A 576,716-nucleotide genomic window follows, 5' to 3' on the forward strand; every position below is an offset into this window, starting at 1 on the left:
CAAATTTTATTAGCACCATTCCTCAAAAGTTACCACCACTAAAACGCGTGCTGGTGAAAAATATGGCAAATCAAATAACGTGCCTCAGACTTTGTGGGGCTTTAATCACATACTGCAGTCGAGAAACAACAGCAACAACAACAACAACAGCCAGAGTGCAGGCGATATAATACCCATAACTGTTATTGCTGGTCTTTAGTGTTGTTGCCCATGATGATGATGATGATGTTGATGATGATGGTGTTCATAATAATACCATGTTTGTATTCGTACTGGCTTAACAGTGTAAATGAGTCATAGTCTCGTGAAAAATGTACCAAATATGTTCGTAGCATTGTGTACATGAGTGTGTGTTTGTATGGATTTCAATGAACGATCTATCGATCAGTTTCAATCGATTGTATATTTGATTGCATTTTATGTCGAACAATCTATCCAAAAGAGGGCGGCATAATCGATTAATCAAAACTAATGGGACAACGTTATTCTGTTTACAGAAGGTAACGACTATTAGGACATTTCTTATAAAAAACAATAATGTACAATCGAAAGTTCGGCCAGACCGAATCACCATGCACTGGAAAAAAATGCATGCCCGCTTCCAATGATATTGTATTTTCACTAATGATTATCACAATGGACTGAATAGACTAGGGGAGCCAGAAATATCGGGCTGCCACTATACCTATACACTAATGATTTTGGTATTGATTCCGAGCCAATGAAGCGGAGAATTGTATTAAGGATACTTTTAATACAGAAATGCCTTTTCACTTCAAGTTTTGCGTAGTTAATTCTATGTAGATAATTTCAATTCATTAGTATTTTCTATATTTTTCTTAATGTACAATTATAGTCATTTAACCCTTAAACGCGCACTGTATCCTTTAAGATACAACAAAAAAAAATTCGTACGTCTTAAAATTTTGACCGAATTCTATGAAATTAAGTTTGTTGCATTTAAAACATCATAACGCTATTTTAAAAAATTATGTTTTTCTGGAAAATTTTATAGAACTTCTGAGTAATCTGCAGTCAAAATTGGAAATAAAATTTTCGACAAAAGTTCAAAAATGCAAAAAGACAACAAATTTAAAGACAATTTCATTAATTTTGAAGAATTTTTACATTTATTAAAGACAAGTTGGTTTTAGTCAAACAAAGTTTTCTTTCATTTTAAACGCATTAAAATTTTAAGGACAAGAAATCTTTGGCCTCACGACAATATTTATTCAGTGTGGATTGTGTTGTGGACAGTTCTAATAAAGACTGTCATCCATATCAAGATACTTATCTTATAAATGTTACACTCAAAAAAAGTTTGCTTGTATCCAAAGATTTTTGCCTATCCTTAAGGATTTTGGTAGTAATTCCTAGCCAAAGATGCAAATACTTCAAATAAATCTTAGCCTATATTTGAAACGTTTTTATCTTAAATCTACACTGTTAGAAAAATATGTTTTTCATATGTTCCGATGTAAACAAAATGTGTTTCGGGCACAATTTTAAAACACAATATATTTAAGTGCAAACATGTAATGTTCCTAAACTAACACTAAATGTTTGGGACATCTATGTTAATATGTTAAAATATATTATGTTTGGTGCATGAATATTTAATAAAAATCATATGTGTGAATGCAAACATATATAAATTTACAAATTTCGACTAAACATACATATGTTGCGACAGAGAGAGTAACATATAGAGAAAGAAATAGAGATGGAAACCGGGAGAGTTGACAAAAGATATCAACATAACACAGCGAAAGAATCAAAAGAGAACAATTTCTGTGAAACCGCTTGTATGTTGTTTCGGAAAACTGTTTTATGATAAGGCCAAAAATTTGATATACTTAAGTCTAAATATTATTTAATTTGAATAAAGAGAATAGACATTCGGAACCAAGAGAATAGACATTTGAAAAACAAACAGCATATGTTTTCGCCTTGAGAGCAGCATTTTATGTATGTGTGGACATGTGTTTTGTTTATCATTTTGGCATTATGGGCACAATTTTTTTTCTTGGTTCGTTAAAAGAAATCAGGAGTCTTCATAACAATAACGAAAGGGCACTATACTCTTTTTAGGTTTGGGACAGTAAAATGAAATAAGGAGGAAATAGTGAAAAATTACACAGTAAAATGTATAAAAACAAAGTTTAGTTCCTCTTTATTAATAAGTAGTCCACGAGGAGTTGACGGACACCTTCAAATATAAAAGCAGGCATTAAGTTCGAGTTTTGCAATTAAAACAATTTAAAAAGTTTATTTTCTTTAAAATGAATTATTAAAGAAAAATAAAAGGCATTTTAGAGCGATGGTGTTAAATGCTAGTAAAAAATTGTTCACGCCTAAATAAATTTATGTTTATATTATAAAATTATTTATGTATGTTTATACTCGACTCCACGTTCTTCTTTTGTTACAGTTTTTGCATTCCTTCCAAATTTTAAAATTTTGTACCAAAAACAGTTTTTTGTTACAAAATTGTTATTTCTGCAATAAAAAAAAATAATATTTTATCAAAAAATCAGTCAATTTCGTTTATATCAAGCACTGATACTGACTATAAATCTTTAATAACCAACATTTCGATGTTTCATTATAAAAATTTACACATTTATATTTAATAAATATAAATGTGTAAATTAAAAAAAAAAAAGTGTTTGGTCCGAGCAGGAATTGAACCCACCTCCCTTCGCATGCAAGGCAGACATGCTAACCACTGCCCCACGTGGCAAACAAATGTATGTTTCTGTTCAATAATGTTATGTTTGCATGGGCTCGTGGGCGCTGCAAACTATGCTATATAAATGTAACTTGTAACGATAATTATCTACTGGTGACTATAACAGCTACGTAGCCCAGTGGATAGTGTGTTGGCTTACAAACTGTATGGTCCTCGGTTCCATTCTCCGTGAAGGCGAAAGGTAAAATTTAAAAAATTTATAAAAGTGAATAATTTCTTCAACATTATTTGTATTACAGAACAAACTTATTATACCCCCGTCACCATTCTATGGTGGTGGGTATAAAAAGGTGCCGAGAACTAAAAACATTCGTGGAAGTGCAAATTACGAGTATGTTAGGGAATGAGCACAATCGTCTTTGGGAAAAATTCTTCAAAGCATATAATATTTTTGGGCTCAAAATGCTTCCAAACATATAATATGTTCACATAAAACAAACATATTAATGTTTCGGCAGTATCCAATTTTTTTGAGGGTGTAAGAATTCAATGTATCAGTTAATTTAAATACGGATTTTTATACCCTCCACCATAGGATGGGGGTATATTAACTTTGTCATTCCGTTTGTAACACATCGAAATATTGCTCTAAGACCCCATAAAGTATATATACTGAAATTCTGAGTCGATCTGAGAATGTCCGTCCGTCCGTCCGTCCGTCCGTCCGTCCGTCTGTTGAAATCACGCTAAATTCCGAACGAAACAAACTATCGACTTGAAACTTGGCACAAGTAGTTGTTATTGATGTAGGTCAGATGGTATTGCAAATGGGCCATATCGGTCCACTTTTACGTATAGCCCCCATATAAACGGACACCCAAATTTGGCTTGCGATTGCTCTAAGAGAAGCACATTTCATCCGATCCGGCTGAAATTTGGTACATGGTGTTAGTATATGGTCTCAAACAAACGTGCCAAAATTGGTCCATATCGGTCCACTTTTAGGGTATAGCCCCCATATAAACGGACCCCAAATATGGCTTGCGATTGCTTTAAGAGAAGCAAATTTCATCCGATCCGGCTGAAATTTGGTACATGGTGTTAGTATATTGTCTCTAACAACCATGCAAAAATTGGTCCACATCGGTCCATAATTATATATAGCCCCCATATAAACCGATGCCCAGATTTGGTTTGCGGAGCCTCAAAGAAACGCAAATTTCATCTGATACGGCTGAAATTTAGTACATGGTATTAGTATATGGTCTCTAACAACCACGCAAAAATTGGTCCATATCGGTCCATAATTATATATAGCCCCCATATAAACCGATCCCCAGATTTGGTTTGCGGAGCCTCTTAGAGGAGCAAAATTCATCCGATCCGGTTGAAATTTGGTACGTGGTGTTAGTATATGGTCTCTAACAACCATGCAAAAATTGGTCCATATCGGTTCATAATTATATATAGCCCCCATATAAACCGATTCCCAGATTTGGTTTGCGGATCCTCTAAGAGAAGCAAATTTCATCCGATCCGGCTGAAATTTGGTACATGGTATTAGTATGTAGTCTCTAAGAACCATTCAAAAATTTGTCAATATTAGTCCATAATTATATATAGCCCCTATATAAACCGATCCACCGATTTGAAGTCCGGAGCCATTTGGACGAGCAAAATTCATCGGATCCGGTTGAAATTTGCAACGTGGTGTTAATATATGGCCGCTAATAATCATGCCAAAATTGGTCAATATCGGTCTATAGTTATATATAGCCGATCCCCAGTCACACAAAAATTGGTCTATATCGGTTCATAATCATGCTTGCCACTCGAGCAAAAATAATCTAGCAAAATTTTATTTCTATAGAAAATTTTGTCAAAATTTTATTTCTATAGAAAATTTTGTCGAAATTTTATTTCTATAGAAAATTTTGTCGAAATTTTATTCCTATAGAAAATTTTTGTCAAATTTTATTTCTATAGAAAATGTGTCAATGTTGTCAAAATTTTAATTCTATAGAGAATGTTGTCAAAATTTTAAATCTTTTGAAAATTTTGTAAAAATTTTATTTATATAGAAAATTTTGTCAAAATGTTATTTCTATAGAAAATTTTGTCAAACTTAATTATATACGTATTTAATCGGTCATTTTAAGTTTAATATATACCGCGTATGGACTACGTGGTATATATTATGGTATTAGGAAGTTTTAAGATACCTTGTCATCGGCAAAAGTTACCGCAACCCAAGTAATTCGATTGTGGATGACAGTCTTCAGTAGAAGTTTCTATACAATCCATGGTGGAGGGTACATAAGCTTCGGCCTGGCCGAACTTACGGACGTATATACTTGTTTTTAATTAAAAACATTTTCCTTACTTTAAGGAAAATGTGCCTTACTTCAGAGACCTGTAACTTTAACAGAGGGTCGCAAATTTGCACAATTAATGTCCTACAATTAATAAAAATTGTTTTTTTTTTATAAGCAAAGATTATAAAATTTCTTTTGATTAAAATGACATTATTTTAAAGATATTTGTCCTTAGCATTGTGTATATTGTGTGTACTACCATCTGTGAACTACTTTCTGCAAACGCATTCTTGTGATCAAAGTCTAGCTTGCGGGTTTAGTCCAATCAACTCCAAATTTGCCACAAGAATCTATTTTACGTCTGAATAGAACCCTATTGATTTTGAAAGAAATCGATTCAAACTTAGATATAGCTTCCATATATATCTTTCACCCGATATGCACTAACAGTAGCGTGCAAAACCGAGAAAATATTTTATACTTTTGAGTTACATGCCGGTGTCAACTTGATCGCATGAAGTGCACTTCTCCAAGAGGCTCCCGAAATCACATCCGGGGATCTGTTTATATGGAAGCTATATATAATTATAGACCGATATGGAAAACTTATGGCATATACTAACATCTCGTATCGAATTTCAACCGGATCGGATGAAATTTACTCCTCCAAAAGATTCCGCAGGAAAAATCTGGGGATCGATTTATATGGGACCTATATATAATTATGTACCGTTATGGACCACAGTTGGTAGACTTCTACCAAAAATTGTAAATTTTTTACTGTTCGGCCAGGCCGAATCTTATGTACCCTCCACCATGGATTGCATAGAAACTTCTATGAAATACTGTCATCAACAATCGAATTACTTAAGTTGTGGTATCTTTAAACTTCTTAACATCGTTTTCTAAATTGTGAGTTAGTCCATACGTGGTATATATCAAAGTTATGAAATTTGCTTCTCTTAGAGGAGCCGCAACCCAAATTTGGGGGTCCGTTTATATGGGGGCTATACGTAAAAGTGGACCGATATGGCCCATTTGCAATACCATCCGAAGTCGATAGCTTGTTTCGTTCGGAAGTTAGCGTGATTTCAACAGACGGACGGACGGACATGCTCAGATCGACTCAGAATTTCACCACGACCCAGAATATATATACTTTATGGGGCCTTAGAGCAATATTTCGATGTGTTACAAACGGAATGACAATGTTAATATACCCCCCATCCTATGGTGGAGTGTATAAAAAGAGGAAGCACACTCCAAATAAACCTGCCAACTGCACTCAAATCGATGATTTGACAGTGGCATAGGAAAAGAGATATGTTTGTACGAATTTATTTCGGCAGAAGCCGGCTATCATGCAAAACCTTTTTTCGGAAGGTTCAAGAGTTGTTCATTGTTGGATTTAATGGACTGCCTGAATTTATTCTGATAATTGGTTGATAGTTTTGCTGCAAGTAGAGGATGCTGATGAGGAATGTGGTAATTCCGAAACGGGCGTCCATCCAACCAAATAAATTTGCCCAAATAAATTTGACAAAAAATTCTTTTCCTCTGTTGGTTAAGCTACACTTCTAGCTTAACCACCGTGGTGCAATGGTTAGCTTGCCCGCCTCGCACACACAAGGTCGTGGGTTCGATTCCTGCTACGACCGACATTTCTGAGGGTTTCAAAGCTTCTCTAAGTGGTTTCACTGGAATGGGGGACGCCGTTCGGACTCGGCTATAAAAAGGAGGTCCCTTGTCATTGAGCTTAACATGGAATCGGGCAGCACTCAGTGATAAGAGAGAAGCTCACCACTGTGGTATCACAATGGACTGAATAGTCTAAGTGAGCCTGATACATCGGGCTGCCACATAACCTAACCTAACCTACACTTGTAGTTTAGTCAATGCATGGTTTTAAGCTGAAATAAAAAAACAACAGAAATAAAATTTTGACAAAATTTTCTACAGAAATAAAATTTTAACAAAATTTTGTATAGAAATAAAATTTTGAAAAAATTTTCTACAGGAATTCAATTTTAAGAAACAAAATTTTGAAAAAATTTTCTACAGTTATAAAATTTTGATAATATTTTCCGTAGAAATAAAAGTTTGGCTAAATAATCTATAGAAATAAAAATTTGAGAAAAGTTTCTATAGAAAGAAAATTTTCCATTCGTTTTGTTTTGTTATTGTTGGTTTTGTTCTTTAATCATTATTGTTGTTTTTATTGCAGCTTAAAACCATACATTGACTAAACTACAAGTGTAGCTTAACCAACAGAGGAAAAGAATGTTTGTCAAATTTATTTGGGCAATGCCCTATAGACTGCAAGATGGTTGGATGGACGAACGTTTCGAAATTACCACATTCCTCATCAGCATCCTCTAATTTTGACAAAATTTTCTATAGAAATAAAATTTTGATAAAACTTTATATAAAAATAAAATTTTGACAAAATTTTCTACAGGAATAAAATTTTAAGATAATTTTCTGCTGAAATCAATTTTTAGTATTTTTTTCCGTAGAAATAAAATTTTGACAACAATTTTTATAGAAATAAAATTTTGACAAGATTTTCTAATTTTTTTTTTTTTTTTTTTGTAAAAAGAAAATTTTGTATAGAAATAAAAGTTTGACAAAATATTCTGTAAAAATAAAATTTTGACCAAATTTTCTATAGAAATAAAATTTTGACAAAAATTTCTATAGAAATAAAATTTTGACAAAATTTTCTATAGAAATAAAATTTTGACAAAATTTTCTACAGAAATAAAATTTTGAAAAAAAATATAGAAATAAAAATTTGATAACATTTTCTATAAAAATAATGTTGTGACAAAATCTTCTATAGAAATAAAATATTGACAACATTTTCTGGAAAACTAAAATGTTGACTAGATTTTCTATAGAAATAAAATTTGCAAAATGTATTTATCATAGTGATGTGCATATCATGGCTTATTTATTAGACTATCATTACCAGTTTTTTATGGTGTTTGGAACGTTGAAAAATTGACCTGAGTTATTTACCTCAATAGAGTTATTTGAATTTAAATTATTCTATTTTATTTTATCATTTAATTTAAAATAATTTATTTATCTCAATAAAGAATAAAAACAAGACTTTTCACCCCTTTAAGAAGTGGTTAAACATGTCGGTGCAATTGCCTCAAAGGTCGTTCCCATTCCTCGGTGAGCAACAGTCTACCTTTCCTATGTCTCAAGGAATGCTGTTTCGAATGTTAAGCCAAAGTTGATTGTTTCAAATTTCTATAGGTAAAAGAGAAACATTTTTTTATGTTTCTTGACTTGTTCAAATACAAAACTTAAGATTAAAACGATTTTGTCGCATTTGGTTGGCGATCTATCGGTCCGTCCATCTATTTGTCCGTCTATCGATACGTTCCATTGGCTATTGTGATCATTGAATTGTATGCAATTTTTGTTTTCTTGCAATTCTATGGCGTTTTGCAGCAGCAATGAATGTTTCTGAAAACCGAAAACGCTTAGCATTGAATTGTAAGCCATAGATAATTGCGAGTTGAAAAACTAGAGATTTTTGTTCTTGACTCAGCTCCAAAGCCTTTTGAAGTGTGTTTGGCACGAGTTACCCGTCTCAAAGAATTAACTGCAAACACTGTCATTTGTGGGTATAAAATCACACCAAGACTATGATTAATAATGGGGTGCACCAAATAGAGATTGGATAACAGCGTAGTTGATATTGAAACGTTCTGAAGCGATAACTTAAACTTTATTTTATTCACCATGAAGGTGGTTGGTGCACGGATGAAAAAGACTGTTTTTCATATGTTTGGCTATAAACATTATATGTTTGGAACACAAATTTTTAAACACAATATTTTTGAGTGCAAGCATATAATGTTCATAAACTAGCATAACATGTTTGGGACATATATGTTAATATGTTAGAACATATTATGTTTGGGACATAAAATGCTTGTAAATATAATATGCTTGGATGCAAACATATATTAATTTAGAAATAGCCTATAAACATATATGTGTTTAGTAGCTTGGAGCGCTATTTAACAGGGAGCGATATTGGATTAAGTTGGTGGTTGTTGCTAGTTATTACAAAATTAACATTTTATTTTTCCTTGGGCAATTGATCAGCTACTTCTTTGATCCTTACAAACTGTGTGGTCCGCTGTTCGAATCCCCGTCCGGCAAAAGGTAAAATTAAAATAAAAAAAATCATACAATTGAATAATTTCTTCTACAATGTTTGTATTACAGAAAAAGGTGCTAAGAACTAAAATATCTCGTGGAAGTGAGAAAGATGTGGGGGAATATACTATTGGGCAGAAACAAAATTTTGAGCATTCAGGTCGAAAACCTATGTTGTTAGCACCTATATTACCTGTTCATTTTCATAATTCATTATGATTGTAAATATATAAATAAATAAATAAAATTTTGAGCACAATATTGTTTGGGAGAATTTTTTTTAAGCATATAATATTTTTGGGTGCAAAATGCTTCCAAACATATTATATGTTCACATAATAACATATTGTTTTTTGGAAGACAACATTATTGAATTTGGATGCAAAAATACAAAATGTTTGGAACTTAGACTACCCAAACATATATTGTTTAGACCAATATGCTTTCAAACATATTATATATTGGTAGAGATCAAACATATAAATGTTTGGGCAATACCCAAAAATGTATATGCTTGAAGCAAAATATGTTTGGGAGTATATGTTACAGAAGCGATTTTTTGTGAGCGTGTGGTTAAATCAGTATGGAAATTGACTTTACTTTTCTATAGAAATAAAATTTTTGACAAAATTTTCTATAAAAATTAAATTCTGACAAAATTTTCTATGGAAATGAAATTTTGACAAAATTTTCTAGAGAATGAAATTTTTGATAAAATTTTTGAATAATATGAATTTGATAAATTTTCTTATAGAAATTAAATCTTGATAAATTTGCTTATAGAAATTAAATTTTAATAAAATTTCCTATAGAAATAAAATGTTGACCAAATTTTCTATAGAAATAAAATTTTGACAAAATTTTCTATAGAAATACAATTTTGACCCAATTTTTGATAGAATTAAAACTTTGACAAAATATTCTATAGAAATGAAAATTTGACAAAATTTCCTATAGAAATGAAATTTTTGTTAAAATTTCATTTCTAAATATAGGAAATTTTGTCAAAGTTTTAATTCTATCAAAAATTTGGTCAAAATTTTATTTCTATAGAAAATTTGGTCAACATTTTATTTCTATAGAAACAAAATTTCCTATAGAAACAAAATTTTCAATAGAATGAAATTTTGACAAATCGTTTTATAGAAATGAAATTTTGATAAATTAAATAGAAATTAAATTTTCACAAAATTTCCTATAGAAATGAAATTGTGACAAAATTTCCTATAGAAATACAATTTTGACAAAATTTTCTATAAAAATAAATTTTCGACAAAATTTCCTATAAAAATAAATTTTTGAAAAAATTTCCTATAAAAATAAAATTTTGACAAAATTTCCTATAGAAATTAAACTTTGACAAATCTTTTTATAGAAATGAAATTTTGATAAATTTTCTTATAGAAATGAAATTTCAATAAACTCTCCCATAGAAATGAAATGTGAATGAAATTTTGAAAAAATTTGCTATAGAAATGAAATTTTGATACAATTTTCAACAGAAATGAAATGTTGACAAAATTTCCTATAGAAATGAAACTTTGACAAAATTTCCTATAGAAATGAAATTTTGACAAAATTTTCAATAGAATGAAATTTTGACAAATTTTTTTATAGAAATGAAATTTTGATAAATTTACTTATAGAAATGAAATTTCAATAAAATTTCCCATAGAAATTAAATTTTGAAAAAATTTGACGAAATTTTCCATATAAATAAAGTTTTGACAAAATTTTCTATAAAAATAAATTTTTGACAAAATTTCCTATAGAAATAAAGTTTTGACAAAATTTCCTATAAAAATAAAATGTTGACAAAATTTCCTATAGAAATGAAATTTTGACAAAATGTCCCCTAGAAATGAAATTTTGACAAAATTTCCTATAAAGGGTGAATGGACAGAATGGTTTCAAGAAATTTTTGAAAAAATTTTTAAATTTTTGAAAAAATTTCCTATAAAAATAAAATTTTGACAAAATTTCCTATAGAAATTAAACTTTGACAAATCTTTTTATAGAAATGAAATTTTGATAAATTTTCTTATAGAAATGAAATTTCAATAAACTCTTCTATAGAAATGAAATGTGAATGAAATTTTGAAAAAATTTGCTGTAGAAATGAAATTTTGATACAATTTTCAACAGAAATGAATGGTCAAGTTTTTTTCCGAATTTTATTTGACATTTCTCTATTTCAGACTTACTCAATTTGAACCATGGACGTCGTGAATGGACAGAATGGTTTCAAGAAATGGCAACAGTGGATGATCAATCTTCGAAGAAAATCATCTTCAGTGATGAGACACATTTTCATCCCAGTGGATTCGTCAATAAACAGAATTGCCGCATTTCGGAGAATGAGAATCCAAGAGTGATTGTCGAAAAACCAATGCACCCACAAAGAGTGACTGTTTGGTGTGGTTTATTGGCTGGCGGCATCATCGGGTCGTATTTTTTCCAAAATGAGGCCGGTCAAGCAGTTACTGTGAATGGTGTTCGCTATCGTGAGATGATAAAGAAGTTTTTATGGCCCGAATTGGAAGATATGGATGTGGACGATATGTGGTTTCAGCAGGACGGTGCCACTTGCCACACAGCTAACGAAACAATGGCTCTTTTGCGCAACAAATTCAATGGCCGTGTTATCTCACGTAATGGCGATGTCAATTGGCCGCCAAGATCATGTGATTTGACACCGTTGGACTTTTTTCTTTGGGGTTATTTGAAAGAAAAGGTGTACGTCGATAAGCCAGCAACAATTCAGAAGCTAAAGGATGAGATAAGTCGGCACATTAACGGCATAGAACCTCCATTATTCCTCAGCGTCATCGAAAATTTGGACCATTGGATGAAGGTGTGCCACCGGGGTCGCGACGCCCATTTGGCCGATATTTTGTTCCATACATAATTGAGTAATGCCAATATATCATAATAAAATAAAATTACAATAATTTCTTAAATAGTTTGTGTTTTATTCAAAATCAACATCGGCCCATTAAATTTTAACCACCCGTTAGAAATGAAATTTTGACAAAATTTCTTATAAAAATGAAATTTTTACAAAATTGTATATAGAAATAAAATTTTGACAAAATTTCCTACTGAAATTAAATTTTGACAAATCTTTTTATAGAAATGAACTTTTGATAAATTTTCTTATTGAAATGAAATTTCAATAAATTTTCCCATAGAAATGAAATGTTGATACAATTTTGACAAAATTTGCTATAGAAATGAAATTTTGATAAAATTTTCAGTTGACAAAATTTCCTATAGAAATGAAATTTTGACAAAATTTCCTATAGAAATGAAATTTTGACAAAATTTTCTATGGAAATGAAATGTTGACAAAATTTTCAATAGAATGAAATTTTGACAAATCTTTTTATAGAAATGAAATTTTGATAAATTTACTTATAGAAATGAAATTTTAATAAAATTTCCCATAGAAATTAAATGTTGAAAAAATTTACAAAATTTTCCATATAAATAAAGTTTTGACAAAATTTTTTATAAAAATAAATTTTTGACAAAATTTCCTACAGAAATTAAATTTTGACAAATCTTTTTATAGAAATGAAATTTTGATAAATTTTCTTATAGAAATGAAATTTTAATAAAATTTCCCATAGAAATTAAATGTTGAAAAAAATTGACAAAATTTTCCATATAAATAAAGTTTTGACAAAATTTTCTATAAAAATAAATTTTTGACAAAATTTCTCATAGAAATAAAGTTTTGACAAAATTTCCCATAGAAATGAAATTTTAACCAAATTTCCTGTAGAAATAAAATTTTGACAAAATTTTCTATAGAAATAAAATTTTGACAAAATTTTCTATAGAAATAAAAGTTTGACAAAATTTTCGATAGAAATAAAATTTTGACAAATTTTCTATTGAAATAAAATTTTGACAAATTTTCTATTGAAATAAAATTTTGACAAAATTTTCTATAGAAATAAAATGTTGAAAAATATTTCTATAGAAATAAAATTTTGACAAAATTTTCTATAGAAATAAGGGAGCCACCGTGGTGCAATGGTTAGCATGGCCGCCTTGCATACACAAGGTCGTGGGTTCGATTCCTGCTACGACCGAACACCAAAAAGTTTTTCAGCGGTGGATTATCTCACCTCAGTAATGCTGGTGACATTTCTGAGGGTTTCAAAGCTTCTCTAAGTGGTTTCACTGGAATGTGGAACGCCGTTCGGACTCGGTTATAAAAAGGAGGTCCTTTGTCATTGAGCTTAACATAGAATCGGGCAGCACTTAGTGATAAGAGAGAAGTTCACCACTGTGGTATCACAATGGACTGAATAGTCTAAGTGAGCCTGATACATCGGGCTGCCACAAAACCTAACCTAACCTATAGAAATAAAATTTTTAAAAATTTTTCTATAAAAATAAAATTTTGACAAAATTTTTTCTAGAAACAAAATTTTCTATAGAAATAAAATTTTGACAAAATTTCTATAGAAATAAAATTTTGACAAAATTTCTATAGAAATGAAATTTTGACAAAATTTTCTATAGAAATAAAATGTTGACAAATTTTTCTATAGAAATAAAATGTTGACAAATTTTTCTATAGAAATAAAAAAATTTCTATAGAAATAAGATTTTGACAAAATTTTCCATAGAAATCAAGTTTTCTGTAAATTTATTTTGGATCGAGTGACAATCCGGCCTTATTTGGCAACGTTATGAAAAACGGCATTCTCGGTTATGATCAACTCCAATCCGGGAGTGATTCTTGGAAGAGACTGCTGGTATTGATACAACTAATTGGGTTTTCTTTAAACTCCCCTCAATTAAATATCTACCCATAATGTTTACTGGGTTGCCGCATCGTATATGCCATAGAAATAGTTGCTAGGCCTTTATACGAAAGTATGGGAATGTCACATTGGAATGCCCAGTGCCTTAATCTGACACAACATAAAACACTAGCTAGCATCCAAACGAATGTCTCTGACTCTCTCGACCAACTAAATACAAATATGGCCATCTTAAATACAAATATGACCATCTCAATCACAACACCATTGGAATGACCACCAGTGACCAGTATTGATGTTGTTCTTCCACCCCATAATCTTTGTGGTAATCCCATTTAATAGGCTATTATCATTTGTTATTGGATTTTATCACGTTTAAATCATAATCGCGGCCGGCATTCATGGTGACGACCACACAAACGCAATAATACTTTTTTCATAGGAAAACACAGAAAAAACATCATTGCCTTCAGAAATTTCGTTTGATACTATGCAGGGATGCCATCAAAAGAATTTTTAGGAGTTGGGAAAAGCTGAAGATATTGAAATCCGATGCAACCGACTTCGCGATATATTCAGCTTACAAGCAAACTTTATACCACTCCGGTGTATATCTCACATTCAAATGCTGGAAAGTTCTAATGATAGTCACTTGTGCTTTTCCAGCCATAACGAATAACTCTATTTCTAAATGCAAAAGATCAAAATGATTGTGTAAGCTTGAAAAACATAAAATGAACTGTTACTGGAATAAATACGGCAGCTACCAGACGAGCGACTTAGAAACACTTGTGCCAAAAATAATCTACCAAAAATTTAAGAAAATTTTACCAAAAATCTACCAAATTACAAAAAATCTTAGCTTTAAGTTTTTTTTTTTCAACATTTTTGTCACATGAAAAAATGTTTTTTTGTTTCTTCTAAAGAAGTATTGCAATATTATATATTATGACCTCTCCTATTAGTGACAATTTTGAGAATATTGTATTGTTCTATTAAAAATTTTGTTAAAATTTTATTTCTATAGAAAATATTGTCAAAATTTTATTTCTATAGAAAATTTTGTCACAAGTTTATATCTATAGAACATTTTGTCAAAATTTTATTTCTGTGCGTATTTTTTTCAAAATTTTATTTCTGTGCGAACTTTTTCAAAATTTTATTTCTGTAGGAAATTCTGTCAAGATCTTATTTTTATAGAAAAAATTTTGTCAAAATTTTATTTCTGTAGGAAATTCTGTCAAGATTTTATATTTATAGAAAATGTTGTCAATATTTTGTCAAATTTTTATTTCTTTAGAAAATTTTGTCAAAATTTTATTTCTGTGTCAAAAATTTATATCTATAGAAAATTTTGTCAAAAGTTTATATCTACAGAAAATTTGTCAAAATTTTATGTCTGTGCGAACTTTTTCAAAATTTTATTTCTGTAGTAAATTCGATCAAGATTTTATATTTATAGAAAACTTTGTCAATATTTTATTTCTACACAAAATTTTGTCAATTTTGTCATAATTTTATTTTTATAGAAAATTTTGTCAAAAGTTTACATCTATAGAAAATTTTGTCAAAATTTTATTTCTGTGCGAACTTTTTTCAAAATTTTATTTCTGTAGGAAATTCTGTCAAGATTTTATTTTTATAGAAAACTTTGTCAATATTTTACTTCTATGCAAAATTTTGCCAAAATTTTTATTTCTTTAGAAAATTTTGCCAAAATTTTATTTCTATCGAAAATTTTGTCAAAACGTTATTTCTATAGAAAATTTTGTCAAAATTTTATTTTGATAGAAAATTTTGTCAAAATTTAATTTCTGCGCGAACTTTTTTTAAAATTTTATTTCTGTAGGAAATTCTGTCAAGATTTTATTTTTATAGAAAACTTTGTCAATATTTTATTTCGATACAAAATTCTGCCAAATTTTTATTTCTTTAGAAAATTTTGTCAAAATTTATTCTATAGAAAATTTTATTTCTATAGAAAATTTTGCCAAAATTGCATTTCTATAGAAATTTTTTTCAAAATTTTGTTTCTAGAAAAAATTTTATTTTTATAGAAGATTTTTTAAAAATTTGATTTCTATAGAAAATTTTGTCAAAATTTTGCTTCTATAGAAAATTTTCTCAAAATTTTATTTCTATAGAAAATTTTGTCAAAAAAGTTTATTTCTGTAACAAATTTAGTCAAAATTTAATTTCTATAGTATATTGTGTCAAAATTTTATTTCTATAGAAAATTTTGTCACAATTTTATTTCTGTGGGAACTTTTTTCAAAATTTAATTTCTGTAGGAAATTCTGTCAAGATTTTATTTTTATAGAAAATTTGTCAATATTTTACTTCTACACAAAATTCTGCCAAATTTTTATTTCTTTAGAAAATTTTGTCAAAATTTTATTTCTATAGAAAATGTTGTCAAAATGTTATTTCTATAGAAAATTTTCTCAAAAATTTACTTTTATAGAAAATTTTGTCGAAAAGTTTTGTCAAAATTTTATTTCTGTCAAGATTTTATTTTCATAGAAAACTTTGTCAATATTTTATTTCTATACAAAATTCTGCCAAATTTCTATTTCTTTAGAAAATTTTGTAAAAATGTATACTATAGAAAATTTTTCTTTATAGAAAATTTTGTCAAAATTGCATTTCTATAGAAAATTTTGTCAAAATTTTGTTGTTTGTTGTTTTTGTCAAAATTTGATTTTTATAGAAGATTTTTTAAAAATTTGATTTCTATAGAAAATTTTGTCAAAATTTTGCTTCTATAGAAAATTGTGTCAAAATTTTATTTCTATAGAAAATTTTGTCAAAATTTTATTTCTGTGCGAACTTTTTCAAATTTTTATTTCTGTAGGAAAATTTGGCAAGATTTTATTTTTATAAAAAACTTTGTCAATATTTTATTTCTTTACGAAATTCTGCCAAATTTTTATATCTTCAGAAAATTTTGTCAAAATTTTATTTCTATAGAAAATTTTTTAAAAATTTTATGTCTATAAAAAATTTAAGTCAAAATTGCATTTCTATAGAAAATTTTGTCAAAATTGCATTTCTATAGAAAATTTTGTCAAAATTTTGTTTCTAGAAACATTTTGTCAAAATTTTATTTAAAAAAAAAACTCTTCTATTTTTTAAGATTTTTAAATCTATTTAAGATTTTTTAAAAATTTGATTTCTATAGAAAATTTTGTCAAAATTTTATTTTTATAGAAAATTTTGTCAAAATTTGATTTCGATTTAAAATTTTGTCAAAATAGTTTATTTTTGTAAAAAATTTTGTCAAAATTTAATTTCATTAGTAGATTATGTCAAAATTTTATTTCTATAGAAAATTTTGTCAAAACTTTATTTCTGTTCAAATTTTATTTCTATAGAAAGTTTTTTCAAAAGATTATTTCTATAGATTTTTTTTTAAATTTTATTTCTATAGAAAATTTTGTAGAAATTTTATTTCTATCGAAAATTTTGTCTAAATTTTGTTTCAATAGAAAATTTTGTCAAAACTTTACTTCTATAGTAGATTGTGTCAAAATTTTATTTCTATAGAAAATTTTGCCAAAAGTTTATTTCTATAGATTTTTTTTAATTTTATTTCTATAGAAAATTTTGTCAAAATTTTATTTCTATAGAAAATTTTGTCAAAATTTTATTTCTATAGAAAATTTTATTTCTATAGAAAATGTCAAAATTTTATTTCTATAGAAAATTTTGTCAAAATTTTATTTCTATCGAGAATGTTGTCAAAATTTTATTTCTATAGAAAATTTTGTCAAAATTTTATTTCTATAGAAAATTTTGTAAAAATTTTATTTCTATCGAAAATTTTGTCTAAATTTTATTTCAATAGAAAATTTTGTCAAAACTTTACTTCTATAGTAGATTGTGTCAGAATTTTATTTCTATAGAAAATTTTGTCAAAAGTTTATTTCTATAGATTTTTTTTTAATTTTATTTGTATAGAAAATTTTGTCAAAATTTTATTTCTATAGAAAATTTTGTCAAAATTTTATTTCTGTAGAAAATTTTGCCAGTATTTTATTTCTTTAGAAAATGTTTTTAACAGTTTATTTCTATAGAAAATTTTGTCAAAATTTTATTTCTATAGAAAATTTTGTCAATATTTTATTTCTTTAGAAAATGTTGTCAACATTTTATTTCTATAGACAATTTTGTAAAAATTTTATTTCTGTAGGAAATTTTGTCAAAATTTTATTTCTATAGAAAATTTTGTCAAAATTTTATTTCTATAGAAAATTTTGTCAAAATTTTATTTCTGTAGGAAATTCTGTCAAAAAATTATTTCTGTAGAAAATTTTGTCAAAATTGTATTTCTACAGAAAATTTTGTCAAAAGTTTATTTCTATAGAAAATTTTATTTCTTTAGAAAATTTTGTAAAAATGCTATTTCTATAGCAAGTTTTGTGAAAATTTTATTTTTGATTTATATTTTAGTTAATATAAAATAACTTAACGACATGGGTTTGAAATTTTCGAATTCCAATTTCGAAAATATTGTCAAAATTTTATTTCTATAGAAAATTTTGTCACAAGTTTATATCTATAGAACATTTTGTCAAAATTTTATTTCTGTGCGTATTTTTTTCAAAATTTTATTTCTGTGCGAACTTTTTCAAAATTGTATTTCTGTAGGAAATTCTGTCAAGATCTTATTTTTATAGAAAAAATTTTGTCAAAATTTTATTTTTGTAGGAAATTCTGTCAAGATTTTATATTTATAGAAAATGTTGTCAATATTTTGTCAAATTTTGTCAAATTTTTATTTCTTTAGAAAATTTTGTCAAAATTTTATTTCTGTGTCAAAAATTTATATCTATAGAAAATTTTGTCAAAAGTTTATATCTACAGAAAATTTGTCAAAATTTTATGTCTGTGCGAACTTTTTCAAAATTTTATTTCTGTAGTAAATTCGATCAAGATTTTATATTTATAGAAAACTTTGTCAATATTTTATTTCTACACAAAATTTTGTCAATTTTGTCATAATTTTATTTTTATAGAAAATTTTGTCAAAAGTTTACATCTATAGAAAATTTTGTCAAAATTTTATTTCTGTGCGAACTTTTTTCAAAATTTTATTTCTGTAGGAAATTCTGTCAAGATTTTATTTTTATAGAAAACTTTGTCAATATTTTACTTCTATGCAAAATTTTGCCAAAATTTTTATTTCTTTAGAAAATTTTGCCAAAATTTTATTTCTATCGAAAATTTTGTCAAAACGTTATTTCTATAGAAAATTTTGTCAAAATTTTATTTTGATAGAAAATTTTGTCAAAATTTAATTTCTGCGCGAACTTTTTTTAAAATTTTATTTCTGTAGGAAATTCTGTCAAGATTTTATTTTTATAGAAAACTTTGTCAATATTTTATTTCGATACAAAATTCTGCCAAATTTTTATTTCTTTAGAAAATTTTGTCAAAATTTATTCTATAGAAAATTTTATTTCTATAGAAAATTTTGCCAAAATTGCATTTCTATAGAAATTTTTTTCAAAATTTTGTTTCTAGAAAAAATTTTGTCAAAATTTTATTTTTATAGAAGATTTTTTAAAAATTTGATTTCTATAGAAAATTTTGTCAAAATTTTGCTTCTATAGAAAATTTTGTCAAAATTTTATTTCTATAGGAAATTTTGTCAAAAAAGTTTATTTCTGTAACAAATTTAGTCAAAATTTAATTTCTATAGTATATTGTGTCAAAATTTTATTTCTATAGAAAATTTTGTCACAATTTTATTTCTGTGGGAACTTTTTTCAAAATTTAATTTCTGTAGGAAATTCTGTCAAGATTTTATTTTTATAGAAAATTTGTCAATATTTTACTTCTACACAAAATTCTGCCAAATTTTTATTTCTTTAGAAAATTTTGTCAAAATTTTATTTCTATAGAAAATGATGTCAAAATGTTATTTCTATAGAAAATTTTCTCAAAAATTTACTTTTATAGAAAATTTTGTCGAAAAGTTTTGTCAAAATTTTATTTCTGTCAAGATTTTATTTTCATAGAAAACTTTGTCAATATTTTATTTCTATACAAAATTCTGCCAAATTTTTATTTCTTTAGAAAATTTTGTAAAAATGTATACTATAGAAAATTTTTCTTTATAGAAAATTTTGTCAAAATTGCATTTCTATAGAAAATTTTGTCAAAATTTTGTTGTTTGTTGTTTTTGTCAAAATTTGATTTTTATAGAAGATTTTTTAAAAATTTGATTTCTATAGAAAATTTTGTCAAAATTTTGCTTCTATAGAAAATTGTGTCAAAATTTTATTTCTATAGAAAATTTTGTCAAAATTTTATTTCTATAGAAAATTTTTTAAAAATTTTATGTCTATAAAAAATTTAAGTCAAAATTGCATTTCTATAGAAAATTTTGTCAAAATTGCATTTCTATAGAAAATTTTGTCAAAATTTTGTTTCTAGAAACATTTTGTCAAAATTTTATTTAAAAAAAAAACTCTTCTATTTTTTAAGATTTTTAAATCTATTTAAGATTTTTTAAAAATTTGATTTCTATAGAAAATTTTGTCAAAATTTTATTTTTATAGAAAATTTTGTCAAAATTTGATTTCTATTTAAAATTTTGTCAAAATAGTTTATTTTTGTAAAAAATTTTGTCAAAATTTAATTTCATTAGTAGATTATGTCAAAATTTTATTTCTATAGAAAATTTTGTCAAAACTTTATTTCTGTTCAAATTTTATTTCTATAGAAAGTTTTTTCAAAAGATTATTTCTATAGATTTTTTTTTAAATTTTATTTTTATAGAAAATTTTGTAGAAATTTTATTTCTATCGAAAGTTTTGTCTAAATTTTGTTTCAATAGAAAATTTTGTCAAAACTTTACTTCTATAGTAGATTGTGTCAAAATTTTATTTCTATAGAAAATTTTGCCAAAAGTTTATTTCTATAGATTTTTTTTAATTTTATTTCTATAGAAAATTTTGTCAAAATTTTATTTCTATAGAAAATTTTGTCAAAATTTTATTTCTATAGAAAATTTTATTTCTATAGAAAATGTCAAAATTTTATTTCTATAGAAAATTTTGTCAAAATTTTATTTCTATCGAGAATGTTGTCAAAATTTTATTTCTATAGAAAATTTTGTAAAAATTTTATTTCTATCGAAAATTTTGTCTAAATTTTATTTCAATAGAAAATTTTGTCAAAACTTTACTTCTATAGTAGATTGTGTCAAAATTTTATTTCTATAGAAAATTTTGTCAAAAGTTTATTTCTATAGATTTTTTTTTAATTTTATTTGTATAGAAAATTCTGTCAAAATTTTATTTCTATAGAAAATTTTGTCAAAATTTTATTTCTGTAGAAAATTTTGCCAGTATTTTATTTCTTTAGAAAATGTTTTTAACAGTTTATTTCTATAGAAAATTTTGTCAAAATTTTATTTCTATAGAAAATTTTGTCAATATTTTATTTCTTTAGAAAATGTTGTCAACATTTTATTTCTATAGACAATTTTGTAAAAATTTTATTTCTGTAGGAAATTTTGTCAAAATTTTATTTCTATAGAAAATTTTGTCAAAATTTTATTTCTATAGAAAATTTTGTCAAAATTTTATTTCTGTAGGAAATTCTGTCAAAAAATTATTTCTGTAGAAAATTTTGTCAAAATTTTATTTTTATAGAAAATTTTGTCAAAATTTGATTTCTATTTAAAATTTTGTCAAAATAGTTTATTTTTGTAAAAAATTTTGTCAAAATTTAATTTCATTAGTAGATTATGTCAAAATTTTATTTCTATAGAAAATTTTGTCAAAACTTTATTTCTGTTCAAATTTTATTTCTATAGAAAGTTTTTTCAAAAGATTATTTCTATAGATTTTTTTTTAAATTTTATTTTTATAGAAAATTTTGTAGAAATTTTATTTCTATCGAAAGTTTTGTCTAAATTTTGTTTTAATAGAAAATTTTGTCAAAACTTTACTTCTATAGTAGATTGTGTCAAAATTTTATTTCTATAGAAAATTTTGCCAAAAGTTTATTTCTATAGATTTTTTTTAATTTTATTTCTATAGAAAATTTTGTCAAAATTTTATTTCTATAGAAAATTTTGTCAAAATTTTATTTCTATAGAAAATTTTATTTCTATAGAAAATGTCAAAATTTTATTTCTATAGAAAATTTTGTCAAAATTTTATTTCTATCGAGAATGTTGTCAAAATTTTATTTCTATAGAAAATTTTGTCAAAATTTTATTTCTATAGAAAATTTTGTAAAAATTTTATTTCTATCGAAAATTTTGTCTATATTTTATTTCAATAGAAAATTTTGTCAAAACTTTACTTTTATAGTAGATTGTGTCAAAATTTTATTTCTATAGAAAATTTTGTCAAAAGTTTATTTCTATAGATTTTTTTTTAATTTTATTTGTATAGAAAATTTTGTCAAAATTTTATTTCTATAGAAAATTTTGTCAAAATTTTATTTCTGTAGAAAATTTTGCCAGTATTTTATTTCTTTAGAAAATGTTTTTAACAGTTTATTTCTATAGAAAATTTTGTCAAAATTTTATTTCTATAGAAAATTTTGTCAATATTTTATTTCTTTAGAAAATGTTGTCAACATTTTATTTCTATAGACAATTTTGTAAAAATTTTATTTCTGTAGGAAATTTTGTCAAAATTTTATTTCTATAGAAAATTTTGTCAAAATTTTATTTCTATAGAAAATTTTGTCAAAATTTTATTTCTGTAGGAAATTCTGTCAAAAAATTATTTCTGTAGAAAATTTTGTCAAAATTGTATTTCTACAGAAAATTTTGTCAAAAGTTTATTTCTATAGAAAATTTTATTTCTTTAGAAAATTTTGTAAAAATGCTATTTCTATAGCAAGTTTTGTGAAAATTTTATTTTTGATTTATATTTTAGTTAATATAAAATAACTTAACGACATGGGTTTGAAATTTTCGAATTCCTCGTATATGCCATCTCTATGTGATGGGCAGCTTTTTCAATCGATTTAAATTGAAACCTGCCATTGTTATTATGAGTAAACACTGCTAAAGCACCCCCGTGGAGTCTTTTGTTTTGTTTATTTATGCTGACTATGGGGAAAATGCGAAATATTGAGTTTTTGTCTCTTAGTACGAATAAAGACGAACTAACGAAAAGCCAACAAAATCACAAAGAGGAAAGAAAGCAAATACAATTTGAATTTTTCAGCCATCCGATTATTCCGCGTATTTTGTTTGAATTGTTTTTGTTGGTTTTACGTTGCTGGGTTACCAGTTATTAACAACTAAAGAGAGAGACTGAGAGTGAGAGAGTTTAATTTTATACACAACTTGTATGCTATGGATATTCGTATCCAAGTTTGAAACGATCATATTTGCACTGATACAGTGAGTTGGAAAAGAATGACAACCAATGAGACTATTTAGAATAGATTCCTTTGCCAGTACATGAAAAAGACACCCATTAGTAAAATAGCAATTCTTATATTTGTCGATATTCCAGGAAGATTGCTGGTTCATTTCCTACTTCATCCAGAAAAGCATGCAATTTTCATGCTTAAATAAACTACATAGGAATAAATTTTCATCGGAGGATTGATCCGGACATGTTCGATGCTGCAAATCCACGCAATCTGTGAGGAGAATTAGCATGTTGATGGTTGACTGACAACCTGCTGCAAACCTAAACCATTGCTAAAAATTAATCTTGAACTTGGATGTTGGAAATTTGACGTTGGAAAAGGATGGTTAGCCATGTAATGATCTAAACAGCATGCAATATTTTGCCTTTCAAAGAGGAAAAACTAGTGTACCAACCAGGGATGCAAAATAAGGTGTTTTTCAATTGTAAGAACAGGAACAAAAAATTGCTCATTTTGGTTTCACATTGTGCCTATTTTTAAAAATAATGAATGAAATAGCAAATCCAAACTGAATTTAAAATAATAAAAACAAGTATATACAGTAGTAAATTCGACCGGGCCGAATCTTAAATACCCACCATCATGAATCAAATATAATAGTTCGCTTTCAAAACTCTTCGTCGGTGCGGGTATCTTGATAATATATGTAGGATTTAAGGAGGTTTGATGACAGATACTATCCCAAGCAGATCAATTCAACCAATACACTTCCCGAAGATACATTTAAAGATTCTACCTATGAAGACTAGGTCAGATTCTGGATTTGTAAGAACCAATTTTGTTTGAATTTTAGAGAAATCATAAACATATTGTGTAAATTATGAAAAAACCTTGATTTGAAATCTTAAATCCGTAGATTTTTACCGCCGTTATTTAAATGATAACGAGGAGTAAAATCTGGAAATTTTACTTTTAGTTTCATGGACCAATACTAAAAATTTTCGACACACCTCTTAATGTTCCTCAAATACCTCTAAAATTCAAATTTCAGACAAATTGGGTAAAAACTACGAAATCTAAAATCGGGCGATCACTCAGTAAGGGGGCTAACCAAAACTTGGACCGATACGGTCTAGATTTCTTATTTCTGGCAAATTGGATAAAAACTACGAATTCTATAATTCCATGAAGTAAAATAGGGAGATCGGTCTATATGGGTGGCTACAACGAAACATGGACCGATACACGCCATTTTCTGCACATCTATTTGTAGTCCTAAAATACATCTCGATTTTCAATTTTAGGCAAATCGAATAAAAACTACGGTTTCTAGAAGCTCAAGACCCCAAATGGGGGTATCGGTTTATATGGGAGATATATCAAAACTTGGACCGATACTCCCCATTTTCGACACACCTATTTGTGGTCTTTAAATAGCTCTAGATTTTCAATTTCAAGCAAATCGGATAGAAAATACAGTATCTAGACGCCCAAGAAGTAAAATCGGGAGATCGGTCTATATGGGGGCTATACCAAAACATCAACCGATACTCCGAAACATCATTTTCGACACACCTATTTCCGGTTATAAAATACCTCTAGATTTCAAATTTCAGGCAAATCGGATAGTAAATACAGTTTCTAGAAGCCCAAGAAATAAAATCTGAAGATCGGTCTATATGGGGGCTGTACGAAAACATGGACCCATACGAGCCATTTTCGACACACCTCTTTATGGTCCCAATACACCTCCAGATTTCCAATTTCAAATCGGGCAAATCGGGTTGTAAATGCAGGTTTTAGACGCCCAAGAAGTAAAATCGGGAGATCGGTCTATATGGGGTCTATACCAAAATATGGACCGGTACACCCTATTTTCGGCACACCAATCTTTGGTCCTAAAATACCTCTAGATTTTCAATTTCAGGCAAATTGGATAAAAAATACAGTTTCTGGACGCCCAAGAAGCATAATCCGGAAATCGGTCTATATGGGGGCTATACCAAAACATGGACCGATAGGCACAATTTTCGGCAAACTCTTTGATGGTCCTAAAATACCTCTAGATTTCCAATTTCAGGCAAATTCGATAAAAACTACGGGTTTTAAAGGGGACTATATCAAAACTTGGACCGATATAGCCCATCTTCGAACTTGACCTGCCTGCAAACAATACACGAATCTGTGCCAAATTTCAGGACGTTAGCGCCATTGTTGAAGGCTGTAGCGTGATTACAACAGACAGACAGACGGACATCGTTATATCGTCTTAGAATTTCTCCCTGATCAAGAATATATATACTTTATATAGTCGGTAATCGATATTTCGATGTGTTACAAACGGAATGATAAACTTATTATACCCCCATCACAATTCTATGGTGGCGGATATAAAAATAATGGGGTGCATATGATGTGTATTTTACTCACGTGAGCCACGACAATTTCGTGTCACGTGTACACCTCTACTCCATAGTAACGAGAAGACGAGTATTAAGATTACCAAGGCCGTTTTGTGCGTAGATCGATCATGGATTCAATCACAGACGATGGCTATTCAAAATCGATGCTGCTGGTAACTTAAATGAAGCTTAGCCATCTTGTTGAGATATTTGCGACAGTCGACCCTTTCTTGAGTTGAGGGTTTAATGTCGGTATATGATAATATACATGGTAGCTGTTACGTAATACAACAAAGAAAGGGCTAAATGTTTTAATTTTTGTCTTAATTTTATTGTTCCACAGGAAAAATGTCGTAAATAACAAAACAATTCAGAAACAGTCTAGATTTGTAGGAATTATGCCCTTTATAGGTCGAAAAAGGCATCACACGCTACACGAAAGTGCATCTGCAGTATATTGGCCTATACCCGGCGAAGCGGCGTCTTGAGATAGGTTAGATTAGATGGCAGCCCGATGTATCAAGCTCACTTAGACCACTCAGTCCATTGTAATACCACATTGGTGAACTTCTCTATTATCACTGAGTACTGCCCGATTCCATGTAAAGCTCAATGACAAGGGACCTTCTTTTTGTAGCCGAGTCCGTTCCACATTGCAGTGAAACCACTTAGAGACATTTTGAAACCCTCAGAAATGTCACCAGCATTACTGAGATTTGGATAATCCACCGCTGAAAAACTTTTTTTGGTGTTCGGTCGAAGCAGGAATCGAACCCACGACCTTGTGTATTCAAGGCGGGCATGCTAACTATTGCACCATGCTAACCATTGCACCAGGGTGTCTCTCTCAGACACACTTGTTTTCTTATTATAATCGCAACCAATTTACCACTTCATTTGGAAGTCACAATGGACCAGCCAAATATTGAACAATTATATACGGCCCTAAGTTCGGCCAGGCCGAAGCCTATGTACCCCCCCCCCATGGATTGCGTTGAAACTTCTACTGAAGACTGTCATCCACAATCGAATTACTTGGGTTGCGTTAACACTTGCCGATGGCAAGGTATAACTTCCTAACACCGTAATATATACCACATAGTACATGCGTGGTATATATTAAACTAACAAAGGCCGATTAAATACGTATATAATTAAGTATACAGTTTCTATAGAAATAAAATTTTGACAAAATAAAATTTTGACAAAATAAAATTTTGACAAAATAAAATTTTGACAACATTTTCTATAGAAGTACAATTTGGAAAAAAATTTCTATAGAAATAAAATTTTGTCAGAATACGTTGTATATACTAAACTAAAAAAGTCCAATTAAATACGTATATAATTAAGTTTAAATTTTCTATAGAAATAAAATTTTGACAAAATGTTCTATAGAAATAAAATTTTGACCAATTTTTCTATAGAAATAAAATGTTTACAAAAATTTCTATAGAAATAACATTTTGACAATGTTTTCTATAAAAATAAAATTTTGGTAGATTATTTTTGGCTCGAGTGGCAACCATGGTTATGAACCGATAAGGACCAATTTTTGTGTGATTGGGGATCGCCTATATATAACTATAGACTGGTATGGACCAATTTTGGCATGGTTATTAGCGGCTATATATAATTATGGACCGATATGGACCAATTCTTGCGTGTTTTTTGGAGACCACATTCTAACACCACGTTCCAAATTTCAACCGGATCGGATGAATTTCGCTCCTCCAAGAGGCTCCGGAGGACAAATCTGGGGATCGATTTATATGGGGGCTATATATAATTATGGACCGATATGGACCTATTCTTGCATGGTTGTTAGAGACCATATACTAACACCACGTACCCAATTTCAACCGGATCGGATGAATTTTGCTCATCTAAGAGGCTCCGGAGGTCAAATCTGGGGATCGGCTTATATGGGGGCTATATACAATTATGGACCGATATGGACCAATTTTGGCATGGATGTTAGAGACAATATATTAACACCACGGACCTAATTTCACTCGGATCGGATGACTTTTGCTCCTCTAAGAGGCTCCGGAGGTCAAATCTGGGGATCGGTTTATATGGGGGCTATATATAATTATGGGCCGATGTGGACCAATTTTTGCATGGTCATTAGAGAACATAAACCAACACCATGTACCAAATTTTAGCCGGATCGGATGAAATGTGCTTCTCTTAGAGGCTCCGCAAGCCAAATCGGGGGATCGGTTTATATGGGGGCTATATATAATTATGAACCAATATGGACCAATTATTGCATGGTTGTTAGAGACCATATACTAACACCATGTACCAAATTTCAGCCGGATAGGTTGAAATTTGCTTCTCTTAGAGCAATCGCAAGCCAAATTGGATGGTCCGTTTATATGGGGGCTATACGTAAAAGTGGACCGATATGGACCAATTTCTGCATGGTTGTTAGAGACCGTATACTAATACCATGTACCAAATTTCAGCCGGATCAGATGAAATTTGCTTCTCTTAGAGCAATCGCAAGCCAAATTAGGGGGTACGTTTATATGGGGGCTATACGTAAAATTGGACCGATATGGATCAATTTTTGCATGGTTATTAGAGACCATATACTAATACCATGTACCAAATTTCAGCCGGATCGGATGAAATTTGCTTCTCTTAGAGCAATCGCAAACCAAATTTGGGGGTCCGTTTATATGGGGGCTATACGTAAAAGTGGATCGATATGGCCCATGTGCGATACCATCCGACCTACATCAATAACAACTACTTGTGCCAAGTTTCTTGTTTCATTCGGAAGTTAGCGTGATTTCAACAGACGGACGGATGGACGGACGTGCTCAGATCGACTCAGAATTTCACCACGACCCAGAATATATATACTTTATGGAGTCTTAGATCAATATTTCGATGTGTTACAAACGGAATGACAAAGTTAATATACCCCCATTCTATGGTGGAGGGGTATAAAAATAAAGTACTAATGGATCTTTGTCTAGGGGCCAACTTAACTTCCTTCCAATTGGAGAACTTTTTTCAATTTCAAAAAGTCGGTCAACCGGGGTATCACCCTCCAAGACCGAATGTAAAAAATGAGTCACCCTATTCAATCATCCTCTAAGCCCCTGGAAGAATTCATAATATATAAGTTCTGTCGTGTACGGAGGTTAGAGTTTATTCCAGACTCAGACTATTCAGTCCATTGCGATACCACATTAAATACCTATTACATAGAAGCATTTCTATTTTTACAGTTGAACCCACCTGATTATTTTCTTCTGTCCAACCAACTTGATTGTTCCAAAAAAATTAGTAAATTTCCTAAGTTAACATTTTCCAGGTCCGCCAGTAATCTAAAGCTGTATGTCCTTAAAATTCGCTTACTCCCTATAAAAATTGCAGGACAATCACACAAGAGGTGTTTAATTGATTTCTTTTCCTTCTCCACGTCAATAGTTTTTGTAAACTCGTCTATCAGGCATGATCCCGTTAAAGCAGATATCAGGAGCGAGATCTGACGTCTTGAGAACACTAGCATATCTAGCGTGCGGTTTAAGTTTAGATGGGGCCATATTTCCTTAGTGTCGTTGCAACTCTTACAAGTCTCCTATCATAAAAGCCTTCTCACGCAGGTAGCCAGAGACATACCAACTGATTCTAATTCCTCTGAAATATGTAAGGTAGTTCCTAAACGCTTTGCAGTTCCCTGGTATATTCCAAGCACCCATATTAGGTGTGTATTGCACTGCTCAGCCATTTCGTTGGGAGATTTGCGGCAGTCTATGGCCCGGAACAGATAGATATGGATTTAATTATTTTAAATACCAAATTAAATTAAATAATAATAAATTGCACTAAGTTGTGAATCTAGTTTAAAATTTAAACTTTCAGTCTATGGGCCGGAACAGACAAAAAAATCGGTTTTTATATTGTATAGATAGATATGGATTTAATTATTTTAAATACCAAATTAAATTAAATAATAATAAATTGCACTAAGTTATGAATCTAGTTTAAAATTTAAACTGTCTGTCGCAATTGTTACCCTACCCAAGTCTATCGATCGTAACTCATATTTTCCTTTGATAAAAGCAAACTCAAACAAAACAAACAAAATCGTCTGTTTTCTCATCGCAATATTTGAAACCGGAACAGGTCTTAACCGGGTGTCCGTGGGCAACGAAAAGAAGAGCAAGAACCTGTTCTCGAGATAGAAGTGAAAATTCCATTTGAGAAATAATTGTTAAGGTAGGCTTAAACCCTAGAAAAACTGTATGATCAAACCCTGTTGCAGGTTGTCAACGAACTTTGGTAGGTTGTGTCTAAATTTTGCATTTCTTTTAATTTGCTTTTGCAAATTTTACTTTAACGCTATCATACAAAAATTCTCTTTTGTATTTGCTTTCGGTTGCATGGGGCCTTTTTATGGCTATGGTAACATGCTAACACATACTCTTGACTCTTTATTGGTGAGGAGGTGGGGGTTTCGATTAACTATCTTTTCCATTCACCGGTCTTTCATTTGTCTCTCTGTAATTTGTTGTTGTTGTTGTTGGTTTTGTTGTCTTAACTACATGGTATGAGGTATTTTTGCTCTAGCATGTTGTCTCCTTAACTCTAAGCTAGGTAGGTAGGTAGGAAGGTTGGCTATGTGTTTGTGTTTGGCTTAGCGATTTTGTATTTGCGCTCACCTTAAGTGAGCGATTTTAGTGCAGTGCTTACTTAAATTAGTTTAGTTAGTGACGAGATTTCAAGCGTTCAACTTGTGTTTTTTTCCGGGGTTTCTTCTCTCATTTTCACGAAAAACAAAACGCCCCTCGTAGCTGCGGTGTTTAACTCAAGAAATTTTAAATAAACGGTTGGTGAAAGATTTGTTGCGCTTGAATGAACCAAACATAGTTGTGTTTTTTTTTGTTGCGCAAAATATTTGTTTCTGATTGTTTTCACCTGTGGTAATAATGCAAATGATTGTAGAAAAAAAATTCTTGTACATATAGTTTTTTAAATTGCTACTAAAATTAGTGATTTTCTACTGTAAACTGCAATAATATACCTTACTAGTTATAATACTAAAATCCATACCGATTTTTGCGAAAAAATTATAATAATACAATATAATAAAAATAAAAATATAAATATTAAAAATTAATATATATTTAAACAAATTCTTTATGTGGAAAAATTTGAACTAAAATTGTATTGAAAACATTACAAAAATTAATTTAAAATTTTCATATATATTACAAATATATTGAAGTGGAAAAGTATTAAATTCTCCGCGGCGAATAAATTGTCAATCAAATTAAAATGAAACTAAAGTAAATTAAACTAAAATAAATTAAATTAAGTTTGAATTTATATTACATTTAATTAATTTAAATAAAAAAGTATATTATATAAAATAAAATAAATAATATTCCTATGTGAAAAGATACTAAAATTTTATAGAAAAAAAAAAAATTTTAATAAAAAACATAATCTAACAATCTATCAAAAAAAAAAAATAATTTAATTAATTTAAATAAAAAAGTATATTATATAAAATAAAATAAATAATATCCCTATGTGAAAATATACTAAAATTGTATAGAACTAAAAAATAGTCCACAAATCTATAAAAAAAAACAGAGTTTCCATATTTAAAAAATTATTGATGACAATAAAACTAATAATAATAATAACCATAATTAAAAAATTTATTTCCTGCTTGGAAATAAAATACCGGGATTTTCTACCGGTAAAAATAAAATTACAACTAAAGTAAATTAAATTAAACTTAAATAAATTATATTATGTTTTAATAAACTAAGAAACAAAAAACAGGTTGCATTAAATTAAATAAAATTTAATTAATCTAAATAAAAAAATTAAATTAAATTAGATAATATGAAATAAATGTAATTCCTCATATGTGAAGAGAAACTAAAATTGTATAGCAAAAAAATTGTTTTAATTAAAAAATTGTTAATTAAAAAAAAAAATAATCTTACATCTATCAAAAAAAAAATCAATTTAATTAACTTAAATGAAAAATTATATTATATAAAATAAAATAATTATTATCCCTCATATATGAAATGAAAACAAAATTGTATTGAAACCAAAAAAAAAAAAAAATAGTCTAGCAATCTATCAAGGTATCTTAAAATCTCCCAACACCATCTTCTAAATTGTATGTAAGTCCATACGTGGTATATATTAAATCAAAAAAGATCGACACAATACGTATATAATTCAGTTTGACAAAGTAGATATAAAATTTTGACAAAATTTTCTATAGAAAGAAAATTTTGACAAAAATTTCTACAGAAATAAAATTTTAACAAAATTTTCTATAGAAATAAAAATTTTGACAAAATTTTCTATGGAAAGAAAATTTTGACAAAAATTTCTACAGAAATAAAATTTTAACAAAATTTTCTATAGAAATAAACTTTTGACAAAATATTCTATAGAAATAAAATCTTGGTAGATTATTTTTGGCTAGAGTGGCAACCATGATTATGAACCGAATAAAATTTGAACAAAATTTTCTATAGAAATAAAATTTTGACAAAATTTTCTATAGAAATAAAATTTTGACAAAATTTTATATATAAATAAAATTTTGACAAAATTTTATATATAAATAAAATTTTGGTAGATTATTTTTGGCTCTAGTGGCAACCATGATTATGAACCGATATGGACCAATTTTTGTGTGATTGGACAAATTTTGGTATGGTTGTTAGCGACCATATACTAACACCACGTTCCTAATTTGAACCGGATAGGAAGAATTTTGCTCCTCCAAGAGGCTCCGGAGGTCAAATCTGGAGAACGTTTTATATGGACCAATACTGGCACGGTTGTTAAAGATCAAAATTACAACCGGATTGGATGAAATTTGCTTCTCTTGGAGACTTCGCAAGTCAAATCTGGGGATCGGCTTATATGGGGGCTATATATAATTATGGACCGATGTGGACCAATTTTTGCATGGTTGTTAGAGACCATATACTAACACCATGTACCAAATTTCCGCCGGATCGGATGAAATTTGCTTCTCTTAGAGGCTCCGCAAGCCAAATCTGGGGATCGGCTTATATGGGGGCTATATATAATTATGGACCGATGTGGACCAATTTTTGCATGGTTGTTAGAGACCATATACTAACACCATATACTAACACCATGTACCAAATTTCCGCCGGATCGGATGAAATTTGCTTCTCTTAGAGGCTCCGCAAGCCAAATCTGGGGATCGGTTTATATGGGGCTATATATAATTATGCACCGATGTGGACCAATTTTTGCATGGTCATTAGAGACCATATACTAACACCATGTACCAAATTTCAGCCGGATAGGATGAAATTTGCTTCTCTTAGAGGATCCGCAAGCCAAATCTGGGGATCGGTTTATATGGGGGCTATATATAATTATGGACCGATGTGGACCAATTTTTGCATGGTTGTTAGAGACCTAATACTAACACCATGTACCAAATTTCAGCCGGATCGGATGAAATTTGCTTCTCTTAGAGGGTCTGCAAGCCAAATTCGGGGGTCCGTTTATATGGGGGCTATACGTAAAAGTGGACCGATATGGCCCATTTGCAATACCATCCGACCTACATCAATAACAACTACTTGTGCCAAGTTTCAAGTCGATAGCTTGTTTCGTTGGGAAGTTAGCGTGATTTCAACAGACGGACGGACATGCTCAGATCGACTCAGAATTTCACCACGACACAGAATATTTTATTTATGGTGTCTTAGAGCAATATTTCGATGTGTTACAAACGGAATGACAAAGTTAATATACCCCCCATCCAATGGTGGAGGGTATAAAAATATCTTAAATTAAATTAGATAATATGAAATAAATCTAATATGTGAAAAGAAACTAAAATTGTGAAGCAAAAAAATTCTTTTTCATTAAAAAAATGTGTTTTTTAATTTAAAAAAAATAAAAAAATTCAATTTAATTTAAATGAAAAATTATATTATATAAAATAAAATAATTATTATCCCTCATATATGAAATGAAAACAAAATTGTATTGAAACAAAAAAATAGTCTAGCAATCTATTAAAAAAAACCGAGTTTTCAAAAAAAAAAATATATTGAAAACAATAACACTAATAATAATAATAACTATAATTAATAAATTTATTTCCTGCCTGGACATAAAGTACCGGGATTTTCTACCGGTAAAAATAAAATAATACTAAATTAAATTAAATTAAACTTAAATAAATTATATAATGTTTTAATAAACTAACGAAAACTAGTTTGCATTAAATAGTATTTAATTAATTTAAATAAAAACAATATGTATTAAATTAAATTAGATAATATGATATAAATGTTATTCCTCATATGTGAAAAGAAACTAAAATTTTATCGCAAAAAAAAAGAAACTAAAATTATATCACAAAAAAACTTTTTTGAATTAAAAAAAAATAATCTATCAAAAAATAATAATAATAATAAATAAAATACAAATTGATTGAAGGAAATAAAATTAAAATTATTAATAATTAATAATTAATAAATTTTTCTCCTTCATGGAAATAAAACACCGCTATAAGTGATAAGAGAGTAGATCACCACTGTCGTATCACAATGGACTGAATAGTCCATTGAAGTGAGCCTGAAATATGGGGCTGCCAATATGACTAACCTAACCTACTATAAGGTTAAGTATTGCAAATAAAATACTTGATACCAATCTACACATGCCTGACTATACATGTTTCATCGCTGACTAATTCAAATTTCCATAGCCTTTAGTGTAGATCTGACGGGGTTAAGAGATTCCTTTTTTAGTTTTATATAATAATTTTCTTATGGAAACGGTGGAGCCACCGTGGTGCAATGATTAGCATGCCCTCCTTGCATACACAAGGTTGTGGGTTCGATTCCTGCTTCGACCGAACACCAAAAAGTTTTTCAGCGGTGGGTTATCCCACCTCAGTAATGCTGGTGACATTTCTGAGGGTTTCATAGCTTCTCTAAGTGGTTTCACTGGAATGTGGAACGCCTTTCGGACTCGGTTATAAAAAGGAGGTCCCTTGTCATTGAGATTAACATGGAATCGGGCAGCACTCAGTGACAAGAGAAAAGTTCACCACTATCGTATCACAATAGACTGAATAGTCTAAGTGAACCTGATACATCGGGCTGCCACCTAACCTATCCTAACCTAAGGAAACGATAAATATGCTTCCCAAAGGCTATAGAAATTCGAATTAGCCAGCGATGTAACATGCACAAAAACAATTTCAAGAAAATTTTTCCAATTAAAATTTTAATTGAGTTTTAAAAATTATCCAATTAAAAATTTAATTGATTCAACAAAGTTTTTAATTGGATCAATTAATTTTTTAATTGGATAAATTAATTTTTTTATTGATACTATCATTTCTGTGATTGAAGACAATTAAAAAAGTAATTGAATCAATTAATTTCGTGATTGAATCAGAAATTTGTGTGTGTGTCACATTTTTGTTTTCTAATATCTCCAATTAACTTCCAAGGTATAACTTTTACCCCCATTTTCATGAAGCTCCGTTAGTGCTACGTTAGCTAACGAACTTTTAAACCGTACTATGTACATATCTGTTATTTTGCCTATATATTCCATATGCCAGTTAGGAACTTAACTGCTAAAAATTTTTCAATTAAAGTTAACCGGAGACAAGATATTTCGATTTTACTTTCTGTTAACTGGGAGTTAAAGTCTAACGGAGATACATGAAAATGGCCGTTAAACTACCCAGAAAAAATTTCACGAAAATTTTTCCAGTTAAAGTCTTAATTGAGTTTTAAAAAATATTCATTTAAAATTTTAATTGAGCCTGATTTTTTTAATTGAAACAAAAATTAATAGTATCAATTAATTTTTATACCCTCCACCATAGGATGGGAGTATATTAACTTTGTCATTACGTTTGTAACACGAAATAACATCGAAATATAGCTCTAAGACCCCATAAAGTATATATATTCTGGGTCGTGGTGAAATTCTGAGTAGATCTGAGCATGTCCGTCCGTCCGTCTGTTGAAATCACGCTAACTTTCGAACGAAACAAGTCGATAGGACTTGAAACTTGGCACAAGTAGTTGTTATTGATGTAGGTCGGATGGTATTGCATATAAACGGACCCCCAAATTTGGCTTGCGGGGACTCTAAGAGAAGCAAATTTCATCCGATCCGGCCGAAATTTGGTACATGGTGTTAGTATATGGTCTCTAACAACCATGCAAAAATTGGTCCATATCGGTCCATAATTATATATAGCCTCCATATAAACCGATCCCCAGATTTGACCTTCGGAGCCCCTTGGAAGAGCAAAATTCATCCGATTCGGTTGAAATTTGGTACATGGTGTCAGCATGTGGTCTCTAATGACCATGCAAAAATTGGTCCACATCGGTCGATAATTATACATAGCCCCCATATAAACCGATCCACCGATGTGGCTTGCGTAGCCTCTAAGAGAAGCAAATTTCATCCGATCCGGCTGAAATTTTGTACATGGTGTTAGTATATGGTCTCTAACGACCATCTTAAATCGTTTTTTGGTCCATTCGGTCCATAATTATATATAGCCCCCATATAAACCGATCCCCAGATTTGACCTTCGGAGCCCCTTGGAAGAGCAAAATTCATCCGATTCGGTTGAAAATTGGTACGTGATGTTAGTATATGGTATCCAACAACCATGCAGGAATTTGTTCATATCAATCCATAATTATATATAGCCCCCATATAAACCGATCCCCAGATTTGACCTCCGGTGCCTTTTGGAGAAGCAAAATTCATCCGATCTGCTTGAAATTTGTTACGTGGTGGTAGTATATGATATTTAACAACCATGCCAAAAGTGGTCCATATCAGTCCATAATCATATATAGCCCCCATAGAAACCGATCCCGAGATTTGGTTTTGGAGCCTCTTGGAGGAGCAAATTTCATCCGAGTCAGTTGAAATTTGGTACATTGTGCTAATATATGGCCGTTAACAACTATGCCTAACTAGGTCCATATCGGTCTATAGTTATATATAGCCCTCAAATAAATCGATCCCCAATCACACAAAAATTGATCCATATCAAGTTCATAATTGTATATAGCCCACATATAAGCGACCCCCATATTTCAATTCTGGCTCGCTACGACAAAAGTCCATATCGATTCGTAATTATTTGTAGACTTACCTATACATACCTTTTTTTGTCTAATACATACCACGTATGGACTAACTAACAATTTAGAAAACGATTTAAGATACCACAACCCAAGTAATTCGATTGTGGATGACAGTCTTTCGTAGAAGTTTCTGGCCGAACTTACGGCCGTATATACTTGTTTTAATTGGATCAATTAAGTTCGTGATTGAATCATATTTATACCCTTCACCTCTACTGTGGTACAGGGTATAATAAGTTTGTACATTTGCATGTAACGCCAAGAAATAGTGGTCATAGACCCATCTTTTAGTATACCGATCGACTTAGAATTAAATTCTGAGTCGATTTAGCGATGTCCGTCTGTCTGTCCGTCTGTCTGTATATTTTTTGTGCACAAAGTACAGCTCGCAATTTAAGTCCGATCGTTCTCAGAGACAGATCGCTATTGATTTTGGAAAAAATTGTTTCAGATTTAGATATAGCTGCCATATATATCTATCTCCGATTTGGTCATAGTTAGCGTGTTTATCAACCGATTTTCTTGAAATACCGTACATCCAAACATTTTATGAATCTCGAAAATCTTGCAAAATATCAGCCAAATCGGTTCAGATTTATATATAGCTCCCATATATATCTTTTGTCCGACTTAGACTCATATGACCACAGAGGCCAAAGTTAATTACCGATCTTCGTGAAATTTTGCACAGAGGGTAGAATTGACATTCTACCAATGCTTGGTAAATTTGATTGAAATCGGTTCAAATTTAGATATAGCTCCCATATATATCTTTCGTCCGATTTGAACTTATATGGCCACAAAAGCCAGAGTTTTGCCGTAATTTGCATCAAATGTTGCACAAGGGGTACGTTTAATAGTATCGTTAAGTGTGTCAAATTTTGTTAAAATCGGTTCAGATTTAGATATAGCTCACATATATATCTTTCGCCCTATTTGGACTTATATGGTCTCAAAAGCCAGAGTTTTGCCATAGCTTACTTCAAATTTTGCACAAGCGGTACTTTTAACGATACTATTGTATGTGCAAAATAAGGTCAAAATCGATTCAGATTTAGATATAGCTCCCATATATATCTTTCGTCCAATTTGCACTCATATGACTAGGGGGGCCAAAGTTATATTCCCATTTACGTGATAATTTCGCATAGATAGCAGAATTATTATTCTAACTATACATGTCAAATTTAGTCAGAATCGGTTCAGATTATATATAGCTCCCATATATACGTACACCAGAGTTGGGGAAATATGGTAGACTGTTATACATTTTAGACCCATTTTCAATGGAAGTTTCCTCCAATTAACTGAATAGCGTTAGCCGATTTAAATTTTAATTCTAGAGATTGTGTAGAAGTAAAAAAATTGTCTCCTTTATATAGCTTCCAGCAAATGTGAAGTAGTTGAGATGGTAACACAAATTTTGGCCTACGTAGGGATGAAGGGTATAATATAGTCGGCCCCGCCCGACTTTAGACTTTACTTACTTGTTTTTTTTATATGAAACGTGTTCGTACTTTTATTTCGGTGTAATAATTTTGAGTTCGCAGAAAAAAAGATCACAAAAATTTTTTCAATTAAAGTCATAATTGAGTTTTAAGAAATATTTATTTAAAAATTTGATTGATTCAACAAATATTTTAATTGAAACTAAAATCTGTCACAAAAATTGGAAATTGGAAGAATTAAAAAATTATTTGACTTTCAATAAATTTTGTAATTGATATTATCATTTCTGTGAAGACATTAGAATTAAACAATTAATTGGATCAATTAATTTCGTGATTGAATCAGAAAAAAAAACTTTTTGTGTGGTGTTATTTATGTCCATTGCCGGTGAAAGCAAATCAGAAACAAAAAACATATAATTTGAAATATTTAATTTTAATAAATTTTAGATAACAAAAAAATCAAAACCATCAAAAAGCTGTAAACTCATAAAAAATATAAACAAAAATTAAATAAAATCAATAAATCCTTAATTTCCAACTTGGAGAGAAATGTTTGATTAAAAACGAAGATATACAAAAAAACGTAAGAAATTGAAAGTGAAAAAGTAAGATAAAAATCTTAAATAAATAAAATTTTGTTAAACTACCAGACAACGGCTGATCTGTCTTTAAAAATTTTATGAAAAATACAAAAAAAGAAAAAATAAATATCAAAAAAGTTGAAGAGTACCTAGTAATAGTGTTCGGAGATCGTGTTCGACAGAATTGAAATCGAAAACAAAAATCCCAAACCAACAAAATAATAAAATTGCTTTATTAAACAAAAAAAAGAAACACAAAAAAGTTGTGTGTCTCCACCAAAAATTGTCTTCAGTTTAGGCACATTTGAATGGAAAAAGTAAATTGAAATTAACATAAAAAAATTGTTTTAAGCCCAAATGACGACAATACGACGTTTAATAGTCAACTAAACGTCACATCAACCGCCGCCAAGTGTGTAAATGTGTTTCGTTTTTTTTTTTTTTTGAAAATCGTTCACTCGTTCGAATATCTTCTTCTTGTTGGCTTAAATGGTCTTTGTCCGCTTGCTGATTAATATTTTCTGTCTATATTAGCTGCTAAAAACGACTGAATATTGTATCGTGTCATATTGCGCCGTCGCAGCCGCTATCGCCTTCATTTTAGTGTTGACAGATAGTGTTTTGTTTTAGTCTTATTTTGAGTTTTTTTTGTTTTTGTATATGAAAAAGTGAAACAAAAAAAATTAAACAAACAACGTCTTATTGAGAAAGTGTTAAATTACAGCCGGCTTTTGTGGTATTTAGAGGAAAACAGTTTTTATTCGTCATACCTCTATCTGTGTAAAAGCGACAAACATCATTGACGTTGATCGTTATTTATTGCCAACGTCACCGCATTGTGGCTATAATACCTACATCGGAATTGTTGCAAATCTCAGCAAAAATTGATATTATTGGCTACTGACAACAACAAAAGGTAACTATCATAATTTTTTTTCTCTATCTTTGATAATCTCTCAGTAGATTTTAATGAAAAGGAAAAACGAACCATCTAAGGTTGATAATAGGCCCCATTACAAAAATGTATGCCCTATTCCTGTATTACGAACAAAAGCTTTCTTTCGTATTCCAAACGAAAGAAACTTGATTTTAGTTCCTCTATGTCAAAAGGCAAGTCAATTCATATTTGGTTGTCGAGCAGCAAACGAACGTATATAATAAGTGTCAAGAAAAAAGTAAAAACTTTGTTAAAATTTAAATGAATTCTCAAGCCAAAAATTTGAAAATAAATACTCATTCTTAATAATCAATGTATGCTCATACAAACGAAACAAACTTTCAAAAACAGAAAAACCCATTTTCATTCGCATTCGAGTGACTGCCTTTCTTTCGAGGCGTTTTTCGTTCGATATAAAGGGTGGTTAAAATTTCAAGGGCCGATGTTGATTTTGAATAAAACACAAACTATTTAGGAAATTATTGTAATTTAATTTTATTATGATATATTGGTATTACTCAATTATGTATGGAACAAAATATCGGCCAAATGGGCCGAGGTGTGCGACCTCGGTGGCACACCTTCATCCGATGGTCCAAATTTTCGATGACGCTGAGGTATAATGGAGGTTCTATGCCGTTAATGTGCCGCATTATATCATCCTTTAGCTCTTGAATTGTTGCTGGCTTATCGACGTACACCTTTTCTTTCAAATAACCCCAAAGAAAATAGTCCAAAGGTGTCAAATCACATGATCTTGGCGGGCAATTGACATCGTTATAACGTGAGATAACACGGCCCTTGAATTTGTTGCGCAAAAGAGCCATTGTTTCGTTAACTGTGTGGCAAGTGGCACCGTCCTGCTGAAACCACATATCGTCCACATCCATATCTTCCAATTCGGGCCATAAAAAGTTCGTTATCATCTCACGATAGCGAACACCATTCATAGTACCTGCCTGACCGGCCTCATTTTGGAAAAAATACGGCCCGATGATGCCGCCAGCCCATAAACCGCACCAAACTCTTTGTGGAATAATTGATCCAATAATTTATACCCACCACCAGGGCTGTCAATTATGCCGATTCATCGACATTTTGACGATTTTTTACTCAACAAAAGCAAATGCCGATTTTTGCCCCAAAAGTGACGATATTAGCTCCGTTCAAAAATTTTGACTAGAAGCAATTCGTTTACACGTTTAGAGCCAGAACAACAGATAATGTATTTGACAGTTGTCAGATAGAGAAATTGCAAGATTTTGTTAGAGATTTCATACATGTCGGAGCTATACCACATTTTGCACCTAAATTTGCACCACTAGTGCCAAAAAATAATCCACCAAAATTTAAACAAAAAAAAAAATTACAAAAAGTCTACCAAATTACAACAAAAAATTATTTTGAAGATTTTAATCACATTCTTGTGATTAGTATGTACAAAAATTATGTTTTATTTGAAAGAAATGTTTTATATTGAATTTAGAGAAAATTTTGTTAAAATTTTATTTCTACAGAAAAAGTTGTCAAAATTTTATTTCTATAGAAAATTTCATCAAAATTTTATTTCTAAAAACGTTGGCAATATTTTATTTCTATGGAAAAAATTCGTCAAAATTTCACTCTATAGAAAATTTTGTCATCGTTTTATTTCTACAGAAAAATTTGTCAGAATTTTATTTCTACAAAAATTTTGTTAAAATTTTATTTCTATAGAAAATTTTGTCAAAATTTTATTTGTATAGAAAAGTTCGTTAAAATTTTATTTGTATAGAAAATAGTGTCAAAATTTTATTTCTATAGAAATTTTTGTCAAAATTTTATTTCTATGGAAATTTTGCCAAAATTTTATTTCTATAGAAATTTTTGTCAAAATGTTATTTCTATAGAAAATTTTGTCAAAATTTCATTTGTATAGAAAATTTTGTCAAAATTTTATTTGTATAGAAAATTTGGTCAAAATTTTATTTCTATAAAAAATTTTGTCAACATTTTATTTCTATAGAAAATTTTGTCAAAATTTTATTTCTATAGAAAATTTTGTCCAAATTTTTTTTCTATAGATAATTTTGTCAAAATTTAATTTCTATAGAAAATTTTGTCAAAATTTTAATTCTATAGAAAATTTTGTTAAAATTTTATTTCTAAAGAAAATTTTGTCAAAATTTTATTTCTGTAAAAAATTTTGTCAAAATTTAATTTCTATTGAAAATTTAGTCAACATTTTATTTCTATAGAAAATTTAGTCAAAATTTTATTTGTATAGAAAATTTTGTCAAAATTTTATTTGTATAGAAAATTTGGTAAAAATTTTATTTGTATAGAGAAGTTCGTCAAAATTTTATTTGTATAGAAAATAGTGTCAAAATTTTATTTCTATTAAAATTTTTGTCAAAATGTTATTTCTATAGAAAATTTTGTCAAAATTTCATTTGTATAGAAAATTTTGTCAAAATTTTATTTCTGTAGAAAATTTGGTCAAAATTTTATTTCTATAAAAAAATTTTGTCAACATTTAATTTCTATAGAAAATTTTGTCAAAATTTTATTTCTATAAAAAATTTTGTCCAAATTTTTTTTCTATAGATAATTTTGTCAAAATTTAATTTCTATAGAAAATTTTGTCAAAATTTTATTTCTATAGAAAACTTAGTCAAAATTTTATTTGTGTGGAAAATTTTGTCAAAATTTTATTTGTATAGAAAATTGTGTCAAAATTTTATTTCTATAGAAATTTTTGTCAAAATTTTATTTCTATAGAAAATTTTGTCAAAATTTTATTTCTATAGAAAATTTTGTCAAAATTTTATTTCTATAGAAAATTTTGTCAAAATTTAATTTCTATAGAAAATTTAGTCAAAATTTTATTTCTATAGAAAATTTATGCAAAATTTTATTTGAATAGAAAATTTGGTCAAAATTTTATTTGTATAGAAATTTTTGTCAAAATTTTATTTCTATAGAAAATTTTGTCAAAATTTCATTTGTATAGAAAATTTTGTCAAAATTTCATTTGTATAAAAAATTTGGTCAAAATTTTATTTCTATAAAAAATTTTGTCAACATTTTATTTCTATAGAAAATTTTGTCAAAATTTTATTTTTATAGAAAATGTTGTTAAAATTTTATTTCTATAGAAAATTTTGTCCAAATTTTATTTCTATAGACAATTTAGTCAAAATTTTATTTGTATAGAAAATTTTGTCAAAATTTTATTTGTATAGAAAATTTGGTCAAAATTTTATTTGTATAGAGAAGTTCGTCAAAATTTTATTTGTATAGAAAATAGTGTCAAAATTTTATTTCTATAAAAAATTTTGTCAACATTTTATTTCTATAGAAAAGTTTGTCAAAATTTTATTTCTATAGAATATTTTGTTAAAATATTATTTGTATAGAAAATTTTGTCAAAATTGTATTTGAATAGAAAATTTTGTTAAAATTTTATTTCTATAGAAAATTTAATCAAAATTTTATTCGTATAGAAAATTTTGTCAAAATTTTATTTGTATAAAAAATTTTGTCAAAATTTTATTTGAATAGAAAATTTTATCAAAAATTTATTTCTATAGAAAATTCTGTCAAAATTTTATTTCTATACAAATTTTTGTCAAAGTTTCATTTGTATAGAAAACTAGCGTAACCCGGCCCGCTTTGCTGCGCCTTCCGAAGCGTATTTGTAGGAACATTTGGCGTTAACGTAGTCAACCTATCCTTCGTGCTGAAAACAAATTCGAAATGGTTTGAATTCTTTCAAACAAATCGGACTACTTGCTTTTTCGTTTATAGGTACAAATACGGCGGATATACATATGTAAAATGGTTCGTTTTAAAAAATGTCGGGGAGAGGGTGTACCCTTTCCTCCAAATTTTTTAAATAATCTTCTGTATTCAAGTAGTTGGACAATCTTTTATATTTCTTGTGAATTTTAAGTGTGGTTTGTCAAGGAAAGGTATCCTTCTCCTCAACATAACTGAATATTAAGCACTATATTATAATAACGTACAAAGTATTACTGTTTCCCATCCAATAAATCGGAAAAAGCAAAAGTAGTAAAAAATTTTACCACATTAACATTTGCTAAAATGATGCACCCTCTACGTTGGCTGCCAATTTCATGTAAATTTTAGTTCTTTACTAAAAAGAAGTCTGGCAGAAGCCTGTGCAAAAATCGTAAAATTTTTGCAGTTTTAGAGGAGGACCTCCTCCCCGACCAAATATCGAAAAGTGATGTAGCGTGTCTTTTGTACACTGTTAGAAAAATATGTTTTTCATATGTTCCGATATAAACAAAATGTGTTTCGGACACAATTTTAAAACACAATAGATTTAAGTGCAAACATGTAATGTTCCTAAACTAACACTAAATGTTTGGGACATCTATGTTAATATGTTAGAATATATTATGTTTGGGGCATGAATGTTTCATAAAAATCATATGTGTGAATGCAAACATATATAAATTTACAAATTTCGACTAAACATACATATGTTGTGATATTTTATTCAAAGCAACAGAGAGAGTATAGAGAAAAAAATAGAGATGGAAACAGGGAGAGTTGACGTAAGATATCAACATAACACAACGAAAGAATCAAAAGAGAACAATTTCTGTCAAACCGCTTGTATGTTGTTTCGGAAAACTGTTTATGATAAGGCCAAAAATTTGATATGCTTAAGTCTAAATATTATTTAATTTGAATAAAGAGAATAGACATTCGGAACCAAGAGAATAGACATTAAAAAAAAAACAGCATGTGTTTTCGCCGTGAGAGCAGCATTTTATGTATGTGTGGACATGTGTTTTGTTTATCATTTTGGCATTATGGGCACAATTTTTTTCTTGGTTCGTTAAAAGAAATCAGGGGTCTTCATAAAAATAACGAAAGGGCGCTATACTCTTTTTAGAGTTGGGATAGTAAAATGAAATAGTGGGATAGTAAAATGAAATAGTGAGTGAGGAAATAGTGAAAAATTACACAGTAAAATGTATAAAAACAAAGTTTAGTTCCTCTTTATTAATAAGTAGTCCACGAGGAGTTGACGGACACCTTCAAATATAAAAGCGGGCATTAAGTTCGAGTTTTGCAGCTAAAACAATTTAAAAAGTTTATTTTCTTTAAAATGAATTATTAAAGAAAAATAAAAGGCATTTTAGAGCGATGGTGTTAAATGCTGGTAAAAAACTGTTCACGCCTAAATAAATTTATGTTTATATTATAAAATTATTTATGTATGTTAATACTCAACTCCACGTTCTTCTTTTGTTAGAGTTTTTGAATTCCTTCCAAATTTTAAAGTTTTGTACCAAAAACAGTTTTTTGTTACAAAATTGTTATGTTTGCAATAAAAAAATAATATTTTATCCAAAAATCCGTCAATTTCGTTTATATCAAGAACTGTTACTGACTATAAATCTTTAATAACCCACATTTCGAAGTTTCATTATAAAAATTTAATCTATATATATAAAATTCAATTTATGTTTGTTTATTTGTTTGTTTGTTTGTTTGTTTGTTTGTTTGTATGTTCCGAATTGGCTCCGAAATGGCTGAACCGATTTAATTGAAACTTTCAGAGATCGTAGGGGGCGTTCATGTGGTGAAAATAGGGTACCTCATTTTTTGACACCTGGTCGCGGAGGGGGACCTCCCCTTCGTTGGACTTTTTGAAAATTGGACCAAAGTTGACCGATTTGCTTGAAATTTTCAGTGAAGATTGGGGTTGGCATCTAGACAAAGATCCGCTACTTTTTATTTCGATATTTGGTGGCGGAGGGGGCCTCCCCTTTGTTCGACTTTTTTTTTTAAGAACAGTGAAAAAACTAAAATTCTCTGAATTATCTGAGATTTACAGAGAACATGTGGTGAGGTTATGGAATTAATATGGGGTACCCGATGATTTCATATGTGGAGGGGGAGGGGGACCTCCCCCTTGCCCTACTTTTTGAAACTTGGAACAAAATTATGCAATTTGCTTGAAATTTTCATTGAATGTTAGGGTTGGCATCTAGACAAAAATCCGCTACATTATTTTTCGATATTTGGTCGGGGAGGGGGACCACCCCTTTGCCCGAATTTTTTTGTTTGAAAGTACAAACAAAACTAAACTCCCCCGACTAAAATTTTACGGAAAAAAATGGGTTATGAAATTTATATCAGGTTCTCGATTTTTTAATAAAAATAAAAGGGCATAGGGAGACATCCGCTTCTCTTAAGTACATACAGAGAAACAATTTAACTTTTATCGAGTTACTTGAAATTTACAGAGGAATGGGGAGAAGTTACGATATTAATAGTTGATACCTGATTTTATGATATTTGGACGGAAGAGAGGCCGCCCTTTTAGGCTTATAATTAGCTTGACATTTTCTGGGACGTTTATAAAAGATACGCTACATCACTTTTCGATATTTAGTCGGGGAGGAGGTCCTCCTCTAAAACTGAAAAAAAACAACAATTCTTAAGTTTTCTTGAAATTTGCATAGGCAGTGGGGGAAGGTTATGAACGAAGAGGCAACCTTCCTTGCCCCACACTTGAAGGAAAGTTTCAAGAATTTTCAGGGAAGGTTAGGGGTGCTATTCACTACGGTGTTTGTCGATATTGTATCGGGGAAAGTGACGTCCCTTTAAAACAATAGAGCAAAATTTAAACATCGCCGATCTACTTGAAATTTACAGGGAACGTGGGAGGAGGTGATTAAATTTATACATGATTTTTAAATTAGTATATGATATCGATATCTGGTTGGGGAAGGGGAAAATTGAAATAAACTTTGACGATTTACTTCGATAGAATTTATGGACCCTGATTAGTTGTAAAATTAATATAGGGTACGTGATAGTCCGATATCAGGTCGGAGTGGAGCGAAAGTGGGGAGAGGGTTCCCTTTTGTCCGTTTTTTTTTCTTAAATTGAAAGTAGAGGGTTGTCCGTATATGGGAACTGAGTACATAATTTTATGATTTTTGCACAGGCTTCTGCCAGACTTCTTTTTAGTAAAGAACTTAAATTTACATGAAAGTGGCAGCCAACGTAGAGGGTGCATAATTTTCCAACATTTTAGCAAATGTTAATGTGGTAAAATTGTTTACTATTTTTGCTTTTTCCGATTTATTGGATGGGACACAGTAATTCTTTGTATGTTATTATTTTCAGATATGTTGCTTAATTTTCAGATATGTTGAGGAGAAGGATACCTTTCGTTGACAAACCACACTTAAAATTCACAAGAAATATAGAAGAAGGTACACCCTCTCCCGCCGTATTTGTACCTATAAACGAAAAATAAAGTAGTCCGATTTGTTTAAAAGAATTCAAATCTTTTCGAATTTGTTTTCAGCACGAAGGATGTAGTTGACTAAGTTAACGCAAAATATTCCTCCAAATATGCTTCGGAAGGCGCAGCGAAGCGGGCCGGGTTACGCTAGTATAGTATAAATATAAATGTGTAAATCAAACAAAAAAGTGTTCGGTCGGAGCAGGGATTGAACCCACGACCCTTTGCATGCAAGGCACACATGCTAACCACTGCTCCACGTGGCAAACAAATTTATGTTTCTGTTAAATAATGTTATGTTTGCATGGGCTCGTGGGCGCTGCAAACTATGCTATATAAAACTTATAACGATAATTATCTACTGGTGACTCTAACATCTACGTAGCCCAGTGGATAGTGTGTTGGCTTACAAACTGTATGGTCCTCGGTTCGATTCTCCGTGCAGGCGAAAGGTAAAATTTAAAAAATTTAGAAAAGTGAATAATTTCTTCATCATTATTTGTATTACAGAAAAAGGTGCCAAGACCTAAAATATTTCGTTGAAGTGAAAATTACGAGTATGTTAGGGAATGAGCACAATCGTCTTTGCGAAAAATTCTTCCAAGCATATAATATTTTTGGGCTCAAAATGCTTCCAAACATATAATATGTTCACATAAAACAAACATATTAATGTTTCGGCAGTATCCAATGCCGATCCTGCAAAATATGAATATCCTGCAAAATATGTTTGGAACATATGTTAAAGAAACGATTTTTTTGAGGGTGTAAACGTCCCAGAAAATGTCAAGCAAATTATAAGCCTAAAGGAGCGACCAAATATCACAAAATCAGGTATCAACTAAAGGGTGATTCTTTTGAGGTTAGGATTTTCATGCATTAGTATTTGACAGATCACGTGGGATTTCAGACATGGTGTCAAAGAGAAAGATGCTCAGTATGCTTTGACATTTCATCATGAATAGACGAACGATCTGCCACAACGTCGAATTTTCAGTGAATGGGCCCTAGAAAAGTTGGCAGAAAATCCGCTTTTTTATCGACAAATTTTGTTCAGCGATGAGGCTCATTTCTGGTTGAATGGCTACGTAAATAAGCAAAATTGCCGCATTTGGAGTGAAGAGCAACCAGAAGCCGTTCAAGAACTGCCCATGCATCCCGAAAAATGCACTGTTTGGTGTGGTTTGTACGCTGGTGGAATCATTGGACCGTATTTTTTCAAAGATGCTGTTGGACGCAACGTTACGGTGAATGGCGATCGCTATCGTTCGATGCTAACAAACTTTTGTTGCCAAAAATGGAAGAACTGAACTTGGTTGACATGTGGTTTCAACAAGATGGCGCTACATGCCACACAGCTCGCGATTCTATGGCCATTTTGAGGGAAAACTTCGGAGAACAATTCATCTCAAGAAATGGACCGGTAAGTTGGCCACCAAGATCATGCGATTTGACGCCTTTAGACTATTTTTTGTTGGGCTACGTCAAGTCTAAAGTCTACAGAAATAAGCCAGCAACTATTCCAGCTTTGGAAGACAACATTTCCGAAGAAATTCGGCTATTCCGGCCGAAATGCTCGAAAAAGTTGCCCAAAATTGGACTTTCCGAATGGACCACCTAAGACGCAGCCGCGGTCAACATTTAAATGAAATTATCTTCAAAAAGTAAATGTCATGGACCAATCTAACGTTTCAAATAAAGAACCGATGAGATTTTGCAAATTTTATGCGTTTTTTTTTTAAAAAAAGTTATCAAGCTCTTAACAAATCACCCTTTATTAATATCGTAACCTCTCCCCAGTCCTCTGTAAATTTCAAGTAACTCGGCAAAGTTAAAGTGTTTCTCTGTATGTACTTAAGAGAAGCGGATGTCTCCATATGCCCTTTTATTTTTATTAAAAAATCAGAAACCTGATATAAATTTCATAACCTCACCTATTTTTTCCGTAAAATATCAGTCGGGGAGTTTAGTTTTGTTTTCACTGTACTTTAAAAATAAAGTCGGTCAAAGGGGTGGTCCCCCTCCCCGACCAAATATCGAAAAACAATGTAGCGGATTTTTGTCTAGATGCCAACTCCAACATTCAATGAAAATTTCAAGCAAATCGCATAATTTTGTTCCAAGTTTCAAAAAGTAGGGCAAGGGGGAGGTCCCCCTCTCCGTCCACATAGGAAATCATCAGGTACCCCGTATTAATTCCATAACCGCACCGCATGTTCTCTGTAAATCTCAGATAATTTAGAGAATTTTAGTTTTTTCACTGTACTTTAAAAAAAGTCGAACAAAGGGGATGTCCCCCTCCGCCACCAAATATCGAAATATAAAGTAGCGGATCTTTGTCTAGATGCCAACCCCAACCTTCAATGAAAATTTCAAGCAAATCGGTCAACTTTGGTCCAATTTTCAAAAAGTCCGACGAAGGGGAGGTCCCCCTCCGTGACCAGGTGTCAAAAAATGAGGTACCCTATTTTCACCACATGAACGCCCCCTACGATCTCTGAAAGTTTCAAGTAAATCGGTTCAACCGTTTCGGAGCCAACTCGGAACATACAAACAAACAATCAAACAAACAAACAAATAAACAAACATAAATTGAATTTTATATATATATATATATATATATATATATATATATATATATATATATATATATATATATATATATATATATATATATATATATATATATAGATAGAATATCTATAGATTTAATTAAAGCTATTTTCGTTTATATATTTTAAAGAGTTTATTCTTTCTTATATAATTATAGTTAAATTTTTGACATTTAAATCAAATAATATTTTGATATGTGAAATTTGTTAACCTGTGAAAGGTGAATTAGAAATAAACAATGAATAAACGAATCGAATTAATATTAACTCAATGTTAGCATAAGTTGTTTCAATTGAAAAGTGATTCCCTCCACTTTAATATGTAACCTATTGACTTACTATATACCAGATTCTTTATAGTAAGATAGTGAAATTCTTGAAAAAGTTTATTGAATGTTAACGAACCCAAAACCTTGAGCAAACCAATAAAGAAACGAAAATAAGTGAATGAACTCTTCGTATATTACTACAAATATTTTTAAATTCTAATTAAAAAAAAATTGTGTTTTTTTCTTGCTATTATTAATAGCCATATTTTTCATTTCATCATAAAATCAATGACCTGCTCATTCAATATTTTTTGCTCATACCATAAAGATGGTTTCCATACACCTATTTTAGTCAATGAATTATTAAGAATAAAAATAGCATAGAAAAAAAATCAAAGTCACAATGAATGCCGACAACGACTTATCTAACACAAAAAAGTAAGTGAGAAGGAAGCCTGTGAATGTTTACGGTTGCCAAACCCAGTTTTAGATGAAGTAACCGCGACGTATTTATTTATGTCTGATACCTACTTGGCTTGGCTGTAGTTGATGTGATATTACGCATTTCCTTGCCTTTCCTTTCCATATTCACTATTTGTCATTCTAACATGCGTATTTTATTTGCAAAGAATATTAATTTAATGGCGAAGGTGAATCCAAATCAAATAAATGACATAAAAGCAACAAAAAAAATGCTTTTAACACTTACTGAAATTCACTGGGGAAGTGATTGAAAAATCGTAGAAATAACAAGAACAGTCGTACGTACCCTCCGCCAAGGATTGAATAAAAGGAGAAAAAAAGTGTCGCTACGTTTGGTTTATATTGGGGCCTAGTGCAGTTGAGATGTGCAAGTGACATGAACTCGTGAGTTATGAAATACTGCAATGTTAAACCCAGAGAAGGAATATGATCACCTCAAACGTATTTCAAGAGCACCTGGTTACTTTTTCACGGCGATCATGCAGCATTTTTGTAGCAAAAATATTCTTTTTTCGTCAAACATAACATGCTTTCCCAAATCAGATATATAATTTGAGAGAAAATAACATGGTGTCGGCATACATGTAAATGTTTTCTGTGAAAAAGTAACATTTTGCTCTTGAAACATGGTTGAGGTGAGCATATTCCTTCTCTGCGTGTATAGGAGTATAATATCTCTGATTGTAGATTTGGAAAAAAATTAATTAAAATTTTTAAAAATTGTCCATCACTTTTTTAACTGACTTACCCTCATTTTCATGAAGCTCCGTTAGTGTTCCGTTAACTAACGAACTTTTAAATCGTATTATGGACATAGCTGTCATCTTGTCTATATATTCCATATGCCAGTTAGGAACTTAACTGCTAAAAATTTTTCAGTTAACGTTACCCGTAGAGAAGATATTTGCAATTTACTTTCCGTTAACTGGAAGTTAAAGCTAAACGGAGCTACATGAAAATGGCCGTTAGTCTTCTTAGTTTGAGTTAGAGGTGTGCACGTGACACGAAATTGTCGTGACTCACGAAAATTTTCGTGATTCGTTCGTGAGTCACGCTCATGACAACAGCGTGAGTGTGCGTGAGCGTGATTAACAAACCAAAATGTCGTGCGTGAGCGTGAGTCACGAAAATAATATCTTCGTGAGTGTGCGTGAGTAACGAATTACACTCACGAAAATATTCCTGCTCACCAACATAAAACGCTTAAGAGTTAAATTCAATTACAATTTTAGTGACACCTGGGATGTTAAGAGTTTAATAACACTCTCGATTTTAATAATGCTCATGTTTTCAGACCCTCCGGTAAGGTAAATTAATCATAAAATTATTCGTGAGTCACGATATTTTTCGTGAGTCACGACGTTTTCGTGTGTGAGTGTGCGTGAGTACAAATTTTCTTTTCGTGAGTATGCGTGAGTCCTACCAAAAATATCGTGCGTGAGTAAAGGGTGATACTGTCAAAATTTGGTCAAGGGAAAACGCGTGTAAATCGGTGAAATCGTTTATTTAAAAAATCAAATTAAATTTCTTTTTCAAGTTCAATTAGTATAAAATTCAGGAAAAATATTCAGTTAGGCTTTCGCTTTTCCAAATCCGAATTGCTGGGTCTCACGCTTGACACATGCCATCAGATTTTGTACAGCCACCTTGTCCACCTTCTTCGCCGCAGAAAGCCAGTTTGCCTTGAACTGCTGCTCGTCCTTAGCAGTTTTTTTGGTCTTCTTTAGGTTCCGCTTGACAATAGCCCAGTATTTCTCAATTGGGCGGAGCTCTGGCGTCTTGGGAGGGTTCTTGTCCTTGGGAACCACCTGCACGTTGTTGGCGTCGTACCACTCCATGGCCTTTTTACCGTAATGGCAAGATGCCAAATCCGGCCAAAACAGTACGGAACAACCGTGTTTTTCAGGAAAGGCAGCAGACGTTTATTCAAACACTCTTTCACGTAAATTTCTTGGTTGACAGTCCCGGAAGCTATGAAAATGCTACTTTTCAAGCCACAGGTACAGATGGCTTGCCAAACCAGATATTTCTTTGCGAACTTTGACAGTTTTATGTGCTTGAAAATATCTGCTACCTTTCCCCTTCCTTTTGCCGTATAAAACTCCTGTCCCGGAAGCTGCTTGTAGTCGGTAGACGTAAGTTTCGTCGTCCATTACCACGCAGTCAAACTTCGTCAGCATCGTTGTGTACAGCCTCCGGGATCGCGCTTTGGCCGTCGTATTTTGTTTATCATCGCGATTTGGAGTCACTACCTTCTTGTAAGTCGATAGTCCGGCTCGTTTTTTGGCTCGGTGCACGGTTGTAGACGATACACCCAGCTTATTTGCGGCATCTCGGAGAGAGAGGTTAGGGTTTCGCTTGAAACTACCGGCAACTCTCTTTGTCGTCTCAGCGGCTTCCGGTTTTCGATTTCCCCCCGATCCATACTTCCTGGATGTCGACAAACGTTCCCCAAACATTTTAATTACATTTGTAACGGTTGATTTGGCAACTTTTAGCGATTTTGCCAGCTTTGCGTGCGAGTAGCTCGGATTTTCGCGATGCGCGAGCAAAATTTTGATACGCTGGTCTTCTTGCTTGGACGGCATTTTGACAACTGAAGAGTGAATACCAAAATCAAAATAGGAGCAACATTCTACACACAAACACCTTCAAAATGAGGGGTGTTCAGGTTTTTTAAATGCAAAATTGAAAGAAAAACGCAAGGTTATATTGAATTTTGACCCTATCACCCTTTATGATTTTTCAGTCGTGAGTGTGCGTGAGCAAACTATTACTCACGTGCACACTTCTAGTTTGAGTAAAAAGTTAATTGTAACAATTAATTATACCCTGCGCCACACTGTGGAACAGTGTATTATAGGTTAGTGCATATGTTTGGAATACCCAGAAGGAGATGAGATAGACATATGGTGTCTTTGCCAATATTGCTCAGGGTCTGCCTCTGACTCGATCCTCCAGAGGCTCTTGGATGACCAAAATTCATTTGATTCAGTTGAAATTTGGTACGTGGTGTTAATATATGGCCTCAATCGCCCAGGCAAAAATTGGTCGAAATCGGTCCATAATTATATATAGCCCCTATATAAACCGATCCCCAGATTTGACCTAAGGAGCCCCTTGGAAGAGCAAAATTGATCCGATTCGGTTGAAATTTGGTACGTGATGTTAGTATATGGTCTCTAACGAATTGGTTCATATCAGTCCATAATTATATATAGCCCCCTATAAACCGATCCCCAGATTTTACCTCCGGTGCCTTTTGGAGAAGCAAAATTCATCCGATCTGGTTGAAATTTGGTACGTGGTGGTAGTATATGATATTTAACAGCCATGCCTAACTAGGTCCTAACTAGGTATCGGTCTATAGTTATATATAGCCCTCAGATAAATCGATCACCAATCACACAAAAATTGGTCCATATCAAGTTCATAATTGTATATAGCCCCCATATAAGCGACCCCCCATATTTCAATTCTGGCTCTCTTCCACGTATGGACTAACTCACAATTTAGAAAACGATGTTAAGAAGTTTTAAGATACCACAATCCAAGTAATTCGATTGTGGATGACAGTCTTTCGTAGAAGTTTCTACGCAATCCATGGTGGAGGATACATAAGATTCGGCCTGGCCGAACTGACGGCCTATATACTTGTTTTTACTGCCATTGTCTTCCACCGCAGGGCATTAACCGACTGAATTTCAGCTTCAATTACCTTTCTAATTGGAAATATTTTGGTGATATATTTTTCTGTGCAGGACTGGTACCATCAGATTCCCTAACTTAATTCTTGATATTAAAGCCTACTTTATTCTAGATTCCGATATAAATTCTCCGGAGGTAAATGACTGTTGAGCATCTATAGTAGGTACTGTCAGTCGATGGTTTAGTCGCCTTATTTACCAGGAAAATATATGTCCAATAGTATTTCCAATTTCTCCTCACTGAATGTTTCCTAGATAATGATATCCGGAGCGAAGTTAGTGGACATTAATTCCGTCAGTTCTACAATAATCAGTCCAAGAGTTCTGTTGAGCCCTTCTCTACCCAGCAAAAAAATTTGGAAGGTCTTCTCAAGGCACTTTACTTTAAAAGAACTTCCAAAAACGCCCTCCCAAAGATGTTCTTTATTTTAACTGCACATGAGGTTCATTTGAGTCAATTTTTTATAACTGGCTTTTTCATATTTTTAATGAAAAATTTATTTTTTTTTTGTTTCAAATAGGTTAAAAATAGATTGAGAAATAATAAAATGGTACAAATTATTAAAATTTTGCCGAAAAAAATGTTAAATCCTTTCTAGAAAAATTGCAAATTTTTTGGAAATATTTGATGACAAACGCTCCAGACAAGCGTTATAATGCATTAAAAATCGCTTCTTCGTCAATTTGGCACCACTTCCGGATCCAAAAAGCACATTTTCACTACTTTTTTGCCGACGCTGTTTTTGCTGGATATTTTCGCTTATATCCTCTCTGATTCATCCTGTAAGCGTTCAAGTTCTCTGGATGCTTGATGGAGCTGATAGTTAAAATTCCCGTCCAACATAACTCCATTGTATTTTACCCATAATTAAGAATATTTTCACTTTTAATTCTAAGTTTTTTTTTTTTTGTATAGAAAAACTGTAATGATTGATTGGAATAATCCAATTATTGGATTCTGTGATCTTCGTCCATCAAAAGCATTGGCTGAGGCGAGCTGGACCTGGCTGCCTTCCAATACATCTGTCTGTCCAATTATTTTGTCAATTGATATAACAATAAAATAGTTGTAGCCTGACTATATAACATTAATCTCACCCACGCTTGATGTACGACATCAGTCAACATTAATAATTATATAGAAAATATTGTTTCTCACTCTGTGTGTCGTTTTTTTTTTTTTAATTTTGCATTAATAATATGACAATAATAAATGATTATTTAATTAATCAACTAAACATAAATGTGACAAATCGAATACGAATCAAAAACACATTCACACAACTATATTGAAAAAACAAAAATTGTTTAGACCACTCAGTCAATGAATTTACCAAAGATGATTGACTATCCTCTAACCGGTTAAAATGCACATAATAGCCTCCAGCTATATTGTTGTTCTTGAAGACTGTTTGCAAGAATTGATTAATTGTTTAAATAATAAATATGGAAATTGGCAGAAACATGGCAATCAATTTCGATATATGGTATAATTGGAGAGCACATTCTACTGACTGGAGCAAAGAGAAGCGAAGTGAAAAATATGAATAGTTTTGCATACAAATAATGTTCATTTTAATTTCCATGTGAAAAAAAAAAAAAACAAAAAAGAACGCTTCAACAACTAAGTACGCCCGGGTCCAGTAGTTGGCCACTTTTATAGGGGCGTGTTATGGTAGAGCGCTAAACCTATACTTTAGCCACCATATTGCATTTACTTTGAACCATCTGTCGAGAAAATAACATAGGATGTCCGTCCATCCTTCTGTCCATCTATATGTTATTCAAGAGAAATCAATTGGATTTTTTTATAAATTGGATTTTATTCTACGACCAGCAGATACGCTCGTCTGTGAGCCCTGCCGATTTTTCTGGGAAGCTGGACCCGAAAAGCCCTCTAGGCAATATGAACATGGGAACGGCACGCAAGCTCACTGATCGGTGTACTCTCTGATTGGTGCCATTCCAGTTGTCTTTCTGTTGGTTGATGAACGTCCAGAGATTATGATTTACAAATCTTTCGACTATCACACTAATCTCTATATTAGGTTTTGTGATTCTAGAATCAGCAGACAAGCTCGTCTCGTCTCGTCCATATGGTGGGAAGTTGAGCCTCATCTGGGCAATTTGACCTGCGGATATGAAGCGAGTGGATGCTACGTTGATGATGTCCCGGAAAGCCCTCTGGGCAATATAAACATGGGAAGGGCACGAAGCGACGATCGAAGTCGTTCCAGTTGTCTTTTTTTTTTTGGTTGACTAACGTTGGCTTAGTCAATGACGAGAGAATTTTTACAAAATAATCTAAGTTGACTGTTTGTAATCTTTTTTTTTTAAGGATTAAACTTGTGGCTCCTCACCGCTTCAGTTACAGTATCCTCGTGTAGCCATTTCAGTTCTTCATGGTAAGCTGCAAGATCTAGAAGCTTTCTCTTGTCACTTCGCGAATCTCTTCGGATCAGCCACCATAACGTTGCAAAAGGTGACTGAGATCCCATTATACCTTCAAGAGGGCTCTTACTATTGACTAGAACTTATGTTACATGTGCTTGTACCTAGCTCTCATTGATTCAGATGCTCTAACACTGTGTTGTTCTTGTCAACTATCTTACTAACCTATAGTTTCGGTTTCCTGCTTCTAGGATGAGCTCTGTTAGAACGACGGCTCTTATCACAGTCGTCTTCGAGTTCCGCCGCTTCTGCTGGGAATTTAGGCCTCATCTGGGCGATTTTGAAGGGGCGGAAGGTCATTGAAACGACTATTGTTGTGGTTCAGATCAGTGTTGTACCAGTTGTCTTTCTTTTGGTCGATAAATTTTCGCAATCAGATGTTATGGAATCGCAGGATCGTGAAATGGAGAGAGATTTTTGTCGAAATATCTGAGTAGACTTTTTGTATTTTTATACCCTCCACCATAGGATGGGGGGTATATTTAACTTTGTCATTCCGTTTGTAACACATCGAAATATTGCTATAAGATAAGTATAAATATTCTGGGTCGTGGTGAAATTCTGAGTCGATCTGAGCATGTTCGTCCGTCCGTCTGTCCGTCCGTCTGTTGAAATCACGCCAACTTCCGAACGAAACTAGCTATCGACTTGAAACTTGGCACAAGTAGTTGTTATTGATGTAGGTCGGATGGTATTGCAAATGGGCCATATCGGTCCACTTTTACGTATAGCCCCCATATAAACGGACCCCCAAATTTGGCTTGCAGAGCCTATAAGAGAAGCATATTTCATCCGATCCGGTTGAAATTTGGTACATGGTGTTGTTATATAGTCTCTAACACTCATGCACAAATTGGTCCACATCAGTCTCTAATTATATATAGCCCCCATATAAACCTATCCCCAGATTTGGCTTGCGAAGCCTCTAAGAGAAGAAAATTTCATCCAATCCGCCTGAAATTTGGAACATGGTGATAGTATATGGTCTCTAACAACCGTGCCAGAATTGGTCCATATCGGTCCACAATTATATATAGCCCCCATATAAACCTTTCTCCAGATTTAACCTCCGGAGCCTCTTGGAGGAGCAAAATTCATCCGATCCGGTTAAAATTTGGAACGTGGTGTTAGTATATGGCCGCTAACAACCATACTAAAATTGGTCCATATCGGTCTATAGTTATATATAGCCGATCTCCAATCACACAAAAATTGGTCCATATCGGTTCATAATCATGGTTGCCACTCGAGCCAAAAATAATCTACCAAAATTTTATTTCTATAGAAAATTTTGTTAAAATTTTATTTCTATAGAAAATTTTGTTAAAATTTTATTTCTGTAGAAAATTTTGTTAAAATTTTATTTCTGTAGAAAATTCTGTCAAAACTTTATTTCTATAGAAAATTTTGTGAAAATTTTATTTCTATAGAAAATTTTGTTAAAATTTTATTTCTATAGAAAATTTTGTCAAAATTTTATTTCTATAGAAAATTTTGTCAAAATTTTATTTCTATAGAAAATTTTGTTAAAATTTTATTTCTGTAGAAAATTTTGTCAAAATTTTATTTCTACAGAAAATGTCGTCAAAATTTTACTTCTATAGAAAAATTTGCCAAAATTTTATTTATATAGAAAATTTTGTTCAAATTTTATTTCTATAGAAAATTTTGTCAAAATTTTATTTCTATAGAAAATGTCGTCAAAATTTTTTTTTCTATAGAAAATTTTGTCAAAATTTTATTTATATAGAAAATTTTGTTCAAATTTTATTTCTATAGAAAATTTATTAAAATTTTATTTCTATAGAAAATTTTGTCAAAATTTTTTTTCTATAGAAAATTTTGTCAAAATTTTATTTCTATAGAAAATTTCAATCCATCGTTTTTGATTTAATATATACCACGTACGGACTTACATACAATATAGAGGTTTTTGGAGGTTTTAAGATACCTTGCCATCGGCAAGCGTTACCGCAACTTTAGTAATTCGATTGTGGATAACCGTCTTTAGAAGAAGTTTCTACGCAATCCATGGTGGAGGGTACATAAGCTTCAGCCTGGCCGAACTTACGGCCGTATATTTGTTTCAAATTCATTTATTTTAAAAAAATTGTCTTTAATATTGTATTGTTCAATTGCGTGTCCTAAAATTTAGTTTAAATAATCTTTCATTTTAGGTTTATATGTTTTCAGAACATATTCATATTTCAATTAAATCGATTTTTGCTTTCTTCGATATATACTGACATTGCACACAAAAAAATATTTTTCTCCTTCAATCAATTGAAATGTCTTCAATCAAAGAAATGATAGTATCAAAAAATTAATTGATACTATTAATTTTTGTTTCAATTAAAAAATTTGTTGAATCAAATAAAATTTAATATGTTTAAAACTCAATTAGGTTAGGTTAGGTGGCAGCCCGATGTATCAGGCTCACTTAGACTATTCAGTCCATTGTGATACTACATTGGTTAACTTCTCTCTTATCACTGAGTGCTGCCCGATTTTTTGTTAAGCTCAATGACAAGGGACCTCCTTTTTATAGCCGAGTCCGAACGGCGTTCCACATTGCAGTGAAACCACTTAGAGAAGCTTTGTAACCCTCAGAAATGTCACCAGCATTACTGAGGTAGGATAATCCACCGCTGAAAAACTTTTGGTATTCGGTCGAAGCAGGAATGGAACCCACGACCTTGTGTATGCAAGGCGGGCATGCTAACCATTGCACCACGGTGGCTCTCAATTAAGAGTTTAATTTGAAAAAATTTTTACTTGTATATCCCTCTTAGTATATTCCAATTCTAAAAAGGAGTTTATAAAAAATTGTTTCCGCCATAGTCAACATCTACCATAAGCAAACACGTGTTGGACCTCTTACATACATTCAAGTTTAGAAGAAAAAATTTTTTTCTTACATTCTAATATCAAGATTGAATAGCAAAGGCGAAATTCTCAAGTGCCTTCCTAAAGTAAATTCACATTTCCTCAAGTTTGTTATGTTTTTGCTACAAAGTTCATATTTGCATGCCTAGGCTATCAGAGGGTATGAATGAATTCATGCATTACGATGACATTCATTCAGACAATGAATTGAGAATTCTCCCCTCTCTTTACCATAGCATATCAATGCACGCAGACCACGAATGTCTGGAATGAAAAAAAAAACAGAAACAGCAACAGCAACGAAAAACCACCAACCTTTATATTTGCCTTGCAAATTGTCTACCTATAGCGTTGCTAACTTTAATAGAAGCTTACAAAAAAAAATATTAAACAAACGGCAAATTGTAATAAAAATAATAACAATAATAATAATAAACAAAAAAAGTTACCTGCAACTAAAATGCACAAAAAAAAGCAACGAATGTAGAGAAAATAACCGTCAAGACAAAATGCTCGTAACATATGCGCGCACCCAGAGAATCATAGGGAAACGAAAACTAAAACGCTCATTATAAAGTAGGAGTTGTATGTGGTAGCAAAAGTAGCAATTCATTCATAATAAACATGATTACCGCAATTATTAATTAAAATTAAAATAACAACACTAATGAAGGGTGGTACCCGGGTATAAAACAAATATAAATAAATACCTGGGTACGAGTTTCTACATTAATTGGTGGTCTAGCTATGTTGTGGCACATGTGTGTGGTGGTGTTGGAGAACTATGATGATGATAGGTCCAAAGGCAATAAATGCAATATGACATAAAGGGAATCTGCTCCTGTTACACTGAATGCGACATTTCCTATCATCTTTTTGCATTTTTCTCGCCCTTCTTAACCTTAAATTTAGGATTTACTCCTATTCCATTTTCCTGCTATACGAAGGTCTCTCTGCAAAATATCTCTAATTTTTAACTGGTGGTCTCCCTGTATAATATATCTATTTGTAGCTGGAATTTTTTCCCTGACTGCTAAAGCCACTTTACCTAGGAAAACCTAAAGGTTTTGGATAAATCCAATGGTATGAGAACAGAGCATTTGTGTGGTGAGAGGAGGCAGTAGTACTGATTCCATAGAAAAAGATGTTAATATTTTATTGCTATAGAAAACATTGTCAAAATTTGTTTCTATTGAAAATTTTGTCAAAATTTTATTTCTATAGAAAATTTTGTCAAAATTTTATTTCAATAGAAAATTTTGTCAAAATTTTATTTCAATAGAAAATTTTGTCAAATTTTTTTTTCTATAGAAAATTTTGTCAAAATTTTATTTCTATAGAAAATTTTGTCAAAATTTTATTTCTATAGAAAATTTTGTCAAAATTTTATTTCTATAGAAAATTTTGTCAAAATTTTATTTCTATAGAAAATTTTGTCAAAATTTTATTTCTATAAAAACATTTGTCAATATTTTATTTCTATAGAAAATTTTGTCAAAATTTTATTGCTATAGAAAAATTTGTCAAAATTGTATTTCTATAGAAAATTTTGTCAAAATTTTATTTCTATAGAAAAATTTGTCAAAATTTTATTTCTAAATAATTTATTATCAAAATTTTATTTCTATAGAAATTTTTTTCAAAATTGTATTTCTAATTTATTTCTATCGAAAATTTTGTCAAAATTTTATTCCTATAGAAAATTTTGTCAAAATTTTATTTCTATAGAAAATTTTGTCACAATTTTATTTCTATAGAAAATTTTGTCAAAATTTTATTTCTACAGAAAATTTTGTCAAAATTTTATTTCTATAGAAAATTTTGTTAAAAATTTATTTCTATAGAAAATTTTGTCAAAATTTTATTTCTATAGAAAATTTTGTTAAAAATTTATTTCTATAGAAAATTTTGTCAAAATTTTTTCTATAGAAAATGTTGTAAAAATTTTATTTCTATAGAAAATTTTGTCAAAATTTTATTTCTCAATAAAACTTTGTCAAAATATTATTTCTATAGAAAACAATTTGTCAAAATTTTTTTCTATAGAAACATTTGTCAAAATTTTATTTTTATAGAAAATTTTGTCAAAATTTTATTTCCATAGAAAATTTTGTCAAAATTTTATTTCTAAAGAAAATTTTGTCAAAATTTTAGTTCTATAGAAAATTTTGTCAAAATCTTATTTCTATGGAAAATTTTGTGAAAATTTTATTTCCATAGAAAATTTTGTTAAAATTTTATTTCTGTAGAAAATTTTGTCAAAATTTTATTTCTATGGAAAATTTTGTCAAAATTTTATTTCTATAGAGATATTCACCAAATTTTATTTATATAGAAAATTTTGTCAACATTTTATTCCTATGGAAAATTTTGTCAAAATTTTATTTCTATAGAAAATTTTTCAAAATTTTATTTTTATAGAAAATTTTCTCAAAATCTTATTTCCATGGAGAATTTTGTGAAATTTTTATTTCCATAGAAAATTTGTCAAAATTTTATTTCTATAGAAAATTTTGTCAAAATTTTATTTCTATAGAAAAGTTTGTCAAAATTTTATTTCTATAGAAAATTATGTCAAAATGTTATTTCTATAGAAAATTTTGTCCAAATTTTATTTCTGTCAAAAATTTTGTCAAAATTTTATTTCTACACGCAAAGAAAAAAAACGTTTGGAAAACGTGTACCGAAAACGTTTTTCTTTTGTTAGAGTTTTTTGAGTTGCTTCGAAAATTTTAAACTTTTATCACCAACAAAATTCGTTTGTTACAAAATTTTTATTTTTTCAATAAAAAAAATTATTTTTGAAACAACAACACAGTCCATTTCGTTTATATCAAACACTGTTCTTTTCTGACTTTAGGTCTTTAATAAGACACATTTTACAGTTCAAAATTTAATATACTACAATGTAATGTTGAAAAATTTTTCGGAATCTTCCGAACATGTCTGGAATATATGTAAAAACAAAAAACAAAAAAAACTTTGGTCGAAGCAGGGATCGAACCCACGACCCTTGGCATGCAAGTCGGACTGCTCCACGGTGCCAAACTAAATGTTTGTTTCTGTTAAATAAACTTTGTTTATTCGGCTCGTGGGCGCCGCAAGCTATGCTATATAAATATAACTTATATGGATATTTATCTATTGATGACCATAACAGGTACATAGCTCAGTGGTTAGTGTGTTGGCTTACAAAGTGCATGGTCCGCGGTTCGATTCTCCGTCCAGGCGAAAGGTAAAAAAAATTTAAAAATTTATAAAATCGTATAATTTCTTCTACATTGTTGGTATTACAGGAAAAGGTGTTAAGAACTAAAAAACCTCGTGGATGTGAGAAAGATGTGAGGGAAAATGCAATTAGCAAGAAAACAATTTTTTTGAGTTAGTCTTTATGAAATTGTTTTTACATCCTGGAAAAGAATAAACGTTTATCACAAAAAGTATATACTTTTCTTCCAAATACACTTCCTTTCAACGAAATGCAAATGAGAAACGAACTTTGTTTGTCTAAAATTTCGTTTGGGAGGAAAGAATTATTTTTTTGCGTGTATAGAAAATTTCGTCAAAATTTTATTTCTAAATTATCAAAATTATATTTCTATAGAAAATTTGTCAAAATTTTATTTCTATAGAACATTTTGTCAAAATTTTATTTCTATCGAAAATTTTGTCAAAATTTTATTTCTATCGAAAATTTTGTCAAAATTTTATTTCTATAGAAAATTTTCTGAAAATGTTATTTCTATAGAAAAATTTTGTCAAAATTTTATTTCTATAGAAAATTTTGTCAACATTTTATTTCTATAGAAAATTTTGTCAAAATTTTATTTCTATAGAAAATTTTTTCAAAATTTTATTTCTATAGAAAATTTTGTCAAAATGTTATTTTTATAGAAAATTTGTTTCAAAATTTTATTTCTATAGAAAATATGTCAAAATTTTATTTCTATAGAAAAATTTTGTCAAAATTTTATTTCGGTAGAAAATTTTGACAAAATTTTATATCTATATGAAATTTTGTCACAATTTTATTTCTGTAGAAATTTTGTCAAAATTTTATTTCTATAGAAAATTTTTACAAAATTTTATTTTGATAGAATATTTTGTCAAAATTTTATTTCTGTATAAAATTTCGTCAAAAATCTTGTTACTCAATTGTACTGATAGCTCACCTATCGTAGTCGTGATATTCCTACCTGTATGGAAGCCGTGCTGGTGTCCGGCTAGGGGAAGCTGCAACGTGAAGTTGGTCAACAAGGTCGCTTGCAGTATCTTTATAACATAGGGCGAGGGTAAATGTCGATATGACACAAAGACATGTGCCTGCTTTCCAGGTTCAAGAAAGGAGATTCAATATCCTTTCTCATTTTCCAGATCTATGGAATCTGGAGGGTGCAATGGCTAACCGTATGGAAAGTTTTGGACAAATTTAATGCCAGAGCGCTTGTGCGACATCTTGCTACTCAGTCACTCTTATAGCTCACCCAGAACAGTCCGATTTGGAGAAAGCTGATACTTGAAGTTGGGCAGCAAAACCGCTTCCAATATCTTTATAGTACAGAAAAGTAATACGTTGGTATGAGGCAGCAACATATGTCTCCTTCCCCGGTTTCAGTATCAGGACAAAGTTCCCAATTTTAAAGATGTCTAAAATTTAGAGGAATGAAGCAATTACATTGTTTAACACTTACCAATGTGAGATAGCATTATAAGAAATATGAGCGAAAGAGGACTTTCCTAGGAAATTTTTATATTTAAAATTTGTTAGGGATTTTCAATGACTTTTTGAGTTTTTTATGGGAGGTGAAGAATTAAGACCCCCTTGCAGAACATTTTTGGAGATATGCAATACTTTTTAACTCTCTGGTCTGTAAGTACTTTTAAAAATACCTATTAATTTTACCTTTTAAAAAGAGCCTTAAGACAAAAGAAGCTTAAAGAAACCTTCCATTAAAAGCTGAACATTTAAAGAAAAACTATTTTCCTTCGTGTTTTTATATCCCTTAAATATAATGCATTTTCTGTACAATTCATCAATACAAATGCATGCAACATTACTGTTAACATCTTCATTATTTTGTGAAAAATGATCTATACGTCAGATTTTTTATGTATGTGTGCCCGTCCATCCATACATTTTTGTGCTGGCAATATGTAAAGGGCAACCTAATGAGCATAGCAACCAGTATATGCATTTGACCGTGCAGCATACATTAGTACAGATATGTATCCCAGCATACATTTCAATTGAATTTCAGATATTCTTTCGTAGAGGTCCAATGTATACGATATACAAAAAAGGTAAATCGACTTATCGAGAAAGACAAAATGTGGTTTCATAAAACGATTTATGTTACGCTCAACTAAACTTTATCAATATTTTATTTCTATAGAAATTTTTGTCAACATTTTATTTCTAGCGAAAATGTTGTTACATTTTTATATAAGATTTAATCAAAATGTTATTTCTATAGAACATTTTGTCAAAATTTTATTTCTTTAGAAAATTTTGTCAAAATTTTATTTCTTTAGAAAATTATGTCAAAATTTTATTTCTTTAAAAAATTTTGTCAATTTGTTTTTTTTTGTATAGAAAATTATATTTGTATAAAAAATTTTATGAAAATTTAATTTGTATAGCAAATATTTATATAGAATTTTTTTTTTAACTTTATTTCTATAGAAAATTTTGTCAAAATTTTATTTCTATAGAAAATTTTTTCCAAAATTTTATTTCTATAGAAAATTTTGTCAAATTTTTTTTCTATAGAAAATTTTGTCAAAATTTGATTTCTATAGAAAATTTTGTCAAAATTTTATTTCTGTAGAAAATTTTGTTAATTTTTTTTTTCTATGGAAAACTTAATGAACATTTTATTTCTATAGAAATTTTTGTCAACATTTTATATCTAGAGAAAATTTTGTAAAATTTTTATTGAATATTTAATCAAAAATTTATTTCTATATAAAATTTTGTCAAATTTTTTTTTTATATAGAAAATGTTATTTGTATAGAAAATTTTATTTCTATAGAAAATTTTGTCAACATTTAATGTCTGAAGAAAATTTTGTCAAAATTTTATTTCTATAGAAAATTTTGTTAAAATTTTATTTCCTTAGAAAATTTTGTCAAAATTTTATTCCTATAGAATATTGTTTGAAAATTTTATTTGTATAGAAAATTTTCTGAAAATTTTATTTTTATAGAAAAATTTTTGAAAATTTTATTTTTATACAAAATTTTGTCAATATTTTATTTCTGTAGAAATTTTTCTTCAAAATCTTTTTTTTTATTGAAAATTGTGTCAACATTTTATTTTTATAGAAAATTTTGTCAACATTTTATTTTTATAAAAAATTTTGTCACAAAAATTTTTTTTCTATAGAAAATTTTGCCAAGATTTGATTTCTATAGAAAATTTTCTCAACATTTTATTTCAATCGAACAATTTATGAACAGTTTATTTTTACCAGTATTCTTATGACGATTCTTGTAAATTAAAGTTCAGATCTAAGTAATACTTAAAACAAATGGGAATGAATTTTGCACTGCAGCATATCTAAGTTGCTTGGACAAATGATTTAAATTCATAACACATGGTTTGCTGGATCACTTAAAGTTCATATCATCTGAATTTATATACCATTTCGAATATGAAAAATTTAAATTGTATACGGAACAGTGAATAGAAACTAATAAAGTTAGTTTTGAGAAAAAATTAGACATCGCGGAAGAATTATGGACCGATATGGATCAAGTTTTGCATGGTGGTTAGAGACATCACGTACCAAATTTCAACCAAACGAATGAATTTTGCTCTTTCAGGAGATCAAATCTGTTGATCGTTTTATATGGGGACAACATATAACTATAAACCGATATGGACCAATTTTTCAATAGTTGTTAGAGACCATATACTAACACCATGTCGGATGAATTTTGCTTCTCTTAGAGGCTCCACAAGCCAAATCTGGGGATCGGTTTATATGGGGGCTACATATAATTATGAACCGATGTGGACCAATTTTTGCATGGTTGTTAGAAACCATATACTCACACCATGTACCAAATTTCACGGACGGTTCGGATGAAATTTGCTTCTCTTAGAGAATGCGCAAGCCAAATCTGGGGGTCCTTTGATATGGGGGCTATACGTAAAAGTGGGCTGATATGGACCATTTGCAATACCATCCGACCTACATCACCACTTCTCTAAGTGGTTTCACTCCAATGTGGAACGCCGTTCGGACTCGGCTATAAAAAGGAGGTCCCTTGTCATTGAGCTTAACATGGAATCGGGCAGCACTCAGTGATAAGAGAGAAGTTCACCAATGTAGTATCACAATGGACTGAATAGCCTAAGTGAGCCTAATACATCGGGCTGCCACCTAACCTAACCTAACCTACATCAATAACAACTACTTGTGCCAAGTTTCAAGTCGATAGCTCGTTTCGTTCGGAAGTTAGCATGATTTCAACAGACGGACGGACGGACATGCTTAGATCGACTTAGAATTTCACCACGACCCAAAATATATATACTTTATGGGGTCTTAGAGCAACCGCATTCCCCATTAATTTCGATTTATTTCTCGATATTATTTCAAAGTATAGATTGTAGCCTCTATAGAAGCTATAATCTAACAGATTGGCTGATAAGTCCCCGGTCTAACAAAGAAAAACACATTTTTTGTCAAAATTCGTTTTTATTATTCACCATAGTTGCCTTCAAGAGCCATACAACGATTATAACGACTTTCCTTCGGTTTTGCCTCAGTTTCGGCGATCACCTCTTCATTGCAGCCAAATTTTTCCCTGCGAGCATCCTTTTGAGGTCTGAGAACAAGAAAAAGTCGCTGGGGGCCAGATCTGGAGAATACGGTGGCTGGGGAAGCAATTCGAAGCCCAATTCATGAATTTTTGCCATCGTTCTCAATGACTTGCGGCACGGTGCGTTGTCTTGGTGGAACAACAATATTTTCTTCTTCATATGGGGCCGTTTTGTCGCGATTTCGACCTTCAAACGCTCCAATAACGCCATATAATAGTCACTGTTGATGTTTTTTTTATACCCTCCACCATAGGATGGGGGGTATATTAACTTTGTCATTCCGTTTGTAACACATCGAAATATTGCTCTAAGACCCCATAAAGTATATATATTCTGGGTCGTGGTGAAATTCTGAGTCGATCTGAGCATGTCCGTCCGTCCGTCCGTCTGTTGAAATCACGCTAACTTCCGAACGAAACAAGCTATCGACTTGAAACTTGGCACAAGTAGTTGTTATTGATGTAGGTCGGATGGTATTGAAAATGGGCCATATCGGTCCACTTTTACGTATAGCCCCCATATAAACGGACCCCCAAATTTAGCTTGCGAGGCCTCTAAGAGAGGCAAATTTCATCCGATCCGGCTGAAATTTGGTACATGGTGTTAGTATATGGTCTCTAACAACCATGCAAAAATTGGTCCACATAGGTCCATAATTATATATAGCCCCCATATAAACCGATCCCCCGATTTGGCTTGCGAGGCCTCTAAGAGAAGCAAATTTCATCCGATCCGGCTAAAATTTGGTACATGGTGTTAGTATATGGTCTATAACAACCATACAAAAATTGGTCCACATCGGTCTATAATTATATATAGCCCCCATATAAACCGATCCCCCGATTTGGCTTGCGAGGCCTCTAAGAGAAGCAAATTTCATCCGATTAGGCTGAAATTTGGTACATGGTGTTAGTATGTGGTCTCTAACAACCATGCAAAAATTGGTCCCCATCGGTCCATAATTATATATAGCCCCCATATAAACCGATCACCAGGTTTGACCTGATTCAGTTGAAATTTGGTACGTGGTGTTAATATATGACCCCAAACTCCCATGTAAAAATTGGTCGTTATCGGCCCATAATTATATATAGGCCCCATATAAACCGATCACCAGATTTGACCTCCAGAACCCCTTGGAAGAGCAAAATTCTTCCCATTCGGTTGAAATTTGGTACGTGATGTTAGTATATGGTATCCAACACCCATGCAGGAATTGGTTCCTATCAGCCCATAATTATATATAGCTCCCATATAAACCGATCCCCAGATTTGACCTCCGGTGCCTTTTGGAGAAGCAAAATTCATCCGATCTGCTTGAAATTTGGTACGTGGTGATCGTATATGATATTTAACAACCATGCCAAAAGTGGTCCATATCAGTCCATAATCATATATAGCCCCATATAAACCGATCCCGAGATTTGGTTTTAGAGCCTCTTGGAGGAGCAAATTTCATCCGAGTGAGTTGAAATTTGGTACATTGTGCTAGTTTATGGTCGTTAAAAACCATGCGTAACTAGGTCCATATCGGTCTATATTTATATATATCCCTCAGATAAATCGATTTCCAATCACACAAATATTGGTCCATATCAAGTTCATAGCACCCATATAAGCGGCCCCCATATTTCAATTCTGGCTCTCTACGTACGGTGCAAAAGTCCATGTCGATTCGTAATTATTTGTAGATTTACCTATACATAAGTTTTTTTGTCTAATATATACCACGTATGGACTAACTCACAATTTAGAAAACGATGTTAAGAAGTTTTAAGATACCACAACCCAAGTACTTCGATTGTGGATGACAGTCTTTCGTAGAAGTTTCTACGCAATCCATGGTGGAGGGTACATAAGATTCGGCCTGGCCGAACTTACGGCCATATACACTTGTTCCTTCTCAAGATAACCGATAAAAATTATTCCATGCGCATCACAAAAAACAGAGGCCATTACTTTGCCAGCGTACTTTTGAGTCTTTCCACGCTTCGAAGACGGTTCACCGGTCGCTGTCCACACAGCCGACTATCGATTGGACTCAGGAGTGTAGTGATGGAGCCATGTTTCATTCATTGTCACATATCGACGGAAAAACTCGGGTGTATTACGAGTTAACAGCTGCAAACACCGCTCAGAATTATCAACACGTTGTTGTTTTTGGTCAAATGTAAGCTCGCGCGGCACCCATTTTGCACAGAGCTTCCGCATATCCAAATATTGATGAATGATATGACCAACACGTTCCTTTGATATCTTTAAGTTCTCTGCCATCTCGATCAACTTCATTTTACGGTCATTCAAAATCATTTTGTGGATTTTTTTGATGTTTTCGTCGGTAACCACCTCTTTCGGGGCGTCCACTGCGTTCACCGTCCTCCGTGCTCATTTTACCACGCTTGAATTTTGCATACCAATCAATTATTGTTGATTTCCCTGGGGCAGAGTCCGGAAACTCATTCTCAAGCCAAGTTTTTGCTTCCACCGTATTTTTTCCCTTCAGAAAACAGTATTTTATCAAAACACGAAATTCCTTTTTTTCCATTTTTTTTCACAATAACAAAAGTTGCTTCACAAAAGACGCTCTATCTCACAAACTAATTGATTTACAGACGTCAAATTTTGACACGAATCATTTGAAGGTTGGTACTATATAAAAATAATTTAATACTAGCGATGTCATCTATGTGTCAGACCGGGGACTGTCAAATACGCCATAAATATTTTCCATACTGATGGACACTAAAATGCTTTTCTAAAAACTTTCTTTAACAATCAATGAAAAATACGTAATTTTGAGACAATTTCAAATGTTATGGGCCAAATAGTGTTTATTTTATTAGGGCCAGTTGGTCACAATTTAAGAATAAAATTTTCAGAATAAACACATACAGCATTTTAGGTAATTGGGGTAGGCCCTGAAAATTAAAATTTTTTCTACATTTGTACAAGTAAAATTGGATGACAAATTTACAGTTTTTTTTTTAACATTTGGTTGGGAGCCACCGTGATGCAATGGTTAGCATGCCCGCCTTCCATACACAAGGTCGTGGGTTCGATTTCTGCTTCGACCGAACACCAAAAAGTTTTGCAGCGGTGTATTATCCCACAACAGTAATGTTGGTGACATTTCTGAGGGTTTCAAAGCTTCTCTAAGTGGTTTCACTGCAATGTGGAACGCCGATCGGACTCGCCTATAAAAAGGAGGTCCCTTTTCATTGAGCTTAACATGGAATCGGGCAGCACTCAGTGATAAGAGAGAAGTTCACCAATGTGGTATCACAATGGACTGAATAGTCTAAGTGAGCCTGATACATCGGGCTGCCACCTAACCTAACCTAACATTTGATTTTATTCGGTAGTGAAAGGGTTAATATGAAAAAAGAAAATAATAAAACAAGAAATTGTTGAAGAATAAGCCCTTATCATTTTCAAAAAAATCCATTTTCGTTCCACTGTGCTACTTAATATCAACAACATTTTCCACTCTGAAATATTCGAATAAATTTTCTTCGAAAAACAAAAAAAGAAGAAAAGAAGAAACATTATAATGATGTTGTTCATTGAGTTGAATTCAAAAATTGGTTACTTTTGAGCCTATGCAATTTCCAGAAAATTTCCAGATGTCCGTCCATTATATTTCGTGTTTTCATGAAAATATAATTAATTTCATGAATAATTACAGTAAAAAAAAAATAAATAAGAAAATCGTGTAGCAAGTAAATGATTTTTTTTTCGCCTGTACAAGGCTCCACTGCAATCAAAAATTCTCTTCAATAATATGGCGCTATGGAAAATTATAACGAATTGAAAATTTAATTTTCTACTAATTGATTTAATTGCTATTAGATTTGTTTTTTTTTTTGTTGTAATTATTCAAACAAATTGATAAACGATTGGCAATAGTGGGAATTCAATTAAAGTTTTTGTATTGCGATATAGAGGAACATTTGTGGAGATTTTACACTTAAAAAAAATATTGACCTAATATAAAATAAAATAATTTAAATAAAAGAAAATTTATGATTTTGGCTTTAAAAATTTTGGTTTCTTTAAATTTTGGGCACGAATCTTTGAAATGTACCTGCCTTTGTTAAAATCGTATGTCTGTAAAGTAAGAGAAATTTCCTTTAAAGAAAAGAAAACCATTTTTGATATAAGGAAACAATCTTTAAAATTTAAATTTTGAAGATTTGGATGGAAGATAAAACCAATCTTCAAATATATTACAAGACATTTTTTGCATATTTGATTTATTTTTTTTTAATTAAGAAAAAATTTTCTCCCAAATTTAATTGTTTTTGTAATAAGCTAAGAATGAATTATTTTGTTTTTTTTTGTTTTAAAACGATATTTTCTTAATATTGTGAATTAAAGTATTTTTTTGCATGTATGACATATACATTTTTCCATGGAAAGCCTCACTTTAAAATCGAATATGTGTCGATCACAACAAATATATAAGCGCTGGTTTCATACAAAACCTGAACGATTATACAAAAAAAAACCAAAGCCATAATCATTTCCATAGAATTGAATAAAGGTATCAGCTCTAAAATACCATGAATCATCCAAAGATTTGTCTCTTCTTCACAGAGCATTGTGCGTCAATCGATTACGACTAAATTCCCCGTTTTAAATTGAATTCTTTAATATTCCAAAAATTTTAAAGCAAATAAATAAATACTAATAATTTGATTTATTAAATTAAAGCAAATATATACTAACCATATTATTAACCCAGCAAAAAAAGCGTCGCCAAAAAAGTAATGAAAATGTTCTTTTTGGATCCGGAAGTGGTGCAAAATTGACGCAGAAGCGATGAATTTAACATGGCCTTGTCATAGGACGGAAGTCCTCCATTTCAACAGCCGTTGCACTGAATTTGCATCACTTTTTTAGGTGTGAGCCGAATTCAATGCTTTGGGTGTAAATTACAAAATTCTGTGATATTTTGTCAAATAAATAATTTTTATAATTTTTTATCATTTTTAATGGAATCTAACGATTGTTGGAAACGTTTCACCTCAAATATTTTCAAAAATTCACAATTTTTTCAGATTGGATTTAGCATTTTTGTCGACAAAATTTAAATGATTTGTACCATTTTATGAATTCTTACTCTGTTTTTAACCTACTTGAAAGAAAAAAAAAAGCTAAAATTATCCAATAAAAGTATTAAAAAACCAAGTCATAAAAAATTGATTGAAAAGAACTTCCTGGGTAGTTAAAGTAAAGAGCATCATTTGGAGTGCATCTGAAATATAATGTAAAATATTTCTACTTAAAATTTCATTTTAATATTTTATTTAATTTGATTTAACTGATATTAAATTTTAATTTCAATTGTCACAGTTGGTAAAATTCTACCAAAAATAAAAGTTTTTTTACTGTTTGGTGGAATTCTTGATGTTTTGGTAAATTTCTCTCCAACTAAGAAAAATAAAATTTTGACAAAATTTTCTATAGAAATACAATTTTGACAAAATTTTTTATAGAAATAAAATTTTGACAAAATTTTCTATAATAATAAAATTTTGTCAAAATTTTCTAAAGAAATTAAATTTTGGCAAAATTTTCAATAGAACTAAAATTTTGAGGAAAAATAGAAATGAAATTTTTACAAATTTTTCTATAAAAATAAAATTTTGACAAATATTTCTATAATAATAAATTTTCTACAGAAATAAAATTTGGCAAAATTTTCTATAGAAATAATATTTTGACAATTTTTTCTATAAAAATAAAATTTTGACAAAATTTTCTATAGAAATAAAATTTTTTATAGAAGAAAATTTTGACAAAATTTTCAATAGAACTAAAATTTTGAGGAAATTTTCAATAGAAATAAGTTTTTCAGGAAATTTTCTTATATAAATAAAATTTTTCCAAATAATTCTATAGAAATAAAATTTTGACAAAATTTTCTATAGAAATAAAATTTTGACAAAATTTTCTATAGAAATAAAATTTTTTATAGAAGAAAATTTTGACAAAATTTTCAATAGAACTAAAATTTTGAGGAAATTTTCAATTGACAAAATTTTCTATGTAAATAAAATTTTAACAAAATTTTCTATAGAAATAAAATTTTAACAAAATTTTCTATAGAAATAAAATTTTAACAAAATTTTCTATAGAAATAAAATGTTGACTAATTTTTCTATAGAAATAAAATTTCGACAAAGTTTTTTAAAGAACTAAAATTTTGACAAAATTGTCTATAAAAATAATATTTTCTTTAAAAATAAAATTTTGAACATTTTTTCACAGAAAAATGTTGGCATAATTTTCTATAGAAATAAAAAGTTGAGAAGATTTTTTATAGAAATCAAATTTTGACAAAATATTCTATAGAAATAAAATGGTGGGCAACATTTTCTATAGAGATACAATTTTGTGAAAAATTTTCTATGGAAATAAAATTTTGACAATATTTTCTACAACAATAAAATTTTTAAAAAAATCTTCTATAAAAATAAAATTTTGACAAAAAATTTTCTAGAAACAAAAATTTGACAAAATTTTCTATAGAAATAACATTTTTACAAAATTTTCTATAGAATTATAATTTTTAAAAAATTTTCTATGGAAATAAAATTTTGACAACATATGCTATAGAAATAAAATTTTTACAAAATTTTCTATAGAATTAAAATTTTTACAAAATTTTCTATAGAAATAAAATGTTGGCAAAATTAGCTATAGAAATAAAGTTTTGACAAAATTTTCTATAGAAATAAAATTTTGACAAAATTTTCTATAGAAACAAAATTTTGACAAAATTTTCTGTAGAAATAAAGTTTTGACAAAACTTTCTATAGAAATAAAATTTTGGCAACATTTTCTAAAGAAATAAAAATTTTACAAAATTTGCTATAGAGATAAAGTTTTGACAGAAGTTTCTATAGAAATAAAATTTTGAAAAAATTTTATTCTATACAAAGAAATAAAATTTTGACACAATTTTGCCAAAATGTTTTAGAGAAATAAAATGGTGGACTAAATTTTCTATAGAGATAAAATTTTGTGAAAAATGTTCTATAGAAATATAATTTTGACAAAATTTTCTATAGAAAAAAAATTTAAAAAAAATCTTATATAAAAATAAAGTTTTGACAAAAATTTTTCTAGAAACAAATTTTTGAAAAAAAAATTCTATAGAAATAAAATTTTGACAACATTATCTATAGAAATAAAATTTTGACAAAATTTTCTATAGAAATAAAATTTTGACAAAATTTTCTATAAAAATAAAATTTTGACAAAATTTTCTATAGAAATACGATGTTGAGAAAATTTTTTATAGAAATCAAATTGTAACAAAATGTTTTATAGAAATAAAATGGTGGACAAAATTTTCTATAGATATACAATTTTGACAAAAGTTTCTATATGAAAAAATTTTTAAAAAAATTTGTAAAGCAAAACTTTTGAGAAAATTTTCTAAAAAAAAAAATTACAACATTTTTTATAGAAGACAAATTTTGACAAAATTTTCTTTAGAAATAAAATTTTTAAAAAATCTTACGTAGAAATAAAATTTTGACAAAAATTTTTCTAGAAACAAAATTTTGACAAAATTTTCTATAGAAAATTTGGACAAATTTCTCTATAGAAATAAGATTTTGATAAAATTTTCTATAGGAATAACAGGTTGAAAAAAATTTCTATATAAATTATATTTTAACAAAATTTCCTACATCAATAAAATTTTGACAACATTTTCTATAGAATAAAATTTTAACAAAATTTTTTATCGAAATAAAATTTTGACAAAATTTTCTATATAAATAAAATTTTGACAAAATTTTCTATATAAATAAAATTTTGACAAAATTTTCTATATAAATAAAAGTTTGACAAAATTTTCCATATAAATAAAATTTTGACAAAATTTTCTATTACAAGAAAAATTTTGACAAAATTTTCTATAGAAATAAAATTTTGACAAAATATTCTATAGAAATAAAATTTTGACAAAATTCTCTATAGAAATAAAATTTTTACAAAATTTTCTATAGAATAAAATTTTGACAAAATTTTCTATAGAATAAAATTTTGACAAAATTTTCTATATAAATAAAATTTTGACAAAACTTTCCATAGAAATAAAATTTTGTCAAAATGTTTCTTCTATAAAAATTTTTTCAATTTTTTTTCTTTAGAAATTTTTCTCAAAAGGTTTTCTTTAGAAATTTTTTGTCAATTTTTTTATATAGAAAATTTTGTCAGAAAATATTTTTAAAAAACAAGCGGAAGGCACGCCGCAAATATTCACCAAAAATGACTATCTACACAAGAATTAAAAGAAATTATAATGCTCACTCTTACAAAATCACCAAACAGTATTCCAGACATAACAAACAGAAAGCTTAAAATCGTCTGTGACTTTTCTGATAAAATGCAGAGAAAGCGTCAATACTACCAAACACATATATGATATATTTACAGACAGCAACAACAAAATCGCGCCAAATGTAGAAAAAACATTAGCAAATCATAACTACAATTTTCACTTAAAAATTTTGAAGCTTCTAATACAAGAAAAACACAAACAAATCAAGCTCAATAGTGAGAAATTACATCAATACATACTCAATTGAGAGACCTCTTGATCAATGAGGATCTAAAACTATTTATCGACAGCGAACTTTCTCTTTTCAACAGTCAAATCAACAAAAACAAAACAACACACAGAAAGAAATTTGAGAATCTACTACAACAGCACAACAAAGAGATCAACATAAAGTTCAACGAGCAATGGTTTGTAAATACAACGAACAAACACATACCAACAAATGTGCAGTGGCTTCTCTCACTAGGCCCGAAGTATTCGCTCCCTTTGACGAGAGCTCAATTTCCTCTACTGAAAATCATCGCAGAAGGAGAAGACTTGGTGAGAACTACAGATGACAAAGAAGAGCAAGAAATAGCAAGAACAAAGTTCACAACACTGATAGATGACCATTTACACAAGACAAACGTAAACAAAAGAGATAAATTTATACTAGGTACAGTGGCTCAAACGAAGAAATATTTGAAAGACAACAAGGATGTTTTAATATTAAGTGCGGATAAAGGTGGAAAAACTGTTGCTATGGACAGCAAAGAATACAAATCCAAAATGCATGCGATAATACACGACATGTGTAGTTACAAACGGCTAAAAATTGATCCAACATCGAAATTTCAAACCAAGAATAATAAATTAGTGGAAAAATTATATAAAGAAAACTTAATCAGCATCGAGGAAAAGAATAAATTGACGAGTAAAACTGCTATAGCCCCAAGGATTTACGGCCTTCCGAAGGTACACAAGGAAGGAACACCATTGAGACCAGTTTGCTCATCGATCAATGCACCATCGTATAAGATGTGCAGATATATATCTAGTATCTTAAAGAACGTCACCAAAGATTCAAAATACAATGTAAAAGACGCGATTGACTTTAAAACGAAGATTAAGAATGTAAGGCTAACAGATGATGAAATCCTGATATCGTTTGATGTTGTATCACTGTTTCCCAGTATACCGGTAAACCTAGCCATTGCAATGATTGAGAAGAAATGGGACTTAATCAAAAATTATACAAAAATACCTCGTGATATTTTCAAGGAACTAGCACTATTTTGTATCAAAGACAGTAGGTACTTCAAATATGAAGATAAGACATATGAACAATTGAAAGGAATGCCAATGGGATCTCCAGCATCTCCAATAATTGCTGACATCATCATGGAAGAGCTACTAGACGTGTCCTTAAGCAAGATACCGAAACCTCGAATTATAACAAAATATGTGGACGACATATTTGCGATAGTAAAGAAAACCGACGTGGAAAGTACTTTTGACGCATTAAACTCATTCCACAGTCAAATACAATTTACAATGGAGTTAGAGAAGGATAACAAGCTACCATATTTAGACTGTAACATACTGAGAGATGATAATTGTTTGAGGCTGAATTGGTATCAAAAACCAACAGCAACTGGACGACTAATAAATTATAATTCAAAACACAATAAAAGTATAATCCATATGACAGCAATCAATTTTATAGATCGAATCTTAAGGATAAGTGATGCAGAATTCCACAAGGAGAATGAAATAAAGATAAGACAAATATTGACCACAAACGATTTTCCAAATAGAATAATAAGCAGACTAATAAATCGCGTTAAAAATAAAACACTTGACGAAAACATTAAAACTAAGACTATTGAAGAGCCGGACCATAATAAGGATAAGTCATACAAACCCATGACTTACGTTGAAGGATTCTCAGAGCGTTTTTTCAAATCGGACGTATATAACAAGGACAAGATTCAAATTGCTTCACGCACATCGAGAACAGTAAAGGAATTATTCAGCAACACAAAGTCAAAAATAAAGAATGAGGACAGGAGTAACATAGTGTATAAAATTAAATGTAATGGAGACAAGTCCAACATATGCCCAATGGCATATGTTGGCACTACAATGACCAAACTTAAGACAAGACTTTCGTCGCATAAATCAGACCTTAAAGCTGTAGACAAATCAGTAGAGCAAAAAACAGCACTTGCAGCTCACTGTGCAACAACAGGACACAAGCCCAACTTCCCAGACGTCGAGATACTTGCTCAAGAGAATAATCATAGGCGTAGATACACTCTTGAGATGCTTAATATAATAGATCTCTCTCCTGACAAGAGAATGAATTTCAAAAAAGACACGGAAGAATGCGCGAGAATGTATCGACACATCATAAACAAGCATCGACACAAACGAAGCTTAGTGTACGGTGGCTTGCAGAACGAACAGCATCACACGAACTCACGTTAGTTATTTTCAATATATTATATCTAAAATAATATTGTGATTTGTGAACATTAAAAGTAATTTAATTTTTGTAATTTATGTAGATACAAAATCCCAGAAGATGGTTAGTGGCACTAACCGAAATATTGGAAATAAATATTAAAACAAATCAATAATCGATTGTTTCTATGACCTCAAGCCGAACAAAACTAATAATCAGAATAAACATAAAATAGGTCAACAACACTCAAAAATATTTTTAAGAAATTTATTTCTATAGAAAATTTTCTCAAAATTTTTTGCTATAGAAAAATTTCTCAAAATTTTTTTCTAAATAAAATTTTGTCAAAATTTTATTTCATATTTGTTATTTTGATCTCAGCTTAAAAACCATTGCGTTGACTAAACTTCAAGAGTAGCTTAACCAACAGAGGAAAAGAATATTTGTCAAATTTATTTGGGCAAAGCCCTATAGACTGCAAGATGGTTGGATGGACGCACGTGTTGGAATTACCACATTCTTCATCAGCACCCTCTACCTGCAGCTATCAACCAATTATCAGAATAAATTGCTGATAATTTTCTATAGAAATAAGAATAGAGTATTTTTGGTTGGAGTGGCATGTATGTTAATTTAATTTTGTTTCTTTAATTCAGTTAATTATACTCTTTGTGCAATGGTATGTAACGCTCATAAGGAGTCGTCATAGACCCATCTTTTAGTATACCGATCGTCTTAGAATTAAATTCTGAATTAGCGATGTCCGTCTGTCTGTATGTTCATGTATTTTTGTGTGTCTTTTTTTGGCTCGATGACGATACCTATTGATTTTGGTTCAAATCGGTGCAGATTTAAACATAGCTGCCATATATATTTATAGCCGATCTTAACTCCAATGCACTCACTTATATGGCCTCAAATATTTGTATATGGGAATATAAACCTTTATATAGCTCCCAACAAATTTGAAGTTGTCAACAATTTTGATAAACATAGTGGTGAAGGGTAGGGTATTATTTAGTCGGCCCGGCCCGACTTAAGACATTGCTTATTTGTTTGGATTTCAATTTTTGTTTAATTTTTTTACGCCGTATTTTTTTTTTTTAGAGCGAGCTTCTGATTTAGAGTTTTTTTATATGTGTTACCTAAAAGATAAACAAATAAATGCACACAAACTAGAACCGGTCACATAAATTAAATCAAAAGTCTTTATCGCCAAAACCTTTTAGCCAAAGTCTATAGATTTGTTTTACTGATTTATAATTCACACCTTACAAATTATTCCAGTCTTAGAAGAGACCATGTGAATTTATATTGATTATGATATTTTTATTGAGGTGCTTCCTAATAAGTTTTTTTGTTTGAAATAATATAATTTTTGAAAATGAGTAACTATGAATTTTAAAATGCATCATTTATTTACTAAGTCAGTTTATGGTTTCAGTGGAATACGTCCTTATGTTTTGTGAACAAAATAAACGTTTGAATAAATTAAAAAAAGTCGAATGTTTTTTGAAATCATGTCATTTAAAAATATGAGGAGAACCATTGTATGCTATTTAGAGGGGGTTATAAATTAGCATATATATCAATACACATTTGAAATTGAGAAATGAGGGCAGTGGTGGTGAGATTGATGGAGGGGGTATACAAATTTTGTTCGATCAAAAATATTGGATATGTTTTTAACTTACTATTGGCTTCTGTATATCTATAAATAACCTAGCAAAGAAATCATCCATAATTTTTTTATACTTCCGATGAAGTATTGGAAAATACGCCATTTGCCAGTTTAAATTTTGGATAATTAATTAGTTTTCTAAAGAAAATTTTGTCAAAATTTCGTTTCTATAGAAATTTTTGTGAAATTTTTATTACTATAGAAAATTTTGTTACAATTTTATTTATTTAGAAAATTTTGTCCAAAATTTTATTTCTATAGAAAATTAAGTCAAAATTTTATTTCTATAGAAAATTTTGCCAAAATTTAATTTCTATAGAAAATTTTGTCAAAATTTTATTTCTATGGAAAATCTTGTCAAAATTGTATTTCTATAGAAAATTGTGTCAAAATTTTATTTCTATAGAAAATTTCATTTCTATAGATAATTTTGTAAAAATTTTATTTCCATAGAAACCGTTGTCAAAATTTTATTTCCATAGAAAATTTTGTCAAAATTGTATTTCCATAGAAAATTTTGTCAAAATTTTATTACTATAGAAAATGTTGTCACAATTTTAATTATATAGAAAATTTTGTTAAAATTTTATTTCTATAGAAAATTTAGTCAACATTTTATTTCTATATGAAATTCTGTCAAAATTTTATTTCTATCGAAAATTCTGTCAGAATTTTAATTCTGTTGAAAATTTTGTCACAATTTTATTTCAATAGAAAATTTTGTCAAAATTTTATTTCTATCGAAAATTGTATCAAAATTTCATTTCTATAGAAAATTTTGTCAAAATATTTTTTCTATAGAAAATTTTGGTAAAAGTTTATATCTATAAAAAATTTTGTCAAAATTTTATTTATATAGAAAATTTTGTTAAAATGTTATTTCTAGATATAATTTTGTGAAAATTTTAATTCTACAGAAAATTTTGTCAACATTTTATTTCTATAGAAAATTTTGTCAACATTTTATTTCTATAGAAAATTTTGTCAAAATTTTATTTCTATAGAAAATTTTGTCAAAATTTTATTTCTGTAGAAAATTTTGTCAAAATTTTATTTCTATAGAAAATTTTGTCAACATTTTATTTCAATAGAAAATTTTGTCAAAATTTTATTTCTATAGAAAATGTTGTCAACCTTTTATTCGTATATGAAATTCTGTCAAAATTTTATTTCTGTAGAAAATTTTGTCCAAAATTTATTTCTATAGAAAATTTTGTCCAAATTTTATTTCTATAAAAAAATTTTATTTCTATGAAAATTTTGTCTTAATTTTATGTCTATAGAACATTTTGTCAAAATTTTGTTTCCATAGAACATTTTGTCAAAATTTTATTTTTATAGAAAATTTTGTCAAAATTTTATGTCTATAGAAAATTTTGTCAAAATTTTATTTCTATAGAAAATTTTGTCCAAATTTTATTTATATGCAAAATTTTTTAAAAATTTTATTTCTCTAGAAAATTTTGTCAAAATTTTATTTCTATAGAAAATGTTGTCTTAATTTTACTTCCATTGGAAATTCTGTCAAAATTATATTTCTATAGAAAATTTTGTCAAAATTTTATTTCTATAGAAAATTTTGTCAAAATTTTATTTCTATAGAAAATTTTGTCAAAATTTTATTTCTTAGAACATTTTGTCAAAATTTTATTTTTATAGAAAATGTTGTCAACATTTTATTTCTAAAGAAAATTTTGTCAAAATTTTATTTCTATAGAAAATTTTGTCTAAATTTTATTTCTTAGAACATTTTGTCAAAATTTTATTTTTATAGAAAATGTTGTCAACATTTTATTTCTATAGAAAATTTTGACTTAATTTTATTTCTATAGAACATTTGGTCAAAATTTTATTTCTATAGAAAATTTTGTCAAAATTTTATTTCTATAGAAAATTTTGTCAAAATTTTATTTCTATAGAAAATTTTGACTTAATTTTATTTCTATAGAACATTTTTGTCTGTCCAAATTTTATTTCTGTATAAAACTTTGTCAAAATTTTATTTTTATAGAAAATTTTCTATAGAAACAAAATTTTGACAAAATTTTCTATATAAAAAAATTTTGACTAATTTTTCTATAGAAATAAAATTTTGGCAAAGTTTTCTAAAGAAATAAAATCTTGGCACAATTTTCTATAAAAATTATATTTTGACAACATTTTCTTTAAAAATAAAATTTTGAAAAATTTTCTGTAAAATAAAATGGTGGCACAATTTTCTATAGAAATAAAATATTGAGAACATTTTTTATAGAAATCAAATTTTGACAAAATTTTCTATATTTCTATAGAACATTTTTGTCTGTCCAAATTTTATTTCTGTATAAAACTTTGTCAAAACTTTATTTTTATAGAAAATTTTGTCAAAATTTTATTTCTATAGAAAACGTTGTCTTAATTTTATTTCCATAGGAAATGTTGTCAAAATTTTATTTCTATGGAAAATTTTGTCAAATTTTTATTTCTGTAGAAAATTTTGTCACAATTTTATTTCTATATAAAATTTTGTCAAAATTTTATTTCTATAGAAAATTTGGTCAAAATTTTATTTTTATAGAAAATTTTGTCAAAATTTTACTTCTATAGAAAATGTTGTCTTAATTTTATTTCCATAGAAATTCTGTCAATATTTTATTTCTATAAAAATTTTTTGTCAAAATTTTATTTCTATAGAAAATTTTGTCTTAATTTTATTTCTATAGAACATTTTGTCAAAATTTTATTTTTATAGAAAATATCAACATTTTATTTCTATATGAAATTCTGTCAAAATTTTATTTCTGTAGAAAATTTTGTCACAATTTTATTTCTATAGAAGATTTTGTCAAAATTTTATTTCTATAGAATATTTTGTCAAATTTTTATTTCTATAGAAAATTTTGTCAAATTTTATTTCTATAGAAAATTTTGTCAAAATTTTATTATTATATAAAATTTTGCCAAAATTTTATTTCTATAGGAAATTTTGTCAAAATTTTATTTCTATAGAAAATTTTGTGAAATTTTTATTTCTATAGAAAATTTTGTCAACATTTTATTTCTATACAAAAAGAATGAATATAAAAAGAGATCTTTTAAAAATTGAACTTGTTTTGAAATCCATATGAGATGCATTTTATGCCGATGATGACATTCATAACTAGCTGATTATGTAAAATAAATAATTCTAAGAAAACGTCACGCCAATAAGGCACGATTCTTCATTATGTGATGATAAATGTTATAAACAAATTCGTTAACAATTACGAATTGTTTTTTTTTTTGTAATTTTTCGTTTTCACCTGATCAATCCACAAGCACGTTCCATATATTTTTTTCTGGCTCTGTCTCCCTCTCTTTCACATTAGATAATTTTTTAAAGTATTTTTTGTTGTTCATTTTTTAATTAACTTAAAGTTAACATATTACAAAAAACCAAAACACACAAAAAGAAAACCGACCATCTAACCTACGTCATTTGTTGCTTTAGGCCTTGTTAAAAAAAAAAAAAAAACTGAATTTAGTGAGGGTGTGCGCGATGGCATTCATGCTAGCCATGATGGCCAAAAGCGGTATGATTAGGACGGGTTTTTATGGTGTTTGTTATTATTTTTGGCCTTTGGCGTTTTTCTAAATTTTTTGTTGTTGTTTTAAACGAAAAAAAACTACATCAATAATCAGGCGGTGTTACTAAAATTCCCGCAAAACAGAAGCTCATTCAATCAGCTGGTCGTTTTACTGTAAATTATGTAAATTTATCATAAATCAATTTATGTGCTGTGCTGTGCTTTTCTTTCTTTCCGTCTGACTTCGAAAGGCATTTCATCTGTTATCTTTTTAATTTCCCACTCAAAAGTCGCGAAGTATATTTGAATAATTTATTAGCACGATTTGTTGACTATATTAACTAACTGAAAATGATGGCGACAAGAGCATTTAATTATTTAATCACACCTATAAAATCAAATCAAATGAAATTAATTAACAGCGTTTATGAGAAAACGTTATTTTCAAATAATTTGTCATTAATAAAAAATTTTTAAATTTCGTGTTTGATTTTTTGTTTGTATTTTACACTAGGTAACAGAAATTAAAAACCAAACAGATGCATCAAATTATGTCCAGTGTTACCATTGCAAATTTCCACAAGAATGTTATTCGCAATGAATGATGACACACCCATTTTAAAAAAGTGGCACATTTTTTCAATGAAATAAGTAAGTTAAATACAAAGTCGGACGGAGCCGACTATATCATACCCTTTCCTTAACCTTCACTACTGAATTAGTAAATATAAGCTCCTTTATGGGTGCTTCATCTCGATCTGAACAGAAATGCCTCATATTAGGAGCTATACTTAATTCTACATCTACACTGAAAAAAATATTCACGTGTAAAATATTAAGGATACATTTCTTTAAAATAATGAAATTTCAATTAAAATAAAGTTTATAATCTTTGCTTACATTTTTTTTATTAAATTAATGACACAAATTTTGGATATTTGCGTACCTCCGTTAAAGTCGTATGTCTTTGAAAATAAAGAAACACGTTTTTGATGTAAAGAAGTTGTCCTTATTTTAGCTGACATATTCAATCTTTGAAATAAAGATAAACAAGTATATACGGCCGTAAATTCGGCCGGGCCGAATCTTATATACCCTCCACCATGGATTGCGTAGAAACTTCTACGAAAAACTCTCGGTCTATATATTACTATACACCGATATGGACCAAAGTTTTAATGATTGTTATAGACCATATACTAACACCACGTACCAAAATGTTAACCGGATCGGATGAATTTTGCTCCTCCAAGAGGTTCCAAAACCAAATCTGGGGATCAGTTTATATAGGGATTATGTACCGATATGGACCAATTTTTGCATTGTTATTAGAGACTATATACGTATACCACGTACAAATTTTAACCGGATGGGATGAATTTTGCTCCTTCAAGAGGCACTGGAGTTCAAATTTGGGGATCGATTTATATGGGGGCTATATATAATTATGGAAAGATATGAACAAATTTTTGCATGGTTATTAGAGACTATATACGTACCCCACGTACCAAATTTCAACCGGATCGGCTGAATTTTGCTCCTCCAAGAGGACAAATCAGGGGATCTGTTTATATGGGGGCTATATATAATTATGGACCGCTACAGACCAATTTTTGCATCGTTGTTAAAGAACATATACTAACACCATGTACCAAATTTCACCCGGATCGGATAAAATTTGCGTCTCTAAGAGCCTCCTCAAGCCAAATCTGGGGGTCGGTTTATATGGGGGCTATACGTAAAAGGATAGGATGGGGGTACATTAACTTTGTCATTCCGTTTGTAACACATCGAAATATTGCTCTAAGACCACATAAAGTATATATGCTGGGTCGAGGTGAAATTTAGAGTAGATCTAGGCATGTTCGTCCGTCCGTCTGTTGAAATCACGCTAACTTCCGAACGAATCAAGCTATCGACTTGAAACTTGGAACAAGTAGTTGTTATTGATGTAGGTCGGATGGTTTTGCAAATGGACCATATCGGACCACTTTTACGTCCCCATATAAACGGACTGCAAATTTGGCTTGCGGACACTCTAAGAGAAGCAAATTTCATCCGATCGGGCTGAAATTTGGTAGATGGTGTTAGTAAATGGTCTCTAACAACCATGCAAAAATTGGTCCACATCGGTTCATAATTATATATAGCCCCCATATAAACCGATCCCCAGGGTTGACCTCCAGAGCCTCTTGGAAGAGCAAAATTCACACGATCCGATTGAAATTTGGTACGTGGTGTTAGTGTATGGTCTCTAACAACCATGTAAAAATTGGTCCACATCGGTCCATAATTATATATAGCCCCCATATAAACCGATCCCCAGATTTGACCTCCGGAGCCTCTTGGAAGAGCAAAATTCACACGATCCGATTGAAATTTGGTACGTGGTGTTAGTGTATGGTCTCTAGCAACCATGCAAAAAAAAATCCATATCGGTCCACAATTATATGTAGCCCCCATTTAAACCGATCCCCAGATGTGACCTCCGGAGCTCTTGGAGGAGCAAAATTCATCCGATCCGGTTGAAATTTGGTACGTGTTGAAATTTGGTATATTGCGCTAGTATATGGTCGCTAACAAGCATGCCAAAATTGGTCCATATTGGTCTATAGTTTTATATATAGCCGATCCACAAAAATAATCTACCAAAATTTTATTACTTCTCGTATAGGAAATTTTGTCAAAATTTTATTACTATAGAAAATTTTGTCAAAATTTTATTACTTTACAAAATTTTGTCAACATTTTATTTCTATAGAAAATTTTGTCAAAATTTTATTGCTAAGGAAATTTTTGTTAAAATTTTATTTCTATAGAAAATTTTGTCAAAATTGTATTTTTAAAGAAAATTTTGTCAAACTGAATTATATACGAATTTAATCGGCCTTTCTTTACCCTGCGCCACACTGTGGAACAGGGTATTATAAGTTAGTGCATATGTTTGCAACACTCAGAAGGAGACGAGATAGACACATGGTGTCTTTGGCACAAATGCTCAGGGTGGGCTCCTGAGTCGATATAGCCATGCTCGTCTGTCCGTGAACACATTTTTGTAATCAAAGTCTAGGTCGCAGTTTTCGTCCAATCGTCAGAATAGAACCCTATTGATTTTGGAAGAAATCGGTTCAGATTTAGATATAGCTCCCATATATATCTTTCGCCCGATATGGACTAATACGGTCCCAGAATCCAGAGTTTTACACTAAATCGGTTGAAATTTTGCACTAGGAGTACAATTATTGATATAGTCAAGTGTGCCCAATTTTATTAAAATCGGTTCAGATTTAGATATAGCTCCCATATATAGCTTTCGCCCGATTTACACTCATATGACCACAGAGGCCAATTTTTTGCTCCGATTTAGTTGAAATTTTGCACAGGGAGTAGAATTAGCATTGTAGCTATGCGTGCCAAATTTGGTTGAAATCGGTTCAGATTTAGATATAGCTTCCATATATATGTTTTTCTGATTTCGACAAAAATGGTCAAAATACCAACATTTTCCTTGTAAAATCGCCACTGCTTAGTCGAAAGGTTGTAAAAATGACTCTTATTTTCCTAAACTTCTAATACATATATATCGAGCGATAAATCATAAATAAACTTTTGCGAAGTTTCCTTCAAATTGCTTCAGATTTAAATATTTCCCATATTATTTTACTAATATTGTGTTCCACCCTTGTGCATTAGCCGACTTAAATTTTGAGTCTATAGATTTTATAGAAGTCTATCAAATTCTGTCCAGATCGAGTGATATTTAAATGTATGTATTTGGGACAAACCGTTATATATAGCATCCAACATATTTGACGGATGTGATATGGTATCGAAAATTTAGATCTACAAAGTGGTGCAGGGTATAATATAGACGGCCCCGCCCGACTTGAGACTTTCCTTACTTGTTTATTTTTGTTTAATATATACCCCGTATGGACTAACTTACAATTGTTTGCTGTGCCTATATTTATGTGGGTCACTGTATTTAGTATATAGATTTAAAGTTGGAAATAACACCTTAATCCTTAAGTGAAGATCAAAATCTGTGGAGCAAAGTAACCTTTTTTCTAAACTTCAACGCTTTCGATTTATTATATTCTCGCTTACAATATTAAAATGAAATATTGCTAAACATTTAAAACATTCTCATTGCTTAAGACATTAATTTTGAATTATTTCATATGAACGTGTTAGAAATGAAAATATTTTCCATTTGAATTCCAGGAAATTTAGTTGGATTTTAAAAAATCCAGAAAATTTAGTTTCCCTTCAAATTTGCAAAAATATCTTTATTTTTGCTAAACCATTATCGCAAATCTATCAGCATTTATATGTGTTTTATTTTTTATGGACTTCTCTTTACTATTTCAACTAATCGTTCGTACACGTACAACCATCCGTCCATCCATCACTTTAAACTATAAACATAGGAAGTTTTGTTTTTTTAATATATTGCAATATCGATTATAACTCTTATAAATCATAGAGGTTTTGGACTTCATTTTAACACCCTGTGTAGCTAATACCCTCATTTATTTTTATTAATATTTATAGATATTCCATCCATCCATCCATTCGTTCATCCATTCGTTCATTCATTCATCCAGCCATTCAACTATGCATGACATGAACAATTTATCCACAAGCCCTCATAAATTCATATTTTATTAGAAAAAATCAAATGCTCAAAAGTTATGAGTTTTTTTGGGGTGGGGGTCTAAGAGTGAATTGCTAGTTTTGAAATTTGAACCAAATTGATGTACCATAAACATAATTGTTAACTTACACACGTGATCCTATTTAAATGGAAAATGTCATAAAAAAATATTCTAACGACCGAAACAAAAATTTTAATACACTTTGACAAAATCCTTCGAAAATTTAAAAAGAGTACAAAATTAATTTTAACAAGAACCCCTATTAATCTGCCAAAATTTGGAGAAAAACTACAAAAAAATATTTTGCAAAATTTTATTTTTATAGAAAATTTTGTCAAAATTTTATTACAATTTTAATCCTGCAATTCTATTTCGATAGACAATTTTTCAAAATTTTATTTCTATAGAAAATTTTGTTTCCATAGAAAATTTTGTCAAAATTTTATTTCTATAGAAAATTTGATTACAATTTTATTCCCATTGGAAATTTTGTCAAAATTATATTTCTAAAGTAATTTTTCAGGAACTTTATTTCTATAGAAAATTTTGTCAAAATTTCAATTCCATAGGTAATTATGTCAAAATGGTAGTTCTCTAGAAAAATTTGGTAACATTCCTATAGAAAATTTTGTCAAAATTTTATTTTTAAAGAAAGTTTTGTCAAAATTTTATTTTTATAGAAAATTTTGTCACAATTTTATTCCTATAGAAAATTTTGCCAAAATTTTATTTCTGAAGAAAATTTTGTCACAATTTTTTTTATAGAAAAAATTTTAATTCCATAGAATATTATGTCAAAATTTTAGTTCTATAGAAGAACTTGGCAACATTTTATTCCTATAGAAAATTTTGTTAAAATTTCAGTTTTAAAGAAAGCTTTGTCAAAATTTTATTCCTATAGAAAATTTTTTCAAAATTTTATTTTTAACACAAATTTTGTCAAAATTTTATGTTTATAGAAAATTTTGTCACAATTTTATTCCTATAGAAAATTTTGTCAAAATTTCATTTCTATAGAAAATTTTGCCAAAATTTTATTTCTAAAGAAAATTTTGTCACAAATTTATTCCTATAGAAAATTTTGTCAAAATTTTTTTCCTATAGAAAATTTTGTCAAAATTTTATTTTTAACACAAATTTTGTCAAAATTTTATTTTTATAGAAAATTTTGTCACAATTTTATTCCTAAAGAAAATTTTATTCCTATAGAAAATTTTGTCAAAATTTCATTTCTATAGAAAATTTTGTCATAATTTAATTTCTAAAGAAAATTTTGCCAAAATTTTATTTCTAAAGAAAATTTTGTCACAATTTTATTTTTATAGAAAATTTTGACAAAATTTTATTTCTATAGATAATTTTGTCAAAATTTTATTTCTATAGAAAAATTTCTCAAAATTGTTTTTCTATACAAAATTTTATTTCTAAAGAAAATTTTTTCACAATTTTATTCCTATAGACAATTTTATTCCTATAGAAAATTTTGTCAAAATTTTATTCCTATAGAAAATTTTGTCAAAATTTTATTCCTATAGAAAATTTTGTCAAAATTTTATTCCTATAGAAAATTTTGTCAAAATTTTATTTCTAAAGAAGATTTTGCCAACATTTTTTTCTACAAAAAATTTTGTCACAATTTTATTTTTATAGAAAATTTGGACAAAATTTTATTTCTATAGATAATTTTGTCAAAATTTTATTTCTATAGAAAAACTGTTTTTCTATACAAAATTGTGTTAAAATTTTATTTCTATAAATAATTTTGTAAAAATTTTATTTCTATAGAAAATTTTGTCAAAATTTCACTTCGATTTTGTTTATCAAAATTTTATTTCAATAGAAAATTTTGTCAAAATTTTCTTTCTGTAGAAAATTATTTCACAATTTTATTTCTATAGAACATTTTGTCAAAATTTCATTTCTATAGACACTTTTGTCAAAATGTTATTTTTATAGAAAATTTTGTCACAATTTTAGTTATAAAAATTTCGTTTCGAAGATTTTTTTTCAAAATTTTATTTCTATCGAAAATTTTGTCAAAATTTTATTTCTATAGAAAATTTTCCAAAATTTTATTTCTATAGAAAATTATGCCAAATTTTATTTTTATAGAAAATTTTGCCAAAATTTTATTTCTGTAGAAAATTTTGTCAAAATTTCATTTCTATCGAAAATTTTGTCACAATTTTATTCCTATAGAAACTTTTGTAAAAATTTTATTTCTATAGAAAATTTTGTCAAAATTTCATTTCTATAGAAAGTTTTTTCAAAAGTTTATTTCTATAGAAAATTTTGTCATAATTTTATTTCCATAGAAAATTTTGATAAAATTTTATTTCTATGGAAAATTTTATCACAATTTTATTCCTATAGAAAATTTTGTCAATATTTTATTTCTATCGAAAATTTTGTCAAAATTTTATTTCTATAGAATATTTTGCCAAAATTTTATTTCTATAGAAAATTTTGCCAAAATTTTATTTCTATAGAAAATTTTGCCAAAATTTTATTTCTGTAGAAAGTTTTGTCAAAATTTCATTTCTATAGAAAATTTTGTCACAATTTTATTCCTATAGAATCTTTTGTAAAAATTTTATTTCTATAGAAAATTTTGTCAAAATTTCATTTCTATAGAAAGTTTTTTCAAAAGTTTATTTCTATAGAGAATTTTGTCATAATTTTATTTCCATAGAAAATTTTGACAAAATTGTATTTCTATGGAAAATTTTATTACAATTTTATTCCTATAGAAAATTTTGTCAATATTTTATTTCTATCGAAAATTTTGTCAAAATTTTATTTCTATAGAAAATTTTGCCAAAATTTTATTTCTATCGAAAATTTTGTCAAAATTTTATTTCTATAGAAAATTTTGCCAAAATTTTATTTCTATAGAAAATTTTGCCAAAATTTTATTTCTATAGAAAATTTTGCCAAATTTTTTTTTCTATAGAAAATATTGTAAAAATTTTATTTCTATAGAAAATTTTGTCAAAATTTTATTTCTATATTAAATTTTATCAAAATTTTATTTCTATAGAAACTTTTGTCAAAATTTTATTTCTATATAATTTTTTTTTTAAATGTTATTTTAATAGAAACTTTTGTCAAAATGTTATTTCTATAGAAAATTTTGTCAAAATTTTATTTCCATAGAAAATTATGTCAAAATTTTTTTTCTATAGAAAATTTTGTCACAACTTTATTTCCGTAGAAAATTTTATTTCTAAAAAAATTGTCAAAAATTCATTTCTATACAAAATTTTGTCAACAATTTATTTTTATAGAAAATTTTGTCAAAATTTTATTTCCATAGAAAATTTGGTCAAAATTTTATTTTTATAGAAAATTTTGTCAAAATTTTATTTCCATTGCTCAAAATTTTAGTTCACAAATACAAAAAATACAAAACTTTAATCAATTTTTTATTTCTACATATTTTGCGAAATCTACCAAACCGTCAAAAATTCTACCAACGGTAACGACACGTTTCCCTTGGTTGCTAGGAGATAATTTCCGGCCGAAGGAAAAAAAAATTATATCGGTTTATTTATTAAAAAACCAAATGAAAAATTTCCATAGTCTAATGACCTTCGAAGTTCCTTTACTTGGGACGACATTTCTTAGGGGGTAACCCTGCTTAGATGGGAAAGCCCGATTCTCGAAAAATTCAGCGCTTGTGATGTGTTGACGATGTCTGAAACGACACTACAACGGCAGTGGATTTTCGAGCCCTCAGCTTATAGTACTCTCGCTTCCTTCCCCAACGGTACTTTTTCCGGTACGACACTTCGTCCGTATTTGGAGCGGGCTTCGTCGTGTAATAGGTCAATGGAGACCAGTGATCGAGTTAGGAAGAGCTTTAGTCGCTCTGTCTGAGCAGCACAACGTGTGATCTAAGTGACGGTGAGACCTTAAAAACGTGATGGGCTGACGTAGCGTGGGCGGGATCGGTTCTCTAATGTAGGGACACAAGGGCGATTTGCGCAAACGGCATTTGATTCCTCGACTTAGTGGAGTGCTATGAGTTGTATTGTGGATCCGTTTGCCACTGGTTGTGGCGGACCTGTTACCCGAGTTCCTACCACCGTGATGCATGTCCGCCTGGCATACAAAGGGTCCTGAATCCAACCCCAGTCTCGAACTAACTATCAAACTGAGGTCCCCTGTCAGTTAGCTAAACATGGAATCGCGCAGCACTCACTGATAAAAGAGAAATTCACAACTATGGTATCACAATGGACTGAATAGTCCAAGTCCAAAATAACAGAGTACCACTATACCAAACCTACGGCAACAACGGACATATCATTCAACGCTGGTCCTGTCACTGTCTTAGTATCACAACGTGTGATCTAGGAGACGGTGAGGCCCCGAAAATGTGATGGATTAACGTAGCGTGGACGGGTGCGGGACACAAGCAAGGCTTCGTTTGATTCCTCGACTTGGTGGCGGGGCGCAGAGTTGTCTTACGGGCCATTCGCCATTAGTTGTGGCGGGCCTGTTGCCCAAGTTCCTACGGCAACAGCCGATCAGTTCGTCGATGCTGCTCTCTTGACTATGAAGTTAAAGGTGACTGACTTTCCAAATCTTCGGCCATAGTTAGATCTGTCAGAGTTTTGAAATCCTTTCTGCGAATGAACAGTAAGTACTCCGACAAAGTTTTTCGGAAAACTAATTCAACTTTCTGTTACTCGTTGTAAGTCTAGTGCCTCATTAGTCCTTACATGCTGAGTGTGTAGTTTCTGAAAGACTCTCTAGGTTTTTGACGTTGTCCACGGATTTTATCTTCCAACTGCTCGAAGAATCCTGCTGGTGAAAAAACTGCAAGAAGTCTTCTGGGAAACTCGACTGTTTAGTTGTGACCTATTATATAGTTAGGGCGAGCTTTGCGTCGTCGGTCTGTGTGAGTAGCACATTGTGTGATCTAGGAAATGGTAAGCCCTCAAAAACGTGATGGACTAACTTAACGTGGAATGGCGCGGGAAACAAGGAAGGTTGGCCAAGGCGGCGCTTGATTCCTTGATTTAGTGGCGAAGCGCTGGGTTGTCTTGCGGACCCATTTGCCACTGGTTGTTTCCCGAGTTTCGAAGGCAACAGTGGATCTATCCGTCGATGCTTCTTTCGTGACTGTGAATTTCGTTGGCAGAATTTCCAAATCATCCACCATAGTCAGATCAGTCAGAGTTTGGAAATTCCTTCTGCGGATGTACTGTAAGTACTCCGAAAAAGTTTTTCTGTAATTCATTAAACTTTTTGTTACTCCTCGGTGTAGGTCGCTTCCCTCAATAGTTCTGGCATGTTGGGGATGTAGTTTCGAACAGACTCTGTAGGTTTTCAACGTTGTCCACGGATTTCATCTTCCAACTGCTTGTAAATTTGTGCTGACAAGAACAACTTCAAGAAATCTTCTCGGAAGCTCGTTCTTTTGCTCCACGAGGGCCTAATGTTGCGGTACCATACTAGCGATCTAACACATAGTAATTCAGCATCATCTTTTCATCTTAGTCAGATCAGTCAGAGTTTGGAAATTCCTTCTGCGGATGTATCGTAAGTACTCCGAAAAAGTTTTTCTGTAATTCGTTAAACTTTTTGTTGCTCCTCGGTGTAGGTCGCTTCCCTCAATAGTTCTGGCATGTTGGGGATGTAGTTTCTAACAGACTCTGTAGGTTTCTTTTCCTTTAGTCGTTCGGCAAATTCTACTGGCTCCATTTCCCCTTCAGAGATAAGGTTCCATTTGCAAACCTAATCTGCAACGGTGTGTAAGCCTGCGATTGCAGGGGCTCTGTTCCTACGATCACCAGTTGGGTATGACTTCGTTAGAGGAACTGTAACGCTTCCATGCGGTACTGCGGTTTTACGGACAGTAACCGACAGTATCCTGCTCTTCAGTAGAAACGGCTAGGACTAATATTTTCTTCACAGTCACATTACTTTTGGTATCCCGCCGTGACTCTGATGGGTTACGCAACTTCAAGAGTTCCAATAATCTCTTAAGGGTCTCTCGGTCGTATTCTCCACCTAAGACGTGCCAAAACGTGTTCTTAGTGCTTCAATTGTTGCAGCTATTTTTAGTCCAAACTCCTTACCAAAATCTTCTTTCCGAAGGCTATGATTTCCAAATCATCAACCATAGTCAGATCAGTCAGGTGAGGCCCCGCAAATATGATGGATTAACGTAGCGTGGAAGGGCGCGGGAACAAGGAAGGTTGGCCAAGGCGGCGCTTGATTCCTTGACTTAGTGGCGAAGCACTGGGTTGTCTTGCGAACCCGTTTGCCACTGGTTGTTTCCCGAGTTTCGAAGGCAACAGTGGATCTATCTGTCGATGCTTCTTTCGTGACTGTGAATTTCGTTGGCAGAATTTCCAAATCATCCGCCATAGTCAGATCAGTCAGGTGAGGCCCCAAAAAAGTGATGGATTAACGTGGCCTGGAAGGGCGCGGGAACAAGGAAGGTTGGCCAAGGCGGCGCTTGATTCCTTGACTTAGTGGCGAAGCACTGGGTTGTCTTGCGAACCCGTTTGCCACTGGTTGTTTCCCGAGTTTCGAAGGCAACAGTGGATCTATGTGTCGATGCTTCTTTCGTGACTGTGAATTTCGTTGGCAGAATTTCCAAATCATCAGATCAGTCAGAGTTTGGAAATTCCTTCTGCGGATGTACCGTAAGTACTTCGAAAAAGTTTTTCTGTAAATCGTTAAACTTTTTGTTTCTCCTCGGTGTAGGTCGCTTCCCTCAATAGTTCTGGCATGTTGGGGATGTAGTTTCTAACAGACTCTGTAGGTTTTCAACGTTGTCCACGGATTTCATCTTCCAACTGCCTGTAAATTCGTGCTGACAAGAACAACTTCAAGAAATCTTCTCGGAAACTAGTCCTCTACGTCACGAGGGGCTGTACCATACTAGCGATCTACCACATAACATTTCAACCATCATTTTTGGTAAAACAAAATAAGGGACAACTCCATACATGGCACAGAGTTCTTCTAGGCGTTCGGCAAATTCTAGTGGCTCCATTTCCCCTTCAGAGATAAGGTCCCATTTGCAAACCTAATCTGCAACGGTGTGTAAGCCTGCGATTGCAAGGGTTCTGTTCCTACGATCACCAGTTGGGTATGACTTCGTTAGAGGAACTGTAACGCTTCCATGCGGTACTGCGGTTTTACCCACACTACCGGTATCCTGCTTTTCAGTAGAAATGGCTAGGGATAAAATTTTCTTCAGAGTCACATTACTTTTGGTATCCCGCCGTAACTCTTGTGGGTCATGTAACTTCAGGAGTTCCAATAATCTCTTAAGGGTCTCTCGATCGTATTCTCCACCAAAAATCTTCTCTTACCAAAATCTTCTTTCCGAAGGCTATGAACCAACGGGGCTCGGTATGCTGTATTTTTTTATGATGGAATTTATTACAAAGTGTCATTAGATGGAAAATGGTGGCATAAAAGTGTAAAACTTATGGCATTTAGCGGTACGACAAAAAATGGACACAATAGTGTAAAGGCCTGAAAAAGTGAAATGTTGTTACTAAATACACACCGCGTTCACTGTGGTACAAAAAATAGTAAGACCACATTGATAGTTAGCGACATTGAGAAAATATGTTATGTACCTGCCTTAATACATTCGCGCGCCTCATAGACGAAAAGAAAAATCAACTCAAAACGACCCCATGATCCCTGGCAATTCGTTCGTCCGACTATAACTATGGGAGTTCCAAAATTGTGCGATTATTTTCTAATACTCTCAATAGTATAAAAAATCAATGTATGCCGACATTTTAACATAGCTCTGTTATTCCACACATATGTACGAGTGTTGCGAACTATAGCTACCGGAAATTTATGGAACATTGTAGCATAAAGTATTCAAATTACTTTACCATACAACCAAATTAGCCCTCATGGTCATGTGTACGATTAATGATAAATTTCCTAATTGGGAAATCGCATTAAGTGAACAGATATGTGTCAGGGCTTTAGTGATATTTTTGGATAAATTGAAATATATCATTTAATTTATTTTTGGTTTTGTATGTGCTTTTGTGCATGCATGTATTGCTAGTAAATTAACAAAAAAAATGCAAAACTATGTAACACTTATTTGGAACATAAATCGCAAGAAAACCAAGTTAAAACTGTGGTGAATTCGTACCAACGAATTTAGCTTTGAAACTCGAAAAATTCTGAAATATATCAATTTAAGGAATCAATTTCCAGAGTTGTATTTATCCACTTTTTTTCTCGCCAATCAATAGATAGACCTGGAACATCCCTAATACAAAAGGTCTTCATTAATATGACGATTCGATATAAACCATTGTCAAAATATTAAACTATTGTAATTGAAGGTATTGGAGAAAAGTTCACCACCTGTGCTAGCATAATGCACAGAACCTAAGTTATTAGACTAAAATGTCATATTCCAAACAACTCAAATTAAATCTAAGGCTCTTAAGAACCACAGAATAATCTGGATATACGTTGAAGTTACAATCTACACGTAGAGAAGGAATATGCTCACCTCCTAGAGCAACATGTTATTTTTGAATGGGGATGCATAACTACTATACTTAGCTTGAAGTGTGGAAAAATCGTAGAGGAAAAATATGTCGAATCTTATGCACCCTACCTCATCAATTTCATACAAAGTTCTGCCATCTATAATCAAATTGTTTGGTTTGTGGTAACAGTTTCCGACAATAACTTATCTTAAAACATCTTAAAATTATCTTCTAAACTGCAAGTTAGTTCACATGGAACGATTTTGTAAAATTTTATTTCCATAGAAAATATTGTTAAAATTTTATTTCTATAGAAAATTTTGTCAAAATTTTATTTCTATAGACATTTTTTGCAAAATTTTATTTCTATCGAAATTTTTGCTACAATTTTATTTCTATAGAAAATTTTTGTATAATTTTATTACTATAGAAAATTTTGTCAAAATTTTATTTCTATAGAAAATTTTGTCAAAATTTTATTTTTATAGAAAATTTGGTCAAAATTTTATTTTTATAGAAAATTTGGTCAAAATTTTATTTCTATGGAAAATTTTGTCAAATTTTTATTTCTATAGAAAATTTTGTCAAAATTTTATTTCTATAGAAAATTTTGGAAAAATTTTATTTCTGTACAAAATTATTGCGAAATTTAATTTTTTTCAAAATTTTATTTCTATAGAAAATTTTGTCAAAATTTTATTGCAATAGGGAATTTTGTAAAAATTTTATTTCTTTAGAAAATTTTGTCAAAATTTTATTGCAATAGGAAATTTTGTAAAAAGTTTGTATCTGTAGAAAATCTAAATTATAACGGATACTTCAAAGTAAAAAATGTTTTCTTAATTAAAAAAAAGAAAAAAAAAACTTTAAATCAAAGACGATAAATCCTGAAAATAAACCTTAGCCTATATTTGAAGTGTTTTTATCTTAAATCTAAAGTTTCAATATTTCAGTTAATTTAAGGACAATTTCTTTAAATCAAAAATGGGTTTAACCCACGACCTTGTGTATGCAAGGCGCGCATGCTAACCATGGCACCACGGTGGCTAAAGAAATAAAATTTTGACACAATTTTGACAAAATACAATTTTGTTAAAAATACCTACAGTAATAAAATTTTGACAAAATTTTCTTTAGAAATAAAATTTTGACAAAATTTTCTATAGAAATAAAATTTTGACAAAATTTTCTACAGAAATAACATATTTATAAAAATACCTACATAAATAAACATTTTGATAATATTTCCTACAGAAAAGAAAATTTGAAAAATTTTCTATAGTAATAAAATTTTAAGAAATTTTTCTAAAGAAATAAAATTTTTATAAACATACCTGTGCAAATAAAACTTTGAGAAAAAATCTTATAGAAATGAAAATTTTGATAAAAGTGCCTTCAGTGTATAGAAAATGTTTGCAAACCCTTTTTTATATAAAAAATTTTGGCAAAATTTTATTTCTATAGTAATTTTTTGCAAAATTTTATTTGCCTAGAAAATTTTTTCAAAATTTTATTCTATAGAAATTTTTAACAAAAATTTATTTCTATAGAAATTTTTGTTCAGAAATGTTATTTCTATACAAAATTTTGTTAAAATTTTATTTCTCTAGAAAATTTTGTCAAAATTTTATTTCTATATAAAATTTTGTCAAGATTTTATTTCTATAGAAAATATTGTTAAAAATTTATTTTTATAGAAAATTTTTTGAAAATTTAATTTCTATAGAAAACTTTTGCAAAATTTTATTTCCATAGAAAATTTTTAAACAATTTTATTTTTATATAAAATTTGATCAAAATTTAATTTATATGGAAAATTTTGTCAAAATTTTATTTCTATTGAAAGTTTTGCTAAAATGTAATTTCTATAGAAAATGTTGTCAAATTTTTATTTCTATAGAAAATGTTGTCAACTTTTTATTTCTATAGAAAATGTTGTCAAAATTTTATTTGTATAGAAAATTTTGTCAAAATTTTATTTCTATAGAAAATTTTTTAAAAATTTTATTTCTATAGAAAATTTTATCAAAATTTTATTTATAAAGAAAATTTTGTCAATTTTTGTTTTGCTATAGAAAACTTTCTTCAAATTTTATTTCTATAGAAATTTTTGTCAAAACTTTGGGTTGGTTGATAGTTTTGCTGCAAGTAGAGGGTGCTGATGAGGAATGTGGTAATTCCGAAACGTGCGTCAATCCAACCATCTTGCAGTCTATAGGGCTTTACCCAAATAAATTTGACAAACATTCTTTTCCTCTGTTAGTTAAGCTACACTTGTAGTTTAGTCGATGCATGGTTTTAAGCTGAAATCAAAAAACAACAACAAAACTTTATTTCTATAAAAAATTTTGTTAAAATTTTATTTCTACAGAAAATTTTGTCAAAATATCATTTCTATAGAAAATTTTGGAAAAAATTTATTTCTGTAGAAAATTTTGTCAAAATTTTATTTTAATAGGACATTTTGTCAAAATTTTATTTCAATTGGAAATTTTGTCAAAATTTTATTTCAATAGGAAATTTTGTAAAAAATTTTGTATCTGTAGAAAATCTTGTCAAAATTTTATTTCTATAGAAAATTTTGGAAAAATTTTATTTCTGTAGAAAGTTTTTGCTAAGTTTCATTTTTTCAAAATTTTATTTCTATAGAAAATTTTATCAAAATTTAATTTTTATAGAAAACTTTGTCAAGATTTTATTTCTATAGAAAATTTTGGAAACATTTTATTTCTGTAGAAAATTTTGTCAAAATTTAATTTCAATAGGAATTTTTGTAAAAATTTTGTATCAGTAGAATATTTTGTCAAAATTTTATTTCTATAGAAAATTGTTAGAAAAATTTTATTTCTGTACAAAATTTTGTTTGTATAGAAAAAATTTCACGATTTTATTTCTATAGAAAATTTTGTCAAAATTTTATTTCATACGTTTTGTCAAAATTTTTTATCTGTATAAAATTTTGTCAAAATTTTATTTCTATAGAAAAATTTTATTTTTGTAGAAAATTTTTGCTAAGTTTTATTTTTTCACAATTTTTTTTTTCTATAGAAAAAATTTTCAAGATTTTATTTCTATAGAAAATTTTGTCAAAATTTTATTTCAATAGGACATTTTGTCAAAATTTTATTTCAATAGGAAATTTTGTCAAAATTTTGTATATGTAGAAAATCTTGTAAAAATTTTATTTCTATAGAAAATATTGGAAAAATTTTATTTCTGTAAAAAATTTTTGCTAAGTTTTATTTTTACAAAATTTTATTTCTATAGAAAAAATTTTTAAGATTTTATTTCTATAGAAAATTTTGTCAAGATTTTATTTCTATAGAAAATTTTGGAAAAATTTTATCTCTGTAGAAAATATTTGTTAAGTTTTATTTTTTCAAAATTTTATTTCTATAGAAAAAATGTTCAAGATTTTATTTCTAAGAAAATTTTGTCAAATTCTTATTGCAATAGGAATTTTTTTAAAAACTTTGTATCTGTAGAAAATTTTGTAAAAATTTTATTTCTAAATAAAATGTTGTCAAAATTTTATTTCTATAGAAAATTTTGGAAAAATGCAAATTTTTTTTGCTAATTTTTATTTTTTCAAAAGTTTATTTCTATAGAAAAAATTTTCAAGATTTTATTTCTATAGAAAATTTTTTCAAAATTTTATTTCATTCGTGTTTTGTTTTTATATTGTTGGTTTTTACTGTAATCATATTTGTTATTTTGATCTTAGCTTTAAAACCATTGTGTTGACTAAACTACAAGAGTAGCTTAACCAACAGAGGAAAAGAATGTTTGTCAAATTTATTTGGGCAAAGCCCTATAGACTACAAGATAGTTGGATGGACGCACGTTTCGGAATTGCCACATTACTCATAAGCATCCTCTACTTGTAACAAAACTATGAAAATAAAATTCGGACATAATTTTCTATCGAAATGAAAGTTTGAAAACATATCTAGGGAATAAAATTTTGACAACATTTTCTATAGAAATAATATTTTGACAAAATTTTCTATAGAAATAAAATTTTGGCAAAATTTTCTATAGAAATAAAATTTTGGCAAAATTTTCTATAGAAATAAAATTTTGACAAAATTTTTCAAAAAGAAATTTTTGACAAAATTTTTTGTAGAAATAAAATTTTGGGAAAATTTTGTATGGCAATAATATTTTGACAAAATTTTCTATATAAATAAAATTTTAACAAAATTTGCCATAGAAATGAAATTTTGATAAAATGTTCTAAAGAAAATAAATTTTAACAATTTTCTTAATGAAAATAAAATTTCGACAAATTTTTCTATAGAAATAAAATTTTTATTGTTGTTTTTGATCTCAGCTTTAAAACCATTGTGTTGACTAAACTACAAGAGTAGCTTAACCAACAAAGGAAAAGAATGTTTATCAAATTTATTTGGGCAACGCTCTATAGACTGCAAGATGGTTGGATGGACGCACGTTTCGGAATTACCACATTCCTCATCAGCATCCTCTACTTGCAGGAAAACTATCAACCAATTATCAGAATAAATTCAGGCAGCTAAACCCAAAGTGAACTATACCTTCCGACAAAAAGTTTATGATAGCCGGCTTATGCCGAAATAAATTCATACAAACATCTCTCTTTTCCTTTTATTTTAATAGGAAATTTTGTCAAAATGTTGTCAAAATTTTGTGAAAATTTTATCAAAATAAAATTTATTTTATCAAAATAAAAAATAAAATTTTGTCAAAATTTTATTACTATAGAAACTTTGTCAAAATTTTATTTCTATTATATTATACTTTTCCTCTTTGGTTAAGATACTCTTGTAGTTTAATCAACATAATTGTTTTAAGCTGAAATTAAAACAACAAATATAAAATTTTATTTCTATAGAAAATTTTGCCAAAATTTTATTTCCATAGAAATATTTTGCTAAATTTTAATTTTATATAAAATTTTGTGAAAATTTTATTTGTGTAAGAAATTTTGTCAAACTTTTATTTCTATAGAATTTTTTTTTTTTTAATTTTATTTCTATGGGAAATTTTGTCAAAATGTCATTTTTCAAATTTTTATTTCTATCGAAAATTTTGGACAATTTTTTATTTCTGTAGAACATGTTTGCTAAGTTTTATTTTTATAGAAAATTGGTGCAAAGTTTGAGTTCTATAAAAAATTTTTACAAAATTGTATTTCTTTAATTTTGCATTTAATTTTATTAAAAGGAGTTAATGTGTAAGATTAGAACCCATTAAATTTTGTTGATTGTCATTTCCAAGGGCAGAGGGTATTTTTATTATTAACCCTTACGCATGACACACTCACACACGTACTCAATCGATTGACTTCAATCCTGTGACATATCAAATTGGTCGTACAAATTACTTTCTTATATAATATAAAGCATATTGTTGTTTGATACAGTAAATTTCCTAGGAAATTTGGAAAGACCAGCCCATTTTTAAATCAATCTAAAATTTCTTTGTAATTATCTAATATGGGAAATTTTGTTTATTTTGTAATATTAGCTTTTATTGATGTAAAATCAAAAGTAAAGCTAACATTTCTTTCAATAAAAATAGAAACAACAAAAACCCACAAAACAAACAACCAATCAGACAAATTAAAATAATTTAAAGATAAATCAGGCCATTTGGGTATAAAATTTCATCAATAATTTCAGTGTACGAGAGTATGCAACAATCACTTACCCGTAATCGGTGTCGAGAAATTTCCTGATGTTATGAGGTGCTCTTTTCTTTCCTGGAATTAAACAAAAATGTCAATATTTAAGATATCGTATTTACACTATGGTGTTTTGTTATTTTCGAGTTTTTTTTGTATGATTATTTTTGTTTATATATGTTTCTGTGTGTAATACTTGTAATTATTATTACTATTTTTTGTTTGTTTTTCATTTGTATTTTGATCTTTAATTTCAGGTAAATAAATGCAGTTTTTGTGAAGATATTCGGTTATGAAGAATAACACACAAAAAAAAACACATAGGTTTGTTATTTTAATAAATAAACATTGAGGGGGAAAACCATGACAACTTTTACTCTTAGGTTGCTTTTTGTTTTGGTGGTGGGGCACCAAGACCAAAAGCAAAAAATGAAAACAATTATTGGTGAAATTTAGGTCGTAGAGGTGGAGGAGGTTGGTATGCAAGAAACGTGGATGCATTATATGCACAAAATCAGCAAAATAACTCGTAGGCTTTATTGAAGTCTAAATACAGTGAAACCTCTCCAACTTGGTTGTTCTGAAAAGCAAACATCTCTACGAAGAGGACAATTTTCGTGAGACATATACATGAGGACTTTGCCTAAATCTGACCTGATTTTGACCCAATTTGGTACACCTTACTCAACTGTTAACTGGACTCTCTATGCAAAATTTCAAGTCAATCGCAGTGAAATTGTGACCTCCGGTTATCATATGAGTCTAACTCGGGTTAAAAATTTATATGGGAGCTATATCTAACTCTAAATCGATTTCAAACAAGTATAGGAAAAAAATTGCTGAACTTTCCATAGAAATAAAATTTTGACAAAATTTTCTATAGAAATTAAATGTTGACAAAATATTCTTTAGAAATAAAATTTTGAGAAAATTTTCTTTAGAAATAAAATTTTAACAAATTATTATTTAGAAATAAAATTTTGACAAAATTTTCGATAGAAATAAAATTTTGACAAAATCTTCTATAGAACTAAAATTTTGACAAAATTTTCCATAGAAATAAAATTATGACAAAATTTTCTAGACAAATAAAATTTTGACAAAAATTTTCTAGAGAAATGACATTTCGACAAAAATTTCGATAGAAATAAAATTTTGACAAAACCTTTTGTAGAACTAAAATTTTGGCCAAATTTTCTATACAAATAAAATTTTGGCCAAAATTTCTATAGAAATAAAATTTTGGCCAAATATTCTATGGAAATAAATTTTTGACAAAATTTCTATAGAAATAAATTTTTGACAAAATTTTCTATAGAAATAAAATTTTGACAAAATTTTCTATAGAAATAAAATTTTGACAAAATTTTCTAGAGAAATCAAATGTTGACGAAAAGTTTCTAGAGAAATGAAATTTTGACAAAATTTCTATTGAATTAAAATTTTGACAAAATTTTCTATAGAAATTAAATTTGACAAATTATTCTTTAGAACTAAAATTTTGACAAAATTTTCGATAGAAATAAAATTTTGACAAAATCTTCTATAGAACTAAAATTTTTTCCAAATTTTCTATAGAAACAAAATTTTGGCCAAAATTTCTATAGAAATAAAATTTTGACAAAATTTTCAAAAGAAATAAAATTTTGACAAAATTTTCAAAAGAAATAAAATTTTCACAAAATTTTCAAAAGGAATAAAATATTGACGCAATTTTATATAGAAATAAAATTTTGAGAAAATTTTCTAGAGGAATAAAATTTTGATAAAATTTTCTATAGAAATAAAATTTTTGGCCAAATTTTCTATAGAAATAAATTTTTGACAAAATTTTCTATAGAAATAAAATGTTGAGAAAACTTTCTAGAGAAATAAAATTTTGACAAAATTTCCTAGAGAAATAAAATTTTGACAAAAATTTTCTAGAGAAATAAAATTTTGATAAAAATTTTCTAGAGAAATAAAATTTTGACGCAAATTTATATAGAAATAAAATTTTGAGAAAATTTTCTATAGAAATAAATTTTGAGAAAATTTTCTATAGAAATAAATTTTTGCAAAAATGTTCTATAGAAATTAAATTTTGACAAAATTTTCTAACTTCATTTCGTTTTGACAAAATTTTCTATTGAAATAAAATTTTGAGAAAATTTTCTATAGAAATGAAATTTTCAAAAAATTTTCTATAGAAAGAAAATTTTGACAAAATTTTTTATAGAAATTAAATTTTGAAAAAAATATTCGTTAGAAATAAAATTTTGAGAAAATTTTCTATAGAAATAAAATTTTGTTAAATTATTCTTTAGAAATAAAATTCTGACAAAATTTTCTACAGAAATAAAATTTTGACAAAATATTCTTTCGAAATAAATTTTTGACAAAATTTCTATAGAAATAAAATTTTGATAAAATTTTCTATAGAAATGAAATTTTGACAAAATTTTCGATAGAAATAATATTTTGAAAAAATCTTCTATAGAAATAAAATATGGGCAAAATTTTCTATAGAAATAGAATTTTGGCTAAAATTTCTATAGAAATAAATTTTTGACAAAATTTTCTATTGAAATGAAATTTGGCAAAATTTTCTATAGAAATGAAGTTTTGACAAATTTTCAGAAAACTTTCTAGAGAAATAAAATTTTGACAAAATTTTCTAGAGAAATAAAATTTTGACGAAAATTTTCTAGAGAAATAAAATTTTGACGAAAATTTTCTAGAGAAATAAAATTTTGATAAAAATTTCTAGAGAAATAAAATTTTGACGCAAATTTATATAGAAATAAAATTTTGAGAAAATTTTCTATAGAAATAAATTTTTGCAAAAATGTTCTATAGAAATTAAATTTTGACAAAATTTTCTATAGAAATGAAGTTTTGACAAAATTTTCTATTGAAATAAAATTTTGAAAAAATTTTCTATAGAAATGAAATTTTCAAAAAATTTTCTATAGAAAGAAAATTTTGACAAAATTTTTTATAGAAATTAAATTTTGACAAAATATTCGTTAGAAATAAAATTTTGATAAAATTTTCTATAGAAATGAAATTTTGACAAAATTTTCTATAGAAATGAAGTTTTGACAAAATTTTCTATTGAAATAAAATTTTGAGAAAATTTTCTATACAAATGAAATTTTCAAAAAATTTTCTATAGAAAGAAAATTTTGAGAAAGTTTTCTATAGGAATTAAATTTTGACAAAATATTCGTTAGAAATAAAATTTTGAGAAAATTTTCTATAGAAATAAAATTTTGAGAAAATTTTCTATAGAAATGAAATTTTCAAAAAAAAATCTAGAGAAATAAAATTTTTAGAAAATTTTCTATAGAAATTAAATTTTCAAAAAATTTACTATAGAAAAAAAATTAAATTTTGACAAAATATTCTTTAAAAATAAAATGTTGAGAAAATTTTCTATAGAAATAAAATTTTGACTAAATTTTCTACAGAAATAAAATTTTGACTAAATTTTCTACAGAAATAAAATTTTGATAAAATTTTCGATAGAAATAATATTTTGACAAAATATTCTATAGAAATAAAATTTGGGCCAAATTTTCTATGGAAATAGAATTTTGGCTAAAATTTCTATAGAAATAAATTTTTGTTTTTGTTATTGTTGGTTTTGTTCTTTAAGCATTGTTGTTGTTTTTTGATTTCATCTTAAAACCATGCATTGACTAAACTACAAGTGTAGCTTAACCAGCAGAGGAAAAGAATGTTTGTCAAATTTATTTGGGCAAAGTCCTATAGACTGCAAGCTGTTGGATGGACGCACGTTTCGGAATTACCACATTCCTCATCAGCATACTCTGCTTGAAGCAAAAGTATCAACCAATTATCAGAATAATTTCAGGCAGTTCATTAAACCCAACAATGAACCACACTTGAACCTTCCGAAAAAAGGTTTTGCATGATAGCCGGCTTATGCCGAAATAAATTCGAAACAAACATATCTCTTTTCCTATGCCACTATCATTTTTGACCAAATTTTCTATAGAAAGAAAATTTTGACAAGATTTTCTAGAAAAATAAAATTTTGAGAAAAATTTCTAGAGAAATAAAATTTTGACTAAATTTGCTAGAGAAATAAAATTTTTACTAAATTTTCTAGAGAAATAAATTTAAAAAAAAATTTTTGAGAAAATTTTCTAGAGAAATAAAATGTTGCCAAATTTTCTAGAGAAATAAAAATTTGACGCAATTTTATATAGAAATAAAATTTTGAGAAAATTTTATATAGAAATAACATTTTGACAAAACTTTGTACACATTGCTCGAATGTTAACTGGACTCTTTGTGCAAACATTCAGTTAATTGGCAGGAAATTTTGACCTCCGGTCATATAGGCCTAAAGCGGGCGAAAAATTTATATGGGAGCTATATTTTAATCTAAACCGATTTCAAGCAACTATAGAAATAAAATGTTACCAACATTTTCTATAGAAATAAAATTTTTACAAAATTTTCTATAGAAATAAGAACTTGACAAAAATTTCTTAAATTTGGTAAATTTTTGGTAACATTTTGGTAGATTATTTTTGGCTCAAGTGGCAACCGTGTTTAAAACACCAATTCGACTTAAACTCCCACATTCTCTCACTCTACATCTCTTTCTCTCTCACACACACGCGTCCAATAACATATCGAATCATTTGATCTAAAGAATGTAATTATGCATTAATCCAGCCCATGGCGAAAATAATAAATCTTAGCCATTATACGCAAAGGCTATAGCATGTTTATCTTTATTCTATAATAATTTTATTTCTTTCTTGCTCTTGGTGACTTCATTATTATGCGTTGTAGTGCCACTCTATACAAAACACGAGCTCATAATTCGTTCCCATTTTAATTGAAATAATAACATGCATAAGTCAATATCTGCATGATAATAAATGTTTTATTTTGGACAGACGAAAAAACTTTGCCAAAAGTATATAGCCACTTTAATTTCATTCATAAAAATTCCATAATTAAGAGTTTAACACACCCACCACTTTGGTGAGACTAACGACATAAAATACAAAAAAAAAATATGCACGCAAAAATTTGTTAATTGTGGTGACCTAACCCAACAGTCGAATAGAGTACCATCGACCATTGTATAAAGAGACAATACTCAAAAACCCAAAAAAAATTAAGTGTTTTTACTTAGCCTTTTTAAGACTAGTCGAAGACCAAAAATATTCATCGTATTCACAGACATATAAAAAAAATTGAGAGGCACACGCGTCGTTTAGTTTTTTTGTTAGTTATAGTGTTATGTATTTCAAGTAGTTGTGGTGTAGCTACTTTTGTAATGTTAAGATTTGTTTTTTTTTTTTTTTATTTTTAAAGGCATTTTTTAAATTATTATTTATACTCAGGTTAAGCTAAGTTAAAAAGAGGATCCATGTTTCCCTGTCTCATGACGGCTGGCATAACATTGTCCTTTTTGGAAGATCAAACAGTTTTTCCATCATACCCTTTCTTTATTCCTGGAACTTGGTCTATAAGGAGCTCCTAATGTGGAACTGAATCTAAGTCCTACATCGCCTCTTCACTTCAACTCTCTTCTCTTGGCTCGATATCTTGTGAAAGCAGGGCAGGGACATAGGTATTTGGATACACACTGAAAACATGTCTGTTAAGAGCATGGTGCCTTATAACATTCCATTTTTGTTGTCACATTATATATCAGAAGCTCGGCATCTAAACAATGTTGGAAGACATTGTTTAGATTCCGCTAAAATTTTCTCTAGGAATTTTCCTATGGAAATTTATTTTCTATAGAAATAAAATATTGACACAATTTTCTATAGAAATAAAATTTTGACCAATTTTTCTAAAACAAAAATTTGACACAATTTTCTAAAACAAAAATTTGACACAATTTTCTATAGAAATAAAATTTTGACAAAATTTTCTATAGAAATAAAATTTTGTTGTTGTTTTTTATTTCAGCTTAAAACCATACATTGGCTAAACTACAAGAGTAGCTTAACCAACAGAGGAAAAGAATGTTTGTCAAATTTATTTGGGCAAAGCCCTATAGACTGCAAGATGGTTGGATGGACGCACGTTTCGGAATTACCACATTCCTCATCAGCATCCTCTACTTGCAGCAAAACTATCAACCAATTATCAGAATAAATTCAGGCAGTTTATTAAACCCAACAAAAACCACACTTGAACCCTCCGAAAAAAGGTTTTACATTGATAGCCGGCTTATGCCGAAATAAATTCGAAACAAACATATCTCTTTTCCTTTTGACAAAATTTTCTATAGAAATAAAATTTTGACAAAATTTTCTATAGAAATAAAATTTTGACAAAATTTTCTATAGAAATAAAATTTTAACAAAATTATCTCTATGAATTTTCAATGAAAATTTTGACAAAATTTTCTCCAGGAATAAAATTTTGAAAAAAATGTCTAGAGTATTACAATGTTGACAAAATTTTTTCTATAAAATTTTGACAAAAATTTTCTATACAAAAAATTTTGACAAAATTGTCTATAGCAAAACATTTTCGCAAAATTTTCTATTGAAATAAAAGTTTGAAAACAATTTTCTATAAAAATAAAATCTTGACAAAATTTTCTATGGCAATAAAATTTTTACATAATTTTTCATAATTCAAATCTTAGCATAATTTTCTTTTGCAATAAAATTTTGACAAACTATTCTATAGAAATAAAATTTGACAAAATTTTCTATATAAATAAAATTTTGACAAAATTTTATATAGAAATAAAATTTGGACAAAGTTTTATACATATAAAATTTTGACAAAATTTCCTATAGTAATAAAATTTTGACAAAATTTCCTATAGTAATAAAATTTTTATAAAATTTTCTATACAAATAAAATGTTGAAATTTTTTCCAGGAATAAAATTTTGACAAAATTTTCTACATATAAAGTTTTGATAAAATTTCCTAAAGAAATAAAATGTTGACAAAATTTTCTATACAAAAAAATTTTTGGCAAAATTTCCTATAGGAATAAAATTTTGTCAAAATTTTCTATAGAAATCAAACCTTGACAAAATTTTCTATACAGATAAAATTTTGACAAAATTTTCTATAGAAATAAAATTTTTGGCAAAATTTCCTAAAGAAATGAAATTTTGACAAAATTTTTTGTAGGAATAAAATTTAAAAAAAAAAAATTGCTATAAAAATCAAATTTTGACAAAATTTTCTATACACTGAAAAAATATTGGCCTAATATGGAAGATTATCCAACTTAAATTTAGGACTCAAAATTTACCAAATGTCAAGCACACAATTATTTAATTAAGGACATACATTTTAATTAAAAGAGAGTTTATAAACCTTGCTTGAAAATTTTTTTCATTAGATTTAGGACACAAATCTTGAAATTTTGCGTCTCTCTATATTTTCTGTAGAAATATAATTTTGACACAATTTTCTATAGAAATAAAATTTAAAAAAAATGTTCTAAAGAAATAAAATTTTGACGATATTTTCTATACAAATAAAATTTTTAACAAATTGTCTTTAGAAATAATATTTTACAAAATTTTCTATAGAAATAAAATTTTGACGAAATTTTCTATATAACTAAAATTTTCACAAAATGATCTTTATAAATTTTCCATGAAAATTTTGACAAAATTTTCTATAGAACTATAATTTTGACAAAATTTTCTCTGGGAATAAAGTTGACAAAATTTTCTATAGGAATAAAATTTTGAAAAAAATTTCTAGAGTACTACAATGTTGACAAAATTTTTTCTATAAAATTTTGACAAAACTTTCTATACATATAAAACAAATTTTCATACAGAAATAAAATTTTTACAAAATTTTCAATACAACTAAAAATTTGAGAAAATTTTCTATTGCAATAAAATTTTGAGAAACATTTCTATTGCAAAAAAATTTTCAAAAAATTTTCTATGCTAATAAAATGTTGACAAAATATCCTATGGGAATAAAATTTTGACAAAATATTCCAAAATACAAATAAAATTTTGAAAACATTTTTTCCAGGAAAAAAAATTTTGACAAAATTTTCTGTAGAAATAAAATTTGCCAAAAATTTCTAAAGAAAATAAAATAAAAAAAATAAAATGTTGACCAAATTGTCTATAGCAATAAAATTTTGACCAAATTGTCTATAGCAATAAAATTGTGACCAAATTGTCTATAGCAATAAAATTTTGAGAAAATTTTCTATAGCAATAAAATTTGGCAAATTTTGCCATTGAAATAAAAGTTTGAAAAAAATTTCTATAGAAATAAAATTTTGACAAACTTTTCTATAGAAATACAATGTTGACAAAATTTCCTATGGGAATAAAATTTTCCGTAAACTTTCTATAGAAATAAAATTTTGCCAAAAATTTCTAAAGAAACTAAATTTTTACAAAATGTTCTATAAAACTAAAATTTAGACAAAATTTTCTATAGTACTACAATGTTAACAAAATTTTTTCTGTAGCAATGAAATTTTAACAAAATTTTCTATACATATAATATTTGAACAACATTTTCTATACAAACAAAATTTTGACAAAATTTCCTATAGAAATAAAATTTTGACAAAATTTTCTCCAGGAGTATCATTTTGACAAAATTTTCTATAGAAATAAATATTTGACAAAATTTTCTATAGAAATAAATATTTGACAAAATTTTCTATAGAAATAGAATTTTGACAAAATTTTCGATAGACCTAAAATTTTGGCAAAATTCTCTTCACCAAGAAAATGTTGAAAAAAATTTGCTATAAAAATAAAATCTTGACAAAATTTTCTATAGCAATAAAATTTTGACCAATTTATCTATTGCAATAAAGTTTGGACAAAATTGTCTATAGCAATAAAATTTGGCAAATTTTTCTATTGAAATAAAAGTTTGAAAAAAATTTCTATAGAAATAAAATTTTGACAAACTATTCTATAGAAATAAAATGTTGACAAATTTTCCTATGGGAATAAAATTTTGCCTAAATTTTCTATACAAATGAAATTTTGACAACATTTTTCCAGGAATAAAATTTTGACAAAATTTTCTATAGAAATAAAATTTTGCCAAAAATTTCTGAAGAAAATAAAATTTTGACAAAATGTTCTATAAAAATAAAATTTTGACAAAAATTGAAAAAAAATTTTCTATAGCAATGGAATTTTAACAAAAAAAAAAATACAATTTTGACAAAATTTTCTATGGATATAAAATTTTGGCAAAATTCTCTACACCAAGAAAATGTCGACAAAATTTTCTATAGGAATAAAATTTTGAAAAAAATTTGCTACAAAAATAAAATGATGACAAAATTTTCTATAAAATAAAAATTTTGATAGATTTTTATAAAAATAAAATTTTGACAAAATTTTCTCTAGAAATAAAATTTTGACAACATTTTCTATACAAATAAAATTTTAACGAAATTTTCTATAGAAATAAAATTTTGACAAAATTTTCTATAGAAATAAAATTTTGACAAAATTTTCTATAGAAATAAAATTTTGACAAAATTTTTTATAGACGTAAAATTTTGACGAAATTCTATATACAAATAAAATTTTGACAAAATTTTCTATAGAAATAAAATTTTGACAAAATTTTCTATAGAAATAAAATTTTGACAAAATTTTCTGTACAAATAAAATTTTGACGAAATTCTCTATACAAATAAAATTTTGACAAAATTTCTGTAGAAATAAAATTTTGTCAAAATTTTATTCTTAAAGAAAATTCTATACAAATAAAATTTTGACAAAATTTCCTATAGAAATAAAATTTTGGCAAAATTTTCTACAGAAATAAAATTTTGACAAAATTTTCTATACAAATCAAACTTTGGCAAAATTTTCTATAGAAATAAAATTTTGACGAAATTGTCTATAGAAATAAAAATTTTGATAGATTTTTATAGACATAACATTTAGATTAACTTTTCTTAAGGAATAAAATTTTGACAAAATTTCCTACAGAAATAAAATTTTGACAAAATTGTCTATACAAATAAAATTTTGACAAAATTTTCTATAGAAATCAAACCTTGGCAAAATTTTCTATACAAGTAAAATGTTGACAAAATTTCCTATAGAAATAAAGTTTTGACAAAATTTTCTATAGAAATTAAATTTTTACAAAATTTTCTTCTAATAAGATTTTTGCAAAATTTTCTAGAGAAATAAAATTTTGACAACATTTTCTATAGAAATACAATTTTGACATAATTTTCTATAGAAATACAATTTTGACATAATTTTCTATAGAAATAAAATGTTGGCAAAATTCTCTACACCAAGAAAATTTTGACAAAATTTTCTATAGAAATAAAAATGTTGATAGATTTTTATAGAAATAAAATTTTGACAAAATTTTCTGTAGAAATAAAATTTTGACAAAATTTTCGATACAAATAAAATTTTTACGAAATTTTTTATAGAAATAAAATTTTGGCAAAATTTTGTATACGAATATAATTTTGACAACATTTTCTATACAACTAAAATATTGACGAAATTCTCTATACAAATAAAATTTTGACAAAATTTCCTATAGAAGTAAAATTTTGACAAAATTTTCTATAGAAATAAAATTTTGACAAAATTTTTTATAGAAATAAATTTTTGGCAAACTTCTCTATAGGAATAAAATTTTGAAAAATAATTTGCTATAGAAATATAACTTTTGATAGATTTTTATAGAAATAAAATGTTGACAAAATTTTCTAAATCCATCATAAGATCATCAGTCTTATGTGTAAATTTCTTCTTGCACAAAATTATAATAGTCGCTGACACAGTAACGGTAAAAGTTGTAAACATTGACATTTTTGGCTTAGGGCTTAAAGTAGAGTTCCCTTCTGAAATTCATTGAAATTTCTACAACGTTTTACCAATTAACAACATGCGCGCCACTCCGATTTCATTCATACCAAGAAAACCAAAAAAAATATTTCTAACATATAACCCTTGAAGTGGATGGGAGCTACTGAATTTTGCAAATTTTTTTGTAAAGGGTGATTCTTTTGAGGTTAGGATTTTCATGCATTAGTATTTGACAGATCACGTGGGATTTCAGACATGGTGTCAAAGAGAAAGATGCTCAGTATGCTTTGACATTTCATCATGAATAGACGAACGATCTGCCACAACGTCGAATTTTCAGTGAATGGGCCCTAGAAAAGTTGGCAGAAAATCCGCTTTTTTATCGACAAATTTTGTTCAGCGATGAGGCTCATTTCTGGTTGAATGGCTACGTAAATAAGCAAAATTGCCGCATTTGGAGTGAAGAGCAACCAGAAGCCGTTCAAGAACTGCCCATGCATCCCGAAAAATGCACTGTTTGGTGTGGTTTGTACGCTGGTGGAATCATTGGACCGTATTTTTTCAAAGATGCTGTTGGACGCAACGTTACGGTGAATGGCGATCGCTATCGTTCGATGCTAACAAACTTTTTGTTGCCAAAAATGGAAGAACTGAACTTGGTTGACATGTGGTTTCAACAAGATGGCGCTACATGCCACACAGCTCGCGATTCTATGGCCATTTTGAGGGAAAACTTCGGAGAACAATTCATCTCAAGAAATGGACCGGTAAGTTGGCCACCAAGATCATGCGATTTGACGCCTTTAGACTATTTTTTGTGGGGCTACGTCAAGTCTAAAGTCTACAGAAATAAGCCAGCAACTATTCCAGCTTTGGAAGACAACATTTCCGAAGAAATTCGGGCTATTCCGGCCGAAATGCTCGAAAAAGTTGCCCAAAATTGGACTTTCCGAATGGACCACCTAAGACGCAGCCGCGGTCAACATTTAAATGAAATTATCTTCAAAAAGTAAATGTCATGGACCAATCTAACGTTTCAAATAAAGAACCGATGAGGTTTTGCAAATTTTATGCGTTTTTTTTTTTTAAAAAGTTATCAAGCTCTTAACAAATCACCCTTTAGTAGCAAACAAACAAAAAAAAAAAAGCAAACATTTTATGAAATTGTAACATAAATTCCATTAAACGGTAACTAAAACTTTTGTCTGGCAAACAAACATTTATGTGGTCAAAATATTAATGCTTCTGCCTCTACCAAGCATATGCCCAAAAACGAGAGGTATATATTGGCGCGAATTGTGTTGTGTGTTACCATGGTTTGATTTTGTTTTCCATGCAAATTTGGGGCATTGCAACCATCAGCAACGCTATACCGACCCCGCCCCGCCCTCCAGCGATAGTAAGAAAGAAATTCAGTCTGATTTAATTGGAGTGTTTTGTTTTTCTTGTACTCCCACTGTTGATTTGCTGTTACGCATTTCAATATTTACTGCTGCTTTTGTTCGATGACTGCATTTTTGCAAGTCACCAAGACCAATTCACTTTTTTCATTAAAAATATTTTTATAGTTGATGAGTGTTTTCCAGCCATTTATGAATTAAATTAAGCATAAACATTTATATATGACTATGGTAAAAATTAATTAATCAACTTGTGGTTTTATTTGAAATAAAGAATTTTGTGATAATTTGCAAAATAAATAAATTAAATAATTTTTTATAATTTAATTAATGCACTTTAACGCTTGTCTGCAATGTTTGACCTCAAATATTTTCAAAAATTCACATTTTTTCTAGTTTATACCATTTTTTTAATTCTTACTCTGTTTTTAACATATTATGTTAGAAACAAAAAAGAGTTAAAATTACCAATTAAAACTATGCAAAAAACGAGTTATAGAAAATTAAATTAAAACAATTTCTTGTGTAATTAAAATTAAGAACATTATTGGGGGGGATATTTTTGGAAGTGCTTTTAAAGTTGTGCCTTTGGAAGAACTTCCACATTTTTTTGGTGGAAAGTTAGTGCATATGTTTGCAATACCCAGAAGGAGATGAGATAGACCCTTTGTGTCTTTGGCAATAATGCTCAGGGTCGGCTCCTGACTTGATCTAGTCATGTCCGCTTGTCTTTAAACACATTTTCGGTAGCAAGCTCTAGGTGGCAGTTTTAGTTCGATTGAATTAAAATGTTTTGGGTCAGAAAAGAACCCTATTGATTTTAGACCAAAATCGGTTCAGATTTAGATAGAGCTCCCATATAAATTTTTCGCCCGATATGTATTTATATGATCCCACACTGAAAAAAATATTGTCGTGAGGTCAAAGATTTCATGTCTTTAAAATACGAATACAAATTTTGCTTAGCATAGAAGACGCATTTCTCTAAAATAAAGTTATTTTCCTTGTCCAAAAGTCGATAAACTTTTCAATGAAGTCGTATTGTCCTTATAATTAAGTGATTTGACTTAAAAATGGGTATCTTAACATGAAAGAAAAAATTTATAGGCTAAGGTCAACTTGACTTTAATAATTCAGAAAAATTCTTTAAATTTAATGAAATTGTCTTTAAATTTGTTGTCTTTTTGCATCTTGACTACAAAGCAAAAAATCGTTCAAATATAGGACATGTTTTTCAAAACTTTATTTTAAAGAAGTTTTTTACTTCAAACATAGCATAATTTCTACTGGAAGTCGAGTCTTAATTTGGAAAATAAAGTTGCCGTTAACTCGTTTTTAAAGGTATTTGATAGCATATGAAGAAAAGCTGAGAAAGCGAAAAATTAAAATTTGCTTCCTAGAAGCAAGTACACAAAACCTAAATTTAAAAGAGAATTGTGTCTTAAAAGTATCCTTACTTGTATTCTCCGCTTCTTTGGCTCGGAATCAATACCAAATTTTTTAAAGTAAAGACAAAATCTTTGGAACCGAGTATGCTTTTTTTTCAGTGCAGAAGCAAGAGTTTTTCACAGATGTACGTGAAATTGTGCACAGAGAGTAGAATTAACATTCATCCTATGGATGCAAAATTTCGTAAAAATCATTTCAGATTTAAATTTAGATCCCATATATTTCTTTCGCCCGATTTACACTCGTATGGTCATAGAGATCAAAATTTTATTCCGATTTATGTGAAATTGTTCACACACTGAAAAAACTATTTATTGGATATTAAAGATAACGCGCCCCCAATTTTAGGAAGCGCAATTTACACACTATTAAGGATAAATTTCTTTAAAATAATTAAATTTAAATTAAAATAAGTAAGGAAAGTCTAAAGTCGGGCGGGGCCGACTATATTATACCCTGCACCACTTTGTAGATCCAAATTTTCGATACCATATCACATCCGTCAAATGTGTTGGGGCTATATATAAAGGTTTGTCCCAAATACATACATTTAAATATCACTCGATCTGGACAGAATTTGATAGACTTCTACAAAATCTGCAGACTCAAAATTTAAGTCGGCTAATGCACTAGGGTGGAACACAATGTTAGTAAAAAAAAATATGGGAAACATTTAAATATGAAGCAATTTTAAGGAAACTTCGCAAAAGTTTATTTATGATTTATCGCTCGATATACATGTATTAGAAGTTTAGGAAAATTAGAGTCATTTTTACAACTTTTCGACTAAACAGTGGCGATTTTACAAGGAAAATGTTGGTATTTTGACCATTTTTGTCGAAATCAGAAAAACATATATATGGGAGCTATATTTAAATCTGAACCGATTTCAACCAAATTTGTAACGCATAGCTACAATGCTAATTCTACTCTCTGTGCAAAATTTAAACTAAATCAGAGTTAAAAATTTGCCTCTGTGGTCATATGAGTGTAAATCGAGCGAAAGCTATATATGGGAGATATATCTAAATCTGAACCGATTTCAACCAAATTTGGTACGCATAGCTACAATGCTAACTCTACTCTCAGTGCAAAATTTCAACTATATCGGAGCTAAAGATTGGCCTCTGTGGTCATATGAGTGTAAATCGGGCGAACGATATATATGGGAGCTATATCTAACTCTGAACCGATTTCAATAAAATTTTGCACACTTGACTACACTGCTAGTTCTACTCCCTGTGCAAAATTTCAACCTAATTGGGGTAAAACTCTGGCTTCTGGGACCGTATTACTGCATATCGGGCGAAAGATATATACGGGAAGTCGATTGGACTAAAACTGCGACCTAGACTTTGATTACAAAATGTGTTCACGGACAGACGGACAGACGGACATGGCTATATCGACTCAGGAGCCCACCCTGACCATTTTTGCCAAAGACACCATGTGTCTATCTCGTCTCCTTCTGGGTGTTGCAAACATATGCACTAACTTATAATACCCTGTTCCACAGTGTGGAGCAGGGTATAATAAAGTTTATAATCTTTGCTTCAAAAATTTTTTTCATTAAATTTAGGACTCATATTTTGAAAATTTACGTCCCTTCGTTAAAGTTGCAGGTCTTTAAACTAAATTAAATTTTCCTTAAAGTAAAGAAACACATTTTTTTGATTTTAAGAAATCGTCTTTAAATTAACTGAAATATTGATATCTTTAGATTTAAAATAAAAACACTTCAAATATAGACTGGGACTTATTATGAGGATTTAGCATCTTTGATTTAAAATTTTTATACCCTCCACCATAGGATGGAATTATATTAACTTTGTTATTCCGTTTGTAACACATCGAAACATTGTTCTAAGACCACATAAAGTTTCTGGGTCGTGGTGAAATTCTGAGTCGATCTAAGCATGTCCGTCCGTCCGATCGTTCGTCTGTTGAAATCACACTAACTTCCGAACGAATCAAGCTATCGACTTGAAACTTGGCACAAGTAGTTGTTATTGATGTGGGTCGAATGGTATTGCAAATGGGCCATATCGGTTCACTTTGACGTATAGCCCTCACATAAACGGACCCCCATATTTGGCTTGCGGAGCTTCTAGAGGAGAATATTTCATCCGATCTGGTTGAAATTTAGTGCGTGGTGTTGGTATATGCTCTCTAACAACCATGGAAAAATTGGTCGACATCGGTCCATAATTATATATAGCCCCATATAAACCGACCCCTAGATTTGGCTTGCTGAGCCCAAAAGAGAAGCAAATTTCATCCGATCTGGTTGAAATTTGGTACGTGATGTTGGTATATGGTCTCTAAAAACCATGCAAAAATTGGTCCACATCGGACCATAATTATATATAGCCCCCATATAAACCGATCACCAAATTTGGCTTGCGGAGCCTCAAAGAGAAGCAAATTTCATCGGATTCGGTTGATATTTGGTATATGCTGTTGGTATATGGTCTCTACCAACCATGCAAAAATTGGTTCACATCGGTTCATAATTATATATAGTCCCCATATAAACCGATCCCCCGATTTGGCTTGTGGAGCCTCAAAGAGAAGCAAATTTCATCCGATCCGGCTGAAATTTGGTATATGCTGTTGGTATATGGTCTCTATCAACCATGCAAAAATTGGTCCACATCGGTCTATAATTATATATAGCCCCCATATAAACCGATGCCCAGATTTGAACTCCGGAGCCTCTAAGAGAAGCAAATTTTATACAATCTGGGTGAAATTTAGTACGTGATGTTGGTATATGGTCTCTAACAACCATACAAAATTGGTCCATAATCTGGCTGAAATTTGGTGCGTGGTGTTGGTATATGGTCTCTAACAACCATGCAAAAATTGGTCCACATCGGTCCATAATTATATATAGCACCATATAAACCGATCCCCCGATTTGGCTTGCGGAGCCTCAAAGAGAAGCAAATTTCATCGGATTCGGTTGAAATTTGGTATATGCTGTTGGTATATGGTCTCTAACAACCATGTCAGAATTGGTCCATATCGGTCCATAATTATATATAGCCCCATATAAACCGATCCCCAGATTTGACCTACGGAAACTCTTGGAGGAGCAAAATTCATCCGATCTGATTGAAATTTAGTACATGGTGTTAGTATATGGTTTCTAACAACCGTTCAAAAAATAGTTCATATCGGTTCATAATTATATATAGCCCCCATATATACCGATCCCCAGATTTCAATTCCGGAGCCTCTTAGAGGAGCAAAATTCATCCGATCCGTTTGAAATTTGGAACGTGGTGTTAGTATGTGGTCTCTAACAAACACGCAAGAATTGGTCCATATCGGTCCATCATTATATGTAGCCCCCATATAAACCGATCCCCAGATTTGGCTTGCGGAGCTTCTTGGAGGAGCAAAATTCATCCGATCCGGCTGAAATTTGGAACATGATGTTAGTATATGGTTTCTAACACCCATGCAAAAATTAGTCCATATCGGTTCATAATTATATATAGCTCCCATATAAACCGATCGCCAGATTTGCATTCCGGAGCCTCTTGGAGAAGCAAAATTCATCCGATCCGGTGGAAATTTGGTACGTGGTGTTAGTATATGGTATATAACAGCCATGCAAAAAATGGTCCATATCGGCCTATAGTTATTTATAGCCAATGGCCAATCACACAAAAATTGGTTCATATCGCCAAAAATAATCTACCAAAATTTTATTTCGATACAAAATTTTGTCAAAATTTTACTTCTGTAGAAAATTTTGTCAAAATATTATTTCTATAGAAAATTTTGTCAAAATTGTATTTCTATAGAAAATTTTGTCAAAATTTTATCAAAAAAAATTTTTTTCTATAGAAAATTTTATCAAAATTTTATTTCTATAGAAAATTTTGTCAAAATTTTTTTTCTATAAAAAATTTTATCAAAATTTTATTTCTATAGATAATTTTGTCTAAATTTTATTTCTATAGAAAATTTTGTCTAAATTTTATTTCTATAGAAAATGTTGTCCAAATTTTTTTTTCTGTAGAAAATTTTGTCAAAATTTTATTTCTATCGAAAATTTTATCAACATTTTTTTTCTATAGAAAATTTTATCAAAATTTTATTTCTGTAGATAATTTTATCAAAATTTTATTTCTATAGAAAATTTTGTCAATTTTTTTCTATAGAAAATTTTATTTCTATAGAAAATTTTGTCAAAATTTTATTTCTAAAGAAAATTTTGTCAAAATTTTATTTCTGTAGAAAATTTTGTCCAATTTTTTTTTTCCTGTAGATAATTTGGGAAAATTTTTATTTTTATAGAGAATTTTGGAAACATTTTATTTCTATAGAAAATTTTGTCAAATTTTATTTCTATGAAAATTTTGTCAAAATTTGATTGCTATAGAAAATTTTGTCCAAGTTTGATTTCTATAGAAAATTTTGAAAATTTTATTTCTATAGAAAATTTTGTCCAAATTTTTTTTCTGTAGATAATTTGGGAAAAATTTTATTTTTATAGAAAATTTTGGAAACATTTTATTTTTATAGAAAATTTTGACAGAATTTTGGCAAGATTTTACATCTATAGGAAATTTTGTCAAAATTTGATTGCTATAGAAAATGTTGTCCAAGTTTGATTTCTATAGAAAATTTTGCCACAATTTTATTTTTAAAGAAAATTTTGTCAAAATTTTATTTCTATAGAAAATTTTATTTTTTTTTTATTTTTTTTTTGTTAAAATTTTATTTCTATGGAAAATGTTGGCAAAATTTTATTTCTGTAGAATATTCTGTCAAAATTTTATTTCTGTAGAAAATTTTATAAATTTTATTTCTGTAGAAAATTTTTGCAAAATTTTATTTCTCTATAAAAAATTTTGTCGAAGTTGTACTTCTATAGGAAATTTTGTCATAATTTGATTGCTATAGAAAATTTTGTGCAAATTTGATTTCTATAGAAAATTTTCTCAAAATTGTATTTCTAAAGAAAAGTTTGTCAACAAATTTTATTACTGTAGATAATTTTGGCAAAATTTTATTTCTATGGAATATATTGACAAAATTTTATTTCTATAGAAAATTTTTATTTTTATACCCACCACCATAAAGGTGAGGGGGGTATAATAAGTTTGTCATTCCGTTTGTAACACATCGAAATATCGATTTCCGACTATATAAAGTATATATATTCTTGATCAGGGAGAAATTCTAAGACGATTTAACCATGTCCATTTGTCTGTTGTTGTCGAACTGAATTATATACGTCTTAAATCGTCGTATACGTCTTAAATTTAGAAGACGGTGTTAAGAATTTTTTAAGATACCTTGCCATCGGCAAGAGTTACCGCAACCCAAGTAATTCGATTGTGGTAGAAGTTTCTACGCAATCCATGGTGGAGGGTACACAAGATTCGGCCTGGCCAAACTTACTGCCGTATATATTTCTTTTTTTTTTTTTTGAATTAAGAAAACATTGTTTTACTTTGAAGTACGCGTTATAATTTGGATTTTTATTTCAATATATTTGTATACTAATATTCTGCTGCGTCGCAGGGGATTCTTATCCAGTAATTTTTTTTTATTTTTTCTTTCCTTTACTTTTCTGATTGAAAGCGTTATCAATTTCAAAACTTCTCTTCAATGTTCATCTTCGTTATCATATCATTAGGAATCCAGCATTGGATTTATTCAGCCAAATTAAAAGAAAATCCGTTCAATATAAGGGGCTAACAAATTAAATTGGTTAGAAAATGCTAAAGAATTCAATACGAAATGAAAATCAATAGAAGTATTCCACAGGTGACTTTTACACGCGATTTCTCTCTTTACATCTGTCACCACTCTTTTCTGAAGTAAATGATGAAAAAAGTAAAATATTTTTAAGGAAATAAAATCGAAAAATTATTAAGAAAACACTGTTTTCCTTTCATTTGGAAAAAAGGAGGAATAACAAAATAAGTCAAAGAGAAACCCCGAACGTGCTTTCTTTCACCTTTATCTCAGTGATGCGTTTCTAAGGATGATTGTTTATGATTTTCATAATGTTTTATTGGTTTTTATTGTGGTGGCTTCTTTTTCTTTGACCTACCACCCACTTTGCAATTCTCTTGGGTTAATTTAAATCATGTAATTTAGCTTGAATCATTCACAATTCCCTGGTTTCCCTCCTCGCCCCTTGGAAGAATTTAAACGATGATGATACAAATCTTTGCCACCCACGCCAAAACATTTTAATTTAGTGAATCGCTAATGAATTGAAGAATAAATTCAAAGAATGTTATGGGTATATAAAGGGGCAAAAAGTGGGCCAGAATCATTGATGTCTTCAAGCAATGTGCGAATTGCTGAATTAATGTGAAACGGTGACAACACAATTTTATGTTCATATTTCAATTGCCTTTAAGCGCCTTTTGGTGTTGTGAATTATTTATAAATTATGTTTAAAATCTTAATAGCCTATGATTTATTTCTTCAGGGAAAAATTATGATGATGACATGAAAGATGATGACAATTGACATTAAATATTTCGCAGGAATTATTTGGCATCATTTAAATTTTAATAAATCTCATTAAAGGCCATGAAGGTAAATGCGAATTTAAATTTCTAGAAACCTATCAATAAAAATAAAAATTGTATGTAATCTGCTATATAAAAATAAGTCGGGGTTTCCTTCCTGACGCAATAACTCCAGAACGCACCGATTCCGAACGAACCGATTTCCACGGTTTTGCCTTCGTTGGAAAGGTCTTGGGCTCCGTAAAGTTTATAGCAAAGGAAATTCAAGAAAAGTTTCAACGAAAAAGCGGGATAATCTTTTTTTATACACAGCGCCATCTCTGGTGCAACTCCAGAACGCACGAATCGATTTCCACGGGTTTGCATTCGTTTGAAAAGTCTCGGTTTTTTTAAATTTTATAGCAAAGAAAATTGAAGAAAAGTTTCAACAGAAAAACGGTAAAAAAATTCACTGCAGTTGCTTTTGTTATAAAATAATTTCATTTTTTCCCATGAAAAATGTCCGGAGAACGTAAAGGGTAATCTTGTGGTGAAAATAGGGTACCTCAGGTTTTGAAATCTGGTGGGGGAGGGGGACATACCCTTGCCCGACTTTTTCAAAATTGGGCCAAAGTAATTCGATTCGGGTGAAGGTTATGGGTGATGGCTAGACCCGCTTCATTATTTCTCGATATTTGCTCGCGGAGATGGACCACCCCTTTATACGATTTTTGTTTAAAGTACAGTAAAAAATAAAAATTCTCTGATTTACTTGAGATTTACAGAGATCAAGCCGTGAGGTTATGCATTTTTTATGGGGTACCTGATTTTTTTAAATTAGAACGGAAAGGGGGACCTCTCCCTTGTCCCACTTTTTGAAAATTGTAACAAAATTATCCGATTTGCTTGAAGGGAAGGTTGAAGGGGGCGTCTAGACAAAGAACAGCTACTTTATTTTTCGATATTTCGTCGAGGAGGGGGCCTCCCCTTTGTCCGACATTTTTTAAAATACATTGAAAAAAATAAATTTTTTTTTGATATTTTACGGAGAAGTTGAGGGAAATTATGAAATTTATATGATTTTTTAATATTTGGTCGGGGAAAAATAAAAGGACAGAAAGTCTTCACTTCGCCTCAAACATATACCGCGAAACAATTAAACTTTTCCAATTTACTTGAAATTTATAGAGGATGTGGGGTAGATTATACTATTATAATTGAAATCTGATTTTGTGATATTCGGAAGGGGGCGCCTCTGGCTTCTGGCAGATTTTTTTAAGTAAAAAACTTAAATTTACATGAAGTTGACAGGCAGCTTAGAGAATGCTTCACTTTCCGGTATATATTTGGGAGAGGCATGTTCTCCGTGTCCAACACTTTAACAATTGTTAATAGGGTCAATTTTGAGATACTTTTACTTTTTCCGATTTATTGGACGGCATGTGTAGGAGAAGTATACCTCCTCTTCACAAACCACGCTTGAAATTACAGGAACTGTAGAAGATTGTCCAACGATTTGAATACAGAGCAATTAAAAAATAAAAAAATTGGTTGAAAGGGAAACACCCCCTACCCGACGTTTGTTAAGCAGGTCCGTTTTACATATACATAACCGCCCTATTTCTGTATATAAACGAAAAAGCAAGTAGTCCGATTTTTTTTTAAATGTAGAGGACACGTGTATGGAAACCATAGAGTGATTAATCAGTACTTCAGTTTTTGTGCCAGACTTCCCCTGACCCTACTCTTTAAAAGAGTTCAATTTGTTTTCAGATCGAAGGATATGGTTGACTATTTTAACGAAAATAGGCTTCGGGAGGCTCAGCGGGCCGGGTTACGCTAGTCTTTTATTAAAATTACATTTTAATCAAATTCGCTATGAAACTAACATTTGGAGAAAAATTATAAAAATTTATCTCCGTTCGAGAGCCCTTTAATTTTTGATAATTATAACAAATTGTTACTGGAAGTCGTTCGTTTACACTAAAAAGCCAGCAAAAGAGAGCCGGTAAGAGACTATACTTGACATAGTGTTGCCATTTGGTTCCGATCGGACCAAATTGGTCCAAAAAATTATTAATTTTTAAATTTGGTCCGATCGTCAAACCAAATGGAATTTGTTTGATTTTGGTCCATTTTCGTCAAATCGGTATTTTTTTTCAAATTTTCTATAGAAATAAAATTTGGACAAAATTTGCTGTAGAAATAAAATTTTGACTAAATTTTCTAAAGAAATAAAATTTTGACAAAATTCTCTATAGAAATAAAATTTTAACAAAATTGTCTATAGAAATAAAATTTTAACAATATTTTCTAAAGAAATAAAAATTTTCAAACATTTGGTACAGAATTAAAAATTTTATATAGATACCAAATTATGCAAACATTTTGTATACGAAGAAAATTTTGTAAAAATGTTGTAAAAAAAATAAAAGTTTGAAAATTTTCTATAGACATAAAATTTTGGCTAAATTTTCTATTGAAATACTAGTTTTGGCTAAATTTTCTATGGAAATAAAATTTTGGCTAAATTTTCTATAGAACTGAAATTTTGACAAAATTTCCTAAAGAAATGAAAATTTGACAAAAGTTTCTATAGAAATGAAATTTTGACAGAATTTTCTACAGAAATGAAATTTTGACAAAATTTTCAAATGAACTAAAATTCTAATAAAGTTTTCTACAGAAATAAAATTTTGACAAAATTTTCTACAGAAATAACATTTTGTCACAATTTTCCATAGAAATAAAAATTTGACGACATTTTCTAAGCAGTAAAATTGTGACAAAATTTTCTTGAAAAATAAAATGAAATTTCGACAGAATTTTCTACAAAAATGAAATTTTGACAAAATTTTCAATTGAACTAAAATTTTAATAAAGTTTTCTACAGAAATAAAATTTGACAACATTTTCTGTAGAAGTAAATTTTTGACAAAAAATTTCTCTTAAAATAACATTTTGGCATTAATTTTTTAATTGATTCAGTTAAAATTTAATTGATGTTCACAAAAAAAATTGTGACAAAATTTTCTTGAAAAATGAAATTTTGAAAAAATTTTCTATAAAAATGAAATTTTGACAGAATATTCTACAGAAATGAAATATTGACAGAATTTTCAAATGAGCTAAAATTATTAAAAAATATTCAATTAAAAGTATTAAAAAATTTTCAATTAAAAATTGAATTGATTCAACAATTTTTCTAATTGAAATAAAAATCAATCACACAAATTAATAGTATCAATTAAGTTTTTAATTGACTGTCAAACCAAATGGAATTTGTTTGACTTTGGTCCATTTTCGTTGTTTTTTTCAAAATTTTAATAGAAATAAAATTTGAACAAAATTTTCTGTAGAAATAATATTTTGACAAAATTTTCTACAGAAATGAAATTTTGACAAAATTGTCTATAGAAATAAAATTTTAACAATATTTTCTACAGAAATAATATTTTGCCAACATTTTGTACAGAATTAAATTTTAAAAAAATACATATAGATAAAAAATTATGCAAAAATTTTGTATAGGAAGATAATTTTATATAGAAATAAAATTTTGCGATTACTATCTATAGAAATAAAGTTTTGGCTAAATTTTCTATAGAAATAAAATTTTGACAAAAAAAAAGCTAAAGAAATGAAAATTTGACAAAAGTTTCTATAGAAACGAAATTTTGACAGCATTTGCTACAGAAATTAAATTTTGACAAAATTTTCAAATGAACTAAAATTCTAATAAAGTTTTTTACAGAAATAAAATTTGACAAAATTTTCTACAGAAATAACATTTTGTCAAAATTTTCCATAGAAATAAAAATTTGACGATATTTTTTTTTAAGAAGTAAAATTGTGATAAAAATTTTCTTGAAAAATACAATTTTGACATAGCTTAGCAGACAATGGTTCTTGTTTCATTATACATTTACTGTATGATTAAAATAAACAATAAATAAATAAAATAATAGAATTTAAACAAAACTTTCTACAGAAATGAAATTTTAACAAAATTTTCTATAGAAATAAAATTTTAACAATATTTGCTACAGAAATAAAATTTTGCCAACATTTTGTACAGAATTAAATTTAAAAAAAATATATATAGATAAAAAATTATGCAAAAATTTTGTATAGGAAGATAATTTTATATAGAAATAAAATTTTGCGATTACTATCTATAGAAATAAAATTTTGGCTAAATTTTCTATAGAAATAAAATTTTGACTAAATTTTCTATTGAACTTAAATTTTGACAAAAAAAGCCTAAAAAATAAAATTTTGACAAAAGTTTCTATAGAAATGAAATTTTGACAGAATTTTCTACAGAAATTAAATTTTGACAAAATTTTCAAATGAACTAAAATTCTGATAAAGTAGTCTTCAGAAATAAAATTTTGACAAAATTTTATTTTTTTAGAAATTTTTCTCAAATTTTTTCTATAGAAAATTTTGTCAAAATTTTATTTCTATAAGAAATTTTGTCAAAATTTTATTTCTATAGAAAATTTTGTCAAAATTTTATTTCTATAGAAAATTTTGTCAAAATTTTATTTCTATAGAAAATTTTGTCAAAAAAATTTTATATTGAAAATTTGGTAAAAAAAAAATTGTATTAAAAATTTGGTCAAAATTTGTAGAAAATGTTTGTCAAAATTTTATTTCTATAATTTTTTTTCAAAATTTTATTTTTTTTAGAAAATTTTCTCAAATTTTTTTCTATGGAAAATTTTCTCAAAATTTTTTTAAAAAATTTTTATATTGAAAATTTGGTCAAAATTTTATTTATATAGAAAATAAAAGTACCTCTTAATTGAAGATGTGCAAAATTTTACATAAATCGGATGGAAACTAGGCGTCTGTGGTCATATGAGTGCATATCGAGCGAAAGATATGTATCGGATCTATATCTAAATTTAAATCGACTTCTTCCAATAGGGTTCTATTCTGACCCAAAACACATACTTGTTCAAAATTTGAAGTCGATTGGACTAAAACTGTGACCTAGACTATGTTCACAAAAATGTGTTCACTGATGGACAGACAGACATGGCCAGATCGACTCAGGGATCGGCCCTGAGCATAATTGCCAAAGACACTATGTGTCTCCTTCTGGGTGTTGCAAACATATGCACTAACCAGACAATGAAGTCATAACATTTTTGTCACAGGCAGCTGACACTAAATTCTTGGCTTATCGGCTAAGCCGATATAAATTTGTCGATTCGCCGGCGGACACTTATCCATTATAAAATCAATTTGAAGTTATTCGTATCGATTTTGAAATTTGAAATTTGGTAAAAAAAATTATATTGAAATTATATTGTTAAAAATTTTTAGAAAATCTTGTCAAAATTTTATTTCTATAGAATTTTTTTTTTTCAAAATTTTATTTTTTTTTTTAGAAAATGTTCTCAAATTTTTTTCTATAGAAAATTTACTCAAAATTTTTTTGCTATAGAACATTTTTTTAAAAAATTTTTATATTGAAAATTTGGTCAAAATTTTATTTATATATAAAATAAAAGTACCTCTTAATTGAAGATGTGCAAAATTTAACATAAATCGGATGGAAACTAGGCGTCTGTGGTCATATGAGTGCATATCGGGCGAAAAATATATATCGGATGTATATCTAAATTTAAACCGACTTCTTACAATAGTATTATATTCTGACCCAAAACACATACTTGTTCAAAATTTGAAGTCGATTGGACTAAAACTGTGACCTAGACTATGATCACAAAAATGTGTTCACTGACGGCCAGACAGACATGGCCAGATCGACTCAGGGATCGGCCCTGAGCATAATTGCCAAAGACACTATGTGTCTCCTTCTGGGTGTTGCAAACATATGCACTAACCAGACAATGACGTCATAACATTTTTGTCACAGGCAGCTGACACTAAATTCTTGGCTTATCGGCTAAGCCGATATAAATTTGTCGATTCGCCGGCGGACACTTATCCATTATAAAATTTGAAGTTATTCGTATCGATCTAAGACAAAATTCTATACGAAAAGACTTTTTCGACTACCCAATAATTTTCCTCAGTGGGTTAGTACTCTTGTAGCCAGCAAAAAAACTGGGAAGTTCCTCTCAAGGCACAACTTTAAAAGCACTTCCAAAATGCCCTCCCATAGATTTTTTATACCCTCCACCATAGGATGGGGGTATATTAACTTTGTCATTCCGTTTGTAACACATCGAAATATTGCTCTAAGACCCCATAAAGTATATATATACTGGGTCGTGGTGAAATTCTGAGTCGATCTAAGCATGTCCGTCCGTCTGTTAAAATCACGCTAACTTCCGAACGAAACAAGCTATCGACTTGAAACTTGGCACAAGTAGATGTTATTGATGTAGGTCGGATGGTATTGCAAATGGGCCATATCGGTCCACTTTTACGTATAGCCCCCATATAAACGGACCCCCAAATTTGGCTTGCGAGGCCTCTAAGAGAAGCAAATTTCATCCGATCCGGCTGAAATTTTGTACATGGTGTTAGTATATGGTCTCTAACAACCATGCAAAAATTGGTCCACATCGGTCCATAATTATATATAGCCCCCATATAAACGGACCCCCAAATTTGGCTTGCGATTGCTCTAAGAGAAGCAAATTTCATCCGATCCGTCCTATGACAAACCTATGTTAGGTTAAATTGGTAGCCCGATTAAGTTTCAGGCTCACTTAGACTATTCAGTCCATTGTGACAAACCCATATTAAATTCATCGCTTCTGCGCCAATTTTTTCAAAAATTTTTTGACGACGCTTTTTTTGCTGGGTAGTTTAGTCGACATATGATTTTGAGGTGTAATTAAAACAGTAAATTGAAAAAATTAAAATTTTCCAGAAAATTTCTACAGAAATAAAATTTTCGCAAATTAAAATAATAAATACCAAACATTTTTTATAGAACTAAAATATTGATGAGCTTTGAGTAGATTTATCCCTTTTACCCCCATCCCCATAAATGTAAAACAAATTGCTATAATTTTCTTGTATAACAGCTCATTAATCAGCCATTAGTTTTCATATGAATATAATCGTTTTGTGTTCGAAAATAAGCAAAAGAGAATGGTTTCTTTTTGCATTTTGTAAAATGCAACCCATAATCATAAAACAAGTTTGTTAATTCATACAAAGCGAATATGCAACGATAATGTTTGCCAAGTGTTTTTTTTTTTAAGACAATTTGATATAAAATCTTGACCACATGATGGAGTCCCCTTCACAAAGAATTCACATTCTTCGGGAATGAAAAATATGTTTACAAGGAGAAGGATGGTAACAAATTGCAAAACAACAAAAAAATAGCTGGTTAAAACAAGAACTATTAAAAACTGCAGATGGCCAAAACGAATTGCCAAATGAATGTTCTTACTCCTTGGGATCAAAATAAAGAAGGCCACAAAAACCCCACCATGAATTCCACGCATTTAAGCACTTCACATTTGCCATCAACTTTAACAATATTATCATCATCAGCACCACCATCCATCCATCCATTATTAGTCTTTGGCAAAGCTGGGCCACAAAAATCATTCAGACCATCGGTCTTTGGGCTTAACTCGTAACATTCTATGATGGTCTTTCTTGGTCTTCGACTGCATTTGCAATGACCAATAAAAAGATTTATTTTCCTTTCTCCTTCTTTGGCTTTGGCCCTTTGGTCAAGAAGCATTTTTAACTTTCGCATTCTTGAGTGTTTTATGTGAGGAGATTCTCAGTTCTTTAGTTTATTGACCGCATTACATCTTGGCAGACACAGAAAAATTGAAATTTTTTCCCACTGACTTTGAAACTTCATCGTCCTATGGCCTGGCTGGATGAATGTTATGCCCTTTGGGGGGAGCGATTGTAATGGCCAATCGGAAATGTTTCGTTCTGAAAAAAAAACTTTTATGTAAAACAATGACCAATGTATATTTGCGCAAATTACATTTTTTTTTTTGGAGAACAAGGAGAGTAAGCATGTAAACATGCATGCCAACAACATTAGCAACATGCTAACGATGACGATGATGATGATGATAATGACAATGCTGATAGTCATCATATAAGCAACATAAAATTTAAGAAAAACTTAAAATTGGTATCAACACTATAACTTGAACATCTTTCATTACCATAATCGATGGCATTATATAAGACAACCATGTTCAGTCATTTTAATTGCTAGGACAAGCCACATTCAGAAAGTAAACTCAATGAAACGAGGGTCGCAATGGAAGGCTAAAAGCGGAATAAAATAAGGTTTGGCGGTTTCATTACTATAGGAATTTTTGTCTAAATTTCATTTCTATAAGAATTTTTTCCACATTTCATTTCTGTAGGAAACTTTGTCAAAATTTCATTTCTATAGGAAAATTTGTTAAAATTTCACTTCTATAGGAATTTTTGTTAAAAATTCATTTCTATAAGAATTTTTGTCAAAATTTCATTTCAATAGGAATTTTTGTCAAAATTTCATTTCTATAGGAAATTTTGTTAAAATTTCATTTCTATAAGAAATTTTGTCAAAATTTTATATCTATAAGAAATTTTGTCAAAATTTAATTTTTATAGGAAATTCTGTCAAAATTTAATTTTTATAGGAAATTCTGTCAAAATTTCATTTCTATAGGAAATTTTATCAAAATTTCATTTCTATAAGAAATTTTGTCAAAATTTAATTTTTAAAGACAATTTTGTCAAAATTTCATTTCTATAGTAAATTTTGCCAAATTTAGTTTTTATAGGAAATTTTAATAAATGTAATTTCAATAGGAATTTTTGTCAAAATTTCATTTCTATAGGAAATTTTGTTAAAATTTCATTTCTATAGGAAATTTTGTTAAAATTTGGTCAAAATTTCATTTCTATAAGATATTTTGTCAAAATTTCATTTCTATAGTAAATTTTGCCAAATTTAGTTTTTATAGGAAATTTTAATAAATGTAATTTCAATAGGAATTTTTGTCAAAATTTCATTTCTATAGGAAATTTTGTTAAAATTTCATTTCTATAGGAAATTTTGTTAAAATTTGGTCAAAATTTCATTTCTATAAGATATTTTGTCAAAATTTCATTTCTATAAGAAATTTTGTCAAAATTTCATGTCTATAATAAATTTTGTCAAAATTTCATGTCTATAAGAAATTTTGTCAAAATTTCATTTTTATAGGAAATTTTGTCAAAATTTCATTTATATAGTAAATTTTGTCAAAATTTAGTTTTTATAGGAAATTTTGTTAAAATTTCATTTCTATAGGAAATTTTGTCAAAATTTCAGTTCTAAAGAAAATTTAGTCAAAATTTAATTTTTATAGGAAATTTTATTCAAATTGCATTTATATAAGACATTTTTGTCAAAATTAAATTTCTATAGGAAATTTTGTCAAAACCTCCTTTTTGTAATTAATTTCTATAGTAAATTTTGTCCAAACTTCATTTCTATAGTAAATTTTGTCAAAATTTCACTTCTATAGGAAATTTCAAAATCTCCTTTTTGTAATTAATTTCTATAAGAAATCTTGTCAAAATTTCAAAATAGGAAATTTTGTCAAAATTTCATTTCTATAATAATTGTTGTCACAATTTCATTTTTAAAGGCAGCTTTGTCAAAATTTGTGCATTTGTATGCAACGCCAAGAAATAGTGGTCATAGACCCATCTTTTAGTATACCGATCGGCTTAGAATTAAATTCTGAGTCGATTTAGCGATGTCCGTCTGTCTGTCTGTCTGTCCGTCCGTCTGTCTGTATATGTAATTTTGTGCACAAAGTACAGCTCGCAATTTAAGTCCAATCGTCCTCAAATTTGGCAGAGGGCCGTTTCCTGGGACAGAGACAATCGCTATTGGTTTTGGAAAAAATCGGTTCAGATTTAGATATAGCTGCCATATATATTTATCCCCGATGTGGTCATAGTTAGCGTGTTTATCAACCGATTTTCTTGAAATACCGTACATCCAAATATTTTATGAATCTCGAAAATCTTGCAAAATATCAGCCAAATCGGTTCAGATTTAGATATAGCTCCCATATAGCTAGGAGTACAATTAGTAGTATAGTCAAGTGTGCAAAATTTGATTGAAATCGGTTCAGATTTAGATATAGCTCCCATATATATCTTTCGCCCGATATGGACTAATATGGTCCTAAAAACCAGAGCTTTGGCCCAATGTGGTTGAAATTTTGCACAGAGAGTAGATTTAGCATTGTAGCTATGCGTTCCAAATTTGATTGAAATCGGTTCAGATTTAGATATCGCTTCCATATATATTTTTCGCCCGATATGGACTTATATGGCCCCAGAAGCCAGAGTTTTGGTCCAATTTGGTTGAAATTTTGCACTAGGAGTACAATTAGTAATATAGTCATGTGTGCCAAATTTGATTGAAATCGGTTCAGATTTAGATATAGCTCCCACATATATGTTTTTCTGATTTCGACAAAAATGGTCAAAATACCAACATTTTCCTTGTCAAATCGCCACTGCTTAGTCGAAAAGTTGTAAAAATGACTCTAATTTTCCTAAACTTCTAATACATATATATCGAGCGATAAATCATAAATAAACTTTTGCGAAGTTTCCTTAAAATTGCTTCAGATTTAAATGTTTCCCATATTTTTTTACTAAAATTGTGTTCCGCCCTAGTGCATTAGCCAACTTAAATTTTGGGTCTATAGGTTTTGTAAAAGTCTATCAAATTCTGCCCAAATCGAGTGATATTTAAATGTATGTATTTGGGACAAACCTTTATATATAGGATGTTAAATGGTATCGAAAATTTAGATCTACAAAGTGGTGCAGGGAATAATATAGTCGGCCCGCCCCACTTTAGACTTTCCTTACTTGTTAAAGATAATTTTGTCAAAATTTCATTCCTATAGGAAATTTTGTCAAAATTTCATTTCTATAGGAAAGTTTGTCACAATTTAATTTCAATAGAAATTTTTGTCAAAATTTTATTTCTGTAGGAAATTTTGTCAAAACTTAATTTCTATAAGAAATTTTGTCAAAATTTCATTTTTATAGGAAATTCTGTCAAAATTACGTTTTTATAGGAAATTCTGTCAAAATTTCATTTCTATAGGAAATTTTGTCAACATTTCATTTCTACAAGAAATTTTGTCAAAATTTCAATTTTAAAGGCAGCTTTGTCAAAATGTCATTTTTAAAGATAATTTTGTCAAAATTTCATTTTTAAAAATAATTTTGTCAAAATTTCATTTCTATAGGAAATTTTGTCAAAATTTCATTTCTATAGGAAATTTTGTCAAAATTTCATTTCTGTTGGAAATTTTGTCAAATTTCATTTCTATAGTAAATTTTGTCAACATTTCATTTCAATAGGAATTTTTGTCAAAATTTCATTTCTATAGGAAGCTTTGGTTATTACTATAGGAAATTTTTCATTTCAAAGGAAATTTTGTCAAAATTTTACTTCTATAGGAAATTTTGTCAAAATTTCATTTCTATAGGAAATTTTGTCAATATTTCATTTCTATAGAAAATTTTGCGAAAATTTAATTTCCATATGAAATTTTATCAAGATTTGATTTCTTTAAGAAATTTTGTCAAAATTGCATTTCTATAGGACATTTTTATCAAAATTTAATTTCTATAGGAGATTTTGTCAAAATCTCCTTTTTATAAAAAATTTATGAAAGTTTATGGAAAATTTTGTCAAAATTTCATTTCTATAGGAAATTTTGTCAATATTTCATTTCTATAGAAAAATTTGAGGAAATTTAATTTCCATATGAAATTTTATCAAGATTTCATTTCTTTAAGAAATTTTGTCAAAATTGCATTTCTATAGGACATTTTTATCAAAATTTATTTTCTATAGGAGATTTTGTCAAAATCTCCTTTTTATAAACAATTTTATGAAAGTTTATGGAAAATTTAGGAAATTTTTTTTCCAAATTTAATTTCTATTAATTTTTTTTTTTTTCAAAATTCCATTTCTATAGGAAATTTTGTCAAGATTTCAGTTCTATGGGATTTTTTTTTAAATTTCAATTCTATAGGAAATTTTGTTAAAATTTCATTTCTATGGGAAATTTTGTCAAAATTTGAATTCTATAGGAATTTTTTTTAAAATTTAATTTCTATAGGAAATTTTGCAAAAATTCATTTCTAAAGGATTTTTTTTCAAAATTTCATTTCCATATAAGTTATATTCCAAATTTTATTTCTAAAAAAAAAATTATTTCTATAGGAAATTTCATATCTATATATCTATATATTTCTATCTATATATTTCTGTAGAAAATTTTGTCAAAATTTCATTGAATTAGGAAATTTTGTCAAAATTTCATTTCTATAGGAAATTTTGTCAAAATTTAATTTCTATAGGAAATTTTCTCAAAATTTCGTTTCTATAAGAAATTTTGACAAAATTTCATTTCTGTGGGAAATTTTGTCAACATTTCATATCTATAGGAAATGTTGTCAAAATTTTGATTTTAGCCCATTCGCGAAGCGTCTTGGTGGATGATGAAAACTTTAGTATATTTGTTTTTTGTTTTTGTGACAATTTTACTCTTCAAAATGCTCTGTCGCAAAAGTCCAACGGATTGAGATCTTTCTGCTGGTAATAGATCAAAATGCTTTTGTAGCCATGTAAATAATAAAATGAACTGTGGCTGGTATGAATCTGTTAGCTTTGAGAAGAACGATTTAGAAATTATAGCAACTTGAAGTTGGTTGCAAGATATATCAGCCACCATATGGTGCGTAATTGTCCATCAATTTTACTAAAATTCACCAGCCAACATCATACGTTTGTGGTAAATATTCCTTAAGCTATTTTTAGGATTTGAAACATTTTCACTGAATAAAATCCAGTGTGAACCAAATAAGAATTTATGATTCCCTCAACTCCTTCAGTCGTAATACCATACAAGTCTCTAAGCTTCAATCGTTTTCCATTCTAGTGAGGGCCAATAGTAATTTTGTGTGAATCTTGGAATGTACGTTTGTTGCGTTTGTTTGTGCTATTTTTATAATACCTTGGAGTCATTAAAGCCATTGCAACAAAGTCAATGCAATTCCCCCATTCTGGAAAGATTCTCTCTCACCATAAGCCACCATGAGATGAGAAGCAAATCGATGCCATGGTATAATGTCTGTCTACATGGTCTTGGACAATGGCAATAGCATCAGCACTAACATAAGACATGATTATTATCAGCAACATTGACAGCAGCAGCAACAGCAACATGGAATTCGTTTTCCAATTCCAGTAGCATTTTCAAAGATGACCATTTACGAGATGTCTTGAGAATTTTAAATGTAAACTTTTATTTTCTTTAGAATGGATTGAGGACACAGGCAATTCGTATAAGGAGCACACAAAACGGAGATATCTTTGTATATTTTTGTGGTGTGGCGGTAGGGATGCGCTCTTGATATTGCTCTTGAAACATGATTGAAATGATCATATTCCCTCGCTGGATGTAATTGCGGATTTAACAGCTAAAAGAAAATGTCCTACATACGAGGTGACCAATTTTCAACGCCTAGAGGTCAGAGAGTGGATCCACAAGGAACCCCACAAATTTGCCACTTTAGAGGAGGACGCCTCAGCTTTCATACAATTTTCACAGCTTGACCAATTTTAAACGCCCACAAGTCAGACCGTGGATCCACAAGGGACCCACAAATTTGCCAACTTAGAGGAGAACGCCTCAGCTTTCATACAAAGACAATTAAGTTGATATTTTTAACCGTTCAAAAGTTGCAGAATTACTTCGAAAAAAGCGATTTGGAACCACTGGCGGGATTTCACATTGCGGTGTAACCACTTAGAAAAAACTTTGAAACACTCAAAAATTTTACCAGCATTACTGAGAGGGGGGAAAGATCCACCGCTGAAAAACTTTTTGGTGTCCGGTCGAAACTGGGATTGAACTCACGACCCTTTGTATGCAAGGCGGAATGCTGGCGGCTCACAGTCAATAGGTTAAGCATTCTATTTATATATAAGTTCAATGATGATTTCTCCTTATCTACAAATACGAAATATCTATATTTCTATAGCAAATTTTGTCAAAATTTTATTTCTATAGAAAATATTGTCAAAATTTTATTTCTATAGAAAATTTTGTCAAAATTTTATTTCTATAGAAAATTTGGTCAAAATTGTATTTCTATAAAAAATTTTGTCAAAATTTTATTTCTATAAAAAATTTTGTCAACATTTTATTTCTACAGAAAATGTTATCAAAATTTTTTTTCTATAGAAAATTTTGTCAAAATTTTATTTCCATATGAAATTTTTCAAAATATTATTTCAACAGATTTCTTTTTTTCAAAATTTTATTGCTATTGAAATTTTTGTCAAAATTTTCATTCTATAGAAAATTTTGTCAATTTTTTTCTATAGAAAATTTGGTCAACATTTGTTTTTTCTATAGAAAATTTTGCTAACAGAACCAAATTTCATCCGATCCAGCTGAAATTTGGTACATGGTGTTGGTATATGGTCTCTAACAACCATGAAAAAATTGGTTCACATCGGCCCATAATTATATATAGTCCCCATATAAACCGATCCCTAGATTTGGCTTGCGGAGCCTCAAAGAGAAGCAAATTTCATCCGATCCGGCTGAAATTTGGTACATGGTGTCGGTATATGGTCTTTAACAACCATGCAAAAATTGATCCACATCGGTCCATAATTATATATAGCCCCCATATAAGAGCCTCAAAGAGAAGCAAATTTCATCCGATCCTGCTGAAATTTGGTACATGATGTTGGTATATGCTCTTTAATAACCATGCAAAAATTGGTTCACATCGGTCCATAATTATATATAGCCCCCATATAAACCGTTCTCCAGATTTGGCCTCAGGAGCCTCTTGGAGGAGCAAAATTCATCCGATCAGGTTCACATTTGGAACGTCGTGTTAGTATATGGCCGCTAACAACCATACCAAAATAGGTCTATATTGGTCTATAGTTATATATAGCCGATCTCCAATCACACAAAAATTGGTCCATATCGGTTCATAGTCATGGTTGCCAAAAATAATCTACCAAAATTTTATTTCTATAGAAAATTTTTGCAAAATTTTATTTCTATAGAAAATTTTGTCAAAATTTTATTTCTATAGAAATCTTTGCTAAAATTTTATTCGGTTCATAATCATGACACTCGAGCCAAAAATAATGAAAAAATTTTATTTCTATAGAAAATTTTGTCAAAATTTTATTTCTATAGAAAATTTTGTCAAAATTTTATTTCTATAGAAAATTTTGTCATAATTTTATTTCTATAGAAAATTTTGTCAAAATTTTCTTTCTATAGAAAATTTTGTCAAAATTTTATTTCTATAGAAAATTTGGTTAAAATTTTATTTCTATAGAAAATTTTGTCAAAATTGTATTTCTATAGAAAATTTTGTCAAAATTTTGAAAAATATTGTCATAATTTTATTTCTATAGAAAATTTTGTAACATTTTATTTCTATAGAAAATTTTGTCAAAATTTTATTTCTATAGAAAATTTTGTTAAAATTTTATTTCTATAAAAAATTTTGTTAAAATTCTATTTCTGTAGAAAATTTTGTCAACATTTTATTTCTATAGAAAATTTTGTCAAAATTTTATTTCTATAGAAAATTTTTACAAAATTTTATTTCTATAGAAAATTTTGCCAACATCGTTTCTCTATAGAAAATTTTGACAAAATTTTATTTCTATAGAAAATTTTGTCAATTTTTTTTTTCTATAACAAATTTTGTAAATTTTTTTCTATATAAATATTGTCATTTTTTTTCTATTGAAAATTTGGTCAAAATTTTATTTTATCAGGAAATTTTCCAAACATTATTTCAACCGATTTTTTTTCTTCAAAATTTTATTGCTATTGAAATTTTTGTCAACATTATGTTTCTGTAGAAAACTATGTCAAATTTTATTTTCTATAGAAAATTTTCCAAAACTTTTATTTTCTATAGAAAATGACTTTTTTTTTATTCCCGTACCTAAAAAATAAAATTTGAGGTGTATATTTTTCGACAACTGAAGAAGCGGTTGATGCAGTCAGAATGCATGTTTTGGCAAAGTTTCAATCAGAGTGGCAAAAATGCTTCGGCAATAGGTTCACACGAATACAAAAGAGAATGGATGTAACGTTTAAAACAATATTGTCGTGAGACCAAAGATTTCATGTCCTTAAAATACGAATCCGAATTTTTGCTTGGCATAGAAGACGCGTTTCTCTGATATAACATTTTTTTCTTCGTCCTAAAATCGACAAACTTTTAATTATTTTTTCAGGGTATAAAATTCGCATAAATTTGAAGGATTTCAGCTAGTTTCAGTAGTTGGTCCCGCACTACGTTAGACTTTCCTTATTTAACTTTGCCAAAAGTTGATAAAAAATTACACTGAAGGCGTTTTGTCCTTTGAGTTAAGCGATTTGAAATATTTTAATATCATTATGACAAAAACAAAAACTCCGATGGAGGCCTTATGTAGAGAAACATTGTATTGGAATGGTTCAAAATACCAGCAGATTACAAAACATTCGTGCTGACTACAACTGGCCAACAAATGATGGGTTGAGTTGGTTACATTTAATATCAGGCACCATTTTCATTTTTTTATTAGTCCATTTAATTTATCAAATCCCTGATACATAAAACAATCCCAGTAATATTAATAACTCTCTGTATGGCATCCCTAGTCTCATCATAAAGATGCCCAAACCAATAGCCATCGATTATTATGCATAACACCTATCTATGTGGAGTGTGGTGGTGGTGGCTGGAAATAGCAATGGTCGAGCTTTTGGATACTTGGCCATTGGAATTCAAGCAACAGTAGCACAAATACTCCAACTTACCAATAGAGTCTTGCCGGGAATACACAAGAACATTCTTAACAACTTGCTGAGTTCAATATTTGCTCATGCCGAGTTGATTTTTGCTTTTTTCCTACGGATCTCTGTTATTTTTAGATTCCCGACTGGTGTTGCATCGCTTGCATTTTTTTTTGAGCATCTGCAATTGTTTATATCCCTGGATTCTTTGGATTCCTGACTTTCCTTTGGCTTCTACATGTTTTTATTTTGTAGCTCTTCCCTTGTCATAGCTGTATCGCGTTCGTCTAGCTTTCCGTCATGGTCGATTTATTGGGAAAATTATAGTGATTATGTGGCACGCATTTAAGAGTCTTGGAATTTCCCTTTTTTATGATGGTTCGTTTTATTTTTATGATGACAGCAGTTTAAAAAGGAATTTTTAGCATCGTGTATTTTGTGCAGAGCTTATGGAAAATAATTCCTTTTTGCCAGGCATTTTTTTTTTTTTTTGTTATTCATTTTTGAAAATGTGTACTGAAGTGAAACAATTTTTTTTATTTCTTGTTAAGATCATTCAATAATCACTTCATAAATATCGATACATCCTTAGAAGACTATAAAATATGGTTATAAAATATTTTATTTTTATATTCTATATTATAAAATATTTTTTGTATGACTCTAAAATAAATATTTTTTTTTTTCGTTAAAATGGATATAATAAAATTAATTCTATTCCCAATACTGGGGACGTGGTTACGGTTACAAAAAAAGATCAAAACAGTTTCGTTACGAACATTTTCCAACATTTAATTAACATAAAATATTCCAGACTAACGAAGGGCAGGTGCTCACGAAACCTCCTACAGATATTCATATGGAAAATAATATTAAAATATAATATAAATAATATTAAAAATATCAGAATAAAATTTTTTGTTAAATGTGACTAAATTTAAATATTAAATTTAAAATAAATATTAAATTAAGTCGAAAGTCGAGCTGGGCCGACTATATCATACCCTAAACTATCCCTACTGAGTTAGTAAACATTTTGGCACAATTTTCTATAGAAATAAAAAGGGTAACGTTAGGTATAGTGGCAGCCCGATATTTCAGGCTCACTTAGACTATTCCACGGTGGTGAATTTCTATCTTATCTCTGAGTGCTGCCCGATTAAGCTCAATGACAGGGGACCTCCTTTTTATAGCCGAGTCCGAACGGCTTTCCACATTGCAGTGAAACCACTTAGAGAAGCTTTGAAACCCTCAGAAATGTCACCAGCATTACTGAGGTGGGATAATCCACCGCTGAAAAACTTTTTTGTGTTTGGTCGAAACTGGGTTTGAACACACGACCCAGTGTATGCAAGGCGGGCGTGCTAACCATTACACCACGGTGGCTCCCAATAGAAATAAAATTTTGAACAAATTTTTCCATAGAAATAAAATTTTGACAAAAAATTTTCCATAGAAATAAAATGTTGACAAAAATTTTTCTATAGAAATAAAATTTTGACAAAAAATTTCCTATAGAAATAAAATTATTTTCTATAGAAATAAAATGTTGTCAAAAATTTTTCTATAGAAATAAAATTTAAACAAAATTTTCTATGGAAATAAAATTTTGCAAAATTATCTATAGAAATAAAATTGACAACATTTTCTAACGAAATACAATTTTAACAAAAATTTTTCTATAGAAATAAAATTTTGACAAAGTTTTCTGTAGCAATTAAATTTTGACAAAATCTTCTATGAAAAAAAAATTGTGACAAAATTTTGGGAAAATTTTCTAACGAAATAAAATTTTGGGAAAATTTTTTATAGAAATAAAATTATACAAAATTTCAAAGAAATAAAACGCTGAGAAAATTTTCTACAGAAATAAAATTTTGTCAAAATTTTTTAAGGAATTAAAATTCTATAAAAATAAAAAATTGACAAAATTTTCTATATAGAAAAAAAAAAATTTGACAAAATTTTCTGTAGAAATACAATTTTGACAAATTGTGCAAAGAATTAAAATTTTGACAAAATTTTCTAACGACCTAAATTTTTGACAAAATTTTCTAACGAAATAAAATTTTGACAAAATTTTCTATAGAAATAAAATTTTGACAAAGTTTTCTGTAGGAATTAAATTTTGACAACATTTTCTATAGAAATAAAATTTTGACAAAATTTTCTAACGACAAATGTTGACAAAATTTTCTATGGAAATAAAATTTTGACAAAATTTTCTATGAGAATAAAATTTTAACAAAATTTTCTATGGGAAACAAATTTTGACAAAAATTTCTATAGAAATAAAATTTTGACAAAATTTTCTATAGAAATAAAATTTTGACAAAATTTCTATAGAAATAAAATTTTGACAAAACTGTTTCTACAGAAAATTTTCTATAGAAATCAAGTGTTGACAAAACTTTTTCTATAGAAATTAAATTTTGACAAAAATGTTTCTACAGAAAATTTTCTATAGAAATCATGTGTTGACAAAACTTTTTCTATAGAAATGAAATTTTGACAATATTTTCTATAGAAATAAAATTTTGACAAAATTTTCTAGAAATAATTAATTCGACAAAATTTTCTATAGATATACAATATTGACAAAATTTTCTACAGAAATAAAATTTTTACAAAATTTTCTATAGATATACAATATTGACAAAATTTTCTATAGAAATAAAATTTTGACAAAATTTTCTATGATATTTGTTGTTCTGATCTCAGCTTTAAAACCATTGCGTTGACTAAACTACAAGAAGCTACCAACAGAGTAAAAGAATGTTTGTCAAATTAATTTGGGAAAAGCCCTAGTGACTGCAAGATGGTTGGGTGGACGCCCGTTTCGGAATAACCACATTCCTCATCAGCATTATCTACTTGCAGCAAAACTATGGAAATTAAATTCTCATATAATTTTCTATGGAAATGAAGTTTTGAAAAAATTTTCTATGGAAATGAAATTTTGAAAAAAATTTCTATAGAAATTTGTTAAAAAATTTTCTAAAGAAATACAAAGTTAACAAAATTTTCTATAGAAATAAAATTTTGACAAAATTTTCTAACGACATAAAATTTTGACTAAATTATCTATGGAAATAAAATTTTGACAAAATTATCTATAGAAATAAAACTTTGACAAAAAATTTTCTATAGAAATAAAATTTTGACAAAATTTTTTATAGAAATAAAATTTTGACAAAATTTTCTATAGAAATAAAATTTTGACAAAATTTTCTATAGAAATAAAATTTTTACAACATTTTCTATAGAAATAAAATTTTGACAAAATTTTCTATAGAAATAAAATTTTGACAACATTTTCTATAGAAATAAAATTTTGACAAAATTTTCTATAGAAATAAAATTTTGACAAAATTTTCTATAGAAATAAAATTTTGACAAAATTTTCTATAGAAATAAAATTTTGACAAAATTTTCTATAGAAATAAAATTTTGACAAAAATTTTTATACATATAAAATTTTGACAAAATTTTCTATAGAAATAAAATTTTGACAAAATTTTCTACAGAAATACAATTTTGACAAAATTTTCTATGATATTTGTTGTTCTGATCTCAGCTTTAAAACCAACAGAGGAAAATAATGTTTATTTATTTGGGTAAAGCCATATAGACTGCAATATGGTTGGATGGACGCACGTTTCGGAATTACGACATTCCTCATCAGCATTCTCTACTTGCAGCAAAACTATGGAAATAAAATTGTGATATAATTTTCTATGGAAATGAAATTTTGAAAAAATTTGCTATGGAAATAAAATTTTGAAAAAATTTTCTATAGAAATACATTTTTTAACAAAAATTCTAAAGAAATACAATTTTAACAAAATTTTCTGTAGTACCAAAATTTGACAAAATTTTCTATAGAAATAAAATTTTGACAAATTTTTCTAACGACATAAAATTTTGACATAATTTTCTATGGAAATAAAATTTTGACAACATTTTCTATGGGAATAAAATTTTAACAAAATTTTCTAACGAAATACAATTTTGACAAAAATTTTTCTATAGAAATAAAATTTTGAGAAAAATTTCTATAGAAATAAAATTTTGACAAAATTTTCTATAGAAATAAAATTTTGACAAAAATGTTTCTACAGAAATAAAATTTTGAGAAAATATTCTATAGAAATAAAATGTTGACAAAATTTTCTATGGAAATAAAATTTTACAAAATTTTCTATAGAAATAAAATTTTGACAAAGTTTTCTGTAGAAATGAAATTTTGACAGAATGTTCCCATGATATTTATTGTTCTGATCTCAGCTTTAAAATCATTGCAGTGACTAAATTACAAGAGTAGCTTAACCAATAGAGGAAAAGAATGTTTTTCAAATTTGTTTGGGCAAAGCCCTGTAGACTGCAAGATGGTTGGATGGACGCACGTTTCGGAATTACCACATTCCTCATCAGCATTCTCTACTTGCAGCAAAACTATGGAAATAAAATTCTGACATAATTTTCTATGGAAATGAAAGTTTGAAAAAATTTTCAATAGAAATAAATTTTTTAAAAAATTTTCTAAAGAAATACAATTTTAGCAAAATTTTCTATACAACCAAGATTTGACAAAATTTTCTATAGAAATAAAATTTTAACAAAATTTTCTCTAGAAATAACATTTTAAGGCACCGTGGGTGCAATGGTTAGCATGCCCGCCTTGCATACACAAGGTCGTGGGTTCGATTCCTTCTTCGACCGAACACTAAAAAGTTTTTCAGCGGTGGATTATCCCACCTCAGTAATGCTGGTGACATTTCTGAGGGTTTTAAAAGCTTCTCTTAGTGGTTTCACTGCAATGTGGAACGCCGTTCGGGCTCGGCTATAAAAAGGAGGTCCCTTGTCATTGAGCATAACATGGAATCGGGCAGCACTCAGTGATAAGAGAGAAGTTCACCAATGTGGTATCACAATGGACTGAATAGTCTAAGTGAGCCTGATACATCGGGCTGCCACCTAACCTAACCTAACATTTTAACAAAATTTTCCATAGAAATAAAATTTAAAAAATATCCCATAGAAATAAATTTTTGAGAAATTTTTGTATAGAAATAAGATGTTGACAAAATTATTTATATATTACATATAAATGGGAAGTGTATCTAAATCTGAACCGATTTGTATGATTCTTTGCATATACAGTTAGTACAGAAGATTACAATAATCCAACATTGGGAGCTATATCAAAGTGTGAACCGATTTCGTTGAAATTTTGCACATTCAAATGGTGGTTAAGTCCCTTCAGTTCTTGGGACTGGTCCCAAACCGGTCGTTTCACCTGTCCTTTATAGCCGGTACAGGTCCTTTAACTGGTTAGGTGACCGGTGAAATTAACATTGGGTTGTCATAGGAAGGGTCAATTGACCCCCACATAGATACCTACAAACCAATCCTTTAACCGGTTGTTTTCAACCCATCAATTAACCAGTTCAAATAGACATGTTAGAGAGACAGTTCTAAAAAACAAATTTTTCCACCAATTTTACTTCTTATTTCTATCAATGTTTTTTTTTACTTTTATTTGTCTTATTATCTAATTTTTACAATTTGAAAAACTTTTTCGCTCCGACCAGGTTTTGAACCTGGGTTTACTGGCAGCATAACAGAACGCCTTAACGCATTCAACCACAAACGCCATTGAACACACAGCGTTGAAACGTTAATTTAAATGTTTGTGAAATTGGTAGAAAATGAACAAATGTAGGGAAAATATAACTGAAGAAACGTATCTAAAACTAGAACTGTCCCTGTTATAGATGCAAAAGGGCCAGAAGAGTGTGAATTAACCCCATGATAGAGACATTTGAACCGGTTAGGGGATGGGTTCATTGTGTTCTAACGACAATTGCATGAAGTGGCTACCAATTGGCTAAATATAACCAGTCCCATGACCAGTATAAAATTCCAACTGCTTGGAAAAAGGGGTCAATTGGCACCAAAAAAACTGAAGGGGTAGAATAGATCGGGCGACACATATATATGGAAGCTATATCTTAATTTCGTTTTGGATTTATTTTTTGCAAATTCAATAGCGTTCATTCGTGTGCCTAAACAACACCCTGTATCAAATGTTATCAATATCGGCTAATAAATCTCTCGAACAGCAAATACATGGACCGACGGGTGGACATCGAGGGCTAGATCGACTTAGGAGGTATTTCTGCGTCGGTCGGAAAATGTTTGATGAAGTCTCAAATCAATATTTCTTGTACGCACATTTTTTGACCATAATGTGGTTTAGGGTATAATTATATAAATAATATGATATGTATACCACATTTATAGGGTTTTTTTCGAAATCGAATACTATGTTATATACATATACCATTTAAAAAGAATATTTCACAGAAATTGCATGCTCAATTATTTCAGGAAATTTATACATCATTGACGTTTAACTAATGTTTCCAAACTTTTATTCTTCTATTGCAGGTAACAAAAATGTAGTTTTTGGAAAATAAATAATAAGTAAGTCATAAATAAAAATTTTGTAATAAATTTCGCATACACATTTTGATCGAGGTGTGTACTTAGTGAAAACAAAGGGATGAACATTTGTTGGAGTTCACTTTTTAAATTATTATTCTCATTTTATATTCTTAAACGGATATCACTTTATTGAAAATGCGATGTTATATCGTATGGATACATGCCATCTTATCTTGTTCGGTATCTATTATATTTAGTTGCATTTTAAATTTGAGCTGAGAAATTTATTCAATCTAAACATTACTTTTTCTTTACAATAAGTGTACTCTAGCTTTCTTTAATGATAAATAGTCAAAACCAAAGCTGACAGAAAAATATTCAATATAAAAGAATTTTCATGCTAAAAACTAATTGTTTTTACATTTTGGAGGGAATTGAAAGCAAATTCAGTAGCCATTGATTGTAAAAAAGAATCCCACCATGTTAAACACAAATGCATCGCACTGGCAAAAATCTAACTACAAAAAATATCTTCAGTCTCTTTTTTATTTTTAAAGTTTAAACTTGATTGCCATGGGACCCTCTGAGTGATTTTGATTTTTGTTTTTTTTTTACCTCTTCACTATGATAGTGGCAACCAAAGCTGATTTAGCCACCACCACTTAAAAGGCTATTTGTGAAGTATGTCCATCACACGGGTAATTCCCTTAAAGCCACTTCGGTAATAGGCAGGAAAAAACATCATAGTTTTTATACCATACACTACACTAAACCGGATGGTATACCATGTTGTTAACTATGTTTGGCATTATATAAGCAAGTTAGGGTGATATGAGGAAAATGGGCAAGGGTATATCTCAAACCCTAACACAATTTGAAAACTTACAGTCGATCATTTAATTTAATTTTGTACGAATATAGATAGCGAAGAGTATAATGAAAAAAAATATTGTCGTGGGGCCAAAAATTTCATGTCCTTCAAATACAAAATTTTGTCAAAATTTTATTTCTTTAGAAAATTTTGTAAAAAAAAATTTCTACAGAAAATTTTATCAAAATTTTATTTCACTAGGAAATTTTGTCTAAATTTTATTTCTATAGAAGGTTAGGTTAGGTGGTAGCCCGATGTATAAGGCTCACATAGACTATTCAGTCCATTGTGATACCACATTGGTGAACTTCTCTCTTATCACTGAGTGCTGCCCGATTCCATGTTAAGATCAATGACAAGGGACCTCCTTTTTATAGCCGAGTCCGAACGGCGTTCCATATTACAGTGAAACCACTTAGAGAAGCTTCGAAACCCTCAGAAATGTCACCAGAATTACTAAAGTGGGATAATCCACCGCTGAAAAACTTTTTGGTGTTTCGTCGAAGCAGGAATCGAACCCACGACCTTGTGTATGCAAGGCGGGCATGCTAATCATTGCACCACGGTGGCTAGAAAATTTTCTCAAAATTTTGTTTTTATAGAACGTTTTATAAAAATTTTATTTCTATAGAAAATTTTCTCAAAATTTTATTTCTATAAAAAATTTTATCAATTTTTTTTTAATAGAAAATTTTGTCAACACTTTATTTCTATAGAAAATTTTGTCAAAATTTTATTTCTATAGAAAATTTTACTTCTATCGAAAATGTTGTCAAAATTGTATTTCTATAGAAAAATTTGCCAAAATTTTATTTTTATAGAAAATTAAAAAAAAAATTAACTTCTATAGACAATTTTGTAAATTTTTTTTCAATAAAAAATTTTGTCAAAATTTTACTTCTATAGAAAATTTCTCAAAATTTTATTTCAATAGAAAATTTTTTCAAAATTTTATTTCTATAGAAAATTTTCTCAAAATTTTATTTCTATAAAAAAATTATCAAAAATTTATTTCTGTAGAAAATTTTCTCAAAATTTTATTTCTATAGAAAATTTTGTCAAAATTTTATTTCTATAGAAAATTTTGTCAAAATTTTATTTCTATAGAAAAGTTTCTCAAAATTTTATTTCTATAGAAAAGTTTCTCACAATTTTATTTTTAATGTAGATGTTTGTAAAAATTTTAGTTTTATTTCTATAAAACCTTTTGTCAAAATTTTATTTCTATAACAAATTTTGTCAGAATTTTATTTCTATAGAAAATTTTCTCAAAATTTTATTTCTATAGAAAATGTTGTAAAATTTTTTTCTATAGAAAATTTTGTCAAAAGTTTATTTCTATTGAAAATTTTATTACCATTTCATTTCTATTAAAAATCTTGTAAAAATTGTATTTCTAAAGTAAATTGTATTTCGCTAGAAAATATTCTCAAAATTTTATTTCTTTAGAAAATTTTGTCAAAATTTTATTTCTATAAAAAAAAATTATCAAAATTTTATTTCTTTGGAAAATTTTGTCAACATTTTATTTTTATGGAAAATTTTGTCAACATTTTATTTTAATAGAAAATTTTGCTAAAATTTTATTTCTATAGAAAATTTTATAAAAATTTTATTTCTTTAGAAAATGTTCTCAAAATTTTATTTCCATAGAAAATTTTGTCAAAATCATATTTCTATAGAAAGTTTTATCAAAATTGCATTTCTTTTATAAATTTTATAAAAATTTTATTTCTAAAGAAATTTTGTTTTCCGTAGAAAATTTTCTTAAAAATTTATTTCCATAGAAAATTTTGTCAAAATCTTATTTCCGTAGAAAATTTTGTCAATTTTTTTCTATAGAAATTTTTGTCAAAATTTTAGTTCTATAAAAAATTTTTATCAAAATTTTGTTTCTTTGGAAAATTTTGTCAATATTTTATTTTAATAGAAAATTTTGCTAAAATTTTATTTCTATAGAAAATTTTCTCAAAATTTTATTTTTATAGAAAATTTTCTCAAAATTTTATTTCTATAGAAAATTTTCTCAAAATTTTATTTTTATACAAAATGTTTGTAATTTTTTAAGAAGATGTTTGTAAAAATTTTAGTTTTATTTCTATAAAAACTTTTGTCAAAATTTTATTTCTATAAAAAATTTTGTCAGAATTTTATTTCTATAGAATGTTGTCAAAGTTTTATTTTATAGAAAATTGTCAAAAGTTTATTTCTATAGAAAATTTTGTCAAAATTTTATTTCTACAGAAAATTTTGTCAAAATTTTATTTCTATAGAAATTTTTTTCAACATTTTATTTCTATAGAAAATTTTATCAAAATTTTATTTCTAAAGAAAATGTTGTCAAAAAATTTTTTTTTCGATAGAAAATTTTGTCAAAGTTTATTTCTATAGAAAATTTTATAAAAATTTTATTTCTAAAGAAATTTATATTTCGATAGAAAATATTCTCAAAATTTTATTTGTATAGAAAATTTTGTAAAAAATTCATTTCTAAAGAAAATTTTTTTTCTATAGAAAATTTTTTCAAAAATGTTTTTCCATAGAAAATTTTGTCAAAATCTTATTTCCGTAGAAAATTTTGTCGATTCTTTTTCTATAGAAATTTCTGTCAAAATTTTATTTCTTTGGAAAATGTTGTCAAAATTTTATTTCTGTAGAAAATTTTGTCAAAATTGTATTTTGATAGAAAATTTTGTCAAAATTTTATTTCTATAGAAAATTTTGTCAAAATTTAATTTTTGTATGAAATTTTGTCAAGATTTTATTTCTAAAGAAAATTATGGCAAAATTTTATATCTATGGAAAATGTTGTCAAAATTTTATTTATGTGGAAAATTTTGTCAAAATTTTATATTATATTCATTTAACTTATTTAAAGTCTAAGTGAAGTGTACCATATATGAGATACAAATCGACCAAGTATAGCTCTATCCTTACTAGGTATTCCTAGCATTGTTGTATTGGGATTCCATTGTTGTTTCCCACGATTTTAGAAATGGAAACAAACAGAAAACAGCACACATACATAGCACCCTGCAAGTATCCGCATGGATATACAAGAACTCACGACCTGTGTTTTTTTCTCGTTTTTTTTTTTGCTATCCATTGAATTTTTTGTTCATCTGCTTGCCCAGATGTATAATACTCAGAATCAATGGTCCGAATGGAAAGGGTAATATGGCTACATGTGTCGCTCTCTATTAAAATCTCTTAAGACACACACATTTGTTTTTATGGTACAAAGGTGTCAGCGGGCTGGTCATTCCAGGCCACATTTGAAATATTTCTACATTGGTGCGATTTTGGGATACCAACGAAGAAGAAGAAAATGAAGGGGAACTGAAAAGACAAAGCGAACATGGGGTCTACCACATGATGCTGAAGAGGATGATGGTGTCTGAGATGTGGATAATAATGATATGAATGATGGAGGGGAGTGACGTCCATAAAAACCCATACCTAGGCCCCTAAAAGATTCCTTTCTCTTTTGAAGTTGCCTGGCTGACAGGGTGAAGTGACTCTTCTTCGAATGGCTTCCTTTCATGCATTGCAAATAATCGATAGTTTATTCCATCTATGGCATTAAGGAGGAAATTCCATATTTTTACGTCAAGACAACCCAGTAAACAAATTTGGTAGTTGTTCCAAAGGCAAAACTTTAAAAGCATTTCCAAAAATGTTTTTATACCTTCCACCATAGGATGGGGGTATATTAACTTTGTCATTCTGTTTGTAACACATCGAAATATTGCTCTAAGACCACGACCCCATATATTCTGGGTCGTGGTGAAATTCTGAGTCGATCTGAGCATGTCCGTCCGTCCGTCCGTCTGTTGAAATCACGCTAACTTCTGAACGAAACAAGCTATTGACTTGAAACTTGGCACAAGTAGTTGTTATTGATGTAAGTCGGATGGTATTGAAAATGGGCCATATCGGTCCCCTTTTACGTATAGCCCCCATATAAACGGACCCCCAAATTTGGCTTGCGATTGCTCTAAGAGAAGCAAATTTCATCCGATCCGGCTGAAATTTGATACATGGTGTTACTATATGGTCTCTAATAACCATACAAAAACTGGTCCATATCGGTCCACTTTTACGTATAGCCCCCATATAAACGGACCCCCAAATTTGGCTTGCGATTGCTCTAAGAGAAGCAAATTTCATCCGATCCGGCTGAATTTTGGTACATAGTGTTGGTATATGTTCTCTAATGACCATGCAAAAATTGGTCCATATCGGCCCATAATTATATATAGCCCCCACATAAACCGATCCCCAGATTTGACCTCCGGAGCCTCTTAGAGGAGCAAAAGTCACCCGATCCGATTGAAATTTGGTACGTGGTGTTAGTATATTGTCTCTAATAACCATGCCAAAATTGGTCCATATCGGTCCATAATTATATATAGCCCCCATATAAGCCGATCCCCAGATTTGACCTCCGGAATCTCTTAGAGGAGCAAAATTTATCCGATCCGGTTGAAATTTGGTACGTGATGTTAGTATATGGTATCTAACAACCATGCATGAATTGGTCCATATCGGTCCATAATTATATATAGCCCCCATATAAATCGATCCCCAGATTTGTCCTCCGGAGCCTCTTAGAGCAAAATTCATCCGATCCGGTTGAAATTTGCAACGTGGTGTTAGTATAAGGCCGCTAATAACCATGCCAAAATTGGTCTGTATCGGTCTATAGTTATATATAGCCGATCCCCAATCACACAAAAATTGGTCCATATCGGTTCAAAAATAATCTACCAAAATTTTATTTTTTTAGAAAACATTGTCAAAATGTTATTTCTATAGAAAATTTTTTCAAAATTTCTTTTCTACAGAAAATGTTATCAACATTTTATTTCTATAGAAATTTTTTTCCAAATTTTATATCTATCGAAAATTTTGTCAAAATTTTATTTCTATAGAAAATTTTATCAAAATTTTATTTCTATAGAAATTTTTTTCCAAATTTTATTTCTGTAGAAAATTTTTTCTATAGATTTGATCTCCGGTGCCTCTTGGAGGAGCAAAATTCATCCGATCCGGTTGAAATTTGCAACGTGGTGTTAGTATAAGGCCGCTAATAACCATGCCAAAATTGGTCCGTATCGGTCTATAGTTATATATAGCCGATCCCCAATCACACAAAAATTGGTCCATATCGGTTCATAATCATGGTTGCCACTCGAGCCAAAAATAATCTACCAAAATTTAGTTTTTTAGAAAACATTGTCAAAATGTTATTTCTATAGGAAATTTTGTCAGAATTTTATTTCTACAGAAAATTTTATCCAAATTTTATTTCTATAGAAATTTTTTTCCAAATTTTACTTCTATAGAAAATTTTGTCAAAATTGTATTTTGTTAAAATTTTATTTCTATAGAAACTTTAAACTTAATTATATACGTATTTAATCTGCCTTTTTTAGTTTAATATATGGGAGCCACCGTGGTGCAATGGTTAGCCTGCCAGCCTTGCATACACAAGGTCGTGGGTTCGATTCCTGCTACGACCGAACACCAAAAAGTTTTTCAGCGGTGGATTATCCCACCTCAGTAATGCTGGTGACATTTCTGAGGTTTAAAAGCTTCTCTAAGTGGTTTCACTGGAATGTGAAACGCCGTTCGGACTCGGCTATAAAAAGGAGGTACCTTGTCATTGAGCTTAACATGGAATCGGGCAGCACTCAGTGATAAGAGAGAAGTTCACCACTGTGGTATCACAATGGACTGAATAGTCTAAGTGAGCCTGATACATCGGGCTGCCACATAACCTAACCTAACCTAGTTTAATATATACCACGTATGGACTATGTGGTATATATTACGGTGTTAGGAAGTTTTAAGATACCTTGCCATCGGCAAGTGTTACCGCATCCCAAGTAATTCGATTGTGGATGACAGTCTTCAGTAGAAATTTCTACGCAATCCATGGTGGAGGGTACATAAGCTTCGGCCTGGCCGAACTTACGGCCGTATATACTTGTTTTAGCTCGTTTCTTTTATATTTTTAATCGGTAATTTTTACTTTTTTATTTCAAGTAGACTAAAAATAGAGTAAGATTTAATAAAATCGTACAAATTGGATGTTTTTTTTATATTATGGATGTTTTTATTATATTCGACCTGTATATAGATTTTCCAATTGATAATTGTTGATAAAAACGAGCTCGAGGTCTGGATGATTAATTTTTATTTATTCAATATTTCGTCTTTTCATTGAAAGACTTCATCGGGAAAATTTTTGAAAAGAACAAAAATAATAACAGTAATGCAACAGACACCGTCGTTAGCTATTTACTCTACAGTTGGTGTATTATTTTTGTTCTTTTCAAAAATTTTCCCGATGAAGTCTTTCAATGAAAAGACGAAATATTGAATAAATAAAAATTAATCATCCAGACCTCGAGCTCGTTTTTATCAACAATTATCAATCGTACAAATTATTTAAATTTTGTCGACAAAAATGCTAAAATTATTCTAGAAAAAAATGCGAATTTTTGAAAATATTTGAGGTCGAACGTTTCAGACAAGTGTACGAATGCATTAAAAATTACAAAAAAAAAAAAAATTATTATATAAATTTTTTATTCAGCAAAATATCACAACATTTTTTAACTCACATCCAAAACACTGAATTCCATTTTAAGAACTGATGCAACTTCAGTGCAACGGCTGTTGAAATGGTGGACATTCGTCCTATGACAAGCCCATGTTAAATTCATCGCTTCTGCGCCAATTCCGGATCCAAAAAGAACATTTTCACTACATTTTTTTGCGACGTTTTTTGTTTGCTGGGGAGGAATAATAAATCTGGTAGGTCTAATTTTGGATAATGATGCGGGAAGTGAATTCGCCTAACAACTATTGTCAATGTCATAACTGCCATACAAAGTGACAGGTGATACCATGGATTTGAGGGACAATAATATTCGGGAAATTCCTTTATATAGAATATGTCCGATATACTAAGAAAATCGTATGATATGCGAAATAGAAAATCCGAAGCCTAAGTTCACTCACAAAAATATTCGAGATTTTGATCTTCATTGAAGGATTTTGGTATTGATTCCAAGTCAAAAAGCCGCAAAAAATGCTATTGACAAATTTAAACATCAATTTCTAATTTCGCTCTTCCAAACACTCTATATTAAAAGTACATCCAAATATCCAAAAATTTTTTTGATGGTCCCATTGGCTTTGAAGGTTAAATCAATTGATTATCCCCAACAAGCAACATATTATTCGTATTTCTCGTGCTCTTTTTTTATTTTTCATTGCTTCAGGAATGGGGCGTTTTTATGATAATGGTTTTATTATTAAGAGATTTATATAACATTGAATTTATTTTGTCCGTGGTAGTGATGTCTTGCAAAACAAGACATCAGGAATGAATGAAAGGAATTCCTTTTTGATGTTTTTGTTTTTGTTTTTTTTTAGTTTTTATTTTTATTTGTTGTGACGATGAAAAGCCCTGTTGCCACTTGCAAGTCAATAAACTTTATTTATTTTGAGGCTATTTTGTAAGTCATAAATGTTTTTGGCCAAATATATGTTGCTTGTAGCCATGGTTATAGCGTCGTTATTTTATTTTCCCCCCATTAATGTTAGTTAGTCAGGGGTGTTAAATGTCATGTGAGTGTGTGTGTAAATAATAATTTAATTTTTATTATTTTGTACGGAATGTTATTTATTTGGGAAAATATTATGAGTGAAGATTAAGAAATTTCACAAATAATATCTGTTATACTAGTAACAATATTAAAAACTTTAAAATTAAACTTTGAGAATTTTCTAAAAACATATATTTTTATTTTTTTTTTTTAACACTTTCTAAAGAAATAAAGTTTTGCAAACAATTTTATAGATAACATTTTGCACACAATTTCTGCAGATAAAAAATTATCACAATTTTATTTCTATATAAAAATTTGTCACAATTGTATTTCTATAGAAAAATTCGTCAAAATTTTACTTCTATAGAAACTATTGTCAAAATTTTATATGTATAGAAAATTTTGTCCAAATTGTATTTCCCTATCATAAGATGTGGAAGATAATGTATAAAATGTTCTTAAAATTTAGACCTTAGGAAATTTTTTAAAAATTTAATTCTATAGAAAATTTTATGAAATTTTTTTCCACAGAAATTTTTCTCAAAAATTTTTTTCTATAGAAAGTTTTGCCAAAGTTAATTTCTATAGAAAACTTTAACAAAATTTTATTTTTATAGAAAATTTTTCTCAAAATTTTATTCCTATAAAATTTTATTTCTATAAAAAAATTTTCTCAAAATTTTATTTCTACAAAAAATGTTTCAAAATGTTATTTCTATAAAAAATTTTCTCAAAATGTTTTTTCTATAAAAAGTTTTCTCAAAATTTTATTTCTATAAAAATTTTCTCAAAGTTTTACTTTTATAAAAAATTTTCTCAAAATTTTATTTCTATACAAAAATTTTGTCGAAATTTTATTTCTATACAAAATTTTGTCAAAATTTAATTTCTTTAAAAAATGTTGTCAAAATTTTATTTCTTCAAAAAATTTTGTCGAAATTTTATTTCTAGAGAAAATTTTCTCAAAATTTTATTTATATAGAAAAATTTCTCAAAATTATATTTCTATAGAAAATTTTCTCAAAATTGTATTTCTAAACAAAATTTTTTCAACTTTATTTCGTAATCAAATGTTCTTAAAATTTAGACTTCAGGACATTTTCTTATAATTTAATTTTATTCCAAAGAATTTATGAAAAAAAAATCTATGTAAAATATTTGCTATAGAAAAATTTGCCAAGAATTTACTTTTGTAGAAGCTTCTCGAAGTGATTTCACTGCAATGTGGAACGCCGTTCGGACTCGGCTATAAAAAGGAGGTTCCTTGTCATTGAGCTTAACATGGAATCGAGCAGCACTCAGTGATAAGAGAGAAATTCACAAATGTGGTATCACAATGGACTGAATAGTCTAAGTGAGCCTGATACATGGGGCTGCCACCTAACCTAACCTAACCTAACCTAACCTACTTTTGTAGAAAACTTTATTTAAATTTTATTTCTATAGAATTTTTTTCCAATTTTTTTTTCCTTAGACAATTTTGTCAAAACGTTATTTCTATAGAAAATTTTCATTTCACATCATTCATTTTCAAGTTTTTCTTTATTAGCCTAATTTACAATTCATTTAATGAGATTTTATCACCAGAGATATTACAACAAATGAGACACTGATTGACAACATACACTATGAAGACTAGAAAATTTTGCCAAAATTTTATTTCTGGAAAAAATGTCTATAGAAAGTTTTTGTAAAATTTTCTATAGAAATAAAATTTTGACAAAATTTTCTATTGAAATAAAATTTTGCAAAATTTTCTACAGAAATAAAATGGTGAGAAAATTATCTATAGGAATATAATTTTGAGCAATTTTTCTGTAGAAATAAAATTTTGACAAAATTTTCTATATATTTAAATAAAATTTTGACAAAATTTTCTATATAAATAAAATTTAAAAAAAGTTTTTCTATAAAAATAACATATTGTAAAAATTTCCTATAGAAATAAAATATTGGTAAAATTTTCTAAAGAAATAAAATTTTGACAAAATTTTCTATAGCAATAAAATTTTGACAAAATTTTCTATAGAAATAAAATTTTGACAAAATTTGCCATAGAAATAAAATGTTGAGAAAATTTTCAATAGAAAAAATTTGAGCAATTTTTCTGTAGAAATAAAATTTTGACAAAATTTTCTATGTATTTAAATAAAATTTTGACAAAATTTTCTATATAAATAAAATTTAAAAAAAGTTTTTCTATAAAAATAACATTTTGTAAAAATTTCCTATAGAAATAAAATATTGGTAACATTTTCTAAAGAAATAAAATTTTTTACAAAATTCTCTACAGAAATAAAATGTTGACAACATTTTCTATAGAAATAAAATTTTGACAAAATTTTCTTTTGAAATGAAATTTTGACAAAATTGTTATAGAAATAAAATTTTGACAAAATTGTTATAGAAATAAAATTTTGACAACATTTTCGATAGAAATAAAATTTTGACAAAATTGTTATAGAAATAAAATTTTGACAAAATTTTCGATAGAAATAAAATTTTGACAAAATTTGCTATAGAAATAAAATGTTGAGAAAACGTTCAATAGAAAATTTGAGCAATTTTTCTGTAGAAATAAAATTTTGACAAAATTTTCGATATAAATACAATTTAAATAAAGTTTTTCTATAAAAATAAAATTTTGTAAAAATTTCCTATAGAAATAAAATATTGGTAAAATTTTCTATAGAAATAAAATTTTGACAAAATTTTCTATAGAAATAAAATTTTGACAAAATTTTCTATAAAAGTAAACTTTTGACAAAATTTTCTATATAAATGAAATTTTTACAAAATTTCATATAGATATGAAATGTTGACAAAATTTTCTACTGAAATAATTTTTTTTTTGACAAAATTTTCTATAGAAATAATATTTTGCAAAATTTTCTATAGAAATAAAATGGTGAGAAAATTCTCTATAGGAATATAATTTTGAGCAATTTTTCTGTAGAAATAAAATTTTGACAAAATTTCCAATAGGTATGAAATTTTGACAAATTTTCCTATAGGAATGAAAGTTTGACAACATTTTCTATAGAAATAAAATTTTGACAAAATTTTCAATGGAAATATAAAATTTTGACAAATTTATCTATAGAAATAAAATTTTGACAAAATTTTCTATAGAAATAAAATTTTGACCAAATTTTTTATAGAAATATAATTTTTACAAAATTTTGACAAAATTTCCAATAGGTATGAAATTTTGACAAATTTTCCTATAGGAATGAAAATTTGACAACATTTTCTATAGAAATAAAATTTTGACAAAATTTTCAATGGAAATATAAAATTTTGACAAAATTTTCTATAGAAATAAAATTTTGATAAATTTTGCTATAGAAATAAAATTATGACAAATTATTTCATAGAAATAAAATTTTGACAAAATTTTCTATAGAAATAACATTTTGACAAAAATTTCTGTGGAAATGAAATTTTGACAAAATTTTCTACAGAAATTTGTACAAAAAAAGTTTCTACAGAAATGAAATTTTGAGCAATTTTTCTCTAGAAATAAAATTTTGAGAAAATTTCTATAAAAATAAAGTATTCACAAAATTTTTGTAGAATCAAAATTTTGAGAAATTTTTGTGTAGAAATGAAATTTTGACAGAATTTTCTACCGAAATAAAATTTTGAGAAATTTTTCTATAGAAATAAATTTTTGAAAAAATTTTCTATAGAAATAAGGATGTGACAAAAATTTCTATAGAAATGAAATTTTGACAAAATCTCGTATATAAATAGAATTTTGAGAACATTTCCTATAGAAATATAATTTTGACAAAATTTTCTAGAGAATAATACGAGAGAATTGAAATCAATAAATTGTATGAAAATTGAAAAATTGGGGCACCGGTACGAGTACTTTAATAAGTCCATCACTAGCACCAATTTAATGTAGGGTTTTCTATAGACATGACATTTTGACAAAATTTTCTAGAGAAATAAAATTTTGAGAAAATTTTTTAACGAAATAAAATTTTGCAAACATATTCTTTAGAAATGAAATTTTAAGAACATCTTCAAAAAAATTTTTCTGCAGAAAGAAAATTTTCTATGGATATAAAATATTGATATTGATTGATATTATTTTAACAACATTTTCTATAGAAATAAAATTTGTCATATTTTCTACAGAAATAAAATTTTGATAATATTGTCTATAGAAAATGAACATATTATTTTTAAGTAAATCCCATCATATCTAGATTATTCTAAAATTTAAATTTCACTCTGTCATATCAAACTAAAACAATTAAACAATTAAATAATCTACAAAAATTCCATAATATAGCCTCATACTGACAGAGTGGCCTTAATACTGTTTCCCAATAATAAAAATAATTTTTGAAATTCATTTCATTGAAATGTGAAATTGTACTAATTGTAGTGGAATCATTTTGGTAATGGAACTGATTCAAGTTGGCAAATGTTAAGTGCTGAATTGATGTGTTTTGTTTTGTTTTGTTTTCTCCTTTGTTATTGTTATAATTTACTTTGATGTTATTATTGTTGTATTTCGAAATTCCATTGAATGACTAATTAAAACATCCATACGCAATTAGCAAATATTGTTAATACTACGTGCGTATCCATTACAATGCGATAATTGTTTGTCTATATGTAATGGGTGTGGTAAACAAGGTCAATATTGTCGTTGCCGCAATAGTGCTGGTGTAATTTACTCAATAGGATATGAATAAATTAACGTCCATATACTGAAGCTTTTGGGCAACAGTGGAAAAAATTCATAAAGGACACATGAATATCGAAATAGTATACAAGTATACAAAATTAAATAAATTAAGAAAAATAAAATAATGCTACAAAGTTTTTTAGTTCTTCCCCGTAAGAAATTCTAATTCTATAGAAAAGTTTGTGAACATTTTCTGAAAATTTTATTTCCATAGAAAATTTTCTCAAAATTCTATTTCTATAGAAACTTTGCAAATTTTATTTCTATAGCAAATTTTTAATTAAAAAAAAATTTGATAACTTGATTTATAATTAATTATTACTCGAGCTTTATCTCGATCATCTTTGCCCAGATGATTCAATTTGTAAGAGGAAAATTCCCAAATGTTTTCTCCATAAGGAGTTAGCGTAAAGGGCCAAAAATTTAGTTATCTATCCCAACCAGATCTATACTAAAGGCTGTGAAAAACTTCATTGGACCGAACTGAAGCATGTACTGTCTAGGCCTGTATAGATTTGTATCTGGCGTTTTGTTTTCAATGGTTATATTGATCAAGTTCCTAAATCTACTTTGTCCATAAAGCTCGAGTAATAATTAATTATAAATTAATGGCGATTTCGATTGGGAAAAAAGGTGCAACATTCTCGAAATTGAGTGCCACATATGAAGGATATTGTCATAGATTTTGGATCCTGAATTCTTCAAAATGTTATGAATTAATAATAACTTTGGAATGACATCATTTGGGCGAAAATACAATGGGGGAAAAAGTAGTGTAACACCAAGGCAACATATTTTTTGCGAAACGAAAATGCCCTAAGTTATCATGCATGTGGACGTTAATCGCCTGTTTCAGTACCAGGCTAACCTGAATTAAAAATTTTTATCAAAATTTCATTTCCATAGGGAATTTTGTCAAAATTTAATTTCTATACAAAATTTAATTTCTATAAAAAAAATTTCAACATTTTATTTCCATAGAAAATTTTCACCAAATTTTATTTCTATAGCAATTATTATCAAGATTTTATTTCTATAGAAAATTTGCTGCAATCAGTTCTATAGGAAATTTGATCAAAATTGTATTTCTATAGACAATTTCTTCAAAATTTAATTTCTATAGAAAATTTTATCAAAATTGTATTTCTATAGAAAATTTTGTCAAAATTGTATTTCTATAGAAAACATTTTATTTCCGTACGAAATTTTGTCAAAATTTCATTTCTATAGGAAATTTTGTTAATTTTTTTTATACCCTCCATCATAGGATGGGGGTATATTAACTTTGTCATTCCTTTTGTAACACATCGAAATATTGCTCTAAGACCCCATAAAGTATATATATTCTGGGTCGTAGTGAAATTCTGAGTCGATCTAAGCATGTCAGTCCGCCCGTCTGTTGAAATCACGCTAACTTCCGAACGAAACAAGCTATCGACTTGAAACTTGGCACAAGTAGTTGATATCGACGTAGGTAAGATGGTATTGAAAATGGGCCATATCGGTCCACTTTTACGTATAGCCCCCATATAAAGGGACCCTCAGATTTGGCTTGTGGAGCCTCTAACAGAAGCATATTTCATCCGATCCGGCTGAAATTTGCTACATGGGGTTGGTATATGGTCTCTAACAACCATGCAAAAATTGGTCCTCATCGGTTCATATTTATATATAGCCCCCATATAAACCGATCCCCAGATTTGGCTTGCGGAGACTAAAAGAGAAGCAAATTTCATCCGATCCGGCTGAAATTTGGTACATGGTGTTGGTATATGGTCTCTAACAACCATGCAAAAATTGGTCCACATCGGTCCATAATTATATATAGCCCCCATAAAAACCGATCCCCAGATTTGGCTTGCGGAGCCAAAAAGAGAAGCAAATTTCATCCGATCCGACTGAAATTTGGTACATGGTGGTGGTATATGGTCTCTAACAACCATGCAAAAATTGGTCCACATCGGTCCATAATTATATATAGCCCCCATAAAAACCGATCCCCAGATTTGGCTTGCGGAGCCTCAAAGAGAAGAAAATTTCATCCGATCCGGCTGAAATTTGGTACATGATGTTTGTATATGGTCTCTAACAACCATGCAAAAATTGGTCCATATCGGTCCTTAATTATATATAGCCCCCATATAAACCGATCCCCAGATTTGGCTTGCGGAGCCTCAAAGAGAAGCAAATTTCATCCGATCCGGCTGAAATTTGGTACATGGTATTGGTATATGGTCTCTAACAACCATGCCAGAATTGGTCCATATCGGTCCATAATTATATATAGCCCCCATATAAAACGTTCTCCAGATTTGACCTCCGGAGCCTCTTGGAGGAGCAAAATTCATCCGATCCGGTTCAAATTAGGAACGTGGTGTTAGTATATGGTCGCTAACAACCATACCAAACTTGGTCCAATCACACAAAAATTGGTCCATATCGGTTCATAATCATGGTTGCCACTAGAGCCAAAAATAATCTACCAAAATTTTATTTCTATAGAAAATTTTGTCAAAATTTTATTTCTGGAGAAAATTTTGTTAAAATTTTATTCGGTTCATAATAAAATTTTCATCATTTTCAAAATTTTATGTCTATAGAAAATTTTGTCAAAATTTTATTTCTATAGAAAATTTGGTTCAAATTTTATTCGGTTCATAATCATGGTTGCCAGTCGAGCCACAAATAATCTACCAAGATTTTATTTCTATAGAAAATTTTGTCAAAAGTTTATTTCTATAGAAAATTTTGTTAAAATTTTATTTCTGTAGAAATTTTTGTCAAAATTTTCTTTCTATAGAATATTTTGTCAAAATTTTTATTTCTATAGAAAATTTTGTCACAATTTTATTTCTATAGAAAATTTTGTTAAAATTTTATTTCTGTAGAAAATTTTGTCAAAATTTTTTGTCTACTTTGTCAAACTGAATTACATACGTATTGGATCGATCTTTTTTGATTTAATATATACCACGTATGGACTTACATACAATTTAGAAGATGGTGTTAGGAGGTTTTAAGATACCTTGCCATCGGCAAGCGTTACCGCACCTTAATTAATTCGATTGTGGATGACAGTGTTAAGAAGAAGTTTCTACGCAATCCATGATGGAGGGTACATAAGCTTCGGCCTGGCCGAACTTACGGCCGTATATACTTGTTTTACACAAAATTTTATTTCTGAAGGAAATTTTCCTAACATTTTATTTCTATAGAAAATCTTGTCATTCGTTTTGTTTTGTTATAGTCGTTTTTTTTTTGTCTAAATTTAATTTTCATAGGAAATTTTGTCAAAAATTCATTTCTATGGGAAATTTTTTTAAAGTTTCATTTCTATGAGAAATTTTTACCAACTTTTATTTCTATAGAATATTTTGTCAAAATTATATTTCCATAGAAAATTTTATTTCGAGAGAAAATTTTCGCAACATTTTATTTCTGTAGAAATTTTGTCAACATTTTATTTCTATAGAAAATTTTGTCTTAATTTTATTTCTATAAGAAATTTTGTCGAAATTTCATTTTTATAGGAAATTTTGTCAAACTTTCATTTCTATGGGATTTTTTTTTTAAATTTCATTTCAAAAGAAAATTTTGTTAAAATTTCATTTCTATAGGAAATTTTGTCAAAATTCTATTTCTATAGGAAATTTTGTTAAAATTTCATTTTTGTAGGAAATTTTGTCAAAATTCTATTTCTATAGAAAATTTTGTTAAAATTTTATTTCTGTAGGAAATTTTGTCGAAATTTCATTTCTATAGATTATATCAAAATTTCATTTCTATAGAAAATTGTCAAAATTTCATTTTTATAGAAAATTTTGTCAAAATTTCATTTCTATAGGAAATTTTGTTAAAATTTCATTTCTATAGAAAATTTTGTTAAAATTTCATTTCTATAGGAAATTTTGTCAAAATTCTATTTCTATAGAAAATTTTGTTGAAATTTTATTTCTGTTGGAAATTTTGTCAAAATTTCATTTCTATAGAAAATTTTATCAAAATTTCATTTCTATAAAAAATTGTCAAAATTTAATTTTTTAGGAAATTTTGTCAAAATTCTATTTCTATAGGAAATTTTGTTAAAATTTTATTCCTGTAGGAAATTTTGTTAAAATTTTATTTCTGTAAGAAATTTCGTAAAATTTTATTTCTACAGAAAATTTTGTCTAAATTGTATTGCTATAGGAACTGAAATGTTGTCAAAAATTTTGTAAAATTTTATTTCTATAGGAAATTTTGTCTAAATTTTATTTCTATAGGAAATTTTGTAAAACTTTTATTTTTATAGGAAATTTTGTCAAAATTTCATTTCAATAAGAAACTTTGTCGAAATTTCATTTCCTTAGGAAATTTTGACAAAATTTCATTTTTTATGGTACATTTTCAAAATTTCTTCTCTATAGGATTTTTTTTTGTAAATTTCAATTCTATAGGAAATTTTCACAAAATTTCAATTCTATTGGAAATGTTGTCAATATTTCATTTTTATATAAAATTTTCTCAAAATTTTATTTCTGTAGAGCGTTTGCTCCAAGCGATGAGACGATGTATTTCAATGGCTTGCCACTACTTTATCCAAATTGAATATCAATTTATATGTTTACCCTTATTCAGGCTGTATTTAGTATTAAGTAGATATTCTAAATATCCATTGTTTGATTGACTCATATTGTTAAGGTCTATGATATCTACCCATCTGTTCAATGGTTGACTGGCAAACTTGTCAGCCAGCCTATCAACGGATTGGCATCTCCTTGCCTAGTTAAGGTTGCAAACAACAAAAAAACACACGCACTCATAATTGTAAATGACCCTGTTTAATAACGCAAACACTTGGAGGTACGTGACTTGCTTCTCTGACAAGGATGTACAAATATTATCATAATAATCAGCAGATTGTTACATACTGAATCACGCTGTTTATCCTTGAATTTCAATATTTCAACATTTCTGGAAATGAAACAATTTATTGGCAAACTCAAAATCGTTTTGTTAAATGTTATCATGCTTACAAAATAAGATGATTTTTATATTTTTTTTATAAGTGGAAATCTAAATTTCTATTATTGAAAAGCCTATTGTTTAAAGCTATTTCCAAATCGAATTTAATATTAGATTAGATTTGGAATAATAGACCCCTTGTATACCTGACTTCACCTAAAAAATATTGGTATAATCAACAAAAAAAAATATGCAACCTAATTTTTAGGAAACTAAATTAACAAGATATCAATGACCAATTTCTCTACCTGTCACTATGACATAGATGTGTCTCAAAGCACTGCGATTGCACTTTTCAAGCATTTCTTTAGATGCCATGCAACAAAGGATTAAATGACAAATCCAAATTAAGTGGATACGTATCTTCTTTTCCAAATCAAAATATCGAACTTTAAATTACATTGTTGGACATTTTCAACTGAGGGGCTATAAAAAAATTTAGTTGCATTTGCCGATATCGCTGAATAGCCATAAAAAAATTTCCCAATCTATATTCGAAGAATTATGTCATATAACTCTATTAAATTTTCATGGCAATGTGTTTTACACGCATTCAAGTTTTTCCCCAATTTTAATGCCCATAAATGTCGATGTCATTTACTGTTGTGGCACACACACAAAAATTGAAAATTTTATATTTAACTTTGTTGCATCGATGGCACTGTATTGCATGTTTATGACAAAAACAGAATTTCGTTGCTACCATCATAACCTTTGGTTATCGTTTTGGACCATAACCATGGTTGCCACGGTTGGGAGAATTCTACCAAAACTGATTAGAAGAATTCTTGATGTTTTGGTAGATTTTCCAAAATGTTTCTCTCCAACTAAGAGATACTTCAATTTTAGACATAAATTTTGACCAAATTTATTATAGAAATAAAATTTTGAAAAAAATTCTATAGAAACAAAATTTTGACATATAAATAAAATTTTGAAAAATTTCATATATAAATAAAATTTTGACAAAATTTTCTATAAAAATAAAATTTTGACAAAATTTTCTATAGAAATTAAATTTTGACAAAATTTTCTATGGAAATAAAATTTTGACAAAATTTTCTATTTCTATAGAAATAAAATTTTGAAAACAAATTCTATCGAAATAAAATTGAACAAAAAACAATTTCTATAAAAATGAAATTTGGACAAAATATTCTATAGAAATAAAATTTTAACAAAATGTTCAATAAAAATAATATTTTGCCAAAAATGTTCATAGAAATAAATTTTTGATAACATTTTCTGAGAACAAATATAAAATGTTAACAACATTTTCTATGAAAATAAAATTTTGCAAAACATTATCTATAGAATTTAAATTTTGAAAAAAATTTTCTATTGAAATAAAATTTTGACAAAAATTGCTATTGAAATTAAATTAAAAAGAAATCTATAAAAATAAAACTTAGAACAAATTTTCTATAGAAATGAAATTTTGCAAAAATTTTCTATAGAAATAAAATGCTGCCAAACTTTTTTAGAAGAAATAACATTTTGACAAATTTTTTTACAGAAATAATATTTTGACAAAAATTTTCTATAGAAATAAAATTTGGACAAAATTTTCTATAGAAATAAAATTTTGACAAAATTTTCTATAGAACTGAAATTTTGACAAAACTTCCTATAGAACTAAAATTTTAACATCATTTTCTATAGAAATAAAATTGTGCTAAAATTTCCGATAGAAATAAAATTTTGATGAAATTTGCTATAGAAACAAAATTTAGACAAAATTTTCTATAAAAATAAAAATTTTAAAAAATTTGCTATGGAAATTACATTTAAAAAAAAAATCTATAAAAACAAAATTAAGACAAAATTTCTATAGGAATAAAATTTTGACAACATTTTCTATAGCAATAAAATTTGGACAAAACTTTCTATCGAAATCAAATGTTGGGAATAAAATCTAAAGAACTACAATTTTGATAATATTTTCTATAGAAATAAAATTTTGCCAATATTTTCTATTAAATGAAATTTTGACAAAATTTTCTGTAGAAAGATTATTTTTTTTAAGAAAGAAAAACATTTTTTCCTACTAACCACAAAAATTTGATCAAAAACTTTATAATAAGATTTTATAAATTTGGTAGATTTTTGGTAACAAAATATGTATTATATTGAAATAAAATTTTGTCAAAATTTCCTATTGACATAAAATTTAGCCTCAATTTTCTATATAAATATAATTTTGAAAAAAAAAATCTAAAGAAATACAATTTTGACAAACAAATTTATAGAAATAAAATGTTGCCAAAATTTTCCATAAAAATATAATTTTGCCAAAATTACCTTTAGAAATGAAGTTTTGCCAAAACTTTCTACAGAAATAAATTTTTGACAATAATTTCAATACAAATAAAATTTTGACAAAATATTCTATGGAAATATAATTTTTAATATAAATAAAATTTTGACAAAATTTTCTATAGAAATAAAATTTTGACAAAATTTTCTATAGAAATAAAATTTTAACAAAATTTTCTATAGAAATAAAATTTGACAAAATTTTCTATAGAAATAAAATTTTGACAAAACTTTCTATGGCAATATAATTTTGGCAACATTTCCTTAAAAATAAAATTTTGACAATATTTTCGGTAGAACTACAATTTTGACGAAATTTTCTATAGACATCAAATTTGGACAAAATTTTCTATAGAAATAAAATTTTGACAAAATGTTCTATAGAAATAAAAGTTTGATAAAATTTACCATAGAAATAAATTTTTACAAACAATTTTTATAAAATAAAATTTGGACAAAATTTTCTATAGAAATAACATTTTGACAAAATATTCTATACAAATAAATTTTTGCAAACAATTTCTATACAAATAAATTTCGACAAAATTTTCTATAGAAATAAAATTTTGACAAAATTTTCTATAGAAATATTTTTTCAGGAACAAAAACATTTTTGTTATACTAACCACAAAAATTTGATCAAAAACATTAAAATATGATTTTACAAATTTGGTAGATTTTTGGTAAAAAAAATCTATTGAAACAAAATTTTGTTAAAATTTTCTATTAAAATTAAATTTTCACAAAATTTTTTATAGAAATAAAATGTTGCCAAAATTTTCTATAGAAATATAAAATTGCCAAAATTATATATGGAAACAAAATTTTGCCAAAATTCTCTATGTAAATAAAATGTTGCCAAAATTTTCTTCAAAAAAAAAAATAATTTTTAATTTTCTATTGAAAAAAAAAACAACGAAAATTTCTATAGAAAGAAAAATTTTACGAAATTTTCTATATGAATAAAATTTTAACAAAATTTTCTATAGAAATAATTTTTTTTCAAGAACAAAAACATTTTTTTGTACTAACCACAACAACTTACTCAAAAACTTTAAAATAAGTTTTTATAAATTTGGTAGATTTTTGGTAAAAAAAAGTCTATTGAAATAAAATTTTGAAAAAATTTTTTAGAGAAATGAAATGTTGCCAAAATTTTTTGCAAAAATATAATTTTGCCAAAATTATCTAAAGAAATAAAATTTTGCCAAAATTATCTATAGAAATAAAATTTTGCCAAAATTATCTATAGAAATAAAATTTTGCCAAAATTCTATAAAGAAATAACATTTTACCAAAATTTTCTTTAGACATAAAATTTTGACAACATTTTCTATAGATATAAAATTTTGACAAAATTTTCTATAGAAATAAAATGTTGACAAAAATTTTAATAGAAATAAAATTTTGACAAAATTATCAATAGAAATAAAATTTTGACAAAATTTTCTATAGAAATAAAATTTTGACAAAATTTTCTATAGAAATAAAATTTTGACAAAATTTTCTATAGAAATAAAATTTTGACAAAATTTTCTATAGAAATAAAATTTTGACAAAATTTTCTATAGAAATAAAATTTTCACAAAATTTTCTATAAAAATAAAATTTTGACAAAATTTTCTATAGAAATAAAATTTTGACAAAATTTTCTATAGGAATAAAATTTTGACAAAATTTTCTATAGAAATAAAATTTTGACAAAATTTTTATAGAAATAAAATTTTGACAAAATGTTCTATAGAATTAAAATATCGACAAAATGTTCTATAGACATAAAATTTTGACAAAATTTTTATAGAAATAAAATTTTGACAAAATCTTCTATAGAAATAAAATTTTGACAAAATGTTCTATAGAAATAACATTTTGGCAAAATTTTCTATAAAATAAAAAATTAAAGAATGTATTGAAATAAAAGTTTTTTAAAATAAAATTCTACAAAAATAAAATTTTGACAAATTTTTCTATAGAAAAAATGTTGACTAAATTTTCTATAAAAATAAAATTTTGACAAATTTTTTTATAGGAATAAAATTTTTTATACAAATAAAAGTTTGAAAATATGTTTTATAGAAATTAAACATATTGAAAAAAAAAAATTAAAAAAAAAAATTTAATATATTTTTTTAACAAAACTTTTTTTCATAGTTTAAAATAAGATTTTTAAAATTTGGCAGATTTTTGGTAGTTTTTTTTTTTAATTTTGCTAGATTTTTTTTTGCACGAGTGGCAACCGTGACCATAGCTCCACTATCATACGATAGTACGAATTAAAAATTGCAACTTATTGTCCTTTTATACAAATTGAAGTTTTCAAGGGGTCGTTGAAGAACAGACAAAGTGAAGTTAAGAATAAAATGGCCATGTTAAATAAAAAATATCTTTTAAGTTTTTTTTTTTTTGTAAATATTCGAACTCCTCGCTTTAGAGTTTGAATACATATTCGCTATGAATAGCATTTAATTTAAATAAAATATAATTTAACTAAATTCTATAATTATTAATGTTTATTATAGGATCTCTAAGAGTAAGTGGTTTATTAAAAAATAAACAAAGGGCATAATTTATATTTCACTATATTGTGATGAAAGGTTTGCGAATTAAATGTGTCTATTGCCACTGATATTATTAACTTATTATTTAATTACAAAATTGACCAGTTACTATGCACAAATAAAAACCAATTAAGCACTTTGCCACAATAAAACTCTCTCATCATCATGGCAATTACGTTCTAATTGACCTTTTTGTTGTATAAAGGCCAAAGAAATTATTTCCAATAGAATTTCCAAAACTCCAACACACACCCACACCTATAGTCAAAAACCAATAACAACTACATACATATATACAATGCTCTGTTATTGTTGTTATTGTAGATTCAACAAACACCTAGTTTGATAATTAAATTTGTAAATATAATATGGTCATAATTATCGGGAGATTATTACACGCAATTATGTGATTTTTTTTTTTTTTTTTGCAAGAGGATATCATCATTCCTTTGTGGTATGATATTCTTCTGGGCCTAGAGCGAAAAATTCACCTCCTACGCATTTTAATTAGTGGCCACAAAAAATATATAAGCAAATAAGTAAACAAATAATAATACCAATAAGTTCTAATTAAAAATATAAAATTATGCAAATAGGTTTGAAAATGTTTTGCGGAATGATGCCAAATAGAGATGGCAAGCATCCTTTTTTGGGATATGTACACACAAAAAAACATGTTTTCCCCTGTAACGATATTTTAGACAAACGTAATTTCCTTTTGTTATAAAGAAATTTCTTACACTGAAAAAAAAGCATGCTTGGTTCCAAAGATTTTGTCTTTACGTTAAAAAATTTGGTATTGATTCCGAGCCAAAGAAGCGGAGAATACAAGTAAGGATACTTTTAAGACACAATTCTCTTTTAAATTTAGGTTTTGTGTACTTGCTTCTAGAAAGCAAATTTTAATTTTTCGCTTTCTCAGCTTTTTTTCTTTATATGCTATCAAAGTCCTTTAAAAACGAGTTAACGGCAACTTTATTTTCCAAATTAGGACTCGACTTCCAGTAGAAATTATGCTATGTTTGAAGTAAAAAACTTCTTTAAAATAAAGTTTTGAAAAACAAGTCCTATATTTTAACGATTTTTTGCTTTGTAGTCAAGATGCAAAAAAGACAACAAATTTAAAGACAATTTCATTAAATTTAAAGAATTTTTCTGAATTATTAAAGTCAAGTTGACCTTAGCCTATACATTTTTTCTTTCACGTTAAGATACCAATTATTAAGTCAAATCACTTAATTATAAGGACAATACGACTTCATTGAAAAGTTTATCGACTTTTGGACAAGGAAAATAACTTTATTTTAGAGAAATGCATCTCCCGTGCTAAGCAAAATTTGTATTCGTATTTTAAAGACATGAAATCTTTGACCTCACGACAATATTTTTTTCAGTGTATAAACCGATCCCTCGATTTGGCTTGCGGATCCTCTAAGAATGCAAATTTCATCCGATCCGGTTGAAATTTGGTACATGGTGTTAGTATATTGTCTCCAACAACCATGCAAAAATTGGTCCACATCGGTCCATAGTTATATATAGCCCCCATATAAACCGATCCCCAGATTTGACCTCCGGAGAGTTATGGATGAACGAAATTCATCCGATTCTGTTGAAATTTGGGACGTGGTGTTAGTATATGGTCTCTAACAACCATGCAGGAATTGGTCCATATCAGTCCATAATTATATATAGCCCCCATATAAACCAATCCCCAGATTTGACCTCCGGTGCCTTTTGGAGAAGCAAAATTAAACCGATCTGGTTGAAATTTGGTACGTGGTGGTGTTTAAAAACTATGCGAAAAGTGGTCCATATCGGTCCATAAATATATATAGCCCCCATATAAACCGAGTGCCAAGAAGGAAAAGTCTGAGACCCATCTTGTAGTATACCGATCGTCTTAGAATTAAATTCTGAGTCTGCCTGTCTGTCCGTCCGTCTGTCCGTATATGTAATTTTGTGTGCAAAGTACAGCTCGCAGTTTATGTCTGATCGTCCTCAAATTTGGCACAGAGGTTTACATTGGCTCAAAGACAATCGCCATTGATATTGAAAAAATATATATCTTTCGCCCGATTTACACCGATATGATCACGGAGGCCAAAAAGTTTATCCCATTTACGTTTTTTGCTGAGATAGCAGGATTATAATTCTAACTATGCATGTCAAATTTGGTCCCATATATATGTACGCCAGAGTAGGGGAAATATGGTAAAATGTTTCATATTTTAGACCTATTTTCAATGGGAGTTTCCTCCAATTGACTCGATAGTTTCCACAGAGAATAAATTTAATATCCCAGCAAAAAAATTGGAAGTTTTTCCACAAACATTTCTTTTAAAGCCCATCCTAGAATCCCCCATCGAGTTTTTTCAACTTCCAATGCAGTCTTTTGGACAAGTCCACAAACATTTCTTCTAAAGCGCATCGTGGAATCCCCCAATGATTTTTTTCCACTTCCGATGCAGTCCTTCTGGACAAGTATTAGAAAGAACGCAATCAGGCTATTTTAAGTACAAATTTTGGACAATTAAATTCTACAAAAAAAAAAGAAATAGAAAACTAATAAAACAAAAATAAACAAGTAAGGAAAGTCTAAAGTCGGGCGGAGCCGACTATATTATACCCTGCACCACGTTTGTCCCAAATACATACATTTAAATACCACTCAATCTGGAAGAAGTTGATAGACTTCTACAAAATCTATAGACTCAAAATTTAAGTCGGCTAATGCACTAGGGTGGAACACAATGTTAGTAAAAAACAAGTATATACGGCCGTAAGTTCGGCCAGGCCGAAGCTTATGTACCCTCCATCATGGATTGCGTAGAAACTTCTTCTAAACACTGTCATCCAGAATCGAATTACTTAAGTTGCGGTAACGCTTGCCGATGGCAAGGTATCGTAAAACCTCCTAACGCCATCTTCTAAATTGTATGTAAGTCCATACGTGGTATATATTAAATAAAAAAAGATCGATCCAATACGTATATAATTCAGTTTGACAAAGTAGACATACAATTTTGACAAAATTTTCTACAGAAATAAAATTTTAACAAAAATTTCTACGGAAATAAAATTTTAACAAAATTTTCTATAGAAATAAACTTTTGACAAAATTTTCTATAGAAATAAAATCTTGGTAGATTATTTTTGGCTCGAGTGGCAACCATGATTATGAACCGAATAAAATTTGGACGAAATTTTCTATAGAAATAAAATTTTGACAAAATTTTCTATAGAAATAAAATTTTGACAATGATGAAAAATTTATTATGATCCGAATAAAAATTTAACAAAATTTTATCTAGAAATAAAATTTTGACAAAATTTTCTATAGAAATAAAATTATGGTAGATTATTTTTGGCTCTAGTGGCAACCATGATTATGAACCGATGTGGACCAATTTTTGTGTGATTGGACCAATTTTGGTATGGTTGCTAGAGACCATATACTAACACCACGTTCCTAATTTGAGCCGGATCGGATGAATTTTGCTCCTCCAAGAGGCTCCGGAGGTCAAATCTGGAGAACGTTTTATATGGGGGCTATATATAATTATGGACCGATATGGACCAATTCTGGCACGGTTGTTAAAGATCATATACTAACACCATGTTCCAAATTACAACCGGATTGGATGAAATTTGCTTCTCTTGGAGACTTCGCAAGCCAAATCTGGGGATCGGTTTATATGGGGGCTATACATAATTATGAACCGATGTGGACCAATTTTTGCATGGTTGTTAGAGACCATATACCAATATCATGTACCAAATTTCAGGCGGATCGGATGAAATTTGCTTATCTTTGAGGCTTCGCAAGCCAAATCTGGAGATCGGTTTATATGGGGTCTATATATAGTTATGGACCGATGTGGACCAATTTTTGCATGGTTGTTAGAGACCACATACCAACATCATGTACCAAATTTCAGCCCGATCGGATGAAATTTGCTTCTCTTTGAGGCTCCTCAAGCCAAATCTGGGGATCGGTTTATATGGGGGCTATATATAATTATGGACCGATGTGGACCAATTTTTGCATGGTTGTTAGAGACCATATACCAACATCATGTACCAAATTTCAGCCGGATCGGATGAAATTTTCTTCTCTTTGAGGCTCCGCAAGCCAAATCTGGGGATCGGTTTATATGGGGGCTATATATAATTATGGACCGATGTGAACCAATTTTTGCATGGTTGTTAGAGGCCATATACCAACACCATGTACTAAATTTCAGTCGGATCGGATGAAATTTGCTTCTCTTTGAGGCTTCGCAAGCCAAATCTGGAGATCGGTTTATATGGGGGCTATATATAATTATGGACCGATGTGGACCAATTTTTGCATGGTTGTTAGAGACCATATACCAACATCATGTACCAAATTTCAGCCGGATCGGATGAAATTTGCTTCTCTTTGAGGCTCCGCAAGCCAAATCTGGGGATCTGTTTATATGGGGGCTATATATAATTATGGACCGATGTGGACCAATTTTTGCATGATTGTTAGAGACCATATACCAACACCATGTACCAAATTTCAGCCGGATCGAATGAAATATGCTTCTCTTAGAGGCTCCACAAGCCAAATCTGGGGATCGGCTTATATGGGGGCTATATATAATTATGGACCGATATGGACCAATTTTTGCACGGTTGTTAGAGACCATATACCAACATCATGTACCAAATTTCAGCCGGATCGGATGAAATTTGCTTCTCTTTTAGGCTCCGCAAGCCAAATCTGGGGATCGGTTTATATGGGGGCTGTATATAATTATGGACCGATGTGGACCAATTTTTGCATGGTTGTTAGAGACCATATACCAACACCATATACCAAATTTCAGCTGGATCGGATGAAATTTGCTTCTCTTTTAGGCTCCGCAAGCCAAATCTGGGGATCGGTTTATATGGGGGCTGTATATAATTATGGACCGATGTGGACCAATTTTTGCATGGTTGTTAGAGACCATATACCAACACCATATACCAAATTTCAGCCGGATCGGATGAAATATGCTTCTGTTAGAAGCTCCACAAGCCAAATCTGAGGGTCCCTTTATATGGGAGCTATACGTAAAAGTGGACCGATATGGCCCATTTTCAATACCATCCGACCTACATCGATAACAACTACTTGTGCCAAGTTTCAAGTCGATAGCTTGTTTCGTTCGGAAGTTAGCGTGATTTCAACAGACGGACGGACGGACGGACGGACGGACATGCTTAGATCGACTCAGAATTTCACCACGACCCAGAATATATATACTTTATGGGGTCTTAGAGCAATATTTCGATGTGTTACAAACGGAATGACAAAGTTAATATACCCCCATCCTATGATGGAGGGTATAATAATAATAAAAAAAAATAAATAAATTTCATCCCCGCTGGGATTTGAACCTGTGCCGTTTGACTTTTTCGCTTCCATGGAAGTTCTTTTAAGAAGATTTTGCAAAGTACGAGAATTTTTATTTATTTATTTATTTTTTTGATTTTTAATGGAAAAAATATATTTATACGAAAATATATGCCGAAAATAAAAAATAAAAACGATGCATAACATAAAAAAATAATTTTTTTGAGAAATATTTGATAAAAAAAATTGCCGCTGGTTAGATTTGAACCTGCGTTTCTTATTTTTTCGTTCATAGAATGTTATTCCTTGGTGTCGTATTACGATCATATCACAGACATTTGAATTGACCTTTCGACGCTTTATGTTCAATGGCGTTTGTGGCTGAGTGTGCTAAGGCGTTCTGTTATGGTCCTGGTCGGAAAGAAAAAGTTGTTCAAATTGTAAAAATTAGATAATAGGAAAATAATAGTGTAATAAAACATATGGTTGAAAAAAAAGTGAAATTGGTTGAAAAAAAATTTTTCGCTTTTTAAATTTCTTCATTCAAATTAACTTCCAGGGCACAACTTCTAAGGCAATGCAAAAGATCCAAAAAGGGAGTACTTCCGTCCTATGACAAGGCCGTGTAAAATTCATTGGAGATGATCCAAGTTTGCACTACTTCCGGATCACAGATTGGGGATCCAAACTCTTTTTTTGCAAGCTCTTTTTTTGCTGGGATGTTATGCTATTTAAGTGTGTCATCTTAATCTAATATGGCCAAAATACCCACATTTTACACAAAATTCTGTGATGATTTCCCCATATCGTAGTCATATTCTACACACTGTAATGCCAAACTTTTCACAGAATGGTCGAATTTTAAATAAAGCTCCGACTTGTGGAAATATCACCCGAATTGGCCAAATAATATATCACAACCCACAATTGACCACATATCTTGGCGAGATTTGACCAATATCTTTGTAAAATCGCCACTGCTGAGTAGCAAAAATTTTACATATTACTCAAATTGTCCTATATCTCGAATACATATGTATATGTATGTGTTTCATCATTCCAGGGTGTTAGCCGATTTAATTTTTAATTCTAGAGATTTTGTAGAAGTACAAAAAATTGTCTCCAAATCGTTTCAGATATAAATATTCGTATATAGGAATATAGATTTTGATAATAACTCCCAACAAATTTGAAGGAGTTTATATGGTAACACATATATTATAGTCGGCCCCGCCCGACTTTAGACTTTACTTACTTGTTTTTCAATTGAAAACGTTTTCAACTTCAATCAACGTTTCGATGAAAATATTTTGGTGATATTATTTTTTTTGTGTACTATGTCTTCCGAATTTGATTAAAAAATTAATTGTAACTTAATTTTGATTTAATTATTTAATGTGAAGTTTTTAGCTTCAAACAACTTTCTCATAGGAAATATTTTTTTTTCGAACTGACAGTTTCTGCAACTATGAAAAACAGGTAGGCAATAACATCGGTTGCCCCAACCCATCTTTTTTTCTGTGTAGACACAATACTTCTATTTCGAGGAGGAACTTCCATTGCACATTACACAGAAAAAAATATCACCAAAATATTTCCAATTAAAAAGTTAATTGAAGTTGAAAATTTTTTCAATTAATAAATTAATTGATACAATTAACTTTTTAATCATGATAGAAACATTGAGTTAATTAAGTCAATGATTGAAATTTTTAAAATGTTTAATTAAAAAATTAATTGATACAATTAACTTTTTAATCAAATTCGGAAGACTAATTCAGTTAAAAAAGTGCTGATTTTTTTTACTTTTTTAATTAAAAATGTATTTCAAACAATCATTTGTTAATCCAAATAAAAACTCTAAGCCAATCTAACTAAGTAATTAAAAATAGTTACCTTTTTTAATTAATAAATTAATTGCGTTTTGCAATCAACATCAATTAAATTTTTAATTGAATCAATTAAAAAATTAATTGAATTTTGCTGAAAAAATCAATTAATTTTTTAATCAAGAATTTTTTCTATGCCCAATTAAAACTGTGATTGATACTATCATTTTCGTGATTGAAGACATTTCAATTAAAAAATTAATTGGATCAATTAATTTGGTGATTGAATCAGAGAAAAAATTTTTTGTGTGTACTAGTAACCATTAATGTAGCAGTAACTTTTAAACAATAGACATTTGTTTAAGTTGTTTGTCCAAATTTGTAAACTAAGCAAATAGGTGTTCGACAAACATTAAAACAAATCGTTATTGTGTTTATAGCCCATTTGTTGTGCCACAATAATGTATTGGAAATACCCTACAAGAAGTGTAGTACGGCCTAATACAATTGCTTTCAGGGATGAACATTTTGATTTCAAAACAAATAACTTTATTTTGGAATGCAATAGATCAAAATGATTTTGTAATTTGTAAACAATATAATGAACTGTCATTGGAATAAATCTGTCAGATGAGCGGCGGTGTAGAAATGATAACAACTTGAAGTTAGTTTCAATAGATACCGGCTACACTGTACTCTATTTGAAGCCTATTTTTATACCCTCCACCATAGGATGGGGGTATATTAACTTTGTCATTCCGTTTGTAACACATCGAAATATTGCTCTAAGACCCCATAAAGTATATATATTCTGGGTCGTGGTGAAATTCCGAGTCGATCTAAGCATGTCCGTCCGTCTGTTGAAATCACGCTAACTTCCGAACGAAACAAGCTATAGACTTGAAACTTGGCACAAGTAGTTGTTATTGATGTAGGTCGGATGGTATTGCAAATGGGCCATATCTGTCCACCTTAACGTATAGCCCCCATATGAACCTATCAACAGATTTGGCTTCCGGAGCCTCTAAGAGAAGCAAATTTCATCCGATCCGCCTGAAAGTTGGTACATGGTATTAGTATATGGCCAAAATTGGTCCACATCGGTCCATAATTATATATAGCCCCCATATAAGCCGATCCCCCGATTTGGCTTGCGGAGCCTCTAAGAGAAGCAAATTTCATCCGATCCGGCTGAAATTTGGTACATGGTGTTAGTATATGGTCTTTAATAACCACGCAAAAATTGGTCCACATCGGTCCATAATTATATAGCCCCCATATAAACCGATCCCCTGATTTGGCTTGCGGAGCCTCTAAGAGAAGCAAATTTCATCCGATCCGGCTGAAATTTGGTACATGGTGTTAGTATACGGTCTTTAATAACCACGCAAAAATTGGTTCACATCGGTCCATAATTATATATAGCCCCCATATAAACCGATCGCCCGATTTGGCTTGCGGAGCCTCTAAGAGAAGCAAATTTCATCCGATCCGGTTGAAATTTGGTACATGGTGTTAGTATATGGTCTCTAATGGCCATGCAAAAATTGGTCGAAATCGGTCCATAATTAAATATAGCCCCCATATAAACCGATCCCCCGATTTGGCTTGCGGAGCCTCTAAGAGAAGCAAATTTCATCCGATCCGGCTGAAATTGCGTACATGGTGTTAGTATATGGTATTTTATAACCACGCAAAAATTGGTCCACATCGGTCCATAATTATATATAGCCCCCATATAAACCGATCCCCAGATTTGACCTCCGGTGCCTTTTGGAGAAGCAAAATTCATCCGATCTGGTTGCAATTTGGTATGTGGTGGTAGTAAAGGGTGATTTGTTAAGAGCTTGATAACTTTTTTTAAAAAAAAACGCATAAAATTTGCAAAATCTCATCGGTTCTTTATTTGAAACGTTAGATTGGTCCATGACATTTACTTTTTGAAGATAATTTCATTTAAATGTTGACCGCGGCTGCGTCTTAGGTGGTCCATTCGGAAAGTCCAATTTTGGGCAACTTTTTCGAGCATTTCGGCCGGAATAGCCCGAATTTCTTCGGAAATGTTGTCTTCCAAAGCTGGAATAGTTGCTGGCTTATTTCTGTAGACTTTAGACTTGACGTAGCCCCACAAAAAATAGTCTAAAGGCGTCAAATCGCATGATCTTGGTGGCCAACTTACCGGTCCATTTCTTGAGATGAATTGTTCTCCAAAGTTTTCCCTCAAAATGGCCATAGAATCGCGAGCTGTGTGGCATGTAGCGCCATCTTGTTGAAACCACATGTCAACCAAGTTCAGTTCTTCCATTTTTGGCAACAAAAAGTTTGTTAGCATCGAACGATAGCGATCGCCATTCACCGTAACGTTGCGTCCAACAGCATCTTTGAAAAAATACGGTCCAATGATTCCACCAGCGTACAAACCACACCAAACAGTGCATTTTTCGGGATGCATGGGCAGTTCTTGAACGGCTTCTGGTTGCTCTTCACTCCAAATGCGGCAATTTTGCTTATTTACGTAGCCATTCAACCAGAAATGAGCCTCATCGCTGAACAAGATTTGTCGATAAAAAAGCGGATTTTCTGCCAACTTTTCTAGGGCCCATTCACTGAAAATTCGACGTTGTGGCTCGTTAGTAAGTCTATTCATGATGAAATGTCAAAGCATACTGAGCATCTTTCTCTTTGACACCATGTCTGAAATCCCACGTGATCTGTCAAATACTAATGCATGAAAATCCTAACCTCAAAAGAATCACCCTTTATATGATATACATAAGATTCGGCCTAGCCGAACTTACGGCCATATATACTTGTTTGATTCTATCGTTGAAATTATGAACCCTCCAATCACTGTTCACTACCTTATCCTTGAGAGCAGAGATTTGTTAAGGGCATATCATTTTTTCCATGGTATAGAACTCAATTTATACGACCAATATCCTATTTTTTTTTGCCACATTCTAAATAGCATCGGTAGCATAGTTCTAAATGAGTTGTTCGGCAAACAAAATTGTCAGCCCATAAACACCAGTGGGAAAAAATACCCGCATAGCAAATGTCCAAGAACCATGAATAAATGTTCTAACACCGACTGCTAATGACAATTTCCGCAATTTTTGCACATTTGGCAGACAAATTCGTGGGTCTAAGAGGGGCGGTCCACTTTAAAATCATTTTTGACCACATCAAATCGGTCTATGCACTACAAAACACTTTATTGTAAAACAATGACAATAATGACGATGATGATGCTGCTGAATGGATGGATGGATGGATGATGATGGCAACCGAAATTAAATTATCATCATAGCATCATAGAGTAGAAGTGAGAAAAATGGATTTCATTTTAAACTTTAAATTAGACTTTAATATGCTAAATGGGAGTGACCAAGAACAAGATTATGAGATATTCATGGTGGTCTACTGCATAAATATTTTCATAATATTTTGACTTTAGATTATTTAATTATGATTGTGAAAGTGTGAACGTGAATGGAATATTGCTCAAGGTTAAACGTACAATGAAGCTATTAATTTGAAATATTCCCAACGGAGAGAATATTTTTTGACAAGGAAGAAAATCATGAGATCATAGAAAAACTTGGTATAGTGATAAATAAATAAAAAATCTTAGAAATCCATCACCACCACCACCATGGATCAAATATTAAAATTTTCTTTGACAAAAATAATACGAGGTTTGGATTTGATACTTTATACTACATTCAAAAAAAAAGAAAAAGAAAAATATTGTGTTTGTTGTGCTAATTTTCTTTAATTTTCTATAAAAAATAACATTTTGAAAAATATATCTACACAATATAAAAATTAGACAAAATTTTTTAGGGTGTGTAAATCCACATTTTATACAAAATACAAATTTTTTTCAACTTTCTATACAAATTATAATTTTAACACAATTTTCACTACAAAATAAAATTTGGACAAAATGTTCTATACAACATAAAATTTTGACAACATGTTTTGCACAAAATAAAATTTTAACTAAATTTTTTGATACAAAAAAAAAAAAAAAAATACAAAATCTTCTATATAAAATAAAATTTCCAAAAATTTTATTAAATTAAATTTTGACAAAAATTTCTATACCAAATAAAATGTTGAAAAATTTTTCTTAATAAAAAGCATTTTGACAAAATATTCTATGCAAACTAAAATTTTAATAAAATTTTCTTACAAAACAAAATTTTCTATACAAATTAAACTTTGGACAAAATTTCTATACAAAATAAAATGTTGACAAAATTTTCTATACAAAAAAAAAATTGACAAAATTTTACAAAATGTCCTATGCAAAATAAATTTTTTTACAAAATTTTCTATATTTCGACAAAATTTTCTATACAAAATAAAATTTTAAAAAAATTGTCAATGCAAAATGAAATTATGACAAAAATTTTCTATACAAAACAATATGTTGACTAAATTTTCAATACAAAATTAAATTTTGACAAAACTTTCTTTATAAAATAAAATTTTGACAAAGTTTTCTATACAAAATACAATTTTAAACAATTTTTCTAACAAAAAAACATATTGACAAATTTTTCTATACAAAAAAAATGTTAACAAAATTGTCTATACAAAATAAAATTTTGACAAAAATTTTCTATAAAAAAAAAAACAAAAAAAAATCAATGGAAAATAAAATTTTGACAAATTTTTCTATACAAAATAAAATGTTAACAAAATTTTCTATACAAAATAAAATTTTGACAAAATTTTCTATAAAAACAAAAAAAAAATCTATGGAAAATAAAATTATGACAAAATTTTCTATACAAAATAGAATTTTAACAAAATTTTCTATACAAAATAAAATTTTGACAAAATTTTCTATAAACAACAAAATTAAAAAAAAAATTCAATGGCAAATAAAATTTTCTATACAAAATAAAATGCTGACAAAATTGTCTATACAAAATAATATTTTAACAAAATTTTCTATCCAAAAAAAATTATGGCAAAACTTTCTATACAAACTAAAATTTTGACAAAATTTTCCATTTAAAATAAAATTTTGACAAAGTTTTATATACAAAATAAAAATTTTCAAAATTTTCTATACACAATAAAATTTTGACAAAATTTCCTATACAAAATAAAATTTTGACAAAATTTTCTATACAAAATAAAATTTTGACAAAATTTTCTATACAAAATAAAATTTTGACAAAATTTTCTGTAAAAAATAAAATTTTGACAAAATTTTCTATACAAAATAAAATTTTAACAAATTTTTTTACAAAATAAAATTTTAACAAAATTTTTTATACAAAATAAAACTTTGACAAAATTTTCTACACAAAATAAAATTTTAACAAAATTTTCTATAGAAAATAAAATGTTGGCAAAATTTTCTATACAAAAAAAATTTAATAAAATTTTCTATAGAAAATAAAATTTTAACAAAATTTTCTATACAAAATAAAATTTTGACAAAATTTTGTATACAAAATAGAATTTTGACAAAATTTTCTATACAAAATAAATTGTTGATAAAATTTTCTTTAGAAATAAAATTTTGCAAAATAAGATTTTTTGGTTTGGTAGGTTTTTGGCACATGTGGCAACCGTGTTTGACAAATTTTGACAAAAGTTTCTACACAAAATAAAATTTTGACAAACTTTTCTATACAAAATTAAATTTTAATAAAATTTTCTATACAAAATGAAATTTTGACAAAATTTTCTATACAAAATAACATTTTTACAAAATTTTCTATACAAAAAAGAATTTTGACAAAACTTTCTATACAAAAAAAATTTAAGAGAATTTTCTATAGAAAATACAATTTTAACAAAATTGTCTATACAAAATAAAATTTTGACAAAACTTTCTATTCAAAACAAATTGTTGACAAAATTTTCTATTGAAATAAAATTTTGTAAAATAAGATTTTTTGGTTTGGTAGGTTTTTTGGCACAAGTGGCAACCGTATTTGACAAATTTTGACAAACTTTTCTATATAAAATAAAATGTTGACAAAGTTTTCTATACAAAATTAGATTTTACAAAATTTTCTATACAAAATAAAATTTTAACAAATTTTTCTATACAAAATAAAATTTTGACAAAATTTTCTATACAAACATTTTGATAAAATTTTCAATACAAAATAAAATTTTGACAAAATTTTCTATATAAAAAAATTTTGACAAAATTTTCTATATAAAAAAATTTTTTTTGACAAATTTTTCTATACAAACATTTTGATAAAATTTTCTATACAAAATAAAATTTTAGCAAAATTTTTTATACAAAATAAAATTTTGACGAAATTTTCTATACAAAATAAATTGTTGTCAAAATTTTCTATAGAAATAAAACTTTGCAAAATAAGATTTTTTGGTTCGGTATGTTTTTTAGCACGATTGGCAACCGTGTTTGACAAATTTTGACACCATTTTCTATACAAAATAAAATTTTGACAAATTTTTCTTTACAAAAAAAAATTTTGACAAATTTTTCTATACAAACATTTTGATAAATTTTTCTACACAAAATAAAATTTTGATAAAATTTTCTATACAAAATAAAATTTTGAAAAAAATTTCTGTACAAACTAAATTTTGACAAAATATTCTATACAAAATAAAATTTTGTCAAAATTGACTGAGATTGTCGATCATCATGTTACATATCGATTGCAATTGAGACAGGAACCAGTATTCACGGTAGATTATTTTTGGCATGTTGGTAGATTATTTTTGGCATGAGGGGCAAGCCAAAAATAATCTACCAACATTTAAAGAAAATTCTATCAAATTTAAAAAAAAAATCTGTATACCATGAGACTTTGATACTATAATAAAACGAAAATTAAAATATTGAATTTAAAGAAAGTTTTGTTCAAATTTTATTTATATAGAAGATTTTGTCAAAATTGTATTTCTATAAAAAAGTTTGCCAAAATTTTATTTTAAAAGGAAATTTTATTACATTTTATTTGTATAGAAAATTTTGTTAAACATTTTTCTGCTTGGTTATAAAATTTATAACAATTTTTTTTGTGTAGTAAAAAAGTGTTTATTTCATAATTTGTCAGTTTAAAAGTCAGTAAATAATAAAGATTAAAATTTATTTCATTATTTTAAAAATTCCCTCTTTCAATTCTACATATTTTTTTTCAGTTGTGTGTGTGTGGTTTAAGATTTGGTCAACATCAACAACCATAACAAAATATTTTCCACAATGGACATAAGACCATTTGACCATAATCATCATTGCAGTTATTCATCATTGGGAAACAAAATGTTCCAGATGTATACCACAAATCGAAGACGTAGCTTTAAGAGAAGGCGTTTAGCCAGCCTTTATGGTTGGCTTGGAGTGGCAGTGATTTGTGTGGTGCTACAAAATATTGACACAATTGATGCAGGTAAGTTCTAAAATAAGACATTCATTAGGAATTCAAAAAAGGGTTTTTACATTAATCTTATGAAAGACCTAACAACAGTTTATATATGGGGAAGTTATTAAAACAAAAAACATTGAGGTTATTAAATTTTTTATTTTAGGGAGAAAATGTAGAGTAAAATCTTTCGATATTTATTTATTTATTTTTCTTTTTTGGTATATAAATTAAATATATATCAAAAAATTATGAAAAAATCATTATCTTTGAATTAGTTTTCGATACAAAATTATTAGTTATTTCTATCCAAAATATTCTCAAAATTTCGTTTCTATAGAAAATTTTCTTAAATTTTATATCTATAGAAAATTTTCTTAAAAATGTATGTCTATAAATTTATAACAAAATGTTATTTCTACTGAAAATTCTCTGAAATTGTATTCTTATAGAATACTTTTTATTAAAACAAAAAATTTAGAATTTTATTTCTGTAAAAATTTTTTCTGAAAATTATATTTTTATAGAAAATTTTCTCAAAATTTCATTTCTGCAGAAAATTTCATCAAAATTTTATTTCTACAGAAAATTCTCTGAAATTTTATTCTTATAGAAAATTTTCTTAAAATTTTATAAAAAAAATTGCGAATTTTAGTTTTATAAAAAATTTTCTGAAAATTTTATTTTTATAGAAAATTTCCTAAAAATTTTATTTTTTTAGAAATTTTTATTTCTATAGAACATTTTCGGAAAACTTTATTTTTATAGAACGTTTTCTAAATATTTATTCCTATAGAACATTTTCTGTAAATTTTATTTCTATAGAAAATTTTCTGAAAATGTTAGTTCTATACAAAATTTTCTGAAAATGTTATTTCTATAGAAAATTTTATTCTTATAACAATTTTATGAACCTTTTATTTCTATAAAAAAATTTTAAAAATTTTATTTCTATAAAAAGTTTTCTTAAAATTTTATTTCTAAAGAAAATTTTCTGAAATTGTATTTCTTTTTCAAAATTTTGTCAAAATTTTATTTCTATAGAAATTTTTCTCACAATTTTATTTCCATAGGAAAATTTGTAAAAATTATATTTCTTTAGAAAATTTTCTGAAAATTTTATTTCTATAGAAAATTATCTCAAAACTTTATGTCTATCAAGTTCTCCCATAATTTTATTTCTATCGAAAATTTTTTCAAAATTTTATTTTTATAGACATTTTTTTCAAAAATTTATTTCTATAGAAAATTTTCTGAAAATTGTATTTCTATAGAAAATTTTCTGAGAATTTTATTTCGATAGAAAAATTTCAGAAAATTTTATTCTTATAATTAACTTTCTGAAAGTATTATTTGCATAGAATTTTTTTTTTAATTTATAAAAAAATTGTAAATTTTATTTCTATAACAAATTTTCTGAAAATTTTATTTCTATAGAAAATTTTCTGAAAATTTTATTTTTATAGAAAATTTTCTAAAAATTTTATTTCTGTAGAAATTTTTATTAAAATTTATATAACAAATTTTCAGAAAATTTTATTTCTATAGAAAATTTTCTGAAAATTTTATTTTTATAGAAGATTTTCTAAAAATTTTATTTCTGTAGAAATTTTTATTTCTATAGAACATTTTCGGAAAACCTTATTTCTATAGAACGTTTTCTAAATATTTATTCCTATAGAAAATTTTCTGCAAATTTTATTTCTATAGAAAATTTTCTGAAAATGTTATTTCTATAGAAAATTTTCTGAAAATGTTATTTCCATAGAAAATTTTCTGAAAATGTTATTTCTATAGAAAATTTTGTAGTTATAACAATTTTATGAATCTTTTTGTTTCTATAAAAAAATTTTTAAAATTTTATTTCTATAAAAAGTTTTCTTAAAATTTTATTTCTAAAGAAAATTTTCTGAAAATTGTATTTCTTTTTCAAAATTTTGTCAAAATTTTATTTCTATAGAATTTTTTCTGACAATTTTATTTCTATAGAAAAATTTGTAAAATTTATATTTCTTTAGAAAATTTTATAAAAATTTTATTTCTATAGAAAATTATCTCAAAACTTTATGTCTATCAAGTTCTCCCACAATTTTATTTCTATGGAAAATTTTTTCAAAATTTTATTTGTATAGACATTTTTTTCAAAATTTTATTTTTATAGCCATTTTTTTCAAAAATTTATTTCTATCGAAAATTTTCTGAAACTTGCATTTCTATAGAAATTTTTTTAAAAATTTTATTTCTATAGAAAATTTTCTGAGAATTTTATTTCTATATGCAATTTTCAGAATATTTTATTCTTATAATAAACTTTCTGAAAGTGTTATTTGTATAGAAAATTTTCTTAAAATTTTATAAAACAATTGCGAATTTTATTTCTATAACAAATTTTCTGAAAATTTTATTTTTATAGAAAATTTTCTAAAAATTTGAAAATTTTATTTTTATAGAAAATTTTCTAAAAATTTTATTTCTGTAGAAATTTTTATTTCTATAGAACATTTTCGGAAAAGTTTATTTCTATAGAACGTTTTCTAAATATTTATTCCTATAGAAAATTTTCTGCATATTTTATTTCTATAGAAACTTTTCTGAAAATGTTAGTTCTATAGAAAATTTTGTGATAATTTTATTTCCATAGAAAATATTCTGAAAATGTTATTGCTATAGAAAATTTTATTCTTATAACAATTTTATAAACCTTTTATTTCTATAAAAAAAATATTATTTCTTTAAAAAGGTTTCTTAAAATTTTATCTCTAAAGAAAATTTTCTGAAAATTGTATTTCTTTTTCAAAATTTTGTCAAAATTTTATTTCTATAGAAATTTTTCTGACAATTTTATTTCTATAGAAAATTTTCTGAGAATTTTATTGCTACAGAAAATGTTATGTTATTTCTATAGAAAATTTTATACTTATAACAATTTTATAAACCTTTTATTTCTATAAAAAAATTTTAAAATTTTATTTCTATAAAAAGTTTTCTTAACATTTTATTTCTAAAGAAAATTTTCTGAAAATTTTATTTCTATAGAAAATTTTATTCTTATAACAATTTTATGAACCTGTTATTTCTATAAAAAAAAATTTTATTTCTATAAAAAGTTTTCTTAAAATTTTATTTCTAAAGAAAAATTTCTGAAAATTGTATTTCTTATTCAAAATTTTGTCAAAATTTTATTTCTATAGCAAAATTTGTAAAAATTATATTTCTTTAGAAAATTTTCTGAAAATTTTATTTCTATAGAAAATTATCTCAAAACTTTATGTCTATCAAGTTCTCCCACAATTTTATTTCTATGGAAATTTTTTTCAAAATTTTACTTTTATAGACATTTTTTTCACAAATTTATTTTTATAGAAAATTTTCTGAAAATTGTATTTCTATAGAATTTTTTTTTTAAATTTTATTTCTATAGAAAATCTTCTGAGAAATTGATTTCTATAGAAAATTTTCAGAAAATTTTATTCTTATAATAAACTTTCTGAAAGTGTTATTTGTATAGAAAATTGTCTTAAAATTTTATAAAACAATTGCGAATTTTATTTATATAACAAATTTTCTGAAAATTTTATTTCGATAGAAAATTTTCTGAAAATTTTATTTTTATAGAAAATTCCCTAAAAATTTTATTTCTGTAGACATTTTTATTTCTATAGAAAATTTTCTGAAAATATTAGTTCTATAGAAAATTTTCTGAGAATTTTATTTCCATAGCAAATTTTCTGAAAATGTTATTTCTATAGAAAATATTATTCTTATAACAATTTTATGAACCTTTTATTTCTATAAAAAATTTTTAAAAATTTTATTTCTATAAAAAGTTTTCTTAAAATTTTATTTCTAAAGAAATTTTTCGGAAAATTGTATTTCTTTTTCAAAATTTTATTTCTATAGAAAATTTTCTAAAAATTTTATTTCTATAAAAAATTATCTCAAACTTTATGTCTATCAAGTTCTCCCACAATTTTATTTCTATGGAATTTTTTTTCAAAATTTTATTTTTATAGAAATTTTTTTCAAGATTTTATTTCTATAGAAAATTTTCTGAGAATTTTATTTCTATAGAAAATTTTCTGAGAATTTCATTTCTACAGACAATTTTATGTTATTTCTATAGAAAATTTTATACTTATAACAATTTTATAAACCTTTTATTTCTATAAAAAAAATTTTAAAATTTTATTTCTATAAAAAGTTTTCTTAACATTTTATTTCTAACGAAAATTTTCTGAAAATTTTATTTCTATAGAAAAATTTGTAAAAATTATATTTCTATAGAAAATTTTCTGAAAATTTTATTTCTATAGAAAATTTTCTGAGAATTTTATTTCTATAGAAAATTTTCAGAAAATTTTATTCTTATAATAAACTTTCTGAAAGTGTTATTTGTATAGAAAATTTTTCAAAATTTTATTTCAATAGAGCCTTTACTGAAAATATTATTTTTTATTTTTATTTATTGTTTTTGGAACTTTATTTCTATAGGAAATCTTCTCAAAAATTTATTTCTATAGAAAAATTTAGTTTTATAGATGTTATAAAAAAAACAAAATTTTTGAAATTTTTCTAAAAATTTTATTTCTATAGAAAATTTTGTCAAAATTTTATTTCTATAGAAAATTTATCAAAATTTTATTTCTATACAAATTTTCTCAAAATTTTATTTCTATACAAATTTTTACAAAATTTTATTTCTATAGAAAATTTATCAAAATTTTATTTCTATAGAAAATTTTAATTTTATAGAAATTATTAATTTTTTTTTTTTGAAAATTATCTAAAAATGATATTATTTCTATAGAAAATCTTGTCAAAATTGTATTTCTATAGAAAATTATATATTTTTTTATATTTTATTATTTAGGCAAACCATTTCAGAGCCTTGTTTGTTAGTCACCGTCACCGTGGAGAATGAAGATGAAAACTTAATGACAAATTAATGGACATTTGATGTTAATAAAAGTTTTGAGACATTTTGTTACAAATTCGGGAACCCTTTTTTCACTTAAAATTTCAAATTTTCCTCAGACTTAATTTTTTTTCTATCAATATAAGTAAACCCATGTCTGCCTAAAACTGGTATTAAATATCAATTTAAGGTCATTAATTTTCGATTGTATTTCAAACTTCTGGTCATTTCACATAAAAAGAACACACAAAACAAAAAGAAAAAAAAAGAATCCTTTTGTTTGAAATGCCAGCTCCCAAGGCCTTGAAACTAAAAACTTTTCAAACACATCAAAACTGACACAAGGATAGGGAAAAACGGAAAACTAAAACAAAAGATCTATACCGACTACATGCAAACATAGAAGAAAACTACAAAAAAAAAATAACCATCTTCTCCTCTGGCCAATTACTCCCGTTGGAAATTCACTTTCGGTCTCCGTAGTAGCATAAACTTTGTCGACTGTGACATGTCAAATATGTCAATATTCAAGACAAATTGAAAATTGTCTTGAACCTCAATTAAAATCGCATCAATTAGCAACACAGTTAACAGCTGTAACAGCTTGTGTTTGTCGATTTAACTGCCAATAGGCGAAATATTGCCTGTCTTTGGAAAAATCCCTGTTTTGCATTGGGAAGCAACTTGTTCGTATGGATATGTGACAATACTGATAAATGACATTGACATTGCAACTTCTGTGAATAATGTCAGTGATGATGATACAGCTAATGGTGCACTCCAATTGTCGAGAAGAATTCAACGCACATGTATTCAATGGAAGCTAGTCATGATATTGGAAGCCTTGTACGAGGTTGATTTGGAAAATATTCATAAAAATTAATTTCATTTACATTTCAGATATGAAATAAATTCCCACAAAAAGATATGGACAAACAAATGCGAGAGCTCACATTGTTGTGATGAAGAGCGATCCGTTCGACGGTTGTTTTTTAAAATCACACGATAATGTTCCCAATTTAATTTCATTTTTTACAGCATCTTCTAAGATGCTGCAAACAACACAAATGCTTCTGGTATGTCAAATCGTTCTGATTACGTATGACCTCAAAAATATTAAACTTTACGGCAGAGCTGCAACCACGGTTGCCACTCGTGCCAAAACTACCCTACCGCAATTTGAAGAAAACGTTACCAAACATCTTTCAAATTTAAAAATTTTTTTCTTGAAGGAAATTTTTAATGATTATAAGATATCTTGTTAAAATTTCATTTCAATAGGAAATTTTGTGAACATTTTTTTCAATAGAAAATTTTCTCAAAATTTTATTTCTATAGACAAGTTTGTCAAATTTTTATTTCTATGGAAAATGTTGCCAAAATTTTATTTCTATGGAAAATTTTGTCAAAATTTTATTTCTGTACAAATTTTTTATCGAAATTACATTTATATCGAAAATTTTCCTTTTATAGACAATTTTATCAATATTTTATTTCCATAGGAAATTTTGTCAAACTTTATTTCTATAGAAAATGTCAACATTTTATTTCTATAGAAAATTTTGTCAAACTTCATTTCTATAGAAAATTTTGTCAAAATTCTATTCTATAGAAAATTTTGTCAAAATTTTATTTCTGTAGAAAAATTTTTTAAAATGTTATTTTTATAGAAAATAAAATTCTGACTAAATATTCTATAGAAACAAAAAAAATTACAAAACTTTCTATAGAAATAAAATTTTAAGAAAATTTTCTATACAAATAAAATTTTGAGAAAAATTTTATATAGAAATAAATTTTATTTCTATAGAAAATTAGCAAAGTTTTATTTCTATAGAAAATTTTTTCCTATAGAATTTTTTTCCAAATTGTATTTCTGTAGAAATTTTATTTCTATAGTAAATGTTATTTCTAAAGAAAATTTTGTCAAATTTTTATTTCTATGGCAAATGTTGTCAAATTTTTATTTCTATACAGAATTTTTTATTTTTTTTATTTTGTCAAAATTTTATTTCTATGGAAAATTTTGTCAAAGTTTTATTTCTATGGAAAATTTCCTCAAAATGTTATTTCTGTAGAAAATTTTGACAAAATTTTATTAACATAGAAAATTTTATCAATTTTTTTCTTTTTGAAAATGTTATCAAAATTTCATTTCTAAAAAAAAATTCAAAATTTTGTTTCTGTAGAAAATTTTCTCAAAATTTAATTTGTATTGAAATTTTGTCAAAATTTTATTTGTATAGAAAATTTTTCTCAAAATTTTATTTGTATAGAAAATTTTGTCAAAACTTTATTTCTATAGAAAATTTTGTCATTTTTTTGTTTCTATAGAAAATTTTGCCAAAATGTTATTTCTATAGAAAACGTTGTCAAAATTTTATTTTTACCGAAAATTTTGTCAAAATTTTATTCCTATATTTTCTCAAAAATTAATTTCTATCGAAAATTTTATTGGCCAATTTTGCCAACATTTTCGATAGAAATTAAATTTTGAAAAAATTTTCAATGGAAATAAAATTTTTACAAAATTTTCTGTAGAAATTAAATTTTGACAAAATTTTCTATAGAAATAAAATTTTGCAAAAATTTTCTATAGAAATAAATTTTGACAAAAAAAAAGGTAGACAAAATTTTCTTTAGAAATAACATTTTCTATACAAATAAAATTTTAAAAAAAATTTTCTATATAAATAAAATTTAGAAAAAAATTTCTATAGAAATAAAATTTTGAAAAAATTTTCTACAGGAATAAAATTTTGTCAAAATTTGTTCTACAGAAAATTTTGTATACAAATAAAATTTTGATAAAATTTTCTATAGAAAAAAAAAATTGACAAAATTTTCTATAGAAAAAAAATTTGACAAAATTTTCTATAGAAATAAAATTTTGATAAAATAAATTTTGCCAAAATTTTATTTCTGTAGAAAATTTTATTAAAATTTTATTTCTGTAGAAAATTTTTCAAAAATATTATTTCTGTATAAAATTTTTTTCAAAATTTTATTTTTATAGAAAATTTTATTTCTAAAGAAAATTTTGTCAAAATTTTATTTCTATAGAAAATTTTGTAAAAATTTTACTTCCATAGAAATTTTATCAAAATTTTATTTCTATAGAAAATTTCGTCAAAATTTTCGTTCCATATCATTTTTTTTTTTCAAATTTTTATTTCTGTAGGCCTTTTTTCCAAAATTTGTATTTTTATAGAATATTTGATCAGAATTTTATTTTTATAGAAAATTTTTTCAAAATGTTATTTCTATGGACAGTTTTATTTCCATGGAAAGTTTTGTCAAAAATTTTTCTATAGAAAATTTTATTTCTATACAAACTTTTCTATAGAATAAATTTTGACAAAATTTTATATCTGTAGAAAATTTTTTCAAAATTTTATTTCTGTAGAAAATTTTTTCAAAATTTTATTTCTGTAAAAATTTTTTCAAAATTTTATTTCTATAGAAAGTTTTGTCAAAAAATTTTTCTATAGAAAATTTTATTTCTATACAAAATTTTCTATAGAATAAATTTTGGCAAAATTTTATTTCTGTAGAAATTTTTTTCAAAATTTTATTTCTGTAGAAAATTTTTTGAAAATTTTATTTCTGTAAAAATTTTTTCAAAATTTTATTTCTATAGAAAATTTTTTCTAAATTTTATTTCTGTAGAAAATTTTTTCAAAATTTTATTTCTATAAAAAATGTTATTTCTACAGAAAATTTTGTCAACATTTTATTTTGACAAAATTTTATTCCTATAGGAAATTTTGTCAAAAATTTTTTTCTATAGAAAATTTTGTAAAATTTTTTTTTATGAAAAATTTTGTCAATTTTTTTTCTGTGAAAAATTTTATGACAATTTACTTTCTATAGAAAATTTTGTCAAAATTTTAGTTCTATAGAAAATTTTGTCAAAATTAGTACCTAGTATTGAAGAGTATTTTACACCAAATATTTTCCTTATTTTAACTTCACAGGAAGTTCTTTTAATTCAATTTTTTTTTATAACACACGTTTTTTATATTTTAAATGGGTAATTTTAACTTTTTTGTTACAAGCAGGTTAAAAATAGACTAAGAATTTTATATATATTTAATTATTTAATTTTTTGTCGAAAAAACATATTGAAACTATAGTAGAAAAAGTGCAACTTTTTGAAAATGTTTGAGGTCAGAGGTTTCAGAAAATCAAGTATAAAACAAATTTTCCCATAACTAAAAAGCAATCCTCGTAATTTTCTCAACACTAATTGAAAAAGTGCAACTCTTGCATTTGCATGTTCTCAAATACAATGGAATGTGTTAGTACTGGCTTCACATCTATGTCCCGAATAAATTGTATATGACCTAAGAAACGGCTTATTCCCTTTATGCGAGAATGAAAGAAAAAAAAAACAATTTGGGAATCAGAAAAAATCGGCCTAACTGCATCCCATACGATAACAAAAAAAAAACTCTCCATATCCAATAAGGTCATCACTCTAAAAAAGAGGAAAAGAAAATCGAATCCTTAGAGCATTACTTTGATATCCTTAGTATAAGGACCGAGTCATTTACAATTCCAGTTGCAGACTCTGATTGAAAAAGAAACCTCAAAAAAAATATTTTAACTGTTACTTTATCTCTTTTTGCTTCACTTTACTTTGTTGCCTTTACTGGTTTTCGGTATCGTGTTGTTTTATATGGTTTGGTTTTGTAATTCTCCGATACTTTGATAAATTTCATTTTCTTTGTTGTGTAGTTTTGTTTATATTGGGTTCATGAAAGAAATGTGTTAACTGTTTGACAACAACGAAGGGCAACATTATTGGAAATAAACAATCTGTTCTTCCTTAAGGCGAATCAAAAATGAAACCAAAACCAAAGAAAAAAATTTAATGAATGCAAACAAGAAAAGGAAACGGGAATGAAAATGAAAATGAAAACGGAATCTTTTGTAATAAAAACCAAACAGTAATTAATCAATTCTTTTGTTGCCTAAATGATTTAATTTGATCTCAAAAACATATTAACTTTCATGGATTAATTTGTAAATAATTGCAAATTATTGAGGGTATATAAAACTATTCTTTCTCTGTTCAGAACTTCATTAAAATTGTGACACAATTTTCTACAGAAATGAAATTTTGACAAAATTTTCTGCAGAAATAAAATTTTGACAAATTTTCTATAGAAATAAAATTTTGCAAAAAATTTCTATAGAAATAAAATTTTAACAAAATTTGCTATAGAAATAAAATTTTGACACACTTTTCAGTAGAAAGAAATAAAATTTTGCAAAAATTTTCTATAGAAATACATTTTTGATAAAATTTTCTATGGAAATAAAATTTTGACAAAATTTTCTGTACAAATAAAATTTTGACAAAATATTGCAAAATTTTTTTATAGAAATAAAATTTTGACAAAATTGTGTTGAGAAATAAAATTTTGACAAAATATTGCAAAATTTTTTTATAGAAATAAAATTTTGCCAAAATTTTCTATAGAAATAAATTTTTGACAAAATTTTTATAGAAATTAAATTTTGACAACATTTCCTATAGAAATAAAATTTTGACAAAATTTTTATAGAAATTAAATTTGACAACATTTTCTATAGAAATAAAATTTTGACAGAATTTTCTATAGAAATAAAATTTTGATAAAATTTTCTATAGAAATATATTTGTGAGAAAATGTTCTATAGCAATAAAATTTTAAGAAAATTTTCTATAAGAATAACATTTTGAGAAAATTTTCTATAGAAACAATTTTTTGACAAAATTTTCTATGAAAATAAAATTTTGATAACGTTTTCTACAGAAATAAAATTTTGACAAAATTTTCTATAGAAATACAATTTTGAGTAAATTTTCTATAGAAAAAACTTTTGACAAAATTTTCTATAGAAATAAAATTTTGAGTAGAAATAAAATTTTGCAAAACTTTTCTATAGAAAAAAATGTTGACAAAATTTTCTATAGAAATATAATTTTGACAAAATTTTCTATAGAAATAAAATTTTGAGAAAATTTTTTATAGAAATAAAATTTTGACAAAATTTTCTATAGAAATAAAATTTCGACAAAATTTTCTATAGAAATAAAATTTTGACAAAATTTTCTATAGAAATAAATTTTTGACAAAATTTTCTATAGAAATAAAATTTTGATAAAATTTTCTATAGAAATAAATTTTTGAGAAAATTTTCTATAGTAATAAAATTTTAAGAAAATTTTCAATAAGAATAAAATTTTGAGAAAATTTTCTATAGAAAAAAATTTTGAGAAAAATTTCTATAGAAATAACATTTTTATAGTCATTGTAAAATTTTGAAAAAATTTGCAATAAAAATAAAAATTTTACAAAATTTTCAGTAGAAATAACATTTTGACAAAATTTTCCATAGAAAAAAAATGTTGACAAAATTTTCTTTAGAAATAAAATTTTGTTGTTGTTTTTTTTATTTCAGCTTAAAACCATACAATGACTAAACTACAAGTGTAGCATAACCAACAGAGGAAAAGAATGTTTGTCAAATTTATTTGGGCAAAGCCCTATAGACTACAAGATGGTTGGATGGACGCACGTTTCGGAATTACCACATTCCTCCTCAGCATCCTCTACTTGCAGCAAAACTATCAACCAATTATCAGAATAAATTCAGGCAGTTCATTAAACCCAACAATGAACCACACTTGAACCTTCCGAAAAAAGGTTTTGTATGATAGCCGGCTTATGCCGAAATAAATTTGAAACAAACATATCTCTTTTCCTATGCCACTGTCAAATAATCGATTTGAATTCAGTTGGCTGTGTTTATTTTGAGCGTGCTTCCTCTTCTTTTCCCATTCGTTTTGTTTCGACAAAATATTGCAAAAATTTTTTATAGAAATAAAATTTTGACAAAATTGTCTATAGAAATCAAATTTTGGCAAAACTTTCTGTATATATAAAATTTTGACAAAATTTCCGATAGAATTAAAATTTTGACAAAATTTTCTATACAAAAAAAAATTTGATAAAAGTTGCCATAGAAACAAAATTTTCAGTAGAAATAAAATTTTGCAAAAATTTTCTATAGAAATAATATTTTTCTATAAAAATTAAATTTTTCAAAAATTTTCTATAAAAAAAATTGAAAAATTTTGCTGTAGAAATAAAATTTTCTTAAAAGAAGAAAATTATAAAATTTTCTATAGAAATTAAATTTTGACAAAATTTTCTGTAGAAATAAAATTTTGACAAAATTTTCTGTAGAAATAAAATTTTGATCAAATTTTCAGTAGAAATAAAATTTTTTACAATTTTTCTATAAATATAAAATTTTTTAAAAATTTTCTATAAAAAAATTTGACAAATTTTTCTGTAGAAATAAAATTTTCTTAAAACAAAAAATTCCAAAATTTTGACAAAATTTTCTATAGAAATAAAATTTGACAAAATTTTCTATAGAAATAAAATTTTGATAAAATTTGCAATAGAAATAAAATTGTGACAAAATTTTCAGTAGAAATAAAATGTTGACAAAATTTTCTATAGAAATGAGATTGTTCAAAATTTTTCTCTAAAAATAAAATTTTCCAAAATTTTCTATAAAAATTTGTTTAGAAATAAAATTTTCTTAAAACAAAAAATTACAAAATTTTCTATAGAAATTAAATTTTGACAAAATTTTTTATAGAAATAAAATTTTAATAAAATTTGCGATAGAAATAAAATTTTGAGAAAATTTTCAGTAGAAATAAAGTTTTTTAGTAAAAATTTTCTACAGAAATAAAATTTTCCATAGAAATAAAATGTTGACAACATTTTCTATAGAAATAAAATTTTGACAAAATTTTCTATAGAAATAAAATTTTGAAAAAATTTTCTGTAGAAATAAAATTTTGACAAAATTGTCTATAAAAATAAAATGTACAATAGAAATAAAATCTTGACAAAATTTTCAGTAGAAATAAAATTTTGCAAAAATTTTCTATAGAAATAAAATTTTGCAAAAATTTTCTACAGAAATAAAATTTTTCAAAATTTTTCTATAAAAATAAAATTTTTCAAAACTTTTCTATAGAAAAAAATTTTACAAATTTTTCTGTAGAAATACAATTTTCTTAAAACAAAAAATTACAAAATTTTCTATAGACGTTGGGTTGAGTGAATTACCCGTTGGGTTGAGTGAATTACCCGAATTTATTCTGATAATTGGTTGATAGTTTTGCTGCAAGTAGAGGATGCTGATGAGGAATGTGGTAATTCCGAAACAGCTGTACATCCAACCATCTTGCAGTCTATAGGGCTTTGCCCAAATAAATTTGACAAGCATACTTTTCCTCTGTTGGTTAAGCTACACTTGTAGTTTAGTCAATGCATGGCTTTAAGCTGAGATCAAAAAAAAAAAACAACAATAACGATTGAAGAGAAGCCAACAATAACAAACAAAAAGAAATAAAATTTTGATAAAATTTTCAATAGATATAAAATTAAAAAAAAAAATTGAGAAAATTTTATATAAAAATAAAATTTTGAGAAAATTTTCTATAAAAATAAAATTTTGAGAAAATTTTCTATAGAAATAAAATTTTGAGAAAATTTTCTATAGAAATAAAATTTTGAGTAAATTTTCTGTAGAGAAAATTTTTGATAAAATATACTCAACCGACAACAACTCAAGTGACAACCTTGATTGAAATCCAGAGATTGGTAGTAGAAATAAAGCGAGAAGCTTCCTTTGAAGCCATTCTTGGTTGATACGTGCTGAGTGCGATGATGCTGAGACCTGTTGAAATGTTCATGGTTTGCAGCCAGAAATGTTTATTCTGTCCAGGGCTTCAAAACAATCTTCAGGACATTTCACCGATAATATTCGTAATTTAAGTTGGCGCCACGATCGATGAATACGAGCGGAGGCTCCCATCGTCCGTTATGGCGGCCTACACCAATACGTTGGCGGCGTTTGCGTTCTGGTAGCCAATCGAAGGGATAAATTTTCTGATGGCCTCGTGGCAAGCAAATCCTATAATTTTGTTTGTTCACAAACTGTTCTATTTGGAATGGCTTCTCATCGGAGAATACCAAATTCGTTAACTGGCCTATTTTGTGTAAACGAAGCAACTTTTTGGCTTCTTTAATTCTAACTTTGTTGTGTGGGTATCGGTGGGCTCATGGACTTTTTGGAACTGTAATGGTTTGGGCTCATTTTTCAATATGTGTTGCATCCGTTCTTGCGATATATTCAGCTCACGAGCGAGCCGCGGATTTTGATCAAATCTGGCCTTCAGTTGTACGGATAATTTCTCGTGTGGTTTGTCCACTTTTTGGCCAGTACCACAGTAACAATGCAATGTACGAGAAACAAAATATTTATTACCATTTAAATGCTGGACGGCTCCAATTATGTCACTTGTGGTTTTCCAGCTAAATATAAGGCAATTACACTTAAAATCTATCACGTATAACTTTATTTCTGAATGGTATAGATCAACATGCTTTCGTAAATTTCTAAGCAATAAAATAAACTGTAAGCTGATGGACGAACCATTTAGAAATGCTAGAAACCTGAAGTTGGTTATAATACAAATCAGCCACCCTATACATGTATTAAAGTACGCTAACTATACTTTGTATAACAAAATCTTGCAAGCGCTATTTGGCCAATTTCTAATATTCTAGTACTCACACATTTCATTGCTTAATTCAGTAAAAAGCTCACACCAAAAAATATATTCACCACAAAATCCCCTTTAAGCATTTAAAATAATTACCAAAATACAAAGTTTAACTTACATTTTGGGTAACAAAAATTCACATCATTAACATTTCAGTAGTCCATGAGAAAACGAAAAAAAAAAACTATTCGAAGTTTATTCACAAACCATAACAAAATTAGATTTTATTTCGGTAAAATTGTTTACTGACCAGAAAAACAACAGCAACAGCATTCATAAAGGATATTTTTACTTTACTTTGGTCGGAAGTGGATATATGGATATGGAAGTGGAACGCTATCAACAGAGTGTGCCAAACCGACACCGGTTAATCGGATTCATTTACAAAAACCGGAACCGGATAATGCAAACGTTGCGAAACATGATTTTTCACCATGGAAATTTTACTTCCACATAAAATTTTGTCAAAATTTTATTTCTATAGAACATTTTATTTCTATACAAATTTTTCTCAAAGTTTTATTTCTATAGAAAATTGTGTCAAAATTTTATTTCTATAGAAAAGTTTTGTAAAATTTTACTTCTATAGAAAATGTTCACAAAATTTTATTTCTTCAGAAAATGTTTGCAATATTTTATTTCTATAAAAAATGTTGCCAAAATTTTTTTCTATAGAAAATGTTGTTAAAATTTTATTTCTATAGAAAAGTTTTGTAAAATTTTACTTCTGTAGAAAATTTTTACAACATTTTATTTCTTCAGAAAATTTTTGCAAAATTTTATTTCTATAAAAAATTTTGTCAAAATTTTTTTCTATAGAAGATGTTGTTAAAATTTTATTTCTATAGAAAAGTTTTGTAAAATTTTACTTCTATAGAAAATTTTTACAAAATTTTATTTCTTCAGAAAATTTTTGCAAAATTTTATTTCTATAAAAAATTTTGTCAAAATTTTTTTCTATAGAAAATGTTGTTAAAATTTTATTTCTATAGAAAAGTTTAGTAAAATTTTACTTCTATAGAAAATTTTTAAAAAATTTTATTTCTTCAGAAAATTTTTGCAAAATTTTATTTCTATCGAAAATTTTGTCAAAATTTTTTTCTATGGAATATGTTGTTAAAATTTTATTTCTATAAAACATTTTTGTAAAATTTTATTTCTATCAAAAAGTAATGAAAATGTTCTTTTTGGATCCGGAAGTGGTGCAAAATTGACGCAGAAGCAATGAATTTAACATGGGCTTGTCATAGGACGGAAGTCCTTCCTTTCAAAAACCGTTGCACTGAATTTGCATCACTTCTTTAGGTGTGATCCGAATTCAATGTTTTGGATGTAAATAAACAAAATTTTTTTATATTTTGTCAAATAAATAATTTTTATAATTTTTTTATAATTTTAATGCTTGTCGGAAACGTTTGACTACAAATATTTTCAAAAATTCACAATTTTTTCAGATTGGAATTAGGATTTTTTTCGACAAAATTTAAATGACTTCTACCATTTTATGAATTCTTACTCTGTTTTTAACCTATTTGAAACAAAAAATGTTAAAATTAACCATTAAAAGTATGAAATTTTCAAAATTTGATTTCTGTAGATTTTTTTCAAATTTTTAATTCTATAGAAAATTTTGTCAAAATTTTATTTCTATAGAAAATTATTTCAAAATTTTATTTCTATAGAACATTTTTTCAAAATTTTATTTCTATAGAAAATTGTGTCCAAATTTTATTTCTATAGAAAATGTTGTCCAAATTTTATTTCTATCGAAAATTTTGTCAACATTTTATTTCTATAGAAAATTTTGTCAATTTTTTATTTCTATAGAAAATTTTGTTTCTATAGAAAATTTTGTAAAAATTTTATTTTTATAGAAAAGTTTGTCAACATTTTATTTCTTAGAGAATTTAGAGAAATTTGCTAATGGAATCAATTATTTTTTTAATCAAGAATTTTTTCTATGCCCAATTAAAACTACGATTGATACTATCAATTTCGTGATTGAAGACATATCAATTAAAAAATTTATTGGATCAATTAATTTCGTGATTGAATCTGAAAAATTGTTTTGTGTGTTTAGAAAATTTTGTCAAAATATTATTTATGTAGAAAATTTTACTTTTGTAGAAAATTTTATTTCCATAGGAAATTTTGTCACACTTTATTTCTACAGAAAATTTTGTCAACATTTTATTTCTATAGAAAATGTTGTCAAACTTTATTTCTATAGAAAATTTTGTCAAAATTCTACTCTATAGAAAGTATTGTCAAAATTTGATTTCCATTGAAAATTTTGTCAATATTTTATTTCTATAGGAAATTTTGTCAAAATTTTATTTCTATAGAAGATATTGTCAAAATTTTATTACTATAGAAAATTTTGTCAAAATTCTACTCTATAGAAAATTTTGTCAAAATTTTATTTCTATAGAAAATTTTGTCAAAATTTTATTTCTATAGAAAATTTTGTCAAAATTTTATTTCTATAGAAAATTTTGTCAAAATTTTATTTCTATAGAAAATTTTGTCAAAATTTTATTACTATAGAAAATTTTGTCAAAATTTTATTTCTATAGACAATTTTGTTTCTATAGCAAAGTTTGTCAAACTTTATTTCTATAGAAAATTTTGTCAAAATTTTATTTCTATAGAAAATTTTTCAAAATTTTATTTCTGTAGAAGGTTTTGTCAAAATATTATTTCTATAGAAATTTTTGTTTCTATAGAAAATTTTGTCAAAATTTTATTTTTATAGAAAAGTTTGTCAACATTTTATTTCTTAAAGAATTTTTTCATAATTTTATTTCTATCGAAAATTTAATCAAAAAAAATTATTTCTATAGAAAATTTTGTCAAAATTTTATTTCTTTAGAAATTTTGTCAAAATTTTATTTCTATAGAATTTTGTCAAAATTGTATTTCTATAGAAATTTTATCAAAATTTTATTTCTTGTCAAAATTTTATATCTACGGAAAATTTGTGTAAAATTTTATAGCTATAGAAATAAATGTTATTTCTAGAGAAAATGTTTGAAAAATTTTATTTCTATAGAAAAGTTTGTCAACATTTTATTTCTATGGAAAATGTCAAAATTATATTTCTTGAGAACATTTTTGCAAAATTTTATTTCTAAAGAAAATTTTTGCGAAATTTTATTTCTAGAGAAAATTTTTACAAAATTTTATTTCTATAGAAAATTTTTGCAAAATTTTATTTCTAGAGAAACTTTTTGCCAAAATTTATTTCTAGAGGAAAGTTTTGCAAAATTTTATTTCTACAGAAAATTTATGAACTACCTCGTAGTTGGAGAAGAATATGTTGCAAGATCTACAAAAACAACAAAAATTATACCAATATACCAAACAGTAAAAAAATCTGCCATTTATGGTAGAATTTTATAAACTGTGGCAACCATGTTCATAATTGTACTGTATAACTTCCCTATATATACCGGTCAAGAACTGAATTATATAGGTTTTTAATCTTACTAAAGTTAGCTCGATAGCGCTATTTTTTCGAATTTATCGAATTTTGGGATGTTCGTCTTTGATTTTTTTTTCTTCACTTAAAGTTAAAAGTCCTTTAAATAAGTCAAATTGTTCGCAATATTAAGAAAAATGGGGCCAACTTTATCATCTTATAATATCTATTTCAATTTATAATAAAAATTTACTACCCAGGTCTATCTCTTTTCCTTCTGAGTGTTGACAAGTTTCCTAGAAACTTAACATAACATGAACTTAGAATTCTCATGAAGAGTAAAGCAAAACAAAATTATATTCTTTGTTTAGCTCAAGTAACTTAAATTCCATACCTATCTGTCTACGAAACCATCCTAAAACAGGCAACACAAACGATTTTCTAAAGAACAACTACGTAATGATATTTTATGCATGAACAACCGGAAAACGGAAACCGATTTGCATATTTTGTGACACCTACACCCACAAGAAAACCTTGATAATGTCGCTGATGGCGAGACAGCGTTAAAATTCACGAATATCTTGTCACTTTCGGGGAAACGTATCCATGTCATTGCAACGTGGAATATTTTTTCACGTACGCATAGCATATTTACCTTTGCTAGAGCTTAAGATTTCCATATGTGATCACAGCCGTGTAGCAATGACACTAAGACTGAGTGAAACTTAAAGTGATAGCATAACCTGGAGGGTATAATTTTCGCACACGTAGCAAGACATGAACTAACGGAGTATACCTTGGAGAATATAACGCGTATATATGCAAAATAGTACTCGTATTCCAAACGATGCCTTTTCACAGCTATGATAAATGAGAGATATTGCGAAATCTTTAGTTTTACATTCACAGATTTGTAGACAAATGCGTGTAACTACTGCCTGTTTTAACACTTGTATTTTCGTAACAAAATCATCAAACCATCTAGAATGTACGAGAGTTGGTGTAAAAATTTTAGGAAAATTGCAATATATAGAAAATTTTGTTAAAATCTTATTGCTATAGAAAATTTTGTCAACATTTTATTTCTATAGAAAATGTTGTCAAATTTTTATTTCTATAGAAAATTTGTCAAAATTTTTTTTCTATAGAAAATTTTGTCAAAATTTTATTTCTATAATTTTATTTTATTTCTATTTGTCAAATTTTTTATATCTACAAAATTTGACAAATTTTTCTATACAAATAAAATTTTGAGAAAATGTTCTATAGAAATAAGATTTTAACAAAATTTTCTTTACAAATAAAATTTTGAAAAATTTTCTTTAAAAATACAAGATTGACATAATTTTCTATAGAAATATAATTTTGACAAAATTTTCTATAAAAATAAAATTTTTTTCATTCGTTTTGTTTTGTTATTATTGGTTTTGTTCTTTAAGCATTATTGTTGTTTTTTGATTTCTGCTTAAAACCATACATTGACTAAACTACAAGTGTAGCTTAAACAACAGAGGGAAAGAATGTTTGTCAAATTTATTTGGGCAAAGCCCTATAGACTGCAAGATGGTTGGATGGACGCACATTTCGGAATTACCACATTCCTCATTTCTATATAAATAAAACTTTTAAAAAATTCTCTATAATTTCGATAAAAATTTTCTGTAGACATAAAATTTTGACAAAATTATCTATAGAAATAAAATGTAAAGAAAATTTTCTATAGAAATAAAATTTGGACAAAGTTTTTTATAGAAATAAAATTTTGACAAAATTTTCTATAGAAAAAAATTTTTTGGCAAAAATTTCTATAGAAAAAAAATTTTGGCAAAATTTTCTATAGAAATAAAATTTTGAGAAAATGTTCTATAGAAATAAAATTTTGAGAAAATTTTCTATAGAAATAAAATTTTGTATAGAAATAAAATTTTGTATAGAAATAAAATTTTGACAAAATCTTCTTTAAAAATAAAATTTTGGCAAAATTTTCTATAGAAATAAATTTTTGACAAAATTTTCTATAGATATAAAAATTTGGCAAAATTTTTCGATAGGAATACAATTTTGACAAAATTTTCCATAGAAATAAAGTTTTGAGAAAATTTTCGATAGAAATAAAATTTTGGGAAAATTTTCGATAGAAATAAAATTTTGATAAACTATCTATAGTATTAAAATGATGACAAAATTTTCTATAGAAATAATTAAAAAAATTTTCTATAGAAAAAAAAATTTACAAAATTTTCTACAGAAATAATATTTTGACAAAATTGTCTATAGAAATAAAATGTTGACAACATTTTCTATAGCAAGATTTTAACAAAATTCTTTAGAAATACAATTTTGACAAAACTTTCCATAGAAATAAAATTTTGACAAAATTTTCTATAGCAATAAGATTTTAACAAAATTTTCTTTAGAAATACAATTCTGAAAAACTTTCTATAGGAATAAAATTTTGACAAAATTTTTTATAGAAATAAAATGTTGACAAAATGTTTTATAGAAATAAAATTTTGATAAAATTTTCTTTAGAAATAAAATTTTAAGAAAATTTTCTTTAGAAATAAAATTTTGAGAAAATTTTTTAGAGAAATAATTTTGAGTAAATTTTCTATAGAAAAAAAAAAATTTGGCAAAATTTTCTATAAAAATAAAAATTTTGATAACATTTTCTATAGAAATAAAATTTTGACAAAATTTTCAATAGAAATAAAATTTTGAGAAAATGTTCTATAGAAATAAAATTTTGAGAAAATTTTCTATAGAAATAAAATTTTGATAAAATTTTCTATAGAAAAAAAATTTTGACAAAATTTTCTATAGAAATAAAATTTTGACAAAATTTTCTATAGAAATAAAATTTTGAGAAAATGTTCTATAGAAATAAAATTTTGAGAAATTTTTCTATAGAAATAAAATTTTGGGAAAATTTTGTATAGAAATAAAATTTTGACAAAATCTTCTATAAAAATAAAATTTTGGCAAAATTTTCTATAGAAATAAATTTTTGACAAAATTTTCTATAGATATAAAAATTTGGCAAAATTTTTCGATAGGAATACAATTTTGACAAAATTTTCCATAGAAATAAAATTTTGAGAAAATTTTCGATAGAAATAAAATTTTGGGAAAATTTTCGATAGAAATAAAATTTTGATAAACTATCTAAAGTATTAAAATGATGACAAAATTTTCTATAGAAATAAAATTTTAACAAAATTTTCTATAGAAAAAAAAATTTTACAAAATTTTCTATAGAAATAATATTTTGACAAAATTTTCTATAGAAATAAAATGTTGACAACATTTTCTATAGCAAGATTTTAACAAAATTCTTTAGAAATACAATTTTGACAAAACTTTCCATAGAAATAAAATTTTGACAAAATTTTCTATAGCAATAAGATTTTAACAAAATTTTCTTTAGAAATACAATTCTGACAAAACTTTCTATAGGAATAAAATTTTGACAAAATTTTTTATAGAAATAAAATGTTGACAAAATGTTTTATAGAAATAAAATTTTGATAAAATTTTCTTTAGAAATAAAATTTTAAGAAAATTTTCTTTAGAAATAAAATTTTGAGAAAATTTTCTAGAGAAATAATTTTGAGAAAATTTTGTATAGAAATAAAATTTTGAGAAAATTTTCTAGAGAAATAAATAAATTTTGATAACATTTTCTATAGAAATAAAATTTTGACAAAATTTTCTATAGCAATAAGATTTAAAAAAATTTTCTTTAGAAATACAATTCTGACAAAACTTTCTATAGGAATAAAATTTTGACAAAATTTTTATAGAAATAAACTGTTGACAAAATGTTTTATAGAAATAAAATTTTGATCAAATTTTCTATAGCAATAAAATTTTGACAAAATATTATATAGAAATACAATTTTAACAAAATTTGCCATAAAAATAAATTTTTGACAAAATTTTCTACAGAAAAAAATTTTGACAAAAGTTTCTATAGAAATAAAATTATGACAAAATTTTTCTATAGAAATAAAATTTTGCAAATTTTTCTATAGAAATAAAATTTTGACAACATTTTCTATAGAAATAAAATTGTGACAACATTTTCTATAACAATAAAATTTTGACAAAATTTTCTTTAAAACTAAAATTTTGAAAAAATTTTCTATAGGAATAAAATTTTGACAAAATTTTCTATAGAAATAAAATTTTGACAAAATTTTCTGTAGAAATAAAATTTTGACATAATATTCTATAGAAATTTTTGACAAAATTTGCTACAGAAAAAAATTTTGACAAAAGTTTCTATAGAAATAAAATTATGACAAAATTTTCTATAGAAATAAAATTTTGACAACATTTTCTATAGAAATAAAATTTTGGCAAAATTTTCTATAGCAATAAAATTTTGACAAAATTTTCTATAGAAATAAAATTTTGACAAAATATTATATAGAAATAAAAATTTTGATAACATTTGCTATAGAAATAAAATTTTGACAAAATGTTTTCAAAAAGAAAATTTTGACAAAATTTTCTGTAGAAATAACATTTTGGGAAAATTTTGTATAGAAATAATATTTTGACAAAATTTTCTATATAAATAAAATTTTAATAAAATTTGCCATAGAAATGAAATTTTGATAAAATTTTTTAAAGAAAAAAAATTTTAACAATTTTCTAAATGAAAATTTGAGAAAATTTTCCATGGAAATAAAATTTCGACAAAATTTTCTATGGAAATAAAATTTTTACGAAATTTTCTATATAAATAAAATTTTTATTGTTGTTTTTGATATCATCTTAAAACCATGTATTGACTAAACTACAATTGTAGCTTAACAAATAGAGGAAAATAATGTTTTCCAAATTTATTTGGGCAAAGCCCTTTAGACTGCAAGATGGTTGGATGGAATGGTCGGAATTACCACATGCCTCATCAGCATCCTTTACTTGCAGCAAAACCATTAGCGTAGCTAGACAATTTTCCCTGGGGGGGGCTATAGCCCCCCCTAGCTAAAAATGTATAGACTGAACTTATAGGTTCAATTATTGTTTTATTTCATAAAAAAGAATAAAAAATAGACATCAAAATAATATATAGTAAAGCAACTAAAAGTAGTTCCACACTTTTCCCAGCAAAAAATATTGGGATTTGTTTTAAAGGCACAACTTTAAAAGCACTTCCAAAAATGTCCTCACAAAGAAGTTAATTATATTAACTACACAGGAAGTTTTTTTACTTCAGCTTTTTCATATTTTAATGCGTAATTTTTGTTTTCTTTTTTCAAATAATTTAAAAAAAGAGTAAGAATAAATAAAATGGTAAAAATTATTCAAATTTTGCCACAAAAATTAAATCCATTATAGAAAAATCGATAATTTTTGAAAATATTCAAACAAGCGTTAGAATGCATTAAAAATCATAAAAAAATATAAAAATTACTATAAATTAATGTTTCTTGAAGCTCGAGTTCTTTATAAATATTTATATAATTCTAAAACAAGTACATACGGCCGTAAGTTCGGCCAGGCCGAAGCTTATGTACCCTCCATCATGGATTGCGTAGAAACTTCTTCTAAACACTGCCATCCACAATCGAATTACTTAACTAACACCATCTTCTAAATTGTATGTAAGTCCATACGTGGTATATATTAAATCAAAAAAGATGGAGCCAATACTTATATAATTCAATTTGACAAAGTAGACATAAAATTTTGACAAAATTTTCTACAGAAATAAAATTTTAACAAAATTTCCTATAGTAATACAATTTTCACAAAATTTTCTATAGAAATAAAAATTTTGACAAAATTTTCAATAGAAAGAAAATATTGACAAACATTTTTACAGACATAAAACTTTAACAAAATATTCTATAGAAATAAACTTTTGACAAAATATTCTATAGAAATAAAATCTTGGTAGATTATTTTTGGCTCGAGTGGCAACCATGATTATGAACCGAATACAATTTGAACAAAATTTTCTATAGAAATAAAATTTTGACAAAATTTTCTATAGAAATAAAATTTTGACAAAATTTTCTATAGAAATAAAATTTTGACAATGATGAAAATTTTATTATGAACCGAATAAAATTTTAACAAAATTTTCTATAGAAATAAAATTTTGGTAGATTATTTTTGGCTCTAGTGGCAACCATGATTATGAACCGATATGGACCAATTTTTGTGTGATTGGACCAATTTTGGTATGGTTGTTAGCGACCATATACTAACACCACGTTCCTAATTTGAACCGGATCGGATGAATTTTGCTCCTCCAAGAGGCTCCGGAGGTCAAATCTGGAGAACGTTTTATATGGGGGCTATATATAATTATCGGCCGATATGGACCAATTTTGGCACGGTTGTTAAAGATCATATACTAACACCATGTTCCAAATTACAACCGGATTGGATGAAATTTGCTTCTCTTGGAAACTTCGCAAGCCAACTCTGGGGATCGGTTTATATGGGGGCTATATATAATTATGAACCGATGTGGACCAATTTTTGCATGGTTGTTAGAGACCATATACCAATATCATGCACCAAATTTCAGGCGGATCGGATGAAATTTGCTTCTCTTTGAGGCTTCGCAAGCCAAATCTGGGGATCGGTTTATATGGGATCTGTATATAATTATGGACCGATGTGGACCAATTTTTGCATGGTTGTTAGAGACCATATACCAACATCATGTACCAAATTTCAGCCGGATCGGATGAAATTTGCTTCTCTCTGAGGCTCCGCAAGCCAAATCTGGGGATCGGTTTATATGGGGGCTATATATAATTATGGACCGATGTGGACCAATTTTTGCATGATTGTTAGAGACCATATACCAACACCATGTACCAAATTTCAGCCGGATCGGATGAAATATGCTTCTCTTAGAGGCTCCACAAACCAAATCTGGGGATCGGTTTATATGGGGGCTATATATAATTATGGACCGATGTGGACCAATTTTTGCATGGTTGTTAGAGACCATATACTAACACCACATACCAAATTTCAGCCGGATCGGATGAAATATGCTTCTGTTAGAGGCTCCACAAGCCAAATCTGGGGGTCCCTTTATATGGGGGCTATACGTAAAAGTGGACCGATATGGCCCATTTTCAATACCATCCGACCTACATCGATAACAACTACTTGTGCCAAGTTTCAAGTCGATAGCTTGTTTCGTTCGGAAGTTATCGTGATTTCAACAGACGGACGGACGGACATGCTTAGATCGACTCAGAATTTCACCACGACCCAGAATATATATACTTTATGGGGTCTTAGAGCAATATTTCGATGTGTTACAAACGGAATGATAAAGTTAATATACCCCCATCCTATGATGGAGGGTATAAAAAGATGGAGCCAATACTTATATAATTCAATTTGACAAAGTAGACACAAAATTTTGACAAAATTTTCTACAGAAATAAAATTTTAACAAAATTTCCTATAGTAATACAATTTTCACAAAATTTTCTATAGAAATAAAAATTTTGACAAAATTTTCAATAGAAAGAAAATGTTGACAAACATTTTTACAGACATAAAACTTTAACAAAATATTCTATAGAAATAAACTTTTGACAAAATATTCTATAGAAATAAAATCTTGGTAGATTATTTTTGGCTCGAGTGGCAACCATGATTATGAACCGAATACAATTTGAACAAAATTTTCTATAGAAATAAAATTTTGACAAAATTTTCTATAGAAATAAAATTTTGACAAAATTTTCTATAGAAATAAAATTTTGACAATGATGAAAATTTTATTATGAACCGAATAAAATTTTAACAAAATTTTCTATAGAAATAAAATTTTGGTAGATTATTTTTGGCTCTAGTGGCAACCATGATTATGAACCGATATGGACCAATTTTTGTGTGATTGGACCAATTTTGGTATGGTTGTTAGCGACCATATACTAACACCACGTTCCTAATTTGAACCGGATCGGATGAATTTTGCTCCTCCAAGAGGCTCCGGAGGTCAAATCTGGAGAACGTTTTATATGGGGGCTATATATAATTATCGGCCGATATGGACCAATTTTGGCACGGTTGTTAAAGATCATATACTAACACCATGTTCCAAATTACAACCGGATTGGATGAAATTTGCTTCTCTTGGAAACTTCGCAAGCCAACTCTGGGGATCGGTTTATATGGGGGCTATATATAATTATGAACCGATGTGGACCAATTTTTGCATGGTTGTTAGAGACCATATACCAATATCATGCACCAAATTTCAGGCGGATCGGATGAAATTTGCTTCTCTTTGAGGCTTCGCAAGCCAAATCTGGGGATCGGTTTATATGGGATCTGTATATAATTATGGACCGATGTGGACCAATTTTTGCATGGTTGTTAGAGACCATATACCAACATCATGTACCAAATTTCAGCCGGATCGGATGAAATTTGCTTCTCTCTGAGGCTCCGCAAGCCAAATCTGGGGATCGGTTTATATGGGGGCTATATATAATTATGGACCGATGTGGACCAATTTTTGCATGATTGTTAGAGACCATATACCAACACCATGTACCAAATTTCAGCCGGATCGGATGAAATATGCTTCTCTTAGAGGCTCCACAAACCAAATCTGGGGATCGGTTTATATGGGGGCTATATATAATTATGGACCGATGTGGACCAATTTTTGCATGGTTGTTAGAGACCATATACTAACACCACATACCAAATTTCAGCCGGATCGGATGAAATATGCTTCTGTTAGAGGCTCCACAAGCCAAATCTGGGGGTCCCTTTATATGGGGGCTATACGTAAAAGTGGACCGATATGGCCCATTTTCAATACCATCCGACCTACATCGATAACAACTACTTGTGCCAAGTTTCAAGTCGATAGCTTGTTTCGTTCGGAAGTTATCGTGATTTCAACAGACGGACGGACGGACGGACGGACGGACGGACGGACGGACGGACGGACGGACATGCTTAGATCGACTCAGAATTTCACCACGACCCAGAATATATATACTTTATGGGGTCTTAGAGCAATATTTCGATGTGTTACAAACGGAATGACAAAGTTAATATACCCCCATCCTATGATGGAGGGTATAAAAAGGTCGACCAAAAATCAAATAAAAAACGAATAAATAAAAATTATTTATTTGGGAAAATATATTAATTCACATTCAAAACTCTGAATTCGGATCACACCTTAAGAAGTGATGCAAATTTATTGCAACGGCTGTTGAAACGGTGGACATTCGTTCTATGACGAGTTCCTATTACATTCATCGCTTCTCCGCCAATTTCGCACCACTTCCGGACCCAAAAGGAACATTTTCACTTCTTTTTTTGGCGACGCTTTTTTGCAGCATTATTAAGATATTAATTTATGAAAGAATAGTTTTAATACCAATTACTATTTTTTAATTAAGATGACTAAACCAGACTAAACAATATAATAAAGGAGCTTTACAGCCTGTTTCTGTATGTCGAATGAGCTCTGTCGATCGACTAAAATGGAAACAAACAGCTGAATTTATAACCAAAAAACAGCTGTTTCTATGCATTTCAGTCGATCGATTGAACTCGTTCGACATACAGAAACAGGCTGTTAGTTATTTAACTAAACCATAAGTTCAATCACAGTTCTATTTCATAAATATCAGACTTCAAACATTGTCATCGGCAACTGTTACCACAACCCAAGTAATTCGATTGTGCATGAAAGTCTTTAGGCGAACTTTGTGCGGTTGTATATACTTGTTTAATTTTTATAAAAATGTAAAATCGTAAATAGGTTTTCAAATTCTGGGGGGGGCTAAATTTTTTCTGGGGGAGTCTAAGCCCCCTCCCCAGAGGCCTTCCTACGCTTATGAGCAAAACTATCAACCAATTATAAATTCGGGTACTTCAAAAGTTTATAGAAATAAACTTTTAACAAAAATTTCTATAGAAATGAAATTTTGACACATTTTTTTTATAACAATAAAAATTTGACAACATTTTCTATAAAAATAAAATTTTGACAAAATTTTCTATAGAAATAAAATTTTGACAAAATTTTCTATAGAAATAAAATTTTGACAAAATTTTCTATAGAAATGAAATTTTCTATAGAAATAAAATTTTGACAAAATTTTCTATAGAAATAAAATTTTGACAAAATTTTCTATAGAAATAGAATTTTGACAATTTTTTGGTATAGAAATAAAACTTTGACAAAATTTTCTATAGAAATAAAATTTTGACTAAATTTTCTATAGAAATAAAATTTTGGCAAAATTTTCTATTCTATTTTCAAAACAATTTCCAGGAGTGGGTTCACTTCCTGAACTGTTCCGATCTAACATCGCTGCGGGAATATATTACCATCACAATGGTTACAATTTACGGCTACATTGGAATTGGAAGCTTGAGTGTTTCAATACATCTCCAAGTGGTTTTACCACAATAAGAAACGCCGTTCGGACTCGATGGAGCTCTCTTGGCATTAAGGTAAACATAGAATCGGTCAGCACTCCTTAATATGAGAGTAGTTTACCACTTGTGTTACCACAATGGACTGCCACTATACCTAATCTAACCTACGAAAAATTTACCCTCTTCTTCGAAGACATAAGACTTGAAGTGAGGGTCGCAAATCAATGTAGTGATTCGATCTTATACAGCCACCCTCGTATGATCCATGTATGCTTGATGGTGACGATAAATCTTCTTTTAGTAGAACTTAACATGGTAGTACTTGTGTGATGTTCATGAAGCTGATGTTAGAAGCTTACGCTGAAAACATATATTTCCAATGGTGGAAAATTTCATATGCTTGGGAAACCCCTCAAGGATATGGATGAATGGAAAAGCAAGGCAAAGCAAAGCAAAGAGTACGAATAGTTTCAAGTTGAGTGGCATAATAAAATGCTAAGTTATGTTTGTCTTATAACACGTACGAAATGTTCAAAAATTTTACCAAAAACTACAAAAGCTTAGCAAGCAAAGGCGTGGTGTGGGAAAATGAAGAGGACAACCTCCAAGAATTGTAGTTATATAGTGAGGGATCACAGAGGTGTCTGTAACTATGCATCGTAAGCATCATCAAACATCTAAATTTTGAGAATACCAGTATGAGGAATCGTCTTCATCTCCACCTCTTCCATCATGACATGACACATATGGATGTTGTCTGTTTTTTCCTTAACTTTTGCCTTAGCTTGTTAAATAGAGGTGTGATTCTAAAGTTGATGTTGGCAATGTGAGGCAAACAAAAAAAACAAAACAAATAAAAATGTTGATGATGAAAAATGATCTGAAGTTGAGGCATGACAAAAAGTTTCTTGTCCTGTGGTAAAGGCTAAAGGTAATGTAATTTTCTGAGTGATCCCCCACACATTATGGGGTATACTACCTACCTAACATATGCATGTGTCGGGTGTGGTATGTTTTTAAAAGAAGATTAAGTGGTATTTTATAAAGCAAATCTGGAATCAAATATAAAAAAAAAAGTTTTTAACAATAAAAACCAGTGAGAACAACGTAAAGCAGCGAAGATTACATGATACCCTACTGCAATTTATTGAATATGTGATCAAATAATTGCACACGCAGAGAAGGGATATGACCACCCCAAAAATTTTTATTTTTGGACGGTGAACATGGATTTTAAACATTTGTCGCAAAAATCTTCGGTTAGATTAGGTCTAGTGGCAGCCCGATACTTCAGGCTCACATAGACTAATCAGTTCATTGTAAAAACACAGCGGTGAACTTGAAAAATGTTGTTTTTTCGGCAATAATACAAAAAAAATCAATCAATATAAACCCAACAAGTAAGGAAAGTCTAAAGTCGGGCGGGGCCGACTATATTATACCCTGCACCACCTTGTAGATCTAAATTTTCGATACCATATCACATCCGTCAAATGTGTTGGGTGCTATGTGTTGGATGCTATACTCAAAATTTATGTTGGCTAATGCACTAGGGTGGAACACAATTTTAGTAAAAAAATATGGGAAACATTTAAATCTGAAGCAATTTTAAGGAAACTTCGCAAAAGTTTATTTATGATTTATCGCTCGATATATATGTATTAGAAGTTTAGGAAAATTAGAGTCATTTTTACAACTTTTCGACTAAGCAGTGGCGATTTTATAAGGAAAATGTTGGTATTTTGACCATTTTTGTCGAAATCAGAAAAACATATATATGGGAGCTATATCTAAATCTGAACCGATTTCAATCAAATTTGACACACATGACTATATTACTAATTGTACTTCCAGTGCAAAATTTCAACCAAATTGGGCCAAAACTCTGGATTCTGGGGCCATATAAGTCCATATCGGGCGAAAAATATATATGGAAGCTATATCTAAATTTGAACCGATTTCAATCAAATTTAGCACACATGACTATACTACTAATTGTATTCCTAGTGCAAAATTTCAACCAAATTCGGCCAAAAATCTGGCTTCTGGGGCCATATAAGTCCATATCGGGCGAAAGATATATATGGGAGCTATATCTGAATCTGAACCGATTTCAATCAAATTTTGCACACTTCACTATACGACTAAGTGTTATGTTTGTACAAAATTTCAAGCAAATCGGTATAAAACTCTGGCTGCTGGGTCCATATTAGTGCATATCGGGCGAAAGATATATATGGGAGCTATATCTAAATCTGAACCGATTTGTTCCAAAATCAATAGGGTTCTGTTCTGACCGAAATTAGGAACATGTGCCAAATTTGGAGGCGATTGGACTTAAATTGCGACCTAGACTTTGATCACAAAAATGTGTTCACAGACAGACGGACGGACGGACGGACGGACAGACGGACATGGTTATATCGACTCAGGGACCCACCCTGAGTATTATTGCCAAAGACACCATGTGTCTATCTCGTCTCCTTCTGGGTGTTGCAAACATATGCACTAACTTATAATACCCTGTTCCACATTGTGGCGCAGGGTATAAAAATTCTCAATGTCACTATTGCGCTTTACAGACTATCAGTTATTCCGGACGGCAGTGCTCGTTTCGAACATATCCCATATATTGTGGACATTATAAGTTAAGTCCGAAGGCATAATCGATACTGCTGCATGTCTATGGGATCGATAACACATTTACCGATTATTTAATCATCGCCGACAAGTCGCATCGATCCGACACACTGTAAGATTCTTTACAAACACCGACATTCCGTCCGGAATAACTGATAGTCTGTAAAGCGCATAAAGAGTGAAATCGGGAAATTAGTATATATGGGGCCTATGTCGAAACATATACCGACATAAACGAAATGTGGCAATGATGGAAATCTAAATTTTTCGAAAGAACTTGAGAGCTCTAATAAAAGTTGCCATTTCTAGAAGACCTAGAAGTCAAAACGGAAGAACGGTCCATATAGGGGCTATACCAAAAACATGAGCCGATAAACATCCTATTCGACACACATATTGATGGATCTATCTCTGGACATCCAAATTCAGGCCATTCGAATATTAAAAATCTGGACCGATATAAGCCATTTTCGAACTTGTCCTGCCTGTAGACGAGTCTGTGTAAAATTTCAACACAATAGGTTCATTATTATACCCTCCACCATAGGATGAGGGTATATTAACTTTGTCGCTCCGTTTGTAACACATCGAAATAAGTATATTCTGGATCGTGGTGAAATTCTGAGTCGATCTGAGCATGTCCGTCCGTCCGTCTGTTGAAATCACGCTAATTTCCGAACGAAACAAGCTATCGACTTGCAACTTAGTACAAGTAGTTGTTATTGATGTAGGTCGGACGGTATTGCAAATGGGCCATATCGGTCTACTTTAACGTATAGCCCCTCTATAAACGGACCCTCAGATTTGGCTTGCGGAGCCTCAAAGAGAAGCAAATTTCATCCGATCCGGCTGAAATTTGGTTCATGGTGTTGGTATATGGTCTGTAACAACCATACAAAAATTGGTCCACATCATTCCATAACTATATAGAGCCCCCAAATAAACCGATCCCCAGATTTGGCTTGCGGAGCCTCAAAGAGAAGCAAATTTCATCCGATCCGGCTGAAATTTGGTACATGGTGTTTGGTTAGGTTAGGTGGCAGCCCGATGTATCAGACTCACTTAGACTATTCAGTCCATTGTGATACCACATTGGTGAACTTCTCTCTTATCACTGAGTGCTTCCCGATTCCATGTTAAGCTCAATGACAAGGGACCTCCTTTTTATAGCTGAGTCCGAACGGCGTTCCATATTGCAGTGAAACCACTTAGAGAAGCTTTGAAATCCTCAGAAATGTCACCAGCATTACTGAGGTGGGATAATCCACCGCTGAAAAACTTTTTGGTGTTCGGTCGAAGCAGGAATCGAACCCACGACCTTGTGTATGCAAGGCGGGCATGCTAACCATTGCACCACGGTGGCTCCGTGTTAGTATATGGTGTTAGTATATGGTCTTTAACAACCATGCAAAAATTGGTCCACACCGGTCCATAAATATATATAGCCCCCATATAAACCGATCCCCAGATTTGGCTTGCGGAGCCTCAAAGAGAAGAAAATTTCATCCGATCCGGCTGAAATTTGGTACATGGTGTTAGTATATGGTCTCTAACAAATATACAAAAATTGGTCCATATCGGTCAATAATTATATATAGCCCCCATATAAACTGATCCCCCGATGTGGCATGCGGAGCCTCTAAGAGAAGCAAATTTCTTCCGACCCGACTGAAATTTGGTACGTGGTGTTAGTATATGGTCTCTAATGACCATGCAAAAATTGGTCCACATCGGTGCATAATTATATATAGTCCCCATATAAACCGATCACCAGATTTGACCTCCGGAGCTCTTGGAAGACCAAAATTCATCTGATTCAGTTGATATTTGGTATGTGGTGTTAATATATGGCCTCAAACACCCATGCAAAAATTGGTCGAAATCGGTCCATAATTATATATAGTTCCCATATAAACCGATCCCCAGATTTGACCTCCGGAGCCCCTTAGAAGAGCAAAATTCACCCGATTCGGTTGAAATTTGGTACGTGATGTTAGTATATGGTATCCAACAACCATGCAGGAATTGGTTCATATCAGTCCATAATCATATATAGCCCCCATATAAACCGATTTGGTTTTGGAGCCTCTTGGTACGTTTAAAAGAAGTTTCTACGCAATCCATGGTGGAGGGGACATAAGCTTCGGCCTGGCCGAACTTACGGCCGTATATACTTGTTTCATTTGAAATGCTCTCGTTCGACATACAGAAACATGGTATAAAATTTTTGGAAAACTTTATATAACATAAATCGAAAATAACAGGTTGGCTGATAAGTCCCCGGTCTGACGACTAGATGGCATCGCTAGTATTAAATGCATATTATTATACCCACCACCATAGAATGGTGATGGGGGTATAATAAGTTTGTCATTCCGTTTGTAACACATCGAAATATCGATTTCCGACTATATAAAGTATATATATTCTTGATCAGGGAGAAATTCTAAGACAATATAACGATGTCCGTCTGTCCGTCTGTCTGTCTGTCTGTTGTAATCACGCTACAGTCTTCAATAATGAAGCAATCGTGCTGAAATTTTGCACAAACTCGTCTTTTGTCTGCAGGCAGGTCAAGTTCGAAGATGGGCTATATCGGTCCAGGTTTTGATATAGTCCCCATATAAACCGACCTCCCGATTTGGGGTCTTGGGCTTATAGAAATCGTAGTTTTTATCCAATTTGCCTGAAATTTGAAATCTAGAAGTATTTTATGACCATAAAGAGGTGTGCCAAAAATTGTGAGTATCGGTCCATATTTTGGTATAGCCCCCATATAGACCGATTTCCCGATTTTACTTCTTGGGCTTCTAGAATCCGAAGTTTTTATCCTATTTGCCTGAAATTGAAAATCTAGAGGTATTTTCGGATCATAAAGAAGTGTGCCGAAAACGGCGAGTATCTGTCCATATTTTAGTATAGCCCCATAAGAACGATCTCCCGATTTAACTCCTTGGGTTTCTAGAAACCGTAAATAGTTTTTATCTGATTTGCCTGAAATTGTAAATATTCTGGTATTTTAGGCTCACAAAAACGTGTATCGGATTAAGTTTTTATCGGTCCATTTGTAAAGCCTCCATATAGACCGACTTCACTTCTTGAGGGTGTAGAAGGCGCACTGATCATGAAAAAAGATTTAAGATTTCAAATCAAGACGTTATTTTATAATTTTCTTGCACACTTACAAGAGATGTTAATGATTCCTCTAAAACTCAAACAAAAATGGTTCTTATAAATCCAGAATCTGATATAGTCCTCATAGGTGAAATCTTTAAATTTATCTTCGGGAAGTGTCCTCAAGCCCTCCTGAAATTTCAAAGGAAACCCTAATATTTGGTTCATGGTGGTGGGTATTTAAGATTCGGCCCGGCCGAACTTAGTGCTGTATATATTTACTTGTTTTTTTTTTTTTTCTTGAGATTCTTTATAATAAATATTCGTTTTTACATTTTTGGTATTAATTATTAAACTTATTTATCCAATATTTCAAATTATTACAATATATATATATATATATATATATATATATATATATATATATATATATATATATATATATATATATATATATATATATATATATATATATATATATATATATATATATATATATATATATATATATATATATATATATATATATATATATATATATATATATATATATAATATATATATATATATATATATGAGATAATTGGACAAGGGGAACTGATAGTATTAAGATATTGAAAAGAAAATCTGATATGTGGAGAAGATTAATTTTCAATCTTATATGACTAACTTTTATGGAAATTACATACGATAATTATTCTGCCCAATTTGAACCATTTTTCACACAGAAAAAATATTCACGAAAATTTTTCCAATAAAAGTCTTAATTGATTTTTAAAATATATTCAATAAAAAAATAACTGATTTTTTTTTAATTAAAACAAAAATCACTCGCATAAATTATTACTATCAATTAATATTTTAATAGGATCAATTAATTTTTAATGGACTTTCAATTATTTTTTTAATTGATACTATCATTTCCGTGATTGAAGACATTTAAATTAAAAATTTTGCACTATAAAATATGAAGTAGAATTTTTCTACATTATGTTTTTATAATTCTCACTCATCAGTCAGATCTTAATTAAGCCGATAGCCTAAGTTGCTAATTGCTTTTTTGTTATATATTTATTATAATTTGTAATTATATTAAATATTTTAATAAATAATTAAATAAATTAAAAATTAATTGGATCAATTAATTTCGTGATTGAAGACAAAAAAAAATTTGTTTTTTTGATTGCACCATCACTGTACATCATCTTCTCACATAACTACAATCCCTTCATCAAGATTTCAATTAAATCGAAAAACTCAAATGATTTTTTCCTCATCGATATCGATACTACTACTTTCTAATGTATCTATTCTATAATTTAAAATTTTTGGAAAACTTTATATAAATCGAAGATAGTACGGCAATATTTTCTGCCAAGAAATTTACGAAAAATGTAGGACCAAGATATGCAATTAAAGCAGCGCACTGTGTTTTGCAATTTTTGGACAAGGTAGGGATTCAATGGGGACGACTTCTAGAAATATCATCTCAACGTCTCGCGAAGAGGTCCAAATATCCTACAATCCCGCATACTTCCTAATCCACACTATCCTTCACTACGACCCTACATAAAGTTTTCCAGGTTATATTATGAGATTGGTCCATATGACGATGTAAAGGTAAAAAAAACTAAGTCATTATGTGTTGGTATTGACTAAATTCCGGTCAATAGGGTTCAAGTTCATTTTAAATGTCATTTACCCGTAATTCTATACGAAAGTATGCTAGGTCTGTCAATCACTGTCATAAGAACGTGGTAACAAAAATAAACTTTTGTTTTGACAAAAATTCTAAACCACTGCATCTACCCCTTTCATTCTGGGACGGAAATAACCTCCACTAACCAAATGGTGTGGAAAATGTTTGTTTTAGAAATTTTGAAAACGTGACCTAGTCGAGAACACGAATGATTTTCAAAGTAAATTAAGGACAGTTGATATTGCTTTGCTTTACAGGAAATTATTGTAGGAAAAAACCTAAGAAAAATTATTTAATCTCAATTAGAAAATTGATAAGTGATGTTACGATGTCACATTTGGAAAACGTGACTAAAGTCTTCTAAATTGAAAAGAAAAGCTTTCTAAATTGAACAAAATGAAATTCACACAAAATGAGAATAGTTTCCTTTTATAAATAAAAAACAAGTAAGGAAAGTAGAAAGTCGGGCGGGGCCGACTATATCATACCCTAAACCACCATTACAGAATTAGTAATCATAAGCACTTGAAATAAAATATATAGAAGACTACATTTAGCCAAATTTGGGTAAGATCGGTTGATAAATAAGGGTTTTATGGCCAAATTTAAAAAAATCGGGCGGTACATATATATGGGAGCTATAGCTAAATCCGAACCGATTTCGATGATTTTTTGCACATATAGTTAGTGCTATCGAAGATTATATTTAGCCACCTTTGAGTAAGATCGGTTGATAAATAAAGGTTTTGTGGCCAAATTTGGGAAAATCGGGCGATATATATATATGAGAGCTATATCTAAATCTGAACCGATTTGGATGAAATTTTGCAGACTTGAAGGGCGATGGAAAAGATTATCTGTTGCCACATTTGGTGACGATCCGTTTGAAAAAACGCGCAACGTGACCTCATTTGTCGAAATCGGGCGATACATATATATGGGAGCTATATCTAAATTTGATCCGATTTCTTCCAAATTCAATAGCTTTCGTCATTGTGCCCTAAAAACTTCCTGTACCAAATTTCATCAAAATCGGTTAATAATTGCGACCGGAATCCTGTGAACAACAAATACATGGACAGACGGACGGACACCAAGCGCTAGATCGACTCAGGAGGTGATTCTGAGTCGATCGGTATATATTTTATGGGGTCTAAAATCAATATTTCTGGTAGGCACATTTTTTGGCCGATCAAACTTATTATACCCTGACCACTATGTGGTTTAGGGTATAAAAACGATTCTTGTAAAACAATCAATGGAATTTTTATACCTTTCCTGTATTAAAGATGTAATCAATACGAAGTCTTGAAAATATTTAAGTCAATTGACACCAATAACCTTAGCTATTTCGTATAATCTTTCCTGTTTTTCCAGCTTTGTCATTCTTTGGATTTTATTTATTTTTCTTTTCGATTTCTTTTGCATTTCTACCACAATTATAGCAATTTCCAATTTATTTTTACTTATCCCTAAGAAACGTTTGGAGATTAACTCACACCTCTTCAAAGGTGTTGTGAAAATATCATAGAATCTATGGGATTTTTTTTTTTTTGTATCCAAAATATAAAGAAGTCACGTAGGGCCAACAGGAATAAGAAAAACAAAATTATGATATTGACCCAAATACTTATGCACTGGACATAGGTGTTAATGCGAACGTGTTTGGTGGTGTATGTTTCTGATAAATCATAGAATAATTCCTGAAATAATATCGAAATAGATAAGAACAATAAGGCAACCTATGGGGAAAACAATAACGTTAATATCAAGTAGCTCACCACACTAACACTCGGTTTTTGGCCAATGGCCAGACAAAGTGAGAATTCGAGTAAACCTTTAATTCCTTATTCCTATATCGTAGTTTAATATATGACCAATATATTTCAATATATGATCATACATTTATAACACAGAAAAAAATATCCCCAAAAATTTTCCAATTAATATTTTAATTGAATTTTAAAAAATATTCAATTAAACATTTAATTGGTGCATCAAACCGATTTTTTTTATGGAAACAAAATCAATCACAAATTATATCAATTAATTTTTTAATTGACTTTGGTGGCTGATATTATCTTTTTTGATTTTTTTTTTTTTTTTTTTGATTGGAGACATTTTCAATTAAAAAGAAATTGCATCAATTAATTTCATGATTAAAGACAACCAAATTTTGTTCTGTGTAAGAGAAAAAATACTATTATTTTAAGAAATATCGATTTCACGATATTTTGTAAATAATTTTGTATGTGGTCAAAAATTCACAAGATTGACATTTAAAAAATTTTTAAATTATTTTCTATTCAAATCTGTCACTGGTTTGAAATAAAACAGCCGTGTTCTTATTAGTTTCCATTAACGAAATGAAATGATGTAAGTGATTATTTTCATTTGCGAACAACCGCAATCAATCGGTTCGACTAGTTTCAAAACTATCCTTAATTTACCATTTGGTATTCAATAATTAATATCACTTATACGACACGTAGTATAGATATCCAGATTATTGGCTATATTGGGAATATTGTACATGTAGAGCCCATACACAAGCTTTTGGTTTTTTTTATACCCTCCACAATAGGATGGGGGGTATATTAACACATCGAAATATTGCTCCAAGACCCCATAAAGTATATACATTCTGGGTCGTGGTGAAATTCTGAGTCGATCTAAGCATGTCCGTCCGTCTGTTGAAATCACGCTAACTTCCGAACGAAACAAGCTATCGACTTCAAACTTGGCACAAGTAGTTGTTATTGATGTAGGCTTGCGGAGCCTTTAAGAATAGCATATTTCACCCGATCTGGTGCATGGTGTAAGTATATGGTCTCTAGCAACCATGCAAAAATTGGTCCATATCGGTCTATAATTATACATAGCCCCCATATAAACAGATCCCCAGATTTGTTCTCCGGAGCCTCTTTGAGGAGCAAAATTCATCTGATCCGGTTGAAATTTGAAACGTAGTGTTAGTATGTGGTCTCTAACAAACACGCAAGAATCGGTCCATAATTATATATTGCCCCCATATAAATCGATCCCCAGATTTGACCTCAGGAGCCTCTTGGAGGAGCAAAATTCATCCGATTCGGTTGAAAATTGGTACGTGGTGTTAGTATATGGTTTCTAACAACCATGCCAAAATTGGTCCATATCGGTCCATAATTATATATAGCCCCCATATAAACCGTTTCCCAGATTTAATCTCCGGAGCCTCTTGGAGAAGCAAAATTCATCCGATACGGTTGAAATTTGAAACGTAGTGTTAGTATGTGGTCTCTAACAAACACGCAAGAATCGGTCCATAATTATATATTGCCCCCATATAAATCGATCCCCAGATTTGACCTCCGGAACCTCTAGGAGGTATAAAATTCATCCGATTCGGTACGTGGTGTTAGTATATGGTTTCTAACAACCATGCAAAAATTGGTCCATATCGGTCCATAATTATATATAGCCCCCATATAAACCGTTCCCCAGATTTGATCTCCAGAGCCTCTTGGAGAAGCAAAATTCATCCGATCCATTTGAAATTTGGAACGTGGTGTTAGTATATGGCCGCTAATAACAATGCCAAAATTGGTCCATATCGGTCTATAGTTATATATAGCCGATTCCCAATCACACAAAAATTGGTCCATATCGGTTCACAAGCATGGTTGCAACTCGAGCCAAAAATAATCTACCAAAATTTTATTTCTATAGAAAATTTTGTCAAAATTTTATTTCTATAGAAAATTTTGTCAAAATTTTATTTCTATAGAAAATTTTATCAAAATTTTATTTCTATAGAAAATTTTGTCAATTTTTTTTTCTACAGAAAATTTTTAAAAAATTTTATTTCTATAGAAAATGTTGTCAAATTTTATTTCTATAGAAAATGTTGTCAAAATTTTATTTCTATTGAAAATTTTGTCAAAATTTTATTTCTATGGAAAAGTTTGTCAAAATTTTATTTCTATGGAAAAGTTTGTCACAATTTTACTTCTATAGAAAATTTTGTCAAAATTTTATTTCTATGGGAAATTTTGTCAAAATTTTACTTCTATAGAAAATTTTGTCAAAATTTTATTTCTATAGAAAATTTTGTCAAAATTTTATTTCTATAGAAAATTTTGTCAAAATTTTATTTCTATAGAAAATTTTGTCAAAATTTTATTTCTATAGAAAATTTTGTCAAAATTTTATTTCTATAGAAAATTTTGTCAAAATTTTATTTCTATAGAAAATTTTGTCAAAATATTATTTCTATAGAAAATGTCGTCAAAATTTTACTTCTATAGAAAATGTTGTCAAAAGTGTAATTCTATAGAGAATGTTGTCAAAATTTTATTTCTTTAGAAAATTTTATCAAATTGTTATGTCTATAGAAAATGTTGTCAAAATTTTATTTCTATTGAAAATTTTGTCAAAATCTTATTTCTATAGAAAATTTTGTCAAAATTTTATTCCTATAGAAAATACGATAAAAGAAACACCCAAATATTAGTACGGAGGTGTGCACGTGAGTACTATTTTACTCACGCACACTCACTTACGATTTTGTTTGATAGATCTCATGCTCACGCACGTACGTGTCACTAAAATGATAAATGAATTTATCTCTTAAGCGTTTTATGTTGGTGAGCGGGATTTTTTTCGTGAGCGTAGTTCGTTACTCACGCACACTCACGAAGATATTATTTTCGTGACTCACGCTCACGGACGACATTTTGCTTTGTTAATCACGCACACTCACCCCGTTGCACGACTCACGCGTGAGTCACAAAAATTTTCGTTTGTCGCGACAATTTCGTGTCACGTGCACACCTCTACAACGTAGCCCAGTTTTTAAGACAACACACTGGCTTAAAAACTGTATGATCCGCAGTTCGATACTCTGTCCAGGCGAAAAGTAAAATTTAAATAATTAAAATATAAAATCGAATATCACAGAAAAAGGTGACAAGAACTAAAAAAGTGAAAACATGTAAGGAAAGTCTAAAGTCGGGCGGGGCCAACTATATTATACCCTGCACCACTTTGTAAAGGGTGATTCTTTTGAGGTTAGGATTTTCATGCATTAGTATTTGACAGATCACGTGGGATTTCAGACATGGTGTCAAAGAGAAAGATGCTCAGTATGCTTTGACATTTCATCATGAATAGACTTACTAACGAGCAACGCTTGCAAATCATTGAATTTTATTACCAAAATCAGTGTTCGGTTCGAAATGTGTTTCGCGCTTTACGCCCGATTTATGGTCTACATAATCGACCAAGTGAGCAAACAATTAATGCGATTGTGACCAAGTTTCGCACTCAGTTTACTTTATTGGACATTAAACCAACCACACGAATGCGTACAGTGCGTACAGAAGAGAATATTGCGTCTGTTTCTGAGAGTGTTGCTGAAGACCGTGAAATGTCGATTCGTCGCCGTTCGCAGCAATTGGGTTTGTGTTATTCGACCACATGGAAGATTTTACGCAAAGATCTTGGTGTAAAACCGTATAAAATACAGCTCGTGCAAGAACTGAAGCCGAACGATCTGCCACAACGTCGAATTTTCAGTGAATGGGCCCTAGAAAAGTTGGCAGAAAATCCGCTTTTTTATCGACAAATTTTGTTCAGCGATGAGGCTCATTTCTGGTTGAATGGCTACGTAAATAAGCAAAATTGCCGCATTTGGAGTGAAGAGCAACCAGAAGCCGTTCAAGAACTGCCCATGCATCCCGAAAAATGCACTGTTTGGTGTGGTTTGTACGCTGGTGGAATCATTTGACCGTATTTTTTCAAAGATGCTGTTGGACGCAACGTTACGGTGAATGGCGATCGCTATCGTTCGATGCTAACAAACTTTTTGTTGCCAAAAATGGAAGAACTGAACTTGGTTGACATGTGGTTTCAACAAGATGGCGCTACATGCCACACAGCTCGCGATTCTATGGCCATTTTGAGGGAAAACTTCGGAGAACAATTCATCTCAAGAAATGGACCGGTAAGTTGGCCACCAAGATCATGCGATTTGACGCCTTTAGACTATTTTTTGTGGGGCTACGTCAAGTCTAAAGTCTACAGAAATAAGCCAGCAACTATTCCAGCTTTGGAAGACAACATTTCCGAAGAAATTCGGGCTATTCCGGCCGAAATGCTCGAAAAAGTTGCCCAAAATTGGACTTTCCGAATGGACCACCTAAGACGCAGCCGCGGTCAACATTTAAATGAAATTATCTTCAAAAAGTAAATGTCATGGACCAATCTAACGTTTCAAATAAAGAACCGATGAGATTTTGCAAATTTTATGCGTTTTTTTTTAAAAAAAAGTTATCAAGCTCTTAACAAATCACCCTTTAGATCTAAATTTTCGATACCATATCACATCCGTCAAATGTGTTGGGGGCTATATATAAAGGTTTATCCCAAATACATACATTTAAATATCACTCGATCTGGACAGAATTTGATAGACTTCTACAAAATCTATAGACTCAAAAGTTAAGTCGGCTTATGCACTAGGGTGGAACACAATGTTAGTAAAATATTATGGGAAAATATTTAAATCTGAAGCAATTTTAAGGAAACTTCGAAAAAGTTTATTTATGATTTATCGCTCAATATATATGTATTAGAAGTTTAGGAGAATTAGAGTCATTTTTACAACTTTTCGACTAAGCAGTGGCGATTTTACAAGGAAAATGTTGATATTTTGACCATTTTTGTCGAAATCAGAAAAACATATATATGGGAGCTATATCTAAATCTGAACCGATTTCAACCAAATTTGGCACGCATAGCTACAATGCTAATTCTACTCCCTGTGCAAAATTTCAACTAAATCGGAGCAAAAAATTGGCCTCTGTGGTCATATGAGTTTAAATCGGGCGAAAGCTATATATGAGAGCTATATCTAAATCTGAACCGAAATTTTGCACGCATAGCTACAATGCTAATTCTACTCCCTGTGCAAAATTTCAACCAAATTGGGGTAAAACTCTGGCATCGGGGACCGTATTAGTCCATATCGGGCGAAAGATATATATGGGAGCTATATCTAAATCTGAACCGATTTCAATAAAATTTGGCACACTTGACTATAGTGCTAATTGTTTTTCTTGTGCAAAATTTAAAGCAACTTAGGTTAAAACTCTGGCTTCTGTGGCCATATAAGTCCATATCGGGCGAAATATATATGTGGGAGCTATATCTAAATCTGAACCGATTTCTTCCAAAATCAATAGGGTTCTATCTATCTCGTCTCCTTCTGGGTGTTGCAAACATATGCACTAACTTATAATACCCTGTTCCACAGTGTGAAGCATTGTATAATAAGTGGAAGTGAGAAAGATGGGATGGATCTATAGAAGTCTATAAAATTATCAATTTTTGTCACAATATTATTTCTATAGAAAATTATGCCAAATTTTTATTTCTATAGAAAATTTTGTCAAAATTTTATTTCTATAGAAAATTTTGTCCAAATTTTATTTCTATAGAAAATTTTGTCAGAATTTTATTTCTATAAAAATTTTGTCAAAGTTTTATTTCTATGGAAAATTTTGTCACAATTTTACTTCTATAGAAAATTTTGTCAAAATTTTATTTCTATCGAAAATTTTGTCAAAATTTTATATGTATAGAAAGTTTAAGCAAGATTTTTTTTCTATAGAAAATTTTGACAAAATTTTATTTCTATGGAAAATTTTGTCAAAATTTTATTTCTATGGAAAATTTTTTCAACATTTTATTTCTATGGAAAATTTGGTCAAAATTTTATTTCTATAGAAAATTGTGTCAAAATTTTATTTCTATGGAAAATTTTGTCAAAATTTTATTTCTATAGACAATTTTGTCAAAATTTTATTTCTATAGACAATTTTGTCAAAATTTTATTTCTGTAGAAAATTTTGTCAAAATTTTATTTCTATAGAAAATTTTGTCAAAATTTTATTTCTACAACAAATTTTGTCAAAATTTTATTTCTATATAAAAGTTGTGAGGACCACTTAGTCGTATGAGAAATTGAAGTTAAATTCTACTGACGTACCTATCACAGGTCCTATGCTTCATTTTTGGTTTTAGTATTATATACATTGAATTATACGACAGACATACATATGTCGTATAACTCACATATCGTATTTGACATTTTGGTTTTTATATTTACTTCGATCCTTTTAAATTTAATCTCGTTAATGCGAGAAAATAGTAATATTAAAGTCTTTGTACTTACCAAATATAACACTGTTTTTCAGAAATTCCTTGAAATTCTTCTGCGAATTTATACAGTATTTAGCATGCCCTAAAAAATGAAAATATTACCTTTTAGATTTATATTTTCTATGTATTTGAATATTAACTAATATGAATGGACAAATTAATTGTCATTTGCCAACAATAATAGCCAAGTAAATATGTCTACAGGTCTCGAAATAAGCCTTAAAATGCCTATATGCTTTCGATAATTAGTATCAATTATGCGATACCTAGTACGGGTTTCTCTTCAAATAAAATCGTAGGAAAAAACACAGAAAAAACACGTCTATAATCCAGATTGTACAAATGAGAAAATTGTAACGTCTGGATATGATATTTTATTAAGTTTTAGGTCGAAAACCTTAGTTTTTAGTGCCTTCATTTTTTTGTATTTATTTTCATAATTTATTATGGTTTTAAATAAACTAATAATAAAAATAATCTTATTAAGTTGTATCTAAGGAGCATTTACTAAAGTATACCATACGAGCCCTAACCACAATTAATTCGTACACTGAAAATTTTTCAACAATGTAATATTAAAATTTGTATATCTTCTGAACTATAATGACTACACACACAAATTTTTACTTTCCTTAAATGTCATTTTATTCTCTTTTAGAATACATTAGAAAAGTTACATATTAAAAAACAGACTTTTCAAAAAGCAATTATAAACGAAAGTTCATTATTTTAAACAAAAATATTGTGACCACTATTAATTCGTTCAGTCTCAAATTTTCATAGTTAGAATTGTGTAACGCCACCTTTATTTTTTAAAACAGCATCGATCCGCTTTGGCATAGTCCTGACTAGTTTCTGACAGTCTTCTGGGGTTATCGAGTCCCAAATTTCCTGAATTTTTGACTTTAACCCTATAATAGTCTTTTGTTGATCATTTCGAAGTTTTCTTTTCATAATAGCCCACACATTTTCTATAAGGTTAAGGTCTGGACTGGAAGAAGGCCAGTACAGGACCTCGATTCCATTTTCTTCCAGCCACTTTTTCGTTTTTTGGCAGTATGGGAAGAAGCTCCATCTTGTTGGAATATGTATTCCCCGCAGTCTGCTAATTTCGATACCGACGGAATCAGATTTTCCTCCAAGATTCTAATGTATTTTTCTGCATTTACGATCCCATCTATGAAATGGAGCTGACCTACACCTTTTGATGACATACATCCCCATACCATAACGCTAGCTGGAAACTTGACGGTACGTTTTAAACAGTCTTTGTGGTATGCCTCGTTTTTTTTACGTATTACCCTTTTTCTTGCATCACCAACACATACATCGAACTTGGATTCGTCGCTGAAGATAATACTGTCCCATTGCCGTTGTACCCAAGGGGGTCTCTCTTTCGACCATAACAGACGTTTTTTCATTTGGGCCGCTGTAAGCAATGGCTTTTGCTTGGCCTAAATAATTAAATATATGAATTATCAAATTGATTTCGATATAACGGGTTAATCTTTAACTTACTTTATAGAAATTATAACCTATGCTTTTCAGTTGCAATCGGGTCCACTCACGTTTTACGGGCTTTCCAATTGCTTCAGACCACTTTAAGGCTATATCGCGAATAGTGCTACGACGATTTTGTTTAATAATGTTTGCCAAAGCTCTTTTATCCCGAAGACTTATTTTGGAAGTCCGACCTCTGTTGGAAACATTATTGCCAAAATTTCCGCATACTTTGTTTTTGCTAACAATACTTTGTATTGTTGATCTTGGAATTCTAAGATCGGTAGAAATTTGTCCATACGTCTTTCCCGATTTGAACTTATCAATGATTAAAATTCGAATTTCCTCGCAAAGAGGTTTACCTCGTGTCATTGTTAGAAATGATGCAAATTACAATAAAATGGAGAGAAAAAATTATTTTTTTTACTTCTTTGCATTCCTATTCTCTTGTTGTAACGGTACATTTGCAATTTTTGTTTACATTTTGATCTATTCATTTAGACTGAGCGCAATTTATACACTGAACGAATTAATAGTGGTCAAATAATTTTTAATAAATAATAAAGGCTTTTTTGTTTATCTATTTTTTTAACATTTTCATACAGTATTTAGGATTTTTATAAAATGAATGTATAAAATAAAACGACCTTTCAGAAAAGTACAAACTTGTTGGAGTAATTAACATAATTAAATATTAATTCAAGCGTTTGTGGCTAAAGAGTGAAAAAATAGCTGGTGTACGAATTAAATGTGGTTAGGGCTCGTATATAAAGTTCCAATGATGGAAATTAGTTTCGTAATTTATATTTTCTAGGTTTAAAAATAAAACGCAAAATTGTTTTCATTACAAATATGCTCATATTACATATTAAAATATTATTTTTTTATTCACTTACATATGCAGAAAACTGCATTAGACTCAGTCTACCAGTTGCAATATTAACCTTAAATAATTCTTTACTACTCGATAATTAATATCACTTATACGACACATAGTACGATGAGTTTTTTTTTTATTCCATAATTATTATTAATTATATGACAACCAGTACGAGTGTCTCAATTGTCTGTTTATAGGGCCAATTCAAATATAGTTTTTGCAATGATTTTAAGGAAAACATTTTAAAGGTCATGAGTCATTGGTATTTTGCGAATTCGTAACAATAATACATCTGGGCATTAGCAAAATCGCAGGAGAAATAAATGAAGTAATTATTTTTATTTTATAAGTATTTTAAAATAGTTCAAAAAGCCTAATAAATATTTGAACAATCAACTCATCGAAATTACTCACAGGCAATAAAAATTGGAAATTCATAGTTTTCTTAACATGCGCTTATCTTTTAAATTATTCGAAAGTAAATATCACTTTACAGATAATTTGTATCCTGAATACAATTGAACAGAAAACAAGAAGTTCACAAAAATGCTTTCTACCTTACGATTTAAAATTCCATTACTTTGCTCTCATTTTATATTAAAATTATTCTTAGAGATTTGGTCTACTAGTTGCGATATTAACATTGCATAATTCTTCACTACTCGATAATTAATATCACTTATGCGGCAAACCAGCGTTGCCAGAATTGTTTCACCAAAAACCTCTAGATTTGCCCAAAAAAATAGCTAAAAATACCTAGAAAAAAAGATGAAAAGTTTTTGTACCAAAAGTAACATTTAATTTCATTTTAATTTCACTTAAAATGAATATTAATTTAATTGTATTCATTTTAATTGTACGTTTGTTAGACTGTAATAATATTTAAGTCATATTAGCTTCGTTTGCGTATTTGATACATTTTGATTACTATCACAATTTTTTACGAAACGAAGGACTTCCACTTTACACCCAAAAAAAGAACATTTTCCCCAGTAAAAACTTGCAGAGGATCAGCTGGTTTTGATCATCAACAAATCCAATGTGCGATATATGGCATTGCACAAAGTCACACAGAAAGAATATTTGCAATTGAAAAGTTGATTGAAGTTTTAAATTAATAAATTAATTGATACAATTAACTTTTTACATAAATTTAGAAACATTAATTTAAGTCAATGATTGAAACTTTTATTTTTTTGTTTTTTTATTAAAAAATTCTTCATGAGCTATCAAAGTCCTTTAAAAAAAGTGCTAACGACAACTTAAATTTCCAAATTCAAACTTCACTTCAAGTAGAAATTATTCTATGTATCAAGTAAAACAGGTCTTCTATCTTTGTGGTCAAGGTACAAAATCCACAAATTTAAAGACCATTTCATTAATTTTGAAGAATTTTTCAGAATTGACCTTAGTCCAACAAAATTATCTTTCATGTAAAGATACTCATTTTTAAGTGGAATCACTTAACTATAAGGACAAAACGACTTCACTGACAAGTTTGTCGACTTTTGGACAAGGAAAAAAACTTTATATAAGAGTAAGCAAAATTCGCATTCGTATTTTACGGACATGAAATTTTTGGCGTCACGACAATATTTTTGCCAGTGTACAAAGTTAATTTTTTGAAATGATCTGTGAAATACGTGGAAAACTTTATTCTGGCAGCAAGGGTTAGATAAACGCTGTTTTGTCCACATTTCTGTAAAAATATGTCAAAGGGTCATGAAAAAAGCCAGAAAATAGCTAAAAGCTAAATGCATTCTTTTCCCGCTAAACGACTTCAAAAAAGCCAAATTTAGCGCGAAAATAGCTAACGCTGCGGCACACAGTACGAATATTTTAATTTTGTAAATGATAATTATTATTACTTATACGATACCCAGTCATATTTCCACTCGAGCTATAAATAATCTACCATAAATCGGAAAAAAAAAACAAAAAAAAGTTGCAAAATTTTATTTCCATAGAAAATCTGGTCAAAGCCTTATTTCTATAGAAAATTGTCTGAAAATTTTATTTCTATAAAAAAATTTTGTGAAAATTTTATTGCTATAAAAAAATTTTGTGAAAATATTATTTCTATAGAAAATTGTCTGAAAATTTTATTGCTATAAAAAAATTTTGTCAACATTTTATTTATATAGAAAATTTTGTCTAAATTTTATTTCAATTTAAAGTTTGACGAAATTTTATTTCAATTCAAAATTTGACGAAATTTTAAGTCTATAGAAAATTTTGTCAAAATTTTATTTCTATAGAAAAGTTGTGAAAGCGTCTTAGTTGCAAAATCTACCAAAGCATCAAGGATTATACCAAACTACCAAACAAAAAAAAAATCTAACACTTTTGGTAGAATTCTGCCAACTGTGACAACCGTGTACCCAGTATGGGTGTCTAAATTGCGGGATGAATTTAAAATATTTTTTTTTTTAATTTGAAATACCAAAATGCCTTAAGCAAATTTTAACAACGAAATTGACCAAACAAGGTAAAGTATTTTTTTATAATGTCCTAATTTAAAAATTTCCTTTAAAATGTCCATGTCCAATTTGCTGATAATTGACATCCAAACTGGAATTCTCCACATTAATGATAAGTGAATAGAACACAAACAAAATTCACAAAAATATTTTCTAGCCTATGACTTAAAATTCCAAGAAAAAAAATAAAGAATAATAATAACCTCCTCACCAACAAAGTTCTCAATTGTGATGAAACCAACAATAAAGAAATGACACTATACTATACTATAGATACAATTTGCTTCTCTTTTTGAAAATTTCTGTGAAACTATGTGACTCATGACACAAACTACCAGGCAATAGGCAACTTCATGCAAATGGAGATTTTTAACAAGCTACCATCATAGGCTATAGCACGTAATTTTCCATTTGTAACTCTTATGGGAACAATTTGCCAATTTAAGTAGAAATACATGCTTTGGAGTTTTCCAGCAATTACCTGCCTACATTAGCCTACTCATCATAAACGAAGGATAATAGCAAATGGAATACCACAGCTAAACTTCTCTTCATGCTTTGGTTAGAGGGAAAATGAGGTGGACGACAAATGGATCAACGATGGTTACATTCGAGTAAGGGGTGTAAAACAGCTTATGTACCATTGGATTTTTTTTACATTTTTGTTCCTTCCCCGAATTTTGGACATGTGACTTGCTTCAGGATGTTTGAATTGAATATGGAAATGGTCCACATGCCATTTTCGTTTCGAGAGAGAGTCCAAACAGCATCCTCGATTGTCATTAAGTGGCATTACTGTAGTTTTTGATATTTTTCACAATGTGCCACAGACATCATGGACAGCTAACATTGTCCATGACGTCTGTGTTCCAATGTGCTAAATGCCTCTTTAACATTTGTGAAGATATTTCATTGTAAACTGCATGGAATAAAAAAGAAACACAAACGTAGTGAAAACCAAAAGAAGGATAATTTTGTGACAAAAATCTTATTTTGCAACATTTTTGCTTGTATAGAAAATTTTGTCAAAATTTTATTTCTATAGAAACTTTTCGCAAAATTTTATTTCTATAGAAAATTTTGTGAAAATTTTATTTCTATAGAAAATTTTGCCAAATTTTAAATCTATAGAAAATTTTATCAAAATTTTATTTCTATAGAAAATTTTCGCAAAATTTTATTTCTATAGAAAATTTTCGCATAATTTTATTTCTATAGAAAATTTTGTCAAAATTTTATTTCTATAGAAAATTTTCGCAAAATTTTATTTCTATAGAAAATTTTGTCAAAATTTTATTTCTAGAGAAAAATTTTGTCAAGATTTTTTTCTCTAGAAAATTTGTCAGTGATTAAGTGGAATATCTGGTTCTCTATGTTGGTTCTCGATTGGATTGACAAGTATTGAAGAATTATCACCTAGTTCACCATAACGGTGGGAAAAAAGGTATTTCAGACTTGAAAAGAACCAGGTGGAATTGAGTGAAAAGCTTACCGAACAGCTACATGAAAGTTCAATCCGAAGTGATCATTTATTTCATTTTTACTTTAAAAGGAAAAATTAAGTGAGAGTAATATTTCGAATTAAGAAAAGAGATACCTGCACCATCTACTGATAGAAAATATAACTTTAGTACAAGTAATCGTTCATATATTCTGGAAGTACTTAAGGGGCTGTTACACATTCGTAATATTAACAGTCAGAATTTTATTTCTATAGAAAATTTTGTGAGTATTTTTTTCCAATGGATAATTTTGTCAAAATTTTATTTCTATAGAAACATTTCGCAAAATTTTATTTCTATAGAAAATTTTTTTTTTAAAATTTTATTTCTATAGAAAATTTTGTCAAACTTTTAATTCTATAGAACATTTTGCCAAAATTTTATATCTACAACAAATTTTCCCAAGATTTCATTTCTGTAGAAAACTTCTTCAAAATTTTATTTCTATTGAAAATTTTTTAAAATTTTATTTCTATAGAAAATATAGTCAAAAATATTCCTAAAGAAAATTTTCTCAAAATTTTATTCCTATAGAAAATGTAATCAAAATTTTATTCCTATACAAAATTTTGCGAAAATTTTATTTCTATAGAAAATTTTGTCAAAATTTTATTTCTATAGAAAATTTTGTCGAAATTTTATTTCTATAGAAAATGTTGTCAAATTTTACGTCTACAGAAAATTTCATTTCTATAGAGATCTTGTAAAAATTTTATTTCTATAGAAAATTTCGTCAAAATTTTATTTCTGTAGAAAATTTTGTCAAAATTTTAATCATATAGAAAATTTTGTCAAAATTTTAATTATATAGAAAATTTTGTCAAAATTTTATTTCTATAGAAAAAATAATTAATTAATTTTTATAGACAAATTTTGTCAAAAAAAAATTTTTTTTGTTGTTTTTGATTTCAGCTTAAAACCATGCATTGACTAAACTACAAGTGTAGCTTAACCAACAGAGGAAAAGAGTGTTTGTCAAATTTATTTGGGCAAAGCCCTAGGTTGGTTAGGTTTCTCAAAATTTTATTTCTATAGAAAATTTTTTTAAGTATTTTTTTTTTCTATAGAAAATTTTATCAAACTTTTAATTCTATAGAACATTTTGCCAAAATTTTATATCTACAAATAATTTAGCCTAGATTTCATTTCTATACAAAACTTCTTCAAAATTTTATTTCTATTGAAAATTTTTTAAAATTTTATTCCTATGGAAAATATTCCTAAAGAACATTTTCTCAAAATTTTATTCCTATACAAAATTTTGTGAAAATTTTATTTCTATATAAAATTTTATCGAAGTTTTATTTCTATAGAAAATGTTGTCAAATTTTACGTCTACAGAAAATTTCATTTCTATAGAGATCTTGTCAAAATTGTATTTCTATAGACAATTTCGTCGAAATTTTATTTCCATTTGTTTTGTTTTGTTATTGTTGGTTTTGTTCTTTAAGCATTGTTGTCGTTTTTTTATTTCAGCTTAAAACCATACATTGACTAAACTACAAGAGTAGCTTAACCAACAGAGGAAAAGAATGTTTGTCAAATTTATTTGGGCAAAGCCCTATAGACTGCAAGATGGTTGGATGGACGCACGTTTCGGAATTACCACATTCCTCATCAGCATCCTCTACTTGCAGCAAAACTATCAACCAATTATCAGAATAAATTCAGGCAGTTTATTAAACCCAACAAAAACCACACTTGAACCCTCCGAAAAAAGGTTTTACATTGATAGCCGGCTTTATTTCTGTAGAAAATTTTGTCAAAATTTTAATTATATAGAAAATTTTGTCAAAAATTTTTTTTTTCTATAGAAAAAATAAAAATAAATTTTATCTTTGTTGTTTTTGATTTCAGCTTAAAACCATGCATTGACAAAACTACAAGTGTAGCTTAGCCAACAGAGGAAAATAATGTTTGTCAAATTCATTTGGGCAAAGCCCTATAGACTACAAGATGGTTGGATGGACGCAAGTTTCGGAATTACCACATTCCTCATCAGCATACTCTACTTGCTATTCTACTTATTTTCCTCTCTTGGTTAAGCTACACTTGTAGTTTAGTCAATGCATGGTTTTAAGCTGAATCAAAAAAACAACAATGATTGAAGGAAAAAAACCAACAACAACAAAGCAAACAAAAAATTATCTTTATCAAAAGTTCATCAAAAATTTTGTCGAAATTTTATTTCAGAAAATTTTCACAATATTTTACTTCTAAAGAAAATTTTGCCAACATTTTATTTCTACAGAGATCTTGTCAAAATTTTATTTCTATAGAAAATTTTGTCTAAATTTTATTTCTATAGAAAATTTTGTCAAGATTTTATTTCTATAGAAAATTTTGTCAAGATTTTATTTCTATAAAAAATTATTTCTTATATATAGGAAATTTTGTCAAATTTTATTTTTACAGAATATTTTTTAAAAATTTTATTCCTATACAAAATTTTGTCAAAATTTTATCTCTGTAGAAAATGTTGTCAAAATTTTATCTCTATATAAAATTGTGTCCAAATTTTTTTCTATAGAAAATTTAGTCAAAATTTTATATTTATAGAAAATTTTGTCAAAATTTTATTTCTATAGAAAATTTTCGAAAAATTTTATTTCTATAGAAAATTTTGTCAAAATTTCTTTTCTATAGAAAAATTTTGTTAAAATTTTATTTCTATAGAAAATTTTTGTCAAAAGTGTATTTCTATAGAAAATTTTATTTTTATAGAAATTTTCTTAAAATTAGTTTGTATGTGATGGAATATCTTCTCTGTCTCAGTAATTATTCTAGTTGCATTACATATCATGTAGACTGCTCAAATCACAAACGAACTGACAGCCAGACATTTGTAAAATTATCTTATCTCTGCAACTAACACTTATATCAAATGCCATATACCAAACTATATACAAATTTAATACGCCTTTCGAAATTTTGTCAAACTCAAAAATTTTGACATAATAAAGTAAAATTTTGCTGAATTGCTCTTAATGCTACTGTCACATCATTAACTCTTTGGAAACTTATGTGGCAAACTTTCAAAAACAAAGTTCAATAAAGTTATGAAATAATTATTAGCATCACATAAAATCGATTAAGTGACACTTTAGACTTTCTAGCTTAACTCGCAGTAATATTTTCCAAAATATACTACACAGCCCTATTCTTTGCCATATGAAATTCACAAAACACAAAGTTTGCTTCCAATAAAACCATCTCCATGAAATATGAAAATCCTTAGAAAAGTCAAAAAGCTCCCTTATAATGTTGCCTTGTATATTAACCCCAATTGGAGGGAAATATCCTTACTATCCTCACTCCATAAATAGTTTTGCTCACATAAAATATCAATAGCTTCAAGTTAACTTTTTACTTTTTCTACTTCTATTCTTCTTCTAGTTTTTCTACACCCCCCTTCAAAAACTGGTTGGTATATGATATGAAAATCTCATAATATTACCAATATAAGCTTTAAATATTTATTTATTTACAATAAGCAAAAGTTTTTGTGTTTTTTTGGGGAGAGGCGGATCAAAAATGAGCACTAGCAGTAAAAGTAGAAACATTGGGGATTACTACTCAAGAACATATGTGAGCTCATTTTCCTCCATTTGCTTGAAAAATATTTATGCACTTTTCTATACTCAGCTGGATATCTACCTGATCCTTGAGACTCTTTAGTGTGTTCTTTGTTAAGCTCCTTAAATGAAAGCTGAATTACAAGGCACTTCCAGTAGTGAACCGTATGTGAACTTTGATGCTGGAGAGGGGTTTGCATACTGGGGTCTAAACGAAATTTTATGTGGCATCTGAAGTTTTTCCAACTGAGCTGAGAGTATCATTTACAAATGAAGAAACTTTTTTTCTGGGCAAAACTATTTTCCCACAAAGTTTGTCGTAAAGAACAACAAAATTTTTGAAAAACAATGAAGCAACAGCATAAATATGTTACTAAATAGTTCATGGGGAATATTGTTCGGAATCAAGGATGGAAGTCGCAATGAAAGTGTTCCAAAAAGATGTTAATATCACTACTAGTAATAGGGTATAGGTGCTGGGATAATATACGATAACTACAGGTACACAACACTCGAGCAAGGGTGAATAGTACACACCAATTTCCCTTCTCTCGCCAGTAGCCAAAACACTTGAGGCATTACTCCTCACCAGCTTTGTGGAGAATTGTGCAGCTGCCAAACATCAACATGAATTCCGCAAAGTACCACATAGTAACATACGACCACAGGTTTGCAAGGTTAGGGGACTCAATCAACCCAAGCTGTGTCACAGGCACGGTTGCCACAGTTGGTAGAATTCTACCCAAATTGGTAGATTTTTTACTATTTGGTAGATTAGTGGAATTCTTGATGTTTTGGTAGATTTTGCAACTAAATTTTGGTAAAATTTTCTATAGAAATAAAATTTTAACAAACTTTTGTATAGAAATAAAATTTTGACAACATTTTCTATAGAAATAAAATTTTGCAAAAATTTGGTAGAGAAATAAAATTTTGAGAAAATTTTGTTAGAAATAAAATGTTGAGAATTTTTTCTGTAGAAATAAAATTTTGACAAAATTTACTATAGAAATAGAATTTTAACAAATTTTCTATGGAAATAAAATTTGAGAAAATTTTCTATAGAAATAAAGTTTTGATAAACTTTTCTATAGAAATAAAATTTTGACAAAACTTTCTATAGAAATAAAATTTAGAGAAAATTTTCTATAGAAATGAAATTTTATCAAAATTTTCTATAGAAATAAAATTTTGACAAAATTTTGTAGAGAAATAAAATTTTCCATAGAAATAAATTTTTGAGAAAATTTTCACAAGAAAAAAAATTTGACAGAATTTTCTATAGAAATAGAATTTGATGAAATTTTTTGCAAGAAATAAAATTTTGCCAAATTTTTCTACAAAAATAAAATTTTGACAAATTTTGAGAAGTTTTTCTATCAAATAAAATTTTGAGAAATTTTTCTATAGAAATAAAATTTTGACAAAATTTACTACAGAAATAGAATTTGGCACATTTTCTATGGAAATAAAATTTTGAGAAGATTTTCAATAGAAATAATTTTTTTTTACAAAATTTTCCATAGAAATAAAATTTTGACAAAATTTTCCATAGAAATAAAATTTTGCGAAAATTTTCTATAGAAATAAAATTTTGAGAAAATTTTTACTAGAAATAAAATTTTGACACAATTTTCACTAGAAATAAAATTTTGACAGAATTTTCAATAGAAATAAAATTTTGGCAAAATTTTATACAGAAATAAAATTTTGAAAACATTTTCTATAGTAAAATTTTCTATGGAAATAAAATTTTAACAAAATTTTGTATAGAAATAAAATTTAGACAAAATTTTCTATAGAAATAAAATTTTTACAAAATTCTCTATAGAAATAAAATTTTGACAAAATTTTATCGAGAATACAACTCTGAAAAAAATTTCACAAGAACTAAAATTTTGACAAAATTTTCTATAGCAATAAAATTTTGAGAAACTTTATACTGAAATAATATTTTGACAAAATTTTTCATAGAAATAAAATTTTTGCAAAATTTTCTACAGAAATAAAATTTTGAGAAAATTTTCTACAGAAATAAAGTTTTGGTAAAATTTTCTATGGAAATAAAATTTTAACAAAATTTTGTATAGAAATAAAATTTAGACAAAATTTTCTATAGAAATAAAATTTTTACAAAATTCTCTATAGAAATAAAATTTTGGCAAAATTTTGCCGAGAATACAATTATGAAAAAAAATCTCACAACAACTAAAATTTTGACAAAATTTTCCCAAGAACTAAAATTTTTCTATAGAATTTTCTATAGAAATAAAATTTTGAGAAACTTTATACCGAAATAATATTTTGACGCAATTTTCCATAGAAATAAAATTTTTGCAAAATTTTCTACAGAAATAAAATTTTGAGAAAATTTTCTATAGAAATAAAGTTTTGGTAAAATTTTCTATGGAAATAAAATTTTAACAAAATTTTGTATAGAAATAAAATTTAGACAAAATTTTCTATAGAAATAAAATTTTTACAAAATTCTCTAAAGAAATAAAATTTTGGCAAAATTTTGCCGAGAATACAATTCTGAAAAAAATTTCACAAGAACTAAAATTTTGACAAAATTTTCTATAGAAATAAAATTTTGAGAAATTTTTCTACAGATATAAATTTTTGACAAAAGTTTCTATAGAAATAAAATTTTGACAAAATTTACTATAGAAATAGAATTTTGACAAATTTTCAATGAAATAGAATTTTGAGAAAATTTTCTATAGAAACAAAATTTTGACAAAATTTTCGATAGAAATATTCGACAAAATCTTCAATAGAAATAAATTTTCGACAAAATTTTCTATAGAAATAATATTTTGAAAAATTTGTCTATAGAAATAAAATTTTGAGAAATTTTACTGTAGAAATAAAATTTTAACAAAATTTTCTATAGAAATATTTGGCAAAATTTTCAATAGAAATAATATTTTGGCAAAATTTTCTACAGAAATAAAATGTTGAGAAAATTTTCTATAAAAATAAAATTTTGGTAAAATTTTCTATGGAAATAAAATTTTAACAAAATTTTCTATAGAAATACAATATAGACAAAATTTTCTATAGAAATAAAATTTTGACACAATTCTCTATAGAAATAAAATTTTGACAAAATTTTGTCGAGAAATACAGTTTTGAAAAAAATTGCACAAGAACTAAAATTTTGACTGAATTTTCTATAGAAATAAAATTTTGACAAAAATTTTTACAAGAAATAAAATGTTGCCTAATTTTTCTATAGAAATAAAATTTTGACAAAATTTTCTATAGAAATAAAATTTTGACAAAAGTTTCTATAGAAATAAAAATTTTGAAAAAATTTTCTATAGAGAAAATTTTCTATAGAAATAAAATTTTGAGAAAATTTTCTATACAAATAAAATTTTGAGAAAATTTTCTATACAAATAAAATTTTGAGAATTTTTTCTATCAAATACAATTTTGAGAAAATTTTCTATAGGAATAAAATTTTGGCAAAATTTTCTACAGAAATAAAATTTTGAGAAAATTTTCTATAGAAATAAAATTTAGGTAAAATTTTCTATGGAAATAAAATTTTAACAAAATTTTGTATAGAAATAAAACTTTGGCAAAATTTTCTATAGAAATAAATTTTAACTAAATTTTCTATAGGAATAAAATTTTAACAAAATTTGCTATAGAAATAAAAATATGGCAAAACATTTCTTCCGAAGAAATATTTTTTATAATATCTATAAAAATTTGATTGTAAACACTGCGATATTTCTATTAGGTCGTGTTTTTTTTTTTGTAAAATTTTCTTAAAATTTGGTAAATTATTTTTAGCTCGAGTGGCAACCGTAGTCACATTACGGCCCTTGTGACGCTTGACCCGTCGAAAGCATTCGATACTGTGAACCATGCCAGACTATTCGAGGACATAGAGAACGCGTTCTTACTGGCAGGAACCAATCGTTGGGTTACTAATTATCTAATTTCCACGTACGCCAGTCGAACGTGGCATTTAGGGATAGGAAGTCAAAACCCCATAGATTTAAACAGCGAGTTTCCCAGTATGGGTTGATATCTCCGGCACTGTTTAACCTCTACCTATCCTCTGTTCAACCCGCTCCTAACAACGTCGAGATTGTATCATACGAAGACGACTGTACAATAGATAGTGTCACGGCCTAAAGGAAAAAAAAAAGTTGATGCGGTCACCCCCCAGTTTTGTAGCATATTCGAAGACAATTTCAGAACACCAAAACTTTTTTTTCCGTGCACCCTACGACCCACCGAAATACAATTTATTGTGCTGTGTCGTCATTTGAAGTCGTCATTTGAAAAGAAACGCATAACGTTGTTCATGGTTGATCAGGGGCTATATATCGTACATTGGTCATTCTTGACTCCAACGTCAAATTTGATTTTTAATTTTTTTATTTCGCTTCGTATACCCCTATGACGCCCATTTCTAATAACCATTATACAGATCTTAACAAAATATGAAACTTTTGCTTTTGAAGTATTTACAGAGATTTTAAAAAGTCAATAGGGTCGATGGCAAAACGATTTCGACCATGAAGTATCCCAAGATTGTAGGGGTCACATTCGACAGCCTTTTCAAGTCGTCTGGCCATGCCAATGCACTTTTTGATAAGCTCCGCGGTAGAAACAAAGTCCTCAAGGCACTTGCCGGCAGCATTTGCGGTGGGGACAAATAATCCTTGTTAACTACCTATAAAGAAATTGGCCGTTCAGAGGTAAACTATGCAGTGTCAGTGTGGACACCTCAGCCAAGTGATACGCAATGGAATAACATAAAGATCTGCCAGAACGCTACCCTTAGAACTGTGGCAGGATGTCTCCGCAGCACAACCCTGGATATACAATAACCACCCAGGAATGTAAGGGTTGATCTACATCATCTAGAACTCGAAAACCAGCTCTAAAAAAGAGAGCCTCTAGATCAGAATTTATGTTCTCGGAGTCCAACCATCGCCCATAGTACCGGAGAAAAGAGACCTCCCATGGCAAATTTGGGTAGTTTTAGCCCAATAAAGTTCGGACAAGTGCAGCTGTCTCAATTCCGAACCATCAGTGATTGATAGCAGCGTAGCTGACGTGTGGCTAATCTGTAAGCAAGGGTCACATGACATGCGTCATCTTTTTTCTACCCGACTCACCACCAGATCACTCTGGAAACATACCACCTTAGTCGCAGAATTCCTTGATCTGGATATAAGCTGTAGTACCAAAGCGATAGCATAAAAAATGGATGAAAGCACAATAAACTGTTCAAACAACGTAACACATCATTCAAGATATCTCGAACTTATTCAAAGGTTGTATGTCGAGTTTTTACAAAAAACAAAAGCACAGGCGATAATTTACTTGGAAGTGCTTCGTGCGTGAGCAACTTTTGTTGGAATTGGCTTATGTTGATAATCCCATACAGTTCACAGCTGTTTTCTATCGGTGTCATACGCATAAATCCACGATTCATCATCTGCCCCGGTGTCATAGAAGTGTTTCGAAGCACCGCGATTGTATTTTTGGGGCATTTCTTTCGACCAATCGACACGAGCCATTTTTTGAGCGATTGACAAATTGTGTGGGATCCAACGCGAACCAATTTATTTGACGGTAAAACGTCGAATGTATACTGATCCCACTAATATCTAAGGTGGTCTCAATCTCACTATAGATCAAGTGACGATCTTGCAATATCAGATGGCGAACAGCAGGGTTTCCGGAACAACAATTGACTTTGGACGACCTTCACGACATTCGTCTTGGAGTGAATTGCAACGTCGGTTGAATTGACCATACCATCGATAAACACTGGTCCTCGACGAAGCTTCTTCACCAAAAATTGAATCAAGTTCCTCGATGCACTGTTATTGAGCTAATCCGCGTCGATAGTTGTAAAAAAAAAAAAACAAGTATATATGGCCGTAAGTTCGGCCAAGCCGAATCTTATGTACCCTCCACCATGGATTGCGTAGAAACTTCTACGAAAGACTGTCATCCACAATCGAATTACTTGGGTTGTGGTATCTTAAATCGTTTTCTAAATTGTGAGTTAGTCTATACGTGGTATTTATTAGACAAAAAAGGTATGTGTAGGTAAGTCAACAAATAATTACGAATCGATATGAACTTTTTCTCGGCACGTAGGGAGCCAGAATTGAAATATGGGGGTAGCTTATATGGGGCTATATACAATTATGAACTTGATATGGCCAAATTTTGTGTGATTGGGGATCGATTTATCTGAGGGATATATGTAACTATAGACCGATATGGACCTAGTTAGGCATGGTTTTTAACGGCCATATACTAGAACAATGTACCAAATTTCAACTGACTCGCATGAAATTTGCTCCACCAAGAGGCTCCAAAACCAAATCGCGGGATCGGTTTATATGGGGGCTATATATGATTATGGACTAATATGGGCCACTTTTGGCATGGTTGTTAAATATCATATACTACCACCACGTACCAAATTTCAACCAGATCGGATGAATTTTGCTTCTCCAAAAGGCACCAGAGGTCAAACCTGGGGATCGGTTTATATGGGGGCTATATATAATTATGGACTGATATGAACCAATTCCTGCATGGTTGTTGGATACCATATACTAACATCACGTACCAAATTTCAACCGAATCGGATGAATTTTGCTCTTCCAAGGGGCTCCGGAGGTCAAATCTGGGGATCGGTTTATATGGGGCTATATATAATTGTGGACCGATTTCGACCAATTTTTGCATGCGTGTTTAACACCACATACCAAATTTCAACCGGATCGGATGAAATTTGCTTCTCTTAGAGGCTCTGCAAGCCAAATCGGGGGATCGGTTTATATGGGGGCTATATGTAATTATGGACCGATGTGGACCAATTTTTGCATGTTCATTAGAGACCATATACTAACACCATGTACCAAATTTCAGCCGGATCGGATGAAATTTTCTTCTATTAGAGGCTCCGCAAGCCAAATCGGGGGATCGGTTTATATGGGGGCTATATGTAATTATGGACCGATGTGGACCAATTTTTGCATGTTCATTAGAGACCATATACTAACACCATGTACCAAATTTGAGCCGGATCGGATGAAATTTGCTTCTCTTAGAGGCTCTGCAAGCCAAATCGTTGGATCGGTTTATATGGGGGCTATATGTAAAAGTGGACCGATATGGCCCATTTGCACTACCATCCGACCTACATCAATAACAACTACTTGTGCCAAGTTTAAAGTCGATAGCTTCTTTCGTTCGGTTATTCGACCAATATCAGGTCCTGGGATCATTATAACTCAAACCATTTGGTGGGCCGCTCATCGCTCGCCACTGTACTGTTATAGCCTCATAATAAAAACTTACATTTCTTAAAGCAAATACGATATATTAAAATTTTCCATAAAGATATGATTCCATTATTATTCACTTCAAATCCCTTTATGTGGCCTACCTCATCCTATTCTGTATTAAGTCAGGCATAGAAAAAGAGTTAGTTGCAAAACGACAAGAAAAACAAAATGAGCTGAAACATTTTCAAAGATTTTGTTTTTTCGTTTTTCTCCCCCAAGGCTATAATGTGTCATGTATTACGGGCTACATTGGAGACGAAATGAAAAGAAACATTTTCATCTTATTATTAAAAAGCAATAATAGCAACAGCAAGACTATCAACAAAAAAGGCGAGAAAATGTAAAATGAATTGTATGAAAGAAAAAAATTCCCATAGTAAATAATCCTTTTTCTTTCGCCAAAAGGATCAAACCCAAAGCATATTGACTGAATGACCCTTATCTAAGTTCATTTAACGGAGATTTAATTTCATTTTGTATTCAACAATGCCTTTTTTTTTAACCATGCAACAAAGCCTTTGAGGCAACTAGAAAGGGTGAAGGAGGAGAAGGTGTCATAAGAAATGTGTTAATCTTTAATAAACAATTCTATAAAAAGGTTCACTGCCATTATTATTAAAAGTGTATTTTCTTTTTGCATCAAAAGCAGACGTTTTTACTTATCTGCTTGAATTGGTTGGTTGGAATATCAAAAATACAGAATAATGGTCGCCAAATACATACATCCCATGGGTATCCCACAAGAGATACCGGGTAATCTCTTTCATATCAGTGAGGACAGTCTTATAGCCCATTCTAAACCGGAGGGCTACACACTTGGGGACACCACTTATCCATAATGCATGGTAGATAAGAATACACTGAAATATCGACTGTATTGCTGAGGGTTTTATCTAACCTTTAAAAATGTTTGGTTCCTACTCAGCTGCTTGGATTGAAGCCATGGCCATACTTTAATATCCAAAAATACATTGTCAATTAGGCAACCATTACGATACCAACTGGAGACATCTAAAATTCATAAATTTTCCCTGATGGATTCGAGGCTGGATAATCCCCACAGAAACCTTCGATCTTAGAGATTCCCACTGAGATCTTTGGTTTTACAGTTTGCGTCACTGAGAGCTAAGGGCTTAACATTCCATGATTGGTCGTTGGCATTTTCCCACGGAGACCGTCGCACCTAAAATTCCATTACAGGCATCTAAGGGCCTATCATTCTATCACCGCGTCTTCCTCGGCTTCAATTTCGAACACAAAACCCTTCCAACCTACAATTTCAAGGGCTACGTGTCTGCACATACCCCAATTACCTCAGTTCAACCACCACGAGCTTCAATCCTTCCAAAGAGACAGCTCACTCCAGTCCACTCCACTGACTCTTTCGGGATAAAAGTTCCAACACTAAGATCTTCGGGACTACACTCATAGAAAAAATCATGCACGGCGTGCTCATTTCAAAACGATTCGTTCATGAAAGTGAATCAACACACATGTGGTGTCAAACTGTGAACAGACGGTGTCAATCTGACAACGATAAAATGACACCATGCGTTGTCAAAACAACAACCAGCGTTCATGATCTGACAACGTTATGGTTACGACTTTATAAACAAAATTAAAAAAAAAAACTTCCGCTAGCGTGACTCGAACCTGTGTTTCCTGCACCATACGCGTTAAAAGTCGCCTTAGCACATTGCACCACCGAGGGAGTTGCCATAATAACGTCTAAGGATTATTTTAAGACTTTCCATGGCCAAAGAAAAACGAATGCCGTTCATGAAATCGTGAACGCCCGTGGACGAAATTGTGAACATTCCGTTTTGATTTTTTGTGAAGGTTTCTGTTTCATTTTGTCACCGTCCGTTCACGACTATGAAACGTAATTTTTTCTATTAGTGTACAGTTCAAACACTGAGACATTTATGCGTGGAGATTCCCCACTGGGACCTTAGGACCAATTAGATATTGGATCTTCTGCTTCAGAATTGAGATCTTTGGGTTTCACCATTGAGACCTTCGGTTCTACGGTTGGCACCATTTAGACCTAAGGTCCTAACATTCCATAATTGAGATCTTTGGGCCAGTAGTTTCCCGCAGAAACTTTCGAACCGACAATTCAACCACTGCATCCTAAGCGCCTACTATTCCACAACCACGGAATCGTTCGCGGCATCGGTTTCCACCCCAAACACAAACCACACACAAAGTCAAACCTACGTTTTCGATACTGAGACCTTCGCATCTACAGTTCAACCACGGAGAGCTTCGTCCATACAGTCGTCCCAATGCGATTGTTCTTTCTCTGAGACCTTCGTTTCTAGAGCTCCATCACTGAGACATTTGAGCCTTCAGGTTTACTACGGATACATTTGAGTATGTAGATTCCCCACTGACTCCATCGGCCGCACATTTCTACCACTGATATATACGAGCCTTCAGTTTCGTCGTTGACACCCAATAGCATACCATTACATCATAGATAACTTTGTTCTAGCAATTTCCCACAGAGACATTCGGTCCTATAATTCCACCGATTAGACCGTCAGGTTTTCCATTCTACCACTGAGTCCTTCTTGGCTTCAGTTTCCACCACAAAGGCCCTCGAGTCTACAGTTTCAACACTGAGACCTTCGCACCTACAATTCAACCACAAATAACATCATTCCTACATTTCTCAAATTGAGACTGTTCCTTCTCTGAGACCTTCGTTTCTACAGCTCCATCCCCGAGACATTTGAGCCTTCAGGTTTACCAATGATACATTTGAGTCTGTAGATTCCCCACTGATACCTTCGGTCTTACATTTCGACCACTATATATACGAGTTTTACCGTTGATACCCAATAACATACCATTACACCATAGATAACTTTGCCCTGGCAATTTTCCCCTGAGACATTCGGGCCTACAATTCCATCACTGGAGCCGTCAGGCCTACCATTCTACCACTGAGTCCTGGGTTCAGTTTCCACCACCAAGATCCTCGTGCCTACAACTTAAGCACTGAGACCTTCGGATCCACACTTACTCTTCGACGATCTAAGGAACTACAATTCAACCATCTTGAGATTCCACCCTAAAGTACTCCAAATCAATCAATTTCAAATCTGAGACCTTTAGGCTTACCAATTCAACACTGGTTCTACAGTTCCCTCACTAAGACATTTGAGCCTTCAGTCTCACAAGAGAGATCTTCGGTGTTCCCAATTGAAACCACCCAATTGTTACTAATTGAAACTACCACTTTCGGGCTCACAATGCCAATACTGAGACCTACGGGTCTACACTGAGACATTCGAGCCTTCAGTCTCACAAGAGAGATCTTCGGTGTTCCCAATTGAAACCACCCAATTGTTATAAATTGAAACTACCACTTTCGGGCTTACAATGCCAATACTGAGACCTACGGGTCTACAGTTCCATCATTGAGACATTCAAGTATTCGGTTTCTCCGCTGAGACATTCGGGCCTGTGAGTTCCCAACAGGAAACGTAGAGCCTACAGTTCCAAAATGGAGAATTTCGCGCCTTCAGTTTCACAACTGAGACCTTCGATTCTATAGTTTGACTCACTGAGACCTAAGAGCTTACAATATCACCATTGAACTTTGGACTTGCAGTTTCCCACTGAGACCTTCGCGCCTACAATTCCACCATTGTGTCTATAGTTCCACCACTAAGACATTGAAGTTATCAGTTTTACCACTGAGATCTTGGGGCTTACAGTCTTACAACTGAGCTCTTGACATTCTACAACTTCGTCAATGAGACATTCCGTCCTACACTGAGATCTAAGAGCCTACCATCCCACCATTGATAACATAGACCAGTGGTTTCCCGCTGACACCTTCTGACCTACAATTCCCCAATTTTCAAGTCAACGCGGCTTCAGTTCCCACCCACACAGACCTTTGGATCTACAGTTCAAGCACCAAGAACTTCGGTCTTACAGTCCTCAAAACGAGACAGTTCCATCACTGAGACTTTCGGTCCTACTACATTTCCGCAATTGAGATATTCCAGCCTTTAATTTTACAACTGAGATCTTCAGAATTCCCCACAGAAACTTTTGGTTTTACAGTTGGCTGGTCCTACTATTCCATCACTGACTCTTCCACGGCTTCAATTTCAACCACAAAGAAATCCAAGCCCACTGTTTCATTAACCATCAAGTTTTCGGGTCATACATTCCTCCCGATAAGAAGGTTCCACGACTAAGCTCTTCAGGTTCACAGTTTCAACACGGAGACTTTCGCGTCTTAATTTCCACCACTATGACATTCGAGCCTTCAGTTTTACTACAAAGATCTTCGGCACTCCCCACTCAAATCTTCGGTTATACCATTTACTTCACTGAGACCAAAAGGACGTACCATTCAACCACTAAAAATTGTGAAATCTAAGGGCCTACCACAACACCACTCTGTCATCCACAGCTTCAGTTAACACCACAAAGACCGTTGAGTCTACAGCTTCACCACTAGGACCTTACTCTAGTAAGGTCCTGAGACCATTGGGGATACAGTTTAACCTTCAAGAGCTTCGGTCCCACAATACCCCAAAAAGAGACAATTACACCCCTGACACCTTCGGGTTTATAATTCCAACACTGAGACCTTTGAAATACGTGTCCATCATCGGTCTCATCTATGTGATTTCGATCCGGCATATTACCCACTGACACCATCGGACCTACAGTTCTACCACTGAGATATTTGAGCCATCAATTTCACAAGTGAGATGTTCGGAATTCCCCTCTCAGACCTTCGGTTTTACAGTTGACTGAACCAAAAGCCCTATCATTCGATCGCTAACTCTTCTACGCCTTCAGTTTCTACTACAAAGAAATCCAAGCCCACTATTTCATTAACCATCAAGTTCTTCGGTCATATATTCCTCCCGATGATTCGTTCGTTCTTCAGGCTTACAGTTTCAACACGCAGGCTTTCGCGTCTAAATTTCCGCCACTGTGGCATTCGAGCCTTCTGTTTCACTTACCTAAGATCGTAGGGAGCCACCGTGGTGCAATGGTTAGCATGCCGGCCTTGCATACACAAGGTCGTGGGTTCGATTCCTGCTTCGACCGAACACCAAAAAGTTTTTCAGCGGGGGATTATCCCACCTCAGTAATGCTGGTGACATTTCTGAGGGTTTCAAAGCTTCTCTAAGTGGTTTCACTGCAATGTGGAACGCCGTTCGGACTCGTCTATAAAAAGGAGGCCCTTGTCATTGAGCTTAACATTGAATCGGGCAGCACTCAGTGATAAGAGAGAAGTTCACCAATGTGGTATCACAATGGACAGAATAGTCTAAGTGAGCCTGATACATCGGGTTGCCACCTAACCTACCTAAGATCGTAGGATTCCACCATTGAGAATTTTAGACAAACAGTTTCCAACTAAAACCTAAGAGACTACCATACCCCCACTGAGACCTCCAAGACTTTAGTTAACACCACAAAGACCGTCAAGTCTACAGCTTTACCACTGAGACCTTCGGGTCTACGCTTATCCTAGTCACCCCAATGAGACTCCAGTTCTAGAGCCAGGAACTTCGGTTTCCAGCTCAACCACTCAGACATGTCGACCATATAATTCAAATAAGTAACGAGATAGTTTGCATGAGTAGTCGTCCATAATTCTCACCTAAAGCTAATACCACTACCGAAAAAATCTCCTTCCCACTTCCGACACAAAGATTTTACCCATCCTACATATATTAACGAAGCCGAGAGTGCTAATGCGTCCGAAGCTACTACTCTTTTCAGAAGTTTTTGTCAATTGATCAGTGCATATAATCTTAAATGTGCACATCTTAATAAGAATCATATTTTGAAATCAAACCACTCAGACCTGACGGCCATATATTTCAAATATAGAATAGTTACGAGAAAGTTTAAATGAGTGGTCGTCCATAATTCTCACCTAAAGCTAATACCACTACCGGAAAAAAAAACTCCAAACCACTTCCGAACCAAAGATTGCAACAACCCAAATACACTACAGAAGCCGAGAGTGCTACGAGCCCGAAGCTACTACTCTTTACAGAAGTTTATGTCAATTGATCAGTACATATAATTTGGAGCCTTCGGCCGTTGTACACATTTTAATAAGGATCAATATCATATTTTCGAATCTATGGGATTTTTAACAAGAAGTATCCATGAAATTACCCCCATACTAAGCTCTATTCCACATGATTTCATCAACCATCTGAGAAAAGACTCAAACTTTAATCAAATCAAAACGAATTAACAAAGAAATCTTATGAATAAAACAACCATAATGTGTTGCAGTTTCACAGTTTCCACTTCTACCGATTCTTGGCACTATTTCCATCTCCGTCATCGCCCCAGGCTTTCGCTCCACTACCTCTACTATCAAATTCTTCGACTTAATGACAAAGGATGTTCTCTCTCACAAAGAAAGCAAAAACCGGAAACACAAGAATTAAGAACGCCAACATTTTTATGTAAATTCTACGCAAAAGAAAGATAGCAAAAAAAAACACAAACCGGGGGAGGAAAAATTTTGTTGCTTGTTCTTTCCTAGGAACATAAAACAAAAAAACCATCGACAGAAAACAAACTTGCAATTCAAGAACATGGTCTGCCGGTCGCATTTTTTGCTTTCTTTGAAAAGCCCAGATGTTCTTTGTCTTAAAGATGGCCAAGTACAACGCAACTTAAGTTTAAACGCTTTCCACATTGTTGATATTAGCCCAAGGCTATTTGCTTAATTCATTTGCTGTCGTTCAACCACCAGTCAGCCAACCAGACTTTTTCAAACACCCGATGTCCATATTCTTCGTTTTGTCACAAAATGGTATGGAGGAAAGTAAAAACAAATGAGATTTAAATGCAGAAACCGGAAACACAAACAAGAACAGCCTCAAATTACAAAAAAAAAACCAAAAGAGGAAACCCTCTAAAAACAGAGCTCTAGCGATTTTCCTAAAAGATTGATTAAACAGGAGCCAAGATGGGGAGAGACTTGGGATAGCATTCACGGTCGCTACAGTTGGTAGAATTCTACCACAAATGGTAGATTTTTTACTGTTTGGTTGATTGGTAGAACTCTTGTTGTTTTGGTAGGTTTTGCCAAACATTCCTCCCCACCTAAGAGATACATAAATGTTCTAAAAAATTTGTATAGAAATTAAATTTTAAAAAATTTCTTATAGAAATAAAATTTTGACAACATTTTAACAAATTTTTCTTTAGAAATATAGTTTTGACAAAATTTTCTACGCAACTAAAATTTTCTATAAATAAAAAATTGTGACAAAATTTTCTATAGATAAAAATTTGTGTCAAAATTTTATTCCTATAGAAAATTTTCTACAGAAATAACATTTTGAAAAAATGTCCTATAGAAATAAAATTATGAAAAATTTACTATAAAAATAAACTTTTGTCAAAATTTTCTATAGAAATAAAATCTTGACAAAATTTTCTATAGAAATAAAATTTTGACAAAAATTTCTAAAGAACTAAAATTTTGACAAAATTTTCAAAATAAATAAAATTATGACAAAATTTTCTAAAGAAATCAAATTTTGACAAAATTTTCTATAGAAATAAAAATTTGAGAACATTTTCTAAAGAAATAAAATTTTGACAAAATTTTCTATAAAAAAAAAGATACAAAATTTTCTATAGAAATAAAATGTTGACAAATATTTCTATAGAAATAACATTTTGAAAAAAAATTCTATAGAAAAAACATTTTGAAAAAATTTTCTATAAAAATAAACTTTTGACACAATTTTCTGTAGAAATAAAATTTTGACAAAATCTTCTATAGAAAGAAACACTTGGCAAAATTTTCTATAGAAATAAAATTTTGATAAAATATTCTATAGAAATAAAATTTTGACAAAATTTTCTATAGAAAAAAAATTTTGACAAAACTTTCTATAGAAATAAAATTATGACAACATTTTCTATAGAAACAAATTTTGACAAAACTTTCTATAAAAATAAATTTTGACAAAATTTCTATAGAAATAAAATTTTGAGAAAATTTTCTATAGAAATAAAATTTTACAAATTTTTCTTTATTTCAAAAATTTTTCTAATTTTGAGAAAATTTTATATAGAAATAAAATTTTAAGAAAATTTTCTGAAATTAAATTTTTGAAAAATTTTCTATAGAAATAAAATTTTCAGAAAAATTTGTATAGAAATTAAATTTTACAAAAATTTCCTATAGAAATAAAATTTTGACAACATTTTCCATAAAAAATAAAATTTTGACAAAATTTTCTATTGTAATCAACTTTTGACAAAATTTTCTACAGAAATAAAATTTTCAATAGAAATAAAATTTTGACAAATTTTTCTTTAGAAATATAGTTTTGACAAAATTTTCTACGCACCTAAAATTTTGACAAAATTTTCTACAGATAAAAAATTTTGTCAAAATTTTCTATAGGAGTAAAATTTTGACAAAATTTTCTACAGAAATAACATTTTGAAAAAATTTTCTATAGAAATAAAATTATGAAGAATTTACTATAAAAATAAACTTTTGTCAAAATTTTCTATAGAAATAAAATCTTGACAAAATTTTTCTATAGAAATAAAATTTCGACAAAATTATCTATAGAAATAAAATTTTAACAAAATTTTCTATAGAAATAAAATTTTAACAACATTTTCTATACAAATAAAATTTTAAGAAAATTTTCTATAGAAATAAAATTTTGACCAAACTTTCTATAGAAATAAAATTTTCTACACAAATTAAATTTTGTCAAAATATTCCAAAGAAATAAAATTTTCACAAAATTTTCTATAGACATAAAATTTTCTATAGAAATAAAATTTTGACAAATTTTTCTATAAATTTTCTATAAAAATAAAATTTTTACAAAATTTTCTATGGAAATAAAATTTTTAAAAAAATTTCTATAGGAACAAAATTTTGACAAAATTTTCTATAGAAATAAAATGTTGACAAAATTTTCTATAGAAATAAAATGTTGACAAAATTTTCTATAGCAACACAATTTTGACAAAATTTTCTATACAACTAAAAGTTTGACAAAAATTTCTATAGAAATAACATTTTGAAAAAAAAAAATCTATAGAAATAAAATTTTGAAAAAATTTTCTATAGAAATAAAAGTTTGACAAAATTTTCTATAGAAATAAAAGTTTGCAAAAATTTTCAATAAAAATAAAATCTTGACAAAATTTTCTTTAGTAATAAAATTTTGACAAAATTTTCTATACAAATAAAATTTTGAGAAATAAAATTTTGACAAAACTTTCTATAGAAATAACATTTTCTATACAAATTAAATTTTGTCAAAATATTCCAACGAATTAAAATTTTCACAAAATTTTCTATAGACTTAAAATTTTGACAAGATTTTCTATAGAAATAAAATTTTGACAAAGTTTTCTATACATTTTCTAAAGAAATAAAATTTTCTATAAATTATCTATAGAAATAAAAGTTTGACAAAATTTTCTATGGAAATATAATTTTGACAAAATTTTCTATAGGAACAAAATTTTGACAAAATTTTCTATAGAAATAAAATTTTGACAAAATTTTCTATGGAAATAAAATTGTGACAAAATTTTTTATAGAAATGTTGAGAAAATTTTCAATAAAAATAACATTTTGAGAAAAAGTTTTATAGAAATAAAATATTGAGAAAATTTTCTATAGAAATAAAATTTTGACAAAATTTTCTATAGGCACAAAATTTTGACAAAATTTTCTATATAAATAATATTTTGAAAAAATTTTCGATAGAAATAAAATTTTGAAAAAATTTTCTATAACAAAAAAATTTTGTCAAAATAAAATTTTGACAAAATTTTCTATAAAAATAAAATATTGACAAAATTTTCTACAGAAATAAAATTTTGACAAAATTTTATATACAAATAAAACTTTGAAAATTTTCTATAGAAATAAAATGTTGACAAAAATTTCTATAGATATAACATTTTGAAAAAAAAATCTATAGAAATAAAATTTTGAAAAAATTTTCTATAAAAATAAACTCTTGAAACAATTTTCTGTAGAAATAAAATTTTGACAAAATCTTCTATAAAAATAAAATCTTGGCAAAATTTTCTATAGAAATAAAAATTTGACAAATCTTTCTACAGAAATAAAATTTTGATAGAACTTTCTATAAAAATAAAATTTTGACAAAATTTTCTATAGAAATAAATTTTTGACAAAACTTTCTATAGAAATAAAATTTTGAAAAAATTTTCTATTATGAAAAATTTACTATAAAAATAAACTTTTGTCAAAATTTTCTATAGAAATAAAACCTTGAATTTTTTTTCTATAGAAATAAAATTTCGACAAAAATCTCTAAAGAACTAAAATTTTGACAAAACTTTCTAAAAAATAAAATTTTGACAAAATTTTCTATAGAAATAAAATTTCGACAAAATTTTCTATACAAATAAAATTTTGAGAACTAAAATTTTGACAAAACTTTCTATAGAAATAACATTTTCTATACAAATTAAATTTTGTCAAAATATTCAAACGAATTAAAATTTTCACAAAATTTTCTATAGACATAAAATTTTGACAAGATTTTCTATGGAAATAAAATTGTGACAAAATTTTTTATAGAAATGTTGAGAAAATTTTTAATAAAAATAACATTTTGAGAAAAAGTTTTATAGAAATAAAATATTGAGAAAATTTTCTATAGAAATAAAATTTTGACAAGATTTTCTATAGAAATAAAATTTTGACAAAATTTTCTATAAATGTTCTATAGAAATAAAATTTTGACAAAATTTTCTATGGGAACAAAATTTTGACAAAATTTTCTATAGAAATAAAATTTTGACAAAATTTTCTATAGCAATAAAATTTTGACAATATTTTCTATAAAAATAAAATTTTGACAAAATTTTCTATAAAAATAAAATGTTGATAAAACTTTTTATAGAAATAAAATTTTGACAAAATTTTCTATAGAAATAACATTTTGACTATAGAAATAAAATTATGACAAAATTTTCTATAGAAATAAATTTTGAAAAAATTTCCTATAGAAATAAAATTTTTACAAAATTTTCTTTATTTCAGAAAATTTTCTAATTTTGAGAAAATTTTATATAGAAATAAAATTTTAAGAAAATTTTCTGAAATAAAATTTTGGGAAAATTTTCTATAAAAATAAAATTTTAACAATATTTTCTATAGAAACATAATTTTTACGAAATTTTCTATAAAAATAAAATTTTGACAAAATTTTCTATAGAAATATAATTTTGACAAAATTTTCTATAGAAATAAAATTTTCACAAAGTTTCGATCAAAAACTTCAAAATAAGATTTATTTTAAATTGGGTAGATTTATGGTAAAATTTTCTGCAAATTTATAATTTTGACAATATTTTCTATAGAATTAAAATTTTCACAAAGTTTCGATCAAAAAATTCAAAATAAGATTTATTTTAAATTTGGTAGATTTATGGTAAAATTTTCTTCAAATTTATAATTTTGACAAAATTTTCTATAAAAATAAAATTTTCACAAAGTTTCGATCAAAAACTTTAAAATAAGATTGTTTTTTTTTTTTTTTAAATTTGGTAGATTTATGGTAAAATTTTCTTCAAATTTTGCTAGCTTATTTTTGGCACGAGTGGCATCCGTGGTAGTGTATCGGTAAATCTCCTAATATTTTACATGCCTTTTCTGAGGTATGATGACTTTAATTTTTAAAGTTCCAGGTGAATCTTCTATGAAAACCAAATGAAATTTATTTGAACTTTATTTGTTAAATAATAAAAATAAACTTATTTTCGTAAGGAGTAGACGTCTTGTTTGCCAGTCAGTTTTAAACTACATCAGCACATAAATACCACCAAAAGCTTTGAAATTAAATATAAATGAGAGGGAGAAAAAAAGGTCAAAAATCCAAAACAGAAAAAACGTGAAATTGACATTGGCAATGAAATAATTAAATGGCAAGGGAAATTAAAACATTTCCGGTTTGTTAGAATAAATGGCTTAACATGGTCAGGGCACCCAGGGTAATAGGAAGATTTTTTGGAATTAATTATGAAATTTATGATTCGTTTTTACCAGTAAAATTAACACAATTCTCTGTGATACTTTTGAAATAGGACAGCTCACACTCATGAAAAAGAATGAAAATCGTCCCATTTGTAAATGGCCAATTGTACTATGTCGAAGTTTTGAACACTTAGAGCTGCATGGGCAATTATAAAATTTTCTTTGCTTTGTAAATAAAAGTAATCGGAGAAAAATTAAAAAAAAAACAAAACCCCATTATAGATATCCCAATATAGATATCGGCAAAATTGATTTAATATCAGCGAGAGTGACTATACTGTATTTTGGCCCATTTCTTGCGAATCGCCATCTTGAAATGATCGACACTTTTTTATCGTCAACCTATCGTGTAAAACTCTCAAAGAATTGAGATCACTCGAGCCAAATATAATCTCATTGGAGAAAAAATTATCAAAAACTACCAAAAAAAAACTTTCTCAAAGTTTTTTTCTATAGTTTAATTTTGCCAACATTTCATTTCTATAGAAAATTTGGTAAAATTACATTTCAATAGAAAATTTTGTCAAAATTTTATTTATATAGAAAATTTTGTCAAAATTTTATTTCTTTAAAAAATTTTGTCAAAATTTTATTTTTATAGAAAATTTTATCAACATTTTATTTCTATAGAAAATTTTGTCAACATTTTATTTTTATAGAAAATTTTGATAAAATTTTATTTCTATAGAAAATTTTGTCAAAATTTTATTCCTATAGAAACTTCTCTCAAAATTGTTTTCTCTAGAAAATTTTGTCAAAATTTTATTTCTATAGAAAATTTGGTAAAAATTTAATTTCAATAGAAAATTTTGTCAAAATGTTATTTCTATAGAAAATTTTGTCAAAATTTTATTTCTATAGAAAATTTTGTCAAAATGTTATTTTTATAGAAAATTTTGTCAACATTTTATTTCTATAGAAAATATTGACAAAATTTTATTTCTATAGAAAATTCTGTCAAAATTGTACTTCTATAGAAAATTTTGTCAAAATTTAATTTCTATAGAAAATTCTGCAAAATTTTATTTCTATAGAAAATTTTGTCAAAATTTTATTTCTATAGAAAATTTGGTCAAATTTTGATTTCTAAAGAAAATTTTGTTAAAATTTTATTCCTATAGAAAACTTTCTCAAAATTTTGATTTCTGTAGAAAATTTTATTTCTATAGAAAATTTTGTCACAATTTCATTTCTATAGAAAATTTTGTCAAAATTTTATATCTGTAAAATTTGATTTCTATAAAAAATTTTGTCCAAATTTTATTTCTAAAGCAAAATTTGTTAAAATGTTATTCCTATAGAAAACTTTCTCAAAATGTGTTTTCTATAGAAAATGTTATCAAAATGTTTTTTCTATAGATAATTTTGCCAAAATTTTATTTCTATAGAAAATTTTGTCAACATTTCATTTCTATAGAAAATTTGGTCCAACATTTCATTTCTATAAAAAATTTGGCAAAATTTTATTTCTAAATTAAAATTAAGTCAAAATTTTATTTCTAAATTAAAATTAAAATTTTATTCCTAGAAAACTTTCTCAAAATGTTTTTTCTCTAGAAAATTTTGTCAAAATTTTATTTTTTAGATAATTTTGTCAAAATTTTATTTCTATAGAAAATTTTGTCAACATTTCATTTCTATAGAAAATTTGGTGAAAAATTTCATTTCTATAAAAAATTTGGTCCAAATTTTATTTCTATAGAAAATTTTGTCAAAATTTTATTGCTATAGAAAATTTTGTCAAAATTTTATTTCTAAATTAAAATTAAAATTTTATTCCTAGAAAACTTTCTCAAAATGTTTTTTCTCTAGAAAATTTTGTCAAAATTTTATTTCTATAGATAATTTTACAAAAATTTTATTTCTATAGAAAATTTTGTCAACATTTCATTTCTATAGAAAATTTTGTCCAAATTTTCATTTCTATAAAAAATTTTGCCAAAATTTTATTTCTATAGAAAATTTTATCAAAATTTTATTTCTATAGAAAATTTTGTCAAAATTTGATTTCTATAGAAAATTTTGTCAAAATTTTATTTCTATAAAAAATGTCTGCAAAATTTAATTTCTATAGAAAATTTTGTCCAAATTTTATTTCTATAGAAAATTTTGTCAAAATTTTACTTCTATAGAAAATTTTGTCAAAATTTCTGTAGAAAATTTTATTTCTATAAAAAAAATTGTCAAAATTTTATTTCTAAAGATAATTTTGTTAAAATTTTATTCCTATAGAAAACATTCTCAAAAATTTTTTTCTATAGAAAGTTTTGTCAAAATTTTATTTCTATAAATAATTTTGTCAAAATTTTACTTCTATAGAAAATGTTGTCAAAATTTCAAAGACAAGTTTCCTAAATTTAATAAATTTCTTAATTTTATCTTAAATTTTAAAGAATTTTGTTCTTAACAATGTGTAAATTACATATTTCAGAATTTAGGTTTTGTAGTCTTTCATATTAAGTAAGCATTTTTTTCAATGCAATATTCACAACAAAACAAAAAACATTGTTTCTTCATGTTAATTAACCAAAATTCCACTTTCTGATTTATTTGCAGGTAATTATTTATTGTGTAAATAATGAATTGGTTTGTGTGAGTATATTATATAACATTGAGTATATTAAATAAAATTCATTTTTTTATTAAATTTATTTACATATAAAAATTAGCTACCGCCATTCATATCAAACCATCTTTGATATTTCACCTGCTAAATCGTAAATGATGTTCAACATCTTAATAAAATATAAATTAACTTAAACATAATTTATACATCAAAACATTTTATTGTTACCAAAGATGTAAAATATCTAAAAAAAAATGTATTTTAGAGCATCGTGAGAAACTTATACGCAATAAATAATAAAGTTATATATTTGTGGAGTATGTTGAGAAATTTAAAAAAAAGAGAAAGGAGAGAGAGAGACGTTATGATTATTTAATAATTAGATAACAGTAGGAAAAAATCGCCCACTTCAATTAAGGGCTACCTTTAAATTTGATTAAAATTTAAAATAGACCGGAGAATATAAATTGAGTTTTTAATCGGCGATAAAGATTCATATCCATCCGTTGGAAGAAATCATTTACCTATGGCCTGAAAATTACAAGTTATGTTATGATTATATACCTTCTCTGTTAAATTTGTATAAGTATACCGCCATTCGCATCCAAAGATAAGAAAAAGGGTATACCCAATTTATGTCGATTTTAATTTTAAATAAATCCTAAAAGTTGAAGCCCCTCCTCGTCTTCAAAAATTAACAAAGTAAGAACCGAAATTGTGTCTAGAACCACCATATATCCCTATATGCGTTGGGTGCCCATAATGGTTTTGTGTATTTGCAAGGAGACATGTTATCGAACCTGGACCTATTTGGCAATAGGAACCGAAGTACACTTATTAATTAAAAAATTAATTGATACAATTAACTTGTTAATCAAACATTAGAGGATATTCAGTTTGTCTTCCCCATTTGACTCTCTGTATGCCAAATGAGCTAGTTAATCGCCCACTTGCAAATGATACTATCGCCACTATTAAAGTTTTCCAGTAGAGTTCCTCAACCAACGAAATTTCTTAAAATTTAAATATTTTCGCTATCATCCACATTCTCTTTAAATTTGGGTTTTCAAGCCTTTAACTATTTTCTATTTATTTCTTTTACTTATATAACCTTCATGACCCTCGTGGTGAGCTATATAAAATGCCCCACACTGCTGTTGTTGTTGTTGTTTGCATTTATATATTTATTTGCACTTTTCATTATCCTTGTTTGACCAGAAGTCTTGGAGTTGTGTATCCTTAATTCCCACAGTGATTGTTTAACAATACAGAAGGCTAGAGAAACTGAGACTCATATTAAACCCAAAAACCACACATACACATTATACACGGAACAAAACATAGTGAAATTTGATGTCCTTAAAATACGTATGCCAATTTTTTTTAGCATGAAAGAACCATTTCTTTGATATAAAGTTGTTTTCCTTGTCTAAAAGTCGACAAATTTTTCAATGACAAAATTTTCTATAGAAATAAAATGTTGACAAAATTTTCTATAGAAATACAATTTTGACAAAATTTTCTATAGAAATAAAATTTTGACAAAATTTGTATAGACATACAATTCTGACAAAATTTGCTATAGAAATATAATTTTGACAAAATTTTCGATAGAAGTAAAATTTTGACAAAATTTTATATAGAAATCAAATTTTGACAAAATTTTGTATAAATTTTAATTTTTACAAAATTTTCTATTGAAAAAAGATTGCCAAAATTTTCTATATATAGAAATATTTTGGCAATATAGAAAATTTTGGCAATCTTTTTTCAATAGAAAATTTTGTAAAAATTAAAATTTATACAAAATTTTGTCAAAATTTGATTTCTAAATAAAATTTTGTCAAAATTTTACTTCTATCGAAAATTTTGTCAAAATTATATTTCTATAGCAAATTTTGTCAGAATTGTATGTCTATACAAATTTTGTCAAAATTTTATTTCTATAGAAAATTTTGTCAAAATTTAATTCTATTTCTATAGAAATAAAATTTTAACAAAATTTTCTATAGAATTAAATTTTGACATAATTTTCTATAGAAATAAAATTTTGACAAAATTTTCTATAGAATTAAATTTTGACACAATTTTCTATAAAAATAAAATTTTGACCAAATTTTCTATGGAAATAAAAATTTGACAAAATTTTTTACAGAAAAAAAATTAGAAAAATATATATAGAAATATATCTGTTACTTAAGCTACACTTGTAGTTTAGTCAATGCATGGTCTTAAGCTGAAACCAAAAATAAGAACAACAATGAAATAAAAATTTTTACAAAATTTTCTATTGAAAAAAAAAATTTACAAAATTTTCGATTGCAAAAAATTTGACAAAATTTTCTACAGAAATAAAATTTTGACAAAATTTTCTATAGAAATAATATTTTGACAAAATTTTCTACAGAAATAAAATTTTGACAAATTTTTCACTAGAAATAAAATTTTGACAAAATTTTCTATTGAAAAAAAGTTACAAAATTTTCTATAGAAATTAACTTTTGACAAAATTTTCTAAAGAACTAAAATTTTGACAAATTTTTCTATAGAAATAAAATTTGACACAATTGTCTATAGAAATAAAATTTTGACAAATTTTTCGTTAGAACTAAATTTTGACACAATTTTCTATAGAAATAAAAATTTGACAAAATTTTCTATAGAAGTAAAATTTTAACAGAATTTATTACAGAAACAAAATTTTGAATAAAATTTTTACAAAATTTTAAATTGAAAAAATTTTTACAAAATTTCATATTAAAAAAAATTTACAAAATTCTCCATAGAAATAAAATTTTGACAAAATTTTCTATAGAAATAAAATTTTGACAAAATTTTCTATAGAAATAAAAATTTTACAAAACTTGCTATAGAAGTAAAATTTTGACAAAATTTTGTATAGAAATAACATTTTGACAAAATTTTCTATCGAAATAAAATTTTGACAAAATTTTCTATTGAAAAAAAGTTACAAAAATTTCTATAGAAATAAAAATTTGACAAAATTTTCGATAGAAATAAAAATTTGACAAAATTTTCGATAGAAATAAAATTTTGACAAAATTTTCTATAGAAATAAAATTTTGAAATAAAATTTTGACAAAATTTTCTATAGAAATAAAATTTTGACAAAATGTTCTATAGAAATAGAATTTTCTATGGAAATAAAATTTTGACAAAATTTGTTTGGAATTTTTCGTCCCTTCGTTAAAACGTTATGTCCTTGAACTAAGACAATTAAACGAATTTTTGAGTTAAAGAAATCGTCCTTAAATTAACTTAAATATTGAATGGTTAGATTTAAGATAAAAACTCCTCAAATATATGCAAAGTTGTATTTTGGGGATTTAGCATCTTTCGTTTAGAGTTTTGTTTTTCTTTTTTGGGATTAAGAAACCATTTGGATTTTTAAACTGGCAGTTGTTTGTAGGTGAATAGAGAATAGAAAAGAGAATGAAAAATCCACAAATGAGATCTGTTTCCTAATTTTAACTTTTTTGATTCTAGACTTAAAGCCAAATGGGTCCCTAAAAATTTCTTTATTTCAAAGAAGCCATATACTTGGCTCGGAATCAATACCAAAATCCTTAAGGGAAGGCCAAAATCTTACGATCCAAGTAACCTTTTTGTTGTGTTTATCCTTACTTAAATTCTCCGCTTCTTTGACTCGGAATCAATACCAAAATCATTTAAGTAAAGATAAAATCTTTGGAATCAGGCATGCTTTTTTTCAATGTACCATATAAACCACTCTGGAATATGGCTAGGTTAGATGGATTCACCCGAGACTCATATCATCATCAACATGTTTTATGCCCACCATATGATGCTCGCTCTATTGTGATGCGTAAAGAACTTCAAAAAGGAAGCGAAGGAAAAAAACAGCAATCCCTTCACAGTTGTTGACACTATGGCCGCTGAGGTCCTTATAGCAGTTCCTTAACAATAACAATGCCACTTTTTCAGTTAACTAAGAGAAACATTTATATGAAAGAGACTAACACTAAGACAACTACGTGCTCGGGTAAGCAGTAAGGAAACATAGGATAGAAAAATGGCAAATATTGTCATACGGGGTCCGTGAGAAGTCCTATGGCTTCTTATTCTTCTGCCCACATACAATGAAACACTTTTGTGACTTGCGAATCCTTAAAGGATTTACTTTCTATTCGTATAACTTGAAACGAGTCATAGTGGACTTCTAGTGATTGGAACTGGGTATTTTGCTTTCTCTTTTTCTTGCATCTTTTTTCATCACAGACCTTTTCATTTTTTGTTTTTGTTCTACTCCTTATAGTTTATGGTTAGGAGTTAGGGTACTTATAGAAGTTTATCAAGTTTGAGGTTTGTTTTTCTACCAATGACTTTGATATTTTCTTGGAATTCCAAACATCATCAGGATAATTGTAAAGTTAAATAAATAAATTGTAATTGTCATTCAAGGATTGTAGCCAAATGGAGAAGAGCAGAGAGAGAGAGAGAGAAAGAGCACAGTAGAGCTGCAATAACCTTGGCAGTAAGGTGGCGATTATTTTCTTATGGAAACGGTGGAGCCACCGTGGTGCAGTGGCTAGCATGCCCGCCTTGCATACGCAAGGTCGTGGGTTCGATTCCTGCTACGACCGAACACCAAAAAGTTTTTCAGCGGTGGATTATCCCACCTCAGTAATGCTGGTGACATTTCTGAGGGTTTCAAAGCTTCTCTAAGTGGTTTCACTGGAATGTGGAACGCCGTTCGGACTCGGCTATAAAAAGGAGGTCCTTTGTCATTGAGCTTAACATGGAATCGGGCAGCACTCAGTGATAAGAGAGAAGTTCACCACTGTGGTATCACAATGGATTGAATAGTCTAAGTGAGCCTGACAGATCGGGCTGCCACCTAACCTAACCTAACCTAAGGTGGCCAGTGTGGGAGATACTGGTTGTGCCACTTGTAACAAAATTTTCTATAAAAATAAAATTTTGACAAAATTTCCTATACAACTAAAATTTTGCCAAAATTTTCTGTAGAAATAAAATTTTAACAAAATTTTCTACAGAAATAAAATTTTGACAAAATTTTCTATAGAAATAAAAGTTTGACAAAATTTTCTATGGAAATAAAATTTTGACATAATTTTCTATAGGAAAATAAAATTGAAACAATTTTGTATAGAAATAAAATTTTTAAAAAATGTTCTATAGAACTAAATTTTTCACCAAATTTTCAATGGAAATAAAATTTGGACAAAATTTTCTATGGAAATAAAATTTTAACAAAATTTTCTATAGAAATAAAATTTTAACTAAATTTTCTGTAGATATAAAGCTCGGCCAAATTTTCTATAAAAATAAAATTTTGACAAAATTTTCTATAGAAAAAAAAATTTGATAAAATTTTCTATAGAAATAAAATTTTGTCTAACTTTTCTGTAGATATAAAGCTCTGAAAAAAATTTCTATAGACATTCAATTTTGACAAATTTTTCTGTAGATATAAATTTCTGACAAAATTTTCTATAGAAATAAAATGTTGACAAAATTTTCTAGAAAACTAAAATTTTAACAAAATTTTCTGTAGATATAAAGCTCTGCAACAATTTTCTATACAAATAAAATTTTGACGAAATTTTCTATAGAAATAAAATTTTGATAAACTTGTGCTAAAGAAATAAAATTTTTACCAAAGTGTGCTATAGAAAAAAATTTTGACCGAATACATATACAAATAAAATTTTCACAAAATTTTCTATAGAAATAAAACTTTGACAAAATCTTCTATAAAAATAAAATTATGAAAAAATTGTCTATAGAAATAAAATTTGGACAAAATTTTCTATAGAAAAAAAATTTGGACAAATTTTCTATAGAAATAAAATTTGGACAAAATTTTCTGTAGAAATAAAATGTTGATAGAATTTTCTATAGAAATAAAATTTTGACAATATTTTCTACAGAAATAACATTTTGACCAAATTGGGCTATAGAAATAAAATTTGGACAAAATTTTCTGTAGAAAAAAAAATTGGACTAAATTTTTTATAGAAATAAAATTTTGACAAAATTTTCTATAGAAATAAAATTTGGACAAAACTTTCTATAGAAATAAAATTTTGATAGAATTTTCTATAGAAATAAAATGTTGACAATATTTTCTACAGAAATAAAATTTTGACAAAATTTCCTATAGAAATAAAATATTGACAAAATTTTCTATAGAAATAAAGTTTTGACCAAATTGAGCTATGGAAATAAAATTTTGACCAAATTGTGCTATAGAAATAAAATTTTTACAAAATTTTCTGTCGGAATAAAATGTTGACAAAATTTTCTGTAGAAATAAATTTTTGACAAAATTTTCTATAGAAATAAAATTTTGACCAAATTGTGCTATAGAAATAAATTTTTGACAAAATTTTCTATAGAAATAAAATTTTGTGTAAATCAGTAACTAATCAACCTCGAGGTCATTTCTTTGTTGTTTTTAAAGTAATAACAAAGAAATGACATCGAGCTTGATTAGTTACTGATTTAAACAAGACAATTAAAAAGGTAATAAAATAAAGAAAACAAATTATTAGAAATAAAATTTTGACAGAATTTGCTATAGAACTAAAATTTTGACAAAATTATCTATAGAACAAAAGTTTTGACACAAATTTTTATATAACTAAAATTTTATACAGAAATAAAATTTTGACAAAAATTTCAATAGGAATAAAATTTTGACAAAATTTTATATAGAAATAACATTTTTTATATAGAAATAACTGTGCTAAAGAAATAAAATTTTGACCAAATTGTGCTATAGAAATAAAATTTTAACAGAATTTTCTATAGAAATAAAATTTTGACAAAATTTTCTATAGAAATAAAATTTTGACAAAATTTTCTATAGAAATAAAATTTTGATAACGTTTTCTATAGAAATAAAATTTTGAAATTTTCTATAGAAATAAAATTTTGATAAAATTGTGCTAAAGAAATAAATTTTTTACCACAGTGTGCTACAGAAATAAAATTTTGACCGAATTTTCTATATCAATAAAATTTTCACACAAATTTCTATAAAAAATAAAACTTTGACAAAATTTTCTATAAAAATAAAATTTGAACAAAATTTTCTATAGAAATAAAATTTGGACAAAATTTCCAATAAAAATAAAATTTGGACAAAATTTTCTATAGAAATAAAATTTGGACAAAATTTTCTATAGAAATAAAATTTGGACTAAATTTTATGTAGAAATAAAATGTTGATAGAATTTTCTATAGAAATAAAATTTTGACAATATTTTCTACCGAAATAAAATTTTGACCAAATTGTGCTATAGAAATAAAATTTTGACAAAATTTTCTATAGAAATAAAATTTTGACAAAGTTTTCTATACAAACAAAGTTTTGACAAAAAGTTCTATGGAAATAAAATTTTGACCAAATTGTGCTATAGAAATAAAATTTTTACAAAATTTTCTGTTGAAATAAAATTTTGACAAAATTATCTATAGAACTAAAATTTTTATATAGAAATAACAATTGTGCTAAAGAAATAAAATTTTGACCAAATTGTGCTATAGAAATAAAATTTTAACAGAATTTTCTATAGAAATAAATTTTTTTTCACACAATTTGCAAAATTTTCCATGGAAATAAAATTTTGGCAAAATTTTCTACGAAAATAATTTATTTATATAAATAAAATTTTTACAAAATATTGTATAGAAATAAAATTTTGACAAAATTTGCTACAGAGATAAAGTTTTGACGAAATTTCCTACCGAGATAAAATTTTGACAAAATTTTCTATAGAAATAACATTTTGACCAAATTGTGCTATAAAAATAAAATTTTGACCAAATTGTGCTATACAAATAAAATTTTTACAAAATTTTCTGTAGAAATAAAATTTTGACAAAATTTTCTGTAGAAATAAAATTTTAACAAAATTTTCTATATAAATAAAATTTTGACCAAATTGTGCTATAGAAATAAAATTTTGACAAAATTTTCTATAGGAATAAAATTTTGACAAAATTTTCTATAGAAATAAAATTTTGACAAAATTTTCTATAGAAATAAAATTTTGACAAAATTTTCTATAGAAATAAAATTTTGACAAAATTTTCTATAGAAATAAAATTTTATACACAAATAAAATTTGGACAAAAATTTAAATAGAAATAAAATTTTGACAAAATTTTATATAGAAATAACATTTTTTATATAGAAATAACAATTGTGCTAAAGAAATAAAACTTTGACCAAATTGTGCTATAGAAATAAAATTTTAACAGAATTTTCACACAATTTGCAAAATTTTCTATGGAAATAAAATTTTGGCAAATTTTTCTATGGAAATAAATTTTTGACAAAAGTTTCTGTATAAATAAAATTTTGACAAAATTTTCTGTAGAAATAAAGTTTTGACCAAATGTTGTATAGAAATAAAATTTTGACAAAATTTCCTACAGAGATAAAGTTTTGACAAAATATCCTACAGAGATAAAATTTTTACAAAATTTTCTATAGAAATAAAATTTTGACAAAATTTTCTATAGTATTAAAATTTTGTATTAATATGATGCCTGTATATAGTTGTCCATATTCCTTAACATAATAAAGATTGGAAAAAAATTAAAAACCTCATTATAAATTATAATAGCCTTTATTATTTTCACATTGTCCTTGTCTCCAGAGTAGGAATAATTATTATCCCATTCACCATAGTTGATCATAAAAATAATTCATAAATATTAACTTTGGCTAAGGCAGCAGGCAATCATCCAATTCAGAACCAATTTCCCAGAAGATTTTGTTTTTTTTTTTCATTTCGTTCACATCGTATGATCCGTTAATTTGACCATAAATCGTTGGTTGCCTGGTTATAAGGCGATGGTGCTAAATTGTGTTATAAATCGTTCATAATAAAAACACTTAATAATACCTATTTTTATGATTCATGATATAACTTTTTCTTCATTCAAGTCAAGTCTGTGGATGGCTTGTATTCTCTTTGTTTTTTTTTTTTTTTTAATTTTTCAAGTTGATTTTTTTTATCAAAGAAAAAATTATGGCGGGATTTTTTCTTTGGGTTGTCTCATAAAATGAATCCCCCACCCAAAAACAAAATCAAGCTACTAGGCTATGTCTTCCTTAAAGAAACATAAATCTGTGTCATAATTTTTCTCAAAATAACTTCAAGCTGAGGCAAAGATGGATATGTGGCAAAGATGCGATGCGAACGAAATGCTATGACATACGTTGGAGTGAAATGGACAAGATGGATGGATGAATGAGATAATTTGGTGAATGTGTGGAGGAAATCAGTTAGAAAAAAAATTAATATTAATTTAGCTTTAAACTTATAGAAATTCTCTTTGTTTGAAAGTATATGGCCTTCTTTTATTAATAGCAGGTGTAGTTAAAAGAAATTCATTATTTTTGGATGATCCATTATTTTTTCAGTAAAAAAAATCGCCAATAAAATAATGAAAATGTTCTTTTTGGAGGTTCTATGTATTTTACATGGACATCATTGGCAAAAATATTGTCGTGAGCACACAGATTTCTTATCATTAAGAGACGAACGTGAGTTTTAATTAGCATAGGAAACGCATTTATTTAATATGAAGTTTTTTTCATTGAAAAATCGATACACTTTTCCATGACGGTGCTTTGTCCTTACACACAACAAAAAAAAATTCCGATCTAATCACGAAATTAATAGGTCCCATTATTTTTTTAACTGAAATGTCTTTAATGGCAAAAATGAAAGTATATTTAATTGAAACAAAAATCATTCACAAAAATTAATAGTATCAATTTATTCTGTAATTGGATCAATTAATTTTTTAATTGAATTTCAATTAATTTTTTAATTGTTACTATCATCTCTGTGTGTACCACAAAAAAATCTGTTTTAATTACGAAATTAATTGATCCAATTAATTTTTTAATTGAAATATCTTCAATCACAGAAATGATAGTATAAGTTAAACAAGTATATACGGCCGTAAGTTCGGCCAGGCCGAATCTTATGTACCCTCCACCATGGATTGCGTAGAAACTTCTACGAAAAAATGTCATCCACAATCCAATTACTTGGGTTGTGGTATCTTAAAAGTTTTTAACATCGTTTTCTAAATTGTGAGTTAGTCCATACGTGGTATATATTAGACAAAAAATTATGTATAGCTACGTCTACAAATAATTACGAATCGATATGGACTTTTTGCACGATACGTAAAGAGCCGGAATTGAAATAGGGGGGTCGCTTTTTTGGGGGCTATATACAATTATGAACTTGAACCAATTTTTGTGTGATTGGGGATCGATTTATCTGAGGGAGCCACCGTGGTGCAATGGTTAGAATGCCCGCCTTGCATACACAAGGTCGTGGGTTCGATTCCTGCTACGGCCGAACACCAAACAGTTTTTCAGCGGTGGATTATCCCACCTCAGTAATGCTGGTGACATTTCTGGAGTTTCAAAGCTTCTCTAAGTGGTTTCACTGGAATGTGGAACGCCGTTCGGACTCAGCTATAAAAAGGAGGTCCCTTGTCATTGAGCTTAACATGGAATCGGGCAGCACTCAGTGATAAGAGAGAAGTTCACCACTGTGGTATCACAATGGACTGAATAGTCTAAGTGAGCCTGATACATCGGGCTGCCACATAACCTAACCTAACCTAACATCTGAGGCCTATATATAACTATAGACCGATATGGACCTAGTTAAGCATGGTTGTTAACGTCAATATGCTAGCACAATGTACCAAATTTCAACTGACTCAGATGAAATTTGCTCCTCCAAGAGGCTCCACAACCAAATTTCGGGATCGGGTATATGGGGGCTATATATGATTATGGACTGATATGGACCACTTTTGGAATGATTGTTAAATATCATATACTACCACCACGTACCAAATTTCAACCAGATCGCATGAATTTTGCTTCTCCATAAGACACCGGAGGTCAAATCTGGGGATCGGTTTATATAGGAGCTATATATAATTATGGACTGATATGAACCAATTCCTGCATGGTTGTTGGATACCATATACTAACACCACGTACCAAATTTCAACCGTATCGGATGAATTTTGCCATTCCAAGAGGCTCCGGAGATCAAATCTGGGGATCGGTTTATATGGGGCCTATATATAATTATGGACCGATTTCGCCCAATTTTTGTATGGGTGTTTGAGGCCATATATTAACACCACGTACCAAATATCAACTGAATCAGATGATTTTTGGTCTTCCAAGAGGCTCCGGAGGTGCAATCTGGTAATCGGTTTATATGGCGGCTATATATAATTATGGACCGATGTTGACCAATTTTTGCATGGTCATTAGAGACCATATACTTAAACCATGTACCAAATTTCAGCCGGATCGGATGAAATTTGCTTCTCTTAAAGGCTCCGCAAGCCAAATCTGCGGATCGGTTTATATGGGGACTATATATAATTATGGACCGATATGGACCGATACGGACCAATTTTTGCATGGTTATTACAGACCATATACTAACACCATGTACCAAATTTCAACCGTATCGGATGAATTGTGCTCCTCCAAGAGGCTCCGCAAGCCAAATCGGGGGATCGGTATATATGGGGGCTATATGTAATTATGCACCGATATGGACCAATTTTTGCATGGTTGTTAGAGACCATATACTAACACCATGTACCAAATTTCAGCCGGATCGGATGAAATTTGCTTCTCTTAGAGCAATCGCAAGCCAAATTTGGGGGTCCGTTTATATGGGGGCTATACGTAAAAGTGGACCGATATGGCCCATTTTCAATACCATCCGACCTACATCAATAACAACTACTTGTGCCAAGTTTCAAGTCGATAGCTTGTTTCGTTCGGAAGTTAGCGTGATTTCAACAGACGGACGGACGGACGGACATGCTCAGATCGACTCAGAATTTCACCACGACCCAGAATATATATACTTTATGGGGTCTTAGAGCAATATTTCGATGTGTTACAAACGAAATGACAAAGTTAATATACCCCCGTCCTATGGTGGAGGGTATAAAAAGGTGTGCCGAAAATGGTGCCCATCGGTCCATGTTTTGGTATAGCCCCCATATAGACCAATCTTCCGATTTTGCTTCTTGGGCTTCTAGAAACTGTATTTACTATCCGATTTGCCTGAAATTGGAATTCTAGAGGTATTTTGGGAACATAAAGAGGTGTGTCGAAAATGGTCCGTATCGGTGCATGTTTTGGTATAGGCCCCATATAGACAGATCTCCCGATTTGTATTCTTGGGCTTCTATAAACTGTATTTATTACCCGATTTGCTTGAAATTGGAAATTTGGGACCACCAAAATTGGTATTTTGGGACCGCTAAATAGGTGTGCCGGTTGAGGTGTATCGGTCCATTTTTTGGTATAACCCCCATATAGACCGATCTCCCGATTTTAATTCTTGGGCGTCTAGAGACTATATTTTCTAGCCGATTTGCTTGAAATTGAAAATCTAGAGGTATTTTAAGATAACAAATAGCTGTGTCGCAAATGGTGCCTATCGGTCCATGTTTTGGTGTAGCCCCCATATAGAGCTATCTCCCGGCTTTATTCCTGAGGCTTCTAGAATCCGTAGTTTTTATCCAATTTGCCTGAAATTGGAATTCTAGAGGTATTTTAGAACCATAAAGAGGTGTGTCCAAAATGGTCCGTATCGGTCCATGTTTTGGTATAGAACCTTTATAGACTGATCTCCCGATTTTACTTCTTGGGCTTCTATAATTCGTAGTTTTCACCCAATTCGTCTGAAAGTGGAATTCTAGAGGTATTTGAGAAACATTAAAAGGTGGTGAGTATTGGTCCATGTTTTGGTATAGCCCCCATATAGACCTAACTCCCGAATTTGTTTCTGGGATTTCTGGAATCCGGCTGACCACAAATAGGTCAGCAGAATATGGTGTGTGTTTACCCATGTTTTAGTATAGCCTCCACATAGAGCGATCTCCAGATTTAACTCCTTGTTTTTATCCGATTTGCACAAAAATGTATATGTACTGGAATCTTAGACCCTCAAAAATCTTTATTTTTACCGGTCCGTTTGGTAAGGAACTTTTTGAGGGTACACCCAAAGAAAAAAATATTTTCCTCCGGAATGAAATTTTAGACAAACAAAATTTCTCTTCGTATAAAGTATTTTCGTTTAGAGTAAACTAATCGGAATTTTTGATAAGCGATTCAACAAATTTCTCCAAAATTTGTGTCAAAAGAAAACTTTGCTTGTCTAAAATGTCGTTCCTCAGAAAAGAAATCACTTCTTTCAGGGTATAACAGGCGTACTGATCATGAAAATTGCTTGAAACTAAAAGTAAAATTTCCAGATTTTACTCATCGTATTCATTTAACTAATGGCGGAAAAAATCTACAGATTTAAGATTTCAAATCAAGACGTTATTTCATCATATACACGATAAAGGGTGATACGGTCAAAATTTGGTCAATATAAACTAGACGTATTTTTTTCAATTTTGTATTTAAAAAACCTGAACACCCCTCATTTTGAAGGTGTGTGTGTAGAATGTTGCTCCTATTTTGATTTTGGAATTCACTCTTCAGTTGTCAAAATGCCGTCCAAGCAAGAAGAGCAGCGTATCAAAATTTTGCTCGCGCATCGCGAAAATCCGAGCTACACGCACGCAAAGATGGCAAAATCGCTAAAAGTTGCCAAATCATCCGTTACAAATGTAATTAAAGTGTTTGGGAAACGTTTGTCGACAGCCAGGAAGTCTGGATCGGGGGGAAATCGAAAACCGGAAGCCGCTGAGACGACAAAGAGAGTTGCTGGTAGTTTCAAGCGAAACCCTAACTTCTCTCTCCGAGATGCCGCAAATAAGCTGGGTGTATCGTCTACAACCGTGCATCGAGCCAAAAAACGAGCCGGACTATCGACTTACAAGAAGGTAGTGACTCCAAATCGCGATGATAAACAAAATACGACGGCCAAAGCGCGATCCCGGAGGCTGTACACGACGATGCTGACGAAGTTTGACTGCGTGGTAATGGACGACGAAACCTACGTCAAAGCCGCTTCCGGGACAGGACTTTTATACGGCAAAAGGAAGGGGAAAGGTAGCAGATATTTTCAAGCACATAAAGGTTAGGTTAGGTTATGTGGCAGCCCGATGTATCAGGCTCACTTAGACTATTCAGTCCATTGTGATACCACAGTGGTGAACTTCTCTCTTATCACTGAGTGCTGCCCGATTCCATGTTAAGCTCAATGACAAGGGACCTCCTTTTTATAGCCGAGTCCGAACGGCGTTCCACATTCCAGTGAAACCACTTAGAGAAGCTTTGAAACCCTCAGAAATGTCACCAGCATTACTGAGGTGGGATAATCCACCGCTGAAAAACTTTTTGGTGTTCGGTCGTAGCAGGAATCGAACCCACGACCTTGTGTATGCAAGGCGGGCATGCTAACCATTGCACCACGGTGGTGCAATAAAACTGTCAAAGTTCGCAAAGAAATATCTGGTTTGGCAAGCCATCTGTACCTGAAAAGCAGCATTTTCATAGCTTCCTGGACTGTCAGCCAAGAAATTTATGTGAAAGAGTGTTTGAATAAACGTCTGCTGCCTTTCCTGAAGAAACACGGTTGTTCCGTACTGTTTTGGCCGGATTTGGCATCTTGCCATTACGGTAAAAAGGCCATGGAGTGGTACGCCGCCAACAACGTGCATGTGGTTCCCAAGGACAAGAACCCTCCCAACACGCCAGAGCTCCGCCCAATTGAGAAATACTGGGCTATTGTCAAGCGGAACCTAAAGAAGACCAAAAAACTGCTAAGGACGAGCAGCAGTTCAAGGCAAACTGGCTTTCTGCGGCGAGGAAGGTGGACAAGGTGGCTGTACAAAATGGCAGGATGGCAGGTGTCAAGCGTGAGGCCCGGCAATTCGGATTTGGAAAAGCGAAAGCCTAACTGAATATTTTTCCTGAATTTTATACTAATTGAACTTGAAAAAGAAATTTAATTTGATTTTTTAAATAAACGATTTCACCGATTTAAACGCGTTTTCCCTTGACCAAATTTTGACTGTATCACCCTTTATTACGGTATTAGGAAGTTTTAAGATACCTTGTCATCGGCAAAAGTTACCGCAACCCAAGTAATTCGATTGTGGATGACAGACTTCAGTAGAATTTTCTACGCAATCCATGGTGGAGGGTACATAAGCTTCGGCCTGGCCGAACTTACGGCCGTATATATTTGTTTAACTTAAATTTAATCCTAACTGAAAGGATAGCTAAGAGTCAATGGGCCAGAAAAGATTCGACTCATCTAAGGTTACTTTCATATTTCCTTCCCGGCCTTATGGTCTAGGTAAAAAAAAACTCTCAAATTAAATTTAAATCTATAAATGGTTTTTCCATTTTCCATGTCATTTTTGCATTATGCTCTTCGGTTCGCATAACCTCGATTGTTAATTCATTTAATTGCAATGTGGAAAAAACAGATTACGATGTTTTCCTGTAGTGCTATTAACTACGTAATCCCCTTTTATAGCGTTAATCCTATTGTAGTCCTTTTTGTGGTACTATTGACGTTAATATCCTTCGGGTGCAGATTGCGGTAGACTGCAACTAATAAAAAAATTTCTTAATAGTCTTAATTAACAACAACAGCAGCAGCATTAACAGCTCACAACACCAGGACTACAAGAGCTTAAAATTAAAAGTCTTGTTAATATTTACAGCAGAGATGATGATGATGGGTTTGCTTTGCTTAAATGCTCTTTTTTGTTGTTGTTTTTGCTGTTTACAGTTGAGCTTTAACACTTTGTCTGTTATTGTTGTTGCTTTAATATCCTGTGGAGGATAAACGTAGCTCAAAAGCTGTTGCAGCATCATAACCATCATCATCATCCGTAGGAATGGGCTACATAGAGCTCGCACACAAACATAACACAGATGACGTTGATTATTCGCAACTATGGCAACAGTGTTTTCTTTCATTGTGATTTCATTCATGTCATACTTACCACAAACAGGGTGACTCAAATGTAGGTCTACAAAATAACGATAGGTCACCAAAAATGGTGGCAAATTCGTAGAGGACTGATGTTTTATAAATACTCTGAAAAATATTGACATAATATGAAGCATTATGCAACCCGAAATTCTTTAATTACGATTTCTTTAAAATAAAGAAATATTGATTTTTTTCTTAAAGTTTCTTGTCCTAATTCTTTTAAATTTGCAGCCCTCCATTAAAGTTGTATGTCTTTCTTAAAAGTAAAGGAAACTAGTTTTAATTTAAAGAAATAATTTTTAAAATATCACAAAAAACAATACTGACCTAATATGAAATATTATGCTAACTATATTTTAGGACACAAAATAAATAAAAATAAAGAAATTTTAATTAAAAACACGTATATACGGCCGTAAGTTCGGCCAGGCCGAAGCTTATGTACCCTCCACAACGGATTGCCGATTAAATACGTATATAATTCAGTTTGACAAAGTTTTCTATAGAAATAAAATTTTGACAAAATTTTCTACAGAAATAAAATTTTAAGCTGAAATCAAAACAAAAACAAAAACAACAATAATTAAAGGAAAAAAACCAACTATAACAAAACAAAACGAATAGAAATAAAATTTTAACAAAATTTTCTATAGAAATAAAAGTTTGACAAAATTTTCTATAGAAATAAAGTTTTGACAAAATTTCCTATAGAAATGAAATTTTAACAAAATTTTCTATAGAAATGAAATTTTAACAAAATATTCTATAGAAATAAAATTTTAACAAACTTTTGTATAGAAAAGAAATTTTGACACAATTTTCTATGGATATAAAATTTTGACAAAAGTTTCTACAGAAATAAAATTTTGACAAAATTTTCTATAGAAAAAAATGAACCGATATGGATTTTTGTGTAATTGGAATTTTTGAATATGAATTTTTGTGTAATTGGAGATCGGCTATATATAACTATAGACCGATATGGACCAATTTTGGTATGGTTGTTAGCGGCCATATACTAACACCAAGTTCCAAATTTGAACCGGATCGGATGAATTTTGCTCCTCCAAGAGGCTCCAGAGGTATGGGGGCTATATATAATTATGAACCGATGTAAACCAATTTTTGCATGGTTGTTAGAGACCATATACCAACATCATGTACCACATTTCAACCAGATCGGATGAAATTTGCTTCTCTTTGAGGCTCCGCAATCAAATCTGGGGATCGGTTTATATGGGGGCTATATATAATTATGGACCGATGTGGACAATTTTTGGCATGGTTGTTAGAGACCATATACTAACACCATGTACTAAATTTCAGCCAGATCAGATGAAATTGGCTTCCCTTTGAGGCTCCGCAAGCCAAATCTGGGGATCGGTTTATATGGGGGCTATATATAATTATGAACCCATGTGGACCAATTATTGCATGATTGTTAGAGACCATATACCAACACCATGTACCAAATTTCAGAGGGATCGGATGAAATAAGCTTCTCTTTGAGGCTCAGCAAGCCAAATCTGAGGGTCCATTTATATGGGGGCTATACGTAAAAGTAGACCATCAATAAGAACTCCTTGTGCCAAGTTTCAAGTCGATAGCTTATTTCGTTCGGAAGTTTTTTGGCAAAATTTTCTATAGAAATAAAAATTTTACAAAATTTTTTGTAGAAATAAGATTTTGACAAAATTTCCTATAGAACTAAAATTTTGACAAAATTTTCAATAGAAATAAAATTTTAATAAAATTTTGAGTAGAAATAAAATTTTAACAAACTTTTCTGTAGAAACAAAATTTTGAGCAAATTTTCTATAGAAATAAAATTTTGACAAAATTTTCCAAATTTTTCATAGAAATAAAATTAACAAAAATACCCATAGAAATAAAAATTTTATAAACATACCTGTACAAATAAAACATTGAGAAAAAATCCTATAGAAATAAAAATGTTGATCACATTTCCTAAAGAAATGAAAATTTTGATAATGCCTAGAGTAATGAAAATTAAAAAAAAAACTATTGAAAGGAAAAATTTGAATATATATAGAAATAAAATTTTGAAAAAATTTTCTATAGAAATAAAATTTTGTCAAAATTTTTTACAGAAATAAAATTTTGACAAAATTTTCTACAGAAATAAAAGTTTGACAAAATGTTCTATAAAAATATATTTTTAACAAAAATTTTGTCTAAATCTTGTATAGAAATAAAATTTTGAGAAAATTTTCTATAGAAATTAAATTTTGACAAAATTTTCTATAAAATAAAATTTTGACAAAATTTTCCATAGGAATAAAATGTTGACAAAATTTTCTATAGAAATAAAATTTTGACAAAATTTTCAGTAGAAATAAAATTTTTCATTAGAAATAAAATTTTGAATAGAAATAAAATTTTAACAAAATATTCTGTAGAAACAAAATTTTGAGCAGCTTTTCTATAGAAATAAAGTTTTGACAAAATTTTCTATAGAAATCAAATGTTGACAAAATTTTCTATAGAAATAAAATTTTGACAAAATTTTCTATAGAAATAAAATTTTGTCAATATTTTCAGTAGAAATAAAATTTTGACAAAATTTTCTGTAGAAACAAAATTTTGAGAAAATTTTCTATAGAAATAAAATTTTGACAAAATTTACTACAGAAATAAAATTTTAACAAAATTTTCTATAGAAATAAAAATTTAACAAAATGTTCTATAGAAATATATTTTTAACAAAATGTTCTATAGGAATAAAATTTTTACAAAATCTTGTATAGAAATAAAATTTTGAGAAAATTTTCTATAGAAATAAAATTTTGACAAAATTTCCAATAGAAGTAAAATTTTGACAAAATTTTCAGTAGAAATAAAATTTTGACAAACTTTTCTGTAGAAATAAAATTTTGACAAAATTTTCAGTAGAAATAAAATTTTGAATAGAAATAAAATTTTAACAAAATATTCTGTAGAAACAAAATTTTGAGCAACTTTTCTATAGAAATAAAATTTTGACAAAATTGTCTATAGAAATAAAATTTTGACAAAATTCTCTATAGAAATAAAATTTTGACAAAATTTTCTATAGAAATAAAATTTTGATAAAATTTTCTAAAGAAATAAAAATTTGACAAAATTTTCTATAGAAGTAAAATTTTGACAAAATTCTCTATAGAAATAAAATTTTTACAAAATTTTATATAGAAATAAAAATTTGACAAAATTTTCTACAGATATAAAATTTTAACAAAATTTTCTATAGAAAAAAATGTTGAAAAAATTTTCTATCGAAATAAAATTTTACAAAATTTTCTATATAAATAAAATTTGGACAAAATTTCCTACAAAAATAAAAATTTTACAAAATTTCTTTCAGTAGAAATAAAATTTTGACATAATTTTCTATAGAAATAACATTTTGACAAAATTTTCTATAGAAATAAATTTTTGATAAAATTTTCCATAGAAATAAAATTATGACAAAATTTTCTACAGATATAAAATTTTAACAAAATTTTCTATAGAAAAAAATGTTGACAAAATTTTCTATCGAAATAAAATTTTACAAAATTTTCTATATAAATAAAATTTTGACAAAATTTCCTACAAAAATAAAAATTTTACAAAATTTTCTATAAAAATAAAATTTTGACAAAATTTCCTATAGAAATAAAATTTTGACAAAACTTTCAGTAGAAATAAAATTTTGACATAATTTTCTATAGAAATAACATTTTGACAAAATTTTCTATAGAAATAAATTTTTGACAAAATTTTCCATAGAAATAAAATTTTGACAAAATTTTCTATAGAAATAAAATTTTGACAAAATTTTCTATAGAAATAAAATTTTCACAAAATTTTCTATAGAAATAAAATTTTGACAAAATTTTCTATAGAAATAAAATTTTGACAAAATTTTCTATAGAAATAAAATTTTGGCGAGATTTTCTATAGAAATAAAATTTTGACATAATTTTGACAAAATACAATTTAGTTAGAAATAAAAATTTTGATAATATTTCCTATAGAACTTAATATCTTGAAAAATTTTCTATAGTAATAAAATTTTGATAAAATTTTCTATAGAAATAAAATGTTGACATAATTTTCTATAGAAATAAAATTTTTACAAAATTTTCTATAGAAATAAAATTTTGAGAAAATTATTTACAGCAATAAAATTTCATATAAAAATTATATTTTGACATTTCCTCTAAAAAATTAACAAAATTTTCCAAAGAAATAATATTTTGAGAGAATTTTCTATGAAGATAAAATGTTGAGAAAATTTCCTTTAGAAATAAAATTTTGACAGAATTTTCTTTTGTCTTTATAAGCGGTATCTTTGGCTAGTGATCATACCAAAAATCTTTACGCAAAGGTCAAAATCTTTGGATACAAGTAAACTTTTTTGTTTTTGAGTGCACCCTGTGTCCATGTCAAAATCCTTCTACTTTGCCCTATGCTTGGCCTGCATTTCCATGGTGCGAGATATTTGAACACTGCAAAGAAAAGAACTACTGGCACTTTTAATGCACTTTTCAACAAAAAGACTCTTTAACGGATAATAAGAAATTGTAATAACATTGTATTAAACCACTTTAAATACCACCATCATCACCACCAACATTCAACAAAAGCGAACAATTTCATAGTTCACTTCATTGAAGGCATTTACTACATGACACTTGGAACAACGATGTCATCTATGAAAAGGAGAAGCTGAATATGTGCACCACTCACACACATGGTGATGATGTAGAAAATTTGATTTTTTTTTGTTTTTTGCAAGTTAACCAGTGATATTGGATATTATGATGGTGACTTCGATAGAGATGACGACGATGATGATGATGATGTTGATGATGGTAATGACAATGTGTCTATTTCCTGAATAGATTTACACGCCCACCAAAACAATTCCCTGAATGATTTGCTTTCATTGAGGGTAAACATTAGTGGACCACTCTTAAGTTGAATGTTCATATAATGACAATAAAGGGGTTTTTATTGTGGCGTCATTTGACGCTCCTCTATAGCCACAAGAATCGCTACCGTAGTCATCATTCTATTCAAGTGTTTTGTAAACGATCTCATAAAACTCACTCGATATTTGGTGCAAAAAAAATATGAACCACTTAATGTTCCTTCAGAGAAAGAAAAAGATTCCGCCCACTTTTCATCCGGCATAGACGTTGGTTTTTTCTCCGTCTATTGACATTAATTTGAATGACCACCAGACCACAATCAGAGAGTGAATAAAGTGTGGCGTTATGAGATTGTTTAGCTCACTTCATGGGCAAGTGCATAGATGCTATCAAGGTTCATTTGCTCAATTACTTGCAAATGACTTTTTAAATGTTTTGTTGAATTCAACGAGAATTTTGCGTTTTAGAATGTTGTCGTTTTATTTTTGGCAACTTAACTACTTGTCGCCGATTTAAATTAATTTGAGAGACAATTTTCAATTTAGCAAATAAATGTTCAATTTAAATAATAATCGCATATCGTTGGTTGTAGAATTATTTGGGAATGGGAATGACCTACATAAACATTATTGAAATAAAGAAGGTCATATGGGGGGAACTAAAAGTGATTTTCTACAAAAGTATTAGTCGATCGCCACGATTTGTTATACTTCAAATCAAGTTATCCACAGTTGGTAGAATTCTACCAAAAATGGTAGATTTTTTAATGGTTGGTACACTGAAAAAAAGCATAACCGGTTCCAAAGATTTTGTGTTTACTTTAAAAATGTTGGTATTGATTCCGAGCCAAAGAAGCGGGGAATACAAGTAAGGATACTTTTAAGACATAATTCTCTTTTAAATTTGGGGTTTTTTGCTTCGAGGAAGCAAATTATAATTTTTCGCTTTTTCACCTTTTTTCCTTCATATGCTTTCAAAGTCCTTTAAAAACGAATTAACGACAACTTTATTTTCCAAATTAAGATTCGACTTCCAGTAGAAATTATGGTATGTTTCAGATAAAAAAAATCTTTAAAATAAAGTGTTGAAAAACATGTACTATATTTGAACGATTTTTTGCTTTATAGTCTAGATGCCAAAAGAAAACAAATATAAAGACAATTTAATTAAATTTAAAGAATTTTTCTAATTTATTAAAGTCAAGTTGACCTTAGTCCAAACATTTTATCTTTCATGTTATGATACCCATTTTTAAGTGAAATCACTTAATTATAAGGACAATACGACTTCATTGAAAAGTTTATTGACTTTTTCGACAAGGAAAAAACTTTATATTAGAGAAATACGTCTTCTATGCTAAGCAAAATTTGCATTCGTATTTTAAAGACATAAAATCTTTGACCGCACGACAATATTTTTTCAGTGTAGATTGATAGAATTCTTAATGTTTTGAGAGATTTTGCAAAAGGTGGAGAGGAACCTAAAAAGAAACTTTCTAAAGAACTAAAATTTTGATAAATTTGTGAAAAAATGTTCTATATATAATTTTCTATAAATAAAATGTTGACAAAAAAATTTACGCCAGAAATAAAATTTTGACAAATTTTTCAATCGAAATAAAATTTTGACTAAATTTTCTACAGATATAAAATTTTGATAAAATTTTCTACAGAAATAAAATTTTAACAAAATTTTCTATAGAAATAAAATTTTGACTAAATTTTCTACAGATATAAAATTTTCACAAAATTTTCTATAGAAATAAAATGTTGACTAAATTTTTTTCAGAAAAAAAATTTTAACAAAATTTTCTTCAGAAATAAAATTTGGACAAAATTTTGATAAAATTTTCTACAGAAATAAAATTTTAACAAAATTTTCTATAGAAATAAAATTTTGACTAAATTTTCTACAGATATAAAATTTTCACAAAATTTTCTATAGAAATAAAATGTTGACTAAATTTTTTTCAGAAAAAAAATTTTAACAAAATTTTCTTCAGAAATAAAATTTGGACAAAATTTTCGATAGAAATAAAATTTTTAAAAAATTTTCTATAGAAATAAAATTTTGGGAAAATTTTCTATAGCAATAAAATTTTGACAAAATTTTCTATAGAAATAAAATTTTAACAAAATTTTCTATAGAAAAAAAATTTTGGGAAAGTTTTCTATGGCAATAAAATTTTGATAAAAATTTCTGTAGAAATAAAATTTTGACAAAATTTTTTATAGAAATAAAAATTTTGACAAAATTTTCTATAGAAATAAAATTTTGACAAAATTTTCTATAGAAATAAAATTTTGACAAAATTTTCTATAGAAAAAATGTTTTGGGAAAGTTTTCTATCGCAATAAAATTTTGCTAAAATATTCTATAAAAATAAAATTTTGACAAAATTGTCTATAGAAATAAAATGTTGACAAAATTTTCTATAGAAAAAAATTTTGGGAAAGTTTTCTATGGCAATAAAATTTTGATAAAATTTTCTATAGAAATAAAATCTTGACAAAATTTTCTACAGAAATAAAACTTTGACAAAATTTTCTATAGAAATAAAATTTTGACAAAACTTTCTATAGAAATAAAATTTTGACAAAATTTTCTATAGAAATAAAATCTTGACCAAATTTTCTACAGAAATAAAACTTTGACAAAATTTTCTATAGAAATAAAATTTTGACAAAATTTTCTATAGAAATAAAATTTTGACAAAATTTTCTATAGAAATAAAATTTTGACAAAATTTTCGATAGAAAAAATATTTTGGGAAAGTTTTCTATCGCAATAAAATTTTGATAAAATTTTCTATAAAAATAAAATTTTGACAAAATTGTCTATAGAAATAAAATGTTGACAAAATTTTCTATAGAAAAAAATTTTGGGAAAGTTTTCTATGGCAATAAAATTTTGATAAAATTTTCTATAGAAATAAGTTTTGACAAAATTTTCTACAGAAATAAAATTTTTTAAAAAATTTGCTATAAAAATAAAATTTAAAAAAAAATCTATAGAAATAAAATTTCGACCAAATTTTCGATAGAAATAAAATTTTGATAACAATTTTTATAAAAATAAAATTTTGACAAAATTTTCTTTATAAAAAAAATTATAAAGAAAATTTTCTATAGCAATTAAATTTTGGCAAAATTTTCTATAGAAATAAAATTTTGACAAAATTATCGATAGAAATAAAATTTTGAAAAAAATTTCGGTGGAAATTAAATTTTAATAAAATTTTCTGTAGAAACAATATTTTGACAACATTTTCTTAGAAATAAAATGTTGATAAAATCTATAAAAATAACATTTTGACAAAATTGTCTACAGAAATTAAATGTTTACAAAATTTTTGATAAAAAATTTTGACAAAATCTTCGATGGAAATAAAATTTTGAAAAATTTTCGGTGGAAATTAAATTTTGATAAAATTTTCTGTAGAAATAAGATTTTGACAAAATATTCTATATAAATAAAATTTTGAAAAAATTTTCTATAGAAATAAAATTTTGAAAAAATTTTCTGCAGAAATACAATTTTGAAAAAAAAAATCTATAGAAACAAATTTTGATAAAATTTTGTATAGAAATACAATTTTGAGAAAATTTTCTATAGAAATAAAATTTTGACATAATTTTCTATAGAAATAAAATTTTGACAAAACTCTATAGAAATAAAATTTTGACATAATTTTCTATAGAAATAAAATTTTGGGAAAGTTTACTATAGCAATAAAATGTTAATAAAAAAATCTATGGCAATAAAATTTGGCAAAATTTTCTATAGAAATAACATTTTGACAAAACTTTTTATAGAAATAAAACTTTGACAAAATTTTCTATAGAAAAAAAATTTTGGGAAAGTTTTCTTTGGCACTAAAATTTTGATAAAATTTTCTGTAAAAATAAAATTTTGACAAAATTTTCTATAGAAAAAAAATTTTCGGAAAGTTTTCTATGGCAATAAAATTTTGATAAAATTTTCTATAGAAATAAAAATTTTGACAAAATTTTTTATAGAAATAAAAATTTTGACAAAATTTTCTATAGAACTAAAATTTTGACAAAATTTTCTATAGAAATAAAATTTTTAAAAATTTGCTATAAAAATAAAAATTTAAAAAAAAATTCTATAGAAATAAAATTTTGACAAAATTTTGTATAGAAATAAAATTTTGACAACATTTTCGATAGAAATAAAATTTTAATAAAATTTTTTATATAAATAAAATTTTGACAAAATTTTGTACAGAAACAAATTTTGATAAAATTTTCTATAGAATTAAAATTTTGACAAAATTGTCTATAAAAATAACATTTTGACAAAATTTTTTATAGAAATTAAATGTTTACAAAATTTTCGATATAAAATTTTGACAAAATCTTCGATGGAAATAAAATTTTGAAAAATTTTCGGTGGAAATTAAATTTTGATAAAATTTTCTGTAGAAATAAGATTTTGACAAAATTTTCTATAGAAATAAAATTTTGAAAAAATTTTCTATAGAAATAAAATTTTGAAAAAATTTTCTGCAGAAATACAATTTTGGAAAAAAAATCTATAGAAACAAATTTTGGTAAAATTTTGTTTAGAAATAAAATTTTGAGAAAATTTTCTATAGAACTTAAATTTTGACATAATTTTCTATAAAAATAAAATTTTGACAAAATTCTATAGAAATAAAATTTTGGGAAAGTTTTCTATAGAAATAAAATTTTGGGAAAGTTTTTTATAGCAATAAAATTTTGATAAAATTTTCTATGGCAATAAAATTTGGCAACATTTTCTATAGAAATAACATTTTGACAAGATTTTCTATAGAAATAAAATTTTGACAAAATTTTCTATAGAAAAAAATTTTTGGGGAAAGTTTCCTATGGCACTAAAATTTTGATAAAATTTTCTATAAAAATAAAATTTTGACAAAATTTTCTATAGAAAAAAAATTTTCGGAAAGTTTTCTATGGCAATAAAATTTTGATAAAATTTTCTATAGAAATAAAAATTTTGACAAAATTTTTTATAGAAATAAAAATTTTGACAAAATTTTCTATAGAAACAAAATTTTGACAAAATTTTCTATAGAAATAAAATTTTTAAAAATTTGCTATAAAAATAAAATTTTAAAAAAAATCTATAGAAATAAAATTTTGACAACATTTTCGATAGAAATAAAATTTTAATAAAATTTTTTTTTATAAATAAAATTTTGACAAAATTTTCTATATAACTAAAGATTTTGCAAAATTTTGTATAGAAATAAAATTTTTACAACATTTTCGATAGAAATAAAATTTTAATAAAATTTTTTATATAAATAAAATTTTGACAAAATTTTGTATAGAAACAAATTTTGATAATATTTTCTATAGAATTAAAATTTTGACGAAATTGTCTATAAAATTAAAATGTTGACAAAATTTTGTATAGAAATAAAATTTTGAGAAAATTTTCTATAGAACTTAAATTTTGACAACATATCACAAAATTTTCGATAGATATAAAATTATGACAAAATCGTCGACAGAAATAAAATTTTGATAAAATTTCCTGTAGAAATAAAATTTTGACGAAATTTTCTATAGAAATAAAATTTTGACAAAACTTTCTATAGAAATAAAATGTTGACAAAATTTTCTATAGAAATAAAATTTTGACAAAAATTTCTATAGAAATAAAATTTTGACAAAATTTTCTATAGAAATAAAATTTTGACAAAATTTTCTATAGAAAAAAATTTGACAATATTTTCTATATAACTAAAATTAAAAAAAAAAAATCTATAGAATTAAAATTTTGATAAAATTTTTCTTAACTTGTTTTTCGTAACATTTTCCAAGAAAGGATAAAAAGGATGTATATATTTGTTATATAATAGTTTGAAAAGACGAAAATATGTTTTTGATTCCAAGTACAAAGCCAAATAAACCCTACTTTCCGACAATAACTACTTTGAATATATTTCGGAATGACCCAATTGTGTAAATAGGACCTTTCACAATACCAAATTGCCAACATCTATCACCACCCGTGTACTAACAGCTAACAATAATTATTAATTTCTACTCTACTCTCTACCCTCTATTAAATAACAGGTGCTTATTAAATTATAATCCACCACAGATAAACAACAACAGCAACACCATCAAACAATTTCATTGCCAATGTCAAAAAAAGCAACAGGTATTCGAATTTCTAGAGACTCTTTGTCAATCAAATCACCAATATCTACAGTGAGCTATAGTTAATCGAACACAAACAAAACATACAAAAAAAGTATCATAAAAGCAACCTCCTCTCATGACCATAAATAATCAAATAATTGGATTAATCACAGGCGCTTCTCCGCCCCTGTAAACTCAACTCAAAAATCAAGAAGTGAGTTGTCATTATCTAGCAAATGAACAAATTACATTTGTCAGTGAAAATATAATTGAAATGTTATTGGTTTTGGTTTGGGTGGCTGGTGATGGTGACGATGATGATGACAATGATAATTGTGTAATAAAGTTATTAAAAAAAAAACAAGCAATAGCTGCCAAATGAAACGAATGACCCGAAAAACAAATGGAGAATGAAAAAAATTCCCCAGGCTGAACGAATTAAATGTCAAATACAATTTGTTGTGAATCGAATTTAAAGACATAATTGGCAACGAAATCTGAAACCAGATCATAGTAGCCCATTGCATGGAAAAGCTGAGGAAATAAAAAAAAAAACAACAAAATCGCCTATTATATTTAGGTTGGATCAGTAGAAACCTTTACTGAAGAAAATGTTTACGCGGTAGTTAAGATTAAGCAACATAAATTTTAGGATGCGCAATTTACACAATATTGAGGACAAATTTCTTTATAATAATGAAATTTTAAGAAAAAGAATTTGCTTCACAATTTTTTTTATTGCATATAGGATACAAATTTTTGGAAATTGATGTCCCTAATTTTATAGAAAATTTTCCTTAAAGCAAAGAAAAATATATTTGGTGTAAAGAAATCGTCCTTAACTTTACTGAAATATTGACTTACTTAAAATAGAAAAGCTTCAAATATAGGTTATCACAATGGTCTGAATAGTCTAAGTGAACTTGAATCAAATCGGGCTGCCACTTTCACCCAGCATAACATTTATTTTGAGGATTTTGGACCTTTCTTAAAAGTTTTTTTTTTTTGTTGGAAGTAAAACAACACTTTTTACTTTGAAGCATCTGTTATAATTAGAATTTTAAACTGGCATTTATTTGCACGTGAATAGTTTTTTAATATATTCTAAAAATAGAATAAAAATTGGATAAACGAGATCTGTATCCTAATTTTTATTTTACTAATCCTGGAATTAAAATCAAATATAAGAAGTCGCATTTTTGGCTCGAAATCAATACCAAAATCTTTAAGGAAATGTCAAAATCTTTGGATCCAAGTAAATTTCTTTTTTTTGTGTATTTTTGAATGCTGTTTTTATACCCTCCACCATAGGATGGGGGTATATTAACGTTGTCATTCCGTTTGTAACACATCGAAATATTGCTCTAAGACCCCATAAAGTATATATATTCTGGGTCGTGGTGAAATTCTGAGTCGATCTGAGCATGTCCGTCCGTCTGTTGAAACCACGCTAACTTCCGAACGAAACAAGCTATCGACTTGAAACTTTGCACAAGTAGTTGTTATTGATGTAGCTTAGGTTAGGTTAGGTTAGGTTAAAGTGGCAGCCCGATTAAATTTCAGGCTCACTTAGACTATTCAGTCCATTGTGATACCACATTTAACTAAAAGTACCTATTACATATGGGCACTTCTAGTCTTAACCACTGAACCTTCTCTATTATTTACTTTTGTGGAACCAACCAGATTGCTCCAAAAACATTAACAAACTGCTTATGTTAACGTTTTCCAGGTCCGCCAGTAATCTAAAGCTATATGCTCCTAAAATTCGCTTACGCCTTACACAAAAACCAGGACACTCACACAAGAGGTGTTTAATTGATTCCTTTTCCTCCACATCATGACAGCTTATACAATAGTCATTATACTTCGCACCTATAGTTTTTGCAAATTCGCCTATCAGGCAGCGACCCGTTATAGCAGATATCAGGAGTGCTATCTGACGCCTTGAGAACACTAGCATATCTAGTGTGCGGTTTAAGTTTAAATGGGGCCATATTTGGTTGGTGTCGTTACAACCCTTGCAATTCTCCCATCGAACATTTGCCATCATGACAGCCTTCTCACGCAGTAAGAGCTTGCAGGTAGCCAGAGGCACACCAACAGATTCTAGTTCCCCTGGAATATGTAAGGTAGTTCCTAGCCTTGCTAACACATCTGCTTCGCAGTTCCCCGGTATGTTCATATGGCCAGGCACCCATATTAGGTGAATATTGTACTGCTCAGCCATCTCGTTGAGAGATTTACGGCAGTCTATGGCCGTTTTCGAGTTAAGGAACACAGAGTCCAAACTTTTTGTCGAAAAGTGGTTTTGCCAGGGTGGAATCCACTACGTTAGGCACAGCTGGCATTACTTTGAGGACCGAACTATGACCGTAAATTTTTTCCAACCACAGCGATAGCTCGCGCAACCGCACAGCCGTTGTTGCAGCTGACTGTTTGGCCAAAATGTCTAAAGGCAATAGATGTAGCATGACATTAAAGGAGTCTGTTCCTGTCTTACTAAATGCGCCTGAGATACATAAGCTCGCCATACGCTGAACTTTATCTAAACATGTTGGTTTCTGAAGTGCCGGCCACCAGACTACAACACCATATAGCATTATAGGTCTAACTATTGCCGTGTATAGCCAATGCACAATTTTTGGTTTTAGTCCCCACTTTTTTCATATTGCCTTTTTGCACGAGTACAAAGCTACAGTGGCTTTTCTCGCCCTCTCTTCAATATTAAGCCTAAAATTCAGCTTCCTGTCCAAAATAACGCCAAGGTATTTTGCACACTCACCAAAAGGAATTCCAGAATCCCCTAAGGAAATGGGCCTAACCGTGGCCCAAGACCATTATCTTTCGCCAATTTCTCAGTCATCCGGAGAGCTATCTGCATAATATCTCTGATTGTGGATGGGAATTTTCCCCTGACTGCTAGCGCCACATCATCTGCGTATGCCACCACTTTTATTCTTTCTTTTTCTAGGGAAACCAGAAGGTTGTTTATAGCAACATTCCAAAGAAGAGGTGATAGAACTCCTCTTTGGGGAGTGCCTCTGTTCACATACCTTTGTATGTTTGCTTTCCCTAGTGTGGCTGAAATACGTCTCTTTATTAGAAGTTCGTCTAACAGCCTAAGTATACCTGGATCAACATTCAGAGTTGTCAGTCCATTTATTATCGAGCTCGATGTCTAGAAACGCCACGATTGTGTATTCTTTGACAGATAGTGAGCTTTCAATAAAGCTGACTAGTTCATGCAATGCGGTCTCAGTAGACTTGCCCTTCGAGTATGCATGCTGTTGATGTAGGTCGGATGAGATTGCAAATGGGCCATATCGGTCCACTTTTACGTATAGCCCCCATATAAACGGACCCCCAAATTTGGCTTGCATAGTCTCTAAGAGAAGCATATTTCATCCGATCTGGCTAAAATTTGGTACATGGTGTTGGTATATGGTCTCTAACAACCATGCATGGTTCATATCAGTCCATAATTATATATAGCCCCCATATAAACCGATCCCCAGATTTGACCTCCGGTGCCTTTTGGAAAAGCAAAATTCATCCGATGTGATTGAAATTTGGTACGCGATTTTACTATATGATATTTAACAACCATGCCAAAAGTGGTCCATATCAGTCAATAGTCATATAAAGGGTGATACGGTCAAAATTTGGTCAAGGGAAAACGCGTGTAAATCGGTGAAATCGTTTATTTAAAAAATCAAATTAAATTTATTTTTCAAGTTCAATTAGTATAAAATTCAGGAAAAATATTCAGTTAGGCTTTCGCTTTTCCAAATCCGAATTGCCGGGCCTCACGCTTGACACCTGCCATCAGATTTTGTACAGCCACTTTGTCCACCTTCTTCGCCGCAGAAAGCCAGTTTGCCTTGAACTGCTGCTCGTCCTTAGCAGTTTTTTTGGTCTTCTTTAGGTTCCGCTTGACAATAGCCCAGTATTTCTCAATTGGGCGGAGCTCTGGCGTGTTGGGAGGGTTCTTGTCTTTGGGAACCACCTGCACGTTGTTGGCGGCGTACCACTCCATGGCCTTTTTACCGTAATGGCAAGATGCCAAATCCGGCCAAAACAGTACGGAACAACCGTGTTTCTTCAGGAAAGGCAGCAGACGTTTATTGAAACACTCTTTCACGTAAATTTCTTGGTTGACAGTCCCGGAAGCTATGAAAATGCTGCTTTTCAAGCCACAGGTACAGATGGCTTGCCAAACCAGATATTTCTTTGCGAGCTTTGACAGTTTTATGTGCTTGAAAATATCTGCTACCTTTCCCCTTCCTTTTGCCGTATAAAACTCCTGTCCCGGAAGCTGCTTGTAGTCGGCTTGACGTAGGTTTCGTCGTCCATTACCACGCAGTCAAACTTCGTCAGCATCGTCGTGTACAGCCTCCGGGATCGCGCTTTGGCCGTCGTATTTTGTTTATCATCGCGATTTGGAGTCACTGCCTTCTTGTAAGTCGATAGTCCGGCTCGTTTTTTGGCTCGATGCACGGTTGTAGACGATACACCCAGCTTATTTGCGGCATCTCGGAGAGAGAGGTTAGGCTTTCGCTTGAAACTACCGGCAACTCTCTTTGTCATCTCAGCGGCTTCCGGTTTTCGATTTCCCCCCGATCCAGACTTCCTGCCTGTCGACAAACGTTCCCCAAACACTTTAATTGCATTTGTAACGATTGATTTGGCAACTTTTAGCGATTTTGCCAGCTTTGCGTGCGAGTAGCTCGGATTTTCGCGATTTCCGAGCAAAATTTTGATACGCTGCTCTTCTTGCTTGGACGGCATTTTGACAACTGAAGAGTGAATTGCAAAATCAAAATAGGAGCAACATTCTACACACACACACCTTCAAAATAAGGGGTGTTCAGGTTTTTTAAATGCAAAATTAAAAGAAATACGTCAAGTTTATATTGACCAAATATTGACCGTATCACCCTTTATAGCCCCCATATAAACCGATCCCGAGATTTGGTTTCGGAACATCTTGGATGAGCAAATTTCATCCGAGTCAATTGAAATTTGGTACATTGTGCTGGTTTATGGTCGTTAACAACCATGCCTAACTAGGTCCATATCGGTCTATAGTTATATATAGCCCTCAGATAAATCGACCCCCAATCACACAAAAATTGGTCCATATCAAGTTCATAATTGAATATAGCCCCCATATAAGCGACACCCATATTTCAATTCTGGCTCCCTACGTACCGTGCAAAAGTCCATATCGATTCGTAATTATTTGTAGACTTATATACATTTTTGTCTAATATATACCACGTGTGGACTAACTCACAATTTAGAAAACGATTTAAGATACCACAACCCAAGTATACCCATACCAATCAATTATTGCTGATTTCCCTGGGGCAGAGTCCGAAAACTCATTATCAGGCAAGTTTTTGCTTCCAACGTATTTTTTCCCTTCAGAAAACAGTATTTTATCAAAACACGAAATTGCTTTTTTCCATTTTTTTACAATAACAAAAGTTGCTTCACAAAAGACGCTCTATCTCACAAACTAATTGACTTGCAGACGTCAAATTTTGACACGAAACATTTGAAGGTTGGTACTATATAAAAATAATATGCATTTAATACTAGCGATGCCATCTGTGTGTCAGACCGGGGACTTATCAGCCAACCTGTTATGTTCAGCACAATTTGCATTCGTATTTTAAGGACATGCAATATTTGGCCACACGACAGAATTTTTTTCAGTGTAGAGGACCATTTGGGAAAGCAATAACCCCAGGCAAAATAAAAAACAAAATAATGCTATATTTATGAGTATTTTACCTCTCTCATATCATGGTATTTTCATGTGGTGATATGTATCGCCTGAAAGTATGCAAAAAAAATAGTGTTTAAGTTTTGATCAAAATAAAAGTAAAATAATTATGAAATTTATATACGTGAAACAAGTATATAGGGACTTATGTTCGGCCGGGCCGAATCTTAAATACCCACCATCATGCATAAGATATAATTGTTTCCTTTGAAAACTCTTCCTCTAGAGGGTTAATATACATAAAAATATATAGAATTACAGGTGGATTTGCTCTGTAAAGCAAACAGATATACCAAATCACGGATATCGGTCTATACCAAAATATAGAAGATGGGCTATACCGGTCCAGGTTTTGATATAGCTCCCATATAAACCGACCCCCCGATTTGGGTCTTGGGCTTATAGAAACCATAGTTTTTATCCACGGATCTCGGTCTATACCAAAATATAGAAGATGGGCTATACCGGTCCAGGTTTTGATATAGCTCTCATATAAACGGACCCCCGATTTGGGTCTTGGGCTTCTAGAATCCGTAGTTTTTATCCAGTTTGCCTGAAATTGGAAATCTAGATGTATTCTAGGACCATATAGAGGTGTGCCGAAAATGGTGCTTAACGGACCCTGTTTTGATATAGCCCCATATAGACCGATCTCCCGATTTTACTTCTTGGGCTTCGAGAATCCGTAGTTTTTATTCAATTTGCCTGAAATTTGAAATCTAGAGGTATTTTGGGACCATAAAGAGGTGTGCCGAAAATTGTGCTTAACGGACCCTGTTTTGATATAGCCCCCATATAGACCGATCTCCCGATTTTATTTCTTGAGCTTCTAGAATCCGTAGTTTTTATCCAATTTGCCTGAAATTGGAAATCTAGATGTATTCTAGGACCATATAGAGGTGTGCCGAAAATTGTGAATATCGGACCATGATTTGATATAGCCCCCATATAGACCGATCTCCCGATTTTACTTCTTGGACTTCTAGAGTCCGTAGTTTTTATCCAATTTGCCTGAAATTGAGAATCTAGAGGTATTCAAGGACCATAAAGAGGTGTGCCGAAAATGGTGCTTAACGGACCCTGTTTTGATATAGCCCCCATATAGACCGATCGCCCGATTTTACTTCTTGGACTTCTAGAGTCCGTAGTTTTTATGCAATTTGCCTGAAATTGAGAATCTAGAGGTATTCAAGGACCATAAGTGTGGCGAATATATTGTGTATCGGTACAGTTTTTAATATAGCCCCCCTTATAAACCGGCCCTCCGATTTGGGGTCTAAATTCTAGAACTACAATTAGATGTGCTGAATATTGTGTGTATTCCTCCATGTTTTGGCATAGCCCCCATTAGACCTTTCTCCCGATTTAACTCCTATAGTTTCTAGAAATTATAGTTTTTATCCAATTTGCCACAAATTCAAAATATACTGGCATTTTAGACCCACAAAAAAGTGTATAATGATATATCTTATATAATAATTTTTATCGGTCCATTTGGGAAGGCCTCCATATAGACCGATTTCAGATCTTGGGGGTACAGAAGTGCACTGATCAAGAAAATTGCTTTGAAGTTAATGTAAAATTTCCAGATTTTACCTCCCGTAATCATTTAAATATGTGAGGTAAATATCTACAGATTTTACATTTGAAATCAAGGCGTTATTTCATAATTTTCTTACACTCTTACAAGATATGTTTATGATTCCTCTAAAACTCAAACAAAAAATGGTTATTATAAATCCAAAATCGGATCTAGTCTTCATAGGGAAAATCTTTACATTTATCTTCGGGAAGTGTATTGGTTGAACTGCCCTGCTTGGGAAAATATCTGTCATCAAACCCCCTGAAATTTGCAAAGGAAACTATTATATGTGGTGGTGGGTATATAAGATTCGGCCTGGCCGAACTTACGGCCGTATATACTTGTTTTTATTTATTTAAGCGAATACATATATGATGCTTAACTTATACTAACTACTAGTCTCTATTATATACAACTAGTCTCTATTATATTATGTTCTTTTAATATGGTGATTGTACCGCCTGAAAGTATTGAAAGATTTTTTTAAAGTGTTTAAATCAAGTTACTCCACTGAGTTAACAATTTCAGATGTTCTTGTAGAGCGTGATGCCTCCAATTGGTCACATACAAAATTCCCTTGGACTTCCCATTCAAATGAATCGGACTTCATTCAAATGAATCTATGGCCATAGACATTCACCTTAACTAACTTAACCTATCCTCCATAGTGTAGAGCAGTAGAACTAATACCTGTTGAACAATTTAAGAGCCATGATTTTGGCTTTTGACCAAAAACAAAAATCCAACAAATTTTGTTATAAAAATAAACCGCCGCCCCTCCCTCATCCAATGCACCATAATAATGTCAGTAGCGACAACAATATTTCAACAAAAAAAATCTTTTTGTTGTTGGACATTCATTCGGTTTCGGTTGTCATTTATACCAGTTCGGTATTGATGGATTTACTTCTCGTTGTATTCCGTCATTTGTTTATAGATCATCATCATCATCGCCATCATCATTGGGGTAAGTCATTCCATTTGGTATGTCATCTGTCGTCAAATCCATAGAAGAGAGTGTGACTGTAAAACAGCAAAGTAACCGAATTGATAACGAACATACATTAAACACAGATGCTACCATTTTGGACGTGACCACAATACAATTACGCACTTTTCATACCAAAACTATGATGACAGTGGCGTCGTCGGCACTCCAAACATGTCAAGTTGTTACAAAGCAAAAAAAACGAAACGAAACGAAAAACCGGTGAAGTCAACTTCATTTAAGCCATGTCAAACAACTAGGCTCACTAGTTAATGCTGCTTCTGCTACTTCTGTTGTGGCTGTACAAACTTGTCATAGGTTTATATTTTTGAGTTGTGGAACAACTGTGTCATTTCACCGGCCACACAGTGGCTGTTTGGTAGCGGTTTTTATTGTAGGTGTGCACTTAAAAAGCAACCACAACTGGAATAATTTGGGAGAAAAAAAAACACGTGGAGAAAGCCAACAAGGCCTTCTTCTATGAGGCCTGGTAGAACATCTTGCAACATGACTTCATGCAGCAGGCCTTATAGAAGGCCTTCTAACAAAATCTTTTAAGCAGCACCTTTTACGCTTTTTATACCCTCCACCATAGGATGGGGGTATATTAACTTTGTCATTCCGTTTGTAACACATCGAAAAGAGAAAAAAAAAACACGTGGAGAAAGCCAACAAGGCCTTCTGCTATGAGGCCTGGTAGAACATCTTGCAACATGACTTCATGCAGCAGGCCTTATAGAAGGCCTTCTAACAAAATCTTTTAAGCAGCACCTTTTACGCTTTTTATACCCTCCACCATAGGATGGGGGTATATTAACTTTGCCATTCCGTTTGTAACACATCGAAATATTGCTCTAAGACCCCATAAAGTATATATATTCTGGGTCGTGGTGAAATTCTGAGTCGATCTGACCATGTCCGTCCGTCCATCCGTCTGTTGAAATCACGCTAACTTCCGAACGAAACAAGCTATCGACTTGAAACTTGGCACAAGTAGTTGTTATTGATGTAGGTCGGATGGTATTGCAAATGGGCCATATCGGTCCACTTTTACGTATAGCCCCCATATAAGCGGACCCCCAAATTTGATTTGCGGTTGCTCTAAGAGAAGCAAATTTCATCCGATCCGGCTGAAATTTGGTACATAGTGTTAGTATATGGCCTGGCACAAGTAGTTGTTATTGATGTAGGTCGGATGGTATTGCAAATGGGCCATATCGGTCCACTTTTACGTATAGCCCCCATATAAACGGACCCCCAAATTTGACTTGCGATTGCTCTAAGAGAAGCAAATTTCATCCGATCCGGCTGAAATTTGGTACATAGTGTTAGTATATGGTCTCTAACAACCATGCAAAAATTGGTCCATATCGGTCCACTTTCACGTATAGTCCCCATATGAACGGACCCCCAAATTTGGCTTGCGATCGCTCTAAGAGAAGCAAATTTCATCCGTTCCGGCTGAAATTTGGTACATGGTGTTAGTATCTGGTCTCTAACAACCATGCAAAAATTGGTCCATATCGGTCCATAATTACATATAGCCCCGATATAAACCGATCCCCCGATTTGGCTTGCGGAGCCTCTAAGAAACGAAAATTTCATCCGATCCGGCTGAAATTTGGTACATAGTGTTGGTATATGTTCCCTAATGACCATGCAAAAATTGGTCCACATCGGTCCATAATTATATACAGCCCCCATATAAACCGATCCCCTGATTTGGCTTGCGGAGCCTCTAAGAAACGAAAATTTAATCCGATCCGGCTGAAATTTGGTGCATGGTGTTGGTATATGGTCTCTAACAACCATGCAAAAATTGGTCCACATCGGTCCATAATTATATACAGCCCCCATATAAACCGATCCCCCGATTTGGCTTGCGGAGCCTCTAAGAAACGAAAATTTAATCCGATCCGGCTGAAATTTGGTACATGGTGTTGGTATATGTTCGCTAATGACCATGCAAAAATTGGTCTATATCGGTCCATAATTATATATAGCCCCCATATAAATCGATTCCCAGATTTGTCCTCCGGAGCCTCTTGGAGGAGCAAAATTCATCCGATCCGGTTGAAATTTGGAACATGGTGTTAGAATGTGGTCTCTAAGAGAAGAATTGGCCCATATCGGTCCATAATTATATATAGCCCCCCATATAAACCGTTCCCCAGATTTGATCTCCGGAGCCTCTTGGAGGAGCAAAATTCATCCGATCCGGTTGATATTTGCAACGTGGTGTTTGTATAAGGACGCTAATATCCATGCCAAAATTGGTCCATATCGGTCTATAGTTATATATAGCCGATCCCCAATCACACAAAAATTGGTCCATATCGGTTCATATTCATGGTTGCCAAAAATAATCTACCAAAATTTTATTTTTATGAAAAACATTGTCAAAATGTTATTTCTATAGAAAATTTTGTCAAAATTTTATTTCTATAGAAAATTTTGTAAAAATTTTATTTCTATAGAAAATGTTGTCAAAATTTTATTTCTATAGAAAATTTTGTCAAAATTTTATTTCTATAGACAATTTTTTCCAAATTTTACTTCTAGAAAATGTTGTCAAAATTTTACTTTGTCAAAATTTTATTTCTATAGAAACTTTAAACTTAATTATATACGTATTTAATCGGCCTTTTTTAGTTTAATATATACTACGTATGGACTACCTTGTAATTTAGAAGACGGTGTTAGGAAGTTTTAAGATACCTTGCCATCGGCTAGTGTTACCGCAACCCAAGTAATTCGATTGTGGATGACAGTCTTCAGTAGAAGAGTCTACGCAATCCATGGTGGAGGGTACATAAGCTTCGGCCTGGCCGAACTTACGGCCGTATATACTTTTTTTTTACTAAAATTGTGTTCCACCCATTAGCCAACTTAAATTTTGAGTCTATAGATTTTGTAAAAGTCTATCAAATTCTGTCCAAATCGAGTGATATTTAAATGTAAGTATTTGGGACAAACCTTTATATATAGCACCCAACACATTTGACGGATGTGATATGGTATCGAAAATTTAGATCTACAAAGTGGTGCAGGGTATAATATAGTCGGCCCCGCCCGACTTTAGACTTTCCTTACTTGTTTTTGTTAGCAAATTGTACGAATTCAGTGGTCACAGTATCAGTTTGATAGCGGCTTTATTGTAGCTGTGCATTAAACACAATAAGGCCTTCTTCAAGCAGGCGTGATAGAAGGCCTCCCGCGTAACATATATGAGAAAATCAAGAAATAACACTAATAAGACCTTCCTCAAGCATGACTTATAGAAGGACTGCTGACATATTCTATTACACGCGGAGAAGAAGTTTTATCAACGCACACATGTGTCAAATCTTGCAACATGACTTCTAGCAGCAGGCCTTATTGAAGGTCTTCTATCAAAATCTGTTAAGCAGCGTTTTAGTCAGCAAACTGTACGAATTCAGTGGCCACAGCATCAGTTTGATAGCAGTTTTATTGTAGTTGCGCATTAAAGACTATAGGGCCTTCTTTAAGCAGGCGTGATAGAAGGCCTACCGAATAACATAAATGAGAAAACTAAGAAATAACAATAATAAGGCCTTCCTCAAGCATGGCTTATACAAGGACTGCTGAACTACATATATTCTTTTCAACGCGGAGAAGGAGTTTTTTCAGCGCACACATGTGTCAAGGATATAATGTTACTTTCTCCCGGGAAAGATGTAACTGGTTTGTGGCAACCATATTATTTTCTCGGTAATTATTTGTTTTGGCGAGAAAAGAATATTTTGGCAGTAAAAATCTTACATTTTTCCGTAAAAAAATTAACATTAACATTTGGGTTGCCCATATTCCTTCTCTGGGTATAATGAGAGAAACTACATTGTATAGAGAGAAGATCATAAAGATATCAATAAGGCCTGATTTCTACATTTTCCCTTTCACTTCTCAAAAAACAAAATGTATGACAAACAAATTCCAATCTCTCTTGCCATGCAGCAACCCGGCCACTGCAGAACTACTAACCTCCTGTCACAAGTCAATCTGTTTAAAAGCTAATTTACATTCGTGGTCATGATTTGCCACTATGGACTATGGAAAGTGGAAGTGGAAGGCGTGTGCCAGTCATAGATGAGTGTTGGTCTTAACTGTTTTTTTTTTTGCATCACAAACGTACACTTCTAATGGAATGCAAGCGATACTGAATTTAGTAGATAATGTGAAGAAGTGATTTTGGGTTTTTGCAATTGCTTGGAATTTTTTTTTCAGAGACAAAGCAGCAAACCGTGTCGTAAATGCTGAGCATCTAAGTAAATACAACAGAAATTATTTCGGGAAGCATAATTTTCAGGGAGTGTAGGGGCGAGTATATGGTCATATTTGATATCTAGTGATGGTGGGGAGTAGTGTTACAGTTGTACCACTTTAGTGGCAAAATTGCCACTTTTTTCAAGCATTGACATTTTTGTGCCACCTTTTTCGTCACACTGTGCCACTTTTTATTGACATTATTTTTAACTGTAATATTTATATTTTTTAATATTTTTTAACATTTTAATCACATTTTTTTAAGATTACAAATATGTGTCTTTAAAAATAACCGAATTAACGAATACCATTACACCATTACTTATTTAGACGCCTAAGATTTGGCCGGTCAAATATCGATATTATCGATAATATCGATAATTCCTTTCAGAACGAGTTAAAAAAGCTCGGAAATACAATTCTTTGTAACCAGTATTACCGTTATGCCATTTTGTTGAAAAATTTGTCACTTTTTTCAAGCGGCGATTCTTCTGTGCCACTTTTTTCTTGTACCAATAAATGTGATACTTTTTAAAATTTTCATCTTATTGTGCCACTGTTTAATTACATTCTTTTATACTGTAAAATTTTTTATACATTTGCAATCCAACTACAATTAAAATTACCAATATGATCGGTAGCCTAACAAATAATCGAGTATACCACCAGTCGAATACTATATTTTTGAACAATTTTCCCAATTTATAATTGTAAAATTTTGTACAACCTTATTATATTTTATTTTGGGTTATTTTTTAGATCTGTTCTAAAACGGGGTTTCCAGGTCTCTCAATATGCAAATAAAAGATTTTAAATCATATTAACATCCGACTATACTTTACTAGCACAATGTACCAAATTTCAACTGACTCGGATGAAATTTGCTCATCCAAGAGGCTCCAAAATCAAATTTCGGGATCGGTTTATATGGGGCCTATATATGATTATGGACTGATATGGACCACTTTTGACATGGTTGTTAAATATCATATACTACCACCACGTACCAAATTTCAACCAGATCGGATGAATTTTGCTTCTCCAAAAGGCACCGGAAGTCAAATCTGGGGATCGGTTTATATGGGGGCTATATATAATTATGGACTGATATGAACCAATTCCTGCATGGTTGTTGGATACTATATACTAACTTCACGTACCAAATTTCAACCGAATCGGATGAATTTTGCTCTTCCAAGGGGCTCCGGAAGTTCAATCTGGGGATCGGTTTATATAGGGCCTATATATAATTATGGACCGATTTCGACCAATTTATGCATGGGTGTTTGAGGCCATATATTAACACCACGTACCAAATTTCAACTGAATCAGATGAATTTTGGTCTTCCAAGAGGCTCCGCAAACCAACTCTGGGGATCTGTTTATATGGGGGCTATATATAATTATGGATCGATGTGGACCCATTTTTGCATGGTTGTTAGAGATCATATGCTGACACCATGTACCAAATTTCAACCTGATCGGATGAAATTTGCTTCTCTTAGAGGCTCCGCAAGCCAAATCGGGGGATCGGTTTATATGGGGGCTATATATAATTATGGACCGATATGGACCAATTTTTGCATGGTTGTTAGAGACCATATACTAACACCATGTACCAAATTTCCGGATCGGATGAAAATTGTTTCTCTTAGAGGCTCCGCAAGCCAAATCGGGGGATCGGTTTATATGGGGGCTATACGTAAAAGTGGACCGATATGGCCCATTTGCAATACCATCCGACCTACATCAATAACAACTATATGTGCCAAGTTTCAAGTCGATAGCTTGTTTCTTTCGGAAGTTAGCATGATTTCAACAGACGGACGGACGGACATGCTCAGATCGACTCAGAATTTCCCCACGACCCAGAATATATATACTTTATGGGGTCTTAGAGCAATATTTTGATGTGTTACAAACGGAATGACAAAGTTAATATACCCCCATCGTATGGTGAAGGGTATAATAAAATGAACTGTCAGACTAACGATTTGGAAATGATTGCAGTACATATCAACCACATGTGACCTTTTTGGAGTTTCGAAACAAAAAATTCGAGCATTTCGACTGCGTCGAAAAGGAAGGCACGAAATGCTAGCTGGAGTATTGACACATTTTTCTTCCCTAAGTATGGCCGATTAGGTTCACTTCAGCATCATATTGTCCCAAGCAGTGGTACACGACAAGGAAATTTTTGAAAGTCCATATACCGCTTTTATCTTCTGAATATTAAATTTCAAAGAATGATTTTCAACTAAATTGTTAGGTTAGTTCTAAAGATCTAAATGGAAAACAACAAATATTTCACTATGCCACATAAAACACAAATATAAATGCGTTTCATTGTGGTTTTTCTTCAAGAAAAAGTGTGCCACTTTTTGTGCCACCTTTTTAAGTTAATTATTAGTTTGCCACCTTTTATGGCGTGTGACACTTTTTGTGCCTTTTTTTCGGACATAATGTTTGCTGGGTTTAGTACTTTGTACAGTGCTAAATGTTTTGTAAACAAAGATAACAATGAGAGCATGTTAAAGTGTCATAGAACACATTCCCCGAACACATTCACCAGAATCAAATGTAAGCAAATTTGTTTTTTTTTGTCTTCGTCCAACAATTTGGTCTTCTGTAGGTAAATTACATGACAATTGCCTCTGGTTGCATGTGTAAAAAAACGAGTGGGTCGTGCCATTTCATCTGGATAAAAAATGAGACTCATTTTTTTTCGAACACATCACGTACACGTACGTATGGAATTCTCCACTCCACTTTACATTTCTGTGGGCATTTCTAATTTTGTAGTCACAATGTCTGTTGGTCGCTCTACTTGTGGTCTGTTAACAAGTTGGGGATTTTCTTTCTCTTCTTCGTCACATTAGGTAACCAGTCAAGCAAATAACACTTTTCCTTTCTAGCCAAGTTTACATAGAAGTTGGTCGACCAACATTTACAGGTATCAGAAAAAAAAGCAATGACCACTATGACATAGTTGTGTCTCTCTATACATGTCGATGGCATTTGAGCTATTCCGTAGTGGATCCAAGTTCTTTTTTTTTTTTTTTGTTTTCGTTTCGTTCTATTTCTGTGGCCATTGACTTTGGCCTTTTGACAAAGGCGGCAATGGCATAGTCCAAGAAAACAAATCGTTCAGATTTACGAGCATTTCAAGCCTCAATCTTATTTTCTATGACGAAAAAGAAACTTTTGTTCGACTAAATGACATGCACAGTGGCTGTAAGTTGGAAATTTTTAAAAAATTGCACAAAAAGTGTCACTTGCTGTTAAAGGTGTCACACTAAGTTTAAAAAATTGCACACTTTTTATAAATAAAATAATATTGCATTTCGTATTCGTTTATTCAATAATTAAACGAATTTTATAACGTTGCCACTTGAGAATTTCTAAAAAGTGTCACATTTACAGTAAAATGTGGCACAAAAAGTGACACAAATTTTTTATAAACTAAAATTACGAAATAAAAGTTTATAAGTTTTTCAAATTAGATCTACATAAACCCAACAATTATTTTATCTCCATTTCATCGAATATCAAACCTTGCAATTAAAGGTGTGTGTTAAGTTTGAGTTTAGCCGCTAAAATCGAAAATAAATTTATTAACGCAAAATAAAATTATAAATGTTTTGGAAATAATTATTATAACTTGGAGGGGAATATTATTTCTATGGTACTTTTGGCAAAATTTTATTTCTATACTTTATTTCTATAGAAAATTTTGTCAAAATTTTATTTATATAGAAAATGTTGTCAACATTTTATTTTTATAGAAAATTTTGTCAAAATTTTATTTCCATGGAAAATTTTGTAAAAATTTTATTTCTATAGAAAATTTTGTTAAAATTTTATTTCTAACGTAATTTTTGTCAAAATTTTATTTCTATAAAAAATTTTGTCAAAATTTTATTTCTATTGAAATTTTGTCAAAATTTTATTTCTATAGAAAATTTTGTCAAAATTTTATTTCTATAGAAAATTTTGTCAAAATTTTATTTCTATAGAGAAATATGTCAAAATTTTATTTCTATAGAAAATTTTGCCAAAATTTTATTTCTATAGAAAATTTTGTTAAAATTGTATTTCTATAGAAAATTTTGTCAAAATTTTATTTCTATAGAGAATTTTGTTAAAATTGGATTTCTATAGAAAATTTTGTCAAAATTTTATTTCTATAGAGAATTATGTCCAAATTTTATTTCTATTTTCTATAGAGAATTTTGTTCAAATTTTATTTCTATAAAAAATGTTGTCAAAATTTGTTTCAAACGTTTTCACAATATGATTTTATCAAAATATTATTTCTGTAAAAAATTTTGTCAACATTTATTTCTATAGAAAATTTTGCCAAGATTTTAATTCTATAGAAAATTTTGTTGAAATTGATTTCTGTAGAAAATTTTGTCCAAATTTTATTTCTATAGAGAATTTTGTCAAAATTTTACTTCTATAGAGAATTTTTTCAACATATTATTTCTATATAAAAAATTGCCAAATATTTATTTCTATAGTAAATTTTGTCAAAATTTTATTTCTATAGAAAATTTTATCAAATTTTTTCTTCTATAGAGAATTTTGTCAAAATTTTATTTCCATAGAAAATTTTGTCAAAATTTGATTTCTATAGAAAAATTTATCAAAATTTTACTTCTATAGAAAATTTTATTCCTATAGAAAATTTTGTCGAAATTCTATTCCTATAGAAAATTTTGTCAAAATTTTATTCCTATAGAAAATTTTGTCAAAATTTTATTTCTATCGAAAAATTTGTCAAAATTGTACTTCTATAGCAAATTTTGTCAAAATTGTACTTCTATAGAAAATTTTGCAAAAAATTATATTTCTTTAGAAAATTTTATCAAAATCTATAGATATTGATAAAAATTATCAAAATCTTCATTCTATAGAAAATTTTGTCAAAATTTTATTTCTATAACGAATTTTGTAAAAATTTAATTTCTATAACAAATTTTGTAAAACTTTTATTTCTATAGAAAATTTTTGTCAAAATTGTACTTCTCTAGCAAATGTTGTCAAAATTTAATTTCTATAGAAAATTTTCTCAAAACTTATATCCATACGACATTTTCTCAAAATTTTATCTCTACAGAAAATTTTGTCAAAATTTCATTTCTATAGAAAATTTTGTCAAAATTTTATTTCTATAGAAGATTTTGTCAAAATTTTATTTCTATAGAAGATTTTGTCAAAATTTTTATTCTATAACGAATTTTGTAAAAATTTAATTTCTATAACAAATTTTGTTAAAATTTTATTTCGATAGAAAATTTTGTAAAAATTTTATTTCTATATAAAATTTTGTCAAAATTTTATTTCTATCGAAAAATTTATCAAAATTTTATTTCTATTGAAAAATTTGTCAAAATTTTATTTCTATAGAAAAACTTGTCAAAATTTTATTTCTATAAAAAATTTTGTCAAAATTGCATTTCTACACACAAAAAAAATTTTTTTCTGATTCAATCACGAAATTAATTGATCCAATTAATTTTTAATTGAAATGTCTTCAATCACAGAAATGATAGTATCAATTAAAAAATTAATTGAAGGTCGATTAAAAAGTTAATTGATCCAATTAAAAAATTAATTGATACTATTATTTTTGTGATTGATTTTTGTTTCAATTAAAAAATTTGTTGAATCAATTAAATTTTTAATTGAATATTTTTAAAACTCAATTAAAATTTTAATTGGAAAAATTTTCGTGAAATTTTTTTGTGTGTACAGAAAATTTTGTCAAAATATTTTCTATAGAAAATGTTGTCAAAATATTTTCTATAGAAAATCTTATCAAAATTTTATTTCTATAGAAAATTTTATCAAAATTTTATTTCTATAGAAAAATTTGTCAAAACTTTATTTCTATAGAAAATTTTGTCAAATTTTTATTTCTATAGAAAATATTTTTCAAAATCTTAATTCTATAGAAAATTTTGTCAAAATTTTATTTCTATAGAATATTTTGTCAAAATATTTTCTATAGAAAATGTTGTCAAAATATTTTCTATAGAAAATCTTGTCAAAATTTTATTTCTATAGAAAATTTTGTCCAAATTTTATTTTTATAGAGAATTTTGTCAAAATATTATATCTATAGGAAAAATTTGTCACAATTTTATTTCTATAGAAAAAAATTTTCAAAATCTTAATTCTATAGAAAATTTTGTCAAAATTTTATTTCTATAGAAAATTTTGTCAAAATTTTATTTCTATCGAAAGTTTGTCAAAATTTGATTTCTACGGAAAATTTTGTCAAAATTTTATTTCTATGGAAATTTTAGTCAAACTTTTATTTATATCAAAAGTTTTGTTAAAATTTTATTTATGTTGAAAATTTTATCAAAACTTTATTTCTTTATAGAAAAGTTTGTCAAAATTTTATTCCTATAGAAAATTTTATCAAAATTTTATTTCTAAAGAAAATGTTTTCAAAATTTTATTTCTAAAGAAAATGTTGTCAAAATTGTGTATAAATAGAAAATGTTGTCCAAATTTTATTTCTATAGAAAATGTTGTCAAAATTTTATTTTTATAGAAAATTTTGTTAAAATTTTTATTCTATAACGAATTTTGTAAAAATTTAATTTCTATAACAAATTTTGTCACACTTTTATTTCTATAACAAATTTTTAAAAATTTCATTTCTATAACGAATTTTGTAAAAATTTAATTTCTATAACAAATTTTGTCACACTTTTATTTCTATAACAAATTTTGAAAAATTTCATTTCTATAACAAATTTTGTCAAAATTTTATTTCTATAGAAAATTTTGTAAAAATTTTATTTCTATAGAAAATTTTGTAAAAATTTTACTTCTATATAAAATTTTGTCAAAATTTTATTTCTATAGAAAATTTTGTGAAAATTTTATTTCTATAGAAAATTTTGTTAAAATATTTTCTATAGAAAATTTTGTCAAAATTTTATTTCTATATGTAATTTTGAAATTTTATTTCTATAGAAAATTTTGTCAAAATTTTATTTCTATAGAAAATTTTGTCAAAATATTTTCTATAGAAATTTTTGTCAAAATTTTATTTATATAGGAAATTTTGTCCAAATTTTATTTCTATAGAAAATTTTGTCAAAATTTTATTTCTATAGAAAATGTTCTCAAAATTTTTATTCTATAACGAATTTTGTAAAAATTTCATTTCTATAACAAATTTTGTCAAAATTTTATTTATATAGAAAATTTTGTCAAAATATTATTTCTCTAGAAAATTTTGTCAATATTTTATTTCTATAGAAAATTTTGTCAAAATTTGATTTCTATAGAAAATGTTGTCAAAATATTTTGAATAGAAAATTTTGTCAAAATTTTATTCCTATAGAAAATTTTGTCAAAATTTCATTTTTGATAGAACATTTTGTCAATATCTTATTTCTATAGAAAATTTTGTCAAAATTTATTTCTATAGAAAATCTTATCAAAATTTTATTTATATAGAAAATTTTGTCAAAATATTATTTCTCTTGAAAATTTTGTCAAAATTTATTTCTATAGAAAATCTGGTCAAAATTTTATTTCTATAGAAAATTTTGTCAAAATTTTATTTCTATAGAAAATTTTGTCAAAATTTTATTTCTATAGAAAATGTTGTCAATATTTTTTCAAACATTTTCACCACAATATATTTCTCTCTCTGGACACTGTAGCCTCTTTTTAAACTTTGTTGTATGATTGAGTTTTCGTACTATGTTGTGAGAGGCGGCGCGGGGTTATGTGTTTGCATTACACTGCACATTACACCACTTACTTGGCTAGTGTCATGTCACGTTTGACGTTTTATGCGTTAAATGCTAGTTTTTAACTTGCCAAACGTTGTGAATGTGGTGGTGGGGGGGAGATAGTAAAAAGCGAAGGGGAATAAAATAAACTAAACGCAAATGAAAATGAAAGTATCCGTATGGTGTGCCAGCATATATTAAAAGAGTATGGACTGCCATAACATAAAACGTTTAGTACCATGGGAATTAAACATAAGTCAGTACACACAAATCATCATCATGCCATGCCATGGATGCAATACGAAATATTTACTCAGTTCAGTTCAGAAAAAGGCAAACGCAGTTAATATATCCTTCAGTTTTTGTGATTCTTGTTTTTTACCCCAATGCTTCTTCTTCTTCTGATTGCCATCATCTTGTATGGTTGTAGGTTGTTGGTTTTCTCATTTTGACACACACAGAGTGACAGTCAATTTGTCCGCATGACATTCGTCGTCTGTCGGTTAGTCTGCCATTTAATATTCGTAAAATTTTCTCCACCATGAAATGAAAACAAAACTCATTTAAAGTGAAAATGTTCACAGTGGCAGTAGAAAGAAAACAAGTCGCAACTGCAGAATGTTCAGCCAGGCCGAAATTTTTATACCTTCCATGGTTGTTAGAGGGTGAAATTAGCTTCTCCTTGAAGCTTAAGACTCTAAATCTGGGAGTTGGTTTATATGGAGCTATATTCCATATAATTATTGACCAATAAGGACTAATTTTGTATGGAGATTGAATGAAATTTCCTCACCCCAGAAGTCTCAAGAAGTCAAATCTGGGGATCGGTTTATATGGAGGCTATATAATTATGAACTGATTTGGACCCATTTTTGGATCGTTGTTATAGGGCAATAATATTCGACATTTATCAAAAATAAGTACTTGTGCGAAGTGTCAAACCAATAGCTTGGAGTCTGAAGCAGAGAATGAAGCCGCCGAGTCGCGCCGCCGATTTTAGCCGCCGCCGACCAGTTTCTTCCAGCCGAAGCCGCCGCCGAATATATCGACTCATCTCGACTCATAATTAGCCGCCAAGTAATCAAAAATATTGATTTAAATCAGAAAAATTTATTAATAATTGTTGTATTTTTTGTTAAAATGTTTAACTTTCAACCCAAAATCCATCAGTATCATGTTTCTATAATAGCTTTGCAACCATTTAGCTCAGAAAATGTAAATGAAATGAAAATTTGATTGTAAGTTTGGTTGTACAACTAATCTCATTACCATTCGGATTACCTCAAATCGATTTTATAATGGATAATTGTCCGCCGCCGAATAGACGAATTTATATCGGCTTAGCCATCAAGCCGCCGCCGCCGGAGGCAAAAAATTAGTGTCAGCCGCCGCCGGCAAAAATGGGTCGGCTTCATTCTCTGGTCTGAAGTTAATATTTTGATGCATTACACATGGCATGACGTAGTTAGTATACTCTCAAATCTATGGTGAAAGGTACAAAAATCATTGTTTTCTTTTTTTTTTTTGTATGAAAATGAAGTTATGTAACTTTGTAAGAAAACAAAAAACCAACTTAGTGAGACGAAAAATTCAAATATGACATTTAACTTTTATGACACCAATTTTCACTTACAAGAAAAATGTTTATTAAACAAAACGACCAGAAAATTAGCTTTTTTTATGCAAAAATGTGATGACAGGTGAGCCACATGACCCAATGACTTCACAAAGTATTTTACACCAAAGTATTTCAAATTATCTAATTAGATTTAATTTTGAATAAAATATATGTCTTATTATTTAATCGTATAATACAAGGGTAGTCCCTTAGTTTGGAGAAGTCGTTTTGTCAACCATTAGATTTTTTTCAATTGTGAAAGTGTTGAGCTTCCTGATAATAAAACAAGTACTCGTATATACAGCAGTAAGGTCGACCGGGCCGAATCTTAAATACCCATCACCCTGAATCAAATATTAGGGTTTCCTTTGAAATTTCAGGGGGGTTTGAGGACAGATCAAGCAGAGCAGTTCAACCAGTACACTTCCCGAAAATAAATTTAAAGATTTTACCAATGAAGACTATATCCGATTCTGGATTTATAAGAACCATTTTTGTTTGAGTTTTAGAGGAATCATTAACATCTCTTGTAAGTGTGCAAGAAAATTATAAAATAACGTCTTGATTTGTAATCTTAAATCTGTAGATTTTCACCCGAGAAGTAAAATCTGGAAATTTTACATTGAGTTTCAAGCAATTTTCATGATCAGTGCGCCTTCTATACCCTCAAAAAGTGAAATCGGTCTATATGGAGGCATTACCAAATGGACCGATAAAAACTTAATCGAATACACGTTTTTGTGAGCCTAAAACACCAGAATATTTACAATTTCAGGCAAATCGGATAAAAACTACGGTTCCTAGAAACCCACGGAGTTAAATCGGGAGATCGTTCTTATGGGGACTGTACTAAAATATGGACCAATACTCACCGTTTTCGCCTTCCTAACACCGTCTTCTAAATTATAAGGTAGTCCATACGTAGTATATATTAAACTAAAAAAGGCCGATTAAATACGTATATAATTAAGTTTAAAGTTTCTATAGAAATAAAATTTTGACAAAATAAAATTTTGACAACATTTTCTATAGAAGTACAATTTGGAAAAAAAATTTCTATAGAAATAAAATTTGGAAAAAATTTTCTATAGAAATAAAATTTGGAAAAAATTTTCTATAGAAATAAAATTTTGACAAAATTTTCTATAGAAATAAAATTTTGACAAAATTTTCTATAGAAATAAAATTTTGACAAAATTTTCTATAGAAATAAAATTTTGACAAAACTTTCTATAGAAATAACATTTTGACAATGTTTTCCATAAAAATAAAATTTTGGTAGATTATTTTTGGCTCGAGTGGCAACCATGAATATGAACCGATATGGACCAATTTTTGTGTGATTGGGCATCGGCTATATATAACTATAGACCGATATGGACCAATTTTGGCATGGATATTAGCGGCCTTATACTAACACCACGTTGCAAATTTCAACCGGATCTGATGAATTGTGCTCCTCCAAGAGGCTCCGGAGATCAAATCTGGGGAACGGTTTATATGGGGGCTATATATAATTATGGACCGATATGGACCAATTCTTGTGTGTTTGTTAGATACCACATTCTAACACCATGTTCCAAATTTCAACCGGATCGGATGAATTTTGCTCCTCCAAGAGGCTCCGGAGAACAAATCTTGGAATCGATTTATATGGGGGCTATATATAATTATGGACCGATATGGACCAATTTTTGCATGGTCATTAGAGAACATATACCAACACCATGTACCAAATTTCAGCCGGATCGAATGAAATTTTCGTTTCTTAGAGGCTCCGCAAGCCAAATCGGGGGATCGGTTTATATGGGGGCTATATATAATTATGGACCGATATGGACCAATTTGTGCATGGTTGTTAGAGACCATATACTAACACCATGTACCAAATTTCAGCCGGATCGGATGAAATTTGCTTCTCTTAGAGCGATCGCAAGCCAAATTTGGGGGTCCGTTTATATGGGGGCTATACGTAAAAGTGGACCGATATGGACCAAGTTGTGCATGGTTGTTAGAGACCATATACTAACACCATGTACCAAATTTCAGCCGGATCGGATGAAATTTGCTTCTCTTAGAGCGATCGCAAGCCAAATTTGGGGGTCCGTTTATATGGGGGCTATACGTAAAAGTGGACCGATATGGCCCATTTGCAATACCATCCGACCTACATCAATAACAACTACTTGTGCCAAGTTTCAAGTCGATAGCTTGTTTCGTTCGGAAGTTAGCGTGATTTCAACAGACGGACGGACGGACGGACATGCTTAGATCGACTCAGAATTTCACCACGACCCAGAATATATATACTTTATGGGGTCTTAGAGCAATATTTCGATGTGTTACAAACGGAATTACAAAGTTAATATACCCCCCATCTTATGGTGGAGGGTATAAAAATCGTTCGTAATAATAAAGAACATCTCAGGAAGTAGTTAGAATTTCATGCCGCGGTGTCATATTAGGTTCATATCACAAATATTTGAATAAACGTTTTGATGCATCGTGTTCAGTGGCGTTTGTGGTGGAAACGAAGAACTTTTTCAATTTGTAAAAAGTAAAAGTGTCACAAGAAATACTGGTACAAATAAAAAGTGAAACTGTAAAAAAATTGTTTTTAGTCTTTTGAATTTCTTCATCCCAATGAGCTTTCAAGGCACAACTTCTAAAGCAATGCAAAGCATTAAAAAATGGTGTACTTCCATTCTATGACAAGCCAATGTAAAATTCATTGGTGGTGATCCAAGTTTGCACTACTTCCGAATCACAATTTGGAAGCTCTTTTTGGAAGCTCTTTTTTTGCCGCATATTTTTAAAAAATATTTGAATTTGAAGCTTTTTTTCGTCGAAAGTTTAGTTAAATTATGTGGAAAATGTAAACGAACAAGTGGATCGATTGTAGTCAAATTAAATATTTTGTGTAGTTATTGATGGTGATTTTTTAACTAAAACAAAAAAAACTAAATTTCAGCAAATTAAAATATTGAAATTTTTTATAGATTTAAGATTTTTCTACCAAAAAAAGGATACTTTACAAAGGACACCAAAAAAATTATATTTGTTCTCACATAAGTTTTTGGGTTGATAATAGTATAGATTATTGAATAAAAATATTGTTTAAAATATTTTTTAATTAAATTTTCCAAACAATTGAGCAAAAACCCAAAATTAATTTTCTAAACATTCATATATTTCCAGGTACGTTGACAACATAAAATAGCGGTGGAAATAGTTGGGTGGAAATAGTTGGGTAAGAAAAAAGTAAAAACCATGGAAATCCAGAAATATTAAAAAAGCGGGCCAAAAAGTTTAAGCATATATACATTTAAAGTGTTAGTCGATAATGGTCGAACATTAGTTACTTTATGAGACCATAAGATTTTTGTTATTTACTAAAACGTATATTTTATCTGTTGACAAGAATCAAAAAGTCAATTTTACAACCTATCTAACGATAGTTACCATAACAAAATTTTATATGAAAGTATAAACTCATATAAAATTATAAATAAATAAATTATATTACTTGAATCAATTTAAAAATTAGTTGAAAGTGTCGGAGAAATCAGTTAATTTTTTAATTAAGTATATTTTTCTTTTCTACCATAGTTTTCGTGATTGAAGTAATTTCAATTTAATTTTTTTACTAATAATAATTAATTAGTTAATAAATTTTGTGGTTTATTATACCCACCACCATAGAATGGTGACGGGGGTATAATAAGTTTGTCATTCCGTTTGTAACGCATCGAAATATCGATTTCCGACTATATAAAGTATATATATTCTTGATCAGGGAGAAATTCTAAGACGATATAACGATGTCCGTCTGTCCGTCTGTCTGTCTGTCTGTCTGTTGTAATCACGCTACAATCTTCAATAATGAAGCAATCGCGCTGAAATTTTGTACAAACTCGTCTTTTGTCTGCAGGCAGGTCAAGTTCGAAGATGGGCTATATCGGTCCAGGTTTTGATATAGTCCCCATATAAACCGACCTCCCGATTTGGGGTCTTGGGCTTATAGAAATCGTAGCTTTTATCCAATTTGCTTGAAATTAGAAATGTAGAGGTATTTTATGACCATAAAGGGGTGTGCCAAAAATGGTGAGTATCGGTTCATGTTTTGGTATAGCCCCCATATAGACCGATCTCCCGATTTTACTTCTTGGGCTTATAGAAACCGCAGTTTTTATTCAATTTACCTGAAATTGGAAATCTAGAGGTATTGTAAGACCACAAATACGTGTGCCAAAAATTGTGAGTATCGGACAATATTTTGGTATAGCCCCCATATAGACCGATCTCCCGATTTTACTTCTTGGGCTTATAGAAACCGCAGTTTTTATTCAATTTACCTGAAATTGGAAATCTAGAAGTATTGTAGGACCACAAATACGTATGCCAAAAATTGTGAGTATCGGTCCATGTTTTGGATGGTCCCCATATAAAAGGACCTCCCGATTTGGGGTCTTGGGCTTATAGAAACCGTAGTTTTTATCCAATTTGTCTGAAATTGGAAATCTAGTGGTATTTTAGGATCATAAAGAGGTGTGCCGAAAATGGTAAGTATCGGTCCATATTTGGTATAGCCCCCATATAGACCGATTTCCCGATTTTAATTCTTGGGCTTCTAGAATCCGAAGTTTTTATCCTATTTGCCTGAAATTGGAAATCTAGTGGTATTTTAGGACCATAAAGAGGTGTGCCGAAAATGGTGAGTATCGGTCCATATTTTGGTATAGCCCCCATATAGACCGATCTCTCGATTTTACTTCTTGGGCTTATAGAAACCGCAGTTTTTATTCAATTTACCTGAAATTGGAAATCTAGAGGTATTGTAGGACCACAAATACGTGTGCCAAAAATTGTGAGTATCGGTCCATGTTTTGGTGTGGTCCCCATATAAAACGACCTCCCGATTTGGGGTCTTGGGCTTATAGAATCCGTAGTTTAAATACAATTTGTCTGAAATTGGAAATTTATAGGTATTTGAGGACCATAAAGGGGTGTGCCAAAAATGGTGAGTATCGGTCCATGTTTTGGTATAGCCCCCATATAGACCGATATCCCGATTTTACTTCTTGGGTTTCTAGAATCCTTAGTTTTTATGCGATTTGCCTGAAATTGTAAATATTATTTTAGGCTCCCAAAAACGTGTATCGGATTAAGTTTTTATCGGTCCTTTTGGTAATGCCTCCATATAGACCGACTTCATTTCTTGAGGGTATAGAAGGCGCACTGATCATGAAAATTGCTTGAAACTCAATGTAAAATTTTCAGATTTCAGATACTTCTCGGGTGAAAATCTACAGATTTAAGATTTCAAAGCAAGACGTTATTTTATAATTTTCTTGCACACTTACAAGAGATGTTAATGATTCCTCTAAAACTCAAACAAAAATGGTTCTTATAAATCCAGAATCTGATATAGTCCTCATAGGTGAAATCTTTAAATTTATCTTCGGGAAGTGTCCTCAATCCCTCCTGAAATTTCAAAGGAAACCCTAATATTTGGTTCATGGTGGTGGGTATTTAAGATTCGGCCCGGCCGAACTTAGTGCTGTATATACTTGTTTTTCTACATACATGGAGAATTCATGTATGTAGAAAAATAAATGGTTACCTTCCCAAAAATGTTTTTTATGCCCTCCACCATACACTGAAAAAAATATTTACGTGATTTTAAAGATTTCGCGACCTAAATTTTAGGATGCGAAATTTACAAAATATTAAAAACAAATTTCTTTAGGATAATGAAATTTTAATTAAAATAAAGTTTTTAATTTTTGCTTCAACAATTTTTTCATTAAATTTTTTTCATTTAAATTTAGGACACACATTTTGTAAATTTGAGTCCCTTCGTTAAAGTCGCATGTCTGTGAACTAAGGCTAATTTTCCTTAAAAAAAGAAACATATTTTTGATTTAAAGAAATTGTCCTTAAATTAACTGCAATATTGAAACTTTAGATTTAAGATAAAAACGCTTCAAATATAAGTAAACTTTTTTTTGGGTGTAGGATGGACATTGTCATTCTGTTTGTAACACTTCGAAATATTGCTCTAAGACCCCATAAAGTACATATATTCTGGGTCGTGGTGAAATTCTGAGTTGATCTAAGCATGTCCGTCCGTCCGTGCACCCGTCCGTCCGTCTGTTGAAATCACACTAACTTCCGAACGAAACAAGCTGTCGACTTGAAACTTGGCACAAGTAGTTGTTATTGACGTAGGTCGGATGGTATTACAAATGGCCCATATCAGTCCACCTTTACGTATAGCCCCATATAAACGGACACTCAAATTTGGCTTGCGGACCCTCTAAGAGAAGCAAATTTCATCCGATCCGATCATAAACCGATCCCCCGATTTGGTTTGCGGAGCCTCTAAGAAGCAAATTTCATCCGATCCGGCTGAAATTTTGTACATGGTGTTAGTATATGGTCTCTAACAACCATGCAAAAATTGGTCCACATTGGTCCATAATTATATATAGCCCCCATATAAACCGATCACCAGATTTGACCTCCGGAGCCTCGTGGAAGACCAAAATTCATCTGATTCAGTTGAAATTTGGTACGTGGTGTTAATATATGGCCTCAAATACCCATGCAAAAATTGGTCGAATCCGGTCAATAATTATATATAGGCCCCATATAAACCGATCCCCAGAATTGACCTCCGGAGCCCCTTGGAAGAGCAAAATTAATCCGATTCGGTTGAAATTTTGTACGTGATGTTAGTATATGGTATCCAACAACCATGGAGAATAGGTTCATATCAGTCCATAATTATATATAGCCCCCATATAAGCCGATCCTCAGATTTGACCTTCGGTGCCTTTTGGAGAAGCAAAATTCATCCGATCTGGTTGAAATTTGGTACGTGGTGGTAGTATATGATATTTAACAATCATGCCAAAAGTGGTCCATATCAGTCCATAATCATATATAGCCCCATATAATCCGATCCCGAGATTCGGTTTTAAAGCGTCTTGAAGGAGCAAATTTCATCCGAGTCAGTTGAAATTTGGTACATTGTGCTAGTATATGGTCGTTAACAACCATGCCTAACTAGCTCCACATAGGTCTATGGTTGTATATAGCCCTCAGATAAATCTATCCCCAATCACACAAAAATTGGTCCATATCAAGTTCATAATTGAACATAGCCCCCATATTTCAATTATGGCTCTCTAAGTATCGTGCAAAAGTCCATATCGATTCGTAATTATTTGTAGACTTTTTATGTATAGAACTTTGATATATATACCACGTATGGACTAACTCACAATTTAGAAAACGATGTTAAGAAGTTTTAAGATACCACAACCCAAGTAATTCGATTGTGGATGACAGTCTTTCGTAGAAGTTTCTACGCAATCCATGGTGGAGGGTACATAAGATTCGGCCTGGCCGAACTTACGGCCGTATATACTTGTTTCTATATACACTACTCTTATTTCTATAAAAAAAAATTGTCAAAATTTTATTTCTATAGAAAACTTGGTCAACATTTTATTTCTATAGAAAATTTTATCAAAATTGTATGCCTATAGAAAATGTTGTCAAAATTTTATGCCTATAGAAAATCTAGTCAAAATTTTGTGCCTATAGAAAATTTTATCAAAATTTTATCAAAATTTTATTTCTATGGCAAATTTCGTCAAAAATGTATTTCTATAGAACTTTTTGTCAAAATTTTTATATCTAAAAAAATTTTGTCAAAATTTTATTCTATAAAAAATTTTCGTCAAAACTTTATTTCTATAGAAAATTTTATCACAATTTTATGTCTATATAAAATATTATCGAAATATTATTTCTATAGCAAATTTTCGTCAAAATTTTATTTCTATAGAAAATTTTGTCAACTTTTTATTTCTATAGAAAATTTTGTCAAAATTTTATTACTATAAAAAATTTTATTTCTATAGAAAATTTTGTCAAAATTTACGGTTATAGAAAATTTTGTCAAAAATTTATTTTTATACCCTGCGCCACACTGTGGAACAGGGTATTATAAGTTAGTACATATGTTTGCAACACCCAGAAGGATACGAGACAGACACATACATGTTTATTTTTATTTCCATAGAAAAATTTGTCAAAATTTTATGTCCATAGAAAATTGTCCAAATTTTATTTTTATCGAAAATTTTATCAATTTTTTTTTATCAAAATTTATCCTCTCTAGCAACTTCAACCTTCCATAAATATATCAAGAAAATTGGATAATTGTACTCCAATTTCCCTGTCCGAATATCGAAAACGTATCGAATATTGGTCTAGATGCTACCCTTAACCTTCCCTGAAAATTGCAACGAAATAGGGGAACTTAAGACCAATTTTATTTCTATAGAAAATTTTGTCAACTTTCTATGTCTATAGAAAATTTTGTAAAAATTTTATTTTTATACCCTGCGCCACACTGTGGAACAGGGTATTATAAGTTCAGAATAGAACCCTATTCATTTTGGAAGAAATCGGTTCAGATTTAGATATAGCTCCCATACACGCAGAGAAGAAACATGATTGCCACAATCATATTCGAAGAGCAAAATAATATGATAGCAGCTATTTTTGCGGCGACCATGTAACATTTTAACCTGCAACCATGTTGGCTCAGTGAACATGGTTCTAAGAAAAATACAATTGTCCTCATCTAAAATGTTATTATATTGATAAAAAGAATTTTGTTTCCATTAAAAGACAATGGTCACGATCTAAAATGTTATGTTATTCGTCAAAAATGTTTTTCTTCTAGTTAAAAGAACATGGTCACAACCTAAAATGTTTTGATTTTTATGAAAAAACTTTTTTCGTCGTCGAAAAAAGGACGCCACTTGAGAAAAGAAAACACAAAATCAACTTTATTTATTTGTTTTTATTTATTTATAAACTAATTCATTGTTTATTTGTATTTATAATGTTGTGCAAGCAAACTTCACATATTTTTACACACTCTAGTTTGGTTCAATTTCAACAATAAGAAATCATTCCATATTTACTTCGTGCCCATCAAATGTACAAACACAGACATCATATAACTGCAAATAAAAATAAATTATACCATATGTCAAAATGCAGAACAAAAACCAGGTACATTTGTTTCAATTACACTTCCCTTTTTTGTATTCACATAAAACCACGTGCCATTTCTGAATAAATAAATTAACACAAAACACAATAATTCCGTATTCTCCGTCCATTCCAAGAAACAATCAACACACGACTGACGCGCAAAATGAAAATCGTGTGTACCTGCTCAATGTTATAAAATTCTTGTCGCTGCAAAAAAATTAAAAAATTAAATGGTCACGAAAACAATGTACATGGTCTTTATGGCCATGTAATGCTTGTAGACATATCTATACGTAAACTATAAAAATACTTTTTTCTTTGCAAAAAAGTAAAAAAAAATTGAATGGTCAGGTACATGATTTTCCTGACCATATAATGGTCTCAAATTCTATCATTTAAATAATAGAACATGTTTGCGGCATTTGAGAACCATTTAAATGCTTATTGCCAACATATATTTTTCTCCGCTCGAAAATTATTTTTACAAAGACAAAATACATGGTTTTCGCGACAATTAAATACTCTAAATAAGCATTAAATGGATGCGGCAACCATGTCCAAACATGTTTTTTCTGTGCGTGTACATATATATTTCGCCCGATATGGACTAATACGGTCCCAGAAGCCAGAGTTTTACCCCAATTTGGTTGAAATTCTGCACTAGGAATACAATTAATAGTGTAGTCAAGTGTGCCACATTTTATAGAAATCGGTTCAGATTTAGATATAGCTCCCATATATATCGTTCGCCCGATTTACACTCATATGACCACAGTGGCCAATCATTTACTCCGACTTAATTGAAATTTTGCACAGGGAGTAGATTTATCATTGTAGCTATGTGTGCCAAATTTGGTTGAAATCGGTTCACATTTCGATATAGCTCCCATATATGGCTTTCGCCCGATTTGCACTCATATGACCATTTTTTTTTGTGTGTATGCAAAGGTTTCCTGTTTGTTATTTGTCAATGAACTCTCAAATTTATTCCTTTAAAATATCGAAAGTGAAATGTATTGTCATATATCAAAAGACCCATTACAATCGTTCCTACAAAATACTATTACCATTAATTTTTTTAACGATTGTTATTCAATTCAATCATTTTGTGAAATTTTTGTAATTTTCACACGTTCTGTCACATCGAGAATTGTTGTCATCAATCTTATTCGAGAATTGATTGAATGAACTGTTTTTTCCCTCGGTGAAAATTGCACAAGTCGAGAACAAAATAATTTCATGTTAGCTGCTTGTATCGATGATACCTCATCAATCATTAAACACTGGGAGCAAAAATAACGACAAGTTAATAATAGGGCAGGCAGTAGAGCAGCACTAGTGACTGGTGACAACGGCGCTCGGGTGATGACAATGACAATGTGTGATAAACGAAACCCCCAAAAAAAAACACCATTATCACAAACTTGGGAATACTCAATTAGAGGTCTTTAAAAAGCAATAAATTTTGATTACAAGGAACATGGAAATTGAATAAAACAAACAACTGATTTTTATCGAAATTTTATACGGGAGATTAGTATCAAGGTAATGGGGGGGGAGTAGTCAATCTCGTGGTTGCAAATAAACACAATGATCAAATTACTGACTAGCCTTAAAGATTGTGAATAACAATGCGTCATACACCGCCCATGTTTATCTTGTTTATCCAATTAAATGGAAATGCTCGTCTCAGTAAATAATTCTCGAAATTAAGATTTCATATTAATCTCTGGAGTTTTATTTACAACCACCAGACGTTAATATAACCACCAAGTATCCACCTAGCAGCAGCATCTCATACTCCCATAAAATCTCTAAAAATGTTCATTTGATTGCTTGCTTTGTTAAATTGATTGAAATGCCAACAAATTGTACAATAAGTCACCTGCTGATGATGTTGATGAGTTTTCTGGCAATGGCAACAGGGGGGAGATGAGAGGGAGAGACGCTAATGATAACTGACAACTGACATTTTAAATGAGGCAAATGACTAAGACCTAACATAGAGTGGAATGACTGAGTGTAACAGTCAATGTAAACATCCACCATCCACTACCCCGTCGCCATCATCATCATCATCATCAACATCACATCACGATGTTGACTACATTTCTCTCAAGAATCATGAGTGTGACATGTGTGCAAGCTTTAATGTCTTACGACGATGTATGGTGGGAGTATGTTTCCCTCGATGTGTGTGTGTGTGTGAGTGCATGAATATCTTGTAACATGGTGTGACATTACTTGACGTTACTGTCTAATGCACAACGTTATCGCAACGCTTCAACAGAGCGCATTACGTATTACGGTTATCCGCAACAGTAGTAACAATCAAAATTACCATGCTCAAGTGATTTTTGTCCAACAATTGAACATTTGCCGCCTGTGTGTCGTCGCTGTTTGTCAAACGCGAATTGTAAGACACGTGTGTACCCAAGTGACAAATGACGACAGGTGTAAATGTTTATTTAAATGGCCAATGAAATCAATGAGTATGAGTGAAACTGCAAATCATTGCATATTTGATTTGAACTTAAGACATTAGATACATAATATGGATAAAATTATTTTTGTTTACAAATGGCTGAAGCGTCTGTGGGCTTTACAAAAACAAAAATAGCAAAATTGTGCCGTCAAAATTTCAAACGGATTAATAAGGTATTTTTGTTTTTGCCACATTTGCGTAAGAGAGAATATTTGCCGATTGTAGAGAAAATGGAAGAGAAACAATAACGGGTGGTGATTCGATTTTTGTTGTTTTTTTTTATACGAAACGAAATCAAAGAGGGTTTGGATGCACAGAAAAAAAGTAAACTGTTTTATAAGGAGAATGAATTACCTACTGCGAAAATTGAACTAAATTGTACTCCTCAAAAACCCGGAAAATATACAAATATAATGGAACCAGGAAAATATTATTATCTGGAGCACTTTTTTATTAAACCATCTTTTAGAAGAAAAAATTTACCAAAAGTAAAAAAACCATTGGCGCCAAATCATGATTTATCATGATTCATTTTAACCATACAGTAGTTAATTTTTCCTCAAATTGGGGATATTTTTAGCAGATGTGGACGAAAGTTTTCAGTTGTGGACTAATGGGAAAAAAATAGGGATTTTTGTGGGATTTTTCTCAAAATCGGTTCAGTATACCTAAATGTCCGATATGATCCATATACAATACCATATGAACCAAATTGATAATAACTACTTGTACAAAGCGGTGTTGCCAGTATTGCCCCCCAAATTGTGGAAATGTCTATAAATTTGGGGATTTTTTCGAAATAATAAATCAGGTTCATTTTTCGAACATTTGGAAGACGGACACCGGCCTCCTAGTAACCGATTACCAACTTGTCAAACATTTAGTGGGGATTTTTGTGAGGAATGTTAATTTAAATTGAATAGGTCCCAATTTTTCCTTTCCATATTTTTTGGGAATCGTACAGAAATTTTCATTTGGTTTAGTTCACATTGAACTTATGTGTATGGTCATTTGTATCCACGTTTAATTCATTTATGGTTGTAATTTACTTATAAATATAAATACGAAATAAATACATAAGTAAAGTAAAATAAGGAAAATTTCATTGGGCTAAAATATAAAATAAAACTACAAAAGCATAATTCTTTTGCAAAAAAAAAAAAGAAATAAGATAAATTTAGCGTCAGTTTAACCAGGGACTTTTTTCAAATGCGATATCAATGGGACAGTAGCAGCGTTGGCACAGTTGGTAGAATTCTATCAAAAATGGTAGAGTTTTTACAGATTGGTAGAAGTTGACAAATTTTTTTATAGAAATAATATTTTGACAAACTTTAATATAGAAATAAAATTTTGACAAAATTTTCTATAGAAATAAAATATCGACAAAATTTTCTATAGAAATAAAATTTAGACAAAATTTTCAATAGAAATAAAATTTTGATAAAATTTTCTATAGAAATAAATTTTTGAGAAAATTTTCTATAGTAATAAAATTTTAAGAAAATTTTCAATAAGAATAAAATTTTGAGAAAATTTTCTATAGATACAAACTATTGACAAAATTTTCTATAGAAACACAATGTTTTCACATATTTTAGAACTAAAATAAGTAAAATTTTTTTTTTGAAATACAATTTCTACAAAATTTTCAATAGAAATAAAATTTTGACAAAATTTTCTATAGAAATAAAATTTTGTCAATTTTTTTTAGAATTAAATTTTTGACAAAATTTTCTATAAAAATAAAATTGTGACAAAATTTTCTATAGAAATAAAATTTTAACAAAATTTTCTATAGAAATAAAATCTTGACAAAATTTTCTATAGAAATAAAGTTTTGACAAAATTTTCTATAAAAATAAAATGTTGACAAAATTTTCTATAGAAATAAAATGTTTACAAAATTTTCTATAGAAATAAAAATTTGGACAAAATTTTCAATAGAAATAATAACTTTGACAAAATTTTTTAGAATTCAATTTTTGACAAAATTTTCTATAGAAATAAAATTTTGACAAAATTATCTAAAGAAATAACATTTTAACAAAATTTTCTATAGAAATAAAATTTTGACAAAATTTTCTATAAAAATAAAATTTTAACAACATTTTGTATAGAAATAAAATGTTGACAAAATATTCGATGGAAATAATATTTTAACAAAATTTGCTATAGAAAAAAAATCTTGACAACATTTTCTATAGAAATAAAGTTTTGACAAAATTTTCTATAAAAATAAAATGTTGACGAAATTTTCTATAAAAATAAATTTTTTCAAAAATTTTTTTATAGAAATAAAATTTTGACAAAATATTCTATAGAAATAGAATTTTGAAAAAATTCTTTAGAGAAATAAAATTGTTCACAAAATTTTCAATAGAAATAAATTCTTGGCGAAATTTTCTATAGAAATAAATTTTTTCCCAAATTTTGTATAGAAATAAAATTTTGAAAAAATATTTTATAGAAAAAAATTTTGAAAAATTTTCTATAAAAATAAAACTTTGAGAAAATTTTCTATAAAAATAAAATTTTGAGAAAATTTTCTATGGAAAAAAAGTTTTGACAAAATTTTCTATCAAAATAAAATGATGACAACATTTTCTATAGAAATAAAATTTTGACAAAATTTTCTATTAAAATAAAATTTTAACATTTTTTATAAAAATAAAATTTTGACCAATTTTTCTATGGCAATAAAATTTTTTATAGAAATAAAATTTTGTCAACTTTTTTTTAGAATTAAATTTTTGACAAAATTTTCTATAAAAATTAAATGTTGACAAAATTTTCTATAGAAATAATAATTTTGACAAAATTTTCTATAGAAATAATAATTTTGACAAAATTTTCAATAGAAATAATAATTTTGACAAAATATTCAATAGAAATAAAAATTTACAAATTTTTTTAGAATTAAATTTTTGACAAAATTTTCTATAGAAATAAAATGTTAACAAAATTTTCTCTAAAAATAAAATGTTAACACAATTTTGTATAGAAATAAAATGTTGACAAAATATTCTATAGAAATAACATTTTGACAAAATTCTCTACAGAAATAAAATTTTTCATAAAATTTTATATAGAAATAAAAACTTTCACAAAATTTTCTATAGAAATAACATTTTGATGAAATTTTCTATAGAAATAAAATTTTGACAAAATATTCTATAGAAATAAAATTTTAACAAAATGTTCTATAGAAATAAAATTTTGACAAAATTTTCTATAGAAATAAAGTTCTGACAAAATTTTCTATAAAAATAAAATGTTGACAAAATTTTCTATAGAAATAATAATTTTGACAAAATTTTCTATAGAAATAATAATTTTGACAAAATTTTTAATAGAAATAATAATTTTGACAAAATTTTCAATAGAAATAAAATTTTGACAGATGCTTTTAGAATTAAATTTTGGACAAAATTTTCTACTGAAATAAAATGTTGACAAAATATTCTATAGAAATAAAATTTTGACAAAATTCTCTACAGAAATAAAATTTTTCATAACATTTTATATAGAAATAAAAACTTTCACAAAATTTTCTATAGAAATAACTTTTTGACGAAATTTTCTATAGAAATATTTTTTTCCCAAATTTTGTATAGAAATAAAATTTTGAGAAAATATTCTATAGAAATAAAATTTTGACAAAATTTTCAATAGAAATAAAATTTTGACAAAATTTTCTATAGAATTAAAGTTTTGACAAAATTTTCTATAAAAATTAAATGTTGACAAAATTTACTATAGAAATAAAATTTTGACAAAATTTTCTATATAAATAATAATTATGACACAATTTTCAATAGAAATAATAATTTTGACAAAATTTTCAATAGAAATAAAATTTTGACAATTTTTTTTAGAATTAAATTTTTGACAAAATTTTCTACAGAAATAAAATGTTGACAAAATTTTCTATAGAATTAACATTTTGATAAAATTTTCAATAGAAATAAAATTTTGACAAAATTTTCTCTAAAAATAAAATTTTAACAAAATTTTGTATAGAAATAAAATGTTGACAAAATATTCTATAGAAATAAAATTTTGACAAAATTCTCTACAGAAATAAAATTTTTCATAAAATTTTATATAGAAATAAAAACTTTCACAAAATTTTCTATAGAAATAAAATTTTGATGAGCTTTTCTATAGAAATAAATTTTTCCCAAATTTTGTATAGAAATAAAATTTTGACCAAATATTCTATAGAAATAAAATGTTGACAAAATTTTCTATGAAAATACAATAAAACAAAATAAAATTTTGACAAAACATTCTATAGAAATAAAATTTTAAGAAAATTCTTTAGAGAAATAAAATTGTTCACAAAATTTTCTATAGAAATAAATTTTTGGCGAAATTTTTAATAGAAATAAATTTTTTCCCAAATTTTGTATAGAAATAAAATTTTGAAAAAATATTCTATAGAAATAACATTTTGAAAAAATTTTCTATAAAAATAAATTTTTGAGAAAATTTTCTATAGAAATAAAGTTTTGACAAAATTTTCTATCAAAATAAAATGTTGACAACATTTTCTGTAGAAATAAAATTTTGACAACATTTTCTATAAAAATAAAATTTTAAAAAAATTTTTTATAGAAATAAAATTTTGACAAATTTTTCTATGGCAATAAAATTTTCTATAGAAACAAAATTTTGTCAAATTTGTTTTAGAATTAAATTTTTGACAAAATTTTCTATAAAAATAAAATGTTGACAAGATTTTCTATAGAAATAAAATTTTGACAAAATTTTCTATAGAAATAATAATTTTGACAAAATTTTCAACAGAAATAATACTTTTGACAAAATTTTCAATAGAAATAAAATTTTGACAATTTTTTTATAATTAAATTTTTGACAAAATTTTCTATAGAAATAAAATTTTGAGAAAATTTTCTATAGAAATAACATTTTGACAAAATTTTCTATAGAAATAAAATTTTAACAAAATTTTCTCTAAAAATAAAATTTCAACACTATTTTGTATAGAAATAAAATGTTGACACAATTCTTTACAGAAATAAAATTTTTCATAAAATTTCATATAGAAATAAAAACTTTCACAAAATTTTCTATAGAAATAAAATTTTGACGAAATGTTCTATAGAAATAAATTTTTTCCCAAATTTTGTATAGAAATAAAATTTTGACAAAATATTCTATAGAAATAAAATTTTGACAAAATTTTCTAAAAAATAAAATTTTGAGAAAATTTTCCATAGAAATAAAGTTTTGACAAAATTTTCTATAGAAATAAAATTTTGACGAAATTTTTTATAGAAATAAAATTTTAAGAAATTCCCAATAGAAATAAAATTTTGAGAACATTTTCCACAGAAATAGAATTTTGACAAAATTTTCTATAAAAATGAAATTTTGACAAAATTTTCTATAGAAATAAAGTGTTGACAACATTTTCTGTAGAAATAAAATGTTGACAACATTTTCTATAAAAATAAAATGTTAACAAAATTTTTTATAGAAATAAAATTTTGACAAAATTTTCTATAGAAATAAAATTTTGACAACATTTTCTATAGAAATAAAACGGATTTTTTCATATTGAAGTTAGTAAAATATTTTAGTTCAAATAAACCTACAGATTGCGTTCATTTTTTTTTTTTTGTAAAGTATATTATTTAATCATTTTTGAACTTTACAAATGACTATGAATGAAACTTGCAATTTCCATCACGCAATCTAAGTATCTCTCGAGTTCATCTACCCTTCTACTATTAAGCATTTATAAAACAAAAAGAGAAACCTGTAATTTATTAACAAATCACTTTTTTATTAAATCATTGTTCATGACACTGTCAACGCATACTAAATGCCGCCGATATTACAGAACCATAATTAAATAACCAGACAATGAAGCAAAAACCAAACTCATGGGAGTTTAATGAAATGCATATTGAGAAATTTTCACAAAATTAAATGACCGGCACAAAAGAATTTAAAATTCATACTGTAAATCTAATTAGAATTGAATAGATTTCATAATAAGAACCAATTGGCCGGTTAATTGTAAACAGTAATGGAAACGAATTTAATTGATTTCAATTACAATCCTAATTGACTCAGGCCATAATAAATTCAAAAACGGATTAAATTAAGCGATCCGTGAGTTGAGGCAGGCAGACAAGGCAATAGGACTATGGATTTGTCGACCATCAACTATCGTTTCGCCATGGTTTCTATGGTTAAATGGTTAATATGTAAATGTCTCTTATAGAGTTAATAAATTGCCGTCTTAGGGTGGCAAATCAATGTTTGCAAGCGAAGTCAGTATTCACCAAAGGAATTATACTGATCCTTTAGATTAAATGGCAGCAATAAGACTTTTCTACTTTACTTACGGGAGGGGAGAATATAAAACTCTTTTCCCTTGTTCGGATACCGGTGTGTATGTGTGTGTGTTCCTTTAGAACAAACAGATGGCTAAGTTGCCATTGTCAGAAACCCCTCCAAATGGTAGCAATCATTATTTAACACTTGTCCAACCAGCAAAACAAAACATTTACTCAATGGAAACTTCTTCAGTGTCTTGCTTCAAGGGAATGAATAGTTCCCTATATACACAGAGAAAAAAGCTTTCAAATATATGTTATGGTGAACAAACTTAACGATTCAGACTATAAATATAAAATTTTGACAAAATTTTCCATAGAAATAAAATTTTGACAAAATTTTCTATAGATATAAAATTTTGACAAAATTTTCTATAGAAATAAAATTTTGACAAAATTTTCTATAGAAAGAAAATTTTGACAAAATTTTCTATAGAAATAAAATTTTTAAAAAATTTCCTATAGAAATAAAATTTTGAGAACATTTTCTATAGAAATAAAATTTTAAGAAAATTTATTTAAAAAAATAAAATTTTAGCAAAATTTTCTATAGAAGTAAAATGTTGACAAAATTTTCTATAGAAATAAAATGTTGACAAAATTTCCTACAGAAATGAAATTTTGACAAAATTTTCTATAGAAATAAAATTTTGCCACAATTTTCTATAGAAATAAAATTTTGACACAATTTACTATATAAAAATAAAATTTTGACAAAATTTTCTATAGAAATGAAATTTTGACAAAATTTCCTACAGTAATAAATTTTTGACAAAATTTTCTATAGATATAAAATTTTGACAAAATTTTCTATGCAAATAAAATTCTGACAAAATTTTCTATAAAAATAAAATTTTAATAAATTTTCTATAGAAATAACATTTTGGCAAACTTTCCTACAGTAATAAAATTTTGACAAAATTTTCTATAGATATAAAATTTTGACAAAATTTACTACACAAATAAAATTTTGACAAAATTTTCTAAGGAAATAAAATTTTGGCAAAATTTTCTATAGAATATAAGTTTGACAAAATTTTCTATAAAAATAAAATTTTAACAAAATTTTCGATAGAAATAAAATTTTGATAAACTTTTCTGTAGAAATAAAATTCTGACAAAATTTTCTATAAAAATAAAATTGTGAAAAATTTTCTGTAGAAATAAAACCTTCACAAAATTTTCTGTAGAAATAAAATTTTGACAAAATTTTCTATTCAAATAAAATTCTGACAAAATTTTCTGAAGAAATAAAATTTTGACAACATTTTCTATAAAAATAAAATTTTGAAAAAAATTTCTATGGAAATAAAATTTTGCAACATTTGCTATAGAAATAAAATTTTGGCAAATTTTTCGATAGAAATAAAATTTTGACAACATTTTCTTTAAAAATAAAATTGTGACAAAATTTTCTGCAGAAATACAACTTTCACAAAATTTTCTATAGAAATAAAATTTTGACAAAATTTTCTATAGAAATAAAATTCTGAAGAAATAAAATTTTCTATAAAAATAAAATTGTGACAAAATTTTCTATTGAAATAAAATTCTGACAAAATTTTCTGAAGAAATAAAATTTTGACAACATTTTCTATAAAAATAAAATTTTGAAAAAAATTTATACGGAAATAAAATTTTGACAAAATTTTCTATAGAATTAAAATTTTGCAACATTTTCTATAGAAATAAAATTTTGACGAAATTTACTATACAAATAAAATTTTGACAAAATTTTCTATGGAAATAAAATTTTGGCAAAATTTTTGATAGAAATAAAATGTTGACAAATTTTTCAATAGAAATAAAATTTTTACAAAATTTTCTTAAAAAATAAAATTGTGACAAAATTTTCTGTAGAAATAAAACTTTCACAAAATTTTCTATAGAAATAAAATTTTGACAAAATTTTCTGAAGAAATAAAATTTTGACAACATTTTCTATAAAAATAAAATTTTGAAAAAAATTTCTATGGATATAAAATTTTGACAAAATTTTCTATAGAAATAAAATTTTGCAGCATTTTCTATAGAAATGAAATTTTGACGAAATTTACTACACAAATAAAATTTTGACAAAATTTTCTATGGAAATAAAATTTTGGCAAAATTTTTGATAGAAAAAAAAAATGTTGACAACATTTTCTATAGAAATACAATTTTGACAAAATTTTCTATAGAAATAAAATTTTGCAACATTTTCTATAGAAATAAAATTTTTAAAAAATTTCCTATAGAAATAAAATTTTGCAACATTTTCTATAGAAATAAAATTTTTAAAAAATTTCCTATAGAAATAAAATTTTGAGAACATTTTCTATAGAAATAAAATTTTGAGAAAATTTTCTTTAAAAATAAAATCTTGAGAGAATTTTCTTTAAAAATAAAATTTTGAGAAAATTTTCTTTAAAAATAAAATTTTGACAAAATTTTCTATAGAAATAAAACGTTGACAAAACTTTCTTTAGAAATAAAAATTTGACAAAAACTTTTCTATAGAAATAAAATTTTGACAAAATTTTCTATAGAAATAAAATTTTAACAAAATTTTCTATAGAAATAAAATTTTAAGAAAATTTTCTTTAAAAATAAAATTTTGACAAAATTTTCGATAGAAATAAAATTTTGACAAAATTTTCTATAGAAATAAAAATTTTAACAAATTTCCTATAGAAATAAAATTTTGACGAAATTTAATATACAAATAAAATTTTGACAAAATTTTCTATAGAAATGAAATTTTGGCAAAAATTTTTTATAGAAATAAAATGTTGAAAATTTTTTTCGATAGAAATAAAATTTTGACAAAATTTTCTATAAAAATAAAAATGTGACAAAATTTTCTGTAGAAATAAAACTTTCACAAAATTTTCTGTAGGAATAAAATTTTGACAAAATTTTCTGTAGAAATAAAATTCCGAGAAAATTTTCTGAAGAAATAAAATTTTCTATAAAAATAAAATTGTGACAAAATTTTCTATTGAAATAAAATTCTGACAAAATTTTCTGAAGAAATAAAATTTTGACAACATTTTCTATAAAAATAAAATTTTGAAAAAAAATTCTATGGAAATAAAATTTTGACAAAATTTTCTATGGAAATAAAATTTTGGCAAAATTTTTGATAGAAATAAAATGTTGACAATTTTTTCAATAGGAATAAAATTTTGACAAAATTTTCTTTAAAAATAAAATTGTGACAAAATTTTCTGTAGAAATAAAACTTTCACAAAATTTTCTACAGAAATAAAATTTTGACAAAATTCTCTTGGAAATAAAGTTTTGACAAAATTTTCTATTGAAATAAAACTCTGACAAAATTTTCTGAAGAAATAAAATTTTGACAACATTTTCTATAAAAATAAAATTTTGAAAAAATCTCTATAGAAATAAAATTTTGACAACATTTTCTTTAGAAATAGAATTTTGACAAAATTTTCTATAGAAATAAAATTTTGCAACATTTTCTATAGAAATAAAATTTTGAAAAAATTTTCTATAGAAATAAAATTTTGCAACATTTTCTATAGAAATAAAATTTTGAAAAAATTTTTTGAAAAAAATTCCAATAGAAATAAAATTTTGACAAAATTATGTTTAGAAATAAAATTTTAACCAAATTGTGAAGACTCAAGGTAGGTGTTAAACAAAACTATGCTTAGTATCAAAGCAAACTGGTGCGGAAGCTGCATGCCGAAGCAACTATTTCTGAAGTATACTAGTCATGAGAGCGCAATAGTGGGAAAGCAAGATAGATGCAGTCGCAATATCGGTGCCAAACTTACTAATGCACAAAACAAGTTAGATGTTGAAACCGTTAGTGCGGATGCGCAAATACGTAAACAAGCTAGATACGTATTTGATTTGTGTCGAATCAACAAATGCATATGGGCAAAAAAAACTGACTATACAAATATAAAAACTGCGTAAATAAGCAAGTGCGGATACGAACTTGTGCGCGGTATTACATTTATTAATTCTATCCTCCACTTTTTGTGCGGATGCGCAAGTGCCTAAACAAGCTATATACGAAGGTAATTTGTGCCGGATCAGCACAATAAGATAATCAAAATAAATGGGAAAAAAACTACAGTTTAATCTAAGAAATTAGGTCCGAATCAAGGTACATAACTAAGCACAAATTACGCAAGCACACAAGTGCGGATGCATACTTACGTGCTTTTATTAATTCTATCCTCCAATATCAGTATATAGATAGAGTTAAAGTTGAAGCATAAACTTTTATCCAGTGTAGCTCTCCGTCTTCACTATAACAAAGAGTCGTTGCCATTTTCCCCCGAATACATTGAACATGGTCTTATTGTTGCTGAACTATTAATAAGGATTAGCTTAAATGCTTCGCTAAGAAATTCTTGAACGTGCAAATAGAGGGGTGACGTGGTTTTACGTCCCCTTTGCTTTACGAGCATTAAAGGTTAAACGCTTGTAACTTTTTGTTTTTTGTTTAGATTATTCTTCTTGTGGTCGTCATTATTCTCGTCATCATTTACATTTTCTACATGGTAGAAATCTCAAGTATTCTTCTTGGAACATCTTCCCACCTAGTTTCCTTAGTTGTATTTTCTTTTTCTGTTTTTGGGTGACAATTATTTTTCAGCTTTTGTTAAAGAAGGAAATTTATATTGGCTTATTTACGCTGACCAGAGTCTAGTGACCAAAAGCTGGTATTACCATTAATTTTACTTAAGAATAAAGCCGTTGTAGAATTTAAGTAAAATGTGGTAAGTCGATTGGCCTATCGAAATGGCATGAATGGATATTCATTGTCAAGGAAAAGTTCTAGGAAAACTCAAAGAATCAGCAAAAACGAAAGGCAAGAGTCAGTTCAAGTGATTTGCTTGAGGATACATAAGGGGCAATCGATTGTTAAGGAATCATTTATATCATATCGAAGAGTACTGGCTTATTCTATGGTATTTTTATCTCAACGATATGAGGCCTTTTTGTATCTGTGTCCAAACGTATTTGGGGATTATAAATACTCTTCTTGAAAGCTTTTTTATATGATTACCTGAATTTAAGATTTGACTCAAAAAAATGCCTCTCCAACATGTATAAATCATAAATCTGTATGGGACAGCTATATTAATATATTTGGGGAATCACATGCTCTTAAAAGATATATCAGGCTGTAACAAAACACAATATTAGTTTGTAACAAAACCAAGTTTTGCAAACGTCGAAAACTCAAAAATCTACTTTTCCCAATTTTACAATAAGGCAAAAAATCAAATAGTCGAAAAGTAAATTTTGCAATTTAAAAAAAAAAATAGAAAGATCGAATATTAGACTGAACCAAATATTGAAAGAGTCTGAAACTCGAATGCAAATTCGGAAAACCAAATTTTCATAATTCGACTTCTGCAAATTTTAATATAGTCGGAACGTCGCATTTTGGAAAAGTCGAAACACAGAAACAATCGACTTTCCCCAAACAGTCCAAACCCCGCAAAAAACGAACTTTATTATCAAAAAATGTTACTTCGAAAGAAATGAATTATTATATATATGTAAATAATCCAATATTATATATATATATATTTATATATATATATATATATATATATATATATATATATATATATATATATATATATATATATATATATATATATATATATATATATATATATGAATTGAACCATGAAGGGAATAAAATTTTGTCACAATTTTATTCCCATGGAACATTTTGTCAGAATTTTATTCCTACAGAAAATTTTGTCGCAATTTTATTTCTATAGAAAATTTTTTTTCTAAATTTTATTTCTATAAAAAAAATTGGTCAAAATTTTATTTCTATAGAAAATTTTGTCAAAATTTTATTTTTTTACAAAATTTTGTCAAAATGTTATTCCTAGAGAATATTTTGTCAAAATTTTATTCCTAGAGAAAATTTTGTCAAAATGTTGAGAAAATTTTATCAAAATTGTATTTCTGTAGGAATTTTTGTCAAAATTTTATTTCAATAGGAAATTTTGTCAAAATTTTATTTTTATATAGGAAATTTTGTCAAAATTTTATTCCAAGAGAAAATGTTGTCAAAATTTTATTCCTAGAGAAAATTTTGTCAACATTGCATTTCTGAATTTCAAAATTTTATTTCTATAGGAAATTTTGTCACAATTTTCTTTCTTAAAAAATTTTGCCCAAATTTTATTTCAAAATTTTGTCAAAATTTTATTCTTTCTTAATAAATTTTGCCCAAATTTTATTGCCATACAAAATTTGGTCAAATTTTTTTCCTAAAGAAAATTTTGTCAAAATTTTATTTCTATAACAAATTTTGTCAAAATTTTAGTTTTTATAGAAAATTTTGTCAAAATTTTAGTTTTTGTAGGAAATCTTGTACAAATTGTATTTCTTTATGTAGGAAACTTTGTCAAAATTTTATTCCAAGAGAAAATGTTGTCAAAATTTTATTCCTAGAGAAATTTTTGTCAAAATTGTATTTCTGTAGGAAATTTTGTCAAAATTTTATTCCTAGAGAAAATTTTGTCAAAATTGTATTTTTGTACGAAATTTTGTCCAAATTTTATTTTTATATAGGAAATTTTGTCAAAACTTTATTCCAAGAGAAAATGTCAAAATTGTATTCCTAAAGAAAATTTTGTAACAATTTTCTTTCTTAAAAAATTTTTCCCAAATTTTATTTCCATACAAAATTTTGTCAAAATTTTATTCCTAAAGAAAATTTGGTCAAAATTTTATTTCTATAAAAAATTTTGTCAAAATTTTAGTTTTTATAGGAAATTTGTCAAAATTTTATTCCAAAAGAAAATGTTGTTAAAATTGTAATCCTAGAGAAAATTTTGTCAAAATTGTATTTCTGTAGGCAATTTTGTACAAATTTTATTTCTACAAAATTTTATTTGTATAGGAAATTTTGTCAAAAATTTATTCCAAGAAAAAAACGTTGTCAAAATTGTATTCCTAGAAAAAATTTTGTCACAATTTTATTCCTTAAAAAATTTTGTCAAAATTTTATTCCAAGAGAAAATGTTGTCAAAATTTTATTCCTAGAGAAAATTTTGTCAAAATTGTATTTCTGTAGGAAATTTTGCCCAAATTTTATTTCTATAGGAAATTTTGCCCAAATTTTATTTCTATAGGAAATTTTGTCAAAGTTTTATTTTTATATAGGAAATTTTGACAAAATTTTATTCCAATAGAAAATTTTGTCAAAATTTTATTCGTAGAGAAAATTTTGTCACAATTTTCTTTCTTAAAAAATTTTGCCCAAATTTTATTTCCGGAGAAAATGTTGTTAAAATTTTATTCCTAAAGAATATTTTGTCAAAATTTTATTTCTGTAAAAAATTGTGTCAAAATTTTTGTTTTTGTAGGAAATTTTGTACAAATTGTATTTCTTTATGTGGGAAAATTGGTCAAAATTTTATTCCAAAAGAAAATGTTGTCAAAATTTTATTCCTAGAGAAAATGTTGTCAAAATTTTATTCCTAGAGAAAATGTTGTCAAAATTTTATTCCTAGAGAAAATTTTGTCAAAATTGTATTTTTGTACGAAATTTTGTCCAAATTTTATTTTTATATAGGAAATTTTGTCAAAACTTTACTCCAAGAGAAATGTTGTCAAAATTGTATTCCTAGAGAAAATTTTTTAACAATTTTCTTTTTATAAAAAATTTTGCCCAAATTTTATATCCATACAAAATTTTGTCAAAAGATTATTCTTAAAATTTTGTCAAAATTTTATTTCTATAAAAAAGTTTGTCAAGATTTTAGTTTTTATAGGAAATTTTGTCAAAATTTTATTTTTGTAGGAAATTTTGTCGAAATTTTACTTCTATAGGAAATTTTGCCAAAATTATATTCCTATGGAACTTTTTGTCAAAATTTTATTCCAAGAGAAAATGGTGTCACAATTTTATTTCTATAGAAAATTTTGTCAAAATTTTATTTGTTACAAAATTTTATTCCTAGAGAAAATTTTGTCAAAATGTTATTCCTAGAGAACATTTTGTGAAAATTGTATTTCTTTAGAAAATGTTGTCCAATTTTTTTTTAAAGAAAAAGTTGTCAAAATTTTATTCCTAGAGAAAATTTCGTTACAATTTTATTTCTATAGAAAATTTTTTCAAAATTTTATTTCTTTACCAAATGTTGTCAAAATTTTATTTCTGTAGGAAATTTTGTCCAAATGTTATTTCAATATAAAATTATGTCAAAATTTTATTCCTAGAGAAAATTTTGTCACAATTTTATTTCTACAGAAAATTTTTTCAAAATTTTAATTCTGTAGAAAATTTTATCTAAATTTTATTTTTATAAGAAATTTTGATAAAGTTTTATTTCTTTATGTAGGAAATTTTGTTAAAATTTTATTCCAAAAGAAAAAAATATATACTTCTATAGGAAAATTTGGCAAAATTATATTCCTATGGAACTTTTTGTCAAAATGTTATTCCAAGAGAAAATGACGTCATCATTTTATTTCTCGAGAAAATTTTGTCACAATTTTATTTCTATAGACAATTTTGTCGAAATTTTATTCCTAGAAAAAATTTCGTCAAAATTTTATTCCTAGCGCATTACCAAATAATCTTGGAAGTAACTTCGTTCAAATTTGGCGAGCAATTACTTTTAACTAAAAATCTCGTTTACTTTCGCAAGGGCATGTCTATGAGAAAAGTACTTCCCTGCAGCAATATCAAGAGCTAAAGGTTACTATTGTTATAAGATCATCATTAGCAATTGATTTATGCCGGACCACACCTTTTTAGCATAAGCCAAAATATTCCTTAAATACCACAACTAGGCACAAGTCATCTGGCCCTTTCAAGAGAATAAACAAACTCTTGGCAACTAAAAATATAAAACAAATAATTCTTGAAACCATATCCATTGCAAACACAAACCCTTGATGCTACACAAGTTTGATTAACAAAGTAAATATTTGCCTCTTAACACTAACAAATGTCCTGTCGTTCTATATGATTCTCAATTGCATGGCAAAATATTTCTTAGGTTAAACATAAAACAATATTAAGAAGCGAGAACACAATGGCAATACAAATAAATACCAATTAATATTTATGGTCCATTGTCGAGTTTTATACACACAAAAGATTAAGGATGGAATACTTAAGATCTCCACATGGCAATGTAGGTAGATTTTCTCGTATTTGTTATTAGCAATCAATATCTCAATCATCACTTCATCTTAAATATATCAATGGTATTTAGATTAGTTAATTATTTCAAGATACTTTCGGTATTTTCACACTGTAGTTGATTTGTGAACAGTATTATTACTGAAAGAAAATTGTTGGATTAATTAATTTAGTTGAAAACAAAATTAATTTTCAATTAAAAATTTTGTTGAATTTTATAGTGTAATCAATTAATTTTTCTATGGATTCACTTTTTTTGACATTATTTAAGTTTTATTAATAAACTGGTAATACCCGGTCCGCTTCACTGTTACCTTGCATTGCTACCGCGATCTAAATATTTAGGAATAAAAAAGCTAAATGGTTTCTAAAAAATAATTTTGTTTCTATAGAAAATTTTATTATTTCTATAGAACATTTTGTTAACATTTTATTTCTAAAGAAATTTTTGTCAACATTTTATTTCTATGGAAAATATTGGCAAAATTTTATTTCTATAGAATATTTTGTCTACATTTTTTTCTATAGAAAATTTAGTCAACATTTTATTATTGTACTTCTTAGATGGAGAGGAAAGTTTTGAAAAAAAACTTACCAAAACATCAAGAATTCTTCCATTCTACCAAACCGTAAAAAATCTGTCCTTTATGGTAGAATTCTACCAACTGTGGCAACCGTGCTCTTACCCCCGCAATATTACAAAAAACTCCACATTACCTGCTAATTTCAAGCATGGTTGGTCAACATACCGGATAATCAAGTATTCTATTTCAACTGCAAAACCTCTCTATTTTAACTTAAATTTGAATATTTAGCCTTTTAACTACCGATGTCCACTGAGAAGGACATTCGAAAAAGACACCAAATTATATTTTCCCACTTAATTTCGATTTATTTCTCGATGTTATTTTAAAATAGAGGCTTTAATCTAAATAAGCTATAAATATTGTCCATATTGGTGAGGTCTAAAATTTATTTTTATAAACGAAAAATAAGAAAATTTGAGACAATTTTTGTACTGTATGTTTCTAGTAAATGGATATTTATACAAAAACTATAGCTGATACTTTTACGGGATCTTTTTTGTATTTTTGCTCATACTTTGAAAGATATTATAGGCCAATTTTCGTAAGGCCATTTGGTCACAATTCAAGAATTAAGTTTTCGGAACAAGCTCATATAACTCTTGAAGTTATTGAGGTAGGTTTCCAAAATGACAATTTTTATTCTACATGCTGTTAGTACAAGTAAACACAGAAGAAAAATAAAAGTTTTTATCATTAGGTTTATTTCGGTAGTGAAAGGGTTAAGAATAAAAAATGCCAAATGGTCTTTCTATAGAAAAAAAATTTATAGTAAATTTTGTAAAAATTTTATTTCTATAGAAAATTTTGTCAAAATTTTATTGCTATAGAAAATTTTGTCAAAATTTTATTTCTATAGAAAATTTTTTCAAAATTTTATTTCTGTAGAAAATTTTGTCAAAATTTTATTTCTATAGAAAACTTGGTCAACATTTTATTTCTATAGAAAATTTTGTCAAAATTTTATTACTATAGAAAATTTTGTCAAAATTTTATTTCTATAGAAAATTTTTTCAAAATTTTATTTCTATAGAAAATTTTGTCAAAATTGTATTTCTATCGAAAATTTTGTCAAAATTTTATTTCTATACAAAACATGGTCAACTCTTTATTTCTATAGGAAAATGTATCAAAATTTCATTCCTATAGAAAATGTTGTCAAAATTTTAACCCTATAGAAAATTTTCATCAAAATTTTATTTCTATAGAAAAGCCCCCATACATACGTATAGCCCCCAGACAGAAAAAAAATTCACGAACATTTTTCCAATTAAAATCTTAATTGAGTTTTAAAAAATATTCAATTAAAAATTTAATTGAATCAACAAATTTTTAAATTGAAATAAAAATCAATCACACAAATTAATATTATCAATTAATTTTTTAATTGGATCAATTAATTTTTTAATTGGATCAATTAAATTTTTAATTGACTGTCAATTGATTTTTTAATTGATACTATCATTTCTGTGATTGAAGACATTTCAATCAAAAAATTAAAATAAATTTTGGACCTTGGGGTCTTTTTTGATTACAAATTTTCTTTCATCAGTCATTTGGATTATATTGTTCCTAAGGCTTATGCTCTTCTTGCATTTATTAAAATAAATTGTAAAGATTTTAACGATCCGTATACTTTTAAATTAGTGTATTCCTCAATAGTGCGGTCGAGATTGGAATATGCTTGTATTATTTGGTATCCTTATGTGGGTAAATATTGTAATAGAATTGAACAGATACAAAGAAGGTTTTTGAAATTTGCTCTTAGGTCAATTAATTTCTCTACTCCTGAACCATCTTATTTGGACAAATGCAGGCTTATATCACTTAAAACACTTGAGAATAGAAGAATGCTTCAGTCACAAATGTTTCTGTATAAAATTATAAATGGTCTAGTAGGAAGGATACAAGTGGTGGCGTACGCAGATGATGTGGCGCTAGCAGTCAGGCGAAATTCCCATCAACAGTTAGAGATATTATACAGAGAGCCCTCCGGATAACTGAGAAATGGGCGAAAGATAATGGTCTTGAGGTAAATCCTGCAAAGACAGAACTAGTCATGTACTGCAAAGATCGCAAAACTCCCACGGTTAGGCACATTTCCTTAGGGGGTATTGAAATTCCCTTTAGGGAGTGTGCAAAATACCTTGGTGTTATTTTGGACAGGAAGCTGAACTTTAAGCTTAATATTGAAGAAAGGGCGAGGAAAGCAACGGTAGCTTTATACTCGTGCAAAAAGGCAATAGGGAAAAAGTGGGGACTAAAACCAAAAATTGTACATTGGCTATACACGGCAGTGGTTAGACCTATAATGCTATATGGTGTTGTAGTCTGGTGGCCGGCACTTCACCAGCCGACAAGTTTAGACAAAGTTCAGCGTATGGCGTGCTTGTGTATCTCAGGTGCATTCAGCAAGACAGGAACACATTCCCTTAATGTCATACTGCATCTATTGCCTTTAGACATTTCGGCCAAACAGTCAGCTGCAACAACGGCTGTGCGGTTGCGCGAGCTATCGCTGTGGTCGGAGAAAAGTTACGGTCACAGTTCGGTCCTCAAAATAATGCCAGATGTGCCTAACGTAGTGGATTACACTTTGGCGAGTCCACTTTTCGACAAAAAGTTTGAGACTCTAATACCCAACAGTGAGGCGTGGTGTACACGGGGAATAAAAGATATATAGATTTCTACACTGATGGCTCCAAATTGGATGGACAAGTGGGTTTCGGAGTATATTCTAAAGATCTGGAACTTCGAATAGCGAAAAGATTACCTGATCACTGTAGTGTTTTTCAGGCTGAAATATTAGCAATAAGAGAAGTGGTGAATTGGCTGAGAAGTAATGCTCCAAGCAATATTGGCATTAATATATACTCAGACAGTCAACCTGCAATAAAATCCTTGGACTCTGTGTTCCTCAATTCGAAAACGGCCATCGACTGCCGCAAATCCCTCAATGAGATGGCTGAGCAGCACAATATTCATCTAATATGGGTGCCTGGCCATAAGAACATACCGGGGAACTGCGAAGCAGATAAGCTAGCAAGGCTAGGAACTACCTTACATATTCCAGGGGAACTAGAATCTGTTGGTATGCCTCTGGCTACCTGCAAGCTCTTACTGCGTGAGAAGGCTGTCATGATGGCAAATGTTCGATGGGAGAATTGTAAGGGTTGCAAAGCAAATATGGCCCCATTTAAACTTAAACCCCACACTAGATATGCTAGTGTTCTCGAGACGCCAGATATCACTCCTGATATCTGCTATAACGGGTCGCTGCCTGATAGGCGATTTTGCAAAAACTATTGTTGCGAAGTATAATGACTATTGTATGAGCTGTCATGATGCGGAGGAAAAGGAATCAATAAAACACCTCTTGTGTGAGTGTCCTGCATTTTGTGTAAGGCGTAAGCAAATTTTAGGGGCATATAGCTTCAGATTACTGGCGGACTTGGAAAACGTTAACTTAAGCAGTCTGCTAATGTTTTTGGAACAATCTGGTTGGTTCAACAGAAGAAAATAATCGAGAAGGTTCAACGGTTAAAACTAGAAGTGCCCATATGTAATATGAACTTTTAGTTAATGTGGTATCACAATGAACTGAATAGTCTAAGTGAGCCTGAATCTTAATCGGACTGCCACTTTAACCTAACCTAACCGCAATCGAAGTAATTCGATTGTGGGTGATAGTCTTCAGTAGAAGTTTCTACGCAATCCATGGTGGAGGGTACATAAGCTTCGGCCTGGCCGAACTTACGGCCGTATATACTTGTTATGATTGATTTTTATTTTAATTAATAATTTTGTTTGACCAATTAAATTTTTAATTGAATATTGTTTTTTTTTTTGAATCGATTAAAATTCCATGCTTGAATCAAAACAATTTTTTTTTCTGTGTAGGCTAATGTAAGAATAATTGTGAGTCTCTAAGCATCTGTGTGTGTATGTGTATGTTAATAATAAAAATAAATAATCACATATTTTCACACATATGTACATGTATATGTGTGTTTATTGGCACATTAAAGAGCATTTAATTGAGATAAGATGTTGTAAAGGAAATGAAACTAAATTAATAATAATCAAATCAATTCAAATAATGAACACACACACACACGCATACACATTAACATCGCTTACATGATGTTAATGGAGATACCACAACAAATGAAGCCTGTAATAGTAAAACTAATTAAAATGGTAGTTTAATAATTTTTGGAAAAATTTTAGATAGATATAAATATTCTTACCGCCACATCGGGAGGTAAGTCGATTCGATCGAATACGAGGGTTGTATTTAATATTTCGGGAGTAGAGAACAACAAGAAATATCAAAATCATTGTAAATCGCTTTATTGTTTTTCAAAATATTCCCTATTAAGATCTATACTCATTTGCATACGTTTGAACCCATTGTCGAAGGACTTTTGACACTCTGATTGAGGTATCTCCATAAAATTTTGATAGTATAGAAATAAAATAAAATTTTAAAAATTTTCTACAGAAATAACATTTTACCAAATTTTCTATAGAAATAAAATTTTGACAAAACGAAAAAAAATGTTGACAAAATTTTCTATATAAATAAAATTTTGACAAAATACTCTTTAGAAATAAAATTTTTGACAAAATTTTCTTTAGAAATAAAATTTTGGCAAAATTTTCCATAGAATTAAAATTTTGAAAAAAAATTCTATAGAAATAAAATTTTGACAAGATTTTCTTTAGAAATAAAATTTTCACAACATTTTCTAAAGAAATAAAATGTTAATATAATTTTTTAAAGCAATAAAATTTTGACAAAATTTTCTATAGAAATATAATTTTGACAAAATTTTCTATAGAAATAAAATTTTGAAAAAATTTTCTATGGAAATAAAATTTTGACAAAATTTTCTATATAAAAATAAAATTTAAAAAAAATTTCTATGGAAATAAAATTTAGACAAAATTTTCTATAGAAATAAAATGTTAATATAATTTTTTAGAGAAATAAAATTTTGACAAAATTTTCTATAGAAATATAATTTTGACAACATTTTCTATAGAAATAAAATTTTGAAAAAATTTTGTATTGAAATAAAATTTTGACAAAATTTTCTATAGAAATAAAATTTTGACAAAATTTTCTATAGAAATAAAATTTTGACAAAATTTTCTATAGAAATAAAATTTTGATAAAATTTTCTATAGAAATATAATTTTGTCAAAATTTTCTATAGAAATAAAATTTTGACAAAATTTTCTATAGAAATAAAATGTTAATATAATTTTCTAAAGAAATAAAATTTTGACAAAATGTTCTAAAAAAATAAAATTTTGACAAAATTTTCTATAGAAATACAATTTTGACAAATTTTTCTATAGAAATAAAATTTGGAAAAAAATTTCTATGGAAATAAAATTTTGACAAAATTTTTTATAGAAATAAAATGTTAATATAATTTTTTAAAGAAATAAAATTTTGACAAAATTTTCTATAGAAATATAATTTTGTCAAAATTTTCTATAGAAATAAAATTTTGACAAAATTTTCTATAGAAATAAAATGTTAATATAATTTTCTAAATTTTGAAAAAAATTTCTATAGAAATAAAATTTTGACAAAATTTTCTTTATAAATAAAATTTTCACAAAATTTTCTAAAGAAATAAAATGTTAATATAATGTTTTAAAGAAATAAAATTTTGACAAAATTTTCTATAGAAATATAATTTTGACAAAATTTTCTATAGAAATAAAATTTCAAGAAAATTTTCTATGGAAATAAAATTTTGACAAAATTTTCTATATAAAAATAAAATTTTAAAAAAATTTCTATGGAAATAAAATTTAGACAAAATTTTCTATAGAAATAATATGTTAATATAATTTTTTAGAGAAATAAAATTTTGACAAAATTTTCTATAGAAATATAATTTTGACAACATTTTCTATAGAAATAAAATTTTGAAAAAAGTTTGTATTGAAATAAAATTTTGAAAAAAATTTGTATGGAAATAAAATTTTGACAAAATTTTCTATAGAAATAAAATTTTGACAAAATTTTCTATAGAAATAAAATTTTGATAAAATTTTCTATAGAAATATAATTTTGTCAAAATTTTCTATAGAAATAAAATTTGACAAAATTTTCTATAGAAATAAAATGTTGATATAATTTTCTAAAGAAATAAAATTTTGACAAAATGTTCTAAAAAATAAAATTTTGACAAAATTTTCTATAGAAATAAAATGTTGACAAATTTTTCTATAGAAATAAAATGTTGAAAAAAAATTCTATGGAAATAAAATTTTGACAAAATTTTCTATGGAAATAAAAATAACATTTTGACAAAATTTTCTATAGAAATAAAATGTTGACATAATTTTCTAAGTAAATAAAATTTAACATGTATTCTGGACGTATAAAACGCTTCTTCAGATGGCGAAAAACGTTGAGTTCTCATTTTATTTTCTACTACTTGAGCCGATGTGTTAAAGCTCCCATTGTCGCGGTGAAGTGTGATCCGTCTTCGGCGGTTGATTTTTCTGGCAATCAAATGGTTGTATATCACTCAGAATTGACTGTACTTTGTTGTTCTAGTGGTGCGATTGCGACATGTCCAGTTTTTCCGAATCATTTGCTTGGAAGTGCTTCATTTGGCTTATCGTGAAATACCCACGCGTATGAACCCGTAAGTCGACTGTGACTTACGGGCTCATAAGCGTAAATCCACGTTTCATCACTTGTAACGATATCATAAACGTGTTTCTAAGCATCGCGATCGTATTTTTTGGGCGATTTATTTCGATCAATCGACACGAGTCTTGTTTTTTTTTGAGTGATTGTGGGATCTAACGAAAAAAAAAAATATTTTTGAAGGTGAAATGCTTATGCAATATTGAATGCTGGTCCCACTAATGGCTATCTCACGATAGGTCACATGGCGATCTCGCAATATCAGTTGGCGCACAGCATCAATGGTTTCCGGAACAAAAACCGATTTTGGACGACATTCACGAAATTCATCTGTGAATGAACCACAACCTCGGTTGAATTTTCCATACCATAGATTAGAGGTGTGCACGTGAGTAATAGTTTACTCACGCCCACGCAGACTCACGACGGAAAAATCTTACTCACGCACGATAATCGCTCACGCACACTCACAAAAAAAAATTTTGTACTCACGCACGAAAATGTCGTGATTCACGAAAAATACCGTACCTGTAGCCTTACTTCAAATGTATCCTTACTTCAATTCTCCGCTTCTTTGGCTCGGAATCAATACAAGCAAAGACAAAACCTTTGGAAGCGGGCATGCTGTTTTTCAGTACAGGAGGTGATCGGTATATATTTTATCGCGTCTAAAGGCAATATTTCTGGTAGGCATATATTTTAGCAGATCAAAGTTATTATAACCTGACCACTATGTGGTTTAGGGTATAAAAACAACGCGACTTCATAATTCCCTTCCCACAATTCCCACCCTTTATTGCAAGTGACACTTTTTTAGAAATTCTCAAAGCGAATGAGATTTCATTAAAATGAAGAAATTATTTAGGAAGATATCCAGATTTTTTTCTATATTCTATAAAATGGAAATTATACAGAACTCATTTACCGAATTTTTGGAAAATAAAATTTTTCTTAACTTGGTCCACCCAAAATGTTCATACCTCACAGTAAGAATCAATTAAATCAAATTTTACTCATACAAAACAATTGAATGGCTAACACTTATAACGAAATCATAACACTTGAAGGCTCTTAGCACATAAACATAAACATCCAATGGCAAACAGACCAGGGATGGAAAATACGATTTTTAAGAGAGTACAAAAAGGTATTTTTTGAGCAAAAAAGTACTTATAACTAAATTTCAACAAAAATACCATTTGCAAATTATTGCCAAGAGCTCCTTTAGACTGAATTAAAATTTTGACAAAATTTTCTAAAGAAATAAAATTTTGACAACATTTTCTATGAAAATAAAATTTTGACAATATTTTCTATAGTAATAACATTTTGCAAAATTGCTTTTAGAAATAAAATTTTGACAAAGTTTTCGAAAGAAATAAAATTTTGACAAAATTTCCTATAGTAATAAAATTTTGAAAAAGTTTCTATAGAAATAAAATGTTGAAAAAAATTCTATAGAAATAAAATTTTGACAAAATTTTCTATAGAACTAAAATTTTGACAAAATTTTCTAAAGAAATAAAATTTTGACAAAATTTTCTATAGAAATAAAATTTAAAAAAAAATTTTCTATAGAAATAAAATTTAAAAAAAAATTCTATAGAAATAAAATTTGACAAAATTTTCTATAGAAATAAAATTTTGACAAAATTTTCTATAGAAATAAAATGTTGACAAAATTTTCTAACGAAATACAATTTTGACAAAATTTTCTGTAGAAATAAAATTTTGACAAAATTTTCTATAGAAATAAAATTTTGACAAAATTTTCTATGGAAATAAAATTTGACAAAATTTTCTGAAAAAATACAGTTTTGAAAAAATTTTCTATAGAAATAAAATTTTGAAAAAATTGCTATAGAAATAAAATTTTGAAAAAAATTTCTATAGAAATAAAATTTTGCAAAAATTTTCTAAAGAAATAAAATTTTTACTAAATTTTCTATAGAAATAAAAATTTGACAAAATTTTCTTTGGAAAAAAAATTTAAAAAATTTTCTATAGAAATAAAATTTTGAAAAAAATTTCTAAAGAAATAAAATTTTGACATTTTTTAAAGAAATACAATTTTTACAAAATTTTCTAAAGAAATAAAATTTTGACAAAATTTTCTATAGAAATAAAAATTTGAAAAAATTATCTAAAGAAATAAAAATTTGAAAGAATTTTCTATAGAAGTAAAATTTTGAGAAAATTTTCTATAAAAATAAAATGTTTACAATTTTTTCTATAGAAATGAAATTTTGACACTATTTTCTATAGAAGTAAAATTTTAACAAAATTGTCTATAGAAAAAAAAATTGAAAAAAAATTTCTATGGAAATAAAATTTTGAAAAAAAAATTCTAGAGAAATAAAATTTTGCAAAAAATTTCTATAGAAATAAAATTTTGAAAAAAATTTCTATAGAAATAAAATTTTGAAAAAAAATTTCTATAGAAATAAAATTTTGAGAAATATTTCTTTAGAAATATGATGTTGACAAAATTTTCTAAAGAAATAAAATTTTGGCAATATTTTCTATAGAAATAAAATTTTGAAAAAAATTTCTTTAGAAATAAAATTTTGACAAAATTTTCTAAGGAAATAAAATGTTGAAAAAAATGTTCAATAGAAATAAAATTAAAAAAAAAAAATTAAAAAAAAAATAAAATGTTGACAAAATTTTCTAAAGAAACAAAATTTTTTCAAAATTTTTCTATAGAAATAAAATTTTGACAAAATTTTCTAAAGAAATAAAATGTTGACAAAAAATAAAATAAAATTTTGACAAAAATTTCCAAAAGAATAGTATTTTGACAAAATTTTCTGAAAAAATAATATGTTGACAACAATTTCTGAATGAATAAATGTTTGCAAAATAATATTTGTTTGGTGATTTTTGGTTCTATCAAATGTTGGTAGATTATTTGTGTGTCATGTTTAGACGGTGACTGTAATGGTTCGCATTAGTTTAGTACGCAATCTATAACTTCTAGATCTATCTATCTAGAAAGCTTAATAAAGAATCACATGCTTTTTTTCGACAAAAACATGTGTTTTTGACTATGGCTTTTACAAAATCGAGATTTTTTTCCCGCATGAGTTTGTCTGTTTTGCCAAATTTGTAAAAGACTATTAACAAATATGTTTTTTAAAGACTTTCTCAAAATATTAAAATATTTTGTACCATAAATCGGATATCGGCTCAAAAGTGGTTACGCAAGAGGTAGTAAATCATTCGCGGGGGTTACAAAGCTACTGACGGAAGGGTGAACAAGTATTGAAAAAAGTACTATAGTACTGCATTTTCCATCCCTGAAACAGACATCTCACATATGCGTATGTATGTGTAACATTGATTGTGTAAACACAGAATAAACCCTAGTGTGCTCTGTAAAGCTTTTGACCCCACCCCCACTCTGATTTTAGTCGAGTCATGTCCTATTACTGATGTTATTTCCGAATTCTGTACTCGTTTCCCGTTCCGGCATATATGATAATCTGTGTGCGTGTGTGTGAGAGTTTTTGTTTGAGTCTTCCCTTCTTCATTGATAGAAGAAGAGCACACTAATGAAACCAAAAAGAAAACCACATTAACAACAATTTATCTTAAGCATCCACTACAAATCTCAAGATGAATAGCAGTATAATATTGCTGCGCATTTCCAGGCAAAAGTCCATTTTTGTTTTCATTTTGTTTTTATATATATTTCATTTTTATGATAGAATGATTCCTAGAAATGTCCCATTTCACATTTAGTTTTTAAGTTTATCCAGTTGCTTGAATTGAAAGACCCTCAAAGAAAAAGAAATTAAAAAGATCCTCCTGATGAGATTTTAATGCCAGTAATGAGATGACAGTTTTGTAAGACCAAAAGAAAAAACACAAACAATAAAAAATTAAACATCCATTGCAGAGAGTTGTTTTAGAGAGTATGCACTTTAAGATTACCCTTCCAGCAAAAAAAAATTGGAAGTTGTTTTAAAGGCACAGCTTTAAAACCACTGCTAAATATGTTCTCCCAAAGATGTTTTTTATTTTAACTACACGGGAGGTTCTTTTAATTCAATTTTTATAACTTGTATTTTCACATATTTCATGAGTAATTTTAACTTGTTATACGCTCCACCATAGGATGGTGGGTATATTAACTTTGTCATTCCGTTTGTAACACATCGAAATATTGCTCTAAGACCCCATAAGGTATATGTTTAAGTTCAAATGCCGTTTTCTTAGCTTTTGTTAAATCATATAATCACTTTCAAGTGTAATCCCGCCGTTAGAATTTGTCTATACCTTTTCTGCTTTTCGGTACGAAAATAAGGACATTTTCTAACGTCAAATGTCATCAACCCCCGCCTTTCGACATCCAAGCTTTTTGTCATTCTCTTTGAGACTCTCTCGCTTCTACGAAGGTAAATATTGTTTGACGAACAATAATTTATTAAATAAAGCCCATACATTTTGGTTCAACTTCTAAACCAGTGCCTTTTTATTTCTTTTCTACTTTTATGCCACGCATTCATTGGTCCATTCGAGCCGAATAATTGTTGGAAAGTATTAATTCGGTGTTTTTTATTTCTTCCTCGAAGGCAAAGGCTACGCCAATCACCAACAACAACAAACGATCGACGATCACCATCCTCTACGAGGCATTTTCAATTTATTACACAAATATTTTTATTATCAACAACCAAGGTATGTACTTTCAGTGATAATTAAAAAGTGAGCATATCCTTCGGTGTAAATATAAATAAAACAGAAATAAACACTCGCCAACGGTCGCTTTACAACTCGTATTTTATATCGGTTGTACATTAAATCTCTACGAAAAAAAAATAATAAATTATCCGTCGGTCTTTAATACCCGGTTACATTGTCATTAAAGTGTTGAAAAGTGCTTTTAATTCCACTTTGTTTTCGTCCAAATATTCTACGTCAAAGTTGAATTCAATTTCGCTGTATTTCTCCATTTGATTACATTCATATTGTTGTGTGTTGTGTTTTTTCTTTTGGTTTTTTGATCTTCGATCGGCATAGAAAAAACAAAAACAATTGCATTGGTTGTAAGCATTGGTTTGCCAATAGGCATCAATAGTAAAGTGTTATACAGTTGCCGTACAACTTGCTATACACACGTACGCACACAGGTGTTACATCCAACATACGTTCGAACTGCATACACGTTGGTTTATTAGCGTGGGTCGCTTACGGCGCGAAATTATAAAAATAATTTTTTGCAAGTTCAATTGAGAAAAGTATTTATTGTTGATTCCTACGGATATCGGTCGTTTACTATTATCGTTCGTGTTACGTGGTAGTGTACCCTACGGTCGGTCGATATAAACAATAAAATAACAGTATTTATTATATATTATATTATCGTAATACTGACATATTTGAGTTTCCACGAAACTTTTTTATTTTTTATATTATTGTTGTTGTTGGACCTTACTGTTTCGTAGTGTGCATCTTACAGTCCGTGCACCCTACAATCGGTCAAGTTGACATTTTACAATTTAAAGTTCACGACTTTAAATTGTCTTGTAATTTTTCCATTTGGCAAGTGATATTTACGATACACTTGCACAAATTTTGTGTATCTACGTACACTGGGAGAAAATTTGGATAATATATACACTGAGAGAAACTCTCTCGTAATATATAAAGTTTTCAATTTTTTCGATAATTCGCCACGCAAAAATTATTCTTTGTATTCTACGATACACTGAAAATATTTTTTGTATTCACGATACACTTGCAAAAATCTTTTGGAACACAGGGTACACTGGGAAAATATTGTAATATTTTCCAAATAAAGATTTTGCATATATTTCGCCACGCGAAAAAGGGTTTCTTGTATTTACGATACACTGGAAGAAACTTTACGTGTTTTCATACACTTGGAGAAATTTTTCGCCAATTTTTACAAAAAGTTGAAATACTTATAATTTACCCTACAGAGCTGATTTTAGCTGGTATTTCCAATACACTGTGAGGAAATTGGTGTATCGACGATACACTGTAAAAAATTGGTTGTACTCCGTACACTGTGAGAAATTTTCTGATCTCATTTTTTGTGTTTTTGTGGTAATTACGTTACCTTGTTCACATTTGTGGTACTTTCGGTACACTGCGAAAAATATTGTGTGTTGACGATACACATTTCGCATACACTGGAGAAAAAACTGCATTTTCATTTGTTCGACGACAAATCGAAGTAGCGTTTGGATCGATTTATACTCTTTTCGAGAGTTTTGGACATCACGTGTCAATTTTTTCGCCCTTTAAATTTTCCAGTACTTTTTCATAATGACTACTACACCACTTACTGCCTTCACAAGAGCAACTGACGCAATAGTCCGATTTGAAACGAAGTTTCACAGTTTGCGAGACGATGATTTGACCGCCTATAGACTAGAATGTCATGGTTCCGAGGCTAAGTCGTTGTGGGAAAAAGTTAAGAGCTTATTCGACGAATGTCTTGACTTTGTGTCCACACAGAGCAACGCAACCGAGGCAGTCGCCGCTGCTGACAGCAAATATGACGTGGCTTATAATTGTTATCTGAATGTTATGGAATCAATTCAACGTAAATTGGAGGCACTACGTGCACCATCTAAGCATTCTGCTAAATCGCCTCGGTTGGAGGACCAAACATCACTTTTGAATGTTTCCCATAGGTCCGATGAGTCACGCGGCTCTTCTATCAGCTCTAGGGGAGACAATAGTTCCTCCCATAGTCTCAATCTACCGCCTTGTGATATAGATGTTTTTGACGGCGATTTTCTCAATTGGCCAACATTTAGAGATTTCTTCACAGCGGTATATATTAACAATAGCCGACTTAGCGATATTGAAAAATTGTGTCATTTACTCAAGAAAACCAGTGGTGAAGCTCGCGATGTGGTTTCGAAATTTCCGCTCACGCATAGAAGCTTCGCTCTTGCGTGGAAGGCGCTAAAGGGTACTTATGATAATACCCGCCTCTTGGTGAACCACCAACTCAAATTATTATTTGATTTGCCAGTCTTGGAGTCTGAGACCAGTTCAGGACTGAAGAAACTACAACGTGGTATCTCGACATGCATTTCGACAATGTCCATCTATGATGTGGCCACTGACGATTGGGATCCCATCCTCGTCTTTTTATGCCTTCAGAGGTTGCCGAAATGTACTGTTACACTTTGGGAACAGAGTATTAAGGACAAGTCTGCTTTGTCTTCTTGGTCAGATTTGGACTTCTTTCTCACGGAAAGAATCCAGACATTGACATGTCTTCGGGATATCCGCGACATTGACGCCAGGCCTCCGGCCAACAAAAGAGTTCGTTCGCATTTCACGAAGGCGAAAGCACCTCGTTCCCCAACAAGTACGCCTCGTTCCTCCCAGTCCTCTCCTGACAGATTATGCGTTCTCTGTCGACGACAGCATCACCTCAGAACGTGTTCTAGGTTTCATAATCTTTCAGTTCTTGAGAGGATGAATATTGTTAAGCGCCATCGGTGTTGCATGAATTGTCTGTCCCGCAGACATATTGCAGCTAATTGCCCCAGCGCGTATGATTGCGGTAAATGTGGTAGAAGACACCACACTCTTTTGCATAGAGAAACATCAACTGGTCCCAGGACTGCTCCTATCGTTCCCGCGCCAGTTTCACGGAATCCCGTACCGGTGTCATTGGATGCCAATGAACCTTCTACATCGACAGGCATTGTGTCGGGGACGTCGAGTAGACAGGTTTTCCACATTTCACGTAGTGGAAATGTATTATTGGGAACTGCAATGGTGAATATCGTTCACCAGGGTATGACGTACCCTGCTAGGGCCCTAATAGATCCAGCTTCGGAATCATCCTTTATTACGGAAGGATTGCGAAACCGACTTGGACTGAGTACGTCTTCGGCTTTGGCTACAATTTCTGGTGTGAATCAAAGTGTTTCGATCACGTCGAGAGAACTTTGTTCACTTTGCATTGGTACCCCACTAGACGAGTCGCTCCTACTGGAGACTACAGCGTACGTTCTTCCGAACATTTCCGGCAACCTGCCATCTTTTTCTCTAAATCGTGACATTGTGTCTAGCATGCCAAATCTACGTTTGGCTGACCCCAATTTATTTGTTTGTCGTCCTGTTGACCTTCTGTTGGGCGCGGATCTTTATCCGAAAATTTTGTTGGACGGTACGAGAACGAATATTTTGGGATCATTACTAGCGCAAAACACAGTCTTCGGCTGGGTTGTCACGGGTCCTATCCCTTCTTCGAATATTTCAGTCTACACGACTACTGTGGACCTCTCCGAGGGAACTAGTCTTGACGAGACACGTCCCCGCACTTTGGGAACTAGAAGAGCTTCCCCGACGTCCTCTCTTATCTGATTCAGATAAGCTTTGCGGGTAAAATTATGAAAAGACAAACCGACGGGATTCTGAGTGAAGATACTCTTCATCTCAAAACTTATTTCTCCGGACAAATCAGAAATCAAGGACGGGTTGCCTGACACACTTTCTTCGAAATGAGGCATTCTTCTTGTGAAAACCATGAATTAAGACGATTCACCACGACTTTGTCCGGGGGTATATATGGTTATACCATATGGGGCCAGTTTAGGTTACGCCTACGAATGAGGAGAAGACAATTTAACTTCGATTGGTTTTCACTGCCTTGAATGACATTTTTACACGTCGGTCCGACTCAACAATCAGACTTGTTTCTCCTCGTTTTGAGGTGGAGGTTGTATAAATTCGTATACAATTGCGATATCACACAGATGTATACAGACATATATATGTTGACCCGTCCTAGACATTTCTGCATTGAATACAGTTAAGATATTCTCTGCAAAATGTTATCCGGAACTTTTAGTTACAGACAGTGACTTGGACAACTTTTGCATTTGGCTGACGACATGGGGAATGGGTTTCCTCTTTATGTACAAGTCCTACGGAAGAGCATGTACGTTGACGACGTATTGACGGGGTACCATAATTTGAATAATGCGTCTGGTTCAAGGGGCAATATACACCATAATTCTGAGCTGTCTTCTCACATAGAGCGCGACGCTATTTTACCACTACTGGTTTTGACAATGGGATTATGAGGAATGCTTTACAGGTCACGCCTTGATGATAACCCACGGTTATATTTACAAAACTGTCTGCTTTTCTACGAAAGCGGTAACTTTACATGCTACCTTTGATTTGTCCACGACATTCTCGACGAGAACTATTACTCCCCACTACGTGGAAATTATGTCGTCTTCGCGATGTTCATCCGGGTACTAACGGTCGTCGTTTGTTCAAATGGATTACATCCTTGTCTTTTAGGGAGTTAACATAGGTCTATCTGTCGCGTTATGCTCGCGTCCTCCCTAGTTTTTGTTACGTGAAAAATCTTTGGGTTGATGGCCGCGTTCGAATCGCAATAGATTGGACTACAAGTTGTAAGGCGACCTACGGGTTCTGGTCACCCTGACCATTATGTTAATTTGGTTTTCCGTTCCGAAATCTTTCTATATTTTCATAGATAGAAAACATAGCAAAGATGGCTGCTACCCTTCCAGAGTCTGAGGACGACGTCCCCATGTTGGATGAGGAACGGGAGATTAATTCTAGCATCGCACCCCTTGCCGATGAACATACCATCAGTACGACTACTGATTCTGCCATTCTGGCCGACAATGTTGCAACAGCAACCAATAAAAAAACCGTTGACGACGGCTTCTGGGGTTCCTCCAGGAGAATTGTTTGTGGCTTCGCCACCCCATATAATTGGGTGTAAGACAATCTTCCATTGTCTTCCGACTTAACGAGTCCTCGACACCCGGCTCTACCGAGTCAAATTTATTTAAAATTTTGATGAAATCGATCGGGCTTAACGAGTCCATTTACGATCGCGTGCTTGACGAGCACATTTGTAAATATGAATTTGTTTTTGAAAAAATGAAACATGAATTGGAAACCATAACAAGAAAAAACAGAATTGAACTAAAATAAAATGCTCCTTTTTTATTAACTGAAATGTACATTCTGTATACTTTCATTATTTAAATTGAACATATAATTAATATTACTTTAAATTTTGCAACATGGCAGGATGTTGCAAGGCGGGCGGCAATGTTTAAGTTCAAATGCCGTTTTCTTAGCTTTTGTTAAATCATATAATCACTTTCAAGTGTAATCCCGCCGTTAGAATTTGTCTATACCTTTTCTGCTTTTCGGTACGAAAATAAGGACATTTTCTAACGTCAAATGTCATCAACCCCCGCCTTTCGACATCCAAGCTTTTTGTCATTCTCTTTGAGACTCTCTCGCTTCTACGAAGGTAAATATTGTTTGACGAACAATAATTTATTAAATAAAGCCCATACATTTTGGTTCAACTTCTAAACCAGTGCCTTTTTATTTCTTTTCTACTTTTATGCCACGCATTCAGTATATATAATCTGGGTCGGGGTGATATTATGAGTCGATCTAAGCATGTCCGTCCGTCCGCCGTCTGTGGAAATCACGCTATCTTCCGAACGAAACAAGCTCGACTTGAAACTTGGCACATATAGTTGTTATTGATGTAGGTCAGATGGTATTGCAAATGGGCCATATTGTACCACTTTTACGTATATCCGCCATATAAAACAATGCCCAGATTTGGCTTGCGGAGTCTCTTAGAGAAGCAAATTGCATCCGATCCGTTTGAAATTTGGTACATGGTGTTAGTATATGGTATCTAACAACCATGCAAAAATTGGTCCATATCGGTCCATAATTATATGTAGCCGCCATATAAATCGATCCCCAGAAATGACCTCCGCAGCCTCATGGATGAGCAAAATTCATCCGATTTGGTTTAAATTTGGTATGTGGTGTTAGTAAATGATATCTAACAACCATGCAGGAATTGGTCCACATCGGTCCATAATTATATGTAGCCCCCATATAAACCGATCCCCAAATTTGACCTCCAGAGCCCTTTGAAAGAGCAAAATTCATCCGATACGGTTGAAATTTGGTACGTGGTGTTAGTATATGGTCTCTAAATAACAACCACGCAAAAATTGGTCCATACCGGTCTTAATTATATATAACCCAGATTTGACCTCCGAGCTCTTGGAGGAGCAAAATTCATCCGATCCTGTTGAAATTTGGTACGTGGTGAAATTTGGTACTAGAGGTGTGCGCGTGACACGAAATTCTCGTGACACACGTGATTTACGCATGACTCACGTGAGTCGTGAACAAAATCCAAAGCAACTCTCGTGAATGTGCGTGAATGGGACTGAAATAAATATATCGTGCGTGAACGTTCGTGAGAAATAAAATCGGTTCGTGAATGTGCGAGAATAAAATTTCTGAAAAATCACGCTCACGAAAAAAACAAGATTTAATTAATACTCGTATGTTAACTAAAATTAATTTAGCTCTGGAACTATATTCTATTTTTGAATTTTGTTACCTCTGCTTATTTCCGTTTGGAAAATGTCGTGAGTCTCGTGAATTTGACGTGAATCACTTGAATTGTCGTGAATCGTGCGTGAGCATGAGTCTTTAAAGGTAGCTCGTGCGTGAGCATGCGTGAGTACTACACTCAAAAAAAAAGTGAACTCTCTATTTCACTAAAGCCAATTTAACTTTATTTTAGTTCATGGAATTATAATGTTTGGAGAAAGTTTCCTTTACTCTAATAATTTTTTGTGCACGTTAGTTAAATTAACTATAACCGAGGAAAAAATATACTCAAATAAAGCATAACGATTAACTAAATTCCTGTCTTCCACAAAATAGTTCAGAATTTCTTTAAATTTGTAAACTTTACCAAAAATGCGTCCATCATGAACTTCGTATGTCACTAAAGACATTCTTGCAATTTTGAACTCCACGTTTTTCCTTCAAACTACAAAATTTTCCTTAACAAGTGAAAAAACTTAGTTATGTCTAATAAATTTTCTTGAATTTGTCGACAAATATTTACTTATTTGTATGACATCGACGTGATGCCAACGTTTGTAATACTGTTTAGATAAAATTTTCTACAAATATTTAAAATTTTCTAAAATTAACCCAATGTTTTCTTCCTGGTGGGTTCACTGTTTTTTTCAGTGTAGTTTTCATTTCGTGAATGTGCGTGAGTGGGATTGGCTACAATACGTATCGTGCGTGAGCGTGCGTGAATAAACATTTTGCTTCGTGAATGTGCGTGAGTGTGAGTAAAATTTCAGTCACGCGCACACCTCTATTTGGTACATTGCGCTAGTATATGGCCGCTAACAACCATGCCAAAATTGGTCCGTATCGGTCTATAGTATATATAGCCGATCTCCAAAAATAATCTATCAAAATTTTAATACTATAGAAAATTTTGTCAAAATTTTATTACTATAGAAAATTTTGTCAAAATTTTATTACTATAGAAAATTTTGTCAACCTTTTATTTCTATAGAAAATTTTGTCAAAATTTTATTTCTATAGAAAATTTTGTCAAAATTTTATTTCTATAGAAAATTTTGTCAAAATTTTATCGCTATAGAAAATTTTGTCAACATTTTATTTCTTTAGAACATTTTTTCAAAATTTTATTTTTATAGATTTTTTTTCAAAATTTTTTCTATAAAAATGCTTTATTTTGTCAAGCTTGAGATCTGTTTTGTTTTTATTCTTTTCAATTCATCCGTCCTAATATTTCGCAATTTTCTTTGAATTGCTTCATCAGAGGTGTATGATATATGCGTCAATCACTACACAAAATTCTTATTAGAGCATCACTGCTCTCGTCAGCTTTCGCTATTGCACTTTCTGTAGAAAATTTTGTCAAAATTTTATTTCTATAGAAAATTTTGTTAAAATTTTATCGCTATAGAAAATTTTGTCAAAATTTTATTTCTATAGAAAATTTTGTGAAAATTTTATTTCTTTAGAAAATGTTGTCAACATTTTATTTCTAAAGAAAAATTTTTCAAAATTTTATTTCTATAGAAATTTTTTTCAAAATTTTATTTCAATAGAATTTTTTTTTCAAAATTTTATTTCTATAGAAAATTTTGTCAAAATTTTATTTTTATAGAAAATTTTATTTCTATAGAAAATTTTGTTAAAATTTTATTTCTATAGAAAATTGTGTCAAAATTTTATTTCCATAGATTTTTTTTAATTTTATTTCTAAAGATTTTTTTCCAAATTTTTATTTCTATAGAAAATTTTGTCAAAATTTTATTTCTTTAGAAAATTTTGTCAAAATTTTATTTCTTTAGAAAATTTTGACAAAATTTTATTTCTATAGAATTTTTTTTCAAAATTTAATTTTTTCAGAAAATTTTGTCAAAATTTTATTTCCATAGAAAATTTTGTCAAAATTTTATTTCTATAGAAAACATTTTATCTCTATAGAAAATTTTGTCAAAATTTTATTTCTATAGAAAATGTTGTCAAAATTGTATTTCTTTAGAAAATATTGTCAAAATTTTATTTCTGTAGACAAATTTGTCAAAATTTTACTTCTATAGAAAATTTTGTCAAAATTTTATTTCTATAGAAAAAATTGTCGAAATTTTATCGCTATAGAAAATTTTGTCAAAAATATATTTCTGTTGAAAATTTTATCAAAATTTTATTTCTATAGAAAATTTTGTCAAACTGAATTATATACGTATTTTCGGCCTTTTTTATAATATATACCCCGTATGGACTAACTTACAGTTGCGAAGACGGTGTTAAGAAGTTTTAATATACCTTTCTATCAGCAAGTGTTACCGCAACCCAATTAATTCGATTGTGGATGACAGTCTTTAGTGCAAGTTTCTATGCAATCCATGGTGGAGGGTACATAAGTTTCGGCCTGGCCGAACTTACGGCCGTATATACTTGTTCAATTTACCTTATTTACAAATTTTTTGGAAAACCTATAGAACGATAACGGGAGCGATTATGGGCCACCCTTCTATTTCAAGCTATGCCAGTACTTGAAACTATAATATAATATAAAACTCACAATTGAAAATAAAATTCACTTAACTATTCACTTTATGTGCCAAAGAAACTTTGGTGGAGGTGGTTTCGTAATTTATATTCAATTTGACCACGAAACATGCTAAGGGGTTAACGTTAGAGAAATAAAGAACAAGGAAAATAAAACAAACAAAAAACTGAAACATATCATTATACATTTTTTTCGGCTTTGTCAAATGCCAATTGTTTTAAACAAAGTGCCAACACACCCATATAATTTAGTCGCTACTAGTCCCCCTTTAAAAGCAATGGACTTGAAATTCAAAGCAAAATAGAATGGCAGGGTAAGATCCATGCGCGATGTATCTCCACAGTTACTCGTTCCACTTACCTCGTTTGCATGTAATTTAAAACGTTCTATAAATATAAAATGTTTATTATTTTTTCGGTTTTTTTATGAGAAAGTAACTTCCTCGTAGCCGTCGACATTATCATCATCATCGTCATGATCATCGTTTTGAAAAAGTATTCTATTACTCGTCTCATTCAATTTCTACAGACAATTGCTGCCATTTTGAAATAAATAAAACGATGAGATTTTTATTTAAAATTTGTTGGATTTTTTTTTTTTCTTCATCATAAATTTAAATAGAAGATTTTTTTTGTGCTCTATTCTTGAAAAATAATAATAGTGATTATTTGTGACATTGAATTTATGCTACTATAAATGTGTCTTTTTTCTATATCCTGGTAATAAAATCCAATAAATACTACACAAAGATTTAGGAAGTGTGATATTGTCGAGTTCAAGGTATTATTAAATTGATAAATTAAACATTGTAATGAGAATCACAAATCGCCTTTTTTTTAATAAAAAAAAATAAAACCCAAATTGTCTAATTTTTTAAACGGTCGAAAAGTTGACTTTTTGATTCTCATTACAATGCTAATTTATCCATTTAGAAATCAAAAATTTTTTAATTGGTTCAATTTAAAAATTTAATTGATATTGGTCGCAGACCTATATTAATGTTTTTTTAATTGAGTTAATCGTTTTTGTTTGCATTTTTATTTATTTATAATTATTCTAAATTCGGATGAAATAATTTTGTTGTAATATTTTATAAGAGTTTATACTTTCTTTCCGATTGCAACTGCAGTTGTAATTTTCTTTGACTACGAGTCAAAATTTAAAAAATCATTAAACATGAATATGGAAAAGTCGAATTTTCCAAATTTTCAAAAGGTCGAAAACTCTACAGGCAGACATTTCTAAAACTCAAAAACTTTACTTTTCCTAATTTCAAACAAGTATATACGGCCGTAAGTTCGGCCAGGCCGAAGCTTATGTACCCTCCACCATGGATTGCGTAGAAACTTCTACTGAAGACTGTCATCCACAATCGAATTACTTGAGTTGCGGTAACACTTGCCGATGGCAAGGTATCTTAAAACTTCCTAAAATCGTCTTCTAATTACAAGGTAGTCCATAAGTGGTATATATTAAACTAAAAAGGCCGATTAAATACGTATATAATTAAGTTTAAAGTTTCTATAGAAATAAAATTTTGACAAAATAAAATTTTGACAACATTTTCTATAGAAATAAAATTTTGACAAAATTTTCTATAGAAATAAAATTTGGAAAAAAATTTCCTATAGAAAAAAAAAATTGACAAAATTTTCTATAGAAATAAAATTTTGACAAAATTTTCTATAGAAATAACATTTTGACAATATTTTCTATAAAATTAAAATTTTTGTAGATTTTTGGCTCGAGTGGCAACCATGCAGCGTTGCCAGAATTGTTTCACCAAAAACCGCTAGATTTGCCCAAAAAAATAGCTAAAAAAAGCTAAAAAATGCTAAAAAAATAGCTAGAAAAAAAGCTAAATTTTTTTGTATCAAAAGTCACATTTTTGATTGAAATTTAACAAACTTAAAGGCTTTATTTCACTTACAATGCATATTATTTTCATTTTAGTTCCACTTCTGTGAGACTGTAACAATATCTAAGGCATATTAGCTCTGTTTGCGTATTCGATACATTTTGATTACTATCACAAATTTTTTACTGGAAGTCCTTCGTTTTGTGGGAGCTACCTTCCCAACACCTCTATTTTATTTACTTGTTATTTTAAAATAATAAATGATCTAAGCATGCTTTGGATTTGGTAAAAAAATGATTTGTCATTTTTTTAAATAAAATTTTAGTTTGGATTTGAAATTGTGAAAAATTCGAAATACATTACTTTTATTTAAATTGTAGAAAATACTATCAAAGTGCCTATCAAAGTGCTTTAAAAACGTGCTAACGCCAACTTAAATTTCCAAATTCAGACTCGACTTCAAGTAGAAATTATTGTATATATACGTTTTTAAAATAAAGTGTAGAAAAACATCTTCTATTTTTGAACGCTATTTTGGTTTGTGGTTAAGATGCAAAAACTCCTCACATTTAAAGACTATTTCATTAATTCTTCCTTCTTTCATGAAAACATACCCATTTTTAAGTTGAATCGCTTAATTATAAGGACAAAACGACTTTATCGTCTTTTGGACAAGGAAAACATAAAAGAAATTCACAAATGCTATTATAACCAAAATTCGCGTTCGTATTTTAAGGAGACGACAATATTTTCCAGTGCACAAAGCTATTCACATCTACTATTTTAATTTAGTAATATCGTAATAACTTTAGAATATTATAATAACATAAAAAGGATAAACGAGTCAAATGATAATATTCCCAATAATTTACTGACAGTTTATCTAACAAATTTGTATGGTAATAGTAGATTTAAAGTTTACGATAACTTTTATGTATATAATGAAAAAACTTTACAACAAGGTGTATTTGCTACAAAAATGCCCGCATAATGGCTGGACTCATTATTAATGTTTCAACTGTGCTTTGAAATATGTGGAAACCCTTATACTTGCAGCAAGGCTTAGATAAAAACGACGATTTATCCATATTTCAATAGAAACATGTCGAAAATAAAAAAAGCCAAAAATAGCTAAAAGGGTCATGAAAAAAGCCAGAAAAAAAGCTAAAAGCTAAATGCATTTTTTTCCCGCTAAACGTCTTCAAAAAAAGCCAAATCTAGCGGGAAAAAAGCTAAATTGGCAACGCTGCAACCATGATTATGGACCAATATTTGTGTGATTGGGGATCGCCTATATATAACTATAGACCGATACGGACCAATTTTGGCATGGTTGTTAGCGGCCATATACTAGCGCAATGTACCAAATTTCAACCGGATCGGATGAATTTTGCTCCTCCTAGAGGCTCCGGAGATCAAATCCGGGGAACGGTTTATATGGGGGCTATATATATTTATGGACCGATATGGACCAATTCTTGCATGGTTGTTAGAGACCATATACTAACACCACGTACGAAATTTCAATCGGATCGGATGAGTTTTGCTCCTCTAAGAGGCTCCGGAGGTCAAATCTGGTGATCGGTTTATATGGGGGCTATATATAATTATCGGCCGATGTGGACCAATTTTCGCATGGTCATTAGAGAACATATACCAACACCATGTACCAAATTTCAGCCGGATCGGATGAAATTTGGTTCTCTTAGAGCAATCGCAAGCCAAATTTGGGGGTCCGTTTATATGGGGGCTATACGTAAAAGTGGACCGATATAGACCAATTTTTGCATGGTTGTTAGGGACAATATGCTAACACCATGCACCAAATTTCAGCCGGATCGGATGAAATTTGGTTCTCTTAGAGGCTCCGCAAGCCTAATTTGGGGGTCCGTTTATATGGGGGCTATACGTAAACGTGGACCGATATGGACCAAGTTTTGCATGGTTGTTAGAGACCATATACTAACACCATGTACCAAATTTCAGCCGGATCGGATGAAATTTGCTTCTCTTAGAGCAATCGCAAGCCAAATTTGGGGGTCCGTTTATATGGGGGCTATACGTAAAAGTGGACCGATATGGACCAATTTCTGCATGGTTGTTAGAGACCATATACCAACACCATGTACCAAATTTCAGCCGGATCGGATGAAATTTGCTTCTCTTAGAGCAATCGCAAGCCAAATTTGGGGGTCCGTTTATATGGGGGCTATACGTAAAAGTGGACCGATATAGACCAATTTTTGCATGGTTGTTAGGGACCATATACTAACACCATGTACCAAATTTCAGCCGGATCGGATGAAATTTGCTTCTCTTAGAGCAATCGCAAGTCAAATTTGGGGGTCCGTTTATATGGGGGCTATACGTAAAAGTGGACCGATATGGACCAATTTTGGCATGGTTGTTGGAGACCATATACTAACACCATGTAACAAATTTCAGCCGGATCTGATGAAATTTGCTTCTCTTTGAGGCTCCGCAAGCCAAATCTGGGGATCGGTTTATATGAGGGGATATATATAATTATGGACCGATGTGGACCAATTTTTGCGTGGTTGTTAGAGACCATATACCTACACCATGTACCAAATTTCAGCCGGATCGGATGAAATATGCTTCTGTTAGAGGCTCCACAAGCCAAATCTGAGGGTCCGTTTATATGGGGGCTATACGTAAAAGTGAACCGATATGGTCCATTTGCAATACCATCCGACCTACATCAATAACAACTACTTGTGCCAAGTTTCGAGTCGATAGCTTGTTTCGTTCGGAAGTTAGCGTGATTTCAGCAGACGGACGGACGGACGGGCATGCTCAGATCGACTCAGAATTTCACCACGATCCAGAATATATATATATAGTTTATGGGGTCTTAGAGCAATGTTTCGATGTGTTACAAACGGAATGACAAAGTTAATATACCCCTATCCTATGGTGGAGGGTATAAAAAGTCGAAATGTCGACATTCCCATATTTGCAACAAGTCGACTTTTCAAAAAATCTAATTTTTCAAGAAGTCCAAAAGCCGAAACAATAGAATTCTCCAGAAGTCCATTTTCCAAAAATGTTAAATTGTTTAACATTTTTGGTATAAATCTACCAACTGTGGCAACCGTCATAAGGACTCGAAAAGTCAACTTTTAAAAATTGAAAATAAAATCGACTTTTCCATATCTTAAAAAGGTCGAAAAGACGAAAGAACGACTTTTCCAAATTGTGAAAAAAAACTCGAAAAATAGACTTTTCCAAATATTCAATAAGTCGAAAACTGAAAATATCAACTTTTCCAAATTATGAAAAAGTAAAATTTTCCAAATTTTTTAATAAGTCAAAAACTCGTTAAGATGTTAAAAACTCAAAAAGTCGACGTTTCAAAATTTTGAAAAAGTCAAAAACTCGAAAAGTCATTTTTCTAAAATTTCAAAAAAGTCGTAAAAACGACTTTTTCAATTTTTAAAAAATTCGAAAAAAACGACTTTTTCAAATTTTAAAAAAATTCGAAAAGTAATTTTTCCCAAATTTTCAAAAAATCGAAAATTCCAAATGTCAATTTTCCTTAATTTAGGAAGAACTCTAAATGTCGAAAATTTTTCAAAAATTCGATTGTTGACATTTCCAAACTTCAAAAACTTCGAATGGTAGAACATTTGCTTTTCGAAAAATTCAAATCCCTGTTTTCAAAAAATTCAAAAAAGTCGACTTTTCACAAATTTTCAAAAAGTAGAAGCTCGAAAAGTCGAGTTTTCCAAATGTTAAAAAATCTACTTTTTTTTAAAAAAGTTAAAAGTATTTTTTTTAAATTTTTACAAATTTGACAATTCGAAAAGTCTACCGTTCCAAATTTCAAAAAAGTCGTAAAGCCAAAAAACTTATTTCCAAAATATCCAAAAGGTGAAAAATCGACTTTTCCAAATTTTGGAAACTCGAAAAGTCGACTATTCCAAATTTCTAAGGGTCAAAAAATTAAGTTTTCTAAATTTTCAAAAAAAAATTGAATTTTTCGAAATTTGAAATGCTAATAACTCCATATATTAACTTCTAAAAATTTGAAAAAAGGCTTCAAACTCGACTTTTCGAATGCAAGAAAAAAGTCGAAAAATTGATTTTTTCTAAATTTTCAAAACGCGATAATTCGACTTTTTGAAATTTAAATAAAAAAATTGAAAAGTCGAGTTTCGAAAAAACCGAAAGGTCGAAAACGTATTTTTTTCGATCTTCAAAAATTCTGCAACTCGAAAAGTCCACTTTTTCAAATTTCAAAAAGTCGTTATGTCTAAAAACCTATTTTCTAAAATTTTCAAAAAGTTAAATAGTCGATTTTTCCACATTTCGCAAACTAGAAAAGGATAATATTCCAAATTGCGAAAGGACAAAAAATGATTTTTTTAGATTTTCAAAATAAAGACGACTTATTCCAAATTTTAAAAAGTTAGTAACTCGTAATATTGACTTCTCCAAATTTCATAGACAGTCGAAAGGTTTTAAAGTCAACTTTTCTAAGTTTTCGAAAGTTGGACAGACGATTTTTCCAAATTGCGAAAAAGTTTGAAACTCGTAAAGTCGACTTTTTAAAACTTGAGAAAAGTTGACTTTCCAAACGGCGAAAACTCGAAAAGTCTACTTTACCAATTAAAATAAATGCCAAAAGAGGTCAATATTCCAAATTATGAAAAAGTCGAAATGTTCACTTTTTAAAATTATGAAAAAGTTGATATTTTTACATGTCAATAAAAATCCAAAAGGCAACATTTCCATATTTTGAATTAGTCGGAAATTCGAAAATTCGACTTTTAAAAATTTCAAAAAAAAAAAAAAAACTTCAAAAGTCAACATTTCTAAATTTCAAAAAAACAACTACGTGTCTAAAATTCGATTTGAAAATTGGAAAATCGACCTTTTCAAAATTTCGAAAAGTCGAATAATGGACATTTCCAAACTTTGAAATATCGAAAAGTCGACTTTTCTAAATGTTCAAAAACTCGACTTTTTCAATTTTTAAAAATGTCGAAATGTCACCTCCAATTGTTAAAAAGTTTAAAGCTCGAAATTTATTTTTCACATTTCGAAAACTCTGACATTCGTATTTGAAATTTTTGAAAAATATCTGCAAATTTCGAAAAGGTCGAATGGGCGAAAAATTAATTTTTCTAAATTTTTAATATGTTGAAAATTGAAAAACCGACCTTTCCAAAATTTCAAAACGTCGAAAACTCGACTTTTCCAAACTTTGGAACAGTTAAAAACTCGAAAATTCTACTTCTCCAAATTTCAAAAATTTGAAAAAGTCAAATTTTCCAAATTTTAAAATAAGAAACTCAAAAATTAGTATTTTCCGCATTTTGAAAATCATGAAAATTTGAAAAGTGGAATTTTCCAAATTTAAAAAAATCTATAGTCAAAAAGACGACTTTTCTAAAGTTCTAAACAAGTCGAATAATCGAAAAGTTAACTCTTTGAATATGTTTACAATCAGCATAAAAAGATCTACATAATGTTCCGCTTTCAAAGCAAGTTCAAATTCTCGATTTTTTGTCAAAAGTCGATTAGACAAAAATCGACTTTGGCCAACATAAAAGTTGGATCGATTTAGTTGAATTTTAAATCGATTTTAAATAGATCAATTACCAATTTTATTTAATAAAATTTACCTTAAGTTAATTAATATACATAAATTAAACTAATTTAAACTAAATTAAATTTATAAATTATTTACTATTTTAGCCTCTCAATCAATAAGAAAAAAAAATAATTTAACAAAAGGTCATTACTGATAGGATACACGTAGAATTTTTCATATTTAAATGACATATTAAAATAAAAATTGCAAATTAAAAAGCAAATGGACAATAAATATGTTGCCCACTGAAACCAAAATTTTCCATTTTCTCCACACCCCAAAAACTTCTTTGATTTATAATTAAAAACTTCGGACAACAATTGCTTTGGGCCAAGGCCAAGTGGAAGGAGTGTTTGAACTGGGTGTTGCAAATTTCTGTCATTTATAACAGAAAATTAAACAAAACTAACAAAAGACACCCACAGGAGGTGTAGCATAACCCAATACACAGAACAGGAATTTTCAGAGAGAAACATAAACTATTTTAGCAATTTGAGTTGTGTTTTTTTTTCTTCTGGTAATTTACTATTTAGAAAAATACTTGGGTCCAACAAGAACTACAAGTAGTATAAACTTTCGAATTACACTCGTCCAACACCTTGAAGCTAAATACGAAAGTAAAGACCAATAATAAAAACAACAATAAAATTAGAAAAATGTTTACGAGAGTAATTTTTTTTTGGGTACTTTAAACTAATTGTGGGCACATGAGAAAACATGGAGTTCAGTCTGAGTTTACATAAACTGAAGAAATGAGTATACTTTTATCAAAACTTTATTTCTATAGAAAATTTTGTCAAAATTTTATTTCTATAGAGAATTTTGTCAAATTTTTGTTCCTAAAGAAAATTTTTTGTCAACATTTTATTTCTATAGAAAATTTTGACAAAATTTTATTTCTATAGAAAATTGTGACAAAATTTTATTTCTATAGAAAATTTTGTCAAAATTTTATTTCTATAGAAAATTTTATTTCTATTTCTATAGAAAATTATTTCAAAATTTTATTTACATAGAAAATTTTGTCAAATTTTTTTTTCTGTAGAGAATTTTGCCAAAATTTTATTTCTGTAGAAAATTTTATTTCTTAGGAAATTTTGTCAAAATTTTATTTGTATAGAAAATTTTATCAAATTTTTACTTTTATAGAAAATTGTATCAAATTTTTACTTTTATAGAAAATTGTATCAAATTTCATTTCTATGGAAAATTTTGTCAAAATGTTATTTCTATAGAAAATTTTGTCAACATTTTATTTCTATAGAAAATTTTATTTCTATTGCTATAGAAAATTATTTCAAACTTTTATTTCTATAGAAAATTTTGTCAAAATTTTATTTCTTAGGATTTTTTAATTCTATAAAAAAAAATGTTGTCAAAATTTTATTTCTATAGAAGATTTTATCAAATTTTTATTATACCCTGCGACACACTGTGGAACAGGGTATTATAAGTTAGTGCATATGTTTGTAACACCCAGAAGGAGACGAGATAGACACATGGTGTCTTTGGCAATAATGCTCAGGGTGGGTCCCTGAGTCGATATAACCATGTCCGTCCGTCCGTCCATCTGTCTGTGAACACATTTTTGTGATCAAAGTCTAGGTCGCAATTTAAGTCCAATCGCCTTCAAATTTGGCACATGTTCCTAATTTGGGTCAGAATAGAACCCTATTGATTTTGGAAGAAATCGGTTCAGATTTAGATATAGCTCCCATATATATCTTTCGCCCGATATGCACTAATATGGACCCAGCAGCCAGAGTTTTATACCGATTTGCTTGAAATTTCGTACAAACATAACACTTAGTCGTATAGTCAAGTGTGCAAAATTTGATTGAAATCGGTTCAGATTTAGATATAGCTCCCATGGTCCTTAAAGCCAGAGTTTTGGTCCAATTTGGTTGAAATTCTGCACAGGGAGTAGATTTAGCATTGTAGCTATGCGTGCCAAATTTGGTTGAAATCGATTCAGATTTAGATATAGCTCCCATATATATCTTTCGCCCGATATGCACTTATATGGATCCAGAAGCCAGAGTTTTATCCCGATTAGCTTGAAATTTTGCACAAGGAGTACAATTAGTAGTGTAGTCAAGTCTGCCTAATTTTATTGTAATAGGTTCAGATTTAGATATAGCTCCCATATATATCGTTCGAACGATTTACACTCATATGCCCACAGTGGCCAATCTTTTACTCCGATTTAATTGAAATTTTGCACAGGGAGTAGAATTAGCATTATAGCTATGCGTGCCAAATTTGGTTGAAATCGGTTCAGATTTAGATGTAGCTCCATATATATGTTTTTCTGATTTCGACAAAAAGGGTCAAAATACCAACATTTTTCTTGTAAAATAGCCACTGCTTAGTCGAAAAGTTGTAAAAATGACTCTTATTTTCCTAAAATTCTAATACATATATATTGAGCGATAAATCATAAATAAACTTTTGCGAAGTTGCTTCAGATTTAAATGTTTCCCATATTTGTTTACTAACATTGTGTTCCACCCTAGTATATTAGCCGACGTAAATTTTGAGTCTATAGATTTTGTAGAAGTCTATCAAATTCTGTACAGATCGAGTGATAGTTAAATGTAAGTATTCGGGACAAACCTTTATATATAGCCCCCAACACTTTTGATGGAAGTGATATGGTACCGAAAATTTAGATCTACAAAGTGGTGCAGGGTATAATATAGTCGGCCCCGCCCGACTTTAGACTTTCCTTACTTGTTTTTATAGAAAATTTTGTCAAAATTTTATTTCAATAGAAAATTTTGTCAAAATTTTATTTCTATAGAAAATTTTGTCAAAATTTTATTTCTATAGAAAATTTTATCAAAATTTTATTTCTATAGAAAATGTTGTCAAATTTTTATTATTATAGAAAATTTTGTCAAAACTTTATTTCTATAGAAAATTTTATAAAAATTTTTATTTCTATAGAAAATTTTTTCAAAATTTTATATATTAGGAAATGTTGTCAAAATTTTATTTCTATAGAAAATGTTATCAAAATTTTATTTCTTAGGAAATTTGTTCAAAATTTTATTTCTATAGAAAATTTTATTAAATTTTTATTTTTATAGAAAATTTTGTCAAAATTTTATTTCAATAGAATATTTTGTCAAAATTTTATTTCTATAGAAAATTTTGTCAAAATTTTATTTCTATAGAAAATTTTGTCAAAATTTTATTTCTGTAGAAAATTTTGTCAAAATTTTATTTCTTAGGAAATTTTGTCAAAATTTTATTTCTATAGAAAATTTTATCAAATTTTTATTTTTACAGAAAATTTTATCAAAATTGTATTTCTATAGAAAATTTTGTCAAAATTTTATTTCTATAGAAAATTTTGTCAACATTTTATTTCTATAAAAAATTTTGTCAAATTTTTATTTCTATAGAAAAATTTGTCAAAATTTTATTTCTTAGGAAATTTTGTCAAAATTTTATTTCTATAGAAAATTTTATCAAATTTTTATTTTTACAGAAAATTTTATCAAAATTGTATTTCTATAGAAAATTTTGTCAAAATTTTATTTCTATAGAAAATTTTGTCAACATTTTATTTCTATAAAAAATTTTGTCAAATTTTTATTTCTATAGAAAAATTTGTCAAAATTTTATTTCTATAGAAAAATTTGTCAACATTTTACTACTATAGAAACAACATTTTATTACTATAGAAAATTTTGTCAAAATTTTATTTCTATAGAAAAATTTGTCAACATTTCATTACTATAGAAAATTTTGTCAAAACTTTATTTCTATAGAAAATTTTTATTTCTATAGAAAATTTTTTCAAAATTTTATATATTAGGAAATGTTGTCAAAATTTTATTTCTATAGAAAATTTTATCCAAATTATATTTCTTAGGAAATTTGTTCAAAATGTTATTTCTATAGAAAATTTTATCAAATTTTTATTTTTATAGAAAATTTTTTCAAAATTTTATTTCTATAGAATATTTTGTCAAAATTTTATTTCTATAGAAAATTTTGTCAAAATTTTATTTCTATAGAAAATTTTGTGAAAATATTATTTCTACAGAATATTTTGTCAAAATTTTATTTCTGTAGAAAATTTTGTCAAAATTTTATTTCTATCGAAAATTTTGTCAACATTTTATTTTTATAGAAAATGGAAGTGATATCTATAGAAAATTTTATTTCTATTTCTATAGAAACTTATGTCAAAATTTTATTTATATAGAAAATTTTTTTCAAAATTTTATTTCTATTTCTTTAGAAAATTTTATCAAATTTTCATTTTAATAGAAAATTTTGTCAAAATTTTATTTCAAAAGAAAATTTTGTCAAAATTTTATTTCTATAGAAACTTTTGTAAAAATTTTATTTCTGCAGAAAATTTTGTCAAAATTTTTATTTTTTAGGAAATTTTGTCAACAATTTATTGCTATAGAAAATTTTACCAAATTTTTATTTTTATAGAAAATTTGATCAAATTTTATTCCTATGGAAAATTTTATTTCTATTTCTATAGCAAATTATTTCAAAATTTTATTTATATAGAAAATTTTTTCAAAATTTTATTTCTTAGGAAATTTTTATTTCTATAGAACATTTTATCAAATTTTTATTTTAATAGACAATTTTGTCAAAATTTTATTTCAATAGAAAATGTTGTCAAAATTTTATTTCTGTAGACAATTTTGTCAAAATTTTATTTTTACAGAAAATTTTATCAAAATTTTATTTCTATAGAAAATTTTGTCAAAATTGTATTTCTACAGAAAATTTTTGTCAAAATTTTATTTCTGTAGAAAATTTTGTCAAAATGTTAGTTCTATAGAAAATTTTGTCAAAATTTTATTTCAATAGAAAATTTTGTCAAAATTTTATTTCAATAGAAAATTTTGTCAAAATTTTATTTCTATAGAAAATTTTATCAAAATTTTATTTTTTAGGTAATGTTGTCAAAATTGTATTTCATTCGTTTTGTTTTGTTTTTGTTGGTTTTGTTCTTTAAGTGTTGTTGTTGTTTTTTATTTCAGCTTAAAACCATACATTGACTAAACTACAAGTGTAGCTTAACCAACAGAGGAAAAGAATGTTTGTCAAATTTATTTGGGCAAAGCCATATAGACTGCAAGATGGCTGGATGGACGCACGTTTCGGAATTACCACATTCCTCATCAGCATCCTCTACTTGCAGCAAAACTATCAACCAATTATCAGAATAAATTCAGGCAGTTCATTAAACCCATCAATGAACCACACTTGAACCTTCCGAAAAAAGGTTTTGCATGATAGCCGGCTTATGCCGAAATAAATTCTGTTGGTTAAGCTACACTTGTAGTTTAGTCAATGTATGGAGCTGAAATGAAAATTCACAATTTTATTTATATAGAAACTTTTGCAAAATTTTATTTCTATAGAAAATTTTGTCAAAATTTTATATCTATAGAAAATGTTGTCAAAATTTTATTTCTATAGAAAATTTTGTCAAAACTTTATTTCTATAGAAAACTTTGTAAAAAAATTTATTTCTATAGAAATTTTTTTCAAAATTTTATTTCTATAGAAAATTTTATCAAAATTTTATTTCTTAGGAAATTTTATCAAAATTTTATTTCTATAGAAAATTTTGTCAAAATTTTATTTATTTGTCAAAATTTTATATCTATAGAAAATATTGTCAAAATTTTATTTGTCAAAATTTTATTGCTATAGAAAATTTTGTCAAAATTCTGTTTCAATGGAAAATTTATTTACAAAATTTTCGAGTCTGTCAACAGTGAATGTACTTACTTGTTTTTGGTTATTCCTCAGTCAGTTACATTTTTAACTTTTTATAGGATGATTTAGTTGTTTAACAATCATTGTTAGCAGTATTATTCATCAAAATTCTTTCTTGCTCTTTATTTCAGTACCCATGAGTAATGCTTTCATGAGAATATATAATTCCGATGGTGGTCTACATTTTCTACACCATCGTGTGAGCCGTGATGTTGCAATGGTTACAGCTCTTCAAGCATCCAGTCTACAACAGAAAGAAAATACAAAAGAAGCTATGATGCAGGCTTCATCAACAGAAATCACCATGGATCAACCACAAGGTAATTTATATAAATATATTAATAAATAATGTTTTAAACTGACTGTTTGATTGCTGATATAATTTGCAAATGCTTTATATTTTAATACTAAAAAAAATTAATAAAAACTATAAAAGCACAAAAAATTATAAAAAAATATTTATTTGGCAAAATATCTCACCATTTTTTAATTCACATCGAAAACATTGAATTCGAATCACACCTTCAGAAGTGATGCAAACTCAGTTAAACGTCTGCTGAAATGGTGAACATTCGTCCCAGACAGAAAAAAATTTCACGATTTGTTTTTCCAATTAAAGCCTTAATAGAGTTTTAATATATATTTAATTAAAAAATTAAATTAATTCAACAAATTTTTGAGTTGAAAAAAAACAGTCACAAACATTAATAGTATCAATAAATACTAATGATACTTTCATTTCTGTGATTGAAGACATTTAAATTAACAAATTAATTGGATCAATTAATTTCATCATTGAATCAGAAAATTTTTTTGTGTGCATGACAAACGCGGTTACCACAGTTTGTAAAATTCTACCACAAATGGTTGATTTTTTACTGTTTGGTAGATTTCTTGATGTTTTGGTAGAATTTGCAAAATATTCCTCTCCAACTAGGAGCTACTTCACAAACTTGTTCTATAGAAAAAAAAAATATTGACAAAATTTTTTATAGAAAAACGTTTTGACAAAATTTTCCATAGAAATAAAATTTCGACAAATTTTTCCACACAAATAAAATTGAGACGAAATTTTCCAAAGAAATAAAATTTTGACAAATTTTTCCATAGAAATAAAATTTTGCAAAAGTTTCTATATAAATAAAATTTTGACAACATTTTCTGTAGGAATAAAATTTTGATAAAAATTTCTATAAAAATTTGATAAAATTTTCGATAGAAATAAAATTATGACAAAAACTTTTATAGAAATAAAATTTTGACAAAATTTTGTATAGAAATACAACTTTGACAAAATTTTCTATAGAAATAAAATTTTGACAAAATTTTCACTAGAAATAAAATTTTGGCAAAATTTTTCATAGAAATAAAATTTTTATTCTGATTATTAATTTTGTTCGGCTTGAGGTCATAGAAACAATCGATTATTGATTTGTACGGTGACTTGCAGAACGAACAGCATCACACGAACTCACATACAAAATCCCAGAAGATGGTTCTGGGATTTGGAAATATTGGAAATAAATATTAAAACAAATCAATAATCGATTGTTTCTATGACCTCAAGCCGAACAAAATTAATAATCAGAATAAACATAAAATAGGTCAACAACACTCAAAAATATTTTTTAAAAAAGAAATAAAATTTTGACAAAATTTTCTACAGAAATAAAATTTTGACAAAATTTTTTATAGAAATAACATGTTGCCAAAATTTTCTATAGAAATAAAATTTTCTATAGGAATAAAATTTTGAAAAATTTCTATGAAAATAAAATTTTGCAAATTAAGATTTTTTCATTTGCTAGTTTTTTGGTAAAATGTTCTCCAATTAAAATTTGTATTTGAATTTTTAAAATATTACAATTAAAAATGAGTTTTATATAAAAATATAGATTTTTTCAGAAATTGGAAGGAATTTCGTGTTTTTTTTTTGGGGGGGGGGGGGCTTCTCCTATAGTTTAGAGATACACATAGTTTGGGAAACATGAAAAAAAAAAACAATTTGTTCACAAAAAATTTGATTTTTGACAAAATTTTTTATAGAAATAAAATGTTGATAAAATGTTCTATAGAAATAAAATTTTGACAAAAATTTCTATAAAAATACAATTTGGAAAAATTTTCTATAGAAATAAAATTTTGGCAACATTTTCAATAGAAATAAAAATTTGACAAAATTTTTGATAGAAATACAATTTTGATAAAATTTTCGATAGAAATACAACTTTGACAAATTTTTCTATAAAAATAAAATTTTGACAAAATTTTCTATAGAAATCAGGTTTTGATAAAATTTTCGATAGAAATACAACTTTGACAAAATTTTCTATAGAAATAAAATTTTGGCAAAATTTTCTATAGAAATCAAGTTTTGATAAAATTTTCTATAGAAATCAAGTTTTGATAAAATTTTCTATAGAAATAAAATTTTGACAAAATTTTTTTATAGAAATAACATTTTGACAAAATTTTCTATAGGAATAAAATTTTGAAAAATTTCTATGAAAATAAAATTTTGCAAAATAAGATTTTTTCGTTTAGTAGTTTTTTGGTAAAATGTTCTCCAATTAAATTTTTTTTTGAATCTTTAAAATATTACAATTAAAAATGAGCAAAACAGATTTTCGTATAAAAATTTCGATTTTTTAGGATTTCGATGGAATTTTCGATATTTTAAGGTAAAATTTCCTAAAAGGGCAAAAAATTCCTTTGCGCCAAAATTTTACGCGGTTTTATGATGTGAGGGCTTCATTAATATCGTATACAACCTGTAGCGAATTGGCAGACGTACAGCCAGGCCTAGATCTGTGTATACTAGTACATATCCAGGGTGGCTGATATGTGATGCAACAAAGTAAATCGCTATATTTTTTTCCATTTTTGTTTTAATTTTAATGTTCATAATTACGAACTACAAACGGCCGACAAAGCCATCACATGCTAAAGGAAAGTGGTTCTGGATTTCAATCAAACAGATTTTCTATTTCCGAATCATTTCTGGTGTTGTTACCGTTTTCTCGTCTACCTTTGGGACGCGATGTAATCACGGTTGCCACTCTAACCAAAAATAATCTACCAAAATTTTACAAAAAAATACCAAACATAAAAATGCGAATTTTTATTTCTGTGGAAAATTTTGTTAAAATTGTATTTCTATAGAAAATTTTGTCAAAATCTTATTTCTATGGAAAATTTTGTCAAAATTTTATTTCTATTAAAAACTTTGTCAAAATTTTATTTCTATAGAAAATATGCAAAACTCATCCGTATCCGTGTCCTTATACCACTAAATCTCTGTATTAAACAGCTACACCACATGCATAAAGGTCATGCAAAAGAAATGACTGTTCTTGTCTTTAGTTATCTTTCAGTGAAATTTACAAGGACATCAGGCAACACAAATATATTTTCATAAATGTATTAGTCTCTGTATGTGATTCTATTGTTTTCATTTTCATTACTACTAACTCAATGTGTTTTTATTTCTCTGCTTTCTTTTTGTCCCTCAAATTCATGGGAATGCCATTTTTTTTATTCATGGATCCTGCTAACATTTGGCATGTTGACTGGTTGGTGCGTTGGTTGGTGCCTTGGTTTTGGTTACACACTACACGATGATATGATTACTGATGCTGATGGTGTGCCCTTTTTTTACTGGCAATGTAGGCCAATGTCTATTGGATGGTGAATATGTGCCAGAAACAACGGTGTTCTGTGAGAAACAAGTCGGTTGTCGTGCCATACAAAAGACAGGACATTGTTGTCCTGATTATAAATGTGGTAAGTTCTAAAAAATTAGTTGCTTTTAGTTTTTTATTGTCGTTTTTGAAATTGAATACACTTTCATACCACTGTCATGGGCACGCACACACGTAACACCTACACAAAAGAAAATCGATTCCCGTTTAGAAAGAGGATAGTATGGAAAAAAATCGCATAAAAATATAAAAAATAAATTTTGAGAAAATTTCCTTTAATAATGGAATTTTGATAAATTTCCCATTGAAATTTCCTATTTAAAGGAAATTTTGCAAGATTTTCTATTGAAATGAAATTTTGAGAACATTTTCTTTAAAAATGGAATTTTGATCAAATTTCCTATGGAAATTTCCTATTTAAATTAAATTTTGGCAAGATTTTCTATTGAAATGATATTTTGAGAACATTTCCTATTGAAATGAAATTTTGAGAAAATTTCCATATAGAAATGAAGTTTTCGGAATATTTCCTATAAAAATGAAATTTTCACAAAATTGCCTGTAGAAATAAAGTTTTCAGAAAATTTCCTATAGAAATTAAGTTTTCTGAAAATTCCGTACAAAACCTAATTTTCCTATGGCATTTTTAATAAATTCCTATTTAAATGAAATTTTGGCAAGATTTTCTATTGAAATGAAATTTTGAGAACATTTCCTATTTTCAGAAAATTTCATATAGAAATCAAGTTTTCGGAATATTTCCTATAGAAATGAAATTTTCAGAAAATTTCCTATAGAAATAAAATTTTGCGAAAACTTCCTATAGAAATGAAATTTTGAGAAAATTTCATACAGAATTGAAATTTTGAGCAAATTCCGTATAAAAATGAAATTTTGAGAAAATTTCCTAAAGAAATTAAATTTTCAGAAAATTTTATATAAACATGAACTTTTCATAAAAAAAAATTTAAATGAAATTTTTGAAAATTGGAAGAAAATTTCCTATAGCAATGAAATCTTCTGAAAATTTCCTATAGAAATGAAATTTTCAGAAAATTTACTATAGAAATAAAATTTTGCGAAAACTTTTTATAGAAATGAAATTTTGAGAAAATTTCTTACAGAATTGAAATTTTGAGCAAATTCCTTATAGAAATGAAATTTTGAGAAAATATAGAATATAGAAATAGCATTTTCAGAAAATGTCTTATAAAAATGAAATTTCCAAAAAATTGCTTATAAAAATGAATTTTTCTGAAAATTTCCTATAGGAATAAAATTTTCTGAACATTTCCATAGAACATAGAAATAGCATTTTCAGAAAATGTCTTATAAAAATGAAATTTCCAAAAAATTGCTTATGGAAATGAATTTTTCTGAAAATTTCCTATAGGAATGACATTTTCTGAACATTTCCAATAGAATTAAATTTTCAGAAAATTTCCTATGGAAATAAAAACATCAATTCTATATTTTTTAATCGACCTATAGCCGAAACTATGATAAGTATTGCTTAAAAAAAAGGAAATTAATTTTCATAAAATTTCCTGTAGAAATTAATTTTTATAAAATTTTGTACAGAAATTAATTTTCAGAAACTTTCCTATAAAAATTAAGTTTTCAGAAAATTTCCTACAGATATGAAATTTTCAGAAAATGTCCTTTCGAAATTAAATTTTCAGAAAATTTCCTATAAAAATCAATTTTCAGAAAATTTCCTAAAGAAATGAATTTTTCAGACAATTTATTATAGAACTTGATAAAAAATTTCCTATAGAAATGAAATTTCGCCAAAATTTGAGAAAATTTCCTCTAGAACTGAAATTTTGAGAAAATTCCCTTTAGAAATTAAATTATGTCTTATAAAAATGAAATTTCCAAAAAATTGCTTATGGAAATGAAGTTTTCAGAAAATTTCTTATAGAAATGAAGTTTTCTGAAAATTCCGTACAAAACTTAATTTTCAAAAAATTTCCTATAGCAAACACATTTAAAAAAAGAAATTCTTATAGTAATGGCATTTTTAATAAATTTCCTATAGAACTGCAATTTTCATAAAATTTCCCGTATAAATTAAATTTTTATAAAAAATCCCATAGAAATTAAATTATGAGAAAATTTCCTATAGAAATTAAATTTTCATAAAAAAATGCTATAGAAATGAAATTTTGAAAAAATTTCTTACAGAAATGACATTTTGAGCAAATTCCTTATAGAAATAAAATTTGTAGAAAATTTCTTAAAGAAATGAAATCTTCAGAAAATTTTCTATAAAAATTAAATTTTCTGAAATTTTTCATTAGAAATTAAATTCTGAGAAAATTTCCTATAGAAATGAAATTTTCAGAAAATTTACTACAGAAATGACATTTTTGAAAATTGGAAGAAAATTTTCTATAGAAATGAAATTTTCAGAAAAATTACTATACCCGTGTAAAAATTGGAGGATCCAATCCTATCTAATAATATCAAATTGGATCTAATTGGATCTGTTCAGATATTGGTTCAGACATAATTAGATATGCACAGATATGCTATATATGGTGCTAGATCTGGTTAGATATAATTGCAGATCTCATCATATATATTATAATACCTAATTATATCTGGCATATCTAATAATATATGCTTGGATAGGACCATATATAGCACTATATCTAATAAGATATGGTAGATATAACATCATATCTGACTATATATGGGGTTAAATACGGTCCAAAATATAATAAAAAAAATCATGAACAAGTTAAAAAGATTTTTGAAATACACGTTTACACCTCAATGTCATTATGTCAAATGTCAACGCCGTCAGGGGCATCACTTCTAAACAAATTTAACCCCAGACTAGCTGAGAAAATTAAGAAATTTAATATAATTGTTTTAAATGTGTTCCTTTGATAAAGTGTATATCGTTTCCTTTATTGCGGAGATTATGTAGGTAAGTAGATTGTATTTGTTATTTCCTTAGTAGTCATTTTCATATTGTTTTACTATTTTCTAGATTTGGAAAAAAAGGAAACCTCAGTGGTGTACTGGTTAACATGTCCGCCTTGCATTCAAAATGTCACGGGTTCAATCCCAGTTCCGACCAACACCAAAAATTATTTCGGCGGTGGATTATCTCCTCGCAGTAATGTTGGTGACATTTCTGCTTCAAAGATTCTCTAAGTTGTTTCAGCGCAACGTGAAATGTCGATAGGACTCGATTATAGCAAGGAGGTCCCATGTTATTGAGCTAATTATTGAATCGAGCAGCAGTCTGTGATAAGTGAGATGTTGATCACTGTGATGTCATGATGGTCTGAATAGTATGTATGAGCCTAAAATAACAGCCTATCGCTATACCTAACCTAATCCCGAATACACTTTAAATGTGAGTATTAAAAGCAACATAAAATTATATGGCAATTTTTATTGCAACTTAAAGAAGAATGATCTAAAACAATACTAATACTTGCTTACATAGTTCAATATATTCCCATATTTGTTTATTCCTATATTTGTTTAATAATTGTTTTTTACTTAATTTCATTGCAGATTGCCTTAACGCTGTAATACTTTAGTCGCGTGTCTAAGTCCAAAGCAGAAGAAACAAACGAAAAAACCCTTGGACAACACTCTAACTCAACTGTCAATACTCTTAAATAGCTTTGATGGATCAATTTAAATTAAACATATTTATTATGCACATACTTTTTGTCTGTATTATTAAATAAAACTATTGATCTCATTTTATATACAAATTATGGGCTTTTATGTGTTGAAAGATCTCGAAAGATACAATTGTATCAAATAATATACAATTATATCAAATTAGATCTGATTAGATGTGTCTCATTTTTGAGATCTGATCAGATCCAATTTCATAGTATTTAGATCTGACCAGATATAACCATTTTTCGGATCTGCTCAGATCTGACCATATCTTGGCTCAGATCTAACCATATCAAATCAGATCCCCCAATTTTTACACGGGTAGAAATAAAATTTTGCGAAAACTTCTTATAGAAATGAAATTTTGAGAAAATTTCCTAAAGAAATTAAATTTTCAGAAAATTTTATATAAACATGAAATGTTCATAAAAAAAAATAGAAATTAAATTTTTGAAAATTGGAAGAAAATTTTCTATAGAAATGAAGTTTTCAGAAAACATCCTATAGAAATGAAATTTTGAGAAAATATCTTACAGAATTGAAATTTTGAGCAAATTCCTTATAGAAATGAAATTTTGAGAAAATTCCTATAGAAATAGCATTTTCAGAAAATGTCTTAAAAAATTAAACTTCCAAAAAATTGCTTATGGAAATGAATTTTTCAGAAAATTTTCTACTCGTATAGGAATGAAATTTTCTGAACATTTCCAATAGAATTAAATTTTGCAGAAAATTTCCTATGGAAATTAATTTTCATAAAATTTTCTGTAGAAATTAATTTTTATAAAATTTTCTACAGAAATTAATTTTCAGAAACTTTCCTATAGAAATTAAGTTTTCAGAAAATTTCCTACAGATATGAAATTTTCAGAAAATTTCCTATCGAAATTAAATTTTCAGAAAATTTCCTATAAAAAATTAATTTTCAGAAAATTTCCTAAAGAAATGAATTTTTCAGAAAATTTATTTTAGAACTTAAAATTTGATAAAAAATTTCCTATAGAAATGAAATTTCGCCAAAACTTGAGAAAATTTCCTATAGAACTGAAATTTTGAGAAAATTCCCTTTAGAAATTAAATTATGAAAACATTTCCTAGAAAAAACAAGTAAGGAAAGTCTAAAGTCGGGCGGAGCCGACTATATTATACCCTGCACCACTTTGTAGATCTAAATTTTCGATACCATATCACATCCGTCACATGTGTTGGGGGCTATATATAAAGGTTTGTCTCAAATATATACATTTAAATATCACTCGATCTGGACAGAATTTGATAGACTTCTACAAAATCTATAGACTCAAAATTAAAGTCGGCTAATGCACTAGGGTGGAACACAATGCTCCACAGTGTGGAGCAGGGTATAAATATGGGAAACATTTAAATCTGAAGCAATTTTAACGAAACTTCGCAAAAGTTTATTTATGATTTATCGCTCGATATATATGTATTAGAAGTTTAGGAAAATTAGAGTCATTTTTACAACTTTTCGACTAAGCAGTGGCGATTTTAGAAGGAAAATGTTGGTATTTTGACCATTTTAGTCGAAATCAGAAAAACATATATATGGGAGCTATATCTAAATCTGAACTGATTTCAACCAAATTTGGCACGCATAGCTACAATGCTAATTCTACTCCCTGTGCAAAATTTCAACTAAATCGGAGCAAAAAATTGGCCTCTGTGGTCATATGAGTGTAAATCGGGCGAAAGCTATATATGGGAGCTATATCTAAATCTATACCGATTTCAACCAAATTTGACACGCATAGCAACAATGCTAATTCTACTCCCTGTGCAAAATTTCAACCAAATCGGGGTAAAACTCTGGCTTCTGGGACCGTATTAGTCCATATCGGGCGAAAGATATATATGGGAGCTATATCTAAATCTGAACCGATTTCAATAAAATTTGGCACACTTGACTATAGTACTAATTGTTCTTCTTGTGCAAAATTTTAAGCAAATTAGGGTAAAACTCTGGCTTCTGGTCTATTTCGGGCGAAATATATATATGGGAGCTATATCTAAATCTGAACCGATTTCTTCCAAAATCAATAGGGATCTATTCTGAGCCAAAACACATACTTATGCCAAATTTGAAGTTGATTGGACTAAAACTGCGACCTAGACTTTGATTACAAAAATGTGTTCACGGACAGACGGACAGACGGACATCGCTATATCGACTCAGGAGCCTACCCTGAGCATTTTTGCCAAAGACACCATGTGTCTATCTCGTCTCCTTCTGGGTGTTGCAAACATATGCACTAACTTATAATACCCTGTTCCACAGTGTGGAGCAGGGTATAAAAATTTAGAATAAATTTCCTATAGAATTGAAAAGTCCATGTGGAATTTTAAGGAAATTTCCTATGGAAATTACATTTTCAGAAAATTTTCTACAGAATTTAAATGTTCGGAAAATTTCCTATAGAACTGAAATTTTGAGAAAATTCCCTTTAGAAATTAAATTATGAAAACATTTCCTAGAAAAAAAAATTAGAATAAATTTCCTATAGAATTGAAAAGTTCATGTGGAATTTTAAGGAAATTTCCTATGGAAATTAAATTTTCAGAAAATTTTCTACAGAATTTAAATTTACGGAAAATTTACTATAAAATGAAATTTTGAGAAAATTTCCTATAGAAATTAAATTTTCAGTATATTTGCTATAGAAACGAAAGTTTTAGAAAATTTCCTATAAAAATAAATTTTTAAGAAGATTTCCTACACTCAAGAAAAAAAGTGAACTCTCTATTTCACTAAAGCCAATTTAACTTTATTTTATGTTAGGTTAAAGTGGCAGCCCGATTAAGATTCAGGCTCACTTAGACTATTCAGTCCATTGTGATATAACTTTATGTTAGTTCATGGAATTATTATATTATTATATATGTTAGTTAAAAAAATTATACACCAATTAAGCATAAAGATTTACTAAAAATAGTTACAAATATAATGGTTACAATACAAAATATTTTATTATTTCTTTAAATTTGTAAATTTTACTACAAATGCGTCCATCATGAACTTCGTATGTCACTAAAGATATTCCTGCTATTTTAAACTCCATTTTTTTCCTTCAAATTACAAAATTTTCTTTATCAAATGAAAAAAATTATTTATATCTAATAAAGTTTCTTGAATTTGTCGAAAATTATTTACTTATTTTTGTGATATCGGCGTGATGCCAGCGTTTGTAATACTGTTTAGTTAAACTTTTATAAAATATTCAAAAAATTCTAAAATTAACCAAAAGTTTTCTTCCTAGTGTGTTCACTGTTTTTTCAGTGTATAGAAACGAAATTTTGAGAAAATTTTCTATAGAAATGAAATTTTGAAAAAATTTCCTCTAGAAATGAAATTTAAAAAAAATGTCCTATAAGATTAAAATTTTGGTAAAAATTGCTTATAGAAATTAAATTTTCATAAAATTTCCTATAATAAAGTTTTAGAAAATTTCCTATAGAAATGAAGGTTTTAAAAAATTTCCTATAGAAATGAAATTTTGGGAAATTTTCCCAAAGAAATGAATTTTTAAGAAAATTTCCTATAGAAATGAAATTTTGCAAAAAAATTCTTATAGAAATAAATTTTCCAAAAATGTTCTATAGAAATGAAATTTTGATAAAAATTTCCTATAGAAAAGAAATTTTGAGAAAATTTTCTATAGAAATCAAATTTTGGGAAATTTTCCCAAAAAAATGAATTTTTAAGAAAATTTCCTATAGAAATTAAATTTTGAGAATATTTCCTATAGAAATTAAATTTTGAAAAAAAATCTTATAGAAATAAATTTTCCAAAAATGTTCTATAGAAATGAAATTTTAATAAAAATTTCCTATAGAAATTAAAATTTCATAAAATTTCCTATAGAAATGAAAATTTTAGAAAATTTCCTATAGAAATGAAATTTTTAGAAAATTTCCTATAGAAAAGAAATTTTGAGAAATATTCCCAAAGAAATGAATTTTTGAGAAAATCTCCTATAGAAATGAAATTTTGGGAAATTTTCCCAAAGAAATGAATTTTTAAGAAAATTTCCTATAGAAATGAAAGTTTTAGAAAATTTCCTATAGAAATGAAAGTTTTAGAAAATTTCCTATAGAAATGACATTTTTAGAAAATTTTCTATAGAAATGAAATTTTGAGAAAATTTCCTATAGAAATGAAAGTTTTAGAAAATTTCCTATAGAAATGAAATTTTTAGAAAATATTCTATAGAAATGAAATTTTTATAAAATATACTATAGAAATGAAATTTTGAGAAAATTTCCTATAGAAATGAAATTTTGAGAAAATTTCCTATAGAAATTAAAGTTTGAAAAAAAATCATATAGAAATAAATTTTCCAAAAATGTTCTATAGAAATGAAATTTTGATAAAAATTTCGTGTAGAAATTAAAATTTCATAAAATTTCCTATAGAATTGAAAGTTTTAGAAAATTTCCTATAGAAATGAATTTTTGAGAAAATTTCCTATAGAAAATAAATTTTGAGAAAATTTCCTATAGAAATGTAATTTTGGGAAATTTTCCCAAAGAAATGAATTTTTAAGAAAATTTCCTATAGAAATGAAAGTTTTAGAAAATTTCCTATAGAAATGAAAGTTTTATAAAATTTCCTATAGAAATGAAATTTTTAGAAAATTTTCTATAGAAATGAAATTTTGAGAAAGTTTCCTATAGAAATGAAAGTTTTAGAAAATTTCCTATAGAAATGAAATTTTTAGAAAATAATGTATAGAAATGAAATTTTTAGAAAATATTCTATAGAAATGAAATTTTGAGAAAATTTCCTATAGAAATGAAATTTTGAGAAAATTTCCTATAGAAATTAAAGTTTGAAAAAAATTCATATAGAAATAAATTTTCCTAAAATGTAGAAATGAAATTTTGATAAAAATTTCCTATAGAAATTAAAATTTCCTATAGAATTGAAAGTTTTAGAAAATTTCCTATAGAAATGATTTTTTGAGAAAATTTCCTATAGAAATGAAATTTTGGAAACATTTTCCCAAAGAAATGAATTTTTAAGAAAATTTCCTATAGAAATGAAATTTTGAGAAAATTTCCTATAGAAATTAAATTTTGAAAAAAATTCTTATACACATAAATTTTCCAAAAATGTTCTATAGAAATGAAATTTTGATAAAAATTTCCTATAGAAATGAAATTTTGACAAAATTTTGAGAAAATGTCCTATAGGAATAAAATGTTGGTTAAAATTACCTATAGGAATGAAATTTTATTAAACATTTCCTTTCTGTAGGAAATTTGTAAAAAAATAAATTCCATAAAACTTCCTATCTTATAGCAATAACATTTATAACATTTTCTATATAAATTAAATTTAAATTAAATTAAAAAAATATAAGATATAAAATATTTTTTTTATTCTCAACTTATTCATAACAATGTTTTTATAGAGGACCTAAGGCAAACTAAAAAATGAATAAATTGTTCTTGTCTCGTCTCATACCAGAACTGAAAAAGAGAGGAAGCCAAATTTCTCTTAGGCTACAAAAGGTAGGAAGAGATGGGTGGGTGATGTAGAGACAGGTTGTTAGGTAGGTGTCTAATGATAACACCAGCATATTTTTCTCCAAGCTATGACCAGGATGTAGTCCAAGTTCTGGTCTAAAGTTTGTTTACTATGGCTCTTGAATATATTTTCGTTTCTTCTTGCTGTACTTAGTTGTAGAGTATGCCCATAGTTAGTATGCAAAATGTTTTAAGTATTCTAAAATATGCTAACAATTTTCTTTACCCCATTTTATTTCTTTGTCTTTGGTACCGATGCGGTGTGGTGATGCGGTTGCTGCTTTTGCGCCCACATGGAAAACTAAAATAAAATGCCACTTCCGATGTTGTCGATGCTGTCGCTCTACTACTACTACGCTGATGATACTATGGTCTGCTCTGCCGTGCTGATGCTTTTTAGATTGCCAAAAGGATGGTAAAACTTATTTGAATGGTGATAAGTTGGTAGATCCGGAGACACCATGCACTGTTTGCTACTGTCAAGGTAAAGTGTGAAAGTTGCACTTGCATTTAGCGAAGCCTCTGTATCTGCCTCTTGGACCCACCTGTCAACCGGAATATTATTATTATTCTCCCCCAATTAATAGTGGCAGAAACAGAGGTGTGGGTGTTTGTGTGTTTGTTCTCGCCACAGCCTTGGCCTAGACAATATGCATATCTATTCACTATCTCCAAAAGGAAATGAGACACTCACACACCACCACACACACGCAAACATAAACTCGCAGTTACTATAGCAAATATTCTTCCATTCTCTTCTCATCTTTTCGTATAGGTGGTGAAATTTTATGCAGTTCAGTTACTTGCTTCCATCGTGATGATTGTACACCCAAATATATCCCAGGTGTCTGTTGTCCAGAATATGATAATTGTCCCGGTAAGTTAATTTTATTTATATGAGTAATCCTAAAGTTTTATTAGTACGGAATATTAGATCAACTACATTTATTTTCTATGTAAAATAGAAATCCAGAGAGAGAGAGAGAGAGAGAGAGAGAGAGGGAGCAAGAGAGGGAGATTGTTTCCAATGTTGTCTTTTGTAATGCAAATGGCTTTGAATGAATTTATGAATATTGACAAGGTAGATTTTGGCAGTTATTATGGAAACAAGTAATCAAACTAATTGGAAATAAAAGTTTTACATAAAAGATGCTAAAAGAATGCAATTATTTATCGAAGAAATGCAGATTGCAGGTGGGAAGGTAGGGGTTTTCATTATAAATAAAATTTTGCAATTTAGGTTAATTGAATGAAGTATGGACATGACCGACCGTCTGAATAATAAGGTTAAGGTTATGAAGGTCGGGATTTGTCCGTTTTAAAAAACAGAACCCTTTCCGTGCACCCGCAACGAACGAAAAAAAACTGCTTTTCATATGTTTCCGTGTAAAAATTCTTGAAAATTTTCAATCAAAAATTTAATTGGTTCAACAAATGTTATAATTGAAACAAAAATCAATCACAGAAATTATTAGTATCAATTTAATTACCATCATGCAAAAAAGTAAATTTTCTTTCTTAAGAAAATGTTGTCAAAAATTTCTTTCTATACCCAGCAAAAAAATTTAGAAGTTCTTCCAAAGGCGCAACTTAAAAAGCACTTCCAGAAGATGCACTCCCAATGATGTTCTTTATTTTAACTACCCAGGAAGTTATTTTAATTCAAATATTTATATCTTGGTTTTTTCATACTTTTAATGGGTAATTTTAACTTTTTTTGTTTCAAATAGGTTAAAAACAGAGAATGAATTCATAAAATGGTACAAATCATTTAAATTTTGTCGAAAAAAATGCTAAATCCAATATGAAAAAATTTTGAATTTTTGAAAATATTTAAGGTCAAACGTTTCCGACTAGCGTTAGAATCCATTAAAAATTATAAAAATTATTTAGTTGACGAATATCACAGAATTTTTAATTTACCTCCAAAACATTGAATTCGGATCACACCTAAAGAAGCGATGCAATATTAAATTCATCGTTTCTGCGTCGATTTTGCACCACTTCAGGATCCAAAAGGAACATTTTCATTACTTTTTTGGCGACGCTTTTTTTGCTGGGTAGTTCACCACTGTGGCATCACAATGGACTGAATAGTCTCAGTGAGCCTGATACATCGGGCTACCACCTAACCTAACCTTCTATAGACAATTTTGTCAAAATTTTAGTTCTATAGAAAATTTTGTCAAAATTTTATTTCTATAGAAAATTTTGCCAAAATTTTATTTCTATAGAAAATTTTGTCAAAATTTTATTTCTATAGAAAATTTTGTCAAAATTTTATTTCTATAGAAAGTTTTGTCAAAGTTTTATTTCTATAGAAATTTTGTCAAAATTGTATTTCTATAGAAAATTTTGTCAAAATTTTATTACTAAAGAAAATTATGTCAAAATTTTATTTCTATAGAAAATGTTGTCGAAATTTTATTTCTATAGAAAATTTTGTGAACATTTTATGTCTATAGAAAATTTTGTCAAAATTTTATTTCTATAGAAAATTTTGTCAACTTTTTTTTTCTATAGAAAATTTTGTCAAAATTTTATTTCTATAGAAAATTTTGTCAAAATTTTATTTCTATAGAAAATTTAGTCAACATTTTATTTCTATAGAAAATTTTGTCAAAATTTTATTTCTATAGAAAATTTTGTCAACATTTGATTTCTATAGAAAATTTTGTCAAAATTGTATTTCTATAGAAAATTTTGTCAAATTTTTATTTCTACAAAAAATTTTGTCATTATTTTATTGCTATAGATAATTTTGTCAAAATTTTATTTTTATGGAAAATTTTGTCAAAATTTTATTCTGTAGAAAATTTTGTCAAAATTTTATTTCTGGAGAAAATTTTGTCAAAATTTTATTTCTATAGAAAATTTTGTCAAAATTTTATTTCTATAGAAAATTTTGTCAAAATTTTATTTCTATAGAAAATTTAGTCAACATTTTATTTCTATAGAAAATTTTGTCAAAATTTTATTTCTATAGAAAATTTTGTCAAAATTTTATTTCTATAGAAAATTTTGTCAAAATTTTATTTCTATACAAAATTTTGTCAAAATTTTACTTCTATAGAAAATTTTGTCAAAATTATATTTCTATAGAAAATTTCGTAAAAAATTTATTTCTATACAAAATTTTGTCAAAATTTTATTCCTAAAGAAAATTATGTCAAAATGTTATTTTTATAGAAGATTTTGTGAGCATTTTATTGTTATAGAAAACTTTGTCAAAATTTTATTTCTATAGAAAATTTTGACAAAATTTTATTTCTATAGAAAATTTTGTCAAAATCTTTTTTCTATAGAAAATGTTGTCAAAATCTTTTTTCTATAGAAAATGTTGTCAAAATTGTAGTTCTATAGGAAATTTTGTCAAAATTTTATTTCTATAGAAAATGTGGTCAAAATTTTATTTCTGTAGAAAATTTTGTCCAAATTTTATTTCTTTAGAAAATTTTGTCTAAATTTTATTTCTATAGAAAATTTTGTGAACATTTTATTTCTATAGAAAATTTTGTCAAAATTTTATTTCTATAGAAAATTTTGTCAAAATTTTATTTCTTAGAAAATTTTGTCAAAATTTTATTGTGTATTTCTATAGAAAATTTTTTCAAAATTTTATTCTTGGAGAAAATTATATGAACATTTTATTTTTATAAATTTTATTCCTAGAGAAAATTTAGTCAAAATTTTATTTCTATAGAAAATTTTGTCAAAATTTTATTTCTATAGAAAATTTTGTCAAAATTTTATTTCCACAGAAAATTTTGTAAAAATTGTATATCTATAGAAAATTTTGTCAAACGTTTATTTCTTAGAAAATGTTGTCAAAATTTTAGTTTTATAGAAAATTTTGTCAAAATTTTATTTCTATAGAAAATTTGTGAAGTACCTCTTAGTTTGAGAGGAATAATTAGCAAAATCTACCAAACCATCAAGAATTCTACCAATTTATCAAACAATAAAAAATCTACCATTTTTGGTAGAATTCTACCAACTGTGGCAACCGTGAACGAGACACGAATCAGGGATGAGTTTAAGAAGGTAGTGAGAATTCTAATCGAAAGTAGCTCAAAAAGAATGTGTGTTGAACTTACATATAGGATTTTGCTATAGACAGAGGTGGTAGGAATAGCAACAAGAACATTTCCGATTCGGAATATAAATGGGACCCGAAGGGATGAGTTTGAGACGGCGATCAGGGAGCGATCGCTATTAGTGAGAATTCTGACGGAAAACGCTGAGGGCGGTTTTAGGCTACACAATAAAGTGAAGAGCTGTAATGTACGTGGAAGGTCCTATAAGTACCTAGCTATATCGCTTAATTAAATTGTAGTTTATTCTCGTAAACAGCTACAGTCGAAAATTTAACCATTTATTTTTTATTTTAATTCCTGTGGAAGCGAAAGTCTAAGTAGTATTATTTTTGAAGGCTAAGTACTTATAGGACCACCACCTTATATATAAACCCTCTTCTACAATCAGGACTTTACGAATTTCTATATTCATTTCATTATAGTTACCACATCTCTTAATAAAACCCTAACGACGACTTCCACAACAACCCCGAAGCCAGAGATACCAGTCGCCGTGGAAAATGCTCCAAAAATTACCATAAAAGAGATCACAAAACCCACAGAGATACGCATAACCGATGATAATAAAGCCATTCATCAAATGTTAAAACCGGCAATAACTACAACAACGACAACCACAAGCACAACGACGACGACTACATCACCGTCGACAACATCGTCGGCTTCAACAACAACACCAGCGCCATCTACACAAATTATCTCGACAACTGTAATGCCAATAATTTCACAAAATACACCAATACTCGGTGGTGTAGATGCCATAAAAGAAACCAAAAAAGATGTAAGTATGGAAACTCTTAGTGTAGACACAATCCCCAGTGCAGGCAACAAAACAAAATTGGGCATTAATAGCGGAGACACATTGAAATTAGCTGCTTCCGTAACATATCCACCACCATCGTCGTCGACAACAACAGTCCGGTCACCCACCACCCATGTCATGGAAAGTGGTGAAGTTGATGATCCCGTTCCAGCTCTTTCGATATTTAGCACTCAAGGTTTACCCGAAGATCCAAGCAAAGTGAATATAAAACGAGAATATTTTGTCACCACAGAGGGTTTAGCATCACAAAACGAAGATGGCAGTGGTGAATATGGAAATTCCGAGTTGATATATGGAAATACGGCGTCTGCGGTGGGATCCGCATCGGCGTCATCTTCAACAGTTGGTCAACATTCGACGAATGGTTTGGACTCACAATTATCATCAGTTGAATTGGATTCAGATACAGCCGGTAGTGATAACATTTACCATATAATTTTGACCACAGAGGGACCGAGATCAACATCAATAGAGAGTTATTTGGCCTTGAAAGGCGTAGTGTCTAGTACCGAAGGTAAGTTAAAATTATTAATTATTTAAGATTACGTCATTATTGGGAGCCACCACAATGGCTAACCTGCCTGACTTGGCAGCAAAGGGTCATGGGTTCATTGCCAATTTCGACCAAACACCAAAATTATTTTCAGCGGTGGATTATCTCCTCTGGGAGCCACCGTGGTGCAATGGTTAACATGCGATTTGCATACACAAGGTCGTGGGATCGATTCCTGCTTCGACCCAACACCAAAAAGTTTTTCAGCGGTGGATTATCCCACCTCAGCAATGCTGGTGACATTTCTAAGTATTTCAAAGCTTCTCTAAGTAGTTTCACTGATAATGTGGAAAGTCTTTCGGACTCGGCTATAAAAAGGAGGTAACTTGTCATTGAGCTTAACATTAAAGCGGACATCACTCAGTGATAAGAGAGAAGTTCACCACTGTGGTATCACAATGGACTGCTGCCAGCTAGGTTAGGTTAGGTTAGGTGACCGCCCGATGTATCAGGCTCACTTAGACTATTCAGCCCATTGTGATACCACATGGGTGAACTTCTCTCTTATCACTGAGTGCTGCCCGAGTCCATGTTAAGCTCAATGACAAGGGACCTCCTTTTTATAGCCGAGTCCGAACGGCGTTCCACATTGCAGTGAAACCACTTAGAGAAGCTTTGAAACCCTCAGAAATGTCACCAGCATTACTGAGATGGGATAATCCACCGCTGAAAAACTTTTTGGTGTTCGGTCGAAGCAGGAATCAAACCCACTACCTTGTGTATGCAAGGCGGGCATGCTAACCATTGCACCACGGTGGCTCTCCTAACCTACCCCACTGAGTAACTCTGGTGAAATTTTTGAGTGTCGAACTCGGCTGTAAAAAAAGACGTGCCGCATAATTGAAACATAGAAAAGGCAGAAACATTATAAGATAGAATATCACTACGTGTGTTATCAGGATGGTCTGTTCACCACTGTGGTATCACAATGGACTGAATAGTCTAAGTGAGCCATCTAACCTATGGACTGTTAAAGTGGCAGCCCGAACTTTGTGTCCCATTGTGTTAATAACCAATTTTTACAATAGGCGAGATGCAGGCCTCACTCCAACAAAAAAGCAGTTTGTCCAGGACGAATAAACAGGGCGTACCTCTAGGCGGTATACTGCCCCCCCTACTCTCTAACTTTTACGTTGCAGGGGCTCTCCCTCCCACCATCAGATATGCACCTGATAACCTAAGCGGACGATTATTACATAGTTAGGTCAGGAAAATACGTCAAGGTGCTTGAGGTGTGGATTAATGACTACATCCCTACCTCTGAAACTTTCTGCCCCAACAGCAGCCACTATGACGCCACGGACCAAAGAGGTGTATCAGATATCCTTATTCATGCAAGAACTCCAAGGTTCTTGGCATGACTTTTGACAGCCTGTTCCTCTTTGGAAAACACTCGGAAACGGTTGCTAAGAACGTTGGGAGTAGAAACAAGATCTTGAAGGTATTGGATGGTAGCACTTGGAGGAAAGATAAGGAGACTATCTATGAATCGAATGGTCGTCCCTTTATTGATTATACAGATTCGTTTTGACTCCCAGTACAAACGGAACCGAACGGAGAAATTTCAAGATGGTGCAGAATATTGCGCTGTCAACTGCCACTGGAACAGTATCCGCAACATGAGCCCAAAATATGTTCGCTGAGGCAACATTGCGACCTCCTCATCCACCAGCAACTGATAAAGTGAAAAATATGATCAGACTTGTTAGTGTTTACCTGTTTAAACAATGTACATCTTAACTGACACCAATTATTGCTGATAGTTTTTTGCCCTTAAGCACTTGTAACTAGAAGGTTCCCTACAATCAAAAGTCAGTTTGTTGCGTTGATCACTGATAGACCACCCGAACCACTGAAGCAACTTTCAGGAGGGCATCTGATCGTCGATGGCAATGACGAGGCAATAAGAACGGCATTGGAGGCCATGTACAGGCAGGAATCTCGTACTAGTGCAGCATTGTAGTGGATTAAAAACCACCACCTGTCAGCCATGAACAAAATCGGCTGCCTAGGGAGACTAGAACGGCGCTATCTGATGGGTCGTCTTCAGGTACCTGAACAGTCACCTCCCACTCCAGAACTCAGCAATTCAAAACTACTGCCCGAAATGTGGACATTCGCCTTACGAGGCATATCTTACATCATACTGAATTCATCCAGTAGTGACAACCCGCTTCCTCGAACCGGATGCAGACGCTTCAAAAGGTTCCTGTGGAAATTTTGTAAATACGTGCATTAAAATACAGAAACGTACTATATAGTACTGAATCTAAACGAAAACGTACATACCAAAATGTACAAAACAGTACCTTTTAGCATAGTACTGTATCTTTATGCCAGTTTAGACTATGTGCTGCCAATATATTTGGACATACTTTCACACTGGTACAAACGCTCATTAAAGAGTACAATTTTATATAGTATCTAGATATATGGGTACGCTTCGAGGTAAGACTTCGAAAAAGCATACATTTGGGAATAAGAGTGGCATTGGAGGTCATGCACAAGGCAGCGGTTCATTAAGGAATCACGTCCTACCAATGCCGCATTGTACTGAGTGGAAGACCTCTATATTTCAGTGATGACGACAACGGTGCACACAAACAATTTTTTATCTGATTCAATCACGAAATTAATTGATCCAATTAATTTTTTAATTGAAATGACTTCAATCACAAAAATGATAGTATCAATTAAAAAATAATTGATACTATTAATTTGTGTGATTGATTTTTATTTCAATTAAAAAATTTGTTGAATCAATTAAAATTTTAATTGAATATTTTTTAAAACTCAATTAAGATTTTAATTGGAAAAACTTTCGTGAAATTTTTTTCTGTGTATGCCTAGGGAGAGCGTGCTATTACAGAGCGGTACTATTACAGCAACTATCCGTCATCTTCAGGTATTTGTACAGTTACCTGCCAATCCTGAATCCAGCAATTCAGGAAAAATGCCCGAAGTGTGGACATTCGGGTCAATTCACGAGGCATATCTGGGCGTGTCCCAACAGACCTAACATCTGCGTCACTCTGGACTCATCCAGTATTGGCAGTTCGTATTCTCCAACTGGATGTGGACTCTTAAAAAGACTTCTAAAGTGTGCATTAAAGTACAAAAATGTACTAAGTAGTACCATCTAGCAATGAATATGAACAAAATTGTACTGACATACAAAAATGTACTAAATCTGGCATAGAATATAGGCCAGTTTAGATTGTGTGCTACCTATATTTCTGAGTAATCATTTTGGAAATACTTTCATACTGGTACAAAGTAGTGTCATTCTGTATACAATGACTGCTTTTGGGGGAATTTTAATGAAACTGGTAGATTTTAGTACACAACGTACTATTTAGCGTACCATTTAGCATATAAACTAGAAGCTTTTGTGTGTTATATTAACAAATAATGTTGATTGATTGAATTCGATAATAAACTAAAATTTGTATTCCTTATTTTAGGTCCCTTTGAGGATTTATCATCACCCAGTCTATTGGAACCTAAACCATCACCAATTGCCTCTATAAAAGTTCCCTCCTCCACCGAGGGATCGGAGCAAATGATATCATCTACAGAACCTGGTATAGCACATCAACATTTAGATGAAGATGAAATACCATTAGAAATTAATCCTGCTTATCCATCATTGCCGGCAGATGATTTTAGTATAAGAGGAGATAATAACTATCAATTAACGGACATTGATGATCTGGGCGAGGAACCCCGTAGTATAAGTGGGGCTCATGATTCTACGGCAACAGGACACGAGATGGTTAAGAATAGCAAACATTTGGATGACATAGGTTTTGGTAGTGGCAGCGGTAGCGGTGGAGGTAGTGGAATGGGTGAAATACTAAACGAGGAACTAGCTGCAAATCCTTCTTCGACCACTTCACCAATGGAAGGTAGTGGAAACATGGAGTTGAAAGATACACAGAAGTATCAGAAGAAATTACACAAAGCTCCCGAAATTGTACAATTTATGTATTCTGCTGAAGATTCATCGGAAGAGACTACAATAACAAATTCCAGTGATTTTCAAATGGAAAATATGAAAAAGTCCGAAGATTCTTCATTGGAATCTACAGAAATTCTCAAACCCTTTGACTCACTTATATCCATGGAAGATGGATCTGGCTCGGGTTCAGGAGCAGGAGAATTAAAGCAAGAAAAAGAAAGAGAACCTACCACGCCAAAACCTCGTAGAATAAACTCAAATTTGGATATTGATGAATTACACGATGCATCGGGCAATGGCCCACAAGATGATCCCAAAGATGATGCTGAAAGCATAAAACTGGATGATAGTCAAACCGATGCAACAGCCGATAATGATAAATCACCAAAGGGTAATATACTATCGGTGAAAAATCAAAAGGAAACAGTTTAAGTGCAACTGTAATTCTCCAGAAAAACGCACACAAAGAGACAGAGAGTATTTTTTTTTTAAATCAATTTCATAAACTATTTAAAGAAGAGAATTTAAGGATATGTATATACTGAGAGATTTATTTCAAAAAGAGAAACTACACGAAATTGTAAGCAACTAATTATTATTACTATTAAATATTACTAAAAAAAAATTAATTATAATATATACATATAATTATATACATTCGTATTATTATTATTTAATTAAATCATTTCTAGAGACTGCATTTTAAAGTTTTAATTCATCAGTTAGTAAAGTAAAAAAGAAAGAGTGAGATAGAAAGAGAGCGAAAATTATATCAGATACACAAAACCTCTCGCATATATGAAAGCTCTTAAATGATTTCCTTTGTTAGTTTAACTAAGTAAGAGTTAGATTAAGAGAGAGAGAGAGAGAGAGAGAGTAAGAGAGAATCCCCCCATTAAGAATTAAGCTATTGAGAGGTCATCGCTAGACAAATTACCATAAAATGAATAAAGTCCTTGTTGCAATATCTGTTAAGAGATTTACTTAGACAAAGAAAACTAAAAATTCTGTTTTAGTAGAACAATAAAGCTGGGCTCCCAATATGCAATAATTACATTCATAATTTATTTAAAACAAATAAACAATTTCTATTATTATTATAATTTTTTCTCCACCAAAAAGAGCTTTAATGGAATAAGAGTTTGAGTGTGTATGTCATAGAAAATATCTTGAATCTTGAAATCTTTTTTTTTAATCCAACATCTTAGGCTTTTCTAAGATCAACAAAATAAAAGTTAAAAAAATTAAATCCTCATTTAAGTACGCAAATGGTACAATGCACTAAGTAGAACACTTCCATATATACTGAACGTAATGAGTATAATATTTTGGTCTAGAGCAGTGATTGAAGTCAATGAGTCGCATTGCCAACCATTTTTGACAAGTAGACGCCACTGATGTTTAAATCGGCTAATCTTGACCGAAATGCAGCCTACAATTAATTAAAATATATTTTTTAAACCCCAAAAAATTTTGCTTGTGTGTTTTCCGCCAAAAAAAAGTGCATTTTTCATCCAAACTAATAACAATTTCGCATATGAATAAAATGTAAATTTGATTGGTTGTACAATAAATCTCCTTTATTTATATTAATTGGACGGCCGCCCATGGTCCCAACAATTGAACGTCAAAATGGCTCGGTTTCATCTTCTAGATGAGAGATTTTCAAGCAGAAGTCATGTTACGAAATACACGCTTTTAGGTAAAAAAAAAAAAAAACGTTCATAAAAGTACGTACCGAACAAAATGAGAAACTATAATGATATTTAGTACATTTATACCTCATGAGATGCGAATATACAGTGTCTATAACAATTTCGCATAGCAGAGATGAACAAAATGAAATTTTGAAATTTTTGCCAGATTTGTTGTACAATAAATCTCATATAATTTGATTAGTTGACCGGTGCCGAATTGAAAATTTTGACTTGGCACAGCCAAGGCGGTCGCCGTCGATAAAATGGTTCGGCTTCACTCTCTGGCTAGACATGTACAAGCAGAAGTCATGTTACGAAATTCGTACTTTTACGTACCTCATAGTACTAATAAGTAGATTTGACCATAGATGATGGATATACATAGATGTCCCACTCCTCTCTCTAAAAAAAATGTGTCAGTTCCAAAAATTAATTTTCTGACATTTCGTTTTGTTTTTTTTTCGTTAAGAGAGATTCTTTTGTATTCGTTGTCCATTCACAATTAATTTTTTATGAGGAGTTTTTTATTACAGAACACCCTGTTGTGTTAAAAAGAGTACCAAAAATCTCTCAATTCTCTTGATTTTCTTCGTTTATTCTTAATCTTCGGAACTGTCAAACTTAGTTTGACACCCATGGGACATCTATGTATTTCTATTATCTATGGATTTGACTACTAAAATAGTAGAAAAATGTACCAAATAGTACCACTCTCTGAAATACTAAACGGAAAGAATAAACAGCATGAAATTTAGCATTATGACAATACTTAAGATGTTCTCGTAGGAATAACTTTTAAAATAGTAGAGAAATGTACCAAATAGTACCACTCTCTGAAATACTAAACGGAATGAATAAAAATCATGAAATTTAGCATAATGACAAGATGTTCACGTATGAATATACACTGAAAAAATATCACTAATTTTTTTTTCAATTAAAATTTCAATTGATTTGTTAAAAATATTCAATCAAAAATTTAATTTGTTCAATAAAATTTCTAATCACAAAAATTATATGTATCAATAAATATTTTAATTGACTTTAGTGATTGATACTATCATTTCTGTGATTGAAGACATTGCAATTAAAAATTAATTGGATAAATTAATTTCGTTTCGATTGAAGACAAAAATTATTTTTTTTTTTCTGTGTAGATGAGATTTTTCTAACACTTCGACAATTTTGTCATGGGGGTTCTTCTTCACTAGTAAAAAAAGTTTCGTTATATTAACGAAATGTGTCGTTAAAAGTCAGCCAATGAAACGAATTCGTTAATACAACGAATTTTTTCGTTAATATAACGAATTTTTGTTGTTGTGGAAATCAACGTAACGTTTCGTACTATTAACGAATATTTTCATTGTATTAATGAAAATGTTTCGTTATATCAATGCAAATTTTTCGTTGGCTGACTTTTAATGAAATTTTCTTTGTGTGTTGATACACTCATGTATTCTAAAGAAACATTTTTGGGAATTGGAACATTTAAGTAATCAATTAAAAAATTAATTGATACAATCAACTTTTTTTATAAAATTAAAAAATAAAGTAAATTAAGAAAATTATTTAAAATTTTTTAATTAAAATATGAATTGTCCCAATTAAAACTTTAATTAAATTAAAAACTATTAAAAATCCTGGACGGAAAAATTTAGTTTCAATATGCATACTAGAATCATTAAATTTTAGCTCAAATTCTAAGTAAAAGATAAAAAAGAAATTATTAAAAATTTTTACTTAAAATACTAATTATCTCAATTAAAATTTTAATTAAATGAAAAAATATTAAAAATTCTGGTTGGAATTTTGCTTCAATATGCAAACACAGAAAAAATGTTCACGAAAATTTTTTCAATTTAAATTTTTATTGAGTTTTAAAAAATATTCAATTAAAAATTTAATTGATTCAACAAAGTTTTTAATTGAAACAAAAATCAATCACACAAATTAATAGTATCAATGAATTTTTTAATTGGATTAATTAATTGTTTAATTGGCTGTCAATTAATTTTTTAATTGATACTATCATTTCTGTGATTGAAGACATTTCAATTAAAAAATTAATTGGATGAATTAATTCGTTATTGAATCTGGAAAAAAAATTTTGTGTGTACTAGAATCTTTAAATTTTGAACCAAAATTTCCAAAAAAAATCTAAAAAAAATGTTAAGCGTATGAAAATTACTTACAGCCAATTTCTCATAACCGAAGCGAACGCTTTCGTTCGAATGAAATACAAAAAACAGCTGATTTTCTTTTATAAATTCAGCTGTTTTGGGCATCCTAGTCGAACGAAAGCATTCGTTTCGGATATGAGAAATTGGCTCTTAATCTACTGTAAAGGTGAAATAATTATTATTAAATAGATGATTGATTAACTGATTAAATAAATAAATTTCTTGATTAAAGCCGTTTCAATTAAAAGATCAATTAATTTCGTGATTGAATCAGGAAAAATGTTCTCGGTGTACACAGATATCAGATACCACCAAAAAATTATAAATTTAATGTACAATTAGTTTATATATTTAAGAACGCAAATGGTGCAACAATTTATACAGAAAAAAATATAAAATAATAAATATTTTATTAAAATTGCTTCAATTATGGTAATAATAGTAGCAATTATCGAAATCAATTAAAAAAAAAATAATTGATCCAATTAAAATTTTAATTGATCCAATTGTTTCATGTGATTGAATTTTGTTTTCATAAAAAAAAATAAAATCAATTATTTTTTAATTGAATATTTTTTCAAAATTCAAAATTATTTTTATGAAACTCCGTAAATGCTACGTCAGCTAACGAACTTCTAAAACGTTTCTATATGCCAGTTAGGAAATTAACTACTGATTTTTTTCAATTAAACAGGAGAGAAGATAATTGCAATTTGTACGTACTAAATAGTACCGCTGAGTATGTTGCGAACGGAAGGGAAAGAAAAATATAAATGAAATACAATAGTATGTCTTGAGTTGTGAATGTACGATAAAGCTGGATTTTTGAAATTCGTACATTTGTGTACTAAAATAGTACAAAAACGTTTGTTTTGCGTACCAAAATGTACTAAATAGTCCCACTGACTATATTGCATTCGGAAGGAAATGGAAAAATATAAATGAAATACAAGGGCAGGTCTTGAGATATGAATGTACGATGAATTTGGATTTTTTGGGTACTAAAATAGTACAAAAGCATATTAAAATATCTCAAGCAAAAGGTGAACGGAATGAAAATAAAAAATTAGATTAAATACTGGAGTAGGTCTTGATATGTGAATGTACGATAATGCTGGATTTTTAAAATTCGTACATTTGGGTACTAAAATAGTACAAAAACGTATGTTTTCCGTACAAAAATGTACTAAATAGTCCTACTGACTGTGTTGCATTCGAAAGGAAATGGAAAAATATAAATGAAATAAAAGAGCAAGTCTTGAGATAAAAATGTACGATGAATTTAGATTTTTTGGGTACTAAAATAGTACAAAAGCATATTAAAATATCTCAAGCAAAAGGTGAATGGAATGAAAATAAAAAATTAAATTAAATACTGGAGTAGGTCTTGATATGAGAATGTATAATAAAGTTGGATTTTTGAAATTCATACATTTGGTGGGTACTAAAATAGTACAAAAACGTATTTTTTGCGTACAAAAATGTACTAAATTGTCCTACTGCCTATGTTGCATTCGGAAGGAAATGGAAAAATATAAATGAAATACAAAAGCAGGTCTTGAGATATGAATGTACGATAAATTTGTATTTTTTGAGTACTGAAATAGTACAAAAGCTTAATAAAATATCTCAAGCAAAATGTAAACGGAATGAAAATAAAAAATTAAATTAAATACTGGAGTAGGTCTTGTTATGTGAATGTACGATAAAGCTGGATTTTTGAAATTCGTACATTTCGTGGGTACAAAAACGTATTTTTGCGTACAAAAATGTACTAAATAGTCCCACTGACTATATTGCATTCGGAAGGAAATGGAAAAATATAAATGAAATACAAAAGCAGGTCTTGAGATATGAATGTACAATGAATTTGGATTTTTTTGGGTGCTAAAATAGTACAAAAGCATATTAAAATATCTCAAGCAAAAGGTGAACGGAATGAAAATAAAAATTAAATTAAATACTGGAGAAGCTTTTGATATGTGAATGTACGATAAAGCTGAATTTTTGAAATTCGTACATTTGAGTACTAAAATAGTACTAAAACGTACTAAACAATACTACTTCCCAGCAAAAAAAAATTGGAAGTTCTTCTCAAGGCAAAACTTTAAAAGAACTTCCAAAAATGCCCTCCCAAAGATCTTCTTTATTTTGCACAGGAAGTTCGTTTGAGTCAATTTTTTTATAACTCGCTTATTTCATATTTTTAATGGGATTTTTTTTTTGTTTCAAATAGGTTAAAAAAATTGCGAATTTTTGAAACTATTTGATGACATCCGTCCTATGACAAGCCCATGTTAAATTCATCGCTTCTGCGTCAATTTGAGGGTGGGGACTTTAAAAGACAAGACAACACTATAAAGAGTACATTTGGGAATGTAATAAGATTTGTTTGGGGCCAAGATTGTACGAAACGTACCAAAATTGTACAGTTCGTTATATACCGAAGAGAAAGAACTAGAAACATAAAATTTGGCCAAACTCAAGATTTTAAGAAATGATACACAAAGTACTAAATGGTACCCTACGATAAACTCCGAATGGGAACGAGGTGGAATCATAAAGTTTGCTGTATTTTTTTGGAATCCATATTGTAAAGGCCTAAAATTCTCGGGAGAATATAATTAATTTTTTTGGCGTAAAATATTTGTTATTTATTTCTGTGACATTACTATTTAAAACTCTTATTTCCTACACACATACAATTTATTTGATCCCTTTCTGTTTTATTCAAATGCTTTACATTCATCAAATTCATTATTTAACAATATATAGTCTCAAAGCCATTCTTATATAAATTTATTTACCTTATTTTTTTATAATTAAATAAATATATTTTAAAGTAATTATATAAAAATAAATAAATTTATAAATTAAATAATCTTCGCCTCATTTGAAGTAGAGTTTTTTTATAGTTTATTATTTAATTTAATTTAGCATGTCATAATGTACTCTTATAAGTAGCTTAGAGAGAGACTGACTTTAATAAGTTTCTTGATAATTCCTTTTTCTTCATTAAATATACCCAAAAAGTCATTAATATTTATATATTTTTTTTATAAATTATATATTATGATTATTTTTATTTAATATTTAATTTTCATAATTACATTAAATTATCAAATGACACGCCCATATGAACCCATAAAATAATTTAATTTTAAACAATTTTAATTTTCTCTGAGCAGAGAGAAAAACAAATTAAAACCATTCCCATATTTGTATTGAAAATTATATATAATTTATGTTTTTGGAAGTTATATTTATAATTTTTATATGAATTTATGAAGGTAAAATTATAATTTCCATTTTTATATAAGTTATCCATTTATTTTTAAAGAAGTATGCTTGATGTAGAAATCATATCTAGTTTTTAATGAATAAATTTGAACTTTAAGTTAATGATTTTTAGTGTATCAATGAATAAATAAATGAATGAATAAAATTGCGAAACAACGAAATTAAGAATATGATTTTTTTTAATTGGTAATCCAAACAAGCAGGTATGGTAGGGTGGGGTGAGGTTATCATATTCCTTTTCTGTGCATTATAACGAATGCACTTGGTACTCGAACCAAAAATAATCTAACAAAATTTAAAGAAAATTTTACCAAACAAAAAGATCTTATTTTGTCAAAATTTTATTTCTATAGAAAATTTTGTCAAAATTTTATTTCTGTAGAAAATTTTGTCAGAATTTTATTTCTATAGAAAATTACATGGATCTAAAAATTTTGACGATCCCTTAAGGATTTTGGTATTGATTCCGAGCAAGTGGTAAACACCAGGACCCCAAAGAAGGCGAAGGCTGTTCCAGTTGCCGTAAAGCTTCTCAGGATTTCACAAGGTGCGATTCATATCGACTACATGGAGAATGGTAGAACTACAACCAGACAAAAATGAATCATGAAGGAAAATGTACACTGAAAGAAATATTTACGTGATATTAAAGATTATGCAACTTAAATTTTAGAATGCGAAATTTACAAAATATTAAGGACAAATTCCTTTAAAATAATGAAATTTTAATTAAAACAATTATATACGGCCGTAAGTTCGGCCACCATGGATTGCGTAGAAACTTCAACTAAAGACTGTTATCCACAATCGAATTACTTGGGTAAATACGTATATAATTAAGTTTGACAAAATTTTCTATAGAAATAAAATTTTGACAACATTTTCTATAGAAATAAAATTTTGACAACATTTTCTATAGAAATAAAATTTTGACAACATTTTCTATAGAAATAAAATTTTGCCAAAATTTTCTATAGAAATAAAATTTGACAAAATTTTCTATAGGAATAAAATTTTTACAAAATTTTTTATAGAAATAAAATTTTGCTAGATTATTTTTGACTCGAATGGCAACCATGATTATGAACCGATATGGACCAATTTTTGTGTGATTGGGGATCGTCTATATATAACTATAGACCGATATTGACCAATTTTGGCATGGTTATTAGCGGCCATATACTAACACCACGTTGCAAATTTGAACCGGATCGGATGAATTTTGCTCCTCCAAGAGGCTCCGGAGTTCAAATCTGGGAATCGGTTTATATGGGGGCTATATATAATTATGGACTGACATGGACAATTTTTTGAATGGTTGTTAGAGACTATATACTAATACCATGTACCAAATTTCAGCCGGATCGGATGAAATTTGCTTCTCTTAGAGGATCCGCAAACCAAATCTGGGAATCGGTTTATATGGGGGCTATGTATAATTATGGACCAATATGGACCAATTTTTACATGGTTGTTAGAGACCATATACTAATACCACGTACCAAATTTCAACCGGATCGGATGAAATTTGCTTCTCTTAGAGGCTCCGCAAGCCAAATCGGGGGGTCCGTTTATATGGGGGCTATATATAATTTTGGACCGATGTGGACCAATTTTTGCATGGTTGTTAGAGGCCATATAGTAACACCATGTACCAAATTTTAGCCGGATCGGATGAAATTTGCTTCTCTTCTCTCGATCCTGTTGAAATTTTGAAGGTGATATCAATATATGGCCTTTAACAACCGTACAAAATTTGGTTTATATCGGCGCATAATTATATATAGCCCCCATATAAACCGATCTCCATATTTTATTTCTTTATCCTCATGGAAAAGCTGATTTCACTTGATCCGATTTAAATTTGATGTCGATATAATTAATCACCATATAAAAATTGATCCATATCGGCCCATAATTATATTTAGCCCCAAAATAAACTGATCCCCAGATTTTACCTCCGGACAGTGTTGCCAGAAGTAGGGGAAATTCCCTACATAAAGTTTTTTTCCTAATATTTTACGCTTTGTAGGGAGGTAGTGGCAGACTTTTCCAAATACACCAAAATGTAGGGGATTTTTTTCACACAACACAATTTTAAATAATTTTTTTCATTTGGCTCTGGACGAGGAAAAATATATTACGCCAGCACTTTTTGCTAGAGCTTTTATTACAAAATACAAGTATCTTTACCAATTGAAGATGAAACAAGTATATATGGCCGTAAGTTCGGCCAGGCCGAATCTTATGTACCCTCCACCATGGATTGCGTAGAAACTTCTACGAAAGACTGTCATCGACAATCGAATTACTTGGGTTGTGGTATCTTAAAACTTCTTAACATCGTTTTCTAAATTGTGAGTTAGTCCATACGTGGTATGTATTATACAATACGTAGAGAGCCAGAATTGAAATATGGGGGTCGCTTATATGGGGGCTATATACAATTATGAACTTGATATGGACCAATTTTTGTATGATTGGGGATCGATTTATCTGAGTTAGGCATGGTTGTTAACGGCCATATACCAGCACAATGTACCAAATTTCAACTGACTCGTATGAAATTTGCTCCTCCAAGAGGCTCCAAAACCAAATCTCGGAATCGGTTTATATGGGGGCTATATATGATTATGGACTGATATGGACCACTTTTGGCATAGTTGTTAAATATCATATACTACCACCACGTACCAAATTTCAACCAGATCGGATGACTTTCTCTTCTCCAAAAGGCACCGGAGGTCAAATCTGGGGATTGGTTTATATGGGGGCTATATATAATTATGGACTGATATGAACCAATTCCTGCATTGTTGTTGGATACCATATACTAACTTCAGGTACCAAATTTCAACCGAATCGGATGAATTTTGATCTTCCAAGAGGCTCCGGAGGTCAAGTCTGGGGATCGGTTTATATGGGGGCTATATATAATTTTGGACCGATTTCGACCAATTTTTGCATGGGTGTTTGAGGCCATATATTAACACCACGTATCAAATTTCAACTGAATCAGATGAATTTTGGTCTTCCAAGAGCCTACGGAGGTCAAATCTGGTGATCGGTTTATATGGGGGCTATATATAATTATGGACCGATGTGGACCAATTTTTGCAAGGATGTTAAGGACCATATACCAACACCATGTACCAAATTTCAGCCGGATCGGATGAAATTTGCTTCTCTTAGAGGATCCGCAAACCAAATCTGGGGATCGGTTTATATGGGGGCTATATATAATTATGGACCGATGTGGACCAATTTTTGCAAGGATGTTAAGGACCATATACCAACACCATGTACCAAATTTCAGCCGGATCGGATGAAATTTGCTTCTCTTAGAGGATTCGCAAGCCAAATTTGGGGGTCCGTTTATATGGGGGCTATACGTAAAAGTGGACCGATATGGCCCATTTGCAATACCATCCGACCTACATCAATAACAACTACTTGTGCCAAGTTTCAAGTCGATAGCTTGTTTCGTTCGCAAGTTAGCGTGATTTCAACAGACGGACGGACGGACATGCTCAGATCGACTCAGAATTTCACCACGACCCAGAATATATATACTTTATGGGGTCTTAGAGCAATATTTCGATGTGTTACAAACGGAATGACAAAGTTAATATACCCCCCATCCTACACGTAAAAAAATAATTCTTTCCTCCCAAACGAAATTTTAGACAAACAAAGTTCGTTTCTCATTTGCTTTTCGCTGTAAAGTAGTGTTTTTGGAAGAAAAGTATATACTTCTTGTGATGAACGTTTATTCTTTTCCAGGATGTAAAAACAATTTCATAAAGACTCAAAACTCAAAAAAAAAAAAAAAAAAAACATTGTTTTCTTGCTAGTTTCATTTTCCCTCACATCTTTCTCACATCCACGAGGTTTTTTAGTTCTTAACACCTTTTCCTGTAATACCAACAATGTAGAAGAAATTATACGATTTTATAAATTTTTAAAATTTGTTTACCTTTTGCCTGGACGGAGAATCGAACCGCGGACCATGCACTTTGTATGCCAACACACTAACCACTGAGCTATGTACCTGTTATGGTCATCAATAGATAAATATCCATATAAGTTATATTTATATAGCATAGCTTGCGGCGCCCACGAACCGAATAAACAAAGTTTATTTGACAGAAACAAACATTTAGTTTGGCACCGTGGAGCAGTGGTTGCTACGTCCGACTTGCATGCCAAGGATCGTGGGTTCGATCCCTGCTTCGACCAAGGTTTTTTTTGTTTTTTTTTGTTTACATATATTCCAGATATGTTTGGAAGATTCCGAAAAAATGCTCAACATTACATTGTAGTATATTAAATTTTGAACTGTAAAATGTGTCTTTTTAAAGACCTAAAGTCAGAAAAGAACGGTGTTTCATACAAACGAAATGGACTGTGTTGTTGTTTCAAAAATAACTTTTTTTATTGAAAAAATAAAAATTTTGTAACAAACTAATTTTTTTGGTGATAAAAGTTTAAATTTTTCCAAGCAATTCAAAAAACTCTAACAAAAGAAAAACGTTTTCGATACACGTTTTCCAAACGTTTTTTTTTCTTTGCGTGTACGTACCGTGCAAAAGTCCATATCGATTCGTAATTATTTGTAGACTTACCTACATACCGTTTTTGTCTAATATATACCACGTATGGACTAACTCACAATTTAGAAAACGATTTAAGATACCACAACCCAAGTAATTCGATTGTAGATGACACTCTTTCGTAGAAGTTTCTACGCAATCCATGGTGGAGGTTGTTTGTTACACTCCTCTATTTAAATCGATCAAGAACTGAATTGGCTTATATAGTTATTTAATATGCCGTTTTTATTTAACATAGACTCCATGTGGACTAAACTACAATTTATCAGACAACGGTAAGAAGGTTTAATATACCTTGCCATCGGTAACTGTTACCACGTCAATAAAGTAAGCAAAAAATAAATAAAATTAGTTTCATTTGGAAATATTGAACTAAAATCAATTAATTTTCATGAACTATCATTCCGTTTGTAACACATCGAAATATTGCTCTAAGACCCCATAAAGTATATATATTCTGGGTCGTGGTGAAATTCTGAGTCGATCTGAGCATGTCCGTCCGTCCGTCTGTTGAAATCACGCTAACTTCCGAACGAAACGAGCTATCGACTTGAAACTTGGCACAAGTAGTTGTTATTGAAGTAGGTCGGATGGTATTGCAAATGGGCCATATCGGTCCACTTTTACGTATAGCCCCCACATAAACGGACCCCCAAATTTGGCTTGCGAGGCCTCTAAGAGAAGCAAATTTCATCCGATCCGGCTACAATTTGGTACATGGTGTTAGTATATGGTCTCTAACAACCATGCAAAAATTGGTCTACATCGGTCCATAATTATTTATAGCCCCCATATAAACCGATCCACCGATTTGGCTTGCGAGGCCTCTAAGAGAAGCAAATTTCATCCGATCCGGCTGAAATTTGGTACATGGTCTTATTATATGGTCTCTAACAACCATGCAAAAATTGGTTCACATCGGTTCATACTTATATATAGCCCCCATATAAACCGATCCCCCGATTTGGCTTGCGAGGCCTCTAAGAGAAGCAAATTTCATCCGATCCGGCTGAAATTTGGTACATGGTCTTATTATATGGTCTGTAACAACCATGCAAAAATTGGTCCACATCGGTTCATAATTATATATAGCCCCCATATAAACCGATCACCAGATTTGACCTCCGGAGCCTCTTGGAAGACCAAAATTCATCTGATTCAGTTGAAATTTGGTACGTGGTGTTAATATATGGCCTCAAACTCCCATGCAAAAATTGGTCGAGATCGGTCCATAATTATATATAGCTGCCATATAAACCGATCCCCAGATTTGACCTCCAAAGCCCCTTGGAAGAGCAAAATTCCAACAACAATGCAGGAATTGGTTCATATCAGTCCATAATTATATATAGCCCCCATATAAACCAATCCCCAGATTTGACCTCCGGTGCCTTTTGGAGAAGAGAAAGTCATCCGATCTGCTTGAAATTTGGTACGTGGTGGTAGTATATGATATTTAACAACCATGCCAAAAGTGGTCCATATCAGTCCATAATCATACATAGCCCCATATAAACCGATTCCGAGATTTGGTTTTGGAGCCTCTTGGAGGAGCAAATTTCATCCGAGTGGGTTGAAATTTGGTACATTGTGCTAGTATATGGTCGTTAACAACCATGCCTAACAAAGTCCATATCGGTCTATAGTTATATATGGCCCTCAGATAAATCGAACCCCAATCTCACAAAAATTGGTCCATATCAAGTTCATAATTGTATATTGCCCCCATATAAGCGACCCCCTTATTTCAATTCTGGCTATCTACGTACCGTGCAAAAACTCCATATCGATTGGTAATTATTTGTAGACTTAACTATACATAACATTTTTGTCTAATATATACCACGTATGGACTAACTCACAATTTAAAAACGATGTGAAGAAGTTTTAAGATACCACAACCCAAGTAATTCGTTTGTGGATGACAGTCTTTCGTAGAAGTTTCTACGCAATCCATGGTGGAGGGTACATAAGATTCGGCCTGGCCGAACTTACGGCCGTTTATACTTGTTTTTATTTGTGAGGGTATAATAGAGGTGTACTATGACCTCCATTGATCATGATAACGCTTATTCCGTTTAGTCATGGTCAAATTGATCGAGTGAGGCTATAAACGATCCAACGCATACTCCTGATTAGACCATGTGAGCCCTTTTTCCAACTTGAAAAAATCACTCACTATTCCAAAAGTCGAATGAGAATTACATCTCCGTCTCTGAGATCTATTTTGAAGGTATCGAGAATACGGATTGAAAAAATGTGAGCATCATTGCAATACGACGAGTTAATAGGAGACGCAACCAAATAATAATGTTTGTTCTCTTTTCGAAGTGTAAATACTTGTCAGACCGCCCTCGCAAATTAATTTTAATAATGTTAATTTCAATATTTACCCTATTTCGAAATTCAATTAAAATTTAAATAAAAAATAAAATAAAAATAAAAAAATAACGTCATTTTTATGGGTTTCCTAGTTTCGATGAGTACGACTGTTTTATTGCAAAGCAGACTTGTCTCTTTTTGCGAGAGAGAAGCATTTCTATGATCCATTAACATTATATGTTTGTGTTGTCATTCTTCTTTTTCCGATTGAAATCGGTGTTTTCCCACCATTGCATCTTCTCATTTCGATAAGAGTACATTTGTTTTTACCACCTTCATGAGTTGATCTTCATGGTGGTGAATTTGTTGTAGAGCACGATGACGGATGTTTGCGTATTGACTCTTTTTGTTTTTGTAGGATTTCTGTTGGTTTACAACCTGAATTGTTTATTTTGTGTTTCATTAATAATAATAATAATTTTGTATTGTTTTTCTGTGACTACTTGTTCATGGCGGTATTATGCAACTTTGTGACCAAGTTTCCGTTTATTCCATTTCATTTGGTGTCATTCCATGTTAGTTGTTTTCTTTTTATTTTGCTTCAGCTTATAATCATTAAATTTTAATTATGTTGGGATATAAGTGGAGATGCCTAAGGTTGGTTGATTGGTATACGAGTAGAGTGTGGCATGATGACTATGGTCGATTAATGTTTGTAATGATCTGTGACTTTTGTTTTATGTTTTATACTACGTATTCAAAATAACGGTCGTTTTTAACGATTTTTTTTACGACAAGCTCTGATTGAAGTTGGCTGTATTGAAATCTGTAATATGAGGGTAGTGCGATAAGTACTTATGGTAATTTCGGTTGGTAAAAAATATGTTGCATATTTTACACCTTACCCCCATAAATCAAAAATTTTTGTTCGATTGGAAAATTTAGTGCAGCCTACCCAAAATGTGCACGTTCGATTGACGAGGTGTTACCCATCGCAAGAGCAAAAGTGCAACCCATTTTACACCGCTGGTCTACGGTGCAGATGGTTACACTTTCAATCAGATGTTGAGAACGCTTTTATTCTTCGACCTAAATAATAGCGTTGTTGCAAATACAAAAGAAAGTGCGTGACGCGTGTATTGTGGTTGCTTTTCAATTTCTTCAACACAGCTGATTAATTTACCATGAAGAAGCATATCAATTCTTTAGTGCCGCGACAACAAAATTCTATATTAAATATGCAAAAATGCAAAAAGCAAATGCGTTTTTTTTTTTGGCAAACACCATTGTGGATGCGCTATTGGAGAGTAGTTCTTCTGAAAAATTTGCGTGTTAGTCGAGATGCCAGTAATAGTTGTTAATAACAGGTTGGCTAATAAGTCCCCGGTCTAACAAAGAAAAACACATTTTTTGTCAAAATTCGTTTTTATTATTCAACATAGTTCCCTTCAAGAGCGATACAACGATTATAACGATCTTCCAATTTTTTGATACCATTTTGGTAGTAATCCTTCGGTTTTGGCTCAAAATAGGCCTCAGTTTCGGCGATCACCTCCTCATTGCAGCCAAATTTTTTCCCTGCGAGCATCCTTTTGAGGTCTGAGAACAAGAAAAAGTCGCTGGGGCCAGATCTGGAGAATACGGTGGGTGGGGAAGCAATTGGAAGCCCAATTCATGAATTTTTGCCATCGTTCTCAATGATTTGTGGCACGGTTTTGCCGCGATTTCGACCTTCAAACGCTCCAATAACGCCATACAATAGTCACTATTTATGGTTTTTCCATACGAGTTAACTGCTGCAAACACCGCTCAGAATCATCAACACGTTGTTGTTTTTGGTCAAATGTGAGCTCGCGCGGCACCCATTTTGCACAAAGCTTCCGCATATCCAAATATTGATGAATGATATGACCAACACGTTCCTTTGATATCTTTAAGGCCTCTGCTATCTCGATCAACTTCTTTTTACGGTCATTCAAAATCATTTTGTGGATTTTTTTGATGTTTTCGTCCGTAACCGCCTCTTTTAGGCGTCCTCTGCGTTCACCGTCTCCGTGCTCATTTCACCACGCTTGAATTTTGCATAGCAATCAATTATTGTTGATTTCCCTGGGGCAGAGTCCGGAAACTCATTATCAAGCCGAGTTTTTGCTTCCACCGTATTATTTCCCTTCAGAAAATAGTATTTTATCAAAACACGAAATTCCCCTTTTTTCCTTTTTTTCACAATAACAAAAGTTGCTTCACAAAAGACGCTCTATCTCACAAACTAATTGACTTACAGACGTGAAATTTTGACACGAATCATTTGAAGGTTGGTATTATATAAAGGGTGATTCTTTTGAGGTTAGGATTTTCATGCATTAGTATTTGACAGATCACGTGGGATTTCAGACATGGTGTCAAAGAGAAAGATGCTCAGTATGCTTTGACATTTCATCATGAATAGACTTACGATCTGCCACAACGTCGAATTTTCAGTGAATGGGCCCTAGAAAAGTTGGCAGAAAATCCGCTTTTTTATCGACAAATTTTGTTCAGCGATGAGGCTCATTTCTGGTTGAATGGCTACGTAAATAAGCAAAATTGCCGCATTTGGAGTGAAGAGCAACCAGAAGCCGTTCAAGAACTGCCCATGCATCCCGAAAAATGCACTGTTTGGTGTGGTTTGTACGCTGGTGGAATCATTGGACCGTATTTTTTCAAAGATGCTGTTGGACGCAACGTTACGGTGAATGGCGATCGCTATCGTTCGATGCTAACAAACTTTTTGTTGCCAAAAATGGAAGAACTGAACTTGGTTGACATGTGGTTTCAACAAGATGGCGCTACATGCCACACAGCTCGCGATTCTATGGCCATTTTGAGGGAAAACTTCGGAGAACAATTCATCTCAAGAAATGGACCGGTAAGTTGGCCACCAAGATCATGCGATTTGACGCCTTTAGACTATTTTTTGTGGGGCTACGTCAAGTCTAAAGTCTACAGAAATAAGCCATCAACTATTCCAGCTTTGGAAGACAACATTTCCGAAGAAATTCGGGCTATTCCGGCCGAAATGCTCGAAAAAGTTGCCCAAAATTGGACTTTCCGAATGGACCACCTAAGACGCAGCCGCGGTCAACATTTAAATGAAATTATCTTCAAAAAGTAAATGTCATGGACCAATCTAACGTTTCAAATAAAGAACCGATGAGATTTTGCAAATTTTATGCGTTTTTTTTTTAAAAAAAGTTATCAAGCTCTTAACAAATCACCCTTTAGAAAAATAATATGCATTTAAAACTAGCGCCATCTATGTGTCAGACCGGGGACTTATCAGCCAACCTGTTAATAATCGGAATATTTCCGCCAAATTTCTTTGATTTTATATCAGTGTTGCACCTTTTTTGTTCGTTTTCACACGCAAACGGTGTTGTCATTGCAAGGGGTTTCGGCAACACTGTGGTAAGACCATAATATGTTGTACCATTTGAATGCAACACTTTTTTCCCCAAACGAAATCACCATTAGTTTCATCGCCTGATGGAAGTGCATCTCAAGGAGCAGGGAATATTGTCTACATATTTACCGCGTGTGCAATCACGAAAGTTGCATTTTATATTTCGGGATTAGAGAACAAAAATAAATATTAATAATCGAAAATCGCCTTATTGTTTTTCAAAATATTCCTCTATACACTTTTGCATGTGTTTGAACCAATTGTCGAAGCATATTAAATTAAATATGATTTAATATTGAAGATTTGTTCCCAATTTTTTAGTATAAATTGACCCTTAGGTTAGGTTAGGTTATGTGGCAGCCCGATGTATCAGGCTCACTTAGACTATTCAGTCCATTGTGATACCACAGTGGTGAACTTCTCTCTTATCACTGAGTGCTGCCTGATTCCATGTTAAGCTCAATGACAAGGGACCTTCTTTTTATAACCGAGTCCAAACGACATTCCACATTGCAGTGAAACCACTTAGAGAAGCTTTGAAACACTCAGAAATGTCACCAGCATTACTGAGGTGGGATAATCTACCGCTGAAAAACTTTTTGGTGTCCGTTCGAGGCAGGAATTGACGACATTGTGTGTGCAAGGCGGGCATGCTAACCATTGCACCACGGTGACCCTTGTTAACCGAATTTTCTTTTAAATAAAGATACCAATTGAAGTTTTACACTCAAGAAAAATATTTTAGTACAATATGGCCGATATGGCGTATGGAAAATAATTTCGTCAAGAAACTGTAGTCAGTTGTCTAGAGATGTCACCTAGTTATTACATCATGGAAAACTCGAAAATCCGACATATCCCAGTGTTGCTATGTATGTCAAACATATATCTCCCACATATATCTATATATTCATATGACCACCGGAGGCTAAAATTTCATTTCGATATATTTGAAATTTTGCACTTAAAATAGAAAAAGCATTTTATACAAAGTGCCAAATTTTAATGAAGCCGCATCTATGGCTCACAATCAATACCAAAATACTTAAGGGAAGGTCAAAATCTTTGAATCCAAGTAAACTTTTTTTAGTGTAATAGTACAAAATTTTAGTTAAATTTTTTAAAATTGACCTACAACTTTCGACTTTCGCAATTTTTTTCAATTAGAAGACTTTTTGACATTTGATTCTTAAAGTTTTGTTCAAGTAATGAAATTTTTTTACCAGGAAATTCGTCTTCTATGCACTGAAAAAAAAGCATGCCCGTTTCCAAAGATTTTGTCTTTACTTGATTACGAGCCAAAGGAGTGTAGAATACAACTAAGGATACTTTTAAGACACAATTCTCTTCTAAATTTGGGTTTTGTGTACTTGCTTCGTTTTTCTTAGCTTTTTTTCTTCACACGCAAAGAAAAAAAACGTTTGGAAAACGTGTACCGAAAACGTTTTTCTTTTGTTAGAGTTTTTTGAATTGCTTCGAAAATTTTAAACTTTTATCTCCAAAAAAATTCGTTTGTTACAAAATTTTTATTTTTTCACTAAAAAAAGTTATTTTTGAAACAACAACACAGTTCATTTCGTTTATATCAAACACTCTTCTTTTCTGACTTTAAAAAGACACATTTTACAGTTCAAAATTTAATATACTACAATGTAATGTTGAGCATTTTTTCGGAATCTTCCGAACATATCTGGATTATATGTAAACAAAAAAAAAAAACAAAAAAACTTTGGTCGAAGCAGGGATAGAACCCACGACCCTTGGCATGCAAGTCGGACGTAGCAACCACTGCTCCACTGTGCCAAACTAAATGTTTGTTTCTGTCAAATAAACTTTGTTTATTCGGTTCGTGGGCGCCGCAAGCTATGCTATATAAATATAACTTATATAGATATTTATCTATTGATGACCATAACAGGTACATAGCTCAGTGGTTAGTGTGTTGGCATACAAAGTGCATGGTCCGCGGTTCGATTCTCCGTCCAGGCGAAAGCTAAAAAAATTTTAAAAATTTATAAAACCGTATAATTTCTTCTACATTGTTGGTATTACAGGAAAAGGTGTTAAGAACTAAAAAAACTCATGGATGTGAGAAAGATGTGAGGGAAAATGCAATTAGCAAGAAAACATTTTTTTTTAGTTTGTCTTTATGAAATTGTTTTTACATCCTGGAAAAGAATAAACGTTTATCACAAACAGTATATACTTTTCTTCCAAATACACTTCCTTACAGCGAAAAGCAAATGAGAAACGAACTTTGTTTGTCTAAAATTTCGTTTGGGAGGAAAGAATTATTTTCTTGCGTGCATATACTATCAAAGTCCGAGTTAATAACAACTTTATTTTCCAAATTAAGACTCGACTTCCAGTAAAAATTATGTTATGTTTCAAGTAAAAAACGTCTTTAAAATGAAGTGTTGAAAAAACATTTCCTAAATTTGAACGATTTTTTACTTTGTAGTCAAGATGCAAAAAGAACAACAAATTTAAAAACAATTCCATTAAACTTAAAGAATTTTTCTGAATTATTAAAGTCAAGTTGACTTTAGCCCTAACATTTTTTCTTTCATGTTATGATACCCATTTTTTAAGTGAAATCATTTAAATATAAAGACAATACGACTTCATTGAAAAGTTTATCGACTTTTGGACACGGAAAAAAAAACGTTATACTAGAGAAATGCGTCTTCTATGCTTAACAAAATGTGCATTCGTATCTAAAATTTTATTCCTGTAGGAAAGTTTTTAAAATTTTATTCCATGATAAAATTTTGTCAAAACTGTATTCCTTTAGAAAATCTGGCAAAATTTTATTCTATAGAAATTTTTGTCAAAATTTTATTCCTAGAAAAAATTTTCTCAAAATTTTATTCCTAGAGAAAACTTCGTCAAAATTTTATTCATGGAGAAAATTTTGTCAAAATTTTATTCATGGAGAAAATTTTTCCAAAATTGTATTCCTAGAGAAACTTTTGTCAAAATTCTATTTCTATAAAAAAAGAATTGTTAAAAATTTAACTCTATTTTGTTAAAATTTTAATTCTATTGGAATTTTGTCAAAATTTTATTCCTTCATATCTATTCCTAAAGAAAATTTTTCCAAAAGTTTATTACTAAGGAATATTTTGTGAAAATTTTATTCCTAGAGAAAATGTTGCCAAAATTTTATTCCTAGTGAAAATGTTGCCAAAATTTTATTCCTATAGAACATTTTATCAACATTTTATTTCTATGGAAATTTTTGTGAAAATTTAATTTTTACATAAGATTTTGTCAAAATCTTATTCCTGTAAGAAATTTTGTAAAAAATTTTTTTTTTATAGAAAATTTTGTCAAAATTTTATTTTGATAGAAAATTTTGTCAAAATTTTATTTTTATAGAACATTTTGTCAAAATTTTATTTTTGTAGAAAATTTTGTCAAAATTTTATTTTGTTGTTGTTTGATAATTGACCTTTAAATTGTTAATTATATTTGTTTAATACGGCTTAAGGTCATGCCATAAAAACAGATGTTGTTGTTTTGTTGAGTTGTTTTTTTTATTCAAAAATATCCTCCAATATTTCGAAACATCTCCGATGTTCGTCTTCAGGGAAATTTATTTAGAAGTAAAAGAACAATGAACTTATTCGCAAACGAGTAGATTTACAACTGAAGACGAACATCGGAGATGTTTCGAAATATTGGAGGATAATTTTGAATAAAAAAACAACTCAACAAAATAACAACATCTGTTTTTATGACATGACCTTAAGCCGAATTAAACAAATATAATTAAAATTTTATTTTTATAGCAAAAATTGTCAAAATTTTATTTCTATAGGAAAATTTGTCAAAATTTTAATTTTATACAATTTTTTTTTATAGAAAATTTTGTCAACATTTTGTTTTTATAGAAAATTTTGTCAAAATTTTGTTTTTATAGAAAATTTTGTCAAAATTTTATTTTTATAGAACATTTTGTCAAAATTTTATTCATGGAGAAAATTTTGTAAAAATTTTAATTCTATTGGAATTTTGTCTAAATTGAATTTCTTTTTATATATTCCCAAAGAAAATTTTGCCAAAATGTTATTCCTGGAGATTTTTTTTTCAAAATTTTATTTCAACAGAATATTTTGCCAACATTTTATTTCTATTGTAAATTTTGTCAAGATTTTATTTCTATAGGAAATTTTGCCAAAATGTTATTTCCAAAGAAAATTTTGCCAAACATTTTTTTATAAAAAATTTTGTCAAAATTTTGTTTTTATAGAAAATTTTGTCAAAATTTTTGTTTTTATAGAAAATTTTGTCAAAATTTTGTTTTTATAGAAAATTTTGTCAAAATTTTGTTTTTATAGAATATTTTGTCAAAATTTTGTTTTTATAGAAAAATTAGTCAAAATTGTATTCATGGAGAAAATTTTATTCCAAGAGAAAATTTTTTTCAAAATTTAAATTCAATTGGAATTTTGTCGAAATTGTATACCTTTTTATATATTCCTAGAGAAAATTTTGCCAAAATGTTATTCCTGGAGAATATTTTGTCAAAATTTTATTTCAACAGAATATTTTGCCAAAATTTTATTTCTATAGGCAATTTTGTCAAGATTTTACCTCTATAGGAAATTTTGTCAAAATTTTATTTTTATAGGAAATTTAGACAATTTTTTTCCTATAAAAACAATTTGTAAAAATTTTATTTCTATAGAAAATTTTGTCGAAATGTTATTTCTGTAGAAAATTTTGTCAAAATGTATTTTCCAAAGAAAATTTTGCTAAACATTTTTTTATAGAAAATGTTGTCAAAATTTTATTTTTATAGAAAATTTTGTCAAAATGGTATTCCTATAGGATTATAGGATTTCTAGATCAATATTTTACGAAATCTACCAAAACATCAAGAATTCTACCAAACAATCTACCAATATTCGAAATGATATTCGTTAATGGTAAAATTACCGAAAATTGACATTGTTCTAGTAAAAAAAAAACTATCTCTACATTTATTTTAATTTAACTTGACATTAGCATAATCATTTTTTTTTCTTCGAGTGTAAACTAACTTTATCACGTATAGGGTACTTGTCAACCACATTGAAGCTCCTATAATCATCAATACAAACATTTAATTGTTGGAGGCCACAACCACCACCACGACCCAATCCGAAACGTAAATATTGTTGCATAATAGAAGAAATACGTGTTGACATGTAACTCACGACAAAAAGGAAGATGTAATAATGAGCGAGAGAGAGAGGGGGAATATCCCACAATCATACTCAAGAGATCTCTCCGAATAACCGGTTGAATGTTAGTGAATGAGCGACACACTGACTGTATGAGTGAGTAAACGAATGATAATTGAATAATTACACCACAGTTGAATAAAAAGCAGCCACAGGCTGAAGTGTATTAGACAGGAAGATACTTAATATGCATTAGATGTTTTTGTACATTCATGGGAACAACTGAAGCCAATGGTCAACATGTCGTATTGCAACACATCTTAGCCATCTTCATATGATTGATTAATGGTCATATTAACAAAGCCAAATGGGAAATCAATGAGAAGTGAATAGGTAAATTCGAAAGGGCACCAGGTGATCTAGAGAGATAATTAAAGAGAGATGACCAGATTTTTTGCAAGTAAAGGAACCAGCAGATTTCTTTTTTAGTTAAAATATTTTTTTTTAATTTATTTTGTATTTAAATTTAATGTATTTATCATATGATTGACTAATGATCATATTACCATAGCTAAATAGGAAATCAATGGGATGTAGATAGGGCACCAAGTGATCCAGAGATAAGAAAAGAAAGATGGTCGTTGAACTAACCTTTGAACACTAGAGTAATTAATTTTATTTTATGTAAATTAAATATATGCATCATATGAATAGGACACCAGGTGATCCAGATATAATAGAAGAGAGGTGGTCGTTGAACATACCTTTTGACCCTAGGGTAACAGATTTATTTTTTTATTTTAATTATTTTTTTTTTTATTAAAATTTATTATTTTTATTTTATTTAATTTATAATTTATATTTTATAGTATCTCTCTTTCATTATCTCCGGTCGATGAACTGAGGGTTTGCATATAGAGTAACCAGCAGTTTTTTTAATTAATATTTTTTTTAAATTAATTTTATTTAATTTAATTTATTATTAAAATTTATAAATTTTATTTTATTAAATTTAAAATGTATGTAATGAATTTTCTTTCTTTCATTATTGTCGATGAACTGAACTTGTGGATGTAGTTTTTAATTAATAAAATAGTTTTTTTTTTAATTTATATTTTTAATTAAATTAAATTTATTTATCAATAAAAACAAAAATACAATAACAATTTCAACATGAATATGAGGAAGTTTTTGTTTTTTTTTTTTTTGTGGGAGAAATGAAATTGTGAAAGGTAAAGGAAAATGATCAAAAAATGGGATATTTTTAAATGAAATGCTGGATGATTTTGAAGTAAATGCGTTGATGATTTAATCCAATTTAGTTACGACCAATTTGATCCACTTGAGATTGCAAGTTGTTAATAACTTCTGAGGGCACTTGATCACCTAAGATTTCAAAGAGATTGATACGCTGGTTACCGGGAATCTGTTCGTAGGCTCCCAATTCGATACCCTCTTGGACATTTTGGATTTGGGCATCTTTGGGTATAAGGAAAGTTTGTTGGGCTTGGCGAATAGCCTCATTGGTATAGGCAGCACCTTCACGTTGCTGAGGCATGGCGATGGCCAAAACCGCAATAGCCAAAACAGATAAGCACACCAAAAGAGATTTCATATTCACTGTGTGTAGCACTTGCACTCTATAATAAAACACCAGGAAATAAAGATTAATAATAAGCACTGTTAGGTTAATCCTTGTCCGGTTTTTTTTCTTGTTGACAGCTTATGGTAAATAAAACCACTTATCTTGAATGCGCGCATGCGCTCCTGTTTTATACGATCTTACCTTTAGGACGTTTCAAACGTTAATAGTAACCAAGCTATGACTATGGCCACTGTTTATAAACTTGGCTAACAACTAGATTTTGTGTTGGAGATTTCTTTGAGTTATATTTTTTGGTGGTTATTTTTTTGTGAGAGTATGAGATTCATATGAGGCTTCAGGGTTCATTTCTTTTTGTTAGTGTCGTTTTTTTTTTTTTGCAAATTGTGGTTTTTGTGGATAATTTTCGTTTTTTTTTGTCACTCTCATTGCAAATGAAACCCAACTCATCTTCAATTCAAAACACGTTAGTTATGTTTATTCGTTTTGTTTTTCTCGTCTGCATAATGAAAGTATCTCTGGAAATTATAAAATTGGTTACATCTGTTCAATGGGCGAGGGATTGGCGATAAGGCGTTCCAAGGGGTTCAGTGACTCCCAAACACGGTTGCCAAAAATGGTAGACTTTTTATTGTTTGGTAGATTGGTCGAATCCGTGATGTTATGATAGATTTTGCAAAATATTCCCCTCCACCTAAGAGGTACTTCACAAATGTTCTATAGAAATAAAATTTTCTCTAGGAAAAAAATTTTGACAAATTTTTCGATAGAAATGAAGTTTTGACAAATTTTTCTCTAGGAATAAAATTTTGAGAAAATTTTCTCTGGGAATACAATTTTGACAAATTTTTCTCTAGGAATAAAATTTTGAGAAAATTTTCTCTGGGAATAAAATTTTGACAAAATTTTCCCTATGAATGATTTTTTTTTTCAAAATGAAAAATTTTTACAATTTTCTTTTCTAGAAACATAATTTTGACAAAATGTTCTCTAGGAATGAAATTTTGACAAAATTTTCTCTGGGAATAAAATTTTGACAAACTCTTCTCTAGGAATAAAATTTTGACAAAATCTTCTCTAGGAATAAAATTTTGACAACATTTTCTTTAGAAATAAAATCTTGACAAAATTTTCTATAGGAAATTTTCTGCAAGAATAAAAGTGGATTTTCGGTAGGAATACAATTTAGACAAAATTTTTTCTAGGCATAGAATTTTGACAACATTTTTTCTAGAAATAAAATTTTGACAAAATTTTCTCTAGGAATAAAATTTTGACAAAATTTTCTATAGAGAAAATTACCAAAATTTTCTCTAGAAATAAAATTTTGACAAAATTTTCTCTGGTAATAAAATCTTGACAAAATTTTCTCTGGTAATAAAATTTTGACAAAATTTTCTCTAAGAATAAATTTCAATTTAAACGTTTTCTCTAGGAATAAAATTTTAACAACATTTTCAAAAGAAATTAAATTTTGACAAAATTTTCTCTACCAAAAAAATTTTGAAAAAAATTTCTACAGAAATGAAATTTTTACAAAATTTTCTCTAGGAATAAAAGTTTGAGAAAATTTGTTCTGGGAATAAAATTTTGACAAAATTTTCCCTATAAATATTTTTTTTTTTTCAAAATTAAAAATTTTTACAATTTTATTTTCTAGAAACATAATTTTGACAAAATGTTCTCTAGGAATGAAATTTGGACAAAATTTTCTCTGGGAATAAAATTTTGACAAACTCCTCTCTAGGAATAAAATTTTGAACATTTTCTTTAGATATAAAATCTTGACAAAATTTTCTATAGGAAATTTTCTGCAAGAATAAAAGTTTGACAAAATTTTCGGTAGGAATACAATTTTGACAAAATTTTTACAAAATTTTCTTTAGGAATAAAAGTTTGAGAAAATTTTTTCTAGGAATAAAATTTTGACAAAATTTTCCCTATGAATGATTTTTTTTTTCAAAATGAAAAATTTTTACAATTTTCTTTTCTAGAAACATAATTTTGACAAAATGTTCTCTAGGAATGAAATTTTGACAAAATTTTCTCTGGGAATAAAATTTTGACAAACTCTTCTCTAGGAATAAAATTTTGACAAAATCTTCTCTAGGAATAAAATTTTGACAACATTTTCTTTAGAAATAAAATCTTGACAAAATTTTCTATAGGAAATTTTCTGCAAGAATAAAAGTGGATTTTCGGTAGGAATACAATTTAGACAAAATTTTTTCTAGGCATAGAATTTTGACAACATTTTTTCTAGAAATAAAATTTTGACAAAATTTTCTCTAGGAATAAAATTTTGACAAAATTTTCTATAGAGAAAATTACCAAAATTTTCTCTAGAAATAAAATTTTGACAAAATTTTCTCTGGTAATAAAATCTTGACAAAATTTTCTCTGGTAATAAAATTTTGACAAAATTTTCTCTAAGAATAAATTTCAATTTAAACGTTTTCTCTAGGAATAAAATTTTGACAACATTTTCAAAAGAAATTAAATTTTGACAAAATTTTCTCTACCAAAAAAATTTTGAAAAAAATTTCTACAGAAATGAAATTTTTACAAAATTTTCTCTAGGAATAAAAGTTTGAGAAAATTTGTTCTGGGAATAAAATTTTGACAAAATTTTCCCTATAAATATTTTTTTTTTTTCAAAATTAAAAATTTTTACAATTTTATTTTCTAGAAACATAATTTTGACAAAATGTTCTCTAGGAATGAAATTTGGACAAAATTTTCTCTGGGAATAAAATTTTGACAAACTCCTCTCTAGGAATAAAATTTTGAACATTTTCTTTAGATATAAAATCTTGACAAAATTTTCTATAGGAAATTTTCTGCAAGAATAAAAGTTTGACAAAATTTTCGGTAGGAATACAATTTTGACAAAATTTTTTCTAGGCATAGAATTTTGACAAAATTTTTTCTAGAAATAAAATTTTGACAAAATTTTCTCTAGGAATAAAATTTTGACAAAATTTTCTCTGAGAATAAAATTTTCTATAGGTATACAATTTTGACAGAATTATGTCAATGAACAAAATTTTCTATAGAAAAAAATTACCAAAATTTTCTCTGGTAATAAAATTTTGACAAAATTTTCTCTAAGAATAAATTTTGATAACGTTTTCTCTAGGAATAAAATGTTGACAACATTTTCAAAAGAAATAAAATTTTGACAAAATTTTCTCTAAGAATAAATTTTGATAACGTTTTCTCTAGGAATAAAATTTTGACAAAATTTTCAAAAGAAATAAAATTTTGAAAATTTTTCTCTGGGAATAAAATTTTTAAAAAAATTTCTGTAGAAAAAATTTTCTATAGAAATGAAATTTTTACATAACTTTCTTTAGGAATAAAAGTTTGAGAAAATTTTTTCTAGGAATAACATTTTGACAAAGTTTTCCCTATGAATATTTTTTTTTTCAAAATTAAAAATTTTGACAATTTTTTTCTAGAAACATAATTTTGACTAAATGTTCTCTAAGAATGAAATTTGGCAAAATTTTCTCTGGGAATAAAATTTTGACAAAATGTTCTTCAGAAATAAAATTTTGACAAAATCTTCTCTAAGAATAAAATTTTGAAAAAAATTTCTCTAGGCGTAAAATTTTGAAAAAATTTCTCTAGGTATACAATTCTGACAAAATTTTCTCTAGGTATACAATTCTGACAAAAATTTCTCTAGGAATAAATTTTTTCAAAATTTACGTTGATAGGATAGAATGAGTACAGACCCATTCTTATTATGTTATACCGCTTACACTTCCGGATTGAAACAGTTTTCTGTGTCCACTCATAACAGCCAACGAACGATGTTGAGCTCTATGCTGATGTCTTGGTTAGGTATAGTGGCAGCACGATATTTCATGTTCACTTAGACAATTCGGCCCATTGTGATATCACAGTGGTGAACTTCTCTCTCATCATTGAGTGCTGCCTGATTACATGTTTAGCTCAATGACAAAGGACCTCCGTTTTATAGCCGTGTCCGAACGGAGTTTCGCATTGCTGTGAAACTACCCAGCAAAAGTGTCGCCAAAAAATTGGCGCAGAAGTGATGAATTTAACATGGGCTTGTCATAGGACGGATGTCCACCATTTTAACAGCGGTTGCAATTGATTTGCATCACTTCTTAAGGTGTGATGCGAATCCATTGTTTTGGGTGTGAATTAAGAAATTTGGTGATATTTTGCCAAATAAATAATTTTTAAAATTAGAATGCATTAAAAATGCATTCTTACGCTTGTTTGGAACGTTTGGCATCAAATATTTTCAAAAATTCGCAAATTTTTAGAATGGATTTGGCATTTTTTTTTCAGAAAAATTAAAATAATTTTTACCATTTTATTATACCCTCCACCATAGGTAACACATCGAAATATTGATCTAAGACCCCATAATGTATATATATTCTGGGTCGTGGTGAAATTCTGAGTCGATCTGAGCATGTCCGTCCGTCCGTCCGTCCGTCTGTTGAAATCACGCTAACTTCCGAACGAAACAAGCTATCGAATTGAAACTTGGCAAAAGTAGTTGTTATTGATGTAGGTCGGATGGTATTGCAAATGGGCCATATCGGTCCACTTTTACGTATAGCCCCCATATAAACGGACCCCCAAATTTGGCTTGCGAGGCCTCTAAGAGAAGCAAATTTCATCCGATCCGGCTGAAATTTGGTACATGGTGTAAGTATATGGTCTCTAACAACCATGCAAAAATTGGTTCACATCGGTCTATAATTATATATAGCCCCCATATAAACCGATCCCCCGATTTGGCTTGCTGAGCCTCTAAGAGAACCAACATCCGATCCGGAAGAAATTTGGTACATGGTGTTAGTATATAGTCTCTAACAACCATGCAAAATTTGGTCCACATCGGTCCATAATTATATATAGCCCCCATATAAATCGATCCCCCGATTTGGCTTGCAGAGCCTCTAAGAGAAACAATTTTCATCCGATCCGGAAATTTGGTATGGTCTCTAACAACCATGCAAAAATTGGTCCATATCGGTCCATAATTATATATAGCCCCCATATAAACCGTTCCCCCGATTTGGCTTGCAGAGCCTCTAAGAGAACCAACATCCGATCCGGCTGAAATTTGGTACATGGTGTTAGTATATAGTCTCTAACAACCATGCATAATTTGGTCCACATCGGTCCATAATTATATATAGCCCCCATATAAACCGATTCCCCGATTTGGCTTGCGGAGCCTCTAAGAGAACCAAATTTCATCCGATCCGGCTGAAATTTGGTACATGGTGTTGGTATATGATCTCTAACAACCGTGCAAAAATTGGTCCACATCGGTCCATAATTATATATAGCCCCCATATAAACCGATCCACCGATTTGGCTTGCGAGGCCTCTAAGAGAAGAAAGTTTCATCCGATCCGGCTGAAATTTGGTACATGGTGTTAGTATATGTTATCTAATGACCATGAAAAATTGGTCCACATCGGCCCATAATTATATATAGCCCCCATATAAACCGATCCCCAGATTTGACCTCCGCAGCCTCTTAGAGGAGCAAAAGTCATCCGATACAATTGAAATTTGGTACGTGGTGTTAGTATATTATCTCTAACAACCATGCAAGAATTGGTCCATATCGGTCCATAATTATAGATAGCCCCCATATAAATCGATCCTCAGATTTGTCCTCCGGAGCCTCTTGGAGGAGCTAATTTCATCCGATCCGGTAGAAATTTGGAACATGGTGTTAGTATATTGTCTCTAACAACCATGCAAGAATTGGTCCATATCGGTCCATAATTATAGATAGCCCCCATATAAATCGATCCCCAGATTTGTCCTCCGGAGCCTCTTGGAGGAGCAAAATTCATCCGATCCGGTTGAAATTTGCAACATGGTGTTAGTATAAGGCCGCTAATAACCATGCCAAAATTGGTCCATATCGGTTCATAATCATGGTTGCCACTCGAGCCAAAAATAATCTACCAAAATTTTATTTTTATAGAAAATATTGTCAAAATGTTATTTCTATAGAAAATTTTGTCAAAATTTTATTTTTATAGAAAACATTGTCAAAATTTTGTCATAATTTTATTTCTATAGAAAATTTTGTCAAAATTTTATTTCTATAGAAAAAAATTTCCAAATTTTATTTCTATAGAAAATTTTTTATTTTCTATATATTTTATTTCTATAGAAAATTTTTTCCAAATTTTACTTCTATAGCAAATGTTGTCAAAATTTTATTTTGTCAAAATTTTATTTCTATAGAAACTTTAAACTTAATTATATTTAATCGGCCTTTTTAGTTTAATATATACCACGTATGGACTATGTGGTATATATTACGGTGTTAGGAAGTTTTAAGATACCTTGCCATCGGCAGGTGTTACCGCAACCCAAGTAATTCGATTGTGGATGACAGTCTTCAGTAGAAGTTTCTACGAACTTACGGCCATATATATATGTTAATTCTTAATCTATGCTTAACATATTTGAAACAAACAATTTTAAATTTTCCATTAAAAATATGAAAAAAAGCGAGTTATAAAAAATTGAATTAAAAGAACTTCCTGTGCAGCTAAAATAAAGAACTTCTTTGGGAGGACATTTTTGGAAGTGCTTTTAAAGTTGTGCCTTAAGAAGAACTTCCAAATTTTTTTGCTGGGCGCTTTAGCTTTGAAACACTCAAAAATGTCTCCAACATTACACGGGAGGGGATAATCTGCAGCTGAAAAACTTTTTGGTGATCAGTCAAAGCAGCAATTGAACCCACGACCCTTTTTATTCAAGGCAGGCATGGTAACCATTGCACAACAGTGGCTTCTATATTAATTAATGATGTCATTATATGCTGGGAATTACTATCTAAGGCTAGGGTCACACTGGGCCAATATTTGACCAAAATGAGTGTCAAACATTTTTCCAGAACCATTTTCCAAATATCTGGATATGGTTTTTGTAAATTAATCCTACCATGACTTAATATATCCAATATGAGTTCAAAATGTAATGTAGGGATAACGTGACGGCTTAGTGGACGCTGGAACTGTCCGAACTATCTTAAATATTCCAGACTTCCCAATGAACCCCATAATAAGAATACACCTATGGTTTCCATTTTCTTAAAATAGAAAAAAACCTCACCTTATAGCCAATGGTAAGATCTAAAAAAAAACTCAAACAATAATTTAATAAATGAGTCCTGCCCGAAATATTTATTTAGGCATTTCCAATTCCAAAGGTTATATCCATAGAAAGCAATCAAGATTTCATCAGGTAACAATGATCAATTGAAAGTTGCTGATTTGGAGATTGCCAAAATAAAAACCCAAACAAGTTCACTCAACTCTCACACATGGATGAACCTCAGAGTTACACTCACAACTAAAACTAAAACAAAAATCAGTAAAATTAATTTGATCACTCAATTTGGTCATTTATTGATGGTGGTCAGTCAGTTAACCTCCTTTGGGAGAATGGTAGATGAGCACATTCGTATAATGAAATTACGTAAAATCTTCGGCCAAAGTTAGCTACTCCAAGTATCATCATCATCATCATCATCTCATATATCCGAATCGTTTCATTCAATTCCAGTTATAACACGCAGAGAAGAAACATGATTGCCACAATCATATTCGAAGAGCAAAATAATATGATAGCAGCTATTTTTGCGGCGACCATGTAACATTTTAACCTGCAACCATGTTGGCTCAGTGAACATGGTTCTAAGAAAAATACAATTGTCCTCATCTAAAATGTTATTATATTGATAAAAATAATTTTGTTTCCATTAAAAGACAATGGTCACGATCTAAAATGTTATGTTATTCGTCAAAAATGTTTTTCTTCTAGTTAAAAGAACATGGTCACAACCTAAAATGTTTTGATTTTTATGAAAAAACTTTTTTCGTCGTCGAAAAAAGGACGCCACTTGAGAAAAGAAAACACAAAATCAACTTTATTTATTTGTTTTTATTTATTTATAAACTAATTCATTGTTTATTTGTATTTATAATGTTGTGCAAGCAAACTTCACATATTTTTACACGCTCTAGTTTGGTTCAATTTCAACAATAAGAAATCATTCCATATTTACTTCGTGCCCATCAAATGTACAAACACAGACATCATATAACTGCAAATAAAAATAAATTATACCATATGTCAAAATGCAGAACAAAAACCAGGTACATTTGTTTCAATTACACTTTCCTTTTTTGTATTCACATAAAACCACGTGCCATTTCTGAATAAATAAATTAACACAAAACACAATAATTCCGTATTCTCCGTCCATTCCAAGAAACAATCAACACACGACTGACGCGCAAAATGAAAATCGTGTGTACCTGCTCAATGTTTTTATAAAATTCTTGTCGCTGCAAAAAAATTAAAAAATTAAATGGTCACGAAAACAATGTACATGATCTTTATGGCCATGTAATGCTTGTAGACATATCTATACGTAAACTATAAAAATACTTTTTTCTTTGCAAAAAAGTAAAAAAAAATTGAATGGTCAGGTACATGATTTTCCTGACCATATAATGGTCTCAAATTCTATCATTTAAATAATAGAACATGTTTGCGGCATTTGAGAACCATTTAAATGCTTATTGCCAACATATATTTTTCTCCACTCGAAAATTATTTTTACAAAGACAAAATACATGGTTTTCGCGACAATTAAATACTCTAAATAAGCATTAAATGGATGCGGCAACCATGTCCAAACATGTTTTTTCTGTGCGTGAATTTGCTTTTTTTTTTTGTAGATTTTCTTAAGCCAACAGAAACCACTTTGAACATCCAGCAGTTGGAAGGTTAAGTGGCTATCAAGTGGACTTTTGTAGTTTGTTAGTCAATTCATATTTAGTTGTGCCACTGCAGACAACCTCCATGCCCCCATCATCTTGAGGAAGGTTACGAACAAATCTTTTGAATATGGAGTGTGGAGATATTCGAGTATCTGCCAAAAATGGAAGTTATTAGTTTCAATGATTTTGAGTGTCATTGTAATTTAGAGGAATTTTATATTTACCCCCCCCCCCCCCCACCGCACAGTGGTACTGGCGAACAAATTTAGTCCAATAATACTGAATAATATGTGTACTGGGTGGCTTATATGTAATGTCACAAAGTAAAGCGCTATAGTTTTTAATTTTAATGTTCAAAGCAACAATGTCGGAAATTACATCAAATTTTAGAATCAGTTTACCTTTGGCACGGATTATGGCCTTCAAGCGACTGACAAAGCCATAGCATAATGGGCGAATGTGACTCTCCGGTATTTTGGCCTATTCCCGGCGAAGCGCCTTCTTGAGATGATCAACTCTTTGGTATTTTTTTGTGCCAACCTTTCTCTCCAAACTGCCACAGGTGCTAAATTTCCACGGATTGAGATCCGGAAATGTTGGTGGCCATCAGCGTTGCCAATTTAGCTTTTTCCCCGCTAGATTTGGCTTTCTTTGAAGACGTTTAGCGGGAAAAAATGCTTTAGCTTTTTTTCTGGCTTTTTTCATGGCCCTTTTTGCTATTTTTGGTTTTTTTATTTTCGACATGTTTCTATTGAAATATGGATAAAACGGCGTTTTTATCTAAGCCTTGCTGCAAGAATAAGGGTTTCCACATATTTCAAAGCTCAGTTGAAACATTAATAAAGATTCCAGCCACTATGCGGGCATTTTTGTAGCAATACATGGGCATTTTTGTAGCAAATACACCTTGTTGTAAAGTTTTTTCATCATATTCATAAAAGTTATCATTTGACTCGTTTATCTTTTTTATGTTATTATAATATTCTAAAGTTATTACGATATTACTGAATTAAAATAGCAGATGTGAATTGCTTTGTGCACTGAAAAAATATTGTCGTGAGGACAAAGATTTCATCTCCTTAAAATACGAACGCGAATTTTGGTTATAATAGCATTTGTGAATTTCTCTTATATAATCTGTTTTCCTTGTCCAAAAGACGATAAAGTCGTTTTGTCCTTCTTCTTTTCATGAAAGAAGGAAGAATTAATGAAATAGTCTTTAAATGTGAGGGGTTTTTACTTCTTGACCACAAACCAAAATAGCGTTCAAATATAGAAGATGATTTTCAACACTTTATTTTAAAAACGTATACATACAATAATTTCCACTTGAAGTCGAGTCTGAATTTGGAAATTTAAGTTGGCGTTAGCACGTTTTTAAAGCACTTTGATAGGTCATGAAGAAAAGGAAAATGTTTTTACTGGGAAATGTAAACTGTAGGTATTTTCTACAATTTAAATAAAAGTAATGTATTTCGAATTTCTCCCAATTTCAAAACCAAACTAAAATTTTATTTTAAAAAATGACAAATCATTTTTTTTCCATATCCAAAGCATGCTTAGATTATTTAATATGTTAAAATAACAAGTAAATAAAATAGAGGTGTTGGGAAGGTAGCTCCCACAAAACGAAGGACTTCCAATAAATTTGTGATAGTAATCAAAATGTATCGAATACGCAAACAGAGCTAATATGCCTTAGATATTGTTACAGTCTCACAGAAGTGGAATTAAAATGAAAATAATATGCATTTGAAGTGAAATAAAGCCTTCAAGTTTGTTAAATTTCAATATAAAATGTGACTTTTGATACAAAAAAATTTAGCTTTTTTTTCTAGCTATTTTTTTGCATTTTTTAGCTTTTTTTAGCTATTTTTTTGGGCAAATCTAGCGGTTTTTGGTGAAACAATTCTGGCAACGCTGATGGCCATTGTGTGGTAGAAATAAAGCGAGGAACCTCCTTTTAAAACCATTGTTTTGTGACACTCGCTGCCTGCGATGGTGCTGAGTTCTGTTGGAATATCCATGGTCAGCAAAATGTTTGTCTGCCCAGGGTTTCAATACCATATTTAGGATATCTTCCAGATAATATTCGGCATATATTTTGGATCTACAGTCAATGAATACGATGGGGAATTGACCATCGAACGTTGCGGCGATGCTTGAACCCTGGTGGCCAATCGAAGGTGTACATTTTCAACTGACCTCTTTGCCAAGTATACCCGACGATTTTCTTTGTTCACTTAATTTGGAATGACATCTCATTGTTTTTTGTGTTTTCATTTCTAAGGAAATTTTTGTCAAAATTTTATTTCTGTAGAAAATTTTTGTCAAAATTTTATTTCTACAGAAAAATTTGACAAACATTTATTTATATAAAAAAAATTGTCAAAATTTTATTTCTATAAAAAATTTTGTCAACATTTTATTTTTATAGAAAAATTTGACAAAATTTTATTTATATAGAAAAAATTGTCAAAACGTTATATCTATAGAAAATTTAGTTTCCATGGAAAATTTTGTTAAAATGTTATTTCTATAGAAAATTTTGTCAAAATTTTATTTCTATAGAAAATTTTGTCAAGATTTTATTTCCATAGAAAATTTTGTCAAAATTTTATTTCGATAAAAAATTTTGTCAAAATTTCATTTCTATAGAAAATTTTGTTTAGAATTTATTTCTATAAAAATTTTTGTCAAAATTTGATTTCTATAGAAAATATTGTCCAAATTTTATTTCAATAGAAAATATTGTCAAAATTTTATTTCTGTAGAAAAGTTTGTCAAAATTTTATTCCTATAAAAAATAATGTCAAAATTTTATTTCTATAGAAAATGTTGTTAAAATTGTAATTCTATAGAAAATTTAGTCAAAATTTTATTTTTAAAGAAAATTTTGTCAAAATTTTATTTCTATAGAAAATTTTGTCAAAATTTTATTTCTAAAGAAAATTTTGTCAAAATTTTATTTCTATAGAAAATTTTGTCAAAATTGTATTTCTATAGAAAATTTTGTCAAAATTGTATTTCTATAGAAAATTTTGTCAAAATTTTATTTCTATAGAAAATTTTGTCAAAATTTTATTTCTATAGAAAATTTTGTCAAAATTTTATTTCTATAGAAAATTTTGTCAAAATTTTATTTCTATAGAAAATTTTGTCAAAATTTTATTTCTATAGAAAAAATGTCAATTTTATTTCAATAGAAAATATTGTCAAAATATTATTTCTGTAGAAAAGTTTGTAAAAATGTTATTCCTATAGAAAATGTTGTTAAAATTGTAATTCTATAGAAAATTTAGTCAAAATTTTATTTTTAAAGGAAATTTTGTCAAAATGTTATTTCTATAGAAAATTTTATCAAAATTTTATTTCTATAGAAATTTTTATCAAAATTTTATTTCTATAGAAAATTTTGTCAAAATTTTATTTCTATAGAAAATTTTGTCAAAATTTGATTTCTATAGAAAATTATGTCAAAATTTTATTTCTATAGAAAATATTGTCAAAATATTATTTCTGTAGAAAAGTTTGTCCAAATTTTATTTCTATAGAAAATTTTGTCAAAATTGTATTCCTTTAGAAAATTTTGTCAACATTTTATTTCTATTGAAAATGTTGTTAAAATTTTATTTCTATAGAAAATTTTGTCAAAATTTTATTTTTAAAGAAAATTTTGTCAAAATTTTATTTCTATACAAAATTTTGTCAAAATGTTATTTCTATAGAAAGTTTTGTCAAAATTTTATTTCTATACAAAATTTCGTCAAAATTTTATTTCTATAGAAAATTTTGTCATAAAAATTTTGTCAACATTTTATTTCTATTGAAAATGTTGTTAAAATTTTATTTCAATAGAAAATTTTGTCAAAATTTTATTTTTAAAGAAAATTTTGTCAAAATTTTATTTCTATAGAAAATTTTGTCAAAATGTTATTTCTATAGAAAGTTTTGTCAAAATGTTATTTCCATAGAGAATTTTGTCAAAATTTTATTTCTATAGAAAATTTTGTCAAAATTTTATTTCTATAGAAAATTTTGTCAAAATTTTATTTCTACAGAAAATTTTATCACAATTTTATTTCTATAGAAAATTTTGCCAACATTTTATTCCTACCCAGCGAAAACTAGGTAATCACATCTCATTACAATTTGCATTACCAGGAGTAAAGCTGTCATTACCGGTGATTATAATGACTAAGTTGTAATGACAATAATAAATACTTCTTGGTCATTTTCGAATTGTTATTCTCAACATGTGATGCATTTGGCTGTTAATGACTTAATAAAATAGAATAAATTATGGTATCATTAGGTATAATTATTCAAATAATTGAGCATTTACTTAAAAAACTCAAAAAGTTCAGGAATATTCTTCACGAATATTTTATAATAGTTGTGTTTTAAATTAATGACATTACCATATTATGTTTTAAATAAATGATTTATTATGTTATACCTCATTTCCATTACACTTTCAAAACTTTAACTAGATTTCGCCTGTCATTTTCCTTATAAAAAAGGGAGTTAAAATCCACCTTTAGTAGTTTTCGAGCCTAATGTGGTCTATTAGGTTTATTATAACGTATAACACGAATCAAACTCCTTCAAACAACCCACTTTTATTTCTATTTTAAGTGTGAAATTAATTTGCGTGTAATCTTATTTAGATGACTTGTTAGATTTTTATTTATTTCTGCAATATTCATTTCTATTCAAGTAGTGTTCATATTACAGCATTACTGGCCATATTTTGATCCATTGTAATCGGCTAGAGAAGTCAATATTTTCGAGATTTGCTATCTTTGGTATATCTACGAATAAGTGATTACATATTAGCTGATTATATGCTTTAAAAGCACTACTTACTTCATGGCCGAAGGTATTCCTGGGGAGAAGTACTTTGTAAATGTAATCCGGAGCGATGTCAATTAATAAGTGGTTATAGATTTTTAAATAGGCTTAATGAGAGTTTTTGCTGAGTATAGAGAATTTTGTCAAAATTTTATTTCTATATTTTCTATAGAAAATTTTTTTAAAATTTCATTTCTATAGAAAATTTTGTCAAAAATTAATTGAAATAGAAAATTTTGTCAAAATTTTATTTCTGTAGAAAATTTTTTAAAAATTTTATTTCTATAGAAAATTTTGTCAAAAAGTTATTTCTATTGAAAATTTTGTCAAAATTTTATTTCTATAGAAGAATTTTTAAAATTTTTATTTCTTTCGAAAATTTTGTCAAAATTTTATTTCTATAGAAAATTCTGTCAAAATTTAATTTCTTTAGTAAATTTTTCATTTTATTTCTATAGAAATGAAAAATTTCCTTAAAAATAAGAGTTACTACCCACTCCAGCTTGGGTTTGTGTTAGCTCAAGTTTTTTCAGATTGAACCATAAATGACGATGATACAATCATAGTTCGATTCGTTAGTATTTTATGGTATATATAGTAGAGTTGTGCACGTGACACGAAATTTTCATGACTCACAAAAATTTTCGTGACTCACGCGTGAGTCACGTACAACATATGCGTCACGAAAATAATATCTTCGTGAGTGTGCGTAATCCCGCGTACGAACATAAAATACTTACGAGTTCAATTCATATATAATTTTAGTGACAACCTAAGTGTTAAAAGTTTTATAACGCTCTCGATTTTAATCATACTCATATTTTCAGTCAGGTTCTACAGGTAAATTACTCATAAAATTATTCGTGAGTCGCGACATTTAAAAGATTTTCGTGCGTGAGTGTGCGTGAGTACAAATTTTCTTTTCGTGAGCGTGAGTCCTACCAAAAATATCGTGCGTGAGCGTGCGTGAATAAGATTTCTCCGTCGTGAGTGTGCGTGAGTTAAATAGTACTCACGTGCACACCTCTAATATATAGGTTGTATACCCACTAGAGGTGTGCACGTGAGTAATAGTTTACTCAGCTCACGCACACTCACGACTGAAAAATCATACTCACGCACACTCACGCACTATATTTTTTGGTAGGCCTCACGCACACTCACGAAAAGAAAATTTGTACTCACGCACGAAAACGTGGTGACTAACTAAAAATACCGTGACTCACGAATAATTTTATGATTAATTCACCTTACCGAAGTGTCTGAAAACATTTGCATTATTAAAATCGAGAGTTTTATTAAACTCTTAACACCCAGGTGTCACTAAAATTGTAATTGAATTTAACTCTTAAGCGTTTTATGTTGGTGAGCAGGAATATTTTCGTGAGTGTAATTCGTTACTCACGGTCATTCACGAAGATATTATTTTCGTGACTCACGCTCACGCACCACATTTTGGTGTGTTAATCACGCTCACGCACACTCACGCTGTTGTCATGAGCGTGACTCACGACTCACGCACGAATCATGAAAATTTTCGTGAGTCACGACAATTTCGTGTCACGTGCACACCTCTAATACCCACTGCAACTTTGTTTTGTGTTAGCCACTTCTAACACTGTTCAAAAGAGTCTCAAACCCGGCTATAGCCCCCCTAGCTAAAAATTTATAGACTGCACTTATAGGTTCAGTTATTGTTTTATTTCCTAAAAAAGAATACAATAATAGACATCAAAATAATATATAATAAAGCAACTAAAAGTAGTTCCACACTTTTCCCAACCAAAAAATTGAGATTTGTTTTAAAGGCACAACTTTAAAAGCACTTCCAAAAATGTCCTCACAAAGAAGTTAATTGTATTAACTACACAGGACGTTTTTTACTTCAGTTTTTTCATATTTTAATGCGTAATTTTTGTTTTCTTTTTTCAAATAGTTTAAAAAAGAGTAAGAATAAATAAAATGGTAAAAATTATTCAAATTTTGCCACAAAAATGCTAAATCCATTATAGAAAAATCGATAATTTTTGAAAATATTCAAACAAGCGTTAGAATGTATAAAAAAATATACAAATTATTATAAATTAATGTTTCTTGAAGCTCGAGGTCTTTATAAATATTTATATAATTCTAACATAAGTTCGACCAAAAATCAAATAAAAACCGAATAAATAAAAATTATTTATTTGGGAAAATATCACACAACGATATGTATCACACCGTAAGAAGTGATGCAAATTTATTGCAACGGTGGACATTCGTTCTATGACGAGTTCCTATTACATTCATCGCTTCTCCGCCAATTTTGCACCACTTCCGGACCCAAAAATAACATTTTCACTTCTTTTTTGGCGACGCTTTTTTGCAGCATTATTAAGATATTAATTTATGAAAGAATAGTTTTAATACCAATTACTATTTTTTAATTAAGATGACTAAACCAGACTAAACAATATAATAAAGGAGCTTTACAGCCTGTCTATGTATGACGAATGAGCTCTGTGGATAGACTAAAATGAAAACAAACAGCTAAATTTATAACCAAAAAACAGCTGTTTCGATGCATTTCAGTTGATTGCTTGAACTCGTTCGACATAGAGAAACAGGCTGTTAGTTATTCAACTAAACCATAAGTTCAATCACAGCTCTATTTCATAAATATCAGACTTCATACATTGCCATCGGCAACGGCAAGGTTTTCAAATTCTGGGGGGGGGCTAAATTTTTTCTGGGGGTCTAAGCCCCCTCCCCAGAGGCCTTCCTACCCCACCAAACTCCCGAAGCTGTTGGCGAATCATTATCAATTGGTGTGTGGCCTGGGACACAATTCCTAAGCAATTGGTCAAAGTCGGCTCCTTCTGTGCGATTGATTCTTTCAATTCACATTCACATTTCCAACCACTTGGTTGAGTTATCGCCCTTAAACGCGGTAAGTTTTCTCACGTTAGCAAAATATTAAGAATCGATAATAGTACTACATGGAATTTTTGTAGGTAGAGAAATTTTCTTCTTGGGATACCCAATAGGACTTAGGTAGGTTAGGTATTGTGGTCCTTTATTTTGGACTCACGTAGACTATTCATTTCATTGTGATACCACAAGTGGTGAACTTCTGTCCTATTAATATGTGCTGTCCGATTCTACAAATGTCTAGCTCAATAACAAGGTACTTCCTTTTTATAGCCTAGCCCGAAAGGCGTTTCACATTAGGGTGACTTAAAGAAACTTTAAAACACTCAGAAATGTCGCCAGTGGATAATCCACCCTTGAAAAAATGTTTGGGGATTTTTTATTTGCTTATACATACATTAATCAAACATATGGCACGCCTCTGTATCCAACAAATGTGGATATGAAGAAAATCCGTATATTTTACTCCTGCGAATGGGGCATACTATTAGCACTCATCGAAATGCAATAAACAATAAAATACAACCTCGAATACACATCTTCATTTTTGTAGCAACACAAGTATATAGTATGTAAATTAAATTTTTAGTAGTAGGCAATGCATGTTTTCTTTTATATTTGCCTTAAAGTTCCTAAAAATTAAATAAATGAAAAAAACATTTGTTTGTTTTTCATTTTGGAACTGCTACTTTATTAACACATCTATTTTAATCAATAAATATATAAATATTATTTAGATTTCATTAATTATAATGGTGGTGGATAGTCAACGGTCAATGCAGATAGACTAAACCATTGCGGTTCAGAATTTATTCGACAGGTACAATACGCATAGTGTTGGTGAAACCGGCACCCTGTTTCCAACCAGTGACAATAACAACTTGGTCGCCAGTTTTAATGAAACCGTTCTTTTTACCGACTTGTACACCAAATTGAACACGAACATCGACATCCTTGAGCCAGTCAGTTAGTGGAGGTTCTTTGTAAACGAGAGGAACCAATCCTCTGTATAGATGAGCTTGTCTAGCTGTTTGCGAGTGACGAGTCACAGCAATGATGGGACATCTGGGACGATATTTGCTTATGAGGTAAGCAGATTTTCCAGTAGTCGTTATAACAACAATGGCTGCAGCCAATGACTTGCTAGCGGCTTCAACAGCGGCAATAGCTGTAGCATGGGCAGCATCCAAAGTGAACGACTGGGTTGCACGTACCAAATCGCTAAATAGATTTCTATGCCACAAAGCAGCTTCTGCCTCTTTGCATGTCTTTGCCATGGTCGACACACATTCCAATGGATATTCGCCCTTGGCAGTTTCTCCGGACAACATAACACAATCGGCTCCATCAAGGACAGCATTGGCTACGTCTGAAATTTCAGCGCGAGTGGGACGAGGCTTCTTGATCATTGATTCTAGCATTTGAGTAGCGCAAATTACGGGTTTACCAGCCCTGTTGCAACGGGAAATAATGGATTTTTGTGCTATGAATACCTTCTCTGGTGGAATTTCAATACCCAAATCGCCACGAGCGACCATTATGCCATCGGAGGCAGCAATAATTTCATCCAAGTTGTGCATGCCTTGTTGATTTTCGATCTTTGATATGACTTTGATGTTTTTGCCATTTTCGCCCAAAACGTTGCGAATTTCTGTAAGTGCAGCAGCATTGCGAATGAAAGATGCGAATATGATATCAACACCCTGCTCAACACCGAACTTCAAGTCAGACTTATCCTTTTCGGACACAGCTGGCAGATCAACGGGTACACCAGGCAAATTAACGCCTTTCCTGGAACCCAAACTTCCTCCGTTTTCAATTTCACATGTCAAGGTGTCACCAGTAACTTCTTTTACAATCAAAGAGATCAAACCATCATCAACATAAACACGATTTCCAGGCTTGACCACTTTAACAATGTTCTCATAATCTACAAAGACAACGTCTTTGTTGCCCTTCTCGGCGTACTGCTTATTGGTTGATAGTTTAATAGTTTCATTCTTTTTCAATTCAATTTCAGCAGTTCCGCTGCCCTCGATTAAACCGGTACGAATTTCGGGACCCTTTGTATCCAATGCAATTGCAACGGGGTATTCATAACCTACTTTTTCAGAGTAATTTTTGGCAGCCTGACGAACATTCTTGACTGTCTCGGCATGATATTCATGAGAACCATGGGAGAAATTCATGCGAGCGATATTCATACCAGTGGCCATCATCTTCTCTAGCATTTCAACGCTAACAGATGCGGGACCAATGGTACATATGATACCGGATAAACGGATTTGGGAAACAGGTGCATCGAACTGCAATCGGCACATATGCTCCAGTTGGGAATCTGCTTGTGCGGCCATCTTTTGAGGATAGTCTTCCGGCTGTGTGACTGATTTGAAAATGAAACGATAGATAAATGACGATAGATGACTCCTATTTGAATGACCTTAGTGAATGACCTTAACGAATGAACAGTAACAAACTTATATTATATCATACACACTACTTTCGACAGCCTTGCCATATAGCACACATGACAGGCTCCCGCATTGGGATAAATCGTTCAATCACATAAAGAGTTTTTGTTTATCAGTCATGCAGACTATAAGTTTAGCCGGAAAACAGCGTTCCTGTCGAACATATCCCAAATATTGGCCACATTAAGGCCAGTATGCACCTCTAGCGAAATTTTCGGTAGCAAAAATTTATTTAAGTCTACAACAAAAAAACAGGGCTGTGTACACAAATTTTAAACCAGCTAATCGCTTTTAAAAATTGTTAATATATATTCCAAATATTCCTCAAATAAATTGTTTATTATTTACAGACCTTTTAAAACTTTTACGCACACAATGATTGTAATAAATTAAATGCTTTTGACAACCCTGTTATTTTCATTAGAGGTGCGTACCAGCTTACGAAATTGAACGCTACCGAAAATTTCGTTAGCATAAATAGCAATGCATTTCTTATGGGAATGAAATTTTTCGCTAGAGGTGCATACCGGCCTTTATAAGTTAAGTCCGAAGTTATAATCGATACTGCTGCATGTTTATGGGATTGATAACACATTTACTGGTTATTTAGCCATCGCTCACAATTTGTATCGATTGGACACGCTGTAAGCTTCTTTACAAACACAGACATTCCGTCCGGAAAAACTTATAGTCTGCAGTCATAAGTCGTATAAAATATCGCCCTATGGCAATATTCTGCGAAAAATGAATATTGGCATTTATAACAGTGAGTGGGGTCCCAAACACTGTTGCCACATTTGGTAGAATTCTACCAAAAATGGTAGATTTTTTACTGTTTCGTAAATTCGTAAAATTCTTTATGTTTTGGTAGACAAAATTTTCCATACAAATACAATTTTAAAAGATTTTCTGAAGAAAAAAATGTTTGACAAAATTTTCTATAGAAATAAAATGTTGACAAAAATATCTATAGAAATAAAATGTTGACAAAACTTGCTATAAAAATAAAATTTTAACAAAATTTTCATATTACAAATATGTTCAATAAAATGAAATGAAATAAAATTTGCAAAATCTAAGGAAATAAGTCGGTTTTTCCTTCCTGACGCTATAACTCCAGAACGCAAGAACCGATTTGCACGGTCTTGCATTCGTTGGAAAGATCTCGGACTCTGTGAGGTTTTTAGCAAATTCAAGAAAAGTTTCACAGGAAAGCGGGAAAATCTTTTTTTACATCCAGCGCACATTACAAAAATTTATAATTTGAATTCATCGCAGTAGCTTTTGTTATAAAATAATTTTATTTTTTTCACATGAAAAATGGAGATCATGTGGTGAAAATAGGGTACCTCAGTTTTTGATATCTGGGGGGGGGGGGGAAGGAGACACCCCACTTGCCCGACTTTTTCAAAATTGGGCCAAAGTTCTCCGATTTGAGTGAAATTTCCAAGGAAGATTAGAGGTGATGTCTAGACAAAGACCCGCTACTTTATTTTTCGATAGTTGGTCGCGGAGGTGGACCACACCTTTATACGACTTTTGTTTAAAGTACTATAAAAAAAAATTATCTTATTTACTTGAGATTTACAGAGAACACTCCGTGAGGTTATGAATTTATTATGGGGTACCCAATTTTGTAATACATGGACGGGAAGGGGACCTCCCCCTTGCCTCATTTTTTGAAATTTGGAACAAACTTATCCGATTTGCTTGAAATTTTCAAGGAAGGTTCAAGGGGACGTCTAGGCAAAGAACAACTACTTTATTTTTCGATATTTGGTCGAGTAGGAGGCCTCCCCTTTGTCCGACTTTTTTTAAAGTACTCATTAGCGGAATATTTAGGTGTCTTTTTAGATCAATTTAGAACGCTGCCAATAAGAGCCCCTTCAAACTATCAGAAAAAGTGCATTTTAAGGTAGTTGTAAAAGAATCATTGAGGTCAAATAAAACACGATTTTGTAGATGTTTTTTAATTTGATTAAAAATTTATAAATTCTTATAAATATAACATTTATCCGTTTATCTCATCACATTTAACATAACTTTTTTCTTTAATAAAAGAATGATGTTGATTTACACGTAGAAAGTTACATGCTGCAGCATCTATCAGTCGTTTGTTTATTCTCGATGGAAGCAGCGTGTCTGGGAAAATATCTGAAAAAAACAGTCACTTTATTCCATTTGGTTAGTCGAAAATTGTTCACCATATACCTTTCACAATTTAAGAGCAATAACTATGTTTTCAGCACTTTATTTTCGTTGTTATTTAAATAAATTATAATAAGCTAGTTGCGCTTGGCGTTTCACAAAATATAAAATGGCTCTTCTAACAGTAGTGATGGCAAAATACTTGCATGTACATTTTATTTATTTTTTTTTTTTAATTTCCTATAGTTCCTAAAAAATTATACTTTATAAGTACAAAAGACTTTAAACCAAATTACAATTGAACAGGGCTCTTGAGCATATTGCCTTTTACAGATTTTCTGTGTGGAGCTGCCTTGTAAACAAATATCACCTCACTGCCCTCTTCACCTCAACAATTACTCGCTCATCTGTAGAGCACACGAATGCCTCTTTTACTGAGTACTCTTTGACTCCACGTTTTGAAATATCATGTGGCAACACCTGTTTCATTTGACATGTGTTGACCGTGTAAGCCTAAGAAAACATTGGACCAAAACGTGATTTTTTGAAAAATTGAATAAAGCCAGATTCGAAAACATAAATATAAAGAAAAAACCTAACAATTTACTTATATATTCGATCTGAGACGGTGATCTCGCTATAGTATAGTAGTGGAATTCTTCAAAATTTAATTAGAATCTAGATAACAAAAACATGGAAGCTGAGAATGGTGAAGGACAAGTCCAAGTGCATTTAAAAACAAAACAGGAACAGTAAGTGGGATGAATATGAATGAAATTTCCATGATATATTTTTATCATAATATCGAACACGTTTTTATACAACAGTTATGGCGTTCCCGATGTTCCTTATTCCATTGATGCTACAGTGACCACAACAGAATTGAACACTTTTGTAAATACTTTACTGGCACAAACATCCGATGATGGTAGTCACAAATCAGTGGAATTCGATTTTTTAGTTTTCGATGAGTATTTGAGAGGAAGACTATGTGATCATTTGCGGGAAAAGGCAATTTCTTTTGAAGATGCCATAGAAATTGAATATGTAGAGCGTTTTCCGGCACCTGAGCCACAAGATTGTCTGCTACACGACGATTGGGTATCAGCTGTTAAAACAAGCGGAAAATGGGTACTTACAGGCTGCTACGACAATACTCTCAACATATGGACGATCAAAGGCAAACACGTTCTAACGATTCCTGGCCATTCGATGCCCATCAAAGCTGTTGCTTGGGTATCCTTGGATAATGAAAGGGGTAAATTTGTTTCGTGTTCTCAAGATCAAACTGCCATGCTGTGGGAATGGGTTGTAGAAACAAATTCCGTAGAATGTGTTTCGGTTTGTAAAGGTCATGAAAGAGGTATAGATTGTGTAGATGTAAGCCCTAATAAGGAGAGATTTGCCACCGGTTCATGGGATACAATGTTAAAAATATGGTCATCGGAGATTAATGAAGCAACTGATGGATCTACAAAGAAAGCTAAACTTGATTCAGGATCTACTAGGGTAAATATTGTATTTTGTGATTGGTTCTATAAGAAAAACTGAATAGATCTTGCAATATTGTAGACTCCCAAAATGACTTTGCAAGGCCATCGTGAATGTATTTCAGCCGTCCAATGGATGGACAATGATACTTTGCTAACTAGCAGCTGGGATCATACTATGAAAGTATGGGATTTAAATATGGAAGGTATTAAAACTGAAATAGCCACCAATAAATCGATTTTCGATGCCAGTTACTCCAATCTAAATCGCCTAATTGTCACTGCATCAGCAGATAAAAATATAAGACTTTATGATCCAAGGACAAACCGTAAGTTCTTCAATTCATATTTCACATCTTGTTGTGTACAAAGCGTAAATTATATATTGCAATTTACAGAAGGTTCTGTGGTACGCAACACCTATTTGGGTCATCAACAATGGGTCGAAACTATTATGTGGTCAACTACAGATGAGCATCTCTTTGTATCGGGTTCCTATGATAGTCAAAATAAATTGTGGGATTGCCGCAGGTAAGTCAAATGAGAATGAAAAAATATTAAGTCAACTTAATTTGTTCTTATTTTACTCTCCCTCTTTAGCCCTAAGGCCCCTCTCTATGATTTGTTAGGCCATGGTGACAAAGTTCTGGATATTGATTGGTCGAATCCAAAGTATATAGTTTCTGGTGGTGCAGACAATACAGTTCGTGTTTATAAGTCACGAAAGGCTTTAGCTTCAGATTCGGTTACAAAAATGGATACAGACAAATGATAAATTAGAAAATCGGCATAATTCAATGAAAATCATCCAAAAAAAAATGTACAAACACAATAAATTACTACAACTAACGAATATTTTCCGGGAAAATATTAATTACTTTATACTCGAAATGATTGCCTAGATATATGTATTGATATATATTTGCGTGTCCAACCTTAACGTGAACAATAAATAACAGCAATCTTTACAAACATGATGTACTAACTTTAAAAACATAATTTTAATATACATATGAGTTGATTGCAGAGTATGCTTGTATAGAACAGTCCCAATACGTTGTTACCTTCGACAAAAATATTTCCGGACTGGCACTTAACCCATCATATATATTAGAAATAAATTTATTTTTAAATAAACTCGGAATAAAATGCTTTCGAGACATTGCTAAAAGATTTTTCTAATTTAGTTATGACATAGCAAAAAATTGGTTCTATACGCATAACTTTAAAACCACTTCCAAAAATGTTCTTATTATCTACACCGGAATACTTTTTCATATTTCTAATGCATAATTTTAACTTTTTTTTTGCTACAAATAGGTTCAAAACTGTAAAAATTAGTAAAATAATACAAATTCAAATTTTGTCGAAAAGATGGTAAATCCATTATAGAAAAATTCCGAATTTTTGAAAATATTTTCCACATTTGTTAGAATTCTACCAAAAATGGTAGATTTTTACTGTTTGGCCGATTGGTAGAATTCTTGATGTTTTGTTAGATTTTGCACAATATTCCCAACTAATAAGAAGTAGTTCACAAATTTTCCAGGGAAACAAAATTTTCTATAGAAGAAACATTTGACAAAATTTTCCATAGAATTAAAATTTTAACAACATTTTCTATAGAAATAAAAATTTGACAAAATTTTCTACAGAAATAAAATTTTCTATAGAAATAAATTTTAAACAAAATTTTCTATAGAAATAAAATTTTGACAAAATTTGTGATAGCAATAAAACTTTGACAAAATTTTCTATAGAAATAAATTTTGTACAAAATTTTCTATAGAAATAAAATTTTTACAAAATTTTCTATAGAAATAAAATTTTTACAAAATTTTCTATAGAAATAAAATTTTTACAAAATTTTCTATAGAAATAAGATTAAAAAAAATCTATAGAAATAAAATTTTGACAAAATTTTCTACAGAAATAAAATTTTCTATAGAAATAAATTTTAAACAAAAATACAGCCAGATCTATACTAAAGGCTGTGGAAAAGGTTCATTCGCCCGAACCGAAACATGTACAGTCCAGGCGTGTATAGATTGGTATCTGGCGTTTTCTTTTCAATGGCTCTATTAACCATGTTCCTTAATCTATATCTGTCCATAAAGCTCGAAGAATAATTGTATAATTAGATATAAAATTTGCGATATAAATAAAATTTTGACAAAATTTTCTATAGAATTAAATTTTTTACAAAATTTTCTATAGAAATAAAATTTTAAACAAAATTAAAAAAAAAAAAAACAATCTATAGAAATAAGATTTTAACACATTATTCTATAGAAATATTTTTACAATATTTTCTATAGAAATAAAATTTTGACAAAATTTTCTATAGAAATAAAATATTGGCAAAATTTTTTATAGAAAAAAAAATTTGAAAAAATTTTCGATAGAAATAAAATTTTGACAAAATTTTCTATAGAAATAAAATTTTGACAAAATCTTCTACATTTTAATTAATTTTCTATAGAAATAAAATTTTGACAAAATTTTCTATAGATAAAATTTTGACAAAATTTTCTATAGATAAAATTTTGACAAAATTTTCTATAGAAATAAAATTTTTACAAAATTTTCTATAGAAATATAATTTTGACAAAATTTTCTATAGAAATAAAATTTTGACAAAATTTTCTATAGAAATAAAATTTTGACAAAATTTTCGATAGAAATAAAATTTTGATAAAATTTTCGATAGAAATAAAATTTTGACAAAATTTTCGATAGAAATAAAATTTTGACAAAATTTTTTATAGAAATAAAAATTTTCACAAAATCTTCTACATTTTGAATAAAATTTTCAATAGAAATAAATTTTAATTAATTAATTTTCTATAGAAATAAAATTTTGACAAAATTTTCTATAGAACTAAAATTTTGACAAAATTTTCTATAGATAAAATTTTGACAAAATTTTCTATAGAAATAAAATTTTTACAAAATTTTCTATAGAAATAAAATTCTGACAAAATTTTCTATAGAAATAAAATTTTGACAAAAATTTCTATAGAAATAAAATTGTGACAAAATTTTCTGTAGAAATAAAATTTTGACAAAATTTTCTACAGAAATAAAATTTTCTATAGAAATAAATTTTAAACAAAATTTTCTATAGAAATAAAATTTTGACAAAATTTGCGATAGAAATAAAATTGTGACAAAATTTTCTATAGAAATAAAATTTTGACAAAATTTTCTATAAAAATAAAATTTTTACAAAATTTTCTATAGAAATAAAATATTGGCAAAACTTTCTATAGAAAAAAAAAAATTTTGCAAAAATTTTCGATAGAAATAAAATGTTGACAAAATTTTCTATAGAAATAAAATTTTGAAAAAATCTTCTACATTTTGAATATAATTTTCAATAGAAATAAATTTTAATTAATTTTCTATAGAAATAAAATTTTGACAAAATTTTCTATAGATAAAATTTTGACAAAATTTTTTTGACAAAATTTTCTATAGAAATAAAATTTTGACAAAATTTTCTACAGAAATAAAATTTTTACAAAATTTTCTATAGAAATAAAATTTTGACAAAATTTTCTATAGAAATAAAATTTTGACAAAATTTTCGATAGAAATAAAATTTTGACAAAATTTTCGATAGAAATAAAATTTTGACAAAATTTTCGATAGAAATAAAATTTTGACAAAATTTTTTATAGAAATAAAATTTTCACAAAATCTTCTACATTTTGAATAAAATTTTCAATAGAAATAAATTTTAATTAATTAATTTTCTATAGAAATAAAATTTTGACAAAATTTTCTATAGAAATAAAATTTTGACAATTTCCTATAAAAACAAAAATTTGATAAAAATTTCTATAGAAATACAAATTTTGACAAAATTTTCTATAGAAATAAAATTTTGACAAAATTTTCTGTAGAAATAAAATTTGATAAAATTTTCTATAACAATAATCATTTGATAAAATTTTCTATAGAAATAAAGTTTTGACAAAATTGTCTATAGAAATAAATTTTTGACAAAATTTTCTATAGAATTAAAATTTTGACAAAATTTTCTATAGAAATAAATTTTTTACAAAATTTTCTATAGAAATAATATTTTAAACAAAATTAAAAAAAAAAATCTATAGAAATAAAATGTTGACACAATATTCTATAGAAATGAAATATTGACAAACTTTTCGATACAAATAAAATTTTGAAAAAAATTTCGATTGAAATGAAATTTTGACAAACTTTTCTATAGAAATAAAATTTTAACAAAATTTTCTAAAGAAATAAAATTTCCACAAAATTTTCTATTTATTTATGTATTTATTTATATATCTATAGAAATAAAATGTTGACACAATTTTCTATAGAAATGAAATATTGACAAACTTTTCGATACAAATAAAATTTTGAAAGAAAAATTCGATTGAAATAAAATTTTGACAAACATTTCTATAGAAATAAAATTTTAACAAAATTTTCTAAAGAAATAAAATTTCCACAAAATTTTCTAAAATTTTGTCTAAATTCTAAAAATAAAATTGTGACAAAATTTTCTGCAGAAATAAAATTTTGACAAAATTTTCTATATAAATAATTTTTTGACAAAATTTTCTATAGAAATAAAATTTTGTCAAATATGATTATTTTGTTTGTAAAAATTTGTAGTTTTTTTGGTAAAATTTAGTATGGGGTCCATACTAATAAGTTTGAAAAATTGACATATCAATTTCCTACCCTATAAAGTAAGGAAGAAGAACAACGCAACTTTAAACTAGCCCCGTAGTCCTTTTTGTAATACGTCCGCAATATATGACTCCATGGCGGCAATGAAAACATTCGACTGAGCGAAAGACTTTTTATTTTTGAAAACAAAACTAAGTCGTACGGGACCTAATCAACAACTTTGTCGAACTGGCTGAAGGAGTTAAGATCCGGTGTCTTATCAAGGTGTATGGTTTTTGCAATATGGGGTCGTTTTTTTCTCTATTTTCGTTAGCATTGAAACGACACAATAACTTTTAACGGTCGTCAGATTTTTGATATGGTTTACAATTGGGAAACTGCAGCCACCGGCCTCTTTGGTTTATGCCTTATTGTTGTAGCAGTGTGTTGATGGAATAGTTGAGGCTTTTACATGTATGGAACAATGGATACACAAATGAACTTCACTTACCAAAATTCTCAGCGGCTCAAGCAAAAAACACACAAAAAGGTGTCATGATTTCGGATTCACAACGCGAAAGAGACTTAATGTAAACCATACACTATAGCTTATTATGGGGTGATTTTTATTTTCAATAGATTTTTGAGAATTTGACTCACTATTCGGCTTTTCACATTACTCAATTGCACTCTATGGAAAACAACACTATTTGGTTAAATATGCTCCTACACAATGTAGAAAACGTTGTTTGTTTTATTAGATTTTCATTTTAATCAATTGCAATCTATGGATACAGCACTATTTGTTTAAATTTGCACATACACAGCTAAGAAAACGTTGCTTACTTCCTCCGGCGTTTTATACAAACTAGCAAGCTTTAAATGGCGCCAACCAAAAGTGGAGCAATAATTGCAAATGTCTGACAAGTATTTGAATTTAACAGACATTCAATTCATACGTCTCGGAAAACGTATTGAATTCAAACAATTTGTAAACATGACCCGCATACGTGCTAATTTAGGTTGCAGCCTTATACGTTTGGTTAAACGTTTGACGCAATATAAAAATGATTGAAGCCACCTTAATGTTCATAAAACAAAACAAAAAAAAAAACAGCTGTAAATAAATAACAATAGCCAATCATCTCATTAGATCAAATAAAATCCAAAAAAATATGCTGGAAAACGAAGACATCAAGAATGAAAATGAAAACAAAATCGTTTTTAAGAAAAAGCCACGCAAAAATTTAAGACAAAGACGGAATTCCGATGAAGAACCTGAACCTGAGCCGTGAGTAGTAGATTACGAAAAGTCTCCTTCTGAATTTTACCAAAGGCTTTTCCAGACTTTCCTTGGCGGAAATTAAAGAAAGACAAAAGCTACGCGAGAGACCTCATGGCGTTAGTGTGGTGGGTCTAGCTTTGGGTAAAAAGTTGGCTCCCGAAGAAGAAATAGCCATTAAGGACCCCTTCAATGTAAAAACTGGTGGCCTAGTAAATATGCATGCCTTAAAATCGGGTGCAATGAAGGAGGCCGAAGATGATGCCTATGATGTCGGTATTGGAACAAAATTCTCAGCTGAAACTAATAAACGTGACGAAGATGAAGAAATGATGAAGTATATAGAACAGGAATTGCAAAAACGGAAAGGCCGTGCAGAAGATGCCAACGCAGACAATGATACAGTGACAGATTCACAAAAGTACCTAACACCTGAGGAGGCTGCCTTATATGCATTGCCAGATCATTTAAGACAATCATCATCACATCGTTCAGAAGAAATGTTATCCAATCAAATGCTAAACGGTATACCCGAAGTTGATTTGGGTATTGAGGCAAAAATCAAAAATATCGAAGCAACTGAAGAGGCCAAACAGAAATTGTTGCAGAACCAAAAGAATAAAAAAGATGGACCCTCACAATTTGTACCCACAAATATGGCTGTTAACTTTATGCAGCATAATCGATGTGAGTATAAAATTCATCTAAAGATATTCATAAAATATATGAGCTCTATTTTTTATTAGTTAATATTGAGGAGAATAATGACCACCAGAAAAGGCGTTATAACCAATGGAAGACTGGTGATAATACAAATGAAAATCCAAATAACCAGGTTGGTCCAAATGGTGTCAAAAGGGCTACGGACAACTATCATTACGATAAGTTTAAGAAACAATTTAAACGGTATTAGATGTAATTTGCATTTTTAAATTATGTATAATAAGGCAAATAAATATTTTTTTAATATTTAAAAATTTTATGTCGTTTCATTTAAAATACTACATTCTTCGCAATACTACTTCACCCATACAATATTAAATTGGAATCCGTACGTAGCCTTGCGCCTACGTAGCCTTGCAATCCAATTAAAGCAATCCAATACTGACATTTTTCTACTGGTAGCCTGGATACGACTGTTTCAGAAACGCTCAATTAATAGAGAAGAAATGCCTTAGAATCTTTGTCGGAAGAACTAATTTAGATTTACTACAATAAACACAATGGTCAAATGCAAAATTTTATATAGTAGTTTTTTGGAAGTATAATGCGGTTCTGGTAAGTTTTCCTCTTCGATATGGAGGTATATTGTTGTATAGGTCCATTTTTAAGAGTGTGCGGTATCAACGATTTGTAGTAAATGAATTTAATAACGTCTTAATACTTAATTTTTACTCTCTCTAAAAAAAACTTGATTTTATTTATTTATTTAAAAAAATTCAAAGTTTACAAGTATTTTTCGTTCTGCGCCACAAATAAAATTTAAGGAGAAACACTTGACAAAACTTAGTTACAGATATATATTACAAATAAAAAATTATATACACGAAATGTTTAACTTGTAGAAAATACTAATTATGCTATACATAATTATACAAATGTAAATATTTAAGTTTAGATTCGAAGAAGCATTTTTATATTTTCATACAAATAATCTTTAACATTTCTCTTAAAACTTGGTAAAGGTGGGTTCGAGTTTAGCCGCTAAAATAACCATTTCTCACGATTACTTTTCCCTAATAATACATTAAAAATAATATAAACTTCGTGAAAATTTGCTTTGCATCAAACAGGTACCATTTTATATTGTTTTAACTGATTTAATTTCGGTTTTAAGGTGAGTATTAAGTTCGAGTTTAGCCGCTAAAATCGATAAAGTGAAAACTAAATTAGTAAGAAAAAGGCATAAAATTATAAATATTTGTTGCAAATTTTATTAGAACTTGATGGGGAAAAGCCCAACGCAAATTTTCACAAAGTTTGTATTCCTTAAGCTGAGTACTATGTTCAGTTTTCAAGCTGAAAACAGCTTATTTTCGCGGTTACTTTTTTTAATCAATTAATTTCGAAATATTAAATGGGACGCAATCAATACATTGGATCTTTTCCATCCATAAGAGACTTGATAAAAATGTTATCGTCTTCATATATATTTTTGCACTTTTAATTTAGTATTTTGGTGAAAAACACGAACATAGTACTCACCTTTAAAGTGGATTATAAAAGAAAAGTAATCGTGAAAAAATGACGATTTCAGCGGCTAAACTCGAACTTAATACCCACCTTTAGCGGCTAAACTCGAACTTAATACCCACTTTAAAGGGCGGTACTATTTTCGCTTTGAAATTTTCGCGGTTAAAGGTAAGTACTATGTTCGCTTTTCGCGTTGAAATTTTCGTAGTTACTTTATTAAAACAGCTCAATACAAAGCAGATAAATTGACTCAATTGATGCGCAGTTTCTTGTTCCTCTAGATTTCGACAAGACGTTACAGGAATAAGTTTGTTATCAATTATAATTTTGGTTATTTAAAGAAAAGTAATCGCGAAAATAAAGTGGTTTTCAACTCGAACACCGAACATAGTACCCACCTTAAGGTGAGTATTAAGTTCGAGTTTAGCCGCTAATTTTCACTAAAGTGAAAACTAAATCAGTAAAAAAAGTAATAAAATTATACATATTTGTTGCAGACTTTATTATAACTTGACGGGGAATATCCAAAAGCAAATTTTCACAAAGTTTGTATTCATTAAAATGGATTATTAAAGAAAAGTAATCGTGAAAAAATGACGATTTTAGCGGCTAAAGGTGAGTATTAAGTTCGAGTTTAGCCGCTAAAATCGCCATTTTTTCACGATTACTTTTCTTTAATAATACTTTTTAAGGAATACAAACTTTGTGAAAACTTGCTTTGGGCTATTCCCCATCAAGTTATAGTAAAATCTGCAACAAATATGTATAATTTTATTCCTTTTTTTTATTGATTTAGTTTTCACTTTAGTGAAAAAACTCGAACTTAATACCCACCTTAAGGTGAGTACTATGTTCGAGTTTTTCACCAAAACACTAAATTAAAAGTGCAGAAATATATATGAACACGATAACATTTTTATCAAGTCTCTTCAAATTATGGATGGAAAAGATCCAATGTATTGATTGCGAACCATTTAATATTTCAAAATTAATTGTTTTAAAATAGTAACCGTGAAAATAAGCTGGTTTTCAGCTTGAAAACTGAACATAGTACTCAGCTTTAAGGTGAGTACTATGTTCGGTTTTTTCACCAAAACACTAAGTTAAAACTACAAATATATTTATGAAGACGATTATATTTTGATCGAGTATTGCCAAATTATGGATGGAAAAGATCCAAGGAATTGATTGCAAATAATTTTATATTTCTAAATTAGTTAATTAAAAAAAGTAACCGTGAAAACAAGCTGGTTTTCAGCTTGAAAACTGAACATAGTACTCAGCTTTAAACTCGAACTTAATACCCACCTTTACTTTATAACAATAGTGTGATTAAAAGCAGATAAATTAATTCAATTGATACGCATGATCATTTTAATCTAGTTTTGGTCAAGATTTTACAGACATATTTTCATTTATAATTTTGTTTTAAAAAAGTATAGTGATTTACAATTCGAACATAGTACCGGCCTTAAAGTTCGGCTACTTTTTATATCAACAGGAAGATTATTAAATTCAAGTCTGTATAATATTCGATTTTTCATTCAAATTTTCTTTAAAAATAGGACACTACTTGATTAATAAATCATGGTGGGGGACAAAACCATATGGTAACCACAATGTACTTAAACGCGTTACTTTAGTTTCGATGGCTTTGTAATATAATAATTGCCGGCTATTTGTATTTATCGCTGAGATCACTAGATATTTAATTTGGGATTTAGTGAAATTAAAATGTGATATATAGGTACTGAAAGAAAAAAACATTTTAAATTCTCATGAAAGTTCCAAGGGAAACGTAATTTTTTTGCGGAAATTGGATTCACATCAAAGTCATTACAGAGCTAAAGCCGTTCTGCCTAATAGCCACCGACGCCGTTTTCAGTAACGAGTACTTGTAATCACATACTCGTTACATTCCCACCACTAGTTCTCTGCCGACTACTGTGTTTTTGCGAAAAAATCAAAGCGTTCAAGTTGACGGGAGGAGAAAAGATAATTTAAAATTTATAGTATAAGCGAATAGTAAGAATATATTAAATATAAGCAAAACCACAATTGTGATATTCACTCAAAGGAATTTGGAAAGAATAAGTAAGGAATGGCCAAAAAACGAAAATAGAATACAGAAATTAGTGTCAATAGCCAAGAAGAAATATACGAACGGCTACGCAAGTGGCGTGACGGCAGAGAAAAGAAAATATAATAGAAAAAAATTGCCTAGAAATTGGCCCTATCTTTCGTGAGAAATTTGAATAATTTCATTATAAACAATTCGTTGATAAGTGTTGTGTTGAAGGTGCTTAAGTAATTGCAGATAAACAGTAATTATGTTATACTGAAATTTCGCCGAAATGCGATGAACAAATGAGTAGTAGTGGCAGCAGCAGCAGCGACTCAAACACAAACAACAACGCAAGCACAAAGGCACAAAGAACTTCGCTGAAATGATGATTTGTGAAGGTTTGAACGGCGGTAGGTCGTTCTTAAGTTCTTCTAGTCTCACATTTCTATCGAAATGCATTTGAATTTACAATATTATTATTCATAGTAAATATTTTTGACTCGTATCACTATAGTCCTTTAATATACGAGGGTACTTTTCCCTTCCATCCGCTCAATAGTTTTTTTTTTGTATTCGACTGTGTTTGATTTTGTACTGTATTTCTTTGGTTTTTGTTGTTGTTTGTCTGATATTCGCTCTGTTCTGCGCTACTACTCTGTTTCGTGCCGTATATTTTTTTTGCAATCTTTTAATACCCAAAATGGCCGCTAAAGTGGATTTGCGTTTGTCTGTCAAGGGATTTCAGATTTCATCATAATCATTAATTAACCTTTTATTGTGGTCTTTAGGGAAACTTTATTCCGGTATGCCGGTATGCATAAAAGAAGAATGGAATAATGTGAAAATATCTGAGTGAAGTTCATCTTCGCATTGCTGTAAAGTTTGGAAAAATGTGTTGACTTCATAACTTGACTAAACTTTATTATCGTTTTTGTTTTCGTACTGCTTTTATTTTCAATCCTAACCCTTCTAAGTACATGGTATTGATATTTTTGTAAACTCCTAAAACTATGCCCAGATTTATGGTATATAAGTATATAATTGATACCTCCAGTTCCGAATTTTAAAATCGCAAATCGCTAGAATTATTTTTCTTTTAAGGTGGGTATTAAGTTCGAGTTTAGCTGCTAAAATCGTAATTTTTTCACGATTACTTTTCTTTAATAATCTATTTTCAGGAATACAAACTTTGTGAAAATTTGCTTTGGGCTTTTCCCCAACAAGTTATAAAAAAATTTGCAACAAATATGTATAATTTTATGCCTTTTTATACCCTTCACCACTACTGTGGTACAGGGTATAATAAGTTTGTGCATTTGTATGTAACGCCAAGAAATAATAGTCATAGACCCATCTTTTAGTATACCGATCGTCTTAGAATTAAATTCCGAGTCGATTTAGCGATGTCCGTCTGTCTGTATATGTAATTTTGTGCACAAAGTACAGCTCGCAATTTAAGTCCGATCGTCCTCAAATTTGGCATAGGGCCCTTTCTTGGGACAGAGACAATCGCTATTGGTTTTGGAAAAAATCGGTTCAGATTTAGATATAGCTGCCATATATATATCCCCGATGTGGTCATAGTTAGCGTGTTTACCAACCGATTTTCTTGAAATACCGTACATCCGAATATTTTATGAATCTGGAAAATCTTGCGAAATATCAGCCAAATCGGTTCAGATTTAGATATAGCTCCCATATATATCTTTCGTCCGATTTAGGCTCATATGACCACAGAGGCCAAAGTTTACTACCGATCTTCGTGAAATTTTGCACAGAGGGTAATATTGACATTCTACAAATGCTTGGTAAATTTGATTGAAATCGGTTCAAATTTAGATATAAATATCATAAATATCTTTCGTCCGATTTGAACTTATATGGCCACAAAAGCCAGAGTTTTGCCGTGATTTGCTTCAAATTTTGCACAAGGGGTACGTTTAATAGTATCGTTAAGTGTGTCAAATTTTGTTAAAATCGGTTCAGATTTAAATATAGCTCACATATATATCTTTCGCCCGATTTGGACTTATATGGTCACAAAAGCCAGAGTTTTGCCCTGACTTACTTCAAATTTTGCACAAGCGGTACTTTTAACGATACTATTGTATGTGCCAAATATGGTCAAAATCGATTCAGATTTAGATATAGCTCCCTTATATATATTTTGTCCGATTTGAACTTATATGGCCTCAAAATCCAGGGTTTTGCCGTGATTTGCTTCAAATTTCGCACAAGGAGTACGTTTAGTAGTATAGGTAATTGTGCCAAATTTGGTTGAAATCGGTTCAGATTTAGATATGGCTCCCATATATATCTCCCGTCCGATTTGCACTCATATGACCAGGGTGGCCAAAGTTATACTCCCATTTACGTGAAATTTCGCATAGATAGAAAAATTATACTAACTATGCATGTCAAATTTAGTCAAAATTGGTTCAGATTGTATATAGCTCCCATATATACGTACACCAGAGTTGGGGAAATATGGTAGACTGTTTCATATTTTAGACCCATTTTCAATGGGATTTTCCTCCAATTGATTGGATAGTTTCCTCAGAGAATACAAATATGGCCAAAATGCTCACACTTTACACAAAATTCTGTGATTATTTCCCCATATCTTAGCCATATCCTACACACTACAATGCCAAAATTTCCACAGAACGGATGAGTTTTAAATAAAGCTCCAAGTCGCCCGACTAGACCAAATAATATATCACACTTGTAAAATCGCAACTGCAGAGTACCAAAAATTGTAAATATTACTAAAATTGTCCTATATCTCGAATACACATGTATCGCCTGAAAAATCATAAATCTCTTTTGTACAATTGCATTAAAATTTCTCTCGCTTCATATTTCCCATATTTTTAACTAACATTGTGTTTCATCCCAGGGCGTTAGCCGATTTAAATTTTAATTCTAGAGTTTTTGTAGAAGTACAAAAAATTGTTTCCATTAAAAGTATTTGTATCTGGAAATGCAAACTTTTATGTAGCTCCCAGCAAATTTTAAGTAGTTGAAATGGTAACACAAATGTTTATCTACATAGTGGTGAAGGGTATAATATAGTCGGCTCCGCCCGACTTTAGACTTTACTTACTTGTTCTAACTGATTTAGTTTTCACTTTAGCGATTTTAGCGGCTAAACTCGAACTTAGTACCCACCTTTAAAAAGAAAACTCATATACTCTCGGTCGTCAATCTAATTTTAATTTGGACTTGTCATTAAACGGAAAAATAGAATTGTAAGCAAAAAGGAATGAACATTTTGCCATTTCGACTATCAGAACATGGGCGATACTTTTGTATATAATTCGACATTGTTCTCAGTGTTGCTGTTACTGGCTCCAAAGAGCCAATTTGGCTCCTTTTTGAGCTGCTGGTCCTTTTCTGGCTCTTTTTCATTTTGGCTCTCTTTCATTTTCTGATCTCTTCGGCTTATTTATAGTTTTTTTTTTCGCCATTTAAATTCTTATTACGTACTTAAAAATCCATACCCAGATGACGTGAGCAATTGCAATGAAATCTTTTCAAATATTTTAAAAGTTCTAAACGCCAATCACGGTTGAAGGAGCTCCAAAACATTTTTGAAGTCTCAGAACATAAAATCTTGGGACCAATGGTGTTTTCTTTTCTGAAAAAAGTGCTGTCCCTTCATTTTGTCTGTACAGTGTGCGCATTTTTCAAATGTTAACAGCAACCTAAAAAAATGGCATCGTTTCAGCGTGCAGAAAAGAATCTGTTCGCTTGAATCTGTTGCGAATTGACTTTTATTCCCATTCCATTCGAATATCAGAACATGGACAATACTTTTTTTTACATAATTTCACATTATTCCAATTTATCCCCACCATAGGTGTTCCCATTCGCTTTAAAACTTGCCGATATATTGATCTGAAATCAGATTATCTTTATTATGGATCGATCGCTGTAAGATTGGGAGTAAATTATCTTCTTAAGGCTTATAAGTTTTCTTAGACTTGCAATCTTTTTACAAGCTCGCCTTAAAAACGTTCCATAAACGACGGATTGGATTATACCGTTTCAAAGGTATGATACACACTTTACACAAAATGAAGGACACCCACATTGGACTTTTACAATTGTTTATCATCTCAAATGGTTTCTATAGGCAAAAGGACTTTCTAGTTGTCATGCACAGGACAACGGTTTCTGTCCATGTATCGCCAAATAAGTCAAAATACATATACTTCATACTGCGGATCCCATATCACAGCCCCATACTCAAGAATTGGTCTAACAAGGGAGGTAAAAGCCGCTTTGTAACGAAAGGATCCGAGATTACTTTCGCCCAGCGCCCTACCTAGAACCCCAAAGGCCTTGTTCACCATTGTAGTAATGTGACAATTAAAATTCACATTGATAAGATTAGATTGATGATGATTAGATGTTGATGTTGTTGTTGTAACAGTTTTTAATGTAGTTTCATCCATTTTGTTCTATGCTTGTGTAGTTCAGCTGGTAGCCATATCAAGGAACTATGCGACAAGGATGGGGTGTGTCCAGAGTGATCTGATAGTGAGACGGGTAGGCTTAGCTGGGCAAGCAAACAGGTGACGAGTGTCATGTGGCCCATGATTACATATGGGACACACGTCAGCTACGCTGCTATCAATCACTGATAAGTATGAATTGAGGCGGCTGCACATGCCTGATCTTAGTTGGGCCAAAACTACCCTTGTCTGCCGAGGGAGGTCTCTCTCCTCCGGTGCAATGGGCGGCGGTCGGACTCCGAGAACAGGATTAACCTTGTAGCTTCTCACCGCTTCAGCTACAGTATCCTCATGAATCCTGTTCAGACCTGTCTGGTATGCTGCCTGATCTAGAGGCTCTCTTTTGTAACGCTGGATCTCGGGCTCTAGAAGGTAAAGATCAACCCTTACATTCCTGGGTGGAGGTTGTCTATCCACAAGATGGTGATTCGGATGACAACATCGATGGCAACCCAAGAGGTACTGCTTTGACAACATATTTAAATACCTAGATGTATGTGTTTAGTAGAGAGTATTGATTTTTGTAGACTTTATAACCGGCTGATGAGTCCTCTCTGTAGCTGGTTACAACGCTCCACGCGGGCAAATAGGCGTTGGGTCAATTAAAAAATCAAATCTTAAAAAACAAAAACAAATTTTTACATTTCGTAAATGCAAATAGTCGACTTACCCTAATATCGATTGCTGTATCAGTGATCAGACGTTCACATTGAGTTAATATCAAATGGCCAGTAATTTTTTTGAATGGTCGTTTTCAAATTTAAAGAATACCACAAATTTTGTACAATTTTATGTCTCAGCTAATCTTCAACCATAGCCAAGCCCAATATTTCAATTTGAAAAATATTGGATAAGCAATTCGTGCACAATGATTAATTTTTGGAAATCATCTCCAAACCCACTACATCATCCAGCGATCATGTTAAGTGTGTCGTGGCCCTCGACACACAAATAGGAGTTGAGGAGTAATAATTAGTTCTGTTAAAGTAGCTCTGGTCACTCGTAGAAGGTCAACGCATTGACAGCTTCCGCTAAATATCTTCTGTTCCTATCTCTGCAGACCTCTTCTGTTCCTATCTTTGAAATATCCCACGGCGGATGGATATTTTGGTGGATACTTAATTATATCCCGTTGTAGGGATTTTAGCCTCCACCTGAAAATGGTACAGTTAGATACTTCGGATGCTTCCTCCTCAGTTTTTCTCTCAGTATTCTGATGGGCCAAGCAATTGACCTAAATAAATGTTACACATAAAAATACTAGTTTTTTTCCAAATAAAATTAAAAAAATAAATAAATAAATTAAAGACTTGATTGATTCAAGTAATTGTTTTAACTAATTGGAGAATTGAGGAAATTTCAATTAAATTGAAGACAAAACAATTTTATTAATACCTTCTTATATAAGATATGAAGTCATTCATAGCGAGAGCTGATTATCTAATGACACACTGAAAAAAAATATTTACGCAATAATAGATTATGTAACCTAAATTTTAGCATGCGCAATTTACTAAATGTTAAAGACAAATTTCCTTAAAATAATGGGTTTATAATCTTTTACAATTTTTTATTAAGTTTAGGACACAACTTTTGGAAATTTGCGTCCCTCCGATAAAGTCGCATTTCTTTGAAATAAGGCAAATTTTCCTTAATGTACAGCAACACATTTTTGGTTTAAAGGAATCGGTCTTAAATTAACTGAAATATTGAATTTTTAGATTTAAGACAAATACGCATCAAATATAGGCTGAGACTTATTATGAGGATTTTGCATTTTAGGTTTAACGTTTTTTTCTTGGAATTAAGAAAACAATTTTATATCCACCACCATAGAATGGTGATGGGGGTATAATAAGTTTGTCATTCCGTTTGTAACACATCGATATTCCGACTATATAAAATATATATATATTCTTGATCAGGGAGAAATTCTAAGACGATATAAGTATGTCCGTCTGTCGTAATCACGCTACAGCCTTCAATAATGGCGCTATGGTCCTGAAATTTGGCACAGATTCGTGTTTTGTTTGCAGGCAGGTCAAGTTCGAAGATGGGCTATATCGGTCCAAGTTTTGATATAGTCCCCATATAAACCGATTTCCCGATTTGGGGTCTTGGGCTTATAAAATTTCACAAATTTTTGTATTAAGTTTAGGACACAACTTTTGGCAATTTGCGTCACATTTTTTAGAACTACGGGAAATTTTCCGTAAATTAAAGCAACACATGTTTGGTTTGAAATCGTGCTTAAATTAACTGAAATATTGAATTTTTAGATTTAAGACAAATACGCGTCAAATATAGGCTGAGACTTATTATGAGGATTTTGCATTTTTGGTTTAGTTTTTTTTCTTTTTTTTTGGAATTAAGAAAACATTTTTTACTTTGAAGTATCCGTTATAATTTCAGTTGTTAAACTGACATTTGTTTGTACGTGAATAGCTTTATTAATATACCTCGAAAAGAGAACGTAAATTTGATAAAGGAGATCTGTATCCCAGATTTAGAGTCAAATAGGTTGCTAAAAAGTTTCCTTATTTTAAAGAAGCACCATGTTTGGCTCAGAGTTAATACCGTGTTCTACTTCTATTGAGGCTACACAATGGTCTCTTAATTACCTCCATATTCAGTTCCATTTTTGTGAGATAAGCTAGGTTTGACCCAACTCCTGCCTATTCTGGGAAATTGGGGCTTCCCTAAGGAAAACGACTAGCAGTTTTAGGGCGTGTAGCTGCTGCTGCTATGTATTTAACAACACTTCTAAATTGTGCCGAAAAATAATAAATTAATACGCTTTGTGAAGGGTACGGAGAACGTTCCTGTTTATAAAAACTTTAAAAATGTCATTTTATATTTTGCTTTTTTGGTTGTTGTAAACACAAATACAATGTCAACACTTTTGATTCTTGACGATCACATACATAATAATATATTCAAAGTTTTTTACTTCATATTTTAAGTTTATAGCATCATTGAATTAATTCCAAAAATATTTTTCAAGGGCTCAAATCATATTTCAAACAATCTTAAAATTTCCTCAATTTCAGTTAATTGTCTCCTAAGAAAGCTTTGATATAGTGTGAGAGAGAAACCATATTTGGAGAGCCCACTATGTCATCTTCGACAACGACTAGTGGTGGTACAGCAACAACTAATAGCACTGGTTCAGCTACACCAACCGTAGGTCTTGTTGCAACCAATTCATCACCTCCGGGCACTGCCAATAGTAATATGTCTGCTACAAATAATACTGCAGCTAATGCAGCTGCAGCTGCACGTGGTCGCAATGGTAACACCTTACAACCAGGATCCCTGCCAGCATCTACCGTTGGTGGTGGAGGCTCAACCTCAGGGACAGCGGCTGCGGCCGCAACAACAAGTGAAGAAACACGCAAGGATCCCAAACCGAATCCAAAAATTTCCAAGGCATTGGGTACATCAGCAAAACGCATACAAAAAGAGCTTGCCGAAATCACTTTAGATCCTCCGCCTAATTGTAGTGCCGGACCCAAGGGTGATAATCTATATGAATGGGTATCGACGATATTGGGCCCACCCGGGTCGGTTTATGAGGGTGGCGTATTCTTTTTGGATATTCACTTTTCACCCGAGTATCCCTTTAAACCTCCTAAAGTTACTTTCCGTACGCGTATCTATCATTGCAACATCAATAGTCAAGGTGTTATTTGTTTAGATATTCTCAAGGATAATTGGTCTCCAGCATTGACTATATCAAAGGTATTGCTGTCAATTTGTTCCCTGCTGACTGATTGTAATCCTGGTAAGATATACAAATATTTTTGGTTATGATATTTGTAGGGCCTACAATAATATATATTTTTTCGGTTTCTTCATTTTAGCCGATCCTCTAGTGGGCAGTATTGCTACTCAATATTTACAAAATAGGGAAGAGCATGATAGAATCGCTAGACTGTGGACAAAAAGGTATTTATTTATGTTAATAATAATAATTTGTATTTTTTCCTGTTTGTTGATGGAACTCAAAATCGACACGAATCTATCTATATGTCCTGTTATCATGGATGGTGGCTCGCGTTATCATGGATGCATTTTCCGAATCGGTAGCCATCATCTAATAAACGACAGACAAAGCATTCCTTAAAGCTTTAAAATAAACGCTTTGCCTCTAGTGCAGCCTTAAGGCAAAATTCAACCGGACATCATAGGCAAGCCGGTACAAAGGCAATATGAAATTAACGATCATATTCTCCAAACAGTTTTAACAATACAGCAGAAATAAGATTTTGGGCTATTATCTGGAGACCCTTAAAGTACCTATGGTTGGTTGGTGGTTCCTTTTAGAAGTATGCCTCCTCAATTACAGGTCTCGCCACTCCTGCAGTATGATGTTACTGTGGGATCACAACCACGGTTGCCCCAAAAATGCTAGTTTTTTTTTACTGTTTGGTAGATTGGTAGAATTATTGATGTTTTGGTAGATTTTGCAAATAATTCCTTTCCAACTAAGAGGTACCTCACAAATTTTTTAAAGAAATAAAATTTTGACAAAATTTTCTATAGAAATAAAATTTTGACAAAATCTTCTATAGAAATAAAATTTTGACAAAATTTTCTATAGAAATAAAATTTTGACAAAATTTTCTATAGAAATAAACTTTTGAAAAAAAAAAATCATTACAAATGGAATTTTGAAAAAAAATCTATAGAAATAAAATTTTGAAAAAGTTTTCTATAGAAATAAATTTTTGACAAAATTTTCTATAGAAATAAAATTTTGACAAAATTTTCTATAGAAATAAAATTTTGACAAAATTTTCTATAGAAATAAAATTTTGACAAAATTTTCTATAGAAATAAAATTTTGACAAAAATTTCTATAGAAATAAAATTTTGAAAAAGTTTTCTATAGAAATAAAATTTTTACAATATTTTCTATAAAATTAAACTTTGTCAAAAAAATTTTCTATAGAAATAAATTTTTGACAACATTTTCTATAGAAATAAAATTTTGACAAAATTTTCTATAGAAATAAAATTTTGACAAAATTTTCTATAGAAATAAAATTTTGACAAAATTTTCTATAGAAATAAAATTTTGACAAAATTTCCTATAGAAATAAAATTTTGACAACATTTTCTATAGAAATAAAATTTTGACAAAATTTTCTATAGAAATAAAATTTTGACAAAATTTTCTATAGAAATAAAATTTTGACAAAATTTTCTATAGAAATAAATTTTTGACAAAATTTTCTATAGAAATAAAATTTTTGTTGTTGTTTTTGAAAATTTTCTATAACATAAAATTTTGACAAAATTTTCTAAGAAATATAATTTTGCAAAATAAGATTCTTTTGTTTGGTGGGTTTTTGGTAAAATTTTCTCCAAATTTTGGCAAATTTTGTCACGTTCCGAAAGGGTATGTTATTTTTTATTGAAATAAAATTTTGACATAATTTTCTAAAGAAATAAAATTTTGACAAAATTTGCTATAGCAATAAACAGTTGACAACATTTTCTATAAAATAAAATTTATCCAAAATTTTCTATAGAAATAAAATTTATCCAAAATTTGCTATAGAAATAAAATTTTGACAAAATTTGCTATAGAAATAGAATTTTGACAAAATTTTCTATTGAAATAAAATTTTGAAAAATTTTCTATAGAAATAAAATTTTGACCAAATTTACTTTACAAATAAAATTTTGACAAAATTTTCTATACAAATAAAATTTTGACAAAATTTTCTATAAACATAAAATTTTGACAAAATTTTCTATAGAAATAAAATTTTGACAAAATTTTCTATAGAAATAAAATGTTTACAAAATTTTCTATAGAAATAAAATTTTGACAAAATTTTCTATGGAAATAAAATTTTCTATAGAAATAAAATTTTGACAAAATTTTCTATAGAAATAAAATTTTGACAAAATTTTCTATAGAAATAAAATTTTGACAAAATTTTCTATAAAAATAAAATTTGACAATATTTTCTATAGCATAAAATTTTGACAAAATTTTCTAAGAAATATAAATTTGCAAAATAAGATTTTTTTGTTTGGTAAAATTTTCTCCAAATTTTGGCAAATTTTTTGTTGAAATAAAATTTTGACATAATTTTCTAAAGAAATAAAATTTTGACAAAATTTGCTATCGCAATAAAAATTTGACAACATTTTCTATAAAATAAAATTTATCCAAAATTTTCTATAGAAATAGAATTTATCCAAAATTTTCTATAGAAATAAAATGTATCCAAAATTTGCTATAGAAATAAAATTTTGACAAAATTTGCTATAGAAATAGAATTTTGACAAAATTTTCTATGAAATAAAATTTTGAACAAATTAAAGAAATAAAATTTTAAAAATTTTTTAAAGAAATAAAATTTAAAAAAATTTTCTAAAGAAATAAAATTTTGACAAAATTTTCTATAGAAATAAAATGTAATGTTGATAAAAATTTTCTCCAAATTTTGGTAGATAATTTTAGGCTCGAGTGCAGAGAATGAAGCCGACCCATTTTGGTCGGCAGCGGCGGACACTAAATTTTTGCCTCCGGCGGCGGCGGCTTGACGGCTGAGCCGATATAAATTTGTTCACTCGACGGCGGACAATTATCCATTATAAAATCAATTTGAAGTTATGCGCTTTACAGACTATCAGTTATTCCGGACGACAGTGCTCGTGTCGAACATATCCCATATATTGTGCACATTATAAATTAAGTCCGAAGGCATAATCGATACTGCTGCATGTTTATGGGATCGATAACACATTTACCGATTATTTAGTCATCGCCGACAAGTCGTATCGATCCGACACACTGTAAGATTCTTTACAAACACCGACATTCCGTCCGGAATAACTGATAGTCTGTAAAGCGCATTAATCGAACGGTAATGAGATTAGTTGTACAACCTATCTTACAAACAAATTTACTTTTCAAAATTTCTGAGCTAAATTTTTGCTAAATTATTATAGCAGATTAAATATGATTGGTTGTGTTCAAAATTTTGGAAAAAATACGACAATTTAATAAAAAAATTTGTGATTTAAATCGATATTTTTGATTACTTGGCGGCTAAATTTGAGTCGAGATGAGTCGACATATTCGGCGGCGGCGTCGACTCGCAAAAAATGGTCGGCGGCGACTGAAATCGGCGGCGCGACTCGGCGGCGCGACTCGGCGGCTTCATTCTCTGCTCGAGTGGCAACCGTGATCACAATATTTTCCTGGCAAATTTTGTCACATTTCGGAAGGGTATGTTCTTGAATGTGACACGAACCTACTAGGTTCGATTTCAGTATAGGCCTCACACCCATCACCAACTTCACATCAGGCCTTTATCGTAGTCCCGTCCATAATGATAGTAACGATAGATTTATGTATTTCTTATCAAAATAGTCTTAAATTCGAATTTTTGTAATCTTCAAATCGACTAAACGACTTCTTTTTTTTTAAATTGACTGAAATCGATTTTTTTATAGCGGCCAACATCAACTAATCGAATTGTAATGAAAAAATAGCAAAGTCGAATTCGATTTTGAAAGGGAAATATGATATAGCTCCTTCTATGCTGCAAATTCGTAACAAAATCGCAATGTCAAAAGTAGAATTTTCATCAATCGCAAAAGTCTAAAGTCGACATTTCCAAATTCTTAAAAATTTGAAGAGCTAAAAATCGATTCGAAAAAAATTGATAGTCAACTTTTGTTAAAGTCGATCTTTTCAAATTTTGGAAAATCGAAAATTCAAAAATGTTTTTGAATGTTTGTTTTCTCTATAAAATCCCAGGTTCATGCGTAGTTACTTTAAATCGTTCTGTTGCTGAAAGCCTATAACTGCAAATATTATATATTGGCATTATTATGAAAAAAGCATGTAATATCATTGCTTCTTTTCTCTCTATTTTAGGTATGCAACATGATTTCCCCAATCTTTAAGAGCATCTAACATATGTTGTAGTCTTAAGGAGAACCTCAAATATTATAACAACATAAAATTATTAAACGTCATAAATATGGATAACTCACTAAAACAAAATAATTTTGCCTCCCCTCCCTTCAGTAAGTACACTACTACTACTACAACAGTAACAACAAAAAGAAAGCAGCAAACAACCATATAAAAAAATCTATACAATATATATAGGATTAAGAAATAGATTCTGAATGAATAAGAAAGCGAATTACAATTGCAAATAAGAACGATAACAATGAGATGAAGAAAATAAAAAAAAAAAAAGATTATGCGCAACACTGCAAACACTATATTATATATATAAAAAATAATAAAATAAAAGAAAAACAAATTATTAAATTAATAATAAATACATATATAATAAAAACTTACAAATAAAATCACTTTAAAATGAACAAATTACAATATTGAGTAGAAGGTGAAGGAGAAGATAAAAATCAGAGAACATTATCATAAAAAAGAAAATTGTTTAAGTTCCATAATCTTTTTCATTTCCAAACAAAACTATCAGAGAAAATCCTTTATACTATAAATTTTAAAAATATATAAATGTGAGAAATTATTATAGATCCTTCAAATTCATTCGATTTCTATAAAACAAAAATTGTGAACATAATTGATTTTTAGAATCACCTAATATAAATCGTTTTTATTAAATTAAAAAAAATCAATAAAATTCGTTATTGCTTCTTTCGAAAAAAAAAAACAAATACTAAAATATAAATTTTTTATGTTATTTATATATTTATCTTTGGCTTTTCAAATTCCCAATAAAAATTTTCTGTTTGTCAAGAACTAATTTATTAACAATTGAAACGTTTACATTTTCTAAGATGATCTACCATAAAACAAAAATGAACACAACTCTTCTCTTAAAAAAAAAATGGCAAGAATAGTTTTAGTTTATGTACAGTTTTAAGTGATGAATGATAAACAAAAATATTAATAATAATAATAAATAAAGGTCCCCAAAACAATATCTCCATACAAGCAACCATAAACTATATATAAATAAATATAATTCGTAATAGCTTTTTTTATACATGCATATATCATTATTTAAAATGCAACCTTTTCTTCCTGCGAAGTAAAACAAAAAACAAACACAACACAAAGCGTACATAAATGTTTTTTTTATTTTTTAAGTTGCGCGCAATTATTGTAATACACATTTATATTTTTTATTTAAATATCTCTCGATCGGGTTTTTCTCCCTATTTTGTTTTGTACTAAGTATGTAACACCAATCAACGAAGACTAGTTTCGAAAATGACATTTTATATACATCAATTACTATATTTATACACATTAAAGTCTATTTTTTAAAATTAATTTAAATCTTATTTTAATATGTTTTTTTTTTAATTTTTGTTTGCCAAACAACAAAATTACCGCTTTATTCCTTTTTGTATATTCTTCGAATTTCAATGATGATGATAAACACACAACAAATAATTATAATAAAAAAAAACAAATAATATATATTTGAAACAAAGTAAAAGAATTTCTCAACAAAACTAAAATTGACAAAAATTTTTAAAAATTTAAATAAAAAAGTGTAAAAAATAAATTTTGGTGTTTTATTTTGGGGATGAATAAAGAAATAAATTTTATTAAAAAAATAAGTTGACTTTTGATTTTGGCCAAAATCGGTCTCCTAAAATAAAGGTCTAGAAGTAGCCCCTGACTTGAAATGGAACTTTGATGTAGATCTTTTTATGGTAGCGGATAACAGCGTCAAGGTGGGTATTACGTTCGAGTTTAGCCGCTAAAGTCCATCACCATTTTCACGATTACTTTTCTTTAATAATCAATTTTAAAGAATATAAACATTATAAAAAGTTGCATTGGGCTATTCCCCATCAAGTTCTTATAAAATTCGCATCAAAGATGTATAATTTTGTACTTTTTTTTTAATGATTTTTTATGTTTGAATTTAGTGGCTAAACTCGAATTAGTACTCACCGTTGTAAATTTCTAAAAATTGACACAAAAAGTGTCACATGCTATAATAGGGTGCCCATAAATTTTAAAAAATTGTCACATTTACAAAAAAAAAAAAAAACAAAAAAAACAAGTAAGGAAAGTCTAAAGTCGGGCGGTGCCGACTATATTATACCCTGCACCACTTTGTAGATCTAAATTTTCGATACCATATCACATCCGTCAAATGTGTTGGGGGCTATATATAAAGGTTTGTCCCAAATACATACATTTAAATATCACTCGATCTGGACAGAATTTGAGAGACTTCTACAAAATCTATAGACTCAAAATTTAAGTCGGCTAATGCACTAGGGTGGAACACAATGTTAGTAAAAAACCAGTAAGGAAAGTCTAAAGTCGGGCGGGGCCGACTATATTATACCCTGCACCACTTTGTAGATCTAAATTTTCGATACCATATCACATCCGTCAAATGTGTTGGGGGCTATATATAAAGGTTTGTCCCAAATACATACATTTAAATATCACTCGATCTGGAAGAATTTGATAGACTTCTACAAAATCTATAGACTCAAAATTTAAGTCGGCTAATGCGCTAGGGTGGAACACAATGTTAGTAAAAAAATATGGGAAACGTTTAAATCTGAAGCAATTTTAAGGAAACTTCGAAAAAGTTTATTTATGATTTATCGCTCGATATATATGTGTTAGAAGTTTAGGAAAATTAGTCATTTTTACAACTTTTCGACTAAGCAGTGGCGATTTTACAAGGAAAATGTTGGTATTTTGACCATTTTTGTCGAAATCAGAAAAACATATATATGGGAGCTACATCTAAATCTAAACCGATTTCAACCAAATTTGGCACGCATAGTTACAATGCTAATTCTACTCCCTGTGCAAAATTTCAACTAAATACGGAGTTAAAAATTGGCCTCTGTGGTCATATGAGTGTAAATCGGGCGAAAGCTTTATATGGGAGATATATCCAAATCTGAACCGATTTCAACCAAATTTGGCACGCATAGTTACAACGCAAATTCTACTCCCTGTGCAAAATTTCAACTAAATCGGAGCAAAAAATTGGCCTCTGTGGGCAAATGAGTGTAAATCGGGCGAAAGCTATATATGGGAGCTATATCTAAATCTGAACCGATTTTGCTGATATTTTGCAAGTTTTTCGAGACTCATAAAATATTCGGATGTACGGAATTTGAGGAAGATCGGTTGATATACACGCGAATTATGACCAGATCGGTGAAAAATATATATGGCAGCTATATCTAAATCTGAACCGATTTTTTCCAAAATCAATAGGGATCGTCGTTGAGCCGAAATAGGACCCTATACCAAATTTTAGGACAATCGGACTAAAACTGCGAGCTGTACTTTGCACACAAAAATACATCAACAGACAGACAGACGGACAGACAGACGGGCAGACAGACAGACAGACAGACGGACATCGCTAAATCGACTCAGAATTTAATTCTAATCCGATCCGTATACTAAAAGGTTGGTCTATGATTACTCCTTCTTGGCGTTACATACAAATGCACAAACTTATTATACCCTGTACCACAGTAGTGGTGAAGGGTATAAATATGGGAAACATTTAAATCTGAAGCAATTTTAAGGAAACTTCGCAAAAATTTATTTATGATTTATCACTCGATATATATGTATTAGAAGTTTAGGAAAATTAGAGTCATTTTTACAACTTTTCGACTAAGAAGTGGCGATTTTACAAGGAAAATATTGGTATTTTGACCATTTTTGTCGAAATCAGAAAAACATATATATGGGAACTATATCTAAATCAGAACCGATTCCAACCAAATTTGGAACGCATAGCAACAATGCTAATTCTACTCCCTGTGCAAAATTTCAACAAAATCGGAGTTAAAAATTGATTGGATTGGAGGAAAGAATTGGCCTCTGTGGTCATATGAGTGTAAATCGGGCGAAAGCTATATATGGGAGCTATATCTAAATCTGAACCGATTTCAACCAAATTTGGCACGCATAGTTACAATGCTAATTCTACTCCCTGTGCAAAATTTTAACCAAATTGGGGTAAAACTCTGGCTTCTGGGACCGTATTAGTCCATATCGGGCGAAAAATATATATGGGAGCTATATCTAAATCTGAACCGATTTCAATAAAATTTTGCACATACTACCAATTGTACTCCTAGTGCAAAATTTCAACCAAATTGGGGTAATACTCAGGCTTCTAGGGCCGTATAAGTGCATATCGGGCGAAAGATATATATGGGAGCTATATCTAAATCTGAACCGATTTCTTCCAAAATCAATAGGGTTCTATTTTGACCCAAAACACATACTTGTGCCAAATTCGAAGTCGATTGGGCTTAAATTACTACCTAATCGCTTGGTTACAAAAATGTGTTCACGGACAGACGGACATGGCTATATCGACTCAGGAGCCCACCCTAAGCATTTTTGTCAAAGACACCATATGTCTATCTCGTCTCCTTCTGGGTGTTGCAAACATATGCACTAACTTATAATACCCTGTTCCACAGTGTGGCGCAGGGTATAATTAACAATAATTCCCGCCGCGACTTTTGGTACAAAAATATTTCGATTTTTTTGTTTTCCTGATAACGCTTGTGGCTACCCTTTATGGCAATGTTTCATAATAACTCGATGGTTTCGAATAAAAATTCTACAGTTGTCTCATATAGAATATATTAATGTTTTGTGAGTCATTAATATGCAATTAAAAACAAACATAAATATTTCCAAAGATATTTTTAGGAAAATAAATGTTTGCATAATTTATCAAATACAAGTTTCGACCATTTACCGGCTTATGTTTAAACCAGTTTTAAGCACGTGATAATGCAACATACGTAGAATTGAGTATAAGTCAAGCTTTCTTTTTTCCCAGTAGTCACACTTTTGTTGCGAAACAATTATCGGGACCGGTCAACTCAGAATCATACTCGGCAAAAGTATGAATTTCCTATAAATAAATGCAGCTAGAATGTATCAACATCAGTTGACTTTAAGTCTAGAAGTCCAAAACAACTTCATTTCTTATATAAAGAAATGACCATAATTACTGAAAATCATTGCTTGTATTTTGGAATCGCTATTTGGATGTTTGTTTGGATAGATGAATGTGTTCGTCTATTCGCACCACATGAAGACGAAACTTGACTACTGGAGATCTAAACACAATCGTAAAGGCAAACTCAAATCAATATCATCAGCGCACATTGGCGTGGTGTATGTGAGATATATCTGGAAATTGGAGAGGTGATATATTTAATTAAATTTTATAAGTGCTTTTAGCGTACATTAATATATAAGTTGGAATTTTTGAAGTTATGTATTATTGTAGCTATTTAATTTAAAAGTAATTTAAAATATTGTTACGTATTTATAATTTAGTCGTATTTAATGCCCCGATAATTAAAACACAGTTTTTTCAATAACGATAATCTACAATTTATTTACTTAATTTAAAAGTTTCATTAATTCACTTTATAATTCGTTCACACTTCGTAAATCAGAATCCAGAAATCAGAATCAGACCATCAACCAAACGAACTCCAAATCATTTTTATACCCACCACCATAGAATGGTGACGGGGCTATAATAAGTTTGTCATTCCGTTTGTAACACATCGAAATATCGATTTTCGACTATATAAAGTATATATATTCTTGATCAGGGAGAAATTCTAAGACGATATAACGATGTCCGTCTGTCTGTCTGTCTGTTGTAATCACGCTACAGTCTTCAATAATGAAGCAATCGTGCTGAAATTTTGCACAAACTTTCTGTCTTTTGTCTGCAGGCAGGTCAAGTTCGAAGATGGGCTATATCGGTCCAGGTTTTGATATAGTCCCCATATAAACCGACCTCCCGATTTGGGGTCTTGGGCTTATAGAAATCGTAGTTTTTATCCAATTTGCCTGAAATTTGAAATCTAGAGGTATTTTATGACCATAAAAAGGTGTGCCAAAAATGGTGAGTATCGGTTCATGTTTTGGTATAGCCCCCATATAGACCGATCTCCCGATTTTACTTCTTGGGCTTATAGAAACCACAGCTTGTATTCAATTTACCTGAAATTGGAAATCTAGAGGTATTGTAGGACCACAAATACATGTGCCAAAAATTGTGAGTATCGGTCCATATTTTGGTATAGCCCCCATATAGACCGATCTCCCGATTTTACTTCTTGGGCTTATAGAAACCGCAGTTTTTATTCAATTTACCTGAAATTGGAAATCTAGAGGTATTGTAGGACCACAAATACATGTGCCAAAAATTGTGAGTATCGGTCCATGTTTTGGTATGATCCCCATATAAAACGACCTCCCGATTTGGGGTCTTGGGCTTATAGAAACCGTAGTTTTTATCCAACTTGTCTGAAATTGGAAATCTGGAGGTATTTTAGGACCATAAAGAAGTGTGCCGAAAATGGTGAGTATCGGTCCATATTTTGGTATAGCCCCCATATAGACCGATTTCCCGATTTTACTTCTTGGGCTTCTAGAATCCGAAGTTTTTATCCTATTTGCCTGAAATTGGAAATCTAGAGGTATTTTCGGATCATAAAGAGGTGTGCCGAAAACGGTGAGTATCGGTCCATATTTTAGTATAGCCCCCATAAGAACGATCTCCCGATTAAACTCCTTGGGTTTCTAGAAACCGTAGTTTTTATCTGATTTGCCTGAAATTGTAAATATTCTGGTATTTTAGGCTCACAAAAACGTGTATCGGATTAAGTTTTTATCGGTCCATTTGGTAATGCCTCCATATAGACCGACTTCACTTCTTGAGGGTGTAGAAGGCGCACTGATCATGAAAATTGCTTGAAACTCAATGTAAAATTTCCAAATTTAAGATTTCAAATCAAGACGTTATTTTATAATTTTCTTGCACACTTACAAGAGATATTAATGATTCCTCTAAAACTCAAACAAAAATGGTTCTTATAAATCCAGAATCTGATATAGTCCTCACAGGTGAAATCTTTAAATTTATCTTCGGAAAGTGTCCCCAAGTCGTCAAGCCCTCCTGAAATTTCAAAGAAAACCCTAATATTTGGTTCATGGTGGTGGGTATTTAAGATTCGGCCCGGCCGAACTTAGAGCTGTATATACTTGTTTTTTAATAACTCTGCAAATTTTGAACGGATAAAGATATCAACATAATTTTTCTTCAGGGGTCAAAAGATGAGGTGTATTCCTCTATGTTTGAAAATTTTTGGGTCCTTAGAGGGTCTACCTGTACGTGTTGAAAGTTGGTTACCTCGGGGTAAGAAATGTCAAAGCCAGTGTTCCACTTTGATTTCCTTAAAATTTCGCATAAGGATACAATTGAAAGTTTTTGGGGCAAGGAAAAATTTTTTCTAAATACAATTTTTTGGGAACAACAAAATTGAAACCTTTTATATCTTTTGAACTAATTATGATATCATTATGATTTGTATTGAAGGGCGAATTGGTTTAAAAAATATTGATGAATATACCATTCCCAAAATTCGTATCAAAAATTCCCAAAATCCCCAAAGTGGGGACATTTGTTAAAAAGCGTTATTTTGGCATATTTCGCAGATGTTTACCCGTACACTGAAAAAAATATTGTCGTGAGGTCAAAGATTTCATATCTTTAATATACGAATGCAAATTTTGCTTAGCATAACATAGAAGAGGCATTTCTCTAATATAAAGTTTTTTTCCTTGTCCAAAAGTCGATAAACTTTTCAATAAAGTCGTATTATCCTTATAATTAAGTCATTTCACTTAAAAATGGGTATCATAACATAGAAGAAAAAATTTTTGGGCTAAGGTCAACTTGACTTTAATAATTCAGGAAAAGTCTTTAAATTTAATGAAATTGTCTTTAAATTTGTTGTCTTTTTGCATCTGGACTACAAAGCCAAAAATCGTTCAAATATAGGACATGTTTTTCAACACTATATTTTAAAGACATTTTTTACTTGAAACATAGCATAATTTCTACTGGAAGTCGAGTCTTAATTTGGAAAATAAAGTTGTCGTTGACTCGTTTTTAAAAGACTTTGACAGCATATGAAGAAAAAAGGCTGAGAAAGCGAAAAATTAAAATTTGCTTCCCAGAAGCAAGTACACAAAAAACAAATATAAAAGAGAATTGTGTCTTAAAAGTATCCTTACTTGTATTCTCCGCTTCTTTGGCTCGGAATCAATACCAAAACTTTTAAAGTAAAGACAAAATCTTTGGAACCGGGCATGCTTTTTTTTAGTGTAGGATGTTGAAACCTTTTAAGTTGGTTAGTGGACATATGAGAGAGATCGGCTTAGCAATCGGTGATGAGAAATTTTGTAAAACAATTTTTTCTTGTTTTAAAAATTGTCTAATTTTGGATGAGAAGAACTCATACACTATTTACTTGAGACTTTAAGACTTTAATTAGAAAAATTTTAGTGAAAATTTTGTCTGTATATGTTCAAAATACTGACCGCTTTTTGTTAAAATTTCGCAAACAAATAAATTTTACAGATACACCATGGTTAGCTTGCCTGCCATGTTTGGTAGGTTGGTAGAATTCATGATGTTTTGGTAAATTTTGCAAAATATTCCCCTCCAGGAAAGAGGAAATAGTTTTCTATAGAAATAAAATTTTGACAAAATTGTCTATTGAAAAACAATTTTCACACAACTTCTATAGAAATTTCTATAGAAAAAAGTTACTATAGAAATAAAATTGTGACAAAATTTTCTATAGAAATAAAATTTGGACAAAATTTTCCATGGAAATAATATTTCGACACAATATTCTATAGACAAAAATTTTGTCAAAATTTCCTACAGAAATCAAATGTTGACAAAATTTTCTATGGAAATAAAATTTGGACAAAATTTTCTATAGAAATAAAGTTTGGGCAAAATTTTCTATAGAAATAAAATTTGGGCAAAACTTTTTTTAAAAATGAAATTTTCAAAAAATTTTCTATAGAAATAAAATTTAGAAAAATAAATTCTATTTCTGGATAATTATCGTTGACCTTTTTATTTATCTTTAAGAATTATTTTTCATAGTTTCGGCTATAGGTCGATTAAAAAACGTAGATATGATGTTTTTCTTTTATTTTTATTTCCAATATTTCGGTTGACTTCGTCAAAACCGTTTTCAAGGCTGAAGTGAAACAAAAAACAGAAAATTGTTTTTAAATTTAATTACAAAAATCACTAACAAACAAAACCAAACAATAAATTATTAAACTATTATAATTTACATTTGTTCTGGTGTACACAGCTTCACACTCTGTTTTACACTGAATTTAACTTTCTATTGTGCTTTTGTATTGTATGTCTATATATTCGAGCGCAGTTCTCAATGTCTTTCTTGTAATTCATTCTCTCGTCAGGTGGAGTGTTGATAATGTGTAGCATCTCAAGAGTAGAAATAAAATTTTGACAAAATTTTCTATAGAAATACAATTTTGACACAATATTTTATAGAAATAAAATTTTGACAAGATTTTCTATAGAAATAAAATTTTGACAAAATTTTCTATCGATATAAAATTTTGACAAAATTTATAGAAATACAATTTGACAAAATTTATAGAAATAAAATTTTGACACAATATTTTATAGAAATACAATTTTCACAAAATTTATAGAAATACAAATTTGACAAAATTTTCTATAGAAATAAAATTTTGATACAATATTCTATAGAAATAAAATGTTGCCTAAATTTTCTACAGAAATAAAATTTTGTCAAATTTTGCTATAATAATAAAATGTTCACACAATTTTCTATAGAAATAAAATTTAGTAAAAATTTTCTACAGAAATCAAATTTCGTCAAAATTTTCTATAAAAATAAAATTTTGGCACAATTTTCTTTTTATACTATAGAAATAAAATTTTAAAAAAATTTTCTATAGAAATAAAATTTTCACACAATTGTCTATAGAACTAAAATTTAGTAAAAATTTTCAACAAAAATCAAATTTCGTCAAAATTTTCTATAAAAATAAAATTTTGGCACAATTTTCTATTTATACTATAGAAATAAAATTTTAAAAATTTTTCTATAGAAATAAAATTTTCACACAATTGTCTATAGAACCAAAATTTAGTAAAAATTTTCAACAAAAATCAAATTTCGTCAAAATTTTCTATAGAAATAAAATTTTGACACAATTTTCTATACAGAAATAACATTTTGACAACATTTTCTACAGTAATAAAATTTTGTCAAATTTTTCTATAAAAATAAAATTTTCACACAATTGTCTATAGAAATAAAATATAGAAATAAAATTTGGACAAAAATTTCCATGGAAATAATATTTTGACACAATATTTTATAGATAAAAATTTTGCCAAAATTTCCTACAGAAATCAAATGTTGAAAAAATTTTCTTTGGAAATAAAATTTGGACAAAATTTTCTATAGAAATAAAATTTGGGCAAAATTTTCTATAGAAATAAAATTTGGGCAAAAATTTCTATAAAAATAAAATTTTCACACAATTTTCTATAGAAATAAAATTTTGACAAAATTTTCTATAGAAATAAAATTTTGACAAAATTTTCTATAAGAATAAAATTTTCACACAATTGTCTATAGAAACAAAATTTGGACAAAAATTTCCATGGAAATAATATTTTGACACAATATTTTATAGATAAAAATTTTGTCAAAATTTCCCACAGAAATCAAATGTTGACAAAATTTTCTATGGAAATAAAATTTGGGCAATACTTTCTATAAAAATAAAATTATCTAATTATACAATTATTATTCGAGCTTTTATGGACAGATATAGATTAAGGAACATGGTTAATATATCTGTCTATATCTGTCCATAAAAGCTCGAATAATAATTGTATAATTAGATATAATGCATTTGGACGTCAATTGCCTGTTTCGGTATCAGGCTAACATGTAATATAAAAATAAAATTTTCACACAATTTTCTATAGAAATAAAATTTAGAAAAAAATTTCTATAGAAATAAAATTTAGAAAAAAATTTCTATAGAAATAAAATTTTGACAAAATTTTCTATAGAAATAAAATTTTGACAAAATTTTCTATAGAAATAAAATTTTGACACAATATTTTATAGAAATAAAATTTTGACAACATTTTCTATAGAAATAAAATTTTGACAAAATTTTCTATCGATATAAAATTTTGACAAAATTTATAGAAATACAATCTTGACAAAATTTATAGAAATACAAATTTGACAAAATTTTCTATAGAAATAAAATTTTGATACAATCTTCTATAGAAATAAAATGTTGCCTAAATTTTCTACAGAAATAAAATTTTGTCAAATTTTTCTATAAAAATAAAATGTTCACACAATTTTCTATAGAAATAAAATTTTGTAAAAATTTTCTACAGAAATCAAATTTCGGCAAAATTTTCTATAAAAATAAAATTTGGACACAATTTTCTATTTTTTCTATAGAAATAAAATTTTAACAAATTTTTCTATAGAAATAAAATTTTCACACAATAGTCTATAGAACTAAAATTTAGTAAACATTTTCAACAGAAATCAAATTTCGTCAAAATTTTCTATAGAAATAAAATTTTGACACAATTTTCTATATAGAAATAACATTTTGACAAAATTTTCTACAGTAATAAAATTTTGTCAAATTTTTCTATAAAAATAAAATTTTCACACAATTGTCTATAGAACTAAAATATAGAAATAAAATTTGGACAAAATTTTCCATGGAAATAATATTTTTACACAATATTTTATAGATAAAAATTTTGTCTTACAGAAATCAAATGTTGACAACATTTTCTATGGAAATAAAATTTGGGCAAAATTTTCTATAAAAATAAAATTTTCACACAATTTTCTATAGAAACAAAATTTAAAAAAAAATTCTATAGAAATAAAATTTTGACAATATTTTCTATAGAAATAAAATTTTGACACAATATTTTATAGAAATAAAATTTTGACAAAATTTTCTATAGAAATACAATTTTGACACAATATTTTATAGAAATAAAATTTTGACAACATTTTCTATAAAAATAAAATTTTGACAAAATGTATAGAAATACAATTGTGACAAAATTTATAGAAATACAAATTTGACAAAATTTTCTATAGAAATAAAATTTTGATACAATTTTGATACAAATACAATTCTATAGAAATAAAATTTTGCCTAAATTTTCTACAGAAATAAAATTTTGTCAAATTTTTCTATAAAAATAAAATGTTCACACAATTTTCTATAGAAATAAAATTTAGTAAAAATTTTCTTCAGAAATCAAATTTCGTCAAAATTTTCTATAAAAATAAAATTTTGACACAATTTTCTATTTTTTCTATAGAAATAAAATTTTAACAAATTTTTCTATAGAAATAAAATTTTCACACAATTGTCTATAGAACTAAAATTTAGTAAAAATTTTCAACTAAATCAAATTTCGTCAAAATTTTCTATAGAAATAAAATTTTGACACAATTTTCTATATAGAAATAACGTTTTGACAAAATTTTCTACAGTAATAAAATTTTGTCAAATTTTTCTATAAAAATAAAATGTTCAGTCATTTATCTTCTAGTTGGTCTTATTACTTACATTAGAGTATCATCTATACGACCATGGAGAGAAAATTTTTTTTAATGGTTTATACTTTTCTGGCGGAAAAGATCAATTGTAAAATACGAGTTTTTGAAAATTTTTGAACCACTTAATTTATAACACATACAATTATAAACGATTATTCGTCATCTTAATACCTTTCATTTAAGTATCAACAACGGTATAATCGGACAATTCTAACTTGAGATATAATTTGTTTAGTGAAAAAAGAACGAAAAACTAAAAATAACGGGATATCTCAAGACGGACGCTTTATTGGTAAAATTTACAAATGTTACGAACTATTGAACTATTTTGTTCGAAACACGCAAAAAATTATTAAAGTCAAAGACATTTTCTAAAAACTTAATAATTCCATGAACTAAAATAGAATTAAATTGGCTTTAGTGCCATATAGGCGTCACTTTTTTAGTGTAATTTTTTGCGCAAATATTCCATTATTTTGCACCCTACCCTAGAATACATTAAAACACATCGCCAACTATCAACACAAAGTGGGTTACATTTTATTATAGTTTCATTTTTTTTTAACTTACAAAAAATATGGTTTTTATAGTTTTTTATATGTGTCTTTTAAAACTACACACTAAAATGATTATAATATTTATGATTAGTGATTTATGTTTTTTGTATTTATTATCCACACAAAACTAGATAAAATTTATAACTTACATATTTGGTTATAATATTTGCGAATAATTTTATTTTAGTATTGTGTTTTTAGTTGGGTCACCAAAAAAATTGTCACCAACAAGACAAACTAACAATATTTGCACATTTAAAATTAGTTTAGAATATATTTTCTCTTTTTTAGGTGTACGTCGATCGCTACCTTATGAGTCGCACAAATTCAAAGGTCAATTGGACGATTTTGTTTTCTTGATCCTGCGTAACGATAATATGGCATCGGATAGATTTTGAAGAAATATGAATAAATTAAGTAATTTATTTTTATTTGAAGCAAAAAAACTTCCAACTAATCGACAACAATGATGATATGCAAATAATTGTCGCCTTGTTTTGGGTTTCTCATAAGAAATACGAGGGTTGTCTTCCCAAAATCAGGTTTTGTTCCGGAAATGATTGATCCTGTGCGCGAACTGATATTGCAAGATTATCATGCGATCTATGATGAGATTCAGACAACCTTAAACACTAGTGGGACCAACATACATTAAATATTGCATGAACATTTGATTGTCAAACAATTTGTTCCAATTGGATCCCACAAAATTTGTCAATCCGTCCAAAAAGCTCGTGTCGATTAGTTGAAAGAAATGCTAGCAAAAAAAAGAACGCGGTGTAGATATGGTAGTGTATACGCAGTGTATACTACAAAATTTTCTATAGAAATAAAAAAAAATTGACAAAAATTTCTATAGAAAAAAAAATTGACAAAATTTTCTATAGAGATAAAATATTGAGAAATTTTTCTATAGAAATAAAATTTTGAGAACATTTTATATAGCAATAAAATTTTGAGAAAATTTTCTATAGAAATAAAATTTTTAGAAAATTTTCTATAGAAATAAAATTTTGAGAAAATTGTATATAGAAATAAAATTTTGAGAAAATTTTCTACAGAAATAAAATTTTTAGAAAATTTTCTATAGAAATAAAATTTTGAGAAAATTTTCTATAGAAATAGAATTTTGATAAAATTTTCTACAGAAATAAAATTCTGACAAAATTTTCTATAGAAATCAAATTTTGACATAATTTTCTATAGAAATAAAATATTGACAATATTTTCTATAGAAATAAAATTTTGACAAAATTTTCTATAGAAATAAAATTTTGACAAAATTTTCTACAGAAATATAATTTGACATCGGATTTGTTCACTCAATTTTGATTGTCAAACAATTTGTTCCATTTGGATCCCACAAAATTTGTCAATCCGTCCAAAAAGCTCGTGTCGATTAGTTGAAAGAAATGCTACCAAAAAAAAAGATCGCGGTGTAGATATGGTATTGTATACACAGTGTATACTACAAAATTTTCTATAGAAATAAAAAAAAATTGACAAAAATTTCTATAGAAAAAAAAATTGACAAAATTTTCTATAGAGATAAAATATTGAGAAAATTTTCTATAGAAATAAAATTTTGAGAAAATTTTATATAGAAATAAAATTTTGAGAAAATATTCTATAGAAATAAAATTTTTAGAAAATTTTCTGTAGAAATAAAATTTTGAGAAAATTTTATATAGAAATAAAATTTTGAGAAAATTTTCTACAGAAATAAAATTTTTAGAAAATTTTCTATAGAAATAAAATTTTGAGAAAATTTTCTATAGAAATAAAATTTTGACAAAATTTTCTATAGAAATAAAATTTTGACAAAATTTTCTACAGAAATACAATTTTGACAAAATTTTTTATAGAAATAAAATTTTAACAAAATTTTCTACAGAAATATAATTTTGACATAATTTTCTATAGAAATTAAATTTTGGCAAAATTTTCTATAAAAAAAATATTGACAAAACTTTCTATAGAAATAAAAATTTGACAAAATATTCGGAAAAAATGAAATGTTGACAAAATTTTCTATAGAAATAAAATTTTGACAAAATTTTCTATAGAAATACAATTTTGACATCATTTTCTATAGAAAAAACATTTTCTAAAGAAATAAAATTTTGACAAAATTTTCTATAGAAATAAAGTAAAGACAAAATTTTCTATAGAAATAAAATTTTGACATAATTTAGAAATTAGAAATAACATTTTGATAAATATTTCTATAGAAATAAAATATTGACAAATATTTCTATAGAAATAAATTATTGACAAATATTTCTATAAAAATAAAATATTGACAAATATTTTAGTTTTATTTCTATAGAAAATATTGACAATTTTCATAGAAATAAAACTTAAACAAAATTTTCTATAGAAATAAAATTTTTACCAAATTTTGTATAAAAATAAAATTTTTACCAAATTTTGTATAAAAATAAAATTTGACAAAAATTTCTATAGAAATAAAATTTTGACAAAAATTTCTATAGAAATAAAATTTTGACAAAATTTTCTATAGAAATAAAATTTTGACAAAATTTTCTATAGAAATAAAATTTTGACAAAATTTTCTTTAGAAATAAAATTTTGACAAAATTTTCTATAGAAATAAAATTTTTACAAAATTTTCTACAGAAATAAAATTTTGACAAAATTTTCTATAGAAATAATTTCCGTAAAATTTGACAACATTTTCTATAGAAATAAAATTTTGACAACATTTGCTAAGGAAATAAAATTTTGGCAAAATTTTCTATAGAAATAAAATTTTGAGAAAATTTTCTATGGAAATAAAATTTTGAGAAAATTTTTTATAGAAATAAAATTTTGAGAAAATTTTCTATAGAAATAAAATTTTGATAAAATTTTCTACAGAAATAAAATTTTGGCCAAATTTTATATAGAAATAAAATTTTGACAACATTTTCTATAGAAATAAAATTTTGATAGAATTTTCTATAGAAATAAAATTTTGACAAAATGTTCTATTGAAATATAATTATGACAAAATTTTTACAGGAATAAAATTTGGGAAATTTTTCGTAGAAATAAAATTTTGACAAAATTTTCTATAGAAATAAAATTTTGACAAAATTTTCTTTAGAAATTAAATTTTGACAAAATTTTCTTTAGAAATAAAATTTTGACAAAATTTTCTATAGAAATAAAATTTTACAAAATTTTCTATAGAAATAAAATTTTGATAAAATTTTCTATAGAAATAAAATGTTGACAAAATTTTCTATAGAAATGAAACTTTGCAAAATATAATTTTTTGTTTGTTAGTTTATTGGTAAAATTTTCTTCAAATTTTGTTAGATTATTTATGGTTCGAGTGGCAACCGTGCTCACAGCAAATGAAATACACGATGTGTTGCCATATTTTTCGCCTACCCACAGCGGATATGGTTGTGTTTAAAAATTGTATCTTCTATAGGCAATTAAATTTTTTTTTACGAAACCCGATGCCATGTTTGTCCCCAAACAAATTTTGTTTGGCCTGTAAAATGAACTTTAACAGCAAAAACAAACTTCGTTGATCTAAAGTTTCGTTCCTCAGAAAAGAAATTGGGTTCAGAATCTCTAAAAAAGACTATGATTTATTTCTCATGGGATTCAATATCTATCTGAGTAATAGGCTGTTCAGACACACATGCTTTGTTGTACGACTTCTAGGAGATATGAGACACGGGCACATCACATATTTGTCTTCTAATGATTATTTTACATAGGTCACATACATTACACTGAAAGAAGATATTTTTTCTGAGAAACGAAATTTTAGACAAACGAAGTTCTCGTTAAAAGTAAATAAAAAAAGATTAGCGATAATCATTGAAGTGTTTGTCATAAATTCGTGTTCATTAACTCTTAACTTAAATACTTTGCATTGAAGGGAAATTCATTTATGTAAAATTTCATTCCGGGGGAAATTATTTTTTCTTTGGGTGTAGGTATGCCGTTGTTTGATCTAAATTCCTGAAAAGTTCTACCACAAATCATGTATGTCTGAACAGCCTATATGTTATGATTCGGTTCATTGTGGTCTAAACAAAAATGTATAAAATTTTTGTAGTTTTACTCAAAGCCATTATAAAAAAGTTTAGAAAAACCTAATGCCATATGGGCTTTTTTACAAATACATTCCATTTACGAGGAAATCAGCTTCATGTGAATATGGCGTTTTACCACCCATACGTCGAGCTCTTCGACCAACTGTTCGCATGCGACATCCAATTAATATAGCTAAAGCCGCTGTAATTAGTAGTCCCAGAGTTAGAGATAGAACTGCTCCTCCGGGTCTCTCCGATTGACCATCATGATCTCGAAATTCTAAGGCCATATTTTGATGTATGATCTCGTATTGTTCGTGGACAGGAGATGAGGCGTCGGTTTTAGCTGGTTTCATGGAATTCATCACTGTTTTAGTTGCTGTGACATCCTGTTGCTGGAGCTGTTGCAATTGATTGACATGTTTCTCGTCCATGGCTTCTTGCGTCTTCTGCAAATCTTTGGATTTGCTTTTGGTTTTTTTGTGTTTGTGCTGGAATGGAAATGAAAAGGAAGGATCTATTATATATGCGGTACAACATTTTTAAATTCTAATTAGCATAAATTTTTAACTTTTGGAGCCATCTAATTGAGAGATGTCTGGCAATCTGTGTTGATTTCATTACAAGTTTCCGATAATGTTAATATTGGTCTGTGGAACTAAAAATTCTGAGTGGAAATATTTGTTGAGAGGAGCACTTTGAACTCCTTTAAGGTACATCTCCTTGATTGTGAAGATTTAGTATAGACGCCATTGATATATACTACCTACTGATAGATCTCTCACTGATAGATCTCTCACACTTTTATTATCAAAAAAAAAATTATTTTTGCAATAAAAAAACAATTTTTGATAAAAAAAAAAATCAAAGTCCACTTGGTTTATATCATAAACCGATATCTTTAAGAAATCGTGCGAACATTTTTTGAATATATGTAAAATTACATTATTTCCGTTTCCAAATGTTGTGTTTTTAAGAATGTGGCCTTAAGAAAATGGCATGTTTCTGTTAAATAACGTTTCTTTACATCGGTTCGTGTGCGCCCAAAACTATGCTTTATAAATACAACTGCTTGACTGTATGGATTGCTTGTGCGTTGATGGCTATAGCGATGATTGTCTGTGGCCCACTGATTTAAGCAAATACTTACCTTCTTTGGGGGTTCTGTTGACTTCTCTTCCGAATCATCGTATTCATCGGAATCATCCGATTTCACTGCACTCTGGCCTAATGAAGATGAAGGATTTAATGATCCTGTGGCTGTTGTTTTAGAATCGCCCTGTGGTTGAAGTTGTTGTTGCTGCTGCTGTTGTTGTTGTTGGGCTAAAGAAGGCACCGTTATTTGGGCAGATTGTTGATGTGCTTGCTGTTGACTGACGACATTACCATCTGTCTGCATTACATACGTGGGTCCCTGAGGCAGTGTAATTTGTTGTTGCTGGGACATTGGTAAATTTTGTTGTTGTTGCTGCTGCTGCAGCTGTTGTTGTTTTTTCTGTTGATTTAATATAGCTTGCTGTTGCCAATTTGAATTTAATGGAGCTGGTGGTGGTGGCGGTGGAGGGGGTAAAAGAATATTTTGTTGAGAAAATACATTATTTTGATCTTGAACTGTCATATGTGGTACATAGAGACCACTTTGTTCCAGAGTAGATGCTGCATTAGTGCCAAGACCACCAGTCATATCTGCTGGTGCTATAGGAGCCGAATATATTTCATTGTTGGTCTTACGATTGTTAACATAGGCCGTAAAACCATCACTTATGGGGTTACCAACTGACGGAAGAGGATTCATGTTTTGCAAATCGGGATTTCCTGTAAGAATGAGAGAGGCGGAGAGAGAGAGAATAATAAAGAGAGAATAATAAAGTCATTTTGTTCTAATAGTTAAGCGATATGAAAATTGGGTACTTTACATGAAAGAAAATTTTGTTTGACAAAGGTCAAACAAATTCATACTTCTGAAAAATTCTTCAAAATTAATGAAATCGTCTATAAAATTTTTGTCTTGAATACAAAGCATAAACGCGTTAATTTCGAATTTAAATGTTTCCTATATTTATACCCTGCGCCACACTGTGGAACAGGGTATTATAAGTTAGTGCATATGTTTGCAACACCCAGAAGGAGACGAGATAGACACATGGTGTCTTTGGCAAAAATGCTCAGGGTGGGCTCCTGAGTCGGTACAGTCATGTCCGTCTGTCCGTAAACACATTTTTGTAATTAGATATAGCTCCCATATATATTTCACCCGTTATGGACTTATATGGCCCCAGAAGCCAGAGTTATACCCTAATTTGCATAAAATTTTGCACAAGAAGAACAATTAGTACTATAGTCAAGTATGCCAAATTTTATTGAAATCGGTTTAGATTTATATAGCTCCCATATATATCTTTCGCCCGATATGGACTAATACGGTCCCAGAAGCCAGAGTTTTACCCCAATTTGGAAATTTTGCACTAGGAGTACAATTAGTAGTGTAGTCAAGTGTGCCAAAGTTTATTGAAATCGGTTCAGATTTAGATATAGCTCCCATATATATCGTTCGCCCGATTTACACTCATATGACCACAGAGGCCAATTTTTTAACTCCGATTTAGTTGCAATTTTGCACAGGGAGTAGTATTAGCATTGTAGCTATGCGTGCCAAATTTGGTTGAAATCGGTTCAGATTTAGATATAGCTCCCATATATATGTTTTTCTGATTTCGACAAAAATGGTCAAAATACCAAAATTTTCCTTGTAAAATTGCCACTGCTTAGTCGAAAAGTTGTAAAACTGACTCTAATTTTCCTAAAATTCTAATGCATATATATCGAGCGATAAACCATAAATAAACTTTTGCGAAGTTTCCTTAAAATTTCTTCAGATTTAAATGTTTCCCATATTTTTTTACTAAAATTGTGTTCCACCCTAGTGCATTAGCCGACCTAAATTTTGAGTCTATAGATTTTGTAGAAGTCTATCAAATTCTGTCCAGATCGAGTGATATTTATACCCTTCACCACTACTGTGGTACAGGGTATAATAATTAAATGTATGTATTTGGGGCAAACCTTTATATATAGCCCCCAACACATTTGACGGATGTGATATGGTATCGACAATTTAGATCTACAAAGTGGTGCAGGGTATAATATAGTCGGCCCCGCCCGACTTTAGACTTTCCTTACTTGGATTTTACTAACATAGTGTTCCACCCTAGGGCATTAGCCGACTTAAATTTTAAGTCTATAGATTTGGTAGAAGTCTAACAAATTTTGTTCAGATCGAGTCAGATTTAAATGTATACATACAAAAACCCAACACATTTGACGATTTTGGTATGGCATCGAAAATCAAAGTGGAGCTGGGTATACTATAGTTGGCCCCACCCGACTTTAAGACCCCATAAAGTATATATATTCTGGGTCGTGGTGAATTTCTGAGTCAATCTGAGCATGTCCGTCTGTTGAAATCACGCTAACTTCCGAACGAAACAAGCTATCGACTTGAAACTTGGCACACGTAGTTGTTATTGATGTAGGTCGGATGGTATTGCAAATGGGCCATATCGGTTCACTTTTGCGTATAGCCCCCATATAAACGGACCCCCAAATTTGGCTTGCGAATCCTCTAAGAGAAGCAAATTTCATCCGATCCGGCTGAAATTTGGTACATGGTGTTAGTATATGGTCTCTAACAACCATGCAAAAATTGGTCCACATCGGTCCATAATTATATATAGCCCCCATATAAACCGATCCCCCGAATTGGCTTGCGGAGCCTCTAAGAGAAGCAAATTTCATCCGATCCGGCTGAAATTTGGTACATGGTGTAAATATATGGTTTCTAATGACCATGCAAAAATTGGTCAACATCGGTTTATATATAAATCTATTATATATAGCCGCCATATAAACCGATCCCCCGATTTGGCTTGCGGAGCCTCTAAGAGAAGCAAATTTCATCCGATCCGGCTAAAATTTGGTATATGGTGTAAGTATATGGTCTCTAATGACCATGCAAAAATTGGTCCACATCGGTCCATAATTATTTATAGCCCCCATATAAACCGATCACCAGATTTGACCTCCGGAGCCTCTTGGAAGACCAAAATTCATCTGATTCAGTTGAAATTTGGTACGTGGTGTTAATATATGGCCTCAAACACCCATGCAAAAATTGGTGGAAATCGGTCAATAATTATATATGGGCCCTATATAAACCGATCCCCAGATTTGACCTCCGGAGACCCTTGGAAGAGCAAAATTCATCCGATTCGGTTGAAATTTGGTACGTGATCTACCAACCATGCAGGAAGTGGTTCATATCAGTCCATAATTATATATAGCCCCCATATAAACCGATTCCCAGATTTGACCTCCGGTGACTTTTGGAGAAGCAAAATTCATCCGATCTGGTTAAAAATTGGTACGTGGTGCCAAAAGTGGTCCATATCAGTCCATAATCATATATAGCCCCCATATAAACCGATTCCCCGATCCTGGTTTTGGAGCCTCATGGAGGAGCAAATCTCATCCGAGTCAGTTGAAATTTGGTACACGCTCACAAAAAATCGCTTCTGTAACATATACTCCCAAACATATTTTGCTTCAAGCATATACATTTTTGGGTATTGCCCAAACATTTATATGTTTGATCTCTTCCAATATATAATATGTTTGAAAGCATATTGGTCTAAACAATATATGTTTGGGTAGTCTAAGTTCCAAACATTTTGTATTTTTGCATCCAAATTCAATAATATTGTCTTCCAAAAAACAATATGTTATTATGTGAACATATAATGTTTGGAAGCATTTTGCACCCAAAAATATTATATGCTTAACAAAAATTCTCCCAAACAATATTGTGCTCAAAATTTTATTTATTTATTTATATATTTACAATCATAATGAAGTATGAAAATAAACAGGTAATATAGGTGCTAACAACATAGGTTTTCGACCTGAATGCTCAAAATTTTGTTTCTGCCCAATTGTATATTCCCCCACATCTTTCTCACTTCCACGAGATTTTTTAGTTCTTAGCACCTTTTTCTGTAATACAAACATTGTAGAAGAAATTATTCAATTGTATGATTTTTTTTATTTTAATTTTACCTTTTGCCGGACGGGGATTCGAACAGCGGACCACACAGTTTGTAAGGATCAAAGAAGTAGCTGATCAATTGCCCAAGGAAAAGTAAAATGTTAATTTTGTAATAACAAGCAACAACCACCAACTTAATTCAATATCGCTCCCTGTTAAATAGCGCTCCAAGCTACTAAACACATATATGTTTATAGGCTATTTCTAAATTAATATATGTTTGCATCCAAGCATATTATATTTACAAACATTTTATGTCCCAAACATAATATGTTCTAACATATTAACATATATGTCCCAAACATGTTATGCTAGTTTATGAACATTATATGCTTGCACTCAAAAATATTGTGTTTAAAAATTTGTGTTCCAAACATATAATGTTTATAGCCAAACATATGAAAAGCAGTCTTTTTCATCCGTGTACATTGTGCTGGTATATGGCCGTTAAAAACCTAGTCTAACTAGGTCCATATCGGTCTATAGTTATATATAGCCCTCAGATAAATCGATCCCCAATCACACAAAAATTGGTCCATATCAATTGATAATTCTATATAGCCCCCATATAAGCGACCCCCATATTTCAATTCTGGCTCTCTACGTATCGTGCAAAAGTGCACGATGTTAAGAAGTTTTAAGATACCACAACCCAAGTAATTCGATTGTGGATGACAGTCTTTCGTAGAAGTTTCCACGCAACCCATGGTGGAGGGTACATAAGATTCGGCCTGGCCGAACTTACGGCCGTATATACTTGTTTAAATTTAACGAAAAATATTGTAGGGAAAATTGTTTGGGAATGTATGAGAAAGTAGGGAACTTTTTTGTCCTTGTAGGGTAAACCGAACATTTTCCCTGGCAACACTGACTATGAGCTATAGTCAGATTGAGACAAAGCACCCATAAACATGTACCCCTTAATTTTCTTAAATATGCAACCGCGGTTTATCTCCCAGACCTATATCAATGTTACCCCACAAATGCTTATGATTACTAATTCAGTAAGGGTGGTTTAGGGTATGATATAGTCGGCCCCGACTTTCAACTTTACTTACTTGTTAAACTTACATTTAATTGTATGTGAATAGCTTTATTAATATAACGCAAAAAGAAAATGAAAATACAGTTAATGCGATTAGTATCCTAATTTTGATTTTGTAGAGCCTTACTTTAAAGTTCGATAGCTCCCTTAAAAATGAATTTGATTTAAAGATGCCGGCTCAATAGCACCAACGTTAAGTTAAAGTAAAAATCTTTGGATCCAATTTATTTATTATACCCTCCACCATAGGATGGGGGTATATTAACTTTGTCATTCCGTTTGTAACACATCGAAATATTGCTCTAAGACCCCATAAAGTATATATATTCTGGGTCGTGGTGAAATTCTGAGTCGATCTGAGCATGTCCGTCCGTCCGTCCGTCTGTTGAAATCACGCTAACTTCCGAACGAAACAAACTATCGACTTGAAACTTGGCACAAGTAGTTGTTATTGATGTAGGTCGGATGGTATTGAAAATGGGCCATATCGGTCCACATTTACGTATAGCCCCCATATAAACGGACCCCCAAATTTGGCTTGCGATTGCTCTAAGAGAAGCAAATTTCATCCGATCCGGCTGTTAGTATATTGTCTCTAACAACCATGCCAAAATTGGTCCATATCGGTCCATAATTATATATAGCCCCCATATAAGCCGATCCCCAGATTTGACCTCCGGAGCCTCTTATGAACTGTCATATGTGGTACATAGAGACCACTTTGTTCCAGAGTAGATGCTGCATTAGTGCCAAGACCACCAGTCATATCTGCTGGTGCTATAGGAGCCGAATATATTTCATTGTTGGTCTTACGATTGTTAACATAGGCCGTAAAACCATCACTTATGGGGTTACCAACTGACGGAAGAGGATTCATGTTTTGCAAATCGGGATTTCCTGTAAGAATGAGAGAGGCGGAGAGAGAGAGAATAATAAAGAGAGAATAATAAAGTCATTTTGTTCTAATAGTTAAGCGATATGAAAATTGGGTACTTTACATGAAAGAAAATTTTGTTTGACAAAGGTCAAACAAATTCATACTTCTGAAAAATTCTTCAAAATTAATGAAATCGTCTATAAAATTTTTGTCTTGAATACAAAGCATAAACGCGTTAATTTCGAATTTAAATGTTTCCTATATTTATACCCTGCGCCACACTGTGGAACAGGGTATTATAAGTTAGTGCATATGTTTGCAACACCCAGAAGGAGACGAGATAGACACATGGTGTCTTTGGCAAAAATGCTCAGGGTGGGCTCCTGAGTCGGTACAGTCATGTCCGTCTGTCCGTAAACACATTTTTGTAATTAGATATAGCTCCCATATATATTTCACCCGTTATGGACTTATATGGCCCCAGAAGCCAGAGTTATACCCTAATTTGCATAAAATTTTGCACAAGAAGAACAATTAGTACTATAGTCAAGTATGCCAAATTTTATTGAAATCGGTTTAGATTTATATAGCTCCCATATATATCTTTCGCCCGATATGGACTAATACGGTCCCAGAAGCCAGAGTTTTACCCCAATTTGGAAATTTTGCACTAGGAGTACAATTAGTAGTGTAGTCAAGTGTGCCAAAGTTTATTGAAATCGGTTCAGATTTAGATATAGCTCCCATATATATCGTTCGCCCGATTTACACTCATATGACCACAGAGGCCAATTTTTTAACTCCGATTTAGTTGCAATTTTGCACAGGGAGTAGTATTAGCATTGTAGCTATGCGTGCCAAATTTGGTTGAAATCGGTTCAGATTTAGATATAGCTCCCATATATATGTTTTTCTGATTTCGACAAAAATGGTCAAAATACCAAAATTTTCCTTGTAAAATTGCCACTGCTTAGTCGAAAAGTTGTAAAACTGACTCTAATTTTCCTAAAATTCTAATGCATATATATCGAGCGATAAACCATAAATAAACTTTTGCGAAGTTTCCTTAAAATTTCTTCAGATTTAAATGTTTCCCATATTTTTTTACTAAAATTGTGTTCCACCCTAGTGCATTAGCCGACCTAAATTTTGAGTCTATAGATTTTGTAGAAGTCTATCAAATTCTGTCCAGATCGAGTGATATTTATACCCTTCACCACTACTGTGGTACAGGGTATAATAATTAAATGTATGTATTTGGGGCAAACCTTTATATATAGCCCCCAACACATTTGACGGATGTGATATGGTATCGACAATTTAGATCTACAAAGTGGTGCAGGGTATAATATAGTCGGCCCCGCCCGACTTTAGACTTTCCTTACTTGGATTTTACTAACATAGTGTTCCACCCTAGGGCATTAGCCGACTTAAATTTTAAGTCTATAGATTTGGTAGAAGTCTAACAAATTTTGTTCAGATCGAGTCAGATTTAAATGTATACATACAAAAACCCAACACATTTGACGATTTTGGTATGGCATCGAAAATCAAAGTGGAGCTGGGTATACTATAGTTGGCCCCACCCGACTTTAAGACCCCATAAAGTATATATATTCTGGGTCGTGGTGAATTTCTGAGTCAATCTGAGCATGTCCGTCTGTTGAAATCACGCTAACTTCCGAACGAAACAAGCTATCGACTTGAAACTTGGCACACGTAGTTGTTATTGATGTAGGTCGGATGGTATTGCAAATGGGCCATATCGGTTCACTTTTGCGTATAGCCCCCATATAAACGGACCCCCAAATTTGGCTTGCGAATCCTCTAAGAGAAGCAAATTTCATCCGATCCGGCTGAAATTTGGTACATGGTGTTAGTATATGGTCTCTAACAACCATGCAAAAATTGGTCCACATCGGTCCATAATTATATATAGCCCCCATATAAACCGATCCCCCGAATTGGCTTGCGGAGCCTCTAAGAGAAGCAAATTTCATCCGATCCGGCTGAAATTTGGTACATGGTGTAAATATATGGTTTCTAATGACCATGCAAAAATTGGTCAACATCGGTTTATATATAAATCTATTATATATAGCCGCCATATAAACCGATCCCCCGATTTGGCTTGCGGAGCCTCTAAGAGAAGCAAATTTCATCCGATCCGGCTAAAATTTGGTATATGGTGTAAGTATATGGTCTCTAATGACCATGCAAAAATTGGTCCACATCGGTCCATAATTATTTATAGCCCCCATATAAACCGATCACCAGATTTGACCTCCGGAGCCTCTTGGAAGACCAAAATTCATCTGATTCAGTTGAAATTTGGTACGTGGTGTTAATATATGGCCTCAAACACCCATGCAAAAATTGGTGGAAATCGGTCAATAATTATATATGGGCCCTATATAAACCGATCCCCAGATTTGACCTCCGGAGACCCTTGGAAGAGCAAAATTCATCCGATTCGGTTGAAATTTGGTACGTGATCTACCAACCATGCAGGAAGTGGTTCATATCAGTCCATAATTATATATAGCCCCCATATAAACCGATTCCCAGATTTGACCTCCGGTGACTTTTGGAGAAGCAAAATTCATCCGATCTGGTTAAAAATTGGTACGTGGTGCCAAAAGTGGTCCATATCAGTCCATAATCATATATAGCCCCCATATAAACCGATTCCCCGATCCTGGTTTTGGAGCCTCATGGAGGAGCAAATCTCATCCGAGTCAGTTGAAATTTGGTACACGCTCACAAAAAATCGCTTCTGTAACATATACTCCCAAACATATTTTGCTTCAAGCATATACATTTTTGGGTATTGCCCAAACATTTATATGTTTGATCTCTTCCAATATATAATATGTTTGAAAGCATATTGGTCTAAACAATATATGTTTGGGTAGTCTAAGTTCCAAACATTTTGTATTTTTGCATCCAAATTCAATAATATTGTCTTCCAAAAAACAATATGTTATTATGTGAACATATAATGTTTGGAAGCATTTTGCACCCAAAAATATTATATGCTTAACAAAAATTCTCCCAAACAATATTGTGCTCAAAATTTTATTTATTTATTTATATATTTACAATCATAATGAAGTATGAAAATAAACAGGTAATATAGGTGCTAACAACATAGGTTTTCGACCTGAATGCTCAAAATTTTGTTTCTGCCCAATTGTATATTCCCCCACATCTTTCTCACTTCCACGAGATTTTTTAGTTCTTAGCACCTTTTTCTGTAATACAAACATTGTAGAAGAAATTATTCAATTGTATGATTTTTTTTATTTTAATTTTACCTTTTGCCGGACGGGGATTCGAACAGCGGACCACACAGTTTGTAAGGATCAAAGAAGTAGCTGATCAATTGCCCAAGGAAAAGTAAAATGTTAATTTTGTAATAACAAGCAACAACCACCAACTTAATTCAATATCGCTCCCTGTTAAATAGCGCTCCAAGCTACTAAACACATATATGTTTATAGGCTATTTCTAAATTAATATATGTTTGCATCCAAGCATATTATATTTACAAACATTTTATGTCCCAAACATAATATGTTCTAACATATTAACATATATGTCCCAAACATGTTATGCTAGTTTATGAACATTATATGCTTGCACTCAAAAATATTGTGTTTAAAAATTTGTGTTCCAAACATATAATGTTTATAGCCAAACATATGAAAAGCAGTCTTTTTCATCCGTGTACATTGTGCTGGTATATGGCCGTTAAAAACCTAGTCTAACTAGGTCCATATCGGTCTATAGTTATATATAGCCCTCAGATAAATCGATCCCCAATCACACAAAAATTGGTCCATATCAATTGATAATTCTATATAGCCCCCATATAAGCGACCCCCATATTTCAATTCTGGCTCTCTACGTATCGTGCAAAAGTGCACGATGTTAAGAAGTTTTAAGATACCACAACCCAAGTAATTCGATTGTGGATGACAGTCTTTCGTAGAAGTTTCCACGCAACCCATGGTGGAGGGTACATAAGATTCGGCCTGGCCGAACTTACGGCCGTATATACTTGTTTAAATTTAACGAAAAATATTGTAGGGAAAATTGTTTGGGAATGTATGAGAAAGTAGGGAACTTTTTTGTCCTTGTAGGGTAAACCGAACATTTTCCCTGGCAACACTGACTATGAGCTATAGTCAGATTGAGACAAAGCACCCATAAACATGTACCCCTTAATTTTCTTAAATATGCAACCGCGGTTTATCTCCCAGACCTATATCAATGTTACCCCACAAATGCTTATGATTACTAATTCAGTAAGGGTGGTTTAGGGTATGATATAGTCGGCCCCGACTTTCAACTTTACTTACTTGTTAAACTTACATTTAATTGTATGTGAATAGCTTTATTAATATAACGCAAAAAGAAAATGAAAATACAGTTAATGCGATTAGTATCCTAATTTTGATTTTGTAGAGCCTTACTTTAAAGTTCGATAGCTCCCTTAAAAATGAATTTGATTTAAAGATGCCGGCTCAATAGCACCAACGTTAAGTTAAAGTAAAAATCTTTGGATCCAATTTATTTATTATACCCTCCACCATAGGATGGGGGTATATTAACTTTGTCATTCCGTTTGTAACACATCGAAATATTGCTCTAAGACCCCATAAAGTATATATATTCTGGGTCGTGGTGAAATTCTGAGTCGATCTGAGCATGTCCGTCCGTCCGTCCGTCTGTTGAAATCACGCTAACTTCCGAACGAAACAAACTATCGACTTGAAACTTGGCACAAGTAGTTGTTATTGATGTAGGTCGGATGGTATTGAAAATGGGCCATATCGGTCCACATTTACGTATAGCCCCCATATAAACGGACCCCCAAATTTGGCTTGCGATTGCTCTAAGAGAAGCAAATTTCATCCGATCCGGCTGTTAGTATATTGTCTCTAACAACCATGCCAAAATTGGTCCATATCGGTCCATAATTATATATAGCCCCCATATAAGCCGATCCCCAGATTTGACCTCCGGAGCCTCTTAGAGGAGAAAAATTCATTCGATCCGGTTGAAATTGTGTGGTGTTAGTATATGGTCTCTAACAACCATGAAAGAATTGGTCGATATCGGTCCATAACTATATATAGCCCAATATAAATCGATCCCCAGATTTGTCCTCCGGAGCCTCTTGGAGGAGCAAAATTCATCCGATCCGGTTGAAATTTGGAACGTGGTGTTAGAATGTGGTCTCCAACAAACACGCAAGGATTGGTCCATATTGGTCCATAATTATATAAAGCCCCCATATAAACCGTTCCCCAGATGTGATCTCTGCAGCCTCTTAGAGGAGCAAAATTCATCCGATCCGGTTGAAATTTGCAACGTGGTGTTAGTACAAGGCCGCTAATAACCATGCTAAAATTGGTTCATATCGGTCTATAGTTATATATAGGCGATCCCCAATCACACAAAAATTGGTCCTTATCGGTTCATAATCATGGTTGCCACTCGAGCCAAAAAGAATCTACCAAAATTTTATTTTTATAGAAAACGTCAAAATGTTATTTCTATAGAAAATTTTGTCAAAATTTTATTTCTATAGAACATTTTGTCAAAATTTTATTTCTATAGAAAATTCTGTCAAAATTTTATTTCTATAGCAAATTTTGTCAGAATTTTATTTCTATAGAAAATTCTATTCAAATTTTATTTCTATAGAACATTTTTCCAAATTTTACTTCTATAGAAAATGTTGTCAAAATTTTATTTTGTCAATATTTTATTTCTATAGAAACTTTAAACTTAATTATATACGTATTTAATCGGCCTTTTTTAGTTTAATATATACCACGTATGGACTATGTGGTATATATTACGGTGTTAGGAAGTTTTAAGATACCTTGCCATCGGCAAGTGTTACCGCAACCCAAGTAATTCGATTGTGGATGACAGTCTTCAGTAGAAGTTACTACGCAATCCATGGTGGAGGGTACATAAGCTTCGGCCTGGCCGAACTTACGGCCGTATATACTTGTTTTATTTTATTTTCGTGTATGCTGACATAAGTCCCATCTAAAATGACACGTGTCACCTGTTCAAGTGTCCTACCAACCCTACACCTATGACCACCATATCGCTCACACACACATATGGTCTTAGAGCTAGATTTTCTCCATGTACACTGAAAAAAAGCATGCCCGGTTCCAAAGATTTTGTCTTTACTTTAAAAATGTTGGTATTGATTCCGAGCCAAAGAAGCGGAGAATACAAGTAAGGAAACTTTTAAGACACAATTCTCTTTTAAACTTGGGTTTTGTGTACTTGCTTCTAGGAAGCAAATTTTATTTTTTGCTTTTTCAGCTTTTTTTCTTCATATGCTATCAAAGCCCTTTAAAAACCAGTTAACTTTATTTTGCAAATTAAGACTTGACTTCCAGTAGAAATTATGATATGTTTCAAGTAATAAACGTCTTTAAAATGAAGTGTTGAAAAATATGTCCTATATTTGAACGATTTTTTGCTTTGTAGTCAAGATGCAAAAAGGCAACAAATTTAAAGACAATTTCATTAAATGTAAACAATTTTTCTGAGTTATTGAAGTCTAGTTGACCTTAGCCCAAAAATTTTTTCTTTCATGTTATGATACCCATTTTTAAGTGAAATCACTTAATTATAAGGATAATACGACTTCATTGAAAAGTTTATCGACTTTTGGACAAGGAAAAAAACTTTATGGTAGAGAATTGCGTCTTCCGTGCTAAGCAAAATTTGCATTCGTATTTTAAAGACATGAAATCTTTGACCTCACGACAATATTTTTTTCAGTGTTCAGTTAACTAATTGGAAGAAGGAAAAAGAAGAAACTTCTAATATTCTAACAATTTCAAAATTTCACCGTTTTTTATGCAAATTTAAATTTACAAAAAAAAAAAACTAAAATACTTTGTTCAAGTCATTTGTTCCAATTTTGATTTTCATAATCTCTGTGGAAAATCTAAACAATGCAATTTCCCTCTTAAATCTGAGCACATACCATTGTATTTTGTAAATTCTTCAAGTACCATTTCTACTAATTACTTTTCTTTATTACCACCATGGCGTTGCTTTGTGAATTTCCAAAGTTCCAAGCTGTTGTTTCTCTGTCTGTCTGTCTAATGTTTGGTTTTCCACCTGGCTGACTATGAAAGTAGTTTAATCTGAGCGGGAGTTCTTTTTGTTTTCCAGATTGTGATCATCGTCACCAACGCTTTATTGCTGTAGTCATCAGAGCAATGACACCCTTTCTATGATGACATTTGCATGGCCATGTTGGTTTGTTCCAGAAAAATAGCTGAACAAAAACTAAGAGGGACACTCTTTGGAATGGAATAACGGGGTCGTTTTTGAAGCTAACCCTAATCTAGTCTAGTGGTAAACATAATTGTTGGCCATTAAAAAGTGATTTTAGAGGTTCCATGACATTTAAATATTTTAACGAATTGTTAAAATGAATGGATGATATACCATACTGTGTGTAGCACAAACAAGCTTGTTCCAAGTTAATTTCATAATTTGTCCATAATTGTGTCGTGTTACAGATGGGCTCATATCATTGCTTATTCAATGTAGCTTGTCGGAGGCTTCCTAATTTCGAAAAGTACCAGCATGCAAAAAAATGAAACGTTTGGAAAACAGGCGTTGCTCCTAAAAGTTCAAATTTTATCAGAAAAAAATGTTTTTAAAAAATGTTTATTACAAAAAATTTACTCTTTCGAAATTATACGAAAAATTTTGAAAATATTGAAAAGTTATATTATTTTCGAATTTATGCTATCTACAAGTTGTATCATTTGTAAGAAACGGAACATCGTTTGCAATTCAAGTTGGTTGTCTTCTTTAACCCTTTCACTACCGTATTTTTTGTGCTCATCAATATGGAAAATATTTATAGCTTATTTAGATTAAAGCCTATACTTTAAAATAACATCGAGAAAATAGAATTTGGTGGCTTTTTCGAATGTCCTTCTAAGTGGACATCGATAGTGAAAGGGTTAAACGAAGGTCCTTTAAATGTGCTTAGTGTGTACATTACATATTGGTCTAAAAATAGATTTGCTTGGTTCAATCACGAAATCAATCAATATCCATCACAGTTTTAATTAGGCATAAAAAATATTTTATTAAAAATTAATTGACTCAATTAAAAATTTAATTGATTTCAATTGAAAATTTCAATAAACTTTTTAATTGATTCAATAAAAAACTTTAATTAATATCCATTGGAAAACTCAATCATTTTTTGAATTGATTCAATTAATTATTTAGTTAATTGAATCAGTTAAAGAATTAATTGAGTTTTGCTATGAATACACAGAAAAAAATATCACCAATATATTTCCAATTAAATAGTTAATTTAATCTGAAAATTTTTCAATTAAAAAATTAATTTAATTAACTTTTTAATCAAATCAGAAACATTAAGTTAATTTGGCCAATGATTGAAAATTTTTGATTTTTTAATTAAAAATTAATTGATACAATTAACTTTTTAATTAAGCTCGGAAGAATAGGTCAGTCAAAAATACGATTGGTACTTTTAAATTTTTAATAAAAAAATTAATTGATAAATCAATTTTTTAATCAAAAATTCGAAAGTGATAGTTACGCCTTTAATGAAAAAATTGATACAATCATTTTTTTAATAAAATTAAGGAAACAAAGTTGGTTAAGGAAATGAGTGAAAATTGTAGCGGTTTTTATAAAAAAGTTTAAATTTTTCAAACTTTAACCGACATCGATTGCAAAACTCAATTAATTGTTTAACTGATTTAATTAAAAAGTTTATAGGAAATTGGATTGAAGATTAACTAAATAATTAACACATCAATTAAGTTTTGATTGAATCAATTAAAATATTAATAAACTAAAAAAGTAATTGTTTTTTGCAATAAATGTCAATTAATTTTTTAATTTAATCAATTAAAAACTAATTGTTTTTTTACAATCAACATCAATTAATTTTTTAATCAAATATCATTTTCGTGATTTAATCAGAAAAAAATTTTAGTGTGCATCGATTAAATTTTTTAATTAAAATGTTAATTGGAGCAATTAATTATTTAAATCAATTGGAACAATTAATTATTTAAATCAATTGGAACAATTAATTGTTTAAATAAAACCGCGAAAATTTTCAATCATTCTCTTAACTGACTTTGTGCTCTTAGTGTGATTTAAAAATTGATTGTATCAATAAATTTTTAAATTTAAAACGTAACTATGTTCAAAAACTTTGTGTTTTTATTTTGATTTACAAATTTTGTGTTTTTATTTTGATTTAAAAATTGATTGCGCCAAAGAATTTTTTAATTAAAATTTTAAAAATTTATTCATTTTGTTAACTGGATTAAAAAGTTAATTGTATCAATTAATTTTAAATTTTCAAACATTTATCATTTTCAATTATTGAATTAACTGACTAATGTTTCTAGTTGGATAAAAAGTTGATTTTTTAAATTTTTTAATTAATTTTTTAATTGAAAACATTTTCAGCTTCAATTAACTTTTTAATTGGAAATATTTTGGTGATATCTTTTCTGGGTAGTGTGCTGATTACACGTATATAGGTTGCCGTTCGTTTTTTTATGAGCCTCTGTAGTTTTTCGCCTAATTCGAGTTTGAGCACTTTTTGCAATTTCATACTATTTTTCGAATGGACATAGCTCGAAAACTGCAGTAATTTCTTTTGTAGTTTTCAGCAAAGTTGTTGATCTTGACTCGGCCAACAAATAGGTTGAATATAATAAGTCGGAAAAATGTCATCTTCATGCTTAAAACCCCAAAAATGTCGAAAAAAAAACATTCAGTCTATTATGATACCAAACGTACTGAATTTCTCTCTTATCAATGAGTGTTGCCCGATCCTCATTTTTATAGCCGAATTCAAACGGAATGTGGAACACATTGCGGTGAAACCACTTAGAGAAGCTTTGATTTTTTTTTTTTTAAATTTCAATAGAAAATTTTGTCAAAATTTTATTTTAATAGAAAACTGTGTCAAAATTTTATTTCTATAGAAAATTTTGTCAAAATTTTATTTCTATAGAAAAATTTGTCAAAATTTTATTTCCTTCGTGTTTCGTTTTTTATTGCTGGTTTCTACTTCAATCATATTTGTTGTTTTGATCTCAGCTTTAAAACCATTGTGTTGACTAAACTACAAGAGTAGCTTAACCAACAGAGAACAAGTATAAACGGCCGAAAGTTCGGCCAGGCCGAAGCTTATGTAAACTCCACCATGGATTGCGTAGAAACTTCTACTGAAGACTGTCATCCAGAATCGAATTTCTTGGGTTGCGGTAACAATTGCCGATGGCAAGGTATCTTAAAACTTCCTAACACCGTAATATATACCACATAGTCCATACGTGGTATATATTAAACTAAAAAAGACCGATTAAGTACGTATATAATTAAGTTTAAAGTTTCTATAGAAATAAAATTTTGACAAAATAAAATTTTGACAACATTTTCTATAGAAGTAAAATTTGGAAAAAAATTTCTATAGCAATAAGATTTGGATAAAATTTTCGATAGAAATAAAATTCTGACAAAATTTTCTATAGAAATAAAATTTTGACAGAATATTCTATGGAAATAAAATTTTGACAATGTTTTGTATAAAAATAAAATGTTGGTAGATTATTTTTGGCTCACGCGGCAACCATGATTATGAACCGATAAGGACCAATTTTTGTGTGATTGGGGATCGCCTATATATAACTTTAGACCTATATGGACCAATTTTGGCATGATTATTAGCGGCCTTATAAAGGGTGATTTGTTAAGAGCTTGATAACTTTTTTTTTTTAAAAACGCATAAAATTTGCAAAATCTCATCGGTTCTTTATTTGAAACGTTAGATTGGTCCATGACATTTACTTTTTGAAGATAATTTCATTTAAATGTTGACCGCGGCTGCGTCTTAGGTGGTCCATTCGGAAAGTCCAATTTTGGGCAACTTTTTCGAGCATTTCGGCCGGAATAGCCCGAATTTCTTCGGAAATGTTGTCTTCCAAAGCTGGAATAGTTGCTGGCTTATTTCTGTAGACTTTAGACTTGACGTAGCCCCACAAAAAATAGTCTAAAGGCGTCAAATCGCATGATCTTGGTGGCCAACTTACCGGTCCATTTCTTGAGATGAATTGTTCTCCGAAGTTTTCCCTCAAAATGGCCATAGAATCGCGAGCTGTGTGGCATGTAGCGCCATCTTGTTGAAACCACATGTCAACCAAGTTCAGTTCTTCCATTTTTGGCAACAAAAAGTTTGTTAGCATCGAACGATAGCGATCGCCATTCACCGTAACGTTGCGTCCAACAGCATCTTTGAAAAAATACGGTCCAATGATTCCACCAGCGTACAAACCACACCAAACAGTGCATTTTTCGGGATGCATGGGCAGTTCTTGAACGGCTTCTGGTTGCTCTTCACTCCAAATGCGGCAATTTTGCTTATTTACGTAGCCATTCAACCAGAAATAAGCCTCATCGCTGAACAAAATTTGTCGATAAAAAAGCGGATTTTCTGCCAACTTTTCTAGGGCCCATTCACTGAAAATTCGACGTTGTGGCTCGTTAGTAAGTCTATTCATGATGAAATGTCAAAGCATACTGAGCATCTTTCTCTTTGACACCATGTCTGAAATCCCACGTGATCTGTCAAATACTAATGCATGAAAATCCTAACCTCAAAAGAATCACCCTTTACTAATACCACGTTGCAAATTTCAACCGGATCGGATGAATTTTGCTCCTCTAAGAGGCTCCGGAGATCAAATCTGGGGAACGGTTTATATGGGGGTTACACTCTTAGAAAAATATGTTTTTCATATGTTCCGATATAAACAAAATGTGTTTCGGGCACAATTTTAAAACACAATATATTTAAGTGCAAACATGTAATGTTCCTAAACCAACACTAAATGTTTGGGATATCTATGTTAATATGTTAGAATATATTATGTTTGGGGCATAAATGTTTCATAAAAATCATATGTGTGAATGCAAACATGTATAAATTTACAAATTTCGACTAAACATACATATGTTGTGATATTTTATTCAAAGCGACAGAGAGAGAGTATAGAGAAAGAAATAGAGATGGAAACCGGGAGAGTTGACAAAAGATATCAACATAACACAGCGAAAGAATCAAAAGAGAACAATTTCTGTGAAACCGCTTGTATGTTGTTTCGGAAAACTGTTTTATGATAAGGCCAAAAATTTGATATGCTTAAGTCTAAATATTATTTAATTTGAATAAAGAGAATGGACATTCGGAACCAAGAGAATAGACATTTGAAAAACAAACAGCATATGTTTTCGCCTTGAGAGCAGCATTTTATGTTATGTATGTGTGGACATGTGTTTTGTTTATCATTTTGGCATTATGGGCACACATTTTTTCTTGGTTCGTTAAAAGAAATCAGGGGTCTTCATAAAAATAACGAAAGGGCACTATACTCTTTTTAGAGTTGGGACAGTAAAATGAAATAAGGAGGAAATAGTGAAAAATTACACAGTAAAATGTATAAAAACAAAGTTTAGTTCCTCTTTATTAATAAGTAGTCCACGAGGAGTTGACGGACACCTTCAAATATAAAAGCGGGCATTAACTTCGAGTTTTGCAGCTAAAACAATTTAAAAAGTTTGTTTTCTTTAAAATGAACTATTAAAGAAAAGTAAAAGGCATTTTAGAGCGATGGTGTTAAATGCTAGTAAACTCTGTTCACGCCTAAATAAATTTATGTTTATATTATAAAATTATTTATGTATGTTTATACTCGACTCCACGTTCTTCTTTTGTTAGAGTTTTTGAATTCCTTCCAAATTTTAAAGTTTTTTTACCAAAAACCGTTTTTTGTTACAAAATTGTTATTTTTGCAATAAAAAAATATTATTTTATCCAAAAATCAGTCAATTTAGTTTATACCATGCACTGTTACTGACTATAAATCTTTAATAACCCACATTTCGAAGTTTCATTATAAAAATTTAATATAGTATAAATATAAATGTGTAAATTAAAAAAAAAAAAGTGTTCGGTCGGAGCAGGGATTGAACCCACGATCCTTTGCATGAAAGGCAGACATGCTAACCACTGCTCCACGTGGCAAACAAATTTATGTTTCTGTTAAATAATATTATGTTTGCATGGGCTCGTGGGCGCTGCAAACTATGCTATATAAATATAACGTATAACGATAATTATCTGCTGGTGACTATAACAGCTACGTAGCCCAGTGGATAGTGTGTTGGCTTACAAACTGTATGGTCCTCGGTTCGATTCTCCGTGCAGGCGAAAGGTAAAATTTAAATAATTTATAAAAGTGAATAATTTCTTCAACATTATTTGTATTACAGAAAAAGGTGCCAGAACTGAAATATTTCGTGGAAGTGAAAATTACAAGTATGTTAGAGAATGAGCACAATCGTCTTTGGGAAAATTCTTCCAAGCATATAATATTTTTGGGCTCAAATGCTTCCAAACATATAATATGTTCACATAAAACAAACATATTAATGTTTCGGCAGTATCCAATAATATATGTGCTTCCTGCAAAATATGTTTGGAACATATGTTAAAGAGGCGATTTTTTTTGAGGGTGTATATATAATTATGGACTGATATATTAACACCACGTACCCAATTTCAACCGGATCGGACGAATTTTGCTCCTCTAAGAGGCTCCGGAGGTCCAATCTGGTGATCGGCTTATATGGGGGCTATATATAATTATGGACCGATATGGAGGCTATATATGGGGGCTATATGTAATTATGGACCGATATGGACCAATTTCTGCATGGTTGTTAGATACCATATACTAACACCATGTACCAAATTTCAGCCGGATCGGATGAAATTTGCTTCTCTTAGAGCAATCGCAAGCCAAATTTGGGGGTCCGTTTATATGGGGGCTATACGTAAAAGTGGACCGATATGGACCAATTTTTGCATGGTTGTTAGAAACTATATACTAACACCGTGTACCAAATTTCAGCCGGATCGGATGAAATTTGCTTCTCTTAGAGCAATCGCAAGCCAAATTTGGGGGTCCGTTTATATGGGGGCTATACGTAAAAGTGGACCGATATGGACCAATTTTTGGATGGTTGTTAGGGACCATATACTTACACCATGTACCAAATTTCAGCCGGATCGGATGAAATTTGCTTTTCTTAGAGCAATCGCAAGCCAAATTTGGGGGTCCGTTTACATGGAGGCTATACGTAAAAGTGGACCGATATGGCCCATTTGCAATACCATCCGACCTACATCAATAACAACTACTTGTGCCAAGTTTCAAGTCGATAGCTTGTTTCGTTCGGAAGTTAGCGTGATTTCAACAGACGGACGGACGGACGGACATGCTCAGATCGACTCAGAATTTCACCACGACCCAGAATATATATACTTTATGGGGTCTTAGAGCAATATTTCGATGTGTTACAAACGGAATGACAAAGTTAATATACCCCCATCCTATGGTGGAGGGTATAAAAAGAATGTTTGTCAAATTTATTTGGGCAAAGCACTATAGACTGCAAGATGGTTGGATGAACGCACGTTTCGGAATTACCACATTCCTCATCAGCATCCTCTACTTACAGCAAAACTATAAACCAATTATCAGAATAAATTCAGGCAGTTCACTAAACCCAAAGTGAATCCTCCGAAAAAAGGTTTATGATAGCCGGCTTATGCCGATATAAATTCATACAAACATCTCTCTTTTCCTTTGCCACCATCAAATCATCGATTTGAGTGCAGTTGTCTGGGTTTATTTTGAGCGTGCTTCCTCTTACTTCATTCAAATGAAAACAATTTTGTCAAAATTTTAATTCTATAGAAAATTTTGTCTAAATTTTATTTCTGTAGAAAATTTTGTAAAAAAAAAAAATTTCTATAGAAAATTTTGTCTAAATTTTATTTCTTTAGAAAATTTTGTCAAAATGTTATTTCTATAGAAAATTTTGTCAAAATTTATTTCTATAAAAATTTTTGTAAAAATTTTATTTCTATAGAAGTTTTTTTCAAAATTTTATGTCTATAGAAAATTTTGTCAAAATTTTATTTCTATAGAAAATTTTGTCAAAATTTTATTCCTATAGAAAATTTTGTCAAAATTTTATTTCTATAGAAAATTTTGTCAAAATTTTATTTCTATAGAAAATTTTGTCAAAATTTTATTTCTATAGAAAATTTTGTCAAAATATTATATTAAATTTTAAAAATCTAATTTCTGTAGAAAATTATGTCAAAATTATCCCAGTAAAACGCAGGCGATTATTTTTCCTTATAATAAATCCCCTAAAAGGAAGCCGAATCGAAGGCTTAAGTTTGGAGATGAAACGATTGCGGCTGCTGATAGTGTCAAGTATCTGGGGGTCACGTTAGATAAAAAATTATCTTATGGGAAACACTTAGAAGAGATCCGTAACAAATAACTAAAATCGTTAAGGGCGTTGTGGCCGCTTTTGTGTAGAAAGTCTCTGCTGAATCATAAAAATAAGAATCTACTGTTCAAAGGTATCATAAGACCTATTTTAACATATGCATGTCCAGTTTGGTAAAAAGCTGCAAAGACCCATTTGGAGAAGTTACAGATTGTACAAAATAAATGTTTAAAAATTATCAATGGAAAGAATTGGAGATACTCTACTTCATTACTTCATAATGAAACTGGATATGAGAAAATTTGTGATTTCATCAAAAGGCTAAATTTAAATTATTTTTCCAAAATTGAAACTTCCCCTTATTGTTTGATAAGGTCTTGTGTAGAGCGAGTATATTAAAATATTTCTTATTTTACTATTAAATTATCAAATTGAAAATATATGTTTGTTTTAGGTTATTGAATTAGATAATCTTCTGCATGTATGTTAATTTTCAACAATATTTGACTTTTGTTTAATTTCATATAAAGGTCTTTAACCTGTTTTTGCCTTTAATAATATGTATCTTAAATAACATAGCTTATATTGCCAGCCAGTGTCTCATTTGTTGTAATATCTACTGTGATAAAATCTCATTAAATGAATTGTATTTAAAAATCAAATTAATAAAGAAGAATTTGAAAAATGAAATGAATGAAATCAAAATTTTATTTCTATAGAAAATTTTGTCAAAATTTTATTTCTATAGAAATTTTTGTAAAAATTTTATTTCTATAGAAATTTTTTCAAAATTTTATTGCTATAGAAAATTTTGTCAAAATTTTATTTCTATAGAATATTTTGTCAAAATTTTATTTCTATAGAAAATTTTTATCAAAATTTTATTTCTATTGAAAATTTTGTCAAACTTTTATTTCTATAGAAAATTTTGTCAAAATTTTATTTCTATAGAAAATTTTGTCAAGATTTTATTTCTATAGAGCCACCGTGGTGCAATGGTTAGCATGCCCGCCTTGCATACACAAGGTCGTAGGTTCGATTCCTGCTTCGACCGAACACCAAAAAGCTTTTCAGCGGTGGATTATCCCACCTCAGTAATGCTGGTGACATTTCTGAGGGTTTCAAAGCTTCTCTAAGTGGTTTCACTGCAATGTGGAACGCCGTTTGTACTCGGCTATAAAAAGGGGGTCCCTTGTCTTTGAGCTTAACATGAATCGGGCAGCACTCAGTGATAAGAGAGAAGTTCACCAATGTGGTATCACAATGGACTTAATAGTCTAAGTGAGCCTGATACATCGGGCTACCGCCTAACCTAACCTATTTCTATAGAAAATTTTGTCAACATTTTATTTCTATAGGAAATTTTGTCAAAATTTTATTTGTATAGATAATTTGTTTCAAAATTTTATTTCTATATAAAGTTTTGTGAAGATATTATTTCTATAGAAAATTTTGTCAAAATTTTATTTGTATAGATAATTCATTTCAAATTTTTATTTGTATAGAAAATTTTATCAAAATTTTATTTCTATAGAAAATTTTTTCAAAATTTTATTTCTATAGAAAATTTTGCCAAAATTTTATTTCCACAGAAAATTTTACCAAAATTTTATTTCCACAGAAAATTTTGCCAAAATTTTATTTCTACATTTTGGAATGTAAGGTCCCATTCAAATTTTACGTTAGTTTTAGTACTGATATTTTAAATAAATACTGTTAATTAAAAAAAACACTATTATTTATCAGCCAATCTATGGTTGATGTAATGTACAATTTATCAAAATCTTTTTGCATAATTTAACCAGTTCAGGCAGTTTTATCACATTAGTCAGTAATTATTTTCTATCGCAATTTTTTCACAATACCCCTACGCTTAATGCTTTATGATGCTTCAACTATTAAATGGTGTTTACGCGTGCGCAGACATTTCTGGCAAGCTGTCATGTTAAATAGACTAAAAAGATGAAATGCACGATATTATATTTCACAGTACAGATAAATCATAGAAATCATGAAGGCATAGTCCCAGAAGGCGTGAATACCTACATGAGCTCATGTATTACTAAACTTTTCTTTATGATTGTGGGAATCTGTTTTAGTTTAATGTTTTCACAAAACAATGAATAATTATGCTAAGATTGGTAATAAAGGAACAAAGTATATTTTCATAGTTTCAGGTGTAGAATGTATTAGTACAGAGTTAGGGTTAGCTAAGAAGATATGACTTTAATTATATTATTACGAATTACAATATTCTCAAAATTAAAACTTAGATAATCGTCGTTTAATTAATAGCTTGGGAAGAGAAATTGCACATTATTTGCTCTTATTTCATTTAGACTAATATAGGAAATTCAACTTTAAATTTAAATTTATGAAAGAAAAAGAATACTGCAAGATGGAATGATTATATGGAAAAAATAATAATTAGTATTGTCTCTTTCAACAAAGCAAAATACCACTGTCTATTGAAAACAGTTAAAAGTAAACAACGATGTATCCTTAAGCAACCAGTGCTTTTCAAACTAAAGTACATTGAAAAATATATTGTCGTGAGATTTCTAGTCCTCAAAATACGAATGCGAATTTTGCTTAGCATAGAAAACGTATTTCACTGATATAAAGTTTTTTCTCTGTCAAAAAGTAAATAAACTTTTCATTGAAGTCCTCTTGTCCTTATAGTTAAGTGATTCGGCTTAAAATTGGTCATCTTTAGATGAAAGAAAATTTTTGTATGATTAAGGTAAACCTGGCTTTAATGATTCAAAAAAATTCTTCAAAATATATGAAATTGTCTTTAAATTTCCTGATATTTGTATCTTGATAACAAAGAAAACAAGTATATACAGTAGTAAGTTCGGCCGGGCCGAATCTTAAATACCCACCACCATGATTTTAATATAATAGTTTACTTTGAAAATTTGAGGGGGGTTTGATGACAGATATTTTACCAAGCAGATCAGTTCAACCAGTACGCTTCCCATAGGTAAATGTAAAGATTTTACCTATGAAGATTAGATCAGATTCTGAATTTATAAGAACCATTTTTTGTATGAGTTTTAGAGAATTCATAAACATCTCTATTAAGTGAAAGTAAATGATGAAATAACGCCTTGATTTAAAATCTAAAATCTGTGAATTTTCATCCCAATTATATAAATGACTACGAGAAATAAAATCTGTAAATTTTGTATTCAGTTTCAAGCAATTTTCATGATCAGTGCGTCTTCTATACCCTCAATAAGTGAAATCGGTCTATATGGAGGCTTTACCAAATGACCGATAAAACTAAATTATATACACTTTGTTATGGGTCTAAAATGCTAGTATATTTTCAATGGCAAATGGGATAAAAACTTCTAGAAACCTTAGGAGTTAAATCGGGAGTTCGGTGTAATGGGGGCTATACCAAAACATAAAAAGATACACACAGTATTCAGCACATGTAATTGTAGTTCTAGAATCTAGACCCCAAATCAGAGGACCGGTTTAAAAGGGGGCTATATTAAAAACTGTACCGATACTCAATATATTCGGCACACTCCTTTATGGTCCTAGAATACCTCTAGATTTCCAATTTCAGGCAAATTGGGTAAAAACTACGGATTCTAGAAGCCCAAGAAGTAAAATTGGGAGAGCGGTCTATATGGGGGCTATAGCAAAACATGGACCGATACTCACCATTTTCGGCACACCTCTTTAAGGTCCTAGAATACCTCTAGATTTCGGATTTGAGGCAAATTGGGTAAAAATTACGGATTCTAGAAGACCAAGCAGTAAAATCGGGAGATCGGTCTATATGGTGGCTATATCAAAACATGGACCGGTACTCACCATTTTCGGTACACGTCTTTTGGGTCGTAGAGTACCTCTAGATTTCGGATTTGAGGCAAATTGGGTAAAAATTACGGATTCTAGAAGACCAAGCAGTAAAATCCGGAGATCGGTCTATATGGTGGCTATATCAAAACATGGACCGGTACTCACCATTTTCGGTACATGTCTTTAGAGTCGTAGAGTACCTCTAGATTTCGGATTTGAGGCAAATTGGGTAAAAATTACGGATTCTAGAAGACCAAGCAGTAAAATCGGGAGATCGGTCTATATGGTGGCTATATCAAAACATTGACCGGTACTCACCATTTTCGGTACACGTCTTTAGGGTCGTAGAGTACCTCTAGATTTCAAATTTCAGGTAAATTGGATTAAAACTACGGTTTCTAGAAGACCAAGAAGTAAAATCGGGAGATCGGTCTATATGGGGGCTATATCAAAACATGGACCGGTACTCACCATTTTCGGTACACGTCTTTAGGGTCGTAGAGTACCTCTAGATTTCCAATTTCAGGCAAATTGGGTAAAAACTACGGATTCTAGAAGTCCAAGAAGTAAAATCGGGAGATCGGTCTATATGGGGGCTATATCAAAACATGGGCCGGTACTCACCATTTTCGGTACACGTCTTTAGGGTCATAGAGTACCTCTAGATTTCAAATTTCTATATGGGGGCTACATCAAAACTTGGACCGATACACCCCATTTTCGGCACACATCTTTATGGGTCTAGAATACCTCTAGATTTCCAATTTCAGGCAAATCGAAATAGAAAACACACTTTCTAGACGCCCAAGAAGCAAAATCGGTCCATATGGGCGCTATACCAAAACATGGACCGATAGGCCCCATTTTCGATACACTTTTTCAGGCAAATTGGATAAAAACTACAGTTTTTATAAGCCCAAGACCCCAAATGGGGAGGTCGGTTTATATGAGGACTATATCAAAACTTGGACCGATATAGCCCATCTTCGAACTGCCTGCAAACAAAATACGAATCTGTGCCAAATTTCAGGACGATAGCGCCATTATTGAAGGATGTAGCGTGATTACAACAGACAGGCAGACGGACATGCTTATATCGTCTTAGAACTTCTCCCTGATCAAGAATATATATACTTTATATAGTCGGAAATCGATATTTCGATGTGTTACAAACGGAATGACAAACTTATTATACCCCCGTCACCATTCTATGGTGGTGAGTATAAAAAGGTTTAAAAAATAGGAAATGTTTTTCAATACTTTATTTTAAAGGTGTTTTTTACTTGAAACACAGCATAATTTCTACTTAAAGTCGAGGCTGAATTTGAAAACTTAAGTTATCGTTAAAACGTTTTTAAAGGACTTATAGTGCACACGACTAGAAAAGCTGAAAACGGATAAATTAATTGTTTTTTCCTAGTACGGAAATCTCAAATTTAAAAGACAATTGTTTGTCAACATTTTATTTCTATAGGAAATTTTGTCAACATTTTATTTCTATAGGAAATTTTGTCAACATTTTATTTCTATAGAAAATTTTGTCAAAATTTTATTTCTATAGGACATTTTGTCAAAATTTTATTTCTATAGAACATTTTGTCAAAATTTTATTTCTATAGAAAATTTCGTCAAAATTTTATTTCTATTGAAAATTTTGTCAAAATTTTATTTCTATAGAAAATTTTGTCAAAATTTGATTTCTAAAAAATTTTGTCAAAATTTGATTTCTATAGAAAATTTGTCAAAATTTGATTTCTATAGAAAATTTTGTCAAAATTTTATTTCTATAGAAAATTTTGTCAAAACTTCATTTCTATAGAAAATTTTGTCAACATTTTATTTCTATAGAAGATTTTGTTAAAATTTTATATCTATAGAAGATTTTGTCATAATTTTATTTCTATAGAAAATTTTATATAGAAAATTTTATCTGTATAAATTCTCAAAATTTTAGTTTTATAGAAAATTTTGTCAAAATTTTATTTCTCTAGAAAATTCTGTCAAAATTTTATTTCTGCAGATTTTTTTTCAAAATTTTATTCCTATAGACAATTTTGTCAAAATTTTATTTCCATAGAAAATTTTGTCAAAATTTTATTTCCATAGAAAATTTTGTCAAAATTTTATTTCTATAGAACATTTTGTCAAAATTTTATTACTATAGAAATTTTTTTCAAAATTTTTATTTCTATTGAAAATTTTGTCAAAATTTTATTTCTATAGAAAATTTTGTCAAAATTTGATTTCTAAAAAATTTTGTCAAAATTTGATTTCTATAGAAAATTTGTCAAAGTTTGATTTCTATAGAAAATTTTGTCAAAATTTTATTTCTATAGAAAATTTTGTCAAGATTTTATTTCTATTGAAAATTTTGTCAAAATTTGATTTCTAAAAAATTTTGTCAAAATTTGATTTCTATAGAAAATTTGTCAAAATTTTATTACTATAGAAAATTTTGTCAAAATTTTATTTCTATAGAAAATTTTGTCAAAATTTCATTTCTATAGAAAATTTGTCAAAATTTGATTTCTATAGAAAATTTTGTCAAAATTTTATTTCTATAGAAAATTTTGTCAAAATTTCATTTCTATAGAAAATTTTGTCAACATTTTATTTCTATAGAAGATTTTGTTAAAATTTTATATCTATAGAAGATTTTGTCATAATTTTATTTCTATAGAAAATTTTATCTCTATAAATTCTAAAAATTTTAGTTTTATAGAAAATTTTGTCAAAATGTTATTTCTCTAGAAAATTCTGTCAAAATTTTATTTCTTTATTAATTTTTTTCAAAATTTTATTCCTATAGACAATTTTGTCAAAATTTTATTTCCATAGAAGATTTTGTCAAAACTTTATTTCCATAGAAAATTTTGTCAAAATTTTATTTCTATAGACCATTTTGTCAAAATTTTATTTCTATAGAAAATTTTGTCAAAATTTTATTTCTATAGAATATTTTGTCAAAATTTTATTTCTATTGAACATTTGGTCAAAATTTTATTTCTATTGAAAATTTTGTCAAAATTTTATTTCTATAGAAAATTTTGTCAAAATTTTATTTCTACAGAACTATTTTTTGAAAATTTTATTCCTATAGACAATTTTGTCAAAATTTTATTTCTATAGAAAATTTTGTCAACATTTTATTTCTATAGAAAATTTTGTCAAAATTTTATTTCTATAGAAAATTTTGTCAACATTTTATTTCTATTGAACATTTGGTCAAAATTTTATTTCTATTGAAAGTTTTGTCAAAATTTTATTTGTATAGAAAATTTTGTCAAAATTTTATTTCTATAGAATATTTTGTCAAAATTTTATTTCTATTGAAAATTTTGTCAACATTTTATTTCTATAAAAATTTTGTCAAAATTTTATTTCTATAGAAAATTTTGTCAAAATTTTATTTCTATAGAAAATTTTGTCAAAATTTTATTTCTATAGAATATTTTGTCAAAATTTTATTTCTATTGAACATTTGGTCAAAATTTTATATCTGTAGAAAATTTTGTCAAAATATTATTTCAATAAATAAAATTTTCTAAAAATTTGATTTCTATAGAAAATTTTGTCAAAATGTGATTTATATAGAAAATTCTATCAAGATTTTATTTCTATTGAAAATTTCGTCAAAGTTTTATATCTAGAGAAGATTTTGTCATAATTTTATTTCAATAGAAAATTTTGTCAAAATTTTATTTGTATAGAAAAATTTGTCAACATTTGTTTGCTATAGAAAATTTTGTCAATATTTAGACAGGAATCTTACAAATACCATCTCAAATCCTTCAAATTTGCTGGATTGATGGAAATAAGGAATTATTTTCCGATAGACATTTATTTAAATCTGAACCGATTTGGTTCCGTTTTAAAGGTACATGTGTGCTAAGAGGAAAATAAGAAAAAAAAAACAATCCTGTATGACTGAGGAACTTTCCAACATTGGAAAAGAGGTCTGACCAAGGATATGAATCATTCCAATCTGCTAAAGAATAGATATCGGGTTGAGTGAAGGTCAACATCATATGTACTATGGTAACTACTGAATCGGCTTGTTTTAGAGAAAGACCGATCGATCAATAATTTAACTGAGTATTCTGGCAAAATAATACCAGTATCTCGCAGGTACTGGATGATTAAGACTAAGGGACGAAATAAAATATCTACCGAATTTTCTATACGAAAAAAAATTTAAGAAATTTGTAACTGAAAATAAATTACTCACCTCCATTGTTTCCACTCACACCGCCAATGGGTGTTCCTGAAACAATTTTTCGTGTTTCCCAAACTGTGGGATCTTCACGATTATTGACCATAGGAATTGGAGCTACTAAACCAGTAGCTGGGACCGAATGTGAAGGTTGTTGCATACTTTGCAATTGTTGTTGTACAGATTGTTGCATCAACGTAGGTTGGTATTGAGATAAAGATGGATTATTTGCGGGTTCTTTATTACTAATCGTAGCATCAGGTGATGATTTCGGATTGGATGTTAATTTATTGTTCGCTCCAGAGCACTATACAAAGAAATCAAATATGGTAAAAATTATAAGGTTTTACCAAAAAATATTCCATCTTTAAAGTACCTCTGGTCCTTCATCACTACCATCCTCACACTGAGGAATACCATCACAAGCATTGTATATGGCTATACATTCTCCGGAATGACAGGCAAATTGGAAACGGCCACATTGAGTAGAAGCATTTACTGAAAAGGAAAGGAAAACTATATATTATGGTTTCATAAAGAAATTAAATTTTATCAAAATTTTCTATAGAAATGAAATGTTGACAAAATTGTCTAAAGAAATAAAATTTTGATAAACTCTCTATAGGAATAAAATTTTGACAAAATTTTCTATCGAAATAAAATATTGATAGAAATTTTTATTTATATCAAATTTTTCACTTTTATCAAAATTTTCTTCGGAAATAAAATTTTATAAAAATTTTCTAAGAAATAAAATTTTGACAAAATTTTCTATAGAAATAAAATTTTGACAAAATTTTCTATAGAAATAAAACTTTAATTTTATTTCTATAGAAAATTTTCCAATAAATAAAATTTTAATTTTCTATAGAAATAAAATTTTAAGAGAATATTCTATAGAAATTTTGAGGAAATTTTCTATAGAGACAAAACTTTTTATAGAGATAAAATGTTAACCAAATTGTCTATAGAAATAAAATTTTGGCAAAATTTTCTATAGAAATAAAATTTTGGCAAAATTTTCTATAGAAATAAAACTTTGACACAATTTTATATAGAGATATAATTTTAAACAAATTGTCTATAGAATTAAAAGTTTGAGACAATTTTCTATAGAAATAAAATTTTAATTTTCAATAGAAATACAATTTTGACAAAAATTTCCAATAAATAAAATTTTAATTTTCTATAGAAATAAAATTTTAAGACAATATTCTATAGAAAGTTTGAGAAAATTTTCTGTAGAAACAAAACTTTCTATCGAGATAAAATTTTCACAAAATTGTCTATAGAAATAAAATTTTGGCAAAATTTTCTATAGAAATAAAATTTTGACAAAATTTTCTATAGAAATAAAATTTTGACACAGTTTTTATAGAGATAAAATTTTAACCAAATTGTCTATAGAATTAAAAGTTTGAGAACATTTTCTATAGAAATAAGATTTTAATTTTCTATAGAAATAATATTGTAAGAAAATTTTCTACAGAAACAAAAATTTTGACAAAATTTTCTATAGAAATAAAATTTTAACAAAATTTTCTCTAGAAATAAAATTTTGACAAAATTTTCTATAGATATAAAATTTTGGCAAAATTTTCTATAGATATAAAATTTTGACAAAATTTTCTATAGAAATAAAATTTTGAAAAATTTTTTTATAGAAATAAAATTTTGACAAAGCATTCTGTCGAACTAAATTTTTGACAACATTTTCTATAGAAATAAAATTTTTTCTAAATTATCTATAGCAACAAAATATTGACAACATTTTCTATAGGAGTAAAATTTTGACAAAATTGTCTATAGCTACAAAATTTTGACAAAATTTTATATAGATATAAAATTTTGACAACATTTTTTATAGAAATAAAATTTTGAGAAAATTTTCCATAGAAATAAGATTTTGACATAATTTTCTATATAAATAAAATTTTGACAAAATTATCTATAGCAACAAAAGTTTGACAAAATTTTCTGTACCAAAAAAATTTTGACAACATTTTCTTTAGAAATAAAGCTTTGAGATAATTTTTTGTAGAAATAAAATTGTAGGAGAATTTTCTTTAGACATAAATGTTGACAGCATTTTCTATAGAAATAAAATTTTAATTTTCTATAGAAATAAAATTTTGACAAAATTTTCCAATAAATATAATTTTAATTTTCTATAGAAATAAAATTTTAAGAGAATATTCTATAGAAATTTTGAGAAAATTTTCTATAGAAACAAAACTTTCTATAGAGATAAAATGTTAACCAAATTGTCTATAGAAATAAAATTATGGCAAAATTTTCTATAGAAATAAAATTTTGGCAAAATTTTCTACAGAAATAAATTTTTGGAAAAATTTTCTATAGGAATAAAATTTTGACAAAGTATTCTATAGAACTAAATTTTTGACAACATTTTCTATAGAAATAAAATTTTGACAAAATTATCTATAGCAACAAAATGTTGACAACATTTTCTATAGGAGTAAAATTTTGACAAAATTTTCTATAGCAACAAAATTTTGACATTTTGTTTAGAAATAAAGTTTTGAGAATTTTTTTTGTAGAAATAAAATTGTAGGAACATTTTCTTTAGAAATAATGTTGACAGCATTTTCTCTAGAAATAAAATTTTGACAAAATTTTCTATAGAAATAAAATTTGGGAAAATTTTCCATAGAAATAAAATTTTGACAACATTTTTTTATACATTTTAATTTTGTTGTTGTTTTTTATTTCAGCTTAAAACCATACATTGACTAAACTACAAGTGTAGCTTAACCAACAGAGGCAAAGAATGTTTGTCAAATTTATTTGGGCAAAGCCCTATAGACTGCAAGATGGTTGGATGGACGCACGTTTCGTAATTACCACATTTCTCATCAGCATCCTCTACTTGCAGCAAAATTTTGAGAAAATTTTCTTTAGAAATAAATGTTGACTGCATTTTCTATAGAAATGAAATTTTGACGAAATTTTGATAGGAATTTTGACAAATTTTCTATAGAAATAAAATTTTGACAAAATTTTCTATAGAAATAAAATTTTGACAAAATTTTCTAGAGAAATAAAATTTTGACAAAATTTTCTACAGAAATAAATTTTGACAAAATTTTCTATAGAAATGCAATTTTGACAAAATTTTCTAAAGAAACGACATTTTGAATGTTGACTGCATTTTCTATAGAAATAAAATTTTGACAAAATTTTGATAGGAATTTTGACAAAATTTTCTATAGAAATAAAATTTTGACAAAATTTTTCTATAGAAATAAAGTTTTGACAAAATTTTCTATAGAAATAAAATTTTGACAAAATTTTCTATAGAAATAAAATTTTGACAAAATTTTGTATAGAAATAAAATTTTGACAAAATTTTCTATAGAAATAAATTTTGACAACATTTTCTATAGAAATGAAATTTTGACAAAATTGTCTAAAGAAGCAACATTTTGATAAAATTTTCTATAAAAATAAAATTTTGACAAAATTTTCTATAAAAATAAAATTTTGACGAAATTATCTTTCTCACCTTTAGTCTCCTGTCCTCCATCCGTTCCCAAGGATTTCTTAATACTTCCATTGGATATAACTCCATTAACTGCCCCAATAGCTGGTAAACCTATTTCTTCTGGTTTTTCTCTAACCTCTGGTTTGATCTTTAAATTGGATAATTCCCATTCTTGTTGGGATATTCCCGATGAACTTTTGTGTTGCATTATAGGATGTGGAGTAGTGACCTCAATACCATGACGTATGACTGGTGTAAGTACAGCACTGGTGTAGTTGGCATGACGGGTAAATTTACAATGGAAGTTTTCTGGGGTTCCACATTCGAATAGGTAGCAATAGCCATCCTTTTTACTTTCGAATATATAAACATCACATGATTCGGTCTCACAACATAATCGTTGACATTCCTCCATGGTATCCAATTCAAGACCTTGAAGATATTTCCCTCCTATAGCCTGGGATTCACCGGTACGTATGATTGTATTTTTATGAACATCGAATTGTCCTGTAATTCGAAAAAGGAAAGAATTGTGGTGAATAGAATGTCCGGATTTGCTGTGCTTAAATACTTACCCAAGCATATTTGTAGATCCATACGTTTCTGTAAATGATGGATTTTATCGTCGTATATGGAATTGAGGTTTACTACCTCTTTGGTGGCATGGGTTCCCGTGTGGTACACATTTGAGATTAGTAGCAGTAACAGAATTTTAAAGGGAAACATTGACCTTTCTAACATTTTATTTGTTGATTTGCTCTTCTGGTATCAATTCTAAAATAAAACAAGTAAGTAAAGTCTACAGTCGGGCGGGGCCGACTATATTATACCCTTCACCCCTATGTAGACCAAAATTTGTGTTACCATCTCAACTACTTCACATTTGCTGGAAGCTATATAAAGGAGACAATTTTTTTACTTCTACAAAATCTCTAGAATTAAAATTTAAATCGGCTAACGCTATCCAGTTAATTGGAGGAAACTTCCATTAAAAATGGGTCTAAAATGTGTAACAGTCTACCATATTTCTCCAACTCTGGTGTACGTATATATGGGAGCTATATATGTAATCTGAACCGATTTTGACTAAATTTGACATGTATAGTTAGAATAATAATTCTGCTATCTATGCGAAATTTCACGTAAATGGGAGTATAACTTTGGCCCCCCTGGTCATATGAGTGCAAATCGGACGGAAGATATATATGGGAGCCATATCTAAATCTGAACCGATTTCAACCAAATTTGGCACAATCACCGATACTACTAAATGTACTCCTTGTGCGAAATTTGAAGCAAATCAAGGCAAAACACTGGATTTTGAGGCCATATAAGTTCAAATCGGACGAAAGATATATATGGGAGCTATATCTAAATCTGAATCGATTTTGACCATATTTGGCACATACAATAGTATCGTTAAAAGTACCGCTTGTGCAAAATTTGAAGTAAGTCAGGGCAAAACTCGGGCTTTTGAGACCATATAAGTCCAAATCGGGCGAAAGATATATATGTGAGCTATATCTAAATCTGAACCGATTTTAACAAAATTTGACACACTTAACGATACTATTAAATGTACCCCTTGTGCAAAATTTGAAGCAAATCACGACAAAACTCTGGCTTTTGTGGCCATATAAGTTCAAATCGGACGAAAGATATATATGGGAGCTATATCTAAATTTGAACCGATTTCAATCAAATTTACCAAGCATTGGTAGAATGTCAATTCTACCCTCTGTGCAAAATTTCACGAAGATTGGTAGTAAACTTTGGCCTCTGTGGTCATATGAGTCTAAATCGGACGAAAGATATATATGGGAGCTATATCTAAATCTGAACCGATTTGGCTGATATTTTGCAGGATTTTCGAGATTCATAAAATATTTGGATGTACGGTATTTCAAGAAAATCGGTTGATAAACACGCTAACTATGACCAAATCGGGGATAAATATATATGGCAGCTATATCTAAATCTGAACCGATTTTTTCCAAAACCAATAGCGATTGTCTCTGTCCCAAGAAACGGCCCTATGCCAAATTTGAGGACGATCGGACTTAAATTGAGAGCTGTACTTTGTGCACAAAATTACATATACAGACAGACGGACGGACAGACAGACAGACAGACAGACGGACATCGCTAAGTCGACTCAGAATTTAATTCTAAGCCGATCGGTATACTAAAAGATGGGTCTATGACCACTATTTCTTGGCGTTACATACAAATGCACAAACTTATTATACCCTGTACCACAGTAGTGGTGAAGGGTATAAAAATACATTTAGTTGAATAGAATACATATTTGACAGCTCAAAAATATAATACGAGTTCAATATTCAAGGAACTTCCAACATATTCAATGATCATGAAGAAAGCATCATGAGCCAAAATACCGGAAAATAACATTCGTGCAGTTTGCATGTACACGTACAGATAATACACAGATCACTGCTTCAGTGAACTCACGCCCCCTTGCCAGAGGGCGTTCCTGGACTTAATCAACGCAGCAGCTGCTCACGTCAAACACGCTGATCGAATTGCTCAGGTGAGGCTCAACCTCCCAGAAGAACCCTGTTGATCCTAGAATTAGCGAACTGTAAGATAGTAGAGGAGAACAAGCGGAGCACTTCAGATGCTCTAATCTTGTGTTCCGCTGTCCACAGGCACTGGGACAAGTACAAGGGAAGATGGGATCTCAGTCACCATTGTCGACATGGTGAAACGAAGAGATGTGCGACATTTTCAATTGACAGTTCCACAGCATTCTGAGAATAATAGAGCAAAAAGAAGCGCATTCCGTCTCCGTCCACAATTTACCCTAGTCGAAGTTACCAATGTCATCAACAGTGCAAAACCATCCAAGACGCAGGGCCCCGACAGAATTTCTATACTAATACTGAAGCATATGGGAATACAACGAGTTGACCATACTCTTAAATTTGTCCTTGGAATCACCCGATGCCTGGAAAATGGGCAAAAAATAGAGCAAGAGTGAATCGTACAGATCGATCTCCCTTCTCTCGCCAGTAGCCAAGACTTTTGACGCACTACTCCTCCCCAGCCTTGTGTAGAATTTTTCAGCCATCATCATGAATTCCGTAAGGTACATATCACAGAAACAGCTTCGCATGACATTACAGCATACGTAAATAGAGGACTCAAACAATTCCAGTGGTGTCACATGACGGTCCCCGTGATGACATTCGATACGGTCAGCCATTCCAGACAGCCTGATTTGATTCAGGCTCACTTAGACTGTTCAGTCCATTGTTTGCCTGTGGTACATGGAATTTAGAGATGGCAGAGTGAAACAAGGAGTTATTCAAGGATGGGGATATATAAGGCACCTCTTCCCATCATCTTTTCTTCCCCCTTCTGACGGAGGTTGTATTATATTCCGACGATTGTACAATCATGTTATACGGATCCATTGTTGATGCGATTTGCTATCGATGAAACATCTATCTTGCTGATCTTTCTAGTTATTTCAGTGCTAGAAATTTGAGGATATCCCCTACCATATTTTCAGCCACTATATTCAGTACATGAACAGTGAAGTACCCAGGCAGTTGAGTGTCAGAGTCGATGGGTAAAAAATTTCGACTATAAACCATACCGAGATTATCGAGGTCACATTCGATAGCCTTTTTAAGTTGTTTGTCAATGCATACAGACCTGTCAGCTATCCTTACAACTGCGACATGATGTTTCTGTAGCATATCCCTGGATGATCTTTATGTGAAGACCAAGATCACCCTCACCGTGGTGCAATGGATGGTATTACGAAAACAACGTCAATATACTGGAAGGGTACATTTAGAAAGCAAAAGTGTTTCGAAGACACCGTAGTACAATAGTTAGCAGTCTCGCCTTGCATACAGAGTGTCTTGGGTTCAAGACCAGTTTCGACCGATACCCTCTCAGTAATGCTGAGTTTATCAAAGCTTATATATAAATTGCTTTCGCCAAGAAGGAGATCCAGCACTCATTGATTAGAGAGAAGTTTGGCCAACATCTGGGATATATCTCGAAAAGTAGGATACGTGCATTATCGTACGGAAAAACTCATAGAAAGAACGGCGCCTTAGTCTCAGAGCCCATACACTCAAAAAAATTTGGAAAACGTGTACCGAAAACGTTTTTCTTTTGTTAGTGTTTTTTTGAATGTCTTTGAAAATTTCAAACTTTTATCACCAAAATAATTTTTTGTTAATAAAATTTTACCCAAGCATATTTTTTTTTTGCAATAAATTTTTTTTTTGATTGAAATACATAGGTTAGTTTAGGTTAGGTATAGTGACAGCCCGATATTGTTCATTGTGTAATTTTTCGGTCGTTTTTCTTCTAATTGGTCTTATTACTTACGTTAGAGTATCATCTATACGACCATGAATAGAAACCCACTAATGGTTTATACTTTTCTGGAGGAATAGGTCCATTGTAAAACACGATTTTTTGAAAATTTGGCTTTTCGCATCGATATTTTTTGAACCACTTAAATTATCACAGATTATTCGTCATCTTAATACCTTTCATTAAAGTACCAACAACGAAATAATCGGACATTTCTAACTCGATATATAACTTGTTTAGTGAAAAAAGAGCGAAAACTAAAAATAACGTGACATGTTATCTCAAAAACTGTTCCATAAAAAATTTTTAAACATTTTTTTTTCGAATTGGGCAGATCAAAAGTCGACTCTCATCAAATTTGACTTAGTACCTTTACACAATAAGCTATCGATACTTTTTTTTTCAAACAAACTTCCTTACAGCGAAAAGCAAATGGGAAACGATATTTGTTTGTTTGGGAGGAAAGAATTATTTTTTGGCGTGTATATTCTCGGTTGTGGTGAAATTCTGAGTCAATCTAACAATGTCCGTTCATCCGTTGAAATTACTCTATCTTTCGATCCCATTGAAGTTTGGTACAATGTTAATCTATGCTCTCGGACAACCATATAAAAATTGGTCCATATCGGTTCATAATTATATAATTTGATTTCCGGAGATTCCTGGAGGTGCACATTTCATCCGATCCGGTTAAAATTTGGCACGTGATGTTAATGTATGTCATATAACCACCATGAAAATATTGGTCACTATCTGTTCATAATTATAGCGATAGGAAAAATTTCGTGATTTTTTTTTTGTATACAGTCGAACTCCTATAACTCGAACTTCTATATCTTGAATTTTCTCTAACTCGAACTAAATCCGTTGGAAGTAGCGTTAAGAGAGTAAATCCTACCATTACTCGAAGTTCTCCATAAGTCGAACGTATATACATACATATTAATTCTATAACTCGAAGTTCTACGATAGGTTAGGTTAGGTTAGGTGGCAGCCCGATGTATCAGGCTCACTTAGACTATTCAGTCCATTGTGATACCACATTGGTGAACTTCTCTCTTATCACTGAGTGCTGCCCGATTCCATGTTAGGCTCAATGACAAGGGACCTCCTTTTTATAGCCGAGTCCGAACGGCGTTCCACATGACAGTGAAACCACTTAGAGAAGTTTTGAAACCCTCAGAAATGTCACCAACATTACTGAGGTGGGATAATCCACTGCTGAGAAACTTTTTGATGTTCGGTCGAAGCAGGAATCGAACCCACGACCTTGTGTATGCAAGGCGGGCATGGTAGCCATTGCACCATGGTGGCTCCCTAAGTTCTACGATGCCGTTATTTGTTTTTCTATTTGGCCAAGTGTAACTATACAGTGGCGTTAATAGGCCAGCTGATGACTGCTACTAGAGGTCTGCACAATTCCATTTGTAAATGCAGAGTACACGTGTACTTGCTAAATGAGTACATCTATTTGAGAGAGTCGCAAAACAATTGGTACACATTTTAATGAACACCAAAAGCCACGAGTAACTTCTTGTTGCTACTCTGATGTCTTCACTACCAACAAACACATATTCCTATTTCTCTCTTATTGAAGTGTACTCAGAGTGATCACGTCGAGTATGTTGCGAGAACAAAACTTCATAGAGTACTCCATGTACCACGTGCAGTTTCAGAATTACAAGAAAACAGTTACTCTCCATAATATATGTTTTCGGATTGATATAAAGAACGGCAAACGTTAAGGTAAGTGTGTGACATACATAAATATATGAAATATGTGACATACATACATATCTATGATTAATAATAATGGAAAGTTTTGCTTCGCACATAACTGAGCAATACTTGTGGTACCACGTGAAGTGAAGAGAATCCATGTTGTACTTTTTCTCAAGTACTTACATTTTTATTGTTCCTTTTTTTCGGAACACATATTGTTTCGGATAAGTACTTGGTGGTATTTGACAAGCAAGTGTTCTCTTCACTTCACTACTTGCGCTCTGAGAGAAAGACAGTGTATGTACTATATTCGACAGCGAATTGCATACATGTAGTGAAAAGTTATTCGATGCAGACCTCTAACTGCTACCATTTGTCAAACGAGTCAACTGAGGCATCTGCCCCGTGTTGTTGACTGCCACCTTCTGTCAAAAATGCGTCACTCACTCGCTCTCACATAGCAACTGCTACTACCTTATTTGTTATCATATGTATTATTATTTGGGGAAGTCCCTTCATATATCAAATGCTTTTTTATTTGCAAGAGTGGCAATTCTATGAATAATTTGCAGTTGCGTGTGATGATAGATATGAGTAACATCGTATGTATTTGTGTTTATCATGGCATCTAAACGTGTATTAAAATGTTTGTCGATTGAAGAAAAGTATAAATTAATCAAAGAAGTTGATGGTGGATTAAAGAAAAAGGAAGCAGCAGCAAAATATGGTATCCCGGCTAGTACGGTCTCAACGATTTTTAAAAATAAGGAATCAATTATCACGTCGTTTGAGACTGGTTTTCGTCTAAGTAGTAAAAGGTGGAAGAAACTATACACCAGCCATCCACAAATGATGTAGAAAAATCTTTCCGAACATTGAATTTATATTTGCAAACCAATGACACTACAACTGATGAGCACTACAAGGCTTTGAACAAATTAGAGTAATTTTTTACTCAAAATAACAAAAACATAGTAAATTTCCAGTCACTAATTTCAGAATATTTTACTTCACTCTGACTTACTTACATACATATTATATTTTTCTGTCAGTGCCTTTTTTAAATAAAGAATACGAACTAATAATTTATGTCCGTACTTGTGTTTTTTTTTTTCAACAAAAAAATTCTATAACACGAAGTCTCCGTAAGTCGAACTTTTTTTGGGATAATAGTGATTCGAGTTATGGAAGTTCGACTGTATATAGCCCCATAACATAAACCGAACCCAGGAGCCTCATGGAAAAATAAATTTCATTCGATCCGGGTGAAATTTATCGTGCGAAAATTAATTGTGATTAAAGTATTTAGTACACCCAGAGAAGGAATATGATAATGTTTCAAGAGCAAAATGTTATTTTGTGACGGTGAAGATGTAACATATTTGTCGCAACCATGTTATTTTCTCGAAGATTATGTATCTGATTTCGGCCACTATGTACATATTTGCGACAAAGATAACATTTTGCTGTTGAAACATGTTTGGGGTGATCATATTCCATCTCTGCGTGTAGAACTTTCTACTAAATCTATGGTGGAGGGTACATAAGATTCAGCCTGGCCGAACATACGGCCTTATGTACTTGTAATCATTGAATCACTTAAACGTATTTACGAGTACATCCAATACAAAAAAATGGTCCTTTGAATTGGTAAAACTTCGTGTCAGCTACATTACCGTAATACACGTTAGTGAGTTAGTTCTCTTGCGATAGCTATGCGTCAGAAGACAGAGAGGCTAAGTACTTATTGGATCACCTATATTTATATAATATACATGCGTTGCAAACGAAATAATAAAGTTAGCATATCTCCCAATTCTCTGGGTGGGCATATACAAATTAATATGACTTTATTTTCCCCTCAAATGCATTATGTTTTGTTACTGCTAGTATTTGTTTCATTACAACACTAATCGACATAATCCGAATAGTACATAATACATACACTCCTTCTGTGTTAAAACATCGAGGAGATTAATTGTTCTTAACAAAATTTTACACCCAGATACCAAGAACATGCACCCCCTAAGGTTTATACGCAATTTTTACACACTAACACGCACTTAAATACATTAACACATGTACTCAATAGAAAAAGAAATAGCAACAATAACAACTACGAAGTACTATAATAATGGTAACAACAAATCACAGTGATATTGATTTTTTCCAAATATTTCGTTTTATATTTTTTGGCTTTTTTGGAGATATTTTTGAGGGATTTTCTTCTTTTCTTTTGGCAAAAGGCTATAGCTGTACAACTTTTTTTGCCTTCACCAACTCACTCACAGCAGTTTTTTAATGATTATTTTATTTTTTTATTTGCCATGTAAATTACTATATTTTTTTTTTGTTATTTTTATTAATGTTTTTTACTTTTTCTAAAATAACGTCACTTTATCCAAATATCATAAAAAGAAGACCAGACTGAATTCTATTGGTTTTAATTTGCAATGTCTCTCGGTTTTGCTGTTCACTACACTTCGTCCTCGTTAGAAAAACTGAAATTGTCAAAAATTAGAGATATGTGTTTTCACCACCTCCACAACCACCACCTTATCACTTGCTATTTACAAACACCCACCCACCCCTTAGTGTTGGATTTATGAAAGAGAGAAAGAAGAATGCACAATGCAAAAACTATTATCAAAACATTGGCAAGGTGCTATCATTGGCAGTTAAATGAAAATCTGGTTGGTGAATAACAAGCGAGAAGATGAAGAAGAAGAGGAGAAATACAAATGAGGATATAAACAAAACAGCAAACAAGCATACAATGTATGGACAATGTAACGCCCATCCATCCCCAATTTTGGATTTGTTTACATTATTGGGGGTTGATAACAGGGTTGATTTTCTACTGTGCATTTTTAGGGGGGTCAACAGAGTTGTATTTGCAAGACATATTTATTGTGAATGTAAAGCAATAATTCGAAATGAGTATGTGGTTAACGTTATTATCATAGACCAAGAAAATATAGAGACATACTTTGATAATTCACCATGGTTTTGTTTATTTGCAGTGCGCAGTCATTCCACTCAATTGCGCAGTCAAGTGACTCAATTTCTTTTTGGAAAACAAAAAGGGTGTCGAATTTTATATGCTTTTACAATATTTGGTGTTTCATCAAGAAAACAAAGGAAAGAAAACAAAATTAAAAAATCACTCAATTGCACACGGTGTGCAGACAAACTACAGTGCTGTGAATTCACTTGAGATGTCTATACCTTAATTGGTCTATGGTATTATATATTAAAGGTGATACGCAGCTTTTGAAGTTCGTAATTTCACAATATGACAATATTTTTCATTGTATTCCAAATCTTTGTAAATTGAGAATAATATTCACAATATTTAGGAGAAATTTCTTAAGCAGAAAAATGTATTTATTATAATAATATTTTATAATATTTTTTTAAGTTTTTTTTTCGTTAAATTTAGGTTAATCTTCTTTGGAATTTGCATCTTTATTTTAAGTCTTTGAAATAAAGTAATGAGAATCATTTGTGGTGTTTCTAATTTTTTATATGAACACTAATAGAAAAAGTTTCGTTGTATTAACGAAATGTGTCGTTAAAAGTCAGCCAATGAAACAAATTCGTTAATACAACGAATTTTTTCGTTAATATAACGAATTTTCTGCATATCAACGTAACGTTTCGTACTATTGACGAATATTTTCATTGTATTAATGAAAACGTTTCGTTATATCAATGAACATTTTCGTTGGCTGACTTTTAATGACTTTTTATTTGTGTGAAGGAACAAGCGCTCAAAACTGTAGTATTGGACATATAAGTTTGATATAATATTAACCCTCTAATGTCCAAGCCCGCTTTTAGGCGGTCTTCAGTTAAATATAATGCTTTTTGTGAGACCCGGCAAAAGAAAACTATACTGACATATAACAAAAACGTAGTAAGAAACGTAAAGAGATCCTTCAGCATGTGCTGCATTTTATCGTATCATTTTTATACCCTCCACCATAGGATGGGGGGTATATTAACTTTGTCATTCCGTTTGTAACACATCGAAATATTGCTCTAAGACCCCATAAAGTATATATATTCTGGGTCGTGGTGAAATTCTGAGTCGATCTGAGCATGTCCGTCCGTCCATCCGTCTGTTGAAATCACGCTAACTTCCGAACGAAACAAGCTATCGATTTGAAACTTGGTACAAGTAGTTGTTATTGATGTAGGTCAGATGGTATTGCAAATGGGCCATATCGGTCCACTTTTACGTATAGCCCCCATATAAACGGTCCCCCAAATTTGGCTTACAGACCCTCTAAGAGAAGCAAATTTCATCCGATCCGGCTGAAATTTGGTACATGGTGTTAGTGTATGGTCTCTGACAACCATGCAAAAATTGGTTCACATCGGTTCATAATTATATATAGCCCCCATATAAACGTACGCCCAAATTTGGCTTGCAGAGCCTATAAGAGAAGCATATTTTATCCGATCCAGCTGAAATTTGGTACATGGTGTTGGTATATGGTCTTTAACACTCATGCAAAAATTGGTCCATATCGGTCAATAATTATATATAGCCCCCATATAAACCGATCCCCCGATTTGACTTGTTGAGCCTCTAAGAGAAGCAAATTTCATCCGATCCGGTTGAAATTTGGTAAGTAGTGTTAGTATATGGTCTCTGACAACCATGCAAAAATTTGTCCACAGCGGTCCATAATTATATATAGCCCCCATATAAACCGATCCCCCAATTTGCGGGATCCTCTAAGAGAAGCAAATTTCATACGATCTGGCTGAAATTTGGTACATGGTGTTAGTATATGGTCTCTTATGACCATGCACAAATCGCTACAATTTTATATATTGCCCCCATATAAACCGATCCCCAGATTTGACCTCCGGAGCCCCTTGGAAGAGCAAAATTCGTCCGATTCGGTTGAAATTTGTTACGTGATGTTAGTATATGTTATGGTGTCCAACAACCATGCATGAATTGGTTCATATCAGTCACCGTGGTGCAATGGTTAGCATGCCCGCCTTGCATACACAAGGTCGTGGGTTCGATTCCTGCTACGACCGAACACCAAAAAGTTTTTCAGCGGTGGATTATCCCACCTCAGTAATGCTGGTGACATTTCTGAGGGTTTCAAAGCTTCTCTAAGTGGTTTCACTGGAATGTGGAACGCCGTTCGGACTCGGCTATAAAAAGGAGGTCCATTGTCATTGAGCTTAACATGGAATCGGGCAGCACTCAGTGATAAGAGAGAAGTTCACCACTGTGGTATCACAATGGACTGAATAGTCTAAGTGAGCCTGATACATCAGGCTGCCACATAACCTAACCTAACCTATCAGTCCATAATTATATATACCCCCATATAAACCTATCCCCAGATTTGACCTCGGTGCCTTTTGGAGAATCAAACTTCATCCGATCTGGTTGAAATTTGGTAGTATATGATATTTAACAACCATGCCAAAAGTGGTCCATATCAGTCTATAATCATAAATAGCACCCGTATAAACCGATCCCGAGATTTGGTTTTGGAGCCTCTTTGAGGAGCAAATTTTATGCGAGTCAGTTTAAATTTGGTACATTGTGCTAGTATATGGCCGTTAACAACCATGCCTAACTAGGTCCATATCGGTCTATAGTTATATATAGCCCTCAGATAAATCGATCCCCAATCACACAAAAATTGGTCCATATCAGGTGCATAATTGTATATAGCCCCCATATAAGCGGCCCCCATATTTCAATTCTGGCTCTCTACGTACCGTGCAAAAGTCCATATCGACTCGTAATTATTTGTAGACTTACCTATACATACCTTTTTTGTCTAATATATACCACATATGGACTAACTCACAATTTAGAAAACGATGTTAAGAAGTTTGAAGATACCACAACCCAAGTAATTCGATTGTGGATGACAGTCTTTCGTAGAAGTTTCTACGCAATCCATGGTGGAGGGTGGAGGGCCGTATATACTTATTTCTATTAGTTTATAGATCCTTTAGTAAAATTAAAACAGGGGAGACAAAAAAACGAAATATTACTCATACACGCAAAAAAATAATTCTTTCCTCCCAAACGAAATTTTAGACAAACAAAGTTCGTTTCTCATTTGCTTTTCGCTGTAAGAAAGTTTAGTTGGAAGAAAAGTATATTTTTTTTTATGATAAACGTTTATTCTTTTCATAAAGACTAACTCAAAAAAATCTTTTCTGGCTAATTATTAAAGACTTAAAGTCAGAAAAGAACAGTTCTTGATATAAACGAAATGAACTGTGTTGTTGGTTCAAAGATATTTTTTTATTGATAAAATAACAAACGAATTTTTTTGGTGATAAAATTTTAAAATTTTCGAAGCAATTTAAAAAATTCTAATAAAAGAAAAACGTTTTCGGTACACGTTTTCCAAACGTTTTTTTCTTTGCATGTAGGAATGTGACGTGGTGTGCAAATGACATTGGAAACCTCATATTTATTGAAGAAAGTATAAATAAAGTAGATAATTTAAATATCCCGAAGAATAATTTGGCCGAATCTGCCTAAAAAAATGGCTCTGGAAGATGGATTTGTGTTTGTCGAAGATAATGACTCGAAGCATTCGTCCCATATTGTTGAACAATACTTGCTATACAACACCAAAAAAGTATTTTAGGAACAATTTGCGTTAACTTAATGAAAACTATTCTTCGAGCTTTGAGATTAAGATAATCCTTCTGAAATATAATCGAAAAGATTTGAACCTTCTTAAAGAAGTAGGGTCAGGGGGAGTCTGTCACAAAAAAGTGAAGTGTCTTGCATATTTCAAAAAAAATCTGACAACTTGCTTTTAGGAACAATTTGCTTTAATTTAATCAAAACTACCCTTCGAGCGTTGAGATTAAGGTAATCCTTCTGAAATATAATCGAAAAGATTTGAACCTTTTTGAAGAAGTAGGGTCAGTTGGGGTCTGTCACAAAAAAGTCTTGCACATTTCAAAAAAATCTGACAACTTGCTTTTACGTTTATATACAGGAATACGGAGAATATACAGGCTTAAAATGGTCCGTTTTAACAAAACGTCGAGGAGAGATGGTTCCTTTCCACCATTTTTTTAATGTTCTGAATGTTCCCCGACCAGAGAACGAAAAATCACGTACCCTACATTCATTTCATAAACTACCTAAGGTTTCCTATAAATCCCAAATAAATTGACGTAATTTCAATTTGTCACATTTTCAATTTGTCACTGGGAGCCACCGTGGTGCAATGGTTAGCATGCCCGCCTTGCATATACAAGGTCGTGGGTTCGATTCCTGCTTCGACCGAACACCAAAAAGTTTTTCAGCGGTGGATTATCCCACCTCAGTAATGCTGGTGACATTTCTGAGGGTTTCAAAGCTTCTCTAAGTGGTTTCACTGCAATGTGGAACGCCGTTCGGACTCGGCTATAAAAAGGAGGTCCCTTGTCATTGAGCTTAACATGGAATCGGGCAGCACTCAGTGATAAGAGAGAAGTTCACCAATGTGGTATCACAATGGACTGAATAGTCTAAGTGAGCCTGATACATCGGGCTGCCACCTAACCTAACCTAGGTACACCATATTGATTGAGTTGAAATTTCTCTTTGAAATCAAAAGCTCGAATAGTCTGCAGCAAACAGAAAAAAATCAACCAGTCCATCAACGCATGGTGTGTAATTCAACCTTAAAGTAGCGGATCTATGTCTAGACGCCCTCTTCAACATTCCATGGCAATTTAAAGTCGAGCAAGGGAGAGGTCCCCCTCCCCACCCGAATATTAAAAAGTCTGGTACCTCATATTAATTTCATAACCTCGCCGAATGTTTTCTATAAATTTCAACTAAATCGGAGAATTTTAGTATTTTTACTCCTCATAAAAAGAAAGTCTCCTCGAAAAATAAAGTTGCCACCCCTAATCTTCCTTGAAAATTTCACCCGAAACGGAGAACATTGGTTCAATTTCCAAAAAGTCGGGCAAGGGGAAGGTCCCGCTTCACTACCAGACGATTGATTGGCGATTAATTTGTTTCTGACTGTATGACACATTAGTATCGTTTCCTTTTAAACGATTTTCGTACGCATACACACAAAAAAATATTTTTCTGATTCAATCACGAAATTAATTGATCCAATTAATTTTTTAATTGAAATGTCTTCAATCACAGAAATGATAGTATCAATTAAAAAATTAATTGACAGTCAATTAAAAAATTAATTGATCCAATTAAAAAATTAATTGATATTATTAATTTGTGTGATTGATTTTTATTTCAATTAAAAAATTTGTTGATTCAATTAAATTTTTAATTGAATATTTTTAAAAACTCAATTAAGATTTTAATTGGAAAAATTTTCGTGAAATTTTTTTCTGTGTACTTGTTAAAATTTACATATTCAAAGCTGCAAGTGTTCTGCGTCGATAGAATTTATTTTTTTGCAAATTCGATTAATGTAGATTTTACAACGGAAATACGAAATGGGACATATACGTCCTATTCATCGTCAAAGGGTTAAGAAGGTGGCCCACATTGGTAAAAAGGTGTCACAAAAATCTAACAAGTATATACGGCCGTAAGTTCGGCCAGGCCGAAGCTTATGTACCCTCCACCATGGATTGCGTAGAAACTTCTACTGAAGACTGTCATCCACAATCGAATTACTTGGGTAAATACGTATATAATTAAGTTTGACAAAATTTTCTATAGAAATAAAATTTTGACAACATTTTATATAGAAGTAAAATTTGGACAAAATTTTTAAAAGATTTAAAATGTTGACAAAATTTTCAAAAGATATAAAATTTTGACAACATTCTCTATAGAATTAAAATTTTGAAACCATTTTCGATAGAAATAAAATTTTGCCAAAATTTTCTATAGAAATAAAATTTGACAAAATATTCTATAGGAATAAAATTTTGACAAAATTTTCTGTAGAAATAAAATTTTGCTAGATTATTTTTGACTCGAATGGCAACCATGATTATGAACCGATATGGACCAATTTTTGTGTGATTGGGGATCGGCTATATATAACTATAGACCGATATGGACCAATTTTGGCATGGTTATTAGCGGCCATATACTAACACCACGTTGCAAATTTGAACCGGATCGGATGATCGGAGGCTCCGGAGTTCAAACCTGGGATCGGTTTATATGGGGGCTATATATAATTATGGACTGACATGGACAAATTTTTGAATGGTTGTTAGAGACTATATACTAATACCATGTACCAAATTTCAGCCGGATCGGATGAAATTTGCTTCTCTTATAGGATCCGCAAACCAAATCTGGGAATCGGTTTATATGGGGGCTATATATAATTATGGGTCGATGTGGACCAATTTTTACATGGTTGTTAGAGACCATATACTTATATCATGTACCAAATTTCAGCCTTATCGGATGAAATGTGCTTCTCTTTGAGGCTTTGCAAACCCAATCTGGGGATCGGTTTATATGGGGGCTATATATAATTATGGACCGATGTGGACCAATTTTTGCATGGTTGTTAAAAATCATATACTTATACCATGTACCAAATTTCAGCCGTATCGGATGAAATTCGCTTCTCTTTGAGGCTTCGCAAGCCAAATCTGGGGATCGGTTTATATGGGAGCTATATATAATTATTGAACGATATGGACCAATTTTTGCATGCATGTTAGAGACCATATACCAACACCATGTACCAAATTTCAGCTGGATCGGATGAAATAGGCTTCTCTTATAGGCTCTGCAAGCCAAATTTGGGGTCCGTTTATATGGGGGCTATACGTAAAAGTGGACCGATATTGCCCATTTGCAATACCATCCGACCTACATCAATAACAACTACTTATGCCAAGTTTCAAGTCGATAGCTTGTTTCGTTCGGAAGTTAGCGTGATTTCAACAGACGGACGGACATGCTCAGATCGACTCTGAATTTCACTACTATATATATATATATATATATATATATATATATATATATATATATATATATATATATATATATATATATATATATATATATATATATATATATATATATATATATATATATATATATATATATATATATATATATATATATATATATATATATATATATATATATATATATATATATATATATATATATATATATATATATATATATATATATATATATATATATATATATATATACATATATATATATATATATATATATATATATATATATATATATATATATATATATATATATATATATATATATATATATATATATATATATATATATATATATATATATATATATATATATATATATATATGGGGTCTTACAGCAATATTTCGATGTGTTACAAACGGTATGACAAAGTTAATATACCCCCATCCTATGGTGGAGGGTATAAAAAGTATGGCATTCAATAGAGCAAAAGTGTCAAGGAGTGAAGAAAGTTGCTACTAAAGTAACTCAGCGGACGTTTCTATTTAGCTATTTTGGACAATATTGTAACGATCAAGGCATTGATACAACCTCCGTAAGTGACGTTATGGAATTTATCATTGTATATAGTAAAAATGCTGAGTTAAATTTAGAGTGCCCTCTATATATTTACTCTAATGTTATAGTGGCATAAAATCTTTCTGTTAATAACATGGTTAGCTCCTACTACACTAAATCTTCTACCTTTCTCTTCTCTCTGCATCTGTACTTACTGACGACACTGACTCATACGCAGAAGCAACAAAACGGTATTTTTTTTTTTTTGTTTCAGACCACTACCATAAACAACAGATTGTGGAGCCAAATGGTTAATGAAAATTCTTATTATAGGCATAAATAAGGATACCAAATGCTGTAAATGGAATTGCTTGCAATGAACACAACCTCATTCGCAGATGTTATATGAGAAGAAATTCTATCCCACTCAGCAATCTCAAAAGGTGAACATCAAGGAGAAATGAGAGAGCAAAATTTTTACCCTTAGGCAACTTAAATTGCATATTTCGAGTATCCATGCACACACCCTTTCTACAAATTTTAAGCCGGTCTATGGGGCTGAAGCATGCATCAGAGCTGTGTAATGTGCCCCATGTATTTTTAAAGTACCTTTAGATTTATACATATACACCAACTTGCGTGTATACGATAATTGTGTGCGTGGATGTGTTGAGCATTACATTAACATAACAAAATTGGTGTGTACATTTTTGCTGCAATGGCGTGCACTTTCGAAAGTACCTGACGACAATTTACAAAACATCGGTAAATACTAACGACGCCAAATGGCAACAACAATGACATCCTCGACGGCGACACCATCAGCGATAACGACTTCCACATTCATATAGACCATAAAAAATGCACCTTTCAACTGCAAGTGTTCAAGTGAATAATGGTAAGGTTTTTTCTAGTATATAAAAAAACTTTGGATGCTAAACCTGTGGGACATAAAAGACAAATTTTATCTAGTTTAGATGTTGGAAATGTGGTTATTAAAAAAAGGTGGTTATTGGAAAAAAATATTCTAAATAATTCACATATCAAGATACAGAATGAGAATTTAAACTCTGAGAACTGCCATAAACATTATATTCATCTATTTTAACTTAAATTAAAGTAATTTAAAATAGATTATATTAAGTTAAAATAATTTAAAATAAATTGAATTTAATAAGTTATATTAAAAATTATATTAATTCAAAATAAATTAAGTTAATCCGAATATACTTTGAAAAAACTACATAGAAAAAATTTAAACTGTTTTAAGGGAAAAATAAACCACGTCGTTCGAGAATTGAACTAAATTGTATTCCTCTATTTTGAGATTTCCATAATGTGTTGTTAAAATAACCGCTATTTAGTGAATTTTTTGGATATCCATTTACGAAATTCTTCCATCTCACAAAAGCAAAAATGAGCCAAAATCAAAGAAAAACATCATTGACGCCAAATCATTACCATATTACCCACGCTGTAGTTCATTCTTACCACTATTGAGAAGTGTAAGAAGATTTGTTTTTAAAGGGTGATTTTCTGGCTGTGATCATTTTCACAAAGCTGATTTAAAAATCTAACCATAGATTGTCTTTCAAACGAACATCGTTTGGACGCAGAGAAAATAACATGGTTGTGTCATGTAACATAGTTGTGACAAACATGTTCCATATTCATCAAAAATTTAAAAAAATAAAAATTTTGCTCTTGAAACATGTTTGAGATGATCATTAAGAAAGTTCATCGCGCGTTTTTTTCCATTTTATGGCTAGAGCCATTTTTATGTTAATGGGTACGTACATATTTACACTAAAAAAAAAAAAACAAGTATAAACGGCCGTAAGTTCGGCCAGGCCGAATCTATAGATTGCGTAGAAACTTCTACGAAAGACTGTCACCCACAATCGAATTACTTGGGTTGTGGTATCTTAAATCGTTTTCTAAATTGTGAGTTAGTCCATACGTGGTATATATTAGACAAAAAAAGGTATGTGTAGGTAAGTCTACAAATAATTACGAATCGATATGGACTTTTGCACGGTACGTAGGGAACCAGAATTGAAATATGGGGGTCGCTTATATATATATATATATATATATATATATATATATATATATATATATATATATATATATATATATATATATATATATATATATATATATATAGATCGGATGAAATTTGCTTCTCTTAGAGGGTCTGCAAGCCAAATTTGGCGGTCCGTTTATATGGGGGCTATACGTAAAAGTGGACCGATATGGCCCATTTGCAATACCATCCGACCTACATCAATAACAAGTACTTGTGCCAAGTTTCAAGCTTGTTTCGTTCGGAAGTTAGCGTGATTTCAACAGACGGACGGACAGAATATTTATACATTATGGGGTCTTAGAGCAATATTTCGATGTGTTACAAACGGAATGACAAAGTTAATATACCCCCATCCTATGGTGGAGGGTATAAAAAAACAAAACACGAATGAAGTAAGAGGAAGCACGCTCAAAATAAACCCAGCCAACGGCACTCAAATCTATGATTGGATGGTGGCAAAGAAAAAGAGAAATGTTTTTATGAATTTATTTCGGCATAAGCCGGCTATCATAAACCTTTTTTCGGAAGGTTCAAGTGTAGTTCACCTTGGGCCGAAAGCTATATATTGGTGCTATATCTAAATCTGAACCGATTTCAACCAAATTTGGCACGCATAGCTACAATGCTAATTCTATTCCCTGTGCACAATTTCAACCAAATTGGGGTAAAACTCTGTCTTCTGGGGCCATATAAGTCCATATCGGGCGAAATATATATATGAGAGCTATATCTAAATCCGAACCGGATGTGATATGGTATCGAAAATTTAGATCTACAAAGTGGTGCAAGGTATAATATAGTCGGCCTCGCCCGACTTTAGACTTTCCATACTTGTTTTTTATTATTATTGTATGTAACATACTGCTCATTGAAATAACGTTTGCTTACATTTTTCTGAATGTTATGTTTCTTGTTTTGAAAATTTTTCCTAGAGCTCTAGAAAAATCACCTTCTAGTTAAAATTTTACACTTACACACACATAATTGTTTCCTGGGTATAATCCGATTCGGTATTCAACTACCGCATAAGTACAACTGCAATAAAACAAAGCTAAAGATCAGCGAAAGTAACAGCACAATGTGAAAGCTGAAGATAGAGAATATGAAGAACCAGGAATGCACTTAACTTTAACAATCAGGCAATATTTCTTATATTCACCAACTTCTTCTATAGTCTTCAAAGAGAAAAAAAACTCAAAAAAAAAAATAAAAAATAAAAAATATACTACAAATTTATGTATACACACAAAGGAAAGGGAAGCTGTGTGCTGGTCTATATGATCTCCAAAAACATTCTCCTGCAACAAACACCAACGTATATACACGTGATGAAGTCAACTTTACATGAGTGCTGTGTGTATGTGCAAATATGTTTACACACTTACTGAGGCATCTCCTTTCGTTAAATATGCAAATTTGCACGAGACATGACTATCAAGTGGAATACGAGAGCATCCACTCAAAATAACACAAACTAACTAACATACATGCTCATGATAGTATGTATTGTGTGTGTGTGTACAATTCAACTCATGCATATCTCACAACACCATCACCGTAGTTTTTGATGGGAGAATTGGGTACCCTTGATATTTACACGATATTTGAGGGGCGGGGGCTTGAAAAAATCTCATGACTTGTGCAGAGAAAGTTTTCTTTATTTTGGTATTTTTTTTTTGATAGTAAGTGAGCGAGAGGGAATATTTTCTTACTGACTATGCCGACATTTTCCCTCTATGATTCTCTTGCAGTATTTGAAGTGCTTAATGCTATGAGCCTAAAGACAAATAATACAAACTGTCTGTATATACGGAAGAGGAATATTGTGCATGATAGTATGCTTGGATATAGAAAATTTGTTAAGCCACATTGTTATATAGATATCCATACAAATGACCAAGTTTGGGGAAGATTTTGCAATACGTTTTGTAAATTTTGAAAAAAATATTTCAAAAACTACTACCAAAGAAGTTCTTTAGATCCCACAGTTGTATGAATATGACATTCTATATTTATTTTTATACCCTCCACCATAACATTGGGGGTATATTAACTTTGTCTTTCCGTTTGTAACACATCGAAATATTGCTCTAACACCCCATAAAGTATATATATTCTGGGTCCTGGTGAAATTCTGAGTCGATCTGAGCATGTCCGTCCGTCCGTCTGTTGAAATCACGCTAACTTCCGAACGAAACAAGCTATCGACTTGAAACTTGGCACAAGTAGTTGATATAGCCCCCATATAAACGGACCCCCAAATTTGGCTTGCGAGGCCTGTAATATATGGACCATGCACAATTTGGTCCATATCGGTACATAATTATATATAGCCTCCATATAAACCGATCCCCCGATTTGGCTTGCGAAACCTCTAAGAGAAGCAAATTTCATCCGACCCGGCTGAAATTTGCTACATGGTGTTAGTATATGGTCTCTAACAACCATGCAAAAATTGGTCCATATCGGTCAATAATTATATATAGCCCCCATATAAACCGATCCCCCGATTTGGCTTGCGGAACCTCTAAGAGAAGCAAATTTCATCCGATCCGGCTGAAATTTGGTACATGGTGTTAGCATATGTTCTCTAACAACCATGCAAAAATTGGTCCATATCGGTCCATAATTATATATAGCCCCCATATAAATCGATCACCAGATTTGACCTCCAGAGCCTCTTGGAAGACCAAAATGTATCTGATTCAGTTGAAATTTGGTACGTGATGTTAATATATGGCCTCAAAGACCCATGCAAAAATTGGTCATTATCGGTCCATAATTATATATAGGCCCCATATAAACCGATCCCCAGATTTTAGCTCCGGAGCACCTTGGAAGAGCAAAATTCTTCCCATTCGGTTGAAATTTGGTACGTGACGTTAGTATAGAGTATCCAACAATCATGCAGGAATTGGTTCCTATCAGTCCATAATAATATATAGCCCCCATATAAACCGATCGCCAGATTTGTTTATATGGGATCGGATGAATTTTGCTTCTCCTTTTGGAGAAGCAAAATTCATCCGATCTGGTTGAAATTTGGTACGTGGTGGTAGTATATGATATTTAACAACCATGTGAGTTGAAATTTGTGGATGACAGTCTTTCGTAGAAGTTTCTACGCAATCCATGGTGGACATATGATTCGGCCTGGCCGAACTTACGGCCGTATATACTTGTTATACCCTGCGCCACACTGTGGAACAGGGTATTATAAGTTAGTGCATATGTTTGCAACACCCAGAAGGAGACGAGATAGACATATGGTGTCTTTGACAAAAATGCTTAGGGTGGGCTCCTGAGTCGATATAGCCATGTCCGTCTGTCCGTGAACACATTTTTGTAACCAAGGGATTAGGTAGTAATTTAAGCCCACTCGACTTCGAATTTGGCACAAGTATGTGTTTTGGGTCAAAATAGAACCCTATTGATTTTGGAAGAAATCGGTTCAGATTTAGATATAGCTCCCATATATATCTTTCGCCCGATATGCACTTATACGGCCCTAGAAGTCTGAGTATTACCCCAATTTGGTTGAAATTTTGCACTAGGAGTACAATTGGTAGTATAGTCAAATGTGCAAAATTTTATTGAAATCGGTTCAGATTTAGATATAGCTCCCATATATATCTTTCGCCCGATATGGACTAATACGGTCCCAGAAGCCAGAGTTTTACCCCAATTTGGTTAAAATTTTGCACAGGGAGTAGAATTAGCATTGTAGCTATGCGTGCCAAATTTGGTTGAAATCGGTTCAGATTTAGATATAGCTCCCATATATAGCTTTCGCCCGATTTACACTCATATGACCACAGAGGCCAATTCTTTCCTCCGATTTAGTTGAAATTTTGCACAGAGAGTAGAATTAGCATTGTAGTTATACGTGCCAAATTTGGTTGAAATCGGTTCAGATTTAGATATAGCTCCCATATATAGTTTTCGGCCGATTTACGCTCATATGACCACAGAGGCCAATTTTTAACTCCAATTTAGTTGAAATTTTGCACAGGGAGTAGAATTAGCATTGTTTCTATGCGTGCCAAATTTGGTTGAAATCGGTTCAGATTTAGATATAGCTCCCATATATAGCTTTCGCCCGATTTACACTCATATGACCACAGAGGCCAATTTTTAACTCCGATTTTGTTGAAATTTTGCACAGGGAGTAGAATTAGCATTGTTGCTATGCGTTCCAAATTTGGTTGGAATCGGTTCTGATTTAGATATAGTTCCCATATATATGTTTTTCTGATTTCGACAAAAATGGTCAAAATACCACCATTTTCCTTGTAAAATCGCCACTGCTTAGTCGAAAAGTTGTAAAAATGACTCTAATTTTCCTAAACTTCTAATACATATATATCAAGCAATAAATCATAAATAAACTTTTGCGAAGTTTCCTTAAAATTGCTTCAAATTTAACTGTTTTCCATATTTTTTACTAACATTGTGTTCCACCCTAGTGCATTAGTCGACTTAAATTTTGAGTCTATAGATTTTGTAGAAGTCTATCAAATTCTGTCCAGATCGTGTGATATTTAAATGTATGTATTTGGCACAAACCTTTATATATAGCCCCCAACACATTTGACGGATGTGATATGGTATTGAAAATTTAGATCTACAAAGTGGTGCAGGGTATAATATAGTCGGCCTCGCCCGACTTTAGACTTTCCTTACTTGTTTTTAATTAGTTTTGAGACAATGATCAATATATTACACATTTTTAAATTATTCAAAATATTACAGAAATAAATTTTAATTAATAATTAAATTGAATTGCATACATGGACGGAATCTCTAACTCTTCTCTTGTTTTGGGAATCACTCTCTATACCTGATGTCTGGAAAATGGGTAAGGTGATTTCATTAATGAAACCAGTTAAGAACTCGGGAAATGATAATTGGAAAATTTTTTTAAACTTGACTATAAAATTTATTGATTAAATATATCTCTTAATTAAAACGTCAAAAATTTCCATCACATTAATTGTTTCATTGCCTGAGTTAAATTTTACTTGAATTCATTTTTAATTTCAGGTTAAATTTTTCAACAAATTAAGTTAAGCAAAACTTTTCTTAAGTAGTGGAGATTATATGAATTGGCAATGTTTTCTGTCTTTTCGGTACTGGGTTGGCAACTCTATTTTATGTATACTTACAATTACAAAGCTGGAGTTGTTGTTGCAAAGCAAAGAGGCTCTTGCACTTGAAAATAATATTGGATCCCTAGACACGTTCGTGTGTGGGTGTATGAGTGTTTCTGTGCAGCTTTTTTTGTTTTTGCGGCTCCATGCTCTCCTATTTGTGCGAGTATGTGTTTATTTTTTACTATTTGTATTTATGTATTTGTTTTTCTTTATTTCTCAATTTATAGTAGGAAGAAAAAAAGAACATAAAGTAAGGCGAGACATGATTGTCGGCTTGCATGTGTGGGTGGCATGCCATTGAGTTTGTATGTATTCGGGCATGAAAGAATTTTCTTTACTCACCAACACATATACTCGCTTACCATTTCTCACATAAAAACGTAAATCCTTAAAGACAAATTAAAGTCTTTGAGTCATGAGCTTGGGGAATTCGACCACATACAGTTCAACTAGATCTTAATTTAAATTACACAGTCGTGGGTATTCTTAGAATAATAACAAAGGCAGTTTGCAGTGAACAACATGTTTTCATTTTATATCCTATCTTGTGTAGTTGTTGCTGTCCTTGTTGTAGAGGCCAAATAACACTTGAGCTCTTTTCTTGAAGTGTTGTGATGTACCGGGTATATGCCGTTTTTCCCATTCACGTTGCCCATTGTAGAGATAAGGGTGTTTTTGAGCATCCCTCTTCCATGGTTTAGCCTTTTTAAGACCTTGGCCCTTTCATTACGTTTGTCATTGTTACTGTTAATACTGTTGCCATTGAGAAAAAGGACTCGGACTGGAGAGATGTTGTATCTTTTAAATAATTTAATATTACAATATGCACGTGCTATAATAACTTCAGTAATGCAGAAACGTGCTAAGCTTTTAATTTTTTTTGGTTCATTTTTCCATTTTCCTTTCCGGCATTTTCTGTGGAGGGTTTGTTTCATTTTACATGCTCTGTGATGATGGTATGAGTTGATAAAAGGATGTGTGGGTATGCGACATTTAGGGTATGTGACATAAATATTTTTAAAGTGTTGGAATTTTTGTAGAGTGATAGGATAAATATGAGTAGTATCTACCGTAACATGATCGGATATCCTTTTTCGGTTTGACACTTGTACGCTAAAAAAAAATAATAATGTGAGCACAAAGATTTCTTGTCTTTAAAAAATTAATGCTAATTTCGCTTATACAGAACAAAAATATTTGCCTGATATGAAAGATTATTCCAGGATCGTGGGTTCACCCCTAGTTTCGACCGAACACCAACAGATTTTTCAGCGGTAAATTATCCCCTCTCAGTAATGCTGGTGACATTTCCGAGTGTTTCAAAGTTTCTCTAAGTGGTTTCACAGTAATGTGAAATGCCGTTAGGATACGGCTATGAGAAGGTCCCCTGTCAATGAGTTTAAATTTTCTCGATTATATGGAGCAGCACTCATTGATACCACCTGTGGTATCAGAATGGACTAAATAGTCCAAGTGAGCCTGGTATATGGGGTTGCCACTATATCTAACCTAGCCTATGCTACCTACATTTTAGGATGCGAAATTAACACAATATTAAGGATTTCTTAATAATAAAGAAATTTTAATTACAAAAAAGTTCATAATCTTGTTTTTAAAAATAGTTTTCATTAAAATTTAAGAATGTGCGCTCCTCCGCTAAAATCATATGCCTTTAAAGTAAAGCAAATTGTCCTTAAAGTAAAGAAAAATATTTTTTGATTTAAACAATAATCTTTAAATTAACTGAAATGTTGAAATTTTAGATTAAAGATAAAAAAGTTTCAAATGTAGACTAAGACTTATTTTGACAATTTTGCATCTTTGGTTTAAAGCTTTTTATAGTAGAATTTACTAATTCTTAAATAAGCACTTTCATTGAGAAGTTTATTGATATTTGTATCAGATGTTTTCTATAGAAATAAAATTTTGACAAAATTTTCTATAGAAATAAAATTTTGGCAAAATTTTCTATAGAAATAAAAATTTGACAAAGTTTTCTATAGAAATAAAATTTTGACAAAATTTTCTATAGAAATAAAATTTAGACAAAATTTTCTACAGAAATAAAACTTTGACAAAGTTTTCTATAGAAATTAAATTTTAACAAAATTTTCTATGGAAATAAAATTTTGACAAAGTTTTTTATAGAAATAAAATTTTGACAAAATTTTCTATAGAAATAAAATTTTGACAAAATTTTCCATAGAAATAAAATGTTGACAAAGTTTCTTATAGAAATAAAATTTTGACAAAGTTTTTTATAGAAATAAAATTTTGACAAAATTTTCTATAGAAATAAAAGTTTCACAAAATAAAATGTTGACAAAATTTTCTATAGAAATAAAAATTTGAGAAAATTTTCTATACAAATAAAATTTTGGCAAAATTTTCTATAGAAATAAAAATTTGACAAAATTTTCTATAGAAAAAAAACTTTGAAAAAATTTTTTATAGGAATAAAATTTTCACAAAATTTTCTATAGAAATAAAATTTTCACAAAATTTTCTACAGAAATAAAATTTTGACAAAATTTTCCATGGAAATAAAATTTTGGCAAAGTTTTTTATAGAAATAAAATTTTGACAAAATTTTCTATAGAAATAAAATTTTAACAAAATTTTCTATAGAAATAAAATTTTGATAAAGTTTCTTATAGAAATAAAATTTTGACAAAATTTTCTAAAGAAATAAAATTTTAACAAAATTTTCTATAGAAATAAAATTTTGACAAAATTTTCTATAGAAATAAAAATTTGAGAAAATTTTCTATGTAAATAAAATTTTGACAAAATTTTCTATAGAAATAAAAATTAGAGAAAATTTTCTATAGAAATAAAATTTTGACAAAATTTTTTATAGAAATAAAATTTTCACAACATTTTTTATAGGAATAAAATTTTGACAAAATTTTCTATAGAAATAAAATTTTGACAAAATTTTGTATAGAAATTAAATTTTGACAAAATTTTCTATAGAAATAAAATTTTGACAACATTTTTTATAGGAATAAAATTTTGACAAAATTTTCTATGTAAATAAAATTTTGACAAAATTTTCTATAGAAATAAAAATTAGAGAAAATTTTCTATAGAAATAAAATTTTGACAAAATTTTTTATAGAAATAAAATTTTCACAACATTTTTTATAGGAATAAAATTTTGACAAAATTTTCTATAGAAATAAAATTTTGACAAAATTTTCTATAGAAATAAAAATTTGAGAAAATTTTCTATGTAAATAAAATTTTGACAAAATTTTCTATAGAAATAAAAATTAGAGAAAATTTTCTATAGAAATAAAATTTTGACAAAATTTTTTATAGAAATAAAATTTTCACAACATTTTTTATAGGAATAAAATTTTGACAAAATTTTCTATAGAAATAAAATTTTGACAAAATTTTGTATAGAAATAAGAAAATTTTCTACAGAAACAAAAATTTGAGAAAAGTTTTTATGTAAATAAAATTTTGACAAAATATTCTATAGAAATAAAATTTTCACAAAATTTTCTATAGAAATAAAATTTTGACACAATTTTCTATAGAAATAAAATTTTTAATAATATAGAAATAAATTGTTTTGTTACCAGATGTTCTGATAATTGGTTGATAGTTCTGTTGCATCTTGCAATCTATAGGGGTTTGCCCAAATAAATTTGACAAACAATCTTTTCCTATGTTTGTTAAGCTACTCTTGTAAAGGTTGGTTAAAATTTCAAGGGCCGATGTTGATTTTGAATAAAACACAAACTATTTATGAAATTATTGTAATTTTATTTTATTATGATATATTGGTATTACTCAATTATATATGGAACAAAATATCGGCCAAATGGGCGCCGCGACCTCGGTGGCACACCTCCATCCGATGGTCCAAATTTTCGATGACGCTGAGGCATAATGGAGGTTCTATGCTGTTAATGTGCCGAATTATCTCATCCTTTAGCTCTTGAATTGTTGCTGACTTATCGACGTACACCCTTTCTTTCAAATAACCCCAAAGAAAAAAGTCCAACGGTGTCAAATCACATGATCTTGGCGGCCAATTGACATCGCCATTACGAGAGATAACACGGCCATTGAATTTGTTGCGCAAAGGAGCCATTGTTCCGTTAGCTGTGTGGGAAGTGGCACCGTCCTGCTGGAACCACATATCGTCCACATCCATATCTTCCAATTCGGACCATAAAAAGTTCGTTATCATCTCACGATAGCGAACACCGTTCACAGTAACTGCCTGACCGGCCTCATTTTGGATAAAATACGGCGCGATGATGCCGCCAGCCCATAAACCGCACCAAACAGTCACTCTTTGTGGGTGCATTGGTTTTTCGACAATAACTCTTGGATTCTCATTCGCCCAAATGCGGCAATTCTGTTTATTGACGAATCCCCTGAGGTGAAAATGTTCCTCATCACTGAAGATGATTTTCTTCGAAAATTGATCATCCACTGTTGCCATTTCTTGGAACCATTCTGCCCATTCACGACGCCCATGGTTCATATTGAGTAAGTCTGAAATAGAGAAATGTCAAATAAAATTGGGAAAAAAACTTGGCGTTTAGGTGTGGTTCACATTCAACATCGGCCCTTACAATTTATGGGACGTATTGATCCACATTTTGATATACGCCCCTAATAGAAAGATTTGATTTCTTGGGGTTCTAGACACCGCAACTTTAAGCCTATTTGCCTTAGACATGTTACATGTTCACCGTCTAAAAATAACATTTTGGTCTAGGAGGTGATCATATTCCTTCTCTGGGTGCGGAGTTAAACACTGGTCTACTACCCAGCAAAAAATACTTCAGCAGTAAGAGTTGCGCTTTTTGATATACAATAAGGTAGGCAATGCGTACACACTGCATGAATCGGTGGCAATAACGTAAACGAGTAATCAAACTAGTTTATGATCACTCGTTTACGTTATTGCAACCAATTCATGCAGTATAGATGCATGAAAGGTAGTGCTGTTTTCCTTCACGCCAACAATGCTATACTCAAGATTTTATATTACTTCTAAGCAATATTTCTATTAAATGGGCAATTATATCAGCGCTATGTGGAAGCTGCTCTAAATCGGGACATCGCCCACAAAAATCAGCGCTGATTCGGTTGTTTTGTAAGCAGTTGGTAGTGCCTCTCTCCCTTACAATCCTGCAGAAATAGTGCTCCATTTTTTGCTGTGTAAGGACTCACATTACGCTTCTTACACGGAGTTAGCAAACAAGCAATTCATACAACAAATAGGGTAATTTAATTACGTAATACTTTGTGTTAGATACAATTAATTTTAAACTCCTTTAAACTAAGCTTAAGCAAATACAAATTACCACACATAGATTTAAATTTACTCATTTAAAATTTTGCAATAGCAAAATTTCTAATTAAAACTTTTACATCCATTAGAAGTCATAACGCTATCGTCCTTATTGTTCACTTGTTCATTGTGATAAAATTTAAGCCCACAATTTGTTTTTTTTCTATTTCTCCCTTCGACCTTTAAACTGGCTTTATTCTTTTCTATTTGTTTTCCAATTTACGGCCAACTCAAAAAACTGTCGAATTGAATAAATTTTGTACTTTAAGCCAATTTTCACACAAAAATGCACAGACATTCACACATACATACATCGCATATAGTGAACCCTGGTTGCCCAAACATATTTCAAAATTAAATTTTTTGTTTCTTTTTTTTTTGGGCGGAAGGAGCTATGATATTTAAGGGGGGTGTTTCATTGGTTAAGTTGGTGGTTGCTTGGTTCGTTGGTTTTTGGTCTTAACCCCTTAACAGTGTTTTTACAGCATAATTGCAATGTCTAGTCAAACAAAATGGGCAGCTTTGCGAATGTTGCTTGATATGGCATAGAAAGGGTTTGCAATACACAAAAATCATTTACGTATCCGGCATCATAGACCCACTCACACAAAGGTTTACACGTAAACACACACACATGCAACAGAGATTTTTATTATCGGCTGGGACATACTATTGCGAACAGCTCTGGTGCTTTTGTGTAGGTGCTTTTGTGTAGGTGTATACCGCTATATGACCGTTAGGGCTATAACATAAAAATTAAGATGGCCAGACTATTTTGGGGGAGTGGTGAAATAAAAAATGATTCGTAAAATATTTGGTGGAAAATAAAATTCTTAACAAATATTTTTTATGAACATTTGTTACTTTTGGATTCATGAAAAACTCTATGGAATGATATTTTAAGAATTTTTTTGTTAAGCTTTTCGGTGTAGTTGTTTTAAAGTGTTAAAAATTTATTTGTGTTAACAATTTCATAAACCCTGAATATGAATTATATCCTATCAAAACCTATAATTTAATGTCATTTGCAACTAATGGATTTTATGGTCATTCACCGCATAATTCTTAAAAAATTATTTAACTCATATTATAATACCCTGGTCCACACTGTGGAACAGGGTATTATAAGTTAGTGCATATGTTTGCAACACCCAGAAGGAGACGAGATAGACACATGGTGTCTTTGGCAAAAATGCTCAGGGTGGGCTCTTAAGTCGATATAGCGATGTCCGTCTGTCCGTGAACACATTTTTGTAATCAAAGTCTAGGTCGCAGTTTTAGTCCAATCGACTTCAAATGTGGCACAAGTATGTGTTTTAGCTCAGAATAGATCCCTATTGATTTTGGAAGAAATCGGTTCAGATTTAGATATAGCTCCCATATATATCTTTCGCCTGATATGGACTTATATGGACCCAGAAGCCAGAGTTTTACACTAATTTACTTAAAATTTTGCACAAGAAGAACAATTAGTAGTGTAGTCAAGTATGCCAAATTTTATTGAAATCGGTTCAGATTTAGATATAGCTCCCATATATATCTTACGCCCGATATGGACTAATACGGTCCCAGAAGCCAGAGTTTTACCCCAATTTGGTTGAAATTTTGCGCAGGGAGTAGAATTAGCATTGTAGCTATGCGTGCCAAATTTGGTTGAAATCGGTTCAGATTTAGATATAGGTCCCATATATAGCTTTCGCCCGATTTACACTCATATGCCCACAGAGGCCAATTTTTTGCTCCGATTTAGTTGAAATTTTGCACAGGGAGTAGAATTAGCATTGTTGCTATGCGTGCCAAATTTGGTTGAAATCGGTTCAGATTTAGATATAGCTCCCATATATATGTTTTTCTGATTTCGACAAAAATGGTCAAAATACCAACATTTTCCTTGTAAAATCGCCACTGCTTAGTCGAAAAGTTGTAAAAATGACTCTAATTTTCCTAAACTTCTAATACACATATATCGAGCGATAAACCATAAATAAACTTTTTCGAAGTTTCCTTAAAATTGCTTCAGATTTAAACGTTTCCCATATTTTTTTACTAACATTGTGTTCCACCCTAGTGCATTAGCCGAATTAAATTTTGAGTCTATAGATTTTGTAGAAGTCTATCAAATTCTTCCAGATCGAGTGATATTTAAATGTATCTATTTGGGCCAAACCTTTATATATAGCCCCAACACATTTGACGGATGTGATATGGTATCGAAAATTTAGATCTACAAAGTGGAGCAGGGTATAATATAGTCGGCCCCGACCGACTTTAGACTTTCCATACTTGTTTTTGTTTTGTTTTTTGTTTTTTTTTGTGAAAATAAAAAAAAAACAAGTATATTCGGCCAGGTCGAATCTTATGTACCCTCCACCATGGATTGCATAGAAACTTATTTCTATAAAAATAAATTTTTGACAAAATTTTCTATAGAAAAAAATTTTTGACAAAATTTTCTATAGCAATAAAATTTGACAAAATTTTCTATACAAATAAAATTTTGACAAAATTATCTATAGAAATAAAATCTTGACAAAATTTTGTATAGTAAAAAATTTTGACATAATTTTCTATAGTAATAAGTTCTGACAAAATTTTCTATAGTAATAAAATTTTGACAAAATTTTCAATAGTAATAAAATTTTGACAAAATTTTCTATAGTAATAAAATTTTGACAAAATTTTCTATAAAAATAAAATCGTGACAAAATTTTATATAGTAATAAAATCTTGACAAAATTTTCTAAAGTAATAAAATTTTGACAAAATTTTCTATAGAAATAAAATTTTGGTAGATTATTTTTGGGGATCGGCTATATATAACTATAGACCGATATGGACCAATTTTGGCATGGTTGTTAGCGGCCATATACTAGCGCAATGTACCAAATTTTACCACGTACCAAATTTCAACCGGGTCGGATGAATTTTGCTCCTCCAATAGCTCCGGAGGTCAAATATGGGGATCGGTTTAAATGGGGGTTATATATAATTATGGACCGATGTGAACCAAAGTTTGCATGGTTGTTACATACCATATACTAACACCATGTACCAAATTTCAGCCGGATCGGATGAAATTTGCTTCTATTAGAGGCTCCGCAAGCCAAATATGGGGATCGGTTTATATTGGTGCTATATATGATTATGGACCAATTGGACCAATTTTTGCATGTTTGTTAAAGACCATATACTAACACCATGTACCAAATATCAGCCGGATCGGATGAAATTTGCCTCTCTTAGAGGCTCCGCAAGCCAAATCTGGGGATCGGTTTATATGGAGGCTATATATATGTTAATTATGGACCGATTTGGACCAATTGTTGCATGGTTGTTAGAGACCATATACTAACACCATGTACCAAATTTCAGGGGGATCGGATGAAATTTGCTTCTCTTAGAGGCTCCGCAAGCCAAATCTGGGGATCGGTTTATATGGAGGCTATATATATGTTAATTGTGAACCGATTTGGACCAATTTTTGCAAGGTTGTTAGAGACCATATACTAACACCATGTACCAAATTTCAGGGGGATCGGATGAAATTTGCTTCTCTTAGAGCAATCGCAAGCCAAATTTGGGGATCGGTTTATATGGGGGCTATATGTAATTATGGACCGATTTGGACGAATTTTTGCATGGTTGTGAGAGACCATATACTACCAATTTGTACCGAATTTCATCCGGATGGGATGAATTTTGCTCCTCCAAGAGGCTCCGCAAGCCAAATCTGAGCGTCGGTTTATATGGGGGCTATACGTAGACGTGGTCCGATATGGCCCATTTGCAATACCATCCGACCTACATCAATAACAACTACTTGTGCCAAGTTTCAAGTCGTTAGTTTGTTTCGTTCGGAAGTTAGCGTGATTTCAACTGACGGACGGACGGACGGACGATCATGCTTAGATCGACCCAGAATTTCACCACGACCCAGAATATATCCTATGGTGGAGGGTATAAAAATAATAATTTCTGTAGATTTTGTTTATAGTTGCAATATTTTGTTAATTTTTGTATACATGCCTATAAATTTAATTTTGTCTTAGTTGATGGCCACAGTTGCTAAAGCTTCCCTCTTTTATTTCCATACTCATCTTATATTTACTATTAGTATAGTATAAATTAAATAAATAATATATTTTATCAATTAAGTTTATTAGATATATAAAAAAATTCATAAAATATTTGGTGGCAAATAAAATGTCTAAACCATTGGTTTTTATAGATTTTTTACTCTTTGATTTAGAAAATATTAAAAAAAATTTTATGTAAAAATAACGAAAGAAAATTTCCGGTGTATTTGTTTTAAAGTTGTAATATTGTGTTAAAAATTTGTTCAACTCTGATTATAGATTACATTTTAGCAAAAATTATTCGATGCAATTAATTAATTTTATGGTCAATATATTTATAATTCTTAAAAAATATTAAACTCGTATTATTTAATTACTAAAAAACAAAAAAAAAAAAATGGTCAAGATGGTTTAAATTTGCCATACTTTATTAATTTTTTGAAACATGCTTATAAATGAAATGTTATCAATTAAGCTGTTCAGTTGTATAAAAGAAATCACAAAATATTTGGTTGCAAATAAAATTCCTAAAAAATAGTTTTTATAGAAATTTTGTGCTCTTGGATTTAGGAATCAATTTAAGGAACGATTTGATGTATGAAAAATTTTTAATGAAAAAATAACGAAGGGAAATTTTGCTATAGTTGTTTTAAAGTTGTAATATTGTGTTCAAAATTTTTTAAACACTGATTACAAATTAAATTATATGAAAACTTTTTGTTAAATGTCTTTGCATTTAATGCATTTTATGGTCATTAACAGTATAATTCTTGAAAACATATTAAACTCTTGATTTAGTTTTTTATTTATTATTACTATTATTATTATTTTTTTTTTTTTTTTTGAAAAATAAAATTAATTTCATTGAAGTTTATTCAAAGTTGCCATATTTTGTTAATATTTTTAAACATGTTTATAAATTAAATTTTATATTAGCTGATGGTTTCAGTTGTTAAAGCTTCTCTCTATTATTCCCATATGCATCTTATATATACTATAAGTTTAGTATAATTTCAATAAGTAAAATAAATAAATACTAAATTTTATCAATTAAGGTGACCCGATATATAAAAAAATAAATCCTAAAAAAATTATTAAAAAATAAAATTACTAAAAAAATAGTTTTTATAGAAATTTGCTGCTATTGGATTTAAGAAATATTTTAAGGAATTCGTGTAAGAACATTTTTAATGCAAAAATAACGAAGACAACTTTTCGTTGTAATATTGTTTTAAAGTTATAATATTGGGTTCAAAAATTTTTAAACCCTGATTATGAATTAAATTCTATAAAAACTTATTGTTAAATGTCTTTGTATTTAATGGATTTTATGATCATTAATCGTATAATTCTTACAAAATATTAAACTCTTAGTACTTAATTATTTATTTTTAAACAAAAATAAATAATTTCGGTGATGTGGCGTAAAATTTCCAATATTTTGTTATTTTTTTAACCTCTTTTAAATTAAAGTTATTCAATTAAGGTAACCAGATACATAAAAAAAATATTTGGTAGAAAATAAAATTCTTAAAGAGTCTTGTAGTTAGGAAATATTTTAAGACAATTTTTAATGAAAAAATAATGAAAGAAACTTGTTGGTATTTGTTTTAAAGTTGTAATATTGTGCTGAACATTTTTTAAGTCATGATTATAAATTAACTAATATCCTTACAATTTATGGGGTTTATGGTCATTAAATGTATATTCCTTAAAAATATTAATTATTATTATTATTTTTTTTGTTTCGAAAAACCAAACAGAATAATTTCGGTAAAGTTATTTTTTAAGTTGCAATATTTTTTTTACAAATTTTTTAAAACATGTTCCTAAATTAAATTTTATCAAAACTTAATATTTAAATAACCATACATTTTTAATTTCTTGTGGCTACCTCTGTGGAAAAACGTGTTAAGCTAGTGCCTTTTTTCTATGAAGCATTTTAAATGCTTTCCTATCCTTTGTTTCAATTCAATTGCTGTTCGAAAATTTATTGTACGCGGGAAATCGTTGTATTGACAATGTAGAATTTTTTGAAACAGCAAACAAATCAAATTGAAAAAAAAAATTGAGAATAGCATGGATAACTATTTTTTCATACACACACATGCAAATGAATTCATAGAGTAAAGTCCTGTATCCACAATCACAATGCAAATCAAATGTAAACATTTAAATTAAAAATTAAATTTCAAAATTCAAAATTTTCTATTTAAATTAGAATTTAGAAACAAAAAACTTATTCTGTTAGAAATTTTTAATTAATAAAACAACAAAAACAATTTGTAATTAATATTGCTAGAATGTGATATAATAGACGATGTTTGTGGAGAGACCCAGTAGTGAAAAATGCTGTGCTGGTTATGACGTTGCGAATCCTGATCGTCTCATCTTAATTTTAAATAATCACTCGCGATATGAATTATACCTGATATAGATATGATAAATAAATACCCGTATCTTAAATACCCACAACCATTAACCAAGTATTCGTCATAGTGGATTTTATGAGAGATACTTTCCTAAGCAGATCGGTTTTAATGATACGTTGCCAGAATTTAAATTTAACAAGTATGGAAAGTCTAAAGTCGGTCGGGGCCGACTATATTATACCCTGCTCCACTTTGTAGATATAAATTTTCGATACCATATCACATCCGCCAAATGTGTTGGGGGCTATATATAAAGGTTTGGCCCAAATACATACATTTAAATATCACTCGATCTGGAAGAATTTGATAGACTTCTACAAAATCTATAGACTCAAAATTTAATTCGGCTAATGCACTAGGGTGGAACACAATATTAGTAAAAAAATATGAGAAACGTTTAAATCTGAAGCAATTTTAAGGAAACTTCGAAAAAAGTTTATTTATGATTTATCGCTCGATATATGTGTATTAGAAGTTTAGGAAAATTAGAGTCATTTTTACAACTTTTCGACTAAGCGGTGGCGATTTTACAAGGAAAATGTTGGTATTTTGACCATTTTTTTCGAAATCGGAGAAACATATATATGGGAGTTATATCTAAATCTGAACCGATTTCAACCAAATTTGGCACGCATAGCAACAATGCTAATTCTACTCCCTGTGCAAAATTTCAACTAAATCGGATTTAAAAATTGGCCTCTGTGGTCATATGAGTGTAAATCGGGCGAAAGCTATACATGGGAGATATATCTAAATCTGAACCGATTTCAACCAAATTTGGCACGCATAGCAACAATGCTAATTTTACTCCCTGTGCAAAATTTCAATTAAATCGGAGTTAAAAATTGGCCTCTGGGGTCATATGAGTGTAAATCGGGCGAAAGCTATATATGGGAGATATATATAAATCTGAACCGATTTCAACCAAATTTGGCACGCATATCTACAATGCTAATTCTACTCCCCGTGCAAAATTTCAACCAAATTGGTGTAAAACTCTGGCTTCTGTGACCGTATTAGTCCATATCGGGCGAAAGATATATATGGGAGCTATATCTAAATCTGAACCGATTTCAATAAAATTTGGCACACTTGACTATAGTACTAATTGTTCTTCTTGTGCAAAATTTTAAGTAAATTAGTGTAAAACTCTGGCTTCTGGGTCCATATAAGTCCATATCGGGCGAAAGATATATATGGGAGCTATATCTAAATCTGAACCGATTTCTTCCAAAATCAATAGGGATCTATTCTGAGCCAAAACACATACTTGTGCCAAATTTGAAGTCGATTGGACTAAAACTGCGACCTAGACTTTGATTACAAAAATGTGTTCACGGACAGACGGACAGACGGACATCGCTTTATCGACTCAAGAGCCCACCCTGAGCATTTTTGCCAAAGACACCATGTGTCTATCTCGTCTCCTTCTGGGTGTTGCAAACATATGCACTAACTTATAATACCCTGTTCCACAGTGTGGACCAGGGTATAAAAATTGTTGTACACACCTTACATGGCACATTTATTTATGGATGTAAAATACCACTAGATTTCCACTTTCTGCCAAATCGGATAAAATTTTGGGATAGTAGAAGCTCAAAAAGTCAAATTGGAAGATCGGTCTATAAAAGGACTATGCCAAAATATGGACCGATACATACCATATTCGGCACAGCTACGTCCGTAGCTGTATATACCCTTCATATAAACCGATCTACACGCAAAAAAATAATTCTTTCCTCCCAAACGAAATTTTAGACAAACAAAGTTCGTTTCTCATTTGCTTTTCGCTGTAAGGAAGTGTATTTGGAAGAAAAGTATATACTTTTTGTGATAAACGTTTATTCTTTTCCAGGATGTAAAAACAATTTCATAAAGACTAGCTCAAAAAACATTATTTTCTTGCTAATTGCATTGTCCCTCACATCTTTCTCACATCCACGAGGATTTTTAGTTTTTAACACCTTTTCCTGTAATACCAACAATGTAGAAGAAATTATACGATTTTATAAATTTTTAAAATTTTTTTTTACCTTTCGCCTGGACGGAGAATCGAACCGCGGACCATGCACATTGTAAGCCAACACACTAACCACTGAGCTATGTACCTGTTATGGTCATCAATAGATAAATATCCATATAAGTTATATTTATATAGCATAGCTTGCGGCGCCCACGAACCGAATAAACAAAGTTTATTTAACAGAAACAAACATTTAGTTTGGCACCGTGGAGCAGTGGTAGCTACGTCCGACTCTCATGCCAAGGGTCGTGGGTTCGAGCCCTGCTTCGGCCAAAGTTTTTTTTTTTGCTTTTGTTTTTTTTTACATATATTCCAGATATATTCGGAAGATTCCGAAAAAATGTTCAACATTACATTGTACTATATTAAATTTTGAACTGCAAAATGTGTCTTATAAAGACCTAAAGTCAGAAAAGAACAGTGTTTGATATAAACGAAATGGACTGTGTTGTTATTTCAAAAATAACTTTTTTTATTGAAAAAATAAAAATTTTGTAACAAACGAATTTTTTTGGTGATAAAAGTTTAAAATTTTCGAAGCAATTCAAAAAACTCTAACAAAAGAAAAACGTTTTCGGTACACGTTTTCCAAACGTTTTTTTTCTTTGCGTGTACAGTTTTGATTTCCTGAGCCTCTTGAAGACGGTTGCCACTCGAGCCATACATAATCTACCAAAATTTGGAGAAAATTTAACAAAAACCTACCAAACAACAAAATTTTATATCCATAGAAATTTTTTTTAAAATTCTACTTCTATAGAAAATTTTGTCAAAATTTTATTTCTATAGAAAATTTTGTCAAAATTTAATTTCTATAGAAAATTTTGTCAGAATTTTATTTCGATAGAAAATTATGTCAACATTTTATTTCTATAGAAAATTTTATCACAATTTTATTTGTATAGAAAATTTTGTCAACATTTTATTTCTATAGAAAATTTTGTCAAAACTTTATTTCTATTGAAAGTTTTGTCAAAATATTTTTTCTATAGAAAATTTTGTCAAAATATTTTTTCTATAGAAAATTTTGTCAAAATTTTATGTCTACAGAAAATTTTGTCAAAATTTTATGTCTACAGAAAATTTTGTCAAAATTTTATTTCTATAGAAAAATTTATAAAAATTTTATTTCTATAAAAAATTTTGTCAAAATTTTGTTTCTATAGAAAATTTTGTCAAAATTTTATTTCTACAAAAAATTTTGTCAAAATTTTATTTCTATAGAAAATTTTGTAAAAATTTTATTTCTATAGAAAATTTTGTCCAAATTTTGCTTCTGCAGAAAATTTTGTTAAAATTTTATTTCTATAGAAAACTTTGTCAAAATTTTATTTCTATAGAAAAATTTATAAAAATTTTATTTCCGTGGAAAATTTTGTAAAAATTTTGTTACAATTTTATTTCTGTGGAAAATATTGTCAAAACTTTATTTCTATAGAAAATCATAAAATGTTGATTTTCTATAGAAATAAAGTCTAAAGAAAATTTTGTCTAAATTTTATTTCTATAGAAAATTTTGTTAAAATTATATTAAAAAAAATATATTAAAATAAAGAAAAAAACAACAACAATACTTAAAGAACAAAACCAACAATAACAAAATAAAACGAATGGAAAAAGAAGAGGAAGCACGCTCAAAATAAACCCAGCCAACTGCACTCAAATCGATTATTTGACAGTGGCATAGGAAAAGAGATATGTTTTTTTTTTTAGAATTTATTTCGGCATAAGCCGGCTATCATACAAAACCTTTTTTTCGGAAGGTTCAAGTGTGGTTCATTGTTGGGTTTAATGAACTGCCTGAATTTATTCTGATAATTGTTTGATAGTTTTGCTGCAAGTAGAGGATGCTGATGAGGAATGTGGTAATTCCGAAACGTACGTCCATCCAACAATCTTGCAGTCTATAGGGCTTTGCCCAAAAAAATTTGACAAACATTCTTTTCCTCTGTTGGTTAAGCTACACTTGTAGTTTAGTCAATGTATGGTTTTAAGCTGAAAAAAAACAACAAAAATGCTTAAAGAACAAAACCAAGAATAACAAAACAAAACGAATGAAAATTATATTTCTATAGAAAATTTTGTCAAAATTTTATTTTTTTATAGAAAATTCTGTCATCATTTTATTTCTATAGAAAATTTTGTTAAAATTTTATTTCTATAGAAAATTTTGTCAAAATTGTGCTTCTATAGAAAATTTTGTTAAAATTTTATTTCTATAGAACATTTTGTCAAAATTTTATTTCTATAGAAAAATTTATAAAAATTTTATTTCCGTGGAAAATTTTGTAAAAATTTTGTTACATTTTTATTTCTGTGGAAAATGTTGTCATCGATTTGAGTGCAGTTTGTTTGTACGAATTTATTTCGGCATAAGCCGGCTATCATGCAAAAACTTTTTTCGGAAGGTTCAAGTGTGGTTCATTGTTGGGCCTGAATTTAGTCTGATAATTGGTTGATAGTTTTGCTGCAAGTAGAGGATGCTGATGAGGAATGGGGTAATTCCGAAACGTGCGTCCATCCAACTATCTTGCAGTCTATAGGGCTTTGCCCAAATAAATTTGACAAACATTCGTTTCCTCTGTTGGTTAAGCTACACTTGTAGTTTAGTCAATGCATGGTTTTAAGCTGAAATAAAAAAACAACAACAAAATTTTATTTCTATAGAAAAATTTATAAAAATTTTATTTCCATGGAAAATTTTGTTACAATATTATTTCTGTGGAAAATTTTGTCAAATTTTATTTCTATAGAAACTTTTGTCAACATTAAATTTATAAAAAAAAATTTGTCTAAATTTTAGTTCTACACGCAAAAAAATAATTCTTTCCTCCCAAACGAAATTTTAGACAAACAAAGTTCGTTTCTCATTTGCTTTTCGCTGTAAGGAAGTGTATTTGGAAGAAAAGTATATACTTTTTGTGATAAACGTTTATTCTTTTCCAGTATGTAAAAACAATTTCATAAAGACTAGCTCAAAAAAAAAACATTATTTTCTTGCTAATTGCATTGCCCCTCACATCTTTCTCACATCCACGAGGATTTTTAGTTCTTAACACCTTTTCCTGTAATACCAACAATGTAGAAGAAATTATACGATTTTATAAATTTTTAAAATTTTTTTTACCTTTCGCCTGGACGGAGAATCGAACCGCGGACAATGCACATTGTAAGCCAACACACTAACCACTGAGCTATGTACCTGTTATGGTCAACAATAGATAAATATCAATATAAGTTATATTTATATAGCATAGCTTGCGGCGCCCACGAACCGAATAAACAACGTTTATTTAACAGAAACAAACACTTAGTTTGGCACCGTGGAGCAGTGGTAGCTACGTCCGACTCTCATGCCAAGGGTCGTGGGTTCGATCCCTGCTTCGGCCAAAGTTTTTTTTTTTGATTTTGTTTTTTTTTTTTACATATATTCCAGATATATTCGGAAGATTCCGAAAAAATGTTCAACATTACATTGTACTATATTAAATTTTGAACTGTAAAATGTGTCTTTTTAAAGACCTAAAGTCAGAAAAGAACAGTGTTTGATATAAACGAAATGGACTGTGTTGTTATTTCAAAAATAACTTTTTTTATTGAAAAAATAAAAATTTTGTAACAAACGAATTTTTTTGGTGATAAAAGTTTAAAATTTTCGAAGCAATTCAAAAAACTCTAACAAAAGAAAAACGTTTTCGGTACACGATTTCCAAACGTTTTTTTTCTTTGCGTGTATAGAAAATTTTGTCAAAATTTTATTTCTATAGAAAATTTTCTCAAAATTTTATTTCTATAGAAAATTTTGTCAAAATTTTATTTCTATAGGAAATTTTGTAAAAATTTTATTTCTATAGAAATTTTTGTTATAATTTTATTTCTATAGGAAATTTTGTAAAAATTTTATTTCTACAGAAATTTTTGTTATAGTTTTATTTCTATAAAACATTTTGTCAAAATTTTATTTCTATAGAAAATATTGTCAAAATATAATTTCTATAGAAAAATTTCTCAAAATTATTGTTGTTTGTGATTTCAGCTTAAAACCATGCAGTGACTAAACTACAAGTGTAGCTTAACCAACAGAGGATAGGTTATTTTGACAAAACCCTATATACAGCAAGATGGTTGGATAGACAGCTGTTTCGGAATTACCACATTCCTCATCAGCATCACCTACTTGTAACAAAACTATCAACCACTTATCAGAATAAATTCGGGTAATTCATTAAACCTAAAGTGAACAACACTTGAACCTCCATTTAAACATTTTATTTAAACATTTTATTTCGATAGAAAATTTTGTCAGAATTTTTTTTCTATAGAAAATTTTGTCAAAATTTTATTTCTGTAAAAAATTTGGTCAAAATTTTATTTCATTCGTTTTGTTTGTTATTGTTGGTTTCTCTTCAATCATTATTATTGTTTTTGATCTCAGCTTAAAACCATGCATTGACTAAACTATAAGTGTAGCTTAACCAACAGAGGAAAAGTATGTTTGTCAAATTTAATTAGGCAAAGCCTTATAGACTGCAAGTTGGTTGGATGTACAGCTGTTTCGGAATTACAAAAACAATAATAATGATTGAAGAGAAACCAACATGGGATTTTCATTCTCTTTTTGCGATATAATAATAAAGAGTATAAAGAAATGCTAGTTTAAAAATCAAAATTGTAACATATACTTCAAATTAAAAATATGGTTTCTTAATTAAAAAAAAAAAAAATAAAAATAAGTATTAGCCTATATTTAAAGATTTTTTATTTTAAATCTGAAGATTGAACATATCAGTTAATTTAAGGACAATTTTTTTAAATTGAAATTGTTTTTATTTACTGTAAAAAAGTAAATAAAAAAGACATACGACTTTATCAGAGAGACGCAAATTTCTAAAAAAAATGTGTCTTAATTTTATTATATTTTTTTTGAAGGCAAGATTATAAACTTTCTTTAAATTTCATTATTTTGAAGAAATTTATCCTAAATATTGTGTTAATTGGGTTCCTAAAACCTGGGTTGCGTACACTGAAAAAACAGTGAACTCACCAGGAAGAAAAGTTTCGGTTAATTTTCGAAAATTTTGAATATTTGTAGAAAATTTTAACTAAACAGTATTACAAACGTTGGCATCACGCCGATGTCATAAAAATAAGTAAATAGTTTTCGACAAATTTTTTGTCGAAAGAAAATTTATTAGATATAACTAAGATTTTTCACTTGTTAAAGAAAATTTTGTAGTTTGAAGGAAAAACTTTGAGTTCAAAATTGCAAGAATGTCTTTAGTGATATACGAAGTTCATGATGAACATATTTTTGGTAAAATTTACAAATTTAAAGAAATTCTGAACTATTTTGTGGAAGGTACGAATTTAGTTAATCGTTATGCTTCATTTGAGTTTATTTTTTTCCTCGGCTTTAATTTAACTAACGTAAACAAAAAATTATTAGAGTAAAGGAAACTTTCTCCAAACATTATAATTCCATGAACTAAAATAAAGTTAGATTGGCTTTAGTGAAATAGAGAATTCACTTTTTTTGAGTGTAATCGTAAATACTTTTCTCAGTATAGGTATTTTGTCTGCCCTTTTTATCTAGCCAAATTTTAGACAAGCGAAGATTTCTTTTGATGCTAAAAATTTCTCTTTAAAATCAAATAAATAAGTTTGGAGGCAGTCGTTGAATTATTTTATTGCTCTTAATGAGCAATTTCATTCCACAGAAAATTGTTTTTGCTTTGGGTATTTGTTTATTATTTTGTCTGTCAATTTTCATTCTTTTTAAGTTTATTTATTTATCTAATTCTAAAAAATTCTAATTTAAAACTTTTTGTATCACCTCTCCATTTTTACTCATTCTCTTTCTCTCTCCCAAATGACAAATTTTCGAGAGAAATTTTTCGTGTCAACACCCTAGTATGACCACTGAATATTACTTTTCCAACAAATCTCTCTCCGAGAACTTAACAATGCAAACTCAATGTGTTTGTGATGTCTCAATGGACAAAAACTACAGAGACAATTTTAATAGAATTCGAGTGAATAGAAAGTTTCAAGAGTAATGATGGATTTCTGTTGTTCATTGAATTTTAGTCTAATGAACTATCAATGTCAAACCATGGTTCTATGGTGAATATTTACACCTGAAAAAAATATTCTTATCAATGAAAATGAATATAAGTAAGACTAAATGTGTTTATGCAGAATATTTTCGAAGAATTTGTTAGCTAAGTGCTAACTACACTCAGTTCGAAGAACTTACAGGTTGGCTGATAAGTCCCCGGTCTAACAAAGAAAAAAACATTTTTTTTGTCAAAATTCGTTTTTATTATTCAACATAGTTCCCTTCAAGAGCGATACAACGATTATAACGACCTTCCAATTTTTTGATACCATTTTGGTAGTACTCCTTCGGTTTTGCCTCAAAATAGGTCTCAGTTTCGGCGATCACCTCTTCATTGCAGCCAATTTTTTGCCTGCGAGCATCCTTTTGAGGTCTGAGAACAAGAAAAAGTCGCTGGGGGCCAGATCTGGAGAATACGGTGGGTGGGGAAGCAATTCGAAGCCCAATTCATGAATTTTTGCCATCGTTCTCAATGAATTGTGGCACGGTGCGTTGTCTTGGTGGAACAACACTTTTTTCTTCTTCATATGGGGCCGTTTTGCCGCGATTTCGACCTTCAAACGCTCCAATAACGCCATATAATAGTCACTGTTGATGGTTTTCCCTTTCTCAAGATAATCGATAAAAATTATTCCATGCGCATCCCAAAAAACAGAGGTCATTACTTTGCCAGCGGACTTTTGAGTCTTTCCACGCTTCGGAGACGGTTCACCGGTCGCTGTCCACTCAGCCGCACGCTCACAAAAACTCGCTTCTGTAACATATACTCCCAAACATATTTTGCTTCAAGCATATATATTTTTGGGTATTGCCCAAACATTTATATGTTTTATCTCTTCCAATATATAATATGTTTGAAAGCATATTGGTCTAAACAATATATGTTTGGGTAGTCTAAGTTCCAAACATTTTGTATTTTTGCATCCAAATTCAATAATGTTGTCTTCCAAAAAACAATATGTTATTATGTGAACATATAATATGTTTGGAAGCATTTTGCACCCAAAAATAATATATGCTTAAAAAAATTCTCCCAAACAACATTGTGCTCAAAATTTTATTTATTTATTTATATATTTACAATCATAATGAATTATGAAAATAAACAGGTAATATAGGTGCTAACAACATAGGTTTTCGACCTGAATGCTCAAAATTTTGTTTCTGCCCAATTGTATATTCCCCCACATCTTTCTCACTTCCACGAGATTTTTTAGTTCTTAGCACCTTTTTCTGTAATACAAACATTGTAGAAGAAATTATTCAATTGTATGATTTTTTTATTTTAATTTTACCTTTTGCCGGACGGGGATTCGAACAGCGGACCACACAGTTTGTAAGGATCAAAGAAGTAGCTGATCAATTGCCCAAGGAAAAATAAAATGTTAATTTTGTAATAACAAGCAACAACCACCAACTTAATTCAATATCGCTCCCTGTTAAATAGTATATATGTTTGCATCCAAGCATATTATATTTACAAACATTTTATGTCCCAAACATAATATGTTCTAACATATATGTCCCAAACATGTTATGCTAGTTTATGAACATTATATGCTTGCACTCAAAAATATTGTGTTTAAAAATTTGTGTTCCAAACATATAATGTTTATAGCCAAACATATGAAAAACAGTCTTTTTCATCCGTGCGACTGTCGATTGGAATCAGGAGTGTAGTGATGGAGCCATGTTTCATCCATTGTCACGTATTGACGGAAAAACTCGGGTGTATTACGAGTTAACAGCTGCAAACACCGTTCAGAATCATCAACACGTTGTTGTTTTTGGTCAAATGTGAGCTCGCGCGGCACCCATTTTGCACAGAGCTTCCGCATATCCAAATATTGATGAATGATATGACCAACACGTTCCTTTGATATCTTTAAGGCCTCTGCTATCTCGATCAACTTCATTTTACGGTCATTCAAAATCATTTTGTGGATTTTTTTTGATGTTTTCGTCGGTAACCACCTCTTTCGGGCGTCCACTGGGTTCACCGTCCTCCATGCTCATTTCACCACGCTTGAATTTTGCATACCAATCAATTATTGTTGATTTCCCTGGGGCAGAGTCCGGAAACTCATTATCAAGCCAAGTTTTTGCTTCCACTGTATTTTTTTTTTCCTTCAGAAAACAGTATTTTATCGAAACACGAAATTCCTTTTTCCCATTTTTTTCACAATAACGAAAGTTGCTTCAAGACGCTCTATCTCACAAACTAATTGACTTACAGACGTCAAATTTAGACACGAATCATTTGAAGGTTGGTACTATATAAAAATAATATGCATTTAATACTAGCGACGCCATCTATGTGTCAGACCGGGGCCTTATCAGCCAACCTGTTATAATAATATTTTTTTTACAAAAAATGTTTAATAAAAAAATTGCCGCTGGTGAGATTTAAACCGGTGTTCTTTATGTTTTCAGTCATAATAATAAAGAACATCTCATGAAGTAGTTAGAATGTCATGTCGTGGTGTCATATTAGGTTAACATCACAAACATTTGAGTAGGCATTTTGATGCATAGTGTTCAATGCTGTTTGTGGCTGAGTGTGCTAAGCCGTTCTGTTATGGTGCCAGTAGACCCCGGTTCATCCCCCGGTGGAAGCGAAGAAGTTTTTCAATTTGTAAAAATAAAAGTATAACAAAAAAGACTGATAAACATAAAAAGTGAAATTGCAAAAAAAAAATTTTTTAATTTTTAGTTTTTTTAAATTTCTTCAGTTCATTTGGAACTTCCAAGGCACAATTTCTAAAGCAATTCCAAGAATCCAAAAATGGAGTACTTCCGTCCTATGACAATCCCATGTAAAATTCATTCAAGTTTGCACTGCTTCCGGAACACAAATTGGGGATCCAAACTACTTTTTTTGGAAGCTCTTGTTTTTGCTGGACTGTAAAAGAATCAACGTTTATCGCAAATAGATAATACTTATCTTCCAAACCAACTTCATTACAGCGAAAAGCAAATAGGAAATTATATTTGGTTGGGTAAAATGTTGTTTCGGAGGATAGAATTATTTTTTTGCGTGTGGGAATCTTTGTTTTTCTTTTCTCAGAAATCCTAATAATTCTTCATCTAACTAGAATCCCTCAATGAACCTATCTTCACGTGTAATAGACTTTAAAGTGTAACAGACCTAAAATAAGGCAAAGCAAACCTCCCAAATGAATAGTAATAAAAAATACTGTATGTCTGTAAAGTTTTGAGTTACTATGAGAGGATCTGAACGAGCTAAAGACAAAAAGAGGTGGCCGATTGGGCAGATAAAAAGTTTAACACAAATCATGAATTGAATTATGTCATTGGAGTAGAAATGGTAATTTATGAAAATTTTGTATAAAATTCTATTCAAATGTCAGCGGTTGATTCAGAATCAACTCCTGAGGTGATCTAGTCCGCCTGTCTGCCCATGTATATTTTTTCGCAATATTCCATTCATAATTTTTAACCGATTTTGATGAAATTGCATGATGTACATGATGCTTTTTTGCTACATGGATGAACGTTATAAAATTTTGATTCGAAAATGCGATCACATTTTTTTTATAGTTCCCATAAAGGGTGATACGGTCAAAATTTGGTGAATATAAACTTGACATATTTCCTTCAATTTTGCATTTAAAAAACCTGAACACCCCTCATTTTGAAGGAGTGTGTGTAGAATGTTGCTCCTATTTTGATTTTGGAATCCACTCTTCAGTTGTCAAAATGCCGTCCATGCAAGAAGATCAGCGTATCAAAATTTTGCTCGCGCATCGCGAAAATCCGAGCTACTCGCACGCAAAGCTGGCAAAATCGCTAAAAGTTACCAAATCAACCGTTACAAATGTAATTAAAGTGTTTGGGGAACGTTTGTCGACAGCCAGGAAGTCTGGATCGGGGGGAAATCGAAAACCGGAAGCCGCTGAGACGACAAAGAGAGTTGCCGGTAGTTTCAAGCGAAACCCTAACCTCTCTCTCCGAGATGCCGCAAATAAGCTGGGTGTATCGTCTACAACCGTGCATTAAGCGAAAAAACGAGCCGGACTATAGACTTACAAGAAGGTAGTGACTCCAAATCGCGATTATAAACAAAATACGACGGCCAAAGCGCGATCCCGGAGGCTGTACACGACGATGCTGACGAAGTTTGACTGCGTGGTAATGGACGACGAATCCTACGTCAAAGTCGACTACAAGCAGCTTCCGGGATAGGAGTTTTATACGGCAAAAGGAAGGGGAAAGGTAGCAGATATTTTCAAGCACATAAAACTGTCAAAGTTCGCAAAGAAATATCTGGTTTGGCAAGCCATGTGTACCTGTGGCTTGAAAAGCAGCATTTTCATAGCTTCCGGGACTGTCAACCAAGAAATTAACGTGAAAGAGTGTTTGAATAAACGTCTGCTGCCTTTCCTGAAGAAACACGGTTGTTCCGTACTGTTTTGGCCGGATTTGGCATCTTGCCATTACGGTAAAAAGGCCATGGAGTGGTACGCCGCCAACAACGTGCAGGTGGTTCCCAAGGACAAGAACCCTCCCAACACGCCAGAGCTCCGCCCAATTGAGAAATACTGGGCTATTGTCAAGCGGAACCTAAAGAAGACCAAAAAACTTCTAAGGACGAGCAGCAGTTCAAGGCAAACTGGCTTTCTGCGGCGAAGAAGGTGGACAAGGTGGCTGTACAAAATCTGATGGCAGGTGTCAAGCGTGAGGCCCGGCAATTCGGATTTGGAAAAGCGAAAGCCTAACTGAATATTTTTCCTGAATTTTATACTAATTGAACTTGAAAAAGAAATTTAATTTGATTTTTTAAATAACGATTTCACCGATTTACACGCGTTTTCCCTTGACCAAATTTTGACCGTATCACCCTTTATGTATGTATCGCCCGAAAGTTATGTTTGTGAGCACTCTTTTAGATTATAAAATAATAAAAAAATGTTAACTTTCCATAGAAATACATTTTTGACAAAATTTTCTATAGAAATAAAATTTTGACAAAATTTTCTAGAAAAATAAAATTTTGACAACATTTTCTAGAAAAATAAAATTTTGACAAAAATTTGTAAAAAAACTTTCTATAGAAATAAAATTTTGAAAAAATTTTTTCTAGAAATAACAATTTGACAAAATTTTCTATGAAAATAAAATTTTGACAAAATTTTCTATAGATATAAAATTTTGACAAAATTTTCTAAAGAAGTAAAATTTTGATAAAATTTTCTATAGATATAAAATTTTGACAAAATTTTCTATAGAAATAAATTTTTGATAAAATTTTTTATAGGAATAAAGTTTTTCTATAGAAATAAAATTTTGACAAAATTTGCTATAGATATAAAATTTTGACAATTTGTTGATAGAAATAAAATTTTGACAAAATTTATACAAAAATTTGTAAAAAAAAAACTTTCTATAGAAAGAAAATTTTGTCAAATTTTTTTCTAGAAATAACAATTTGACAAAATTTTCTATATAAATAAAATTTTGATAAAGTTTTCTATAGATATAAAATTTTGACAAAATTTTCTATAGAAGTAAAATTTTGATAAAATTTTCTATAGATGTAAAATTTTTCTACAGAAATAAATTTTTGATAAAATTTTTTACCGGAATAAAATTTTGACAAAATTTTCTATAGAAATAAAATTTTGACAAATTTTTTCTAGAAATAAAATTTTGACAAAATTTTCTAGAAAAATAAAATTTAGACAAAAATTTGTAAAAAAAACAACTTTCTATAGGAATAAAATTTTGACAAAATTTTTTCTAGAAATAACAATTTGACAAAATTTTCTATAGAAGTAAAATTTTGATAAAATTTTCTATAGATATAAAATTTTGACAAAATTTTCAATAGAAGTAAAATTTTGATAAAATTTTCTATATATATAAAATTTTGACAAAATTTTCTATAGAAATAAATTTGTGACAATTTTTTTTATAGGAATAAAATTTTGACAAAATTTTCTATAGAAATAAAATTTTGACAAAGTTTCTATAGAAATAAAATTTTAACAAAATTTTCTATAGAAATAAAATTTTAGCAAAATTTTCTATGGAAATAAATTTTTGACAAAATTTTCTATAGAAATACATTTTTGACAAAATTTTTTATAGAAATAAAATTTTGACAAAATTTTCAACAGAAATAAATTTTGACCAAATTTTGACGGTATCACCCTTTATGTATGTATCGCCCGAAAGTTATGTTTGTGAGCACTCTTTTAGATTATAAAATAATAAAAAAATTTTAACTTTCCATAGAAATACATTTTTGACAAAATTTTCTATAGAAATAAAATTTTGACAAAATCTTCTAGAAAAATAAAATTTTGACAACATTTTCTAGAAAAATAAAATTTTGACAAAAATTTGTAAAAAAAACTTTCTATAGAAATAAAATTTTGAAAAAATTTTTTCTAGAAATAACAATTTGACAAAATTTTCTATCAAAATAAAATTTTGATAAAATTTTCTATAGATATAAAATTTTGACAAAATTTTCTATAGATATAAAATTTTGACAAAATTTTCTAAAGAAGTAACATTTTGATAAAATTTTCTATAGATATAAAATTTTGACAAAATTTTCTATAGAAATAAATGTTTGATAAAATTTTTTATAGGAATAAAATTTTGATAAAATTTTCTATAGAAATAAAATTTTGACAAAATTTGCTATAGATATAAAATTTTGACAATTTTTTGCTAGAAATAAAATTTTGACAAAATTTATACAAAATTTGTAAAAAAACTTTCTATAGAAAGAAAATTTTGACAAATTTTTTTCTAGAAATAACAATTTGACAAAATTTTCTATATAAATAAAATTTTGATAAAGTTTTCTATAGATATAAAATTTTGACAAAATTTTCTATAGAAATAAATTTTTGATAAAATTTTTTATAGATGTAAAATTTTTCTACAGAAATAAATTTTTGATAAAATTTTTTATAGGAATAAAATTTTGACAAAATTTTCTATAGAAATAAAATTTTGACAAAATTTTCTATAGATATAAAATTTTGACAAATTTTTTCTAGAAATAAAATTTTGACAAAATTTTCTAGAAAAATAAAATTTAGACAAAAATTTGTAAAAAAAAAACAACTTTCTATAGGAATAAAATTTTGACAAAATTTTTTCTAGAAATAACAATTTGACAAAATTTTCTATAGAAGTAAAATTTTGATAAAATTTTCTATAGATATAAAATTTTGACAAAATTTTCAATAGAAGTAAAATTTTGATAAAATTTTCTATATATATAAAATTTTGACAAAATTTTCTATAGAAATAAATTTGTGACAATTTTTTTATAGGAATAAAATTTTGACAAAATTTTCTATAGAAATAAAATTTTGACAAAGTTTTCTATAGAAATAAAATTTTAACAAAATTTTCTATAGAAATAAAATTTTAGCAAAATTTTCTATGGAAATAAATTTTTGACAAAATTTTCTATAGAAATACATTTCTGACAAAATTTTTTATAGAAATAAAATTTTGACAAAATTTTCTATAGAAATAAAATTTTGACAAAATTTTCTATACAAATAAGATTTTGACAAAATTTTCTATAGAAATAAAATGTTGACAAAGTTTTCTATAGAAATAAAATTTTAACAAAATTTTCTATAGAAATAAAATTTTAGCAAAATTTTCTATGGAAATAAATTTTTGACAAAAGTTTCTATAGAAATACATTTTTGACAAAATTTTTTATAGAAATAAAATTTTGACAAAATTTTCTATAGAAATAAAATTTTGACAAAATTTTCTATACAAATAAGATTTTGACAAAATTTTCTATAGAAATAAGATTTTGACAAAATTATTTATAGAACAAACATTTCTATAGAAACATAATTTTGTATAGAAATAAAATGTTGACAAAGTTTTCTAGAAAATTTAAATTTTTACAAAATTTTCTATAGAAATAAAAATTTGACAACATTTTCTAAAAAAATTGACAAAATAAAATGTCTTTGTTTGGTAGTCTTTTCGTAAAATTTTCACATGATGGAGGGTATAAAATCGGTAAGAACAGAGAGGAGATTTTCATTCTTAATTCACCTGTGACTCACTGTAATATATTTTCCCCCTACTTAAAGGTTTGGACACAAACTGTCTGTCACCTCGTATCACGGTAAACAAAAGGATATAATTGATATGTTTAACAATGACCTTTCACCACATCCATTACATGGCAGAATACGACCAGAAAAAAACAACAGCTCGAAAATATTTGAATAACGTGCGAAGAAACAATTTATTTTAATGGAACGTGGAAAGAGTTAGACCATCTCCAGAAGGCCTCAAGGAAAATTAACAAACAAAAAAAAGCATGGAAAATAAATGCGAAAAAGAAAAATCCAGAGATTTTCGTTTACCATAAAGAAATGACAAACGATATTTAAAGTGACATGAACTGTATAACGACAACAAAGTTATTTGGTGACTCCCCTTAGCTTACAAAGGGAGTTTACAGAGCAATTCCTCCAAATATTTGAAATTCAATTCCAATTGAGCAGTACCACCATCACCATAAACTCCAATCAAAATGGACGGACAATTTCAAGCGTAGACAATTACTTGTCACTCTGTATCGAAGAAAAAAAACTTCGGACAAAGAATACAAATTTGAAATGTAACGTTTTTGTTTGTTTGGTCTCCCCCCACTAGAAATTGGATGGATAGAATTACACATTTGTGCTATGGTTGATGGTAGACAAAGAGATTAGTCAGAAGGCTTAGTGCTATGAATAGGAGGTTTTGGTGGGGCGTATGAAGAACCCGTAACATAATTTGTGGGTGACCATATGATGGTAAGGTTTACTTGAGTACTTTTTGATTTTTAAAAGCGGGAAGGCTGAGGAGGGTATTTTTATAGGAAATCTACACCTGAATATATTTGACGTAATTGAAGTTAAGCGTAATCCGGATATTGTCTTGTTTAATGTATGTAATTTGTGGCTTTTATTTACCAACGACACCCACATCAGTGTGACCACAATTTTATTGAGGAGCGATTTATAAATCCGGTTGTGGTTTTAACTGATTACTCTGGGGTTAGTTGCGATTTGAAAGCAATTAAGGAAATTGGAGTTTTACATCATATACATTTGGTTAAAAGTGAAATCTTCCGAAACTATGTAAAAATTCTGCTAATGTAGTGCGAAACTTTCATACATTAAAACTAATATTGACCTAATATGAAAGAGTTTCCAAAACTAAATTTAGAACGCACAATTTACACAAAATTTAGGACACATTTCTTTGAAATAAAAACATTCTATTAAATATAGGACCCCAATTGCAACCCAGTCAAAACGTGCTTCCCTCGTATGTCTTTGAATTACGACAAATGGTCTTTGGAGTAAAGAACAAACGTTTGATATGAATATGAATAATGTTTAGATTATCTGAGATTAACATATTATAATACCCCAGAAACTTTAGAAAATAAAGGAAAAATGTAACCACTTTAATTTAGGCCATTTCATGGGCTAAAGAAAATGCCTACACAGAAATATGACCAAAATGTCATTTAAATCATAACTTGTCCTTTCTGTTCTAGCTCAACTAATGTTATTAATTTTGTCTTGATATAAATATGTTCGTATACAATCTTATGCCTGTACTGTAAATTATAGGACCTCGAGTCTTGTTGTGCAGAAACCAAACTCAATAAATAAATAAATAAAATAAAATATTTCCAAACAAGTATATACGACCGTAAGTTCGGCCAGGCCGAATTTTATGTACCCTCCACCATGGATTGCGTACAAACTTCTACGAAAGACTGTCACTTCTTAACATATTTTTTTTTTAAATTGTGTATACACTGAAAAAAATATTGTCGTGAGGTCAAAGATTTCATGTCTTTAAAATACGAATGCAAATTTTGCTTAGCATAGAAGACGCATTTCTTTAATATATAAGTTTTTTTCCTGAAGTCATATTGTCCTTATAATTAAGTGGTTTCACTTAAAAATTGGTATCATAACATGAAAGAAAAAATGTTTCGGCTAAGGTCAACTTGACTTTAATAATTCAGAAAAATTCTTTAAATTTAATGAAATTGTCTTTAAATTTGTTGTCTTTTTGCATCTTGATCATTCAAAAAATCATTCAAATATAGGACAAGTTTTTCAAGTCGAGTCTTAATTTAGAAAATAAAGTTGTCGTTAACTCGTTTTTAAAGGACTTTGATAGCATATGAAGGAAACAAGCTGAAAAAGCGAAAAATTAAAATGTGATTCCTAGAAGCAAGTACATAAAACCCAAATTTAAAAGAGAATTGTGTCTTAAAAGTATCCTGACTTGTATTCTCCGCTTCTTTGGCTCGGAATCAATACCAAATTTTTTAAAGTTAAGACAAAATCTTTGGAACCGGGTATGCTTTTTTTCAGTGTAGGTAAGTCTACAAATAATTACGAATCGATATAGACTTTTGCACGGTACGTAGAGAGCCAGAATTGAAATATGGGTGTCGCTTATATGGGGGCTATATACAATTATGAACTTGATATGGACCAATTTTTGTGTGATTGGGGATCGATTTATCTGAGGGCTATATATAACTATAGACCGATATGGACCTAGTTAGGCATGGTTGTTAACGGCCATATACTAGCACAATGTACCAAATTTCAACTGACTCGGATGAAATTTGATCCTCCAAGAGGACGGACGGATATGCTTAGATCGACTCAGAATTTCACCACGCCTTTGGCTTGCGGATCGAAAGAAAAGTTTTATTATTTGCATTATATATATTGATCTCTCTTATTACGACAATTTTTATACCCTCCACCATAGTATGGGGGTTTATTAACTTTGGCATTCCGTTCGTAACACATCGAAATATTGCTCTAAGACCCCAAGGCAAGTAGTTGTTATTGATGTAGGTCGGATGGTATTGCAAATGGGCCATATCGGTCCACTTTTACGTATAGCCCCCATATAAACGGAACCTCAGATTTGGCTTGCGGATCCTTTAAGAGAAGCAAATTTCATCCGATCCGGCTGAAATTTGGTACACGGTGTTAGTATGTGGTCTCTAACAACCATGCAAAAATTGGTCCACATCGGTCCATAATTATATATAGCACCCATATAAACCGATCCCCAGATTTGGCTTACGGAGCCTCTTGGAAGACCAAAATTCATCTGATTCAGTTGAAATTTAGTACGTGGTGTTAATATATGGCCTCAAACACCCAGGCAAAAATTGGTCGAAATCGGTCCATATTTATATTGAGCCCCTTGGAAGAGGAGAATTCATCCGATTCGGTTGAAATTTGGTACGCGATGTTAGTATATGGTATCCAACAACCATGCAGGAATTGGTTCAGATCAGTCCATAATTGTACATAGCCCCCATATAAACCAATCCGGAGATGTGGTTTTGGAGCCTCTTGGAGAAGCAAAATTCACCCGTTCTGGTTGAAATTTGGTACGTGGTGTTAGTATATGATAGTTAACAACCATGCCAAAAGTGGTCAATATCAGTCCATAATCATATATAGCCCCCATATAAACCGATCCCGAGATTAGGTTTTGGAACCTTTTGTAGTAGCAAATTTCATCCTAGTCAGCTGAAATTTGGTACATTGTGCTATTATATGGCCGTTAACAACCATGCCTAACCATGCCTCAGATAAATCGGGCGTGTATACTTGTTGGATTTATGGACCTTACATGAAAATTAAAATTCTTACAAATATTAAATTTATTGCAAATTTTGTCAAAATTTTATTTCTATACAAAATTTTCTAAAAATTTCTCAAAATTTTATTTCTATAGAAAATATTGTCAAAATTCTATTTCTATTGAAAAATGTATCAAAATTCTATTTCTATTGAAAAATTAGTCAACATTTTATTTCTATAGAAAATTTTCTCAAAATTTTATTTCTATAGAAAATTTTGTCAAAATTTTATTTCTATAGAAAATTTTGTCAAAATTTTATTTCTAAAGAAAATTTTCAAAATTTTATTTCTATAGAAAATTTTGTAAAAATTTTATTTCTTTAGAACATTTTGTTCAAAATTATTTTTCTATAGAAAACGTCAATTAAATGTTTAATTTAATCAATTAAAATTGTTTTCAAATCAAATCAATTAATTATACCCACCACCATAGGATGGGGGGTATATTAACTTTGTCATTCCGTTTGTAACACATCGAAATATTGCTCTAAGACCCCATAAAGTATATATATTCTGGGTCGTGGTGAAATTCTGAGTCGATCTGAGCATGTCCGTCCGTCCGTCCGTCCGTCCGTCCGTCCGTCCGTCCGTCTGTTGAAATCACGCTAACTTCCGAACGAAACAAGCTATCGACTTGAAACTTGGCACAAGTAATTGTTATTGATGTAGGTCGGATGGTATTGCAAATGGGCCATATCGGTCCACTTTTACGTATAGCCCCCATATAAACGGACCCCAAAATTTGGCTTGCGAGGCCTCTAAGAGAACCAAATTTCATCCGATCCAGCTGAAATTTGGTACATTGTGTCAGTATATGGTCTCTAACAACCATGCAAAAATTGGTACACATCGGTCCATAATTATATATAGCCCCCATATAAACCGATCCCCCGATTTGGCTTGCGAGGCCCCTAAGAGAAGCAAATTTCATCCGATCCGGCTGAAATTTGGTACATTGTGTCAGTATATGGTCTCTAACAACCATGCAAAAATTGGTACACATCGGTCCATAATTATATATAGCCCCCATATAAACCGATCCCCCGATTTGGCTTGCGAGGCCTCTGAGAGAAGCAAATTTCATCCGATCCGGTTGAAATTTGGTACATGGTGTAAGTATATGGTCTCTAACAACCATGCAAAAATTGGTCGACATCGGTCCATAATTATATATAGCCCCCATATAAACCGATCCCCCGATTTGGCTTGCGAGGCCTCTAAGAGAAGCAAATTTCATCCGATCCGTCTGAAATTTGGTACATGGTGTGAGTATATGGTCTCTAACAACCATGCAAAAATTGGTCCTCATCGGCCCATAGTTATATATAGCCCCCATATAAACCGATCCCCCGATTTGGCTTGCGAGGCCTCTAAGAGAAGCAAATTTCATCCGATCCGGTTGAAATTTGGTACATGGTGTTAGTATATGGTCTCTAATAACCATGCAAAAATTGGTCCACATCGGTTCATAATTATATATAGCCCCCATATAAACCGATCACCAGATTTGACCTCCGGAACCTCTTGGAAGACCAAAATTCATCTGATTCAGTTGAAATTTGGTACGTGGTGTTAATATATGGCCTCAAACTCCCATGCAAAAATTGGCCGATATCGGTCCATAATTATATATAGGCCCCATATAAACCGATCCCCAGATTAGACTTCCAGAGCCCCTTGGAAGAGCAAAATTCTTCCCATTCGGTTGGAATTTGGTACGTGATGTTAGTATATGGTATCCAACAACCATGCAGGAATTGGTTCCTATCAGTCCATAATTATATATAACTCCCATATAAACCGATCCCCAGATTTGACCTCCGGTGCCTTTTGGAGAAGCAAAATTCATCCGATCTGCTTGAAATTTGGTACGTGGTGGTAGTATATGATATTTAACAACCATGCCAAAAGTGGTCCATATCAGTCCATAGTCGTATAATCCGAGTAAGTTGAAATTTGGTACATTATGCTAGTATATGGTCGTTAACAACCATGCTTAACTAGGTCCATATCGGTCTATAGTTATATATGACCCTCAGATAAATCGATCCCCAATCACACAAAAATTGGTCCATATCAAGTTCATAATTGTATATGGCCCCCATATAAGCGACCCCCATATTTCAATTCTGGCTCTCTACGTACAAAATGTCCATATCGATTCGTAATTATTTGTAGACTTAACTATACATAACTTTTTTGTCTAATATATACCACGTATGGACTAAATCACAACTTAGAAAACGATGTTAAGAAGTTTTAAGATACCACAACCCAAGTAATTCGATTGTGGATGATAGCCTTCGTAGAAGTTTCTACGCAATCCACGGTGGTGGGTACATAAGATTCGGCCTGGCCGAACTTGCGGCCGTATATACTTGTTTTTTAATCAAATACTTTTTCATGCCCAATTAAAACAGTGTCATTTTCGTGATTGAAGAAATTTCAATAAAAAAATTAACTGAATTAATTAATTTCGTGATTGAATCAGTAAACATTGTTGTGTATATAATATTATCCTTTTCTAAATTGTATGTTAGTCCATATTGAATCTATATAAAAAACGCAGAATATATACCTACACTGCAAAAATATTGACTTAATACGAAAGAGTATGCAACCTAAATTTTGGGTCACGCAATTTATACAATACACACAAAAAATACCACCAATTTTTTTTTCAAAAAAAAAAAAAAATATTTTAATTTAATTAAAAAAAAATATTCTATTAAAATTTTAATCCTTTCAACAATTTTTTTTAATTAGAACAAAAATCAATCACAAGAATTAATAGTATCAATAAATTGACTTTGGTGATTGATACTATCATTTCTGTGATTGAAGACATTTCAATTAAAAATTAGTTGGATCAATTAATTTCGTGATTGAATCGTAAAATTATTTTTTATGTGTATTAATGATACGTTTCTTTAAACTAGAGAAATTTTAATTAAAATAAGGTTTATAATCATTGATTTAATTTTTGAAATTCGCGTCGCTCTGTCAAAGTCGCATGTCTTTGTAGTAAGGCAAAGTTTCCTTAAAGTAAAAAACAAATTTTTTTTTGTTTTAAAGAATTATGCCCATATGCAAAACATTTTTTGACAGTTTATCGAAAGAAATTATATGGTAAAAGTAGGCTTAAAGTTTTCTTTAAATTTTTTGTAATTTTTATATTAACTGATATATTGAATGCTTGGATTAAAGATTAAAAAGCTTCAAATATAAGCTAAGACTTATATTAAGGATTTAGCAATTTTGGTTTAAAGTCAAACAATTTTCAAATATCATTTTTTAATAGAGCTCGCAGAAAAACTGTGACTGAAGTAGAAACTAAATAAAATTATTTTTGATTTTATTTTAGTATTAGAAAAAGGTGCTTTTTAGTTGATGGGCGGCTTGCGGTACTTTGGCATGTTAAAAAGAGTTACCATAGTACTGAATTTTTCATCCCAGACATGACCTTTGGTTAAAAATTTTAAAGAAAATGTTCATTTGAATTGCAAAAGGTGAAGTGAAAATACTAAAGATTAGGTTAGGTTAGGTTAGGTTTGGTGGCAGCCCGATATTTCAGGCTCACTTAGACTATTGGACTATGGACTGCCATTGTGATACTACAGTGGTGAACTTCTCTCTTATCACTGAGTGCTGCCTGATTCTATGTTAAGCTCAATGACAAAGGACCTCCTTTTTATAGCCGAGTCCGAATGGCGTTGCACATTGCAGTGAAACCACTTAGAGAAGCTTTGAAACCCTCAGAAATGTCACCAGCATTACTGAGGTGGGATAATCCACCGCTGAAAAACTTTTTGGTGTTTGGTCCAAACTGGGTTTAAACCCACGACCCTGTGTATGCAAGGAGGGCATGCTAACCATTGCACCACAAATTATACATTCCATGAACTATGAACTATTCCAAAAAAAAAAAAAGGTTTTAATAAATTTTCATTGTCTTAAAGTTTACACACTCCCTTAGCAGACGTGTTGAAAAAATAGACACTGTCAAATAACCCATTCAACTTGTTCTTGAAATTTATCCATTTTTGTGGTATTGCCAAAAGTCGATCAGTCATTGGCGACAGATTTATTTTAGGGCCACAAAGACAGCACAAAAAAAATCATCTTCACAAGTCGAAGGACATTACCACAGGGTATTGGCCTGTATCTTCTCTTTAGGGTAATATCAATATTTTGTCCCTACACATACTGAGAGGTCATTTAACTTTAAACAAACTCAAAGAAATATGTTAGTATAAAAAGAAAAAGTAAGAATGTTGGAATGAAAATTCGGCTTGGTAAAATCCTAATTAACTTCCATCAAGGATCATGTATAAAAACATTTCCGGAAGACACCAGCACGCAACGTTGCCTTAAGAAGCCATCGGAGGCTATAGCTGTCCTGTGTTCTATTCAGCATTACCGTTGAGAATTTCAAAAGAGTGAATGTTTTATCCATTTTCTACTGGTGTTTCCTTGGCTCAAAGGTTTCAGCGCTTTTATACTCAGCATCTGCCGATTTCCTCCAAAAAAAAAAGCACACCAGAAGGAAATACAACAAAGGAAACCCAAAACAAGCGCCAAATGAGTAAGGGACTTGCAGCAGGGAAAAGTTCAATAACATCTTGTTTCATTGTTGGCAATAAAACCACAATGGAATTGGCAACGAAACATAAAACAAATGGGCGAAACACCATAAACGACTGCAACGAAATTCGGGGTGAGTTTTATTTTAGTAGTTACGTTGGCATTGGAGCCTTTGAGCTGCAAAGCTTTGTGGTTTATTTTATTACTCTTTGACTACAGGTTTGGAATAAAAAAAAAACATTACAACAAATATATGTAATAGAAATGCAAGGAGAATAAAAGGTAATAATTTAAGATTGTAAGTGAATATTTTAATGACTTTATTTAGGTAATTAAAAAAAGAATTTTCTATAGACATAAAATATTGCCAATTTTTCTATACAAATAGAATTTTGACAAAATTTTCTATAGATATAAAATTCTGTCAAAATTTTCTATAGAAATAAAATTTTCTATAGAAAATAGAAATAAAATTTTGACAAAATTCTCTATATAATTTTCTATTTTCTATAGAAATAAAATTTTAAAAGAATTTTCTATAGAAATAAAATTTTGTCAAAATTTTCTATAGAAATAAAATGTTGAAAAAAATTTCTATAGAAATAAAATTTTGTCAAAATTTTCTATAGAAATAAAACGTTGACAAACTTTTGTATAGAAATCAAATTTTGACAAAATTTTCTATAGAAATAAAATTTAGACGAAATTTTCTATAGAAATAAAATTTTGACAAAATTTTCTATAGAAATACAATTTTGATAAAATTTTTTATAGAAATAAAATTTTGACAAAATTTTCTATAGAAATAAAATTTTGACAAAATTTTCTATAGAAATAAAATTTTGACAACATTTTCTATAGAAATAAAATTTTGACAAAATTTTCTATAGAAATAAAATTTTGACAAAATTTTCTATAGAAATAAAATTTTGACAAAATTTTCTATAGAAATAAAATTGTGACAAAATTTTCTATAGAAATAAAATTTTGACAAAATTTTCTATAGAAAAAAGATTTTGACAAAATTTTCTATAGAAATAAAATATTGACAAAAATTTTCTATAGAAACAAAATTTTTACAAAATTTTCTATAGCAATGACATTTTGACAAAATTTTCTGTATAAATAAAATTTTGACAAAATTTTCTATAGAAATAAAATTTTGACAACATTTTCTATAGAAATAAAATTTTGACAACATTTTCTATAGAAATAAAATTTTGACAAAATTTTCTATAGAAATAAAATTTTGACAAAATTTTCTATAGAAATAAAATTTTGACAAAATTTTCTATAGAAATAAAATTGTGACAAAATTTTCTATAGAAATAAAATGTTGACAAAATTTTGTATAGAAAAAAGATTTTGACAAAATTTTCTATAGAAATAAAATATTGACAAAAATTTTCTATAGAAACAAAATTTTTACAAAATTTTCTATAGCAATGACATTTTGACAAAATTTTCTGTATAAATAAAATTTTGACAAAATTTTCTATAGAAATAAAATTTTGACAACATTTTCTATAGAAATAAAATTTTGACAAAATTTTCTATAGAAATAAAATTTTGACAAAATTTTCTATAGAAATAAAATTTTGACAAAATTTTCTATAGAAATAAAATTTTGACAAAATTTTCTATAGAAATAAAATTGTGACAAAATTTTCTATAGAAATAAAATTTTGACAAAATTTTCTATAGAAAAAAGATTTTGACAAAATTTTCTATAGAAATAAAATATTGACAAAAATTTTCTATAGAAACAAAATTTTTACAAAATTTTCTATAGAAAAAAGATTTTGACAAAATTTTCTATAGAAATAAAATATTGACAAAATTTTCTATAGAAACAAAATTTTTACAAAATTTTCTATAGCAATGACATTTTGACAAAATTTTCTGTATAAATAAAATTTTGACAAAATTTTCGGTATAAATAAAATTTTGACAAAATTTTCTATAGACATAAAATTTTGACAAAATTTTTCTAAAGAATTAAAATTTTGAAAAAAATTTCTATAAAAATAAAATTTTTACAACATTTTCGATAGAAATAAAATTTTGACAAATATTTTCTATAGACATAAAATGTTGACAAAATTTTCTATAGAAATAAAATTTTGACAAAATTTTCTATAGAAATAAAATTTTGACAAAATTTTCTATAGAAATAAAATTTTGACAAAATTTTCTATAGAAATAAAATTTTGACAAAATTTTTTTACAGAAATAAAATTGTGACAAAATTTTCTACAGAAATAAGATTTTGACAAAATTTTCTATACCTTTATACAGAAAATTTTGGCAAAATTTTCTATATAAATAAAATTTTGACAAAATTTTCTATAAAAATAAAATTTTTACAAAATTTTCTATACAAATCAAAATTTTGACAAAATTTTCTGTAGAAATAAAATTTTGACATAATTTTCTACAGAAATTAGATTTTTAAAATTTAATATAGAAATAAAATCTTGACAAAATTTTCTATAGAAATAAAATTTTGACAAAATTTTTTTTTGTTATGGAAATAAAATTTTGACAAAATTTTCTATAGAAATAAAATTTTGACAAAATTTTCTATAGAAATAAACTTTGAAAAAATTTTCTATAGAAATAAAATTTTGACAAAATTTTCTATAGAAATAAAATTTTGACAAAATTCTCCATAGAAATAACATTTTGACAAAATTCTCTATAGAAATAACATTTTGAAAAAATTTCTGTATGAGTAAAATTTTGACAAAATTATACCGAAATAAAATTTTGACAAAATTTTTTATGGAAATAAAATTTTTACAAAATTTTTTATGGAAATAAAATTTTGACAAAATTTTCTATAAAAATAAAATTTTGAAAAAAATGTCTGTATAAATAATATTTTGACAACATTTTCAACTGAAATTAAATTTTTAAAATTTAAAATAGAAATAAAGTTCTGACAAAATTTTTTATAGAAATACAGAAAATTTTGGCAAAATTTTCTATATAAATAAAATTTTGACAAAATTTTCTATAAAAATAAAATTTTTACAAAATTTTCTATACAAATCAAAATTTTGACAAAATTTTCTGTAGAAATAAAATTTTGACATAATTTTCTACAGAAATTAGATTTTTAAAATTTAATATAGAAATAAAATCTTGACAAAATTTTCTATAGAAATAAAATTTTGACAAAATTTTTTTTTGTTATGGAAATAAAATTTTGACAAAATTTTCTATAGAAATAAAATTTTGACAAAATTTTCTATAGAAATAAACTTTGAAAAAATTTTGTATAGAAATAAAATTTTGACAAAATTTTCTATAGAAATAAAATTTTGACAAAATTCTCCATAGAAATAACATTTTGACAAAATTCTCTATAGAAATAACATTTTGAAAAAATTTCTGTATGAGTAAAATTTTGACAAAATTATACCGAAATAAAATTTTGACAAAATTTTTTATGGAAATAAAATTTTTACAAAAT

General features: G+C 29.4%; 9 protein-coding genes and 1 long non-coding RNA gene across 13 annotated transcripts; 7 read left to right on the forward strand and 3 right to left on the reverse strand.

The window, feature by feature from the left end:
* The first annotated feature begins 30,463 nt into the window (after positions 1–30,463).
* Positions 30,464–393,362, forward strand: LOC142226517 (uncharacterized). Its single transcript, XM_075296575.1, has 9 exons — positions 30,464–30,578; positions 38,817–39,866; positions 183,118–183,365; positions 370,107–370,295; positions 373,645–373,758; positions 383,278–383,361; positions 383,653–383,754; positions 387,397–388,311; positions 391,815–393,362. The coding sequence occupies exons 3-9, from the start codon at positions 183,179–183,181 to the stop codon at positions 392,741–392,743; spliced, it is 2,520 nt and encodes an 839-aa protein (XP_075152690.1). The 5' UTR covers positions 30,464–30,578; positions 38,817–39,866; positions 183,118–183,178; the 3' UTR covers positions 392,744–393,362.
* On the forward strand, positions 56,881–84,038 carry LOC142225110 (uncharacterized). Its single transcript, XM_075294882.1, has 5 exons — positions 56,881–56,983; positions 59,724–59,734; positions 59,811–59,911; positions 76,077–77,763; positions 83,952–84,038. The coding sequence occupies exons 1-5, from the start codon at positions 56,881–56,883 to the stop codon at positions 84,036–84,038; spliced, it is 1,989 nt and encodes a 662-aa protein (XP_075150997.1).
* On the forward strand, positions 340,239–364,328 carry LOC142227622 (uncharacterized). Its single transcript, XM_075298101.1, has 5 exons — positions 340,239–340,271; positions 343,017–343,165; positions 347,217–347,460; positions 352,289–352,507; positions 364,314–364,328. Exons 1-5 carry the CDS (start codon positions 340,239–340,241, stop codon positions 364,326–364,328), a joined length of 660 nt encoding a protein of 219 aa, XP_075154216.1.
* On the forward strand, positions 376,544–377,419 carry LOC142224207 (uncharacterized). Its single transcript, XR_012719068.1, has 2 exons — positions 376,544–377,049; positions 377,214–377,419. It is a non-coding gene; the product is annotated as an uncharacterized LOC142224207 (long non-coding RNA).
* Positions 393,363–416,132: 22,770 nt separating the features above from the next.
* Positions 416,133–416,942, reverse strand: LOC142224208 (uncharacterized). Its single transcript, XM_075293989.1, has 2 exons — positions 416,823–416,942; positions 416,133–416,676 (listed from the first exon to the last, which is right to left on the reverse strand). Exon 2 carries the CDS (start codon positions 416,649–416,651, stop codon positions 416,355–416,357), a length of 297 nt encoding a protein of 98 aa, XP_075150104.1. The 5' UTR covers positions 416,652–416,676; positions 416,823–416,942; the 3' UTR covers positions 416,133–416,354.
* Positions 416,943–433,875: 16,933 nt separating this feature from the next.
* On the reverse strand, positions 433,876–435,682 carry LOC142226519 (pyruvate kinase). Its single transcript, XM_075296576.1, has one exon. It carries the CDS (start codon positions 435,568–435,570, stop codon positions 434,026–434,028), a length of 1,545 nt encoding a protein of 514 aa, XP_075152691.1. The 5' UTR covers positions 435,571–435,682; the 3' UTR covers positions 433,876–434,025.
* Positions 435,683–438,312: 2,630 nt separating this feature from the next.
* Positions 438,313–440,297, forward strand: LOC142226520 (ribosome biogenesis protein WDR12 homolog). Its single transcript, XM_075296577.1, has 5 exons — positions 438,313–438,587; positions 438,663–439,344; positions 439,408–439,654; positions 439,724–439,856; positions 439,926–440,297. The coding sequence occupies exons 1-5, from the start codon at positions 438,529–438,531 to the stop codon at positions 440,095–440,097; spliced, it is 1,293 nt and encodes a 430-aa protein (XP_075152692.1). The 5' UTR covers positions 438,313–438,528; the 3' UTR covers positions 440,098–440,297.
* Positions 440,298–445,065: 4,768 nt separating this feature from the next.
* On the forward strand, positions 445,066–446,231 carry LOC142226522 (splicing factor C9orf78). Its single transcript, XM_075296579.1, has 3 exons — positions 445,066–445,263; positions 445,319–445,941; positions 446,001–446,231. The coding sequence occupies exons 1-3, from the start codon at positions 445,148–445,150 to the stop codon at positions 446,165–446,167; spliced, it is 906 nt and encodes a 301-aa protein (XP_075152694.1). The 5' UTR covers positions 445,066–445,147; the 3' UTR covers positions 446,168–446,231.
* A 2,840-nt stretch (positions 446,232–449,071) lies between these two features.
* Ubc2 (ubiquitin conjugating enzyme 2) lies at positions 449,072–463,574 on the forward strand. Of its 4 annotated transcripts, none has more exons than XM_075296582.1 (4): positions 449,072–449,194; positions 457,083–457,816; positions 457,896–457,980; positions 461,939–463,574. In XM_075296582.1, the coding sequence occupies exons 2-4, from the start codon at positions 457,147–457,149 to the stop codon at positions 461,949–461,951; spliced, it is 768 nt and encodes a 255-aa protein (XP_075152697.1). In that variant the 5' UTR covers positions 449,072–449,194; positions 457,083–457,146; the 3' UTR covers positions 461,952–463,574. The 4 variants fall into 4 exon arrangements, with proteins under 4 accessions (XP_075152697.1, XP_075152696.1, XP_075152695.1 ...); XM_075296581.1 differs by lacking the exon at positions 449,072–449,194 and adding an exon at positions 449,325–449,472; XM_075296580.1 differs by lacking the exon at positions 449,072–449,194 and adding an exon at positions 449,375–449,541.
* A 15,602-nt stretch (positions 463,575–479,176) lies between these two features.
* LOC142225111 (uncharacterized) lies at positions 479,177–521,768 on the reverse strand. The gene is made up of 9 exons (XM_075294883.1): positions 521,623–521,768; positions 513,741–513,939; positions 513,187–513,672; positions 510,037–510,158; positions 509,676–509,967; positions 486,008–486,210; positions 482,477–482,552; positions 480,318–480,982; positions 479,177–479,658 (listed from the first exon to the last, which is right to left on the reverse strand). The coding sequence occupies exons 2-9, from the start codon at positions 513,904–513,906 to the stop codon at positions 479,248–479,250; spliced, it is 2,421 nt and encodes an 806-aa protein (XP_075150998.1). The 5' UTR covers positions 513,907–513,939; positions 521,623–521,768; the 3' UTR covers positions 479,177–479,247.
* Positions 521,769–576,716: the final 54,948 nt, after the last annotated feature.

Source organism: Haematobia irritans, chromosome 2 (assembly GCF_050003625.1).
Source record: "Haematobia irritans isolate KBUSLIRL chromosome 2, ASM5000362v1, whole genome shotgun sequence".
In the NCBI taxonomy this organism is placed as follows: domain Eukaryota; kingdom Metazoa; phylum Arthropoda; class Insecta; order Diptera; family Muscidae; genus Haematobia; species Haematobia irritans.

Coding starts and splice junctions, on each gene's coding strand:
- LOC142225110 (XM_075294882.1), top strand. CDS start 56,881: ATGAGCTCTGTTAGAACGACGGCTCTTATCACAGTCGTCTTCGAGTTC. Junction 59,912..76,076: donor TTATATTTGCCTTGCAAATT/GTCTACCTATAG, acceptor TCTTTTCAACAG/TCAAATCAACAAAAACAAAA. Junction 77,764..83,951: donor CTTCACGCACATCGAGAACA/GTAAAGGAATTA, acceptor ATTTTACACTAG/GTAACAGAAATTAAAAACCA.
- LOC142226517 (XM_075296575.1), top strand. CDS start 183,179: ATGGACATAAGACCATTTGACCATAATCATCATTGCAGTTATTCATCA. Junction 370,296..373,644: donor CACCATGGATCAACCACAAG/GTAATTTATATA, acceptor CTGGCAATGTAG/GCCAATGTCTATTGGATGGT. Junction 383,362..383,652: donor CACTGTTTGCTACTGTCAAG/GTAAAGTGTGAA, acceptor CTTTTCGTATAG/GTGGTGAAATTTTATGCAGT.
- LOC142227622 (XM_075298101.1), top strand. CDS start 340,239: ATGTTAATGGAGATACCACAACAAATGAAGCCT. Junction 343,166..347,216: donor CATAGATTAGAGGTGTGCAC/GTGAGTAATAGT, acceptor TATTAAATAAAG/CCCATACATTTTGGTTCAAC. Junction 347,461..352,288: donor TTTTATTATCAACAACCAAG/GTATGTACTTTC, acceptor ATATTTTCATAG/ATAGAAAACATAGCAAAGAT.
- LOC142224208 (XM_075293989.1), bottom strand. CDS start 416,651: ATGAAATCTCTTTTGGTGTGCTTATCTGTTTTGGCTATTGCGGTTTTG.
- LOC142226519 (XM_075296576.1), bottom strand. CDS start 435,570: ATGGCCGCACAAGCAGATTCCCAACTGGAGCATATGTGCCGATTGCAG.
- LOC142226520 (XM_075296577.1), top strand. CDS start 438,529: ATGGAAGCTGAGAATGGTGAAGGACAAGTCCAAGTGCATTTAAAAACA. Junction 439,655..439,723: donor TTATGATCCAAGGACAAACC/GTAAGTTCTTCA, acceptor TGCAATTTACAG/AAGGTTCTGTGGTACGCAAC. Junction 439,857..439,925: donor AAATTGTGGGATTGCCGCAG/GTAAGTCAAATG, acceptor CTCCCTCTTTAG/CCCTAAGGCCCCTCTCTATG.
- LOC142226522 (XM_075296579.1), top strand. CDS start 445,148: ATGCTGGAAAACGAAGACATCAAGAATGAAAATGAAAACAAAATCGTT. Junction 445,264..445,318: donor GAAGAACCTGAACCTGAGCC/GTGAGTAGTAGA, acceptor AGGCTTTTCCAG/ACTTTCCTTGGCGGAAATTA. Junction 445,942..446,000: donor CTTTATGCAGCATAATCGAT/GTGAGTATAAAA, acceptor ATTTTTTATTAG/TTAATATTGAGGAGAATAAT.
- Ubc2 (XM_075296582.1), top strand. CDS start 457,147: ATGTCATCTTCGACAACGACTAGTGGTGGTACAGCAACAACTAATAGC. Junction 457,817..457,895: donor GCTGACTGATTGTAATCCTG/GTAAGATATACA, acceptor TCTTCATTTTAG/CCGATCCTCTAGTGGGCAGT.
- LOC142225111 (XM_075294883.1), bottom strand. CDS start 513,906: ATGTTAGAAAGGTCAATGTTTCCCTTTAAAATTCTGTTACTGCTACTA. Junction 510,159..513,186: donor TGGAGGACAGGAGACTAAAG/GTGAGAAAGATA, acceptor TTTCCTTTTCAG/TAAATGCTTCTACTCAATGT. Junction 486,211..509,675: donor TGTGAGTGGAAACAATGGAG/GTGAGTAATTTA, acceptor TCATTCTTACAG/GAAATCCCGATTTGCAAAAC.